The sequence below is a fragment of the Falco biarmicus genome, chromosome 12, assembly GCF_023638135.1.
Source record: "Falco biarmicus isolate bFalBia1 chromosome 12, bFalBia1.pri, whole genome shotgun sequence".
NCBI classification, from domain to species: Eukaryota; Metazoa; Chordata; class Aves; order Falconiformes; family Falconidae; genus Falco; species Falco biarmicus.
Genome location: NC_079299.1, coordinates 62,660 through 598,736, shown reverse-complemented (window position 1 = coordinate 598,736; position 536,077 = coordinate 62,660). Strand labels below are relative to the sequence as shown.

The following is a 536,077-nucleotide window of genomic DNA, read 5'->3' as shown; positions in this document are numbered from 1 at the left end:
GGGTGGTCCGTGCAGTCCTTCTGGGACCTGCCTGGGGGACCTTGACTGAACTCCGGAGCTGGCCAGGGCCAGTTTGACACGGCTGGACTCTTGCTCTTGTGCCTTACGTGGTCTTCCCAAGGCGAGCACCACTGGCCCCGTGACAGTTTCACTGGCGCCATCTGTCCCCGTGCTGAGGGCGGCCAGCGGCTGCAGCCGGACCTGTGCGTTGACCAGCTGGAAACGGAGCAGAAGCACAGCAGTGACCTGGCAGGGTCTGACTGCTCACGCTGCCGTGTAAGCTGAGGACAGCTCCTACAACAGTCATTTCACCGTGTGCAAGCTGCGAGTAGCTCCCTTGTGCAGACCATGGCCCAGTACGCTGCCTGGGCTTGGGAAGGGGCTGTGGAAGAGGGAACAGGGCAGCTGTTCCTGAAATGAAGGATCATTTTCATCAGTTGATAAATCCATACCCCTTCACCACCTTCACTTGGGCACCTTTACTGAGCACCCTGCAGGATTAGACCATTTACCAGCAGAGAGCTACCCTTTGTAGCCTCAGACGGGTAGCACAGGGCTCAAGCACATCCCTTGGCTAAAGATCCGTGACCGGACGGCACGGTTAGGGTGCAGCCGATGCCTGCTGGCCGCTGGCTGTCAGCCTCCGTGTCTCCCCACCGCAGGCTCGTGCTGCTGCTGCTCAGTTGCCATCTTGGTTTCTCTGCTGCTTTGAGGGTTTTGTCTGTGAGTCCTTGTGCTGCTCAGTGTCACCATCTCAACAATCTCACTTTTGCTTGTGTTTTTAGTTTTCTTCGCTGGCATTGCTTTAGCTCACGGACTCTCTCACAATGGGTTTTCCACCAACTTGGAGATATTCTCATTAAATTTGAACCAGGGTTTGGCCTCAAATCTGGTCCTTAGCTCCCAGAAGCCTGAACCCTGAGCTGAGGGTTTTGAATTAAGCTAGCAAAAATAAGAGCTAAACCACCAGTAAATGCAAAGGCATTTACGCATCCTGTCCCCACGGAACAGGAGGTGAACCTAGCTGGGTGATACAACCATCTTTTGAGCTTCCCCTGAGCCCCCTTGTGTGGCCCACCTGGTTCAGGTCACCTTGCATGCAGCTATGCACATGTTTCTATGCACATGACCCCGATCATGTGATCAACACCAGCACATTTCACACATAGCTCCATCAACTGGATTTCTCTGCTCCTCTGTGTGAAGGTCCTTCCGTGTCTTACCAAAGGACACACACTGCAGCTGACTGGGCTGGAGCTGCAGAGGGGTGGGCATCAGGGGGTGGCAGGTGGTATGGGAGGGGGTACATCCTGGCAGTGTCCAAATAATGACCATGTGGCCATTACCCAAGGACTTGGGAAGAAGTAGTAGAAAGAAAGATGAATGCTTGGGAGGTTTTCACAAATCCTGCTGATAAGGCAGGACCCAGACAGACCCTGTGACAGCATGGAGGTGAACATCTCCTGCGGGAAGAGGCATTGCTGTTTCATGGGCTGGATTTAGACCAGCTGCAGTGGTTCTCTCCTGAGCATTTTACCTTTCAGATTGTATGTCAAAGGAAGGTTTTAATCCTGAGAACTCACTGTACTGGTGAGTTTGAAGGGATTTAGAAGTGAAGAATATGAACACAGAATGACTTTTAATAGAGGAACAAAAATCAGGAGTTCATATTTGGAGGGAAGAAAGAAATCACCCCAGGAGGAGCTTTCTAGACAATTGTATCTGAACGTGACACAAAGGACTTGGATGAAGTGGATGTCTTGGTGCCTTTTCCCTCCGGTGAGCATGCCAGCTTGAAAAGGACTGTACCTCTGGAACCACATCACTGCATGTCAAAAAGAAACTAAAAGAAGGAAACTGAGAGCTGCTAGATACGGAAGCATAAAAAATAAAGAGTTTATAAATAGCTTTCTGTACAGCTCACTGCCTGGTGAGGTCTTCCTTTCCATGCTCACCCTCACCAGTGTTTTCAAAGGGCTCCCTGGCTTGCAAGCCAACTGTCTGCAGTACACCCAAGTCCTGTGAAAATGTCTCTTTAGGTCTCCTCTTGGAGCCAGGAGCACGACTGGTGCCTGCTCTGGTCTCTGTGATGCTTCAGGCTCCAGCTGGCAGGGGCTCCCCCTCTGCCCATGCACCAGGGCTGGGCACCCCCAGGTGGGCTCAGCTGCTCTCAGGAACGACGCTCCCGGGAAAATCTTCCTCCCCAGAGTTTCACTTGGCCATCCACAAGGCATAAGGAGCAAGAATGAGGCTGACAGCCAGAGTCTTGCCAGTTGTGCCACGATTCCCATGTCATAAATAACACAGTAAATGCAATCTAGTTAATAAAGCAGATTTCCTTACTGCTACAAAAAGTGAGCAAAGCAAGTCCATCAGCCATTGATATGAATTGCAGAGATCAAATGGTGCAGAAATAAAGCAGGCAGCGTCCAAAGAAGAATTGGATATTGCAAATAGCAAAATGATATTCAGCTCCATGAATAAATAAAAAACAGCAAAAAAACCCCAACAAAGTCCTTGGCAGGAATGTGTGGCCACTATCACTGAAGATGGTATTAAAAATAATCTAAATGTGGCTGAAATCACTGATTAAAATAGTGTTTATGAGAGATTAACGCTCCCAGATAGCAGCAAGAGGAGATGGGGAGGACGTGAAATTTAAATTCACTTTGTCCTGATTGCATGACTGTGGTTGGGACTGAAATACCTGTTTGAAACAGTGAGAATATGGTTAAATACCTCAGGTAGCATCAGCATGGTCTAACACACCAAATGAGTGCTTTGTCTGAGATTCTAGCTGATAAAAATCCTATGGGGTAAGAATACAATTTGTACCAGTCAACGTGATTTTCAGGAAGTTATCTTTGTTAGTCAGATATGGTGGCTTCTTTTTTCTACATTGCATAGCTAATCACATACAGCACTTGACTAAATGCCCCCAAACACGCTGCCTTCACATGTATGCACTGAGCTGCGTAGTTCACAGGTGGGAGCTGCCAGTCCCCTGAGCCCCAGGACACAACTGAGCCCAGCTGGGATAAAGCAGCCCACGGAAACCCAACTGGGGGTGATGGGGAGCAGCAGGAAGCTTGGTGTCCACAGGGTACACCAGCCCGACAGGAGAACACCGTCAGCTCCTCTCGGCTTTAAGGAGCTGTGAAAAAATGCTGAGAGTGAATGAAAGAATAAAAAATAAGTGCTCCCTTGGAAAGATGTTCCTATGATGACAGAATTTATTCTTTCTCCCATAGCCAAAAGAAAACTGATTCTGGTGCAGAAGCGAAATCCATAGAAAGAAACTCTGGGATCTAAGAAGCTCCTTAAAGTCCATGTCAGGAATAGGCAGATGAAAATTAAAGCTGAGCAGCATTAACTGTGAAACCGAGAAATATCTTGGACCGGCACGGGCTGGCTGCCAGCAGGAGGGGTTGCCCGACAGGCTTCATCCCCCAGTCCAGGCGGTGGGGGGAGGGGTCCCCTGGCAGGCATGGGGTATGCAAGGTGCCAGCACAGCGCTGGCTGAGGCACTCTGGCAAGCAGGAAGGCAAGTGGAGAAAGAAGCTAAAACAGGCTGCTCTTACTGGAACAGTTTCAGAAAATAAGAACAGACAGATTTGTAGGGGGAGGCGCTATCTTTTCTTGGACTGGCTGACACAGATGAAGAAACCAAAGTGGCTTTTGGGCACAGAGATCTTTCTTCTGCAGACCTGATGCAGGCAGCCTGAGATATCCCAAGACAAGAAAAGCCTCAGTCCAGACCAGGCAAGCTGCAGAGGTGCCTCAGCATGGTAGGGGAAGCCTGCATTGCAAGGAAATGCAGCTCTCGCTCGTTATTTCTGGCCTTGCCTTCATCTGCCCTCTCATGTCCAGAGGGTGGCTAGGATGGACTCCCAAAGTGGGGCTCTGGAGCTGGCTGGACCCAAGGACTGCTGAGGTGAGGAGGGGTCCTTCAGGCCTGCAGCTTCAGGGAGGCTGCTAAATGGGTCTGGTTGAAGAGGGCACCTAAAGATCAACAGACGCAGCATCTACACAGGTTTCATACTTACAAAAAAAGCTCAAGAAGAAAATGACATAGTTGAGTCAGCTGCCTAAATTCACTAATTTGTATTTAAAACACAATGAAGTAAAGCCTCAGATTTAAAATAACAGGCTAAACTATACCAAAACCTTGTGGTATAATGTTCCTAGGCTCATAGGATCATTCTGGCTGAAAGTGACCCCGGGAGGTCTCTGGTGGGAGCCCGCGCGCAGAGCAGGGTCGGCAGTGGGGTCCCACCAGGTTGCTCAGCAGGCTGGGGAGGGCTGCTCGTGGGGCTCTGTGCTCACAGGCTAGGCTGGAGGTGCACAGCACAACAGCAGCCAGGGAGCTCATCCTACCCTGAGAGCAAACCACCCAAGCCACCCTCCCAGGGCCTGTCCCAGAGCTGCCCACGGGGGACACGGGCTGAGATAGAGCCATCACTGCAGACCCAGGCATGGCTTTGCCAGGAATACTGCAAACGCATGGACCGACAAAGCCCAGGCAAGTGTGTCTGTGGTGTCAAGAGGCCACCAAGCTCCAATTTCAGCAACAAATGCCCCCCCCCCAAAAAAAAAAAAAGCCCAGCTGCATGAGGTGCAGACCAAAGCCACCACCACGCACTCGGTAAGGCTGACGGAGGGCAGGAGCCCAGTGGGAGCTGCAGACGGCGAGCACTGAGCTGGGCACGGTGCAGGCAGCTCACAGCCTCCCCTGCCCAGCCACTGCCCCCACAGCACAGACACAGCTCCAAGGGGGTGTCTCATGAGCAGCAGGACACCAAGACGGACAGCAGGAGGAACATTTTGGAACAGCCAGCGCTGCCGAGGCAGGGTCTCACGGAGGCTTTTAAGTTTTAACACGTGTCTCAAGATGTGGTGTGAAAAGAGATGAATTAAGGAACTTCAGAAACCTGTGTACTGGGATGAGCTGATACAAAGACATGATCTGCATTCATTACATTACCCTCAGCAGTTACATACATGACAATACAAGCTGTCTGCGGGCATATAAAATTACCTAAAAATAAAATTATTGTGGCATTTTAACCCAAAGCATAGTTGTAAACTGAAAGCTGTCAATAACCATCCAGCCAGCGACAATGCCTCTAACAGAAGGAGTCACAAAAACCGCATCCTCAAACAAGGAACAGGTTGTAGGCAAGAAGACCATCTGGAAAGTAATACTAGGTAAATGCCCTGTTCCTACACCCTTCCCCAGGCTTCTTACTAGTGCTGGATGAGTTTCTTACTGATTCGAGGGGTCAAAGCCCGAGTCAGTTCCTGTATTGCTGAAACTGCAAAGTCCAGAGTATCCCTACACAAACACAGGGCAGAAAAATCAAAACTGATGTTTTGGTCACCTGAGAGAGGAGCTAGGGGATGCTTAGGTTTAAATGAGAAAATTGGTGGAAGGGAGGTAATTAGTGGAGGAAGGTGAGCAGTGCAGGAAGGCAGAGCAGTTCCAACACTGGAGATCTGGTGCTGTGCAGTGAAGGCAGTACCCATGGGCATGCTGCAGCTTTTCTTTACACCTTTTGGAGAGGATCCCATTGGGAACGGCCTAGGAGAGGGAGGGAGGGCAGGACGGAGCTGTGGAGCTGCTGGGATGTGATGAGCACTCAGCCATGTGGGCAAACACTGGCAGGGCAAGCGTGAGACCTCGCTTCACCCACTCGGTAACTACTTGCAAACCTCCCGTAGCATCCAGTCTCCCTGTTGGCTCTTTCAGTGCAAGAAAGCGTGTGGCTGTGTGTACATCTACTCCCACACCTTTACCATCCGCACAGGCTGCTTCCCAAAACCAGCGTTCCAGCCAGCGCTGAAGCCTGCTCCAAGCTCCCCAGGCAGCACTGTGTGACTATTTGATGGAAAGCCCTGGCATTTCTTTTAACATACAGCATGGCAGGGTCTCAAGGGAGCAGATGTTGTTAACTGCCCTGCACCTGCCACCCATCCACCTTCTGCCCATGGCCCAGGACCTCACTTAAGTTCAGGTCTGGGTCTTCCATCCCTGCCTGATCTGCATTAGATATGTCCTTATCTCCAGCCCTGGTTGCTACACAGACCTTGGACCATGTAGCTTTGCCTCCAGCCCCTTCTTCTGCTCCAGCCCGGGCTCCCTGGAGGGCCCCTGGTCCCAGTTCATCCCCTCGCTGTGTTGGACCCTGTCCCATCCCCAGCTTTACCGGCTGTGCTAGACCCCGTGGGACTGTGCCCTGTCAAGGGAGCACAGCCAGTGCTGGGGCCCCCTCAGCTCCTGGCTCATCCCCTCCTCGTGCTGCTCCCTGAACCAGAGGTGTGTGTCTTGAGCTCCCTGGCAACATTTTAGTTCCCACAGGATTACCCTCTGCAGGTGACAGTGATTTAATCAGATGATATCTCACCCCAGAAAACATTTGATCCTGCCTAGACTTCCCATTCCTGCTGTGTCGCTCCTTCCCTGGCTGAAGGAGTAGCTTAGCTTTGCCCTCCCCTCAGTAAAATGCAGCCTAATGATTTAGGCTGAACCTCTGCCTTGCTACAGCTTCCCAACAGCACTGGTGAGATGAAAAAATAAAGAAAATCGTTCCGTAAGATGACTGTAGGAAGGGACACGAGACTGGTCTGGGGGTCCGACTGGGGTGAGAACGCGGCTGTGAACCCACGATCACACAAGGCTGAAGGCATGGAAGTCGCTCACATTGTTTCATATCGGGAAGTGGGATCAGTGTTCATGTTTCTGATAGGCAAGAAAAGAAGCTTTGGCCAGATCCAGCTGACTTCCAAAACAGTTGTCGTTTGTTCGTGTAACCAACTGAAACGGCTGCACAGAAGGCAACTACAAGGAGTGGAAAGTCTTGTTAATGTGGCACCAGGTCAGAATGGCATGAAGTTGCTTTCTTCTAACACGAAGCAAAGATATTCAGGAGCCCCAGGACCTCTCCATGGGCTGCCTCTCTGCTTTCCCCAACGGAGCTTCAAACTCTGGTGGGCATGCGTCCTGCCGAGAGCATTTGGACACACTGCTGCAGTGTGGTGCACCTCAGAGTGATACTGCAGGCATCCTCAGCTGGCTTTGGCCAACTTTGCAGGACCTCGCAGGCCAAACTGCCTTGGCAAATAATAGATAAAACGAAGCATTCCTGTGTGTGGTGCATCCCCCTCCTGCAGGCACCCTGCCAGCATCCCAGCCCGTGATGAGCTGCGCTTAGCTGGGGACACCTCTGCCCCTGTGTGCAAGGGTAGCCTAACTCACCGGCTCTGACAGACACATATTTTCAGGGCAGTCAGGCATAGCTCGGAGGGGAGGGAGGATTTCCTGATCTGAGGCTTTCTTATAGGAGAAAAATACCATTTAAGGACCAGCCTGCAGAAGCTGATCAGCTCTCCAGCTACTCTGCCCCAGCCAAGCTGCCCATGGGGTGGCTCTGACTGCTGAAGGAGCAGATCAATGCCCTCGCTGCTTCCACCGCCCAGACTGTTCCAGTGTCACACAAGGTGCTGTGAAAGTCCTGCTGGAAACAGAAAAGCCAGCACACCAGTGACTCAGTCATTCCCCTCTTGATGAGTAACTGGCATCCCAACAAGGAGAAGAAAGAAATAATGCAGAGGCAAATTGCACACACGTGAAGTAAAAAGTAAATGCTTCTTTCCAGCTTTATACGTGAAAGCAGCAGCAGAGGAGCCCACCCACTCCCACTGCTGCCAGGCAAGCCCAACACATTCCCGTCAGGTCCTGGGTCTAATTAACTAAGTAGCAGGGCATAGTCAGTCACAGTGGTTGCACACATGGTGGTCATTAACTAGAGGTGGTGACTGGTTAAATGAATGCGTTTGGGCTGGAGAAACACAGCAACCAACTGATGCACATTTTAAGCAAGTGCCGTGCGAGGAGTGGAGCCCCGGCAGCTGCAGAGCAATGACCTGCAGCTTCATTTCTGACGGGGAGGCTGGAGCTGCTTTGCAGTTTAAACATGCCACCGCATATTGAGAATTTCTGTTCCTTGCTCTTAGAAGACCAGTGATGAATAAAAATAATTTGTCCTTTACTTCAACTTCAACTGTAACCCTGGAGGCACAGCACTGCCAGATGTCCCTGCTTCACTCCTGTATGCTTCTGCTTCGCTCCTGTAGCTGAACAAAGAGCTCGTTTTCTTGGTGAAGAGCATAAGAGTGGAAATTCTCATTGAAGACCCACCTCTTTCAGGAAACCACTCCCTGAAGCAGGTGGTGGAAGGACCACGGTGCAAGGTCCATGCAGGGGTGGCACTGGTCCCCAGAGCATGTGGCTGTGACTTTGCAGGGAGTATGTTGTGGCCCTAACACGGCAGGTGCAGCCTCTCCACCCGCCAGCACTGCAGCTCTCATCGCTTCCTTGTATGTGTCCTGGGAAAGCACTTTCCCAGGTGGAGACAGGGACTTTATGGGGAAATATTTTGACTTTGTCCATCCTTTGGAGGACACTGGTGGCCCTCACCCACAGCCCACCCTTTCTCCCCAGAATGTTTACCTCCATGGTTGCATCCATCCAGAGGCTCATCTCTCTTCTCTCCGGGGCACCCTCTGAGCCTCTCCATGCTCCCTGCTCCCAGGTCATGATGACACAAACGGTGCTGAAACCCACTTAGCTGATGCACAGCAACCAAGCTTTGGTGCCCCTGGGCATCCCTACACAGAGGGTCACTCCCGCCCTCCCGGGGACCTGTTTTATGGCCTGGCTGGTCCGGCCTGTGGTCAGCTCTCACTAGACAGAGTTTGTCCACACTAGAAGTGTTACCCTCACTCTAGAAACAGCAATACTTCCACAGCAGCCTTCCCACAGCTGCCTTCCTGATGTGGATCTCCCTCTCCAAAACCAGAGCAGGAGGAAAGGACTCCAAAAAGAGAAGGTGCCTTCTGCTGGGTCCACCTGCAATGGCTGCACTGTGTGCACACAGGATCATTTCTTTGGCTCTACCCCCGATGGAGAGTTTTGCTGTGACTTTTGACAACCTTTCAGCAAGATCTCAAAGTCCAGTGAGGTGGCTGTATGAAGAGCCAGGGGAGGCTGAGCTCCAAGGACAGAGCGCTTTTCAAGCTCATGTTGCCGCTCCTTAGTATGTAGCTGCTCTGAATGAGCAAACTCCACAAAAAAGATGAAATTTGAGGATCTCCTGCTGGACATCGGTGGCTTTGGAAGATTCCAGATTTTTATTTTGTGTATCTTCTGCTTACCCAGAATCAACCTTCCCATGCATTTCCTGCTGCACAATTTTCTTGCTGCTACATTCTCTCATCACTGTGCAATTCCACACCAGGAGGCATTTGCAGATCTCACCATGGAGGAAGTTCTGCTCATCAGCATCTCCTGGGAGCCCAATGGCACTTTCAGGTCCTGTGAGATGTTCTCACAGCCTCAGTTTCACCTGCTGCTCAATTCCTCTCTGCAACCAGAAAACAGCTCGGTGATCCAGCACTGCCAGCGCGGATGGGTCTATGACCACTCACAGTTCACCTCCACCATCTCCACCCAGGTAATGCCTGGCCTGCAATCTAGCAGAAAATGAAATGAGCTCAGTGTTTTGAGGAGCAGATGGAGAGGTGTTCGCTGGGTGCACAGAATCAGAGGGGACTCTTTGCATTTTAAGCAGTGGAAATTACTTGTTTAGAGAAGATGTCCTGGGATGGGGAAGTTCTGTGAAGCTCAGAGTTAGAAGCCAACTTTATGTTATTATTATTACTGTTATTGTTAGTTATCGTTATTGTTGTTCGGTTGTTATATTATTATAGTTGTTGTTATTGTTGTTGTTATTATTATTATTATCCTTATTATTGTATCTTGCTTAGATTGATAGTTAGAAGTGGACACTTATCCTTATAAACATTTTAATTTCTCCAGATGATTGAGAAATTGGGGGGAGGGGGGGAAGACACACATACAGGATTTTCTCTGCTTGAGTCCCATGACATTTGCACAGGATTGCACCCTATCAGGATTTCATGAGGCCCTGACTTGCTTTCTTAATTTTCTGAACACTTTGAAACTTCTATTCCCTTGGCCATCCCTCCTCTCCCATCTCCAGCTTCCTCCTCTTCTCCCCAGATCACACTGCCTCCCTCCTCCCACCAGCAGTGTCTCCTGCTGTCAAGCCAAGTGGCTCTCAGAGGGCCTTCCACAGAGACATGACATACTACCAGCCACAGCCTTGAGCCTTCTGGAGGTCCCTTCCCATCAAACATTAACCACTCACCTTCTGGAACACTTTGCTAGGGTTAACAGTGATACCTCTGGGTGTTAATACTTTACCTTCCTCCAGACTACAGGAGGTCTTAGGGAAGAGGACAATTAGGTCAGACAAAAGGGGCACAGCTGGGTTGGAAACAATAGCGCTGACTGTCCCAGGGCCAAGTCTTAGCCTAGAGCTGGTGCCTCCTCCCTCCCCAGCACCCAACCAACCACCCCTGCTTTGGGCAGGCATGGAGGCGAGGGTCAGATGTGCACCAGGTCTGGACCCAATTTCTGCACTGTTTCAGGGAGAAAGGTGTGAGTCACCCTCGGGGGGAAAAGGCAGGGGTGGCCCATGCAGCACGGGTGCTGAGCACGGAGCCTCATGATGCTGCACCCACAGTACAGTGCCCTTGGGACATGTTCAAGGGGTCAGGGCTTTCTCTGGAGTCTTTTTCTCTTGCAGCAGGAAAGGTTGCTGCAGGTCTGGCTGGCCTTGGCAGGGAGGCTGCAAGGCTGGGTTGATGATTAAATTAAGTTTCTCCAAGTCTGCACATACAGAAAATCCACCCTGCGGCTTGGCCCAGCGTTCTGTAATGATTAGCAGCAGTTGCACCTCCAGGAAAGTGACATGATGGAAGCATGGCTGGGCCAGCCTCTCAGTAAGAAACCAGCAGGGTGGCATCAAGAGCATGGGGTGCCTACCCTGCAGCCCTCCTGCCTTGCTGCACGGGGCTTCAAAGGGAATGGTCCAGGCACAGCAGCTGGGCACCAGTGCAGCGGTGCCTGGTGTGGGCTGAGCCACATCCTGCGCCCGGCACAGCCCGCACCCGCAGTGCCCATCACACCAGGGAGCCTGGCAGAGGGGGCCGCGGGGGGCGAGCGCCCGGGCAGGCTGAGAGCACCTATGGCAGGGGCCAGGAGAGGGGTAAGGGGAGTGCTCCATGGTGAGGGGAACCCAGGAAAGCTTGACGATGGCCAGCAAGTGTCCACAGAGAGGCTGTCACAACATCGATAGATAACTGGGCTGAGTTTTGTACGATGCAACTTGATGTTTTCCAGGAGCCCAGCACCATCCTGCTGCGGTTCAGTGCAGGATCCTCCCACTCAGCCGGCCAGGGCAGGTACACCTGGCAAGGCAGGGCCTGGGCTGGGCACTAAGTTTCATTGTGGCCTTGTGTTCCAGTGGGACCTGGTGTGCGAGCAGCACGGACTGAACCAGGCAACTGCAACCTTCTTCTTTGCTGGCGTGACAATGGGGGCCATGGTGTTCGGATACCTCTCGGACAGGTTTCATCCCCTTCAGGCTGTTCCTCCAGGGCCCCTGTTTTGTGACACGAACTTAACAAACCAGTGACCTGCAAGAGGCAATCAGAGGAGCAGAGAAAGGACAAAGCACAATCACAAACAGAGGATCCAGCCTCTCCCTTGAAAATTGGGTTAAAGTCCTAGAGGGAAGCAATTCAGGAGCTAATGCTTCATGGATCAGGCAGGCAGCAGCCCACCAGGGAGGCGGCTCTGGCCTCCAGCAGGGTACGATGCACTGCAACAGCGAGCAGTGCATTGCTTTTGTTGCTGCAGGAACAGTAAAAACTGAAAAAAAACCCCACTGTGAGACCAATTTCAGAAAATATGAAAACTGTCTAAAATGTTACAAAAAATGTCTAAAATGTAAGAAAACCAACCAACCAAACAAACAAAAAAACCACAAACCTGTCTAAAAATGTTAAAAAAAAAGCCAAAACAAGATGCTAAGAGAGTTACCTCCATGCAAGTTACATGGAAATTGGTTAAGGACACCCAAGTGAGAGGCTCGGAGGAAATGCATGCCACAGCTGCAAAAAAAGAGTCTCCAGAAAGCAAAAAGTGACTCTGTCATTGCTTGAGAAGGAGGGCAGGGGAGGTTCTTGAAAGCAGGGGACATTCCTCAAGAGCTGAGCAATGAGAAAGACAGGAACAAATCCACTCTCTCTGGTTAAACGTTAGAATGTGATAATGTAAACTTGAAAAAAAAGCTGAGTAATAACGTACAAAGGGCATCGATTAAGGAATTAAGTATTTTTGCAAACAGTAGAACCAGGGAACCTACCAGAGAACATGCAGTGCTGGCCTGCCATCAGGACGTACACTCGCTGCCCGCTGTCCATCACTTCATGCCTGAGCCTCCTGCCCAGGAAACCGCTCCGTTTCCTTCCTCCGGGAGCAAACTAGCGTTAGGGTACAGCAGGCTATAAAATCACTGCCTAGCAGAGGGGAACCAGCTTCACAGCACGAAGCACCGAGAGACTTAGAGCTGAGGATGGGAATTTTTACATCCATATCTTTCCCTGCAGGTCTGTGGGCACACGTGTGCAAGGACCCAGACGCCTGGCTGGTCTTCAAGCTGCGTGCCATGGCTTTGTATCTGAAAGAGTTTCATAGCACAGTTGGAGGGAAAGAAATTCAGAGTCAGGAAAAGGAGCAGGAAAAAATAAGGCAGAAGAGAAGGTCTCCACTAGAGCAAAATGAGAAATTGTGTTTCAGATGGGTAGTGAGGGGGGAGAGCCAATAGAAGATCAAGGCGTCAAAGGAGCATCTGGTCCCTCTGAAATGAGCTGCCAGAAGGGGGCACAGAGAAATACAGGGGTGAGTGCTAGTGAACTGCCAGGAGTGGGGTGGTCAGCCCGGCACCCTGCACCACCTTGGAGACCAAAAAGCTGCGGCACGGTCGGCATTGTGCGACCAGCAGTGGGGGGCTGGGAAGTGACATGTTTAAAATCAGTTTTTGACTGGTGTCCCACCAAGACCTCAGGAGCTGTGTGCCCAGCAGCCCGACCTCTCGCTGTACCAGGCAAATCTGCAGAAACTGTTCTGAAAGATCGAGTTGGTGGTGCACAGGTAGGTGTGACACACTAGTGAAGAATCAGTGGGGTTTTGCAGAGGATCCATGCCTCATAAACACACCCCATTTCTTCACATGCACTAGCAGGCATCTACATGGATTTCAAGCATTTTCCTTACCAGAGGCTCCTAAAGAAACTGAGCTGCCCTAGGATAAGAAGGAAGGTCTCTGCATGATTAGATAATTTATTAAAATGGAGGAAGGAGGGAGGAGATGTAAGTGTTTGGTTGTGACAATGGATGGAGACCCATGTGGACCTGTGCCTGGATTTGTGCACTTTTCAGCATGACTATAAATGATCTGGAAAAGGAGCAAGTGAGGAGGTGGTGCTGAGTGGCCAGGCTGGTAGAGATGAGACCTGCGTGTGGAGAACTGCAGAAGGAGCTTCACAAGTTCTGCTACTGGATGGGAGCATCAGAAGACAACGTTTCAGGGTAGATTAAAATAAAAAGAGAAGCAATTCTAACTTCTCATTTAAAATAGAGGCCTTTGAACTGACCAGAGCTGCTGAGGAGCAAGACTTTGGGGTTATGACAGACAGCTCTAGTCAAACATGCACTTGGCAAAGAAGAATTTTAATTAAGAATTATTAGGAAAATTAAGAATCATTAGGAAAGGAATACAAAATGAAAAAGGCTATCACTGTGCAGTAACACATACATGCATAGTGGCCCCACATCTTGAATACCATGTGCAGTTTTCCTTCCCCATCCCAAAATGATACAGAAGAAATGGAGAGAAGTTGGAGAAGCTAATGAAAAAGACCAAGCCATGGCTTGACTTGCAATCAGTCAGAGCAGGACCCTTCAGTCTGCTCAGGGGGCAGCTCAGGGAGGTTGGACAGCCATCTGTGCCCTCGTCAGCAGCCCGGAGCCAGGCTGGGGGCGCGCTGCCCACCTGAGTACCTGACCCTGGGGGCAGGGTTGACACTGGGAAAGGCTGGCAGCCCCGGGGATCGCAGCAGGGGCAGCACACCAGCACATCAGCAGTCAGTCTGGAAGATCAGTTACACCTCAGATGTCATGCCATGCCCCACAGAGCCCCTAAGACCCCTTAGAAGCTGACGTCCCATTAGCAACCTTCCTTTTCTCTGGCATAAATGAGGTCCCACCCCTTCGTGCTCACAGTTCATCTCTGTTGCTCCAGGTCCTGGCATTTTGATTAAGCTCAGGTTTGTTTTGTTCTAAGCCACTGCAGACATTTGGCTTTGAGAACATCTCTACTGACAAATTTTACCCTGGTAAACTCTCCAAAAACCTTCACTGTGAACATACATAAGCAAAAAAAAAAATTATATTTATGTATATATATTGATTTTTTCTGTTATTGCCTGCTTTTTCCCAAACACTCCTTTTGCACCTTGTCCTTGTACCAAATGGGCTGCATGATGCTTTGGCAGACTTCCAGACTGGGGTATTTATGAAAATGGCTGTATTTTTTCATTGTTATGCTTGTGCAGTTTGCTCCTTTTATATTTTCTCCATTTAATCTTTCAGAAGCTGTGCTTTCCTACCTCTCCCTTTGAAGACAATTTTAGCAGCGTTATTTCTAGCAGCTCGCTGTAGCCTGCAGCTCAGCCCTGCCAGCTTGCCTCTAGTTCTCCTAGCAGGTGGCGTGCGTTTGCTGAGAAAGTCTAGTAATGGGTCCATAAATAGCTGCCTTGCACCCTGCAGGGAATCTTACGGGTTTATACACTTCTTACTGTATTTTCAAGAAAAATCTTCATTTAAAAAAATACATCCTCTTCCTTAGGCAGTTACCCTATTGGAAACTGGTTGCAGCTCTGGTGTGTTTCTGGGTGTTTCCTGCTCCGACCCAGGGGCATTACGATGAATTTTGCAAACTGGCTCTGCTTAAATATCAAAGCAGATCCAGCAAGCTGCCCAGGCTCAAGCCACAGGTTGTTTTTTTCTCCAGCAGATACGTTAACTAGCTGCCACATTAAGTCATTTATGATCATTGTTAGGGATGTTATTGTGGCATTACGTCCCAGCACATCACTTTTTCCCCTGGAGCAATTATTCACCATCCTTCTCTGGTGGCCACTAATAGAGCCCTAATGCCAGAATCAGAGCAGGGTTTCAGTCCCTATAGACTGAACGTTACCTGTTGACAGGGTTAATTTAATGCTTTTGAACCTCATTTTTTGTCACATGCAGTGCTGATGTTCATCAGAAGACTGATATCTACCTTGTGCTCTGTTTTGATTTTTAGGTTTTCATAAGTTGTATAGAAATGCATACACATGTATTTGCGTCTGTGTGTGTATACATGCGCACTTGTGTGCGTTTGATTTTCTGTGTTTCTGCCCACCCTCCACAGAGGACTCTGCACCAGGGGTAAGATGGTCCTACAACTTCCCAAACCCTTTAGGAATGACCTCGCAGCAGGTTCCTCATAGACCCCTTAGGACACCAGGGCTATTTGCATATGTGGATTGGATTCATTTTATTTTGCTTTGGGATCTTTGTTTTCCTTCCAAGTTTTGGGGTGAAGGTGTCACAGTTCTCTGTCCTCCTTGACAGTGGTGGCAGTGGCTGGTCCTGAGCGAGTCAGGGAAGGACATGATGAGCCAGGCATTGGGACAGCCACAGGAGGGAGCAGGGTGGGCAGCACTGTGGGATTTCAAGCTGGCATTTGATGATGGTGTTGAACAGCGGAGCCCAAACCATTGTTTTGATCAGTGTGGCTCTTTCCATCGGAGAGCCTCATGGCTGGTGCTCACGAGGTAGGCTGGCCCTCAGAATCAGATCGTACCCCTGTACCATCAGCTACATCTGCAGACACTTCCTCCTCCCAGGACACTGCACCTTGTGCTTTTTGCAGAGTGGGCAATATTTTAATTTTCCTTCTTGAGTCTCTGGTTTGCCCCATTTCAAACCCTACTCCTGTGACAGGTTTCCAGCTGCTGTAACCCAGCCTGTGCTCATGGCAGGTTCAGACGGAAAGCATGCTCCTGCTGTTGCTTGTGTGCTCTGTCATGTTTGGGATGCTGAGCGCTGCCTGCATCTCCTACAGTATGCTGGCCATCACACGGACCCTCACCGTGGTGGCCCTGAGAGGCATCTCCCTTATTGTATTGCCTTTGGGTAGGTGTGTGCGGGGTTGTGGGTGCCCAGCAGTACAGGGGGACTTCGACCAGGCAATGGGGAGGTAGGGACTTGTCTACCAGACAGAACAGAGCTCACAGGAACAGAGTTTTGGAAATCGTTATGTGTGCCACTTCACTATGGGCAGCCAAAAAGAACATCTTTCTTGGGAGGATCCAAGAATTACAATTTACTGTTAGTCTAATTAATGCTCTAACAGTCTAGGCAACATGTAACAGCCACTTATCAGTACGTTGCAACATTAACACTTGCAATCTATGCTACCCAGTTCTCGGTAAGGCTCACCAGTCATACAACAAAAGGCATAAATCAAAGTATCTGCCCCTTTCCTCTGAGGCTGAGTTCTCACCCTTCAAATACACCCCTAAGACAATTCATAAGCATTGCCGTGTCCTCAGCAGGAGGACGGTGGGACATATGCAGTGACATGCAATACCTCCCCAGTCTTGAGTTTGCTCACAGTTTCTGTAAGTTCCCAGTCTGCATTTTTAGAAAGAGGTGAGGGGGAAAAAACACAAAAAAAGATCGTACAGAGCCAAGTGAAACTGAAGTGGAAGAATTTAAGTAATTGTATAATAAAACATATATATAAATATAAATATAATCTATATAAAAATATAAATTACATATTTATGTAATAAAAACAAGCCATAAAAAATTGAGTCCTGCGAAATTCACAGATAGATTTGAACCTACATTTCCCATGATTGTTTTTTTCTCTTATGTTAATGCATTTTATGGAGATGAGTTATCCTGTGTCCCTGGGTGGCTTGGGCTGTATGCCTACGGGAAGGAGCTGAACACTTTCCAGTAAGACCAGTTCTGCAAGTGGTTTTGCTCTACACATCATTCTCAGCTACTGCTGGAACAGTGACAGCAGTTGCTCATTAGTTTTATTGTAACATTAATCACTCACACCTTACAGGGATCTGGTCTTGGACCATTTCAGTGGGAGACTCCAATGAGAGATTTTGACAACTGTGTGACCTCAGCAGACCTCATACTCACATATTTCTTCAAGGTTGCAAGTCTTCCTACTGGCTGCACAGGACGCTCAGCTGAAAGCCTCCGTGAGAACGGCAGGTTCTGTGTTCTGCTTCCCTCGGGAGGATTTGGGTAGGCGTTGGCTGCTCTAGCAGGATGTAGCCACTGTGGGGTATTTCCAGTGCCTTCTGGGCCCAGAGTGCTCTGCAGACGCACAAAGCCCACATCCCCTCTAGGCCAGGTGGGCTGCACTGCGCCCTGGGAAGCCCTGGGCCATGCAGCCATGAATGCAGCCAGATGCAAGATCAGAGAGAAATCCAAAGAGAGGGAGCTGCAGGTGCTGGTTTATGGCAAGTGCTGGATCTCTTGCTGGAACAGATGGCAATGTAAGGCACAGGACCCCCACCCCACACAGGTCTGCTGAGCAGACCTCAGAGTGGCGAATCAGCTCTGCAGCAGTGCAGTATCCCTTGTGGCTCGGTGACCAGTGTAGATGCTTCACTGGGGGCCGCAGCCGCAATGATCTAGAGCCCAGTTGACTGTCTTTTGCAGAAGGCTTTGATTATTGTGAAAAACAAGTAATTTTAACAATTAACAAAGTAAGTATAGAGCTCACTAAATCCTTTCTACATGGTAATTTTACATACGCTACAATTTCAACATTTAGAGAGTCCCTAAAAGCACGAATCTGCAAATATAAACTCCTTGGGGCTAATTTTGATAGGTAAGAGTTTGAAACTTCAACCAGCTCAGAAAATTCAAGCTCTGACCAAAGATCGCAGGATAAAAATTTTGGCTAGACATACTACAATTAACAGATTGCACTCCTTTAGGGTAGAACACACGTACGTGTAACAAGGGTGTACCATTACTCTTACTCTCATGCACCACAGTTACTATTTTTAGCTGAGGTTGAAGTCTCATAGAGAAGACCCCCTCTCTTTGACCAGGGCCATGTATGCAGGGTAAGAAACACAGAGCTCCAACAGGAACACTGTCTTCTCTCCTCACACCACGTGGGTCCCAGAGTCTGTCCAGTGGCTCATCACCAATGGCAAAGTGAAACAGGCTCAGCGGCATCTGCTGAGAGTGCAAGAATGAACGGAAGGAAAGACTTCACTATCTCACCAGAGGTGAGAAACTGAAGATCCAGAGATGTGGTTTTCCTCTCTCGTTTTCTCTCTCTCTCTCTTATTTGATATTCTCTACTTCTGTTTGATACCTGAAGCAGTGCTCAGCCTGTGGTCTCTGAGGCACTGTGGTCCACAGGGTGCAATGCTCCATTTTACTCTAGAAAGCAGCTACATCCACTCTGAAAGATAAAGCAGCAGCTCAGCTCCCGTCAGGGCAGAAATCCCCTTCATTAGGTGGGGTGTCTTTCCATTCATTATTGCCGTGACAAGAAGCCTGAATATACTGGACACTGGACTAAATATGCAGCAAGGAAGAAGCATAGCCTGAAAAAATAAGGCAGGGGCATCACTCCAGTAACAGAAACGAGAGCATGCAGGTGCACAAGCAATTCGTGCAGCTTAGCATTTGCCACCTTGGTTGCTGCAGCGTTTGCCAGGTGTTGGTACAGTGCTGGCAGAAAAACAGACACACATGAATAGTATTTAGTTAGCATATTTTCCTCTCATATTGCACTGGAGATACTGCACATAGTGTTATCCAAAACCACAAAAGCTAGTCCACCTTAGGCTGTGTTTAGTGCACATGTGAAACTTGAAGACTCTCAGCCATCAAGCCCCAGTGGTGAATGTGGGTGAACATAATCAGCATAATCAATTTTTTCCCCTGGGTAAAGCTCTGCTCTCAGGTCAGTCTTAGCTCTGACAGCAGTTTTACAGGAACGTGGGCAAGGGTGAGACATTGGGAAAAGTAGGCATGCACCCACCGGTCTGAATCCATTCTTGCTTGACCCCAGAGGTCTAAAGGATGGAGCAGAGATTCTCAGCTAGATGACTGAACAAATAAAGAGGAAGGAGAACCCTATAAAATAGCCACCTGTCCTCAGTACTCCGAAGCTCAGGGTATGAGGCTGATATTGAAATCTGCATCTTGTGCTGAGTTCTGTCTTAAAAACATATTTTTGCAGTCAGGCTCACAAATATCAAGACCTTGGTCCATGATGATTTTTTGCATCCAGGGGATAGTGATAAGCTCAAGTGATGCCCCAGTTCTAGGCAGGACTCAAGAGCCAGACAGAAGCTAGTCTTCCTTTGGAGAAACACCAGAGCATAGTCAGTGCTCATAACCCTTCACAGCCAGGCTTAGATGGCTGCACATCTGTCATCTCCGGCTTATCTGGTCCACATGATTTGTCTTGACCTTCTCAAGGGTAACAAAATTCAGCTGTGAAATCCAGTGGGTATAGAAGTTTGTGGCTTGTTAAATATTGATCTCTTTCTTAGTATCTTTGGTTTTTGTCTTACCGAAAGAGGAAGATAGGAAACCCTTAGCACCAGCACATGAGCCTTGTGTTTTGCTGTCACAGTCCAGCTGCACCTCCATGTGCACCCAGTGTTCCCGCATCCAGACCACTTTCTTATCCCGGCCAGCATGCCATTTTTGAAAAGCAGTTTCTTAGTATTTGTTGAAGAGATGATTAGCCCTTTTGATTTACGACAGAAAAATGGTGTTTAATCATGTGAGAAATGATGAGCTGGCATGTTGTGGCAGACAGAAGTTGAGCGTGACTCTCCCTTGCATTTAAAAAAGCCAGTAGCTCTGACTAAATGTGTAAAAATAACAAGTTATAAGATTTCTCATTCAGCCTTGGCTGATGACTCTGTATTTCAGAGTGCAGTGTTTCACAAGGAAGGCCATGGGCTTGCCCCTCGTACCATTCTAAGGGTTAGGAAACATAGATGGGGCTTCCACACTTCACACCAAGTCACACCATGCTGCGACCCCTGGACCATGATCAAGAAAGGCTTGCAGGTGTGACACCTTGCTTGACATGGATTCATGAGGTTTACAAGGGCATACTTACTTTTTCTTGTCCATATACAAACATGGACTTGCCTGATTCAAATTTGCTTAGTCGATTTAACCATGCATCAGCGTGCTTTGATGACTGGTTATGGTAACAACTGATTTGCCTTAGTTCAGAAGACTTTGATTTTGAAAGACACATAATCCCAGGTAACTGCACAGCACGTGACTGACATGCTCTCAGATTTAATGGCATTGTCTTACAGAACTGATTAAGGAATTTCCCTGTGTGAATTTATTTTCAGTATGAGCTTTGTCACTCATCCAAAAACTGCAAAGAGTAGCATGCAATTAGAAATAAAATCTTAGCTCTTCCCTAGTGAAACATGCTGCTACTGATAGCTATCCTCTTCTCTTTCCTAAGGCTCTCTTTCATTTTGTACAATTCTTTCAACCAGAGAGCTCTTTGAGCTGGGATTTCTCTTTATTAGATACTTTTGCAAGTCCCCAGCCCCCATAATTGTTCACCACTGTCTCAATTGTAGGTGATGCTGCATTCCTGCAGGATCCCTCACTGTCCTCCCACCCCAGCCATCACTGAATTGTGTGCATTTTAAGTTTCCTGGGTTCTCACTATTCTGGCTCTCCCAGTTGTCCTTCCAGATGCCAAGAAGTCTAGCTATCGATACATACTGGAAGATGTTTTCCATGTCAATGTCTTACGTTACCCATTTTAATAGTAAATCATGCAACTTAGCAAGAGGACAGACTGCTGTCAGGGTAACTCGAATGTAATATTGAAATTCTCAGCATTGCAGAAGTAGTCTGTTATCAGAGCATTGTTCTGCAATGGGAATGCATGGCAAAACCAAGGTGGAGCTGGAGCTGAGAAGGGCTAAGACCCCAGCCTGCCTAAGGTTTCATGTCCAGGTCCTAAAAGCACAGCAGCTAAGCTCTTTCCTTCTTTCCACCTCTCCCAGGCCCTCAGGGGGATGGCAACAGACAAAAAGCCAGGAGGGAATTACTCCTACATCAGATTGTTCAGGACACCAGTCCTGCAGAAAATGTCTCTGTGTTCTGGGGCTTTTAGGTCTTAAACCAGGTTTTAACACCTATTAATAATGATTTTGTAACGGTAAAGGGAACTACTGGTCAAAGTGAAGAAACATATTTCCTCCACAATTAGGAATAAAATTTAAGGTGGAGAATAACCAATTAAATCTTTGTAACCACTGGGGTTATATGTTGCAAGTGTGCAACACCTTGTGTATCCTAACCTATTGTCTGAGTGATTGAGGGCTAGCCCAGAGAGAGAGAGTGTGTATGTGAAAGACACAGTTTTACTGCAAGACAAATATTTTGTGGTCCTTGTGAGGGAGCCAGTTGTTATTTGGAAATAATGGGAGACAAACAGAGTAAAGGAATATTAAAGAAAAGCCCACTGGGATACATTTTACATCACTGGAAACAAATTGCTGGTTCCCTAGGAGGATCATCCAAAAGGGGGAAGATCTGATAAAATATTGTAATCAATAGTGGCCTCTCTATAAATTGGAGAGTGGAGAGAAATGGCCAGTAAATGGAACTTTGAATTATAATATGTTGTTACAGTTAATACTATTTCTAAGACTAGAAAGAAAAGGGGATGAAGTAATACGTGCTGATGTTTTTCACGTTAAGACAACATCCAGAGTGACGGAAAAAATGTGGAATTAATTTCACTCCAGTGGATCCTTTAGCTTTGACATTAGGAAAAGATAACAAGAGCAATAAAACATTGAAAAAATGTTGCTCTGCCTGTAACATAGGGCAGAGGTGTCTAAAATTAACCCATGAAAATATAGAAGAAGATTTTGAAAGGTTAACTGCACCTAGGTTGCAAGTTACACATGAAAATAATAGTGACATGGAATCAGAAACAGTAGGGGAACAGACCCTACACCTGCTCCTGTTTCTAAAAGAACCAGGAGTTGACAACCATCAATACTGAAAGATCTTCTGAAATCAGCGATTCAAGCCTCTTTGCAGAAGGCAGCAGGGAATGATGGTCCAATGTTTATAAAAGTACCATTTTCCATTACTGATTTGAATAATTGGAAAATAGCAGCTGGAAATTTGATCCAGAAAAGGTGGCAAGTGCATTTGAAATGATGATTAAAACACAAAACCCAGATTGGCAAGATACAGATGCAATATTGCACATATTATTTGACAGTACAGAAAGATACAAGATTCGAAGGGCAGTACTACATTTCCCTTTGACAGATCCCCATGGAACCCTAATGACTGAGATGATAGAAAATTGATAAGATGATATCAAAATTTTATATTATTTGGAATACATAATGCCACCCCAAAAGCTGTCAATATGAAATAAAGCAAGATAAGAAAGAGTCCCAAACAAATTTCTTAAATCGATTATAGGAAGCAACAAGGAAATATACCACTCTAGATGTTGAATCAGAAAAAGGAAAAGGGCATTTGGCTACTCTGTTTATTGGGCACACATCAAATGGTATTAAGTGGAAACTACAAAAACTCCAAGGAATAGAGGCGAGAGATATTCGAAAAATATTAGATGTTGCATAGACGGTATGTCAAAATAGGGATCACCAAAGAAACACACTAATATTAAGTTGATAGCAGCCTTAGAGAGCTTTTGTCTTAAGTGGTTAAGCCACATTTTTGTTTTTGTCATGTACTATTTCTTGTTCTATCCAACTTATTCAACATGTGGTAACTCAAATGCAATCTGCAACAATGGTGAACGCAAAAGGTTAAAAAAAATCATACGATCTATACACCATCTAGTTGGCCAACAGTTATAGATACTATCTAGGATTCTTTCATTTTTATTTTAACTTTTACTATATCAATATAAGGTTTAAAGACTATAGATAATTTTAGATATTTTAGGCTGTTTATAAGTATCAACAACTCACAAGATAAGCCATAAGGTGGGAAGGAAGGCAATAAAGATTTGCACAAGAGCTTACAATAAAGGAAATCTTTGCTGCAAAAGCAAAAAAGGAAAAGCTGAAAAATGGAAAGATCACATCACTTTGCTGCACCTGCTGCTGCGGGGCTCCTCCTACCAGGGGCTCTACGAGGGTGATGGCCACCCCGATACACTCAACAGCTTGCTCCAGCCTAGTTTGCAATCCTGGTAAAATCCAGGTGTTCCCTCTTTTTTGGAGGCTTTCCAAAGGCAAAAGGTGTCGGGCCAGGCATGCTGCTGACATGACAGTGCTGTCACTGGCCGTCTTTGCTTCATGAGGTTCTCCCCATGATTCACAAAGTCCAGGAAGAGAAACTGAAGGCTAATGGTGGCTGCGGGGAAAAGCTCTGCTCACGGGGTTTGTCCCTCCACTGCGGGGAGATGGACCTGCCAGAGCCCGGGGTACTTGTCGGGTATGCAGCCTATGCACGTACAACAGGGCTGGGGGATGCAGCAGCAGCAGGGCTTGTAAATGAGTGTGTGGGGTCTCAGCTGCCACGCAAGGGGCTGGGGCCACCACCTGCCGGGGACACACAGCCCTCTGGCCACGTGCGACACTCCACCAGCTCCTGTCCCGCAAGGGACTGCAGGCAGTGATGGAGGGGTGTCACCGAGCCACCCACCGAATCTGGGGAGGCGGGGGTGGTCCTTCTCATGGCTCACCGTGACCCCCCGAAGGTGCTCAGCCCATTTCTGCAATGAGCACTGACGAGCTCAGCACTGATGGGTGCCCCACGTTCTGGGAGCGGCAGCCCTTGCTTGCTCAGCAGAGCCCCAGAGAGCTCGGTGCCTCTGGACAAGGGTGGGAGGCAGGTCTGGAGGGGGGTGGGGGGTGGGGGGCTCTCAGCTTGCCGTTCCCTCAGCCAGAATTCAGCAGGACCCCTTTTTCTTGCCTGATCAGAGACAGGTCACGCACATACCCCACAGCCCAAGTGTGATTTGCACATCCCTTCTCCATCATGACCCCAAAAGCTGCAGTGCTGGGGGGACAGGACACGTGTCTACCCAGTCCTGCCTGCGTGGAGTCTGGTGTGTCTAACATAGAGGTTGAGCACACACTGACATCTCTAGGAACAAAACGGAGACGGGTCTGGCCTTCATCCCCCTTCCTGGCCTTGGTTCTTCACACACCCCAGAGGCATCAAGTACTTTGGGGGCCTTTTCCCCCCACCAGCTCCTCAAATCCCGCTGATGTCAGTGCCGGGCTCAGCAGCTTTATTGGGAGGAGGCAGGCACCGAGCTGTGACGTGGTCTCTGCCATTTCCTAAGAAACCAACTTGAAAGAAAAAAAAAAAAATTAAAAAAAAAAAGAAAAAAAGAAAAAAATAGGGGAAAAAAGGGTGGGTATGTGTGGATTTTCAAAAGGAAAGCCACAACAAGGGGCGAGCAGAAGGCTGGAGAGCATACCCTTGGGCAGTACCCAAGGACCACCACCACACAGGACCCACAGGGACAGAATTTCAGGGGTGCACTGAGGTTCAAGCGAGCAGGAGCAGCCTGTGCTGGGCTGGCATGGCTGTGCTGCTGTGCCCTGTCCCCATGGCAGGGGACCTCAGGTGCACCGTCAGCGTGAAAACTCACGTGGCTGGAAGGGAAGGCTTCTCTCCTTTGTGTATCTTGGAGAAAAAACAGAGGGGATGGCTTTTTGCAGCACAGCAAGCAAGGTGGGGAATAGAGGATCTGCTCCGGGCCACAGCAGGGTCCTTCTTCACTGACCCCAAGCACCTGGCTGGCTTGCAAACTTCATAAAAAATTAATAAATAATAACCGGGAAAATGAAGCAAGGATAAGCTCTTTTCACTACATCATTTTAATTGCATTGACACCCAGAAATACACAAAAGGATACGTGCCAAGAGCCACCCATCAAAGAGAGGCTTCCTTCCATGGTGGGTCTCACTTTCACACTTCTTTCACTCCAACAAGCAAAAAAAAAAAAAGGCAAAAGAAAAAAATAATAGGAAAAAATAATCGCACCGGTTCGTGGACAAGCACAGTCTTCCCTTTTCACAGATTTGTGGGCTCTGCCTGCCCCGACGTGGCTGCGTCAGCTCCCTGGGGAACAAACGGTTGGTTGTACAAAACAGTATGAAGATTTTATTATAAACATATGCCTGCACTGTTTACTGGTAGGGGGTTTTGTATTTTTATTTTTCAATAATAAACATATTATATATTATATAATATATAATAATAAAAATGTTATTAAAACTACTTTCAAAACTAGGTTTTAGGTCACTAATGGCTTGTAACTTCTATGTAACATCAGCACAGGTGACCCCAAAGCAGAGAGGGTTTCCCCTGCCCTTCCACTTGGCAAAAACATCCTTGTTTCCCCTGCCAGGCCGCCAAAAGCCATTTGGCAGTCTCTTCCTCACTCCCTCCTCTACCTCCAGCTAGCTGGGGCGTCTGTAGAAGCACCCTCCAGAAAGGGGGTGGCCAAGCCTGATGGGCAGTCACCCCCAGGGCTTGCCAGAGGGCGGCCCCAGGCTCTGCCCCCCGCCCCAGTCTTACTTGCTCTCCATCTGGCTGCTGGTCTGGTTGAGGGCATCCCTCAGGATGGAGTTCTCCTGCTGCAGGCGAGCCAGCTGCGTGTTGGGGCCGTTCTCCAGCTGCTCCTGCAGGGTCCGGATCTAGGGGGAGACCAACAGCGGTTAATGCCGCCGCCGCCAGCCCCTCAGCTCTCCCCTGAGGAGCCCACTCCATGGGCAAGAGGGACTGGCAAGGAAGCCACAGCGAGCTGTCTGCTGATGCTGACAGTCCCCGGGGCTGCCGCATCCCATGAGGATGCTCCCACATCCCTCTTCTACAGCTCAGGAGCACTGCGGGGCTCTCGCCCCTCCCTGAGGCTCTGGCCCCCTCGTCCACCTCGGTCTTCTCCAAAAGACCAGGCAGCTGCCACCGAGGGCCAGCCGGCAGCCAGCGGAGGAAGCTGCAGAGCACCGCGTGGGGCTCACCTTGCCCTGCAGCTGCTGCGTTTCGCTGACATGGTCCTGGTAGCTGGCCTGCATGCGTGCCTGCACCGCTGCCATCTCCTGCTCGCGGGCCAGCAGCTGCTCCCTCAGCTTGCCCTCCACGGCCGTCGCCTTGGCCCGCTCGGCCGCCAGCTCCTTCGAGGAGAGAAGCCACCCGGTCAGTCCTCAGCGCAGGAACTTCCCTGCTTTAAGGGGACTCTCGAAACAAGTGGCCTCCGAGCTCAGAAGACTTTAAGAAGTGTAACCCTTTCGGCGCTGCCCCCAGGCCCAGCTACACCGTTCCGCACTTACATTTTCTCCTGCATTAAGCTTTGGGCTCAGTGGCCACTGGATGCCACTGTTGTTCCACACTGGGCCAGCTAAGAGACAGGAGTGACAGCCTGGAATTTTATTCCCCTCCCCGGCCCCAGGATCAATATCATCACATCAAGTCTGGGGCAAAGCAGGAAAACTAAAAAAAAGAAAACACCCCCACAAACCAAACACACCCCCCCTCCGCCCCCTGCCAAGGCAGGGGTGCTCTCTTGGCCGGCTGGGTGATGCCGTGCCGCTGCCCGGGGCTGCCTGCACAGGCCGGGGCTTAGCACAGCACTCAGTGCACAGGGTGGCTTCGCCCTCTCCTCTCCTGCCTGCAGGCAGATGGACCTGCTGCAGCAGGGTCCTGGCGGCTGCGGGGCAGGAGGTGCTGAGCACGACGCGCCGGGGGTCCCTTCTGACTTCAACACCCAACGAGAGGTGGAGGCAAGGGGCTGAGTCAGGCAAGGGGGCTGTAAATAGCACCAGGCTCCTTAAAAAGGGACTGATCAACACCTCCTCAGCTCAGGGGCTCTGCCAAGAGATGGGAAGGGCTTTATTGTCCTCCGTAAAGCAGCAGAAAGCTGCAGTCTCTTGCGGGCACGGCTTCAGCCCGCTCCTGCTGCGGCTGCCAACAGGACACGTGCCTCCCCGGGCTGGATCAGGCCCAGGAGAGGAGCTCAGGTGGGCATCTCCTCCCCTTTTGGGGGAGAAAACAGCAAGCAGATGAAGGGCCCAGAGAACCCCTGCGCTTCACCTCCAAGGGCGGGTGAGATGCGGGGAGAGGGAGGCACACGGCGAGCCGTGAGGCGCAGAGCCCGTGCCAGGGGTGCCGGGAGGGCTGCGCGGCACTTACCTTGCTCAGCTCCCGCATCTTGTTTCTGGCAGCGGCTGCAGCCTCCTGCTCTGTGGCGAGCTGCTTCTCCTTCTCCTCCAGCTGGCGTTTCAGGACAGTGACAGGGTCACCCTTCTGCGTGGCCTGCCGGCGCAGGGTGGCACATCAGCGGGGACCACCACTCCGGGATCCAACCCCTCCACCCCACACGCACAGGGTCCTGCCCTCTGCTCCAGGGAAAATTCAGCTCCTGCCTCTAAGGCTGCCCCTCGGGGGACAGCCTGCCCGAAAACGGGCTGCCTTCACCCCTCCGCACCCCCGGAGGCTCGGCCCAGCCCTGGTGGCCACGGCGGTGCTGGCAGCCCTACCATGTGCCAGGTGTCCTGGACGATGCCCGCTTTCTCCGTCAGGATCTCGATGAGCCGCTGGGCCTCCCCCTCGCTGAACGCCGTGCTGCTGACAGTGGACACAAGCGTCTTGTAGGGCAGGTAGAGGGGCCCATCCGAGTCCGCAGGTGCTGGGGAGGAGAGAGGAGGGCTTGGGAGCGCTCGAGCCAACGGCAGGGCTGAGTAGCATCACCTCAGTTGACTTCAACCCCATAACTGCCATTTCACACCAGCAACCTCCCAGATGTCCACAGCCAAGTTTGATACCTCTCTAATTGAAAGCAACGTGACGAGCGCTGGGGACGGCGCCCACCACAGACAAGTGTTCCCTGAGCCAGCTGCCACCTCTGCCTGGCTCTGCTACTGCTCCCGCCGCCCTGCCACCACCCTCCATCACACTGAGCGATTGCAGCCGGAGCTGGGCACGCTTTGCTCATGCCAGGGAGCAGAGACATGGTGGGCATCAGAAGCTGGACTCCATCATGACACAGCCTCGCTGGGGGATTTTGCTCCACGCAGTGGTGCCGGTGATGGCAGAGCAGCAAGGTCATCTCCTGCCTTTCACCAGGCTGGTTCATTCCAGCTCTTCGCTAAGGGCACGAGAGGACTCCAGCCCTTCTCCTATCCCTCTGCCAGCTTACCCGACGGGGATATATGCAGAGGAACTTGGCCTTACCTGGCTCGCTCTTCTTCTTGGATGCAGCCGCCTTCTTTACACATCCATTATGCTTCTGCTCCTCATGGGTTGGAAGAGCATTGGTTTTCTTGACGGTGATGGAGCTGACCACTGGAGCACTTTGGTGCACCTCTGGGACTTTTCCATTAGGTTTCTCTTCCTTTTCCTTTCCTTTTCCTTTTCTCTCAACAACTTTCTCTTTCTTTGTCTCTTTTTCCTGCTTCTGGGTCTTCTTAAGATTTTTGCCTTGCTTGGCCAAGGCTTTCTCTGATGAAGTCTCCTTCATGGAGAAGGTGAACACCATGAAGATCCCAGTGGCCGATACCATCATCAAACCTCCAAAGAGCATAGCACCCAGCGTCTGAGGGTCGTAGACATCCATCCTGCCTTATTCTTCTGTGCCTGCAAGACACCAGAACAACAGTTAGTGGGGAAAACAAAGAGGTACAATGGCCTTTCTGTGAGCAGCAAGTTTCCTATGTCCATCTGTGTTTCCAAACGGCACCACGCTCCACAAAGTGCTCAGGATTCACACACCTCTGGTGAGGGCAACCTGCCGACACCCCCCGCCACCTCCCAGGTTTGCAATCCCCCGCTGCGCTGCCTGCGCACGGTGCTCCAGCTGCACCACAGGGGCTGCTTGCGCTGGCTGCAGCAAGCTCCAGAAGAACCAAAGAGGGGGAAGAAAAAAACAGGGATGCAATCAGAGACAGCCATGAGCAAAGTGCCCATGACATGTCCAATGGGACACTTTTGCACGACCCTGGGCAATCCCTGCAGCCCTGCAGCAGTAAGAGAGCCCGTTTCCAGACGGCCTGGTGCAGTCTGGCCAAGACCTGGGGTCTCCCTGGGCCACCTGGCCTTATCACTGCACCCAGGCGCAGGTGGAAGTGCATCCAGGGTCTCAGCTTTGGAATAAAACATCCCCCTGGAAGGGGAAAGCATACACGGGAGAGCTTTCCCCAGCTTTGCAACAGCCCTGGCCGCCTCCCTTTGCCACCCGCACCCTGCGGCACTGCTGGCCTCTGCCCAGCCTGGCAGGGAGGACGCGCGGTGACCACATCCCACTGGGTAGCTGCTCCCAGCCTCCAGTGACAAGAACCACCCCAGCAATGATGCTACAGATGTCATGTCACACAGAGAACCAAGACGCTACCATCTCCTTGAGATGCAAACACCAGGAAAAGGCCTCAGTTCAAGCCAAAAAAATGCAAAGCATGGTCATTAACCATCTCATCTCCCCAGTAGATGCCCGCAGGAAGAAACGAGACTTGCAAAGGGAGCACTGGATATGGCGCTTCTCTTTCCAACTCTGCTATTAACTGGCGGGCAAACTGGGCACATGGTCCTTTCCCACCCTCCTCTCCACGCTCAGGTTCTCCATCCATAACACATGGAGCAGCAACGGAGACTGTACTGCCTGGTCTGAGACCTGGCAGGCGGGGTGCAGCCCCACGTGGAGGAAGATGCTGCTGCCTCCACTCTTCTTAACCGCTAACCAAACCCCGTCCCAAGTCTGGAAGCCAGGCTCTTCCCCGCTGTCCCACTCGCGTGTTTCCCCCGTGGGCATCACCTCCACGTGGCTCACAACCCCCCCGATGCTGCAGTCAGGCAGTTCATCTGCGCAGGGGCACTCCCCAGGAGGTGCCAGGCCGCGCTTTCTCGTGATCAACGCATCAAGCCCTCGGCTATCAGAAGTTCCCATCCCCGCGCTTAACTGTAAACATTATTGAATTTCCTCTTTAAGAGGTTGCGGGTTGGGGACGGAGGGAGCGGCTGGAAAGGGAGGAGGCAAAAATAAGAATAAAACTAAGGAGATCAGCATCTTTTCAAAACCTCAGTGCTCGCAGGGAGAGACCTCGGAGCTTCTCCCTTTCTCACAGCCGACAGCTGCCGAATCCGCACCGGTGCAGCCAGGAGGTGACAGTGCAATGAAAATGTCACCTCCAACCCCAGGGGGGTTGTTGAGAGCTGTTTCAACCAGCAGCCCAGCTCTCCCTGCCCGTCTCGCCAAGCAGAAGCAGCAGAGCCGGCAGGCGGGCAGGCTGCCAACGCCAGCTGGAACCAGCCTCCCCCGGCAGGGCCACGGTCCTACCCCAGGGCACCGCGCGAGATCCCAGCTGATACTACCGGCATCGCTACCACAGGTCCGTCCTGGCCGTCTGGGATTTCAGCGGCCTCAGCCGGCTCCATCCCAGCACAGCTGGTGCCAGCCCCCTCCCTCCTGACAACGGAGCATCACTTTGGGATGGTCCCCATCGGGACAGAGGGATTATTCCTAACCTGCAGGGTGAAAAGGGCTGGATTTCCTCTTCCTGGCAGGAAATAGAAACGAGGGTCCAGAGAACATGTACCCACGTCCTTCTGCTGGCTTCAGGGCCAGACCAGTGCGCCCTGGAGCTGACCAGGGCAGAACTGAGCGCCCTGCATTCCTCACCTGGCAACCCCAACAATGTGCTGGTACCAACAGAGCTGCTGACCTCGCGCTGCCACCACGTCAGACTTAGGTCAAAATTCACCACTCCAGCTTAGGGCAAGGGCATCACTGACTGCTGGCAAACGCCCTCCAGCCCCGTCAGCTGCTCCCGCCGCCTCCCAAAGCAGCTGGATGCTGGATTGGGCTTTGTTTTTTGGTTGTAGATGGCTGGGTTTTTTTGAGATACTAGTGAGAGATGAGAACTTCACAAGTGAAATGCCCTATGATGCAGCTCAAATGAGCTCTGGCTAAAACTTACACAGTCTGACTGAATTTTAGAGGCAGTAAAACTGTGCTCAGGACAAGAGCAGGTTTTGCAGTGTCTGTGACACCATAGCTGTGCCATGCAGAGCAGCACATCTGCACCATACAGGCTAGAAACCATTAGATTCCTTCTAGAGCTGCTGCTGTGGCAGAGGATGTTCAAGCCTGTGTCTGTTGAAAGACACTATCTCAAACACCCTGTGCAATAGTAATAATTAACAATGTGCTTGATTTAGAGATGTGGTTGTGATTACTCATTTCAAAAGGCATTGCATCTCCACATGGAGAAGCAGAGTTCCATTCAGCCTGTCAGACACGGTTAACCAAGGAGTAAACATCTTGCTGCAGCATTCAGAGATTTCATGCTCAGTCGGCCTGGCTTGTAGCCAGAGAGCGCTGACCCCCTTCAGTTCCTCCTGCTGCACTGGGCCAAAATCTTGCAGCCTGCAAGACAGACAGGATCGTTGTGCAGCAGTGCCAGCCTTCACAGGACAGCTGGCCAGTGGACTGGAACTACTCAGGGAGGCTGTGCTGCATATGTGGAAGTTAGTTAAAAAAAAAAAAAAAGAAGAAATCCTGAAGAAATTCAGCTTTTCTCCACATCAGACAGGCTTGGGTTGAGCTCCCTGCCCTCCAAAAAAAGAATCCATTGTTGATTCCTTGGAGCAGCAAAGCCTTTCTGGTCTCTACAGCCCAGATGCTCACTCTGATTCTTTCACCCACCTCTCCAGAGCCAGCGGGAGCTGAGTCAGCCATTTGAGCCTGCTTGCATGTAGCTTCCTCACCCGCCATACCCAGGGTAGCCCTAGAAAGGAGAGATCCGCTCCTGAGAGAGCCTGCAGCGAAAAGGGGAACAGTCTGAGCACGGATGTAGTGAAAATGTTCTCCCCGCTATTTCTGCATTGCTATTTGGCGTGTAGCCAGATGTCTCCTCTGACACACAGCAGAGAAAACCATCCAAATGCCTAAGCTAAGGCAGGGCTTACCTGCTTGAGTGACCCGATTGCCTCTTCTAATGTTACTACCAGGTACGTTTGATTGATTACTAGCATGTTGGAATGCCGCATTATTGAGTGTTTTGCCTCTTTTTTTAGGCATAAAGGCCAAGCAAATGGGCCAGAGGACCTCAACCGAGCTTGCATTGCTGAGAAGCTAGGAGGCTCCCTGGTCGTAGCTGTTGAAGTAAGTCCCGTGTAGATGTCATACAGTGCCACAACTCTACAAGCATTCCATGTTTTAATATATCAGTTATGTAAAGCAACCATTCTAGGCAAGGGTTTCACTAACTGTAGGGAAGCTGTCTGGTAGAATAAAGTGCATTTTGGAGATGTAGCTCGTATGTACAAATGACCCTCAACAAATCAAATCTAAGGATTTATCTTGGTGCATTAATGTTTGCATTGGTTGTCCAGCCCAGTACTTTCCCCGATGGATTAACACTAAAGATCTCCCAAAATGTTAGTCCAATGCTGCAATGTGTCAATGTATCATGGGATGAAAGGGGGGTGGGGGTGGGGGTGTGAGAACAAACTGGTTCCTGTTCTTAATTTTCTGAGTTGTAAAAAGCAAAATTCAGTCAGTCTTTTTGAGGCTGCTGGTCAAATGGCCAAACTCAGAAACAGTTTCCCCTGTAACCACTTAATACAAAACTGAAAACCTGTAGTGAAAGTTAGGCTAAAACAACCTGTTGGCACAAAAACTGGGTTAAATTCTTAGTGCTAGCAGTTGCAGAGCAGTACTAATAAAGGCTAATCCTGAAGTGAAATAGGGATAAAATAGACACACTTTTCCGGAGAAATAGTCCTAATCCACTCTTGTAAACTCACAGTGTAGTAATAATATTTAAAGGTTCACTTGTTTTAGAGGTTCAATGTTCTTGTTATGAAGTGCCTTGAGTTCTCTTTCAGCCTGAGGGATTCTATCAAAACTGCCTTTCTGTTGACACAGTTTAATTTAGAACTACCTTCGTTTCTCTAATACACACTTACTAGCAGGTCAGATGTTTCTGAGGCTTCAGCAACTGCAGATGCTTCTATCAGAGCACTCCAGTTATGACCCCCTCTGGGACCTCAATAGAGCTACACAAATGCAACTATTGGAAAAATATCGAAATTGGGTAACAAAAGGAATAAAGAGAGCTATCCCCAAAACAATAAATTGGTCAACATTATTTATAACTAGACAGAGGCCAACAAATCTGTATCAGAATTCCTGCCTTGCTGCCACAAGGGCTCAGAGCTGTGCCTGCCATGCTCCCAGGGCCCTCACAGAGTCCCTCCGGCTCCAGCCTCTGTCACGGCTGACTTTCCCCTTCATCCTGAATGTCATGGGGCTCCTGTTGCCTCCAGCCTGTCTGGCTCCTGCTGGATGGCATGCTGGCTGACCCCCCGAGGTCTCTGACGTCCCGGTGTGGCGACAGCAGCCTGTGCGGGTACACAAGGCTGCGTGCAGCCCCTCACCAGGGCCAGGCCACACCTGGCAATGCCCCAGCCCATGTCTCTGGTGGCAAGACCAAGACTCATGTCCCACCAGCCTGCAAGGCTGCGGGGACCACAACGGCAACCAACACCTTGCTGCGCCCACAGCCTGGAGCAGCACCTGGAGCGGCCTGCAGCCATGGGGCACGGCTGCATGGGCTCCGGCACCCAGGGCAGCCCACGCTGGGGGGGGGGGGGGGGGGGGGGGGGTGCGCCCCCCAAGTGGCCTGAGCACCACAGGCGCAGCGCAAGGTGCTGTCCCTAAAATGCAAATCCGTTCCCGGCGTGCAACAAGCCAATCTCATCCACGGAGACAAGACACTGTTTTATTACAGCTGCGTGAGTCTGGATGCCGGTAAACAAAGCTGGTGCAGCACACACAGTACTCGCATTACCACTACGTACAAAATCCTGCCGCGCTTGGGCAGGCCCGTATAGGCGATTGGCTATACATTTGCATATTGCATTACCTAACTTATTTGACCATACGCATGCTCTCTGAGGCAGGGTTAGTTAGCGGGCCTGGGTCTTTCCCTTAGGGGCTACGATATTTAGCGCCGCGAGGTCAGCGCAGCTCCAGGGCAAGGCCATGGGCAGGAGGCGCTGACGATCAGTGTAGCGAGGCCAGGCCAAGCGCGCACGGCTCACATCACCGGGACGGGACGCTCTTTGTTCCGCCTTCCCCGAGGCCCTCGACGACGAGCCCCATCATTCCTGCCGGCCCGGGAGGGCCAGCCCGACCCAGCCTCCCCGCGCAGAGCTGCTTAACCCGCAGCCGGACGCAAAACACGAGGCGGGAAGACCCCGCGGCAGCCCCGGTGGCCGCAGCGGCAGCCCCGGTGGCCGCAGCAGCAGCCCTGCCCGCCGGGCGACCTCGCTGACGTCACCGCTCTTCCGAGGCGGTTCTACTTCCGGGTCAGCCCCCGCCCCGGGCAGGCTGGTGGGGGCGGCGGCCCCGGCCATGAGGAGCCGAGTGAGGCGGCGGCGGCCGCGTAGGGCCCTGCCTGGGCGGCGGCGGGGCCCCATGGGCCTGGGGCGCTACTGGCGCTGCCGGGGGTAGGGTGGGGGGAGCCCGTCCCCGCCGCCATGTACACCTTCGTGGTGCGGGACGAGGGCAGCAGCGTGTACGCCGAGGTGAGCCGGCTGCTGCTGGGCAGCGGGCAGTGGCGGCGGCTCCGGAGGGACAACCCGCGCTTCAACCTGATGCTGGGCGAAAGGAACCGGCTCCCCTTCGGCAGGCTGGGTAAGGGTCCCCGTTCTTGCCCCCCGCCCCCCGTGGCCGGCACGGAGCCTCCCCGCGGTGTGGGAGGGAGGCCTCCTGTCACCGGGCCACGGGCCTGTCCCGTGCCGGGCTCCCCGCCGCGGGGACCCGCCCGCTGGCCCGGCCTGCCCCGCCCGCAACAAAGGGCGGGGGCCGGGGGTCCCCCTGCAGCCCCTGCCCGGCGCCCCGGCAGGGTCCTTAGCGGCCACCGGCCTGGCCCAGGGGCTGCTGCCCCCGCTAGGGCTCAGGGGCTCCCTCTCCCAGGACCCCCCTTCCGAGCTCCCACAGCGTGTTGTCACCGCTGCCCCCCCGAAAACACGCACCCCGCCCGGGGATCCCCTCCCTCTTGTGTCGCAGACCCTCAGGGTGCACACACACCCCCCACACACACAGCAGTGCTTTGGGGGCTGTTTTCACCAGTGCAGGGGGCTTCAGTCACCCCGCCGGGCTGGGAGGAGCGCGGCCGTGCCGGTGGCGTCCCCGCCTGCTGTGGGCAGGGGTCGCGGTGCTGAGCTCCCCTCTCACGGAGGGGCTTCTGCGGTGTGGGGCAGCTGAGGGAACAGGTCTGAGCCTCAGGTCCTCGACCCTGAGTTGAGACTGGGCGGGGGGGGGGGCGGTTGGCCCCTCTGCAGGGGCTTGGTGGGGGTGACAGTGTATCTAGTCCCTGCTTGGCACAGGGTGAGGGTTGTTCCAGAGCCCGTGTGTGTGTAGGGCCAGGCCACCCCCCACATCACCTCTTCCCCGGCTGCCTGAGCCCCTCTGTCACACTGCCAGCACGTGGGGCCCCAGGACCTTCCCTGTGCGGGCCTGTCCCCTGCTTGCATGTGCACTGTGATCCTGGCAGGCAGGGCTGGCACAGCCACCCCCCAGCCCTCCACCCCACCAGGTGGGAAGAAACTCAGGAGCAGGGAGGGACAGTGCCATGAGCTGCCTGCGAGCGGGGAGAGCCAAGGCAGGTACCGGCAGCATGGTAGGGCACAGTGGGGAGCAGATATGCACTGTCATTGTCCATGGCTCAGGGTGAGCTGTTAGGAGCTGTGAGGCTAGCAGGTCTGCATGCATGATGCCAGCTGCTGCACTGGCTCCTGTCACCAGGCCTCTCAGGTTTGGCAGGAGGACTCTGCCGAACCCCATCAGAGCAGTGCGTTTCCCTCCTGTAGTCCCCTATGTCTGTATCTGATGGCTGGCAGGGCCCTCCTGGCCTCCCCCCAGCCTTTGGCCCTGCTTGCTTCCTTCCTGGGGTGATTCTGCTGCACAGCTGTTGGTTGCAGAAACATCGGAGCCCCCTTGCCCCAGAAGCTCCAGGGTAGGGCGGCTTTTGCAGCTGCTTTCTTGCAGTCAAGACCCAGCACTGACCGCTCTTTCTGCTTTGAAAGTCATCAGCTCCAGCAACTCTTCCCTTGTTTCCACGTACGTTTGTGAGTAGAAAGTCCCCCATCACATGGCAATGCCATCTGGTCACCTCCCTGTGTCAGGGTGTTTACAGCAGGCAGGGAAACACTGGTAGAGGCTTAAGCAGTGCAGACGCTCACACACAGTAGCCAGGCACAGCAAGCAGACCTGTGCCTTAATGTGGGCAGCAGGCAGGGCCTGTGAGCATCAGGCTTCATTGCAGAACAAGTACAGTTCTTTGTGAGCAGGCCTGCACAGCACATTCAGCTGTGGTGGGCTCGTGGCCATCTCTTACTAACCCCTTCCATCCTTCGAAGGAGCCCTGGGTTGATGGAAGTGCTTCAGTGAGCTCTTCAGCATGTGTTGCCATGGGATGCCTGGGCCAAGATACATCTATAACCCATGGAGAAGGGATGATGCTATGGCTCTGGCTTCTTTAACTCATCCTCCTACAGCAGGAGCTGATTGCCTGAAATCAGTAGATTCAGACCAAAAATAACATGGTTATTTTGGTACCTCTTCCAAAAAGCTGTATCTTCTCTGGTGCATCTTCCTAAAGCTGTTCTCTTGAGCAACTGTTGCATCAAAGCTGACATGGTTTGGTTTTCATAAAGGGTGTAGTCAGTGCAAGCAGACATTAATTCAGGGAACTGTAGGGATTTGCATTACTTAGGGGCTGAGCTCAGTCATTTGACGTGGGGACTCTCAGCATGTACCCCTGCTTCTGTCCAGCTGCAGGGGCTTCTGTTGCTCTCACTGATAGCCTAATTCTTGGATGATTGTGCCCTTAAGCTGTGTGTGTCTGCATCCGAGGCTGTATCTAATGGAAAAGCAGTTTGTGCTAAGGAGGGGGAGGGAGAGGAAGAAGAGACTGCAGAGGCCTCATGGAGCAGAGGATGCTGGACTGTTCCCTGCCAGCCACGGGAGAATTGCCAGTTTGCTCAGTGCCTTGGCAGCTTTTAACCCTGCTAAGTGCATGATGCAGACCTTACAATATGCCCGAGAATCCGTTCCTCTTTCTGCCCAGTGGTCCCTCCTTGCCAGCCACCAGGCTCCACATTGCAGCCCACTGCTCCATGGAGGAAATCTCAGGAAACCAACACGGATGTGCCTCCCAGCAGGTCAGTTATCCAGCAGCAGTGGTTTCAAAGCAGGTGGTTTCAGCCACTTCCATCCTCCCCCTCCCACCAGCCCCATTCCTCTTGTCATTGGTAACAGGATGGGCTGACCACTGTGCAGCATAGCCACCCAGAGTGGTGGTATCTCCTTCTGGACCTCAGTTCCTCCAGGAGTCAAGCAAAAACTGAGAACAGAAGGAAATTTGATCGTTTTTTACTAATTTATTTCAGTAAATTAGTGCCTGGCAGTGCTGACTATACATGGAAGTGTCTGAAGTTACAGATCTTTTCTGGAAGATGCTTTTCAGCTATCTTACATTTTAAGATCTGTGAACAAAAAAGTGATCCAGGTCAGGGCTGTGACTTTGGAGTGGAAATAGATATTCACTCTCTGTGATCTTGCAGCTGCCTCATCTTTAAGGTAATGTTTGCCCCAAGCCCTTTTTCCCAGGCAAACCCCAAGGAGGATAACTAAAACCCTGAATCCTTTTTCAGGGTATAAATCACTCCCACAAGCATTTTCTTTGAAAAGAGGAGATGGAGATGGAAGTAACTGCCATGCTTGGGGGATCACCCTGGTCCTAGGTCATTTAAAACCAGAGCAGTTTTTTGGCATGTTTTCCCTGTTGATGCTCTTGTCGGTTGTTGTCACCAGTCACCCAGGTATTGCCCCAGGCATCAGTTGCCTCTTGCATGTCCGTGTTCAGCTGCACTGGTTACGTGAGAGAGGCTGTGTGGCATTGCCTTGATTAGCGTTACCCTTTGGACACCTGCTGCCGTCCTGTCCCCCCTAGAGAGCTTCCAGCTGAGCACAAGCATTCATATAGTGTGAGAAGGTGAAGGAGTACAGGCTGTGGTGTGAAGTCTAGTGTTGATGAGGAGATACCCATCTATTTGGCATTTGTGAGGCCACAGCTGGATACTGGGACCAGTTTGGGACTTCCCATTGCAAGGAAGGCATAGATGCTCTGGAGTGACTCCAGCAGGGGCCATCAGGATAGTCAGGGGGACACAGGATGGCAAGTCAGGCACTGGAACAAGGACCTGTAGAAGCAGTGGAATCTTCATCCTTGAGCTACTCAGACTTTGACCAAACAGGTGTTTAGAGCAGAGACCCCCAGAGGTTCCTTCCCACCCCAGCTATCTGAGGGGGCTTGCTGCAAACTGGCAGAGGGAAGCAAGACTCCCAATCTTCTAATGCTTCCCAGTGTCTTGTGATATTGGGTCCAACAGGGAATCTTGCTGCATGTGACAAAGAAACAAGGCCCTTTCCCAAGCTGTGATCTTTGCAGCATGGTGTGGTTCCCTGCATCCTTCTACTGCATTTAAGAGTAACTGAAATCTTGGCTTTTAAAAACTCCCACCAGCAAATGGAGAATGTTTTTGGGTGGTGCTGCCAGTTCCATGTGAATTAGGAAATTATTATTTTCCTTTGGAAAATGGAAGTATCGGATTCAGACTAGACCTGGTTAAATGCATGCTTTTTCATAATTAAAAGAAAGGAAACCGCAGGAGCCAGCACCAGCTTAGAGCCTGTTTCTATGATGCAGGGCAAGGAAACAGCCGCCTTTCCCTTCCCTACTGCACAGATCCTTTGCACCAAGCAGGTGGTTTGTCTTCATTAAGTGAGGAGTTTGACTGATCTCTTTGTTCCCCCATTTTAGGCCATGAACCTGGACTTGTGCAGCTGGTGAATTACTACAGGGGAGCAGACAAGCTGTGCCGCAAAGCATCTCTGGTGAAGTAAGAAATTCACTGAAATGTTACATGGGATTGGCAGAAATTTTTCTTCTAACTGTTGTTGAGTGTTGAACCTGTTTGGAGGGTATTTCACAGAACAGCTGCCCAGGGAGTGTCCTAGCACATGCTGTCTTCTGACTCCTCTGTTGGTCTGTAAAGCTATCTGAGTGCAGAAAGACCTCTTTGTAACTTCAGGGGAAGTGCTGTTTCCACTGAATTATGTCTGCTTGAAACCATAGAGTGTATTGAATCAGATTAGAGCCAAATCAAAAGAAAAAAATAACGTATCTGCTCTTTTTCCTTGGAGACATTTAATTAAAAACCTATTCCTTTTATTCTGTGATTCATCCAGAGATGAGACACTAATATGCCTTTAGCTAATCAGATTTGTTGGTCAAACAAATGCTTGGAGACATCTCCAGAAAGAGCTCTGGGACTTATTTCTGCATGACCGGCTGTACCAGGGTCTCCTGGGGAAATGCAGAGGAGCTTTCATTGCAGAATACGCTTGTCCCTGTGCAAACTTTGCGGCCATTAAGGCATCTTCATGTCAGAGCTTTCGGCCTCCTTCAGGCATTTGATTCCACATTGTTCCAAGTGCTGCCTCTTGCTGATGCAGTCCTGCAGACTGTGTGCTGATCCGAGGCCTCTCTCTCCTTCCCCTGCAAAGAACAGAGTTCCAGGTGCTTTCTTTGCAGTGGTGATGGTGTTTGTCAGGAACTAGCAGAGCATTTTTTAAACAAGCACTCACGGTGCTCCCCAGCTGGACTTCTCTGTGGCTTGTGGTCTGGAGGCAGTGCTGAAAAGTCTTCCACACCTGTTTTTTCTCTCCCAGAGCTTGGCTGGCCTTTTCAACTGGGGACTCAACCATAGATCAAGCTGCTTATGAACCCAAGGGACTACAAATGATGTTCCTCGGGGCTCCCAGGGTGTTGCTGACTGGCTGGCATTTCAACAGAGAGGCAGAAATGCATGGAGAGAGTCAACAAGTCATGAGCTCTACTTTAGGCCTTAAGCAAAGCACAGAGAGAGCATTCAGAAAGGCAGGCAGCTCCCTTGACTGAAAGAAAACAGGCCTGGCCTCCACCGACAGGAGTTTCCTGGCATCTCTAGACTTTACTGGTGGTAGAGATGTGTCAGGGATCGGAGGCTGCATGATGCAAGGGGGATCCCAGACACCCTGGGACACGAAATGTGGATTGGTGTCCTTGCTTTCTGTGGGTTCCTGGTGGTCTTCATGCACAACTGGGATACCTGAATGGATCTCAGTGGGGATTGGGATCAAGAGCTAAGCAGCACCTTAGGGAACATTGCTGCCCTGGCCTCCCTTTTGCCGGTTGTGATCACAGCATCCTTCCTGCCCTGTTCTGTGTTAGCAAACGCACCTCTTCAGTTCCCTTGTGCAGAGACAATGCAGGGAATGCACCATAAGCTCTAGTTAAGTGGAAACTCCTCCACTGATTGTTTCATGATATCCCCAGTATCTACAAAGTATTTAATGAAAGCAGGCAGGTCTAGTTCAAAGAGCAGTGCTCGGCTGCAGGTTGAGGTTGCCATATCATCTTTAGGGAAGCCCTAATTTCAGGGGTCTAAGGAAAATATAGTAATTTGGCACAGGCTATCTGTAAGCTGTTGTTCATCACCAAACAAAAGAGCACAGTTAATGATTTTTACTTATTAAATGATGTCTGTGCAGGTGGAGGCACTCTGGAGATTAACAGCCTGTCTCTCTTCACCCAGGCTAATCAAGACAAGCCCTGAACTATCGGAGTCCTGCACATGGTTCCCTGAGTCATATGTGATTTACCCAACAAACTTGAAGACCCCCGTGGCTCCAGCACAGAATGGGATTCGCCATCTCATAAACAACACAAGGACAGATGAGCGGGAAGTTTTCTTGGCAGCTTACAACAGGCGGCGGGAAAGCAAAGAAGGCAATGTGTGGATCGCCAAGTCTTCAGCTGGTGCCAAAGGTTCATTCTCCAGCAAAATGAGCCACCTGCTCATTATTCCTTACTCCTTACTTGATCGGTAGAGTCCTGGGGTTTGGCTGAGCCCAGCTGGTATCTAGCCTGTCTGTGAAGGGCTTCACCTACCAAATCCATGCCAGTTAAGCCAGCTTAGGGCTTTTCTTTGTCTGTTTGGCAGCCTGGCAAGCATTATAACGTGCACATGCTACCTGGGACATGGATGGCAGTGAAAGGACCTCCAGTTTTCTACACATGCACCTCAAAAACACAGGAAAGTTTGCAGGGAGAAGGCAGCAGGCAAGGGGAATTTGGAGAGCAGGTGATAACAGGGAGCAGAATGGAATGTGTGGGGGAGGGCAGCAGGCAGGACAGCAGGCTTAACGGGCAAGGACCCCAACTCTCAGTGCTGCAGCTAAGCCTGATTTCACCTGGGCAGAAATACTGCTGCTTGTCTTTCAGCCAAACGCAGATGCCTGGTGCCAGTGACCTACCCATGGTCACACTGAGAGACTGGCTGAGCAGCCACGAGCTCGGTGCATCAAAATTACGTGCAAGCCTAAGGGGAAGGTACCAGAGCAAAGACAAGCAATGCAGTGCCTGTATGTCCCTTTAATTTGAATAAGGCAATGGAGTGGTAATGTGTCCTTCTTGTGCCAGGGTCATTGCATTGCTTACTCTACAGAAATAATGAGCAGTTAGATGAGACGGCCGGACACAGCTATAGATGTAATAATTTGGTAGCTATGTGCTGTCTGTCAGTTCAGCGGTGTCATGGGCACGTTATCAGAATGGCCCTGCCATGTGTGCAGGCCCCAGGCAGCAGAGCCCAGCCCGAGGAAGGACCTGGCCTTTCCAAAGGGAACAAGCCAACATGTATTACTCAAATTTGCAGAGTCATCTCTGATGCGGTCTTTCTAAAATCACCAGAGTGTGAAAGCCAGAGATGGCTGTAAGGAGGCTGCATGATAAACTGTCCTTCATTCTGGCTTCCTTCGTTGCTGTGCTCTCTTGGCTGTGTTACCAAGAAGCGTCAGAAGGGTATGCTCATCTTCATCAGGGAGGAAGGGGCAGTGAGCCCTTTCATTATGCCAGTGGGGGAATGTGTTTTTGTATGGTCTAACAGTCTGGCAAAGAGTCATTGTGGGCAACTGAAAAGGCCATTGCTTTGGTTTGCTGTCGGTTGGGGAGTTTTAGACTCTCCATCCTTTATTCAAGTGTGATCCCACCTTTTCTGCATTAAAGCAGGGTAAACTTTCATATTTATCAGTGTGCTGAAGAACATAAGCTGGGAATTAAGGTGGAAAGAGCCTCATGTTAATCTTCTAGAGGGAAGTTTTCAATGTCTAGGGATTACTTCTGATGAAGAAGAAACCTTGGTGAAGTTAATTGCCAAGGCAGATCTTGACTCGGGCACAGCCCCTAACTCAGGACAGGTCTAGTGGAAGTGTGGTTGTCCATCAGTAAAAGGGAAATTAAAGGTTTAGGATGTCCTAACTTAAAAGTTGAGAGACTTTTCAACTGTAGCTAGAGGTTTTGATGTTTCCTTTGAGAGGAGGGACAGCTGCCCCACATAAGCTGCTTTGCTGCCTCACTGGGTTGCTGACTAGGTGCACAGTTAGGCTGACCTCTCCCTTGATTCACTGTCTAGTGCTGGACAGGTGCCTGCTGATCTTCCCAAGGCAGGGGCTTTACTGACTTACAGAGATGTTGTTTCCCTCCTTCCCCTAGCGCACAGCCTGCAGTTGTACCAATGCAAGTTTGTGCCTGCTCTGCTGTGATCAGGGGACTAAAAAAATCTCCCCCTTTGCATAAAACATGGGTGAGAGATAATTTGAAGGACTTCCTTTTGGTAGAGAACGCAAGGACAGGTAGGGGGTCAGTAGGGCTGGGAAGCTGTGACTCCTGTATGCAGAGCAGGGAGCAGTGAAAGCACCTGCAGGGCTGTACTGACATTGACCTTCAGGAATCACAGCTCGGAGCATTTTCCATGGGATGATCCTGTCAAATCTTGTGCTCCAAACCTGCGTTCTCCCCACACTGCTCCCTTGAAAAGTGTTTCTTTTCACTATTTCCTCCAAAACGCTCAGCACAAAGTTAAGACTAAGTCATCAGCTTTAGTCCAAAAAGTCAACTGAATGCCTGAGGACTGGACATCATGCCAGAGAAGTGTTAGATAATTTTAGCTGAGCTGGTTTATCCCTCATGTGGCACCATGCCATCCCTTTATCAAATCCTAGAAGGGATCTGTTCCCTCTTCATTGCTCTGCAACAGCAGTTTCATATCTGGACTCTTGCAGGAAATGGACAGTGACAGCTTCAGCCAAAATGTGGCAGTATTTAAATGGCACATGTAATTTCTTTAATGAAAAGCTTCCACAGCAGGGGAAAATACTATGTGGATGAGCATTTTGAGATAGTTCTTTTCCTAATTCAGCAATGATTTTAATAGTGATTTAAATCAGCTTGATGAGCAAGGCAACACTGCAGAAGTGTGACTGCCTCTGGCAGCCCGAGAAGCCAGGCAGGGGCAGAAAGTCTGAGTCTAGGACAAAAACCCAAAAACCTTCCTAAAAAAAAACCAACCCAAAAACCTGCCAAAGCCCCTGTTCTCCAAACTGCTGAAAAACAGGGGAAAACAAAACAAAATTCAACAAAACAAAATTCAACAAGTGTTGTTGCTACCCACACCCCTGGTAAGGCCAGGTGAAAAAATTGCTGGAAAAGGAAGAAGATTCCCCCAAACCAAGCAGTTGCCTCACTGCTTGCCAAAGTCCCCGTCTGCTGTTGCACCTAGGCAGGCACTCCCCTGCAGACGAGCCCCAGGCAGGCCATGCCATCTCAGTACACTTGGTTCCCGTTTCTGTTAGCTCTGGTTACTGGGGAGCCAGATGCCCCATGCCATGCTAACAGGGAGATCCATCTGCGATTAACTGCTTGATATTCAGCAAGCATGACATCACTTGGGTGCCAACCAGCCCTGGGGACATGGGTACTTGCATGTCATGTGGCTTTTTGGGCAAATGAGCCATGGTTCACTTGGGCCCTGAAAAACTTCCAGCAAAGGTAGGAGGATCCTCTACCTAATTTTGTCTTCGTTTTTCTGTGCTAGGGGAAGGGATCCTGATTTCTTCAGAGGCTGCAGAGCTCCTGGACTTCATTGATGAGCAGGGACAAGTGCATGTGATTCAGAAATACCTGGAGAGGCCTCTGCTTTTAGAGCCAGGGCATCGCAAGTTTGACATCAGGTAACCTTTTCTGCTTTTGTAATAACCATTTTTCGTTTTCATGCTGTTTCTTTTTAAGTTACTGAGACTAGTGTTTGTTTTCTCGCTCCCCAGGAGCTGGGTTCTTGTGGATCATCAATATAATATCTACCTCTACAGAGAGGGTGTCCTGCGGACCTCTTCCGAACCATATAACAGTGCTAATTTCCAGGATAAAACCTGCCACTTGACCAATCACTGCATTCAGAAGGAATATTCCAAAAACTACGGGCGGTATGAGGAAGGGAATGAAATGTTCTTCGAGGAGTTCAACCAGTATCTGATGGATGCCCTGAACACAACGCTTGAGAATAGCATCTTACTGCAAATCAAACACATAATAAGGTAGTCAGCTGCCTGTTGTATAGGGGAACTTAACCTTTCAGCGACTGGGAATGTGTATGAGCACAGCTGGGGAAGCACAGACCCAACAAGGGAGGGTTTCAGTTGTGTAGATTAAGAAAAAGCCATAAACAAATGTTTTTGAGCAATGTGATTGCTCAATGAAAAGGGACCTCCTTAGGTGCTGTTCTTTCAAGGGTACGTGTCAGTGTGTCTGCATTTTGTCAGCTGTGGCTGAAGAGGGATGGAGTGAGATCACTTGGTAAGGGAAGAGGGTGGGTCAAAAGACAGGGCTGGGAGAGGCTGAGATTAAAAAATGTGTAAGGTGTAAGAGGGGAAGGGAAGCTGGACTCAAGTCTGCAGGATCTCGCTGCTTCCCCCCACATCAGCAAGCAGCAGCACATCTCATTGGCATAGGTCATCTTAGTCCACGTAGAGCCAGCTATCTCTTGGGCACAGAACGTGCCTGGAGAGAGATCTGGGAGGTCATGGTCCTGCAGAGAATCCAGGTCTTGATAAAGTGATCCTTTACGGTGGAATTTACTTTGCAAGTACCCCATTGCTGTTATTTACACCAAAAGACATGGCACAATCTTTGAGGGACTCAGAGGCAAATGAGCCGTCAGTGGCAGTTCCTTGGGGACCTGGTGCAGCCCTTTGTGGCTCTGCCTTCTGCTCCAGGTTCAAATTGAGCATCATGTTTTTCAACTTGCCTAGTGAGGTAGTGAGGGTAGATGCTACTACTCAGCTCTTTAGGAGTTAACTCAGGTGTGTCCCCACATGTGTTTTGATGACTGCACGATGGACCTGGTCACCATGATGTGTGTTGGTTTAGTTTGTGATTTGAGGCAGTCCCAGGGCACCAGGGGACCCCTCCACTCAACTGTGCTATACACGTGCCCTCAGAAGCTGCAGTGTGGCAGGTGTGTCTGCAGGGCTTTTAATCTTGGGTTTCTGTTTTACCTTCACAGAAGCTGCCTTATGTGTATAGAGCCTGCAATCAGCACAAAGCATCTTCACTACCAGAGCTTCCAGCTCTTTGGCTTTGACTTCATGGTGGATGAGGAGCTGAAGGTCTGGCTGATAGAAGTTAATGGGGCCCCAGCATGTGCCCAGTGAGTAATCAGTTTCTGTAGTACCCTTGTGATGCCACCATTCATTGCTTCACCAAAAATATGGCTGGGACCTAGCTCCCAGTGAAAAAGGTGGAAGAAAGTGAAAGGCAGAGGAGTTTTCCAGGCTAACCCATACCAGGCACTGCTCTAAGTGCCAGCTGAATGAAGTTTGTTGCTCCTGTCACTGTATTTGGTATCCCCCATCTTCTTTCCCATGTGAGATGGGGTGCTAACCTCAGGTTTTGGACAAATGGGTTTGAATATAACTTGGGTCATTGTTACCAATGCTGTTGAGTTGAAGTTATGTTGCTGAATTAACACTCTGGGGGACAGGTGGTTTCTCAGACTCTATTGTGAAGCCACTGGTGGCTGGTCGTTAGCTGAACACATGATGAGTAGCATTAAGTGCAGCAGCTGAAAGTGAGTGAATTTGCAGGCAGCAGGACCCCAGAGCACACTGGATGCTGCAGACATTGGATCAAAGCATCCACCAGTCACAGGAAGGCTGGGTCAGCCCAACAGCTGTGGCCATGAGCATCTCTGCATAGGCACAGCTGGAGGTGCTGTATTATGTGATTGAAACAACTGCGGGAGACTGGAAATCTTTGCTAAATGGGCATCTGTATCGTACACAGGCCCAGCCAAACAGAACAGGCTGTACATCACTACATTAGAATTTGATTAGATTAGACATAGATTAGATATCAATTAGATTACATCACCGCTAACAGTAGACAAAAAATTCAGGTCAAACTTAACAGAGAGCCTGTTCAGCAGCCTTTTCAGAGCTAGGGCTGAGTGAGCTTTATGTGTGCAGGATGCCCTATTCACCATGTGCACCATGGTGCAATACTGCATTGCACCTCCTTGTGTTGCTGTATGGATAGAATTTGGTTGTTGCTGGGTAGATTTGGGTTGCAGCAATGCCCCGTTTGCTTTGTGCCTCCATGGGCACTTGGAAGCCATCAAAAGCAGCTGAGGTAGGGTTTTGGCTATTTATGTCTTCTCCTCCTCAGGATTATGTGAATTTGAAGCACCCAAATCACACAGTTCCCATTTAAGAGACAAAAATTGGCTGTTGAAAGCAGTAATGTTCCCAGGAGCTGAAAAAGCATCTTACTGTCATGTAGCCCCAAAGACATAGAGTGAAAGACATTGTTAATCCTAGTAAAGACAGCTCTGGTGCTAAAAATGTCCCAGATGCCAGCATGTTCAGGGAGATTACACATGTATTTCCTTCAGCAGAAAGTGAAGCTATTGTTAACTCATTTCTCAAACACCTTGTCTTTCTCCTCCCTAATGCTGCTCTGCCTGAGCCATGCCATGGTGAAACACATCCCACGTTTCTGAAGGGTCCTGTGAAGTCTCTGTGCCTGGTCACAAGCTGATGTGCGCAGCTGCAGCGCAGTGCAGCATTTCATCAAACCATGAATGCATCAGAGCAGTGCCTATGGGGCACATCCCCATGTGAATGGGGTCTGATGTGATAAATCACGACTCCCTGAGCTGGAAGGCTGGTACAGGGGGTACTCAGCTGTTGGCTACCCCCATGCATCTTGTGGTGACTCAGGTCTGAGGCCTGAGGATGTGGAGACTCTGCCCAGGAGCCTGTTCTGACAGTAAACTTAGATAATGGGTTCTGTGGTCCTGTCTGGCAGAGAGCAATGCTGGAGATTCAGTTCTTTGAAAAGAAGACAGCTGCTGGGGTAGGCAGGGAGGAGGCAGAAGAGATGTCACCCTCCTGTTTGCTGCCCTGGAGCTACCCGTAATGGGAGCAGGATCTTGTAGATCTTGCTAGGAAGAACGCATGTTTATGTAAAAATTGGTCGGGGCTCTGCTGGTTTGTCCTGCCTGGGCATCTGATTATCTCCCTCTCGTCTCTTAGGAAGCTGTATGCAGAGCTCTGCCAAGGAATTGTGGATGTAGCCATCTCTAGCGTTTTCCCCCTCAACGACACAGGGCAGAAGACAAGCCAGACATCATCGATCTTTATCAAGCTGTGATGACGACAGGAACACGTCTGCTGTGCATAGGAGAGACTGCACCCATTGGGTCAGCACAGCACAGTGGCTTATCTCAGTATCATGCCAAAAAGTGACAGAGGCAGGCTTCTTATTTTCTGGGAAATCATGGGGAAAAACAACAGAACAGGCATCCACACAGAGCTGTGATGAGCCAGAGCTGCTCAGATAGCTCTGCCTGCATTCACCAAAATCCACTTCAGAAACAGCTCATGTGACTTTGATACCTGAAGCAAATCTCTCTGGGAGAACAAAAAAATAATAACCTTAAAATGAAACCCCAACAGGGATACTATAATACTGTATTAGCTCCTCCTTTTCTATAGAGATAACATTGGGTTTTTTAAGGGAATTGAGCAAAGAGAACAATGATCTGGGACATCATGGCTGGGAAGTTGCCCTCCTCCTGCTGTGTTTCTTCTTTCCTCACCTACTGCATCATTAGTGCCTTAGCTCAGCTCCAAATAGGTGACTCCTTTCCTTTGTTCCTGCTTTGTTACATAGAAAGGAGCAAGCTCTCCTGCACCGCAGGATGCCTAAAACCAGGAGCACCCAAGAATTCAGTTTCCTTAGGTCATTTTCCAAGCTGGTTGGCTGAACAGCCCAGGCAGCAGCTGGCAAAAGGGTGCTGAATGCAGATGGTGAATTAACCCATACAAGGAAGGCAATTTTGTTTATTTACAGTTATCCCTTTTCCTAATGAGATCTGAATCAGTATCCATCCCAGTCTGATGCAGTTGGATTCTGTTTAAAAGAGGTAGAGACACCCCTTTTGGGGCTCACCGGCAGGCTGTAGGTTTTCTAGCATCACTTCTGTGCTCAAAGTGTTTCAGATAGCAGAAACCCAATCTCAGCTTCCTCCGAGACACTTCAGTGAATTTACGCTCTGCATTTGAGGCTTTAATCTGAAATCTTTCAACCCAAATAATGTTTATCCTGTTTGATCCAACCAATTTTATTCTCCTACATGTGACAAATACTGCTATTTTTTGCCCTGAACACAGTCCACAGCTCAGTCCCAGCAAGGGGAAAGGTGGGTGAGGTTTTGTAGACCAGGGGAGAGAGTCCTTGTGTATAGGCTTGCCACACAGCTGGGAAGGCAGATGTTTTGCATGGGAGGGGAGGTTAAATTCCTTGTGGTCCCTGAATTTCAGAGCTAATGTGTACTTTGAAATATAATTAAATCCCTGGCATGCTGACCACCCTGTGAAGGGTTATCTGAATTTTCAGTGTGCATCCAGCACATCTCTCCTAAGCTAGAACTCTTTGCAGAGCACGGTGGCACTTGTAACAGCAGCAAGTTTTGTGAGGGGTGTTCAGGGCTGTGTCTGCTGCCTCTGGCAGGGAGGCATGGTTGACACCAAAATAAACTGGTTCCTGTTACCCAAAATAAACAAACAAGAAGAGACTGTGGAGTTTACAAGCTTGTGGCTGCCTGTGTGTAATGGGAAGTGAACCAAGCAATGGAATTTCTGCCTCTCTCAGAAGATCCTAGCGCTTTGGTGTACTTATCTCTGCTCACAATGGAGATTTCAGAGGTCTATGCCAGTAGGTGATCCTAGCACCTTTCTGTAGGCAGGACTGAAGCACTCAGGCCTCCTTGGAGTGATGCATTTTGATCTGATCGTGCCATCATGGGATGGACATCCATTGCAACATGCTGTGAATCCACAAGCGGCACCATTTCACACAGGGCCATTGAAATCCAGGAGAGAACAGAGTGCTTAGCAAAACCCTGTGGAAGCATCACGGAGAGGGCACATCAGAGCGCCACACAAGCCCCTCAAAGTTGTCTGTGCCGCAAAGCGCAGCATGGATCTGCATCTGCAGGGGGTGTGGCAGACGCAGGGTACACTGGTGCACACTGAGAAGTGACGGGGAGCAGGAGCTATGTGAAACTGGGGCTGCAGCTTTGTTCCCCTGCTCTGCAGGTGCCAGCGGGTGGCTTCGCTTCCAGCGAGATCCCCAGTGCCAGGTCTGTCTTTGGATTTGGGCCTTGTGGGTGTTCAGAAGAGGGACCGTGAATTTGTGAGACAGGAAATGCTGGGTGATAAGCTGGGGAAAGGTTGTTGGGGAAGGAAGGACTGGTTGGGTTTTTCAACTTTATGATAGCAGATAGGTGTCAAAATTTCACAACAGGCCAGGTAAAGTGTAGGGGTAATGCTACAAGGTAAAATGTAGGCTGTAATGGTTGTTACTCAACTTGCAAAGTTCACCACATCTCCACTGACATTTTCATGTGAGCTTAAAAATTACATCTTTTTGCCCAGCAAAGGGAAGACCTGATAGCAAGTGCTGTGGTCCAGGATGTGCCTGAGGTGACAGAGGAGACACTGAGCTCTCACAAGCTCTAGGACAAACAAGAGCAGAGCAGAGATGGCAGAAAATTTTCCCCATCATAATGAAATGAGAAACGCTCATTTTCTGGAGTGCCAGACCCATCCTTTTCCCCTCAAAAGGGAAACTGAAAAACCACATCACTCCCTTACTGCACAGTAACATGAGATTCCTGCCAACATAGTGCGATAAGGGCAAGAAAGCTGCCTGGACCCAAGCAGAAGCAGCGGCCCCCCTGGAGCAGCTGGCACACCCGGGAGGAGCAGTGACTCGTGAACTGCTGCCTAACTCCAAGGCCTTTTCTTCCCCCTTTTTCACCCCCACGTCAGCAGCTGGCTGGTTTTGCTGCTCAGCTGAATGCTTCAGCTTGATGGTAGAGCCACGACCACAGGTGATGCAGCTATTTCATACCCTGCCTTTTCAGCTGGGCTTGGGGGAGGTAGTGATTCAGGGATGCTTTAATCATTGACTTGTTTGCTGATTTTTTCAGAAATAAGCAACAGCCTCAGGAGGAAAACAGCAGCTATTGCGTATATTTACCACTTGCTCTCAAAGTGCTCCCCAAGTAAAGCGCAGGAGGTAGATGACAAAGGATGGGGAGCACAGTGCCTAAGGTCTTGCCCAAAATATTAGCTACGAGGTGGAGCAGAGGATGCGTCTGGCAGAGGCCTGAGCACTGCAGCTGTGGGAGCACTTTGCAAGTGATGCTCACAAGCCCTTGTGAGACTTTTGTTTCTTTTTTTAGGAATACACAACAATATTTTCTAGCATCTGTCAGCTAAAAGGTCAATAGAAAAGGTCTTGCTCTGTTTCCTGAGCTTTTGCAAAGGATGGTGCTGGGTTTCCAGAAGACACCTATCACACTGCAGAATGTTGCTAGGCTTAGTTGTGTCACTTCACGTCAGCCATGAAGGATTCAGGCCCAGGTGCTCTGGCTGCATTTTCCCTGCTGGACTCTGGGTTTCAGGTAGCTCCCACGTGGCTTGTCTCAGAGCGGCTTGGTCATGATTACCGTGCAACCACAATCCAGTGGCTGGCCACAGCCCACAGAAAATGCCGGAGAAGTCTTAAGAAAGGCTCAAAAGCCTCTTCATCCATGTGGCCTGGCTGCCCAGTGCTGCAGTGCCCAGCACCTGTCAGGACTGCTTGCATGTCCCTGCTCTCAGCGTTTCCTGCTTTCCACGTGCAGCTCTCCCCCAGCAGAGCGATGCTGTGCTGCGTGTAGGTTTGTAATCGTGTCTCATTGCCAGTGCCCACCGCGGCAGCCCTTGGAAAACCCTGGTGTTGAGAGGACGGCGGGGTACAAGCAGTGCTGGCACCCACCAGGCTCCGTTTTGTCACCAGCCACCCCCACATCAGCATGTGTGTGGGGGGCTGGCGGAGCTTGTGAGTCTCCGGTGACTCTTACCCACATCTCTCCTAAACCATCATTAATTAAAACATGCAAACCCCACAGGCGGCAGCGTGTCCTTGTGGCAGCGGGTCCTGGGGTGTCGGGTCCCCTGGGAAACCCCCCTGTGGTGGGTGTCGCACACCCCCCTTGCCACGTAGGACCCCAGGAGCTGGCCCAGTCGTGCAGCAGTGCTGCCGGGAGGAGCATATAGCTGGGGGCACGTCTGGGGGCGGCAGCAGTGGGGACATGACACGGCTGGGGGTGACTGTGGGGCACCGAGTGGGGGGACACGGCTGGGGGTGGCGGTGGGGGTGGCGGCGGGGGGCCATGACGCGGCTGGGGCCGGTGGTGGGGCAGAGGATGGGTGGCAGCGAAGAGGGGCACAGCTGTGTGGGGCAGGGAGGGGCGGGGGGCGGCTCCGGGCAGCGGGGGGCGGGCCCTGAGCGAGGGTGGGCTGCACGCGGGGGGGTGGGGGGAGGGGAGGGGGGGAGGGGAGGGGGGAGGGGGAGGGGAGGGGGGAGGGGGAGGGGAGGGGAGAGGGGGAGGGGAGGGGAGAGGGGGAGGGGAGGGGAGAGGGGAAGGGGGGGAGCGTGCGCAGGCGCGCTCGCCGCACGCGGCCGTTTGTGCCGCAGCGCCCCCCAGCGCCCCCCAGTGCTCGCGCCGTTTCCCGCGGTGAGGCGGCGCGCGGCGGGCGGGCATGGCGGAGCGCAGCGCGGACCCCGACCCCCACCGGCTGCGGCCGCGGCCGCCGCGCAGCAGCGGGGCCCGGCGCGACCTGGCCGGTGCCCACATCAGGTCCTTCAACTACGCCGTCAGCGAGGGCGTCTACCGCGCCGTGCAGGTTTGGGGGGCGAAGCAGGGTGGGCCGGGCCTGGGCCTGCGGCCTCACGGCCTGTGGGCCTGGGCCTGCGGGCTGTGGGCTGCCGCCGCTCCCCGCCGCGCTGCAGCCGGTGCCGGTGCCGTTGCAGGAGCTGTGTCCGCTGGAGCTGGCGCTGAAGGACAGCCGGGTGACGCTGACTCTGGCGGGGGTGTCCCTCGCCCCCCCCGCCGTGCCGGCCGGCGCGCTGTGCCAGGAGCGCAGGGTGTTCCCCGCCGAGTGCCGCGGCCTGCGCAGCACCTACCGCGGCCGCATCGTGGTGAGTGCCCGGCTGCCGCCCGCCCCGCGCGGTCCCTGCCCCGCGGGGAAGCCCTGGGGGGCACGGCCCCTCCCGCGTCCCTGAGGGCTCTGGCGAGCGACCCCCCGCCCGGTGCCGTCCGCCGCGAGGGGGGCGGGAGCTGCGCCCCGCACCGGGCCCTGCTCTGCCGCACTGCCTCCACACGGGCCCCGGCGGTGCTCCGAGGAAGGAGACTGTGTCATCCCAGAGAGCATGGCAGGCCATACCTTGCTCCTGCGGGAACCCTGATTTCAAAAGCAGTGTTGCTGCCGCATGGAAGTCAGCGGTTGTGAATCGCTCTTGTTCACATCATATGTTCATCCTGAATTGCTCTGAAATTTCCCTATAGAAGGAGAAGCACCTCCAACAAGTGTTCTCCTTTGTACCGTGAAAGGAGCGTGCAGCCATTGCTGCTTTCATTTAAAGTTGTGCAGTTGTGTCTGAGCTGTTCGTTTGCATGAGGCACCCGGTGCAAAGGAATGTTTGCTTGCGATTTCAGCCTTTTTTTTCTTCTTTGTCCGAAGCATTACAACTTAACAGTCATAAAAGCTACTGTAAGTGTAGCATCTTATGTGAAGATGAAAGTGGAGCAGTCAGAGATTGTTCACTGCCATTTCCCCAGTGACTCTGGGGTTTTCCTGAGCTAGAGGTGCTTTTATTTTTCTTTCCCATCAGTTTTTCCAGTGTATGTTTAGTTGTAAGTGCTTGGAACAGTTGGAACAAAACATTTTGCTGTGCCTTGTGTGAGAAGGTACTGCCTTGTGCTGGGACAGGTTTGGTTAGTCTCTCCTGCTGCCAGCCCTTGCCCAGCAATCAGCAGTGTGTAATCATTTCTTGTTGCCACTGAGCTGCCTTTAACCATGTACCCCTCCCTTAGATTCTTCTGCCCTTCTCATTTCCCCAAGGTGAGAAGCAGGCCCCTGTCTGCTGAGCTGCTGCTGCTATGGGAGCCACTTTGTACCTGTAGTCATCGCTTAAGCTGGAGACCAGAACTGTGCAGAGGTGTCAGTGTGAGGCTGCACTGTGGATTTAGAGGGGCACAGTAACACTTCCCTTCCCTAGTAATCCCTAAGGCTCAGTTAACCTATGCTGATGTTTCTTTCCTGTGTGGCAGCAGCTCTTTTAAAGCCTGTCATCCTGCATATAATGTTAGGATTGTTTATGCCTGCAGTGCATTTCATTACCTTGTTTTGTACGATAAAGGAGTCCTCCTGCATGTGTGCTGCCGGATCTTGTTACTGTTGATAAATCATTTTCTTTCACACACACTTTTCTTTCTCACTTTTCAGATTACCTGTGAACATGTTAAGTGAACAAATCTTAGGAAAGGTCTCTGCAAGCTTGTAGTTTGGAAGTCCTCTCACTGAGCGCTTTCTGTTTTCTTCCACTTTTTCTTCTAGCTGTTAACTAACTTCTGAGGTTTCCTTTCCTATCCTGTGGCTGCCTTTTTTTATTTAGACTGCTCTGTTGAAGTGTCTGAAAGGCAAAGTAGGCTCTATCAACTTTGTTCCACTCTACTAAACAGCTTCTTCACCTTCTTCTAGGCTTGTATGATTTTCTTCAACCTGTAAACCCACGTTGACTGTTTTCCAGAGCATCATCTTTATGCATGTATCTACTAGTTCTGCTTTGTATTATTACATTTTACAGCAACAGAAGTTTGTTAAACAGGTTGTGGTTATATTAAATGTATGGTTGATATAGCAGGAAAGATTAAAAGGGCGACTTAATTTGCTCACTCTTTGCATTGTGTCATTTTAGGCTGACATTAGCTGGTCGGTGAATGGTGAGCTACAAGGGACTATTAAACAGCCCCTGGGGTACATTCCAATCATGGTGAAGTCCAAATTGTGCAATCTCTATAATCTTTCTCCGCAAGAGCTCATGCAGCACCATGAGGAGGAAGAGGTAATGGGGATTTGGTGGGTCAGGAAAATCTGCGTTAAATGAGCAGTGTATCAGACCAGCTTCTTTTTACAAGACTTGAGCATTTATATTTTGTTTCAAGTTCCGCTTGCTGTTTTCTCTGAACATACCCAGTTTACGGTGGTTCCATACAGCATCTTGAAAAAACTGCAGTCATAGCTGTCTTTGAATAGAGGGATCTGTTTCGTCCTCACACCTGCAGTTCCAGTGTATGATTTCTCAACTGCTAACCAGCAGCTGAGGCTGTGTTGCTGTGAATGGGCATCTGGAGACAAAGATTCAGAGAACAGACATTGAAAGAGACATTTTTATTCTCCGTTGTCTTTGGCAGCTCTTTCCTTGTCTCCCCAGTAGCATGTCAGCTGTCGGTAACTGAGTACAGAATTATTTAGTGCTGTATTTTGCGCTCACAAAAAGAGTGAGCAAGCTATGAAAGAAGTTCTATAGTGGCGTACTATTGCTGCCCCCGTAGTATGCCACTTGTATCTTTATTCATGGTATTACTTGCTGCTGAAACACCTTGTGTCTAATGCCATACCATTTGGGGAGCTATACATTTATCAGTGTTAAGTTTGTATGTGACCAGAAGGAGATTTTCTGCACTGAAAATCCCTCTGGTTTATAAACTCAGAATGAGAGCTTCAGACTATTTATTAAAAAAATAGTTAACATCAGCTCTCCAAATCCACTCAGTTGACCACACAGGTTTTTTTTGTTGGGTTTGTTTTTTTCTTCCTTCCTTTAAATTGTGGAATATGCATCCCTTTCCTTGCACTTTATGCTACATTTATACTTAATAGTCACTGGCAAGGAGTGCAGCCTTTCCAAATGCAATGCTGAAACGTATGTCTTGCTATGTGTTTCAAGTTAAAACACTACATTTTTGTGTTTACTGTATAACACAGTATAATACAAGCGGTTTTGTCTCTTTCTTTAAATGCTGGGTTATGAGTTTCTAAGCATGTTAAAGTAATTTTTGTTCTCCTGCAAGGAAATGGGAGGCTACTTCATAATTAATGGCTTAGAAAAAGTTATTAGGATGCTGATTATGCCCAGGCGAAATTTCCCTCTTGCGATGACAAGACACAAATGGAAAAACAGAGGCCCTGGTTTCACGGAGTACGGTAAGCTGAACAGTTTCCTGCAGCATCCTGCTAGTAACTGCTTGGGACAAACAGGAGTGACCTAGCTAACTCCTGGTAGTTTGTTTTACTGTAGTTCTTGTATGATGTTTCTGGGGTTTAGTAAATATAAAAATACAGGGTGAGCACTGCTGTGGTGGTGCAAGCATGAGGCAGGTGCTTGCCTTGTGGGAGCTGTCTGAGCTAACCATGCTGAGTGAGGTGGTGTGTTCCAGGCCTCACAGTACCTGTAACCTTTTGGTTTGTGGAAGGTGTAACTAAAACCCTGTCTTCAGTAGAAGTCAGTGTAAACTTCTGAACTGGACTGATTTAATGGAATTTGTTTATCCATACTTCAAGATGGCAGATTAATGTACATGAAAGCAGGTTAACTAGATCCTTGGCTGACCCATACCTTTGTCATGTACACTAAGTAAAAGGAGTTTAAAATTAAGCCAGAAAAGTTAGTTTTTAAACTCCGGTGTTACTAGCTGCTGCTTTGACTGGACCGTGGTGCTTGAGCACACACCATAATTCCACGTTAATTCATTTCAAGGCAGTGCCAGTTTAAACGGTCCCATTTGTTTCATTTTTCTTTGTCCTGCAGTGGATAGCAGGGGGCAGGACCAGGAAACGCGGGTACCGCCCCGAACACAGGGATGTGAAAATGACCGGAGTACAATTAGGAAGAGCACTTGTGTGTTGCTGTATCTTACAACCTAAAGTTACAGGCAGAATAGTTGGGGCCTGGGGCTTTCCTTTTCAAGAAAACTTTATGCATCTTCCAAGCCTCTCAGCAAGTGTGCTGGCTGTCCTGTGACATTTGTCCACTAAGAACTGAATTGAGCTGGTAGATTTATTTGAAATGGCAGACTGATGCTGCAGCTAGTTATCTACCTCCTGTTCTCAGCCACGAAGTACCAAAGTTTCTCTCATGAATTGTCTCACACCTGTTTGAACATGTCACAGCAATGCAGCTGGTTGGTTTTGTAACAGCTCATGTTGTTCTTTGCTTGTGTTAATTTTTGCAGGAGTAGTGATGCACTGTGTTAAGGATGAGCACACTGCAATAAACATGAACCTTCACTACTTGGAAAATGGTTGTGTCATGTTGAATTTCATTTTTCAGAAAGAGTTGTTCTTCCTTCCTTTGGGATTTGCTCTGAAGGTAAACACTTAATGCTCGTGCTTTCTGTGTTGAATAAATACGGCAGTTTTGCTAAGCATTTTTATTTAAGTAACAAGAAGAAGCTAATTCCATGTTAAGTATGTTCAGTCATCCTTCCTATAGTGACTGAAGAACTACAGTCGAAACCAGGTTTATGCCTGTAATGTAACAGGAATGTAAAAGGAATGTGGAGGGGGGAGTCAGGAGAGGAGGGGAGAGTTACGCATGGGTTTCATGGCTTTTTGCTGATAAAGGCTCTGGATGAATAGCTCTTGGAGGATATAAATGTTTGTCACCTAATGTGAAAGATCAGGATGACAGCTTGAGTGTTTGGTGAGTGAAAAACATTAATGATTGAAGTCAGGTTGTCCCATCTGAAAGTAAACAGTGAATGGATTTTTTTTTTTGTTTGTTTGTAAGGAGAAAAATAGAATGCTGTTTCTGATTGGAATTGGAAGCAGTGAAGATCTGGAAGGGTCTGTTTGAGCACATTTGATGGATGTAAAGTGTTCTTTGGATAGCAGGCAAAAGTTTCACTTGAGCCAAGACTTTTTAAATTACCATGTAAAAGCATGCTTTCTCTGGTGGCAGATGCAGAGCACTTCAGCAGTGTATTTCAGCTACAGCAGCAAATTGTTAGAGCAAATCAGTGGCTACATGATGGAAGCATCGTGTAGATCGACCTTGGTGAATTTGTATCTTTCAGCCTGCTGTATTCACATTGCTGTTGCAGAATGCATTTCACTTTTCCTTGAATGCTTTTCTTTAACTTCTGTTTCAGCGAAAGTAGTTGCCAAAAGTAGCTGATTAGCTGTTGTTTTAATATGCAAAGAAATTGTACTAACTTTCTGGTAGCTCATGGGATCTCAGGATAAGCAGGCTGTTTGTCTGAAGTTCAAATTCTGCCATAAGTAGTCATGGTGGGTTAGCATCCACCCTCCCCCTGCATTACTGTACTTGTTTCCTGTGGCCCATCCAGGTCCTGCTGTGGCTTCTGTTCTGGCTGTAATTCTGGTGTCTTCTTGCTGTGTGGTCATCCCAGTGCTCTCTATTGTACAAGAGGCAGCATGTGCTCAGGCTGCTTCCAGATTGTTTGTATCATGACTACCAAGCAGCAGAACTGAGCTTACATTGCCCCCATTCATAAAGAAATCTACCTTGGTTTTTCATGTAGCCTTCAATTTTTCCTGAACTTTTTGAAGCTTGCTTAAATGTAATGAACAAATAGTTACTTAAGGTTGAGGCACATTTGTCAGTAAATACAGAAGTCATTGGTGGACAGAGTACTTGCTTAACTCTGACAATTAGAAAACTATTAGGAAGCCATTATAACACAAAGAGCTAACTAAGAATGTTGGATTTAGGTATGAGCTGAATTGCCTTTTGGTTTTCATGAGAAGTAGCAGCTTGAGACAATGGTGAATTAAATTCATGTTTCCATGTGAATTCATTCTGTAAAGATAGTAGTAATTTTTACCTAAACAAAAGAAACCTGTAAATTTTGAGGGTGCAAGTTCCATTTTTTCCAAGGGTCTCATTGGATTGGGAGTACTTGTGATCATCATCGAGGTATGAATATCCTCTGCGTTACTCTCTAAGCACCTCAATGCCAGGGTATTTTTCCATTTGCATGGTGGAAAGATATTTCCAGAGGACTGGAAACCTAGGTTAGTGGCGTGCCCTAGTTCTTTTGCTGTATTGTATGGACAGGTGCTGCTATGACATGTTTTTCTGATCTGATACACATCTGTCTTTCAGGCATTAGTTAATTTCCCAGACTACAAGATTTTTGAAGAGTTGGTCAAAGAAAAGGAAAGTGACACCTTTTATGTGAACTGCGTTACTGAGATGATGAGAGCAGTAGTGGATGCAGGCTGTTTGACACAGCAGAATGTCCTCGAATACCTGGGAAGGAGCTTCAGAGTAAAACTTAACCTTCCTGAGTGGTACAGCAATGAACAGGTGGCAGATTTCATTTTGAAGTATGTATGTATGCATGTAGGAGCATGTGATTCAGTGTATATTGAAATTATAGGCAGGTTTAAGAGTGCTCTGCCGTATGGCATCAGGCTTTGTTACGGTTTTCACATGCATTTATAGAACAATAGCCAGGGACAGTTTCTGATAAGACTCCAGGTTGTTCCGATAATCTTTGTGGTGTTCAGAAATATGTGTTTTAGTGGGTTGATACAGGTATCCCCAAAATGATTTCAGGTGTCACTTGCTATTTAGATACGATTTTCTGATGTATTTGATGAAAAATAAGAATATTTAAAAAGAGAAGGTTAAAACTAGGTCTGTGACTGCTTGAGGCCGTTGAACAGAAGCACTGCAATTTGCAACACTTTATTAGTGTCACACAGTCATTGGCAGCTATGACAAGAATTACATTTATCTTTTAAAATGGTAATTAGATGCTGTAAAATCTTGCTTCTTCCATGGAATAAGTTAGAAAGGAAGGAAGAGCTGGCTTTGAGACTGTTGGTGTGACAGGCATTCAACTAAATAATTTATTTTCCTAGTAAATTATGTGTTTGCTCTTTAAGAGGATTTTTAGCACAGGAAAAGGATCATTTGGGGTGCCCAGGTCCGCGAGTATATAGGGAGTGGTCAGGTTGCTGGAAACACAAGGTCGGCCTGCATGTGCCTCAGAGGGCCACTTAAAAGTCCATAGACCAGCTGGAAGCACAGAACGTTGTACCTAGGATGTGAATGGGTACTTTCAGGAAAGTTGGAATCGCTCCGATTTTCGTTGCGAAGGCTTCAGTAGAGGGCGACGTAGGGCAGAAGTGAAAAGCTGTAACAATCTCTGAGTGCTGACACAAGACTATTGTGTCTTGGAGTGCAAGTGATCTCAAGCATCTTGGGCAGCACTGGATCAGCTTTAGTGAGAATTAGGTGGGGCTTGCCTTTTTGCTTATGCTAGAGTGGTGTTCAGCCCAAAGTTTTCCACACATGGGTTGATAGCAGTGGGCATTTGGGTTTTCTGCAGCAGGACACTGATAGCGTTGACAGAAGCAGCTCAGATTCGGGGTGGGGTGCACGTATGTGGATATGTGCCTGTGTGTGTTTGGTGTCACAGCTACTGTAAAATAACATGCAGACCCCAGCTGTTGACTGGTCCTAACTTAAATACCTGTTTACATGAACTGTACTTACAAGGACATCTGACGTCAGGGTGTGTAAAATCAGTCTTCCACAAGGTTCATTTTCATCTAATCATCCAGGTATATCCCTAATAAAACTAGCCCCTTAAAAGGCAAGTTGATTGGTTTTCAGCTCCATCTCTGGATTTGTGGGGGTTTTATTATTATTTCTTGAAATTTTCTTCTAAGGGCAACTGGAAAAGCCTGTGCCTTGTCAGGCTTTTTAGCCAAAAAAAAAAAAAAAAATTACTTAGGAAAAACTTGAAGAACTGCTAGCATGAAGAGACAGTGTTAGCTGTCCTCCTTTCTTCCTCCAGCAAGTGTATCTGCATACACCTGACAGACAGAACTGAAAAATTCTACCTGCTCTGTATGATGACCCGGAAGCTGTATGCTTTTGCCAAAGGGGAGTGCATGGAGGATAACCCAGACAGTCTGATGAATCAAGAAGTGCTTACCCCAGGACAGCTTTTCCTTATGTTCTTAAAGGTAAGGTCTTGTGGGGTTTAAACCTGTGAATGTATTGGTTGTCCAGTCCTGACCCCACAGTGACCATGGGGACAGGAGAAGTCTGGAGGCCAGGCTGGGCAGCCTGGGTGTGCTATGAAGGCTGAGAGCATGCTGGATGTAGTCTGACCAGGCAGTGTAGTTGAGGAAGGCTTGGCTGTCTCAGTGTAGGGTGCTGAATATGCTGAAGAACAGCCTGTACAAAACCTGGAACCTGGAATACAGAGCTTCATAGCCTTCCAGAGCAAATGAAAGTGCCCCATTCAGGGTGGGAGTCTCAGGAAGGAGGGATATGAATCCTTCTGGTGTTTGAAGAAGGTTTGGAAAGAGCGTACTTCTGTTGTATTGATTGATATGGGAGTGGTGGAGACCTGCCTGTGGTATTGCTGCTGTTTCACATGGCCATGTAAGACAATAACTGCTCCCCACCCACACCCCCTATCTTCCAAAAGTGGTGATTCATGATGTCGTCGCTCTTCCATCTTTAAATTCCTTTATCGATCAAGAAGTTGATAGCATGCTTCTGACTTACAGAGTTAATGTATCACCGGTGATGTAAAAAGGCAGTTTCCTGTTCTCTTCCAATTCAATTTGAATTCAGTTTATTTCTAGGGATTCGTCATTGCAGGTTGCCAGGAGGAAGGTATTCCTGTTCAGAAGCTTGCCTATCCCATGAAAATTGTTGTGAAGCAGTAGTTCCCATCCCTAAGTAAAGATACTTCTCTGAGTTATTAGATATTTTTTTTTAACTGTTCTTTTCTGGTTTAGCTGAAATTTTCTTTAGCATTGTTTTTCTGAAAGGGTACTAAAACCTCTCTAATACTTGAGTGGTTTCAGTGAGTTTAGAAATAAAATAGTGAGTTCTGTGAAGCATTTTAGCCCTATATGGAACTGCCGCCAGGAACCAGGTAAGGCTGCTTTCCTGCCTGGGCCTGTCAGATCAGCAGAGGGAGTGAGTTAACAGCCCCTTTTTGAATGTAAAGATCCTACATAGACTATAGAGCATACAGTTAGACACAGTGTGGCTGTATAGAGTAGATTTTTACTAAGAGTTCAAAGCATTCTTGGCTAACTTATGTCCTTTTCCCTGTTTCTATATAGTATCAAAGATCACAGCAGTGATCAAACTACAGTTTAAATGAAAATCCAGTCCATTATCTCAGCAACATCTGAGTACTGTGTGTCCATGGCCTTCAAGTTTTGGTATCTAAACTTACTTAATAATTTGGGTTTACTTCATCACTGTATTTAGCAGGCTAATCAGTAGAGTTATTCTTGCGGTCAGATTATAGTACAGTTTCTGGTTTTGGTTTTGTTTATGAAATTCTGTTATTGTACTTTGTTTGCCAGGCTCGTCACTAGTCTGGGTGGGATTGATTACTAAGTTGTTGGATGGGGTTTTTCTGTACAAGTCTGTGTTGGTGTGAAGTGTTTTGATAAAATGAAGTTGGTGTGGGAAACAGCTGGAACTTTCAGCTCGCTAAAAGTTGTCCATCCTGCTGATTTCAGAGGATTTCTGTAGCACATCCAACTGATCTGAAGTTTTACCTTGAGCTTTTATTTTCCTGTTTTAAATTTAAATCTCTCACTTTTAAACCATAGGAGAGGCTTGAAAGCTGGCTTCAATCTGTTAAGTTTGTTTTGGAGAAAAAAACAGAAAAGGCAGATATCAGCATAAATGCAGACAGCTTGGTGAAGGCATTCGGCCTGGCAACAGACTTTACCAAGCCATTTGAATATCTTCTGGCAACTGGTAACCTGCGATCTAAAACGGGTAAATCTTCAGGCTGAAGAAGCCTTTTTTTTTTTCCTGCTAAACAGGATGAGAGACAACATAAAACTGAGCTCTTAACTGAAAACAGCTGCTTTTATGCAGGCATAACTGAATTAGTGAAAGTGGTTTGAGCAAAGGAATAGTTGAAGAGAAAGGCAAGATTTCTCCTCAGGCATAGACTGTATGCATGGTGTAAACAGGTTAGCTATTAAAGCAAAGCCTCTACTCAGATAAACAGTTGAAACTAAATTTAGCATTGTCTAAAACAACAACCATATTTTTTTCCTCCAAAGACTTATTTCTTCATAAAAGGTGCAGTGTAAGACAGAGAAGGGGCATTTATGTGTCAGGACAGCCCCACTGGTCATGTGATCTTAAATGGAGAGAAATGCCTTCACTAATGTAATTTCAAATTCACCTGGTGCTTCCCTGAAGTGCCTAGTGTGGTGATGTAATGGAATGTTGACTAGAAAATGCAATGAAATCAGAAGGCCATAGACCTTCAGTACAAAGTACCAGCTGCAAATCCCCAAGTCACTGCACTGGGAATGACTTTCACGTGTTTCTAAAAGGAGCTGGATTTTAAGCAATAGCTTGTAATTCAGTCTCTGGGCCTCTTACAGGACACAGAGTTGCCTGTGCACGAGCAACAGCACAAGTGCTTTCTGTTGTCGGCGTCCTGTGTAAGCATCTTTAGGGCTTGTCAGTGAAAAATAAGGAACTGCCTTATAACATCATACTTAATTTGTTACAGCTGAATGACATCCTGACATAAAATTTCCATTTTGTTCCCCAGGCCTGGGCATGTTACAGGACAGTGGTCTGTGTGTGGTGGGTGACAAGCTAAATTTCATTCGTTACCTTTCCCACTTCCGCTGCATACACAGAGGGGCAGCATTTTCCCAAATGAGAACTACAACTGTCCGCAAGCTGCTGCCTGAATCCTGGGGGTTCCTGTGCCCTGTGGACACCCCAGATGGAGAACCCTGCGGTCTGATGAACCACATGACAGCTGTGTGTGAAATAGTGACAGAGATGGCACCTGTGACAGACATTCCACCCTTGTTATGTTCCCTTGGTATGTTTTACTGGCTTGATCACTGAACAAAGCAGTCTTCCTTTTCACCTTTCTGCCCTGCAAACTTGTATCTGGGCAAGGTTCTCCAGATACCATCACTGTACACTGTTGAGAAGGTGAAATCGAGTTAAACCTGTACTTGCTGTGCTTCTGCTTAGTGGTATGTAGCACCTTGCTTCTACAGGTGTGTCAGCCTTTTGGAGACCATAAAGTTCAGTGTAAATCTCCCTTAGCTTTGTGCTGTAGAGTGAAGATGTTCACTTAAGCACAAGGGATTGCACAGTACAAGCTCTAAGAAATTGGACCAAGCAGTGACTTTCTAATGCTGCTGATGACTTGAATTAAACTGCAGCTCACTTGTGATTACCACAGTAATGGGAGTCCTTATTCAGTCAGAAAAGTGAGGAGGGAAATGGCATTCTTAGTGGTGCATGCTTCGTATTTTCCACTAAGTGATCTACAGCTTTGCCCTGTCAATCTGAAATTTTTTGATGTCTCGGAAAGCTTTTTGGTGTGGATTGAGTCTTCCTGCAGAAATGACTTCTGTGTTTTCTTTGCTTTTTTGACTGTTCCTTCTACTGACCCCCTCTTACAGGTGTCACCCCCATCGATGCAACTCCAAGCAAGCCTTACACAGAGTGTTACAGAGTTGTGCTGGACGGCTCTGTAGTGGGCTGGGTGGAGCGGGAGTTGGCTCCTGAGATTGCAGAAACCCTTCGCCGTTTCAAGGTTGTCTTGTCTAAAATGTTTCCTAGCTAAACAACCTCAATATGCAGTGGTCAAAAATAGGCATGTTTGGAATTGTATTTTAAAACTTCCATTAATTTGTTGGGTGTTTTTTTTTATCTGAACCAGTAAGTTATCTTTGACTGTATGCTAGTGTTGGAGTGGGCGTTTCTGTTTTTCTTGCTTATATCCATATGTTTGGTCTGCTGGTTTATGAAGTCGTTTTTTCTTGAAAAAGGTAAGATAGACTTATTCAGTCCTTTCTTTGGTGGAGACTTTTCTAGAAGTATTTTTAAATGTTCTCTGGCATTTTATATTAGTAGCTACACCTTTGGTTGATGTTTTCATTGTGTTGGATTCAGCTTAACTAAACCAGTGTTGGTTTCTGTTTCTAAATCGGTATTTCTTTTTACAAACAGATAACACAAGAGAAGAGGTTTCCTGCACGGGCAGAAGTGGTCCTTATCCCAATGACGGGAAAACCCAGCCTCTATCCTGGGTTGTTCATTTTTACTACCCCTTGCCGGATGGTGCGGCCTGTCAGAAACCTGTTCTATGGAAGGACTGAATGGATCGGTACTCTGGAACAGGTGGGGTTTGCCTATTTCTTTTATAAAGTGCTGACTATTACAGATGTACCTGGCATCAAAAACAATGTGGGTTTTTTTGTGAAATATTTGTGAAAGCAGCTGAGGGTTGGACATAGGGAGCTTGTGTTGAACAACTAGAATAGGTGGCCAAAGGTTTTTCTCACCTTGTGCTAATTGGTTTCCATGCCTTAGATGGATTGTAGGGATCTTTTTGAAATACTGAAAGCTGCTTTCTCAGTACTAACTTTGCAAAGCTTTTAAGGTGAAGGATTGCTGTCTTGTGTGTATGGTCTCACCTCTGTTACATTGTGTTCTCCAAATTGGCTGCGGGCAGCCAAGCACTGGCTTGCCAGAGAAATTGGCCATTTGGAACAATCAAAACAGGAGACAGGAAGGAGTTTTTGTATTCCCATGCTTGCTTTCCTTGCAGTTGGTCAGTGATTGTGATAAGTAGTTTAATAGCTGTCTGATATTTTTCTTGCCCGCTAATTCACTAAGGTGAAGGCAACAACCACAGCTAAAACTGAAATGAATAAAAAAAGACATTGAGGCAGCTTTGTTTTGCTTCCTTCCCTTTAAAAGAAGGAAGCAAGTGAGCATTGTCCCATTTGATGCTTGCAGATCTTCATGAATGTGGCCTCGCTGGAGTCAGAGGTGGAACCCAAAGTGACCACTCACCAGGAGCTCTTCCCTCACAGCATTCTGAGCGTGGTGGCCAATCTCATCCCATTCTCTGACCACAACCAAAGTCCAAGAAACATGTACCAGTGCCAGATGGGTAAGTGCTGTAGTACTTAAAATATTTACTTATTAGGTGCTACAAGTCCGTGGGCAAGAAGGAAGAGGGGGGGGGCAAAAAATTCTCTCTTGTGTCTTCCTGCATTCCCAAATAACAGCTCTTTCCAGTCGTCGTTTCAACACTGACATTTCTGAACAGCTATTTTTTTTATGGCAAAGTAAATGAAGTTCATCATCCTGGCTGCCTTCCAGTGGGCAGTTCTAGGTCATTGCACTCATGTTACTAAAGTAAGTTTTGTTTGGTTTTTTTTCTTAATTTGATGTTGTTGATCGTATAGACAAGTGAAGGGCATGGCACCAGCTGCTTGTGTCTGACAGCTGTGCTACCAACAGTCCTCTCATCCCCCACAACTGACAGAGGTTAACCTACTTCTAACCAGCAGCTACAGTAGATGCTCTGCAGTAGTTAGTGTGAGGTTTCCTTGCCACCTGTTTTCAGTGAGTGGCTGCAGTCTTTGACAGTGCAGCTGTTGAGAGGACACTTGCTTGGCATCTGTAGCAAGAGAGTAATACAGCACTGTGGCAGCGGGAGAGGGGTGGGGGGAGGTTCTGACAACTATTTGAGAAAGATTTAAATTGATTTATTTGGTGTCTGAAAGAAGCTGGGATAGGGTATTTAGTGGGGTTTCAATCTGCTGGGGTGCAAGTGATGTGCAACAAGCTTATTTTTTGTAAAAAAAAAAAAAATCATGCTAAGTGTGTAGGTAGGGATTTCGAGAGCAACTCTCATTTCCTCAGTACCATTGCTAGCAGATTAAATTTCTGGCAATATTATCAGAAAGATGTCCTTAAAACACTACCACTTTTTCATACCTTTCTGAAAGTACCAACATGACTGTTTAAAACTTGTTTTCCTTGTCAATACATTGATACTGCAGCAGCAAATACTTTTTGGCCTGGAAATAAGTAAGGTGTGTCTCACTATGGGAAGCTCTGGGGAGAGGAGACAAAAGCCCCCCAACCAACAGCAACAAAAAGAAACCCAAACAAACCAAAAACCACTATACCAACCTGATTGAAGATTTTGAAATTGCAGAGAAGACACAAAATTACAAATAGTCCTTTATGAAATGCCGTGAAAGGAGTTGAGTAATGTGGTTCTTAGAAACTTTTGTAGCTGGACTAGGACAACTACTAAATTCCAAGGGGTTTAAGATCAATAATCCCTCTAAACTGTTCTTCCGCTTTCTTCTTAACAAGGTACACAGAGGATGAAACACAGATGTACTTTGAATTGATCCTGAATAAATGCAACTTTCTGTCTTTCTTTATAGGAAAGCAAACCATGGGGTTTCCAGTTTATAACTACAAGGATCGCTCAGATAACAAGCTGTACCACCTTCACACTCCCCAGAGCCCTCTGGTGCGGCCCAGCATGTATGACTATTATGGTATGGACAGCTACCCGATCGGCACCAATTCAATTGTGGCTGTCATCTCCTACAGCGGCTATGACATGGAAGATGCAATGGTAAGCCACCAAAACAGAGCCTGCTGTCCTCTAAAGGAGTTTGGTGTGGAGGACTGGGAAGAAGAGTGGTACCTAGCTGAGCAGAGACCATTTTCTGCTTCTGCTAGTCCACAGAGCCTGTTAGGGCAGATACAGGAGCAACAGCAGTTAAGAGTTTTTGCACAGGTAGTGCTGGGTGTACTGAGAGTAGAGCAGAGCTCCCTCCCTTATGCAAGGCAGCAGCAGGGCTTCCAGCATTGACAAATACTGGGGTTACAAGAGATGTGGGCCATTTGGACCAGTGACTTGCTGGGAGGCTTTGTTTAGGAAGGCAATGTTGAAAAGGTACACATGGGATTGGAATGTAAATGCTGTCTTTGTTGAAGTTATTAGCAAGCGTTTAACAGGCCTTTGTTTCTTCTTTTTAGATTGTGAACAAAACTTCCTGGCAGAGAGGGTTTGCTTATGGAAGCGTTATCAAGATGGAGAGCATTGACCTTTCCCTTAAAGCCAGCAGGACAGGCGACAATTTAGTATTTGGCGTCAGGCTCGGTGATCCGAATGTTACAGAGAAGTTGGATGCTGATGGACTGCCTTTTGTTGGCTCTCTCCTACAGCCTGGGGACCCTTTCTACAGCTACATGAACCTCAACACAGGGGAGACCTTCACTATCTACTATCCGTAAGTACAGCTTGTCCCTCTTGGCCCCGCATGCTTGGTGGTGAGCAGTCTTGAGAGCTCCTGGCCCTGATGAGCTTCAGTGTTTTTTCCTCTAGGTGTTCCCTTTCCTTCTCACAATACTGTCCATGTCTTGACAGAGGGAGCATGAAGTTCATGTTGCAGGTGACTCCTGTGTGTGTATCATGGCTTTTCTCTAAGCCAATGTGTGCTGCAGAGCCTGACTTCTCCCAGGAGGAAAATGTGAGGCCAGTAAAAAGAAAAAACTTGCAGAAATATCTTGCTGCCTCCCAAGGACTGTTCCTCTGCACATGCCCCACAGTCCTTTTCTGTAGCTTTTTGTTAATTGACTCACATAAGGTGTTCTGCCTGAAAAAACCCAAAGAAACACCAAACAGAAACCCAAACTGAAGTGCCTGGTCCCAGAGACTTGCCAGAAAACCTTGTAATAAAAGTTGTTACAGGCTTAGGGGTTCAAATACAATTTTTATTAACACTGCAGCTTCCAAACCGCTAGATTAAAACGTGTTAACTACACCCTTCCCTCCCCCTGGGATATTTTGGGGCAAAGTTTTGCAAGATTTTTTAACTTCAGTTGAAAGAGAGAAGGCTGCTGAGGCTTTCATTAAAATGCTCTTAATTCTTTCAGGGAAGGGAAGCAAAAACATTGACAAAACCTGATATATTTAAATGCATCCTGTGCTCCCAGTCATCTGTACAACTTTAGGCTTTGTCTGTGTCTCTCTACAGCATTGATAGAGTGAGGATAACACTGTGTAGTTTGAGGAGCACTTGAGTAACGCAGTAATTGACATTACTGGGAAGGTTTGTTTGTGATAAGTGGTGCCTTAGCTGTCCTGAGGAGACTGCTGTGGACTCATAGAATTAGTCGTCGTGGTGACAGAACATGGCAAAGAGACTGGGCACATGGTGGTGGGGATCTGTAAGCTCAGCCCTGTCCTTGCACTTGTGGAACCCTCTTTGGCTCTCCCACCTCACGCTCCTGTTTCCTAGCTATCTCATGCCAGCCCAGCTTTAGTTCAGGTTCCTTATCTAGAGAACCATTTTACTGCTGTGCCATTGAGCTTTTGTTTATTGATGGTCCAAATAAGATAATTATTTCGGTTCCTACAGAGAGACAAGGTTCCCAGCTCTGTGTCGGCTGCTGCCCCCAGTTTGCCAAGAGACCCTGGGCCCTTAAGAGGGAGTTCTCCCTACTGTCCTAAGTGCTGCAGACACTGCTAGATCTTACGTGTGGCTTGGAGGAGAGAGAGGACAGAGGCTTTGGCTTCAGCACGGTTGTAGGGGTATTTCTGTTTTTTTTCTGGTGATGGCCTGTACCCTGGTTGCATTTCAACACAGCAAAATAATAGCTTTGAAATAGAAGCTAAACTTAGGTATAGGCCTTCTGCAAACACTGTTTATTAGGACTTCAAAGGAGAAGAGTAATCTTGTCTTAACACGGGACAAAGAGTATTTATTCCTTAGCTGTCATCTCCAAAATGAGTGGAGAGTTTGGGCTGGAAGTTCTGTAACAACAGTAAATCCTGCAGCAGACACGGGGCACATGGAACATCAGGGTGAGCGTTCACCTGGAGAAGCAGCACACCCTGAACTTGTTGGCAAAGCCCTCTCGGCTCACACTTTGCCTTCTCTTCCTGCTCTGAACTCTCCTCTTTGCTTTCCACTGAACCCAGTTCTTCATTTTTATATCCCACAAAGATGGTGCAAATTTCTTGGGGGTAGGGAGAGGGACTGCTGCCTTAACACAAACAAATGGCACTGGGGTGCAGTCTCCCAGTTAAAACTGTGATACAGATGAACGTGGTTTAAATGAGCTTTATTTTAAATCATGGGTGGCACATTACCTGATCACCTGCAGCTATGCTTCTAGTATTAGAAAAAGCAGATGAATGGTACTTGTGTGATGCCAGGGTACTTCTTCCTTGCTCTAACTCTTATGCAGTCTGATTTCCTTCACTACTGAATAGTACTTTTCAAGAATGGTGGTGTCCCCAGCTGTCCCAAGGCATTTTATGAGACTTGGGAAGCCGTTTGTTTTCTTTTCCTTCATTTGCTTTTCCTAGATAAAAGCACATCTGACACCTTTGCTGTGATTGTTTCTCCACCTACACAGGAATAAGGAAGTTGGCATTGTAGACAACATCAGGTTATGCAGTAATGACCGTGGCACTGGGAAATTCAAGAAGGCTTGCATCACTGTGAGGGTTCCCCGAAACCCAACTGTTGGAGACAAATTTGCCAGCCGTCATGGGCAGAAAGGTATCCTGAGCCAGCTCTGGCCAGCTGAGGATATGCCGTTCACAGAGAATGGGATAGTGCCAGACATCCTCTTCAACCCTCACGGCTTTCCCTCCCGCATGACCATTGGGATGTTAATCGAGAGCATGGCGGGGAAGTCAGCGGCACTGCATGGCGTTGCCTATGATGCCACTCCCTTCACCTTCACGGAGAAGAACTCGGCTTTGAAATATTTTGGTGAGACTTTAGTGAGCGCAGGTTATAACTTCTTTGGGACGGAAAAGATGTACAGTGGCATCAGTGGCCTGGAGCTGGAGGCAGAGATCTTTGTGGGAGTGGTGTATTATCAGCGCCTGCGCCACATGGTCTCAGACAAGTTCCAGGTGAGGACAACAGGGCCCCGAGACGCTGTCACCAACCAGCCTATCAAGGGGAGGAATGTGGAAGGTGGGATTCGCTTTGGCGAGATGGAGCGTGATGCTTTGCTGGCTCATGGCACATCTTTCTTGCTGCAAGACCGCCTGTTCAACTGCTCTGATGGCTCCATAGCCTATGTCTGCATGAGCTGTGGCAGCATGACTTCTCCTGTGCTGGAGAAACCACCGCACTCTTCCTCTGTGACAAGCAACAGGAGGTACTCCTGCTCTGTCTGCAACAAGGTGGATACCATAGAAGTTGTCCCTGTGCCCCACGTCTTCCGTTACTTTGTGGCAGAGCTGGCAGCCATGAACATAAAAACAAAGCTCAATGTGGAGTAGTCCTTGAGCACAGTGGTGATGATGCTGCGAAGGAAGAGGCATGTGTCAGCCCTGCTTTTGCCCCCTGCGGGTTTCAACCTTTAAGTCAGTTCTCAGGTTCTTTGAACGTTTGCAAGATTAATTTTACGTTTTGTATTTGAGACAGGGTTGTTTCCAAGCTGAACAGTGAGGAAATGTGGCTCTGTTGAAGTTTGTTTGCACTTCCTGAAAGTATCATTAGCTGTTGAGATGTGGCGTATGGAAATCAAGCAGTATCACTGTTCCCACGGGGCTGCTGGGTCGAGTGGTGGGGGTTCTTTGTTCTCAGAGCACTGGCTGCAGCTGCAAAGATGAAGAGGTCATGAGCCAGCATGAAACGAATGCTGGAAATGATGAAAAAAAGAAGATTGTTTTGAAGAAAAATCCTTGTGAAACGTATGCCTTAATGATGGATACGTGTTAAAAGTGATTGGACATATTTTGTTTGCTTTATTTCAAGACATAAGCTTGAGACTCACGAGGAAGGCCCAAGGCTCTGCTGCAGGAGGCCGCAGCTTTGGCCGCAGGACACAGGAGGCCGAGCCGGGGCCGCCCTGGGCGCGGTCGGTGCCGCGGAGCCCAGCACGCCGCGGCAGCCGGACAGTGGCCGTGGTGCGTTCCTCTGCCTGGAGGAGGAGAGGAAGGCGGGGGTCTGGCTGCAGCCGGCGCTGCGGGTTAGGCGCCCTGCGACTCGCCGGTGGTTGATGGCCCCTCCCCCCTTACGCTTCTTGTTAAAAGTTTTTTGTACGTTTCTACGTCACCTGTGTGCGGAGCCGTGCGGGGGCCGCTCCCAGGGCTTGGGGGGGGGCGGCAGGCGGGAGGCCGTGGGGCTGTCCCCCGTGGGCGAGACGTGGGGCCGCCGCACGCCCGGCGGTTCGTGGCCGCTCTGCACCAGCCGCAGCACCTCGGCCAGGGCTGGCGCCGGGGCCGCGGCCTGCTCCTGCTCCATGGCGGGGCGGGCCGTACCACCGCAGCGCCGGGGGGGGGGTGGGGGTGGTGGCCGCACGGGGCCGTACCATTGCAGGGGAGGGCCGGTACCACTGCTGCTGGTGGGGGAGGCGGGCAGCGCCATTGCAGGGGAGCCGGGGGACAGCGGTGCCGCCGCCGGGGGAAGCGGGAGCTGCCAGGCTGAGGCAGCCCCACCGCGACACCAGGTGATGGGTGACGCAGCTGGCGGTGACGGTTGGGGCTGAGCCCTTGGCAGCCCCACAGGCAGTGGCTGCTATGGAGGTGACCTGGGTGCTGCTGGCTGCCGCACTGCTCCCACTGCTGCCCCGTGAGTACCCCCAGGAGGGACAAGGCCTAGGACAGGCGGGAGGGATGCAGGCCATCCAGCCTGGTGGCTGCATGTAGGACACGTTTGGGACACAGTGCCCCTAACCCCTGTTCTGCTGCCAGCTGGCAGGGCCGCTGCGCCACTGCCCACCCTGGCCCCGCCGCTGAGCATGGTGCTGGCTGGGCAGCGCCGGCAGCTGGTGGTCTGCGTGGTGAGTGACCTGGCCCCTGGCTTAGGCCACACCGTCTGGATCTCTGGCGGGAACGGCAGCGCCCTGCACTCCTTTGCCTATGGGGTCTCCCAGGAGGATGGTGGCACTGTGTGCACTGTCTCCCTCCTCCCCGATGACCTTCTGGATGAGGGGGATCTCTCCTGCCATGTGGGGCCCAATAGGACCGCCCCAGACCACAGCTCCAGCCCCATCCACATCACAGGTATGGCCCCCTGCCTGTCTATGCACTGGTGGCCCCCAAGGATGGGGGCTCCAGGGCTGGTGGGGAGCAGGTGTGGGCCCCCCAGCACTGCCCCACAGGCAGGCACAGGAAGGGGTTTGCGTTTGGCCCCGCTGTACATCTGGCACTGACCTGCTGCTGCCTCCTCAGCCGTGCTCTCATCCCACAGGCAATGAGGCAGCAGCAGAGCCGTGTCCTGGTGGAATGGCAGGTGAGTCTCCAGGCCCTGCCACAGCAGGAGTGCTGGTGCCGGGGAGGAAACCTTGCTGGGCTGCTGGCAGGGGGCTGACTGGGGCCGTATCACAGTCGGGGTGGTCCCCACAGCATCGTGGGGCTGGCTAGGTGGGATGAAGCTCCATCTCAGTAGGGAAGGTGGGTCGGAGCCAGCCTGCTCTCAGGGTTAGCACAAGGGGGATGTGAGGGTGACAAAAACCCACAACGGACCCCCAGGGAGCCTGTCAGACCTGAAGTCTTGGAGTGCTTTCCCTGCGCTGGCCCTGTCACAGCCCCGGAGGGGACATGGGAACAACGGTGCACGGTGCGCCTGTGCCAAGTGTCACCTCGTCTATTCTGTTGCAGTGCCGCCAGCGCGCACCTCGGCAGCCCTGCTGGTGGCCACCCGGGTGGTGCTGCTGAAGGTCGCGCTCTGCGATGCCCTGCTCACCTCGGTCCTCCTCGCCCATTGCTGAGGGCCCAGGCGGAGGCGCGCCCCCAGGGGTGAGTCCCACTGGTGTGGCCGGGCAGCGCGGGGGGCCCCCGAACAGTTCTGGAGGTGGGGGGGGAGCCCCCCAAGTGCTGGAGGGAGCGGGACCCTGTGTTGTTCAGGGGTGCAGGGAGTGAAGCCTGTGTGGGTGGGAAGGGAGGGCAGCTACAGCGACGGGTCTGGGGGTGGCGGGGACCCCGCGTGGCCGGGGGGCCGGGGAGTAGCCCCAGCTACCTGGGTTAGGGAGGGGGCCCCGAGTTATCCGGGTGCGGGGCAGGGGACCCCAGCCACCTGAGGGTAAGGGCAGATCTCCGGATTTCCGGGGGGGGGAAAGTGTCGGGGACCCGGGAAGGGTCGGGGCGCGCCCGCCCCCCGGCCTGCGGACCGGGGCCACGCGCGCTCCCGCCTCCACCCACGTGGGGGCTCGGCGGGGCGGCCCGCGGGCCGTGCAACGGCGGCCGGGCAGACGCTGGGATCGCTCGGGTTGGCTGGCGGCGGGCGGGCGAGGATTGGTCGAGCGGGCCACGCGCGCCGCTGCCATTGGCCGATGCCACGCGGTTGCTATGGTTGCCCGGCGGGGCGGGCGGGGCGCTCCCGGAAGCGTGGCCCCGGAAGCGGAGCCATGGCGGCGGCGGCGGCGCTGGTGCTACTGGCGGCGGCGCTGGCAGGAGGCGACGACTCGGACTGGGTGCGGCTGCCCAGCAAGTGCGAGGGTAAGCGGGGCCGGGGGGGGTCCCGGGAGCCCCGCTGGAGCGCCTGGGTTCGGTTTAGCGGCGGAATCCCGCCCGCCGGCTGCCCGGGTCGGGGGATTAGTGGTGCGGAGGCCCTGACGCTCGACTGCGGCCTGCCCCGCGGTAGGCCCGGCTATCCCCGGGCCCTGGAGAGTACAGGGGCGCCTGGCAGTGGCGGCTGCTGCTGTGTGTCTGGGTGGGAGCGGGTGCCCTGCGGTGCCCCGGCAGCGGAGCAGAGCCTCTGCAGCGTGTCCCTGCTGGTGGCTGGCTTCTGTCCCCTAGGTGAAAGGTTTAGGGGCGCCCCAGCAGTCGCTGCTGTTTCCAGTAGGCACGTTGCTTGGCGGGTCATCGCTGGGGCTGCTTGTCTCTGTTGCTCGCAGTTCAGCCCCAGTTGTACTTCCTCCCTGAGCAGCCACTTGATTCACAAGGATTCAAAGGCTTTGCAAGCAATCCAGGGCAGAGCTTTGCTGTCTGCCGTGGTTTCCTCTGTCTTTGCTGTGCAGGGACACATGGAGCTTGGCAGCAAAGAGAAAAGGAAGAAATGAAACTCTAGAGCTCTTTGCAAAGCTTTCCCTGCAGGGGAAGCAGCTCTGGAGACACTGCTGTCTGAGCTGTGCTGTGACACCTGCGTAACCTTGGAGAAGCACCATAGCGAGCACTGACCACGCACTGCTCCTCTTCCTGCCCAGGCTTGGAACCTGTGTCAGCACGCAGCGATAGCCATGGGCAGCATCTGGATAACCGGACCCAGCAGTGAGTGCTCCTGGTGTGTGTGGGGATGCTGCAGCAGGTGTGTGGAGAGAGACATTCTCGAGGCCCAAGTCCAGAGGGGCTGCAGGGAGCAGCACTCTTTCCACCTGAGAAATGGCTGCAGTCACCTCCAGCCCCTGGTGTCAGCAGAGAAAGGAAAGTGCAGGAGGTGCATGCAGGGCTTCTTGGCACACGCACAGCAGCCCTGGAAAAGCCACCTCACTCTCTTCCTGCCTGCAGCACATCGCTCTGTTCCTGCCATTGCCTGGGAGAAGATGCAGTGCTCGTCACTGTCAGACTGTTCCTGCTGGGGCCTGACCTTTCTCCCAAAGTGGGGCTTGAAGAAGAGATGGCTCCTAGCAAACAGGAGCCCACAGCACAGGACAAAGTTTTCTCCAGCCTACTGGGACCCTGGCTTCAGGGGAGGAAGGACCACATGCCTGGCTTCCATCCCTCCACATCTCCACTTGTAAACTCCTGAGACATTTCTCTTCTGCTCTATGTTTCTATAGCTCTGTTGGATCCTGTTACAGAAGGAATAAAGCTTTTGTTTCCTTTTAGTTTTCATAAAAGCAAACATGCGCTCTGTTGGTGCTGTAGTCTCTGCTGCAGGCAGTGCCCTGTGCAGCATTGCTGGGGCTGACAGCCTCTCATGTGGTGGCACAGTCTGTGGCCAGCATCTTGTCCTGTCACGTGGCTCGCTGAGCACTGCCAGCTGCTGGATCCCCAGCACAGCCCTCACGTCCCCAGGGCACTGGAGGGACTGGGATGGGTTGTGCTGGTGTCACAAGGCGGGGCTATGACCCACACTGGGGTTTGCATTGCAAAAAGGCCCCATGCTGTTCCAGGAGGGAAGGGAGCAACTTGTGGTGCAGAGGCCAGTGCTCTGGTGGCTGCGAACTGGGACTGCTGGGAAACATGCAGGCGCAGTCTGCCTTCTCAGCTGTGCCACAGCAGCTGGCTGTGTGGATGCTCTTACGCCATTGATAGGGGTGTTCCTTCTTCAGAGAATCTCCAGTGGAATTGGCTGAGCCATACCCAGTTATTTCTTTGAATAGCTGAGGCATCTGTTTCCTGCTCACGGTAGCTTGGGTGCACCCGACTCCTGGTGCTTGTTTCCACTGCTGTTCTGTGTCACGCTGCCCACCAGAGCGGTGAAAACCCCTGACCTGCCTGTGCTTTCCTTCCTGCAGTGTGCAAGTATGTGGCAGTGGAGCTGAAATCTGCTTTTGAGGAGACTGGCAAGACCAAGGAGGTGATTGACACCAAGTATGGCTTCCTGGATGGGAAGGGCTCTGCTGTGAAGTACACGCAGTCGTAAGTGAGGGGGGAACGCAGGGGCTGCTGTCACTGCCTGCGATCTGCAGGGCCGGGGGCTTCAGGAGCCTGCAGGCAGGCTGCACTGTGCACATCTCAGAAAATTAAACCGTGCCAGGGCTGGTGGGCTGGGCAGAGTGGGCAGCTGGGGGATGCCCCTTCCGCTTGGCAGCTGCAAAGGACTCCCCCTTCGCACTGGCTGGGCTGGGGCTACTCCTGGGGGGCTGTGCCGAGCCTGAGCCCTCTCTCCTCTCCTCTCCGTGCAGGGACATCCGGTTAATCGAGGTGACGGAGAACATCTGCAAGCGCCTGTTGGATTACAACCTGCACAAAGAGAGGAGCGGCAGTAACAGATTTGCGAAGGTGAGGGCTGTCCTGCAGCCCCTTGCTCCCAAACCCTCCTCCCACCCCTGCACTGCAGGGGCACCGAGCTGGGCTTTGTTGCCCCATCCCCTGGATCCCCTGCCGGCACCTAGGGTGCAAGGCTGCATGTACCCCAGCACTGTCCCCCAGGCCAGGTGTGGGGTCCTGTCCTTCAGGGGGTGGGCAGGCCGCCACCCTCGCCTGCAGGGAGGCAGCCAGGGGCCATCTTGCCTGGCCCATGTCCCCCTGTTGTTTTTGGGACCGGGTGTGTAAAGGCGGACTGGCCGCCGTTTGAGCCCCATCCTGGTGATGCTGATGCCCTGGGGACCCTGACTGCAGCTGGTTTGCCTGTACCCATGTCCTTGGGCACGGTCATGTGGCTGGTGCCGGGAAGGGGCAGCTGGAGCCAGGTGGGGGGAGCGCTGCTTCACTGGGTGGCACCGCTCCCCCAGGGCATGTCAGAGACCTTCGAGACTCTGCACAACCTGGTGCACAAGGGCGTCAAGGTGGTGATGGACATTCCCTATGAGCTATGGAACGAGACCTCCGCTGAGGTGGCTGACCTCAAAAAGCAGGTACCCGGCATGGTGGGGTTGGCTTCCAGCGACCGTATGGGCTGGAGCACAGGGGAGAGAGCATCTGGGGGTGCACTGCCGGGAATGGGGGTGTCAGCAGGACCCGCTGCCGTGGCCCTGTCCTGCCCTGGCAGCACGTGGCCGGATCTAGGCTCTCATCTTCATGCTAGTGCGACGTGCTGGTGGAGGAGTATGAAGACGTGATCGAGGATTGGTACAGGAACCACCAGACAGAGGATCTCTCACAGTTTCTCTGTGCCAACCACGTGCTAAAAGGGAAGGACACAAGTAAGTCCTGGCTGCTGCCAGGGGCAGCGCAGGTGTGCTAGGGAGTATGGGGGAGAGCCCCACCAGGGCAGGGGGAGCCCCACTTCTCCCTCAGGGCTCCCTCTGCCCCTCTCCTCCCCAGGCTGCCTCGCAGAGAAGTGGACAGGCAAGAAGGGTGACCTGGCAAGTGTGGGGGAGAAGCAGAGCAAGAAAAAGAGCAGGAAGAAGAAGAGCCGGAAGGATGAGAGCGAGGGGGCTGAAAGCAAGGGGGCTGCCAGCCTCCCGGCTGTGGGGGAGGCCCTGGAGGAGAGCGGGGTGCAGGAGGAGGCTCCGCTCACCCACAGCCCGGCCGATGAGCTGTAGGCACACAGCCCCAGCCCCCGGGGCTCTTACCCTGCTGGCACTGGCGGGGACCAAAGGAGAAGGGACTTGCAGCATGGGCGACATGGGGGAGGCTGGAGCTGACTTGCCAGCCTGGGTGCAACCCTCTGGGCAGGGGGGTGGCACGGAGCCCCCGGCCCAGCCCTGTGGCCTCTCTGCTGCAGCTCCAGGTGCAGTTGACCACAAGCACTGCCCCAGCGCTGGCTCCTCGTCCTGCCCGCGGTGCCTGCACCCTGCCACACTGTAAATAAAGACGTTTTCCCCAGAACCGCCGCTGCTGGCCCTGCTTCACCCGCCGTGCCAGGGCAGGGGCAGCTCCTGCTGCGGGCGGGGGCTCCGATACCACTCTCTGGCCCTGGCGGGGTGGTTGCTGTGGGACCCCGGCCCAGCTGATGCAGGGCCCTGGCCTGGCTGCCGTGGGACCCCACCCTGGCTGCTCGGGATCCCTGGAGAGCAGCTATTGCGGTACCCCAGCCCAGCTGCTGTGAGACCCCTGATGGGTTGCTGATGTGGCACCCCCAGCCCAGCGGGTGTGGGATGTATGGGGGCAGCAGCTGATGTGGGACCCCGGCCCAGCTGGCGTGAGACCCCCTAGAGAGTGATGTGGGACCCCAGCCCGGCTAGTGCGGGACTTGAGGGGGAGGGGCAGCTGATGCGGGACCCCTGATGGCCGCTGATGTGGGACCCTTGATGGGTTGCTGCTGCGGGACCCCGGGGGGCGGCCGAGCGGGCCCTGACCCGCGGGGGGCGTGGCGGGGGCGGTGATTGGCGGCGGCGCAGGGGGCTGGCGCGGCCAGGATTGGCGGGCGCCGGGGGCGGGGGGCGGGGGCGGGGCGGGGGGCGGGGCCCGGTGCAGTGGGGCCGGAGCGGGGCCGGGGCCGGGCCGGGGCCGCGCGGCGGGATGGTGGACAGCGTGTACCGGACGCGGTCGCTGGGGGTGGCGGCGGAGGGGCTGCCAGACCAGTACGCGGACGGGCGGGCGGCCCGCGTGTGGCAGCTGTACATCGGGGACACGCGGGGCCGCACGGCCGAGTACCGCAGCTGGCTCCTGGCGCTGCTCCGCCAGCACCGCTGCCGCTCCGTCCTCGACGTGGCCTGCGGCACCGGGTGAGGCCCCGCGCCCCGCGCCCGCCCGCCCCCCGGGGCCCCCCTGCCCCGCCCCGCCGCCCCCGGCCGCCCCCCTCGCCCCCCTCGCCCCCCGGCCCCGCTGACAGCCCTGTCCCCAGGGTGGACTCCATCATGCTGCTGGAGGAGGGCTTCCAGGTGACCAGCGTCGACGCCAGCGACAAGATGCTCAAGTACGCGCTGAAGGAGCGCTGGGAGCGGCGCAAGGAGGAGCCCTTCGACCGATGGGGTGCGGGGGCCGCGGGGGCCGGGAGGGGCGTGCAGACACCCACATCCCACCCTGGCGCGGGGAGAGGTCCCTGCCCCAGCCCCTCCCGGGGCCTTCGCCAGGTCCCCGGCATCTGTCCCCGGCCCCACGCGGTGCTCGGGCCCCTCGCTGGGTGCTGCCGGCTGGGTGGCCTCGCTGCAGGGACGGGCAGGGACCTGCCACTGCCGGCCGCTTGGCAAGCCCAGGCCACGGCCCTCGCCCGTCCACTGGCCCCAGGCCGGCTGCAGCACCCACAGGGGCCAAGGGAGGGCTGGGCTACGCTGGGGTGGGGGGCTGGCGCATGGCGGGGGCTGCTGAGCAGGTGGGGTGCCCCTGCCCTCACCCTCGCCCCCGTGCTGCAGTCATCGAGGAGGCCAACTGGCTCACACTGGAGAAGGACCTGGAGAAGCCGGGGGATGGGTTTGACGCGGTCATTTGCCTGGGCAACTCCTTCGCACACCTGCCTGACTTCAAAGGTGAGCTGTGGTGGGGGTGTGGGTACGTACGCACACGTAGAGACACAGCATCTTCCAGCAGGCTGAGGACGTGCCCTAACTCATGCCATAAGTGAGCAGGGCAGTTGGTTACACGCAGTGGAGCTGCTGTGTCATGCGTGTCTGCGGAGAGGCTCAGACTGTGCCCTGGTTTGTGGTGCGAGCGGGGCCACTGGGGCCGGTGGTGGTGGTGGAGCCGTGTGCGGCCGTATCACATCTCTGGCAAGGCTGGAGGCACACCCAGACTTGTGCCACAGGCCGGGCGGTGGGTTCCCCACGTGGCCTGCTCTGCCCCACTGAGGCTGAGAACGTGCCTGATCTCATACTGTGGGTGGGGCTGTGGGTTCTCCAAGCCGAGACTGGGGCGGGGGGAATGGTGGGGGCAGCTCTGGGTGTGCATGCATGTGGGCAAGATGGGGCCCTGCAGGCTGTGCCACAGAGGCTGGCCAGTGCCTGGGGACGCCATGGTTTCCTCCCCAGGGGACCAGAGTGACCACAAGTTGGCCCTGAGGAACATTGCCAGCATGGTGCGGCCCGGGGGCGTCCTGGTCATCGACCACCGCAACTACGATCACATCCTGGCCACGGGCTGCGCACCACCTGGCAAGAACATCTACTACAAGGTGGGTGGCCGGCAGACCCTGCCCCATCCCATTCCCTTCTGCCCCAGCCCCCTGGCCCGGGGGGGGCCCTGGCAGGGGCAGGGAGCAGGGCTGTGCCCAGGCTGGGGGCCACTGAGTCCCTGCGGAACACAGACATCCTCCTGTGGTCCCCAGAGTGACTTGACCAAGGACATCACCACCTCGGTGCTGCTGGTGAACAACAAAGCACACATGGTGACCCTGGACTACACGGTGCAGGTCCCCCCTGCCGAAGCAGGGGCAGCCCCAGAGCTGAGGTGAGAGGGGCTGCGGGGGTGGCTCCTGGCACGGGGTGAGCACCTGGTGCCATGCCTCACTCACCGTCGTTGCCTCCTTGCAGCAAGTTTCGGCTCTCGTACTACCCGCACCGGCTGGAGGCCTTCACAGCCCTGCTGAAAGGCGCCTTCCAGGGGAAGTGCCAGCACAGCGTTCTGGGAGACTTCCAGCCTTACACGCCAGGGCAGGCCCACGTCCCCTGCTACTTCATCCACGTAGTGAAGAAGATGGCCTGAGGGGGCCACAGAGATGGGACTGTGGTGGCCAAGAGCTGCGAGCGGCTCTGGGGACAAGTGGGGGTGCTGGGGACATCGCCGAAAGGCACCTGGGAGCCCCCTCTCCTTGATTAAGAGCACTCATGAGAGCTACTGGAGCCAGTGTGTCCGTGTGTGAGCAGGGTATGGGGCGAGGGGGTGGCCACAAGCCGCTTCAGGGCTCCTGGGGAAGGAGGTGCCCAGCCTGGGGGAGCAATGGGGTGGGTGCAGGCACCATTTCACCCGCCAGCACCTCAGCTGCAGGTGCCAGTCATGCCTGGCAGGGGGTTCCTCTTAAAGCAGAGGCAAGGGTGGGCTGGCTCCCAGATGGCTTTACATCTCTGCTGGGCCTGCTGCAGCACTGCTCGCTGCGGGGTACTGCAACTGGTTTTCTCCCTTGCACCCTCCAACCATGCGCTGACCCCATGTTTTGATACTCCTCAGCCCCATCCAGGGGTACCCACACTCCCCACCAGAGCTCCCAGGGCGGGGAAGGCTCCAGTTTACCGCTGGCGCTTTTGCTGCAGCTCCCTCCTGGCCCGCCCTGAAGAGGTGGTGGCCAGATCCAGCAGTGTGCTGCGGTCAGGGCCAGTGCTGCCTCAACACGCACAGGTGCCCGAGCTGGAGCAACAGGGCCACAGGCATGCGGCACCTGGGCCTCGTGCATGGAATGCCAGCAGCTCCTGGGGAACCGGCCTGTCGGGGGGGGGGAGCTCAGCATGGAGCTGGTCCTCAAAAGCCACCCTTGAGCTCAGGGACGCAACTGCCGCCAGTGGCCCCATGAGGGGGCGCAGGCACAGGCCCCCCAGCTTAACGGGGCTGCCCAGGAGCCACACCGGCAGCTGCGGGGAGCTGGCAGAGGCAGCTGCGCGCCACATGCGGCTCAAGTGCAGATTTATTTGGCATCTCGGCAAAGGCTGGGAAGCAAGGGACAGACGGTGGTGGTGGCAGCTGCCACAAGGCTGCAGCGGGAGGTGAGACAGGACTTCATGGTAGGAGTCTGGGCCAACTGGTGTTCAGCACAACGTAGTAGCTCTGGGCTGCTCCAGCCAAGGGTTGAGGATCTCCAAGGCTGGAGCCCACCCTCTTCCTGTGACAAGTTTTTCCCAGCGTCTGGGAATTCGGCAGCCATTCCCCTTGCTGCCACTTAGCCTGTTGCCCAGTGCCTCCAGGAAGAAACTGGGCTCCCTCTGCAGAGGGAGCTCAGCTCCCAGCTGAGCAAACCCTGCTCCCTCAGCCTCTTGTCATCCGCTCCAGGTCCAGCCACTCTGGCAGCCTTTGCCAGAGGATGGTGACCCCACTGGTTCATGGGTGCACTCCTCCCTCTACCTGCAGGACAATGGTCTCTCTGCAGCACTTAGCCTACCCGCAGGGCTCACAAGGGCCTTCCCAAGCCCACGGGCACCACCAGCAAGGAAAGATCCGAGGCCAGGCAGTGCGTATGTAGTACCAAAAGCCTGTATTTATTTGGAGAGACCACGCCGAGTCCAGGCCAGCTGCAGCAGTGGTGCCCTGCGTCCTGCTGCCCTCTGGCCAGCACCCCTTGCAGGCAGCTGACACCCCAACAAGCAACTGCTGCCAGCCCTACTCTTGCTGCCAAACTGGGTGCAGTTTGGGCCTTGCTCCCTCAAAAATGCTCTGTCACCTATGGAGATGTGCCTACATTGCCCGTAACTGTAAGACTCAGCTTCCCCCCCGCAGGGGAAGTCACCCTGATACACTCCACACAGCCACAAAGCACCCTGAGATGTGAGGGACCATCACAGAACCTCCCACGAGCCTGGCTGAGCAGAGCAGTGCTTACACGAGGCTTTGGCTTGAGAAACCGCACAACCACTTCTTCCACCCATGCCTGAAAGAAGGGGGCCCAGGAGACATCGGAGAGGAGCAGGCGGGTGCCTGTTTGTGCCTTTTCTCTCGCACCCCTTAACGCGCTGTCCCCATCACTCCAGCAGTCCCAGCCCTGCCGAGCGTTAGCAGGCAGCAAACTTCTGCTGGATGAGTCTGTACCTCAGCAGCTCCTGCTCAGAGACGGACGGCTGCAGCCTTGCAGCAGCCTGCAGGAAGTCTTCCATGGTCAGGACCAGAGCAGAGCTCTCAGTATCCAGCCCTGCATGAGAGAGGGAACAGGGAGAGCCTGAGAGCCAAGCACAAGGGCAACTGGCAAGACCCAACAGCCCCCTCTCCAGCCACTGGAGACTGGGAGGAAAACCTGTGTCCCTCACCCTGGGGCCAAGCACTGAACATGATCACAGCTGCAGACAGTGCCTGCCTGCCAGTAACCCAGAGTCCAGCCTTCAGACGGGGTCCCAAAGCAGCCAAGGCTCTGCTCACACAGCCCAGCTCCTGGTAGCAGCGACTCTCCTCCCTGCGCCTGTGCTGGGACACCCCAGCATGTGTGGGACAGGTAGGGGCCAGGCTCCTACCTTCCTCGATCCATTCCACCTTGCGTTTGACAGCACACATCATGGCATCTGAGCACAGGGAGTAGATGTCTGCTCCTGTCAGCTGAGCTGGGCATTTTTCTAGAATGGTGGTGAGATTCACAGAAGGATCCAAGTTAAACCTGCCAAGAGGAAAAACTGCAGGTGTAAAATCCACAATAAAAAGCAGACCAGGAGAGACATGGCAGCCAGCGTGACTGGGCAGGAGGAATCAGAGGCCCCATGTTTAGCTGCTTCTGGACAGTGCTCTGCATGCTAAAAAAAAAAAAAATAATAAAAAAGGGATTGGTTTGTTTATTTTTTCAACGCAGTGACTTCTCTTTGAAACATCCCCACAGCAAGGTCCTCTCTCCTGCTAAGCAGGATCAAAGGCAACTTGAAGTTCTCACTCACAGAAATTAAGCACTCCACATGCCTGGGAACAGCCGACAGCCAGGGCTGGAAAAGAACATGTTTAATTACAGACAGTATAAACCACTGTAACACCAAACCATCCCATCAGAGCCACGCTGCAGACAGTGAGCCTCCTTCAGCACGAACAACAGCATGGTGCTGGAGGGCACGACTGCCAAGCCACACGGTGTGAAAAGATGCTCACAGCCAGCCCACGCCCTGGCCTCTCCTGCTAGCTTATCGTCAAAGGCAGCAGCAATCATGGCTATCCATGACAGATTCCCTGCAGAGGCAGAGTCACAGCTGCTCACCCAGCTGTGGTGGGTGGTACCTCTGCACCTCAGTTGCAGGGCTTGCTTTTCTGCCTCCAAAGACAGTTCAGGAGCCGGGGAAGCAGCCAAACCCTGCTGCTTGGTGATCCCACGCAACCAGCATTCGGACAGACACACAGAACACAGGCTGGACACCCCTCAGCATCATAAGAGGAGGGGCAGTGAGACGAATGGAGCTGCCTTCACCTTCAGACCTGCAAACAGCAGATGTGCAGGGGAACTCCTGCAGGAAGCAAACAGGAACTTCCTGCTATGTTGCTGCCCTGCAGTCTCATCACACTGTTAGGATCCAGCTGAGCTCCTCAAAAAAAGCATGTGGTATGGGGACTGGAGAACTCTGCCAACGCTTCTGCCTGGACAGCCAGCTGAGCTGCTCCCATCTTGTAGGAAAACCAGCCTCCAGCTGGAAGTTGATGGAAGTTGCCCATCCTCTTCCCCTATCTGCTGGCTGTGGCTCAGTGACTCAGGTGCTCCCCAGGGCCCAGACATGAAGCCAAGCTGGAGCACGCTATGCATCAACCCCAGGAAGGCTGTGACCCACTGGGTGGTGGCAGAAGGCTACTGTGAGAGCACAGGGTCACTCACTTCCTGGTGACGGCGCTCAGCACCTGCAGCTGCGACTCCCGGTCTTCATTTATGCCCACATAGACCAGCTTGTCAAACCTGTCAGCAGAGAGAAGAGACAGTGGAGAACAGGCCAAGACAAACCTGTCACTGGTGCTCAGCCCTGTGCACCAGAGACTGAAGAGTGGCCCTAGGGCAGCTCCTTTTGCTTCCGAGTTCGTGGATGATACAAAGCTTGAGGGGGCGAAGCAGTCAGTGCAGTGGAGGGCAGGGCTGCCCTTCAGAGGGACCAGGGCAGGCAGGAGAAATACACCGACAGGAACCACGTGAGGTGCAGCAGCAGATACGAAGCCCTGCCCCAGGATGGGCAAGCTGCAGGCATGAGGACAGGCTGGGGGGCAGCTCTGAGGAACGTGCCCTGCTCTGAGGAACGTGCCCTGGGAGGCAAATTCTTCCCAACGGTTTGGTGCCACAGCAGGTCCCTTATTACCCTGCTGCACGGCTGGGGAGATAACCAGAGCGGCAGGGGATAACAAGCAGTGGCATCTTGAGCTGCTGCTACAGCCATAGGCACCGGCCTCCTCTTGGCTTCCTACTGCCCCCACAAGCCAGAGCCAGGGGGCTCTAGGAAATGTCTCTGTGCAGAGAACACGCTGAGGGCACAGTCAAGCTCATCACTGCCTGGGGGAGCTCGGGGGAACAACCCTGCAGGGAGGCAGGGCAGGATGCGACATACCTGCCCGGCCGGAGCAGAGCCAGGTCCAGGAGGTCAGGCCTGTTCGTAGCTCCGATGACAAACACCTCTCTGGTGGAATGAAGGCCATCAAGCTCAGCCAGGAGCTGTGAGACAACTCTGCGGGGAGTAAGACAGGACACTCACAACTAGGCCTTGGCAACTCACCCACTGCCACCCTCAGCTGCCAAACAAAAAGAGGAACCAGCAAGGCCACTGCCAGGTCCGTGTCTTGGGCTCCAGCTCACATTTCTCTTCCCTGAAGAGCCATCCAGCTCCTCCAGTTGAGCACAGCCAGTGAGCGCCTGAGCTCACTGCAAAGCAAGCGCAAACCCCCGGTACCAAGACAGCCCTTCGGGCCCGTGCCTGGCTCTAATGCGTTCAGGGCGGGCACACATGCTTATACTATCAGACAGCGGCAACACAGACCAAACACAGGCAGGCACGCAGGGCTGCAGCTCAGGTTCCCCACTCAGACACGCTGACTGGTCCCAACTCTCCCCGCTGTGTGGTTCTGCCCAGCAGGTTTTGCTGCCAGAATGCCCTGACCGGCCGTGCCAGGCCAGTGACACCACCAAACAGTCCTCAGGGCTGCGCACAGCATGTGTTGCAGATCTAGTCTGTGGCCACATGGCTTAGGCTGGTCTGGCAGCACAGTACGGCACAGACCTTCTGGAATGGCGGTATCTCTACCAGGTTCTGGGATCACCTGAGGTGACCAATGGGCACCATACCCAGCCCCTTCCAGAGCTGCTGGTTTGGGGTTGTGAAGATGGATGCCAGGGGCCCACGGTGTCATTGGAAAACTCTGCAAAATCCCTCATGGATGGAGAGGAACATTGGATGAGGACCATCAGCTCAGCAGAGGAGGCCTGGGGGAAATAACCTTGTTTCTGGGTAATTCCAAGCTGTACAGACTTTGCTTCTACAAGAGGCAGCTGAAAGGTTTCCCACCGCAGGGACACAGCAGCTAATGGGAGGAGCGCACAGTAGGGGTGTGAAGGATGACCTTGGAGAGGCCAAAGGGAGCAGCTGGCAGCCACAGAAGCAGCTGGAGGAGACTCTGTCTTAACCAAATGTTTGCACAACAAGCTTGGGCAATCGGGAATCTGCAGCAATGCAAACAGCAGTACTAATGTCCAGCGAGAGTGGACAGGCCATGCAGAGGAGCTGAAGGGAGCAGGGAGGGAAAAAGTAGAGAAAGATAGCTCAGATGGACTCTGCCTTGCAGGGCAATCCCATACATCCCCCTCCCATCTGCGGTGGGTACGCTGCTCTCCCATGAACACACAATACTCACTCACCTGTCCATGACACCCCCCGAATCTCCACTCCGCCCACGACTGGGGGCCAGGGAATCCAGCTCATCGAAGAAGATAATGCAGGGTGCAGCTGCCTTTGCTCTGGCAAACACTGGAAGGAGACAGCACAAAAGATGAGAAAGACCTGGCGGAGCAGTCAACAGCAACAGGACCCACTGTATCACCAGCAGGGAAGAGCTGCGGATAGAAACCAGCAGCTCACTGCCTCACCACCACCAACTTGCTCCTGCCCAAGGGGCTCAGTAGCAGTGGGGACAGGCAGCACCCAGCACAATGGGCCCTGAGGCTCAGCTGTGTCTCTGAGGGGCTATTGTCCCATCAGGAAAACCAGGGATAAGAGTGACAGGAGGGGAAGCTGCAGCACAGCAGGGAACAGACTGGGCATCGGAGACAGCTGGGTTCATGCCCTCACTGGCAGGTGTGGGTGGGAGTTGGGAAGAGGGGTTTAAGCACCACTTCTTTCCCTCCAGCACCACAGAAAAGCCCCATCTTCCCACATGCAGGAGCAGGATGCATCTCCTCACCATTACGCACGTTCTCCTCACTTTGCCCAATGTACATGTTGATAAGCTCTGGCCCTTTCACACTGTGGGGCAGGGAGAAGGAGCCAGTTAGAGGATGCCCATCTGCTGCCAGGATAATGTCAGTCCCATTACATGACCCCCCCACTCTTCACCTAAGGAATGTCATGGCACATGTGGTTGCCACGGCTTTTGCCAGCAAGGTCTTCCCTGTCCCTGGAGGCCCATACAACAGCAGACCAGAGCGGCACAGACCCAGTGACAACAGCTCCGGGTGCTCCAAGGGCAATTGGATAGTGTCCAGGATCTCTTTCTTTGCCTCCTGGAGCCCACCAACATCCTGCCAGGACACAGAGGGGATCTGCCAAGAGAGGAAGAATCCCCATCAGCACTTCTTCCTGAGTCCCGAGCACACCTTGGCAGCGCTTGCTCCAGTCATCAGTCCCTTGTGCTGTCAGCTGTGTCTGGCTATGCAGCAAGTCAGCACCACGCTGCACAGCCCAGCCACCCCAGTTGTGGGATCACCCAGCATCCACATTTCCCCTCTCCTGAGCTTTGTAACGGGGAAAATAAACTCCATGTGTCCCCAGGCAAGCTGCACTCACAGCATGCCACCTTGTCTCCAATCCTTCATTGCACCTCGTATCAGCAAAAATACCCTGGGAAAGTATCTGCCAGGGTTGCCTGCAGCTCTGCGGCGAGAGAGACCTGCTGTACGCAGCCCTTGGGATGCATGAGGGAAGGCAAGGGGAGGCAGCGGGAAGAAAAGAAAAAGAAACACAGACCCAGGGCACCTTCTGTCCCAGGGCAGTGAGGCTGTGCAAGGGCTTCACACCAGAGCAACAAAACCTGGCCTACTAGGACCTCTGTCACGTGAAGGATGCGAGAGAGACATCCTGGAGGACACTGTAAAGAAAACCAGCTGCTTTCGAAAAGGGGGATGCAAGAACAAAGTCCATGGATGCTTACACGAAATAGATAGGGATGGGGTCAACTGCAAACATGCAAAGGATCACTGCAAAAAGAGGAAAGGCAGCAAACTTGAGAAGGGTGAACTGTGCCGCTTTATGCTGAGCAAAACAATTTTGGAGGATGCTTCTGCTCAGCTCACAGCTTTAGAAATAACAGGAATGCCACAGTCTGCATGACGGATCCTCCTGAGCGCCAAAGCAGCTCTCCTGGGAGTGCACAGGGAAAGCAAAGCCCCAGAACACTTCCCCCCAGCTGCTGGCTGGCTGCAGAACAGGTGTCAGCACAAACCACGAGTTTAAAAATAGGCTAGAGCAAAATTCTTTCCCCCTCAGACAATTTAGCTCTCCTGCCTTTGCCACTTGAGATGATGTTATCTGATGCTATTTCTGCAGCTGTCCAAGCAAGTCCACCACCAGGAAAATCAGGTCAGACAAGAGAAGGATTTCCAGAAAAAAAGGCTTTTAAAGCAAAAGGCCACAGGCCCTCCTTCTTCAGTGCCAATGAATGGAAGAGTTGCCCTCTTCTCTGCACTCTTGCTTATACTGCCTCACTAGAAAAAGCCCTACAGACACTAGCACAGGAGCTGGAAAACTGCAGCAGGGTTGTTTTCAGGGGGGAACACTGTAAGTCTAGGACATGTTGCAGACACTGCTAGTAACTGGAGGTTTGAAATTAGTTCTTTCTAGGAGGCTCAGGCTACAACTGCAAAGAAATGCGTGACTAGCCATAACATGTAAGCACAGAATTTAAAGTTATGTGTGTTGAGAGTATTCAGGTTTGCTAATGGGCTTTCTGAACTGCAGCCAATTACTGAGAAATTGATAAAGGACTGTAAAATGCAAACAAAATTAGCTCCCATTCACACCACTCACTGCCGAGCATGCTCTGTGGTTACTATTCATCTTACAGCAAACTTGGCAAACGTGCCTCAGAGCAGAGCTCATTTCAGTCTCTAGTACATTTATGAATGAAGTCCTGGAGGAGCTCCTGGGTGATGACGCCAGCAAAGCGTCATCCTGCTAGGGCAGGACTGCAAGCGGGCAGCTGGGGAAAGCACCAGAGTAACTGCTCGGAGGCCAGCATTTCCTGCCCTGTGCCGAGCTCTGTCATTCGCACCCAAAGGCAGCGAGAAAAGGCTCCGATCACCTCACTTGGTCCTAACACCACGTTACCCAGCAAAAGCAGTCACCCCAAATGCTGTTTCCAGGGGTGACAAGCTGCCAGAGGCAGATCACGCCCCTCCCAAGAAGCTGAGTCTGCTGGCTTTCTCTGATACTCCATGCCCCTTTCCCTGAAGAACGCCCAAGCTCTTCAAGCTGCCCAGCTGTCAGAAAAACCAGTGCTGGCTCCAGCAGTATCCAAGGCCAGGGATCAAGTACAAGGCTTCTCACACATGAGGGGAAACTCTCCCGCACCAGTTTGTGCCCCAGCCTCTCTGTTCCCATATCCCATACGGCTAGAGAGAGCTCAGCAGGGCAGCCAGCCTGCAGTTGCCTTTGTCCCTCGAAAGGCTGAGCTGCACAGCTGGCACCCCCACGGCACTAGCCAGCTGAGCTCTCCAAATAGAGCAGCAAGGGCTTCCCTCACCAAATTCAAAGCCAAGAGGGTGAAAAGTGCTAGTGGGGGGAAAGTAAGAGGACTGTGTGGAAGGACACAGCGGGAAGTGATGTGCCAAAGCACAGCCCCCCCCATGTGGCAAGGTCCGAGAGAGGTATCTTGAGCCGCACAGCTCTGGAGAGCCAACCACCCTTCCCCTGCCCCAGCATCCTACCTTCGGGGCTCCCACTGCCTGTGAATGGGTGCTGTGCAGCTGGTCCAGCGCAACACTAAAATCCTCCTCAAGCACTGGGAACCCAGCAGTGCAAAAATCTCTCTCCACTTCCTCACTCAGTCCACCTGGGAAACTGGGAAAGGAAGAGAAGGGAAGGACTCAGGCTCTGCCCCACTCCCAGCATTACCAGGCTGGCTGCAGCCCCTGCCCACCCCACCTCCTGCCCTGTTGCCTGTGCTACCTCGAGGTCTGGATGCGGGTGCAAGCCGCCCGGCTGCTGTGGGATAACAAGGCACAGAAATCTCCCAGCACAAAACCCTGTGAATGCGGAAACAAACAGCATCAGTTCAGTCCCTGAACACAGCTCCAGCTAGGTCATAAAAGGTGTATGGGGAAAAATTCCTTGCAGAGCTGTTCTTTGCACATCTGTGCCCTGGTTGAAGGCTTTAGCTTCTTTTTTTTTTCTATTGGCTCTGTCTTCCAGCAGAGCTAAGCATCAGCCAATGCCTCTGCAAAAGCTGTGCAGTCCTTAGGCACTAGAAACCTGCAGTTAAAGCTGACATCTGAGGACCAGGGTCAACCACTGAAGAAGTGGACTGGGCTGTGGGAATTGCTCCCTTTCTCCATGGCCAGGTGGAGGAGGCTGGCCCAGCACTCCCAGCCAGCCCATCTCCACATGCTGCTGTGGTTTCACTCACTGCAGTCCTGCGGGCCAGCTTGGATAGGCTCACTTCTTTGCCCAGAGGCATACTGGCTGTCAGCATGCTCAGCATCAACCTCCTCTGCTCTTCTGACAGGGCTTCCATTTTCACTTCGTGAAGGAAAGCAGTCTGCACATCTGTAGGAACATCCTGGGGCTTGCAGGTTGTGCCGATCACTAGGACAGGGCAGCTGTTGAGAAAAGCGGGACAGTGCATGGTCTCAGCTCTATGGAAACTCCCCTCTTACACTGCCATCACTAACAAGTTGCTCCCCAACAGCTAGCCTTTCCTCCAAGAAACACACAGATACTGGCCAAGGTGTCTTGCAGCCACACACCTCCACCTTGCCACTGAACTGCTTTCGGTGCTCTGTGTCGAAGTCAAGAGCCTTCAAGTCACATCTTCACTTGATAACTCCCTTCTGCACCCTGCTACCAGTCATCAGCCTCAAGATCCTCCTGGGCCCCCAGCTCCCTTGCAGGGTTGCTGTGACCTTTGGTGTGCCTCACAGCAAACATGATGGGTTTGTGCATCTGAACAACTCAGAAACCAGCTTCAGACAACAAACCTCCATGACAACCTCTGCCACTAAGCTGAAAGAACAAGGGTCCTCTGAAGTAAACAAAGCAAAACTGGGAAAGAGTCCACCAGATTAAAAATAAAACCAGGCACATTAACAATCAGTCACCTTGATGTAACAGTGACTGCTGCCCTAGGAATGCCAGAAGCAAACCATCACCTTGGATGCCTACAGAAAACCTGCTGGGTCCATACCTCAGTGCTGGGTCTCTGTCCAGGAGCAGCTGTCTCAGAGTAGTGGTGACCCTGGCATCCTCTACTAGCCTGTCCCGGTCTTTGCCAAGCACCTCAATGTCTTTCAGCAGAAGCACGCATGGATGATACTGCTGGGCCTGGGCGAAGGCCATCTGTACTTTCTCCTCTGTGGCTCCACTGGTGTCACTGCACAAACTAACGCAATCAACCTGCGAGACAGACCACACAACACACAGTCTGTGGTGGTTGCAACACGCACAGCTGGGGGGATCTAGGACAACGTTCACTTCCACAAAGCTTTCCAAGGACAATTCACAGCTGGAAGGAGATATAAGTGGATGTTTCCCAGAGACACATTCAGGACATATTCAAAATAGACACATTCAGGACTCTCCAACGTGGAAAAATGGCTGTTTCTTGCTTCTCTACAGGAGGTGAGGGGCGCAGGAGGGTCTAGTCTGACAAAGGTGAGGCCAACGGACCAGAGAAATCGATACAGCATGTGTCACGGCTCAGCAACCTAAGCTGGAAGGGATGGAGGAGTCATGGAAGTGGCCAAGACAGGGAGAACAGTGTCTCAGTGCAACAGTGCAAAGAGCAGAGGGGGAGGCTCAGGAAACTGTTCAACCCAGTGCTGCACAGGCTCAAAGTGCAGGAGGAAGGTAGAAGGTATGGGGCGGGGCGGGGGGGAAGTTAGGGGTGGCTAGAGGCCCAGACACTGTTTACAAAGCAAACAAGTCATCCAAAAGGGAGAGGTGACTGGTGAGCCTTGAACAGCAGCTTGAACACTGCTGGAAATGGGCAGTGCTGCCTCCTGCTGCTGCGAGGTCACATAGGGAGAGCCAAACCATCACTGGGATTCCCTGGGCCTCATTCTTGCAAAGGGTAGCCTGGAGCAGGGAGAATGTCTCAAGAGTTGATGTAAAGGGTAAGGATGGGGAAGCAGAGCAGAGGAACTCCTGTGCTCTGTGTACTACAGAAAAAAACCCAGGAGTTGTGGTTCTGGCAGGCACAGCCAAACGGCAGCAGTATCTGTATGCAAGTACAGAAGGGCAGAGAGAAAAGATAAAAAACTGCTGATCGTCAAGTGCTGGAGATTACGGTACGGAAGATACACTGTGTCCTGGTAGAAAAGCAGGCAGAACAGCCAGAGGAAGGGAAGAGAAGGTGCAACAGTAACATAAGCACGGCACTAAGTGAGAAAAGGAGGGTGTAAGAGCTGGCATAGGAGAAAAAGCAAATACCTCCGGCTTCAGTAGTAAGAGCGTTAGTCTTAAAAAGCAGCACTCAAACTAAAACGAGAGCTGCAGCTTTGCGCATCACACTAGAACCTGAGGCCACCTGCCAGGACGTGGCAGAGCCACAGTGCACCCAAACATATCCTGTACATGGATCTGAAGATGCTGTGAAGTCTCTGCAATCTTGTACTGGATCCCCAGAGCTAAGGCACATCTGCAGAAGAGTAAGAGCTCAGCACCACTAAGGATCATGTCCAAATGAGCTGCACAGCAGCTGCTCAAGGCTCTATCCACCTCCCCCACTGACCCACTGTTACGGTTTTACTTGGCTAGAAAAGAACAGTTAAAAGAGACTGATGTCAACTTAGCAGGACCCAACTTCTAAACAGAAGAAAACCCACATATCCAAAATGCTTAGCTTCTTTTCTACAAGTTTACTCTAAAAATATCCACAAAAAAAGAGCAAGCCTACATTTTCCTTCCACAAAAAGGAACCTTCTGTCTCTCTTCATCTTCCTTCTTCCAAGTCTTTCCGTTTCAGAAACCCTCTGGAAGTCATCCCAGATTGTGCCAACTCTAACCTTCACTCTAACCTCCTACAGGCTGGTGCCCCTTGAAGAATGCCTCTTGTTTTCAGCAACTGCCCTTTCCCTGCTGTTCATCTGTTTTGTCTTCCATTTACTTTTCTCAAGCCCATTCCAATACAGTCTGCACAGTGGCCTCACGGTGTGGCATGGCATCCCTCATTCACCTCCACAGCAGGTGTAACACTTCCTTACCTTGGCTGATTCTTTCTAAAGAAACATTGTTTTGATGTTGCTCCCCTTTCAGGAGCCAAGCACTGCTATGGAAGATCTGGGGGCTTTTTTGCTCTTGGGAGGGTGGTGAATGTGAACACAGTTACAGGGCAGCTCTTCTACAGGCCGTGAGATATTGAACCAGATCTGGCACACATACTGTTATCAAACCCAGGGCTGCGTTTCTTTTCTAGGCCCCTCACCCAGCTGGAAAAGATCTCAGCATCATCTCTGCCTCACTTTCTAACATGCCTTTTGCCTAGCCTATGCAGGGGCAACTGAAAACGCCCATTGCCACCACAGTTCTTGCCTTCATCACCCCTTTTCAGTTACTGCCAAGCTCTGTGGTATAGCATCAACTCAATGCCCTATCAACTGACAGCAAGTCAGTCTGATAAAATACCACCATGTATTGCAGGTATTGGTAAAGTTCAGCAGGATGACAGCAATAATAGCAAGAATCAGTAAAGAAAGGTACAAATGCACACACACCCCTGGGCCAAGAGATCTCTAAATTACTGATTACAGAGCAGTGGAGAGTACATGCCAGAGGAAACATCTCTTCATGCTTGTGCTCCTGACCATCTGCTACCAGCCAGTTTCAGACATGGGGCTAGATGGACCTTTAGGCTGATCCAAACGGTTGCTCTGAGGTTCAGCCCACCAGCAGTCATAATCCACAGCAGAGCTAAGCTCAGCATACTCGCACTCCTTTTTTCTGCACATGCGCATGGGAGCAGCTTCTGGGTAGGCTCGTGTCACAGTTGCAGCAGGGGTGTGGGTATGGCTACCTTAAAGAACATCTCCATAATTCTTTCTATGTTATAAATCTGCCAATCAACTGACCGCAGAAGGAATTACCTTGAAAAGGTGGAGGTTGAGGCAGCTGCACACAGCTCTGACAACCACCAGCTTCCCACTGCCACTTGGCCCTGAGAGGAGTATGCTGCCGGCCCCGCTCAGTGCACCTGCCCTGTAACACAGAGGCAGTTCTTCCACTGACTGGGGAGCAGGGTTCCAGCTCGCCTCGGCTTGCTAGAAGGAATTCTGGCTCACCGACTGGTCAGGTGAGGCCGAAGAGCTTCACAGAGCTGCTTCACGACATCAGAAAGTCCAGCAGGAGACAAACTGCTCCAGAACTCATGGCTGTTATAGGCTGGGGCAGATGGAACGGTGCTGTTTGTTGAACCCACCTGTGAGGAAAGGAAAAATAGAGCTCTGTGGAACACCACCTGAGAAAAGACAGGTACCAAGTGTCAAAGTCTGTCCTGAAATGCCAGGCCTCCACAGGCCCCTTCGTCACCCACAGCACAACCTCAGCCTTGGATCTCATGTACACCCTCCCTGCTCTCCATTGAGACCTTACCAGATAGAGAGAGGTGTTCTGGGTGTCCACCAGATAACCCTCCGACTGCTCGCCTTCCACCATGCCTAAAACCTTCCTCACTTTGAAGTAAAGCTCTGGCCACCTAAGGGAAAAAACAAGCAGTCTAAATTGCTGCATCAAGATCTTGGAAGGCAGGAACACCACAGTTGTCAACAAAACAACAGCTGAATGGCACAGGTAAGCAGAGATACTCTTGCCCTCTCCCAGGCCCCACATGGATCCTTTATGGATCCTGCTCTGCTGTCTGGCCAGGCAGACCAACAGGACTGTCAACAGTTACAGCTTCTGCTAGTGGCTTCAGTTTGCAAGACTGCAGCTGTACTAACCTTATTTCACCTATCCAGGAGCTCAAGCCATTCCTTTTTGTGCCATTGCTTCTCTCACAACAACTCCGCAGAGATTCACCTGCAGTGTGTAAAATCTTACGGCACAGAGTCCTCTAAGCTGCAGACAAGCACTCACCCAAAAACCACAAGGGCCTTACAAGCACCCTGCCCTGAACATCCCACAGGAAAAACACATCCACATTGATATCCCACTGGACAGATTAAGGGATCTGCAGAGGTTTCCTCCAGGATTTTCTCCACCCTGAGTAATTCTATCACTTGCACCCCAACACAGTTCCAAGCTCTTTAGGTCCCATGAACTCTGCTATCTTCTCTGGCTTGCCCCATGGCTAATATGTAACAGAAGCTTCCACAACAGAAGACTTGTGCTTCCTGCCTCCCTCTGAGGAACAGCCTAGAAAATGCTCATCACAGCAGTGCTATAAAACTACTGAATTTTAAAATACATAGCGGAGCTGGGTAGTGTTACAACATGTCACTGGTACAGCCCAGATGAATGATTCAAGGCAATTATTCACAGAACATGCATCAGTTACCCAAGGCAGCCCCCTTTCTGACACAGATGAAGCATTTACATTGCCACCAGCCAAAACCCACCGAAAGCACCCCTATCCTGACAGAGTGCTGACTTGCACTTAGCACTGAACTGTTTCAAAGCCATATGAGCAAAACCAAGAAAGGCAGAATTGGCAGCCAAACAGAAAGTTATCCTAAGGTGAACTGTAAGAGGTTATATTCACACTTTGTTGTCTGTCACCCGTTTACAAGCCCAGCTTCCACTTTGCTTTCTTTATGTAGCACTGGCTGTCCTCGAGTGACCCCTTCCTCTTTAGTCTTTTTCCTCATCAGTTTCTCTCTTTTTCCTTCCTTCCCTCCATGACTATTCAAATGAGCTAAGGGAGGCCTCCCTCTTAGCTGCAGCCTTCCATAATCCAACAAAAGCATTTCCCTCTTCCCCCTAAAGAAAGAGGCAGATAAACTCTGAAATCCAGGGACAGATCAGAATGGAACGAACTGTCTCATTTCAAGAGAGTTGGTGTCAGAAAAGTATCTTCTCTCTTGCAGTACCGGTGTCACAGAGGTTGCCACCTACCTTAGGAATTTGTCTGCATTTACTTCTAAAAACTCGGCATATCCAAATGTTGGAACACACAGGATGTCTCCCTCCTGGACAAGCCTACAAAAAAAAAAAAAAAAAAGCAGGGAGTTTCAGCAGTGACAGAGAGTAAATCCTGGTTGTGTGTTTTCCCTGCCCCATATCACAACTGTTTTTACAGAAAATAATGCAGCTATTCGTACCAACTCATTCCTTTCCTGTAAATAAAACTATAAATAGCCACTGAAAGTTTAAGCACACACTGGGTACGAGTAGGTGCATCCAGACTATTAAGAGGAACCTTTTGGGAAGGGTACAGAAGATGAGTGCCATTTAAGAGTGCCTCTTCCAGACAAAATAGCCTCCTTATCCCCGGAACAGGTGAGTATAATTCCAGCAGAAAGCCTCAGCAGCAGGATGAAAGAGGCTTGGGGGCAGGTGTTGTGCGGGAGGATGGCAACACATCCCGTCTCCCGATTACTCCATTCGAGGCTGAAAAGCAGGGTTACAAACGTGCCCCAGAACGGAGGTTTGCGGGCAGCACCTGGGAGCCCACAGTCCTCAGCCAGAGGCAGATCCACTTTGTGGTAGATCATGAGGAAGGAGACTTGAAGACAACTCTGGAAGGACAGGACAGGAGGCGCCGTGTGCCAGCGAAGCATGCCCACGAGGAGATAGCACAAGGGGACACCGTCAGCCTACTAAGCATCCACAGCGAGGTGCTGAGGGGGTGCGCCAGCAGCATGCCTCGGGCCTGGCACCACCAGCGCACCCCAGGGCCCCACAACACTGGGCAGCTCACCGCGGCGTCTCAAAGTGCTTGGAGAGGACACCATCGTAGCCCCCTCGGGTGCTGTAGGCTGGCGAGCGGACCATTTCCAGGCACAGCTCCTTGGCGAAGGGTGGCACGGCCAGCACGGAGTGGCTGCCCTTCCCATCCGCTGCCCCGGCCCTTTCGTACCTCTGTGGGGGGAGAGGGCCCAGCGTCACGCTCCACCAGACTGGCCCCTGGCCCCCAGCCCCCCGGCCCCGGCTCACCCCGGCCCCCAAGGCCCAACTCACCTTGGCCCCAGCCCACCACGGCCTGGCCCCGGCCCCAGCCCCCAGGCTCTCAGCTCACCCCGGCCCTCAGCCCCCAGCCCCCCAGGCACAGCTCACCCCGGCCCAACCCCGACCCCAGCTCCCGAGCCCCCAGCCTGGCTAGACCGCCGGCCTCCCGGCCCCAGCCCCCGGCCCCGGCTCACCGCCCCCCGGGCCCGGCCCACCTCGCCCCCCGCCCCCCACCCACGGGCCCGGCTCACCCCGGCCCCCAGCCCCCTGGGCCCACCCCAAGCCCCCCGGCCCCGGCTCACCCGCAGGCGGAGGAGCGCAGCAGCGGCGGGGTCGCAGCCTAGGTTGAAGGCCAGGGCGGGGGCCAGCAGGGCGGCGCCGTCGGGCAGGCCGCGGCGGGCGGCCCGCGGGAACTCCCAGGCGGGCGGGCGGGCCAGCAACGCCGCCAGGTGCTCGCGGTCAGCCCCCTCGGCGCCCACCCGCACCCACTCCCCCTGGAACAGCCCCACCGCCAGCAGCCCCCGCCGGCTCACCCACACCTCCGCCCCGCCGCCCGGCCCGCCGCCGGGAACCGCCCGCAGCCGCGGGGCCGCCGCCGCCTCCCGCCCGGGCCCGGCGGCGGCGAAGCGGGAGACGAGGGGCGGCGCGGCGGGGCGCCGACAGGGGGCGCCGGCGGGCGGCGGGGGGGCGAGCGCCGTGCGCGTGCCGCTACCCAGCAGCCCCTGCAGCGCGGGCCGCGCCTCCAGCACCAGCGGGCCCGGGCCTGGGCCCGGCCCCGGCAGCGCCTCGCCCCGCCGCGCCAGCACCGCGCCGCCCGCCGGCCTCGCCGCCCGCCCCGCCGAGCCCAGCAGCACCCAGGCCAGGGCCGGCGGGCGGCGCACGGGCCATACGGCCACCCGCCGGCCGGCCGCCAGCCCCAGACGCCGCAGCAGCGCCCCGCGCAGCCACAGCTCCGCTCCCCGCCGCCCGCCGCCCTCCAGCGCCACGGCGCTCAGCAGCACGGCCTGCGCCCCGCCGCGCCCCGCCGGCCGCACCGCCAGCACCAGCCCGCCGCCCCGCCCGCGCAGCGCCGCGCACAGCGGCGGCGGCGCCAGTAGCAGCGCGGTGCCGGGCGCTAGCTCCGCCGGCGGGGCGTCCAGCGGCCGCAGCACCGCCACCGCCATGGGGCCGCGGGGGCGGGCCCGCCCGCCACCGCTGAGGGGCGCGGCTAGAGTGGCCGCGGCGCGCAGGCTCCGCCACGGCCTGCGAGCGGCGGCGCAGAGCGGCCCCGGGCGGCCGGGGAGCGTAGGGCGGGTGTGCAGCAGCGGCTTACCCCGCAGCGGCGGCACCGCGGGCCACGGGCAGCTCCGGGCCACGGGCAACGGGCAGCTCGCCCGGCGGCTCGGGGGGCCTCGCCTCGGGCAGGGTCTGCGCCAGGCCCCGCTGCCCCGGCGCTCCCCGGACCCAGGCCCTGCTCCCCGGGCCCTGGCGCCACGGCTGCAGAAGGTGGGAAAGGGGGGGAATGGGGCCAAAAATGGCAGGTGAGGCCTTTGCTGCCCAGCCCTCCCTGAGCCTCACGCCGGCTGAACATGGAATGAGAGGGAAATGGTGCACACCCAGAGCAAAACGGGTTGTCCTTGCCAGTGCCAACCTGGTGAGATTTTGTGGGCTGAAGACATGCGCTTGATTTGTAAGAACGTGCTTGGTCTTAGTGCTGGACTAACCTTGAGAAGGAGCAGCCAGGAGGAATTCAGAGCCACTCATCCGCGCCTGTGTCCTCTGCCAGAAGCTGGCTCACTCTGGGGAAGGGGCTGCTCGTTGTACCGAGCATCTGTTGGCAGTCTGAGAAGCAAGTAATGAAAAACAACCCCCCGCAGGATTCTTTAATTCCGCCTCCAGGCATCCCTGCGTGTCGGCACACAGATGAACAGGGCTCTGCTGGACTGGGGGGAAGGAGTGAGGCTTCTTTCTGGTTAGCGCTCCAGCCGGGCTTGTGTCCCAGCGCCTGGCTCCGCACGAGGGAGCACTTTACAAAATGTTCATACTTGCTTCCTAACCTCCCAGTCTGAAAATCCAGCCGGCCGCTTGGGAGCATCAGCCGAGACAAAATGCCAGTTAGAAAGTTGTATGAAGAAGCTGTACAGAAATGGCACCCTGAAAATGCTTCTGCAGATGCAGCCCTGCATTTGCATTCTCTCTTCCAGCCTGCTCTGGGCCCATCACCAGGGCACCCCCACCACCCACTTGCAACCCCCAGACGTGTGTGCCTGACAGTCAGCTTCCAATCCCCTAAAAGCTGGGAGATACCAAAATAATCTCGTTTTAGTCCCTTTTCCCTTTCCTTGTCCCTTCTTCCATGACTGGTTTAGCGGATTGCTTAAGTCCCTGGCTAGGGCCGAGCACACAGCGCTGCGAGGAGATCTGGGTGTGCCACGGGCAGCAGCCCTGGTGAACTGAAGGCAGGCTGCAGCAGTGCCAGCTGCTGAACGGTGGCTTTGATGTTACTGACTCCTCTTGCCTGAGCCACATGGAAGGGCTCTCCTGCCTGAGTGAACCCAGCCTTTGTGGCTGAGGGATCCCCAGGGCCCCTCACAGAGGGAAGCTCGTGCCAGCCAGGCCCTGGTGTGGTCACCAGGACGGCTGCTGGGTCTTGCATAGGCAGCCCCGCTGCAGTGGTGGAGATGTGTGCAAGTGGCAGCCACTGCCATAAGTCAGGTTTTCTTCTGTTGTGCTGTTGCAGCCGACCCTGGCCTGAACCAGTGCTGGCAGGAGCTGTGGCTGGGTTTGATTACCACTAATCTCAGGACAGATCAAATCTGAAGCAAACGACAAGAAGAGTGTGCTGTCCTACTCCTACTGCCACTACATCCACAGTGACATATGGAGGACAGCGAGCACTTCCCTGCTGGACTTAGCACAGGCAACTAAGAGTTGAATGACTGCGACTGCTCCAAGAATTGCTCCATCATACCCTGCCGCCAGCCCCTGGTGGTAACCAGGAGCTGAGCCTTGCGTGGTCACTGACATCCACCAGCATCACCCTTCACCTGGCCTCCCTTGGGCTCTCACCCCGTGAGTGGCGGGGCAAGGGCACATCTGAGCCCCAACACCTGGCTGCACCCTGTGGTTACTTCCTAGCACATGAGAAGTGCCTTGGGCCAGCAGCCCTCCCCACGGCTCCTCCTTCACCGTGTGAAGTGAGAGCTGGGAGCCTACCAGGCACTACCAGAAGCATTGTCTGCATCCGGCACAATGCTGGGGTATTTCACCTTGTAGCAGTTGCGGCTCCCACAGCACTTGCACCCAGCACAAGGCAAAGAGCCAGGCCATCTGCACTCGGGCAGAGGAAAAAAAAAAAAAAAAAAAGATTGCAGGCATCCAGTGCCAGCATGGCACAGCCCAAATAAAAGGTTTGCAGATGCTGCTCAGGCAGGATTAGGCCTCCAATGTGCTAAGTCTCGGCTCTCAGTGAGCCTAATTGCTGCTGCAATAAGCCCTGGCTGGTCCTTTCCTGAACTGTGCTCCCTATGCCCCCCCCCCCCTCCCCATCAAACATATTTTTTTTGCTGCAAAGCTTGTATTTGCCATGCATATGTTTCCCCCTGCCACCCGGGGGGGGCTGGCCGAGCAGAGGAGGGGAAAAGCAGGAAATCTGCAGATGCCACTTTTATTGCTCTGCTCTTCCCAGCCAGCATCCCACTGCTCTCCCCCTGCCCAGCACAGCCTGTGGCTGCCTGTGTGCAAGAAGCCAGGTCCAGCAACAGAAGCAGGGACAGGTGACAGCATTGTTACATGGCCACACACCCCCTGAGCTGTATTACAGAACTTTCCAAATTGGAATTACTCAGATTTTAATAAAACCTTTTGATAATTTTCTGGTTTGTTTGGCTGGTAGATGAAACTGGGGGTGTTCCAGGAGAGCTGTCACAGCATGTGCGTGGGCCAGTTCAGCCCAGCCGTGAGATGAGGAGCCGTCAGAGCCAGGAGTCAGGCAGTTGGGTGGCCGCATGCACTGCTGAGGGTGCTTGGGCAGTTGGGACCACGCGGCTGCTCTGTGTGCCTCCTTGGGAGGCCAGGGTGCCCCCCACGGTACCTCCCACTATGTGCTCACCTCGCCCAAGTGGGCAGCTGCTCCTTGTATTCAACCACAAGGATGTGGCAACACCGGCCCAGCTCTGCACCTTCCAAAGCAACAGGAAGAGCACACTGCACAGACACTTGAGAGGCAGAGTGCCTGTCCTGCCATCAGGGCGGGAAACATTTCAGTGAAGAACCTCCCACTCAAGCTGTATTGAGGAGGATTTTCCCTAATGCATGGGAGCATGGAGCAACTTTCTTCCTCCCCACAACTTCCCTCAGGAGCTGGCTGAGTTTCGGATCATCTCCTAACCCATCAGCTGTGGTTTGGCTCTTTGGCTGACACAAATCAATCACCTTCTGGCATGTGTAGGCCACTGGACTAGACCTTAGTTCTGGGGAGATGCATGAGGGCTTGGCTTTGCCCCCTTGGAGCGACCACACTGCCTCAGCAGAGCTCTCCGGCCCAGTTTAAGCACGAGGCTGGGGAAGATCTGCTCACAGCTAGCAGCTACCATGAGAAGTGCCAAAGGAAGGTACAAACTGCAATGCAGAGCATGAAAAGCAAATATACACCACAACTTTATTTATGGATGTGTAATAAATAAATAAATGGCAGACAAAACAGGGAGAGCCACATTCAAAAATCCAGATCACTAAAGTGCTTTCAGACATAAATATAGGATGACCAAGAAACAGCTCTGACATTAACACTTTTTACAGACAATTACAAAATATCTTCTTATGTCAATTCACAATTTTTTTTTTAGTTGCTCCAGGGTACTATGGCTTGGTTTTAAAAAAGGTCTGTTCTATTATGCATAGTGTAGCAGATAACATTCAAGAGTATACAAAATCATTGCAAAAACAGAAATGGCTTTACCCCCTTCTCCCAAACATGAGTTAAGGAAGCTACACAGTGTAAATCCAGTGATAAGGCTGCATTGGCAGGCCAGATCCTCAGGAGGTATAAACGGACACGTCCTGTCGGGTTACACCAGCTTGAGGATGAACGCTACCGCATTTAAAAACCCTGCTCTGCTGCTCCTCGAGGTGGAAGAATTGTGTGTTCAAAGTGGAGGGACTCGCCGCACAGGCACTGTGTGGCAGTGGAAGTGCTCGGAGAAGGCGTCTGTGAACTCATGCACCGTCCTTGCACCCGCACACTTGAGAACGGAGCGAATCCCATTGCATTGCTGCGCTGTGTGCTCCTGGGTAGCTGGGAAGCATCCACAGCCCAGAGGGGAAGGGCAGCTCTGCCCCAGCAATGGTCTGTGCTGACCACAGTGCAGTCCAGTTATCACACTGCTCCCAGCCCCACTGAGACACCTCTCCCACCCTCCACCCTGGCTCTGCTGAGAAGTGAACAGCTTGAAAGGAGGGGACAAGGGGGTGTGTGTGCCCAGTTTTAAAATGCCCTGAATTCAGATAAAAGTTCAATTATTTAAGAAAAAATATATATATCTCTCAATAAATATTATTATCTCGCCAGGAAGCTGTGAGGTCTGGCCTCCTGCGGGGTGGCCTGAGCTCAGTGGTCCCTGTCGTTCTGCTCCGTGGGGGGGTCCCCGTTGATGCACTGCCTAAGTACACCCCTCTTCTCATGCCTGGCTGTCCTGGAGAGGTCGATGGCTGTGTCCTCCAAACCTTTTGCAGGGCCAAGCTTGTCGGAGCCCCTCTGGGAACTGGCCTGCTTCCCTTTGAGTTCCTCCTCCTCCTGCTCCACTCGCCAGCCATCTGCCAGCTTCTCTTGGCTCTCTGCCTTCCTGTTCACCTCCATGGACTTTTTGTGCATGCCTTGCAGAGGGGAGAGAGCAAAGCCAAGGGCACCGGTTGCTTACATCTGCCTGGGACCACTCAGCATCACCTCCTGCCCTCCTTCTGCTTCCTTCAGCTCTCGCTTGCACCCCAAGGAAAACTCAGGCTAGTCACCAGCCTTTCCCAATCTGGAGCCCGGCTACCTGCACTCTGCAGCCCGAGAGGATGGCTTGCAGTAGAACTGGTCCATACCTCCCCTGCAGCAGGGAAGACAGGGAGAGCAGTGCTGCGACAGCCTGTCCCAGCCTGATGTCAAGTGCTACCTCAGTGTAGGTGAGTATGAGCGGAAGGTAGCTCTGAGGTAGCATTGTCTCCAGTTGGGGGGGGAGGGTGATGGCTTCCTAGACACACTGCAGCTCCCACGATGGCTACTAGCACCAGAAAATGATACCTAACCACGTGCGGGCACCTGTCTGACTCGTCTGTAAAAGGTTTTTCCCTTTCTCAGCTGTTCTTTGCAAGGAGGGAGTGGAAAAGTCAGGGTGCTTGGCAGCCCGCATACAGCTCACGCCGAGGCCCTGTTCATTTCTAGGAAAGGGTGAGGGCAGCCGTATGGAAGACTAAGGGCTGTTTGCTCTGAGGCTGCCCCCCAACCCCCTCAGCCCCAAGCTCCCACTTACCCAGCAGCCACGGGGCGCATGATCCCACCAGCCCGCTCTTGGCAGAGTTGATGATGGACTCGGGCAGAGGGATGGAGTGCCTCACCATGGCCCCATAGAGGCCGTATTCGGCCATCACACTGCTCCGGCCCCAGCACTTCTCCCGCTTCCGCCACTTGGCTCTTCGGTTCTGAAACCAAACCTTCAGGGGTAACAGCCAGGAGAGCATGGAGGGGTGGGATTGGGGAGGAGACGGCCCCCATGGCCGGGCATCCAGGGCCCGTCAGGCAGAGAGGAGTGTGTGTCCAGGGCAAAGGGGCGGCCGCGTGCGTGGAGGGGTTTGGGCATATGAGCACAGGGTGTGGACACGCAGGTGGCAGTGTGAGGGTGGCCAGGACAGTGTGTGGGGAGGGGGTTCAGGGAGGGCACACACGTGGGTGTCAGTGAGAGAGGGGAGGTGAGGGGGAAAGGGAGCACACATTACACGAGGCTGATTTTGACATAGGAGCATGATCCCAGCCAAAGTCACCCTAGGCTCCACCTGCCCGCAGGGCCCCTCTGCTGCCTCCACATGGAGCACCAACCTCTCCAGGAAAGGGGGTCCGTAATGCAGTGACCAGTGATGACAGAGGATGCTCAGGTCCCCCTCCTCACCCCCTTCCTGCACGTGAAGGCTCAGGAGGTGTAGCTACAACCTGGCTACTGCCCAGACCACCACCCATTCTTAAGCCAATGAGCTGCTCCACAGCAGGGCAGGATCAGGCTCTAAAATGCCACATGCTCCTCAAAGAGACCAGCTAGTAAGCAAACCGGTGGGAAACGGCTTAGCCCAGCAGCTCCTGAATCGCACTAGCTCCTGCCTGGGTCTCTGGAGGACAAAGCCAAGCTGGTGGCAGTGAGCAGCTGTTGGGGCCAGCTCAGTCCTCTGGTTCTGCATTTCCATTTGGAGCCTGTTTGGAGCCAGGGGGACAGAAGACGAGCTGCCCCCACAAGCACCCCGCTGCATTTCAGTGCCACCACCACATTCCCACCACTTGTACTCACTGACCACAGCGCAGAAGGGACCACTGGGCATCAGTAGCCCACAGGCTCCGCAGGGAGAGGGGCCCATCGCAGCCACCTACCTGTATCCTGTCCTCGGGCAGCTCCGTCTTCACAGCCAGCATCTCCCGGGCATAGACGTCAGGGTAGTGAGCTTCGTTGAAAGCCTTCTCCAATTCCTCCAGCTGGTGAGCCGTGAACACCGTCCTGCCAAGAGGAGAGAGCATCCTGCCACACAGCCCAGAGCCTGATGGCAAAGCGGCCAGGCTGGCAGCCCCCCCCCCCCCCCGAGGTCTTCCTCCTGAAAATCCCCTCCCCACCCCAGTTGCGGCCCTTCTCCTTCCTCCCCTGGGGACTCCCACCGCCCCAGCCTGGGGACAGAGGTGGGATGGGGACAGCCCTGCTCTTGGGCCCCACCTGTGCCGGCGTTTCTTCCTCTTGATCTGGGCTGCAGACATCTTCAGCTCGCCGGCATCCCCGGACAGGCTGTCCTCGTCTGGCAGCAGCATGCGGGAGGGGGAGAGTCACGTTCCGCCGGCAGCGAGGGGACCGAGCCCAGCGCCCCAGGCAGCTGGGGTCCCCTCCCACGGCAACCGACGGCCGGGCCCCGAGCCCCGCACGGGCGATGCCATCCCAGGAGAGGGGGAGGGGGAGCCCGGGGGGCCAAAAGGGTGGGGGGGTGGGGGGTGAGGAGAGCCCGGGGCCGACCTCAGCTCGGCGCGGGGGGGGCGCTCCCCGGGGCCGCTCGGGCAGCGGCTCCAGCCGGGCCCCCCGGTGCGCGGGTGCGCGCCCCCCGGCCCCGCTCACCGGAGATGTTTTCCTTGTGGCGGCGGGCGGCGGGCGGCGGCCCGGGGGGCGGGCGGGGGCCGCGGGCGGGCAGCAGCGGCAGCGGGGCGGGCAGGAGGCAGGGGGCTCCCGGCCCCCCCAGCCCACACAGCAGCCCCAGCCCCAGCCCCAGCGCCCCGCCACTCTCGTAGCCCCCGGCGGCGGCAGCGGGGGGCGGGCCAGGGGGCGGCTGTAGCTCGGCTTCCAGCCCCAGCAAGTCAGTGATGGCGAAGCCCTTGGCCCGCAGCCCCGCGCCGCTCGGTCGCGCCTCCGTCCCCGGGGCCCCCAGGCCCGGCCCCGCCGCCGCGCGTCCCCCCGACGGCTCCGCCCGGCCCGGCATCGCCGCCGCCTGGCCCGGCCCGGAGCGGGGAGCGCCGCCCGCCGCCCCTTTTATCGGCCCGCCGGCCGCCCCGGCTCCAATCACACCGCGGGCCGGCGGGGGGGCCGCTCCCAATCCCCGGATTAACGGCCCCCGGCCCCCCCCGCCGCCCCGGCCCCGCGCCCCTCCCCCGGCCCCCCCGGCCACCGCCCCGATCCCCCCACCGCCCCCTCCCACCGCCCCTCCCTCTGCTCCCCTCGGCCCCCGCCCCTCGGTCCTCCCCATCCCCTCCCCGGGTCCCGTGGGCCCGCCCCGCCCTCCAGCCCCAGCCACCCCGGGGGTCCCCTATAAGCCTCACTGCCATCCCCGTGGGTTCCCTCCCCGGGTCTTCTCCCCGGACCCCTTTGCCCTGTCCCCATGTCCCCATGTCCCCTCCCTAGCAACCCCATCCCACCCTGTGGCCCTTCAGCCCCACATCCCAGACGGGGCGTCCCACCCGGCTATCACTCCCCACAACCACCATCGCTCAGCACCCCGGGGGTAGGGGAGGCGGGGGGCTGGGGAGCAGGACCCTCCTTGACCCCAGGTGTCCTGCCGCTATGGCCACCTCGAGGTGCCTGGCCTCGGTGCTCCCTTTTGCTCCCAGATTCTTGCACCTGGGCTGCAATTCCCCCTCCCCCCCCCCCCTCCCCCCCGGGCCCATCCCTTCATCTGTTGATGGAAACGATTTACAACCGGCTTACATGGGCCGCCTGATCTGGGCCTTTGCTGGACCGTCAGATTAACTGAGGGTCCTTCTGATAAAGATAATTACAAGGGGACTCCGCATTAACTTTGCATTATTAAAGAAAGACCCAAATCTCCCCTCGCAAGCTGTTCCCGGGATTAGCAGAACAATAACTTTCATTTAGGATAATTGCCGTGGCCAGCGCTGGGGGCTGGCGGGGAGGGGGGACCCTCCGGACCATCCTGCCTCACACCAAGAGAGGCAAGTGGGTGTGAGGGAAGCAGGAGGTGCATGGGCATCATGCTCCCGAAGGCACCAGCTGGGGTCCCCATGGGCTCGGGATGCAGAGGTGCCTGGGGAACCCCTGCCCAGGGCAGCCCCTCATGGGGGAATGGGGCACCCTGGGGTCCCCTCGGGCACCTTTGCTTCACCAGTTTTGCCACAGTTTTGCTCGAATCAGAGACTTTCACTGCTAGGCGGGGAGGATCTGCTACAGTAATTAGAAGCCATAATCCGGCCACCACCCACAACAAATTTCCTGTCCGAGCAGATATTAGTGGATAAAACCCTAATTTTTGACATTGTCCCAGAATCAGCTTGATTTCAGCAGTTTACATTCAGGCTGAGCTGTTGGGAGAGATGATGAAGCCTTAAATATGCATATGGCCTAGGCATTTGGAAAGTTTGGGGATAAAGTGCATATAATTGCTCCTAATCAGTTTATGAAACATAAAAGCTCAAACCCAAGAGAAAGCCGATAGATGCAGAAATGGAAATAGCGATTAAATCTCCCCGTGCTGGCGAGGTGGCCTGGATACGATGCTGCTGCCCAGGGCGGAGGGTGGCCGGTGCAGTGCTACAGGGGACAGGGGCTGCGGCCACTGCTGGCACGGGGCAGTGGGCAGGGTGGGGGGACAGGCCTGCTGCCACCACCACTCCCCCAGCCATGGTGGAGAGGGGCATCTCCACCGGTCCTTGGACAATAAATGAGTTAAAGGATATCTTGATATATGCTCATCAGATAGGATTAGCCAGGATTAGACTAATCAGTAAATGTTTCTCTGCTCATTATTTTCCAGGGAAGATTTTCAGCTGATTCTCCGACGCCGAAAGATTATTAATCGCTTAAAGAGCAGAACATCAAACATCGCCCCTTGTTCTAATTTCCCCGGGGTTTGCCCCCCTGTCCCTGCCGTGGGCAGGGCACCTGTGCCAGCCAGCTCAGCCGCCCCAGGGAGCCCCAGCATCCAGCCCTTCCACAAGGACTCCAGCCAGGGTGGCAGGAGACCACGGCACCCTGGTCCCAGTGCAGACCCGTGTTCCAGTGGTGGGTGCCACCTGTGGCCGATGCTGAAGCACCCCCGACCCCTGTGCTCTGCTCCCTGCTGCACTTTGCAGGACTAGGGGCACAGCAAGGTGGGACAGTCTCTGAGGTGTCCCCTCCAGCCTGTGGCTGGTCCAATGCCATGTCAGACACCCACTGTGCCCTGCAGTACCCTACGGGGGTGGCATCGTGAGGGGTGGGATAGGTGCCTGGGGCTGTCCCCTTCCAACACCACGGACAAGCCCTGCAAGTCCTTGGGGGATTACAGATAACACACAACATTTTGGCAGACGCCCCCTCAGCCAATGATGGATCCCGAGGTTTCCCCTGCCTTTGGAGGATGTGAAACTTGGGGAAACCCCGGAAGGATGTGCGCTCGCCTTGCGACCACCTGCTGCTGCGATGAGGAACGTGTAGCAAGGAGAAGGTATCGAAGGGCCTGGCACAGGGGATTAGTAATGGGATAAAACAGCTTTCACCTCCCTGGTCTAGATATGAATCGGGTCAATAATAAAGGACTATCTGACAGTTTCAAGCAGCTTGGGGTGGAAGAGGCTCCTCTGCTCCTGGCCGGATAGAGAGCCCCGCTCCGATAGCCTGGCTCCTGCCACACACACACCCCTCAGACCAGCACTGGCAAGTCCCAGCCCAGTGCTCCCCGCCGGCTCCATGCCGTGTGCCTCCATCAGATCCCAGAAACCTGGTGCGGGGGTGAGGCTGGAGCCTGGTCCCCAGGGATGATGTTGAAGCCACAGCCCTCAGGTACCTGCTCTGCAGGGCAAACCCAGATGGCTAGCTAGTGGCCACGGTGTGCCTTGCTTGGGTGTAGGGTGGCCCAGGGGTGGAGTGCAGCAGGGTGAGCAGCTGGCTGACGGCAGCACAGGCAATTTGGCAAGGGTGGGAGCTTGGGGGGAAGGTCCCTGCCCCAGTAAGGATGGCCAGAAGGAAAAGGCATTTTCTTTCACCTCCTCCATGTCCTGCTGGGAGCATGGGGAAGTGATGGCTGTTGTGAAAACACTGCCTCTGACGCATGGGTGAGAAGGAGCTAAGAAACAGCCTAGCGCTAGGGGAGAAGGCAGGAAAGTGGGAGGCATTGCAGTGAGGCATGCCCATATTTTGCAAGGCTAAATCCCCACCTCCAATTTACAGGTGGGCTTCCTCCTCCTGACGTGGGTGATGGGATTTTTCTCATTTGGCTGCAGCCAGGGCTGAGCAGTGGATTATCTGTGCACTCCTGGCCACTTAGGAGTAGGTGTATGTAATGGCCAAATATCCTCTATTTTGGGGTGATGGATTTGCAGGGGCAGGTGGCATGGCCCGGTTAAGTGAATGGGGAAATCTGTGCTGCCAGCACTACCGGGTGGCGGAAAGTGCTTCCTTTCTAGCTTAGGTTCGTGCAGGTGAGGCAGAGGGTGTGCAGGGTAAGTGCAGCCACAGTTGGCCACGCGCACCACCTGCTTCGTGCTGCAGCATTGCCAGCCAAGCTTACTACAAGTGCATTGGCAGCCCTAATTTGGCGCTGGGGGGGTCCCTTTCCGGGTCCCTCTCCACATGCCCCAGAGACATCCCTACTAATTCCTCTGCACAGATTTCTGTCTTAAGGCATTTGCCTTTGATTAAAACCAAAAGAGCAGTCGTGGTTTAAGTGAAGTTGAAGAGCAAACCATGTGCCAATGCACAGGGTGCTCACATCTGGAGTGTCACAGATTTAATCAAACTGCTGGGAAGTGCCGCACACAGACAGCTGTCACAGCAGCCTGGAGCTCATCACCTAATTAATTCCTAGCCAAACACTGGGCAAACAAATGACCATCAAGGTGCTACACCTACAACTTTGACTGGAGGCATGACTGGCCATCTGTGAGCCAGCAGAGATCATCGCCTGGTGTAACTCCAGGAGCTATAGGTGATGCAGTCTATGGAAAGCCCTGTCCCTGCTCCTAGGGAGGAGACCAGGGCTTGTCCCAGAGGTTTGAACCCTTAGGTGATATATATGGGAACACGAGAGACAGGGTGTTTGGGAAGAAACCCAGGCAGAGCAGGCATCACAGCCATAGCTCTGATTTCTGGCTGCTCCTTCAGCCAGTGCTTTTTGCTTCCAGTCCACTTTGTTGTTGCTTTCTAGTCCCCTTTACCCTCCCATCTGACGTCACCACAGGCAACCCCCTCCCGTGCGAGAGCCGGGCCGCAGCCCTCCCCAGGGATGCTCTGCCCGGTGGTACCCGAGGTCCTGTGGCCACCATAGGTCCTGGGCAAACTCCGTTTGCTTCCGCAGCCTCCTGCAAACCTGGGCAATGGCAAAACTGGGCAGGTCCAGGCTTGGCTCTCCTTGGTGCTCATTCACAGCTCATTAAAGCTAATTGAAATGACTACCAGAGCTGGGTCTATGTGGGTGCTTGGAAGTCCTGGGCACACAGCACAACTAGGCTGGGAATATCCAACTGTGAGGAGCCCCAAACTAGCCGATGGACTGTCCACTCCAATTAGCCCCACAAAGGCACTATTGTTCCTCCGCACTATGCTTGTCTGATTACTTTATCTTATTATTTTTTGATCATTCCTCCAAAATGTGCTAATTAAACAGAAATCATCAAGTCAATTAGAGAAACACTCATTAAAGCAGAAAAGAAAAGAAAATATCAGCAGAAGAAAAACGGCTGTGAGGCTTCCAAGCACGCACAATAGCTGCCACATTCATTAAATCAGCATCTCCCAAAAGAGGGGTAGACATTGTCCCACTCGGGTACATGCCCTGGAAATGAAACTTCCCAACCAATGGAGTCAGATTTCTTAGTCTTCCTTCCTTTCTTTCTTTCTTTCTTTTCTTTCTTTCTTTCTTTCTTCCTTTCTTTCTTTCTTCCTTCCTTTCTTTCTTTCTTTCTTTCTTTCTTTCTTTCTTTCTTTCTTTCTTTCTTTCTTTCTTTCTTTCTTTCTTTCTTTCTTTCTTTCTTTCTTTCTTTCTTCCTTCCTTCCTTTCTTTCTTTCTTTCCTTCTTTCCTTCTTTCCTTCTTTCTTTCCTTCTTTCTCTCTTTCTCTCTCTCTCTCTTTCTCTCTCTCTTTCTTTCTCTCTCTCTTTCTTTCTCTCTTTCTCTCTTTCTTTCTTTCTCCCTTTCTTTCTCTTTCTTTCTCTCTTTCCTTCTTTCCTTCTTTCTTTCTTTCCTTCTTTCCTTCTTTCTCTCTTTCTCTCTTTCTCTCTCTCTCTCTTTCTCTCTTTCTTTCTCTCTTTCTCTCTTTCCCTCTTCTTTCTTTTCCCTCTTTTCTTTTCCTGCTTTCCTTCCTTCCTTCTTTTATAATGGAAAAACAGCATTTCACCACCACTTCAGGTTTCTTTTACATTTGGGAGAACAGAGAGTTATTTGGTCCCATGAAGGTCTCGACCCAAGGACAATGAAACCTCCTGGAAGATTTTTACTGACCTTAGTGGGTTTGGAACTGAACTTTGAATCTTAACTTCCAGACTGGAAGATTGTCAGCCAGTTTCTTCATTCAGATGTTCGGCCTTCAATCAAATAATGGCATGACGTGAAAATAAGTTAAAAAAAGTTAAAGCCCAGAAAGGTCTTTCAGACTATCTCCACTGACATCCACAGTTTTAGCATTTGCCGTCTAGATGGGGGAGCTTGCTGTGCATTAGCCAGGAGGATGTCGGCAGTGACGGGATCTGTGCACCCCGTGGAATGGGCAAGGGGAAGGGAAGGGACCTGCCCATGGCCAGGCAGCTGGGCAGGGGCAGAGCTGGGAGCCAAATCTTGCCGAATCCTAGCACAGGCATCTTATCCAGGTGCCATGGGCGTTGTTGCTACTGCTTTCCAACTGCAAGGGCTGTTGGAAAAGCTCAGAGACAATGGTGTTAGTTTAGAAGCCACCGGTCCCAGGAGGTGCAGGAATGATGGAGAAGTGCCTAGGCTGCAGATGGTCCTCATGAGAGAACTGCTTGACCTTCTGGTGATCTGAAGGTTGGGTTTTCCCTGCCTCACCTCTTCTCACCTCACCACCTTTTTCCCTCCCAGACACCCCTACCTACGCAGCCTGCAAGGCACCCCTCTCTAAGTGCCTGCCCAGTGCTCATTGTCACAACATCTGAACCTCTCTCTGCATTTTCTTCTTTCTGCTGACTTCCATGGCTTTCCCGGCTCCCAGCCCAGGAGCATGGTCTGCCCCCAGGCAGCACCTTCTCTGCATTCACACCCAGCACTTCGCCAAGCAGAAGCCTCCTGGAACAAATGCATCCCTTCCCACCTCCCTGTCCGGACCCGCAGCAAGCTGGACACAAGTGGCTGGCCCCACAGTACAAAACACAGGGAAAAAACACACACCCACACACAGGGAAACAAAAAACATGAACAAAATGCACAAGCAAACTCAGGGAAATCCAGGAAAATGTGAAACAGTGATGTCAGTATTTCTAATGTATCTCCATTGGCAGTAGAGAAAGAGGGATGCCACTTTATTCTGACCCCAGAGTGATGGACAGTCCAGCTCAGCTCTGACTGAAGGTGTTGCCCAGCCTTTGCATTTCCAAACCAGTTCAGCCATGCCTCATCATAAGCGCTATGCTATGAGACTTGACAGAATTACTTCTCCTTTAATTAATCTCCAAGTTTGCTATCTGAGTGCCGTGCCATATGGTATTGATTTTTCAGCTCGGTATGACAGCACTTGCCATGAAAGAAGTGAACCTAATTAAAGCAGAGGACACCACACGCGCAGGCGGCTACTCTCACTCTTCCCTTTAATACCACCTCCGAGACGGGCTCTCCTGAATGCAAACAGGTGCCGAGTGCGGCGCCTCTGCTTGGAGGTGAACCTGGCTGTGCAAAGAGGTCCGGGTCCCTTCCTCAGCACCAGCCTGGGCTGGGTCAGCAATGTGGCTCTGGGGCCGCCGTGACAAGTGATACCCTAAGCTTTGCCATCTCTCTGCACTCTGCAGCCAAGCGAGGAGGTGGTGTTGGCAGAAGGGCTGGGAGATTTTGGAGCATGGCTTCCCAACACCATGCAACGTCTCCATTCCTTTTCAGACAGAGCAGGTAATTCATTAATGGATTTTACAGACACACACCCTCCCCCCCAATTAAGGACTGGACTCCCTCCCAAGAGACATAAACCAGTGTCTTTTTAGCTAAAGAGACTGGCGTGTGGCTGTCTCTCAGAGCCCACCTGGAAGCATACAAGCAAATGACCCTGTGCTGAAGCAATCTTGTCCCAAACAGACCCTCTAAAGGACATGTAGAAATAACAGAAAACTAACATAAAATGTATCCCCGTGCATGGATCCCCTCGTACGAGCAGAGCCAGACGTGCTTGGCCATCTCACCTTCACAGGCAATCATGTTATTTGGTGTTAGAAATATAAGAGGTAGGGTTGCTGCAGCTCGCTTCAACCATTTTACTTGACCCTGCAGGAAAGCTCTTCATGCCCAGCTTCCCTCCATGCTCCCAGGGACACATTTTTTGTGCTTTCACACTGCGTTCTGCAATTTTCTTCTCAGATGCAGAAAGAGCAGCTTTCGACATGCACGGACTTCCCCCTGCCTGCTTCTCCTGCTACAGCTCAGCCCTGCTCTCACCAATATCACTTCTGAGCCACCTTTTCCTGTTCTTTTCTCTTCAGCTCCTTCATTGGCAGCACCTAGTTGTAAAATATGTACAATTTTCTTGTGGGATTAATTTTTCCTGTATTAAAGGACAGATTTTAGCACAAAGGACTTTCCACTTTTCCCACCAACTCCCGGTCTTTGCTTTGACATGACTCCTCCAACACAGCCAAGGCAGACCTTGATGCCAAAAGGGAACATATTGTCCAAAATGAACAGATTGAATGTTGCCAGCAATGAACAGTTACTTAATGACCTCAACTAAGGACTTATATTATTGGTATTGACACACTCTGGGAAAAAAAGAAGGAGGAAAAGGATTCAGAGGAAGAAATAAACCTCTCCCTTGTAGGATCACTGTCTGCAGTCTTCCCTTCCCAAGGCAGCTTGAGGTTTCACTGGGTTTTGGTGGTAAAATAAATGTATTTTCTTCCTATTTAGAAATGGCATTGAAGGCTCTTTTTTCCTTTTGCTGGGTACCTAGAAAGGTTCAGGTTTCACCAGGGAAGAGTTGCCTGGTTATCGGTTTCCTTCAGCATCCGCCCCTTACCCTCCTGTGAGGCTGCTGCAGGCTCAGCCAGCCAAAGAGCTCTCCAGCCCCCTGGGAGATGAACCTACGGTGGCAGGAGCAGAAAGCCTGGGCAATTCCCTCCCCTCTGCTCTTGTTGCCTTTTCCAGACTGGGGCAGGAAACCTCTGCACCAGCTCCACTTTGGGGTTCTCGCTGCCTGGGCACAGCAGAGCATCCTTGGGGGTGGATGCAGCCCACACAGGAGGGGACTTGCCACTGAGGGGGTACTACCCCCACTACCCCTTACTCTTGTTGGCCATCCCAGCACCACTATGGTCTGGAGCACACACCAGCGGGTTACCCACACCTCCACTCCTGGCTAGGAGCCCATGGCCCATCCTTCCCTCTCTCTTTAAGTGACCCTCCTATTGTTTCTTTAGCTCACAAGGGGGTGTGTAACGAAGAGCGAAGAGTGCCACAGCCCTGTGTGGTGCCTGAGTGCTCATTTGTTTGGCAAAGGAGATGGTCAGGCCAGGGGAAGCCCTGAGAGCACCAGCATGAACCATGGCAGGCATGAGCGGCACAGCAGGCTGCAGGGCAGCCATCCCCAGGGGCAACCTGAGAAAAGAGGCAATTAGCCAGCCCCTCACCAGCACAGCGGGAGCAGTTCAAGGGGAAAGAAAAGCCAAGCTCTGGTGGTAATGACATTTTTCCACATGGGTAAATGCATTGATCTGTGACAAACAATACCAGGCTGTGCCTCTGGCTGTGGTGCAGGGGAGAAGGGATGGGAGAGCTTCCCCATGCATGATGTTAAGAGGCAGAAGTTTCCCAGCTTCTCTGCAAGAAGCTGGACATATGTGGAGGATGGGCCCCTAAGGATGTGCCTCCAGTCCTTGGTGAAACCACAGCCCAGGCCTCGCCCAGGGATAGGCTTCCCCAAGGGTGCCAGGAGCTCCTCTTTAAAGGCAAGTGCAATGCAGGTGAACCTCATGCATGATCCCATCCCCAGGAAGTCCTGCAGAGCGGAAAAGCAGGGTACAGACCACTCGAGCAAAGCTTGGTGACAGAGCTACCCTTGGGTAAAACACCTGTTCATTGAGGCTAAAACAGTGACAATTAAACCTGCTTCTGTCACTGACACCCGAAATCATCAGTGTAGCCTTAGCTGCCTTTACCCACTCCCTGCAGGGCCATGACTGCGGGCACATCCCACGCTTGTAGAGCACCTGATTGAAGTGAGCATGTGGCCAACACCTCAGCCGATGCCTGGGCTGGGGTGTCTCTCCCAGGGCAATTCCTCTGGGAAAAGCCCAAGCCATCTAAATGCTGAACCCTGGCAGAGCTGGACCTCTGCTTTCCTTGGAGCAGTTCTTCCTACATCCCCACTTCTGAAAATAGCCAGGTGACCACATATAAATATCGCTGTTCAGACGGAGGAGGTGGGAAGTCCCAGGAACCTCATACATCCTATGGACTGGGCATCATGTGTGTCTGAGAACAAACATATAGGAGTGTATTATTAGTGTCTTGTCATCGAATGGGCAAAGTGGTTTAGGAGAGCACAGGGCAAAGCACGCATCCTGCCCGAAGAGCTTAACTTCTAAGCTTTAATCAGAAGAATTAGGGCTTTACTTTGGCTCTAATTTAATCAGAATGAATAGCGGAGGTGGTCGTGCCATTTCGTGGGCAGGGTGCTATCTGCTCGGGGCATTCCCTCCTGCCTTGCGTTCACCAGGCAGCACCCCTGGGTGAGCAGGGTCTGACCGCTGGTGACAGGCACCGTCCCCATGGCCACAGTTCAGGTCTGAGTGCCTCGGGCAGGACAAAAGCCCCGTCGGCCCCGAGGGAGCTGCCTGGGCTGGCTTTGCCCTCTGGCTGGAGGCTCAGCTCCAGGTGGGCCCCTCACCGTGGGTGCCCGAGGTCTCAGCTACCTGGAAACACGTGCAGGCATCTGATGGCAGCTCCAGCAGGTCTCCCACGTCTCTGCTCACTCAGCACTCTCCTTTGGGCTGGAGCCATCAGGAAGCGGCCCCTGATGGTCATTTTATTGCCAGCTGGACTGTAGCCTGGGACCTGGTTTAGCCCAGCTTCCAGCACTCCTGCGGTCACATGGCCGTTCCGTGGGTGTAGCACAGTTGCACCAGGTCTCCCAGCAGCAACAGTGAGTGTAAAAGGAGATCTGCTCCCTTCGCAGCAGGCCTCTCCGCTGGTGACAGGGGAGCTGCAGACGCCTTGGCAATGGGGACCTGTGCATGGGGAAAGAGCTCAAGGCCAAATCCAGGGTGGGTGCTGCTCTTCCCCACAGCTCAGCACCTGCCTCACCCGCCACAGTGTCATGGCATCACTTTCTCTTCCTTTTTAACTGCAAAATGGCACTGTGGGGAGCAACATTTCACCTGAAAAGCTCCAATTCAAGGCAAAGAGCCAGAGGCTGTGACTGGTTAGAACAAACTGCCCTATCCTTCTGATGTGAGCTGCAACGGTCCAAGGCTTTTGTCACTCACCTCCTTCCACCTTTTTTTGACACTCTCTGCTGTTCACTTTTGCACAGAAGCAAGCGCATCCCTCATTGCAAAGCTGGACCCCAGCTGTCCTGGGCTCAGTGCCACCCCACCACCCTCCTCCCGACCGTGGCAGCAAGCAAAGACCAGGCACATGCACTGCATGCGACCCTCATCCCAGCACCTCTCACTCCTCCTTGCTGCACTTCCAGCCCACAGAAGTGGCTCAGATCTTCCTGAGCAAAATCTAATCAGTCCTGTGCAAAAAAAATGGAGGGAGAAAGGAAAGCCCTGACCGTATTTTTAAGTAATACCAAAAAGCTGTAAGTATGTGGTTGGCCTGCTTGTTCTTACTGCCTGGGATCAGCCCGATTATTCAGGGATTCATTTTTATTTCTGAGTTTTATTTTTTCTCATTTAACAGCTGCACATTAATAAAAACTCCATTTATTGGAGGATTTGGCTGGGATTGCTATAATAAAATAGAAGGATTTGTGCCGGGCACTAAAAGAACTCTGCAAAAAGTAGTGTTTTTCCAGTGATTAGGAGGGCCGGAACATATTGTTTTGCTGTGTAGCCCCGTCACCACTGAGGATGGTGACAGATGTCTTCTGTTAATGTTGAATGATTAAATGCCATTTCTGAAGCCACTCCCTAGCTGTAGCACGGTGCTGCTTCACCCACACAATCTGCCTTCAATCTGTTCCCTTTGCCCAGAGCATCCCGCCCTGCTGGCTGTCAAGAAGCCCTCATGACAACGTGGGCTGCGCACCATGCCCCAGGGCCACATCCAGTCAGTGTCTGGACATCAGCCTCTCGGCCACCCTGGAAGGACCAGGTTGACAGTCATCGCAGCTCAGAGACGGAGGACGTGGCCAGTGGAAGCAGAGAGACAAGTACAGCTCTTGGGCTTCTCCTCCTGTGGTGGTGTCCTTCCTCGGCACCACTAGCACGGGTGGGTTTGGTGGGAAATGTGAGGCCAGCCCAAGGTATCACTATTCCAGCTCTGTCCACTGCTCTGCTAAAAGAGGTGCGTGTCCCTGCACACCTGCCTCTCTCCTATCCACAGCCCACCGCTTGTGTCAGCAGGGGCTTCCTCAATCCCATTTTTGACCATTGAACATCCCAGTTGGGGTGTCTGCATAGCTGTGCCCAGCTGCACTGGGAGCTCCACAAGCCCTCTAGCACCAGCTTACTTGCTGTCCACTGTCCCCAACCTATCTCCTTTTACTCTCTTGTTCTGCTAAACCATTGAAGCCCACGAACCGCAGCCTGCTCTACCCAAAGCCAGGCAGGTAACAGCTCTGGGGAAGAAAGTGTCTCTGCCCAGGAGAAGACGGGTGGACTGGCAGTGAGGTGGAAATGGTGGCTTACTGCTCCCCACATGAAATTTAGCAAACAGCGATGCTGCTCTTCCAAAAGCCTGCTCCAGCCTCGGCAAACCCACACAGAGATACCCAGAGAGATGCATGTGCGCACGCACACACACAGACACGCAGATCCTTGATCAGAACATCTGTATCCCCTGGAAGCATGTTGTCTTTGCAAAACCATTATCTGTTTGGCATCTGTTGCAATGACCTACTCCAGCGACAAGTCGCACACACACCACTTCTGGCCCACGCACAATGTCCTGGTCCCAACGTGGCGCAGAGGACAGATAAGGTTGTTCCTCCAAACGGAGCTGATATGGTGGGGGAAGGGAGGAGCTGGCTGGGGAGAATCTGGCCATACACGTGCATTCACACATGTCGCCGCAAGTCCAGTCAGCCACGGAGAGAAAATGGCAGGGGGCACCTGGGCAGGCTGGGAGGTGCAGAAAGATGCTAAGGAGGGGGATGCCCGCTTGGGAAGCCAAGCTGCTGGGAAACCAAGGGAAAGTTGGGAACCGCATGCTATCTGCAAACAGCACCCTTCTGCCTGCCTCTCTTCCCTCCATTCACTGCTCTGTGTGCACCCTGTGGATTCAGGGGTGGTGGCCCCCCTTGTCTGAGAACCAAGTGCCACTGAAGACATCATTCCCTGGGCTGCAGCGACCTGTCTGCGTAAGGTGGCTCTTCTGCAGAGTGGCAGGAAGCAGGAGGGCGACGTGGTGCCAAACAGCAAGAGGCCCAAATTGACTTACTTCTACCACATCTCCTTTAAAATAATATGAAACCTGCTGTCACTCGTTAATCCATCAGCTTGACAGGTCAAGTAAAAGCAGGTTGTCCACTCGCTTTCACTTCTCTCGCAACTTGATCTCTGTGCTAAATTACAAGTTGATAATGGGTTCCCATTAATTATTGATTTTCCAGATAATACTTGTTAAAGTAGAATTAACGCTATTGTTTCTGAACAAATACTGCCCAAATACTGTGTTTAGCGGGCTTGTAATCAGCTTTACCCACTTCTCCTCTAATCTGATTGAAACAGATTTCCTACCAAATCTTTTTTATCATTTTGTTGATATTAAAAGGTCACATATTTATGCCTACCCAAAAGTTTAATTTAAGTTACTACGATTGATTATCGCTATGTGTTTGTGCACAAATAGCAGGGTGCTGATAGACGCAATTTTAATTTAGATTGGGAGCGAAGAAGCAGAGAGAAAACTGAAGTACACTTCCCATGGCATTCAGTGAGTGATGTTAGGCATTGTACATTTTAGCTTATTTTCCCAAGCCCTGTATTATGATTCTGTTCATCATAATGCCTTTTGACCCGCTGCTTTTACTCCATCATAATTATCCTTTAATACTCTTATAAATGAACTTTTAGCTTATCTTCCGTTAATTCTCAGAACAAGCAAAGCACACACGTAACAAACAAAGCCATCTAAATAAAGTGTTTAACCCTTTTGGTGGCTTCCCCTGATTATTCAAAGGTGGGCTGTGTGCTTAAGGGGTAGGTGGCTTAATTACACTTCCTCTCATGAGGTGCAGAGCGTGTGATGGCATTTCAGCCCCTCTTCAAGCCAAGCCCCATTGAATGACTCTCTGAAAAACAAAAGCAATGAATTAAAACCAAAGCAAAACTAGCTGGCAAGAGTTTCACAGATCAGCCTGGGATTTCTCCAGTGTTGGGCAGCTGCCCAAGCCATAGGACCTGAGATGAGCTAGTTAGAAAGGGAAGGTGGAGGCGACTTGTCTCAAGCACTTGAGAGGCTTCAGTTGGATTTCCAGCTTGGCCATGAGCTCTCAGTGAGCCCTTGGACAGCTTGGCTTTCTAGGACATGGAGGGAACACCCCTGCCAGGTCTGTCCTGTGTACCTGCCTCTTGGAGCAGAGACCATTTTTCACAAGACAGCCATCTAAGAGCTCACAGTACTAAACACCAGATCATCTTCCACCTTGGTTCTCCTCCACAGCCATGCTCAAGCCATGGTGGCAAATGGGGGTGCACCAGCTTGTTCCGCTTACTGTGTTTCAGAGTTTGGTACATAATCACATCTCAGCTACAGTCTCAACAAAGGTTTCTATAAATACAAATATTCCAGCAGCACAGTACCTGAAGAGCACAAGACCAGCACTGGTTTGCAGCTGTAGCTGGGTGCAGGCAAGACCCTGCAGACTGGACTGGAGACATCATCTGCCAGCAGAGTCGTCCTTGTCCTTCATAACCCAGGAGGGACGAGAGCCTCCCGTGCTCCCAGAGCCTTGGACATCCGCCACTGACCTGGCATGTCAGACTCTCTCAAACTCTTTTGCAGATGGTGAAGCTGCAACCCATCTCTGCTGTGACCTGATTTCCCTGACCTGCCTTGTGGCGAGTGTGCGGTAGCTGGCAGCGGCCAGCGCCTGCCTCCCGATCCCAATCCCGAGGCGGAGGGCAGGTGCCTGGGCACCCCCCACCCAGGCATCCCTGCTGCCCGTGCATTTCTGAGTGTCCCAGGTGGGGACAAGATCAGCAAGGGATCTGTGGCACCATGAGGAGTCACCTCCTCGGCAGCAGGTGCCTGCTGCTGCTAGCCATGCAATCGCAGCTCCTCTTGCCGCGGTAACTCCAGTCTCCTTCCTGTGGTTATTTATTAACAGTATGACAAGCAAAGCAAGAGAAGGTCCCTTTCCCAGAGAATCTGCTAAACCTGGACATACAAGGGCATAGAAATGGAGCATTATTTTCCCTGAAGGAGCTGAGACACAGGTGTTAAAGATCAGATCCAATACAGGCTTTAGCTGCCTGGGGTTCAGACTTTAGGTGTCTACGTGCAACCCTGCAAACCTTGAACATCTCCTAGGCAGCTGGTCAGCCTGAGTGGGCACACATTTTCCCAGGACACATGACAGTGAAGTCCTGCAGGCAGAGTGAGGAATGGAGATGGGTAGATGCTTCACCCACCAGGCTGTTGTCCTGAAATGGCTCCATATACAGCAGGGACCCATCTGCTTCAGCATTTCCTTCCCCACACGTGTCCCGCATCTGCCCACGCTGACACAAACTGCTTTCATTGTCCATCAGTTCACCGGAGAGTCTCCCACCTGCATAATGCAAAGGTAGCTAGAGGGCAACTCATTAGAGACAATTCCTAAGATCCTCTTTTATAGACTGGGTAAACTCTGCAACTTGTCAGTGAAAATCAAACAGATTTTCATGGAAATCTGGTAATATTCAGTGAAAAGCTGTTAGCGTGCATAATGAGAAAATACCTAATTCTCCCAAAGAAGGTTTTATGCCCATAAGTGCATCTACAATAACCTGGAAGGGTTAGATTATAGCTAGTAATGTCACACAGACCTCTAAAGGAGATTAACTCAGGAGTTTTATTATTAAAGGTGTACTGTTTGTGAGTCTAACTCCACTATAGCGATGGATACTAAACAGTACTACAAAAGGTTAACAGCCCTGAGCAGCTCTGCGAGACAACTTGCCCACATTGGTGCATGTTCCAATAAAAAAAGATCTCAATAAATGACAAATGGAACAGCCGTCCTATTCAGTCCCCAGCCCGTCTTACTTGCTCTCTAATATTATTTGCCTTCATGAAATCCTGTTATAGTCTTTTCCCTGGTTTTGCCAGCAAGACGATGATTCTTTCAAAGTCACGGGGCTGGTATCTCAGCCGCTGTGGACTGACCCAGCTTTGTCAGCTAATGGGACTACGCTGACTTACATCAGCTGGGAATCTGGTTGCTCCCCTGCTTCACGTGGAATGGACTCACAAAGATTATCAGTTAGCTTTAAGACTATCATGTTTTTATTGTAAGGAAATCACTCTAAAAGCATTTTTCCCTATTTGGTTTTTAAGAATCCAATCTGCTGCTGTAGCTTAAGGACAAATAATTTCACGATTATCACCAGCAGAGCCAAGGCCAACCTGAGAAATTGTTATTTATTTCCTGATAACATAATCCATATTCCACAGAATTTACCATGTGAAATATACTCCTGTGTAATACCAAAGTGTTAGTGGCACAGAGTAAAACGACAAGCTGGTTTGAAATGCAGAGATTTTGAAGGAAAAGATACAAAATCACATAATGCAGCTCCATAATCGTTTGACAATAAATGATCCTTTTATCCGATTATTATTTCAGTTGCGTGTCTTTAATAACATGCAGCAGTTACCCATTCCCCAAAGCATCTGAACCACAGTTATGATCAGAGCGTGGTGGCCTGCAGCAGGAAAGCGGGGTCCTGGTCCTTCATTACACCACACACAGCCTGAGCTCCTTAAATCTTAGGACCATCAATGGGAAGAGGCATAGGATTACATCATTAATTGCTTTAAACTGCAGCAGCTCCAATGAAGTCGTTGCACCAGTGGTTACCAGCTGGCAGGCAGGAAATGGCGAGGACTGATACGAGAATATAAAGACAGCATCGAAAAGGACTGTGACTAATACAGCCAAAGAAAGTAAGGAGGAAGTCTCTACATTTACCAAGAGCAAACATGATCTCCTGCTTGTTAGCTAGCTTTCCTACAACACACTGCTTGTTAAGCTGCTGTTCACCATCCAGAATAATTTTCTTTTAGTCAATAAACTTTCGTATTTTTAAACAAGGGAAGAAGCAGTGGTCACACCTTTTGGTGATAGCTGCAGGAAACTACCAGCTCCTTCACTTTTCAAGGGGAAATTCTCCAACAAAAACAGATAACTTAATTTGCAAATAATTTGGGAGAGCTAACACAGTGCCAGGGAAGTCCTGCTTTTTATGGTTTCAGGAAAGACAAATGATCCCTTTTCCATCAGATTAGAAGTTGGCTCAAAGAATGTAAGCATGTTGATAAAATAATGCTACATCTTCTCAAAGGAATTTGATTTCATTTTGGTTTAAAAGAAATGAGTGTTATAAAATACTGACTGTGTCTATATTGACTAGTTTTGAATCTATTTAACTGCTAAATCCTCAAATCAACACCAGCCTATTCTCAGCCCAGTAGAGTCTGGTTAACCCCTGGGCTGCAAAGAAACATTAAATGTTACTGGGTTTTCATCACATTTGCAGAGGATTTAAAAATGAGCACTAAATAGCACAGGGACAGGTCAGGTATGCAGAAAAATTTAACCACAACCGACAGAAATAAATCATTTTTTTCACAAAAGCTACAGCCAAACACAAGTCTACATCTCCACGGAAAAGGATGCTGACTGGAGACAGTCCTTTAGGATGGTGTCTAAAACAGCTGAAGAAGAGGTTGAATAAAATGCCATGGTTGCAACAGTCTTACTCTGAAGTGAGATGAATTTGGGTAAGAAAGAAGGGATATATTTTTTACCATGGATTCCCTAATGTTATTTACAGCAGGCAAAAAAATGGACTGTTCTCAGCTGCAATAGCTATGAACTTAGCTGCTCATACATGGTGTTATGTGTACATGGGGTACAGTAAAATTATTCACCCTCAGAAAAGACATTCTCAAAAACTAGGGCATAAAGATATGGGGCAGAGACAGATTTTTCTCTTTTTGTTTTGGTTTTTTATTGGTTTTTTTGCTTTGTGGCCCCCGGGGACTGAGTGACAGAGATGTAGAGGGGGATTTGCCATAGGTAACTCACCTAATCAGTGCACAAGAAAATACATGTTGAATTTCTGGAGGAGAAGGTCAGGAAAGATGTAATTTCTTCTGCCTTCAAAAATTCTGTAATTGGAAACGAAGAGTCCTTGCATTTTGCCTTCCAAATAGTCTACTGGAAAAAATAGTCTAGTCCTACAAAACCGCAAAAGAAGCATGGTAATCATGCTGCCTTGGTCATCACTTGCTGCCCTCCCTCAGCAAGATGCCGGCTGTTTGGGAAACACCATGTGACCTGGGCTGCTTTGCTGCTAGCTACAGACCAGTTACACTGACCCATGTCATGGGTCTGATTTTCACATGCCCCACTCTACCCAATTCCCACTGAAAGTGATGCACACTGCAGGCTCACAGCACCCTAGAAAATTCAGCACCATGCATCTGTACAGCAATGCTTGTGAGCTTTTAATGTCTTTTTCTTGTAATAAACAGGCAAGGATGAATGTGGTGAAGGAAGATGTGCCAGAGCAGAGTTATGTGTCCGAGAACAAGCCACCAGAACCAGGCTGGACAGGAACGAAGCAGCTGACCTAGTGCAAATGCACAGACCTTTGTTAAAGTCAGGCGCTATGCTAAATAATTCAAGAGAAAATTCTTATTAAACCAGTATTTTTATAGAAGTCTTCACAGCTGTCAAAGATATTTGCAGAGCAGCAAGTTTTCTGTCTTTACCCTGACCAATGACTTGAAGTTAAAGATAGTCGTACAGACCATCTACAACAGCAGCCTCTGAGATTTTCCAGAAGAAATGCAGATGTTCATGTAGCACATTCACACCTCCTGACCACAGCTTGCTTGTCTATAACTTTTCACAGCTCTGGCAGTAGTCCCTGGACAGTCAAGGGTCATAACATCTGGCTGAAATCCAGTGGTCGAGGAGGTGATGATATAGCAGGAGTTGAATATCTATATTAAGGCTGCAAGGCATGCAAGGTAAGCAGCTGAGCTAAAACCCAGCTCAGGAGGGCCCTTGTCCTTCCTCGTGATGGTGAAGAAACATCACCAGGTTCAAAGCTGGATAACTGGACCCTTAGACATCTGCAGAGATTATCAAAGGCGGTAAGAGCACAAACTCTTTCTTTGGCACGTGCAGATTAATTGAAACGTCTAACCAAAGTGCCCAGACCCACACCTCATCTATAGTTTTTGTCTACTGATTAGGTAGCAGTTTGAGTTTTTGAACTGGAAAACTAAATGAGGTGCCGAACACTAAGCAAGACTGTCCATTCAGTTGGACTCCTTTCCTTCCAACATGACTCTCTACCAGCTCCAGCAAACTCAGACCAGAATAAACCTCGTATCTTTAAATCAGGCTGAATATGTTGGTGGCTCTGGTACTCCTTTGGCTGTTGAAATCCCAACATAGGATTTCCCCAGAAATGGAGGAGTGGTTCAGTTACAGGATTGGGGTCACATCTCTGAGCACAGAGCATGTGCACCAGCGATGGCAGTACAAGCTGACAGCTGTCACATATTTTCTCTCACCACAAAAAAACCCCCATGCTATTAAATAAGCAAAAAACTTTGCACAACACATGCCACCATTACACCAGCATCAACCCAGAGACTTAGAAACACAGCGAGGCAGCATCCCTGGGAACTGCTCTTTTCCTCCTAGGCATCCCACCCATCGCGTGTTTGCTCCGAGAATGAAGCGAGAGCTGTGTACATGTGGGGAGAAAGGCGTTTGTCCAAATTACCTTATTTATTCATGGCTCTTCCTTAATAGTAATGATAAGAAGAATAAATCCTGTGGGAGCAACGTAACCAATTCATGCACGGATGTGCAAATGGGCAATTTGCAAACTAATTGCCCCCACACAATATGCTGTGCAGACAGGTTGCCCGAACACTGGCTCTGCGTAGTTTTTGTACGTGGCGGCTGCCTGGTAAGAGGCGGTTGAAATGCTTTCTGGGCAGACAATGGGCTTGCTCAAGTGTGCAACTATTTCGGAGGGAAGCTATCCCGCCCACCCCGGGTGGCGAAGGTTTGTTCTGCCTGCGTCCAGCTGCCGTGCCATGCCAGGAAAATACAGGGGCCATGTGCGGGACAAAACAGTTTTGCCTTAGTGCCTCAGAAGGACGCAGAGAATATCAGCAGCATATGGGCCTCAGGGGATTTCGGCCATTTAACAAACATTATATGCTCCATAACAAAACAACAATATTTTGGTACTTAGATCAACCAAATAACTAAACTAAATTCCCTAGACGGTGAGGGCTGGTATGCTAATTGGCTTGCCTTGTGGATTTTCTATGCCGCTATCCAAGAAACAGATTGGCCCATTTTTCAGGCAACTGATTGTTAATTGGAGTAATGAATAGCAAGCTGGAGGGGCTGATCACTTCGCTTGGTAAATTCAAATCCCTGTTATTCACGAGGCCAAACCAGAGGTGAAGTGGTTTCCATGGGAGGTGGGCAGATGGAGTGCTGCCAGGTCAACCCAGAAGCATTTTTCTTTCCCTTTACTCTGGGAAAACAGGGGAGGGTTTAGCACCGGACTCCTCCATCCCTCTGGGATGCTGTGCTCTTCAAACAGCTGAGTCATCTGTGAGAAGAGCTTCACCCACAGGCTGCAGAGGCCAGCCGAAGTACCTTTATTGAGCAGGCCTCTGCAGATCTGCTCTGGCTTTGCATCCCTACCACGAGCAAGCCCTACTGCCACTGGGGAAGTCCTTGGTTTTGCTATGCTTTGCTTCCCTGGTAGCTCTGATGGGCTGGACAGCAGAGCTGGAGGGGTAGGAGCAGGCTGGTGCAGCCAGATCAGCACGACACAGCCCCAAGGCTTTTCCCTCCATCGTCCCAGCTCCTGCATCCTCAGCAGGCCACATAGCCACTGCCCCTTCCCCTTGCCACTCACTCACCGCAGGTGGTTCTGGTTCCCCACTATCCCAGCTTCCCAAGTCAGAGGAACACAACTGGGGTGTAGGGAAGGTGAAGTCTGGGGTCCTGCCTACTCTTTGATCCAGAAGACCCAGCCCTCAAGCCGGCATTGGCAAGGCTAAAGGCTCTTACCTTGTTTCCCACCCCACTCTCTCCAATGACTGGCTTTGATTTCAAAGAGAGTGTGAAAATGCTGGGCCCTCCCTGTTCCCTCAAACTTTGCTGTAAACCATGCTTTCAGCATGTCGCTCTGCAGACCAGGCTCCAGAGCCGCAAACAGACACCTGCATGCTCTTTTGAGCAAGCCTCCTTGCAAATGCTTTCTGCGCCATGAGCTGAGGCAATGACTGCCTCAAAACCATGCCAAACTATTCACCAAAGACTTTAACTAAGACAATTTTAGGAATGGGTCCCTTTAGGGTATTTCAAACACTATTCTGCAACTGATGAGCTTTTCAGTTCATTAGCTGAATCAAAAAATAGCTTTTCTAAATTCACAGAGCTACCCAACCAGAATATTTTAACTTATTAATACATCACCTTTCCAGACAACCACAGTTAAACTTTCTACTAAAACGTAGCAACAGTTTCAGTTGCTTGTCCTCCAACAAATGCAGTTTGAGTTTCATGTTGAGCATGAAGGTGGCTTAAACCAGCACACAGGTGCGTAACGTCAAAAGTCACTTCTGAGAATCTCACTTACAGCATAATTTTTCTGCATGACGATATCAAAGTAACTGAGCTCATCAGAGAGGCTAAGATTACATTTTGCAAGGAGAGATTTATTTTCCTAAATTATATTAGAAGACAGGTAGGTGACCCCATTTACTGAGAAAAAAGGTGGCACAAGAGAAGACACTCTATATTCAAAAGCAATTAATGTTTTTCAGTGTCTGTGTTTCTGACTGCCCAAGGTGGGTGCTCCAAAAGGCCCAGCTCTTAAAAGGCAGGGAAGCTGGTTGTGGAAAAAAGTCTTTAAAGTGCCTCAGGTTGAAAAGCAGAGGTTTTCTATGCTTGCTTCTCTGAGCTGATCATAACTATTCATCCAGGCACTTCTGCATTCTTTTTTTATATACAAGTGCTTTATAATCAACAGTGAATTTATCACTGGGACACTAGAAAATACATTCATTTCATAGGAACTAAACCACTGAAAATCGAGGTTCAAGGAAGCTCAGAAATACTGGAGAACACTCTTTCAGCTCCTGAGGCATGAATGATTGAAGGCCAACAACTGGCTGACACTAATATTTATTTGTCAGTAGCTGGTGCAAGAAATGAAAAGCTAAATGAGAATGCTTCTTTTCTTTCAAAGGTGCACAATGATTATTTCACACACAAAACTTTCAGGCACTTCCTAACAAATGAGAGGTTCACAGTGTTTCAGAGTGGAAAAGTGACTTTCTGGATCATTCTCCCTTATGAGACTAAGCATTCATCACTAATGTACAGGGTCGGGCAAAACCTCAGGGAAGACTGGGAGCAGTGAACTCCTCCTCAAGGGGCACTTGGCACAGCAGAACACCTCAAAAAATGGCTCTCAGGGCACAAGAAGCAACATTCAGAGAAGAAGAAATCAATACTGCACTCGGATCTGACGCAGATGGTTAAGCCGGGCACAGTCCTCTGGATACAATGCCATCTTTTTGAAGATACCCTAAATTAAAGTCCAGGTTTGTTCCTGTGTGTTCCTCTGAAGCTTCTGAGATAAATACAAGAACAGCACCTGTGAACAGCTATTTACATCCCCCTCCATAAAGCCAACATGAAAGTTTCATAGAGCTAAACCCACAGAGCTGCATCTCAGACTCTCCGTAGCTTCAGCTCCTCTTGCTGCCCAAGGCAGGCAGCATAAGAGAAGGCTGTACTGCCTCAGACAGCACTGTCACATTGGAACGGGCTTCTAGAGGTACTTTTTGCTTTTCAATCTGACCCAGTCATGTTTTCATACAATGAAGAAGAATGTGCTTGTAACTCTTCAAGTCAGATTTAATTTTAAGATTGGATACCTTGTGTGATATACGTAGTAGGGAGTTGGCAGCCAGCTTTATTTCTGTACTTCCGTTTCTATATGTATCGAGCAATAGAATTATCAACATTAAGGAAAGACAGACACTTTCAGTTTTATGTTCTTCATAATTTTAAATTGCTTCTAACAGGCTTCCTATAAGTCATTGAAAAAATGGTAAGACAGAAAATTTGTGATGAAACTAAACAGTGTGAAAACAAGTAATTATGTGAAGATGCAAATCATTGCACAAAACCCACAACTACTGTCTGTAGTCTGCAGTCTAACTGGCAGCTGATTACTAAGGGCATTCTTCAGAGGTTGATACTATCTAGGTCTTCATTAGTGACCTGGAAGATGGGATGCAATGTACTCTCAGCAGGTTGGTGCTCTGCACCAAGCTGGAGGCAGGGCTGCTCTGCAGAAGGGCCTCGACAGGCTGGAGAAGTGGGCTGGCAGGGCCTTGTGAGGGCCAGCAAAGGCAAGTGCCAAGTCCTGCCCCAGGGCAGACAGAACTCCCCACCCAAGGGGACAGGCTGAGGGCTAGCTTCATAGAAAAGCCCCCAGGGGCCAAGCTGACCAGGATCTGCTGATCATGCTTTTGCAGCAAAGGCAGCCAGACAAGCCCTGCGCTGTGTTAGCAAAAGGGGAGTCAGCAGGAGAGGGAAGAGACCCTACCCCTCCATTCAGCACTTGTTTGCTCAACCTGGAGAAGGGAAGGTAAAGGGGAGAGCTTATTGCTATCTGCAGCGACCTAAAGAAGAGAAGACAGAGCCAGGCTCTTCCCAGAGATCTTCAGTAACAGCTCAAGAAGTGATGGGCACAAGCTTGAACATGGCATGTTCCTACCGGGTATCAGGGAACTTCACCTTATGGGTGGTTCAGTTCTGGGACAGGGCCCAAATAGTGTCCATCCTTGGAGCTGAAAACTCAACCAGACAAGGTTTTGAGCAACCCGATCAAACTTCAAATTTGGCCTTAGTTTGAGCATGGGAACTTCAAGAGGTCAGTTTGAAGCTAAATCTTTCTAGGTTCCAAATATCATGCACAAAATGTTGTTCAAAACCAGAGCATTTTTACCAAAAGCTGCTTTTTTGAACTTTAACATTACACATCATACAGTAATAAGCTCTCAAAAGCTCTACAGAAAAGGTTGGGACCAATTTTCTGCAGAGGAAGCAGAATGATAAGGTGAGAAAGGACGTTCTTCGCCCTCAGAATATTCACAGCTGACTCCAAGATTGTGACCAGATCATAAAAATCTTTATTAACAAACGCCTGGACAAGTCACAGGCTGTCTGTTCAGCTAGACAAAGCTATGTCACTTGACAGCCAGTTTAGCTAATAAATAATATACATATTTGAACAAACACTTTGCTCACACACCCACTGGTAGAACATACATTTTTGACTGCCTGGAAACCCATCCCTAACATGAGACATGGGGAACAATTCCTGAAATTGTGAGCAGGTAAAAATGGTAGCAATTTTCACTTTACTTATCCTCCCCACCCATTTTTTCTTCAAAACAAGCTTCTTGAAGGAATTGCAGATAATATTCAACACAGTGCTATCTGATAGCCCACAGATGGATGCATTTCTCATGAATCTGGAGAAGTTAAAAATGCACTGATAGCAGACATGAAAAAAAACTGGGGAATTCTCCTTAATTAGATTACACTCTGCGCACTCTGTCTGGATGAATGAGGACACAGCAGTGGAAACCGCCTGACAGCATTGTTAATACAAGCGCTAGGGTTTGTAGTAGTGGACATCTGTTTTAAAGCTGTGATCCGGATCTGCCCCTAGAGGCCAATCAGCCGAGCTTCGGACCTCGGTCTAAAACGTTAAAAGTAAAATTCATACTTGTTGGGAGCAGGTGCCATTCTATTAAACTCACCACATTTCAATGTCACCCCAGATTTCAAACAGGTCCTACAGTCTGCAACTGAGGCACAGGTACAAGGAGAAATATACCTATTCCTTATAAAATGCTTAAATATCATCAGGTGTCGTAATGCTGTTTCCCAGCCTAGAAATGTGTCTCAATAGAGTGACCAAAGTGCAAAGCACATGCAGCCCCTACTCGCTGCCCTGCAAGTCAAGGGCTTGAAAATTTTGCTATATTTTCACCCTCATGCTTAATTTCATTGCATACAGACGTGCTAGAGGACATCCCCTTGCCTAAAGAGCAATAAAAACAATTTTAATTTTTTTTTCTCTGAAAGCAGAATCAATTCATGTTTTATTGCAATAATCTAAGGCACAGGTCAAATGTGGAGGGGGCAGAGGGGGAAAATCTGGAAATGATTCTCTCATACGTCACTGCAGGCAACAAGCACACACCTCAATGTAAATAAACAACCACTAAGCCATCCCCATTCATATTTCTAATTAGTGCAACCTATTTAACAACTAGACACATAATATAGGTCAATTATGTAGGTCAAGATAAATTTGTGAAGAATTTGAGCCTGTAGGGCACCAAAAAGACCATGTTGAGGCAGCATTTTGAAAACAGCTCATTTCTGCACATGGCTTGTGAACAGCAGTGAGGAACAGCAGAGACCCACTTTTTTTTCTGTTTTGTGGTACTACAGCCACAACCACTAACAAAAACATCTGTGACATCCCCTGGGAGACACCCTCTGTGATACGATCACAGAACATAGTGAAGCCCATCCAGCATTTATTCTAGACAAATCCAATGCAAAGCCACGAAGATCATCAATAATACCCTACTGTATCGCAGAGCAAGGGCAAAATATATTCAGTTGGCCCAACTCTAGAGTGCTTTAGAGTCTGAACTTAACGGCCACACAATACCTTTAGCTCGAAAAAAAAGGCATATTACTTCAGACCACAGAAATCATTGGAGCATCATTAGAAAAGCAAAGTCAGAGCTCAAAAAGCAAAGCAGGCAGCGGCAGGGCTACATGTGAATATGGCAAAGGCAAGTTTTGATCCCGACTTCCTCAGAATCGGAGGCTTATGTGATTGTTTTGCCCACCCACTGCCCCTCCAAAACTATCGAACCAGTTACCAGTTTCAGCCACAATTTCCAGAAACATAAAACTCTCAAAGAGGTTTAATTTCTATGAGTTTGACAAGAACTGGTGGGTATCCAGAGCAGACAGAGAAATATGTTTTCTCTGTAGGAAAGGAAACGGCAACTCAGCATTTATCTAGTACTTTCGACCGTGGCCCTCTGACCAGGGACAGATGCAGCTCCAGAGAAGCCACAGTATGTGGCAAGTCCTGCCTTGCTAGAAATTTTGGGGAGGAATGAGGAAGAATCACAGTAGAGGGCATCAGAGGGCAGCAAGTGCCATGCGGGGTTTCAGGTTAAGTGACAGAACTGCAGAGCTGCCTGTCCTGCTCGGGGTACGCGTACGGAGGAGACGTGGGGTTAAAATACCACAGCAAACACTACAGGTGTGTGGTTTGCGGCAGGCAGATAAAGGGGTTGTGAGACTCAGATCTGTAGGGAAACAAGCTTAACGTTCACTGTTGAATGATCATCACACTTTTCTGCTAAATTTATGTAAAAGGTTAGCATTATAATTTGTTCTTTGAGATGAAGGGAGAAAATGACTCTTGGATGGGAATTTGAGCTGTAGGTTTAGTTGCTGTTAACTTCCCTTAGTATTTCCAAAATATTTTTCTTCTTCAGACAATCCCAACGTAGCCTGCTGTGGGACAGGATTTCTGGCTTCCTGGACTGCTGTTAGCAGAGGAACCCCAAAATCTCCAAATGCCTCAGGGAGTTACCTGGGGTACTACTCTTTTGGACCTTAAACATGCAATAATATTAAAAGCATTACTGGTTAAGTGGCTGGGGAGCATCTGGGACCCAGGAGACAGCTGGGAACTGGGATGCAGAGCCACAGCAGCTGGGAGGCTGGTGCCTGAGCACCTGTGGGCTGCTACACCTGCTTCAGCAGCACCAGCCACAAGCTGGAAACAGGCTCCTCACCCCTTTGGATTTCCCGAACCTGCGCTGCTGCTTGGAAGAGCCAGTCCCCAAGCAGGGCAGGGGCAGCAGTGCCGAGGGAAACACGCTCTGCACAGGGAGTGTAATTAGCTATGCAGCTTTCATGTGCCACACATGTGCATCTGGGTCCACATAAGACAGCCCAAACTCCATCACTGTCCACATGTCAGCTGGTTGAACTCCTGTGTGCCTCTCTGAGGTGTGAGGAGATCGAGCATTTTCTGTAATTTAGCAGATGTTACTACCCAGCTTGCACAAAACAACATACCAATCATGTGCTGTTCATGGGTACAGTGTGCCAAAAATACTGACCTTGTATTTAGATCTACAATATAATCTTGTTACTGTCTGCAGCAGTCATGACTGAACTGGTGAAATAACCTTTTACTTACATAGTTTCTCACATTTGTACAATTTGTCTTTGACCACTATTTATTAATTCTCATTCAGAAATCCAACACAGTTGTTCTTATAAGACTGGAGTGAGAGAGATCATTTCCCAAATAATTGGTTCCCAATAAGCTGCATTTCAGCTTAGGTATGATATAATACACCAAGCTATGAATCTAAACGTGCACATATAGGTAGTATATACAATACGTAGATGAAATATTTGGAAATTTTTTACAAACCTCAGACTATATGGCCTGAGTTAATCCTAGGAATGACCACAGTACTGTGTGTGAGAAAGTCTCAGGAACAAATGCAAACCCATAAACTATCTACACTTGGTCCCAGGTCCCCAAATGAGGCAAGGGGGTTTCCAAGAACAGTCTGAAAACTGTCCCCCATGCACATAAATCATGCGTTTCACAGGAGGGAAAAAAACAACAACCCAGCATTACATTCACTTTTAGGAATCTCTAATCCTAACTGCAGCCCTGTTTATGAACGTATCTATGTTCACATGTTGCATCTGCAAGGTATTTCAACTATGAGAAATAAATACTGTACTATTTTGCCCCGGCCCTGGGCAAATGGTGTTCCTGGTAACATACTGCTCTCTGCTGGCCTCGCCTGTTTTCCATGAGGGCCTAGTGGAAAAGGGGGAAGACCACCTTGTTTTGATGGCTCTTTAATTGCATCTTATAGCAATCGGTGACAGGAGCATCCTTCATTAGGACTGAAAAACATTATATTGCTAAGGAAAACACCTAAATACAACCTAAAAACATCTTAGGATATCGCATAAATCTTCTGTCTTGAAAAAATAGCAAGTAGTCCTTGAACCTGAGTAACTCTTCCAGAAGTATTCCTGTTTTCTTGCAAAACTGAAAGAAGAAATAAGCTGTTCATGTAGCAGGCTCCCCGTTGTAACGAGCTCAGACAAGAGTGTATTTTTAAGTGTGAGGGACTGAAGTCCTGTTCTGGGTTTTGGGAAACTTTCTCCTTGGTGGGAATTTTCACAGCAGCCCAAAATCCCTGCGACAACCACAGGGTTTGAGATGGGGCTCCCTGGTCTTTCACTTTAAAGGACAACTCCAGGCCTGGGTAGCTCCGTGGCCTGAAACTCACTACCCCATTTTTTGTTGTTTCACCAAAAGGGGATCACTCAGACAGACGAAAGCTACCTGAAAACCATCTTATTTGCATTTAATTAACCTTCACACTGCCACTAAGCATTGCTGTGCTACAGCTGCTACAGCAATAACCAGAAAACCTGACAATTTTTAATGTCAGCATCTCATATTTTGGGTCAGAATATGGTGATGCCACACTGCAGACCACCAAGACCAATCACCCATGTCCAGCTGCAAGTGTCATCTCCCTATGAGTCCCAGAGATAAAGGGCATTTACCCAGCAGTCAGGTTGCATCTTTGCTGAAGTTCTCTTGTCTACCTTCTTGCCAATGGGTTTACAGCTCCTGAGATGCTGTGACCAACAGGAGTGCTACAGCAGATATTTTGGGATTAACACCTACAGAATTACCAGAGCACTCTCAGCTGTTTTTTTCCAAGCTGCTTGCAGACTCAGACAGGTTTCTGTGGAGAAACTACACTAAGTGCCAGGGTCTCGCTTACGGACTAGGAGACCTAGATGCTAAATATAGATTCTGTTGCAATCATGTCATGAGGGAGCCACAGATCTTAAAGATTTGAAGTCTTTGTGCCTTCATCTTCCTTTGCAGTATTCTCCCATTAACAGTGTGATTTCTTTTAAATATAATTGAACAACATTAAAACAGAAAAATAGTTGGAAAGATCAGTTTCATTTACCTGGGGAAAACAGGGAGTTTGATTTGAACAGTAACCAGTACTTGAAAAATGCCTGCTATCCGCAGGAATGGGAAAAAATGACTAATTCACTTTTCAAACACTGCTATGAGAGGGTCACTGGAATAAGTGACACCCTGAGAAACTCTGCGCTCATTCCTACAGTGGGGTCTGTCGGCACAAATGCCTGCGGAGCTGCAGGAGTGACAGCAAGGCAGTCTCCATCTCTTATCTTCACGCCTCATGTTTGTTTGCTGCTGTTCGCTCACACATCCTCTCTCCCAAAGGGCCTCTCCTCATTCTTCCAGACTGGGTGGAGCAACAAGCTGCTGCAGGAGTAATTCTAGCTGGTGAAAGACAAATTTATGTAGGTGGAAGAAGAGCCATCAAGGAAATTACTCAAGCAGAAAAACTGCTAGAGGAACACCAAGTATGGAGAAAAAGCCCAAGTAGCTACCCAAGGGTGTCCTTTGCTCACACCTACCAGCGCTTTCTGACTCAGAACCGGACCAGACTCACAGGTGAAGAGCTCTTGCCAGGACTGGATCTCCCAGGGGGAGCAGAGGGCGCCTAGCAGGGCTGCAGGCACCTCTGGGCGGCCTTGTCCCAGGGCTAGTGGGCCTCCGCTCCCACAGGCCCGGCCTGCCCTGCGGCTGCCTTCCGCGGGACCCGGCGCCTCCACCCTCACCCGGGGGACTGTTTCTCTCACACCTTTTCCTCACATCTCTGTTTCTGCGGCATTTAGCCCTTTTTTAAGCACATTCTCCTCACGTCGGCGCTACCAAGAGGCTCTGCAGGTCTTGCGCTGGGTGTGTGTGCTTAACAACCCGCCATGTGGCACCCGGGGCGGCGCCTCACGGAAGGCACCGGGCCGCGGCGCTCCCGCTCCCGGGGCGGCCACAACGCACCACCTCTGGGGGGGCGGGGCCGCCGCGCCCGCCCGCCCCGCGCCTGCGCAGTGCGAGGGGCGGCAGCCCGCTGGGCGGGGCAGCGGCGTGGCCGTGGCGGGGCTGGCGGTGGAGTGAGTGCGGGCAGCGGGACCGGCCGGGAGTCGCGGAGGGCGCGGGCGAGGGGTCCCCCGTGGGTGAGGGCCCGGCTGCCGCGGCGGGTACCTGCCCGAGAGCCGCTGCCACCCTGGGCCGCGCTGAGGGAAGCTCCTCCCTTGCGGCAGCTCTCGGCGGCCCCGGCGGGGGCGGGGGGGCCGTCCCGACCCTTTCTCGGGCGGAGGCGGTAGCGGCGTGTGCGCCGCTCCGTGCCCCGCCTCCCGCCAGCCTCCCCGCCCCCGCGGTGCCGCCGCTGCCCGCTCCGGCTGGTGGGGCCCGGGCTGCTGCCCGTGACCGCTGCTGGCTGCCCGCGGTGCTGCCGGGCCTGCGGCACCGGGCGCTGGAGCGGCCATCGCCGCCCGCCTGCGTGCTGCCGGGGCCCGGGCTGGCTTCGCATCGCCGCGCCACCGCTTCCCCGCTGCGCCATGGCGACCGACGGTGCCTTTCCCCTGGGCTGGTCTGTTCTCGTGTATCCGTGCCTGTGGTTTTGCTTGCCTCCGGTTTTATAATATTTTGCCTTACCCTTTCTTGGCGATACGCTGTAATCACCTTGAATTTAGATTCCTCCCCCTCATGCCTTCTGTACACCTCCTGAATCCATAGCATGAGGTTACACATGTCAAAACCTTGTTTAAGTCAACTTCATCAATTGGTTGGCTTTCTGTTCTTCATTGCACTATCAAAAAAGGAAAGATAATATGTAATTTGCATACTGTTTTTTAGTCATATTGGATGATGTTATGTGAGTGCTTGTAGATTTCTTGCTTTGTGTTTTGCTGTGGTTTCTTCCCTGGTATTGGAGCTGGGGGTGCATGTGTCACACTTAATTTCCTGGTTCTTCCCTCTTGCCTTTCAAATGCTGACTAAACCACCATTGTCCAGTCTTCTGGGACCTCCTTCACCATGTGGGAACTAACGGCAGCAACTGCAAATGATTCAGGTTGCCCAGAGAGGGTGCACGATCTTCATCCTTGGGAGGTTTTCAGGATGCAGCTGCGTGTAGCCCTGAGCAACATGCCGGTCCCCATAGCTGCCTGTGCTTTGGGCAGGAGGTTGGATGGGTCCCTTCCCACCTCAGTTACTGTATTTAGGTTCTCTGAACTCTTCTTACTCTGTTCCTTCTTAGGCCTCAGTAGCAATGGGGAAAAGTTTTCTGCAGCTTCATGTCTTAAAATTAGCTGTAGATTGTGACGTGCTGAAGGATGATGGATATGTTCCTTCTGAACCATTGGGAAAGTGGTGTACACTCTTGCAGGCATCCAGCAGCTATGAAGGCATTTGATGGTTAGGACAGGCAACACAGGAGAGAGGGATTTTGCTGCTAGGTCCAGTTTTGCAAGCGATTCACAGATGATTCCCAGATTTTTGAATGCAGGAGTCTATGTTGTCCTACCGGGGTAAGTGTAAGCATTTAACTGCAGGTTTTCCTGGCATAGTAGAGATAGATTTGAGCACTGAAGACAGTAGCTGATATCTGCCTTACTCCAGATGCTGCAGGAACTGCTGGCATAAATTCTTTTACTTTCCAGCAGCAGCCTGTCACCCCCTGTGTGTAAGGTTTTTTTACTAGGCTGTTTGTTGCAGTGACTTACTGCTTAATTTGACTGTCATGCCCAACTTCCTTACCACAGGGTTAGTTACCAACTAACAGTTACGTATTTAACTAATGCTCAAGTCAAGTTTACTCCTTATCAAATAACCATCATACTCAGACCCTTTCATGAGGTTTAGGAAATAATACATATCTTTTCTTTCCTGTTGGATGTAGGAGTGATGTGGGAGCTACCGGTTGTGTATGAAGGACAAGAAATAAAGCAATTGATAAAGGGAAGAAATAAAACATCTGACAAATGGAAGCCATGAAGATATCAAAGCGGTTCTTTGCTTTTGGGATTTTGGCGTGCATAGCTATTTATGTTGCGTACATAAAATGGCACTTGGATTCCAAATCAATGGTGGGAGCCACAGAAGGAGTTGCTGAGAGCAAGGGAGACAAACTGAACCATCAGGCAGTGACTACAGATCTCTCAGTCTTTTATGGAATTATGTTTGATGCAGGAAGCACAGGAACTCGCATCCATATTTTTAAATTTACACAGCAGCCTAAAGGTATGGCCTGCTCATTGCATGATAGATTAATTCTTCCATAACTTATGGAGCAGATTATTGACAATCCTTTTCTAGGGCTTGCTTGAAGCAACATGCTTCAGCTCTTTCTAGAGAGCCATCCGGAAGCGTACTATGATTCAGGCATGTGGGTTTGGATGAAATTATGAAAGCAGTCAACAAGCAGAAAATGTTGTAATGTCAGAATGTGAACTAAATAGCAGCTGTACCTTTAGAACAGTACCCTGAAGAAAAACAGTTTTTCATCACACTGTTTGGTGGAAGAGAGGATTATAAATTCAAACTGCCTTATTTCCTCAGATTTTCACCAAGAGGTTGCTGGCTGCCTCTAGTTTCTGGCAGTGAGCTGCTTCCCAGCTGCAGTCTGGTATAGCGTATCCTTGGCTTCAGTGTTGGATTTAAATTGCAAAACTTCACTGTTTGATTAAAGTTGCTGTGTATTCCACCTGAACAGATACATTGCTGAGAAGTGAGACAGGTGTACAGAAAAGCTCCAGTTTTCCTCTGGAGTTGTAAGCTTCATTTGTTTAGATGTTGTCGCTCCTATTTGTGAAACTTCAAGATGAAAGAACCCATATTAGTAGGTGATCTGAGGATGCTTTTAAGGATTAGCAGTGTGGTGTATGGTGTGATTAGCCTGTGGGGAGCACCTTACGTTTGCAGAATGAGGTAGTGTAGGCTTAGCTATCAAGGTGTTAAAACGCAGTCAGTTGATTTCCTTCTTTCAGTGTATTCCCAAATCTTTGCTTCTTCCTTGCCTGCTTCTCTTTAAACACAATTTGGGAATATATTGCAGGAAACTATGGAGTGTAGTTGGGTACAGGAGGAGGAGGGTGTTGTCAACCTCACGTTCTCTTGCCTGCAGGTTCACAGAATTGTCTGTACTGCAGGTTTCCAAATTACTTAGTCTGACCCCCTCTGCTGCCATTGAAAATGGTGGTAAAGCTTCCACTTGGTGTGTTTTGCTGGAGTCAAGTTTAGCCACAGCAGAGCACACTGAAACGTGGGGTGTTACCGGTGCTGTTTGGAAAGCTGCACACGGCAGGTGTAAGGGCTCAAACAGAGCTTGCACCCATCTGATGATTGTCTGATGTGCATGAAAAATATGTATATAGTGGACACCAGCACCTGGAAAACAGTTATGATACTTAAAAATGGTTTTCACAGGAGTTAGTTCCATAGTACGGGCTGTGGTTAAAGGTTGGGTGGCTGTTGGTAGTTCATTAGACAGAGAATTCAGTTGAATTCCATTAGCACATAATTATGTTAATATGTAAAAGTGTTTTCTTTTTATGTATGCAAAATTGTTTGTACCACTACTTAATGCGGAATACTGCTTTTGAACAGAGACTCCCAAATTAACCCGTGAGACATTTAAAGCACTGAAGCCAGGTCTATCTGCATATGCTGATGATGTCGAAAAGGTAATTTTGTTTCTGTTACTGTAAAAGTACATGCCCCTGGTCCTTCTGGTTTTGATGTGCCCTGCAAACCATGTCTTGCTGTGGCATAGTATGCTGAACTGTCAGTTCAGGGAAGTGTCTCCAAATGATACAAGACTACAGTAAAAGTTGGTCAGCATGCAGAGGAGCAAGGAACAGAACACATCTAATTCTGCTTGGTGATGTTGTTAATTAAGCGCAGTGGATGTTTTTCCTATCTCTGCCTTAAGAACGTCAATGCGCTTAAGAAAATGACAAAAAAGCTGTGTTGGATTGGAGCAGAGCCTCCTCCAAAAATGACTGCAATTGTATTCTCAGGAAAATAGTATAAAAACCCAGGCTGAGTACTAAGTGACTTCTGTCTCCCTTACCTTCTGGCTCATGGGGATTTAGGGACTTCCTGAGCCAGACTTACACCCAGCTCATAGTGTTTTACTGCTTCCAAAGTCCTTTTTCCCCCCAAGGATTCATTATACTGGCTTTTGAACCATTTGTAGCCAAAACATTCAGTGGCAGAGAGTTCTGTCACTTTTTCGAAGTGACTCTTTGTGTTTGGTTTTGACGTGTTGCTGGCTGATCCCCATTATATCCACCAGGTCTCATGCTGTAGGAGATAGGGAGTCCTCCACCTTCTCCAGAGCCATTGTGATACTCATTTGTCTCTGTTCCACATTTACAGTGAATCTTACCTCTCATCACCCTTTTACCCTTCCAAGAAAGGCAAATCTAAAGAGTTTCTAAGATGCCTTTTTTTTTTTGTCCTTTCTGTGCTCACAGAGTGGCCAGGGAATAAAGGAGCTCCTGGAGGTGGCGAAGAGGGAAGTTCCGATGGAGCTGTGGAAGTTTACTCCTCTGGTCCTGAAAGCCACAGCTGGCCTACGGTTGCTGCCGGGAGAGAAAGCTCAGAAGTTGCTGGATAAGGTAGTATTTCTTGTCTTTCAGTTTGTTTCCAGAAATTTACAGCAAAATTTGGTCCCTTCTGTGTAAGGTATCTTTATGTCCTTCATCTTCATGTACATGAGCCGCTCTATCATTTAACCCTGAAAGCACTGCAGAGCCACCTTGATCTCTGGTGGGGTTGATGGGAGAATTTGCGTGAGTACAAGCAGAGAGGAATGATGACAGCTCCAGATAAGCCTGGAGATGAATAACATTAACAAGTGTAATGAGATACTCCTAACAGTCACCACAGGCTTGTTCTTACTGGGCATGTTTGTTGGTGGTTTTGACCAGGATGCTGCTATAGGCTCTTTGCTCTTTGACTGGTCATGTTATCAGCCTGATGCTGCAAGGTTGCTCCGTTACATTGATTGGTTAGAATGTAAATTGTATTTATGGGCATGTTAAATATGTTGAATATTTTTAAATACTATAAAAACAACCCAAAATACTATGTTCTAGACCTTATGGCTGTGGGAAAAGTTTATTAAGTGTGCAGTAAGTACTCTTTCTAGGCAGTAATTGGAAGGAAGAAATGTGACGTGGTTGAAACCAATGTCTGTATTGTTCTCTGCTGCCTGCAAGCAGGCCTGCTCTTTTCCACACTGCATTTTAGCTGGAAGTGCTGCAGTTTTTATTTTAGAGGACTCTGGAAGCCTTGGGCTTTGCTACCTCATTGGGCTGTAGTGTAAAGGACCATTAACAGCCAACATGCTCTTGTTAAAAATGCCATTCCCTGGGGGATTCATGAAAGCCAGGGTGTCCATCTTCTGCTTCTCTCATGCATATATAATACCCTATGGCTCGCCAGCTGCAGCAAAGTGTTCTGGGTTCCCTTCCCTGTCCATGTCCATCCCTTGTTAAAGGCATTTCTGAGCAGTCTTCATGCTTGAAAACCCACACATCCATCCCTGCCTCTGGACCAAACTGCACAGCTGGTGTGTGAATTGCTGACCTTTTATAGCAGAGCGCAGGCTGATGTTTGTTGGGCTCTTGAACTTCAAACAAAGTGGTGAGTGGCAGTCAGGATCTGGCCCAAGAAGAGGAGCAGTTGTGTGAATTCGGAGTTTTTAAAAAATCTTGCTTCCCAACTGAAAAAATTTCTCTGAGTGTAGCTTTTATGCGAACTACAGGTGAAGGAGATTTTTCAGGCCTCCCCCTTCTTTGTGCGGGACAACTGCGTGTCAATAATGAATGGAACCGATGAAGGTAAGCTAACCTGCGGAGAGCCTTCCTGCAGTCGTGGAGATTCCTGCTGCACTGTGACAAGTCCCCACTCACCATAGTGGGAACCCACAAGCAGCAGGTTTGACACAGCTTTTGTGCTGCCTCAGGCAGTGCCTGCCAAAGAGATCTTGTGCTACGTTTTCCAATTTGTACTCCTGAACTCTGTCCTGATTTTTAAGGCTCTGAGTGCCAGGCAGTTCCTCTGGGATCATCAGGAAGCCACTGTGCAGTCAGCGCTTTTGGAAAAGGCTTCTGAATATCTGCTTGTTGAGGACTGGTTTTGCCTACTGTGCTCTTGATAATGCTAGTCAGAGTTTTCTGGAAGTATTTGGTCATAATATTAATTATAAATGATCTAATAAGTGTGATTGTGAATTCAGTTTGAAAAAACGTTTTATAGAGAGGGAAGTACATGCTGAAGTAAGTTGATGCTTATCAAAAAATGCTGAAGACAGAACCCAGAATCAGTCTTGATCTAAAATAATTAGAAGAAGCGTCTAAATCCTAAGTAACTGTATGTTGAAACATGCTTTAAATCCATTTAGAAACCAAACTTTAAGAAAGCTGGAGCTGTTTGGAGCTGTTCGTGAGTTTCTTTTTTACTGCTTAATGGAAGAAAGACATTGTAATTCTTCTTTTTTGTTGTTGTTGTTTTAAAATCATTAATAGTAGTGACAGCCTTGGGTCAGCCAAGGGTTGAACTGGGCCATGTTCCCTAGCATGCCTTGAGCTTTAACCACATGGATAAATATTTGGGTTTGTTAAAATAAGGCCCACTAATTCATCTAATTTAGGGAGAAAAGGTTTATAAATCAAGAAGACGAGTGAAACAGTACGGCACACAAAAATACTTAGAGGAAAACAGGAAAAATTAGAACACTGAAAAGATGAAAATTCTAAGTATTCAAAAGGAAAGTCGAGTGTCTGACATCAAACAAAAGCCTACCAGTGGATATTTTCCTAGAAAATGAATAATGTGAGTGTCAGTCATTTCCTTGTCTTTTAGCTAAGGACTGAAACCTTTGTGACTTCTCACCTAAGTTTTTGACCTGTAAAATACAGAGTTCTGCAGGCATTTCATATACAGGGCTTCTCTTCCAAATACCACATAAGCTCTGGTATAGAAGGTCCGTCTAATCTTGGGTTTTGACAGCTGCTGACAGTTGTGGAAACACTAGCTTTGGGGCAAGGTGGGTCAGGGAGCTCAGTGAGCCAGTCCTGTTCAGCTTTCTTGAAGGTCCTTCTTGCTTAGGTCCCAGCTAGACAGCCTTTGGAGACTTTTTATTAGAAGTCCTCCATTTGTGAAAGGGGGACAAGGGAGCTGCTGGCATATGGTCTCTGGTGTCTCTCTCTGTTGTTCGATGACAAGGTCTGGGTTTGCTGATTATTTTGTTGACAGTGCAGTTAAACTGTATGCGAAAACTTAAAAATGCTTAAAGCAGGAAGATCTTGTAATACGGCTCACCTTATTTGTTACTGTTGTTAGATAAAATGAAATGGTATGATCTAACAGCACGTCTCCTGAATCTTTTCCTTTTTAGGTATTTCAGCCTGGATCACAATAAATTTTTTAACAGGTATGTGTACATGAGCATGTGCATAAAGATATGACCAACACTGTGAAATTCATGCTTTTTTTTGCCCCTGCATGGGATTTGTTCGTGCGTTGGGGTGGAGTGGGAGAAAGAAAGATCTGGCAATAAGTTTTTGGCCTGGCCTATTTAAGTCATTAGGGTTTCGGCCATTTACTTGACAGAGTGCGGAGTTTAATCACTTTTCCTAGATCTTTAATGTAGCCTTTCTTCCAATTCACTGTAGGCTACCAGAGCATTTTATTCCTTTTTAGAGTCTGCCGCTAGCTCTGGCTAAATTTTTAATCTGGGTATTCTAGATATGCTTGGCAGCTGCACAGAGTGAAAGAAAGTGCTATGCTACTTCCTTACAGATTTGTAACATAGAAATACCACAAATGTTTACGCTGCTGAGTTAGAAAAGGGTAGCTGAAGAGTGAGGAAAAAACGAAGCTGAAGCCCTCTCTGACAATAAGTAAAGCAGTATACTGTCTGCATGCTCTGGTCAGCTCACGGTGTGTGTGTAGCAATATGGCAAGTGCTCTAAAGCTTTTTATGCTCACAGGAAATACCAGAAGGGTTAGAGAACTTCAAACATCAGCAATCATGAGGTATACTGAGGTACTTGGTACACAGTAGTCTTTGTCAGGAAAGTGTGTTTGAAGGATCTAAGAAGAACTGTGTTTAAATGAGAAGAGAGTTCTGGGCTGGCAGCAGGAAGAATTCCAAGAGAGCAGAGTATCTTAGGCCAGCTCTTTTCAGTCTGTCACCCCACTGGCCATAGGAATCTGCAAAATATCACTAAGGTACCAGGGAACGGCGGCCAAGAAAACCACATTCCTCTGTGTTACAAAGTGGTTACCAGAGTAGAGTTTGCAAAAGGTTCCTTGCATCCCCTGAAAAATGTTTAGGAATCCTAATAAACAAAGCTGCTGTAATTAGGGCATGAACAGCCACCAGAGAAATAAGAGAAACTGTCACTTGAAGATTTTCAGGTCACCCTGATAAAGCCAAAATAAGCGTCCAGTAGATAATGGTATAGTTTAGTGCTGGCTGGCAGCTGACAAATGGAGCTAGATTGTCCTCTTTCTTTACCACTGGTTTTGTTCCTAGCCAGTTTCTCACGGTGCCCACCGTGGCTTTCTCTCTTCTGTCACACATTTCAGGTAGCCTAGATGATCCGCAGAAGAGAAGTGTAGGGATGCTTGATTTGGGTGGTGGATCAACACAGATCACCTTCCTTCCACGCACCGAGGTAATGCAAACATGCACACTGTTGGGAAATGCTGGTGCAGAAATTTGTAACTGCTCAGATTTGTTTCCGTTGAAAACACGTCAGTGTGACAAGAGCCCATGCTTCTGACAGAAAAACCCAGTTCACCTGGTCACATCTGCCTTGTTGTAGTCAATCATGGAGGCACTCACAGCTCTGTGAGTCCTCTTACTCCAGCTGCATGGGTTGGTGGTGCATGTGGTGAAAATCTTGGGGGGAAATGCAGCGTTTGCCTGAGCATCTTAATCATTGACTCTCAGTCTGTGCTGCTTATAATGAAGAACTCAGAGACAATGCTGTTGATGAGTTCAGGTCCAACGTTTGGCCTATATTGGGTTTTAAGAACACAGATGCCTTCTCAATCCTTGTTTATGGTTTTCCTGAGTTCACTCAGTTGCAAATGAATGTTTTCTAAGGAGCAACTGTTATTATGCAGTAAAAAGTACATGATTATGTTTGTCATTTCAGCTTCCTGTTGTGGCATTTTTATAGGTGGTGTGTGAGCTGGAAGCCTTGTGGATGTGGTCATAAGGCTCTGGCCCAAGCAGAGATCCTGTTCATAGTAAAGCTGCACAAAAAGCAGCAGGTGGGGATGCTGTATCTAGTCTCCCAGCCTGGGCTAAGCAAGACTTCATGCTCTTTAACAGCAGAATGACAGGGGATGTGAAGGGTCCAGGATGTGGAAATTCTGTACTTGGAGATGGTTTTAAGATATGAGCAGCATGAATAGCTTAATTGCCCGAGCTTTGCTCCCCACAAACACGAGAGCTGTGCTGGTGCACTTGGGGAAGAGGCTGCAAAGTGGTTTAGATAATTACCCTTTCACGCCACAGGCTGGTCCTTTGTTCTTTGGCAAGCACAGTGATGTGCTTTTCCTCTGGCTTGTAGAAGTTCACAGCTGAATTCACTTGAGTAGGAAGTTAATGCGTGCCTGGCTTTCATATTATTTTGCACACAGTTTTCCCTAGTGGGAATCATGTGACAAGGCAGTTGCTGTAGCTTCTTGACAAAAGCAGTTAAGAGCTGGAATAAGGATTCCTTTTTAATTAGAATAACTCTTTTATACACCAGTTTGGTTGGATAAAAATAGAAATGTAACCAGTTTAGAGTCTGTCATGTGAAGACACTATTTTAGCCCCATGTCTTGTGGTTGTCTTGTGTATCAGCAGTCAAATCCAGATCCTCGCAAATTCATCATCTCTCTCTGAACCTTGCAAGGGTTGTTTCACATTTTTCCTAATGTTTTGGAAGATCGTGTTGTTGATGTTTGCTGCTGCTGGCAGAAACCTTGCAGTGACGTCTTTTTCTCTCTCCAGGCAACTCTCCAGACATCACCAGCTGGCCATACAACTTCATTTCGGATGTTTAACACCACCTACAAGCTGTATTCGTACAGGTTAGTTGTGGGAAAGAGGGCCCATTGTACATGTAGAAGCTTTCTATGAAGCCAGTGAGAGCTAGGTGTTTCGCTGGAGTGAGGTCCTGGCGAATGAGTGCTGGGAAGAAGCAGAGAAACCTGAGCCACGTTATGGTGGATTAACTTTGGTGGCTGCGTGCCAGGTGCCCACCAAGCCACTCTATTGCTCCCCTTCCATCAACAGGTCAGGGGGAAGAAAATACAACAAAGAGCTCGTGAGTCAAGATAAGGACAGGGAGGTCACCAGTTACTGACATGGGTAAAACAGACTTGACTTAGAGAAGTTAATTTAATCAATTGCCAATTAAACAGTAGGATAATGAGAAATAAGAACAAAATCAAAGCCACTTTCCCTGCATCTCTCCCTTCTTCCCAGGCTCAGCTTCACTCCCAACTCTTCTACCTTCTCACCACCGAGCAGCGCAGAAGGATGGAGAGTGGGAGTTGCAGTCTGTTCATAGCACTTTGTCTTTTCCATTCCTTCCTTCTCACTGTCTTTCCCCACTCCCAGTGTTTTGGGCAGAGGGAAGCAGCTTCTTCCCACCTACGTATGCTGTGGGGTGTATTTGGGCTCAGAAAGAGTAAATTCTGTATGCTAGAGGCTGTGCTGCCTTTGAGGAGAGTAGGAGAAACATTAGAGGAGTCACTTCAGCATTCCCAGTTCTTCAAGAGCCAGGCTACCGCTGACAGCTGTTGCCTGTGCTTTTTCAAAGACGGATTATCCTTCTAGGTAAGGGTAACATGAGTGGGGGTTGTCACAGTGTTCCCCTTCTCTGTGTTAGCTGCTGACTCGAGCCATTTCACTGGGAACATGTAGAGGAGACTGGCATGTCCCAGCGAAGTTGTCAGTGCAGCATCAGAGGAAGGATGTTTGTTGTTCACAGGTGCTTTGTTATCCCTTTGCAGTTACCTGGGACTTGGGCTGATGTCGGCAAGGCTTGCCATTTTAGGAGGAGTTGAGGGAAAACCCTGTAAGTTATGGGCACTCCTCAAGTCTTGGCTCTGAGCATGGGGTACGTAGCCCTGTTGTGGGGGGAGGAGTTGTCTGCCCCCTTCACACTGGGCTCAAGGTTCCCGAGTGGTATGTGGAGCCCTGTCACCATGGCTGGGTGCGCTTGAGATGAATGCAGGAGGTGACACTGCTAGATCCCAGGAGACCTGGATTCTTGCCAGCCTTGGGGGTGGTGGTGTGTGGGACATCCGAGCTGTGACTGGGGCTTGGAGGTGCCTTGCTGAGGCTGTGGGACAATATGGAGAAGGGCTGGGGGTGAGGGATCTGAAATTAACTCCTTATGTTTTTCCCTAATGTAGCTTTGTTTTACTTTGACAGTAGGAGAAGGAGAGGAATTGATCAGCCCTTGTTTGCCACCTGGCTTCAAATCTGAATGGCAACATGCTGAGATAGTGTACAAAATTAAAGGACAGAAGGCAGGTATAGTGATCTATCACTCTTCCTATCTAGGCCAGCATGCTAGTACAGAGTAAATAATATACTGTCAGCCTCTTGCAAAGGCACTAGATTCTCTGTTTACTCTTCTGTCTGGCTCCTCTTGATGCGCTGTTAAAGCAGTTCTGCAGCTCTTTCCTCTTATGCTGTTGTGGTGTGTCTGTCCAGTCAGTAAAGCTGCCAGTAGCAATGCAGATGGAGTTGAGCAATCGCTCAACAGGGCTTTCAGAATCCTTTTGCCTCAAATGATGTGGTCCATCTCTGATCTATTGTGTACTTAGCCCCAGCCTGAGGATGGTAGATGTTGCCATTGGAAGAAAATGCACATTTCAGTTCTCTGTGAAGACCTTATGAAGTTTGTGCAAAAGAGAGCCTGCTCCCTGCCAGGTCCTAAACAAATTGCATGCATACATAACTCTGCCTATAATATGCCGGGTTTCTTTGCCTCCTTTTAGGTGAGCCTCTGTATGAGTCTTGTTCTAATAAAGTGGCAAAGATGCTCTACAAAAAAGTGCATAAAGCTGAGGAAGTGAAAGACTTGGATTTTTACACTTTCTCCTACTACTATGACCGTGCAGCAGAGGTTGGTCTTATAGGTACGGTTGCTCCTGGCTTCATTTCATTTTAAATGACAAGTTATGGAAGAAATAGTTATGCTTATACATGTCACAATGCTTTGCTAAGCTGTCATGGAACTTGGTCTTGTGTTACACTGCTGCGCAGCATTGGTCTCAGCTGGATATTGAATACTATTTAATTTCTATAGGAGAAGGGACTGGGGCTGTGGAATAGAACCTGCAGCTTCTGCTAACAGTTTTTAAACAAACTGTCTGCATTTCAGAAATTGTTGTTGTCTGATGAACTCTAAAGCCCAAAATAGAAAAAAAGCTCTCATAATGATAAACAGATTTCTTGGGCAACTTCTGGTAATGATTTTTAAACAAACTGCATTTCAGAAATCATTGTTGTCTGATTAACTCTACAATCCAAAATAGAAAAAAGTCCTCATAATGGTAAACAAAAGTTATTGGGCAGTGAAGTGATCTTGGGTTGTGTGTTTCACTTCACCAATTGTATTTAGATGCAATGAACATTTTCAGATAATTCCACATGTATTCAGAATACATCCCATCTCTTCCAGTGGTATGCTGGTGTGTAGAAGGCTGTGGTGGTCAGTGGTAGAAAGCAGATGATGGCTTCTCAAGCTAGTGTGGACAAACATAGCCCTCTCCTCAGCCACTTTGTTTTATAAAGAATTTCAGATTTAGTATGTTGCAGAGCACCACTGCCCTGTCAGTTCTGGTCAAAGGTGTTAACTGTGTTCAGATATCACAGGGCAGGGCAGCACAAATGTGGGGACAAGGTGAGAGAGTCTGTAAAGTATGTTTCTTTAGGAAACGAAGCTAAAAGTTCTTCATAAAACGAAGCTTTTAAATCTACATTAAGAATCTCTCAAAGGTTCTTTTACCTTTAAAGCAAGTGTGAGTTTTGTCATTGATTTCAATGACTCAGGGTTTGATTTCCAACTTTTATGACTTGAATCTGCAATTGCCTTTATACAAAAAAATAAAGACCACGGGTTTTTTTCTTTTAGATAAAGAGAAGGGAGGAAGCTTAACTGTCAGTGATTTTGAAATTGCAGCTAAATACGGTAAGTAAAATACAAACACATGCTAGTAATTGTGTGTAAATTCATACTCAGGTGGCAAATGTGTGACATGCTAAGAAGCCTGATTTTTTTTTTGTTTTAAGTAAATATCGAGCTCCTCTTTCCGTAGCATCTCACCAGCACTTATGCTTGTTTCTGAAAATCTCAACCATTTTTGTATTAATTCTTGCTTTTGCAGCCCACATAAGACATATAATACTTGTATTTCAAAACTCTCTCAAGAATTACTAATAAACTTCCCAGTTAACAGCTGTCTTGAAATCATGCTTTCAAAATAGATGTGGGGGATTCCCATCCTGTTAGCATAACCTGTTCTAATCTGGTTTAATTTTTCCTTTTGTCTCAAGATTTGTTCATATGCTTAATCTGAAAAGGGGCAAAAACGGTTTGTAGCTTGTCGCTTCATCAGCTGTAGAGAGAACTGCCTATGCAGATTTACAAATGTAAACATTCTTTTCTTAATACCACAAACTGAGACTTTGATCAAACTGACATGGTAAGTCACTTCTGGTAAACTTTCTGAATGACTGAACAATTGTTGCAGTTCTGCTCTCTGGACTACCATTTGTGTAACTTGTTCTGAGAAAGGAAGTGGGGTTTATTTTGGTTTTGTCTTTTCTTTTGTCTGTCTGGGGGTTTTTTCCCTTTGGTTTTGTCAACATCTCTTGAGTGCTTAAGCTCAAGAAACATAACATACCTGAGGTCGCTCAGATGTTTAAAGGCTTAAAGTAGATAGAAGAAAAGTTTGAGGCCCTTTTCATCCTTTCCTGGAGAGATACAAGAAACTGAGCTGTCCTAGGGGAGAGACAGAAAGCCTTGATCTTCCTTCCAATATGACAAAGCTTTTGTGCTTCTGCTGATGTGCGCATGTCATTTCACCTGCATCATCACAGGTTCCATCACTGCACAACTCAGCTAACAGGGGGTGTTTTATGGATTCAGTTGAGGTTTTTCAAAGCGGGGCTGATGCTAGGCCTGAGCTCACAGTGTGCATTCAGACACTGTTGTCTTTCTCCTTAGTATGCAAGACCATGGAAATCAGCCCTGGAAGCAGCCCGTTTCTCTGCATGGATCTCACGTACATCACCTTCCTCCTGCAAGAGCTGGGCTTCCCGAAGAGCCAAGTCTTTAAGGTGATCCACAGAGTGGATTGCTGGGAAAAGTGTGCAGGAGGGTGCCAAGGCGGTAGTTGCCACACGAGTAGCTTGGTCCTTGATTTGCCTTCTTGCTACAGCACTTGCTCTGTGACTGGGGGTGAAGGGACACTGTCCCCATGGTGGTGATAACCTTCTGCACTTGCATGCTTCTCCTTCTCCCAAAGAATTGTGGTTTAACTTTTTTGTTTGGGTTTGGGCTTTCTCCCCTCCTGCAGCTTGCCCGGAAGATTGACAATGTTGAAACGAGCTGGGCGTTGGGAGCCACTTTTCATTACATCGACTCACTCAATAGGCTGCACTACTGAAGCTTCTTGGAGGCGACTTTCGGGAATCTCAGTTTTTGGAAGCCCAACTTGGAGAATCTCCTGAAGGGCCTGCTTTTGGCTTCCAGAGACCTTTGGTTGGTCATCATAAACTAGGCCCCTTTCCTCCCACCCCCTGCCAGTTCCCTCCATCACTAGTTCTTTTTGACAGTGCAGAGTGCAGTGTCTAAAGAATAAGCCTTGATTTGACGGCATCTGCAGTCAACTTGATGTAAAACTTGATCGTTGCTGAAGGAAAACCAGGACTCTGTAGGACACTATGATCTTTATGAGAAAAATGCACCATTTTGGAATATGCCTGTACTATGTGCTTGTACTGTGCTGAAGTCGCTGTAGGAAATGTTCACACCAGAAGGAACTCTTTGCCGTCCTGATTTCAGGTGTTTTTTCCTGTTTGTCAGCATTTTTCAGTGATGATTTTTATTTTACTACTTCTGTGGTTGAAGGTGAACTTGTGTGTGTGTGTGCAAAGATGCTGACAGGCAGCAGCTTTGAAATGCAGTGTGGAAGTCTGGGCCGTGCTTTCCAGTTGCTGAAACAAAAGCACAGGAGCACTCTGGAATCTGATACGGACTGAGAGTCAGAGCCTCTGTGGCCGGCGGGGTTAAAGCCTGCTGCCTCATGTGGCTTCCGGGGCTGTTGGAAGATGGATGCTGGAAGACAACATGGGATTTGCTGGATCTGGATGAGCCAGGCTCAGGAGTTGGGTACAGGGCTGATGGTGGGTTTGATAGTTGTAGAGCTGGTCAGGATTAAGGTTGGTGAACAAGATGCAGCCATGAAAATAAACCCTGTGCATGGCTTATTGGACCTCACAGGTGCTTTTGTCTTGGCAAGGTTGGTGCAGGGCCCAGGATGAATTGCATGTACATGGTGTTTTGGGTGCCGCTTCCTGCAGATGCATCTCACTGGGATAAATGAATGTTGTGGTTGCACTGAGCCGTGGCAGGGCAGCTGCAATGCACCACTCCAGCAGTGCCCTGTACACTGGATGGGAGCAACCTCGGAGGCAGCAGGAACTGGAGGGGATGTGCTGCACTGTTTGTAATCTAACTGTGGAATTGTGTAGTGTTTGTGTGGATGTTCAGAGCAGACCCCCTTGGTCTTTTGGGGGTGCAGAAGAGACCCTGGCGAGCCAGCAGCGCCTGTCTCCGCTCATGGGCTCATGGCCACAGCTGTCCCCTTTCCCTGGGGCAGCACGAGGTGCTGCAGTGGCGCATGGTGCTGCTGCCTCTGCGGCCGAGTGTACTGGGGGTGCTTGAACCCCACTGTACTGGCAATAAAACTCCGACTGAAAATGAAAATGTGGTGGTGGAGGTGGTGTGCCTTCTAACGCCAGAGCCTGCAGGGTTGAGGAACGAGTGCCCTGATGCCATCCCTGTCCCCTCCAGCCATCCCAGTCCCCTTGCACCACCCCACATGCCATCCCCGTCCCCTTACCCCATCCCAGCCCTAGATGCTGTCCCCGTCCCCCCATGCCGTCCCTCACCCCATCCCAGTCCCCTATGTCATCCCCAGCCGCCGGTGCCACCCTCGCACCCCGCGGTGGCCGGGCGGGGAGGGCGGCCGCTGCCCCGGGGCCCGAGGGCCTTGCGCCAGCCGAGCGGGGCCCCGCCTCACGGCGGGCTCAGGCGCAGGCGCGGCGGCGGCTCCGGCTGCGGCAGCGGGAGCGGCGGGGGCAGCGCCGGGGGCAGCGCCGGGATGGCGGCGCCGCTGAGCGACGGGGAGCGGCGGAAGCAGATCAGCGTGCGGGGCATCGCGGGGCTGGGGGACGTGGCCGAGGTGCGCAAGAGCTTCAACCGCCACCTGCACTTCACCCTCGTCAAGGACCGCAACGTCGCCACCCCCCGCGACTACTACTTCGCGCTGGCCCACACCGTGCGCGACCACCTGGTGGGGCGCTGGATCCGCACCCAGCAGCACTACTACGAGCGGGACCCCAAGGTGAGCCCCCCCGGCCCGCCGCGGCGGGGAGACGGGGACCGGGACGGGGCGGCTGCGCCCTCCCTGCCATCTGCCCCGGCAGGCGCCGCCGCGGCCCGGGGCCATTCCCACGAACGGGGCCCCCTTGCCGTGGCTTCTTCCCCGTGGGTACCGCCGCAGTCGTGCGTGTCCCCGCCCGCGCACCCTGTGTCCCCGTGGGCACCGCCACAGCCTTGGCCCTTGCACGGACCCTGTGTCCCCATGGGCACCACCACAGCTGCGGCCCTGTGCCACGGCCTTGATGCACCCCACCATGGCTTCTTCCCCATGGGCCGTGTTCCTTGCACACACCCAGTGTCCCCACGGGCACTGCCGTGGCCACGTACCCAGTGTGTACCTTGCCGTAGGCCGTGGCTCTCCTGCATCTCACCATGGTTGTGTCCCTGCAGGCCTGCCCTAGATGTGTCCCTCACGCATGTCTCGCCACAGCTGTGTCCCCATGGGCATGGCATCCCTCGTGGAGGGCTGCATCCCCACAGGCTTCTTTGCAGCCCTGTCCCGATGAGCTGTGCTGCAGTCGCATCCCCCCTTGGGCATCTCCACAGCTGTGACACCCTGTGCCTTGTCACAGCCATGTCCCCTGTGAGCCCCCTGTAAGCGTGTCATCGTGCAGGCCTCGATGCTGCTGGCTACTCTTGCATGCTTCACCACAGGCGTGTCCCGCACCTGCACCACCGCGGTGGTGTCCCCTGTGGGCATCATCACCTCCATGTCTCGGCACATGCCTCAGCACAGCTGTGTCCTGGCTGAGCTCCTGCAGAGCGTGGCCACAGGCAGCCCAGGTTCCAGGCTGGAGAGGAGCTTCCTGCCTTGGGCAAACCAGACAAGCTGTCCCAGGTCACCGCACCCCAGGGAGCTGGTGATTCCCAGGGGACTTGGCCGGCTCCCTCCTCTCCTCCACGCTTGTCAAGTCAGGGTGGCGATGTAGGAGGTGTTAGGGGCTGCAGGACATTATTCAGAAGCCTTAAGCCTTTTGAATCATGACCTGATCCAGCACTAAACCGGAGAGCCCCAGGGGGCAGGTGTGTGCTAGAAAAGGCACATACCTTCCCGACGTGCAGGCAGCTGCCTCCCCACATCAGCTTTTTTCTCGGGGTTATGAATATTGCCTTGACACAAGAATCAAACTGCGCTGTCAGACCGGTATGGCTGTACAGGCACTGGGGGTGATGCTGGTGTGTGGAGCTCTCCCTTTTATCCTTACTCGCACAAATGAGCTCTGATCCATGTTGCTGCACTAACGGAAGAGATTGTACAGATCCCATAAAGGTTAAGAGGAGCTTGGGGAGGGCTTGCTTACTGTCCGCTGTGCTTACAGACTTTCCCAAGAAACATGTCCCTGCAGGAGACTGAAAGGAGCAGAGTATTTATGCAACTGTGCGATGTTTTCAGTCCTTCCGATGAGCCCCAAGGAACAGATGGACCCTTTCAGAGTCCCAGCAGAGGTGGCAGAGTGCGTGATCCCACTGCTTAGTGGGGAAAGGTCCCAGCTACAAAGGAAAGAGATTCAAAGAGAAGCACGATTTGAAGTCAGGCTACCTCTCTGTTAAAAATCCCTGTTTATTTATAAAAATATCTATACTGATAAATCTGAGTTAGGGAAGAAGTTTGCACATCCTGCTTCTGGTCCTGCAGGCAGGCTGTTGTTAGCCTTCGCGGCGCAGGCACAGCTCCTCTGAAACTTGGAAAGTCGCCGCAGAGGAGCCTGTGCTGCACGTCATGCCAGGAACCCTGCTGCCCATGGGACAGTTTATTTGTTCAACATGTGTGTGAAACTCGGCGTGGGGGGAACAGGAGGACCCATGTGATGGGAGCGCTGGAAGATTGCTAGGAAGGGGGCTGGCCCCGGGCCTGGCCGGCGTGCAGGGCCGGGGGGCTCGCTCCGGCTTCCGGCAGGCTGTGGGTCAGCTTCAGCTCAGCATGGGAAAACTTCACAAGCCCAGTGTAAGCATCGCCTCAGCTGAGCTTGACGGTGTGTAAAGATACCATGCAGCATCCTAGATAATTCTTGCCCTAAGTTAATTAGGGAAACACTTAACAGGCAACAAGATTTTTCTATAGAAGGCTGTTGGCAGGGAGACACGTTGGTGGAGGGTTGGCTAGCATCCCACACCAGAGCCTTCTGACAAACAAACTGGTGCGTGGTGTCCAGGGGCAGGCGCCAAGAGCCAGTTTCGGGAAGGCGTTCCTACTCTGGGAAACACTCAGGTCTGCTCTTAATTTTAAGCAGTTTTGGTGAAAGTGAAGTGCTATGCTGTGTGTAAGTGTCTTGCTTTGCCTTCCCAGCGCATTTACTACCTGTCCCTGGAGTTCTACATGGGCCGCACTCTGCAGAACACAATGGTGAACCTGGGCCTGCAGAACGCTTGCGATGAAGCCATTTACCAGGTGAAGTCTTGGGGATACCGGGGTTCCCCTGAGGGACTGGCCATATTTTCCTATGTGGAGGGCTGGGTATCTTCGCTGCTCAGGGCTTCCTTCTAAGGATGTGTTATTTTGACTAAAGGAGGCGAGGCTTGGCTCTCTGTTAGTGTTTTGCATCCCCTAGAGATGGCCATGGGAGGACCTTGGGGTTCCTTGAGAGCTGGAGTATGGTTTTCTCAAACCACCGTTTTCCTGTGTTGGCTGGGAAAATCCAGAAGAGTATTTAGAAAGCAACACCCAGTATCCCAAAAGACTTAGGGAGTCCCAGGCTGCAGAGAACTTTCCATTACTAGGAGAGATGATGGCTTATCACGGGAGATGTAGTCTGATGGGGGAGGCTGGGCCGGAAGGGGAAACTGGAGCACCAAAGCACCAAATTACAGCTCATACACACAGGTACAGAAGGCACTGCAGTGGCGCTGCCAGATAAACGTGAATCGCTGGGAAGGAAGAAATCGTTTGCTTGAATTAAAATGTCATCAGATGAGTTCAAACTGGAAAAAAACCCGCTGAGTACAACCAAAGCAATCATAAATGGGAGGCTGTGGTTACTTAGGCTTGCAGCCACCTCTGCAGCAGGACAGTGACCCTTTTTGACTGAGTTTTTGGGCTTTCTCACCCAAAATCTTGATTTCCCCCTCCCCTCTTCCCCCCTGCTCCACCGGATTGATCCGTGTTACACTGTCTAGCAGAAGCTGGGCTCTGTCACTGTCCCTCAGTGCTGTGATTGCTGATGAAATGTCCTGGTGAGCACTTTCCCTGCCGGGAGATGGGAAGGGATTTCCAGGGAGGGACCTGACACATTTCCTCTCTGAGCTGTCGCACCTTGGACGGCAGGCTGGTTTTTTTCTGGGAGGATCCTCAAGTCCCTTTGCAAGGCATTTTCCACCTGCTGATTTGGCCAACACACAAGTGGAGACTTCCCTCGCTGTAGCGTGCGACGTGGGGCTTGTCACGGCCAGTGGCTGGCTAGGATCAAGGGGTCTCATGTCCACCATGACTCTGAGAATTCCCCTCAGGTTTTGTGACCCCATCAAGCCATGCATGAGGCTTTCTGGGCTTGTGGTTGCAGACCACTGAAGCACTGGGAGAGAGTTGGGGAGCACCCATGGTGTTGGCCTGACTCCCTGCTGTCCCCCCTGGCACTGAGGTGGGAAGGTGAGATACCGCTGCCTGCCTAAGAGGCAGCATCTCTTGGCTCTTTGAGAATCCTTGCTGCTGGCATGCTTAGCCGCCTTCTGGCAGCGGCAGCCCCCAGGCTGGAGAACAAATGGCCTGAGAGCTGCAGTTGAGGCGATAAACACATCCAGCCGTGGGCTCCGGCCAAGGGTCTGGGCGGCAGGCTGGGCATGATGCAGGAAGGCACGAAGCAGCATGGCGAGCGCTGCCGTAACCAGCTGCCAGCGTGGTTGTGCCTTTCCTCAAGGACGGGGCAGGTGCAAGCAGAGGGGCAGCGTGCGTACCTGGGAGGACACAGGGGTCCCTTGTGTGCTGACCCGGCTGTTCGCCATCCCAGCTCCGACAGCGAGTTCAGTGGAAGGGCCTCCTGGCATGAGGGGCTGCCAGGAAGCAAGTGTTTTGTTTGAGGTCTCTAAGGAAACGTAATTCATGGGAAGGCGATGTTTGATGGTGGTTCTAAATTGTTTTCCAATTAAGTGGGCTGCCTGGGGACCAGAGGCTGGTGAGATGCTTTGTGTGGAGGGGAGGGTGGGAGGATGCAGAGACCCCCATGGGTTTAATTTCCTGCAGTGTGGGTTGTTTTGGGATCTGTGTTTGCCCTCCTTGGAGAGGAGTGGTGACCATGGGCTTTGGCTGGTGACGTGTTCTGCTGTGGCTCTTTTCCCCGATAGTTGGGTTTGGACTTGGAGGAGCTGGAAGAAATTGAAGAAGATGCTGGGCTGGGAAACGGAGGCCTGGGCCGCCTGGCAGGTAATATGGGGAGAGGGGAGCCCCCTCCTCACGCAGAGCACAGGGGGATCAAGGGTGGCGTGGCTGGAGGCTGTTCTGCCTGCAGGGCAGCATGCATATCTCAGCCCTCAGCGCCCCACAGCCCTTCAGCAGCGTGGTGCCCTCCTGCCTGCTCCTGGCTGGCCAGAAACGAGCACACACACACCCCCCAGTGCGAGCAGGAGATGCAGTCTGCAGCACAGCAGGTGGGGCTGCGGCTGGAAGAGGCTGTCTGGAGCCTTTCTCCTCACCTCCCTGTGAAATCTCTTAACTTTTCAGGGCACCCAAGCAGCTCTCACATAGGCAGATTGTTGGCTGCTATTTTAGTCTTCCTGCCCCACAGGACTGCTGGAGGTGAGATCTCCCCAGGGCAGAGGAAATGCTGTGGCTGATGTTTACCAGAGCTGCCCTGGGCTGAGGGCTGGAAGGGTTTGCTTTGCCAGCAATAATAGCAAAGTAGCTGGTGGGAGCTGTGAATCGGGGTCAGAAGCCCAGCTTTACCAGGCAGGCAGGTGTCGGGCCAGGCGTGGGCACCTCAGGCAAGCTTAGAAGAGCTCTCGCTGTGATGAGGCTGGATTTTGGTTTCTGGTGATCTGTCCTTGTCACCAACTTTGGGGTGTTTGTGATGGCCAGGCGGGACATGCGTGGGGTCCTGCTGCAGGCTGGCCCTTCTGCATGCGGATTTCCTCTGAGTGATAGATGTTCCCAGCAGCACTGGTTCTGGCAGCTCCTTGCCCCCATGCACGGCGTGCCCTAGCTGGTGCAGCGGGCCAGGGGTGAGCTTTTTTGTCATGTGACCATGCTCTGCTTTTCCAGCTTGCTTCCTGGACTCCATGGCCACGCTGGGGCTGGCGGCGTATGGTTACGGCATCCGCTACGAGTTCGGTATCTTCAATCAGAAGATTGTTGATGGCTGGCAGGTACATTGGCAAACTCAAGTCACCCTTTCTTTTTCTGTCTCATGCTGCAGTGGCCACCCCTGCCTGTGGGCAAAGCCTGGCCATGCAGGCAGTGCTGCGGTGCCTTGAGCTGTTTGTAAGTCGGGCGTTGGAGCCCACCCCCTGGTGCCAGTTGGGCTGTCCCCTCCCGCCAATGGTGCTGAGCCTGGGGGGCGTGTGAGCAAAGGGAGGCGATGAGGGCAGTGGGGGGTGTGCTGCAGATGTCACCCAGGGACATGCAGGCTCAGCCACGCCAGTCACCAGCGTGGCAAGGTGGTGTTGGAGTAGGGGTGGGCTGGGACTGGGCCAGAGCTCTCCCTGCCCAGGGCTCCACGGCACAGCTGTCACAGTCTGAGGGCCCATCCAGCCTGGCAGTGAGGGGGCACAGTCAGACAAAGGATGGAGATGTGGCTGAACACCTCATGAAGGGCCCTGGTGGAGGATGAACTTCAACATGATGGAACATGGGCATGTGCCTGGGGTGTCGTTTCTCCTACAGGTTCCTTGGGAGATGGGCAGTGGGGGCTTAAACGGGGACTGTCCTGTAGCATTAATGGTCGTAATATTTTGCAAGTGAAAATAGACTAAAAAACTGCCCCAGCTGGCTGTTTTCTCTAGTATATGTCTGGAAAGGGTTTCCATTAGGATACTTGCCTTGCTTCTGAGCATAAAGGACCTTTTTTCCTCTTAAAATAGCTCTCCATAAGTCAAGGAGAGCGAGAGGTTTGAGGGTTGGTTTTTTTCTCCTTCCCCACCAAGAAGCTGTAATTCTGGGGCCCTATAAATGGTGAAAACAGAAAAAAACCCATCCCCTGCAACTGACTTAATGTTACTTAAAAAAGAACAGGGGTGGTGGCAATGCTGGGCTGTGGCTCAGACCAGCCCCCCACCTGGCAGAAATGCTTGTGCGCACAGAGCATCTCCCCAGGTTGCCTCAGCCCCTCTGGCTTCTGCTGCCCACCCGCCCTGGCTGGCTCTGCCCAGTCCGTCCGCTCCCACGGGTGCTGCTACAAGAAATCCCTTCTGGCAGAGGGCAGGAGCAGGTAACGAGACCTGGGTTACAGGGGATGGTTTGTGGCCAGGAACAGCAACAATGGGCTTCTAGGGAACCAAATCCTGTGTATCCCACTGTCGCGGTGGGACTGGGTGTGAAGGCCCCAAGACTGAGTGCAGCGGTCTGTGCAGGCTGGATGGATTAAACCCGTACAGCTCTGTGAAGCCCACAGAGGCTGAGCTGTTTATACCAGCTGGGATGTAGTCGTCCATGTCTCAAAAAGCCCGGCTGTCCTCTAGAGGCCTCTGCATATCCATTTTTAAAGCCAGCTTACTAAAGCTTTGCTTTTCAACCGGCCTGCCTCCGGAGAGCCTGGCTCAGCCTCACCTGGATGCAAGCCAGCGCCTGAACCCCGTTTGTTCCTGCAGGTGGAGGAGGCCGATGACTGGCTGCGCTATGGCAATCCCTGGGAGAAAGCTCGCCCCGAGTACATGCTCCCCGTGCACTTCTACGGCCGTGTGGATCACACCCCCGACGGTGTGAAGTGGGTCGACACCCAGGTACCAGCGTCCCCCTGGGTGCTGGGCAGGGGGAGGGTGGGCCAGGGCAGCACGGAGCGGGCGAGTCCATCCCCGGAGTGCCCGAGGTGGTCAGGCTTGGCTTCTCTCCCAGTCAGGCAACACCTCTCTGCTGCCTTTGCCATTACAAAAGTGACTCTGCTGGCCAGGGCTGCAGCAGGACGGGAGGAAAAAGAGGGATGGTGCTCAGCTGGAGCTGTAACCACCTTGGCTGGGGCCTCCTTCTCTACTGGTCTCAAGTGTGAAGCCCCACAGTCTTCCGTGGATTTATGTCGGAGAACTGCATTCCTGGCAGCCATGCTGGGCTCCGTCCACGTTGCTGCTCGCTCAAACCCAAAGAGTTTCCAGGTGGTGCTGGCGCTGCTGCCGTGGGGGTGGCCATGGAGCAATCCTGTGGGTGTTTAACTCCTATGATCAGAGCAAGTTCCTCTTTCCCAGAGCAGCCTGGCAGGGAGGGTGCTGTCAGGGGAGGCTGGAGGCATGCTGCCTGGAGGCCTCGTTTTGTGGCATCGTGGAGAGCAAACGCCTCTTCAGCCTCCCGCAGCTGGGGAGGTGACGCTGTGCTTCGGGAGCACGTGCCTGCTCAGGGCACAGGCTGCTGTGCTGCGAATGCATTCCAGTCTTACAGCTGAGGAAGGCAAGCTTTAAAGAGGTGCAGATTTATTAAGAGGATTGAAGACACTTCAGCCTTTCCTGCCTAAGCACCGCCCAGGATGGAGGAAGGAAGTTTGATGAATTTCTCTGGGATTCAGGGGCATGACCTAGCCTTGTTCCCATGACGTTCAGGGGTCTCTCAGCCTGGTGAGCCAGCTCTGGCCATCCGAGGAGCACACAGTCATAAAGCCAAGCTGTTCTCTTCAGCGCCAAGAGCTGAAGCTCAGTTGCAGAGTTGCCTGGGCCCACTCAGAGGAGAAGTAAACCAGGTCCTTTTCCAGGGACCTTGGTTGTCAAAGGCTGTGCATTGACCTAGGCCATTCAGAGGACACACACAGCCCCAAGGTTCAACCACAACCCTGTGAACAGCCCAGGGGTCCTCAAGTTTTTTAAACAGGGGGCTGGCGCGCGGATGAAGTGGCAGGAGGTCATCTGTGGCTGCTTGGTTTCCCCCCTCAACCCCCAGTGGGGGGGGCGTGGGGGTTCTGTAAATACCGGGGGCCAGATTGAGGACCCTGAGGGGCCGCACCTGGCCTGTGGGCCGTAGTTTGAGGACCCCTGGCCTAGAGGCACTGTGCCAGAGCTCTCTAGAGAAGCAGACATCCACCTGGGGACCGAGTGCCGTTGCCTTCAGTGTGCTCCTCTTCTGACCCCAGCAGTAGACCAGGGTTCCAGGGATCTCAAGCAGCGCAGTGGAAACACTGCTTCCTACAAGGAGGTGAATTTTCAGCTAGTGCTGTTAAGGGAACGAGTTGGAAAGCCTCAAAAAAGCCAAAGACGCAGTCTCCAAATATAGCATCGCTCCGTCCATGTGATGTGTGCCCCAGTCCCGTGGCTCAGGCCAGGCAGCTTTCTGCCTGCTTCCATCTTCGGTGCTGGTAATAGCAGCTTTGAGAGCCTGAGCTCTTGCTGATTCTCCCCAGAAGGGAGGTGTTGCTGATGCCAGCACAAAGCGGCTGTTCAGGGCCAACACACTCATCTGCCAGGATTTTCCTGCCCTGTGAGTACAGCTCCTTCAGTTCTCTGCTGCATCTTGCATCTTTGCCTGGGGACAGCCTCTGGCTGCTGGGCTGTTGTGCCAGTACAAGCTGACTTGTTTGGGAGAATGCTGGCTCCTTTTGCCAGTGCCAGAGAGGTGGCCCAGGCTGTGTGCTGCAGGATCAGGGCCTCGCTCTAAGCTGCAAGCACCATTCAGCTCTGCTGGCATAAGCCCTCAAGCTCTTCATTCCAGGCTGAGGTTGGGGTGCCTTGCCTTGCTGCTCAGCAGGTCTGGAGGCGTGCAGGTATTGGCACAGCAGTGAGCTGGAACACACAAGCTTGGAAGCAGACCCATGCCTTGCCTGGCTAGTGTAATCTGAGCTGGGAGCCCCAGTGTTACACCTTGTAGCCATGTGTGCAGCACTCTCATGCTTAAGCATCTTCTGTAGGCTGCACTGGTAGCTTCACGCCCTTGTTGAGTTTGAGGGCTGGAGATCTCGGTGGATTTACCTGGGCAGGTTCAACAAACCTTGAACGTGGGGTGAATTGCTCTGGGAATGGTGCTGCGGTGGTAGGGTTTGGTCCTGGCAGGCTGCAGAAGGCTCGCGGGCAGGCTGCAGGCTGTGGAGTTTATCCCAGATGGAAACACAAAGGTCCCTGCTGCCCTGGCCCTGCCCCGGCACAGAGGGAATCGCAGCGGCCAGCTGCAGGTGCTTGCAGTGCTCTGATGGATAACTGATGGGTATACCTGTCGGTATAGGAAGGTCAGCAGGTTGCTTGCAACTCTGTTTTACAGTTCATCGATGAGCTTGTAACTCCAGTTTGTCAGTAAAGCTCCCAACAGCTCTGCTTCTCCTATTAATGCTTTGCCAGTGGGTGCTGGAAGTGCCCATGGTAGCAGGGAAGTCTGTGAAGCTCAGCAGGTGTGTTTTAGTGAGGTGAGAGTCTTACCACAGCCAGGAGTTGCCTGTGCCCTCTGGATTCTTCCTGCAGAGGTTTTAGCCACTTTCCCACCTTCTCTGAGTCCACCGTGCTGCTAATCAGAGGGGGATACTGTCCTTTCACAGGTTGTCCTTGCTATGCCTTACGACACACCAGTGCCGGGATACAAGAACAACACTGTAAACACCATGAGGCTGTGGTCTGCAAAAGCCCCCAATGACTTCAACCTCCAAGAGTGTAAGTGCCATCCCTCCGCTGCCTTCCCCGGCCCAGCTGGGACGCAGTTTTTCCTGTGAGCACAGCACCTGGCACAGTGCTTCCCTCCTGGCCTGCTTTATCTGTATCTCCTGGCTGCCTCCAAAACACAGTGCTGTGTGTGCATTCATGGATCATGCTGTCTCCAACCCCTTCTAGAGCCCTTATGCGCCAGAGCACCCATCCCCATCACACTTACCATGCTCTTAAAACCTGCCCGATGCCTTCCCCAGGCAGTAAGCCACCTGCCACTGCATTCCCCACATCACCAAATGAGCCGCAAACCCACGCTTGCCATGGAGGGTCATTTCTGTGCAGCATCATCTCAGTGCTGAAGGAAAAGGGCAGCAAAGCCCACCTCACTGTTGGTTTCCTTTGGATCTATGTGTGACCTCTCTAGTGCGTTTTTCAGGCTCTAATTGTAGTGCTGAAGAGCAGATGCAGGGCAACTCACATACCAAATGTCAGTGCTGGCCTGTTACAGAAGGGGAAGATTTTAGAGCAGACTAATTTGATTTATCCTTCCATACTGGCAAGCACAGAGAGGTGTGTGTCCAAGCAGCCCTGCCAGGAAAGCTTGTGTGGCACAAGAGGTGATGGCTCTTGAGTCCTCATAATGTCTCTTGATTGTGACTGTGAGCTGCCTTTTGTACCCTTTAGGAGTTGAGCATGATTGCTGTCTGTGCTTCTTTGCCCAGCCCCATTTCTCCTTAGTCCTTAAGCAAGATGGCTGGTCACTTGCTTCCTTTCAGTTTTGCCTTCTCTGGCTGCTATCTGTCTTCAGTTTCTGTCCATCCTTCCTAATATATGTGTCTTGAGAACCTGCATGGAGATGTGCCTTTCTTTTAGCCCATCTCCCATCTCTCTGGAGCCTTTCACACGTACGTTCCTGCTTATTAACACCAGCCTGAATGTCCCTGTTACCTGTCTCTCTACAAGAGAAGAGGGAAAAGCACAGTGTGGGGGACCTGCCTGAACCTCTACAGCTGCTGCAGTGCTCTGTGTGTTTCTTGCTTGCTGCAGTCAACGTGGGTGACTACATCGAGGCAGTGCTGGACAGAAACCTGGCAGAAAACATATCCAGAGTCCTGTACCCAAATGACAACGTGAGTGACTCTCTTGCCCCTCTTCCCTGCTGCTCGGGACCATCCTCCCTGTAGTTGCATCACCTTGTTTGCAAACCCTGGAACCAGGTCATGGCCACCTGATGTTTATTGTTCTGGTTTGAGGGTTTTTAATACAGTAGGTTGCCCTTGTAATTCTCAGTGAACATACAGCTCTGCTGGCTCCAGGGGGGCTCTGCTGACTGATGGCAGCTGAGTTTGGCCCATATTGTACAGTTGCTCTGTTCCCTGCTGCAAGGAGGGGATGATGTATTAATGCCTTCAAATTCAAGGCAGTTGCTAATTTACGTGGCTCACCCTTTGCAAAAGTAAGTTGTCATTTCAGAGGTGGCCATGAGGAGGGACTCGTTTCCATCCCCAGTTCAAGAGATTTCTCACTGCAGGGACTGACCCAGACCATGCACTGACTGGGCACTAGATCCAAAAGGGAAGAGCCCTCACTATCTACTCATGGATTAGCATCTGCACTGGAAAAGCTCGTCTCCCGCACTTTACCCCCACCCCTGTCATTCCTGTTGGTGTTTTAAAGCAGACCAGCATGAAGTGTAGTGCGCATGGGAGACAGCTGGTTTGTCCAGAGACACTCCTGTTGCAGGGAGTCCAAGATCCTTGGTCCAGAAACCCTGCGAAGGCTCTTGCGGTGAAGGACAGAGCAGCACTTGCTCTGTGGGAGTAGTGTGGATGCGGCAGGCTCTGTTTCTCTTTGGAGGCAGCTGTGTGGGATGCTGAGCCCCTTGGCAGTCCCTACAGCAGCTGCCCCATTAGAGGCAGCATGAGAAACATCTGCGTCTGCCCTGATGAGGTGCTGAACCTGTGAGGCCCATTTGGAAGCCTGTCAGAGGGGACAGGAGCATCTCCAGGGGGCTGGCTGCCCGCTGAGGGTGGCAGCTGCAGCACTGATGGCTGTGGTCCCCGCGCTTGCAGTTCTTTGAAGGCAAGGAGCTGCGGCTGAAACAGGAGTACTTTGTGGTGGCTGCTACCCTCCAAGACATCATCCGCCGCTTTAAGTCCTCCAAATTTGGCTGCAGAGACCCTGTGAGAACATGCTTTGAAACCTTCCCAGACAAGGTGAGTTTGTGGGCAGAGAGGGGTGGGGCGGGCGGGGGCAGTTCAGCCAGACCTGCCTGTCGTGAAGGGAGCAGGGTGCTCAGGACCAAGTGGGGGCACATATGCAAAGACCTTGGCAATTTGGGTTGGAAAGCAGGTGATCTCCAGGCCTGTTTTCCCACGGAAAATTTTGCAGTTTGGAGAAAAACTTGTGAAGGTTGAATAGCTCTGTCCCTGGGAGCAGGCTCTCTACCTGGGGCGTTTGCCATGAGGAGAGGCTTGGGGCTGACCCTGACCCCAACCCCACCATGCAGGGCACTGTCACCATTCTGTCACTGCCAGATCTGAGCCCAGCATGTCTGTGTTGCAGGTGGCTATTCAGCTAAATGACACCCACCCTGCCCTGTCCATCCCAGAGCTCATGCGGATCCTGGTGGATGTGGAGAAAGTGGATTGGGACAAGGTGAGCGGAGCTGGAAGGTCTGTGCTGGCCCCTGCAGGGAAAAGGGCTGCTGTCCTGCCCTCGCACGGGTCTCCTTTCCCCTCCCGCTGACCCGTCTGTCACGTAGGCCTGGGAGATCACGAAACGCACCTGTGCCTACACCAACCACACGGTGCTGCCCGAAGCCCTGGAGCGCTGGCCGGTCTCCATGTTCGAGAAGCTGCTGCCCCGTCACCTCGAGATCATTTACGCCCTGAACCAGATGCATCTGGATGTAAGGGACTAGGCTGCTTGCAGGCTGCGGGCGCTCTGGTGCGCTTGGGGTGGGAATGCTCCGAGGCCCTGTGGATGGGGGACTGACGCCCCCCTGCCTGCCTGCAGCGGGTGGCAGCTCTCTACCCAGGGGACATTGACCGTCTCCGGAGGATGTCAGTGATCGAGGAAGGAGACTGCAAACGTATCAATATGGCGCACCTCTGTGTGATTGGCTCTCATGCAGTCAACGGTGTGGCCCGCATCCACTCGGACATTGTGAAGAACTCGGTGTGAGTTGGGGGACACCCAGGGCACACGCACTCTCTGCTCACAGGGCTGTGCCCGCAAACCGGGGGGGCTAGCTGGGGGGATCGGGTGCCAGGGTCTGCCTGGGGTGCCCTGCTGGGCACGGCAGGCTGGGGACACTATCTCCTTCACATGCACACAAGGTCCAGCCACTCTCCTTTGGAGCTGGTGAAACCCTGGGCATTGCAGCCGAGGTGGGGGCGGGAGGCGGCACAGAGCGTTCACGCTTGTCATGGAGAGACGTGCAGAGGCTGCCCTGGGTCAGGAGCACATATGGTGGGGCCCAGCTGCAGCTCTGCGTGGTGGCGGGTGGTTCAGAGCTCTCTGGGCTTCCAGGTTCAAAGATTTCTATGAGCTGGAGCCAGAGAAGTTTCAGAACAAGACCAATGGGATCACGCCGAGGCGCTGGCTCCTGCTGTGCAACCCAGGACTGGCTGACGTTATTGCTGAGGTGAGTGGCAAGCACCTGAACTGAGGGGCTGAGCGTGATCCGTTGGCTTCAGATCGCCGCTTCGTGTGGTCTGATCATAGCAGAGGCTGACGCTGGTGGGTGTGAGTGAGGGCGCCTGGGGAGGAGCACGCCTGGTGCACATGTAGACATGAGGTATCGGCAGGGCTTTAAAGTCAATGATGGACTAGCTGGCCAAAAAATTTGCGGAAGTTTGGGTTAGTTCCTTGCCCTCACGGTGGCTGCACATAACCTGTTGAGTAGTGCCATGGGGCGCGAGATGGGGTGTCTGGGGAAGCATTCGGCTTCACAGGCACAAAGGAGCTCCTTTGGAGTTCCAGCCCCAGCTCTGTCTCCTTTGGTTACCAAGCCCGTGCTTCACGCTGTGACACGCCATAACTGAGTAACGTCCTGCAGTTAAATGTATCCGTATCTCCAGCTGCCAGGAGGCCCTGGTACACGCACGCACAAACACACCCTGCCTCTAAAGCTCCGCGAAAGGCAGGGACTTGTTTGGGTTTTTGCAAGTGCCTTGTTTCCCCTGCACTGCTGGGCTCCCTGATGACACAGAAAAGTAAAGTTGCACAAGAAACTCTGCCCCTTTTCCTGGGCAGAGTGCCTCTTCCAGTTCGTGGTGGGACTGGGGCAGCACCATTGTGGACTTGGTGAGGTGTCTCACAGGTGGGACATCCCTCTCGTGGTTTGTTCTTTCAGAAAATTGGGGAAGGCTTTATCACGGATCTGAGCCAGCTGAAGAAGCTACTGGATTTCATCAATAATGAGACTTTTATCAGGGACGTGGCGAAAGTCAAACAGGTAATGTGCATTGGAGGTGGGGGAAGGTGGCTAAAGGCACCATGCTCCCAGGAACAGCCCAGCAGCAAACACTGACTTCTGACACCAGGCCTGGAAACCATGCCTGTTCCTCATCAGATTTTCTTGCCAGGAGAACAAGCTGAAGTTTGCCGCCTACTTGGAGGAGCAGTACAAGGTCAAGATCAACCCTTCATCCATGTTTGATGTTCAGGTCAAGCGAATCCATGAGTACAAGCGGCAGCTGCTGAACTGCCTGCATGCTATCACCCTCTACAACCGTAAGTCCTGCCTGGGCTCGTGGGTAGGGGGTGTCCCCTGGCCTCTCACTGCCAGGGTTCCCATCTAAAAGCATGCCGGCTGGTGGCCAGGGTCTCCCAAGCCTAGCTCTGCCCTCCTGGCACGAAGTGCCCCTCTCCTGGAGGGAAGACAGGGTCTGAAGGGTGGTACAGAGCTCACAGCCCACATCTCCAGCCCAGCAGGGGTCCAGAGTCCAGGCAACCCCCATGCCTCTACTGCAGGTGTTAGGGCTGACCTGGGGCAGGTTACAACCCCGCTCCCCAGTGCTCCCTTTGGGCCCCGAAGAGAGGCGAGTTGTGGGAGCTCTGCATCCTGCTGGCTTGAGTAGCTCCCCAAGGACTTTGCAGCTCATTTTCGCCCAGCACCGCTCCAGGTTGGGCTTCAGGGTCCTGCAAGTTTGCTGGATCCACGTGACATGGGCTGGGACGCCAGCCCACCTCTGGGGCATGCAGTGATCTCCGTCCAGTTTATCTCCACTTCTGTGCTGTTGTGCCCTGCTCTTCCAGGCATCAGAAGTGATTCATCCAAATCCTTTGTGCCCAGGACCATTATGATCGGAGGAAAGGTAATGTGTGTTCCAGGCGTGGTGCATGCATGGCTCAAGGTGGGCGTGGGGAAGGTGCTGAAGGTGCTGTCCCCTCTCTGTGGCTTTGCTGGGCCCACTGTAGGTTAGCCAGCATGTGTCTGCTGGCGGGCTCTTCAGGAAACACCTTGGTGGACTAATCGGACTGAACAAGGCCCCATCACTCTCTCCCTGTGGCCCAGGGCTTCTCCCATTAGGGTGTTTTTGCTGATCCATGTGAACGGCAGGGGTGAGGCCTGGATTCTCCCCATGGTGAGGATCCGCAGTGGCACCTCTCATGTTCTCCCTTCCTTAAAAGTCTTCACCATTTCTGGGCTGCTCTTCTTCAGGCAGCCCCTGGCTACCACATGGCCAAGATGATCATCAAACTCATCACGTCCATCGGTGAGGTCATCAACAACGATCCCTATGTGGGGGACAGGCTCAAGGTCATCTTCCTGGAGAACTACCGGGTATCCTTGGCTGAGAAGGGTACGTCTGGTCTTGTGTAAGCATGTCTCAGGAGCTGGGCATGTCCCAGCTGAGCCCAGAAACTGGCTGGCCTGAGAGGCTGTCGTGGCTGGTCACCTGGCCCTCCCTTCGGACGGGCCTGAGGGCTGCACGCAGGGCAGGAGGGCAGCTCCACGCAGGAGGGACAGCAGCTGCCTGGGGCTGCAAGGCTGAGCCTGGCTCTTGCCCCAGAGCCGCACTGCCTGGACGGAGGTTGAGGTCAGCAGAGCCACTAGCAGATGCTCAGGGTTGCTTTGCTGTGCTGGGCCCAGGTCCTGGGGAGCTGCAGTGTGCCAAGGCTTAACTCCTACTTCTCTTGCACCTGGCAGTGATCCCGGCAGCAGATCTCTCCCAGCAGATCTCCACAGCTGGCACAGAGGCTTCAGGTACAGGCAACATGAAGTTCATGGTGAACGGGGCCCTCACCATTGGTACCATGGATGGGGCCAATGTGGAGATGGCTGAGGAGGCAGGCGAAGAAAACCTCTTCATCTTTGGCATGCGAGTGGAGGATGTGGAAGCCCTGGATCGCCAAGGGTTGGTGCTGGGGAGGGCCTGATGCGTGCCAGGGCTTATCAGATGGGGATACAGGTCCCAGCTCTGAGCTCTGGGAGGGACACCCTGCTCCCTGGGCAGTGCTGGAGCACAACAAAGCAGGGGGCTGGAGGCAGCCTCCACCCTGAGCTGGACAGTGGATGGTCCATCAGGGATGCAGCCCAAGCAGCTTGCCCAGAGCACAGTGGCTGTGAATGGGACGTGAGCCAGGGCACAGAAGCATTTCATGCACCGTGCACAGTCTCAGAGCCACTAGCTGAGGGACATGGCCCCGGGAACAAGGCCCCTCACCCAGGAGCCATACGACATCCTTGCTTGCCCTCCCTGCCCCAGACATCTTGGGTCCTGCTCTCTGGGTGCTGGCCCCGGGAGCGAGCACCGATCCCTACAGCCTGTCTCTGCTGGACACAGGTATAACGCACGGGAGTACTACGAGCGCCTGCCAGAGCTGCGACAGGCTATCGACCAGATCAGCAGTGGGTTTTTCTCCCCTCGAGAACCTGGTTGCTTCAGGGACCTTGTGAACATGCTCCTGTACCACGACAGGTGAGTTCTGGCAAGTGTCCCCTTTTGGGGGGCTGCTCTCAGCTGGCCCAGGCCCCCTTTCCAGCTGGCCTGGTCCCCTGGGACCCTGCAGCAGGCAAAGCCCAGCCTTACTCTGCCTTGGGTTCCAGGTTTAAGGTGTTTGCAGACTACGAGGCGTACATGAAATGCCAAGGCCAAGTGGACCAGCTGTTCATGGTAAGTGCTGCCTGCTACCAGGGGGAGGATGGGGTCCTTGGTCGTGGCAGTGCAGTGGCAGGGCCGGGGGGCGCTGGGATGAGTGTGCTGCTGCAGAGTCCTTCTTACAGACACCACATGTGGCGGCATGGGGCAGGGCGAGCAGGTTTGGCTGCTTCAGCAGCCCCATGCCGTGGTGTTGAAGCCAGCCAAGTGTGTGCCCTTTGCAAGGCTGCGAGGCAGGGCAGAGCTGGGAGAGGGGCTGACTGCTGACACTGTCTCTCCTTTTCCCAGGACCCCCGGGAGTGGACTAAGAAAGTCATCAGGAACATTGCCTGCTCGGGCAAGTTCTCCAGTGACAGAACCATCACGGAGTACGCCCGGGAGATCTGGGGTGTGGAGCCATCAGCCACAAAAATCCCACCCCCCAACCTCCCCCGGGATTGATGCGAGCAGAGGGGGCCTCACCTGCACTTCCCCACCAGTCACACGGGCTCAGCTCTGCAGAAATAAGCCTTTCCCTTGGGGGCATGGGGGGGGTAGAAGGATGCTCTGAGGAGCCTTGACTGAGGAACAGAAGCTGGGGAAGAGGAGAAAGGACCCTGTGTTTGTACCTATGTATCCAGCCTGCATGTGCTGCATAGTGCTTTTAGTGAGATGACCACAGATCAGTCTTCCACAGCTGTGCTCCATGCTTAACAAGGGCTTTCCAAGTCAATCCTCCCCTCTCTCCCTGCATGCAGTCTGGCCTGGCCTCCTTCCCCCTGCCACACAGGCAGCTGAGCCAGCAGGGCCTGTCTCGCATCCTCCTCCAGCGGGTCTACCAGCCCCAGAGCTCGGGAGGGAAAGGGGAAGTCTGCCCCTCCGGTCACCCCCTTCCCTGCTAACACTTGGAGGGGGCAGGGCTGGCTCTTAAAGCAGCTGGCCCCAGTGCAGGCGCCCATCTCACACGCTGTGTGCCACAAGGAGAGGGCCTGGGATCAGCAACTTCCTTGCCACAGAGCTTGCCGTTGCCTCCTCCCACACCTCTCTGTTAAGTACAAGCCCAGTAACAAGCCACTCCAGCCTCTGTATCTGCACAGAGGTCCCGGCTGCCACCAGCTGGGTCCTGTGTCCCAAGAAGGCTCTGGGCTCTCCAGGCACAGCTGTACGCTGGGTGCTGCCCAGGGGCTGAATGTGTATCACAGCTCTTGCCCCCCTCCGCAGCTGGGTCATGCTGGTCCACCTGTCCCTCCCGGTGCTGGGGTCAGAATTTAACACCAGTAATGTCATGTAGCACACCAGTACTCCCCTGTGTGACACCAACTCATTAAAACAACCAGAACACCTGCTGGTTTGACTTTGGGCTGACTTGTGACTACTCTCTGCCTGTAGGTTCAGATTGCAACAAGTTCAGGCCATGAGAACTGAAGCCAAGCTGGCCATCTCCAGCTACGGCTTCATGGGATGTGGTCCCCTGCAGCTGGCATGGTGCTAGCACTGTCATGGGGGCGGCATGCCCATCGCAGAAACATCAGCCTTGCCAGTGCACAGGGTGTACAGGAGGGAGCTGCTACCAGAGGCTGCAGTGGGCTACTCGGGGCCAAAGCCATTTACCTGCACAGCTGCCATGCTCACTGTGTGCACTGGGGTGGGCATTACAGTGCTGGCTTTGCCCTGCAAATGGTACACAGGGCTCCCGTGCTAGAAATACCACGGGCAGCTCCCCTTTCCCCCTTCCCCAGTGGGGAAGCAGAGCCTTGGCTGCAGCCAGACTACAGGCACAGACCCACCAGGCTCCAGAAGAGCTGCTCACCCAGACCTGGCAGCAGTCACAAAGACTTGCCCAGTCCCAGCTGCGAGCTCATCTCCCATGCACAACCCTACCACAGCCCTGCCACACACCCAGCTGACCTGCCCAGCTGGGGGGGAAAAAAAAAAAGTGTCCCAGAAACTGCCAGGTAATACAGGTGAAGCTGAAGTGATCAGCAGTCAATGCCTTTATTAAAACTACACCACTTTCAGATAAACATTTCAGTTTAATTTTCCAGACATATCACTGGCCTACTAATGGGAATGGCGGTGTTGGGATCACCAACACCAGCAGTTCCCGTGCTGGACCCTCAGCTCTGTCACGTGGGAGGAAGGCAGCCCCGCCAGCCTCCGGCTCGAGCTGCGCTGTGCCCCAAGCCAGCTGCCAGCAGCAGCATGAGCTGGAATATGCACGTCACTCTCCAGAGCCAAGTAAGTGTTTCTCTTCCGTCAGTGCAATAAATACAAGTGCGTCAAACATAATTTAAGTGGCACAGTTAGCTTATGAGTATCGTGGGTCAGAAACCTCAGGGACAACCACGCTATGGCAGAAGAATCTCAGTACAAGAACAAGGTACTGTCTGCTTTGCAACTAGTATGAGCCTGCAGATACAACATGGATACATGCTGAGCAGTTTACACTATGCTGTACACCCCTGAATAGACTCTTCGGGCAGCACAATTCACTCTGAGCACTAGTGACTAAACCTACAGCACCTGGTATTGTCTATATAGCCTGATGGGGGCAGGGCCAGGTCCCCAGCTGCACACCACAGAGCCAGCGTATGACCCTCTCTCATCTCAGCGTGCAGCTTGCTAATGGCATAAACCAGCCCCTGTTCTAGCCCCAAGCAGGGCAAGGGCACCCCCAGAACCTCTCCCCGCGGGGGAGGCTCATTTCCCCTTCTGCCTCCCGGACAACATGCTCCGACCCATGGCTGTGAGAGGGGCTGAGAAGTGCTACTGGAAGTGCCTGGGATGCCCAGAGCACAGAAGGGAAGTGGAGGGACACACCAGACTTATTTTTGCATCAAGAACTGCATACCACTGCCTGCTTTTAACTACAGAGGAACAGTGTAGCCACCAGGAACTCGAAAACCTGACCTAAGGAGTTAAAAGGTAGCTGAGGAAAAACCCTGCCTTTCCCACCCAAAGGAAGCACATGTCTGTCTGGGTATGCACAGGGAGAATGGAAGACAACCGTTCCCATATCCCAGGCCCACATTTGTGGAAGGGGGAGATCAAGCAAAAAAGTAATCTCACACTTTCCAGCTTAAACTCCCAAGTCTGCAATTCATCTACCTAAGTCACTTCAGTCCTAATAGGAAGTGCATGTGAAAAAGGGGAGGACCTCCACAGAGGATAGCAGGGATGGGAGCAGAAGTGATGATCAGAAGGAAAAAGGTACAGAAAAAAGGGCACTAACATTTTCCAATAAACAGATGTTTGAAAAGGAAGGACAAAAAAAAAAATCTTTCATTTTATTTCCAAATGTGTGTGATTAGCCCAACGCTTGCAACACATCGTGATTGAAGAGCTAAATAAAAGTCTCTCCCACCACCTGGGTATCTTCTGTGTATTTGTAAATACAACCACTTAGCAAAAAGGAAAGGCAAAACATGTACTTCCTAGAAAAAGAACACCTCAAACTCAAGCAAGACAACTGTGGTATGAAGACACGGCAAAAGCCATTCGCCTACAAATGAGTCTCTACGTGATTCAAAAACAGCAGCAGTGTTTAAAAATGAAAGAAACACCCTTGGTCATGACACACGTGTCCTAGGAATGTCTGTCCTCAGTGGTACCACGCTGCATCTGCCAGGCTTTGTTGTGCTTACATTTTTCACCGTTTGGTACTGGCTCCTGGGCTGTTACCACCCATCCATCCATGTCAAAAAAGAAGCCAACAACTTCTTTCTTCTACCATCACGGATGTCGATGCCGGGAGCTGGAGTTGCCAAGGGTACGCATCAGGACCAGAATGGGAATCCCTGACCTCCTCTAGTGCCAGGGATAGAATAATGGCAGGTTGACCAACAGGGAGGGGGGAGGAAAGACAGAGATGAAGGAAAGAAAGGAAAATCTCTGCTGTCAAGCAGCCAGTCTTCAGTGATGATGCTCATGTTCAGATTTTCCGAGGAATTCCCTAGGAAAGGAAATGACACAGAAGTGACACTCAGCTCTCCCACACCCTGGTGGCATGCTGCAGCCTGCAAGTCTTCCCATTCCCCTAGCAAATATCAGGGCTTGTGCATTTGCAGCTACAGGCAACAGCACCAAGCTTTGTTCTCACCCATCAGCAGCTCCCACTAGAAGAGGCAAGCAGAAGTAGCTGCTCTGCAAACAACTCCTCCAGAGCATGCAGCTTACAGCAAAGATGAGCCAGAAAGGAGAACTGCTCCCAGCCTTCCGTACCTTCCCTTCCCAAAACCTGCTTTGCAGGGAGGTGGAGAGCTCTGACTTTGTGCTAAGCCAGCCCAAGGATCTCAGCCACACCAGAGACCAGAGGGTATCCAGCTGCCCAGAAGAGCTGCCCAACACAGGCACCTGTTACACATCTAAGAGAGATCCTGGGAGCATGTCAGAGCATGCCCCAAGGCCCCATGCCCCAGCCCCATGCCCAAGCCAGAGGACACCCCGGTTTAGCTGGGCTGTTACCGCAGTATTCGAGGTAGCTCTGGACTCCTGTAGATGTACTTGTGCCGGTAGCCAAGGTCTGTGTGGAATGGAACAAACTGCACCTTGTAGTCTCGGAAACTCCGTGACGTTGCAGCAATGTTGTAAAGCTGAGTCCAAGGGGAGGCAGGTGAGGGACACATGTCATTCCAAACCAGAGCCACCCCTACCAAACCAGCACCCCTCTCAGCTGGGCAGCTGGACCTGGCTTGACCAGCTTTGCTAGCTCTAGCTCCGTTTCATATTGATTTGCCATCTCCAACACCACAGAATCTGTAGTCCCTGTGGTCTATGTGTTTCTACACATACCTTCCCACTGCTGACTTTTTGCCTGGCTGGAATATCATTCTATCCACACCGCTTCCTCCCACCAGATCAGTTTGCAGAGCTACATGTGTATACCTTCTTTCCCAGATGAAATGGTACCACTGGGTCATCCTCAGCATGAAGGATGAGTAGGGAGCATGAAATGTATTTCACACTGTAAAAGAGAAAACAACACCATAAAAGCTCAGAGCAATCCCATCATTCTCTACCATCAACATACTTTGACTTTCAAGGAAACTGCAATGACAAACTTGTCCTGTGGGTCATTAACTGCAGTTCAGATCTTGAAAACCCTATTATCTGACCACCATTCATTTGATCTATATAAAATTTACTAGTGAAAGGCATCCTCATAAAAGCTACTTGCTGCCTAGACTAGAGAAAAGTGCCTCACCCTGCTGCACAGCATCATCCTCCCAAGGTCTGGTTTGGTTTCAGTACTGCAAACCAAACTCACAAATGCTCAGGCTCTTGAATGAAAGGCTCAGTGAAAAAAAAACCCCATGTTGTTACACACAGGGTAGCTTATGCAAATGTACAACAGAGAAATCTTCCCAAACCTTCAGTGTCCCAATGATACTGTTTAACATGTAACGTACATTTGAAAAGCATAAATCCCATGGACCAAACCAGCATATCCCTGAGAAGTCTGTGCTCTGTTGTTTGCACCTGTCCTTATTAAGAACAATTAAAAAAGGAAGAGCTCCACAGTGCAAAGCTGTGCTGTACTAGGGCTGTGAGAGTGACTGAAATCCCTTCAGCAAGTGTAACAAAAAAAAAAAAAAAAAAAAAAAAAAAAAAAGAAAAAAAAAAAAAGAAGTCAGGAGTGCAGTCTAATGTCTATCCTCCTTGATGCTTGCCATGGCTCACTGCAGCCACAGCTGAAACTCCGACAAAGAGGGAACTCACTTCTCATCATTTGCAAATTTAATTCCACTTGTCGTGATGGGGTCAAGGAAGAACCAGTCAAAGCCAGGGAAGTATCTGTATATCTGAGAGGAAAAATTTGAGTTAGTGGCAGGCACCAGCAGGACAGTTATACAAACAGCAGTAACGGGGCAGGTCACTACCATCCCAGTAACATCCCTCAGCTGCTGGCTGCACTTTCTGCAGTGAGATGGTCCATGTTTCCACCAGCATTATTTTTCCTCTCCTGTTTCAGGCCCATCTCATCAGCCTGCTCAGGAGCAGGCTCTCTAGATGCTTGTATGGTCCAGCTCTCTATGTATCGTGCTGTTGCTGGCAACAGTCTTCCTGAAAGAGGGGTTTATCCCAGGGCAACTCACCAACCGGGCCACATCCAACACCCAGTCTGGTGTCTGCCCAGCTCAAAGCCAACTCACAGCCATGCCAGATGGAAGAGATGGCCACATCAGAATGAACTCATCAGGGAAACCATGCAAGCACAAAGAGGCCACATGGATGGGGCAGTGACCATGAAAAGGCCAGCTTTGCCATCGCTTTGCTTGCAGCCCACAGAATAGCCTCCTGCAACAAAGAAGCTACAACACAAAAGGAAAGGGCTGCCCATTGCTGAGAGCAGAATCTATATTCCCCTCTATATTTACTGCCCCTTCTGATCACGGTTTCTGTTTTCTTTGAGCAGGCTTCACACATGGCTCTGGTACTGCTTACTGTACTGTGTTCCCAGGAGCTGCCTTAAGTGCAGCTCTTTGCCCCTGACGCTTATAAGTATCACTGCTGCCCCACAAGTCATGCAGTTAGGTCAGTTACATCACATCTGAAGGTTAATTTCTAAGCATACAGTTACAAGTCACTAGTGTGAGAGCCACTGTGTACTTGCCACAGAAAAGGGGTGACTTCGCGCCTCCTCCCGTATGTTCGTGAATGGAGATTCCAGGATCAGGGCATCCGGGGGCGTTTCTGAAAAGCCAAAGGCAATGTGCTGAAATGCAGGGGTGCAGACAGAGAGCCAGCAAGGTCAGCATCTGCCTTATAAGAGCAGCTGCCAACATGGTGTGCCAAGAACAGCCTTGTCACAACCGCAAACTTATGTGGAAATCTGGGATGCCAGCAGGACCCGGGCTGGGTGGGAAGAGCACCCACCCGCCAGACTTACCTCTCTCACAAAGGCGCCTCACAAGATTTGTTGCAACCCTGTAAAGAAGAACAATGAGCATTTAATCTGGCGCAGGCCCTCTGCAAAGCACCAAGCTCTAGCAGTAGTAGGTGGCAGAGGTACAACTCAACTGCCATAATGTCGACCCCTCTCACTGTCTGAGGTCTGGACAGCCAGCCCACAATGGCTTGGGCTCTCACAGGTCTCCCATACCCCAGCTGTCTCAAATGGCATCAGGTGACAGCACTTAGGTAAGCAAACAAGTCCAAAGAAACAGCACACTTAGAAGAACCTCCTTTAAGGTGGCTCTCAGGCTCCCAGCAGATCTGCAGCAGTGTGACATAGCCTCTTATCCCAAGACCACAAAGGCTGAGCAAGAAAGAGGGAATGCAGGAGTATGGGCAGAGGGGTGCTGTGTTCCAGGCAGCTGGCGCGCAGTGTCCCAGGGTGACATTGCAAAGAGCTTCCATAGCTGGGTCAGAAAGCAGCAAGGTCTCCCTCATGTACCTCCCTAATGGGACAGGGATAGTTCCAAAGTTGCTGAATCCTCCAAGCACAGTATATTTCAAAAACCTCAAACTCTAGGCTGGCTACAGTCACCAGGGAACTCAGCTGGGGACCAGACTCCCAGGCCACTCAGATTGCAGTGCACTGGGAAATATCATGAACACACTCTGACCCAACAAGGGAACCTGGACATAGCAAAAATATAGAGGAAGAGCCAAAGTCTTTGCCTTCTTACAAGCAAAGCATGATGTTTAGTATCACAACAACGAAGAGACACTATCCTGAAATACCTCCATGTCCAAGCAACACATTTGTTGGACAGCAAGGCAAGCTGTTGTGGTCTCAAAACAGTTCAATCTGCACACAGCACAACTCAAAAGTCACTCTTGTGTCTGCCCTCTGCTCCTCCGCAGATCAAGGGTGTAAGAGTACATGCTGTGGGCCTACTGAACACGACCCACCTCCAGACAGCAATGGAAAGGAAAATTAAAAACACCTGACACTGAACTTCCCTGTGCCAGGCATGATCACATATGTCGCAGATGGCCAACAGCGTAGTCATGCAGGCACGTGCAAGATTACACACAGCATGGTTGTTGGGACAGGAGGAAAACGTTTTTTAAGGGCAATTCACGTACACGTGCAGCTGGTCCAAAATACTCTTTCAGAGTACCAGAGAAGCCTGTTCTGCTCTGAAGGACACAGAGGTTCACCAGAAGACATCAGTGCAGCACCACTCGGTCAATCTGCATTATATAACTCTGTCTTTTTTTGAGCATAACCTTCTGGGCAACAGAAGTTCAAGATCAATTCCTGCATAGTCATTCACTGTAGCCCTCCTCCCACTGTAGAGAGCAAAGGGGAAGCTAATCTGTAGCAATTATGCCACAGACTCAAAGCCAAGACAGCCTGGGGACAATGGCAAACAGCACCTTCATTCAAGGTCAGTTGTTTAGTGTTTTTCAGACGCTGCTAAGTCCCGCTGAGATTAGATGCTTACCCTGTGCCCAAGGAGTGTCCCCATACATAGACAGGGTTGTCTCCACTTCTTGCTTTTATCCAGTCAAAGACATGAAGGGCGTCGTAGGTCATTCCCCTCTCTGACGGGCTGCCTATCGAATCACCCCAGCCTGAAAAACAAATAGCCCCTCTGATAATTGTACAAACTGGTCAAAGCCAGCCAGCTTTTCCCATGCAGACCCATCCACAACTGCAAAGGGACCCAAGACATGGACAGTTTCTGCTTATTTCACTGTGCACCTCTACAATTGGGGCTGAAAGTCCTGACTGATCTGCAGTCATTTAAACAAGGTAACTGCTGCCTGCCAAGGAGTTTTTGTGGATTTAGTCAACAACAAAAATAAAAGCTGGATCTCAAACACTGCCACACTGTGTGCTTGCACATAACCATCTGCAACAGCTCAGCTCCCAAACCTTAGTTGCTTTTGCATGTGTGTAACTAATTTGTCAGTGGAGTGTCTAGCAGCAGCAGAACTGGATGCTTAGGGTCAAAAAACCGAGCACATTTCACAAAACTGTTATAACATCAGTTTGTCCATGCTGTTCGATCAATGCCCTCAAGCAATTTTCCACTGACTCCTGACTGTTTTGGCTCTATCGCTATTGCAGCATGTCTACACACCTTACATTAAGCAGCAAGCATCCCACATCCCTTCTGATACCTAATAAGCAGCCAGAAAAGCAGCTGCCAGCAGGACTGAAAAACAGGGCAAGCTTCTACAAATAAACCTCTCCCGGATGTCTTCTTGATAAAAACACAACAGATTAATTGCTTTCCTGGATCTCCAGTGGCATTACACTGCAGCATGGCTTAAGTACTAAGAAGGGAGAAAAAGAGCAGCAGATGCATGACTGCTGGTGGCACAGAGTTGTAAAACAGTCACGACTTCTGCCAAGGACATTACCAACTGTCAGCAAGTCATTTTCTCTGTGTCTTACCTATCGGCTTTTAAAAAAGAAGTGCAGCTTCAGTTCTCTGTGAGACCTCAGGAAAGTCAATTAGATCTTATCAAAAAGACTACATATAGGCAAGTTTGCCACCTGGAGGATGCCTTAACTGGATGCTGTGACAGTTTACATGCCTGGCTCACCCTCTGCTCTGTAGCTGCCAAATTAGCCAGCCCTCTGCATGAGGGCAGATAGAAGCCAATCCACAGAGCCGGACATCAAGAAGCTGTGCTACACAGGAAGGCACTGGAAAGAAATTTCTGGAAGTCCTTTGGATACCCATGACGAAAAAAAGAAGCAATAACCACACCTAATTAGCTGGCAGCAAGTATTTATAAATCAACAGCTCCACTGAGATCCAAAAAAAAGAGCAACTTCTTTGTTGCTTCTACAGAAAGAGATATTTAAAAGTGTTTCATAATAAAAGAAGCCCACATACCTCGATAATCAAACGTGACCACATGGTACCCGAGGGAGCTGAGAACCTAGAGGGCAGAGAAACATGCAGAAAATCATCTCAGAGACTTGCACAGCTTCTGCCTCAGGCCAAGGTGCAGGGATCCAATTTATAGCATTATCAGCCTGACATGGTAGAGTGACAACTTACAGCTTTTTAGTGTAGCAGGCACTGGGCTTTTCAAAACACTAGTTATTCTCAGCCTGCTGATTTTACTCCATTTGTTTCCTAGACCTTGTATCGGGCTATTTTAGACATTGATTCTTCCTTTAACAACTTTGGCCTTAGGATCCACAAATATCCTGTTTCCCCTACAAACATGTTCAGGTTTTCCAGTGAAACAGTACAACTGCTTCAATTTACGTTATTCAAAATGGCACGAATGTTAACATAACATGTAAGAGCCCGCTTCAGGTCTCAGAAGGCTTAAACATATACATCCAAAGCATGCAATTGCTCTGTCACAAAGATTTAAGTTGCAGTCAATGGTAATCCTAACAAAATCTGTTAAAAGCAAGTGAAATGTTAGATCAACATGCTTGGGAAAAGTGCCTTGGTAAACACAGTGCTAGCATTCCAAGCTACCATTGCTCAGTACAAACCAAACAGGTCTACAGTAGATTAAAAAAAACAACAAAAAGTCAGAAAAAGATTAAAATGTTGTTGCTTTCACATGATACATGACTAAAAAAAGCAATCTCAGTATTACACTATATTCTAAACCTTCTAACGGGCAAAAGGAAATCATCTCGTATGTAAAACCAAAACTATTTCTAGTGTAATTGAAATCTTGATAACCTGAACAATTACGTTCAGTTCTCAATTAGTACATTAAAAAAAAAAGGGGGCGGGGGAGAAAAAGAGGATAACATGGAAAAGAGGGGTTATTCAGTTAAGGTGGCTACTCAGCTCCTTTGCTGAGGGGACTGTGATGGTTTCTCCCACTTCCCTCTAGGATCCATCCAGGGCTAGTTTTCATCCATTTCAGACACGCACTGGATGTTTCTTTCTCTTCACTGGTCTGATCTGGGATGTAACATGAAATCACACTTTACAGGGCATGTTCAACATACATTGGACACATTGTCTTCGTTACCTCTAAACCCATTTTTGCTCAGCTCCCAAGTCTGCATCTCTTTAGCTGACCACTGGCAGGTTGTGAACAGCCCAGGGCCATCTGGAGTCAGCCTGTGCCTTGCTCCATGCACACTCATAACTGCGCTCCTCTGCAATGCCCCCTGTGTCCCCTGCTCCAGAGTTGCTGCTGTCATACCAGGCCTGTGCTCCTCTACACTATGCTGGGTGCCATCAGTGTTTCCTTTGACACGGAGTAACTGTATCTGTAACTTGTACACAAAAACATTACAGCGGTTTTCTCTACAACACTATCTGCATGTGAAGTGTTACTATCTGTAGCGTAGATATAGCTATGCCGTGTATTTATACAAAGCTCAGCAAAAGTAAAACCAGCTAGCCAGTGGCCACCTGTTTGTTAGACAATTGCTTTTATGGCTAAACAAGCTCAAAACAGTGCACCTGGGTGCTCCAAAGCAAGGTCAGAAGAAGCCTTACAAGCCTCAGCCATCTAACCAGCTGTGGTAATCCTATACACACTGGGTCACAAGGCTGCAGTTTTGCTTTTTGACAGTCCACCAACTGCAGGCTATCACTCACTAGCCCAGCTAGGATACTGCAGACCCTCCTGTGGCTCAAGGCTTCTCACCAGGATCAAGCAATGGATTTTCTCTGAGTGTTTACCCTGCCAGTGTGCCTCCTGATAGCCGGCACAGGTCTGAGGGCAGTACATAGGTCTTCACTGTAATGTACTGCCATTACTCAGTTGCTGCATGCTTGATTTTACAGCCAATGCAGCTCGCGCAAAGACTAAAATTGCTATGAAGATGACAACTACAGGATGCAAAGACAAATTCAAAACCCCTGCAATGGCAGGACACCATTCTCGAGGTCACTGCAGGCCAGAGCAGTGCTTGGTGGTTTGGACAGCACAGTGCCGCGGCAAATCGGGTACCTGCTGGTTGCGTAACATTCACTACCTTCAGGGCTCACTGCACCACAAGCTGGACTTCCAGTGTTAACAGCTGGGTTAGTATTTGTTGCAATTTTTTAAATGACACACCTAGTGGTACTAGGACTATCGCAGCATACAACTGCAATGATACCTGTAAGCTGAGCGTTACCTTCTAAAGGAATAGTATAATTTTAACCTTAATGGCTTACATAGACAGATATTGGGTGGAGTTATAAACAATTAGACAATTTACTATAATTTGGGGGCACACAGTGATGCATACAAGTAAAAATGGAGCTTACACTGACAACTGACACCTGACTGGAAATTGAGAAAGCATCTCCATTGTCCCACTCAGATCTAAATGGTCATCTGAAGATGTAAAGCCAGTAACTTCACGTATGTATCACAGTTTGCTCTGCTGCTTTCTGCTTCCCACACACACAATAACATGTTACATCATGTTCACCCTTGCTGCACTCAGTTGTGTTATTTCTTGGCACTAGCCATAGGGTTATGCTATTCTACTACCCTTTTTTAATGCCATTTTCCCACTAACAGTTATTTGGCATTTATATTAGCAGATGCAACTGCAACAGCTTCAAAGTCACTCAGAGCTTCTTTGATTTTTGCTGTTCAGCTCTCTTAAGCAATTCCTGTTTCTCTTTCTTTGGCTCCAGATCCTTCAGTGGGGTTCCCTTGGAGGTGACAAGGTCCATACTGTGTGCACTTCAGAGCAAAGGCCCTTCACAGGGCCTTATGCAGTTGTTCCACTCCAGCATCTGCACTCACATGTTACCATTTCTTCCAACATCCTCTTGCAAATAACTATGCCAACATCACAGAGAGACGTCGTTATGTATATACAACAGCACAGTATAGAATACCACTGCAACCCAGGTAACAAGAGCAGAATAATCAGGTAAAATATTAATTAACAAATTAGGTGCTGCAGGACAGCTGTTTCCATCAGAATCACTATATACCATTTTTTAATATGCTCACTTACCTAATGGACCCCCTGACTGGACATGTAGCACCCGAAGTTCCTTCTTGCAAAGTCTGGTTTTCAGCTTTTACAGTGCTATTTTACTGCTAGTATCTCATGCAAGCTAGTCTTTTCCAGGCAATTAAAAAATTATTTTAACCTGTTGACAGTTTACCTATCTTCTATACATGTTTATGTGTTGGCTGCATTGGCAACGTCTCTTCTTAATAACAAATAAATGCACTTTTAATTAGCAGCTGTTACATTTTAAACCAGACTTTTACCATCCCCTGTTTCTTCTTAAAAAATATGCCAAGTTTAACACATCCATTGCAATCATGCACACAGGACTAATGTTTCATTTTCAAAGCCAACTGTATCCCAGTTCCACTACAAACTTTATTATTCAACTGTTCCTTCAACTTCTGTCTGCTTAATTGCTGATAAATAATTAACTGATAATGTTCTCAACTCAAACATTTTTTTTTCTTTTTGATCTCCATCATAGATTTCTTTTGTTTGCACTCATGTATGCTTTGCAGCTGTGTTGTTAGGGTTGGTAACCCCCTCACTCTGGCAACCTACCCCTGCAGCAGAGGAGCATTGCTGCTCACCCCAGGTCACTGTCCCCATGGCAGCTCTGCAGCTCTGCCTTCTTCCACCTGAATATTCACCTTCCCCACCCCACCCACCCCCCCCTTCCTGCAGACAGCCCTTCAGCACCTGGTTCTCCCTCTATTTACCTCCTCGGACCATCAGTCTGACCTGCACCTCATACTGGTCCAGCCCACCAGAGAGGCCTCCAGCTTTCCTTAATCCAAGTCTAAGACCCAAAGCACAGCCCTACCCCCAAATCCTACTGCTCAGCACAGCCAAAAGCAGCAAGGAAGCAGTTCTGGTCAACAGACTTATCAATGATCTGGATGCAGGAGTTGAGTGCATCATTAGCCAGTTTGCTGATGACACCAGACTTGACTCCCTTCAGCGACAAGAAGCCTTGCAGAGGGATCTAAACAGATTGAAGCGTTGGCCAACAATTAATGAGATTAAATTTAACAAGTCTAAAATATGGATTCTGCACCTATGACACAGTCATGCTGGCCACAAGTACAAACTGGGAGGGGAGTAGCTACAGAGCAGCCTTGCAGAAAGGGATCCCGGGGTGCTGGTTGGTAGCAGGCTCACTACAAGTGAGCAGTGTGCCCTGGCAGCCAAGAGGGAAAACCACATTCTGAGTGCAAACACAGCACCACCAGACAGTCAAAAGAGGCAATTATCCCGCTGCATTCAGTATTGGTGCATCCTCACCTTGAGTACTGAGTGCAGTCCTGGGCCCCACGATTTTAGAAGGATGCGAAGGGACTTAAATGTGTCCAGAGGAGGGTAACAAAGTTGGCGAAAGGGCTGGAAGGAGCATCCTGTGTGGAGCAGCTAAAGGCTTTAAGTTTGACTAGTTTGGGAAAAAGGAAGCTGATGGGTGACTTCATTGCTCTATACAGCTTCCTGGAGAGGGGAAGTAGAGAGGGAGATGCTGAGCTCTCCTCCCCGGTATCCAGTGATAAGACATGTAGGAATGGTTCAAAGCTGCGCCAGGGGATGTTTAACTTGGACATTAGGAAACATTTCTTTACCAAGAGCGTGATTAAACACTGGAATGGGCTTCCGAAAGAGGCAGTCCATCCCCCAAGCCTGCCATTGTTTAAAAGGCATTTAAAATGCCCTTAACATGCTTTAACTTTTGGTCAGCCCTGAATTGGTCAGGCAGTTGGACTAAATCATCATTGTAGGTCCCTTCCAACTGAAAATATTCTATTTCATGATTGTGAGTATATACAGACTGGTAACACATCAAAGAATACTCTTAAATGGTACCTTAAATTAGTATACTAGTATAATAAATCAAATTATGGCTGTGATTAAATATAATATTTTTCCCTATAAACTGTGTTATGAAAGTATTCCTGGCAAAGAACCTGGTCAGCTGAGTTGGAGCTGACAGTTAACATCAGCAAGTAAAAGGCCTTTCAAATATCTTCTAATATGGGGAAGTGTGCTCACGGCTTACAGACCCCTCTTCCCATACACACTTCATACCCAGAGGAGACTGAGAGCCCTAAGCTGCACCCCACTGCCAACAGGCGGGTAATGAGCAGTCTTCTGAAGTCTGCACTTCTGATGTGTTAATGTAACTGCTTGGGCAACACAGGTAGCCACTTACCTTGTAAAGCTCCACGCGGTGATCCCCTCCTCTTGCAAAAGTCATTCATGAAGAGAAGGAGGGAAATATACACAAACAAACAAAAAAAAACGAACCACATGTGAACATTTAAGCTTCCAGAAACAGAACTTCCCAATTGCCTCAGGCTTCCAGTTTAACACAAACATGCCAAACATTAGAAACACCACTAAGTGCTTTTTCACAGGCTTCAAGGAGACAGCAAGGCTTTGCTGAGCTAGGACATACTTTTGAAGTCAACCTCTCCCTATAAACCTCTTATCGCAGCAGGTAAAGACAAACTTTTCAAGCCACCCTCCTACCTTTGGGAAAAAAAAGCCATAATACATGCAAAACAGCGTATCCCTGTTGGCTTTGCAGACCTTGCAATTCCTGCCACCAGTGCTTCCCCAGCCAGTAAACCCTGCTCTCCAAGGTGTGATGCTCTCAGCAGAACTCACCACATTAACCCAAGCAGCTGGCCCCTGGATTTTCTCACCTGGCTCCAAGCACAGAGGCAGAAAAGACATGAGCAAAAGACTGAGCAGAGAAAACCAGAACTGAACACTACAATTAAGTCCAGGGGAAGAATCTGCTTTAATGTTTTGGGGTTTTTTGATAAACTGGAATCTGGTCAATAAAATGGAAAGGAGTGTGAATGTGCCATTACATGCTTTAAAATATATCCACAACATGATATGGCTAACCCAAACTTTAGTCTACTCTTGATGTAAAAGTAGATTTACTCTAGCATTCATATGAAAACTCTAAAACATTCACACTATGACTGGTGTAGTCAGTGCAGCCTCTAAATCAAAATGCCACTTTCCAGACCTCCCTCTAAGAACACATGCACTTGCTGGCAAAAAGCTGTCAGCTCCAACGGTACTACAAAATACCCAATGCAGCCAAAACCACTCAGGGCAAAATGCAAGGGGTTGCTTCTAAGTAATTTTGAACGATAGAAGTCTAAAGAAGAAGATACATTTGCTTGAATAGTCACCTTTGACGTGCATACATTGGTGCCTTCACATGCATTCCTCAAAGTGCAACAGAGGGGGATCAAGTAAACATAACATTTTTGCCTCAGTTCCAGACCACTCGGGCAAACCAGAAAGCCGAGGCAGTGCCTTTTACTTATGGTTAATGCAGCCTGTATCAATAAAGCAGCCCTTTGACAAGAGACTGAATACGCAGTGTAGAAACATACAGCAATATATATTTAAGCTGAAATGGCAAAGCCAATACACCTCGAACTTCTCCAATACACAGAGTAAATCAAAATGCAAAATACATAATCGATCCGTATCTCATTCCTTCATCACAGTGGCACCTGAGGGAGCCAAGATTTAAATCTAATCAATATACACATAACAAAGATACCGGTCCCAAATTACCACCATTAAGCTGCAGAATAGCTTCCATTAGTATCATTTGCTACACCAAAGGCAAGAAAACCAAGCGAAGCAGTATTTGAAAAATAATGCAACAATTTGATTAAACCTTGTAATACATCAGCACAAGGAAACAAGGTCTGTTTCCAAAAACCCATTTGTTCATGCATTTCCTGGCTCACAGCATGCATATTCCACAACATGCCCTTGTACCAAAAGAAAACACTGCTAAAACAAAAATTTAGGTGAAAAAGGGCAACATTCCTGCAATGTAAAGGCTAGGAAAACTTCACTACCAGCACAGTTAAAGTTTCTTTGCTTTGCATCATAGAACTTTTATTTCTGCAATGTTTCTGCTCTTGCAGATACCTTTGAGCAGACATCAGCTTCAAAAGAACATGCACTGGCACTCAAAACTTGGAAAGGGGCTGATACGCTTTGTAAGATGCAGATTAGTAAGAAAGAAAACATGTTCTAATAAATGAACTAAAGCACTGTATCATGCAGAGATGTGGCAGTAAGAACATGATTCTGAGAAACGTCCAGAAAGTTTCACACTGTTCTAATGGTTTTTAGCATCCAGCAACAAAGCATAGAGAAGCAACCTACTACTTTAGCTGATACACATGGTCAACTATAAAAATACAAATTTTAGAAATGCTCTTATTCCAGACAAATGTCCTGTATGTATGCAACACTTAAATGAAACCAGCACGTTACCTTTCTCTTTCCTTCTGATTTTCCTTCCCTCAGAATGTGTTAACTACTAAAATAAGCTCACAAAAGGAACTGAAAAGTTTATTTAATGCACATCAATCACATATACAGAAGCACTAATACTGTCCCGTGTCTTGATTCAGAGATCACTACACCGAAAAGTACTTCTCCCTACCTGATCTAGCAAGTGTTACAGCCTCTTGGCTTCTAGCAGGCAATTCAAGATAAACTACAATACAGATATTTCTGATAACTGCAATAAACCTATTCCAACATTCAATAAATGGAGAGGCACCATTTCTTAATACACACTTTCCTTTTAAAAGAAAGGGAAAGCACCAAACTGCTTTTAGATACTTTTTTGTTTTAATCACAGAATCATAGAATAGTTTGGGTTGAAAGAGACCTTTAAAGGTCATCTAATCCAACCCCCAATAAGCAGGGACATCTTCAACTAGATGAGGTTGCCAGAGCGCCACATCAAACCTGACCTTGAATGTTTCCAAGGATGGGGCATCTATCACCTCTCTGGGCAACCTGTGCCAGTGCTTCACCACCCTCATTGTAAAAACACGCTTCTTCAGATCTGGTCTAAATCTACCCTCTTTTAGTTTAAAACCATTGCCCCTTGTCCTATTGCTACAGGCCCTACTATAAAGTTTGTCCCCATCTTTCTTACCAATGTGTCAAAGCTGTGGCAAGCCAGGAAAACACAGCATGAAACAAAGCCACCACTGTTTTGTGCCTCACCTTGTTCCCGCATTGCCGTGCAAGTAAAGGATTACAGGATGGCTGGAACCCAAAGCATCTTCAAACCACAACTGGTCCTTCCCTCGGGCATTCTTCCATAAGGCTGCAGGGACCGTATGCCTGTGTACAGAAGGAAAATTTATATTGTCCTGCTGCTACTCGGTGGCTACCACTCAGATTTTGAGTTCTGATCAAATCTAACTCAGGATTACACACCTCACACACACCCTTAACAAAACCGTCATGATTAGCTGACAAATGGCCAAATTTAAAAGGCAGTGGCTAGGGTTATTTCTACATGTTCATGTCCACCACTGTTGCCTTCAAAACCCAAGGCTATGCAAGACATCAAACTTGACAGGCAAAATCAAAGCACAACTACTAAACTTCCTGCTGTTCTTGAGAAGGAATCTCAATTACTCAGCTTTTATGGCACTCAATTACTTCAATTAGCATACTTATATATGATAAACAAAATTCCCAGCTAGGTCAGCAGATATTCAGAATAATCAAAGTCAACTAGTTTTGGAAAGAATGTTTGGTAAGAGGCACATCTGACTCCATAGTCAATCTGAGGAAAAAGAGGGGCTCAGAATCCGATTAAAAGATCATGCACTTTGTTTTCATACACCCGGCTCTTGAAGGTATAACATTTTAGCTGGAAAAGCTACAATCTAGAAGAAACAGGAATTTTTAACTCACAGCTGTTATTCTGTAGGTAATATAGCTGGGCAGCCTGCTAGGAAGAATTCAACACAAGTAGAATGGACAGAGAGGAATGACAGATGGAAGAGAAAGTAGGCATTTAAATTGGATAATTACTTCAGAAGACAACCACTGAAAGAGAGTACATGCTCACAGCGATCTCAAACTGTTGAGACGGAGGCTAGCTTACAGTTGCTGGAAGTAACTTAAGTATTCAGAAGCCTTTCTGCTTGGAAAACAGGCAAACTCCACCTACCACACCTTCCTCCCAGATGTAAAGATCAGAGGACAAACCACCACAAGGGGAACAAAATGTAAAAAGTCTACTTGCATGCATGCAGCCAGCAGACATGTGTTCTGGAGAAGGAAAAGCACCCTAATAACTATGAGACCCAACTTCTCCAACTGTTCTGCCTCAAGCCTTTTGCAAGCTTATGAACAAAGCAGGCTGAAGGCTTTGTTCCAGAAGTATACCAAACACAAGACCACACACTGGCATTAAAGCAAGGGTTTAATGAAAAGTTTGTAGCCTATCTCGTAAGTATCAAGACAAATGACACTGACTCTGAAATGCCACCACAACTGCAAGTTCCATTTCAGTAAGGATACACGGTACACTTGTAAGGGAAACAAAATCTCAAGATTGCAATCTAAACTTATTCAACAGCTTAACAGGTAGAATTTTAATCGCCCAAGTGAAGATACAAACCGTTATTTATCAGCCTATCCTGGAAAGACTGAACTTCTGGCTTCTAAAGACATCTTTCACCAAAATCCACTGAAAGGGAAGGAGCCATCTTTATGTAGCAGGATATTACTGTCCCATTCAAAAGGTCATATACCCTCAAGGGAAGAGAAAATCTCTACTGCACTAGGGGATACATACAAGTTTCACATAACTGAAAACTCCAAATGCTACAGTTTACAGATCTAACATCCCTGGCTGTATTAAGGAACAGGCTCCTAACCTCCACACCTGACATGGTGCCTAGTCTTTTTTTCAGGTGTTTGCTGCTCTTGCACACATACTCAAACTGCAGGCACTTCTTTTTCTTCAAAGCTAGCAGGCACTTTTCTTGTGGCTTTGAAACTTCTGGTGTTGAGACACAATAGAAAGTGATCATGAGAAACAGATGCAGAGGCTGGTTTGAGCTGGTGTAACAACACAGGAAGCACTGAAAGCAGACCTTTTCAGACAGGAGAACCAGTCATCTGAGCTGATCCTGAGTAACAAGGAGCTAAAATGTACTGCCCTTGCTTGGGACCAAAAAATCATCTTCATGAGGACGGAATGACAAGTGAGTTCTGAGACTGTCACTTATTTTGTTAGCAGAGTAAACTGTGTGTTCTGTTCTCACCCCCTCTCCAAATCTTACATATGTTTTATACAAGAATATTCTTCCTCCTACTCTGAAACACTTTGGTCCTGTTTTCCAGTCTTCCCACACACTTATTTTGCAAAGCAAAAAATGAACAGCAGTTGAATGACAAAAATTTAATTCCTTGGGTCTCATCTGATAGGGAGACACGATCTTTGTAGTAATGCAGAACCTGTAACCTTTACAATTCCAAATTACGAAGTTTCTCTGAATGCACAGGTTGTCTAATTGTGTTTCATGCATTACTGATTCCAGTTCAGACAAGCTCCAGAGATTCACATACTTTTCAACACAAACTCAGTTAGTTGGCAGAGGAAAACACAAGCATCCACAAATCAGAGCAGGCACTAGCTGTCACACAGAGAGCAAAAATACTGGATAGGCAACACTGAGGACAAAAAGAAGGATAAAGATGTGTGGCAAAAACTGCACAAAACAGGCTTCCTTACCACACTCCAATGGTTACATCCTCCTCTGGCTGCAGATAATAATTACAGGTGTGGTTTAAACCTTGATCCTGTGGTCTTTTCAAGTCAATGAAATATGGGACCCTCACTGCAATACAAAAACAGAAAAAGGGGAAAAGAAACCCACCATAATATGAAACCTTTTAATTTTTACCTTTATTTTCTTACAAAACTGCTTTACCAAGGTACTGGAGAGTTATACAAACTGATCCACTGTGCTGGAAAGACCTCAATACTTTTTGTGAGAAAGAATGAACAGGCTACAGCTGCAACTAAAACATGAACAAGACAGCAAGGTAAGAAGACACAAGAACCATCAAAGAACCAGCGAGCAGGCTAAAACTAAGAGGTGGAGAAGACAGACAAAGCTTCCTGGAATGCACATTTAATCATCTCTGCCCAGTCTGCTTTGTAAATCTCCCAGACACAAGACAGTCACTCCTGCTGCGTCCATGGGGTGGGTTAGCTTATTTGACAGACCTTTTACTGTTTGCATTGTAGCTGTAAAGGATGTTACCGATGGACAAACTCCCTGGAATAAAGGGTGCATTCCAGAGCTGTAACATGTTTCAGGATGACCTGTGGTTTCAGTCTCTATAATACAACAATCTAAAGGAGATACTGCATTATAGTAACAGATACCACATTGCTCTTGTCCTGTAAGACTAAGATAAATTGTGTTAAACACTGTCCTCCTGAGCCTGAGGAGAATATGCAGCTCGTTAGCCCACTCTCCAAAGACTATCAAATAATTGCCATGTCTCACAGACACTGCAGCATTTAAAAGAGATCAAGTTAGGCCAGAAACTTCAAAACAAAAATCTTACACCTCAATTCACTCTTCCAAATGTTTTACGTTCCCCAACTTCCACAATACACAGTTGTTCATTGCTTGTTATATTTAATGATTCAAACGTGAGCAACATCAGGAAAATCAAACCCCAAACATTTTCCATACTCTGTCTTCCATTGCTTGGTTCACAAGCTGCATCTTACAGACACTGTGCAATATGCTAAATGAGGGGATGTGCTTAGCCTAAATGCTTCCTTTTCCATCACTAATGCTGTATGGCCTCTCTAGGCAGCCTCTGACACACCCAGCACCAAGAGCGATGCCATAGCTAACTACTGACAGCATCCAGCAGTTTGAAGGACTCTTCTCCCAATAATTCAGGCTTTTCCCGTAAACTTGAGCTCCACTCCAGCAGAACCAGGAAGTCTGTCTCTTTGAAATTCAGTGGCATAACAATTAACATACCAGTTTTTGTGCTATTGACACCCAAAGCACTAATAATGGTGACAGTCAAATCTCATTTCACTCATCCCCTCCCCCTCCCCGAAAAAAAAAAAAAAAAATCAGTAAATATTCCACAAACATGAAAACCAAAGGAGACAACAGCCGATATTAACCTGACAAATCTGGCTCCTTCAACTGAAAATCTATACCTGTGCAAGTCTGTTTGCTCTCATGCAAAAGCATGTCGAAGAGTCCCAGACAAAGCATGCCTGCCACCAGAGACCCACTGGGTCACTGCACTGGCACTGCAGAACTTGATGACTCCAAGAAGATGGCAAGTTCTGCGGTCAAGGTCTGGACAGGCACACAAGTCACTTCTAGCAGTGATCTGGAAAAATTATCCAACTTCTCTGTGCCTTGATTTTCCCAGATATTTCTCTTGCCAGATTTTGTATTATAAAGATAAGAACAGGAACGTACCAATAGTAGTGATGGGGGTCAGGTAAGCATCTACCTCAAAGCAAGAGAAAAATACAGAAGTACAGGCTACTTCTATGTATGGCGTTTGTCACTGGGATGGTCCATCTACACACACAGACAAACAGATCGCCATCATCATCATATAGGCATACATCACATGGAGATTTAGCACATTAAGGGTTTTTTTAGTGACATGTTCCAGAGCTATTTGGTATCACAACACATCACATCAACACATCACATGATTTGTTAATCATACCAATACACTAAATCTGATCTGGTCTGTACTTATGTTTCTAGAAATCTCCGTTTTCTAAAGTACACAAGAACAAATCCAGACCTTGGTTTGGTTGGTAACATGGGAGCATGGCTATCAATTCATCTTTAGCTATCTGGAGAAACCAATGCAAGCACTTACTCCTGAAGCTCTGCGCTACTGTTTTGGAAGCAAATCCCAAACTACACAAAAGGAGGAGAAAAAGATGGGTGAGGAGTAGTGATTTATATTCAGAAAGTTAAAAAACAATATGACAGAGCAAACCCTACACCACTCCTCTGAAGGAAAAATGTCACTCTCCAGTAGAGAATTACTCAAACATGCCACTGTACTTCTATTAAGTGTGTTAGAATGTATTTTGTATAGTTTTTCATGGAAGTACTGTTACAAGTAAAATCTGACTGCCATTATATAAAGTAGTAGGAACAATGCTCCAGTGATATTACTGCAAGTACTAGTACAAGAAAGTTACGGGACAATTATTTCAGTCGCTTGGGAATTAGTAGAGGTAGGAACTTCAGGGAGACCCAACGAAGCTCTGCAAGGGCAAATTAAAATCATCACTGAAAATCAAGGTGATGAAAATGGAAGTAACCTGCATTATTCACGGTACCCAGCTGTCAGTTCTGACAATCAAGGCACAAGAGCTGGCCTGCACATGTGCACACTTCACAGTGACCGTGATCCAAAGCGTTAGAATATACAGAGCATGCAACCAAAATGATGTAAGTTACATAAAAGCAACACATCCATAGCTGGTCCTTCTAGCTTCTACAATCAAAGGAAGATATTTTTCAAAACTTAATTTTACAAAACACAAGTAAGGTTTAAAGACAAATTTAGATCACAAAGAAGTATCTTTCATACAGTGATGCTCCATCATTTTCCATCCTGTGGATACTCAGACCACGCTGGGCAACCTGGGAGCTGAGCAAGCCTGCCAGATCCACTGCACCACCAGTTTGACCAAATGCAAAGGCTAAACAGACACAAGGAAAACACTGTCTGACTGCATAAACAGGCCCCTTCTGTCCCAACCAGAATACTCGCCTGAAACCATTTTAGAAGAGTCACTGCCTGGAAAACAATTCACTGGATCTAATTTCACTGGCTTGCTGTCTATTCATGCAACTTTGTTGAACCTTTCAGAAAAATGCATTCTATATATTGCACAGTTTTCCTGAAGGAGGCCCTTTCGGCTGAAAGTTGGCTTCAGTTTGGTCACTGTATTCATGTAAAGACATGGTACAAAGACCACTAGGGCCACAGAGAATGCTTTCCAAACCGTTGTTTGGACAATTTACAGCCAGTGAAAGTACATACCCATCACAATCTGTACACATGCAGGGTGAAAGTGAAAGCAGACAAATGAAAGATAGACACTTCTCCCCTTCACCCCTCACCCATCCCAAAAGACTGAGTGACTTACCAAAGTTTAGGAAGACCAGCTTTGCCTGAATAGCAGGGCAAAGTTTTACTAGAAATGGAATGGCTATGTACACTCCCAGCAACCAGATTATTAACTTCCGCAACCGAAACCATAATCCATATCGCCTGCATTAAAAAAAAAGAGAGAGAAAGACAGTTCTGAATACAGCAGGAATTTTATGAAACAATTTTCACAACAATCTGTGTTCTTTGTGTATTTGAAAATCTGGCCATTTACTCTTTAAAGAAAACTAACTTTAAACTGTTTATGTAGCCTCAGTTGTTTGAGAGAAGCAGAAGCAACCACTGTCAGGTGATGATATGCAGCTTAGAAAAAGGGAATAGAAACTTCACTGATTATATTTGAAATCACTCCCTAAAAAGGGCTTTTTTTCCACTGATTTAACAGATTTCAAGATCTCTAAAAAATGCATTACATTTGTCTCCAAAAATAGCCTGACTGCACTTCCCATTTAAATCACTATCAGCGAGATTTTATTCAGTTAGATTTTCACATATTTTGAGGAACTATATGTAATGAGACAAATAAAATTACACATGAGCTTATGTCCAGACTGAAGCAGACATTTTGCCTTGTCCAGCTAAAAGGGTTCATACCTCTTATCACCGTGGAAAGCAAGTAAGTTAAGAAATTTCATAATGTTTTATATCTGCAGTATCATTTTCTGAGTCCAGACTGAGTTTGGAACAATTGCCCCAACGCTTTATTTCCATTTTCTCCTAAGTATTCTGACTGGGAAGAGTAAGCTACAAAAAAACCCAAACCACTACCACAAAAAAATAATTAAAGGGATCACACAGCAGCTAGTTAAACAATTTTTCTCAAAAATATACTTTATTGCCTCAAAATAATTACCACATACACACTCATATGTATATATATCTATATACATGCATGTACATAAAAGTACACTTCTAATGATCTAGTTCATTAACATTTTATGGACAGAAACACTGAGGCCCTCAATTATCATTGCAATCAAGAACGAAAAACATGTAAACCCTTCAGGCAACGCAACTTCCTTTGCTTCCCACCAGTCCAGAGCAGGAATGATGTTGCATGCCAGTGAGCAACCAGTTCTCCCTATCGGGAACTGCTGGCAGCTGAAAGCAGAGATCAATTTTTCCAAGACACGTGAAATTATTAATCTCCCACTTGGCAATGTTTAGGAGCTGACACACTGAACCTGCTCCACACTAGTGCTGAGAGGGTTTGAACACTGTCAGCTAGTTGAAACTCTAAGAGAGCCTGAAGACCTCTTTTTTTAAGCATTTCTACAAAAAATTGTTGTACAGACAGAACTGGGATGGAAATAGTTTGATCATGCACCAATATCTTCAACATCTCAACAGCTGTTGTAGCCCTAGGCTAAAGCTAAGGCTCTCAGGAACAGTTTTTCAGAACAGTGAAAAAGACGACACTCCAACACCCTACCCTGGGTAAGTTTTTGGCATGATTTCTAGAGCAGTCACAGGGAATGGGCTATCCTCTTGTCTGTCAAAACCTGCCTCCATCACACCTGTCTCCTCTCAGCCAGGAACCATATTCTGGACTTCAGAAACATCTACCCTCAAAAGCCATACACTTTTCTCGACAAGCTAAAGGAACTGCTGTTTTCCAAAAGGGAAAAAAAGGTATCACTAAGACACTGCCAACCAGCTCTGGCTGCAACAAGCCCATGATGAAAGGTTCAACAGATTTTAGTACTTCCCATGGCAAACCCGACAATGAAGAGGTGAAGAAAGCCAGCCAGGCTTCCAGTGACATTTCCACACCTCAAGCCCAGTTTCCCAAAGTATTAAGGAGAGCAGAAACAGCAAAGGACTGGCAGGAGGAAAATACAAAACAGGGGCTTTAGAAGAACATTAGTGAGTACCAACGCCTTAGACTGACCCACCTCTGCCCCACGGAGAGCAGCAAATAGAGGAGCAGGTGGCAGAGGCCCCAAGCGCACAAGCAGGAACAAGCAACACGTGGTCTGCCTGCAGCTGTGGTCTTTGAGAGGGGCCCAGCAGACATACCCCAGAGCCAGGGTTTGCAAACCAGTCCACTGTGAAATGCTGTAAGGTCAGCTAAATACACACACAAACCCCACAACTTTGGAAAAAAAGCCACACAACGTTTTGCTTGAGCTAAACTGATCACAGCTCTCTACTCTCAAAACGAGCTTTCCACAACCACCCCCACAATTAGCACCTACTGCCTATTTCCATCGTTGGAACGGGTTTATGGAAGAGAAAGGGAAGAGAGATCACTGAAGGGTAGGTAGCTGCATTTAGATGCTGAGCAATCAGGATATAATTTAGCCCTCTTCAAAGAGAGAAGTGTCTTTTTGTTAAAACTTTTTGTCTCATTTGGCTGGTTGCTCAGTTGACACCACCTGGCAGTTTCCTCTCGCCTCACACTTGCGAGGTGACTGCCACTCACCCCTTCCCACTGAGAGCAGTGACGTGGTGAGCAACCAGGCAGGATGGGGCTTTCCACTAGCTGTCCTGCCGGGGGGGGCAGATCCCGCTGCAGCCAAACAGAGCTCTCCTGGGGGGCTCCCACATATGCCAGGATTTCAGCCCTGCATGAAGAAAACCCCGCTTGTTTAGGAAGGCCCCAGAGTCACGTCTGAACTCCTCCAGCCACAACCAGAGTACATCAAAACACAGGCTCTTCGGATGTCTGGGTTGCAAAAGCACTTAGTGTGACTGAACCACAAGCTGGAACCAGGAACAGAAAACGCTGTGAATGACGTTGTCCAACTACTTCTGTCAGAGCTCAGGAATTATTTTAGTTTCTCTTTTTTTGGAGACTGACCCAAGGCATCTCTTCCTCCGCTCAGGTACCCCATACCAAATGCTAATCAGTAACATGACATTTACACCTCATCTCCAGGGAGATGTCTACTTAAAATGCAACCAGGGCAAGGCCTCTATCCATCAATAAACAACTTCTTTCCTCCTGATAAATCCAAGACAACATGCTGAAGTACAGGCATTGCAAAATTATCAGGTATGTCTTTAGTGAGCAATTCAGCTAAATTAAACTGCTCTTGCTCTGCAGAAAAGCAATTTCAGGAAATAAATGCTCTGCACAGGGGGCTGCTGGTATGCACAGGCAAAGGCAGCAGCAACATACTTTTCACCCCATTTTCACCAGGAAACTTAAGTCAGTCTTACCTGCAAAATACAAATGAGTTAGAGAATAAGCAGGTACAAACTGAAGACATTGAACAATATCATAAATGGATTTCTGGGAACAATAAAAGTAATGTCTAAACCAAAAGAACAAGAAAGAAACCTAACCCCAAAACACCCAATGCCGTCACTCCAAAATCTAAAAAAAAATCCCTGCTGACATCACATTTTCTCCTTTAATTCACCAAAGGCTTTTGTCAAACTTCTGGATTCTGTCCAGCCACTGGCAAAATCTGAAGCAGTGTTTGCTTCACACATGTTTCCAAAGTGGATGTGAAAAATACATTCTCTCTCTAGACACACCTAAATCTGAAAGAAGAAAGTCTTTCCTGAAAGTGCAACATCAGGAACATAAAAATTTGCCTGGTAATTTACATGTGGACAAAGATCCTGTATTCACTCAGAACGAGCATATTTTGCATTTGGGCAGACAGTACCTGGCCAGCAAGGCAGAGCTGGGGGTCCTCTCATGACAGCTTCTCCTGAGTGTTATCTTTACCAGCCTAAGGGAACTGCAGGCACAAACATCCTTTGTCTCACCATGAAAAACAACTGCCAAACAAAGAATTAAGTACTGCACTGTCTACACAACAGGGATTTCAACCCTGGTGCACAATCACAGCATGTCTGCAAAGAGCAACCAAGGCAAATTTACTATGGGTATCTTTCAATTCACAGTACCAGTGTCTCTCCCTCCTCTCCAGAAAACACGAGAGGTTTCTGAACCCGTGCCCAATGACCATACTACTGTGGCGTATACTGCATACAGATTTGGATCAAAATAATTTCTCCTGGAGAGCACCTGAATCACTTCTGCGTCAGAAGTACACCAGAACAGTTTCCATCACAATCTCCTTATCAGCTGTACCACAAGGGTGAAAGGACAGGCCAAGGGTGAAACAAGAGACTTATCATCAGAGCTGCAGTCAAGCAAGAGCAAAATTTATGAGAAATACATAGACACACCGGGCTTGCAGTGCCCAAAGGACCTACAGACAAATGAATGTACAGCCCCCATGGCCTCGGTCATCTAGCAGAAGTAAAACAAACCATTCCCAGACACCCGAGTACAAGACTACGTTTCTTCAGCGAATGCTGTTTCTCTGGCTTGCTCTGGTGTCCCTTAAATCATCAGCTGTTCAAACTGCAAGCTGGCAATTCTTTCCCAGCAGGAACTCAGAGCATGGGATGTGGAAAACCAAGAGCATTTTCATTCTTGGTCACGCAAGGTACCTCCTGACTACCAGGTGACAAAAATGATTTTAAAAGTAGTAGAGGAAGAAATAAATAACACAATGGCAAAACTAGAACACAATCCCCTGATTTTCTAACAGAAAACTTTTTTTTAAAAAATCAATACATTTCTCCCCACAGACAAGGATCAAGAGCGTAACAATCAGGAAGCAAAGACACAGGCAAAGTATTCAAAAAACTGAGGGTCAAAAGGAATTTAAAGGACTAGGAAAAATTTCTTTTGGGTAAACTTTGGGTACCCAAGATGACCTATTCTACAATCCCAAAAGTGCAACTGAGCCCCAAGGCACACAGAGACATACAAAAACACAGCAGCCACCCACAGGACAGCCCACACATCAAGTCACTGGCAAGCCTTCCAGCCTTTCTTGCTAGTCTTGCTTTAAACAAGAGATGGCTCCTAGCCCAGGCAGGATCTTCAAAAACGTTCATCTTCCCTTCTTACAGGAAGTCTGGACAGTGGTGTTGCACAGGGCTCCCCCTTCTTACAGGTCCTAAAGGGTGAAAGAATCACCCACTCTTTCTTCACCCTCCACACAGGCCATCTGAGCCACTCAAGCCAATTAATCTTTTATTTCACTTCTTCTCTGCCAAGAAAATAAAAAAAGGGGGGAAAAAAAAATCCACCCTATCAGCCTTCCAACCGTGTGAAAGCACATTCAGAGCAAGCCTCCCAGCTCCTGAATGGGAGTTCCAGGCAGGCAGTGGGTCTCTTCACTCAGAAACATTACCTGCAGCTTTTGGACAGCTTGTGCAGTGAAATGCAACAAAGTAATTTTCCACTACAAGATTTATATGGGTCGCCGTCTCCTCTGTTTTGCTGCAAAACCTGCTTCATGTGCACCTAAAGGCAAACTGGAAAGATGCTAATGTGAGAAGGGTTTGTCCTCTCCTGGTTTCTGAGCACAGCGAACAAAGCTTCATAGGCAAACAGGCAACCACGTGGCTCTTTTATTCTGAGCCTAGCTATGCAGAAACCTCCTCAATGAAGTCTGCAGCCTAGCCTTAACTCTGCTTCACTAGAGGCACTGTATAGAGAGCATGGAGGTTGAATCATAGAAAATTCATCCAACCCTGAAAACGGGTCTTCCCCCAAATTCACGAAAGCCAGTGGGAACACAGCAGTATCTGCCTGAACTCTTAGCATCTGTGCAACCAATCCCTCCCTTTGGCATTAGGATCCTTTTTAACAGGATCCATTCACTGCAAAATAACTCAAAAAGAAAAAAAATCAAAGCTCCCAGACTTATCTTGCTATTCTAGGGATTAAACAAACATCTGAAAAAAAATAATGAAAACAAAATACAAATGTAAAGGCATTACTCATGTTTTTCCAAGCTTGTTGCAGAAAACAACCCCAAAAAATCATGGGCAAACTGCACGGGTATCTGCATCCCTAGAGACTTAGTTTCAGACAATTTCTAAAGATCTTTGCTCTTGGAAAGACCTGTAAACCAAGACAATTAGCTCTAACAGATTCCTTTGCCATCTCCTACAAAAAGTTCCTTAAAATCTTGAACTTTTTCGCTCTTTCTGAAGAAATAGTCTAGCTCCTCTCTTGAAAACTAAACTGCAGTACAGTATCATCACTCTGGCACTTCTTCAAAAGAATGAAGATATTACATTGCAAAGAGCCACACAGAGCCTATTTTTACAAGGGTAAAGGACTTAACGATTTTTCAAACATCCACCAGCAGAATCAATTGTTGCCGACACATGCTATGTCTGTGGAGGACATGATTTACTCTTTGATGTCGCAAAAAACAACCTGCTCTTTTCAGCTGTTGGGCTGAGACAGAAAAGGCTCATTATCTGTTCTTTGACAGCCTCTATAATTCAAGTACAAGTCTATCTGCACATAAAACCAAGCATTAACAGTAGGAGTTGTTAGATCTGTTACCAGGAAGTATCAGCCAATTAATACACGGTAAATTTCCATTTCATGCCATCAAACATGCAGAAGATGTAACAGGCAAATTCAAACCTGATTCTATGGCTTCATCACTGTGGCATCCAGAATGTTCATCATTCAACAAGAAAAGCATCTGAAATCAGGGACTATTTTAGTCACGTCATAGATACATGAACAGTAAAGATGCTGTAAGAGATCCTGAGATCACCCAGTCCACTCCCTCAACCTACAAAGGACACACTACCTAAAACAGCTGTCTGCTTAATTCCTTCCACCAACCCCTGGCAAAACACAACAGTCCATGCATCACGAACATGCCTTTGGCGATGCAGTGTGGAGCTAAACAGACTTAAGTTTGCCAGGTTCACACAGTAAATCAGACTAGCTGACTTCTGACTGAACAGTGATTTTTCCTAGAAAAAGAGAAGGGTACCAGAGTACTTCAAAAGCTAAATAAAGATTTACCCAGTGGGCAGAAATAGAAAAAGCTATCCAAATCTCAAAATCCAGCTAAGCTACTAAATGGTCCTATTTATACCAATGAGAAAGTGGGAGAGTGGGGTGAATAAAACACTAAGCACACCTTCTTAAATATTGGCCTTAAAAAGCCAGGACAGAGCAAGGCATTCAAGTCTTCACCAGCAGAGACCCAGCCCAGGAAAAGTTACTCCACAGTTCTCACCAGTCGACTTTGACTGTACCCAGGAGCAAACAGTTGGGTTGTTCTATTATTTCTCTTTTAATTAAAACACAAATTAACAGGAATAATGGGCTTAATAGGGCAGTGGAAAAGCAACTAATGTAAAGCCTATGCGTTTCCATTAAAAAAAAAAAAAAAAGGACAGAAAAGAAAGGCAAGCTGAGTTTTCTGAGAATGTTTTCAAACATGTAAGCTCCACCTTCAGGGTCCTCAGAATATATGACAGCTTATTTTATAAATAGACACAGCATCAACAGTGATGGAAAGCGAAGGCGTACCAGAGGCAAAAGCTCAAAACCCAGCATTGACAAGGAGATGTTAGTACACCCATAAAACCTTCTGAGTTAGCATTTGGCAGGAAATTCAAACAGTTCTAAGTATAGAAAAACACTGCCAACTACTGAAATTTATTCTTTTATTTGCTGCTATTATAGCAAAAAATGCCTTTTTTTTTGTTTTGCTGAATAGTATGTTGTATTTCTAAAGCACAGCAGAAAGCTATCATAAGCACTAGCTTACTTCTCTGTTCATAGCAGCATCACAGAAATACACTGAAAGCTGCATACACAGCTCCAGAGAAGTGCTGCACATCAGCAAACAGAACCAGAATATTTTATCTATATGCTAACCAGCACTTTCAGCATCCCACCCCTTGTTTTCCATTAAGAATGTCCCATGTAACCTCAATCAGATGCCTACCAATACTGCCTTCAATGAGACCTACTGAATATCCATAATCTTTTAAAAAATCCCACACATCACCTTGCAGTTAGAGACAGTCCCTAAGCTCATTTGACAAACTCTACATGGGTAAACTATGCAGCTTATCCCACTTTCTATTCACGTCCATACCTATGTAGCCTGATGTTGGCAAACAGTAATGTTGCCACAAAAGAAAATTAATTACTCCTGCAAAGACCTGAATCTGTATCCCCATCATAGCGAATACAAGCAAATACATACAAAATTAGCTTTTTGAATTAATTCCTTGGTAGAGATTGTTTAGCAGTTGTGGTAGAAAACCTGTCCAAAGAAGCCTCCAGGATCTTTTCTTTTGGCAGTGGCATCAGCTTTGAGGGTCTGTACAACTGCTGCCTTAGACACATTCCTCTTCAGCAACGTCCTTTCCCTCCCTTCATTGCAAACTGTTCATTCCCAAACTCTTCCCTGAGGCTTCCTTACCCGTTTCAGCCCCCCAAACAAGCTGTTGCCTACAGGGCACTTCCTTTTGGCTGGGGTAAGAGCTTCAGGCAGCGCTGTTCCATCTGAATGCAGGTGAAGTTTGAAACTTTAAGCTCCAAAATTCCCACAGTCCACCACTTCATTACTTAGCTCCCCTCTTACGGCCCAGACTCAGACTGCTTCTGTGCTTCTTTACAATTAATAACAAGTGATTAAACACTAACTCAAAACAATAAACAGCATGAAGGAAGCCATCTAGCCAGTCATTTACAAGAACTCAGGTCTGTCCCTCCAGGAGATAGAACTGCAAAGTAAAGGAGAGCATCTCGATTAATTGGGTTTTTCAGAAGGGGCCAGCAAGCTCCAGCTATTGAGACCTTAATAACCACGTTTCAGCTTGTGGAACAGGGGAAGATCTTGGGTAGGACCTGCAAGAACCAAGACCCCAGTGCATCAAGAGGGGGAAATGCAGTGTCAGCACCTGAGGTAAGGGGAAGAGGAAGGCACTGCTGATCAGTCAGTCAATAGCAATGAAATGCCAGGAAGGGTCATGCAGGGACTTAAGAGCACAGTGGGGGTGGGGGGAGGTAAGTCCATGAAGTGAGGGAAAGCCAAGCCAGTCTACAACATTAACAAGCAGAAATAATAGAGCAGCCTGCAGGTAACGTATGGGCCTTTGGCAATGAAACATGTTTGCAAAAAGCAAAGCAAATGAAGCATGTCTGCAAAAAGCAGGGCAAATGAAGCAAGGTAGGGAAAGGCTCACACGAGCACACACCCTACTGGACAGGGACATGGGAGCTACATCTAGCTTTTCCCCCTCAAGCACCCTGCCCCTTCCCAATGCCATGCCTTAGGTTCTCCTCTTCACAACTACCGCCTAAGTTACTACCTTTTTGGCTAGTCAGCAAGACTGCTGGTCTAATTAAATCACTGCAAGTATTAGCCCTTCCTTTGAAGGACGGGAGCTTGGAACATCAGTCTTGATAACTTACATTCTAATTGCATGAAATCTACACGTGTGTCACAGACCAGCAGACAAGAACAAGCTGAACATTTGGCAATACAGCACCAGTTTATTTACAATTTATACTGACAGTATGGCCTAACCAACAGCTACGTTACTGCTCAATACTGTGGTAAAATGGTATTAGCATTAGTGTGAACAGCGTGTGGCAAGATTAACCTGAAAGCTGTGTTTGAAAAAGGAGCAGATGCTTCTGTTATTTTAAGTATGTAGCAAACAATGAATAATTATACCCTAGTCAACTGAACAATTGACTTTTGGGACAGAAAAGCAGGCTTGGGGATTAGGGCTTTAAGGTTGTTGACTTGCCTTGAATGCGTCCTCTGCAACAGCTGTTTAGTTTGTGCCAGAACCTTTCCAGTATGAACCATTAAAGAATATGCTTTCTCCAGCACTCCCCAAGAATACTGCTGACATTAATCAAATCTGAAGTCACCCACACTAGATTTTAGTCGAGCTTAGCATTGAGATACTACTGTGGTACAAGTATACTCCCTCCACAGTGTTTACTGAATTCTTAAGTTTTCTGCACAGCTGACAGCTGGTTTATATTAAAGGCACAGGTCTCTCACTAGTCCATGAGCTAGGGAATGCAAAGCCATCTGCAAATGAAAGAGGAAAACAAACAGAACATGAACACATAAAGATGGAAACAGTACTGGAAGTGCAAAACAGTAGCCTGAGACCAGCTGGGTTGGATTTTTATTTAAGCAGTACAGCACATTTCTCTCTATGACACAAGCAGGAATACTGGGGTGCACCAGCAAAGGTTCAAGATCAGAACCAGTTTAGGCATTTAATACTCCACCACAGTTCCTGCTGTTTAACATAAAGCCACTTGCCTGCTGAAGGCATACCATGATTGGAAAAGCACACAGTACGGCCAAACCCGTTCCCCTACCACCGCTTAAATCTTGTTAACATGCTGTAATTACACCAAACTCGCATGCATACGTAAACCTTGCAGCAATAACAGGAATCCAAAGATTCAGACTTTGTTCCTACGGATACACATGTATGAACCAGGTCCACACTTCCAAGCTGCACAACTTTGTGAACCTTCCTCTTTTCACGCAACAATTTTTGGGAGAGCACCACCAGCCACACAGCTTGAGAACCGCCACTCCTGGCAGGCTCTTTGGCTCTGTCTCTCTCTTAAACCACCTGACGAAGTCTCATTTGTGCATTGTAGCCCTTTTTCCTTTCAAATGCATGAAGATGGTCATCTTGTATTTGTCCAACTGAGACAGCTCTGCTTTTGCTCGTAGAGATCAGAAGCCATTTCTCCTTGGAAGCCTGAAGAAAAAAATGCTTTTGTGTTAGCAGTGATACCACCACCTTTAAGATGCAGAACACATCGTTACCAATACATTTTGATTACAATGAACCAACAGTTCCCTGTTAGAGGCATATAAGCAAACAAGAACATTAAACAATGCCAAAACATTACATATGCTGACTGTCAGCTGAGCACAGTTACATTGAGCTGGCAGCCACAGTGCCCTCTGTAATCGTGACCTGTTTAAAAAGGGAGGCTTAACGAACAGTGCATGGCCATAAAGCCACAGAGATGGTTAAAGAGCAGATGTATGAACAGATACAGAACCACTGTCAGCCTCTGACATACCTTGAACAGGGTGTTAATTTTGCATACAGCCAGGAAAATTAATCTGATTCTGCTTCCATCTGTGCTTTATTCAGAGCTCTCAGCTTTAGCTATCATCTTGTTGAAGAAAAACTCCAAAAGGACAAATGCTTGAAAAATCAATGACAGCTAAAACCAGAGCTTTTGCTGATACTACAAAACTCTGAAAAGCCAAGCCAGGGAACAGGTACTCAAGGAAGGTGAAAAGCAGGTGTGGGGAGTTTCTAGTTAACCGCACAGAAACAGAACATTTTGCAACACTGTAAATCAGCCTGCCACAAAGTTTAAAACTAGAGACAGCACAAAGCTATCGGAAACTGAAAGAAAACACTATTCACTACATTCTTCTGGATTTGCAAGGACAAGAGAATGAGGCATTTCCAATGATTGTATCCATATTCAGCAGTATAAAACTGGCATTGTCAGCTTTATTCCTGCTTCCTAAAGCAGCTCTGAAACCAATCAAGAAGTGAGATAGGAGTGCTTTGTGGGAGAAAACAGGGCCAGGCTTCCCTTCCTGGGGATGCCAAGGAAGTCTGGGAAAAAAAAAAAAAAAAAAAAATCTACTCAATCCTTAAACACCATGCACACATCTTCCTCCACAAGCAAGGATGCTGCAACCTGGAAGCCCTGACTCCAAAGCTCCAGTTATATCACCCTTATTTTGTGTACGCTTGTATCTCAGAAAAGTCACCCCCAGGGAAGTATTACTGCCAGGAGAAGGCAATTCAGCTTCTTTTTTAGACAGGGTAAATACATTTACTGTTCTGAAAAGTACTCTTCCAAGAAGGGGTTTTTTTTTCAGTTATGCTACGCAAAGTCCTTTATACTGCATACCTTTAGTAAAAAGAGAGGCAAGCCTCCACACAACCTCATTTCACGTATTATTCAACACTTTTGCAAGAGGAACTAACCAACATTTTAAGTAGGTACAAATTTGATTTTAGTGTAACCACTCATGTTCAGAACAGACACTACAGGAAAGTATTTGAAATCTCAGCTACCCTTCTTCATCCTGTGCCTGATGTACAAGAAGCATACTGTAAGTGAAAGGCAGGGCCCATATTTTGGCCTACCCACCGGTTGTTTTTGGAGACTGAGGTTCTTTGGAGGCTATTCACACATCACCCCTACTAAAACACAAGAAGGAGGTAATCAAAGAACACCGTTATCTCTTCCCAAGCACTATATGAAAGAAAAACTCTGGGCTTTAAGAGACTTTAAAAGAGGAATTCTGTATCCTGTTATCTGTGCTTCAACCCATTCAGCATCCATTTAGACAAGGCAGTTACCAAAAAAAAAAAAAAAAAAACCACCATGAAACTGGCCAGTCTAAATGGGGGTGAGATTTTTATTTGTATTTTTAAAATAAGCTCCAAAAAGACTGAACTACTTACACTACTCAATCCTACACCACCGGATGGTTTTGCTACAGCAATTTGCTAGATTCAGAAGACAACTTCAATGCCTGGGGTTTTCATGGTGCTCTTGTGAGCATCTAAAATCCTCTTTCTGTGGTTTGATAGATTGTTTTGAACAATGAGGGGGCAGCTGTGGGACTTCTCAAATATTTTCAAGTGTTTGTGTTTTAAAAGTTAATTTTCCAGTCTAATAATCTTTTTTGTTACTCTACTACTAAAGAGTTACAACACTGACAAATCTGGGTTAAATAAACACTTTGATTTGGAAAGTAAACACAGACATCCTTCCCATTAGCTCAGTTCAATATTCATACTTTAAATTAACAAGGCACTTAAACTCTATAATTAGGAGATTCTGCTTGCAAGTTTAAAATGCCTTCAATAAGGACGAGGCAGATTTCTGATGCTCAGCATTGCACTGTTTTTACCAACACTTACTGGTTTGAGAGACACACATGCCAGCAAGGTAAAAGTGCAAAGCCCAGATTGCAGCCTTACTCCTGGATAGGCAATACTCACGCCAGGCCTATGCGAAAGGACACACTGACAGCTTGCAGAGGTGATCACCTAAAAGAACTTCACCCTTTAACACACAGTTCCTGCCCCACAGTTACAACCTCTACACTCTCCCCCGCTATCCTGACTTATGACCAGCTACATTTAACCTGTGCTCTGGTGACATTTTCACTATTTCACAAATTGCCCTATTCATCAGTCCTTATCAACCCTCCCCTCCTCCCTGTTTTACCAGCAGTAATTGCCTCATTGTTGGGATGGTTGATATACACAATTACACAAAACTGAGCACAAGCATCAATCCCAAGATAATTCCCCAGTTGTTTCCCTCTTGACTAAGCCAGTTTTCAACTCAGACAGATAACATGCTCTCCATTAGCAATGCAAGTCCTTTCAATAAACTACAGTAAAAAGTCAAGTGCTTTGGAGAAACAATTTTACCACTGATTTCATCAAGCAGGCTGTAACCTTGACAAACCTGTCAAATTTTACACTAAGACCTTCCTTCCACAGGGCAGATCTATTTTCATTAGTATATATATTTAGCTGCTAAATCTTCTTGCACTGAATTGCAAATTAACTCTTACCATTAAAATTGCACAGACTCCACCTCAGGCTAATGACTTGAGAGTCTCCTAGGTCTCCTGTTACCCTTTTAATACACCAGAAGTACTTTCTTTTAATCTTCTTGTGGTACTGATTCAGTCACAGCTGAATTAACATAGTGCTCTCACATTACAGCCTTAGTGAATCTCCCTGGCTTACGCTCATTCACTCTTGATGCCAGAAGCTGTCCACTACTGTAACACCCACAACCTGACACTTACAGTACAGCTACCCACTGAGTTTCCAAAACCCAGGGTTTCGTAGGGGAATTGCTGTAGAAGCCTATTTACTAATTTCACATCCTGGAAGAACTACCACAAGAATCTGACCTGCCCTTCAGGCCTGGAAGAATAAAGTAGCCTCCCAAGAAGGCATCATGGTGCCTTTCAAAGGAAATTGGCTTTGGCAGGAAGGGCTCTTCACCTGCAGCAGAAGACCTACTTGGGTATACCAGGCCTCTTGTACATACTACAGTAGTAGATTCTGGAGAAGAAATAATGCCACCTTCGCTATTTTTAATGAAAAGATCACAATGTTGTTTTTACCAAAAAGAAACACATATATATATACTGCATCCCAGAAAAAACCTACAGACTCGCTGTGATGACCTGTGACTGCATCTGCAGAGAACTAGATTCCTGGTTCAGCAACTACATGTCGTTTATAGCATAAAAGCAAGTCATACTAAAAAATTAGTCTGTCGTAAGTAGACCACTGATCCTCTGTGTAAATGAAAACAGGCTGGAAATAGACATAGGGATACCAGAGGAATAAAGGATATCTAGAGGGAACAGCACATATGGGAACCTAGGACTTGTGCTGATGTTAGAAGTCATCCTATAGCGCAGCATCACACTGGCTGACAGTGCAGCCCATGATTATACTCACTGGTATGCCAAAAGGAACTGGCAGGGGTCAGTTGAGAAGAAAGGACAAGAAAAGATTGTGACAACACTGAGAAGACCCCAGTCTTCACAGACATCTTCACCCCAGAGGTGACTGAAAAAAAAATCCTCATGGTCCCAGGAGTTACTCAGAACCACTCATATGTTTGGTTAAGTTTAGGTATACCAAAACAAGCAGAAGTCGCAATTCATACAGCTCCCAAATGTAAAAGGATTTTTAGGAATTACAAAGTAATAATCATTAATTCAGGCATAAGCCATCAAAGAGAGCACATGTATGATGTGCACCCAGGGGCACATATATGATGTCAGAAGTATGCCATCGCAATGAAATAAGGAGTTCAAGGAGACCAACACAAAACGCAGTCATAACTAAAGGGTAAACTGCCTTCAGTCTGAAGCAAGCCCGCTCAAGCAGAGTTCTCCATAAGAAATATGGGAACTTGAGAAAACTTCTCAGAGACTACAAGACTGTAGGATGACACAACACAGAACAGATGCAGCAGAAAAACGCTGTGCTGTATTACACAAAATCCAGAGAGACTCATAAGGAAGTTGGATTCAAGGAAAGAAATTTTAGATCACACAGACAGGCCTGCAGGAGGATGCCAGGAGTCTCGAGAGGCTTGAGAGAGTAAACCATAGCTGTTTAAATCGAAAAACAAAGTCAGTGATGAACATGGTGAAAGAAGATAGGCTTTAACAGTAACACACTGATGTACAGAATTGTCAGCTACACATCCACACGACGGCCTCACAAACCAGTAAATCCTTAAAAAAAAGAAAGATTAAAAACACACACACCAATAAAACAAGTAACTCTTCACATTGCAGAGAGTCTTGCTATTTTTACTGAACATATTATATGCCTTTGAGAAAAGGGGGAGAAGATGAGCACAAGTAAAGAATTCTAACAGCTGCAAAGGCTGAAAAAATTGGGAAGACAATGCAGAGACTGAACACCTAGTGCCCCAAACTGGTAACTCGGGAGCAATTCAGAGGCACTCACTTAGCCTAAGCTGCCAAAATGGCTGACAACGCATGAGACAAACCAGGATTTAGACACAGCCACTGAGATCCCATTCACCAAAAAAACCCAACAAAACAAAGTCAGATATGTGGAAGTAATTACACAATCCCATTTTTGACAGATCTGAGCAAAATATTACTATGCATCAAGTGAACTGTAACAAAAAAAACCCAACAAACAAAACCCACACTACAAAAAAATCCCCACAGAGAGCAAGCTGCTTTTACATAAACAAGGAACTGTGATTCAACTGTACTTACCATGGAAGAAAGCACAGACAAGTGACTGGGAACCATTTCCCAGATCCTTCGTGAACTTTACTCAAGAACAACTACCCAGTAGGAAGGTGCAATTTGTGAAAAAGCTGAATGACTGATAAAATGTCTCTATACAAGCAGCATCTTTCCTCCTTGAAAAGCACTAAGAAGTTAACTGGTTTAACATGAAGATGGCAATTAAGTGACAACCGCACAAAACTCACTTGGGAAAAACAATTCTTAAGGAATATATTGATGAAAACTTGCAGGAGAACAATTAAAAAAAAAATATCATCTCTGCTAGAGTGACCAGACTGGAATAATCATAAAAGACTGTGCAAATGCTTCTAGACAAAGTAACATCAGGAAAAAAGGGGGAACCACTGGAACCACAGACAGAGATGGCCAAGTTTTGTGTCAGAGGAAAGATACTGCTGCTTAAATCCAAAGAGACACAGGAAGGCTTGGAGCACTTCAGCTACTGGGGCAGGATGGCACCAAGGGTCGCCACACATAGCATTTGACACACCTGGGCACACTAACCTTTCCAATAAAATCCAGTCACGTCAGAGGAAAACATACCAGCAGAGCGCTGCAGCCTCTTGTCTTCAGCACCTCCCCGTACTTTCATAAAATACCTAAAAAAGGGCACTAGAAAAGCAGCCTTCTGCCTCTCGAGAAAGCTGCACACAACAAACAAGAAGGCAAACAGGTGACTACAGTGTAACTGAAATAACACCTTTTTTTATTTATTTATTACAAATTGTAATATCTTCATCTAGTTTGTGGGATACACAGGCTGGAGAGCCGGTGGAAGGGTGCCAAAAATGCAGGGGGTCGCTAGGAGCAAAGATAGCAGAGATAACTGAAGAGAGTCTGAGGGGCAGCAGGCTTCTCCAGTGACACAAGACGACAGAAGCATCATGTCATTCAGCTGACACACGTGGGATCTGCAGCTCTTCACTGCTTCACAGCATGGAGAGAGTAACAAATTTTAACATTTACAGCAAACAAGAGTTTGTAGAAAAACAGGGAGGGGAAAAATTCATACTTCAGGTCTATAGTCTGATTATTGATTTGAATTAATGAGGCACAGATAAGGGTTAGGTCACAGAAGTGAAGGGCCATACACATGTGACCATTTGCCGCCAGGATCAGGGTTCAGCAGAAATGAGATAGAATTTGCTTGGATATCAATGCCAGTATTAAGCTCACTTGATTTTCTTTGTTCTCTGCACTCCCATATACAGGTTTTCTACACTTAAGGCTGTCCAAACACATTTCCTCAGAACATCAGACCCAGTGACCACAAAAATAAGTCTGAGCAACACAATCAAAAATACAATGCTACCTTTAATAACCACCCAGCACTTAAACACTGTCACCTGGAAAACACATCATAACACAAGTGTTAGAGGAATGGCCATCCACACAAAACATGCATACCAGGAAAACCAAGCACTGTGCCCTGCTTCTTTAGTACTGCATTACTGCTTTCAGACAAAACATATTGGTTCCTTTACAAACAAATCATTCACAAACTTACCAGTAGCTACTGGCAAAGTTCTCAGATAACCACCATATTGTATTTTACTGCTACCTATGGAAGAAAAATGGAAATACCTGTATTTGTTCCTTTCTGTTTGTAAACCACTTAAGAAAAGCCACACTGACTACAGTATGCACTAGCTGAAGCCACATAAATCTTATTTATCAAATATCCATATCCATCACATATATACATATGTGTGCACACACACTTCCTGTAACAGAGTAGTTCAAATACACACAGCCACCTCTTCAGAATTAGTTTAAGTTCCTGGATGAATGAGCACAGTGTGATGATATGACTGAACCAAAACAGAGGGACAAAGACAGAGCGCATAAAATTCAGTAATACTGCTGCAAGAATACTTCTGCTAGCAACTCAGCACTGTATTCTGCAAACATCACTTACATTTACAGTTATTGGTGCTATTTAGCCTTTCCTGAGGAACTGGACGTGAACAGAAAGTGCTCTGCTAGGGAACTGCTAACACAAGCTCTGCTGCTGCTTTACAGCCCTAGCCCTGGTCACTGCTGCAATTACAAACATCCCTGCCTCTGCAGCCCACCACACTCCCAACCCACGGGATCTGCCACATGATCAGCCCTTGGCTGCAGAGCTGTGCAGCCACTCCAACCTACTGTGGGGCTGGTTTGCATCATTTACAAAGAAAAGATGGAAAGCCACATACTGAAGCCAAACATACATGCTGTTTTCCAAAGTCTGCAGAGAGACTAAAGCACAGCAGTGTGAAAGGCAGACAGCCCCACTTCCCCTGAACACAGAATTCACAGCCACCAGAAGTGCTGATTTTAACTACTTCATCAATGAGCATCCTGCAAAGAATAGTTTGCTGTGGTACAAACTCCCAATTCCAGGTATTATACTACCTCTACCATCCCAGCAAGACACTTCACCTCCTTACAGTTTCTGCAAGATTGGGAGCAAAGCTGATGTAACACACCCAAAACACCACCACGATCAAATACTAATTTTACACCCAGTGGTATAAGGAGCGCTATAATAACAGCATGACTTTGCATATTAAAATATAAGGATCTGGACACTTGTACAGCAACTTGTTGGCCACATAACTGGCCACAGTCTCAGGGTACCCTCACCAAAGGAGGTCCACTGTATACGCATCCTCATCTTCTTCCCACTGCTGTCTGCTGCCCGAGGTGGGATACTGTGCTAGAAAGCTGTCTGACCTGACTCAGGGTGGTTGTTCGGGACAACAGCCTTATCTCTAGGCATCATACCTTCTTCTGTCTGGACCTCCCATTCCCGCATGCTCAAACTCACGTTTCAGCAGCATCTTTGTTATCCTTTAGAAAACATAACTGGAGGGTCTCGGCACACCCAGACGTCTTGCCTGCAAACCACGGTCTGAAAGCTCACAAGGTGAGGAAGTCAGTAAGAAAGACAGACAACCCTACCCAGGACAGCAGGGGGGAAACACCCAAAAAAACACCCAAGAGAAGCACAGAACCAAGTGCACATTCCACTTTGCACTTAGTTACACACACACACCATTTTGGCAACACTGCATAGAACATTTTTAAAAATTTCTTGAGATGTGGAAAAGGCAAAGCAAGTTCTAAGCAAATAAGGCTTTCCTACAGTGGCAGGAGTTTGAGAAACACTGTTGTATGGAATACAGTACTTGATGCAAAAAGAGAAAAAAAAAAAGGGGGGGGGGGAGGAGGGGGAGAATGATATCCCCACCCAAAATATATGTAGGACTTTAGGGATTTCTGAAACTGGCTTCAAAGGCTCAACATGGAGAAAACTGAGGAAAATGTGCCTGCTGACCATTTTTACATGTGCAAATAGAATAAATACAAGAAAACTTCCCACAGATGGGACCTATTCTCCCTGCTTTTAGCTCAGCCTTTATGACACTCTGTATCTAACAGCAGTGCTGTCTCATTTCCAGGAAGTACCTGACTGCCAAATCAAGCCAGCAGCCTGCACCAAGTACTCTTAGGGCTGGCTCAAAGCTCATCACTGAAGGATCTTTTCCACTTCAGTAAGAAGTACTTGAATGTCATTCATAATGCTGAAGAAGTTCATAAGCCACCATTTGATTACCACTGGTCTTATAAGTTATCCACTCGGACAAATGGAATATATATACTGAATTTTTAAACGGTGTAAAAGCATAACACTGACAGTCTGATCTATTGCACAGTCATTGAAGTGGAGAGATCAACCCAGCGCCATCTCCAATTACCAAAACCTTGTCATAACATGAACAGAGCACTGACAACATCCCAAAAGTTTACCTCCAGGGCATAAAACTGAGTAGCTATTACCCAATAAGAGAAATAACATTTTAAAGCCTCTGTCTCTGAGCATGACAAAAATCCACGTCACAAACAGGGAAAAGTTATTTTCAAATGTTGATCTTGTCTGTGATAACAGAACAATTCTCAGAAAATTTACCACAGAAACAGCCACATTGGCTCATCTTCTAGAAATCCACTGATAACTGCCTTTTTTTTTCCTCTTTAAAAGGAGGCTGCTGTATTCTTGAAGTACAGCAATTCGGCTTCAGTTACTCAAACCACAGTTTTTTGATCATTAAATATTCTTCACACTTCCAAAACACAAAGAAAAACACTACTGTGTGGATGAAACTGAAAGGCTGCGTCTCTTCCCCCCTAGCCTTCCGCAGCTGAGAGTAGATCTGTGTTGTATATGGCATCCCCTGAAAGATCTTGCACAAAGAAGGTTCCAGCTTATAAGCACCTTCTATTGTTACAGATATTTTTTGTATAAAAGAACACTTTTTTTTCAGCATAAATACGTACAAAGTGTTTAAAACGTTAACACGGCTATCAAAAAGCTAAACTCTTTCCAGTGGCGCCGTGCATATAAGCTTCTCCTACCAGCACCTAAATCTAATACATTTCTAGGGGAGAGATCACTTTGACAGGGACCGGCTACTTCAAAAAATAAAAAAAAATGAGGAAAAAAAGGGACACAGCATCCTACCTGCCGGTCCCTGCCCCCCCCACGCACCCTCTGCCGGGAGGGGATTCTGCATTAGCCGTTTTTTCCGGGCGAACGGCTGCCTGTAGCCAAAGGGGCTGGGCGAAGCAACGCTGAGGTATGAAAATCAAACCCTCGCGGCCCTCACCGGCCCTGCAGGCCCCGCTGGCACACCAGCTCCTGGCGAGCTGCTCGTCCAGGGAGCTCCAAAGGCCCCGGGGGCCGGCGCCTGCGGCCCCCGCACATCCAGGCCAGGGAAGCGTAACCGAGGTGGGCACCGGCCCCAAGCGCCACAGGCCTGCCCGCGGCCGGGCCGGGGGGACAGGCCCGCTCCCTGGCCCCGCCGGCCACAGCCCTCCGTCCTGCCCGCGCCGGGGCGGCGCCCCAGGCCGCACTCGCCGGCCGGGCCCCGCCGGGCAGCGGGGGGCCGGTGCTGCGGCCGCGGGCCCCGCGGAGGCGGGGGGCCCCCCCCAGCGCAGGGTGGCGTGTAACAAAGCCCGGCGCGGGGACGACGCCACAGCGGCGGCGCTCACCTGCCCAGCGGTCGCTTCATGCCCGTGTCGGCGGCGGCCAAGCGGAGGCTGTGCCTCAGGCTGCAGCCCTTGTCGAGGGGCGCGGGCGCGGCGGCGGCGCGCTCATGCTCCACCGTGACCGACTCGTTGCGCTTCCTCATGCCGGGGCGGCGGAGACAGCAGGAGCGGCGCCGCGTACAGCCGCCGCTCGCACCCGCCGCGCCGCGCCGCGCCGCGCCCCGCCCTGCCCCGCCAGTCCCCACCCCCGCCGCGCCGCGCCCCGCCCTGCCCCGCCAGTCCCCACCCCCGCCGCGCCGCGCCCCGCCCTGCCCCGCCAGTCCCCACCCCCGCCCCGCCCTGCCCTGCCCTGCCCTGCCAGTCCCCACCCCCGCCGCGCACTCTCTGTGAGGGCGCCGCTTGCCAGCACTTCAGAGGCAGCGCAGCGCCATCTTTACTGGGGGCAAAAGCCATTTTGCTGGCGGCGCGGAGGCGGGCCGTCGGTGGGCGGGAGGCCGGGTGTGGGGTGCCCGGCCCCAGGCGCTGGGTGCCCCTCCGCGCCGGCCGTGGCGGGAGCGGTGCTGTGCGCAGAGGGCCCTGCCGGTTTTGGGAGCCCGGGGGTGCAGCGGGGCATGAAGCCCTGTGGTGAGGGGTGAGGTGCTGTGCTGGTGCGCCTGCGGGTGACTGGAAACCCCTTGTACCTGGAATGGACACCTGGCTTGCTGAGGTGCTGCCCAAGGGGCAGTGGGGGTTAAGCCTGGCATCATTAAGCTGCTTCTTCGTGAAAAGCCAGTGGGACACGGGAAAGCAGGGTGGCTGCAAATGAAAGAACATCACCTGGCCTGCATGGGCCTGGAGGGGCTGTGAAACCCTGCGCAGGGCTAGAGGCCACAAGCCACAGCATGTGCCTGAGCGTGGAGAAACAGCATAGCTGATACAAGGATGCTGAGAGGCAAAACCAGCAGTAGACCTGACTGTTAGACTCAACAGTAGAGACAGGAATAACAGTGGATGACACAAATGGTCACAGCCTTGGTCCCCAAGTGGTCAGAGGTCATCACCTTCCACCATTTTGTTTTCCAAAACTTCCTCTGAAGCAGAAGGCAGCCATACCAAAGATTCTGATGTGATTGCCCCCCTCCCATTTACTCTGTACCCTTCTGGGGAGGATACAATACCACTTTGGAAAGCAAATCCTCATCTGCTGATCTCTGCAGACACACATAGGCAAGGCTAACCTGCTACAGAGCTTCCCTAGCAGTATCGGGATTCTGTGCTGGAAACAAGTGGTGGTGAATAAAGAACAAATAAAACATCCCCTCCAGTATCAGCAATAGCGGGTGACTGTTCTGTTCGTGCCATTGGGGAGCAGGGCAGCACTGCAGAAAACAGCCATGCTCATGTGCTCTGTCTCGCATTGCCACTGCTGCTGCTGTATTATCTATGGGGGTACCTTGTGTGTTCCCGTAAAGAAGCAGCTTCTAGAAAGTGGCTCTTTGGGCAAGTGACCTCAAGTGTCTTACATCCATTTCTTCCGACTTGCTGCTGACTGTTCCTATACTTGATGGAACATGGAGAGTCAGAAGAAATACACACATTAATCCCAGGAGCAAAGACAAGGCAGTGGACCAAAAACGAGAAGCAATTGTTAAAATACAGGCTTCAACTAACTCAGTAGTTATGGATAGCTAGCAGAAAGTACTGTGTAATGTGCTGATATGTGCTTTGTCGTGTTTCTGGAAGCTTCTCCTAACACTTGAGACCTTTGAGAGATTTTGCTCAACCAGATCATAATTGCTAAAATTTTCATCCAGGCTTTTGGAAAGACTGGTTGTTCTTTTGTATGCTTTGAACACCAAAGGAGAGTGTTCTTGTCCCTCTGATTTTGTTTCGGTTCCATCTCACTGGGAAGACTGAATGCTGCAACTGGGGACTGTTAGCCATGTGTTAGGAGCTTTGTCTGGTGACAACATGAGTGGTGGTCACTCCAAAAGCAGGCTTTGTAAAGGCTGTATGGGGCCAGGCTGCTTGGGAGTGACAGTGCAGTCCTGAGAGGAGAGAATTGCAAGTTGCCCAACTGGCTTTGAAACAAGGAGAATGGACTTGAGCATCATAAATCCTCTGAGATGTCTCCAGGTGAAGTTTATTACTGAGAAGGACTACTAAGGAAATTACTTGAAAGTCTGTCTTTGTGGCATGGGTCTTAATAACAGCTGGCTTTTCCTCTGTGCTAGAAAGAAGACAAGCAAGTATTTTCTTGTGGCAACCTTAAGGTATTCTCAGCATTTCTAAAAAATTTTCTTCCTTAGCTATGTACGAGTATAAACACGTGCTTGTTTGGTCTTTCCCATCATATCAGATTTTTAAGATTCAGAAATCACATTATGGGTTTTTTAGTGTAATGTCCTCTGTTCCGCTATTCTACATTATTTATAGAATATAGAAGAGGTTCTCCCGTTTGGGATCAGTACTTGTCCTTCCTACCTATTGAAAGAGATGACTGCTGCCTCAGAAATTTGCCTGCTCACAGAAATCAATGTACAATATCCTTTCTGAATTCCAGATTAACCCTAAATGCCTGGTTGAATTCTGGTGGACTTGATACAAGTTTACTGAGGCAAGGCTCCACTACAAACTATACTTCTGCTGGTGTTATAGGCAAACCAGGGTGAAATTCTGCCATCTGTGGTCACCAAATACTTCATCTGCACAATGCAAAACAGCTTAGGGAATGCGCTACCACAGGATTTCTTAGGAGCCAGTAACTCAGTGTGGTTCTACAAAGACAGCATGTACAGGAAAAACAGGAAAATCTGGTCAAAGGTTGGGAAAGAATTTCAGATTTCTTAGCTCAAGGCATGAACAAAGATTATGGTAGAGCAGTAGTAGAAACTATCCCTGTGGACAAGAACATGTTCCATAGGGTTTCTGTATGTCTGGAATCATCTGGAAGAGGTCTGGAGACAGGCCATGGGGCAAGGACACAGCCCACTGGACTGCAGCAATGGCAGTCTCCTCCCCACCCTGTATTCTCCAGAGGCAGCTGCACCTGAACTCACCTGCCTGGCTGGGAGACAAGGAAGGTAGCTGGAAAGCACAGGACAGCTAGTGAGCACAGGTTGTAAGTAACATTATCAAGAGAAGGGATGAGAGCTGTGTTTAGCTGTGGATGAGCTCAGCCAAATCTCCCCAAAGGACAGAATCCAGAGCAGGAGACACTGAAGGAGCCCCAAAAGGCCAGGAGAAAGTACTGGTTAGGAAAACACTGTGCGATAAGTCTCTGCAGAGCACAAGGATATTCAATGCAATATCCTTTGAGGAGGTGCTTGAAAGGGGGGAAAAAGTCAAGGAGAGGTGACTCAGGGTAGAGCAGAAGAAAACTGTGCCCTGCTGAGGAAGGCAGCAGTACCTCTGGAAGTGCAGAGAGGCCTGCTAGGAGGACAGCTGCTCACAGCTTTCTGTTCCTCAAACTGGTCCTCTCTGACCTGAGGAGGGAAACCTGATGCTGCAAGCTCTCCCTGGCTACCAGCCATGGCACAGATTCTATAGCTCAAATTGGTGGCATATGTTTTGTGCTCGATGGGCAGCACAGGGCTCCAGTGGGTTGAGCACTCCTCCAGCTGCTGTCTTTCCAGCATGGGCTTCTTCATTCTGCTTACCCAGCTGTCCACAAGCTGGGCCACACAGAGGAAATTATGGAGAGTCCAGATGGAGGGGACTGTGTTGCCATCCTTCCATGCTGACTTCCCAAAGGCAGGAAAATCCAGGTGACTAAGGGTAGAGCCAGCTTTGGAAAGGTCTGTCACACAATGCTCCTAACGACTCAGAGAAGTGTTGCTTGCTGATGTTCCCAAGTCAGCACAACCCCCTGCCTGCTACCTGCTAGTTTTCCTAGTTGACAGTAGACACAGAGCTGACCAAAGCCAGCAGAGCTGAACAGCTTCAGCGTGTGCCAGTGCTCCAGTCTGCTATGCGAGACTCTACAGCAAAGCTACAGTGCTTCCACCACTCCACCACTGATCCATCCTTGGCTGTAGCTAAGCCAGTTTCTGAAAGGCCCGTGTTGAAATGAGTTTTTAGGTTACAGAGTTGTCAATTACCAAGTAAAGCATCTGAGAAGCATTGCTACTCACCTGCCTGCCTAGGTGGTTCTTCACCAGTGTGTCTGAAAGTGTCCAAAAGGCATCTCTCCAGTTTTCTCCATGCTGACCATATTGCATGCCAGTGACAAATGGTCATGAGGTGCAGGGATGTCATTTAAACCCTTTTTTCTCACCTCAGTTTTCCCATGAACTTCCTCCAGATGCTGCAGATCTCCAGGAATTCAAGAGTCTGTGCAGAATCATAGACTCATAGAGTGGTTTGGGTTGGGAAGGACGTTAAAGATCATCTAGTCCAACCTCTTTTCCATGGGCAGGGACATCTTTCACTCGATCCAGTCATTCTAAGCCATGTCCAAACTGACTTCAAACACTTCCAGTGATGGGGCATCCACAGCTTCTCTGGGCAACCTGCTCCAGGGGCCAGTACTCTTTCTCCTCTTCATTAATGACCTGGATGATGGATCAGAGTGCACCCTCAGTGAATATGCAAATGATCAAAAACCAGGAGGAGCAGCTGATACACCAGAAGGTTGGGCTGCTGTTCAGAGGTGACTGACCAGGCTGGAGCAATGACCCTCATGAAGATCAACAAAGGGATATGCAAAGTCCTGCACATGGGGAAGGTAAACCTCAGGTAGCAGTACATGCTGGAGGTATGACAACCAGCCAGCCATGGGCTCAAAACTTTCTGGCCTTTTCTGCCTTCAGGAAGCACAGGCCCCTGAGGCTAGAAGGGAGTGCCTGGTGTGAGGAAGAGTTCCCCTTGGAAAGGGAGAACTGGTTTGAGGAACATTTAAACAAACAGGACAGACACAAGTTCCTGGGAGCAGATGGGATGCCCCCAGAGTGCTGAAGAAGCTGGCTTGAAGTCCTTCCGAGGCCACTTTCCATCACCTGTGCAATTACGGCCATGGTGATGGGGAGACGTTCCTGGGGACTGGCAGAAAGCAAGTGTCACTGTGGTCTTCAAGGGCAGCAAATAAGAGCATGAGGGAACTACAGGCTGGCCAGCCTCACCTTGTTCCTGGGAAGGCTATGGAGCAAGTAATCCTGTAAACCATTTCCAAACACATGGAAGACAAGGTGGCCATCAGTAGTAGATCAGCATGGCTTTATGAAGGGGAGATAATGCTGAAGCAACGAGATACAGTATATGCTGGACTCTGACTGACCAGCTGCAAAGCAACTTGGCAGAGAAAGCCCTGGAAGTCTGGTGAACACCAAGCTGGGCATAAAGCAGCAGTGCACCCTTGGGGCAACAAAGGCCAAAAGCCTCCTGGGCTGTGTTAGGGGGAGTGCTGCCAGTGGCTGGAGGGAGGTGGTCCTTACCCTCTCCTCAGCCCTGGTGAGGCCACCACCAGAGCACCATGACCAGTTCTGGGCCACCTAGTAAAAGAGAGACAGACAAACTGGAGCAAGTGCTGCAGAGGGCCACAAAGATGGCAAATGAACTGGAGAAATGGTCCTGGGAGGCTGGGGGTGGCTCTGCTCATGGTGGGAACCTCCAGGTTGCTGGGGTCTGGCAGCTCCTGTGGTCACAGAGAGGCTTGTACGGAGACATGTCCTCAGATGGGGAGGCTGCTTTGTGGGCTCGGGGGTGATGCCACCATGGGTTGAGGGAGGTCCCTTGCAGCGTCTGTCCATGATGGGAGCTCCACCAGGGAAAAGGGAGACAAAACAACATTCAAGGCTTTTATTAGCGGCCCCCTGAAGTCGAGAGAGCGCCAAAACTGCACATGGGTGCCGAGTGTCAGCCTAGGTGCCTGAGGGCAGGTGCCCCAGGGGCAGGAACTAAGAAACCCAGTGGGTCCAGAGCAGAGAGGCACTGGTAGGCTGGGCACAGCAGGTGCAGGATCATGTCCTGGGAGGCCACGGAGGTCAGGGTGGGGCCTGGGGGAAGCCCATTGTCTGGGAAACCACTGCCCACTCCCACTGCAGCATCCCTGGCCCCTGGTGGCCCAGCTGCCCCCAACATTCCTCAGTGCCCCCTACCTCCTCCACTGCCCCCACCAGCTCTCCCCTGACGACCCCCAGCTGCCCCTACCTTCCCCCCAGCACTCTCCCCATGGCCCTCAAAGCTCCCCATGCCCTCTCATGGCCCTAGCTCCTCCTTAATGCTTCCTAGGTGCATCCCCCAAAGCTTCCCTCCATTCCCCTGAACCTCATCTGCTCTCCTACCCTCCTGCACTCAATGCCCCCTAATACCGCTCCAGTGACCCCCGAGCTGCCCCCTGGCCCCCATGCTCACCCACCGGTGTATGATGGCCCTTGCTGCGCAGGTAGGCCAGAGTGGGGAGCAGCTGGGAGAACCAGAGCCCTGCCTGGCCTTGGGAGCAGGGCCCCAGGCTCTGCACCCGCTCCGGGACGCTTCCCGAGGGGACCAGCTCTATGAGGGGGTAGAAGCCCATCCTCGTCTCCATGCCTTGGTACAGCGTGATGGGATGCTTTGGCACACGCCCTTCAGGACCTGTAGGTAGCCGGGGCTTGACTGGGACAGGCCTGCCCCCCTCCGGCCCCCCTTTGCCTTGCACCTCCTGCACCCCCCCTCCTTTTGCCTATCAATGCTACCCTAGCCCGTGGCAGCTCCCCACAAAGCGCCCACCACGGCTGCCATCCCCCTGGACCTCCCACAGCAAATAGCTCCCTGCCCCTCTGAATCCCTGACCGTCTCCCCCCCGGTGCCTCCCTTACCCCACGGACTCCCCCAGCCACTCCTTGCCCCTTCAACCCCTCCAACGCCCCTACCTCGTTGAGCCTCCCAGTAGCACTGCTGCCCGTGAAGCTCCCCAAAGGGTGCTCCCCCTACCCCCCTTAGCCCTCCGATGCCCCCCCTTGCCCCGCAGCATCTAATGATGCTCAGCCCCCATGCCCCCACCCCCCGCGTCGGCTGGCCTCTGCTTGCCCTGCCTGCATCTGATGAGCCAGGAGCTTCCTGAGGTCCTCCTCCAGAGCCTTCCCTTTGCAGATGACCTTGATGGCCACCTTGTGCCATAGCGGGGGAGCTGCAGCCTCACGCAGCTCCCAGGAGGCACCGTGAGCCAGCAGCGGCCGCAGCTGGGAGCCCACCTTCCCCAGCACCAGGACGGTCTCGGGTCGGGGAGCGCCTCTACCGTGCTTGTGGGCAGCACGGCTTAAGGGACGTCAAGCAAGGCTGGGGGGACTCCAGCTAAAACCAGACGCCCCCAGACCTCCGTGCCCCTCCTGACCCTCAGCACCCTTCACACTCTGGCTGTTCCCTCCGCTCCTGCTCAGGGCTCAGCTCCTGGTGCAGCTCATGCCAAGGCCTGGCAAGGGCTGGTAGCAGCCAGCCACCCACCCAGCGATGACCCACAGAGGTGGAGTGACAAGGAGGGCAGCCAGGATGGCTTTGGGGCACAGACCGGCTCCCTGCTCTCCTGCAGCTTTGCAGCAGTAGCTGGCCAGTCGTTTCCGAGAAAGCCCTCCGAGCCCCCCAGAACCACCAATAGCCACAGCAAAGACCCAGCCTCCCAGCTGGAAGGTCAAATATCTGAGCTGGCTTAGAAGATTCCTTGAAGCAGCAGCAGAAGAGCTGAGGTCCCAAATTTGTGCTGCCCAGGGAGTGAGAGGGGACAACAGTCAAGCCCTCTCACTGCCCACCCTGGGCTGAGGACCCCACGCCCTGGAGCCATCATAGTCCTTCCACTTGTCATGCACCTGCTGCCGTGGAGGTGGCAGCTGGGAGGGCATCCCCAGCTTTGGGTACGGGGGGAGCGCTGCCAGCAGCCGCAGCCAGGGGGGTGCAGAGCTCACTCGGGGTTTACTTCAGGGGCTGGACCCTGAGGTGTCCTGGGCGCAGGTAGCAGGAAAGAGCTTTCTGGTGAAACCGCTTTCGGGGCTCTTCGGCAAGCTTGGAAAACTACAGCTTTGCTCTTTGCAGCACCCCTTGCTCTGGGCAAGCACACCCTTCACAATCAAGACTGGGCTGGAAATTGAGACTGGTACAGGGCAGATCTCACTTGCTTGTGTGCTTGCACTGGGCACACAGGGTTCCTGCTGGAAAAGGCAGCTGCTGGGCAGCTGGATGCAATTCCTGTGCTGGCAGGTACAGGAAAACTAGGCCCAGACACCACCATGGCACTGGGACGAATTCAGGGGCCAAACAGCATCTTGGTGAAGCTGAGCTCCTCCAGGAGTAGTCAACCAGAGGAACTGCAAAGAAAGCCAGTCCAGAACTCAATGTGACAGTTTAGGAGAGGGAATGGTGATAGGCACAAACTCTTCAAGCAAGCAGCTTCTACCTGCTCACACTGGTGCACTGCCCTGCTCACAAGCACCCAGATGGTTATGCCGGTGCTCTGGTTTGGGTCACTCGTGCATGACACAGGAGAGAGACAACAGCAACAGAGAGCCTCACTTTGCTCCTGGGGAGCCAATGGCTGTCAAGCCAATGATGATCAGCATGCTGACAATAAGCTGTTGGACTGACCTTTTATAATAGCCTCAGGGAAATTCCCCACCCCACCCCTCACGTCCCACGTAAGGATTGTTCACCTGATGACTTTGAAAAGAGCACGCTCCTGCTGAAGGACCTGTGACACAGCCCGGTGCCCCCCTTTGTCCCCATTGATGCACCACATCCCATCTGAGAGCACACCCTGTCAGAGTGGCTGCGCAGGGCTGAGGGCTCAGCACAGGTTTCCCAGTAACAAGCCCACTGCACACACCACAATGTGATGTGTGCTTCACCTGCTCCAAGTCAGCAACCCTTTTTGCTGGCTTGACTAAAATGAACAGGAGCTCTTGTGCTGCTTGCAACAGGCCAGCAGCCACTCCTAAGCATGCTGGCAAACGTTTTGGACTGACCTTAGACCCTCTAGAGACATCACAGGCCCTAAGGAGGTGGCCATTTGCCAGCAGGTCCTGCTCAGTTCAGGTCCATGAACTCGAGGGCAGCTTGCTGACCACTGGATGCTTTCCCCACGCTGAACATCAGCTTGAAGGCAATGCCTGCAGGCTCCTGGAAGCTGCCCTCCTCCTGAGGATGCAGGCCACCTGCCAACAAGTTGTCCGAGCTGCCCAACGTGAGCAGGGAAGTGTCCTGGGACCCACAGTCCAGGAGTAGCCCCATTCCTAGCGGGGGCCCTGCCGGGGCAGTGCTTCCACACACCCACACTTCCACCTGCCCTTGCATCCACCCACGGACCCCATTATTTCCATCAACAGCCCCCCTCCAAAGCCGTGCCTCAGCACACCAACAAGCGCCTGCCGCACAGAGGTGGGGTGCAGCCCTGGGGCCAGCTCAGGCTGTTCGGGTCTCCCCCCCGCCAGCGATGCTGAGCAGAGCTGCGCAGTACACGGCAGAAGAAGGACACCCCCCCCCCCCCAATTTACTCCCTCCCCTCCGGAAGGCATGTGCACGCAGCAGAGCCCCGGGCAGCTACTCGGCGCCTCCTCCGCCAAGGCCGGGCGCCTGCCGCAGCCGGGGCTCCCGCGGGGAGCCGGCCCCCCCGCACGCGCCTAGACACGCTGCCCTACGGGGGACCCCGACGCCCCGGGGCCGGAGCCGGAGCCGCTGCCGCTGCCCCGGAAGAGCCGCTCGCCCGCAGCCCCGCCCCGCCTCCAGGGGGCGTGCCAGGAGCTAGTGCACGCTTCGGCCAATGAGAAAAATCTGCTGCCCCGCGTCAGCGCCGCGCGGCGGCGGCGCCGGCTGTTGCTAGGCAGGCCGGCGCGGCTGGCCCAATGGGAGCGGGGCGCTGCGGCCGGGCCCGGGCGCAGGCGGCGGCGGCGGCGGGCGCGGAGCGGCTGGGGCCCCGGCGCTCACCATGCCCTACAAGCTGAAGAAGGAGAAGGTGCGGCAGGCGGGCGGGCGGTGCCGGGATGCCCCCGCTCTGCCCGGTGTTTCGGCCCGGTGATCGGCCGCATGTTCCCGCCGCCCTCCCTCCCCGCCGCGGCCTTCCCTCTCGGCGCGGCCCTCGGGCGGGGGCGCGCGCGGGGCTGCGGCCGGCAGGGGGCGGGGGCGCGCTCCCGGGGCGGGCGGGGCGGCTGGTGCAGGAGGGTGGCGGTGGCGCGCACCGGGCGGCAGGGCAGGGCAGGGCAGGGCAGGGGGCGGGGGGGGCGGCAGCGTGAGCGGCGGCCGCCGGTACCGGTGTCCCCGCGTAAGCCCGGCGGGGGGAAGCGGGGGCTGCGGCCTGCCCCGCCCCGCGCCCTCGGCGGGCAGCAGGAGGTCGCCCGGGCGGCGGGGCACGGCCAGCCCCCCCCGCCATGCCCCCGGTCGGGGAGGTATGGCCCCACCCGCGTCCCAGTCCCGCTGCGAGGCGGCTGGTGCCCCGGTGCGCGCCCTGCACGGTGCCGGGCTGGGGGCCCGCGCCCCGCCTCTGCCGCCGCCCGGTGCGGCCGTGCCGTGCCGTGCCGTGCCGTGCCCCGTGCCCGTGGGCGCCCCGCACCTCGTAGCGCCGGTGGGGCCGTGGCGGGGCCGTGCCCCGGGGCAGGGTCCGGTGGGCGCGGGGCTCTGGCAGCCGGAGGTGCCCGGCCGGGGCCACGCCGCTGCCACGGGAGCAGTTCGGGGGTGCTCTTCCCAGGGGAAAGGGGCTGGGAGTCGCCACCCGAAGCAGGGCTGGAGGTGGGCTGGGCAGGTGGCAGCGCACAGCTGAACTCTGCAAAGAGATGTTGATGTTCGGCGCAAGGTAAAATTTTCTCTGAATGTGTTTTTTATTGTTACAGGAGTCTCCAAAGTCTACCAAAAGCACCACAAAGCCTGGCAGCAGCAGTAGTGGGAAGGATGGCGGGGCAGAGAATTCAGAAGAGGTAAGGCTTTCATCTTGAATACAGCAGTGTGCATGTGCAACTCATCTTTGAGGAGGAATAATAGCTTTCATTATAGCTGCTCCATGCCGCTCTGTCAGGTAACGTATGCACCGGGAATGTCTTAAGGAATGGGAGAAGGTGGTAGCAAAGACTGAAGTTAAGGTGAAGTTAGTTCCCCTTGAAAGTTGGCCCAAAGGATGACGATGGCTGTGGAAGGACAGGGTGAGTCTCATACCCTACATCCCTGCAAGAAGAGATTTGGCTCGAAGCTGATGGCGAGCGCTGCTTGCAGAGGTGGGCAGAGCGCGGTGAGGTTGGCTGTAGAGAGGGAAGAGCGACGGTTATCAAGGAGGAGGAAGCCTTACAGACGGGAGCAGCTTCCTCACTCCTGTCAAGAGCAAAGCTTGATAAACTCTGTTGTCACTTTGTGTCAGAGTGAGAGAGTAGTGAGAAGCAATGCAAAAGAAATTTGTTCTTCTGAGTCATTTTCTGCGGGAGTGAGATTAGGAAGGATCGGATAGGACAGCTGAAAGAATAGAGGTAAACTGCTAGAGATTAAATGGTTCTCCTTTGGTATAACAGCCTTGTCGCTGAAAACAAAATTACTCACAAGAAGTCACAGTCTGTACTCCCAGCAGTGCAGAGCCTTTTTCACTCTCAATCTTGATGTTGCCCAGCTAGATGTGTTAGAATCGCCTCAGCAGAACATGGTAATATGATAAGCTGTGCTTAGAATCAGTAAAAAATTGAGTAAATTGGAACTTTTCTGGTAGACTTGAGTTTGTCCAGCACTTGGAACAGTGTGGTTGTGGATTTTGAGACTTGGCTTAGAAGAGCGTGGTACACATGTCCAAGGAAGCATGCATATGTGTGTGCTGGGTTGTTTTCTTAATATGGCAATTTGGCAAACAAGCTGTGCTACTTCTATGTCCGTAGAAGCCTGTATGTTCACGTCTTGTCTGGAACACATCACGCTTGTGATTGGAAGGACTGGGAATGAGAGACACGTAAGGCTAGTGAAGAGTAAGAAGAAATCTGTATAGTTCAGTGGGATGGTTGTAGTCAAAATAAGGTCATTTTAGAGTCTCCTTCAAAGCCTAGATCTGTGTTGCAGACCCTCAGAAAATATCCCTACTGTTAGCTACTGGGTTTCAGGGTCCAAGCCATACTCTTGCCTAACCTGCAGTGTGGCCAGCAAGGAATCAGAAGCTGAGTTTGTCTTGGAGCAGGTAGCAGTTCTGTAGATCCTCATTTTATATCCCATCCTGGTCTTGGCCTCTGTCCATTTTATTTTGTGTATGCAGCTGAAAACAGCTTGCTGGGAGAGCTGTCTGCCGACTCCAAGAAAGTGAGAGAACTCCTGCCTTGGCATCATGGGATCAGGCTTACCTTTTTTTTATTCGGCACTCTGTCTGCTGAGTTCCCAGCTCTGGTAAGAGGAAGGAAAGCCTGGGTCTTTTAATGCGAGGGTGATGGATAGCCATCAAAGCAGAAAATCTCTGATGTCGCCATCCACATCAGCAATGGGCTGAGGTGCTGCTCTCCTGGTTACAAACTGTGCGGTGAGAGAGGAAGAATAGGGCAGGCTACAAGTTTCCTTCTGTGTCCTGAAACGGCATGTGATGTCTGGTTGTGCCTGGGTGCAGAAGAAACTTGGAAGTGATGCGTCTAACCTTCCCTCCCACAAAATACACCCAGCCACTTCCTCATACTCCAAACAAAATCCAGCCCTTCTTTAAGATGGAAGGCTGGGTCTCCTTTGATCATAGGAACAGAGAGCAAAGCAGAAAAGAAACACCTCTGCAGTGTGCACTGCCACAGTCTCTTCTCCCTTTCCCTGTTGAGTTTGCAGTGAAGTTTGTTCTCTCTTGGTGCTTTCCTGTCTCCGGACTGCTCTGCTGCAGAATGGAAGAGAGCTTTTTGCTTGCTAAGAAATGTATACCAGTTTGAATGCGATTTTCCTGCTCTTCAGGAAGCACAGAAAGGTATTTTGACTTTCACACTGGGGGACTGTGAGGAATTGGGTAATGCGTGCTGGGAGCGAAACTCCTTCCTTGTGTCAGAAACAGGAGGTGGTTTGACTGGTGAAACACCAGGAGTGGTATTGCCTGGTGGGGTTGGTGGGCTGAGCCTAGCTTGGATGCCTCTGCTGCTGTTGTGTGAGGATTTTGTGCCCTTTAAATTCCCCCATGGAGTTGCCCTTTCTAGGGTGAAAGTTGTGTGTGCCAAGGAGAATTTTCTTTTTTCTTCATATATCAATAGATGCTTAATGGGCTCACTGCGGGAGAGCAGCATTTGGACAGCCCTTTTCCAGTATGCACTTTCCTCTCTCACACCGTGCTCCAGTGAGCAGGGGAGGACTCAGCCCTAGTTTATCCTGGTTCCAGAAAGTTGTGACTTGTTTTGCAGGCACATTGGCTGGCTGGTAGAATGAGTAAAGCTTGTTGAAGAGCAGCTGTGGTTTGACAGATATGAGCAAGTGCAGTGGACGAGGACCTCCTATGGGGATCTCCATGGAGGGAGATGAAGAGGGTAGGAGTCAGTCCAGAAGCCCTTAAGCATAGTGCTTTGTTCTCTGCAGCAAAGGAGTTTTTAGTGGAGCTGATCTGGAAAGGCAGATATGTTCAAAAGCAGATGCATTCCCACAAGGGAAGGCAAGTGTTTGAGTTCCCTCGTTAGTACAGGGGTAGTGCAGTGCTCTTTTAGATGCCCATTTTGGGGTGAAGCTACCTGATGTGAAGAGCCAGCAGAGCTTGCTGAGCCCCTGGCTTGGGGGTGTGTGTGTGGGGGCAGTTTGCTCAGGAAAAGACAGCATCAGTGCAGGAAAACACAACAGCAGGGAGTGGGAAATAAAAGATTTAGTTCATTCTCTCTGGAATGTGATGAAGATATGAATGGAGAGAATTTCTGCATGGCTATTTGAGGAGAAAAAAAGTCAGAGACCCAGGCAGCACTGAATGAGAGGATGAGAAAGAGTTACTCTTCCTGGCCAGAAAGACTGGGAGAGGCAGCTGGGTGGGGAAGAGAGTTAATGACCTGGAAGTGGGAGCAGGGATTAGCAGCAGCAGTAAAGAGGAGAGAGGAGTTGCTCTGCAGCCTCAAGGGCAGCTTGGAGCCTCCTGATGAGATTTGCAGCTCTGGGAGACAGTGCTCCTTTTCACTGAGCTGCTATATTACGTGTTTTGCAGATATCTCCATGGGGCTTGTTACTGCAGTACCTGGAGTTCATTATTCAGAGACGGGCATTACAGTGTGTTGATGTTACTTCTGAGGCAGAGAGCTTGATTTTAATAGGAAAGCAGTGTAACAGCAGACAAAGAGAGCAGGTACTGACTTGAGGGATGGGAAGGGAAGAGTCATCTGAGTAGGAGGAGCTGAGAGCAGATCTGGGCTGAGAAGCTTAGCAAGGGAGGGATGCTCAAGGGACCAGTGAGGCAGAAGGGCTTTGAGTGGCAATGCACCCAGCTGCGGGAGGAGTGCCTGCAGAGGTGAGGTCATGCACGGGTAGGAGAACAGAGGAGAAGCTCGGGGTGGCTGGGGGAAGAGGGTCTCTGTCCCTGGGAACCCGAGGTGAAGAGGAATGGCACAGGGCAAGCCCAGGGCCTGGGGCTCATTGACTTGTGCAGGCAAGTTCCTAGCAAGGAGGAGAGGTGGTGGGAAGCAGTGGGGAGGAAGTGCTGTGAAGCCAGGGAGCCTGCGCTTGGGGAATTCAGACGTGGTGCAACTGGGGCTGGCCCATCCTGTTGGCATGAGTAGCTACTCCACTGCAGTGGGAAAGGTGGGGCTGCTGCACCACGCTTGGGCAAACAGCTTTGTGCTGTTCTCTGGTCACTTCAGCATGTGCCGCGGAACAGCCGCTGGCAAACAGTGTCTCCCAAGCAGCTGGCTTTGCTGTAGTGATGTGAGCCCTGCCTGTCAGGAAGGGGCTGAGCCTGATCGAGTAAGTGTGTGCCTGCAGCCCTGTGGTGGTCAGCTGGTGCTGGTGAGGGAACAGTCTGTGAGGTTGATCCTGCACATTAAGAGAAAAGCTTTCAGGTTTAGCAGTCTGCTGTGTTTTCAGGGATGAAAACTTCAGAGAAGAAAGTGTTAGGAAACTTAAAAAGAAGCCTCTTCTGATTCATGTGGCCAAGGTAGGAGGTGTTGAAGGCAGAAGGATAGCAGGTCTGCCACAGGAAACACCTCGCAAAAGCAAGTATGCGGCTTGATGCCAGAGAGTCCATATAGAAGCAATCCATCCTAAAACCATCTGAGCACTGCAGCGCAGAGTATGTCTGACCTCCCCCACCATCAGATTTTCTCTACCAAACTAAGTTGTGTGATTTTTGTATGTGCGTGCCTGTTTCTTAAATAACTAGCAGCTAAACCTGAAACTGTGTTTAGTCTCTCTTCATGCCAGCTTTTGAAGGCTGTAGGAGCTGGTGGCAAGGACTTTTCCAGACCCCTGACGAAGGCAGAGTGGCTGCGGCCTGTTAGCATGCAGTACACACAACACGCTCAGAACGTTTGCCTGTGGCATTTCTGGGTGGGTAAGGAGTGCACAGACATGTCCTGTCAGCAAGGAGGACCCATGTGTTCTGCTTCCCTCAGTGTTACCTGTGAGGCTGCCAATGCATCTTTTGTTTCTCTCTGTACCATCTTTTCCATGCGGTGGCTCAGCCTTCAGATTTTGTCCTTCTTTCCTGTAGAAGGAGAGTGATGCAGAGTAGAGGACTAGCCTTCCCAAAAGCATCTGGACAACATCTGAGTGGCTCATGCTGCCCTGATACCCAAGTATTCAGGGTGAGGAATGAACTCAGTCTTGGAAGGTTGCCAGCAAGGATTCAGTCTGACTTACCCTGACAGTGGTCCCTCTTCAGTTAAGTTGCCTCCACTTTGTAGTCTGGCAGATACAGTTGTTTCCATCACAAGCTCGTCTTCCTCCCTCCTGTGATCATCGGACAGTGCTGCTTCATGAAAGGAATCAGATCAAATATAAACTGAAGAGACTTCAAAACTTGTTGCCTCCTCCCACCTTGGCTTGGAGCTGAGCTTGAAACAGAACCACTTACAATTTACTTCAAGCAGAGCCAGACCAGAACCAAAATATTTCCAATTTCTGTTCAAAGTAATGGCTTGACAAAACAGTTGTTGTTTCATGTTGAGCGCTATTTTTCACACGGAGCCATTGAACTTGCTCTACAGATCCTAATCTGTAGAGCAGTGTCTCCTTGTAGGCAGCTTTCCCTATTCCTGTCTTGCTGCCTCCCCACATGCTGCAGGGACAGTGAATCTTGCTCTTGCACAGTGATGCTGTGCTGCACCTCTTTGGAAACCATCAGGACTCAGTTCAGGGTAAGGATGGTGCAGGGTAAGCTGCAGCTCAGCTGCTTCTCACAGGAAGAGACTGGCCATATCTCATTTGGAGGAGATCTCTGATGAGCTTCTGCAGTACTGATGCTTTCCCTTAAAATCCTGTTGGTCAGTGTTCTGAGGAGGTGTGTGTTTGTACTGCTATGCTGTATGTGGCAGCTGAGAGTTTCTGGGGGAAGGAGGGGGTGACGCCCAAGGATTTCACCCACCTCTGCTTCCGATCCATTGCATTATCCCTGTTATGTCTTAAACAGGTTCACCCTGCAGCTCCCTCATTTCATGTGCCAGTGGGAAGGAGCTGGCAGAGCTGAGGAAGGGAGCACTGCTGGGCTTACACAACAGAGCAAGAGTAGGCTGAGTGCTGTCTTCAGCTGAGCCCTCTGCTACACGCTTGCTGGTGGGATGTTGCCCTCTTCCATATTCAGCTTTCCATGAGCTGGGACAGTGTGGTGTTAAAGGGTCAGTTATTGAGCCATTATGGCCCAAGTGGGTCTTGAACCAGCAGAACTTCAGCAAAGTTGGAACAGAGCTGAGCTGAGCAAATGCAGGTTTGAGTTTCTGGTGAACTGCTAAAAGTAAGAAAGTGCCTCTGTAAGTGCTGTTTAACAAGCATGAAGTGGAGAAGATGTCTGCTGGAGGAAGATGCAGGCAAAAAGTTTGTGTGGCTAAAAGAGGTGATGTGAAAAAAGCAAATTGACAGAAATCCAGACAGCAGTGAGGCTGAGACAATGCGGAGACGGTGGGAGCAGCCAGGACAGGCTGGGAGAGCCTGCAGTCTGGGACCTAAAGTTTGGGTAAGGCCTGTGTGGTCCATAGACTAGCAGCTCCTGGTCTATGGATGTGGCAGTGATTTTCGTGGTCTTCACCATTCTTTTCCAGGGCCATCATATCTGCTCTGTACTACACACTGCTTTGCTTTTCCCCAAGTGATTCCCTGCACAAGGATAAGGAAGCAACTTGCTACTTTTCAAAACTTGTTTGATGTGTGTTGTACAGAGTGCTGTAATCAGAAGCAGTTGGCACACTGAGGTTTGTGTTTGGACCACGGGAAGTTCTTATTTCTACTTTTTTGTGTCAACAAACTCCTGTAAGTGGTTGCAAGATGCAGCTTTGCTTCCCTATCCCTAGCACCCACTGTGCTGAGAGGCTGTGGTTTCTTTGTTGTACCTTGCAGATAGGAGTAAAACCGATGTTCACTTTGCAGGTATGCTGCAAATGCAACCAATGGGTCTAGAGCCCTGCAGGAGTAGGTGAGATGCACTGAATTGCAAGTGCAACAGTGAAAAACGTACCTGGTTTCTTCAGTTCAAGAAGATGCTGACAGTATCTGATTGGTTGTGGGATTTGTACGTAAAAGCTTATGAGTTGTTTTACTCTTCTCCATCATCAGGCCCAGCAGCCTCAGCAGCAACCGCAGCAACAAACTTCAAATAAGCGGCCCAGTAACAGCGCTCCCCCACCAACCCAGCTGAATAAGATTAAGTACTCAGGGGGACCCCAGATTGTGAAGAAGGAGCGCCGGCATAGCTCTTCGCGCTTCAATCTGAGCAAGAACCGGGAACTGCAAAAACTCCCAGCCCTTAAAGGTAAAGAAATTGCGGGGTGGGGGTAACCTGCATGACAAGCTGCAGCTTCTGCAGGCAGAGTGTGGTGGTGTAAGGGCTCTTCCTAAAGCAAGCCTGGCACTGTTTTGCTAACCTCCTTGCCGGCAGTGCGACAGAAATGGCTCTGGGAAAGGTGCTTGGCCTGGCAACAGATTGAGAACGGACAGATAGCCTAAACCAAAATGAGAATACTCAATGCAGACTTCAGTGCTTACCTTCTCATTTGAACTGATTTAAAGCCTCATGCTTGTATGTACTTAGGATCACCTCAGATTCTTCAGCAGGTTGTGCAGGGAGGTGGTGAAGTGCAGAGACCTTGGTGCAGACTGCTCTCATTTCCTACAGCCACCAGTTCCTGGGAGAGGACCAGGCCTCTTCCTCCTCCCTGTGTTTCCATTTCAAATTATGGTAGTGCTATTGAACTTGTCCACGTTAGGGCAATTACCCAGCATTGGCAGTTAGTCTACATAATGGTGCAATTAAACAGGACTTAAGTGCAGACAGGGAGAAAGCATTTTCATCAGTCATTGAGCCAGACCCGTTGCTGATATTGCTCACAGAAACAGGCAGTCTAGGAAGGGCAACTGCCTTGCAGCTCAGCAGCTGTTCTGCAATCAAGAGGGAAGTTTGCCTGATTGGCCTTAGTAGTGCAGAGTTTCCAGTGGCAACATATCAAAAAGAGAATGCTGTTAACACAGGGCCTCTGCCGCCTCAGCCCCTTTCTTTGGGGCTGCTCTCTGGGAGGAGGCTCAGCCTGCAGTGTGCTCTGCCCAGCTCCCTTTGTGGCTCTGGGGTGCAGGGCGTGGGTGTCACCGCTCGGTGATGTGAGCTAGTTAAGTGAGTTCCTTTTCCAGTGTACCTTGTACGTGGAAGGGATCAATGCTTATCAGATCAGAAACCGATAGCTTATTTGAAATTGCCTTATGGGATTATATGCCATATGGAACTCCAGAGGCCTCGCAATCCCTCTGCCCCCATTGTCCCATCTCCATAGCAGGGATAACACTGCCTTTCCCTCTTCTGCCACCAGCTCAAGGGGGACTGTGATGGGGTGGGGGGATGCAGTACAGGGAGCAAACCACACTGATACCTGGGCAAACCGGAAAGATATTCTGTCTGTCTCCAAGAACAGATGTCCCTGCTTTCTCTGACAGATGCTCCCCCACACGAACGAGAAGAGCTTTTCATCCAGAAGCTGCGGCAGTGCTGCGTGCTTTTTGACTTCATCTCTGACCCCCTCAGTGACCTGAAGTTCAAGGAGGTGAAGCGAGCAGGTCTCAATGAGATGGTGGAATACATCACGCACAACCGTGATGTTGTCACTGAGGCCATCTATCCTGAAGCTGTTATCATGGTAGGGCATGGGGCCAGGACATGCTTGTGTGCCAAAGGAATGGAGACTGTTCAGAAGCGTGATGGGGAGGAGGGGTTAGGTATTTGTCAGAGTGGAGTGTGACCCTGGTCCTTATTACCTGCCCACCCCCAGAAAGAGAAGAAGGGGGAGGGAGGTGACAGTGCCTGGTGTAGGGAGAGGTGGAAGCTCTTGTCTGTGGCACAGACTGCACTTGTGGAATTCATGTGCAGGCTGTAACCCTGCAGTCTCTAGGGAGGGATCTGTTTATGGGCACAGCTATGGTAAATCACAGTGTGTTGCTCTGAAGTGAGGGATTTGCTGCGGGGAGGGCTGTGGTGAAGCGCAGGAATGTCATTCATACACCTTTTCACTCACCTCAGTTTTCAGTGAACCTCTTCCGAACGCTCCCGCCATCATCCAATCCCACAGGCGCGGAGTTTGACCCTGAGGAAGATGAACCAACATTAGAGGCTGCCTGGCCGCACCTTCAGGTGAGGAGGAGGGGTGTGATGTGGATCTGGTGAATTTATCTCCAAGAAGTTCAGAGTTCATGTAGTGCTGGAGCCTTTCAGCCCTGCTGCTGGCAGGCCTGCCACCCATGATGGGGGTCAGTGGTGGCTTGTGGGCAGTACAGGCAGCAGGGGTGTCCTGGGAACAGGCTGGTGGCTGTGTGCAGCATTCACCTGCAGATGGCTGTACTCCCACATGGCCCTGAGATAGGCTGGGAGTGAACATTTTACTGGAGCAAGGGAGTTGTGCTGTGTTGCCTCTGTAAGAAGCAGTTCCTAGCAGTGTTAAATGTCCTTCCCGAAGGCTTAAAAGCCCTGATCCTCTGGGCTTCAGCAGTACTAAAGACAGCAGCCCTGTCTGCTTCAGTCCTCCTCTCCTTGCCCAGCTCCCCAAGAGGCACATGGGGGAAGAGGACTGCTTGGTGCCAAAACAAAGCCTGTGCTGGCACCTGCTAACATGTCTCCTGTATGCTGGCTGTAATTCAGTTGCGTTAACTGGGAGGAAACATTTGACCAGAAAAGAAAACTGGAGGTAAGGAAGAGGGGAAGGGAGCCAAGGATCTTTTCATTAGGCCGTGTGTCCTGGAAAATAGACTTTAACACAAACTAGGTGAAAAGGGTAATGAAAGCAACAGTGGGCATGGTTTGGCAGACGTCAGCAGTGGAAGGCAGGAGGTAAAGCTTACGGGGATCTCCCCAGGAACTTGCACAGGGACATGTGTTGTCAAGCAGGCAAAGGCAGAACAAGAGCCAGGCACTGCAAAATGAAACAGAAAATACAGAGAGGAAATAAGGTGCACTGCTGCACGTGACACAGGAATGAGAGTGTTGGTAGAAATGGGGTATCCTCAGCACCAGAGTGCTGTGAATGCTAGGAAGCATTTGCTTCTCAGAGTTAAGTCAGCAGCAGCCAGCATGGATTTGTGGCAAACGTGTGCTGTGTTTTTTGGTGATCACCTCTTTTTTTCTGTGCTGCTGTCCTTGGCAGCTGGGCCCTACCTGTGGGTGGGTGGCCCCATAGCTCCTTCAACTCCAAAGTCAGATCTTTGGGATGCAGCACTCTCAGAAGCGCTAGTCAGCCCTGGAATGGACTTGTCCCTTTAAGAGGACAGCAGGACCAGAAGTTGCTGTTTTGGCACTGGCAGCCTTCCTAAAGCAGGCTGCCCTTTGTTGTCCAAGTGGGACACAGCATGCAGCTTGCATGGCTTAGCAGGGCCAGGCCAATCTGGAGTCAGTTCCCAGGAGGCAGAGGACACAGTGTATTTTCCTGGGGTCCATTTAATTTCTCCACTTTTCTGCTCTTCCTTGGTGTGTCTCAAGGGTTTCCAATGAAGCCTGAGCCTTTGCTGTCTCCTCTGGAGGTTTCTGTTTGCTGTAGGTAGAGATGTGGGCTGAAGGTGGAAGAAGAGTTTCCCGGGCCTTGTGTCTTCATCCAAGTAGGTGGCTGTTGTTTGTGGTGGGACCTGAGGTGATGAGATCTCATGCAGACTTGGGCAGTTACATGCCACCGACCCCCTGCCCATCAGAGTAAGGGCAGCTGAGTAAGGCGAAAGAAAACATTTACAATCTGAAGCAAACACTGATGAGAGGATGGGAGGTGGATTTCTAAGTGATCTCTCCTTCTGCCCCCATAGCTGGTGTATGAGTTCTTCCTCCGGTTCCTGGAATCGCCTGACTTTCAACCAAATGTAGCCAAGAAATACATTGACCAGAAGTTTGTACTATCTGTAAGTAATCATTGCCACTGTGCATCACCTTTATGAAGGACATGCAGCAAGATTTGCTTGAGGTGTTATGCAAACAGTCCGGCTGTGTCAGCAAGTGCTTGATGATGTGGGTTTTCTTTTTTCCTTTGTCGAGTCTTGAATGAGCAGCAGGGCAAGAGTGTGTGTGAGCTGTAGTCCCTGGAACTCATCACTCATTGTATAGGTGGAGGGGGCCTTGCAGGGGAAATACGGAGACACACAGCTTTGTGGATTATGTAGGCCATCGCTGTGCTTCCAAAGATGAAAGAAGTGCTGATGGTTCCAGCTTGTGACTAGGAGGCTGCATGTTTCATGGAAGTGACCCCGTGCTCAGGGTCCTGAAGCCATCACCCAGCTGAAAGAGCTGCTTTTGCTGAGCGGGAGCAGTGCCTGGTGTTGCTGGTAGCTTTGTCCAAACAGGCAGTATGCAGACACTGGCTGAATTTCTCTTCCCACAGCTGCTGGATCTCTTTGACAGTGAAGACCCCAGAGAGCGAGACTTCCTAAAGACTATTCTGCACAGGATCTACGGGAAGTTCCTGGGTCTCCGAGCGTATGTGAGGCGGCAGATCAACAATATATTTTACAGGTGAGATGTTTCTTAATGCTACTGGCCTGGTGAGTGAGTGGCACAATCCAGTGAGATAAATTTGGGGCACAAACTGTGATTCTTTCTGATCCAGACTGTGAGTAGCTAAGTGGCGCAATTATTTCACGCTACCTTAGTAGGGATAGCATTCACCTGTGCTTAAGAGCAGTGAGGATGTGGTAGCACCGTCTTCAGCACACATAGCAAATGTTGGGACCTGTGAGCTTTAGCTGATCTGAGGGCCATAGATTTATTTGCTTGTCTCTCTTACTCCTTGCCCTGTTGTCTTGGAGTTCTGTTATTTTCTAAGAAACTCCCTGTCTCAAGTGTTTTTCCTTCCTTTGCTTTTCAAACTGTTTCCAGTGTTCGGCAATGACCTCTCATTCTTCTCTTCTCTTTAGGTTCATCTATGAAACTGAGCACCACAATGGGATTGCAGAGCTGTTGGAGATCCTGGGAAGGTAATGGCACTTTCAGAAGTCCCAGAGGGCCTGTAGTCAGTGAGGCCTCCGAGCACAGTGAGCTGTGTGATCTGGCAGCGCCTTCCTTCAGCAGTTCTTGCAGGAGCCACCTCTTCCAGAAGATCTCAGTCTGACAAAGCACACAGTGATAGTACTCTCCAGCCTGCCAGTAAATGCATTGGTAGCCTTCTCCTCCCCAGATTTGTCTCCTTTTCTTTTGAGTTTGAGTCCAGTCACCCTTGCTGTCTTGTCTCAGCAGGTGATAGAAGAATTCCTTACAGCCCTGGGAAGCCTTAGCAGTGAGCAGCCTTTTCCGTGGCTTTACCTGCCCTTCTGTTTGCAGCCCCTCTCTTGCTGCCATCCTCCTGTTCTGTAAAGTATGAGCCTCAAGGACTGGGCTGCCTCTGTGCTGGCCTTCCCCAGAGGTTCTGCTTAGGTGTGTGTGGGCTCAGCCTGGTGCAGGACAGCACAGACCTCAGGCCCCATCAGAGGCATTTCCCTGGCGTGCGGGCTGAGGAGACACTCTTGCTGAGCATGGTATGCAGGTTGGGCCCCACTGACCACACTTCTGGTGTGTCCTTTCTGAAGTGACTAATGAGTGCTAGGGCAAGCCACTGGTTCTTTTGAGGTGAGAAATAACTGTATTTCTGCTGAGTGGAGATGTTAATGAGACTTTGTTTCTTCTCAGCATAATCAATGGGTTTGCTTTGCCTCTGAAGGAAGAGCACAAGATGTTCCTTATCAGAGTCTTGTTACCACTGCACAAGGTGAAGTCTCTCAGTGTCTACCACCCACAGGTGAGCAGTGCTTAAAGTTCCCAGGGGAGGATGGGATTCTTGCAAAAGCTGTTGTTAGCTATTCATCAGGCTGTGTTACTGCGTTGTACAAAGTTCTTGCTGTGAGATGTTTTGGGCTCTGCGTTAAGTGTCTTACTGCAGTGGTTAGTCCCAGCCTTGCAGGGCCAGGGCCTGTATGTATACATGTGTGCTTTTTGCCACTGGCTGATGGAAGAGTATCCTGCCATTTCCTGCTGGCCTAATGCTGTGGCATGCTTTGCCATTCTGTGCTGGAAGTTTGCGAAATACTGGGGCCCTGCTGAAACAGAGGTAGAATTCTGAGCTGCAGTCATCAGCCTGTGTGTGTCAGCTGTTAGGCACTGCTGTGATGTGCAGAGAAATCGGCATGTTGGGCTGCTAGGCTGGTACAGAGATTAATTTCTTGCAATTTAGAATACGTAGTGGAAGAGTAGAGAAGATTAGGACTGAGGCTGGGAAGTGAAAAAGTATGGATACTGAGGAGTGATGTCTGCTCTCCTAGCCTTGTTTTTGTGGGGCAGGACTTTGTGATAGTCCGGTTTGTTCCTTCCCATGTGTACACCTGTGCTTGCATTTGAATTTGTTAGCTATGGACTGCTCTAAGTGGCTCAAATTTCATCCTTCATACTGCACAGGTGTCGTGAGCTCAGGCCCTTGGTCCTAGAGCCTTCACTTGCTGTCAGAAGAACTGGATTTTCTGCTCATCATATACACTGTGGAGGGCATAATGGGACTTCCAGCCTAGGGTGATGGTGGCACTTTAATCTCAGATTCACCTGAGGAAGCTCTAATCTTGCTGTGGTTTTTTTCCCCCCACAGTTGGCGTACTGTGTTGTACAGTTCTTGGAGAAGGACAGCAGCTTGACAGAGCCAGTGAGTAACCTTGCTTAACCTTTGTGTGTCAGTCAAGTCCCTGAAAGCTTCATGTCTTAGAGTATAGCAAGGCTAAAAAAGGGGAGGCTGGGAGTCAGCTGCATTGTTTACAGGGTTTGCCTGGTGACCTGTGGGCAGAAGGAGCTGTGCTGCTCATGTGTAAGCCTTTAGCATTCTCTCCTGAAAGCTTCAGGAATGTGGGCTGTTGTCTTCCTGTGTGTCAGATCTTAGTGTAGTGGAAGGAACACCATACCAAGCTGTGCTTTCAGGGCAGAGCTTTCAGCTAGTGACAGATGCTGCAGAGACAAAATGCATGGCTGCCATCTGATATCTTATGGAACCAGCATGAGCTCATGGAGGCCCTGAAACAGCAAGAGTTCAGTCCAGACTGCCAGAGTTGGCTGTAAAACTGTGGGGATGAGGTTAGGAACCTGGGACACAAAGTTCTACTTAGGCAAGCCACTGTTCCTTGATGAAAGTATTCTCTTTCCTGCTCTAGCGTCAGTTTGCTGCCTCCCTAGTGTTAGGTCGCATTGTAGATGCATTTGCCTTCAGGATGTAGTGATGGGAAATAGCAGGTTCTAAAAATGTGTGAGCAGTGTAGATGGGGACCTCACATATTCCAGTTACTGGCTGCACAGACCTGCAGTGTGAACCAGGCTATATGCTGGCTTGGCAGAGGGTGCAAGCAGGAGACAAGTGTTTCTCCACCCACGACAGGCCAGGAAATGTCTTCTACAGAGCTGAGCTTCACAGCCTCAAAACAGCAGATGGCCAAAGAACGTGTGATTGTGTCACTGTAGCAGGGAGCATCAGAAAGCGTGAGCATTTTAATGAGTAACGCTAGCTGGGGTCATTCTGTTCTCTGGCTGAAATGTGTGCATTCGTGGTGAGCCTGACTGTGCTTGGTGGAAGCCGGTCAGCTGTTGTCAGTTTTCTGGCTCCTCAGCTCTGACATCAGCAGTGCTGAAGCAGACCTCACAGCTTTTCCTTTAAGTGTGGGTCCTCCATTTCCTGTGTTCCCAAAAGCCTGCTCTGAAACAAACTGCGTAAAGTAGCTTCCTGATCATGCTGAGTACTTCCTGTGGCTGACATCCAGCCCAGCAGCCTCCTGCCACAGCACTTACTGGAGGGTGAAGGACAAGAGAGAAATAGAAGTCTGTCAGTATTTCCAGGATTCATTTTGCAGCTTATTCAAATAGTAAAGCTCCACAGCTTGTCATGCTTCCTGGGTTAATGGGTTAGTGTCCCCTGCATTAGAGACTCAGGTCTGTTTTGGTGCTTGTGGAAAGCAGTGGGATGACCCAATTTCATTACCTTCAGCGGGTGTTGCGTTGGGTCTCAACCAGACATACCAAAGATGTATTGCCACAGGTTGTGTCCTGTTGAAGCATCCTGCTTGTGAAGGTTTTGAATGGACTCCTGGGATGACTGGGGTTATTGAAGTCTTGAAGAATTACAAGGTTTGTGCATCAGCAAGGCTCTGAACGCACTCAGAGATTTTGCCACCAGTGCCGGAAGGAGGCCAGATCACTCGCTAGGTCCATACTTGCTTGGAGTGGGCCTCCCAGAATTTTGCTCAGCAAGGCTTGACACAGTAACTCTTGTGCTAACAGCAGTCTGAATGACTGCCAGATGAGCAAGGCCTCAGACATGTTCAGTAATAGCAAAGGCAGACTCGGCACACCTTGCACCACCTTAGCTGTAGGAGAAATTACATCTGAGTCACTGAAGCTAACTCTTGCTTGAACAGCAGGCCTGACTAATGACAAGCACTAAGGATACAAAAGGTTTCTCAAGTCTTGAGTTGGTGAGAACATAATGCTTAGATGTTTCTTATCTTGCTGTTGCATTGCCCACTACTGTCCCTCCACTGCTGCGAACTTCCTCTGGAGTGCTGGCCTCAGGATCAGGTTGCTGAAGTACACAGAGTTTGAAAGAGCAGTTCCTTCCGCCAGTTGTGTGTGAATCTAGTGTCTGTGGAGTTAGCATTTCTGTACATGCCGTACCAGTGGCTCTAACATAGCGAAGGCCTGCAGGATTGTGGATCCTGCCTTTGACTGTGTCTAGAAGCAGATGAGTAGGGAAGGAAGCAATATTAAAAACAAATAAATAAAATCAAGTGGGATATAGCCGTTCCCCTAGTATATTCTTTCAGTATCTTGTAAGTGATAGTTTACTCAGCCAGAATTTTCATCTGCATTGTCATATTTAATTATCACCATTGGGTGTAGCTTCCATAAACTCATCTGCTCTCTTCTGGACTCTGTTTGGACCTTGAGTCTCCACAGAGTCTTGCATGAATGAGCTCTGTAATCCAATTACTTTTGTGTGAAATGGGACTTCCTTTTCCTCATCCCAAACTCATCCATTGCATTATTTATTGGGTGCTCCCCAGTGTTCAAACTCCGTGGTGTATTGAATCATGATTCCTCAATGACCTTTTCCATAGTATTTCCAATTTTATTAGTTGGTCTTTCATGGTTGTTCTGTACCATCTACCAGCCACTGCCCACTCTGGTTTGAGCTTTCCATGTTGAGCAGTGCTTGGGGAAAAAAAGTGGTTCTAAGCTTTGTGCTTGTAGTGCAGAGTTGTAGCAGCCTGCACAGTGCTGCTGTCTTGTGTGTAACTTGGCAGAGTCTGAGTTTCTCTCTTCTTTCTTCTCCAGTAACCCAACCAAACTTTCTGAGAAAGTCTCTTCTGTTACTTCTCCCCTCTTCTGTTGTGACCAGACCCTTAAAAATGTATTTCATAGCTGGTGTTAACTTTCAGCCTCTAACACTGTCTCTGTACCCTCCCCACTCAGGTGATTGTGGGCTTGCTGAAGTTCTGGCCGAAAACTCACAGTCCCAAGGAGGTGATGTTTTTAAATGAGCTGGAGGAGATCCTGGACGTGATTGAGCCATCTGAGTTTGTGAAAGTTATGGAGCCGTTGTTCAGGCAGTTGGCCAAGTGTGTCTCCAGCCCACACTTCCAGGTGGGTTGCAGCTCAGGGAAGGGATAGGGCCCTGGCTTGTAACCCACTTGGCACGTGAGGGTGACACCCCAGGTTTTGGGCTTGTCTTTGTGGATCAGTGGTGCGTGGAGATGTGACCAGGGTGAGTATTGGGGTGACATGTGGTGGGAAGCAGTGAGAATCCTCACCACAACCACAGAGCAAGCTCATCCAAAGAGAAAACAAAGCCGATGGGTGGGGCCTCTCCTGCTGCAGTGCTGTTCATGTATTGGCGTAGGCTGGAGCCAGAGGAGAGGGGCTTTGCCACCTTCTGTTTTGGCTGGTGAGTGTAGAGGAGATCCATACAGTGTCACCCTGTTGCAGTAAAGCCAAGCTGGCTGCAGTGTCGGAGGGAGGCCAACCAAAAGGACAGTGTGCAGAGAAGGTATGTTAGTCTGTTCTGCTGTAGGTGGTAGAGAGTGAGGTATAGTGAAGAAGTGCTAGAGTCTGCTTCTTCCTTGTTCCCACTGAAGGGAAGCTAGCTGTAGTACCAGGCTAAAACAATATCTGTGGCTGGTAGTCTTAAGGTTTAAAATGTCTAGGGTGGTAGGACCTGCTAGTAGCTCCTAGCAGGTGTTCTCTGCTCATTGGTTTAGGTTGCCATGAAGAGTACCCAGGAAGAAGATAGCTTGCTGGTGAAACACATGGCTGATGCAAGGACGGGTGGGGTGTTAAAATAGTGTCGTAGCCCTCCCCCAGCATGAGTGTGACTGCACAGTGAGGCAGACTGGCTTCAGTCTGTCTTTTGTTACAAAGAGGTGCAAAGTCGTATGTTTACAAGCCAAAAATGAGGTCAGTCTAGGTCACATGTGCATGTAAAAGATCACTGTTCCTGGAAAGGACTGGGGAAGCCTGACAGAAACCAGCTGGACATGGATTACTGGTGTGGTGATGGGGACCAAAGGACTAACATGACCTTTGGGCGTGGAAAGAGCTACCATAGGGAACTAAGGAGCTTGAATAAAGTAGGGTAAAGGCTGGAGGGGTGGCATCCTGTACTTCATAGCAGCCCTCATCTGCTGCCAACTCTTTGAAAAACAAGATTGAAAAATCTGGAGAAGGTGCAAACACTTTACAGCCTAAGAAAATTAACCCCAAAGGTATCCCATACAGTCAGGCTGAACGGTCTGTGTCTGCAGGTTGTCTGAGAGCAAAAATAGGAGCTGACTTCTTGGTAAGTCTGAACTCCTTGGTGGGGGAGAGTTTTCGCTGAGGGCATTATGTGTTAGTCTAGCAGACAAAGGCTTAACAGGGTCTAATAGCTGGAAACCAAAGCTAGGTAAGTGAACATGAAGTGGGTTTCACTTCATTTACTCATGTGGAACAATGTGATAAGGGGATACAGTGAGTTCTCCATGATCTGAAATCTAAAACTGAGACTGGATGTCTCTCTTCCTAGGTTTTAAGCCATTCTCAAGCTAGCGCTAAATGCAGAGATTACCCTAGTGATCTGCATTGCCCAGATTTGTGGTTAAATACAAAGAATTATGGTTGAAGCTATCACTATGTGGAAACTTGTTAAACTTGTTTGTCTTGTGGATGGCTGCCCCAAAATTTTCCATATTTTCAACCTTACTAAATCAGGGGGACAAGTTGTGGGCCTGGTGACTGAAGCATGCTCCAAAGCCCAGAGAGACTCTGCTGTGGGTAAGGCCGGGGAGGAATGGGAGGAATGGAGCTTTACGGAGAACAATCTGAGGAAAGGAAGGAGGCTTGGAACTAGTTTGAGCTGGGACCTGGAGTGGATGACATTGATGTCCTCAAGTGTTGTGTAAGGGGTGTTGGAGTCATCAGTGTATCGACAGGAGGCTTGCCCAGTCAAGAACATGAGATTTTCCCCAGAAAACTGAGAAGTGTCTGGCAGAGGCTAAGGGAAGGAAGGCAGGGCAGCATGGATGAACAGCCTTTTAGAAATTAGTGAAGGTCAGCCCTGCTGCCTGTGCTGTGGGGAAGCGTTTGCTTCTCAGCTGGGTGGCGGCAAGCTCTGGTCTCAGCACTGCAGTTTCCTTGTGTACCTCAGGTGTCACTGGAAGGAGCCTCTCCAAGGATGGCTTTCTTTCCCACTGCAGGTGGCAGAGCGAGCACTGTACTACTGGAACAACGAATATATCATGAGCCTGATCAGCGATAACGCAGCCAAAATTCTCCCGATCATGTTTCCAGCGCTCTACAAGAACTCCAAGAGTCACTGGAACAAGTAGGTCTTTCCACATGCCCTGGCATTTGCTGTGCATGCAAAATTGCTTGACCTGCTAGCGATCTTGGGGCACGCTGCTACAGTGCAATGATGCATGGCACTTGGTGACGCTAGGTGCTGAGCCAGAGGGATTGTTTGTAGTATCAGCATGGAAAAGCGCCACAGCAGACCACAGTGGCCTGCTTTTGCAAGGGGTCAGGCACCTGCAGTCACCCACCTTGGGACCATTGAGTCTACCCAGACTTTGATACCTGCATATCACTAGTGATGCTGGTCTCTTGGAGGTGTGCTGTAGGTTTTCCAGCTGACTTCTGGCTGCTTGTTAACTAGTGATTGCCCATATGTTCTCCATGACCAGAGACCCTGGCTAATGCGGTGCCTGACTGCTAGAGTACAGGAAGAACAGAGAAAGCAAAACTAACAGGGTAGATGTCCCATGTCAGATTAATTGCCCTCTGTGTCTGATTCCTTGATGCTAGCCTGTTTTACAGTCCTCGCATCAACTTCCTTTCTTCAGAGTGCTTCTTCAGTTGGAATTCTTCACTGATTCTTTACCTGGTTAATTCAAGTTGAACTCACTTCCTTTTAATGAATTAGCTAAAAAAACTCATTCCACAGCTGAGATCCTAAAATCTTCCAGCATAAACCACAAGAAGACAAAAAAGAAGTAATTTTTCCCCATTCTAGAAGGTGAAAAAAGGCAAAATAATTCTAGGGGAGCTGGGCAGTTCCAGAGCTTAGGAGTATACCATGGCAGCAAAGACAGGGTTGTGAGGTGGAACATGTTTTGCAGAGAGCTTCCCACTGGTCTGCTACTTGACTGCTTCCTTCTCATCATTGTATCATGAAGCACAAACTTGAGCCACCGGTCAAGAGTGCTCTAAAGACTGGAGTAGACAGACATGTAGACATGAACACACACAAACACACAGATACACACACATGTGCACCAAAAGGCACGTGCATGTGCAGATGGGCACATACATGCACGCACACACGCGTATGACGAGTGCATATACACGCACGTGTGCGTGCAGGCAGATGTGCACAGACACTCTCACTCAGTGTTACTGCCCCTCCTGATGAGAGTTCAGAAAAGGGCTTTATGTTCTTGTTTGAAACCATCCACCAGTTCCGTTTCCTTCTTGCACCAGTCAAGATTCATGATTTTGCTGTTTCTGTCTTCTTGTCCCCTTCCCAGTGGTATGGCAGAAATAGTCCTGAAAGTGTTTTCCTCTTATTTCTTCTTGTCTTTGTTTTAGCACTAGCCATGTCTTCTCAGGGCAGGTTGAGTACCTCAGATTCAACTCTTCCTTCCCACAGCTCAGCTACTCCCAACACTTTCTCAGACAGCCTGCACAAGTCCAGCAGGGCTGTAGCTCTCTTCCTTACTCCCATCTGTAGAGCTGGTGGGGCACAGAGCTCAGTCTGCTGAGTCTCATCTTTTGCCTCTGGGTCAGGTATTTCAGAGACAGCTTCAATACTTGTTTTTATTCCCCATCGGAGTCCTTGTCCCAGAGAGAGCTCACACACAGTGCAACCTGTCCATAAATTGCTGACACGAAGTCTTTTCTTCCGTGGTATTCTCTGTGCTGGTTCCCATCTCTACAGGCCTGCTGTTTTGGGCAGCTTGGTGACAAAGCTCATGACTGAATAATGGGCAGCCCAAAAAAGTAATTGTGTTTCTATCTAATACGAACTGCGGGAACCACTAAACCTAGATTAGGTAAAGCCCCTTTGAGAACAGTCCTGAGCAGGTCCCTAGCATCCTTCCTTTCCAGGTTCTAAGTACAAGAAATAAATGCATATTTTTGTGCTCATTAGTTTGACCATGGTAGAGCAGACCTGTCCCAGTGTTCTTCTCTTTCTTCTGTGCCTCTTTCTCACTGTGTGATAGTTTCTGCTGTGTTTGTGGAGGGTTTTTTCCTATGCTAAGAGCTGGAACATGTGAAAATCTTTTGTCACACTGGTGTAGTATATGAGTTGCAGCTGCTGTTAGCTCTTGTCTGTGCTGCTGATGCTCAAACACAGGGCTGAGAACCGGGAGGATACCACCATGACTTGTTCTCCTTTCCTCGTTTCTTTTCAGGACAATCCATGGGCTGATCTATAATGCACTGAAGCTGTTCATGGAGATGAACCAAAAGCTTTTTGATGACTGCACTCAGCAATACAAGGCAGAGAAGCAGAAGTGAGTAAGAGGTTCTCATCAAGTAGCCTGAGCTTATCCTGGAGTCTCCTTGGGTACCATAGTGAATGGTAGATGCCAGTAGGCAGAGGGGAAATGGAAAGGTGATGCAAATATTTTTGTCAAAAAATAGAGTTCCTCAGCAATAACTATGTGTAGGTATGAGAAGAGGTAAAATGTGTGCCCTGATAAAAATCTTTTCAGTTCTGCTGAAGCAGGTAGCTTGGAAAAGACTGACAGAGTTTGCTGGATCATGAGGAAATGAGTTGCAATGTAGGGGATACTCAGCTTTGCAGAGACACTTGTGCTCTACCTTGGAAATATTTACCAGTTCTTATATGCTGTAGTGATGCTGGTGGAATCCTGCTGCTTTAGAAAGACTTTTCAGAAGAGCTTTGTTGCAGTGGGCATAATGCATTTTTCATGCACAGGATGCTTTCAATTTTCCAGTAATAAAGATGGAATAATACCTGGAATTTCAAAGACCAAACGGTGGGGATAAAATCTGAGCTCAGCAAGTACCTGTGCCGTGATGCTGTAAAGAGGGGGAAAACTCCACTTTTTGTGCTGCCTTGTGCTGGTTTTGGTGCTTGTAGGAGTTGCCTTGGTTAACTAAGTCAGTTCAGTACGCTAGAAGGAAACCTTTTATGCTGAGGTCTTTTTTTTTTTTTTTTCCCCTGGGTCTGTTTTCTGCTGACTTAGTGGCATGAAATAGTGCTTCTCATTCCTGGATGAGCCAGGGCCGCCACAAGGGTGGCAGCGGGGAGAGGAGGGCTAATGTTTGCTGGCAGTGGGGAGCTCTGAGATATATTCAGTTGTTTTGTGAAATAGTAAGAAATATAAAAGTTTTGATACGAATCAGAGCTTGGGGATGGGTAACCTGCATATGGAGAAATTAAGGTTTTGTTAACATCTAAATTGGGAGCAAGCAAGATTATTTTTTTTTCCCCCCATTCTAGGGCATTTGTGAAGCCCACAAATGTCTGCACATACGTTTTAAGTCACAGTGACAGCACATTTACTATGACATCTACCTGCTGTTTCCATTAGGGGCTTTTTCTACCTGTTCAGCTTCTACCTGTGCTGACCTGCTGAGGGTGACCATTCCCAGCACTGGTGTGTGGCTGATGGAGAATTGTTCTGGAAAAGGTCAACAAAGTAGCTCAGAGCTGTACAAGAAATGAATGGCTGGGTAGAGCTGCACTGATTTCTGCTGATGTTAAGATCTTTTTATTTTCTCTCTAGTGCCTCTGCCTAATTATACTTTAGAAAACTTTGTGTTGGGTTTTTATCAAGGATATACCTTTTGCTCTCCGAGATAACCAGATTTGGTAAAATGTCAACTGAAAACTTGGTGGGTGGGATGTAAAAAAGTTTTTTAGCAGCTGAATCTGAGATGAGTTTACCTTTACCTATGGTGAGCATGATACAATTCTTCAGCCGAGTGGGATTGCCCAGCCACAGGGACCCAGCTAAGGAGGCCTTTCTGTTGAAAACAAGAAGGCTCAACTCTGCTGTCACTAACATGGCATTAGCAGCTGTTCCTGCCTTGAGAAGCATGAAAAGGTTCCTCTCTGAAGGGATGCCAGAGCTGGGAGAGAACGTTGTGCAAGGTCTGTAGGGACAGGCTGGGAAACAACTAGAAAGGGAAACTGGCGGCAGAAGGGAATGGGGTAGGACAGCAGGCTGGGGGGAAGAGCCGCTTGTCTGTGCAGGGGGGTGGAAGGGAGGTAGAGACAGAGGTACAGTGAGGAGCTGGGTTCTGGGGGCTGGTGGGGCTGGTGGTAGTGCTATTCTTAATGTCAACAGCTAGTAGGAATGGGGTAGGGAAAGGGAACAAATTAGAGGAGAAGTGAGGAGATCAGGGTTGGTTGGGCAATGGGCCTGGGACTGTACAGGACCTAGCACGATGGTGGGGGAAAAGAGCATGCGCTAGGGAAGATGGATTAGAAACTTGTGTTTACTAGGACAGTATGCCCAAGTTCTTTGCTGAAGTCCATTGATGTCGCCTTTTCCTTTCGTGTCTTTAAATTATCCAAGAAATTAAAGCAAATCCATGTGCACTTAACACTCTGGCTGCATGTTCTGGGGTGTAATAGAATGAGTCATTGCTGGAATAAGTGGGATTAGAAAAAGTGTTTCACAGGCAGGAGAAAGTGTTGTTTAGTGGTGTCTCCCTGATGGAATTAGTCCGTTATGTAGCTGAAGAGTCTGTCTGGGAGTTTGGGGTGCCATTCCTGCACTTCCCCTACCTGCTCCTCTTTCTGCAGAGTGCTGCAACCTGTTGTGGCGAGCAGCAGGTCCCAGTACCTCCCTTCCAGTGGAGAACACGTGCTGCGTCCGCAGCTCATTTCTGCAGCCTCCCTGGCAGAGCTGACTGCAGGCCATGCCTGTCGGTGGGCTGTACGGTGGCACTGCAGTCAATTGCCATTTTCTTTTCAAACATGGAGGCTTTAACTGAGTAGAAACAGTACTTTTTTGTTTTAATAAAAACCTGTCGGGTTGTGATGTTGAGTGCCTTCAAAGTAAAGTGGTATGCCAAAGGCTGCCTGTGGGAATGCTGACTGGATCGCTGTAATGTGGGGTTGACCTATAACTGTGCAATGCCTTGCTTTTTCCACGGGACCTCAGCCTTATTAAGTGAGACTGATGACTTCAAAACGCTGAGGCTTCTTTAGCACAGGCAGAAAAAGGAAGGGAGAGCTGTGAAGTGTTTCTCAATGAGCCACTGAAGACCATGTGCTGTGCACTGGAAAACAGCACATGTGAGAAGGGCTGCACATGCCAACAGAGCCAGCAGATGTGAGAGAGTGACAAGGAGAGAGCTTGTAGATAGATACACTATTAGGCTGCAACCAGATGTTGAGAGGCCTGCTCAGAAAAGGCTTAGCCCTGTTCTTAATTAGTTACCAAGCCTATAAGTGAGTATGCCAGCTCAGGTTTGTCACCCCTGCACCCCAGGCTGTACAGCTGCAGCTGAGGCTGGTCTTGGAGGGACAGAGTCTCCCTGAGACATGCCAGGAGACATGCCAAATGGACTGACCGCCTTAATAATCTCCCCAGACACCTTGAAGCTGCCTGAATTATCAGAACCCTACAGAAAACAGTGGGGAGGTTAGGGCAGACAGATAGTGTCTTCCCCTGAATGTGCCCTGCTGTAAAGGTGCAAGGGCCTTGAACACTGCCTTTCAAGAAGTGTCCTGTCAGCGTGCCCTGGGGCCACCCTGACACCTGACATCTCTCTAGCAGCAGCTACCTTGCCTCCTTCTGTGTAGGTCACAGCAGTGGAAAGAAGATGCCTCTCAATATAGCTGTTATATTCCAAATGTCCTGCCAGTGGCTTTCTTGTGCTGCTAGTAATGGGGTCAGGAATGAAGGATGCTGATGAGGTGCGTGTCACCTAGAAAGCAAGGCTGAGGGTGCCGCTCCCATAGACTCAATGCTGTCCTGTGAGGTACTGCTGTTTAAAAAGTCTTTGGATTCTTTAAAGACTGATGTGGATGAGTGACGCTTTCAGATAAACTGCAATGCAAATGTCCTAGTGTAGGAGGTAAAGTCAGGCTGATTGATGAGGTCGGGAGGAAGCTTCCTCTATGCAGGGACATTGGACAGCTGTAATACTATGGTTAAGTCAATGTGTCATCAAAATAAAGGTGACACTTCTGTTTCATTCTTTGGAAATACTTGTTTGGCTGGAAAGAGTGATCACAGGTGTAAAGCCTTCAGATTTCTGGAAGCGCTACTCTTAGTCAGACTGGGTATTCTCTTCGCAGGGTGGTCTTTTGCAGTATCAGCTGCACAAGTGATGGGTGAACTGCTGGATCTGTGATGAGGAACCAAGGGCTTTCCCGATGCTATTCAGACTGCTTTGGTGGTCTGAAAGGAAAGAACTGGTGCTAGAGATGCCTGTTGCTGAATGACTGGATGAGTGCCCTTGGCTCGCTGGGTACCAGGCCAGTAACATGATGTAGTCCAGCCAAACAAAATGAGCTCTGTTACACCCTTACGTGGCACAGCAGTAGATGTGATACCAAAAGTATCTGCATCACTGGAGTATCACTGGAGGGGCAGTGGCCTTCATGATGTGAGGGCCTTTGCGGACAGACATATTGGTCTATATTTCCAGTGGCAAGACTGGAGTAATAGGCATGTTTCTGTTTACTGGGCATTAAAAAAGATTCTGGAGAAACTGGGGGTGAGGCAGGAAAGAGCCAGGGAAGATCAGTGCTAACTCCTGGTCATGTTTCCCTGCAGAGATCTCCAGAGCTCTGTAAGAAAATGAGGTGTAGATTATTTGTTTTGTTTTGTTTTGGTTTTTTTTGACTCATACGTTCTCTGGTGGAGCAGTCTGCTGCTTGAATGCTTGGCAGCTTCATTATCATTTTTAGCTTCCTTTCTTACATTATTTCAAGAGCGTGAGGTGATAACAGGGTATAAGAACTTCCTTCGTATGGATAGATGGGGCACTAAGGGAGACCAGTAACTGGGATGAAAGCCAGATAGTTAAAAGTCAGAAATAAAGCAGAGATTTTAGTGCAGATGTTTAAAATACAGAAGAGAATAACAAGGAGTGGTGTTATTCTTCACCTCTGTTCGCAGGGAATGTTCACTGCCCTGGGATTACTTAATGGTCACTTAAGGTCTGTGCCAAAATCTGTGCCAAGTTCAAGAGCTGTGCCTGGGCGTTTGGGCAGAACTCTGGTGTGTTGTGGCCAGAGAGAGAGAGGGAACTGTGGACAGTTGAGCCCCAGCTCTGTTGGAAATGTCAGTTTGTCCCTGTGCATCTGTGGGGCACCAGGGAAATGCGTGTTTGACATCCAAACTGGTGTCATTGCTTTACTCCAGAAACTGATCACTCTGGTCCACTCCCACAACACAGAGCCAGGGAAAAAGTACCTGTGCAGCCCACTGCTGCTACCTTGTGCTCTCAGGTGAGTGGGGAGTGTGCCTGCCTACCTCCTGCTAGCTGCACTGTGTCCCCTCTTCTTCCCACATCTCACCTGTAGGTAGAATTAGGGATCTCTGAAGGACAGAGCAGCTCTTCCCTTCGCCTGTGTTATTGTGCTGTCTCTTGCTTTTGTCTTCCTGTGAGCGAAAGTTGCACTTTCCCCAGGAGTTCACACTTGCACTTGCTCTCTCTCTGCAGGGGAAGGTTCAGGATGAAGGAACGAGAAGAAATGTGGCAGAAAATAGAAGAGCTGGCCCGGCTGAACCCTCAGGTGGGTAACAGCAGAACCTAGGATGAATAAGACAAGCATGTGCTGAAGGTCTTGACTTCCAGCTCATGGGAGCAGGCTCTAGTGCCTGATCTGAGTCCTGGGTGCACAGCTGTAGCAGTGGTCTGTCCCTCCCAAGACCCGCTGTCTTGGGGATGCTGACAGTGTTTTACCAGCCTGGCCCTCTGTAGCACTGACCTCTTAAGCAGTGCCGTGGATGTGTGTATGGATGTATGCATGTATGTGTTTATAGACTCCTCTCTCAGCTGTGGCCGCACATGTGGTGTGCTGTGGCTCAGAGGGCATGGGTGGGAATAGGCAGGAGAAGATGGTCCTTCCCTGCGTGTGTACCTACCGCTGCCTTTGCGGGTGCCAGAGAGGGTGGCTGCAAGAAGTGTGCTGTGCTGGGCAAGAAGGCTTGGTGTTCAATGATGTGCTGACTCTGCAGCTGTCTGTGTTGTCTGCAGTACCCCATGTATTACGCACCTCCACCATTGCCTTCTGTCTGCTGTATGGAAACAGAGACTCCAACTGCAGAGGATATACAGCTACTGAAGAAAACAGTGGAGACGGAGGCGGTGCAGGTGCGTAGGTGATGAGGGTCCTTCCACAATTACTCTCAGACCAGCCAAGACATCAGCATAGTCAGTCCAGGGTCCAGCAGCCACAACTGGCTCTTTCCAAGTATTCTGAGAGTAAACGCCCCTACTTGCATCCTTGATTGTTAGAGATCAACCTGAATCAAGTCTGAAGAGTGGAGTTTATCTAACCTTCCCACTCTGGAAAAAGTGCAAGTGGGACTTCTCTGTGTCCTTCTGGTCTGTGTTTTGTGCTCAGCCTTGTTCTGTAGCATTATGTGTTGTCACCCAGCATCTGCTGGAGCACCTGGAGTCAGGGAATGGGGAAGCTGGAGGGGTGAAGGGGTTTACTGCTGAACCCTGACTCCTTTGGTTTGTCTGTAGATGCTGAAAGACATTAAGAAGGAGAAAGCTTTGCTGCGCCGGAAATCTGAGCTTCCTCAGGATGTCTACACTATAAAAGCCCTGGAGGCCCACAAGAGAGCAGAAGAGTTTCTCACCTCAAGCCAGGAGGCTCTCTGACGGGCTCAGGAGCTGGCCCAGGAAGCTCTTGCCCCATCCCTTTCCCCCAGGGGTCACAGAAATGCACTCAGTTCTCATGTATAAATAAGGAATGAACATGGTGAGCTGTGCCTGTCCTCCACTCCATCTGCATCCCTCCAGGGTAGATCTGGTTTTATGTTATGACTTGTATCTCACCACTGCCATATTCTCCTGCTCTTCCTCCTTCCTCCTGCTTTTCCACCTTGGGTGTGCGTGCGTGAAGGGAGCCTGCCTGATCTGGGATTGTCTCAGCCCACGCAGAAGTCACTTCATTTCCAGCTGCTGCCCAGTTCTTACTCTGCCTGGGAGCCAGAGCCTTGCTGCCCTGCAACACAGGCTCTGCCTTGGCCAGGGACTACTGAGTGTGGCTCTGCATGCTGCTGCCAGCCCCAAGTGCCCCTCTCCACCATGCCTGCCTTGCTGCCTGTGCAGCCCAGCCCTGCAGTGGTCAGGGGTCAGGCTGAGCTCAAGGGCAGGAGCCTGCGGCAGTTTGGGGGGGCTCTGCTGCCTCTCTGCCCTGCCTTGGGGTGCAGCGCTGCAGCTGGAGGGTCTTGCATACAGCGGAGGAGATGTTCACTTCCACCTTTCTTTTGCTTCAAGCCCCTTGTTCTGTTCCCCTGTCAGTGGAGTGGGGGGTTAGTGCTTTGTCACCCCCAATAAAGCTGGGTGCAAGTACTACATACTATTGCAGCCTTCCCTTTAGAGCATCCTTAGAAGCTCTCTGGTGGGAAAGTGAATTCCTTCAGCTGTTTGTGTTGGTCCATGCTGACTCATCTCCATCCCAGTGTCTTGGGTTAATTGTGGGCCCAGAACTAACTTCCTGCTTTGTAGCAGGTGTCAGCTACTGACTTCTGCTTTCTTCCTCTACCTGCTCAATTAAAATACTCCTGTAGCTCGCCCTTTGTCGCTGTATCCCATCCTTAGCTCTGCAGTGGCCAGGGTTTCTAGGAAGCTTGTGCTGCTCAAGTAGTCTCTGCAAACTAGCGGAAGAAGCGATGGATACACATATTACGTAGCCAGGCTGCATTTCTGAGTGTTCAGTTGTCTCCTCTTTACTATCGATGGCTAGGTGCTACTGCTGAATCGCTTTGTGGGTGCTCTGAGCAAAGTTCGCCTTGCCCTGTTACTTTGGCACCTGCTGTGGCCTGAGGCCTTTGTTAGTTATCATATGGTGCATCAGGGACTTCTTGTGCTAATTAGCATTTAGAGCACACTTGCTGATAGCCCAGGGGGTTGCACAGCACTTGGGTGCTACTGTGATCCAGCTTTCTCCTCTACCTTTTGTGGTGCAGATTCAGTGCCAGGCCAAGGTACCACCTCGGGAAGGTTGGCTTGTAATAGAAAAGGGACTCTTCCTTGCTTCTTACCTGCTGCACTTGCTTTCTTGACATACAAGCTTAAGTGGGTTTGCAATAGTGCAGGGAGCTTATGGGGTCGGTGCTAGTCTGACACTGCTTTGCAGCATTGTGGGATGTTGCAGAAGGTCCTGGCATATCTGCTTGTCCTCACCCATAAACCATTCCCAGGTCAGAGGTTTGTCCTCTCCAATCTTACTGCTGGTGTGCAGCACATCTTTCCTCCAACCCACACCAGGCTGTTTTTCCCCCGTGTATCCTGTACCCCTGCCCTGTTTAGCTCTCTTTCTGTTCGGCCCTCGTTAGGCATGCCACCATCTCTTAGGAGCAGCTGGCAAGCATGAGTATGTGCGAGATCACAGCAGTCATGCAGGACCCCACCTCCCCTCTGCTTCATGCAATGGGCCAGTTCGTCAGGAGACTTTTGACACACCTCAGGGAGGTTATTGCTTATTTTGAACATTAGCCCAAGCTCATGGTCAGCTGCCAATCAATTACCTCATGCCTGGCACAGAATGTAGACATGCGCTGGGTAATGCTGGATGGTGCACAAAAGCGGCAGGCACCTCGGGGCGCAGCGGAGACAAGGACTGCCGAGTACCACCTACAACAGGGCTCGGGCTGGGGGGGATGTTTCTTCCCATTGCAGTATAAGCTTTCCAACTTGTCCGCTTAGCATTGCGTTGTAAGCCGCCACCTCATTTTTAGAGTGCTACAGCATGCATATGCCCTCAATTGAGCCTGCTTGCTGCTAGGCAGTGGCTGCCTTGCATTGCTGTGGGCTGCTCCGCCTGCAGAAGGAACAGAGACTCTGGTGCACACAGGCTGTCATTGCCGCACAGGTGGTCTGTCTGTGCTGGCAGTCCCTGAGCGTGGCTGGAGGAATGCTGCCAGGGTTGTGCCATGTGCAGGGGCAGGACCATAACGCATCACGACTACGTGCTGTACAGCTTCAATGTTCTCATGGCTTTGTGTGTCTTGTTCTGGGTCAGGGAACTTATGCTTAGTACCTTCACGTTGCCGTTACTTTGCTGCCTCTTCATTCCAGTGTCCTGGACATCTAAGAAGGGGACCATGTGAGGAAGGGGGGGGGGGGGGGGGGGGGCGCACGCATTCACCCTCTCTGCCACACGTACCACTCGTATGCAGACCTGTGTCTGCCACGCTACAGCTGCCCCTTGCTCAACACTTGGTTTCTTGCATTAGTGCTGCTCATTTCTACCTATGCCTTTCCCCACATCAGCCAAATGGACAGAACTGGAGCTGCCTCTTCCACTTCAACTGGCTCCCTCCTTCCAAGGGAACAAGAAAAACTAACTACTGCATTCACCCCCTGGACACAAGTATTAAGCTGCTTACAGTTCATATGTACATATGGTGTACTTTATTTTCAGTAGAGCATTACATAGTATGAAAGTGTTGGATTTTGTACAGATGTCCCTGTATGTACAGAACTAAATAAAACCGACCTCTTGGAAAGACACATTGGACTCCGCCTCTGATATCCCAACACATGGCCCCTGGCCTGGGAGGATGGAGGGGTCCCAGCGTGGAGAGGGACTTCCCCAGCACTGACAGCACAGGACACATCCAGCGTTTGTCCCAAGGGAACCTGGGTGAAGCCACCCTCCGTCCACATGCACACCAGTACAGGAACCGGTTGGGTTCCTCGAAGGCAGAGGAAGCCAACGCAAGGATGTCACAGCGACTTACGTGCCAGCTAGGACCAGGAAAGGAGCGGGGAGGGAAATTGAACCACGGCAGTGGGAGAAAACGGGAAGCCGATGCTGGCAAGTCCCGTCACTGCCCGGCTGCGGGCGCAGCGGAGGGGCTCGGGGCAGCGGCCCTGAACGTCAGCTGGGCCCTCACTGCCACTGGGGCCGGGGGCCGCCGAGGCTCTGCCGCGCCTGCAGCGTGTGCTGCACCACGGCCTTCCACTGCTCCTCCGAGATCTGGCTGGCCCAGGCGGGGATGCCACGGGTGGGGAGCTGCACGCCGGCCATCGTCCGCTTCACCAGCTCCACGTGCTCTGGGGACGGGCAAGGCGTGAGGCCGCGGCCGGGGGCGGCCGGGGGGCCCGCCCCGACCCGCTCTTACCTGCGTCCATGGGGATGGAGCTGCGGTTGCTGGGAGCCGCGCCGCCTTCCGCCGCAGCCGCCGCCTCCTCCTCCTCGCTGTCTACCGGCGGGTCGGGCAGATGCAGCCGCAGCATCTACGGGGAACGGCGGGCAGCGGGGACCGGGCCCGGCACCCCCTGCCGCCCGCAGGGCCCCGCCCCCGCCCCTCCCCGCCCCAGTGCCGGCCCCCCCGGTACCTGCAGCCGCTCCTGCAGCCCGGGGCCCGGCTCAGCGCAGCCCTCCGGCCCGAGGGGGGAGCCCGCCTCAGCGGGGCCCTGCTCCGGCTCCTGGCTTAGCGGCTGGTATAAGTACCCGCCGCCTTCCGCCGCTTCCTCCTCCTCCTCCTCCTCTTCTTCCTCCTCTTCCTCCTCCTCTTCCTCATCGCCGCTCCATCCCGCCGCGCCGTCGGGGGCCTCCGGCGGCCCCGGCTCCTCGGGACACACCCGCTCCGGCCCCATGCTCCGCACCACCGCCATCCACCGGGCGCGGCGCCGGGGAGCCCCGTCACCGCCCGGAAGCGCCGCCGCGCCGCGGGGCATTGTGGGTGTTGTAGTTCCGGGTCGCGGGGGGCCCTGCGCCGCCCCCGGCCTCCCCCGCCGCCGCCATATCGCGTTCGGCCGGCGGCAGCGCGGGAAGCTGGGCAGGCACCTCCTCCGAGGGGTCCTGGGCACGGCTGGGCCGTGCCGTGCCGCTCCGCCCTGGCGGGGCGGTGCTGTAATACAAGTCCCAGGAGCGGCGGGCGTGGCCGCTGGAGCGGGGCTGTCGGGCCGCCTTCCTGTCGTCAGGTACGGCCCCGGGGCTGAGGAGGGGGCACCCCGGGGCTGAGGAGGGGCCGGCGCGGCTAGAGCCACCCGTAACCCGTCCGTGAGGGCCGGCGCGGGGGCCCAGGCTGCCGCCTCTGCGGCGGCCGTTGGAGGCGTGGGGCGGCCCTGAGGGGCCGGGGGCGCGCAGCCCACCCGCCTCGTCCCGGGGGCTGCCCCGTGCCTCGCCCCGCCGCAGACGCCGTCTGGGGCGGCTTCAGCGCCTTGACACCTCCCGCGGCTCGGCCACGCTGCCAGCCCGCGGCGGGGGCTGCCCGCGGGTACCGGCGGCTGCGGGGCCGGCCCGGGGCCAGCGGCGGGTGCTGAGGAGGGCGGTGGCGCGGCTTGTGCGGAGCGAACAGCTGCCGGGGCTGCCCCGCTGCCGGGGGCCGAGGAGCGTGCCCAGGCTTAGGCGCCGCACATGGAGAGGGGGAGTCTGGGGGGCCAGGTGGGGAGAGGGGGGACCGCGGCTCGGTATGTGCGGGATGAAGCCGGGCTTTGGGCAAAAGTCAGCCAGCAGCGGGCAAGATATTGGGGCAGAAACCAGGAAGCAGCGCAGCTGTCCGCAGGGACGACACGGGGACGCGGTCGGTGCCTCCCGTGTCCAACGCGAGCTTCCGGAGCCGTCTGGGTTAAGCAGCTCAGGGGCTGTTCTAGCACCATCTCGTTTACAGCCGCTGGAATTGCCTTGCGAGTGTCCGAGCTGCTGAATGTGCAAGCTTGCAATTTCACACTGCCTTAGTCTAAATAGTCAAGGCATCAGATAAATGTCAAGCGTGAGTGAAGAAAGCGGCTTGTTCTCATGCTGTCTCTAACAGTAAGTTGGATGTGCTTGAAATAGAACTGCCTGTATTGGACTGCTGTGAGCTGGCTGGTCTATTTTAAGTGTTACTAAACCTTGTGGCTGGCATCTTTTGGGAGACGGGACTGAGGCAGCCACACGGTAGGATTCGCTCCCTGGAGCAGCTTTGCAGGAGCAGTAGCTGGCTCTGCTTGGGGTGCTGCTGTAAGCCTGGGGGTAACGGAGCGAGCCCTTGAAAATCCAGGCCGCTTTCTGCTGGGTTTTTCCCCCTTGCTGTGGGAATTGACTGCAGCAAAGCTAATGCGAGCAGCTTTCAGAAATGGCTCTAGGTTTCTTGCTGTGTGTGTAGAGAAATCAGGCAGCCCGGTGAACTCTCTTTGCGCAAAGAAATGGATCCAAGGATATATATTTTTGTTCTAAGATTATCATCTGCTGTACTTGGAGATGGTCAGTAGCTATCTATCTGAAATGAAATGTTTTCATAGGTAATTGTAGGGACTGAAAATAGAAAGTCTAAAGCAAATAGAACAAAAAGCTGAAAAATCTGACCAAAAGCCATGGTTACTTCCCCCCCCCCCCCCCCCCGCCTTGTCTTTTCCCCTTACATCTATGACCCTTTGCTCAAGTCACCGCAACAGTTTTGGAAGGTATGCTAGTGAGAAACTATTGAATGATTTTTCTTCTGATCTCAGAAGGTTGTATGTTGTGCTGGTAGACTCTTGTTAGGTGTAAGCTGGGGCTGTTAGGTTGAAGGCTGTTTCAGGCATTCTGTGCATCTTCAGACATCAGCACAGCCAGCTATTTGGGAGTGCTGTCTATAGGTGCTGTCTTTGAAGAGCACAGAACTGACTTAAAACCTGGTTGTTCCCTTGCTTAGCAGTGAAATGGTCCGGGTGGATTGCTGCACTCCCTTTTCTGGATGTCAGCGCTGACGGAGAACAAGGGAGGTGTTGAAGGACGTTCATAGCTATTTCTCTGCTTGTGAGTTTCCGCTTGTGGTCAGGTGTCATGCCTGGCTGCAGTGACAGAGCCAGTCTGCGGTCACCCTATGGATGTTGTTGCACCACTTGCTCTGGAAGCACATACCTGGGTTTGTGGTGCTGTGCACAGTCGGTGGAGGGCTTCAGGAATTTCTGTGGGACCACAGTAGGTTGAGTACTTCTTAATTTTAGCCTCCCAGTGCTTAGTGGCACAGGAACAACTCATTGCTATGCTCATTTAGGTTCCGGCATCAGCAGCATCAGGTACTTCAACAGTAAGTAAAGTGTAACCTGATTTTTAGAAACATTCTTATTCCTAGCAATTAATGACAAGACCTACTAGGGTTTCAACCCAAATTTCTCCGCGTTCTTTGCGCTTGACTGTAACTCTGGATAGACTGTGCCAGACCAGAGAAATGGGGAGTTGTGAAGATGACATGATTGCTGCTTCTACAAGTGCAAAATGATATTGGAAGATCTGTTAGTTTTTGGAGAGGTGAAGGTGGGGAGCTGACACATGCACCAGTGAGAGCAAGTGCTTGAACAGAAGCACACGTGCCCTTCTGCAAAGGAGACCCCATGTGCATGCGTGCACGCACATGGTCAGGATGCTCAGCGCATTGCTTCTCCCAGCTGAGATTGGGGGAAGAGAGGCAGCCAGAGCTTCCTGATCTAAGGTGAGCAAGTGTATGCTGAACTAATAGAGCATGTGGGAGTGCAGTTTCTTTGGTTTTGTTTCATTTAGAAAACCTCTTCTTTTGCTGCATAAGAAAATTGTACTTGTTTTGATGGAGCTTTTTGGTCTCCCTATAAGTATATGGTCGCAGTTCTTGGGGGCATGATTCCAGCTGGACATGCTGAATCAGTCAAAGGAGATTCCTCAGACCTTCAACCAGCTTCTGCTGTGGGTGTGGATGAACTGCAGAGGCTGCTCTAAAAGAGGTGCAGCTCTGGGGAGGAGAGGGGTGGCTCAGCAGGATGCAGAAAAGGGACACATGCCTAGCTCAGGGTCTGCACAAAGCCCTGTAGAAGGCAGCCCTCCTCTTAACGCTGCTAGCTTTTGGCAGTAGCAATAGCTTCTGTGATATAAATGGTTCAGGCTTAATTTTTCTGTGGAGTGAAAGCCCTTCCTTTGATCTGTGATGAATGTTAGTGTTGGTAACTGTCCCTTTGGTTTGCGATGCAAAGTGAAAAGGCACCTGTTCTGCCTGAGCTGGCACGTGTACTGCCTCCTGCAGCCAGTGTCCTCCTGGTTCTCTGGTAAAATTTGCCTCAGTCTTGTCAATATTTCTGTTTTATAGCTTAAATGCCTGTTGCTGGTGTCCTAAATGAGAAATCACAGAATGTATTTTGCATAACTTAATATTGTACAGTTGGGGAAAATTGTCAGTAAACTGTTTCATATTGATTTTTGCTGTTCCTCTCTCCCCCTAGCTGTGCCCTGTGTGGTCTTTGAAGAAAAAGGCACCCTGCCTAATGTCAGGTGTATTAATGCCTCCTATTAAGAAGTCCTCATAGGAATGTGGTTGGAAAGTGATGTATTTATGTCCTTGTATCATATAAACTATCATTAGAAATCAAAATCTGAAATGGAACTTGGCAATGTGCATAGTTGTTGGACAGAATTTTTTTTCTCAAAAGATGTGTTTAACTCCTATTTGCAGATAGAGCAGGGAGGGGAACTGCAGGAGGAGAATTGGCGCTGGGACAGACGACTAGTGTAATGAAACCATTCCAAAAAAGGCAGGAGAGGAGAGAGGCTGGAGCTGGATGCAGAAAGCATGGGGAGGAGTGGGGGATCCTCGGGGGACAGGGCTGTGCAGAGAGGAGAGGGGGGTGGACCTGTGTGGCCGAACTGGGGAGAGCAAATGTTTGGCAAAGGCGGGAAGATGTGACAGTTTCAGAGTAGGGTTGTGGCCAGTGGCAGAAGAGAAGATGGAGTCTGGCTGGATGTTTGTATTTCAGTGTGGAGAAGAGCACTCAGGTTTGGAAAACCCTTGCAGCTTGTTAAATCCCGTGTTTTCCTTTAGCTTTTAATACGTGATCCTGTAAGGATCACTTCACACTTCTTACTGTTTTCTTTTCATAAAGCCAGTGTTTCTGCACGCCCTGAGTCTGACAAGTGGCAGCAACAGGCTGCGCTTGCTAAGCTTTGTGTTTGCTCTGAAGCATTATCCTTGTCCTGAGCCAAGGGGAAGCGCAGCCAACTTCAACCCTGCTGCTGCCGCCCCAGGCCTCAGTACAGCCCCCTGCCTCCTAGGGAGGCTGATCTCTGGAAAAACCTTTCCCAGTCCTGGTAGAAAATAAAATTGCGACATAGTTGCTAGAACATCAACATAGTTTCCTACATTTTAACCAGCCAGGCCTTGAGCTGCAGCCGCTCACTTGACCAGATTAACTTCTTAGGATGTGCAGCCTTCATTTCCTGTGTTCCTCTGACTAATCTTAATTACGAAACTGTTCAGACAGGGTAGCCAGCTCCTGCTGGAGTGAAAGGACCAGTGTCCTGCTCTGGCAGAGTGTGCTGCTTGGCACATGGCTCCAGTGAGCTCCAAAGGGTGAAGAAGAGTTTTCCAGCCTGTCTGGCAGAAAAGGTAAGCGTCTTGGTATGATTGCCTGCCTGCCGTGCTAGGCTGTGGTGCTCCTCTGCCCCAGGAGGAACCAAGTGGAGAACTTGGAAGTAAGATTCATCCTCTTAATCTTCCAGGTTCGGGCGTAGTCTGAAGTGTGTTGAAAATATTGGCACTGGTGATGAAGTCCAGTTAAGTTCCTGGAGGAGTCTCTTACAGAATCACTTAACCAAGAGGTGGATTTGAGGAAAATATTGGTTAGATTTTTCAGTCATAACTCATGACTGAGGCAGGAAACAGATTTAGATATGTGAAACCTTCAAAACAGCCCGAAATAGCCACTTTGGTGATCTCCATGGAAACTCAGCTGTTCTGTAGCTTTGTGGAGGCCTTATACAAGAGCTGCTGCCTGGCTTAAAAAAAAATAATAGTAATTTAAAAACCCAAACCCAAACCTGCTAGATCTGAATTTGGGATGGTCCCAGGCATACAGTGAAGTGTGGCCTGTAGCGGAAGGGGGGCTGTTCCTGGGTCCTTCTGGTGCAGCTCTGCTGGAGAAGAGCTTGATGTGGCTTTCTGGGTTGCTGACTGCAATGTAGGTTACGGTGACTGCTGCAGGAAGAAATGGCTTTGTGGGAGGGACTCCTTGGTCTGCATTCATCTCTTACATGTAAGACTGCAGGATGCTCTGTTTGAACTTTGCACATGCCCTGTGGTTGTAACTTTTGGGCACAGAGCATGCTCTGGATACCAGTCTCTATTTTGGGAACACCTTGAAAAAGAAATTGCTCAAATATTACTGAGGTTTAGGAGCTCTGGAACGAGGCAACTGGTTTCTGGATTCTTTAGAGCTGTCAACAGTATGCATAGCTGGAGCTGTAAGCCTGAGCTCTGCTCCATGCCAGGAACTCCCTGTTGGGAGCATCTCTGACGTTTTTCCCTGGGTGGGGATAAAATGGGAGTGTGCAGGTGGGCCAGATATGGTGGCCCTGTAGTGATCAGACTGCAGATGGGCTGTACGGGTGCCCAGTTGTGAGCGGTGGTTCTGCTTGGCTGAAGGGCCAGGGGAGGCAAATTGGAGCAGAGTAGCATGGCACTGTCCCTTCTTGCTGCTGTCCAGGTACTTCAGAAACTTTAAAAAGGAGGAAAGTTCTTCTTGTGAAAACTCACTACTTTAAAAAAAAAGACAGAGAAAATGTGTAGGAATTTTAGTCCTCCTTCTAAGGCATCCACAAATTTTTTTTGCATTCTGCAAGTGCTAAAACTGGGTATGGGGTGGGAGCATGCTGACTGCATCTTCCAAGAAGCTAGAACCAAGTGATAAAAAAAGATAATTTTCTTTAGGCTGACTGAAACACTGATGTCTCTTCTAACAGCTGTTTTTCAGCTAGGGGAAAACTGTTAAAGAATTGAACAGACCTGTTTTTTTGGAAGCACCTGGGCAGGACTGTGCTCCAGATCCTTAGACCCAAAGGAGAACTCTGCAACAAATCAGCTGCAGTGACTTCTCTAAGAGCTGATCTAAGCCATCTGCTTGAAGCATGAAGCATTATCAGTTTCTTGACTGAGATACGATGTTGCAGAATTTTTATAGTTATGCCTGGATTTGCTGGGGGAGATAAAGGCCTTACTCTGATTGCTAGCAAAGACCTTTCTCCCCAGACTAGGGCGTTCCTTTTCTCTGATGTTTAATTAAGTTGGACCCTAGTGCTCAAATCTGTGAGTCCACATGCTAGTGTTGTAGTCCACCTCCGTATCAGGGAGTCAGTTGCTTTATGTGGGGACGGTTCTTTGGGGATTTTGTTAGGTGGTGAATTTTTAAAATATTTTCCTCTGCTGTTTCTCACAACTGATCAAAGAACATGCTTTCTTCCCTCTGGCTCTGTTATTTTCACCTTCACAATTGGCTCTCGCTGTGTGTTTTCATTCATGCGGACAAATTGTTCTGGCATGTACATGATATGTACATGACCAGGGCATGGCTGGGTGCACTTGGCTGCCTTTGCCAAAGGTCCTTGGCTTGGGCTGCCTGTACACCCTGATTTTTTTTTTTTTTGTATGCAAGGGCATCTCTACTTGCTCTTCAGAGCCTTGCTCAAGTTACAGTACCTGCCTTGTGTCCCCTTCCCAAGGGGAGATTAAAACTGTCTCCAGTTGGGAGCAGATGGGTGAGGGTACACCAATGTGACCTTCGTAGCTGGTGTTCAAGGAAGATAGGGAAGACCTGCAAGACTGATTTTATTATTTTAGCATTCTGTCTCTGTTACAGCCAGGTGACATCGTGGTGGCCCAGGAAGCATGCAGCTGTGGTGCTGGGGGCCCTGAAGACTGTTTGGCTTGCAGAGAGGAATGCTACGGTGGGCAGTGCACTTGGAAGGTGGGCCGCGGAGGGTGAACCACGCGGCCGTGGCCGTCGGGCACAAGGTCTATTCCTTTGGCGGATACTGTTCTGGAGAAGACTATGAGACTCTGCGGCAGATTGACGTCCATGTTTTTAATGCAGGTAGATTTGTCCTTGTGCATGAAGGAGTTGCTTGCCTGGCTCGGTTATTACTTTTCTTGCCCACTGCTGCTTAACATGTTCCACTCTGTAACATGCTGTCTGTTATCAGCATATATGGTAGCTTTTCCCCTTGTGCAGTCCTGTATTTTCAAGCCTCAGGGGCAGGGGAGGGGCTGTGGTTCAGCAGAATTTTAGAATAAGGACTCACTAGAAGTAACCATATAGCCAGTGGTTTCTTTTGTCTTTGTTCTCTGTGAACAGTAACTCAGCTAGGTGCAAAGAAGTGTTTAGCTGGTTCAGGTCCCCCATCCAGTTGGCAGCATGACCATGCTCAGCTGCCCCTCTTGTGGAATGGGAAGGGTGGGAGCCAGTGTGCTTGTTTAAGGCTCCAGGTTTAGACTGCTGAGCTGTGTCCCTGGGGGGGCAGCTGACAACCACTGCCAGCATGATGGAGTCAACAGGGGCATATGGCTAGGATAGGGGCCTTCCCATTTTGGCAGCAGCTATCGTGCAGGCTCACAATGTGGCTTAGAACAGCATCCAGAGCTGGAGCTGTTTGCATAGGGTAGCCAGTATCCATCATGAGGCAGAGTTGGAGCAGTGACTGCGCTGTGAAAGGCTGTATTTTTTGATGCAGTGCTCTCTTTGAACTGAAGAGGTTACTGAACTGGTCCATGAAGTATTTCTCTGTAATTAAGCAAGTATTTGAAAAACTGCACAGATGCTTGGATGGGATGAACAGAGACAAGAGCAGAGAACCAATGACCACTTTCGCAGACAGGACAGCATGCTGAATGCTCTCCTAACATGCATGTGGCGTGTAGGTAAAACTAGTTTGTCTGCAAGACACAGTGAATTCACTTCTCTAAATTTGACTCTGGAGAAGACTGACTTGTGCAGTAGTGGATATAGCCATTGGCTACACAGGGCTGCCAAGAAGACCCGCTCACAGTGCAGGGGGGAGTGTAGCTCAGGATCTTGTGAACAAAGACATCTCTATCCAAAGAGATTGGGCTCTTACATTCAAGACAGTTGAATGTCATGGCTTGTAAAATGCGCTGGTAGAATATTGCTCTTATGCTGGAAGCATACTTACCATGCCCAAAGGAATGCTCTTGCATTGTCTTTCCTTTTTACCACTCCCAAATATTAAAGTGTCACGGTGCTGCAGCTGCCACGTGGGAGGTGACGCTGGCTTCTCAAGCCCTTGCTCAGTTAGCATTGCTGGGTTCCAGTGCTAAAGCCAAGATGCTGGATTTTGAATGATCTCTTTCAGTCTTCTAAAGAGGAAGACTGTGGTTGAAGTAGGAAACATCCCATCCAGCTTGACTTTAGCATTGGCCGTGCTTCCTCAGTGCCCTTCCTGCCTCTGGGGTAGGTGCTCACCTTTTAAGATGCCTGACCCTTTCCCTATGTTAGTATTTCAGGAGAACTGCAGACTGTTTTCTTCTATATTTTTGTGTTACCTCCACACTGAAACCAAAACTGAAGGCTGTATGTGTGGTAGAGGGAGGGTGGGTGTCAGGGTGCTGTTATGTAGTGGCCACGTAACACTTGCTGTGACTTTTGCACTGTCATTAAACCCTGTAATACCTGTTGACTGCTCTGGCTACTGTTGAACCGTGACACACAGGCTGCCAGGAAGGAGAACCTGTAATCACGGGGAGCTCCTACTAGTAACACAAAGCTTGCAGGGAGAACTTGGGTATGGGGGGGGGGGTGGGGGGTGGTGCTAAAGGAGACAGACAGCTGTCTCATCTAAAGCTTAAAAAACAAACCAAACCCTATTCCTACAAAGCTGCTGCACTGCTTTACTTAAACTGCACTACTGCAAGTCCAAATGATGCCTTCAGGTGTGCTCCCTTGCACGTTGCTGCAGTGAACTTCTGTGCTGCCTATTCTTCCAGCTTTGAGTCTCTTCAAAAATGTTACTAGCCTGAAGTAGTGTCTGCATTCATTATCACCTCTGCACTTTCTCCTTTCCCTTTTTTGTGTGTGTGTGTGCACTGTACCTTCACTCACAGTCTACGATGAGCCAGAGTGGAAACCTCTTCAGTGTAATTGATGCAGAATAGAACCTGTTTCTGTCCAGAGTCCTCTGGTCCTCTAGTGCTTCCTCTAGTTTTGCCTGTGACAGGGGCTTGGGGAAAACTGTGCTTCCATATTCCTTAACTACCTGCTACTCAGGGTCAGACACAGCTTTGTCTTGCTTACTAGACTGCTTCTGCACCCTGTCATAGCAGGGAAAAGCACCGTGCAGAATGGGTTGTGACCTGTCAGCATGTGTAGTGGGTTTAGCACTTGACTTGATTTGTGCTTTCAGTGTCTCTGCGCTGGATCAAACTGCCTCCAGTGTGGACAAACAGCCGAGACCATGTGAGAGAAGTGCCCTACATGAGGTATGGGCACTCAGCAGTGCTCATAGACGACACTGTCTACATATGGGGCGGTCGCAACGACACTGAGGGAGCCTGCAATGTGCTCTATGCCTTTGATGTCAGTAAGTTCCAGCCTCTCGCTCTTCCTTGTCACAATTGCCCTTGATGAGACCTTCTCTCTGCCCCATTGCACTGCTCCCCAACTTGTTTTCCTGTTCCTCTGTCTCTCTACAAGATGACAGTCTGGAGGAAATGGTGCAAATGGGGAATCGGTGTTGCTGGCTGCTTCAGCATGTTCAGAAAGGCAGCAGCGTGGCCAGTGTGTCTGAACACTTGACTCTCTGTAAAAACCTTTGAACAGAGATTACTGAGCTTGACTCATAGTCAAACTGGGTTTAATTTTTCTGTCAGCTTTGTGTGCTCTCTCTGCTAGCAACTATGACTGAAGCATTCATTCTGTGTATGTTTTATTCCTTAACTGTGGCTGAACGGTTGCAGAGAGAAGGGGCTAGAACTCTCGAGGACTGTGGCTCCTTTCCAGGGTGGTCCGTCCTTCTGAAAGCATGAGGGACAGTGAGGAATAAAACACAGATGTTAGGGACAGGATGGCAAAATAAGGGGAGGCATGAGCCAAGTTAGACAAACCTGAAAGATAAACTCCTTGAGCCTTTTGGTTGGCTTCTCCGTAGTGCTGCTGGAACACCTGGGGAGAATGGGCACCATCAGGAACTGGATGGACATGGGTGTTAGGAAAGGAAGGGAATACATCTGGATTCTGAAGGCATGTCCATCTAAATACTGACCAGTAACTGACTTGCTGAACTTGGAAGGAAACTGCTTGCTCTGGTGCTTCGTTGTGGGTTCCCTTCCTCGCCAGGAAAGTCTCACAGCTTGGAGCTGCTCTCTGGGCACAGGGTTTCCCCCTTCTCCTGACAGATGCAGCTGGGAAGCTACCAGTAAACCTCTGCCTACGCAGAGGCCTTGTAATGGCAGCTGTCTGCTCTCCCTGCCAACTCCAGTGCTTTAGCATTAAGTGAAAATTAATGGAAAGGCCAGACTTCAGTCCTGGTCTGAACCCTCTGCAGCTGTCTGTACGTGCTGTGCCTGTCCCCTGCCAATCCTGGAAAGTGAGGCTGGCAGCCACAGTCCCATCTGGTGTAAGTTCCACTGTGGGAGTCATATCGGGCTGGATGAAGTCCTGGCTGAGTGCAGTTTTCTCCCCTGGTGTGCAGAGCTTATCACAAGTTGAGGTCTTTTCCACCTCTAATTTGATGTGTGGCGCTTGGGTGAGCTCTTGCTGCTACCATGTGACTGGGCTTGGAAGCAGCCCCATGAAGGAAAGGAACTTGATAGCCACTGCAGCTTTCTCACTAGAGGCTGCGCAGGGATTCTGTTGACCTTGCAAGACCCTTTGTGTGATCCCAGCTGGAGCCTAGGTGGGTATCTGTGCCTGCAGGCCAAGTTCAGAGAAGTTATCCTTGTGAAGAATGTTGCTTTGGCTCCGATGTTACCACAGCCTGAAATAAGCACTGCTTTTGGCAGCTCGCAGCAGTTAGGGAGGGTGGGAGGAATGTCTCCTGCTGCCCTGAGGCTTATCTGTGCCTCTCCAGGCTCTTGGGACAGGTGCCTGTTAGTGCTTGGCAGTGAGCTGCTGACTTGGCTCCATGTTGCCCTGGCATGGAGAGGAGTTCTGGCTGGATTTAAAGTCCTCCCCTAAATCAAGCCAAGCCCTGGAGTGTGCAGGCTAAGGGGCTGAATCTGGCTCGTGTGGGCTTACAGGGAGCAGTGTGAAGGGGGCCATGAAGGAAGAAGAGTGAGGAAAGCTCCCCTTGAAGAGGGGACGAGAATGTAACAAGAGGAGCAGATAAGACAGGGAGAGCTGCACTGCAGAGATGGGGATGTGCATAGTGGCTCTGTTGACACAGTGAGCTTATGGTTAAGTGAATTCTGCTGGGATTTGAGAGTTGTCTTTCCTCAGTCAGTTAGTCAGCATCTCCACGGTGTGAGGTCAGTTGAGCCACTTGGCATCACTGCTCCATTGTAATTGAAACTGTAAATGCAGAGTTGATAAGTGACTCACAAGTAGGCTTTGCAAGAGATTAAATAAAAATAACATTGCTCAAGCAGTGGTGTGCTACTCACACTTAAAATGTGAGCTGTTTGTCAGGTTGGGCAGAGTCTGTGGCCATGGCTAGGAGCTGAGACCTCTGTCATTGCCCCTCTGGAGGCTCAGGCAGATGGCCTCACCTGAAGAAGCTTGCAGCCTCTCTGGAGAAGCAGGTGCTGTGTGTAAAAGAGAGAAGGATTTCTGTCTTAGAAATGAAGAACAGTAGTAAAGAGCTATTCCATCCCCACATCTGCTGTATTTTCTTAGTGTTGCCTTCTGTTTTGTTTCAGACACACACAAGTGGTTCACGCCGAAAGTGTCTGGAATGGTCCCAGGAGCAAGAGATGGGCACTCAGCCTGTGTCCTGGCAAAGAGCATGTTTATCTTTGGAGGCTATGAACAGCTGGTGAGTAGTCTGTAACTGTTCTTTGGAGATCCCTTGGGAAAGAGGGTGTTCCTACCCAGGACACTGGTATAGGCAGGATACAGGGTCATATTGGTATCCATAGTTGCTTTCATTTTATAACTCTGCAAAGTTATGGCATTAATTACCCAGGTTATGCTAATTGTTTTGTGGAGATGATGGTTGGGAAAGTACGCCTAAACAGAAGGTGGATTACTATTTTTTTTCTTTCCCAAAACATATAAATTTGTGGAGGTAAAAATAGAAATATTTTTATATATACTTTTTTTCCTGGGTCATTTCTCTGCCAAATTTAGAGAGATAAATAAATATTTTTTTAAATAAATGTATATTGATCTACATTTATTTTCATTTGTCTGAGAAATGAGCCAGAAAAATCACCTTCCAACATCTGCAGTGTGGCTGTGTGGTTTTTTCATAACCTGATGCATGTTCCCTGTATTCTGTGCCTGCTCTCACATCTTGCTGATCCCCTCCAGCAACTACTTGCTTGCCCTCCTATTAAGAATGTCTTCAGCCAAAGGTCATCCTGCACTAGCTGTCAGTGTGCCTACTGCTCCTTTGAGCAAATCCTTATGCTCTGATCTTAAGAAGTGGGTAAATACCATTTCAGCCAGTCACCAGACTCCAGAAAAACTGTGCAAAGTCACATCTGTTTATTTGGAATGAAGCTAAGGCTTTGTTACGGAAGTCTCTGGTTATTCCCTCTCTTCTGAGGACAAGAGTATGCCAAATCCATGATCGTGATTATGGCTGCAGGGCAGTTCAAATGTGGCTTGTTTTTAACTAAGACCAAACAAGCCTGTAGCTGTCTTGCTGCCGTCTCCCCAGCCTGGAGGAGCAGGAATCTGTGCTGTTCCTGTGAATGCAGGCTTTTCCAGGCAGCTAGCTGCAGATGAGTTTTGTGGGATCCTCAGAACCCAGAGTGTATTTGCTGCTGGAAGCTTAGCTTCCTGGAAGTAATTTTAGCTTCTGCCTCTCATCAGGTGGCCTTAGCAAGGACAGTCTGTCTTGTTAGTGCCCCTTTCTTCTGTCACTGCATGGAGTAGAAGCAGGTTTCTGCTGTGAATGTACATACTGTGTGCAGGACAGCCTTGAGGGGAGGAGCTGAGCACCAACCAAATGGGAAAGCTGCAGGCAGAGACAAGACACCTTTGAGGAGAAATGGATTTTGCCTCCCTCTTGTAAAGTGATAAGTGCGCTGCCTACCCTGACATTTTGGAGCAAGCACCGTGTCTCTTGGGAATTGCTGACTCAAAGGAGAGTAGGTCTGTAGGACAGCGTCCTTTCTGGGGTTGGATGTGACCAGGCTTCTCAGTCCCTTTGTGACCAGACTGCCCTGCTGTCTTCCAGGCTGACTGCTTTTCAAACGATATCCATAAATTGGACACCACAAACATGATGTGGACCTTAATCTCTGCCAAGGTCAGTGTTTGCTTTTCCCTCTGGTTTGTGGAGAAAGTCTCGTATCTGCTATTCTCTGCTGCCTACACTTGTCTCACAGCTCCTGTCTGGTGTGGCTGAGATCTGCAGGAGGGGAAGCTCTCCAGGAGAAAACAGCCACCCCAGCTTCCCCATCAAGATGTGTCGTCTCCCTGGGTAACCTGCATTCTTTCTCCTGTTTGGTTTTACTCTGTCCCTGCAGGGTACACCAGCTCGCTGGAGAGACTTCCACTCCGCTACCATCATTGGAACAAAGATGTACGTATTTGGTGGCAGAGCTGATCGTTTTGGGCCATTTCACTCCAACAATGAGATCTACTGTAACCGCATTAAAGTGTTTGATACAGAAACAAACTCCTGGCTGGACTCCCCTCCAACTCCAGTGCTCCCTGAAGGCCGGCGGAGCCATTCGGCATGTAAGTGTGGGTCTGCTGAGAGAGGAGGACAGTGGAAGGAAAACCCTGGCTGCCTCAGAAGGGGTGTCTGCTCTGCTTGGTGGACATGTGTGTTAGCAAGGGGTATTGCAGAGCCTGGCTTCTGTGGAAAGCCACTGCCCGCTGCAAAGCCTTGCATGTAACCCTGCACATGAAGGTGATATAAGCAAAGGTGGATAACCAGCACAGCTTTGCTTTGTGTTTGATGTTGGGACAGGGACCTGGGCTCTGCCTCGGGTGGCACACTGATGTCTATGCTTACTCCCCACAGTCAGCTACAATGGGGAGCTGTATGTATTTGGTGGCTACAACGCACGCCTGAACAGACACTTCCACGACCTCTGGAAATTCAATCCAGGTATTTATGCTTTTAACTTTTTGCAGTGCTAGTGCTCAAGGCTCTCAAGTGTGTGAGTGCTCAGGTGAGCATGTTCTCCAAGGACTAGGAGCCTGCTTGGGGGTAAATGGCTCTTCTGATAGCATTGACAGGAACTTGCTGCTGTGCTTGGGGATCGCTGTTCCTCCTCAGACTGTCTCCAAATCTCAGTTAGAAGGTGGAAAAGCAAGTACTGCTGAAAGACACAGCTAATCAAATGGGCAGTTGGCAAAACTTTGTCTTGTTCTTAAATATGCAAAAGTGTTGGCAGCAAAGAAGATGTGGGAAAGCAACGGGATTAGGGGAGCCAGAGAGTTTAGCTGGGGAAACCATTCAACTTGAGCTGTAGGATCACCATACCACACTCTCTTGGCACCAGATCAAACTGTGCAGCAGAAGAGATGGTTGTTCAGCAGGTACCCTGAATATCAGTCAACTGTGAGCTGGTTTGGTGTCCTCGGGCACTTTTTGCTGTCCATTAGACTGATTTTGTTTGCTAATTGCTTTGCATAGTAAAGTTACCTGAGAGCAGCTGACTTGCTCCCCCAGCTGATCTGTGAGCTAGTGTGAGAGGTCCCGAAGCTTTCAGTGCTGTGCATTAGCGATTAATCACCCCCCAGCACCTCAGCCACAGAGAGCAGCAAGGACAAAGGCTGCTGCGGTCTTCTCCACCTGGTTCCATTCCGCACGCTCCCACAACCAGGCTGTCCCAGCAGTCTCCACTCTGCAAAGGTGCTCTGCATTCACAGTGGCTGCCAGCAGATGGAGGTGGCTCCCAGCTCTCCTTCCACGTCTGGACCGCGGCAGGGTGCTGGGGGGAGGAGGCTGCATGCTGCTGGAGCTCGGCCCTTTGCAGCTCCCTATCATGTCCAGCTTGCTGCCAGGGCATCCCAAGGTGCTGACGCTCAAGCTTTGCAAGCGAAAGGCCTCGATATGCAACTCCCGTCTCAGCAGGCAGAGCTCCAGGGCTGTGCCTAGTATCTAAGTGACACTTCAGTAACAACCTCATAGAAGGGTCGACAGGGAGGGTGGGTTCTGGCTTTAAATCCATAACCTGCTTATATCTGGGTCTTGTCCAGGCTCCTGTGACAAGCTGGTGCACTCTTTCCCACCCTTTAGTTTCTCTTTCTTGGAGGAAGATCGAGCCCAAGGGGAAAGGCCCATGTCCTCGACGCCGGCAGTGCTGCTGCAGAGTGGGGGACAAAATCATTCTCTTTGGAGGCACCAGGTGAGTTGCATGGTGTGGCTCTGTGAGAGGGTTTGCCATTCCCTTCAGCACAGTGTCCCTCCACTCTCTGCCCCTTGCTGTAGTCAGATGCACTTCAGAGGTTCATGGCAACTGTCTGCCTACCTTACAAGTGTAAGAAATCATGTGGATCAGGGCTCCTCTAGGAAGAGGCCAAGGGAGGGTTTGAGGATATCATGTAAGCTCATAAAGTGCCTGTTGACAAGCCCTCTTGTGCAAGAGGAGGCAGAAATGTAACAGGAGGGGTTGGGCAGTAGTCGAGCTTTCTGTGAAAGAGGTAGTGGGAAGTGGGGAGGAGATCCTGCCTTCAGAAGGACAAGTATCCCAGTCTGCTGTGCTATAGCAGACCTTGGGCTGAGTTATCCTCCCCTGCATGCTGCCCTGCTTCTCCCACCGGAGTTTTTCTTTTGTGGGGAAGTGTGGTGTCTGTCAAGCTGCAGTGGGATGTCAGCTCAGCTGGGAACTGTTTGAGGAGCCCATACACACAACAAGGCAATGTTCTCTTCTGTGCCAGTGTTCCTTAGCAAAGTTTCCATTCACAAAAGGGACCTGGTGTTAAGGATTTAGCTGTCAAACACTGGAGGTGATACTGTCAGGGTGTAAGGTGGCTGGATGTGGCCAAGAGCCTTAACAGCTGCTGAAAGAAAGGAAGTGGCCCATCACCAGGGCATGCTCTGTGCTGTCTGGAATGACAAATCGCAGCTCTGGAGCACAGGCCTATTTGCCATCTACCTTGCAGAGACACCTGAAGTACTTTCAGCCCTCCACATGGTTTGGAAAGCTTTGGGGTTTTCTCTGGGACGCTGGGAGTGGCTTTTTGGGAATACTTCTGAAGACAGATTGGGGCAGAGGACAAGGCAGGGCAGGTTCTGCTGATGGACTCACTGTACCAGTGTGTGATGAAATGAAGGGCCTTCAAGCCCCAGGATTGGGGGGGGGTGTGTGCTTAGCTGTAGGAGCCTGTGTGAGGGAGTGCTTAGTGCAGGGGAGGTAGGCAGAGGTGCTGAGTTTCTCCAGTCTTCTCAACGGTACTGGCTGCTGTTCTGGATGGTAGAAGACTCTGAAGGGCATGATGGCACTTCCGGATTCTCTCAGATGCTGCGGTGTGGATTTGTGTTAGAGCAGCAGCTGAACTCTGATGTTAAACCTAGGTGCTCCTAGGAAATGCCAGCAGACCACAACAAATACTGACACCAGCTTTTTGGAGTTTGATCTTCCTCTGCCGGGCAATGCCTTGTCTTCTGCACAGAACAACTTCAGTATTCAGCTTGTTCCTTAATCCAGGCTCAACCCCAGTGTAGGCCAGTTCATGGGCACCAGTGTGGGATAGGAAGAGCTGCTGGCAGCCAGGAATGCAGCCTGCTTGGACTGCCAGGAGGGTCTTGCAGGCTGGGGAAGGGGGAGATGGGGGTGAGGACTGGGTTTGCTTCCTGTAACAGTTATCAGGTGTATTCTGGAGCTGCCTGGCGAGATAAGAAATTTTCCAGGAAGTCGTTGTAATGGAGAACTCCCTGTGGTCTGCCTCCTGACCTGTGCTCCCCTGCCCAGGAAGGGGGAGGAGGTGCTCACAAGGCGGGGATCCGGCAGGGCTGCTTGGAGGATGAGCTGGCCGGCTCAGCTTTCCAGGCAGCATCAACTGGGGACAGGCAGGCAAAACTCCTTTGTGTCCTGCCTTCCCTGACAGGATTCATATACATTGTAGACTGTTTACTGCTGCAGGGTGCCTGCTCCTATGGCATCCAAATTCTTGTTTATTTTGTAGTCCTGCCCAGAGCCTGGTCTTTTTGCCTCAGCTGTGGTCTCTCACTGTGACCAGGAGCAATCCTGTCACTTGTGTCCCATTTAAGTGACCAGGAAGTCCTGCAGCCCTAAGCTCACTGTTCCTGTTAGCTGTGTCACAGCTGGGGCCCTGGTCTGGTCTCCCCAGCATGCAGAGACCACCCACAAGGGAGAACGAGGGGGAGAGGGAATGCTATAAAACAGAGTTTAGCTGAACAGATGCTAATACAGGTTTGGCTCGAGGCTGTGTCTTCCCTGACAACACACAGGAACGCCTGGCTCTGGTGAGGGAGTGGGGCGCTCTCTGGGCCCTTGGTGCAGGGCCCAAGGCCCTTTGCCAATGTGCCCATTTGCTGCGTGGCTGGAACAAGCAGTTTTGCTGGTCTCTCACTGGCAAAGGGGTGCCCTACAGCCCACTGTCTGGGAGCTGCAGCTCTCCTGGTCTTGAACTCCAGGCTTTCCCTAAGTGCTTGCAGTTTGGCGATTAAAACCACAGACGCTGTGCCTGCTGGCTTTCCTTTGAAAGATAAGGGATGGTCTGGGGTTTCCTGTGACATGGATGTAAGATTAGATTGTGGCATGGTAAATGCACAGGGTGGAATTAAAGGGGCTCTTGCCTGTATCCAGGCAGATGGGACCCATCAGCAATAGCATTTCTCTGTCAGCAGTGAGCTGTGCCCTGCAGTTTGTGCTGGGGTTATGGGAACCGGGGGGTGGGGGGCAGGTACTGTCTCATGTTGCGTGAGATGTGAAGCTTAGCGGGTCATAGGTGGGGAAGCAAGTGACACTGGGGTGAGAAGTCACTGCATAAGGTCTCAGCTAAGCAGTGAGGACATGCTAAATTGCCTTGTCACAAACCGAAGTGGGACTTAAAACACCTTTTCTTTCTTTCGAATTCTTCAAATGACCGTTAGCCATGGGAGTGCTTTCCCCCTGTCCAGGCACTAGCATCCCAGCACAGGCTGGTCTGTCTGTGCTGGGGGATGCAGTGACCACTCCCTCAGGTGCTTTGCCTGTTCCATCAAGACTGCAGAGGAAGGAAACCATAGGTGAGGCTGCCTGTTCCCTAGACACATCTGAAGTCGTAGCTCTTAACTAGCATTTCAGGACCGACATCAGATGGGAGTATCGGCAAAATGAGATTAGTTTAAAACAACTGCTGCACTGATCTGTGCCTGACACATGCTCAGTTACAGTCTTCTGAGATGCCATCCCCAGATGGCAACAGAACCTAAAACTAGTCCAGCTTCTGGCCTAGGCAGATGCAAGCTAGTAAAATAGGGTGTTTTCCTGGCTGCATGTTGCTAACCTGTGGGCTTTTGCTGGAAAGATTGTGCTAATGCAGGAGGTACATATGGCTATTGTGGACAAAGAGGAAAAGAGCTGCCATTAAGCCAGGTGAAGACCTCAGCATCTCCTCCAGGTGCTTATTCTCTGCTGCTGCTTTTGCTGCTCTGTATAAAAAGCTGAACTTCTGCAAAGCACTTTCCATATTTCCTCAAAGAAAGCAGCTTGGCTTATCATAGTCTGGTCCACCGCAGTGCTGGGGTGGTGTGATGTGGTGTGTGCTGCCTCTGTCCCTGGCATCATCAGTGTTCCAAGAGCTTGCAGACGGAAGTATCTAGCTCACGTGTTTCCATGACATGACTCATGAGTAACATATGGCTTGTGGCAGTCTACAGATATTTCATGCAGCCCTGGGAAGCTAGAGCTGGGGTGGGCAGGGAGAGCGCAGAAGTGTTGCCTGTTAGCATATGGCTTCTTTTGTTGCTTCTCCAGGTTGCAGAAAACTTGGCCACTAGCTACTTGCTGAGTCTGCCACCATCTCTGGAGGTGGGTCATGGTTCCCATGATCTGTGGCCCTGCAGCACAACTAGAAAGCCTTGCAAAAAGTCCTCTTGGGTCTCCAGCTTATCTCACCTGCCTCACGGGACACCAGCACAGCTTTTTGGACTTTGTACTGTGCCATTGTGTGATGTCTGATTCTTCCTAGATCACTTGCCTGTCCCATGTCATGTTCTTCCAAATCCTCTTACTTCCCATTGCATGCCTCCCCTTGGCCATGAGGTGAAGCTGGCCTGAGGTCTATAAAAAGACATGGTGTGGGCTGTGGCCTGCTGCCCCAGGTGGTGTTTTGGGCCAGGTAGGGATGGGCTGAGCCCTGCCTGCCCAGGCAGTTTGATCTGTGTGTGTTTCCTAACGTGTTACTAGGGCAGCCTTCCATGATGCGGCATTGCTGTGAAGCTGGTTAGTCCCAACAGTGCGGGTTTCTCTGGGTGATGCCTGCCTGCTGTGGAGCAGCCCATGGGGCCTGTTGTACACACAAGAGCAGGACAGATGCTTGTGCAAACACACCTGCCTGACTTCAGGAGCTGCTGTAACAGCCCTTCTGCAGCCTGCTCAGTCATCCTCTGCCTTGTCCCAGGGCTCAGCTTTGCCTCTCTGAATGTAGCTCTTTGGAGGGTTGGATCCACTGAAATTGCTTCAGGGCTCTGCATGCTCAGCAAGCCTCGGCTGTGGAGGCAGCTATTTGCCAGCACCATCCTCGTGTCCTGAGGGTGGGTGCCACGGCTCTGGGGGAGGTTGCAGGGTTGCCCAGTTGTTGGAGAGCCATTTGGGAGGTACCTGGGGAGGGAGGAGTATGAAACCAGACAGAGGTTGGTCAGTGTACAAGTGGGTAAAAGGGATGTTCCCAGCAGAGTGTACCCTGTGTTTGGCAGTGCAGCAATGTAAGAGAGACAGGTGATGTGGCAGGGAGGCTTGCAGTTGGAGCCACTGTGGTTGGGCATGAGGAGGCAGCAGCCTCCCCCATTCCGTGCCGTGGCTTGTGGAGGAGATGGTGTGTGGTTCTGCCCACTGGCTCTGTGTGGCTCTGCCTGCTCTGCAAGGAGCTGGGACAGTGATGACTTTGGGTTCTTCTGGGGGAAGCAGAGGGATCAGAGGGCCCCTGCATGGGGCAGGCAGGCCAGAAACAATCTTGGACTTGCTCAGCCCTTGGGGAGCCCAAGGGACTGCAACTGGTGCACAGCATTTTGGCACCAACTGACACACTTTGTTGGCTTCTGCAGCCCGTCTCCAGAGGAAGGAATGGGTGATGAATTCGACCTGATGGATCACTCCGATCTCTACATCCTCGACTTCAGTACGTGAGCACTCCCTGCCCAGCTTGTGCCTCTCACCACAAGGTGCCCTGTGAGCAGGCCATGCTATGAAGCACCATATCATGTCCTGCACGGCTCCAGGTGCCAGCCTCTCAGAGCCTGGCAGCTGCCTCTGACTGGTGTATGTGGCTTAAGGCAGACCAGCCAGACATACAGCTGTGCTTGCAGGCCTGAGCTGGGCTTATGGCTCTTCATGCACTCCTTCACACGTACTTCTTGTGGGAGCACAGAAAACTGCTCCAGCCTCGTCCCACAGAGGGATGGTCAGGCTGCTCTGCCCTGTTTCCTGTGGCACTGATTGCATGATGCCTGGATCCCCCTCTCAGTGTCCAGATGAGGACTGCTGTGGCTAATTGCCCTCTTTCCACAGGCCCCAGTCTAAAGACACTGTGTAAGCTAGCGGTGATTCAGTACAGCCTGGACCAGTCCTGCCTTCCCCATGACATCAGGTACTGCGTGCCTTGCTGGGAGGTCACCCCATGGGTGCTCCCTGTCCTTGGGGTGTTCCAGCTCTGGCTGAGGGCTGCCTGGGGCCCCCCTCAGCCCTGTGTGGCTTTGGGGCAGGCTGGGCTGGAGACCACAGCTGCAGCAGATGCGCGGTGGAGCTGCTCCAGCCCTGGGCACTGTGTGTGTGCTTTCTCTCAGTCTATCCCGTTGGTGTGTTACAGATGGGAGCTCTCGGCCATGACAACAAACAGCACCATCAGCCGCCCCATTGTCTCCTCCCAGGGCTGACACCGGTTCATCCCTCTGCCACCCTGCCCTCGCCCCTCCACACACCGACGTCTTGCTCCACTGCCTGCATGAGTTTTTAGCCCTTTCAAGCAAGGAACATGTGAGCTCGGTTTGTCTCGCCCTAGCTAGGCCTCCCTCTGCCCTTGTCATGCTTTGGGCAGCATGAGCGTGCAGGCAGAGCTGGCCACTGGGCAAGAAATTGGCTTGCCCCAGCAGCACAACTGTGAGCCCTGCTCCTTGCTGATGGCTCCAGCATCTCCTGCTTTCCTTCCCCTTGTCTGTGGAGCTGCAGCTGTGCTGGACTAATCCCTGGACTCTCCAAGGGCCTGAATCAACTCCTACCACCAGCCATGGCCCTGGGGTTGGCCTCAGGCTGTGAACTGTTCCCACGTGGCCTCACGGGAGCAGGGACCTCGCCTGCACCCACCAGCGCTGAGCAGCTTCCTGGCACCGAATGGCAGGTCCCAGCCCCAAGCTGAGCCAGATGTGGGGGCCTGGGCCCAGCTGGACTCTCTGCCCAGCTCCCGTTGTAAACAGCAATTGGGGGGAGTTTTATAAATGGTGAGGCGGATGTGATTTGTGCTGCTGTGTGTGTCCTAGCAGGTGAACTTGGAGGAGAGAAAGATGGGAGGGGAGAGACTGAACCACAGTGCTCTTCCCCCACAGCAGCAGGCCACCAGTGGCTTGTGGCAGCTGTGGGCTGTGGCTGGTGTGAGCCACAGCCCTGACTGGGGTGGGAGAAGGGGAGCTGGGCCCCTCTGTGCCTTGCTGTGCCTGCCTCCTGCCCAGGGCTGTGCTGCCCTGCGAGAGGCTGGGGAGGAAGGTGGTGCATGTGTCCGGGGCTATGCTGCCTTGAGAAGGTGAGTGCCCCACAGCTCCGGGCCCCAGGGAGGGAGGCAGAGGGGATGTCTGGGGCAGCCTTCCCAGGCAGCACAGAGGGCTGTGCCCAAGCCCCTTCCTATGGAGGTGAGGAGTATGATGTGAAAAGGACAACTGTAGTGGAGCAAACACGGGTGAAGCCAGGGAAGCACTCGGGTTGTTCCCTGGGATGTAAATCACTGCAGCCAAGAGGTAGTGGTGGCTGCCTGCTGGGAACAGGTAGCAGAGGGCCCAGGCCGTGTCTGCTGGCATGTTACGCAGGAGCGTTGATCTGCTCTGCACAGGGGTCTGGCCAGGCTGGGCTGAGGCCACTGTGTGAGGTTCAGCCCAGCTCAGTGCCGGGTCCTGCCCGTGGGGCACACCAGCCCCACACAACACGATGGGCTGGGGGAAGAGCAGCTGGTAAGCTGCCCCACCATGGAAAGGGCCTGGGGGGGGGCTGGCTGGGCCAGCTGAGCATGAGCCCCCTGTGTGCCCAGGTGGCCAAGAAGGCCAACAGCATCCTGGCTTGTGTCACAGCAGGACTGGGGCAGTGACTGTTCCCCTGTGCTGGGCACTGATCCTGGATTCAGCTTTGGGCCCCTCACTGCAAGAGGGACGTGGAGGGGCTGGAGCGTGTCCAGAGACAGGCAGCGGGGCTGGGGAAGGGGCTGGAGCACAAGTCTGATGGGGAGCTGGGGCGGGGGGGGGCAGGTTCAGCCTGGAAGAGACTTGAGGGACAAGGTTGTAGCAAGGTGGGGGTTGGTCTCTTTTTCCCAAGTAACAAGCAACAAGACAAGAGGAAATGGCCTCAATTTGTGCCAGGGGAGGTTTAGATTGGGCATTAGGAAAAAATTCTCCACAGAAAGGATGGCCAAGCACTGGAATAAGGTGCCCAGGGAGGTGGTGAAATCACCATCCCTGGAGGTGTTCAAAAAATGTGTAGATGTGGTGCTTGGGGACATGGTTCAGTGGTGGGCTTGGCAGTGCTGGGTTAATGGTTGGACTTGATGTTAAAGGTAGTCTTCAACGTAAATGATTCTGTGTAGCCAGGGTCAAGTGCTGCTGCTTCTCAAGTAATACAAGGTTGCAGAGGTGCCTGGGCTCTTCAGCCTGTGGGAGGTGCTCAATGTGGGTGCAATGGAGCGGTGAAAACCCAAGGTAAGACAACAGAAGGCACCACAATTGTGACAAGAGCTTGTTCTTCATGTACTGGCAGCACGTTGCTGCAGTGGGTGATGAGCGTCAATGGCAGGGCTGGGGCCTGACAGGAGCCAGGGTGCACTGACAACGCTTTGGCTCAGGGAGAGCACCCTTGGGCTCCCCTTTTACCTGTGAGGGCTGGGTGGGCATCTCCCATGCCTTGTCCAGCAGCTCCAGCTCCCTGGCTCAACCAGCTGCCTTGGCCACAGGCTCTCTGTCAGGTCATGCCATCAAATGGTGGTGTTTTTTTACCGCAGCATCTCCTTCCCCAGCACTGAAGCACCAAGCTCACGCTCCTTGTAGGGTGCCAGGTACAAGGGAACACCCGCTGAGCACCCAGGCTCACTGCGCTGGGCAGCATGGCACTGAGTGCAGAGGCTCCCCAAGGTGCTCCAGGCTCTGCCCAGAAATGGCCGTCACTGGGGCTTCTCTGGGGAGAATCACAGTCTCTGGAATGTTGAGTGGAGATGACAGGCCCAAGAAAGGCTCAGTGCTCCATGCCAGCTGCCCCTAGGAAAGCAAACCTTTGGTGGGGAGCCAGCTTCTCTAGGAAGAAAAGGGGCTCACCAATGAGAGGGTCACAGGCACCCTCCTCTCCTTCGAGGGTTCCCTCAGGGTCAGGGGCTCTGTGGCCCTGACCTCTCTCTGCCAGGACCCTGCCACAGAGCTGGGGATGGGACACTGCTCACCATCTTGGTCCAGGTGTCTCCAGTGCATTTTCTTGGCACATCAGCTCCCTTCCCCAGCACCCAGCTTGGTCATCAGTGATGCTAGCAAGCAGCTGCTGGGGGGATGGAGTAGCCACAGGCTTTCAGCCCATCGTGGGCCTTCTGCTGGGCTGGCAACGACTGTGGGACAGGAGCTGGGCGGATGTGTGCCCCACAGGGGGATCCCTGCTACCTTAACCATCACCCCCTCCTGAGCAGCCAGGTTTGCTTTAAAGACCCTGGCTTCCTTTTATTGCTTCCCCTCTCAGATTGCAGCCGGCTGCAAGGGCTATTTTTAGTAGCCTGCCTTCTAAAAATAGCCATAAGCTGTTTGGAGTTGCGTCACCAGAGGTAGCTCTCTCCATCAGCGGCTTGGCCCCTGCACCCCAGGAAGGGTACAAAAGGAGGCCTGGAGCAGCAGGGTCAGCAGGTTCAGACGAAGCCAGAGGCGAAGAACGAAGCGGTGCACTGCCAGCTTCAGGCATCCCAGTGCTGGCAGCATGACCATCTTCTGCACCCACTGCCACAGGCCGCTACAGGCAGAGATGAGCTGCCTGCCCAGGAGGGGCAAGCAGGGGCCCGGTCCCTCGAAGCCTTTCAGGTGAGCTGCCTCCCGCCCTCAGGGCTGTGATGCCCCCCTAGCTGGGGGGAGCCCCAGGCCAGCTTGCCTAGTGCCTGACAACCCTTGCAACGTGCTGGCACCAGCCTGGGACAGCAGGGCTGCCAGCCGGTGCGTGGGCAGGTGTGGGAGCTTGGAGGGGCAGGGGAGTTTTGGGTGGTTGAAGAGCAAAGGCAGATGCGATGGGCTGGGGCTCACGTTCTGGCGCTGGATGCAGCTTCCATTCTTACGGGGTTTGGTGGGGAGGTTGTGGCCCTTCGGTTTCCCCCAAAGGACAGGTCATCATCCAGCCTGGCCCCCAGTGAGAGGGGCACCAGCCACACCAGCAGCGTGTCCCCCTGGGCAGCTGTGAGCACCTCTGCCCACCCCTGCTGCACCAAAACAGCCTCCAAAGGTTTGCCCTCCTAGAGGCAGCTGGCATGGGCGCCAAGCCTCCTTAGGGGAACGTCTGTGCTCCATGTCACCAAGCTTGGAATTCTCCCCATAGTGGCGGGTGGGGAATACCATCCCTCTCCCTCGCTGGACATGTCTCCCCAGCCACCTGGCTTTGCAGGTCAACCAAGAGTGCCTCCAAGGCTCGCCGAGACCAGATCAATGCAGAGGTGCAGGCGCTGCGCTCCCTGCTGCCCATCTCAGCACAGGAGAAGGAACGACTCTCCTACCTCCACACCATGGCCCTTGTGTGCCTCTGGCTGCGGGGGGCTCAGCTGTTCCCTCCAGGTACCCATGGCACTGCTCTCCCTGTGGGACCAGCCCTCGGTGCGGAGCTGCTCTCACTGCTGCCAGGGTTTCTGCTTGTGCTTTTGGCCAACGGCAAGCTGGCCTACATCTCAGAGAATGTGGATCAGGTCCTGGGCCTCTCTGTGGTAAGGGCTGCCCACTGGGCATCTGCAGTCACTGTCTCTGTACCTGTCCCAGTGCCTTCCCTGTGTGCATGAGGTGCTGCCTTGGCAGATCTGGCCTGCGGCTCCAGCAGGCTGTATGCTCGTGGTGCCAGCACACAAATCCCCCGGGCCCGCAACAGTAGCCCCCTCTTTATCAGGTGGAGCTGCTTGCCCAGGGGGACATGGTCTTTGACATCCTGGATGGGCAAGTGCACGAGGAGGTGCACAAGAAGCTCCTCCTTGCCCAGGAGGAGCCTGGCAGGGGTAAGTGAAGCCTTGGCTGGCATCTCACCAATGCTGCCACCCTGCTCTGGCCCTTCGTGGCTGCAGTTGGAAAGCCAGGGGAACGAGGGAGCCCCAACCTGCTCCAGCTGGTTTGTTTCCCTGCAGAAGTCACATTTGTCAGCGAGATGCGCACATCCAAGGCCTTCCGGCTGCAGCATGGGGGAAATCGGGCTGTAGCAGTGTGTGGGCGCTTCATGGCCCTGCGCTGGCCAGCCTCCCCCTCCAGCACAGCCTTCCTGGCCCTCTGCACGCCAGTCACACGGTTGCCTGCAGACAGCAATACCAGTTCCCCGGATGACCTATTCCAGAGCACGCACATCCTAGACATGACATTTACCAATGTCACAGAGAGGTGAGGAGTGCCTGTGGGACGCAGGCTGGACAAGAGCAGCGAGCCTCTTCAAGACACTTCCCAAGCCTTTTCCCTCCCTCATTTGCAATATCCCTGCTGTTTGGCTCTCTCCTCCATTATGCAACAGCTGTTCCTTGCTGACAAGGTGCAGACCCTGCAGAGCGTTCAGTCCCCCACTCCCTTTGTCTCCCTCAGTGTCACCTACCACCTCGGCTACCACAGGGAGGAACTGATTGGCCAGTCGTGGTACAGCCTCCTGCACCCTGAGGATGCTGACCTCGCAGCTGCCCAGCACAGGGCTGTGGGTGAGTGTCAGGCCTGGGGACACCCTTACATGGTCTGGCTATGCCTGAAACCTGGCTGTCCAGGACAGCAGAAACAGACTGAATGTAGTACTGCCCTCTGTGGCTCCCCACTCCGACAAGGGCCAAGCAGAGCATTGGGTGTGCACCCCATATACTGTCTGTAAGGTCATGGGGAGCTTCCAAGCCTGGGGATGTGTGCCACAGTGCAGAGGAGGCACAAGCCCACCTGAGCCACAGCTTTTTGAGAGGGCAGGGCTGTCACAGACCTGACTGCGCTACCTGTGGTTTATGTCTGGCTGGGGCCTGAGCTGCAGCTGCCCGAGGCAGGCTGCAGGGTCTGCGGGCAGCAGGCTGCTCTGCCCCGGGGCTGCCGTGCCATGCCGTAGGCTAACGCAGCCCCTTGCCCGCAGCGCAGGGGGCCGAGGCGGGGCCCGCGGTGCTCCGTGTGCTGCGCGCAGACCGCACCTGGGCCTGGCTGCGGGTGGCGGCCCGGCGGGACGGCGGCGGCCGCTTCATCACCTGCACCAGCCGCTGCCTCAGGTGAGGGTGAGGGGGAGGGGGGGGAGGGTGAGGGGGAGGGGGGGAGGGCGGGCGGCGCCGCGGCCCGGGCCCCCTCTCACCGCCATGTCCGCTGCAGGAGGGAGGAGGCGGCCTATCTGCGCGCCCGACACCCGGCCCGCCGCCCCGCGGCGCCCATCGCCCCGCCGGGACGGGAGCTGAGCCTGCTGGCTGCGCAGCTCCGCGCCCTGGCCGACAGCCTCTCGCCGCCCTCCGCCGCGACGGCCCAGGCCTGTGCCTGGCCCGAAACCGCGGCCTTTCCGCCGCCGCCGCTCCCCGCCGGGCCGCCCCAATAAACGCTACTTCCGCCCTCGCCCCTGTCTGCGCGTCACTTCCGGTTCCGCGTGCTGCTTCCGTGTCCGGTGGTGGGGCCGCGGCTGGGCCGGAGCAGAGCTGTGGCGGGGCGGGGGTCCGGGAGCGGGGGCCATGCGGCCCCGTGAGGAGGGCGCGGGCAAGCGGCCCCGGGTGCTGGGGAGAAGAGCCGTCGCCGAGGAGGAGGCGGCGGCGGCGGCGGGGGAGAGCTCCGGTGACGGCAGTGATGGCGACGACAGCGGGAGCCCCGCGGGGGCCGAGGGTGCGGAGGAGGCCGCGGGGGCTGGCAGGAGAGGTAAGGGTCGCCCCCTGGGGCCGGGCTGCCCGCCTTCGGTTCCCGGCGTCACCCAGAGCGCGGCGTATCCCCTGGCGTGGCCGGCCGCCCGGTGGGGAGGGCGTCGGCGACCGCCCCGGTCCCTTTCCGCGTCCCAGCTCCTTTGTTCCCCCGCTCGTTCCGCCTACAGGCTCAGCAGCAGGCGCTGTGTGGGCTGCGGGACAGGCCTCGGGAGCCGACACGGACAGGGGCCTCCACCCCCCTGCGCCTGGAGGGTCCCGACCGGCCTCTCAAGGCCCGTTGTCTGGCTGTTATAGTTGAATTTGAAATAACTAGAGTCCGAAATAAATTCGCTAAGTATTTATTAAGGCAGGAAAGCAAAACCAGCGCTGGGCGGCCAGGGAGTTGCAGCTCCATCCAGGCTCGCAAATTCTAAGTAACACAGCCCTTTTATTCTCAACTTCAAGGCCGGTTTAAGCAAACAGTTATGCTCTCAGTCCCGTAGCAAGAAGCTGTATATTACAAAACTAAACTATTTTTACACTAAAGTTTAGATGAAGACAAAGGTTGTCATAGTAACATGAGATTATGGTTTAACATTTGCCTTGAGAAAGTACATCTCCAACCTCATGGTTAACAGTTAACTTTTTTGTCACCAGGCAAAACATTCTCAAATCTGTTGCAGCAAGGTCATTCCTTTTGTTAAAAACCCCTTTGATCAGCAAGTTACCCTTAGTTACTTATTACATGGCGCTGGTCGAGTCGCGCACTAACCTGGAAGGCCCTGGGCAGGCCGGGCGACTGGTGCAGGGCAGCACACGGCGGTGGGCTTAGGGCTGGTGCCTTGAGGCAGTTGTTCTCGTCTGCAGCAGTATATGCGATGTGGTTTCTTTGCCTTAAAATTGTTAAGTTGATAATTAAAACCTTATGAGAGAGATGTTAAAGGTCCTTGAAGAGAATTGAGAGGAAACAGACATGATTGTTAAAAACACGTGGCATAGCACAGTGCGTCACAGATGTGGGAAGTTACTGACTGATGGTGAGAGGAGTCTCTGTGCTGTGTCTGCATGGGGCTTTGGGGGTGGGGGGGGCACATCTCATCTAGAGGTGGGCTTTCAGGAGGGGGATTCCAGCAGTGAGTGGAGTGCCCTCCCATCTGCAGGCATTTTATTTTCCTCTCTTAATGGTGAGTTTCAGCAAGGCGCTGAGGGAAGGCTGCTGACAGTTACCTTTTCCTTCCCACAGCGGGATGTGAAGGGGAGCAGCGATTTTGCTTTTACCTTCTGTCTGGGCCCTCTGTAATCTCATTTCTGGAACAAATAGTACATTAAGAGTCCAGCACTAAGTTTGTCTCAGTGGGGGTTGACTGGGTAGATAAAAGCCATTTCTTCAGCCATCTGTTTTTGCATCCCGGACACACTTCGATGTGCTCAGCCGGTTGTATAGTTCTCAACAGGTTCAGCTGAGAAAGGCATAAGGTATCTGTGTCACACGGGGCTGTGGGAGGAGGGGAAACATGGGGAGGCTGTGCTGGTGAGCAGGGAATGCCAGTTATCAACAGGTAACAGTAGCTTAGTAAAGGTGGAAAGAAGAGGAAACAATCCACAAAATAATGGAGGAAGGGATAAAGAGGCAGGAGGGAAGATGAAATGGTCTATAGAGACAGCACAGAAAAGGTAAATTGTATTTTAGAGGTGAAAAAGAATTTTAAAAGCCCTGGGAAAGTGGTATCAAGAAAGAATACAAGAAACAAGGAAAGTAAGCTATTCCTGTCTTTTACTTTTTTGTAAAATGGGGGAACCATCGGCACAGATTTGAAGGATCACAAACTCTCTTTGCGCAGGGGCTGTGGACAGGTCCAGCCGCTTTGGAGCAGGAAGCCAGCAACCTTTTCATGCACACAATTCCCAGATCTGCCCAGCAGCGCATGCCTGCTGGAACTATTCACTTCTGCTCCAAAACAGGCTGCTGCTTCAAAATTTTTATTATTACGATGTCAAATGATGTTTTTCTCAATGTGAGTGGCTAATTCAGTCTCCTACAAATAGTAGGATGTATTTCATGGACTGGTATTACTGTGTGGAAAGCACTTTCCACATTATGTTTTGGGTAGTTGAGTCTGGTCTGGTCTCCTGTACAAGTATTGAAATATTCTATCAGTGGAAGCTCTGCATGCCTTCGCTTTGTCTAATTTATACCAAATCTCTTCTAATCCTTTTCTAAATGTTGCATCTTTTTATGTGGTGTCTTTATCTCATTTTCATTCACATCTTATAAGCCTTTGCTATTTTAACAGTATTGTTTTAGAATTGTGGCCAAATGGAGTATCGTAGTGCAAGTGATAGTCTTGTCTGTTTGCATGAAATGTTAGAGTAGCTTCCACGTCATTCTTCCTTTCCTTTCATGCTTCCTTTGCCTTTCTGACTGTCCTTGTTCATACTCTTTAGTCTGTCTATCTTGTGGCACTTTGAGTATACAGTGATACTCGGATATTGCCCTATATAGTGATTAATTGCTCTGTACCCTAGTGACTTGTATAATTAGTACAGATTTTTCCTATAGTGCAGCAGTCTAAAACTATCTGTGCTGGATTTGAACAGCATGGTGGCAGATGCTTTTGTCTAAGTCCTAGAATTTATTGGCTTTCTTAAGTCCCTGTGAACCTCATGATTACTTGGCACTCAGCTTTTACCTGAATGTGAGCAGAGTTCTTTGGTCTGAAGGCGATTTTACATCCTAGGCAGGCAGGCAATGAGTGATTGTACAAGAGTGAGGTAGGGAAAAGATGGAGATCAGAAAGTGTGACAGTGCTGTCCTCTCTCCCTAAGAAGGCAGGGGCAAGGGTGTTTGTGGGAGCCCAAGCAAAAGAAGATATCAAACTGCAGCAAGATAAGGGAAAGGGTGTTTCAGGGAAGCAGTGTAATGAAATAGTGCTGTATTTGCATTTCCTTTGTCCCTCCTGCAGCGAGCTGGATGTACAGTGTTCCTTTAACCCTCCTCAGAGGACTAACAAGTGTTGACAGAGCAAAGTTCCTGGGTGTTCAGAACAAGCAAAAAGAAAATGTTTCTTGAGGGAGCGCTTGGATATGCTCGTTACTTTTTCTGGATGATGTGAGTAGATTCTGAAGCAGAAAGTCTTGGTTATTGCTAGGATGAGGGGTGATGAATCCGTGTTCTGAGCCAATGTGACTGACATCGTGTTGCTTCCTGAATTTGGCAGCAGATTTGGGCAGGGCATGAAGAAACCTTGTGTCATGGGGCAGTGTATTGGGTTTGCATGGCAAGGTTTTGGTAGTCAAGGGGCTACAGGTGTGGCTTCTGTGAGAAGGTGCCGGAAGCTGCCCCCATGTCCCATTAGCTCAGCCTTGGCCAGGGGCCACCATCAGCCACGGTGTTAGCACCTCTGTGATAACGTATTTAAGAAGGGAGGAAAAAAACTGCTGCAGAACAGCAGCTGGAAGAGAGGAGTGAGAATATGTAAGAGAAAAAGCCCTGCAGACACCCAGGTCACTAGAGGAGGGGGGGAGGTGTGCCAGGTGCCGGAGCAGAGGTTCCCTGGCAGCCCGTGCTTGAAGAGCATGGTGAGACAGGCTGTGCCCGCAGCCCATGGAGGGCCCCACACTGGAGCAGGTGGATGTGCCCCTATGGAGAGCCTGTGCTGGAGCAGCTCCTGGCAGGACCCGTGGGGAGAGGAGCCCAGGCTGGGGCAGGGTTGCTGGCAGGGCTTGTGACCCTGTGGGGACCCAGGCTGGAGCCGGCTGTGCCTGAAGGACAGCACCCCGTGGGGGGGACCCATGCTGGAGCCGTTCATGAAGGCCTGCAGCTCGTGGGAAGGACTCATGCTGGAGAAGCTTGTGAAGGACTGTCTCCCGTGAGTGGGACCTTGTGCTGGAGCAGAGGAAGAGAGCGAGCGGCAGAGTCAGTGTGTGATGAACTGACTGCAACCCCAGTTCCCTGTTCCCCTGCACCACTTGGGAGGGGGGAGGAAGTAGAGAACTCTGGAGTGAAGTTGAGCCTGAGAGGTGGGGAGAAAGTGTTTTAAGATTTTGGGGTTTTCTCATTACCCTACTCTGATTTGTTCGGTAATAAAATTAATTTTGCTCCAGTCGAGTCTGTTTAGCCTGTGCTGGTAATTAGTGAGTGATCTCTACCTGTCTGTATCTCAACCTGTGAGCCTTTAATTCTTTTTTCATTTATTTGTTAATACTTTGTCTCCCCTGTCTGGCTGAGGAGGGGAGTGACAGGGCAGCTTGGTGGGCACCTGGCATCCAGCTGAGGCCAACCCACCACAGGCAGGATGCAATCGCTTTTCAGTTCGGGTGTTCTGCGTAGAAAGACTGTGTGCCTGTCATTGCTCAGAGGTGTTGAGCAGGTGTTCCCTTTCAGAAGGGAACATGCAAACCTTCCTGTTCCTTCTTGCCCTATCCTCATCCTGAGAACAGAATGAGCGTATCCAAGTGCTGCCCTAAGAATGGTTTCTGGCTGCTAGTCCTCAACACCCAGAGGTGTAAATTGCTGCTAGAAAGAATTGCTGATATTTTTACATTGTGGTTATAAGAAGTGTTAAAGATTACTGTCACTGAGTGATAGTAAAGAAACATAGCGACAGAAAATTCCAGAATACCTTGTGTATTCATCAGCACTTTGGGTAGAATTGATTTTGCTGTTTCTTGTGTTGGTTGGTCAGCAGTCAGAGAAGAGAGGGAATATTTTATCAAACACAAGGTGTAAATAACACTGTGGGGAGCTCATGGTAGGGCTAGAATATGAAACTGCTTTTTGGTGTTGTGGGGTTTTGTTCTTCTCCCAGTGAACCAGGCAGTTGCTATTCCTATTGGCAATGAGGTGGGGAAGGTTGAATGTCTGGATTTCAGTAGTTACAGGTCCCTGGGCTGCTGAGGAGACCCTGCTGTGGGAATGGCTTCACTGCAGGCTCAGCCGAGCTATGGTGGATGTGCAGTGCAGAGAGACTGTCTCTGAGTCTTGACAGACTGACTGAACAGGCCACACAGGCCATGTGTTTTTCCTGGCCAGTCTTGTGGTGTGGGAGATGTGATGATGCCCATTTAAAGGCGATGGGACAGGAGATGTCTGTTAAAGAGTCGGGACTGAGAGGACACCCCTCAGAATTTGCAATGTGGCCAAAATATGACCCAGTGCAGAGCTCATGTGCTGGTAACTGGTACCCTTTGTACCAGGTGAAAACTTTAAACTGGTCTTGTGTGTGCTGCTGAGTGGAGGGAGAAGCAAGAAGCGCTGGGGAGAGAGGGAGAGTGTTCTAGTGCTCAAGGTTGCAGTGATTAATGAGAGAGAAATCAAAGGCTGAGAGATGCAGCAGCTTCTCTCTGCCATACAGTTGTGTAGGGATGGCACCACTGTGCTTGTGTCGCTCTCTGAGGCATCCCTCTTGGTGGAATGTGGGGGTGGGAAGTGCCTGGAGAAGCTGTTTGGTTCAGAAGTGTCTTGCACTCTCTTCCAGATCAATGTCACATGTCTTTTGAGGAACTACTGCAGATGCAGAGTGACAAGAGAACAAGAGTGTGCAAGCAGGCGACCAGTGGGAAGAAAACTGCAAAAGCTACCAAAGCTATGGTGAAACAGAAACAAGGCAAAAAGGGGTAAAGAAGTTCTTTTGCGATCAGAAAAATGTGCATGTGTGCTCTCTGCACTCCAGAAGCTATGCTGTGGGCTCCTTACAGTGTTGCCATTGCCTTGGAGCTGGTGTAGATCTCCTTTAATGTGCCACACAATAATGCCTTTCACTGTGGCGTTTCATTTGGGAATGATCTGTTGCTGTTTCAGAACTCTAAATGTCCTATCCTCTTCAAATCCCCAGCACCGCCTGTTACTCAGTAGTTAAATCAGCACTCAGTTCCTTTACACCCTCTGTTTTAAAGCACTTTGAAACCAACAGCGTGGTATACTTTTAAGCTGTATGATAGTGCTTTTCTTGTGACCCCTGGGCCCTGAAATAGTTACCCTGGGGTTTTCTAAACCCCTTCCAGCTTATCAGCATCTTCTCCCTGGCTCCCACTGGCTGGAGTAGCAGTGATGCAATTGTTTTGGAATTTCATTCATCCTTCTGCTGTTGTCTCATCTGTGGCTTGTCTGTGGTGATCTTCCTTTTTCCCCCCTCTACATTACTTATTGTCGCAAGCTTTTTCCTGTATTCAACACAACAAAATACTATCAGATCTTTTTACAGTCCTCCACAGGCTCCCCTGGTAACAACTATTATGCCATTGCCCTTTATTTGCAGTAGTTAGCTGGTTTTCAGTCCTCAGAGCCATATTTAAGTGATTTACAGGTTCCTTTGTTACACTGGCGTTCCTTAACCTATTTCTGAATCTCTGCTGAATACGTGCTGCTTCTGCTGTAAGTGGCTGATTAGAATAATGTTTCTGCTTTACCTTTTACCCAAGGGTCTGGGGCATTTTGTGAAGCACAACATCTTCACACAGTGTCTCTATTTCTGCCACACAGTTTGCATAATTCTGTTTTTATTTAATTCCCTTAATTCTTTAAGCGATGCATCACTATAAATCCCACATGCTGTTTCTCTTATAGTTTTGTTATGGAAGTGAGCTTCTTAAAAAAATAAATTAAAAAAAGACTTCAGGGAAATCCCATGGAACTGAGCTGGCTTCAGCGACGCTGTATAAAGCTGACTTGAGAACATCGTACAGGAGTGTAGCTGTATCAGCAGACGTGAGAATACACTGAACACTGCCTGAAGTGGGACTTAGAAAACTCATTTATGCCTGTGGGGTTGTTAATGTTCCTGGGTGGCTGTTACCATGTTGCTGAACATGGGTATAATGCCCACAGTGTGGGTCCTTGCAGCGGGTAGTTCACAGGTCTTTTCATGTTTCTAATAACTCAGTCAATGTACTGACAAATCGCAGGTCACAGCATACAAGTAACGCCCCGTTCTCCCACCTCCTGCTGTCCCCATTGTGCACCTGAGGCATCAAGCCCTAAAGGCCTGTGTTGGAAGGAGAACTTGTTTGCTTAATTGGTTGTCACTGTGGTCCTGATCCACTGTGAAGTCTCTTTTGGAATAGGTACCATAAGCTGTATGGCCCTTATTCCTGGGCTGACCTTTTCCGTACGTGTGTCACGGTGTGCTTTCTCAGTGAGCCTGGCTACAGTAGAATTGGCCTGTCTCTGTAACTACCAGGTCAGTGCAGAAATGCCAACTTAGGTCTCACCTTTCAGTGTAAGTATTAGGCAAGAGTGGATGAGTTGATGGGCCAGGAATAGAAGAGGGTTGTTGCGTGATGAATGAAATGGAGAGGGAGCGTAACTGAGTATGGAGCATTTACTGATGCAGTGGTGGGTTTTCGCTTGATACAGAGTGGCTGTATCAAGTGTAGGACTGTTTTAACCACACATTTATAGATCATTTGGTTGTAGCAGCCTCGTCTGGCTCCTGACCAAGTCACCTCTTTGCTCTATGTAGGTAATGTGGTGAGGACTGAGTGGGAGAGTCCGCTGTTTTGGCACTATGCGGTAATGTTCTTCTGAGGGTCTAGCTAACCTCCTGACATGTTAGTCTGGGACTCTTTCTGTCCTTTGCTCCTCTTCAGTACATTTTGCTCTTTTTCAGGCCAGTGGAGATGTCTGCCAAGAAGCCTGTACCTTTTCTGCGACAAGTCATCTCTGTTACGAAGAAGGTGGGTGCTCCTCCTCCCCAGTTCAGGAGCTGACTACCCTTAGCAATGCTAATAGGGCACAGACATGGTAATAGGGCCTGGGAGTTGCAGGTGTTTGGAGGCAGCACTCATGCTGCTGTTCTTGGAACTGGCTGGTCCTGGGTGGTGGGCTTGCATATGGAAATGCCTGTGGCTTGGTGGACTGCAGGCAGGCATGATGACTTTGTGAGGGGCTGCCATCTTGATTATTGGACTCACTTTGCCAGCTGCAGATGTTTTCAGTGGTGGGTACATAATACTGAAAAAAAAAAAAAAAAAGCAAGGTCTGATCCATGGAAGGAAAATAATCAGGTTTTTAACAGAGTAGTCCTGGCCACAGCCCTTACTTTGCCTTCCCTGTTTTCAGGTCCACAGAGACCCTCGATTTGATGACCTGTCTGGAGAGTATAAGCCTGAGATATTTATGAAGACTTATAGCTTCCTGGACAGCATCAAGAAGCAGGAGAAGGAGGTGATGCTGTGTGCCTGTCCTTGGCCAGAAGAACCTGGCTTGGCAGGGGCAGCTTCTGCAAAGGCCTTTCACAGTGGAGGTGGCAGTCATGCAGCTTTCTGCTCTCTTCTTCAGATGGTTCAGAAGGAGCTGAAAAAATGCCGGGACATAGAGCAGAAGGAGAAACTCCAGCAGCTCCTGAACCGCATGGTGAGTTCAATGCAGCATCTCCTTTCCTGTGAGGCAATGCACTAGAAGAGAGGATATGTGACCTGACGTCTGCCTAGACACTTGCTGACAGAGGCCATCCTTTCTGTACAGACACAACAAGAACAGGCACAGAAAAAACAGCAGAAATTGAGGGAGAGGGAGCTGTCTTTGAAGAGACAACAGAGGGAATTGGCCAAGCAGGGAAAGAAACCCTTCTTCCTAAAGAAATGTAAGTACTCAGTGTGGCCATGCAGCATGAAGACCTAGAGGGAGTACTGCTGACAGGGCTCCCAGCACTGGAATTGACTTGTCTGTAATATTCAATGGAGCTGTAGAGGGGTTGTTCTAGCGCCGGTACTCAAGAGACAAGGCAGGCCTGGAGCCAGGGAGGGAGGGAGAGCTGAGGGAGGGGCTGGTCTGTAGAAATTATTTGGGCTTCAGTTTAAAATCCTTGCTCCCCGTCCTCTGCAGCTGAGAAGCGGAAAATGGAGCTAGCAGAGAAGTATGCAGAGCTGAAGAGGAGTGGGAAGCTGGAGAGCTTCCTGAACAAGAAGAGGAAGAGGAATGCCATCAAAGACAAGCACCGTCTGCCCTCGCAGAAGAACCTGTGACTGCAGGACAGACATGCTGTTGTCTGGTACTGGGACTCACTCTGCCCTGGCCAGGCCTGGCAGATGGCCACCCCTCTTCCCAGTATCTGCTGTTCACTGTACACTGGTGCTGTAAGGCAGCAGAGTGGAGCCTGAACTGAGGGAAATGGCGCTTTTTGTAGCTGAAATGTCCTCTTCACATGTGGTTTACACTTTGCCTGGGCAGTGACAAGTCTTATCATGCAGATGTACATGGTGTTGACAGCTGTCTCTGTCCTTGCACCTGCTCTTCCTCTAGCTAGGAGAGCACAAGCCCTACCCTGCATTGCTCTACTCCAGGTCTTACCAGACACCAGCTGAGGTGGGAAAGGACCCACAGTGCCTGCTCAGAGCAGGGCTAGCACTGACTTCAGACTAGGTTGCCCAGGGTCTCTTCAGTTCAGTGTGGGAATGTCCAAGGACAGATGTCATCACCTCTCTTGGCCTCTGCTCCACTGCTTCAAGTTCTTAAGGTGAAACTTTTTCCCCCCTTGCCTCCTCCAGGAAAGCTGCCTGGTTTTTTAGTCTGTAGTCATTGTCCTGTTCTCGGTGAAGTGCCTGGCTCCATCTCCTCAGTAGCCTTCTCATAGATCTCTGGGGTGGGTGGCAAAGGGGTGCTATTAGGTCTCCCCAAAGCCTTCTCCTCCTGAGTGAACAAACATGGTCAGTTCCCTCAGCCTTTCCTTGCAGTGCTCCAGCCTCTGACAGCTTTCACCTCCTCGGCTGGAGTCAGCCCAGAGGACCAACATCTGCCTTCTGGGGGCAGTACCGGGCTGTAGTCTCACAGATGCCGGGTAAAGGAGAGAGGGTCCCACCGCTCTGCCGGGTGGGGTCCCCTGGCCTGGCTGGCCTTCCTTGCAGCCAGGGCATGCTGCTGACCGCTGCTGACAGTGCTCAGGTGCTGCTGCCCGGGGTCTCCAGCAGGGCTGCCTCTCTCGGCTTCTCAAGATGGTCTCTGCAGGGCATTAGTGCTTCTAGGAAACTGATTCTATATGAAATAAAATACCTCAGCTTTCCTTTATTCCCAGTGTCGGTGCTGTTAAAGTCAAAAGTGTTTGAACTTACAGGAGTTAATGCCAGCGTCTCTCTGGTGTTACGTTTGGCCACCAGCTCTTGTATGCCCTCACTGCTGATTGCCCCTGTCTCCTGTGGCTGTGCTAACAAGGTGATGCGGATGTGACCCAGATAGTCCCTGATGGGTCAGAGCATGTGCTGGGGGGTGCTCAGCTCTGCAGGGCAGAGTGCTCCCTGGGCACAGCCGGGCTGTGTGCGGGTGGGCAGCTGGTGTGTGAGGCCTGGGGAAAGGCTGTGCAATGAGACAGAAATGGAATGATGAGCAACTCCATCACACCTGGCTGGGGGCGTTGCTGAAGAACCTGCCTCCCCTGCAGTTCCTGTGAGTGACGTGAGTTCTGCTCTGGTGACAGGTTTTAGTGTAACTGGGGGAAGGCATTAGAAATGGGATGTGCCAGCTTGGCTGGTGACCACATGGAAGATCCTCAGCTGCCTTTAACGCGCCTGCATCTTACTGCTTTGCACTGTGCCTGGCTGCTGCTGCTTCCTCTTCTTGCCTTGTGATGAAGAGCCTGCTGCATCCTTGTGCCTTCAGAGGAGAGCTGCTGTGGGAGCGGTGTGGCAGCAGAGAAGCCCAAGGCTGTCCTCGCTTCTCTGTCCCATTGTCCTGTTGCTTTGTACTCTGTTTTTAATTCAAAGCTGAACAAACCTCCACCTGCACTTTAACACAAGGGAAGAAGGCTGGGGCCTGGACAGGCTGGGGGTAGCTCACCCCTGTGTCACCCCTGCCAGGACCTTCCTGAGGGGCCATGTGGGAGCAGCACTCCTGAGCCATGTCCCCCTCCCCAGCTGCTTCTGGGTCCTGCCCAGCAGGGAGCAAACCCACCATACCCGCAGGGCGGTCCTGCTTTTCCCTCCTGCCCTGCTGGAGCCCGGTGGCTCCTTCCCGCAGAGGCCTGTGTGCCAGGCTGCACAGAGGGTGTCCTTGCTAGGATGTCACCTGCTGCCTATCGGCAGCGCGGAGCAAGCCTGCCTGCCTGCCTGCTCCCGGGCCCAGTAACCCCGTGGCAGGGGAAGCCCTGGGGCATTGCCCAGCTTAGCCGGTGCTGTGGTGGCACTGGGTTACAGGGCAGGCTGCAGCGTGGCAACACTGGCTCCAACAGGAGGGGATGCTTCCAACATCTCAGTGAGCTTCCTTCTGCTGGGGAGCTGCTCTTCCCGCTCAGCCTCCCAGTCTCAAGGGGTCAGTTCGGTTATTTTCCTTCTCTTCCTAGTGCTGTTCCGGCAGCGTGTCTCTGCCAGACCTGCCCTGGTGGCCTTCCAGGTGCAGTGTGAGGACTTGCTATGGGTGTCCCTGGGGGATAAGCCACCAGGCACGGCCAGCACTAGTTGATGTAACCGTAGCGGGCTGCACACGCAGTGGTGACTGACAAAGGTTTCACACATACCCCCCTGTCTGACACCCTCAGAGCCCACCAGGCTCTTGCAAGGACCTGCCTCCTCCCAAACTGCTGGCCAGGAGGAACAGCGTCAGAGCCGGGTGCCTGGGATGTTCTCCCCAGGCCTGGGTGGCCACTGAGTGAGCCCCCCCCAAGATGTGCTCTGCAGCTGGACAGCCAGGCACACGAGGAACAGGCACCCACAGGAGCCGGGGGACCTGCCTGCCAGCAGGAACACAGACATGAGGAAGCTGCAGGGCTCAGGTCTTTTATTGCAAAGAGGGAGATATGAAAAAGGACAGTCACCCCTCGGGTGCCCCCCCTGGGCCTGCAGCTGGCTGAGGGGGGTGGTAGGCAGGGGAATGGAGGCCTCGCTCCCCAAGCGCAGGGACCCTGGCTCAGGCGGCAGGGAGCTGTCGAGCCCCGAGCCGGAGTGACCACGACAGCAGCGCAGGTGACCCACGGTGTCCCTGTGCAGTGCCCCAGCCCAAGGCCTGGCTGGCCAGGGGGCAGTCCCAGCAGGCAGCACTGCCGAGGGGGGAGCCTGGCATGGGCAGGGCTGCCTGGCTGCGGCCCGGCACAGCGGGCAAACCCAGCCACCACCTCCGCTCCACTGCCTGTCCTGCTTGGTGGGGTGCTGAGGGCCCGAGCAGCCCTGCAGGGGCCCTCACCATGCGACCCTCGGGGGCCGGGGCAGCGTTGCCCAGGGAGGAGGGAGCAGGGTCATTGCCCTCTGTCCGGGCAGGGAGCTCAGCAGCCTGCCTCGCGTCTGCGGGTACAGCCAGCCAGGCGGGGCAGTGCCCAGGCTGTGGCTCTTGCTGGCTTGTCACCTGTTGTCCTGGGCCAGCTCCTCAGGGCAGGCAGGCTGGTCCTGGGACTTGTGCACCCCTGGTGAGGGCTGGGCCTGGGTGCCATGTGGCAAGGCCAGGTCTGGCCCCGGGGGCGTGTGGTGCCGGTGCCGCTGGTACTGCACAAATGTACAGACCTTCAGCCCGATGGCCAGCATGTTCTTGCCCATGAAGATGCTGGAGACCCGGGCATCCCTGAAGAAGACCATGTTGCTGCCTCGTATGAAGATGGTGGTGATGTTGACAGTGAGCATGCTCAGCATGGGGTACAGCATCATCCTGTGCGGCATGATGCCGATCCCTTGCATGCTGATCTCACAGAGGGACACACAAGGGAGGACCAGGAGCAAGATGTAGCAGTAGAAGAACATGATGCCCTCAGCCCAGAGCGGCAGCCCCTTCTTCTGGGGCTCCCATAGGTTGGCCTGGATGTCCAGCACATCCAGCATGTCCACAATGACCCAGAAGAGACGGTTGCGGAGATCTTCTTTCTTCTTGAATGTCCTGACGTACTCCATGTGCTCTGTGGCCACCAACAACACGTAGAGGGCTGGGATGCAGATGGAGAGCAGCAAGGTCAGCGCTTTGCGAGCTATGAGATCCAGGCTTTTCCGGTCAGCTTTATAGTTCTGGTACACAAAGTAGACTTTGATCTCCAGAACGAAGACATACAGGAACCAGAGGATCATGGCATAGCCCCGCTTAGCTGTCTTTACCTCCGCCCCGACCCAGATAGCCACATAGCGGAGCACCAGCAGGAAGCACACATCACCCACTGCCACCATGACACAGATGCCCAGCTTCCTGGAGCCCTGGCTCTGCTCCACCAGGTAGGCATCCATGAGGACAAGGCTGGTCATGATGAGCACAGTGAAGAGGCACACGTGAGGCTTGCTGACAGGTGGTGGGGGAACCATCCTGCATGGAGGAACAGACAGGGCTGTCAGGGAGTTGCTGGAATTCCCCATCCCCACCCTTGGGCTCCTTTCTGCCCCCCCCTCTCCCCAACAACTGTGGATGGCTGAAAGTGTGGGGTTCACACAGACTCCTCTCCCACCCTACGTGCCTGGTTTGTTCCAAACCTGCAGACTCCTGGCCGAAGTGCTCCGTCCAGAGACTCCTGACCAGGCCATCCTGGAGGCACTGGTTGGCTGAAACCCAGCCCTTAGGCTGCAACTGGGGATGTATGGTGAGGCAGCCAGCCAGCCCTCCAGCACTGGGATGCTACTGCCTCTTCTGGTAGATCACCACGCCGGTTAGTCTCTGACGCTCTGAAGGGCACATGCCTTATTTTCCATGGGATTTCCTAGCCGGTGGCACAGGTTATACTCCCCCCCCCCCGCCCAGCTGCAGCACACAAGACCATATCTATGCTTTTAACCCCAGCAGGTCCTTAGCTGCTATGATGCATGACTCTCCCTTCTTAGTCTCCTTTATTTTCATGCACAGCATGAGGCAAAGGATTATTTTTAGCCTGGCTGTCCTGTGGGGTAGGAGGGAAGAAATCGGTCCAACATCTTCAGTTTCCTCGAGCCTCACGCTCCCTGAGCACTCTGCTTACAGCCATTTGCCTGTGCCCACCATGCCCCAGCATGATAAACTGAAAGCAAAGCGAGGCAAAGCAGCACCAGCCCACAGCTCCAGGGCACAACAAGCTCTGCAACAGGCCCTCAATTTCAGTTGGATGCTCAGCCTTCCCGGGCTGGGGCAGAGCAAAGCACAGTCCCCAAAAGCACCCTGCCTGCCTTGGACGGCACTGGGACCATCACGCTCCCTGCTCCCCCTCCCCTGGCCAAGCACAGCTGCGGCTGCCAGAGATGGAGGAAGGATGGAGCTGGGGCCTCACCGGGCAGGGCTTGGCAGCTGCTCTGGAGGGGAGCCAGCCCCCCGACTGAAATGGAGGATGAAGCTGGCCTGCTGACTGCGCGGCACGGCGCTGCGCGATGGCTGCCTGCACAGAGCCCACTCAGCCACCCCTGGGCCACGCAGGGGCCTTGGGACAGTGTCCTGCTCGCCTGGCAGGCAGCATGCAGGTGGCACTGGACCACGGGGCAAGTGCTGGGGAGCAGGATGGAGGCCAGGCCACTAATAGTCACCGCTGCACAGCTACGCTCCTGCTGCGGGCACTGCCGGCACAGGGCCCTGGGCGCAAGCCACCTGCACTCCTGCTTCTCAGCCGAGGGTGCAGGGGTCCTGTGCAGCCATGCACCCCCAGGCCCAGAAGCATCCCGGCAAGCTGAGGGAGGCCGCGCTGGGCACAGGTGCCTCTAAGGGACAGTGAGTAGAGGCTGGCAGGCACAGGGGCACTGGTGGCACTGGTGGACATGGCACATCTGGAGTGTGCTACACTGCTGGGGTCTCCCTCGCCTTTTGCCCCACTGCCTCGGAAAGCCTTTGGAGAAGCTGGAGACAGCCCAGGCCCTCACTCAGCTGGTTGCCCCACCTGAGGAGCAGGGCCCGGGGGTCCCCACGCACACCCGCAGGCCAGACCCCCACCCGCCCCTCGGGGTGCCTGGGCACAGGGACACCCCCGGCCCGCCGAGGCCCCGCAGCCGCGCCGGCTCTGCCCGGGGCAGCGGGAGGGGGCCGGGGGGGGGCACGGCCCGACCCGCGCCGCCGGCCCGGCACAGCCCACCGCCCCTCGCCCGGGCCGCGCTTACCTCGGGTGGCTCCCCGGGGCGCCGGGGCTGGGGGGCGGCGGCGGCGGGGGGGCCCCGGCGGCGGCCCCGGGCCCGGCGCGGCATCGCCCGGCTCGCCCCGGCGGCGGCTCTGCAGCGGTAGCGCTCGGCCCCTCCCGGCGGGCGGCGGGCGGGGACTGCGGCGGCCCCCGCCTAACCGGAGCGCCCGGCACCGCCCGCCGCCCCCGCCTGCCCCGGTCCCAGCCGCCCGCCGCCCCGCCGGCAGCTCCGCGGCCGCCGCCCCTCGGGCCCCCGCCCGAGCATCCTCCTGCCCCTACCAGCGGCCGCCCTGGGGCCACATCCTGCCCCGCCCCGCACCCCTCTTCCACCCGACCTGCCCCGCGGGCTCCTCCTGCCGCGGCCCCCCGACCCCCGCACGGGCCGTGGGTGGTCCCTGCCGCAGCCCGCGGGAAGTCCTAGGAGAACCGGGGAAGCCTGGGCTGGCAAGGGTCCGTCCCGCTGGCCGCCCACCTGGAGGGACCAAGACCCTTCCTCACTGGGGGAGCGGCAGGGGAGGCCCCCCCGCCTCACCTGGCACCCAGCCATGCCAGCACAGTAGGGGCCTTACTGCCGCCCTGCCAGCAGCTGCCTATAGCGCTGGGCTTGTCCCCAACTGATTTAGGTCTTAGCTACACAGGGAAGGTTTTCCAGTACATTTCCACTCTGCTTTGAAGAGGCCATTGTAAATATACGTCTTTGGGAAGATGGGGAGGCACTGGGATCTCTGGAGGTGGGCTAAGAGCAAAAGCAGGTGTAGACCCCACTGACAGACAAGTGCCAGCGGCTGAGTGCCAGGAATGCAGCCCACTTCAACCTCCAGCTGCTGGCAGGGCGACTCTCCCATTGTACAAGTCTCCCATTGTACCTGACGCCCTGGGACACCTTGGGTGGCACCAAGAGCATGTGAATCCCCTCTGTAGTGCCCGCAGCATGTGGAGATGCTGAACCAGCATCTAGGTGTCCACGCTCAGGTGTTCTGCAGGAAGCGTGGGCTGGTTTAGGCGGGCAGGGGGAGGACCCGTGTGAAGGACGCAGAGCTCTGGGTTAGAGGGATGCAACAAGGTAAAGAGTTTGGCTGTGGGATCATTCTCCTAGCACAGGAGAAAACAGCAGCCTCCAGGAGGGCTGAGAGTGGGGGAACAAAGCAGCCAAAAGCAACCTGCCTCTAAAAGGAAAGGAGACCTTGCAACTCGGGTGCCATGAGGCATGAGAGGCAAAGCTGGCACAGAAGCCAACACTGGATCTTTCCTGCTGGACACAGAAGTGCCAGCTGTCACTCGGTGTCAGGGCAGTCTCTTACAGGCTGTATGGAGGAGGGAGGAGTCCCTGTCCGTGGAGGCACCCGGGGGTGTGGCCATAGAGGCACCCACGTGACGGAGGTAGGAGAGAGGTGCCGGAGGCAGCTACCAGGCAGTGGGGCTAAAGCCGAGATGATTCATCCCTGTGCTGGAATCATAAAACCCCTAGAGGCTGGGACAGGAGGCGACAACATTTGAGTGGGAAGCAGTAAAGAGCTGCTTTAATGAGGCACATAAAAACAAGCGACCAAAGCAACAGAAGATACTTAATGTGCTTTTCTAAAATACAGTGCTGGAAATAGGGCACCGGAGTTTGCATGTGGATGCAGCTGTGATCAGAGGAAAAATGGGAGGACACCGAAGAGGGGTACGCCAGGGTTCCCAGGCAGATGGCTGCTCCCTGGCTGCTTGCTGGCTGCAGACCTGGGAGAAAGAAACATCTTCAGCTTAGCCCTTTGCTGCCAAGGACACCTGCACCCCACTATTACCACTGAAGAGTCCTTCTAGGGCAGTGACCACAACGCACTGAAAGGCTGTTGGGACAGAGCCAGAGAAATCCATCAGTCGTGCTGAACATCCTCGAAGGGGACCTGTAGGAAGCAGGGGAAGTTTGCCAGCAAGGGATGGCAAGCAGTGGCTGCGATGGGGAGAGGCTGGCAGCAGCCTGCAGCCCATGCTGAGAGCTTCAATGGCTCCGACAGCCTCACAGCGCCCAGAGCCTGGCCGCAGAGCAAGCGGGAGGTGGCTGGACCTGGTGCACATCCTTCAGGAAGGCAATTTAAAAAAAACAAATGGAGACCAGCACATGAGTGAAGAACCACAGGGCGCCGAAGGGTACTTTAGCATGACAACAAGGCCCAACGTGAGCAAGGTGCTGGATGGTGACAGCAGGGTGGAGCAGGAAGAAATTGGGTCTGCCAAGTAGGAAAAGAAAGGAACAGAGTCAATCCAGGCAGCCATTTGTTGAAATACAGAACAGAGGAAATGGAGCGAAGCAGTGGTGACAATGGCCTTTGGGGTGCAGTCTGGGCCTCTGAGAAGATGGCGTCTATTGAAAACCTTTAATTTCAAAGCAAGCCACATGCAGGGTCATGTACCTGATGAAACAGAGAGCAGGTGCTGCTACTTCTGCTGGCAGCAGCTCGGGGAAGGAGTAAATGAGGGACACCTGGCGCAGAGCTGCCTGCGCTGGGCCACCTGGCCGTCCCCCAAGGCAGGGCAGTGGCAGCAACGCCTGCGGTCCCCGAGGCCTGGGCTCAAACCTTTGAAAAAAATTGAGGCTTGTGGCGTTGAGTCTGGAGCACAGAAAGCCTGGCAGTGCTTCAGGGCAGGGAGCCACCCCAGCCCCTCGGGAGGTCGGGTCCCCGGGTGGCGGCCAGGGGCCAGCAGCCCAGGCACCGGCCGTGTGGCGCTGTCCCCGGGGCCGGGGTGCGGGGACAGCTCGCGGAGCTGCTGTTCGTACCACAGCCACTGGGGGGCAGTGCAGACCTACGCAGCCTGCTCAGGACAAAGCCACCCCGGCTTCTTGTCGCTGAGGGTGGGAAGGGGGTGACCGGCAGCAGCTGCCCGACCCACCCAGGCCCGAGGGCCAGAGTACCCCCCCGAACACCCCCAACATACCCTCCAGCCATAGCCAGGGCTCCCCAACACCACGGCGTGGGCTCCCTCTGCCCCGCATTGCCCGGGGGCACAGCCAGATGTCCCTGTGCTGGACCTGGGGCCAGCGCACCTTTCCCACTGCTCCAGGCTGGGGCTGCTGGGGGCTGCAGGGCACAAGGGAGAAAACACGCCTTTGCACCGCCAAAGGTGCTCTCACCGCTGAAGCCAGGGCCGCTGGAGAGGGACAACTGTGCTGGGAGAGATGCTTTCGAGCAGCTGCTGTGCCTTGCTGCGCCTCAGCCTCGTCCGGCTGCGCTCAGGTGATGCATGGCTCTTCCAGGAGCCGCCTGGTTGGGCAAAGTGCTGCCCCAAAGGGATCGTGTGCCCTGCATGGGCTTGACCAACACACGGGGGCACACTGTGGTGCCTTGTCTGCCAGGGACAAAGGTGCTGGCTGCTACAAGGTCTCTGCTACAAGGTCGGAGCGCTGGGGGTCCATTTGGATAGCAGTGACACCTAGGGAAAAAAAAAGGGATTTTCTGGAGGCACATTTAAGCTGGTTGCCTGGATGCTGAAGAGCAAGGGTTCCTTGGGTGCTTTCCCTGATGTGCTTGAAGATTGTATCCACGATGAAGTAAATCCCAACTGGTGGCTGGCACACAGAAAGGTCTCAGCAAAAGAGGAGGTGGGGAGGCATCTGGATAGATGACAACTCTACCAGATTCTGTTTAAGCTGAAAGATAACCAGGCTTTGGGACTTACAATGTAAAACACAGGAAAAACTCACCCCCAAAGACAAGGGAGAAGCCACTGTGTGTGGCAAAGTGCAGTTCTGGGTAGCTCATGAGGTAGGTGCAAAGCCAACATAATGTGAAGGTAGGAACAAAATGAAGAGCAGGCCGTGTAGCCAAGCCGCCTAATAAACGAGGCACATTGAGGCAGCCTGAGAACAAATGCATAAATTAATCTGTAGAAGAGCCAGAAAGCCAAAACAAACAAAGAAGCTGCACTCAGGATAGAGGCATTCAAAGGGAACAGGCTGCAGGGAGAGAGCCAGAGAAATCCACCTCAGTCACATTGGACATGCCTCCAGGAAAAACGTAGGAAAAGGAGGAAACTTGTCAGCAAAAAACTGCAAGTGGTGGCTGCAATGGAGAAAGGCCATTTATGACCTGGGGACCATGCCAAGAGCCTCAGCAGCTCGGAAAAAAGCCTCACAAATCACAGAATGTGGCACAGCCACAGCAGGGAGTTAGAAGTGGCTGGAAGTTTGGGGCTTCCCTCAGGCAGGAGCAGCAGGCCCCCCAGGAGGCTGGAGGATTGCCAGCCCTCAGGGGCTGTCTGAGGCTCTGCACGGGGGCCATCACGTCACCAGGCTGCCTCGGGCTGAACAGCGGTGGCCCTGGCCCCCGGGAAGCGAGGGGGCATCCCTGAGAGCTTGGAGCACTCAGCACTGCTAAAGTACCGCACAAACAGTTGGGAATATGACCAAGACTGGAAGGCAAATGGATGAAAGTAAACTGCAAACAGATCTTCTAGGGATAAATCAAGCCCCCGGATCTAGCGGGATCCTCCGGAGCAGTGAGCTGCTTTTGGAGGAAGGCGATAATGATACCCAGCCAAGATGAAACCATGATGGGTGGGTGGAAATGCTGAAGATAAGGCCAGGCCAGCATGACCATCACATGACTCTCTCTTGCTGCAAAACAAGGTTTTCACACCCGCCTGCAGAAGGCTGTGAAAACGCAGCTCATCCTTAATCCAGCTGAACTTCCACAAAAGCCTTTACTAAGATCCTTTGGCAAATGCTCTTAGAGAACCAAGGCTGCCAAGGATGAAAGGAAAGGTCCTCTCATGCATTAATGACTTGCTTAATGGAGGGAAAACACACATCAAAGCAGCAAACAAGCTGGTTTGGGAGCAAGACACCTGCCCAGTAGGTCTGTGCTGACACCCACCCAGTGCATCCGTTGCAGAGATGGGCTGGGAAGAGGGCGGGGTTAGAGGGCAAGGTGGGGAAGTCTGATGATGGTTCAGGTTATTTCATCTAGCCAGACTGAAAGCTGATGTGCACAGCTGCATGTTGCTGACAGACCTGAAGCTCAACAGCAGATGAAACTTAGAACTGGCAAATGCAAGTAAAAAGGAGAGGTCCAAGAGACAGGCTATAAATTAGACATCAACATTCAGGAAAGTGACCCTGAAGTGCTTAGTGATAACATTCTGAAAACACCAGTGCTGTGCTTGAGAGCCACAGTGGAAACTAGGGGTGGTTTATACTACTTTGCAAATCTGTGCCGCTCCTGCTTCTCAGATCCTAACCACTCTGCTGGCACGAGCTGCCCTTTACAGCCTGCCTGGAATAGCACTGCTTCCATGGAAGACTGTTACTACCGGGTATGTGGACCTGCACAGGTGCTGGCACAGTCCCTGCAGAAGCTGGGGGCTTCTCTTTTATCTTGTGGTTTGGCCATTATTGACTCGGCCACTTCTTCAGGCAGTTCTGAGTGAGGAGCAGTGCAGCTTCTGGTTCATCCCTGCCTCCTTTGGGGGTCCTTCAGCCAGCATCACCCCACCCTGACAATTTGGTCCCATTGCTTTTCCATTTTGTCAGAGATGGTGCTGCTTCAGCCAGATCCTCTGCTACAGCCCTGCCCGCCTTTGGCTAGCGCAGCCCCACAGCCTTGCCCCCGGCTGGCCCTAGGGATGCTCTGCTGGACCCTTCTCCCCAGGGCAGTTGGGGAAAAAGTTGGTTTTAATTCCCAGCTTCCGTTCACAGGCCTCACCTTGCTTACAGTTTCAGCCTGCCAGGCCTGTGGGCCCTTGCCTTGCCTGCTCCGGCACTCATCACCCAACCAGGGAATAAGAATCCCCCTCATACCAAGGCAGCACTGGTGCCCACTGGCTGGGGCAATGCCCGTGCCGCTGTGGAGGGACGCCGGCCTCGTGCCCCCTGCCCTCACACCCCAGAGGGCCATTGCTCCTCATGCCCACCGCCCTGCCCTACTGCTGCCTGGCCCTGCCATCAGGCCAAGTACCAGGCCCTGGCAGACCCTCACCCCCCGCAGGGGCTCGGCACCGGGCCCTGGCAGACCCCTGACCCTCCCGGGAGGACCCTGGTGCCGGCGGGCGGGGGGTGGTGGGGGGAGCGTTGCCATGGCAACCCCGCCAGCAAGCGGCGGCCTTGGCGTGCGGGCAGGCGGGCGCGCGCCGAGCCGCGCCCCTCAGCGAGGTCGCGCGGGCCGCGACTTCTGCGCTTTAAAGAGCTCTGCACCGCGCCCTCCGCCCCGCCCCGTCGGGGCCGCGCCGCCGTTTCCATTGGCTGGTCGTAGGCAGGCAGCCGCGCCCTTTTCCCTCTGCGATTGGCTACCGGCCAGCCCGGCTACCTCCCTCTCGGTTCCCATTGGCTGCTTACCGAAGCCTCCAGCCTCGCCGTTTCCCCGCTCCCATTGGCTCGTCTTCCGCCGCAGGCCGCGCCCTAGCCGCGCTCTGACTGGCCACGGGCCTCCTGTCGTCGCGCCTTTCCACGCTCCGGTTGGCTGCCGCGGGCCGTCCCGCCCCGCCGCGCGAGCGAGCGAGCGAGCGCGCGCGCCGAGGCGGAGGCTGGCGCTGAGGTGAGGGGCTCGGGCCGCCCCCCATCGCCAGTGTCGGTGGCGGCATGGCGGCGGCGGCGGCCGGCGCTTTGGGCATGGGCCCCAGCCCCGCCGCAGGGCCCCCGGCGGTGGCCGGCGGGGCGGTGGCGGCGGCGATGGCGGTGGCCGGTCCCGGGCCGGTCCCGGTGCCTATGAACCTCTTTGCGACGTGGGAGATCGATCGTTCGGCTCCGAGCTGCGTGCCCAGGTGAGCCGCGCCGCCCGGGGGCCGCCCCGCGCCGCTGAGAGGGCCCGGCGGGGGTCGGGCCCGAGTGGGGCCGGGGATGTCGCGGGTGGCGGGGAGGGGGTCGATCCTCCGGGATCGGCGGCCCCGCAGCATCCCTGCCGGGCCGGGCCGAGCCGAGCCTGGGGCCGCGGTCCCTCGGCGGCCGCTGGGCCTCGCTCGGTCGGGGGCTGGATGCCGCCCGGCGTGGCGGGGCAGCGGCAGCACCGGGGGCCGGCAGGGCTGGGTGTGCCGGCTCCGGGCCACGGCTGCCTTGACTCCATGTTGCGGCCTCTGGCTAGTGTCTACCGCGATGGCCGCGGAGGGGCTGGGCGCGGGGTGCGTTGTCGTGACCATGCTGGTGTCTCTTCACCCCCGAGGTGCGTGACGGCCTTACAGCCGGTCCTCGGGAGCCAGCGATGGCCGCCCGGCGTCCGTGTCGCCGCCTGTGTCACCTGTGCGCTCCAGGTGCGCAGCAAGCAGGTTTCACTGTGCCGCCAGCCGAGCTCACAGGTGTGCCTCTCTCCGGCAGAGCTGGAAGACAGGGCAATGCTGTAAACGTTGCTGCAGACTATGGTTAGGGGTGCGTCCAGGCTTGGTGTGCTTAATGGGGAGAATGTGAAGACCTGCCTTGGAGCCAGGAGGATGTGTTAATGAGCTAGGTGTCTTTTGGCCCGCTCATCAGGCATTGATTCAGGAGGTCTTCTCATGAGAGTTAAGGGGCAGATTCAGGAAGTCAGTCTGCACCCATGTGTCTTTGGGCTGGTGGAATGTTGTCTGTTCAAGTGCTGCACGAAAACTAGAGGTGTAAAATTCAAGAGGGGAAGAATAAATTGTTCATGTAGGGCAGGAGGACACCAGTCTTTGTGAAAGGGTGATGAGTTTGTAGGGAGAAATTCAGTGATTGAGTAGCAGGATGGGTCGGAGTAGAAATGTGCTGAAATACTCCAATCTAGAAGAGAAAGCCTGTGTGACTGCAGTGCCCCAGGAGGTCCTGGACTGAGCAGGCAGCAAATGGGAAGGAGTTTGCCCCATGTGTCTGTGTAAGCCAGCACACCTTTTGATGACACATGCTGAGGCTGTTGTGTGGAGCAGGAAGCAGTGATTGTTCTATAGCTTTGAAGTGGCTTAAGGTATTGTTATTTGTGGGTAGGTTACTCCCAACTTGGAATTTGAAGAGCCGGACAGAATTACCAGGTTGACTTCCTGCAGAAAGAAGTCGCACATTAGAGCACAGAACTTAGTGATGGTCAAGTGTGTGTATGTACATAGTCTTCACAAATGGAAATGCTGCAAGAGCTAGAGGGAGGAAGAACTGCTTTGGGCAAAGCAAAGACAGAATGACTGGGAATAGTGAGACCGAGTTTAGAAAGGGGTTAAATTGGTGGTGGGATGCCAGTGGGTGAGCAGAAATGGTATGTCATCAGTTTGAAAGTTGTCTGAATAACTGCTCTTTGGCCCAATGAATCCTGTGCTTTTTCACAAGGACGGTTTCCATTAGCATTGTGTGGATAGATGCCTGTTGTAATGCATGAGTTTCTTTGTGTGTTGATAGCCACGGGGGCCAACCAACACACTAGCTTCGAGGAAATTTCTGTAAAATTAATCTGAAATTTAATCTCTGGAATATCTTCACATGCAACATTTGTTAGGATGTGAAGAAGCTGATGGAAGCTGATCCTTCCTTTGAAGGCCATGGCGCTAACACAGTGTGCTGCTGTGCTTATAGAGTCAGCAGGTGTCTGGAGAAGTCCTGTTGGGCCACAGTGACCAGTGTGGGACCAATGCTTCTGTGTTCTCTAGTCTTCAGCTAGACCAAGCTTTCCTGAGTGAGTGGGTCAGAGGTGGCCAGGCACCTGTCACGCAGGTAATTTGTGTTCACTGAAACTAAAGGGAGATCAAGCCGCAAATCAGAGCTGGGTTAATGGTGTATCTGTGCACTGTGCTTACTTATTACTTGTGCATATTCTTCCTCTACTGATCTGCTTGTATAATGTTTTAGTCTTGACATTATGTTCTTCAAGGTAGAAACCGCTGTACTGTCCCAGTGCCCGACACAGGTGGTCTCTGGTCTTACTGTGCTTTGGGGGTGGTAGTGGTGGCGAAACAATATTCATTCAAGGGCAATAATCCTTCTCCCTTGGAACTCTCTCTTATGTGTGTGTAGTCTCAATTCTTCCAGACCTATGCATATCTAGGGGAAGGATAACGTTGTACTGACTTTAATGCTATAGAATGTGCTTTCTTTTTCTAGGCTCTTTATCGTAATTCTTTGCTGGCCCTGTGCTCCTTCTCAGGTGTTTCATTTTCTGAAAATATAGCTCCGACTGCTGCAGGAGCAGGACTGGGCTACATCAGCCTTGTGGGGTTGCTCTGTTTGGCTCTTGATGCAGGACAGTTGAGAGGTTGTGCCCAGGCCTTCAGGATTTCAGAGAAGCAGTCTGGCCCAGTAAAAATAGGCACTGTGAAGTGTAAGCACCAATGTAATGAGCAGTTCAGTAGAATGACAGTAAGACTTCTGGTGCCCTGTAGGAGGATCTTGGCTTTCTAAGATGAACTGTTGCCCATAATGGAAGTCTTACCTGCTGAATCGGGAATGCGTGACTGACCTAAGTCCACATTTACTTTTAGAAGTTGCCTTGCTGTCAGAATGGAGGTATCATCCCTCCTGCTGGGGTCTTTCTCTTTTCAGGGCCAAGTTGAGAAATCTATGAACTCTTGATGCCCTTCCAATGAACTGAGTAATCACAGCCTAGGCCCAGCTGCCTTTGGCTCAAGTGGCTCTCAGGGGAGGCAGAGCTGAATTTTCTGGGCAGCAGGCTATTATGCAGAGAGGCAGAAGGAAGTAAACACCTGGAAACCAAGAAAAATGCTCTTTGCATCTTCAGGTGGGCTACCTGCTGGGATAGGGATTATTGGCTTCCCATCATGATGCCTCAGAAGGAAAGCAAGCCTGGTTGATGCTGCAGGGTGTGAAGCATGCTTTTGCAAAATTAGTCAGTCAATCAGCCTTAACTTCAACTCATAGTTATCTTAGTAGAAGTCTTCATAGCAGTGTTCTGAGGTGGGTTTATTATCTTTATTGTGATACCATGCAAATAAGTACCCTTAAGTGTTGTAGCAGGTTTTCACTGTGTGGGGACTGCAAGAAATGAACTAGAGCTTTGCTGAAGTAAAATGTCTGTCCATGTCAAGGTAATGTCTTAACTGTATTGTCATTGTTTAGTATGCTGATCAGGCAGTATGTTTGGAAAAAATGTGTGAAAGGACTTTGTGCAAACATGCTTGGGGTCTTGTTCTTTCTAAGCAGTGGTATTTTTCAGCCTTTCTTAATAGGACTGCTCTTCCTTTTTTTTCCCCTTTAGTATCCAAGAGCTTATAAATGCAAGCTCTTAATTAGGAAACAAGATAAGATTGTGTGATTGTGTTCACTCTTACTCTTTTTCCTTGACACAGCTGTTGTGTTCAGTGTTACGTGGATGTTGTTTCAGTGATAAGTCATCACATTTCTAGTTGGAGGTGAAAGATACGAGTTGTGTTTTGCCTAATGCGTCAGTATTGTTGAGCTCAGGTTGCAAAGGTGGATTCTGCCTGTACAAATTATGCTGTGAATGGCACTGCAAGGATTCAAATACACTACGTTTCGTCCAGAGTACTTCGTATCTCGGTACGATGCACGAGCTCAAAAGCATTCCAAGTCTTGCTGCCACCCACACAGTGTGCTTGAACATACTGTCCTCTGCTTATGATAGTTAGAAAAGCATTGACTTAGGGAAATGCGTGTGGTTTGAGCTCACTTTGTGAAATTGTATATGTGTACCTTCAGGACATTGTGTTTCAGAAGGTGCTCTTTATTCTCTATCTCTAAAACTTCCAAATGTGTGCTTTGGAAAGTTACAACCTAATGTATTTCTTGCAGGGAGAGCCATTATTGCAAGTACAACTGGAAGTATCCCATGAGTGCCAACTACAGGGATCCTTTGAAGTGCCATGAGGTGAATGTTCTGACCTCTGCAACCCTCTTGTCCTGTTTGGGCAGATGGTATCTATTACATGACACCTCATGGAGAGTAGAGTAAGACTCCATTTGTGCAGCTGGTTGCATGCTTTCCTTTGCCTGAGGTCGGGAAAGCCTTGCGGTGAGTAGCGCGTGTCATACAGTGTGGAGGAACGTGCTCTCCTCTGGCACAGCTGCATTCAGCTGGGTTGGCAGCACCTCGCAGCCCCATGAAGTGGGCTGTGCTGTCAGCTATGGACTCCAGGGTCTGTTTTCTCTCTGCAAGGAGCATTGCCTATCTTTTCTACAACCCCTAAGAGTCTCCTTTCCTGAAGCTGATTAGATGATGAAGAGCCTCTGAACTGGCTGTTCCTTTAAGAAACACCTATTCCAGCTGGAATAACGTATATTTATTTATCTGCCTGAGATGTTCTTGAGTGGTTTTCTGGGTAAATCAGGCATTTTCATGCTAAACTTCCAACCTCAGCAAAATCTGCTCTGTTTGGGTAAGCTACAGAGTTGCACTTCTGGGAGTGTTAAATGATTCCAGATTGTTCCCTCAGAAGGTACTGTGATGCCGTGACAAACCTGAGTAGCTCCACTCCCGGAGCGCTTGGGAGAGGCCACAGTTTCTTGTAAGGAAACAGTCTCTTGTAACTGGTGATATTTGCCCTGTCTGAATGATGATTTCCTTTTAGTCCTAAATAGAAAACAAAATGTTCTAAACAGCCATTGGATTGCTTATTATTCTTAACATTGTGGGCTTGGCTACAAGCCTGCAACATGAGAAATCTGGTGTGTCTGTCCACTGTCTGTCACAGGAGCACTTCTGGGATTTCTTCTCTGGCAGTTATGTTTCCCTTCTGAGCATACGATAATTGAGTTGGTGTCTGTTATTCCTTCTTTCTGCTCATTAGTGGAACTTGGGACAAGTGTCCCCTACCAGTTTGATTGATGGGGGTGTGTGCTCCTTTCAGAATATTAATGGTGACTTTCCTGAAGGCTTAATTTTATTTGAAGTACCTGCCACGCTGCCTCCTTCCCTTGCTCTCCAGTGTTTCATTCATTAGTTAGGCTGGGTTAGCTCAGTTGTCTGATGGCTTATCAAAAAATGTTGCATTGTCCTTATTGTGCTAGTACGCTATGAGTGCTCATTCTGCTTCCTCTGGCATGTTCATTTACTTGGGATTGATTGCTAACAGCCACATAGTATGCATATCGTGCACCCTTCTCTGAGGTGGAGATCCCCTGACCTTTATCCTGTCGAGAATAAATTGCTGAGCACCGGTATCTTATGGGGTTCCCAGAGCAGATCCATTCTTTGATGAAATCTGTGCTGATGCTTTTGTGTAATTGTTTGCAACATGAAATGATTCTAGATTGAATGCCTGTCTCCAGTCAACTTCAGAAGTAGTTATTGCCAAAAAAGAGGCAGAGGTGAGAAACATACTGCATTTTATAGTATGCCAGATGAGCATCTGAGCAAGGCTGTTTCTGAATACCTTGTGTTCTTATCTGGTCCAAGCTTTCAGCATCCCAACTGATGAGGAAGTTGTGCTTTTGGTTTGGTTTGGTTTTTTTTATCTACATCAAAGCTGGTGGATACTATTTTAGGAAACAATAAGTGAGAATGTCTTAGTCCTCTGTGTGGGATGTGGCAACAGGAACCTGTGTCTGTCTCCAGAGAAGCAGACAGCTTAAGTGATACTGCTGCTGTAGTTAGAAGTCTCTTAGATGAAGCTTTGATGTTTCAATATACTCATTGCAGTGGACCTGAAGGAGCGATGCAGTATTTCACGTACCTTAACGCATTGCAACTGTGGTTCCAGAGACCACTCCCTGCTCTGCAGTGTGATTCAGCCTTTGTGGACATAGCTCAAAATTACACGGGCTTTTTCTGCAGGCCTGTTGCAATGCCATCTCCTTTATAATTTACTGCCCACTGTCATCTCTTGTGCTTTTTCTGCTTCTCCTGTCTCACATGGTCTAACCCAGTGAGGGATTCTGTTTAGTAAATAAGAACTCCTGTTGTATTTTGGCTGCTATTCTAGTTTTTCTAGGTTCTCCTTATTTTCCTACTCATGCCGATTTTTACACTTCTGTAAATCTTTCTTTATCACACTTCTTATTCTTCAGTGTGAGCGTATCTTAAGTAGCATGAGGTCCAAAGCCAGTGAGTGTGGAACCATTTTCTGGACAAAAATAATGGCCTGGTTCCCTGCCCAGCTGTGGTTTTTTAACTGTTTTTCTGTGCATGTGGTAACTAAATTCTCATCAGTATAGGCAGTTTGGGATAATGGCAGAGCTCATGTCTTTCGTTTCATTTTTCAAAACTGAAAAATACTAACAATGAGTTGTGGTGCTGTTACAATGGTAGCAGGGTTAGAATAACAGTAATTTGAAAAGGGTTCTGCTACTCTTTTTCTGTTCTTTAATACCTTTGCTCTACCAGGGGAGGAGATAATGTTTGCCCAAAGTCTCTCATGGATTCTTCTGCTGTCTGATTTTCAGTAACAGTTCAAGTAGTGTCTCTGAATCGGTATTGTTTAGATCAGGATTTTTTTTAGATTTACATTAATTATATATTTTTAGAAGAGCTCCCTTGTATTTATTCTGCATTTCCCCTGTGCTTCTTCAGCTGTCTTCTGGTAGTTCATTTATTTTCTACTTTATTGATACATATACATCCACTTTTTTCTCATTGCTCCTTTCCCTCAAAAGCCCTGCACATACCTGCTGGTAATTTAGGTACTGTTGTCACATTTTTTTCCTTGCTTCTTGACTTGCACACCTGTAATTGAGTAATCTTTAGTTCTGAATCTTAACTTTTCTCTTTTCCAAGTAGTTTGCTTTTTTTCTCAAAATTTAGAGACTATTCCTCATGAAGCTGCAGTGACCACATCTTGTTCTTGTATGGCTTGTATTTTCAGCTGGGCTGTGTTCTTGATGTGCTTGGGTTGTTTTTTAATGGCTTTTAGATTTTTTTCCACTTTTTTTCTTTTGTTAGACTTTCTGAATGTTCTTGTATGTGCATCCCTGAAATAGTGTCACATAAGTTGACATATCTTTCAGTCCTCTCATACCTTATGCTAGAGGCTGCCTGGTCCTTCCTTTCTTGCATGCTCCTTTGTCAGAAGCAGACTCCAGATGTCCATTTGGATTTCACAGCATACTGTATGTATGAATTATTTACTCATTTTTTCTTTGATGTTTGTAACGTCCCTTGAGTTTTCAAGCTTTTTCTCTGCCTATTATGTTCCTTAATTTCCCGTTGGAGAGAAGTATGACATTCCCATTACTCTGCATTTACACTTTGTTCATCTCATCTGTGTATTGATGAAGTGTTCATACTTATTTGGGGGTAACTATCTGTTGCAATACTGTTTTGTGGAAGCATGGACAAGTCACTCTTATTTCTGGGACCTGCTGCACCCACAAGGATTTGAGCAGAGAACTGCATTGTATAGGCGCTGGTTATTAACAGCTTGCGTTGCAAATGGATGAAAAGCCTACACACAAATTTACCAGTTTTGTTGAGAATCACTCTTTTGAGTGAAGAGAAGCTGTGCAACTCACCTCAGAATTAAAATATATTGTTTTAAAAGTAAAATTTTTTTCTTACAGTTATGAAGAAGCCTCAAAAATCGATACCCGTGCTGGTTTGATGCTGTCTCTTCCACAGGCCTGTATCACTGCTATTGTATCACTTCAGTCTCTGCCCTGAGCTCTCTTCCAGATGTATCTTACCATGGTACCGTGTTCCTGAGCCTGCAGGTAGTCAGATCTAAGGCCCTTGGCAGCTCAAAATAACAGCAAAGGAAACAGATGGGATGTTTGGTGTGTTTGCTGCTTCAGAGGTAGCAAGCTGTAATGAAACCTTAACTCTGCATTCATCATTGGTAGGAAAGTTGTTAGACTATGTGTTACAGAAGCTGCAGTGTGGCACATTCCCTTTTTGTCAGTGTGCATGGAGATCTCTACCAGGGTAGTCTGGACAGTGGAGGATGGCCTGTGTTTCAAGTCACCACAGCAGGGTTTGCCAGACAGGTGTCTACTGGCACTTGAACAAATGCCTGCAGCAGAGAACTGAAGAAAGTTGGTGTGGATCAGTGAACTAACCTTGACCTCATTTCACTGCTTTTCCTGACCTGGCTGCATTGGCATATCTCCAGCGGACTTGGAGGTGTACCCCAGCAAGCTCTGCCGGGTGATGAATTTCAGGATGTGGCCTGTCCTGCATTCCTATTAGCACTTTCAAACTTGGTTGAAAGGTATTTGTCACTGTGTCTGAAGCACTTGTTCTTTTCCTCCTGTAGACAAGGCTGCAAGTGGTTTTTTTTGTAATCGCTACCTGCTTCTTTGTGGTGGTTAATTCATTAACATATTTTATTTTAGCCTGGAGACAGTGAGGGAGCTGTTTAGCAACAGGTATGGTGGCAGACTGCTAGTGCTGTGGCTCTGTGGAGGTGTGATGCACTTACACCTTGCCATGCCATTGACTGCTGCTCTTGGCTAAGCTGGCAGTGCAGCACCTTTTATTAAAGCAGCCTTGCATCTGGGGACACCTGGTGCAGCAATTCTGCACATGCGGACAGAAAAGTTCAAAATCTGTTATGTTTGTGAAAAAAAATTTCTGTGGCATTAGCCACACTAATGCTGATGCCTAGTTTCAACATGGCTAAAATGAGAGAAGATCCATGTGCTGCTGCAGACTTCCACTTTTCTTCTGTCTGCCCCGAGGTTGCTTTTGGGCAGACCCCAAGCAAACAGCTGGAAGTTCAAACACAGTGATCTTAAGTAAAGCAATGACCAGTTAAAGATGTGATGTTTCCCAAGTAACATACCCTTCTGTTGTTTATAAAAAATAATTTTTAAATGTTTGCTGCAGCATGTAGCCTTACCACTGACCTGTGGATTGTTCAGTAAGCTCGTGCTAACATTTCTAGGGAGGCTGTTATGCGGCAGTAACAAATTCGGTCACATGGTTTTTGTTAAACAAGTAACTTGTTTGAAAATACAGCAGAAAGATGACCTTGTGGCTTGGACACTGAAGTGAGACTTGGATTCAGATCCAGGGTCTGAAGTTGCTTGCTCTTCTTGTAGTTCAAATAACCCTTTCTCAGCCTGAAGCCATAGCTATGACTCGGATTCCTGTTCTCCCCACTTTGTTCACAGCTGCTTGTTTCCGTGATGCAGTGTTGCTGTTTCCTTGTGTGTGCTGGGTCGACTGTATAGTTGTATGGTAAAGCAGAAGTGATCTTGAGGTGGCAGGGGTGCTTCCAAAATCAATGTCCTGCAACACATTGCCAGTACTCATAAAGGAAGAAATTTGTCCTTCTTGGGGAAAAAAGAGAGCCTTGCAAGACTATCCATCACACTCTGATGTGTTTCCCTGAGCTGGAAAGATGAAACTGAAGCTAGAGAAAATGGCTGGGGATTCTTCCCTGTCTTCCACAGACTGGAGAGCAGGGCTGGGAAGCCTGAGGGTGCTCAGAAAGGGGCAGCCTGGAGAGAAGCCATCTGAGTGCCAGATCACCAGCAGAGGTTTCCTTGCTGTCTAACCAGGATGCTGCCGGCTGGGATTTCCCTGAACAGGCTCAGAGGACCATGGGAACTAGTGGAGTCTGGAGAAGGGTTTGGGGAGCAGCATGTGGAAATCAGTTGGGATTTTTTGGACTTTCTGCTGAGGTTTTAAGGGCTCTTCATGCTGAGGAAAGACATTGCTCCTGGTAGTGGCAATTAATATCTGCATAGCTTGCAGGAGAGAGGCTAATGGCTGTGTGACTGACTGGCATGCTGTGTGTGCTGGGACAGGCTGTCTGGGCAGATACTAATGCTCCCTCACGAGATGCTTCTTGACAATGCGCTTATTATCTGGAAATCAGCTTGTGTGACAGGAGGCGCCAAGAGGCTATGGCGGTGTCTCATGTCCTGTTGCGGTAGATGCTGCATGATGTGCTATGATGAAATGCTGCCTATTCTGTGGGGGTTTTACTCCATGCTTGGGATAGAGATGGGTGAGAGGCAAGTGGAGGTGAAGTGATTCATCCAACAGTTAAAAAGTGGCAGAGACGGATTAGGTCTCACTTCTCTGCCTGGAACCAGATCTTAACTCTAAATTGCTTCCTTCTGTAAAAGCAGTGAAGTCTCACTGTAGCAGAGCCTGGGGATGTGGTTATATCACTACAACTCTCCTGTGCACGTGGTGGGGCAGCAGTTGTTTTGTATGGTTTGACCTCAATATTTTCCCTTTTGTTTCCCCCCCCCCCCAATGTTTGGGCATTGTGAATAACACAGCAAATGAGTTGTAGCCTCACACAGGAAAGGGATTACAAAATGCCTGTCCAGCTCTCTCAACTTCTGATCAATTTGCCTGATCTTGTCCTGACTTACCAAGGGCAACTGCCTCAAAGAACTGTGTTTCACAGAAATCAGTGGTTAGAGTGAGGTTGGAGGTCCTATTAGATACCCTGTGATGGAGAACTTGGCTCTCTTCCAACTCCATCTTTGCAGGTTGATGTGCCTGGGTGCATTGTGGAAGTAACTCTCAGCCATCCTCAGGGTTTGCTGTCTTTTTCCAGTGGAGTTGTATTTAGAGTCAGGAGGGGAAAAAAAGGAAAGAAGGCAGCCTGGAAAGAGCCGATATAAGTGTGGGAAAGGGGGTGGGAAGGAATGGTGCATTTTCAGGGTAAGCTATTTCATGACTAGCAGCAGTAGTTTAAGCGACATTTGAGTGGTGATCTTTCCAGTGATGCATCCGTGTGGGTATTTAATGCAAAAGGGTGCGGAGTGATGGGGAGAATGGTTTCCAGGAGCCTGTTTCATTCATTGTTTGTGCCACAAGGTGCACTTGCTCCTTACATACATAGGTACATGTGCTTTTAAACCAGTGAGGTGAGAAGCCTCAGCTGTGAGTAGGAGGCAAAATTAACAACTCTAAACACCCCTTGTAAGCAACTGAAAGAGGAAAGGTTTAACAGCCCCCCTGCTCCTGCCCCCCACCTTCCAACTTCTGCCTACACAGAGCCTAGCCAAGAGGAGGGAAAGGAAATCTCTTAACCTTATTACTGTTTGTGACTACAGTAAGCAATCCAGTTACTGCCATCCTTTAATCCTGACACTGCTGGGCCCCAATTAGAACAGAGAAGTCTTGGTTTCATACCCTTGCAGGCAGGGTTGTGGTGTCTGTGAAGGAAATCAGCAAACCTTTCTGCTCCCTGACCGTTGCCTGAAGAAACTGTGATGACACTTCACACTGCCACTTGGAGTTTGTCCAAGGAGTGTGAGAACAGTTGGCCCTAATATTTGAGTCCTGTCTGTCCGTTCAGGTAAGGAGTGACTGCCTGGCTGCCACTGAGTTCTCCAGCCTCTCTTTTTAAGTGACCTTGGCACTTTCTTCGTAGATCTAATGTCTTTTGGGGGAAGTTTCAGGCTTGTAGCAGATCCCAGTACTTCCTTTCTCTTGAGAAGAGGAATCTTGGAAATCATGTTCCAAAGACCACTTCTACCACTGTGGCCATGGTTGTTTGTTCTCTGGGTAGCTAGCAGAGCTGTGAGGTATGTGGGAAACTGGGCCATAGACTGTGGTAGCTTGCCCAAAGAACACCGTTCCCCTGGTAGCCAGAGGAATGGTGTTCTTTGGGCAAGATGCAGAAAAGCAAAATGGTTTGTGATGGGATAGCAGAAGTGGTTAACATCCCAGCTGAGCGCTGCTGTGAACAGAAGGCAGAGCAGTTAGTTATTGGCCCCTAGAAGATCTTCTATTCTCTTCTGAAAAATGATAAGGCACTTGTGTTGTGTCCAGTCCTGACTGTAGTGGAAAACACTCCTGTTGACATGAATATGACTAGGTTTTGAATCCCAACTGACAAAACATTAATAACTCTGCTTAATTACAACCTGTTTTTTTCTAATACTCTGAGCGTAAATGATTTTTCAAGGAGAGCTGGCTGTGAGATGTCAGAGGTCTCTTTGGGAAGAAGGCAAAACTAAGTAGATCAAGGTTTAAAATCCAGGGTAGCTTTGTCTGAGAGAAGCTCCATGGTCTCTGCCTTCAGAGTAGATGTGATTTCAAGCCAAACAAACTTTCTGTTGAGGTTAGAAGTATTCAGTGTAGATCTCTTCCAGGGTGGTTACAGCCTCAGCTGTCCAGATGAGGACAGTTCTACAGAGCGTCTTCCTTGTGATACCTGATGGCACAGCACTCTGAAGGAGGTTATGAAAAGGACGTGTAGAGTTGTGTGTTATTTTGCCAATGCTAGTCATATTTGATTTTATAAGTTGAACATGTGAGGTTTCAGAATTCAATTCCTGTTATCCAGAACAAACATTTGCTGCTGACAGCCCTCTAGAAGGATCCCGGAGTTGTCATCAATGCAGGTGAATTGATACCTGATACGGTTTCTCTGTCTGAACAGTAGGACAGAGAGCAAGATGAGGGACTTTCTCAGAAGCAGCAGCAGCAGGTAGAACAACAAATGCTAAAAAAAGGAATCTTCTTTAAAGGCAAAAAAAAACCCCAAAACAAAAGATAGGTTGGTGACAATGCGAGGTTTTTCTAGAAGTACCTTTTCAGTGTCCTGGCTCTTGGTTCCTGACTAACTATGCAAAATGAAGCGACTGAAGGGGAAATAACTTACTGCTTTCTAGGGTTGAGAGAGAATATCAGATGCCTGAAAGGAGATTTTTGAACAACTTCATCTTCTTTTATATTGCAATAGAAAATCTTTTCTTCCCACAAAATAGGTGATGTATGTTCTGTAGAAGATCTATTGCTCTTTGGGTATGTAACTGAAACATGTGCGCATATTTCCACACCCCACCCCACCGCCCCCAAAAATATGGACGCACTGCAAAAGACCTTTGAATGTGAGCTGTGGTGATGTGACTGTTAGTCCTTCCTGCTTCTCCCTGTACCTGTGGACTCTTTTTGGAGGCCCAGCTCTGTGTGCTAGCTTCTATACCTGTAGGATGCTCGTGGGGTTTCAAGTGACACTTGCTGCTTCTGAATGATACCTTGTGATGAAAGGTGGTGATGGAGAGTATTTGAAATGCTAACTTTGAAGCTCACATCTGTGCAGAATGCTTGGATTCACCAGCAAGCTTGTCCTGGACATCACACCTGCACTGTGCTCTGCCTGTTGCATATCATCCTCCTTCTCTTGAGACAGAGGTTCTCAGCCTTTAAATCTATGTAAGCAAACAAGTTGCTAGCTGGCCCTGGCCACATCTCTAGTGCAGGTCTAGAGAGAGGGGGCAAAAATAGAGGAGAGCTTGTGTTCTATCCCATTGAACCCAAAGCCACTTTAGTATGACTAAAGCCCGGTAGGAACACAAGCCTATGGTGTTTGCTTAGGATCTCTCCGGTTGCCACAGTTCTCAAGGCTTTCTCTGTTCCCTACAACATGCAGATTATATAAAGGACAGGTGATGCTGTGTGAGAGCCAGCCATGCCTTGCACTTGCTTTTTCTTCCCTTTATATTTTCAGGTTTTGTGCTACCTTGAGATTTTCCATATTTCAGCTGTGGTACAAATATTTGGAAGGATTAAGCCTTAGTGTTTAGGATTAGATAAAAGGGATGCTGAGGGACGGAGTCTGTATTATGCCTAGTGACCTTGTTCTTGTGCTTGGACAGCCTGCATTGTTTGGAAGGAGAAGCAGCTCCTGAACAAACTGTTCATTGAGTAGGTCTGCTAATGACAAATGTTGTGGTGTGGCAACTGCTAGTGACCTGGTAGTGAAACAGCCAGGCCAGTGAAACAGGGTAGCAGAGAGATTTTCAGGCTTGGGATTTTGTAAGAGATTGTGTATGACTGATTCAAAAGAGCTTTTTGGTGTTGCACTATGTTGCACTTAAAGCTGCGAACGTGCAGCCATTGCCAATCTTTGACCTCCCAACTTTGGTTTTGTTGTGCTGTCTGAAGATTTACAGCCTGAAACACAAGGATTTACTGCTTGTGCAGAGTTTCACCACACTGTTTCACTAACATTAAATTGCCCCAATGGAGGACAAACTTAGAGCAAATTCACCTAAGTGGAATGGTTCCTTTCCTCTAACTTACACCTGCTGTGCTTTGGGGAGTGAACCTCAAAAGCTCTCTTACAAGTATGTATGCAGGTCCACAACGAGTACCCCCTAAATATGATTCTCTTCCCTAATGGAAGATCTTGAGACATTAGGGAGTAGGAAAACATTGTGCTTTTCCATGTGGTTACACCTGAGAACAAAAGTGTGTAGAGTTGCCCAGTACCATGGTATTTCTTTCTTGCTTATCTTTCTTCCCCACCCTCGCAGAATTTGGCATGTGCTTTCTGTTGCATTGATAGTAGGAGGTTTCCTGTAAAGCTTTGTGATTCTTAAGGTATGCTTTGGTTTCTTTTTATTTTGCCTGCTGAGGTTATGCTTTTGGGGACTGTCATCCTCTGAATATTAAGGCTAGCGGCTTTCCTTTCCTTGAGAGTAAAGACCTGATTTTGAAGGTGTATACAGATTTTGCTCTGAAGGAAGGTGCCTAGTAAAATAATGAATTTTCCATCAGGACAAACTCTTGTTTTCTTGGTGGCTGCAGCTTCTAGATGAAATGGGTGAGATGCTCCTAAGCATATGTTTTACAATCAGATCTGTCTCTATGCTGTGAATTACTGGGCTATAGCCAGTTACAAAATTGATGTAGAATCCTACTGCTGACTGCAGACAGCTCCTGAGGCCATGGCTCGAGAGTATAACAAACGTGCTGAGTGTTATGCTGTTCTTGAGGCACATACTTTATTGCAGATCTGAGAAAGCTGAGCTATGAGGTGCGTGGGTTTTTTCCCCCCTGTCCTTTGGGATGCATTTCAGGTTGTTTCTCAGTGGCTGTTGGCTGACTTCCAGTCTCCTTTTGCCTTGCTAAATCACCTGCACTGTGAGTAGTTTAGTAACTCATGAGAATTACAGCAAGCATAAGGTGGTATGATTGCAGTGTGTGAAATATACTGTTGTGCCCGGGGAGTGGCAGATGGAAAAGCCTGCCTGGAAGTGGTACTTGGGGCGACTGGTTAGTATGAATTTGAGTGCAAATCCAGCACTAAATCCCAGCAGCTGACATCCCTATACGGAGGTAAGCTGGTAGGAGTTCTTTTCTCTCTTCTGAGTTAGTTTTCCTACCAGCCCAAAGGAGGATGGGGTCATGTGGCAAGGATGCTGAGAAGCCGCCCCTTCACAGAAGAGCATGGCCTGTTGGGACTCCCTAGAGCTAGCAGCAGTTCTGCTGGAAGGCAGGAAGAGGGTTTGATGAAAATCCACTCTGAAACATGGCTGCTGGAAGGATATTGGTTTTGATTTCTTCATCCATGGTAGCTGACTTCCATCTTCTCTTGTATGGACCTGGGTAGGGTTAGTCAGCATGTTTTTGGTAGAGAGGAGATAATCTGCCTGCTTTCCAGTCTATAGCGGGTGAGGGGAGAAATGCCGGCCTTCCAGGCAGTGTTGTTGCTAGGAATGAACACCCTTTGCCTTTACTCTTTCCTCTCAAGAGACCTCCTCTTGCAGTGCACCTGAAACCTTGCCCTATCTCTGTTTCCAGAAGTGGGAAGGAGCATGCAAACTATCTGTGAAGTGTCTACTAGAAATGTTCATCTCCCATTGGTTGCTCTGCTTTTAGACAAAGCAGGGGGCTAGGTAATTACAAATTTTATTTCTCAGAAAAGAAAAAAATCAAGCTATTCTCAAGTAGAGTCTGAGTTCCTCTTAGCTGCTTCTCCCTGGGCATACAGAGGAAAGAAAAGCTGTCCACAGCCCTTCTGGAAGTTGCCTGTAAGTTTGGCTGCCTGTGGTGTGAAGCAAATTCGTAGGGTTGTTGGTTCACTTGCTTCAGGTGTTAGGGGAGTGTGTTAAGACGAAGAGTCATTTGCAGTTCAAATATCATAGAGTTTCCTAAGTTGAAAGGGATCCATGAAGATCATTGAGCCTGACTCCTGACTCCATACAGGACAACATAAAAGTCTCGCGCTTTAACTGGAAATGGAGGCTTCCAAACCTTGCAGCAGGTCACACCATTAAGTCTGTGGGTTCAGGTAACACAGCAGTGGGGCCCATGCCAGGGAGGAGAAGGCAGGGAATGGTAAAGCCCACCAGATGACCAACCAGCCGAGCGCTTGGCACGGGAACTGACTGTGGGCAGCTTGTGCAGGTGCTTGTTAAGCTCTGCTGTCTGCTTGAGGTGCAGTAGAACAGACAGGTCATGGTATGCTGCGTTCTGGGTGCTTGAGAGTTGCGCCCTGCTGCGAGGTTGTGAGGATGGGTGATAGTAACTGTCCCCATTTCTAAAGAACATCTTGTAGCTCCATCCATGTCTGTCTGTCAGAGACTTGCAGGCCAGGAGTGTACGGTGGGGAAGGGAAGCTTTCTCCTACTGATTGTACTTTATTTTGGGAAAGGAAATCATTTCTAGGGAATGACTTGAGGAGCCATCTCTGGATTCAGGCAGAGCTGTTTGGGATGGGAATCAGAGCTCTTCAAAAAGGTGTAACTTTGCTTCTAAGTGTAAAGATTTTGGTGCTGTGTAATGCAACAAATTTGAAGTTGTTGAGTTTCAACTTTGCAAACGTTAAATTCAGCTCACGTGAATGAGTATCAGACACTGTTTTGCTGGAGGGGTTACTCGTGGAATCAGGCTGCTTCTTTGTCTGTTGAAAGAAGTTGCATCCAGTATCTGAAGGGGAGGCACCTTTTCAGCCATGTAGCCTTTTATTCTCTTGACATACTCATAAAAAGGGCAATAAATTTCAGAGATGGCTTGAAACCAGCCCAAGTTATTTTGCTACTCAGTGATAAAGGATGGCCCGTTTTTCTGTAGGCTTTTGGTGTGTTGCCATTTTCTCTTTGCCTGAGCAAATGTGGTGTTTGTGTATGCTCTACAGGGGGTCAGGCCAGACAGACCTTTAAGACTGATGTCCTTCCTAATCTTAAAAAAAGATGGGCACCCGCCCCCGATGGGAAGTCTTACATGCTGAGTCTTACAAGGTGACATGCTAGATCCTGACACTGAATGGTTTTCTAATAAATATCTTCTGAAACATCAGCTTGCCTGCCCATGCCGCCTGCCCCCCCGCCCCCCCCCCCCCCCCCCCCCCCCGAGAACATGTGTTTTTTGGCATCTCTCATCTTCTGCAATGCAAGTAGCGAGGATGTGTGACCTAAAGCTGTTGTGTGAGCTCTCATCACAGCACAAACAGCATTGTCAATAGAAATCTGTGTAGCAGATTGTGTGACTTAGTACAGGACAAAAGAGGTGAAGTAAAAGTACTCAAATAAAGCTGACAGTACTGTCTTGCTCGAGCTGTGTTTGCACTATGGTATGCTGAAGGAGGAAGCAGTGAGAGGCACCCCAAAATGGCTAATTGTGGTTGTCTCACCTTAACTGGGAGTCTTGCTGAGTTGTATGCTTTTTTGTTGGAGTGCTGGGTGATATGTGCAGTTGGCATTAAAAGTGCTTCCTTTGAGTGACTTATGTGCTGGGTTGTTTCAAAAGAAAGTGGGAGAGCTTTATTCCTTCCTCAGGCCAAATTCCAAACCCACTGTACCTACACTCAGTATGACACCTGGGACAGAATGAATTGGCAGTCCCAGCCTTGCACCCTACGAACTGGCACCCCTTCTCTGGCACTAGTTCCAGTGCATGCCTGACTATGCAGCAAGCTGTCTCAGTGCTGGCCTGGAAGGAAACAACTTAGTATTTTTTAGTTCGTTCTTTGCCGGGTTAGCAGGTTGAGTCAGTTCATTGTGTGCTTAAGTACATGGTGGTGGTAGGGAATCACAGGGAGTGGAGAACAAGGCATTGGCTTCCAGTGGTGGGCTTGCTTCACCACCTTCTCTGCCTGTACCTTCTGAAGGGGATGTTGGTGTTCCCAAAGAACTGGGGTGATGCTTGATTTCTGTGACTATCTCTTACAAGGGCCTGAAAATGACCCTGGAAATGAACTGTATGGACCCCTGGAGGCATCATAGGGGAAGCTGGCTATGAGCAGTAACAAGCTACCCCAGATACCCATCTGCTAGATGCTGCCTGTTACATGTTCTCTAATGGACACGATCTGCAGTGTGAGGTCCACAAAATGAAGCTGTGCTGTTCTGTGCGGACGGGCAGCTGTATGAGGAAAAGGTCTTTCTGATTTAGCCTAAGTGTGAACAGTTTAAACTCTCTTTTATTTCTTCACAAATATATTTTTATTCATTTCATTAATGTGGCTAAGTAGTCCTCTTTACATTTTGTTTTGGGCTGGCTTCAGTTAACAGTGATTTGGAGGATAACTGGGTGGAGTAAGGTACCTCTTGCTGAGTGCCGGTTCTAATGGCTATGTTATCAAGTGTCCTTTTCCCTGACATCTCCTCCAGGTGACTCCTTGAAGAAAATTCTCTCCAGAGATGAAAGTATGTCTCTAAGTGGAAGAAAGGCTCTTCCAAAAGCACCAAAGCATAGCAGAGTTGCACTGAAGCACAGAGATTCTCAAGGAGATTGCAGCAGTGTGTGCATGTGTGAGAACTAATCTTTTCTTATTGTGTTTGAAGCTGTTACAGAATTTCCCAGGCACAGGAGGTGTTTTAAGCCCCAGTTGCCATGGTGTACCTGGGGCTGCAAACAAACCTCATTCAGCAAGTGAGTGGCAGGCATATTCACAGGGTTTTGCAATCTTATGCTTGAGACAGTTCAATCAGGAGTGCAGCTCTCAGTCAGAGATGTGTGCTGAACAGATTATCAATAGTGCTCAAATACCAGCTTTATCAAAAGCAGTGCAAAACCAAGAGACAACTGCCAGAAACAGCTAACAAACCCCCACAGTTCTCTGTTCTATGACTGAAGAGTCATTCCTTTAAGCCTTTTTTGAGGGGGGAAGTAGACCTGGAGTCTGGAACCCAGTTCTTTAGTGAGCAGCTCTTTGTGCAGGATCCTCAAATAAAACTAGCTTGTGGGAGCTGGCTTTTGAGGAGTAAGCAGCATTACTCTGGAGAGAGCTGGTTCATACATAGGGTGGGCCCACAGACCTTGTTCATAGAGAGCCGGGGCAGGTACTGTGTGCTTTATGTAGCTACCAAACCTGGAAGGAGAGGTGGCTGTGACTGATGCAGGGGCTTTTCATAGTCATGTGCCTGATTTCTGTCCTAAGAGCTTGGTTGTCATCTGTATCTTCTCGATTTTTTTTCTTCATATTTTGTAGATGTTCACATTGCTATATTAGATCTCTTTTCTTGCAGGAAGAGTTAAGGCATATACCTTATGTTTCCTCTGCTGCGGGCATTTCGGGCGAGCGGGAGTCAGATTCAAATACTCACAGAGTTCAAGATCTGATCCGTTTATTGTACAAACCAGGTAGACTTTTATAAGGCATTCTATAAGCGTGCAATAATGTGGTTGGCTATTTTACAAGCGTATAATAATATGATTGGTTAACAATTGTTTACTGGGAAGATTTCTGTTTCTGCTTTCTCTGGCACGTAGGCTCCTTTCTACGGTTTCCCAGCTCCTCTTATCACGTCCCGTTGGCCTTGCTTTTGAGCAAACATCTGCAATTTGCTCCTTTTTCTTCATCCCACTGTTCTGGCCGTAACCTCGTCTTATTTCTTCAGTATTTTTCCACTTGCTTCAGAGTTCAGTATAATCATTCAATACAGCAAGAGCCCCAACACCTCCCCCTTTCTTTTTAAATACAGCATTAATACTGCGTTCCACACAGCTCTGAAAACATTGTAAAAGGCAAGGCACTAAAAGTAACAAAAGAATAACAAACAACAATATAGACAGACCTTGTTTCAATAAATCCCTCAACCACCCTCAATTCTTGTTGAGGTAAATAAATTGATACATTTAAACGGTAAATCAACTGTACATATTTTTAACAAGTGTAGTATTCCACCAGGTACAGTTATCTCCAAGGCCATGATTCATGTCATTATACTTCTTATCTAACCAACCCCAATATGATTGATTTATAGCCGTATAGTTTACTCCCAAAGGCTCAAAAGCTAGTTCAAAGCAGAAACGCATTTCTTGTAGGTGACATCTGAAGCACTTTTTTTCCTTTTTTTTTTCTTTTTTTTTTTTTTTTTCCTTTTTTTTTCTTTTTTTTTCTTTTTTTTCTTTCTTTTTTTTTTTCTTTTTTCTTTCTTTTTTTTCTTTTTTCTTTCTTTTTTTTCTCTTTTTTTTTTCTTTCTTTTTTTTTTTCTTTTTTCTTTTTTTTTTTTCTTTTTTTTTTTTCCTTTCTTTTTTTTCTTTTTTCTTTCTTTTTTTTTTCTTTTTTCTTTTTTTTTTTTCTCTTTTTTTCTTTCTTTTTTTTTTTTTCTTTTTTCTTTTTTTTTTTTTTTTTTCCTTTTTTTTTCCTTTCTTTTTTTTTTTTTTTTTTTTTTTTTTTTTTTTTTTTGGGGGGGGGGGGGGAGGGGTTTGTAATCAAGTCCGTATTTTTCCTTGAGAAGCTTAAGCTGTTCCTCTTGTTTCAGGAGAGTTTCCAACTCTGATTTGTCGAATAGGTCCGTATTTCCCAAATAAATCATACATTTCCTCCGCTGTGATTTTATACGGCAGGTTCCGAATATAAAGGATCCGATTGACCTCTGGGGGCAGCCAGATGTTAGCTCGCTTGGCCGCTTGCACTGCCATGGCGCCGATCGGAGCGGGGGGGGGGGGTGGAGGGGGGGTGCCGCCTTGGAGAGAAACCGCGGCCGGGACGGGGCCTGCCGGGCCGCACGCCGCCGCTCGCCGCTTGTTCCTTTTCAGGACACCAGGGTGGTAATTGCGCGACCATACCCCGTACAGCTCGATACGTGCAAGCCAAAGTCTTTACCCCCTTAGTCCCAACTTGCACAGATTCCCATAAGTCCTCTCCTACTTTCTTCCATGTTTCATTATTATATATATCTTGCGTAGAAGCAAGGTAACCACGGCGGCAACTCCAACATAGCAGATCAACTACTGCCTGCCGTGAGACTGGCGTTTCATTTTTTTTTTCTGCCAGTTTCATCAAATTGTCTACGATTGCTTTTTCCACCACTGATGCAGTGATTCCCATCCTGCTTAAATTTCCTGACTCACCGGTCAGCCGTGCACGTTCCGCCTTTCTTCGGGCGCCCAGCTCTCTCTCCGCTGGCAGCAGGATCCTCGCCGGCTCCGCAGCTTGTAACACGATCCTTAATGAATCTTCCTGACTTTTAACCGATCCTGTCGACCCTCATCGGATCACGTCGGGGGTCACCAGATGCTGCGGGCATTTCGGGCGAGCGGGAGTCAGATTCAAATACTCACAGAGTTCAAGATCTGATCCGTTTATTGTACAAACCAGGTAGACTTTTATAAGGCATTCTATAAGCGTGCAATAATGTGGTTGGCTATTTTACAAGCGTATAATAATATGATTGGTTAACAATTGTTTACTGGGAAGATTTCTGTTTCTGCTTTCTCTGGCACGTAGGCTCCTTTCTACGGTTTCCCAGCTCCTCTTATCACGTCCCGTTGGCCTTGCTTTTGAGCAAACATCTGCAATTTGCTCCTTTTTCTTCATCCCACTGTTCTGGCCGTAACCTCGTCTTATTTCTTCAGTATTTTTCCACTTGCTTCAGAGTTCAGTATAATCATTCAATACAGCAAGAGCCCCAACATTCCTCTGTCAAGGAAATGTGTGCATATCTGGGGTTTGTGATGTTTTGCAGGATTTCAGCTGCAGAGTTCTTGTATCCCACAGCATCTTCAGAAGTGAGGCTGGACTTGCTGTCAAATTGATGTATTGCAGAGGGAGGCAAAAGCAGTGCTGACATGAATGCACATGGTAGATGAATCTCATGTTTCAGGTTATCTCTAGAATTGCTGGAAAAATTTGTACTTTCTACGCGGCAGTTACAAGCAGTCAGCAGGGCTGACAGATGCAATTGTATTAAGTCTGATAACTCTTGCTAATGCTGTGAGCCAGAGGGATTGCAGTGTTGTCTGACTGAGGCTTAAGCCAGGTGTTTAATACCAGGGACTTAAGTTCAAGCTTCGAGAGCTCATGTAAACAAGAAGGCAGGGAAAATGCCATTTTATTTCTGGGACTTTGGAAAATGCTGGAAGACTGCTGTGTGAATTATTGCCAGCCCTTATAAACTGATTCTAAGGACTACTCACTCCAATAGGTGTAGTTTTATGTTTTTATTGCCTGTTCTGCTGAAGCAGCTCAGTCTACTTTTTAGCAGAGAGCAAGCTGGCTGTGTTGCATACAATGTGCATGCTGCTCTGAAACCGATGCATGTAGTCTTCAAAGATCTCCAATGTGTCATTCCCTCAAATGGAAAGATTGGGTAATCAGTCATGGTGTTGCTTCAAGTGTCTGCCCTTATGGTACCTTCACAGCTTGGCTTTGCTGGATGCTGAGCCTGTGCTGGATGTCTCAGCTGCTCCGGTGTCCACTAGAGATCCTCCATTCATAAGATTGAACTGGGTTGATTGTACTTAGGCTTGCAATCCTGTCGCCAGAAAGCAGGATAACTGGCTGTCGTCCAGGTGCTGGAGGGCTTTGCTGTCTGAATTTTCTGAGTGTGGTGGTCTCCCGTGACATGGATTTGTGGAGTTGCTGTGGCAACCTGCATAGGTTCCCTCAAGTCCCAACCCTTGTTCCTGGCTTCCCAATTAGCTTTGCTATTCATCCTGCTTGTGAGAGGGGGATTGGGGGTGGGCCTCGGGGCAGTTTGCCTGCTGGACAAGCAAAGCAGCCTCTGAAAGGGCAGAGAGCCACCTGAGAGCCCGCCGAGCCTGCCTTCCCTCCCTCCAGCCAGGCAGATTAGCAAGAGCCCCTGCCTCTCTGCAGCCTCCCTGCTGCCTTGGCTGTGCGTATTCCTGCCGTAGTTAGAATTGTTGTCTCCCGGGCCTAATGCGTTTAGGTCAGAGTGACCTAAACCACAACTTAAATCAAGCTTTTGGGAAGTAATTTCAAAACTGCTGTTTTCATTTTAGGTGAAAAAATACTGGTAAGTTAAGCAGGAACATGGCTCTTGAAAGAGTGCTTGCCGCAGGGGACCTCATTCCTCTGAAGTTTGTTTGAGTGGAGTGTAGTTCAAACAGGGCCTTGAGCTAAGCCCTTGAAGGCAGAATTTTTAAAGCTCCCAAGGTAATTTAGGACGTGATACTTCGTAGCAGAGGTCCTCCCTGGAACATGCAGCCTGTGCAGAACCATTCCCCTTTGCTTCTGTGAGCTCAGCGTGCAGCATTGTTGGCTCCACATACTCACAAATTTTCTTCTGAAGCTCTGACTCCTTCTCATAAGGATGCCCACAAGGCCTTGGGTGGATATCTCTTGGAGCGTGACAATGTGAATCACCAGGGAGAAAATGAAACTTCCCATTTTACGTGGATGTTTTCTAACAGGTAAGAAGCTGATTAATTAAATGGTAGACACAGCTGTAATCTAGGAAAGTTAACTGTTGGAGAGAGATATAAGTATCTTTTTGTTTCTTTTAAATCAAATTTTAAAGACATCCTCATTACTATGCATTGTGGGGTTTGCATATCTGGGTTGACGTTTTCTCATCTTCTCTTCAGGATCTGACCACCCATCCCGGCATAATAGTCTTGTTTTCACGTTTCTTGTGAGGTGCCTAGAAATACTGTGTACTTAATGTTCAGGGCAAAGTAAACACACAGTGTTCATCAAAAGCTGTTCCAGATTTTATTTTTCAGTCCAACAGGTTCTGCATAACTGGTGTCTTTTTGTGAATCTTGATCCAAGCACATAGTTTTCTCCCATTTCTGTGACGTTTAACAGCAATTGTGGAGAAAACCCTAGGCTTAGTGAAATGCTGCTTGGAGTTCCAAGACAGCAAGCATTGCTTATGTTTTGGGCTTTATATGCAGTTGAGATATGCGCTTGGGTGATGGTTATAACAGTTTAGAATTGAAGGCACTGGACTGTGTACAGCGGAAGTATCAGCTCCTCTTGGTGGCTTGGGGAAGCTGAAAGCATTGAAGTGTTTGGACCTGACTCTTCAGTTCCCATCACACCTCTCAGTGATACCTGTCAGGGGCTGGAAGATACAGAACATGTGGAGTGGCCTTGACTAATGAGCTGGGTGCAAGGTCTGCTGGAATGCACAGGGCTATTTTATCCTGTATACCTAGCAGATGAAGATGATAGAGCCGTATGTCGTCACAGACATTGCAAAGTCTTTCTGTAGCTTCTGAGGATTCAGTAGCCTCAACGTAGAAGTGGCAGGTTTGTATTCGTCTAGGAGGAAGGTTGTTCTCAGCATCCCTACCCTCAGCTACCTTATTTGTGCCAGATCACCTCAACCCCCTGCATGTTTTAAGTGTGCTGGTAAATGATGCTGTCTTGAGACTATGTTGTTACCAGATGGACATGCATGTCTAATCATTTTGTGGTGCATGGTCACTGCAGTAGTTGTTTCTTTTACACTGTCCAAGCTACACAGTTCACTTAAAGTTACTTTGACTTAGCTTTACACAGCCTTGAGCCTGGAGACATGCTGGGTACTGTACGTGCGTGATAAAAATAACAGAGAAGCAAATATGTGATCAGGTCTTGAATTCTTGCAGAGCTGTTGGTGATCACAGAAACCACAGGAGTGTCATGTTACTCAGTTCACAGATGGAGATGCCTTGTAACGCCTGTGTGAAATGTTCCAGCATGCTGTAAACGTGGAGCCGGGACACTGCAGATGCCATACATGGACAGAGCAGAGCTGTTTGTTGAATGGTAGCACAAGTACTGATCTTCAGTCTGGGCGCAGGACTGTGTGCATGCTAGTGTCTGTACAGTTAACTCGCTGTGTGAAGAGGGGGGGTGTGCAGGGGGAGCTCTCGCACGTTCGAGTTAGGTTTGCAGTCCACCTTGTGTCTCCTGGGTACATCCCAAACATACCCGAGTGCCTGTTCCCAAACTCCTGTGGGAGTGATGAGAAATGTAGTAGACCAAGGGGCAGGGAGTGATGCCAGAGGCACAGAATTGCTGTTACTTGTTTCTGCTTTTGCTGTTTCAGAGTCATCTTAAATATTTGTGTTACATTTCATTGTGTTCTGCCTGCTGGTTGCCTTGGTCACCAGGGCTTTGGTAACTAGGACAACAAGATTGAGCAGGCAAAGGTAGAAATAATGGTAATAACTTTCTCAACTCTTTCTGCAATTGGCTTGTATGAACCAGTGTCATGCAAGTGAGTGACTTGTGTCATCAGCAGTCTGTTCTCCCTTTCTGCCTGACACAACCTGAAATCCTGCTGGCAGCACCACCCTAACAGAGCTGTGTGCTGTGCCCTCCTGCAACTGGAAACAAGCCCACGAGCAACTTGTGAATGTTGCTGGCCACCTCCTTCCTGGTGCATGGAAGCCTGTGCTGGAGCAGAGTCCAAGGGGCATCTAAGGCAAGCCCTCAGGGGCCAGCACTTGTGTGCCCACCAGCTTGGTGGCAGATCCTGAGTGGGAAGTGTCGGGGCAGTGTGCCTGCTAGGATGAGGAGGCTGTCTCACAGTGGTGGAAGCAGCTGGTGGCTGCCATAAAGTTGGTTTCTTCCATAAACGTTGTCCTCTCCTGGAATAGTTACCTATTTGTTGGTTTGCTTACTGTTGAACTGAGGAAGGTCTGGGAGGTAGTAGTTGGTGTCCTCTCATTCCTCAGGTGACTGGCTTTTGGGTACTGTTTACAGTGTGGGTGTAGTTGGAGGTCAGCTTTTGATAAAGTTCTGCTTTGGTTTGAGAGCAGGCTGTTTATATTCTACCAGGTAATACTGAATCCTGATATGGGACAACAAAATCGTAACTCCCAACCCACGTTAGAAACAAGTTGTTCTGGGAAGCTCCCATGGAGCTGTATCCTGCTGTGTCTGTGCCTTGTTACTAATGCCTTTTCTGCAGTGACAAACCAGCACTGTGTTCTCTCCTCTGGAAACCCCCCAGCTCCATGAATTTGTGCTAGCAAGGCACTTGTCTAGGTATCCCTCACTGCTCTGTGCATTGGTCTCCTTTCTGCTTGTTTTCTTTCGTCTGAACATGATAGGGAGCCTCAGTGAGCACAGTCAAGGGATTCCCTGAAAGCACAAGGCTGTGGGCACCGAGTGCAAGCTTAATGGGCTCTCTTGAACACCATCAGCCACCATCCCCAGTAAAACTAAACCTCCAAACAAACCCAGGAATTTGGCGGGATCTGAGGGTTTCAGCAGCGTTTGGAGGAAAGGTTGTAATCTACGAGGCCTCTGCAAAGACTGTCCTTGAAGTGGCAGGGGAATACATGTGCAGGGCAGCAAAGGGTAATAACTGTGGAAAGCTGCCACTGCTGCATCCTTGCAAACATCAGTCCATGCTCCAGTAATGCATCCTGCTGCTTTTTGAGAAGAGTGCAGCCTAGACTAGTGTCTTGCTGCAAAAGAAACATTGTACTTGCTCTGCATTTGGTTTGGATTTCATTTACATTTTGAGCTAGATGTTCAAAATTTGTTATTTTTCATGTTAGACTACAGTACCTTAGTGTGTACGCCAGGCTTCCTTCTAATTCCCTGGTCATAGCTCTGTAGTCAGACTCCCGTGACCAAGTCTCCCTTCTTCTGTGCCACAGTGCAAATTTGGGATCATCTGGCAGCACACAGAGAAGGGATGGAGGGACTGCCCCTTCAGCAGCAGTGGCCTTTGGGGACTGCAGCATGTCTATCTTTTGCTCAGCCACAAAAAAGGGGAATAGTTTGGGCTGCTTTGCTCACTGATAAGGATTAAATGAAATTCCATTGCCAGCTGTGGTTAGTGAAGACTGTCGGCAAGGAACCTGCTCCTGATGTTTCAGTTGGCTGTGACCATGTTTGCTCCTTGGTCTAGGACAGATGATCTCTGGGGTTGAACACCAGGGTTTTGTGTGGCCATGGCCTGGCTCAGAGAGAGGGTGTCCTGTGCTGCTGAGCCTTACCAGTGGCTCTCCTCTGAGAGGTCCCTAGCCATGCAGGGGAGGAAGCGGAGGATTTGTGCTAATGTGATGGGAGCAGTGTTGGCCTCTTGCTTGCCAGAGGCCTGTAGTGGGACACAGGAAATCATAGGTCAGAAGTGTCACCGACAGGATAACTGTGAGCTATTTCTGTACTGGTCATGGGCTCCAGTGAGTGACTGAACCCTCCCCAAGATATCCATGCAGCCTAATGAATTGCTTAAGTTGCAGTTATGAGTCTTAAAAATAACTGTTCTGATGGGATCCCTTTGACAAACAGCACCTAGGCTAGGGCTGTAGAGGATGCTTCCACTGTGGATGTGGTGTTCCAGTTTCAGCAAGTATCTCTGTATCTAATTTTAAGAACAGTGGCTCCTGATTTGTAGTCAGATTTGCAGTCTGACCTGCTTTTATTTATCACTGCTCAACCTCTGGATGCAGACCCTGAAAGTCTTGTACAGGCCCAGGACCATGTTGAGACTTTGGCAGTGTTCTTGAGCTTCAGGTAGTACTTGGGCTTGTAGCTGTCGAGTGGTTATATGCTGTTGAGTACTGTGGAAGCAGTTGGTTGCAGACAGCAGGGTGCTAGACAGAAAGTGGGTGCAGTGGGTGCCCTCTGAGGAGTGACTGCAGATCCAAGGGTGCCCTTAGCACATTGCCCTGATTGCGGTTCTTCAGGGAAGACTCTGGAGAGCAGCGCTAGGGCAAGAAGTCCTGCCACCTCTGTTACCAAGGAAACAGTGGCTGCATTTCACAACCGCTCAAATTTTTTTTATTCCAGAGTAAAATATTAATTTCCAGACTGCAGCTGCATCAAGCTTCTTGGGCGTGAGCATGCTGATCTGTTTGGCTATGTCTGACCTCTTGGCTGAGTTGCAGCTGGATCTCAGATGTGAAGTTTCTGACACTTTGGATCTGTGTCCAGCAGTTTTTAATTCGGGCTGGCTGCAGTACTTTGAGAGGGCATTGGAAACATGTCTTGGAAGTTCATCCCTTTCTGCTGAGTGCAGCTGGCTGTCTCTGCTCTGCCTGTCTGCCCTTTTTCCAAGAGCCTATTCATTGGCTGTGCACGTTTTGTGTGTACATAGAGGTCCACAACAGATTCCTCTGGTGGTGGTACACAGTGGTCCATGGTAAAAGCTGCAAATGCATTTACAACAAAGCGGTGGTTGGGCAGTATCTCCTGGTAATACGTTGTTTTATTGACAACAAATGTTGCAGTCATCAGTGTGAGGAGATTGTTTGCTTTAACCAAGCACGAGAGAGCTGTTAATCATACCGTGATTCAAGAGGTCTGGGGATAACCTTCCTTAGGGTCTGGCTGTCTTCTGTTACTTGTACTGGGGAGGGTGTGCTTGTGGTTGAGCAGCTGGTTACTGCCTGGTGATTTTAGGGAAGCCATGGATCCAAGATCTGAGAAGTCTTTTGGAGCAGGTTCTCACTGGAGCATCTTCTGATCAGAGCCATTGTCTGATCTGTGAGTCCTCCACTAAGTTCACCTCCTAGGGTGAATCAGCAGGCTGTTCTTGCTCAGATACCTCATTAAGGACCTGGCTACCAAAGGAAAACAGCCCAAGCAGTTACGACTTGGCATAGGGGCAGTTAAAGTTGTCCAACAATGTAAGTCAAAGTATCGTTTTCAGGAGGAGCACTGCCTCTCACGCTCTCTGTGGCTGCAGGAAAGGAGCTCTGTTCCTAGGGCTGTGCATGGTGCCTCCTGTGTGTCCTGCAGATGCAGCTACTAGCGCAGATATTGTGGAGGCAGCTGGTCAGTAGAAACAGCAGAAAGGTGTTCTTGCCAGCTTTCAGTTGCTAGGGGAGCAGTGCTCAAGGGCTCTGCTGTGTCAATCTACTTGCAGGGAGCAGCCCCCTGTGCTCCCCCAGCCCATCTCAAACTGCTGGGATTTGAATGTGGTGCCTCTGAATGACAACGGTGGAGGCCATCTGTGGCCTTCTCCTGCTTGAGGCCCTGCGTTCATCCAGCTGTCCCACTGAGGGTGGTGTGCTGCGGCCGTCTCTGCACATCAGCAACTGCATGTGCTTGTGGGAACTCTGGAGGCCGCCTCAGAGGAAGGAAGGAGAGGATGTCTGGTGTAGCTGTGCATGTTCTGGGGAAGCTCTCTGCTGAAGGGTGGCTGTGTTACTGTTACTTCCTCCCACGTCCCTGGGAGCTGTATGGGTTCAGTAGCGTGTCTGACAGTTCTCAGAGGCTGCCAAGCTTTGCTTGCTCTTTCTCTCTAAGCCTGGAGAAATGGGAGGCTAGAGACAAAGTAACTTCAGTTCATTTAGCATCAATGGCTTTATGTTTCTTTGCCGGTCCCTTCTGATACCATGGGCTAGTTCGTAGACTGCAATTGTTTTCAGGGAAGGATTTTCCATCTGAGATTTAATAATTTTGAGGATCACTGTGACAAATTAAGATTGGTTTGTCATCCCTTCTTGTCCCTTGGTTGCAAGGCCTGGTGGCTTTGCTGTCCTTGTTCTGGTGGACAAAGTGGTGCTAACAGCTCAGCACCACGCCAAAGTGTTGGACGCTGTATGGGCAGTGTCATACAACTGAAGCTGTGATGCCATTTGTTTACTAAGAAACTCTGCTCCAAGAGTGAAGGATTCTTTCATTTAAATAGTTTTGTATTTCTTGATGTAGAAGATGGAGTTTCTTTTGCAAAATGGGCTGAGGTATTTCAATACAAGAAGAATGGACATACATAACTACCATTAGGGAAGTTTGAAACAAGAACATTAAAGAAAGCTGGATTAAAGGTACTCATGTAGCCTTGCTTCTGTTCTGCTGTTATCTTAGCCCTGACAGTTTGAATCGATGAACTTTATTTTAATGCAGTTTGAGACTGCGGAGTCTTTAATAAAATAGAAAAAAAAAAAAAAGTAACCTGCTGTGTGACATTACCTTGATATCTACATGGTCACTGCTTGGGTTAGGGTGGACTTAAGAACATGAATATGGCTGAACTGTTTTGGTCTAGAACTGCCTTAACCTTGAGTCCTGACTGTGGTTGATGGGATGTTTACAGAAAGAGCATAAGAAGGGCAAGCAGGGCCTCCTGGCTCTGTAGGTGAACAGCTTGGGTGTTTCCTTGGCTGGAACCTTGCTCTGTAGCAGGTGCGTTGGAAAAGCCTTTTACAGCTTGAAGTGGTGGCAGAAGAACTTATGGAAAAAATTGTGGAAGAAACTGAACAAGTAGCCTAGGACTAGATTCACAGGAGCAGTTTGGGCAGATGCCAGTCTGTAATAGCTGGACTACTGAGTGTAGCCTCTTGCTTCAGCCAGTGTCTTTCCCAGGAGACTGGGAGTGGCTGATGGGAAGCCACACTTTTCTAAGGGTTTTAAGGGAGATTTGAGAAACTGGACTAGTAAGCATCAAGCACATTAGTAGAAGCTAAAGAACAGAGGTAGTGGAGCACGTGAATAGATACAATATTGGTGTATGGACCCTTTTGTAAAAACAAGACTTGCCTCTCAGATGTTTTGGAGCTATTGAGGCATAAGAACTGTGAGATCCAGTTGATATGCTGCTTGGGTTTCCAAAAGGCATTTAGCAGGATTTCACAGGGGAGCTTTTTAAAAAGCAAAGCTGCCATGGAACAAAGTGGAAAGTGCTCACATGGATAAATCATTGTTTAAATAAATAGCAGGTATACATAGTCAGTTGTCATGGTGAAAGATCACCAGTGGAGATCTGGAGGGATCTGTACTCTGGTACCTATTCAGTACAAACGTAAATAGAAATATTACTTTTTGGAGAACATTGCTATAGCACTGAAGAACTCCAGCCCAGGGAGTGTCTGCTGACATCTTTCACACACACTCACACATACTTACCCTCTGCAGAGCTTTAACTGCCTAAATTTTTAGGGAGAGTTTGTGATGCTGTGCTGAAGAGGTAGATGTAACTTAGATTTGCATTTCTGAACAGTTGAACTGTTCAGACTCAGTCTTATATTTTCTTTTTGATTTGAGAGTGTTAAGAGTCTTACGTGTCTCTTCTTGCCAAAATACTGGTTTGGAGCCCTTGAAACTTCCCAGAGATCAGCACAGGTGTTGAAATTGGGCATATTCCTTCACTCAGTTTCTTTTTGTGAAGTGCCAGATGATACTAAACTTCTTCCATTTCCTTAGAAAGAGGAACAAGGATGCTGAATGCCAGGGAAATCATCAAGCATGGTTTAAGGAGTACATTCTGATCCGACGCTGACAGAAGCTGTTGAGGCACTGTGGCAGCTGCAGACACATGATTGAGCTTATTGTGGCAACAGTCCGAACCAGCTGCAACTTTTGATGAGCTCTATGTTGTGGTTTGGTTTTTTTTTTATATTCATGTGATATACAGCAGTGCAGTAGCAAGCATGTTATTCTATACCTATGCTCATGTCCCCAGTGCCTTGGCTGTTCAGGCATGTTTATGTATAAGCTCCCAGCCAGACCTTCTACTCTCCCATCTTAAGAAGCTGTCAGTGGTAGTTCATAGTACATGGAAAGCGTGGAGGAAATAACTGAACAGAAAATTTGTATTGTTCCAGACTCTGGCAAAATGGAGCTCACTCACCAGCCCTCTGTAGTTCAGCTCTAATCAGTGAAATGCACAGTGCCTGCTCAGGCATAGCTATTTTGGCTGCCAGGGATGTATGATGACCCTCTTGCACTCTTCATCAGACATGTTCATCTGTGCTCTTAGCAATGAGAACCTGAAAACTGAAAGGGTAGAATAATGAACACAGTTTACCTTGGTGACCTGCCCTCCAAGGTGGTTGCTGTTGCCTCTTGGCAGTCTTTTTGCCTGCATTTTGCCTGTGCAAGGATCCAGCCAATTCATAGAGAAGACTACATGCATTTGGAGAAGGACCACGACATCCTAACATCTGCTAGAGAGCTCATGGAGATGGGAGAGTGAGTGGTGTTGGGCCTCTCCTTCTCTGACCTCTCTGTATGGAGATGTGCACGACCAGAATGTATTTAAACTTTCCATGGGGAAACATAAATACCTGTTCACATACAGAGCCCAGCTTGCATCAAGTGTTCCTAGTCCCTGTTTTTGTGCTGCAGTATACATGGATGTTTGGGTGGGCTTGCATTGGTGGCAGGGCTCAGGGGCTTCTGGCTCTCTCACAGTGTGCTGGCTGCTCACTCCCCTGCTCTTGAGGAGCTGCTTGCCGGTGTGTGAAAGCTCATTGCAATTCAGGGGAAGTAGCTGAAACTTCTCTTCTTCTGCAAAAGTAGGTCAGGGAAATCTGGAGGGAGAAAAGGGGATTTGGTGAAGGGTGATAAGAGCACAACACAATCAACCTCCATCTGTTTTTATTGAAGAGATCTGTGGTGTGAATGCAAGTCACAAAAGCTTCTATAAAAATACGAGTTCTTGCTAGAATGGCATCTGGTGACCCGAGGTGTGAGTCCAAAGTGGGACCATTCAGTCCGACTTCTCTGTGATCTTGGGCATCTCACTTTCCCTTTCTGCACCCAGCCTCCTCATCCAAAACAAAAACAAGGAGCAGTGCCAGGGAGGGGGGGTTGAGAAGGTGTGACTGAATGACCAGCAGCTTTGCTAGGTTGTGCAGTGGGATGGGAATATGAGGTGAATTGTCTGAGCTCTAGTGATCCATTGTAATAGCAAAAAGGAAGAGATGAGTACAAACAGCTGTGTTTTGGCTAGTTGCTTTTTACCTGGAGGGGAAAAGCCCCAGGGGTGTGTGGTGTGTGTATGTGAGGATTGCTGTTGCTTGTCTTCCACTACAGCAGTGGAAGGGAAATTCGGTCAGACAAAAACCCACTGGGTTCAAACCAGCTCAGTGGGAGACGAGCATTACTGTCCAATTTTTGGCAACCTGGCTGGCTTGAGTAGCTCTTGTTACACCCCTCATTCTCCCAGCAAGAGTGTTTTGAACTACTCCAAATGAGTCTCTTTCCTCTTACCTGAGAGCTTTTCAAAGATGTGCATTTGCTGCTGCCAGGCTTGGGTCAGCTGAGTGCTCCAGTGGGAAGAATTTGTGCCAGTGCCTTCCTTCAGGCCAGCTGCAGCATGAGTGGTTTGCAGCAAGTTGGCCTTTCCCATAGCCATCCTGTTTTCATGGCTGTGTGTCATACTGAGCAGTGCCTGGTAAAGGCTCTTTGGACTTAACATTGTGCTTACGGTCTGGTGAAAGCAGTCAGCGAGCGGAGCTCAGCCAGGCACACTTGCATTTGCATGGACTGTGTTTGCGCATCGTTGCAGAAAGCAGCAGCCTGCAGGATGGGTTTGCCTGAGCTTGACACAGCAGGAAGTGAAGCGTGGACATGGATGAGGAGGGGCTTACGCTGTGCCACGGGCTGGTGCAGTGACTTGCAGTCTGCAGAAGACACTAGGAAGTGTGACGTGGAAGCTCTTATGTGTCTGAGCCTTTACTGCCTTGGAGATGGGCTTTTTAACAGCCCTCAGGACTTTCAGGGTATGGACTGACAAGTCTTGGAGGGCAGCAGTGTGTCCTGCTATAAGCTTGTACTGTACCCTGGGCTCCTGTTTGACCATAGTACAGTAGGACAAAAATGCTTTCCTTTTAAGAAGGGCTGTACTTAGACAAATGTGTGCATGAGGCTGGATGGAGGAGAAACCTTGTGAAGAACAGTGCCTCTTCTTTGGTAGCAGGTAGACCTCTCCTGACGCATTGCTGAGGGCACTCAGCATTTAGATAGTCTAACAAATCTCTTCCTGTTTGCAAATGTGCACAGCTAGTAGCCATGTGGGTGCAGAGTTTTCTAGCTGCCTCAAATGTGAAAGAAATTTATTTGGTGTTGCTGCTCCCAGTGTGCTGGTCTGCTTTCAAAATGGGAGAAGCCGGTTTGATACATGTTAGTGAAGGAGGTCAGGTTTTCAGGAATGTTGATGGCTTTATGCTGTTCTCTGTGTATAGAGTTGGTTTTGGGTGATGTGAGCAAGAGTTTCTCATGCTGCCAATTCTTAGCCCAGTGACTAGTCTTTGAATATGGGAGTAATATCTGCCAGGAAGACAACCTCAGTCGCTTTGGGACTGAAGTCCAAATCTAGATCAAAAGCATCAAATGTGGGTGTCTTAAAATGCCAGACTCAGCTGGAGGCATAAGTTTTGAGATGGAAGTGCCTCACCTCACCAGTTCGTATCGAAAAGGTATGTCCCTAGGAGAGGTGTTTACTTCAGAAAACTTATTAGGACTTACCTTAAAAATATTGGGCCAATGAAGAGAATCTTGTTGAGGCACAACAAGATAAATACATCTTCATGTTAATTACTTTTGGCAACATGCATTCATCTGTGACTTCTGCCAGAGCAAATGCAATGGACCTTAGGCCTCTGACAGAGTTCAAGATCTGTATGTTGCTAATAGGAGTCCTCAGGGGCTTGGATGATGGATGGATCGCTTGTCCCTTTTGGTGGTCAGAAGAGAAACATGCAAGGCTGTCAGACAACATAAACTTTCTTCAAAATGTGTCAGAGCTGGGGTACCAAGTGCTAATGGTAATGCTGCTCCTACTGCTAGCAGACTCCCAAGGCTCTGTTGCAGCCTTGCTTCTGCTTTCTTACATTCTGGAACATCTCTATAGAAACAGCTTTATGCACTTTCTCACAGAAGGAGGTTGAAGTCAGTAATCCATCTCTGGAAAGTCCTTACCACTTACCAGTGGCAAGCATGGCTGTTGACAGCAGCATGGGCTCAGGATGATCACCAAGGTAAAGTGTTCGCAAGCACATGTGAAGTCCCTGTGGTCTTTCCTCCTGGAGTGCTATAAAAATTATAGGGATATTCAGCTTATTTGTTTCTAGCTTCCATTTTTAAAAGTGAGAGAGTGACTCACTTTATGTTTACTAGATTGAAAATTCACAAATAATTAATCTGCTTTTGTATGGAATTGAAAGTTCAGTTCAAATCTCCAAAGTTAGTCTCTTAAAACTAGCTGACTAAAACTACTTTAGATGTACTGGATTAAAAGAACATTCATCTAAACATATTCTGTATAGAAAGCTCAGTTAATTGGCTGGAGGATTATTATTCCTGAGTAGTCAGAAACCAATGGATTCTGTTCAGTGCCCTCCAAGATTCTGGAGTGAGCAGGTCTTATTGTATACACTCTTCCCTTTTACTTGGAGCTTCAAAGAGGAAAATCAGCTTTGTGCTTTTTCAAGCTTCCAGTTGGGTTTCTCAACTCTGCAACTTGCCAATGAACCAAAGTGTTTCATTTCTGTTTGCAGAGGTATTCTCTCTGAGCACCCCAGGGCAGGAAACGGCTGTCAAGGCTTGGGCTAGCACTCGGCTAACTCTGGTTCCAGATGTCAGTCTGCTGAATTCCCTGTGCTTAAAACTTTGAGGTTTTTTAAAGCTATGAAGCATTTTTACAGCAAAAACTTTTTTTAAGTTCACAGAAAATAGTTTTTATTAGCTGTGTAGTAGGATGATTGTTAAAATTTCCATGTAGTTTTTAGGTGTATTTCTCTTCTCTAAAAGATTTGAATAGACTATCTCAACTTTTGTGTCTGCTCTAGGGAGTGCTGACTTGACTTTTATCTGCACATCTGCTTTGGAGGAAGGCTGTTACAGAGGAGATTAAAGAGCTTTTTGCAAATATTCTCTTTGCACTGAGGCTTAAGTGCAATGAAATCTGAAGGGAGACACAGGATTACTGAAGCATGGAGGTTCTCAGCTCAGATGAATAGCCACAGTTGTGTGGTCCCCAAAAAGCACACCCACCTGAAAATTATTAGTTGTGCATCCGTGGCTGATCAGTCTGGCCTGGGGTTTGGGCAGGACTGTGTACTTCATTGGCAAGGCCCAGGTGTAAGATCCTGGCCTGGAGGACTGTGCCCTGTGAGCTGCAGGTCCTGGGAAGGTGCTGTGCTTGCAGGACTTGCTATCAGACTTCAATTCATTCTTGGCTTCCCTAGAAGTGTTGGTTTTTGCCTACAGTGGTTCTGCTTTTGCAAGATGCTCTTGCCTTTTCTTCTGATGTAAACCTTCCTCCTTTCGTTGATTGTGCTGTTTGTTCCCATCCTTTCCTTGCTGTCACCTTTTATCTCCTCTGACACAGACCATGGATGCTGCCTAGAAGTCTTTGACACTGAATGTGAGTTGAATCACTTGGAGTATGTGAGATAATTAGGTACAATTGTGTGCAGATGAAAAAAACAAATTTCAGAAAAAGCTCACAAAAACCCAATGCTAAACAAGGCTGATTTCTACATGCATAGTGTTTATTTTTGACAAGGGTATGATCAGATCAGCTTGTGCCATGTGACAGTGCTGGAGACCTAGTTGCTTCTCAGCAGGTAAATTTTGTCCCATGTCTAAGACATGCCTTGGCCCTGTGCTGCATGTGGTTTTGGCATCCTGAGGAGGATGGGAAGGTTGTACATACTCTTGATGAGTGCAGGAGTAACTTCAGTAGGGTCCAATTTTAACTGACCTGTACATCCTTCTCTAATTGCATGCAAATTTAAAGCAGGGATTATTCTTGTAAAGCCTTATTTAAATTTTCCAGTGCAGTTTTATTGCATGTTAAAAAACCTAAATAGTGCAGGCTTGGTTATATCCTTCATTGATTAGAAGCCAGTTGTAGATAGTGTGTGGTGCGTGCAGCTGAACCTACTGTGTCAATTTGAAATCGTCTGCTTGGCCTTACGTGGGTGTCGACAGAGAAATTATAGAAAGCAGTGCAGTAGCTGGTTGTGGACCCCGGTCAGCACCTCTGCCTTTCCACTCAAAACCACTGGAGTGATTTACTCTCTGGTTGAGCGGCAGTGCTCTTTTAGGCTTTCTAAAGCAAAAGCCTCCTCCATCAATGGCTGATGCCTTGAAAGGGAGACCTCCAGACCTTCTTCCTTCTTTCAGGGTACAAATCCGGTTTTATTTTCCCTCTTGTTGGGTTCTCCCTAGTTCAGTTTCTGGGCTGTCTTTCCCTCTTGTACAAAACAGGGTTGGCTGTGCTCCAGGTCTGTAAAGACCCACATTGTTCTGTGTGGAATTGCTCATCACAACTGGTTATTCCCTTTAAACAAGCATCTTTGGGTGCAGGCGACATCATAGAATTGTTTTGGTTGGAAAAGCCCTTTAAGACCATAGAGCCCAACATCAGAGGACCTTGGTGGTATTTGCTTCTGTGGGCAGGACCAAACCGCACTGTTCCCTCAGTGGGTCAGTGTACTTGGTACCAGAGCCAGCCCCAGTGATACTGCAAAATGGTTCTTCAAGACATCATTGCCAGAGTTGTGGTAGACGAGCGGTTCAGTTCAGGTTGGGTGGAACTTCCCTGTATTGTGACATGGCTCTGGGCTGTGCTGTGTTGGCTGTGAGTGCTTGGTGTGGTGGGAAGCCGATGGGGCCTAGCTTTATCTATGTAGGACACAGTGGGCTGAATATGGGAATCCTGGGCTGCTGCGCTGCTACTCTAGTGCAGGTGTTAGGAGTAAGCATGCTATATCTGCAGTGGCAGTGCTGGCACTGCTTCTCCTGTGTCAGGTTGGTCTAGAGAGCTGCCCTGAGCGTCTCCCACCCAGCAGTAAGCAGGACTGCTGCTGTTGGGCTTGGCATCCCTGGCCCTGCCACTGCTGGAGATACGGCTTGTATTTGTGAGGCTAGGTGCTCTGAGCATGTCAGATGGTTGGTGCACCTTCCAGGGTTCTGGATAGTTGCTGGGTCTCCAGATATTGTGTACCTGTGTCTCCCCTCACCTGTCTGTGCCTCCATCCCTTCCACCACATCTGGGCTGATCCAGCAACCTGCCACTTACGATAAGGAGCAATGGTGATGCTCTGATGCAGTCTCTGATCTTTTAGATGTTACATGAGGGAAGGGTAATGTGATTGCATCCACGGAATCACACTAACAAAAGACCCTGTGCCTTTGTACCAGGGTAGCAGTGCTCTTCATAATTCCCAGGGGAACAGCTTCCTCTGCCTTCTTTCCATATATGATTATCCTGAGGAAGGGACTCACCTCTCCTTTGAACTGGCAGCCTATTTAGAGCTGAGCACCAGCAAATATAACATGCTACTAATAACCTAATGAATGCTTTGGGGGCCTTGGCTTCTCTAGGCTGGTGTTTTGCTCTTGTTTCTGCATATTGCTGTTCATGCCCTGGGTAATTTGACTTTGTTTCATCTTTTAGATGCTTGCTTCTTGGCCCTGGGAACTGAAGATAGTGCCGTCTAGCCAGGCTGCTGTGCTGCCCCTCCCTTTGGGCATTAGGGTGGCTTGTGTGATGCTTTCACAGCATTTCTGTTAAGGAGCTGCCAGATGTTTCTGAACTAGGTTTTTCCTTTGGGTGGTACCCTATTGGTATGTCTAGATCCTGGGCATTTAGTTAAGTTTGCTCTTCTGATGTTGTCCCTTGACTTTTTTACTTCTCTTAAAAAATTGTAACTGGTTAGAATTTCACAGCCACTTGCAGTCTTACTGCCTGCCTTTCTTAACCACTTACTCTGTGTTAGTCAGATTCAGAGCTGTCCCCTCATGGCTGTTGTCAAAACTTTTCAGTATATTCTGGGCTTGAACTAGCTTTTATTTCTTTTATAGGCTTCTTTTATAGTTTGATCAGTGAACTAAAAAAGCCACATTTTTGTTTCTTCTGCTTCAGTTGGCTGGTGCAGAGCTGCCTGTGGGCCAGTCCCAAGCTATGTGCGCTGGCATAAGTTTCTCTAACTGGCTGTGTAGAAGAGCTGGAGATGACTCATTTCGGAAATGTTTAACAACGTCCTGTGTAAAATTCGGAGTACTTGGAAAGAAAACAAGGACAGTGCATTGGACTACAGACCTGACTTGGCCAACGCATGCCTGAATAACAGGCATAAAGAAGCACCTCTGTTGCAGCAGGTGGCTTTGTGTGTACCTATCATGCAGGAAATTCTTTACTTCAGCCACAGATTCCCACGGGTTTGTGGGAGGAGCTGTATGATAAACCACCTGTCCCTCTATTTCCTGGTATCTCCGATAGGCACTTTGGTGCTCTGATGAGTACTAAAAAAAATGTACTTTAAAAAGAATAAGTGGTTGGTAGGGTGTTGAAGTTTTCATGCATGTTGCAAATTCAGATTGTCTTAGCCAGGGTGGCTGTGTGTGCCTGGTGTGGCTGTAATACAGGATGTGGTGAGGTGGCACACCACGTTATTTACAGACCCTTTTGCTAGGCAAAATGTCTGTTGTGATAGCTCCTGGCTCAGATTGCAGCTTGCTGAGATGCTGGATGGGCACAGTGATCCTTGGAAAGAATATCTTGTTCCACTGGGACAACAGCTGGAAGTGAGCAGCTCCAGGTGCATGGAGTGTTGTCTGCTTGGTGTGTGTGCTGCTTCCAGAGCCCCCAGGGCCCTGTCAGCCCGTGAGTAACTGTCTGATGCTGCTGAGCCCAAGCTGCAGCGCCTTTGCAGCTGGGCAGCATGGCAGCCTGCTGGGAAATCTCATGGTGCCAGTGACATAAATGACTTCAGGCAGCAGCTGCCTGCATGCTTTGCCTGGAGAGGTCCTCAAGGGGAAACTGCCTTTGCTCCGGCCTGCTGGAGCTCAGGCTGCTCCCTAGATACAGCTCCTCTGCTTTTGCAGGGCAGCTAGTGCATGCTTCTTGATGCCTGCACCCAGCGAGCCTGATGTTACAGGGGTGGACTTGAGCACAAAGCACTATTATATGGCTGGGGTTTTCTGGTAAATACCATGGTATCCCTCAGCTAGTGATCTAGCATGAACCATAGCAACATGTACTCACTTCCACTCCAGCTGCATGGGTTGTGTGGCACCTCTGCCTCAGGAAAGCATGCGTGGTTGGGTAGAAACAGCCCAGCAGCTTTGGATTGCAGGGGTGTGACATGGTGGTCATCTCTGCCAGCAGGGGCTGTTTCTGAAGGTGACTGATGAGGAGAAGCAGTGCACACTAGAGTGTTTGCAGGCATCTCTATGCTAAAAGGAAAGCTGCTCTGTAGCACCAGGTAAGCTGCAGCTCCTTGCCATGGGGTGTGTGAGATAGCTCTGGTATGTCTGTGACAGTGACAGGTTGTAGCAGCTGACAAGGCCTTTCCAGGCAGATCTCAGGGTTTCCATTCCACCCCCTGATCTTGCTTTTGACACTGAATGCACAGTGACTGTTCTCCTGTGATTTTAACAACTGTCCTTTCATAGCTCCCCCACTTTTCAGACAAGGGTCCTTGTGTGTGGTCAGCACAGTGGCCTTGCTAGTCTTTATCAGTGGGTTGAGAGACTTGTGTTATCAAAGAGGTTAAAAACCCATTGGGAAATGCCGTGCAGAAAATTTAAGGTCACTTTTAGTCAATCTGGATTCCTTTTGCTTTCACCTGGGAAGTAGTCCACAGGGACTCAGTGGTTTGGGGTGGTGGGTGAAAAGCAGTACCTTCAGCAGTGCTGTGTTATGAAGGTACAAGTGGGTGATTACAAACTGGCTAAAAGATTTAAAGCAAAACTAGTGGGGAAAGCTGTGAACAGAGGCTAAATACATCTGGGAAGACTGCACAGCAACTCTGTTGAAATAACAGTGTTCCAGCCTGTACAGATCCTGGGCATGATAATAGTAGGCTATAATGCTTCAGAAGGGCATTTTTCTGTTGCTGACTTTTTCTAGCACAGAGCAGCATGACCAGACTGTAAAATGACATTATTAGGTGCCAGGTTTATATCTGACTTGAATCAGATTAAATGTTAGCAGGAAAAGAATTTTGTTGGGAAACATGCAGTTCCCAAGAGTATTTTAGTCTTTCCTCTTAGCTTTTGAACCTGCTGGGCAACTTCATTTGGTATTTATGGAAGACTAGAAGGAAAGAAGTTTAAAAACCACATCGCTGGGTATAAGGAGGGTGCAGGGAAACCTCAAGAGCAGCAAAATGTGTCAGTTCAAATTTTGAAGCTGCAGCCCCATCAGAGTGGAGAGCTGGGCATTGTCTGCCTTGTCCTTGGCACCTGCTCCTTGTGTTTTGCCTTAGTGTGGTTATGTTGCCTACTTGGGCAGGCTGGAGGCTTGTGGAGCAGAACTGTACTGTGTGAGGGAGGCATTTAGTACAGCTTTACAGGCAGGCATGAAGCTGTCACAAAACAGTAGCAGCCTGGATGGTGGCTGTGTGGGGTCCAGGACTGTGCCAGTGACGTCAGAGATGGAGCAGCTCTTCCCTGGAGTGGCTTGGCTCAGAAAGAAATTGAATAGCACAGAGGAAAGCTGGATGTGCAGAAGGCTGTGGCTTGCCTCAGTGCACAGTGGTATCTGCCTTAACTCTCTGGACGGGTAGGTTCAATCCCTGCCGAGCAGAGCTCTGTATTAAAAGCTGCCTGAAGAGAGGAGACTTGCTAGGAAGGAGGGGCAGGAATAGCCCTGTCAATGCTGACAGCTGTAGTTGTCAGTTTCCTCTTGCCCGAGTTCTGTGCTGGCTGCATACATAGGCAGTGCTCGTCCTGCTTGGGAGTTTGTGATGCTCGGTAGGCCTAGCACCACAGCAGCAGCTGTTCTTTCTTCCCACAGTGGGACCAGCTGCATTGGCAGGAATGACATCTGAGATCAGAGTAGGAGGTATGTGTGTCTTGTGTGTAATTTGCTCTCCAGGCTGGCAAAGCATGTGGAAGCTCTCAGTCCGCAGCAGGGATGGGTCAGAAAGTGACGTTTCTCAGGAGGAAGCAGTCCTCAGGTTGGGAGATGGCATTCAGGTTATATATAGACTTCAGCTGTGTCTTTGTCTGCTGTGTGCAGTGTCCCACACTGAGCCACCCTCGAAATGAGCACAGAGGCAAGCACTTGTGTCCTAGACACAAGTCCACAACACAAACAGCTAGCTGGCCAGAGCTGTCCGCTTCTTTTCAAGGCTGCCAGTATTGCTGAGCCCAAAACTGTGGAGCTGTCTGTAGCTATGGAGCCTGTAAAGGACAGCTGTGCTTAGAGGAATCAGCCTGAGAATAGGAAGGGAACATTTCGTCATACGGGCTTATCTTTGACTTGAGTCCGCTATTGCATTTGCATTGGTCTGAGAATGTATTTTTCCTGTTTAGAAGCAATTTGCTTGGAGAGAAGCTGGCATACACTTGCCCATGTGATGAGGCACGTCCAAACCTCAGCAGCCTTGAGAAGAAAGCACACTTGCTCTGGAGCAGTCAGGTGTAGGCCTGAGCAGTAGGAATCACAGGCAGCTTCACTGGGCTGAGAGTGTCACTGCTGTCTGTGCGTGCTTAGTGGGATGCTGGAGGAGATGGAATACTCCTTGGTTGGGTGTATGGCCTTGGCCGAGCGTTTTATGTGAGAGCTGTTTGTCCATTGCAGCCAGGCCTGTTGTGTGCTGATTTGGGGTGCCGTGACCCCTGCAGTGGCACTGAAGAAGCCATGCACCCTCATGCCTCTGCTTCATTGCCCTCCTCCTTGGACCAGCCTACCCTTTCTCACCATGCCACGGGCAGCGAATAAGCAAGGGAAGCCAATTCAGCTCTTGTCCTGAACATTCTTTCATTAGAAGTGCAGTGTTACAAGTAGTTCAGATCTTCTTCCACATGCACAACCTGCATGTTAACATTTTGGCAGCACAAAAGCAGCTGAAAGCCTGTAGTAGATGTAGGAAAAGTGCTATGCACCCTGAGTGCAGCACTGCTGCTGGTCTGTCTGCCCCTCCTCGCGTGACTCTCTGCGTTTAGGGCTGGTGTACACTCAGTACCGCATCTTGGCTGATCTCTTTTAACAAGGGTGTTTCAAAAGCTTAACTTCTTAAAACCCGACAAGGAAACATAGTGGCTGGTCCAAGAACAATTTTGGCTGTAGCTATCAGATTACCAGTTTTGAAAGCCCTAGGGAAGAGAATGATTTTGCACATCAGTGTTAGGTATTTAGAAAGATTTTTATATTCTCCTAGATAAATCTAACAGATCTCTTCTGTAATGCTGAGTGAATCTTACACCCTCCAGACAATCAGTGAATCCATTACCTGGCTGTACTCGATCCTCCCTCACACCTGGCTTTCACACAGGTAGCAAGCAGCTCTGATAGCTGTTGCTGGTGATAGCTGGTACCTGCTGCTGCTGCTGCTGGCTGAGACATGCACAAGGTCTGCCAATGTTCGTGTCACTTCTCTGAGCCTCCTTACGTTGTAGGTGCATTTGAACCAGCCTGGTATGTCTGCTATGCCTTGTCCTAACTGTTGTGTCTCTTCAGGGTGTGACCTGCTCTTTCCCGTGCATCTGTTGTGAGTGGCTGTACCATCTCAGAGGTACTGCAATGCTATGATTGGCACAGGAGTGCCAAGAGGTTGTGATGGGAGAGCAGCTGTTCCTGGGAGGCCTCTGGGTGGCAGTCACAGCTCCTGGGCAGACCGGGGTGTGGTCCCTGCAGTGGGAAAGCTGCTTCTGAGTGTTTAATAGAGCAGCTGGGTGCGGTAAGCTCAAGGGCAAGTCGCTGACCAAACCAGAGCTGTTCTGTGATCATCTGCCCAGAGATTAAAGAGTTAGGCACTTTTCCAAAGGCTGATCAGAGCAGGTCATGCCTGATAAATGTACATGCACAGTGAGATGGTGATGTTTAATGCAGTTAAAAATGGACTGCCCAGTCAGATGATGACAGCAACGGCTGTTGGGGTGGGCTTTCTGTCCTCTGAGGATAGGAAAAATGAAAAAAAATGAGGTGCTCCAGTACCATCGTGCTGAGGTCCCATTTAATGTGCTGCACTGGCCTCTTCGCAAAGAGGCTGCAGTCTGTCTTGAATGGCCATCCCAGGGGGCATGTGCTAACACAGGGCTGTAAGCAGGACTCCGCACAGCTGTGAGCAGCCAGTCATGAAGACAAGGAAGGGTAGATGTAGCTACTTGCAGGACACAGTTTTCTTCCCTTTGCCTCCGATTTGTCCTGACTGAGGATGCCGTCTTACTGTTGGTAGTGTACACTCTGCTGACACTGGCATTCTTTGCTGTTTTAAGCATGCATTTGTCCTCTGTCCTCCTCCCGTGTAGTGCAGACAACTTGGTGCTGTGGGGAGAAGGAACCCCTTCTCAGCATGGGCTTTTATGTTCCTTTGCTGTTATAACCCTCAGAGACAAAAGGAAGAAGAGTGTCAGCAGGTCGTCCAGAATGTGTGAGCTTTGGCCTTGGGTTTGGTCTCTCTAGAGCCACGTGGAGGGAGGTGGGATGATGGAGGGGACCAGGAATAGTCACATGGGGAAACAGGCTGGATATCCTAAAGCAGGCAGAGCCATAAGCTGTAAAATGCTTTACAGGAAATGAAAGGATTTTCGTTTCCAACCTGGAGGTTTTTGTCTTTCTGTCCCTTATGTTTTGGGATTTCCTTTGGGAATGTCACTTGGGAATCGGGATGAGTCAAACCTACTGCAGTTTGCAGTAACAGAAGTCTGCTCTGGATCCAGCAGCAGGGCAGATGCGTGCTATTGGTAGCAAAGTTGCTGTCAGCCAGGATGCTGGGGAGCCAAAATGCTTCCTCTCTCACAGCAAGGAGGGGATTGCTCGTCAGCACCAGGGCTGTTGTGCTGCACACCATCCTGTGTAGCTCAGCTAGGAGACCCTGTTACACAGCAGGCATTTGGTGGCCCTGGCCCTAGTTCCTTGGGGCCTCCAGGAGGGTGCCTTTGTGGCCTTTGGTCTCTGCATCCTGCTGTGTTACTCCAGTGCAGCTTGCTTTACATGTGCTTCCCAGGCAGCAGCAGTTGCTGGAGGGCAGAGAGGCAAGTGTGCTAGCAAGTCTTGAATGCTCTGTCACACTTTCCCTTGGGGAGGCTCTCAAAGCAGGCTAACACCAGCTTTCATCCCAGTTCATCTCAAAGCATGTAATTGGTCCACCTACTCGTCCTGATGCCAGAGCTGCAGAGCTTGATGAATCTGCTGCTGTCCCAGTTCATCGCTCCTGTTTGCTGGCAACGGGGACTTGGTTTCTGAAAGTGGAGTAGGTCTCTCCTCCCCTCTGTGTGCATGAGTGGTGTCTTGTGCTTATGTACGGCTGAGGAAGTATCTTGACTTCAGAAAGCTGTGGCTGAGTGCACATTCACTGCTTGCACCCCATTTGTGTGCTCTTCTCTTAGCGCCTGCTTTGGCCACTATCAGAGGTGAGCTGTAGGGCTGGACACCTCTCTGTTCAGGGCGGGTAAAGCTGCTTCTCCGAACTGTTGTATGAGAATAGCCAGCCTGCAGGGTGAGCTGCAGGGCAACCCCATCGCCCGGGGTGGCTGGTGCTGGCCGGCTGCCTTCTGCCCTCCAGTGGGAAGCCTCGCAGGAAGGAGGTGCTGCACAGCAACTGAGCCAGGGCTACAGGAGCGGCCCGTACCTTGCAAGGCCCACTGAACATCTGCCATTGCTCCAGAAGCCCAGTCTCAGAGGTGGATATCTCCTTGAAAGGCAAACCTGAGCTGTCGAGGTCAGGAAAAATACTGAGGAGCTGCTAAACTGCTGCTGTTGAAGGCTTAGTCCACAGCTGTGTGTCTAATAAGGATGGTAGTGTTGACAAGGATGCGTGGAGGGCCAGTGCTGGGAAAGGTGGATGTGCTCTAATATTTGTAGGTGGCATGGGAGCACGAGGCAAAACCCAGGGAGCCTGGCTGCTGCCACTTGAAGGAATGAGTGCAAATGTTCAGGAAAACAATCCTGCCCAGAGAATGAGCTGCTACTCACCAGTGGTCAGTAAGCCAAGCACTGAACAGCCCAGAGTCCCAGCAGAAAAAATATACTGCGTCTGCTCAAAAGGGGCGTGAGACCTGCTGTTAAGGTTTTATATCCTGTTACTGGCCAGATGTACCGTTCAGAGTCCTTGTTGCTGCCTTGCTTTACACTCTAGACTTCACCTTCCATGTATCTCAGAAGTGCTCCTTGGCACCTCTGCCTCCTCAGTGCTTGTGTCCTGTGCAAAAAGAGATGTCTGAGGTTCCTTGTTTACCCAGAGCTCAAGCTGCTTCTCTGCCAGGCGCCTTTGCCAGTTTGTGGATAAGTTTTGGCTAGCTTTGCAGCTCCAGTTTTACAGGGTGCTTCTAGAGCCCCCTCACCGTGTACAGTGTACCCCCAAATCTTTTTGCTGAGGCCATAGGTAGGTCTAAATAGTTTTCCTCTCCTTACTAGTTGCTCTCAGGCTTACAGGCAAAGCACAGGCTGTAACTTGCTACTCCTGTACTGTGCACAGATGCATTTTCATCCTATTTTCCTTCCCTCTCTACCAGCCTTAGGAGCTGTACCTCTAACTTGTAGTCCCCTGGCATCAGGGACTTTAGAGGTGTGTGGCCTTCACTGAAACATTGGCCTTGAAATGCAACAGTAAACCCAGCCACTGTGAGTGTTACCTGTGAGCGGCGGTCACCTGTTGGGACAGGAGGCTGGGTGAATTTGGAAACAACAGCTGGAGCCAGTGCTTTGCTGCTGGCACTGAATTTCACAAAATAAATGTGTTACAGGAGCTTTGCTTTTCAAGATGAATGCACAGGCGAGGTTGGTGACAATGTTATAAGCGTTTCATCAGAATTCAGAGCAAAAATTCCAAATTAATCATTTAACTAGAGAGGGAGAAAACAGCTGAGAAGCTGCAACCTGGAAGGGGGGGGGGGGGGGGGGGGAAGGAAAAGATGTGCATAGAATGATGCTTTGGGGTGTTTTCAAAGTATGACTTCAATGTTTAAGAACATACTCTAGAAAGTGCATACTCTAGAAAATTTCAGCTTTGAGGCTTTAAATGCTATCAGACAGTTAACTCAGTGGGTTCCTGGGTTTGCTTCTTTCTCTAGCCCCCCTCCCCCTTCCCCCTCCATCTTATTTTGATGTAATTGCTTGCATTGCAGGATCTCAACTTTGAAAGTTAGTGCTTGTTTAGCTAAGGTGAGTGAGAGAGTGTCGGTGCGCGCATGTGTCAGTGCGCACATGTGTCTGCTCCTTAGCCAGGGGCGTGCCGTCAGGATGCATGTGTTTGTATGTATGTACCTGTGCTCCTTTTCATTACCACCACCTTAGCTGAGGCGTGGGTGGCAGTGATGGGTGTGTGAATGTGTGTATGTGTACATGTACTCTTGTTTGTGATGTCCTCAGCCAGCAGCGGTGGTGGGCTGTGTGCTTCTTGGTATCTTCAGCTTTAGTACCAGGTTGAATAAAGAGGTAGAGCGGAATGAATGAAGGCTAGGAGCTGCTTTATTTTATTGCATGTTTAAAAAGCCATGATCAGGAAAGAGGATTTTTGGCTGACGGACCATCCCAGTTAGTGATGGAAAGAAGGCAGCATTTTTTAAGATAATATCAGGAAATGGTGAGTATCACTTGCCAGTGAACAACCGGTAGTGGAGTATAGGAGTACTGGAGTTCCAGGAGGCTGTCGGACTGTCCTGTTGGAGCTCATTTTCCTTGTTGCTGTCAGTCACCGTTGCTGTCAGTGTTACACAGTCATGTTCACCACAGCACAATACAGAGGCAGCCCTTGCAGTAGTTCCACAGCTCGAGTAATTGCTACTTAATCTGTTTAATTATATGAGCACGAAGATCCAGATTTATAACTTATCTACCAAAAAGTGCAGTGACTTTAGGGAATCACGGTGATCAGTTCTGGGCAAGACCATGGGGTAGTTGCCATGGGATTTGGCTCAAGCGTTCAGATAGGCACTGCCGTTCTTATCCCTGTGATCAATCCTGCCCTATAGAGGTCTGCAGGGATTAGTGGGAGACCCACTGCTCTCCGGAACTGGTGCCAAACACTTAGCGGTGACAGAAATCTAGGTGATGCAGGGATTGATTAAGTAACAGATCAAAAGAGGGTCATCAGGGACAGCCAAGTTGCTAGGGAGCACCCTTCTAAAAATTGTGTGCTCTTGTGCTGCAAATAAGTACATTTAGACTCCAGGACACGCATGCTAATTTCTGTGGGAAGGGCAGTGGTATTTCAGAAAGCACTGTTTTGAGAAGGGGTTGGAGTTGCAGGGTAACATATACGTGAGCTTGTGAGATCTTTTGAGTGCTGCAGGGGGGGATGAGCAGAGAGTGGAAGGGGGTTACTACCTTCCCGTACGTGGTTCGGTAAGGACCAGGGGCAGAGTACAGGGTCTCCCCCTGTGTAAAAGAGACCTTGAAAACTGGAGAGGGATAGAAAGAAGCTTTGAAGTGCCTTATTGGAAATAAAAGAGCTGCCCAAGTGGGCAGAGCTGATCAGTATGCATGTACTCTTCCCCGAGGAAAAATACCAGGTACTGACAGGACTCTGAAGTGCCTCAGATTGGAGCATGAAGAGCTAATGAATGGATTAGTTTGGATAAGGAGTGTGTTTTTACAGTGAGAGCAACTGCTAGGTAGAATTATAATCTTTCAATATCCTCCAATTAAGACTGGATATCCTTATGGAAGTTTTAACCTTTTTGGGATAACTTTTTAACACAGATAACTCACATCTAGATATGTGCTGTATGGAAGATTTGAGTACATGTTCTGTACTTGCCTTATACATTCAAGCCTGATTCCTCTCTGTGGCTTGTCTAGGGACTAGGGACAGTCAAAGTTAGAACTGGTTAGCAATGGTGTTAGCTAAGCTTAGCCTCTTTGAAGACTTTTCCTTAGTACATCTGGTGTGGTTTGCTGTAACCCATCTTTCTGCTAGTACTCAGTCCTGCCCTCCCTGCCCTAGAGGTGGCCTCCTTGTCTTCGGCCACGCTCCCCACTGCTCACTCCTAGCCTTGCCTAAGTATTTCTGGGGAGCAAGAAGCCTGCCCTAGATGATTTCTCCCATCCTACAAGCAGAGGCTCAAACAGGAAGGGTGGACAGGGATGGGATCACTGATTACAGTCCCGGGGTGGGTATGAGGGCTTAGGGGGCTGTAGCCCTGGGTTTTGGCTGAAGGAATCCAGGCCATCTGGCAAAGAGGCAGGACTCCCAGCTTCCTGACTTCTGGTCTCCACCATGCCCTGCTATCCAAACACAAAGGACAAAACAGCAGGATTGCAGTCACAGTCCAGCAAACCTTCTGCACAAGCTAAAATAATTTTAGCAGGGAGGGCAGGCACATGGTAGGAGGTGAGTGCTTGCTAAGCCCTAAACCTGTCCTGCAGTACAGCTGTCTGTCTTTCCCTTTCCAGTATCATTCCACCTCTGGGCTGTTTTACACTGTTGCTGTATGTTAGCGTAGCAAGGACAGTTGGGTTTTTTCCTTCTGGAGGCGGGGAGGTGGGGTGGAAAAGGCACAGAGGGGAATAGATTTGGCCCTCAGAGAGCACAGTGTATCAGACAGGTATTTGGTAGCAGGCCATCTGTTTTCCAGGAAGAGTGGCCTAATCTCAGGTACAGCACACTAGTATCCACAAAAGTCTGGGTACCACTGCCTGCAGCAATGCAGACACAGGGTGGAGCACAGAGGCTACTTGTGAGACTTGAGAGTGCCAGTGTTGCTTGTAAAAATGTGTTTGGCCTGTGCTTCTGACACACAGCTCCTTTCTCCATGGGGGTCCTGCTGCAGGCTCCTAGGCAGGAGGTCAGGGTGGCTGGCTGGCTCACAGGCACTGACTAGTCCTTCGAGCAGCAAAAGTAACTCTTCTCACTCAGCCTCAGGCACCTTCCTGGGTTTTTCCTGGAGGTGCCACTTACCATGCTGAGTCCCTGGGATTTGAGGTTGTCAGGGTGGTGCTGCTGTATGAGGCTTTCTGCGGGGCTGCTGCTGCCCAGCTTCCGAGTCAGCTCTGTGTGGTACTGTGCAAGAGAAGAGCTGAGTTGTGATGTCTGCATGGGAACATTTGCCTTAATTAAGTCCAGGATAAGAGTGGATTTAAGTGCTTTGGTTTATAAATAAACAGCACTGTGGCCAAGGTAGATTTAAGCAGAGCTGGCAACAGCCCTACTTGGGAAGGGATCTCTTTACCACATGGCCTGCTGTTGGACTTCCTGTTGCATGCTAATCCCTTAAGCCTGCTTTAGCTCTGTTAATTTTCCTTCTTTTCTTTTTTCCCCAATGGGCTGTCTTGGTGGCGTGTGAATGCCAGTGTTCCTCGGCCAAGCTTGTGCCTGCAGCTGGGCCAAGCATCTAGGCTGCCTTCTGAGCGCTGGGTACCATGTGGCAGGACCCCAGGGATGGTGGTGCCTGAATGTGTCCCATTCTCTCTGTCTTACAGGCTCTGCAGTCTGCGCCTGAAGAAACTCACAGTGCTGAAAGAGCTGGACAAAGAGCTAAGCTCAGTGCTTATCGCTGTGAAGATTCAGGTATGTTCCTCTCCTTGCTGCTGCCTGATGGCAGCAAGCCCATCCTTGTGCCCTCTGTGAAGTGCTGGTCTGCATGTCCCTTGCCTTGTGCCCACCCTTTGCTTCTGTCTTGGTTAGCACCCCTGGGGAGATTTTGGCTCTCAGGCAGGTGGGAATGATGCCCCAGGGACAGCAGCAAGCTGCCTGGTGCTTGTTTCTATAAGGGATGAATTTGGTTAGGCCTCTACACTGGCACAGAGTGCTTCTTGCTTCCCTGCCTGCTTCAGCCAGGATCCTCCTCTTGACCTGCTGTTCGGAGTTTGGCATCCCCTACACCACTGTTCCCAACCCTTTAGACAGGCTCAACACTGGTGGTTTCTGGCAGTGTCTTCCATCCAGATCCCCTCCCTGGGGAGTGAAGGGTGGGAACGGAAGGGTGCAAGGGATCAGCAGCTCTGTGCATGACTTCTGCTAACATTTGCACCCCGTGTGATCTCACTGCTGCCTTTGCTGTCCCCTCCCTTTCTCTGTGCATTCCCGCTGGGCCTGGTGCCTCTACTCTCAGCCAGGCCGAGGGGAAGGGAGAGAACCTTTGTCACCAAGGGTGGAGGGAATTTGCTGCCATCCTGGTATGTGTGACCCTTCCCCCTCCCTCTTTGCAGCGGGTGGTGAAGAGATGGGTCTCTGTGGGTGCAGGCACATACTTTGTGCCTGCCAAAGGACAGCATGGAAGCAAGATGCCTCTTGAGTATGCTGTCTCACCACAGCTACCCTTACACAGCTGGGATGCTGGTGTCCTTCCTTTGTTCTTGTCAGCTAGCAGAAAAGCTGCTGATCCCATTGAAAGCACTGTGGGGCGGGAGCTCAGCAGCTTTGCACTCCCACAAAGCTCTTTGTGCCACGCATATTAGGATCTAAATCCTGGATTAGTGCTGGAAGCTGCAGTATTAGTGGAGGTCTGGGAGCTGGGGTTTGCCTTCGTGGCAGACCTGATTCACCTGCACAGAAGGAACTGAAAGCAAAATGTGTGAAACTCAAGGCCTGGAGTGAGGACAGCAGGAGGATGCTGTGGTCCACACACTATTGATCAGTGTCCCACTTTGCTGGCCTTTCTATCCCTGTGTGTATGGTACCATTCAGGAGAGCTGAAAGCACTGGGATTTCACTCCCAGAACCTGTCCCCCTTTGGTGCAGGTTTTAGCAAGGGAACAGCCAGGGCAGGAGAGAGCTGCCTGGCCCCTGGAAATGCAGGAGTAATCAAGGCTGGGCCACGGGTGCCAGCAGCACAGGACTCGGGGGCTGGGAGCGAGCTGGGGGCTGTGGGTCCCATGTGTCTGGGAGGGCTAGGCTGGTCCCTTGCTCCTTTTATCTCCTGCACTGTTGGCCCAAGCTGTCTGTGCTTCTGTGGACTCGGGACCCTTGGGCTCCCAGGCAGCCCCCCTTATGGCAGAGTGTCCATGTGCTGAGCATGTACATCCTCAGTTGCCCTCTCTCTCATGCACTGCAAACATGAGACTGGAGGAGGCTGCACAGTGGGACTGCAGCTCTTGCAAACAGATCACCCCCATCCCTGCCACAAGCCAACTTTGCAACCTGTTGGCAAAAGAAATTAACAGGCTTCAGCAGTGACTGAGGTCACAGGGATTTTTCACCGCAGGGCTCCTTTCCCTGCCAGGGAACGGAGACTGCATTCTGGGGCTTAATTTAGACGTGGTCACCTCCTCTCTGTGTGGCCACATGCCCATGGCTGCATGCTGATGTAGGCTCCCTGCGAAGCTGAAGGGAGCTGGAGGAGAATGCTTCTGCCCACATTACCCTGTGGCTTGACACTCGTTGTGGGAGTGGGTTGGATTTGTATGCTTCCCCAGGCTGGTTCCACCTGCCTGACCAGCCGCCTTGGCAGGGTCAGGCACTGCTGAGCCTTCCTGGAAGGCAGATGGAAGCCGTAGGCAGCTTCACCACAGCCTGCCTACAGAATGGCCTCAGATGGATCCATCCCTCCTGCTCCTCTCCTAGGTAACAGATGAGTCACGCTAGCAAGAAGCTGTTTGAAGGCTGCCTGGCAAGCGTTGCCATCTCCATCTCATGGATGGAAACAGCTGATGCATGTAATTTGTGGAGGACCTGCAAGTTCCCAAGGGGGCAGCTGGGGACTAGTGGAAAGGGGAGCTATATTTTCTCTCATTTCAGTAGTAGCTCTGTTGGGTTAAGGAAATCAGCTGTCAGGAAGTTGGTGCTCTGAAAGGCAGATTGCATGGAAACAAAGCTCTGACCCTGCCTGAGTGGGACTGGCATCAAGACAACAGCCCCAGCGCTGGAGACAGTCTGCTGAATGAATGTACGTGACCCAGAAGGTGGTGTAAGCCTGTCTAGAATATCTGATCTCCTTGTTGCAGTGATCATGCCCTTCTGGTCTTAAAAGACAAGTTTCCAAGTGTGGCGTGTGCTGTTATTTGTGCCTTCATCTAAAAAGACCACTGTCAAAGGACTAAGGGCGCTTTCTGTGTCTACAGAACACACCCATTTCCCAGAAGTGATTTGAATATTTAACGTTCAGTGGCTTCCAGTGAGGTGAAGTCTGCACTACTGTGGAAAAGGGGATTTACTCTCATATCACTTGCGTGGTTTTTAAACATTATCCCTCATTATATCTTTCAACAGACTGGAGATGTCATAGAGCGTTCCTTCTGTGTATTGTTCAGCATGGCATTAAGAGATTCAGATGTGCCTGACTCTGCTCCATAAAGGTGCAGATATCTGTCTTGGCATCGTAACCAACTGTGGTGTGAAGGGAAATGCGGTTGTTCCTCTCAGCAGAGAGACTTGCTATAATTCAGAAACACCCAGCCTTGAGCCATGAATAGAGGAAACAATCAAAGAAAGAAGAAAACAAACCCCAGAACTTTCAGCTCCTGTGACAGGTGCTGTGGGAGGGATGCAGAGCCTGCTGCAGCAGCTTGCAGGATGTGGCTGGTGACTCAGGTTCAGCCCTTGGTGCTGCTGTAGAGGGATGATGCTGGCAGCCCCTACATAGACCAGAATGTGTGTTACAAAACAGGCCAGGCTGAGCTCATTTGCCTCCGCCAGGCCTGCCTGCTGCCCTGGCCCTGCTCCCTGCAGGAGCTTGGATGTTTTGCTCCTTCTTGCTATGCATGGAAGATACATGAAGAGTTTTCTGTCTACACCTCAGTCATGCTTTGTTTCTAATCTTTTTGCAATCACTTGTAGGATTTTCCACTCCTGCCTGAGCAATCCCAGCTACCCCCTAAATAATGAAATTTGCTGATGATATTTAATGGGCTGTTCTCTCGCAAAATGCACCTTTAGGTTGAATTCTGGGTGGTGTTTTGCTGTCTGCCTTGGCCTGGTCTCCCATACTATGTTAGTTCTCTCTCCTGTTCCAGGTTTGGTATGCTCTTCTAGCCTCAACCCTGTGTTTTAAACAAGACCCATCAGTACAGATTTATACCTGAAACTGGGGATTGTACCTTACAAACCAGACCGGGGCATCATGCACCTGTGTATAGTAGTGAAAGGTCCTGTATGTTTTCAATCTATTAGGTAGTGAAGATCTGTGACCACAACCTCTCCCTATTGCTTTTCACTTCTTTAACTGTCTTTGTCACCTTTGATCTTCATGTAATGGTCTGATAATAAGTTTTCCTGTAGTACTGATGGTGATACTCAACTGTTTTGCTGAGAAATTGGTCTTGCCTGACATTACTCAAATTGCAGAACAGCTGAGCTATATCAGGTGCTCAAGGCCATGTCCAGTTGAGGTTTGAATTTCTCAAGGGATGGAGAATCCTGTCTTTGTGTGTCCTGCCCCAAGGTTTGACTGCATTCACAGAGAAAAAAAAAAAATATCCCAACATCTAATGGTAATTCCTCATGCTCCAGCTCATCCCTGTTGCCTCTCACTCTGTTCTTGTCCACCTCTGAGAGGAGTTCACTTCTGTCTTCTCTGCACCCTCCTGCTAAGTGTCTGTAGGCAGCAGTAATGTACCGCTTCACCTTCTCTTTTTCCAGCTGAACAAACCCAGCTCACTCAGCCTCTCCTTGTATGTTCTGTGGTCCAGCCCCTGATCATCCTGATGTCTTTGGCTGGACTTGCTCTGATCTGCAAATGTCTGTCTTGTACTGGGGAGCCCAAACTGGTTCTGGAATCTAGTTGTGGTGTCATCAGTGCTGAATAGAGGGGAGGAATCCCTTTTCCCTGTCTGCACATTTGCTGAGGCTGAGATCCGTGTCATTGCTGCAACAGGGCATGCTGCCATTGTAGGGGTACCTTGATGCTTGCCAGGATCTCCGCTGTCCCTTTCTGCAGAGCCTGTCCTGCTCCCTGGGGTGCTTCACAGGCAGCAAAGTTGTGGGATGTCCTAGGGGAAGACTTTGCTTTTGCCTTTATTGAACCTCATGAGGTTTGTGTCAACCTTACTAGAAATCCTAAGTTGTTTTTAATTCTCTGTTGCTGGTAGGCAGGTAGTAGCCCACAGGTGGAAAAATAACCAGTTTCTAATCTGTTTAATTGGAACAATGCTAGTTTCTGCTGGGTCATGATTTGTTCCTGAAACTGATCCATGTTTCCTACTGGATATGTGAGTACCATCCATGTCATGAAACTTGGTGTACCTTACAGGCTGAACTTGAGCTTTAGGGCAGTGGCTTTACCTTGCTGAGAGGACTGTACCTCAAGCATTTCTAGTACAATGTCTAGCCCTGTTTTTTACCCCAAGTGCTGGCTGAGCTTAGACATTATGGTCTCTCTATCTTCAGTGATGCCACAGACTGGGTATCTCCCAGGGCTTCAGCTCAGCCATGATGCAGCCTGCCAGGTCATTGCACCCGTCAAGGACTGTCCCGGACCTAAAAGTGCTGCTGATTAGGGGGTCTCTCAGCTCCGCTGCTGCTCCTTTCTGCTTGCATTGTGATAATGAACCAGTCTTTGTCCCAGTCCTTGCAATGCCACATGGATGTGCACCAGTGTTTCACTTTAGGGCCAGAGCCGATGACTGGAGCTGGGTGTGGTACTTCTGCAGTGGTGAATGACAGTAACACACAGAATGACAATGTTTATGAAACCTTGACTCACTGGACATGCCACCCAGGCTGATCTCACCTTTCTTTTGCTGTAACTCCGTCCCCAGAAATAGCATCTGCAAGAAGAATAATTGCATCAGTATGTGTGTTTTGACGGAAGAATGAATCTTTGGTGGATAGTCTGTCTGCAACAAACAGCAAATGGTAACATGTTAAAGTAAATGGTCACTGTCACAGTGACCACTTATCATCTCTTATTAAGAGTTCAGGAAGGAAGAGTCAGTGCATTCTTGGCCAGGAAAGCTCACAGATGGTGAAGGGGATAAGCTCCACCTCCTCTCTTCAGTTTTAGGAATACCATTCACAGGAAAGCCTCACTCCTGGCACAGTCACTGGGATCAATGTTGCAGACAGCTCAGATTGGGCCTCTTGAAAACCAGCGAGGGTTTCGCTAGAGGTTGTTATTGCTTGGATATCAGTGAGAACTGTAGCGCTGCATCACTGCAAAATATGGAGCCCTTTCTTGCTTCCTCTCTATAGGTTATTTGGGTTTTTTCCTTGCTGGCATGGGTAACACCAGCAACAGAGGTGCAAGAAAGGTCTTATATCAGCACCACCCAGGCTTGCCGGACCGTGCTGAAGTTCCCATCAGCAAGTTTCCTCGGTGCTTGCTGGGTGTTGAAACATGCCCTTGCCCATTGCCATGCTCTTTGACTGCAGAGGGGAGGTAGCCGTGGTCTCCTTTATGGTGCCACCTGCATTCTCCTGTCATGACTTCTGGGGCTGCTGTCCCATTTGCAGTGGAGATGAAGAGCTGGGTGCTCTGAGCTCACCTAACCTTAGTCAAATCTAGGATTTGTCTAAGTTGCTGAAGGGTCTCAGGCCACGGCCAGCTTAGGATCTTGCCAGACACAGCATCCATCAAGATCAAGCTGGGAAGGGTGTAGGGGATGCAGTGAGGTCCTGGGAAGGGGCAACATATATGAGGTGGGAGCTGGTTCCTTTGAACTGCTGTGCCTATTTGATTAGCTTTGACCCACCTGCTCCCTAGCCCATGGTTTAATTTAAGGAGTGCTTACAAAAGCAATGATAACTGATTTGCAAGAACAGATGTACTGGCCTGTAACTAGGCTGTTACCTCCCTAAATCAATGTCTCAGCTTGCTAGCCCATTCACAGGGAGGCAGGAGAGAGTGAGGAACCACCATGGGTTATTTTATACTTGGAGCTGGTCCCACAGCCCTGCCAGGGGTACAGCCAGTGGGCATGGGCCTTTTGTGGGATCTGAGTTGTGCCACCTTGCAACCAAGAGAGCTTGGTGCATGCAGACAGCATTTTTCATCCCCCAAGTCACTCAGGGTCTCTGTCAGCAGCAAAGCTGTAGAGATTAATTAAAGACAGAATAAAAGAGTTGGAGTGGGCATGCGGTTAGAGTGCCTCTCTAACTGTCCTCCTGGGGCAAAAAAAACATTTGTATATGTGGAGAGATACAGTGTTGCCCAAGGAACCAAGATTAGGAGTTTTCTGAGACACAAGCTGAGCAGGCAGGAGGACTGCTGTTTCCCTGGGGCATCCTGCCTTGGTCCCAGCAGAGCCGTCCTGGCCAGCTGTGCTTAGGCAGGGGTCTGTGTGCTGGGGGGCAGAGATGGGCTCCAGGAGCTGTCCCTTTCCTGGCTAGGGAGTGTGTTGGGACCCTTTTCTTCTTCTACTGGTTGCTGTATGCATGGCTCCCTCTGGCTCTAGCAGTGTCCCTCCACAGCATCTGGTGGGCTCCAGGTGCAAGAAGCTGGATTAAGCAGAGCAGGCTAGGGAAGAAGAGCAAGTGCTCCCTGGCAGGTGGGCAAGGAGAAGGGGCCTCTGGCAGCCCAGGAGAAACTGCAGGCTTTCTGCAAAGTGTTAATTGGTGTGTGTAAGGTGGCTCTGTGAGGTGGAACAGGATAAAGTCAAGGCACTGGCTCTTTCCCTGCGGACTGTGAACATTCTTGACTTGTGTGTGTGGTGCAGCAGAGTCTCTGGCCAAGATACTCCAGCTTAGCTGTGTGCATCTACCAATCTTGTTGTAGGGTTCAAAACGAGTCCTGAGATCAAATGAATACGTCCTCCCACCTGGTGGCCTGATGGAGACTGAGCTGGAGCTGACCTTCTCACTGCAGGTACCTTGTGTTGCCTGGTCCCCTGGGCTCCCTGGTGCTCCCCTCACCTGGCATTTCTCAGCAAGCATGGCTTTGGGGGCTCAATGTGAAGGGGACGAACTCTGAGGAGAGGCCTCCTGTGGTTGCCCATGCTCAGATTGTAACAGCACAGATTCCTGCTGCTGGCCAGCTGCTCCGTTGCTCCAGGGGTTGTTTTGCTGGGCATGGGGATTTGGAGGATGATGCAAAGTGCAGGTGGCCTTTGAAGGGCACCTCAAGCTCAGCAGGTCAGATCCTGCTGTACATCAGCACTGAGGGAGAGTTTTCTACCTGTGTGTCGTGCAGAGCCCTGCCCTCATGCTGTCGTCTTCCCTGTGCTTCCCTTCCCCAGTACCCACACTTTCTCAAGAGAGATGGCAACAAACTACAGATCATGCTGCAGCGGAGGAAGAGATACAAGAACCGCACAATCCTGGGCTACAAGACACTCGCAGTGGGCATCATTAACATGGCTGAGGTACAGGGTGCTGAGAACAGAGGGGAGCTTCACATGGCCTCCCTGTGGCAGTGCTGGGGAGGGAGCTGGGCTGGCTGGCAGGTGCTCGGTGCTGTGAATGCCCTGGGTTATTGGCTAGCTGTAAGACAGTGGGGGTGGGCTGCCAGCTGCCATTGTATCATGCTGGCAGGGGGCTTGTCTGTCTGCCTAGGTGATGCAGCACCCAACGGACGGTGGACAGCTTCTGGGCCTCCACAGCAACATGAAGGACGTGAACATTCGAGTGGCTGAAATCAGCATCTACTCTTTGTCCAGTCAGCCCATTGACCATGAGGACGGGAGTGTCCCCTCAGGTCCTAAAATCAAAGCTTCAGGTGTGTTAGCACTCATCACAGACCTGAAGGCAAGCGTTTTGGGCAGGACATGGGTAATGGAGTGTGTCCCCAAGCGTCTGCCAACAATACCAATCATTTCACTGGTGCCATGACAGGTGTCATGCTTAGCTGTGGTATCTGCACTGTCTGCTTTCAGATCGTTCCCCAGACATTGATAACTACTCTGAAGAAGAGGATGACAGCTTCTCCTCAGAGCAGGAAGCCAGCGATGATGCTGTGCAGGGTCAGGTAAGGGAGGCCTGGCAAGGTGACTTACGTCCTGGTCCCATTTCTGGGGCAGGAGTCAGGAGTTGAGGGTCTTAATCACCCTGAGCCCTCTTACCTCCCTTGTAAACATTTGTTATGGTTTCAGAGGGCAGAAGGCCACAATACCTGACAGCAGGAAGAACTATGGGCTGCTGTCAAGTCCGTGGTAGGGCAAGGGAGGGACTTTGGAGAGCCATAGGTCTCACCCATCTGTCCTTGCAACTGTCCTGTCTGCAGCATAAAACCCCTGCTGAGCCCCCTGCATCTTGCACCATGATTTTCCCCTGTCTCCCTGTGGTAAGAGGCCAAAGGCTGCCCTCTCTCTGAGAGAGAACAGATTTTAGGAAGAAGTGCAGTTTGGGTCTGAGAATGGTCAGAGGTGGCAGGCCCATCCCAGCCCTGTGATGAGCTGTGCCATTGCTGTTTGCTGTCCTCTTGTGGTGCCTGCACTCGAGGCCAGAAAAAAACTTTTGGTACTAGCATGCTGATCAAGCACAGGGACAACCCCCTGTTCAGGGTCCTCCACATTACCTGTCCCATCGTGCTGGGTTAAGACATCAGGGCCCCATGTATTTAGGCTGATCCCTGGAAGAACACCTTTTGTGAGCTCAGGTGCTGTGCCCTCTGAGCTAACCATGGAGAGGGGAGAGCAGGAGAACAACACATGGGTCCCGGGAAGGCTGGTGAGTGCGGAGAGAAGAGTTTTAGATTGTAGCAAGGGCTGTTGCAGGAAGTTTCTCTTTCTCCTCGGAATCTTGCTGCTACACGTCCCTGTGGTTCGTATAGCCTGGGGGCAAAGGCACTGGGGAAGAACGTCTATTGGGGGACAGTGCTAAGGAAGGAGAAGGTGCTGCATAGAGAGAGGTGGGAGAAGTGAGAAGCAAGACTGAAGGAGTAAGGTAGACCAAAGCTTTTCAAAATAGGGAGCAAGTGTAGAGCAGGGGAACTTCTAGGAAGTGCTGCTGCCTGTACTCGAGTTGCTCTGTTGTGCTGTGACCTTTTGCCTGCAGGATCTGTTTGATGAAGAGGATGACCTGAGGAAAACCAAGAAGGCTAGGAGGAAAATGATCCGAACTGCATCAATGACCAGAGTAATATCAGCACTTGCAATGTGATCAAAGGGATGGAAGGGATTCACTTCTCCTCCTCCCTGCAGGGAGTGAGGGGAGTTTGGAGGGAGTGCTGGTACTGGTGAAGAGCAGGGGAGCCTGAGAAAAAGGGGCAAACCTCTTGCCACTAACAAGTTAGCTTGCTGCTCAGAGCTGTACCCCAGCTCACAGTCTGTGCTGTGTTTAGCCTGGCTTTGTATCAGTGATGATCTGTGTGTGACACAGTTCTGACTAGCTGCTGTGACATGGTCTCTCCATCCCTGAGGAAGGATAAGGCTGGTACAAGGAAGGGTGAGCCATCAGCTACTCCTCTGCCTGTCAGCAGAAGTGGGAAGCTGCCCTGCCAACCCCCTGCTCTCCAAGCATCTCCTCATCCCCATCTGCTTCAGCCCTGCAGGTCCCTGGGCATTTGTTCCTGAGTTTGTTCCCCATCCTTTCTTGCTTGAAGGCGGCATTCCTCAACCAGACGGTCTGGCGAGAAAGGGGATTTAAATGGAGAGAAAGTGCTATTCCAGCCTGTAGCAGAGAGAGTTTAAGTCCTTGTGCCCTCCCTCATGCCTGGATACAGTGGCTTCTATCGGAGTCCAGATTTAGTCCAAATCCTACAGCAGATTTAAAGAGCAAGGGACATCATAGCTGACCTTGGGCCTGTGGACCCAGAAAGGAGCTGATGGCATATAAAAGAGAGCAACCGTGGACTGTATGTTAGTCATCTTGGAACGTGATTTCATAGTTTTACTGATCTTTTTTTCTTCCCTTGTTTTGTTTTAGCAACCAAACTTCAAGCAGAAATTTGTGGCTTTGCTGAAGAGGTTTAAAGTGACGGAGGAGGTAAGAAGCAGGAAGGCTGCCTCACCTGTCAGTGTCTCCTGCAGATGTGTAGGGGTCAGAGTGCTGGTTCCCACTCACTGGGAGCACAAGGCATGAGCTGCAGGTGCTCAGGGGTGTTAGCAAAGGTGGTGTGAGACATGGCACAGACCGGGCCTTGGCTTTTCCAAAGCTTTCTGCCTCAAGAAAGCAGCTCTGAGCCTCATGCTCAAAATCAAACACACCTTCCTGTTGGGGAGAGAGGCCAGCCGCAGAAGGATGCTGTCATACACTGGTTCTGCCCCAGGAGCTGGCATTGCAGGGGCAATCCTGTTCATGACTGAGAGCAAGCTAACATCAGCCTGGGGGTGGCTGGTCTTGACTGGAAGCCTGCACTGAGTGTGCAGGACAGCCAGTAGAGGTCCTCCCAGGTGTCTTAACACTCAGGACGTGTTATGGGTGTCTGACATTCCTATGGTTGTCATGCTGACAGTGTCACTTGATTCTTCCACAGTCTGGATTTGGCTCCCTGGGGTGGGAACAGTACCATGGTGTGCCTTGTGGCTGGGAGGGAGCTTGTTTCGTGCCTGGCCTGGGACGCAGGTGACTCCATCTCTTCATTGCCCTCTGGGCTTGGTCCCACAGGTCCTGGACTCTGACCCTGTAGACCAGACCCAGGAGGTGGAGGAAGACCTGGGCTTGCTCTATGACAGCCTGGAAGAGTGCAACAACAGTGACAGTGGCCCGGAGATTGAGGACAATGAGAGCGTGCACAGCACACCCAAGCCCACCCTGAGGTAAGGGTTGCAGGGAGTCACAGGTCAGCAGCACAGTCTATAGGACCTAGAGAAACGCCCTGACACTTTTCTGTTCCTTGGGCTAATGAAGGCATTGTCCTGTCTCCATTCCCATTGTTGGCACCACTGAGCTCCTCACGTACATATCTTGTTTAATAAATTCAACACTCCCCATTAAAACTGCCTTCCTTCACATTTAGTCTCATTTAATTTCCTGCCAGACCAGCACCTGACACTTACTGATCTGCTGGAAGAGTACCTACTTGATCTAAGCCCCTGCTGTTCCCAGCTCTCATATCTTTCTGCTGACAGCCCTGGCCTTCTCAGAGCTCTCCACGCTGAAGCATGCCTGTCTTTTGAGCACTTTGTGACTGTTGGGGCCAGTCCTTGTGTCCCTGTGAGATCTGCATGCTGTGTTCCCACCCTTTGTGGAGACTTGTGACTAGCAACCATCAACGATGTTTCTCACCTCATTCCCCAGGCACTCAGTGGCTTGACTTGCTCTGCCAAGCACTGCTGACTTGGCATAGAGGTCTCCAGTGGACCATGCAGTGAAACCAGGCTTTTCTCCCACAGGATCTGTGTTTACCTGGCCTCTCTGCTCATGGCTGTTCTGTTTCTGTGCTGTCCTTTTGTGAGAAAATTGCCTTTTATTGTCTTTCTACTTGGCTGCTTCACAGTGTGCTGGGTCTCTTCTAGCCAAGCCAAGCTTACTTGTCATTATTGTTTCTACAGTTTGGTATTGAAATATAATTTAGATTGGTTAGAATCCCTGCTGAAGGTACTTGGCAGGGGTAGCAGACTTGGTCTGTCACAAGCAAACTGAAATTAAATCTGCTGGATTCAGGAACCCATGAGGCACCAGGGAAGAAACAGGAACGTGACAGAAGTCATGCTTTCCACAAACCCACAAATCGTTGTGAAGGAGACAGCAGGCATGTGTGCAAGGGGGTGATGCTGAGGTGGCCTGCTTGAACTCCAAGGGCTTTCACATGATCTCTCATGAAAGGAAACACAGGTGTTGCGGGAGAAAAAGGAAGGTCCTTTTGTGGTCAGATAACCATTTTATGTATGTAAACTATGTAAAGAAACTGTAAGAAAAGTCTGTTGAAAGTATTTAAGTATAAGACCCTGCCCTCATTCTGCAAGTGCCTGCTTCCAAACATCCGGTCTGGAAGAGCATCCTAGAGTAAGTGCTGGTTTGTGCTTATGCCTGCCATCACAGTCTTCCTTGGGTGTTTGCTGCAGTCTCTGGTAGGACAGCCTATTGGGCCCTGGGCTGTTTTGCAGCCGGTTCACGAAGCGTTCCTAGCTTGGTTTGCTCTCCAGTGTCTTAGTTTCTGGCAATGCTGAGTGTGTATTCCCTTGAATTCACATTACTGGGTCTGTACTTTTTCTAAGGAGATGTGGGAGCCAACTGCTACGGTCTTCAGCGTAGACTTTAGTGTAGACTGCATGGTACCAAGGCCCTGCATAGCCTTCTCAGCTGGTGATGACCTTCCAGCGCAGCCTGTAAATTCAAGATGTGATCCTCGAGTTGGATTTCTTTATTGTCATAGACAGCCTTGCAAGACACTGTGAAGGCCTCTGTGGAGCAAGGGCTTTAAGGTAGTCCTTGAGGGTGAGCAGTGGCCAGTGCCCTGGCTTGGGCCAGTGGTGTTGGGGGCAGATAGCCATGCTTTTGGTCAGCCCAGGAGGCCACACAGCTGTGGGTTGCTTCTGTACTGGAGTGAAAGTGGAGCTAGAACTGAGGCTGTTAGGTAAGATCTCAACAGTCAGAGCCTTTGGTTGAAGATTGGGGTGAAAGAGCAAATGTTTCCATAGGTGACTGGGAAAGTGGATGGGGGAGAGGGGGCTAATTCATTGCAAACAGAAGGAAGCTGTGCAGAAGGTCTGGGATTTACCTAAATCTCAACCTGCTGAGACTCAGACTCAATCATGCCTATAGCCTTTAAGCTGCAGAACAGGGAAAGCTGGGAACTGCAGAAGAGCTCTGTGCTCAGTGTGACACATCCTCTAGGGGTGAAAGGCTCTGAATTGCAAGCAAGAGGGCAGAAACACATAGAGCTGTCATGGGAAAGGGGGAGACAGCCCCATTTAAATGGGGTGTTGAAAGCCAGATCAAGTGTATACAGTCCAGACACACCCAGTGTTGAAGAAAAAAGAAGGGATGAAGATACCTTTTTGAGGTACCAGTGGAGCCCAGGGGTATGTCCACCTTCTAGTGGGATTATGGGGACAATACAGAGGAGTGTGGGAGAGATGCTGAATGGGGTGTGAATTACTAGAACACTTACATATTTCTCTGATTTGACTCTGAAGTTATTAATGTAAGAGTCTGTATGTTAAGTTATTAACTTGAGAGTCTGTATGGATTGAAATTGCTGGCTGAGAAAAGGCCAGTGTAAAGTAATGACTGTGCAGGCTGGTGACAGTGCCTGGGATCCTGTGGCAGAGATTGGAGGGGTGGAGAGTGCAGAAACATGTTAATAACAGCAGACATCACTTATCCCTGTGTGAACTGGAGAAAATGACCCACCAGGGCACAATTCTGACTCTGAACCTGGAGCTTTGGTAAGTGAACATGTCATGAAGCAGCTGGTCATGGAGCCAGCGAGAGAAAAATTGAGCCCTGACTTCTCCCAGCCAGTATAAACACTGCTGCTGAAGAGCTGCTCTGTGATGGAGACCATGATTTCCTGAGTTGAAATGTCCTTGTAGGAGCAGTAAAAGCAAAGAACCTGGCAAACACTGTTGTGCCTGGCAGCAAAGCATGCTGTATCCAAAAGAGGAGACATGTTAAAAGTAAAAGGAGCAGCCAGGATATTTAGAGGTCTGTAGGTATTCTGCAGACAGCTATATCCAGACAAGGGTGATAGGACTCTGCCAGAGTTTCCATTGTTTTCTAACAGAAGAACTGCTCTGTATCCTACACCTCTGTGGCCATCCCTGGAAACCTGCAACCTGGAATCCCCACCTACAAACCAGACAAATCAGGAGATACTTTTCCTGGGAGTTAGTGAGCACATACATATGTACAGCTTAGAGGGAAGCTAGCTCAGATGTTCCACAGGAAAGTCACACATTGTAGGTGAGCTGCCATTGCTGCAAGGGTCCTGATAAAGCTGACAGGTGAGATCCAGGGATGGAGCCTGCTTGTTTCCTAAAGACTGGTCTTTGAGCAGCCCGCAGGATGCTGAGGGAGTCCTTGGCAAAAAGGTAATGGGTGGAAAAAGGGGAAAAAGGTGGAAGTTCACACTGGTGGTACAGACAGTCCTGTTGCCCCAGGGGAGTTCCTATGTTGACCATTGTGACTTGGGAACAGGACCTGGGAGTTGCACTGTGCAGTTCTACCAAAACATCAGCTCAGAGACCTAAAAAAAGGGCAAATTTAAATGCTGGGGAACAAAAGAGGACGTTGCTGTGCTGCCTGAGGTGTGGTTCTGTGTGCAATACAGTGGTCTCCAGAGCCTTGGGAAAGGGGAAAGCAGAAAGGGAAGGTGGAAACTGCTGTTGAAATTGTGCTGCGGCAGCAGTCAGAGGCAAGGAGCCTTCTGTGGAAGAGGGGGAGTAGAAAGGAAGGCAGAGGAGATCTGTGGAAGCCATGGTGGTGCAGAGGGGACACGGAGGTTCAGCAGTTGTGGTGTTGACTGAGACCACATACCAGTAAGATGGTGGTTCCTCACCCTGCCCTGCAGTGGTAGGGGATCACCTGAGAGAGAAATCTGGCTAGGAGACAGGGACCTGACTCAAACTCACTGGGATCACAGGTTTAGCCCTGTTGGACTGGGGTGGCCCCATCCTGTCCCTGTGTCCAGCATTGTTGCAGCAGACCATGGTGTGTGGGGCTGGCAGGTCTGCTGCTAGGCTGTGTCGCTTGGACGCTTGGGTGTCTGGCCCTGTGTCCCACTGGGAACCTCTCCACAGTGCTCTGTGCTTGGGATAGGCTGGTGGGGGTGTGCTGGGATTGTGGTGACTTTGTTCCTCTCTTATTCCTGCCTTTTTCTCTCCCGTCTGTCTGTCTGTCCGTCCGTTCGTCTGTTTCTCTGCAGGCGTTTCTTTGAGGGAGTCTCTCATTCTGGTTCCCAGACTGAGATCGGCAGTCTGCACAGCCAGAAAGGGCAGGATCAAGAGTCTGGCAGCCCTGTGAGTTACACCACCACAACCACCACCTCTTACCCCTTCCCCCCCCAGCCAGCCCAGCATCCCCACAGTGCCTGCAGCTCCCTCTTGAGACCTCAGCTCCTGGCAGCACCTGCCTGGGGCTGCTCCTTCCCTTCTTTCCTCTTCTTTTTCCCAGCGCAGGCGGACAGGTAGCAATGGGGGGCATCCTCTGGGGTCGGTCCCAGGGGGACACTGGGCTCCCCTGTGGGAGCATGTGTTCTGTGAGGCCAGGCATGGGTCACTGTCAGCTGCCCAGCTCGGGGCACTGTGTCCTGCTCTGACCCCACTCCCTTGTCCCCCAGGGCGAGGCAGACAAGCGGAAGCCAGGAGTGCTGCGGCCACAGGAGGAGCCAGGATTAGAGGTCCCTGCAGTGGTGAGTCAAGGCTACAGGGGTGTGGAGGGGGGCTATATGTCCCTCAGGCCCCGCCTTGCTTTCTGGGGTACCGGGAGTGCCCACCAGCCTGGGAGCAGGGCTGGGGAGCAGCAAGAGTGGAAGGAGGGTTAGGATCTGCAGGAGATGCAGCCAAGCCCCCTTGAGGTCCTGCAGCCTTGGCTCTCCAGCAGGGCCACCAGACCTATCCTGTGTGGGGGCACCCATGGGTGCAGGGAGCAGGGCAGGCAGAGCAGTGTGTGCACAGTGAGTGTGTGTGGCCCTCAGGAGCTGGCCGCAGAGGAGCCGTGTTTGCAGCTGGCCCCAGCAGAGGCTGCCATGAGGGAGGGCAGTGTGGACAGGCTGGCCCAGCTGGGCCCCGGGACCAAAGCCGAACTCCCCAGTGCCGTGTCCCCCAGGTAAGGCTGGTCCGCGCCCTGTGCCAGGGCTGAGGGGGCTCACGCTGGCTCGTGGCGTGAGTGGGTGTTGGTGGGGATGGGATTTCCTCAAGTGTCGCCCCTCCTGCTTCTCGCTCACAGCAAGGCAGACAGCAAGCAGTTGTGGCGTCCCCGCAGCACCTCTGTGAAGGACCGGCAGAGCTCAAAGGGACAGGGTGGCCGTGCCAGCAGCCTGGACAGTGAGAGCTCTCCTGACTCATGGCACAGCACCCAGGTGAGACCCTGGAAGCCACCTCACCTGGAGGCTTCTTACTTGAGAGCCCTGCCAGGCCTTCATCTGTGGGCAGAGCAGCCAAGGCAGGCGGCTGGGGTTAACCTTTGTGGTGATGCTATGACAGGTGCCCCGAAAGTCTGTTTACGATCAGCTGAACCAGATCCTGGTCTCGGATGAGCAGCTCCCCGAGAGCATTGTGCTGGTGAATGTTGCTGAGTGGCAGGGGCAAGTAAGTAGCCGTGACAGGAGCCGGATACATGAGGGAAGCTGTAAGCAGGGTCCCAGGAGATTCTCTCAGGCATGGCAGGGTGTCCTAGGGAAACTGGCACCAGCTGTGCCCTCCTCTCCCGCAGCATGGCCCTTCCTTCAGGGAGACAGTGCACTTGCACAGTGCTGAGCTGTGTACACAAGAGCCTCATGTGTCTCCTCCATCATGTGCCACACACCAGCATTGCTGGATCCTCAGATCTCAGTACCCTGAGCGGTCCCAGCCAGGCTGGTTAATGGACTGTGGCTTGTGTCCTCACTACTTGGTCCAGGCTCCCACTGACCACACTGGTCAGAGCTTTGTTGGATGCCCTAGCAGAGGTGCCAGACTACCCCTGCTGCCACCAGGCCCTGGGAAGCAGCAGAGGTGCCGTTCCCCACTCAGAGATGGGAGAGCGTAGCCTACCGCTCCCAGGGAGAATTAACTGCGTTGTCGGACTGGGGTTTCTGGGCAGAGAGGCATGTGAGGCCTTCCTGCCTCATGCATGGACATCATCATGTCCATGTGAGGACGGGCCCAGCCCCTGCCTCCCCCATGCATGGAGGAGTTGACTGCTGAAGGTGAGCAGGGCCAAGTACGTGTGTGCAGACATGCAAACAGCAGTTATATAAAGCATTGCGAGACCCCTTTGGGATCCTGCAGCTACATCTGACATCCAGAAACAGTGCTGGAAAATCCAGGCAGGGTTTGTGGCAGAAGAAAGGGCTTGTCAGCAAGAGGTGGTGGAGTCAACCCAAGCCACACATCCTTGGTGTGTTTGCTCTAGCTCCTGTCCTGATGGGGGTAAAAAGGATCAATGCCCATTCTCAGACCCTGTCATGGCATCTTCTAAGCCCCCTTGTCTAGCATGACTGCCTGTTTTACCACTGTTCAGTTGCATGCAGATACCTCAAGAGGCACAGAAAAGATTTTAGAGTGTCACAGTGGGCAGGAGCAAGGGCATGAGCAGAGGGAGATTGAGCCATGAGCTGGGTCCTGCTGTGGGATGGCAGGATTTAAACCAGAGGGTCCCTTTATCTCAAGGAGCACAATCTGGTCCCTGAGACAGTTTTGCCCTTGCCATTGCAGGGTGGTGACTGCTGCGCTAAAAGGGAAGAGCAGGGGGCTCAGGCAGCCAGTCCCCTGCAGCAGAGCTGGGAGGAGTGGGGATGCTCAGGCGTGCAGCCAGGGGTGACCTGATGGTTTCAGCCTCCCCACACAGCATGGGTGGGAACGGGACCCCAGCTCTATCCCAGGGGGCACAGAGGCCAGGGCAAGCGTGGGTTGCTGCTGGCCAGCACAGCCGTGCCCCCCCGCAGGGTGCCTTAACCCAAGCTCTCTGCATTGGCAGTACGTGAGTGAGCAGCTCCAGGCGCACAAGCAGTTGGTCGTATCCACCTGCTCCGTGGCGGACATCCAGGCAGCCTTCAACACCACAGTCTCTCGCATCCAGCGATAGTGAGTACAGCTTGGGCTCAGCCTTGCAGCTCCTGGTGACTGCAGAGAAGGCTGGGAAGGGCCCTGGCTCCCCCAGGGCTCGTTAGGACCCTTTGGGGTTGTGGACGCCCCCATAAGAGCAGGTGTAGGCCCTGGGGAAAGCAGGGGATCCCCGTGCTGGCTGTGCCCGCAGCAGTGCTCTGCAAGCTGGAAATTGCCAGCCATGGGTTTCTGCTGCTGGGTTGGCTGGGCTGGCAGGCACGTCCCCTGCCCCCAGCCCTCCTGCACCCCTCTGACAGTCTCCTTTTCTCTCCCTTTTGGCAGCTGTAACTGTAACTCCCACATGCCTCCCCCAGTGAAGGTGGTGGTGGCAGGGGACCAGAGCTACCTGAGCGTTGTCCTCCGTTTCTTCGTGGAGCAGCTGGCCAGCAAGACACCTGACTGGCTCAACTACCTTCGCTTCCTGCTTGTGCCTCTGGGTGAGAGCCAGGGCAAGCCCGGCCCTGGGGTTGTCCTCTCCCACCAGCCTGGGTTCTTCTGCACCAACGTCACCCTTCCCACCTGCAGGCTCTCACCCTCTGGCCAAGTACCTGGCCTCGGTGGATAATAAATACAGCACCCTCTTCCTGGACACAGCATGGCGGGAGCTGTTCAGCAGGGCCGAGCCACCCATCGCAGGTGAGGAGCGGGCCAGGCTGGGGCCAGCAGTGCCCTGGGGGAAAACCCAGCTGCCACCAGGTCCTCATGGCTCTTTGTGCCCACAGACACTGTGGACATTGCAGGCCGCGTCGCCCAGTTCATCGCTGGAGCCAGCCTCTCTCACCAGCTCCCCATCTCCGAGGCCATGCTGACCTACAAGCAGAAGAGGTGAGCGTGGCCCTGGGTGCCTGTCCTGCCTCATGTGGCCCCAGTCTGGGCTATGGGAGACTGGGACAAGTGAGTGAGGTCCCATGCTGTACTCCACCGGCGAGCAGCATAGTGCTGAGGGGAGCTGGGGTTCCCGTGGTGAGAGGCCTGTGGTGCCGTCCCCTGCCACCCCCTGGTGTGCTCAGCCCCTCCAGCAGCTGTGGGCTGTGACTGCCTGCCGTGGTGGGGACTGGCTGCCAGGGCTGGGCTGGGCTGGGCTAGGGGCTGCGAGCCAGCACTGTGCTGCCCCGGGGGTTGACGCTCATGTTCCAGCTGCACTCTCACCTCTCCCTTCTCTTGGTTTCTGGCACCCAAGGAAGAGAAGTCTCTATTTTGATTTTTATATCAGGTATTGGCTTGTGCTTGCTGTGCCGCTGCCTGGCCCCCCCTTCCCCCCATGTGCGTCCATCCCTCTTGCCGTGCAGAGGAGCTGTGACCCCAAAGTGGGGCAGGGCTGCCCTCCCGCATGCAAGCCCTCTCCCAGCACTGGAAGGGCCGACTCCTTGCCTCCTTGTGTAGTGTGCCCTGTGCTGCCATGTCGGGGACAGGGGGTCCCATGGGAGGGAGGGCAGAGGAGACAGACCCGGTGGCCATGAGCCAGCAATGGGCCCCTGCCAGTGTGGGGGTCCCTGGGCCACAAGGCTAGCCGCATGGCACTCGGTGCTCAGCACACCCAGACCCTGACCAGCCTCTCTTCCTCGTGCAGCCCCGATGAGGACTCCTGTCAGAAGTTTGTGCCCTTTGTGGGGGTGAGTGTGCTGAGGGGCCAGTGGGCAGCTGGGGCTTGGGGAAGAGGGGCACTGCACAGCCCTGCTGCCGCTGGGGATCATCCGACTTGTCTGTTCTTGCAGGTGGTGAAGGTGGGCCTGGTGGAGCAGTCCTTCAGTGCCTCTGGTGAGTCCCTGGGAGCCCAGAGTCCCTGGCTTCCTTCTCAACTGCAGGGAGGCCCTCACTGGTGTCCCCCAGCCCCCCCTGACCCATACTCTTCCTCTCCAGTGGACTCGGATGATGCCACAGTTTGCACCCCCTCCCTGCTGAGCTCAGCACCAGCTGCCAGTGGAGCAGTCCCCTATGGCAAGGAGACTGTGAGCACCCCGCCACCCTCCCCTTCTGTCAGCAGCGGCCTCTCGGGTGCTGGGTAAGGAAGCCCCGTGCAGTCTGAGGCAGTGGGGACTGGGGTGGAGGGGTTTGAGGTGCTCACTGGTGACGCTGCCACATCCTGTGGCTATTGGGCCAGCGTGCCCCCTGGGCACACTGCAGCTGAGCTATGGGGAAGGAGAGGAGCAAGGACAGCACTTGTGCACTGCATGGTGCTGCCCATCTTGCCCAGGTCCCTGAGCCCTGGTGTGGAGGTGATGGGCCTGCAGGTGGACTACTGGACAACACAAGGGCTGGACAGGAAGAAGGAGGGTGAGAAGCGGGAGACGGGTATCAAGAACACACTCAAGAGCAACTTCCGCTCACTCCAGGTCAGCCGCATCCCTGGCACAGGGGAGCTGGTGCCCCCTAGCACCATGGCCATGACCGTGGTCACCAAGGAGAAAAACAAGAAAGGTAATCAAGCCCCACCATGGGATGCTTTCCAGCTGTGGGGCCACAGTCTGTTGCAGAAAGGGCAGGGGGGGAGCCCGCAGGAGGGCATGGTTGAGACCTGGCCCAGCAGGGACCAGTCAGTGCAGCCAGCCCTGGGGTGAGGGCTCCCACCCAGGGCCAGGTGGGGACATTCTAACATTGATCCTGCCTGTCCTTGGCCCCCAGTGATGTTCCTGAGCAAGAAACCCAAAGAAAAGGACCTGGAGCCCAAAAGCCAAGTCATCGAAGGGATCACACGCCTCATCTGCACAGCCAAGCACCAGAACACCATGTTGCGAGGTGAGGGGAGGTACGAGCCCCGTGGGGGCTGTCGCAGGGCAGGCCAAGCAGCACAGGCTGCCTGTGACGGGGCTGCAGCTCACTGCACCCTTTCCTCTCAGTCTCCATAGATGGGGTGGAGTGGAACGATGTGAAGTTTTTCCAGCTGGCAGCGCAGTGGCCAACACATGTCAAGTATCTCCCTGTGGGCATCTTTGGCTACTCAAAGAGTGTGTGAGATGCAGGGGCAGCCCTGGGATGGAGCTGCGGAGGGTTGCAGGAAGAGATGGACACACTCTCGTCCCCTCTCTTCTGTGGCCCAGCCTCTGCCTGCTCTGCAGAGGGCGATACCACACCCGCACCGCTCCCTGTGGGCCAAGACCCATAAAGGTGAGGCCAGTGAGACCGGGTCCGTGCACCCTCCAACACCAGCCAGGGCACCATGCCATCTGCCTCCCATGACCCCCAACAGCAGCCTGGGACAAGGGTTGGCACCAGCCAGCAGGGACCCAGAAGGGGCTCTGGGCCCTGCTCTCCCCAGAAGCGCCTGCCAGGCCAGCCCCCCGCCAGCCGGGGCCCCAGCTGGGCTGGGCCCAGGCCAGGGCCCCACCACTGGAGCCAGCAGGATGCTCATGGCAGGGGCAGGTGCTGAGCAGGGGCAACTGACCCTGTACGGCCCCTCGCCAGCTCCGCCACCAGCCTCGCACTGCTCTGCCTGGCCCTGCCCTATAGGGCTGAGCCTCAGCAGCTTTTCTAGTCTCTCTGCAGCCCTGTTGCTGAGGCTGGCATAGCGCTGCCGAGGCTGTCCCCTCATCTCCCTATCCCTTCCCCACCAGCCCTGCCCCATGGTGCTGCCAGCTGGAGGTGTGGCATGGGGGCACCTGGGTTTTTTTTTTTACAAGATTCTATTTTTTTTAAACTTATTGTATGGTTACTTTTCAGGATTAATTTTAATAAATTAATGCTGGTACCATTATGGCGGGCGGGTGTGTGTCTCTGTGCCGGAGTGCATGGCCAAGCACAGCTGGGAGAGAACAATTGTGGGCAGGGTGCAGCTGCTACCGCGGGCCAGCACAGCTGGCAGGGTTCCCTAGGGCCAACCAGAGGTAGGACCTGGCCACACTCCAACCTGTGGCCCAGCTGAGCTCTCTGACAGACTACACACTGGGACTGGGAGGAGCTTGGCTCATTTATTTAAAATAACTCAAGTCTCAGTAAGAGACAGACTGAACCCAGGCATGTGTCAACCCAGCCTGTGTCCTCCCAGCGCAGCCAGGGCCTTGTCTACCTGAAGGTGGAAAAAGTCTGTCTCCTTCCAGCAGAGGCTGGGCTTGCTGCTGTCTTGATCTCTACAGTCTGGAAGGCAACCTGGGGCTGGGCCTGGGAGGTAGGGGATGGTGTGGGTTCCGCAGAGATGTATTCCAAAACATGAGGCCTCTCCTCCTGGCGCCGGAGATAGCCCTGGCTCAGCAGGTGCAGGATGCAGGACAGCACGTCCACGCTGTGGCAGCAGAAGCTCAGGAACTGCAGCCCTGGCCCCAGCTCACCCTTCTGACAGGCATCAATCACCTACGGCAGCAAGGGAGACGCATGTGGCAGTGCGGGCGCAGCACCCAGCCAGCCCCCCTCTCTGCCCCTCAAGCCCTCCATACCCTGAACACCAGGTTGTCAATGTGGAGCTGCTTCTCCACCTTGAGGATGCGGGTGATGAGGCAGCAGAGGACATTCCTCTTCCTTTCCAGGGCGCTGACCTCAGCCCTCTCCGCCCGCAGGTACCTCTGCTGGGGCAGCAGCCTCAGGTGGCGGCCAGACGAACGGGCCAGGGCTGCCTGGTTCAGCCGCAGCACATCTGGAGCTAGCACCCAACCCAGGGTCAGCCCAGCCCTGAGCTGGGACCTGAAGGAGCCCCAGGACACACGTGTGGCTGTTGGACCCAGCCCTGGGCCTCCCACCACTGCCTTCACAGGTGCCACTCCCATCCCCATCCCCCACACACAGCCCCAAGCAGCCGCCACACGCACAACCCCTGGCCCCGGTCCCCAGCCCCACAGACCCGAGGCAAAACCACCCACACTGACCCACGCGTGGCCCCACACACACCCCTGCCCACATGGCCTCAGGCTCCAACTGACCTGCACCCGGAGCGCTGACAGACTCGCCCCAGCCCATTGCTCCCCCTACGAGCTCAGGCACCCCCACCCCAGCACCCACTTGGGGCTCGGACCAGCACCGCCCCGGGGACCCCAGCCCCACACGCACCTCCCACAGCGCAGCTCCGCACCAGGACGCCCTCGCCGTGGGTCAGCGGTGTCAGCGCGTGGTGCACCAGCTCAGCAGGGAGACCCGTAGCCTGCAGCAGAGCCTCCACAGCCACCTCCTGCAGGGGGGTGCGGGCAGGGAACGGCAGCCAAGACCCGCTGGCCGCAGGCCCAGCCACGCCAGGCAGGGGCCCGTGCCCCGAGAACCACTCGAGACCCCGCTGGAAGGGGGGACAAGGTCCTGCCACACGCCAGCATCTGCTGCCTCCCTCAGCCCGCCGTGGCCCCAGCTCCTACCTCAGCGCCGTTGAAGCACAGCAGGATGTACATCTGCAGCGTGGACACGTGGAGGACGCAGTCTCCAAACTGCAGCTCAGCATGGCCCAGCCACGTCCACTGCAGCCGACGGGGCTTCGTGCACTCCCAGCCCAGCTGGCTCTGGCCTGCCGGAGACAGCATCAGTGCAGGGCCGGGGGCCGGCCCCACCAGGCTCTCCCAGCACAGCCCAGTGCTCCCACCACTTCTGGCTGAGCTGCTGTGGCCTGCTGTGGTGAGAGCTACACGCATGCACGCTGCTGCAACACTCACGCCGCCTGCAGAAGTTGGCAAACTCATCCAGGGGCGAGCTCAGCGCCGCCGAGAAAAACCTCCCAGGCTCGTCCATGTAGCAGAATGGGGAAACGGGCCAGCAGTGCGGGGACAGGGCCAGCACCTTCACCTCCGGCTCATGTACCACAGAGACTGTCCCCAGTGTCTGGGCGTGTGGACGTGAGGGCAGCTCAGGATCCCTGTGAGGAATGCGGGCAGCCCCCAGCCTCCCCACCCCACCAACACACTCACCTTATCTAGCCCTGTGTCCAGCTCCAGCAGCCACCTGTCCTGCTCCTGCAGCTGGAAGAGGCAAAACTGCTGCTGGAGCTCCTCCGACTCAGCCAAGTTGCTCAGCATATCCTGGGGGAAGCGGCTGGGGAAGCACAGTCCGATCTGCTCCACGACGGCTCCTTCCAGCCAAGACGGCCCTTGTGCCAGGAGCCGGTCCCCCAGGTAGTGCCTGCCACAGCCGCCAGCATCACGTCAGGGGCCGGCCCGAGCCCCATGGCCATCAGCCACCCACCGCAAGACCAACATGGCCCCAGCCTCGCAGCAAGGCACAGAGCCCCGGCAGCACCCGTCTTCCCCTCCCTTCCGCCAGCAGGGAACGGGCCTCTACAGAAATGCAGTGCCCGGCGGGACCCCGCAGCCTTTCCCTCCGCACACCCACACAGGGAAAAGCCAAGCGGGAGCACCAGGAGCACCACCGCCACACCAGGCCAGGCTCAGCCACGGCCTCAGTGCCACCTCCACGCCACGCCAGCTGCACCAGGCCCTCTGGTTCTGTGGAGACACGGCACCCTCACCGGTAGAAGTGCTCAAAGGTGTGGGCGAGCTCCAGGCCACTGAAGACGACGAAGGGCTCCAGCAGCTGCTGCAGCTGCTGCAGCGGCGCTGTGCTGCCCGCAGCCCCACGGAGCTCCTGGATCTGCCGGTCAAGGTAGCGGGCAAACTGCTCACTCACCTGCGGAGGGACAGGGCTGGCTGTGGAGGGGCCTCACTGGCTGCCCGCAGGGCCAGGCCGAAGGGAACAGCATGGGGGAGCAGCTGGGGAAACCCTGGGGCGCTCAGGCAGGGGCCGAGGGTGCCCAGGCACCCGCCCCAGGCAGCGACGCACCCGGTCTGGGGCTGACGAAGGGCAGGGCGCCATGGCTCAGCGGGGGGCCAAGGCACTGCCCACCCAGGGCTCACCCTGAGGCCGCAAGCCAGGGCTGCCTCGCCTGCTGCACCCGCGGCCAGCGAGGTCAGGGCCCAGCACCACTGCCATGCTCCCTCGACTCACGTGCAGGGCGGTAAGGAAGGAGAGCTGCAGCAAAGCCCCTGCGAAGCCCCGGCCCAGGGCCAACACAAAGGCAGCCCGCTGCCCAAAGAGCTCCGCCGTGGCACTGCGCAGGCGCTGGTACAGCCTGCAGTATCGCTCCACCAGGTCTGGCGCCTGCCCTGCTGCCTCCAGGAACTGCTGCACCTGCAGGACACAGCACGAGAGAGGTAAGCCCCGCAGCAGGACACCACCAGAGGGGCGAGCCCCGCAGCGGGACAGGCCCGTGGCCCATGGGAACATCCACAGCCTCGGCGTCACTCTGCTGACACCAACTGCTCAGGTCCCAGCCAGGGGCTGACTAGAGGCCCCAGTGCTGCCATGGGCTACCGAGAGCTTGCGGCGAGCTGGGAGAGCAGGGGCAAGACAGAAGCGCAGCAGCAGCCCAGCAGGAAACACAGAGCCCGACACTGTACCTGTCCCCTGGCCTGCAGCACCGCCAGGGTGGCAAGCACAGCGGGGCTGCCCCCACAGAGGCCAGGCAGTCCCGCACCCTCCCCACGCTCCCGGGTGACCACCAGGCACCGCTCCCTTCTACACCTGCCCAGTATGGGGTCCCACACACACCCTGTGGCCCCCACGGCCGGCCCCCCACGCTCTACCTGCTGCTGCACCACACCACGCCAGCACTGCCAGATGCTCTCCAGGTCGCCCGACTTCACCACCGCCTTCGCAGCCCTGGCCGCCGCCTCCTTGCTCTTCCCCTCCTTCCCGCCTGCCAAGGAACAGCCCTGGGCTGAGCCGGGCTCTGCGGGCAGGCCCTACATGCTGACCCACGACGGCCTCGCCCCTCTCCCCGCGGGGCGCAGAGCAGGGCAGATGCCAGGGAGCCATGGCTGCCGCAGGGACACGGCCACAAGCCTTCCCCAGCTCAGGGGCCTCAGGTGCCACAAGGGCCCCCTTAAGAGCTCCCCAGCGGATCCCCACAGCCACAGCCCCCTGGACCTCTGGCCCACCACCCCCCAGCCCCCCAGGAGGGCATCCCCTTGCTCACCAGCTGCTCTTGCCTCCTCCGGCTCTGGGCCGCCAGGGTCCACGTGCACCAGGAGCTGTGTCAGGCGCCGCACACGGGAACCAAAGACGGCACCGCAGCTTGTGGCATGGTGGGGTGGCTCCACGCTCTCCAGGTACTTGCTCAGCAGCCAGGCCAGGGGGCTGGCTCCCTGGGGGTCTGTGAGGCCAACCAGACTCAGAGTGGGGTGCCTCAGCCTGGGGCATGGCCCCCATAGGCCCGCGAGAGCGCAGGCTACCTGGGCTGGTGATGCTCCGCACCACGGGGTTCACCAGGGCCTCCCAGCACGTCCTGCCCAAGGCCCGGGCCGCCTCGTCATCGGGAAGGAAACGGTCAGCAAAGCTCTGCTCATGCTGCAGCGCCCGGTTCAGCCTGCAACAGCCATGGGCAGCACACAGCACTGCTGCACGCCTCCGCCCAGCTGGGGGGACACCCCAGGCAAGCAGAGTGTGGCCATCGCTCCCTGCCCTGCCGCTTGCCAGGCACGATGGCTCAGCAGCCCCGCTTGCCCCCAGCAGCCAGGGACCCTCGCTGCCCCCAGGCCCTACCCGCACTGGGTCTCGGGGCCCTCGTGGGCCCCGTGAAACTGGGGCGCTGTGCAGCACCCGTGGCCGCAAGATCCTGCCTGTGCCTGACTGACCTCTGCCAGGTCGGGACGCGCTGGCCCCTGTGGGGCACCTCTCTGGTCTCTCTGGTGGGTCAGCCATGCCCATGTGCTCAACTTAAACGTGGGGGACCCCAGGGTGGCCCAGGCCCTCTGGGCACCACCAGTGGCCAGGCAGGAACGAGGGCCCCTCCCTGCCCGGGGACGGCACAGCCAGGAGACAACTCACCTGCCAAAGAGCTGCAGCAGTCGTCCCCGGTCCTGGCAGATCTCCTGGCACCAGGCATGAGCCCGAGCGGTGCAGGAGAGGAACGTCCGCCGGCACAGCTGCTCCTTGAAGACAGGCCAGAAAGTGGGCTTGGGACCCAGCACCTCGATGCCACGCACACGTGTGTCAATGCCACCCTAGGGGACAGCGCAGCCCTCAGCTCCTCGGGCCCGGCCCTGACATCCCACGCTACCAGCTCCCCGGCCCAGCCCCCTGCTCCCCTACCTGCTGGCACCGCTTCACCCGGATCTGGATGATGGGCCAGAAGCGGGTCATGTTCTCCAGCAGGATCACTCTGCTGTCCGAGGGCAGGATGGTCACCTGCAGGCAGCCAGTGAGCCCTCAGCATGCCAGGCAGCCAGCAGCAGCCACCTTGTGTGCCCCGCTGGCCACCCCCGTTAAAGCCACGGCCTCTGTCCCCCACAGCAGCCCCTATGCAGCCACAGGCCACCCCCTGCCAGGGCCCCACTCGAGGCTCACAAGCCCCGGCACCTGTGCCCAAGTCTCCAGCACCTGCTGCCTACAGCCAGGCAGCCCCCGCAGCACAGCTCCTGCCACCCCCGCTCCCTGGAGGGCACCTCTCGGGGCCCCGCACCAGGGCGAGACCTTCTCGGGGCACAGCAAGGACCAGCCCACCGCTCCCGCGGGGACCCACCGCCTGCGCAGCCCACGCGAGACTCACTGCATTCAGCTCGGTTCTGATGGTGGCAGGGCTGTCTCCCCCCAGCACCACAACGCGGGCCGGCATGTAGCTGGAGTCCTCGCTGGCCACCAGCATGCTCATCTCCCTGCAGCACAGCAAACACGGTGCTGCCCAGCAGCCCTCACCTCCCTGCCCTGGCCCCGCGGGGCCAGCCACATGCGCTGCTGCCCATGTCCAGCAACCCCCACAGCGCAGACCACTGGGGCAGGGCTCACGCAGACCCCCAAAGGCCTCTTCTCCCCGCGCAGCCGCTGGCCCTCCTGGCCCCGAGGCCCCCCAGCCTGCCTGGCCCAGCCCCACCTGATCACCACACCGCACTGCATATGGACAGTGATGAAGTGGGAGCCGGTGCTGCCATTCGACTCCCAGTAGGTCTTGGGGTTCCTGTCCGTCAGCTTGCTGGCCCGGTGGGGGTTGGAAGAGACCTGCACCTTCTCCCAGCACTTGTCCTCCTTCACCTCCACGCTGGAGCCTGCAGGGAGAGCACAGGGAGCCTCCAGCCACCTGGCCAGCACACGTCAAGCACAGGGGCTCAGCTCTTGCTCCCCATGCTCACCTTTGCACAGGTTGCGCAGAAAGACGTCAAAGAAGGGGATGCTGATGGCCTGGTGGCTCCGGCGGTGCTCCTCAATCTGCCCCAGGACCAGCTATGGGACAGGGCCAGGCTCTTACCGGGCACCCTGGCTCCTCCTCCCCTCGCCCACCGCAGGGGCTGCAGCAGGCAGAGAGCAGAAGGCTGCCCCTTGGTGCCGCGGACAGCTGGACGGCCCCAAGACCCAGAGCCACAGTGCAGCCGGGCCTCCCCAGGCCCACCTGGATGCAGCCAGCCAAGATGCTGGTCGTCAGCTTCTTGTAGAGGCTGGCGTACTTCTCACAGTCCGTCACCAGCTCGAGCAGGGCTGGCGCCAGCGACGGAGCCGTGCTGTGCTTCTCCAGGGCTTTGGACAGAGCCTCGCGGGCGCCCACGTGGCACATCACCACCACGCAGTCCTTGCTGGTGGTGGCCAGGCGGTGCAGGAAGCCAATGACCTTCTGCACCACCTGCTGAGAGCAGGCAGCCGTCAGGGCCAGTGCCAAGAACCCACCAGGCCCCAGCAGCGGGCTGCAGCAGGGCTCCATCCCCGACACCCCAACACCACAGCAGCGCCTGCGAGAGCCCAGCCGGGCACGGCGCTGGGCATGCCAGCCACCGGGACGCAGCAGCCGCCAGGACAGCCGCCCCCCACCTCTCCCAGCACGTTTGCCACAACAAGGCCCAGCTGCCGCAGGCGGGGACTCTGCGTCACCAACGCCGGGCCCGGCCGATGCGTGGCACAGCCAGCAAAGATGCCCCTGCCTGCCGGGAGTCCCGGGGCCCCCTCACCTCCCAGTCACAGCTCTGGGCACTCAAGGAGGACAAACAGGGCTCCACACACTCGTGCCACGGCAGCACATCTTCCTGGTAACCATCCAGGAACTTGTTCAGGATCCTGAGTGACGGAGGGGCCCGCTCAGGCTGGGGCACACAGACAGCAGTGCCACAGGCAGCCCTCCTTCCCTGCCCCGCCTGGAGGGCCGGCACCCCACAGGCGCTGGGAGCCAAGGCTCCCCAGGCACCACACACACCCCACCAGCACCCTGCTGTCCCCACATGGCCCTGCGCCCCAGAACGCCCCAATCAGCACCCGCGTATCTGCTGGCGTGCCCCTGCCCCTGGTGAAGAACAGCCCCACCAGGACCCACAAACACGTGCCACGTACCCCCAACATCACCACCAGCGCTCACACACACACACCCTGGACCCACCTGAGGATGCTCAGGCTCACAGCCTTCTCTGCCCGCAGCAGCTCAAAGCTGCGCAGCAGCAGCCTGAAGCACCTGCGGTCCTGCAGCAGCTGAGCCGCCTCGCCAGAGAGGATGGGGCCTTCACCACAGAGCTGCCGCTCCAGGGCCACCACCACGTCCTTGGACAAGACACTGTCCCCTAGGCTGCCCAGAAGCATCTGCACGTCCCTCACCTCCAGCGGGGCCTCTCTGCCTGCCACGACAAGGACACGTGGGCCCAGCCCAAGCACTTGCTCGAGAGGTGCCAGCAGGTTGCTCTGCCTTGGCAGGCAAGGTAGCCCTGCCTGCTGCGCCTTGTGGGCCAGGGCATGGCGGGGGGTGCTACCTGCCACCTCCGGGCCCACGGGTAGCCGGTGCTCCGCAAGGCGGTTGATCACGCTGAGGGCCAGCATCGCATGAGGGCAGCCACTGCCCTGCCTGTCCCACCAGCAGCTCTGCAGCACTGCGGGGAGATCGCAGCTCACCAGCTGTTCCGCCAGGCCCCGGTGGCCGTCGATCAGCATGTTCACCACCAGCAAGCCGTTCTGCACGCCCGAGGAGCCCCTGCAGGGATGGAGCGATGTGGGCACCTTCCTCTACCAAGCACGCAGTCTCCCCTGCAGCCACCAGCCGCCTGCCCGCCCCACTCCATGCAGAGGGTACCCCCACCCCCAGCTGCTCTCCTCGCTCTGACCCTACCCTGGAACCCTCTGCATGGTGCTCATGGCTGCAGGGATGGCACTCAGCGGGCTTGCTGAGCCCTTGCCGGAGGCAGAGCCAATGCTGGCAAAGATCTCCCGCATCATCTGTGCATCGGCATGGTTCAGGGGCAAGGGATTTCCACTGGCACCGCCTGCCTCGCCAGCCACAGCTCCCACCAGCACCTTCAGGGCCTGCAAGGGCAACAGCAGTCAGGAGGGCGCTGGGCACCTCCGCCACACCTGGATGAGCCTGCAGCCTGCCCGCCCACCTACAGCATCTCTGTCACACTCACCGCCAGGCCAGCCTGCTGCACCACGGCGGAGGAGGCGTGCTGCTGCATGCAGGCCAGCACAGCCCGCACACCACCCTCCGTGGCAAACGGCACGCGCCACTCGTACTTCGCCATGAGCACAGGCAGCAACTGCAGCGTCACCACCACCAGGGCCTTCTCTGACACCTCAGCGCTCAGCAGCTCCACTGCCACCTTCACCAGCTTTTCCCTGCATGCAAAAGGGCGCCTCAGGAGGAAACTCCTGGCACCGCTGCTGGCACGTCAGCACCTCGGGCCCTGCCAGCCGCCTTCTCCCTGCCCCCATGGCTCTACCACACCTGAGTCAGCCCCAGGAATGAGCCTGCCCGGGACAAAGGGACACAAGATCCGCTTCTCTTCTTGCCAGGCACACAGCATACCAGCTACCGCACTTCAGCTACCGCACTTCAGCATACCAGCTATCGCACTTCCACTGCCACCTCCAGTACTGTCCCCCACCCCACCGACACAGCCCTCCCCAGCCAGCAGGAGGGGTGCGCAACCCTGGCTCACCCAATACTCCTGCTCCCCAGCCTGCCCAGGGATTTGCCGAATTGCTGCTCGGACTCGGACTCGGGCTCAGCCTCAGGCTCCTCCTCCAGGATCTTCATGATGTGCTTGAGCCCAGCTAAGCGCAGCCCCACCTCTGAGCTGCTGCTCTGCACCACGTCCACCACAGCTGCAATCTCGGCCAGCGAGCCCCTCTCGCTCACCCCCTCGGAGCTGCCTAACACTGGCAGGAGGGAGGCAGGGTGCAGGCGTCAGGGCAGCAGTAACACCCCCAAGCAACTCCCAGGGTGCCACGCAACCACAGACCCAGCACCCACAGGCTCCCCCCTCCCCAGGCAGCCTCCGGGCACATGGCTCCCCACGCCCTGCCCAGAGCCTTCCTCTGTCGAGGCAATGGCAATGCCTCCAGCACCGTGCGTGTTCCCCAGTGCAAAGCAGGCAACTACCTTTGATCTGCTCCTCTGTCACCTCTGGGAAGAACAGCCCTTCCCTCTCAAGGAGCTCACTGAACAGCTGCGAATCCGACTTCACTGCCACAACCGGGGCTTGGGGCGGCACTGGGGCTGCAGAGAGGTCTTCCTTTGCTGCCTTGGCCATCGTGGCTTCAGGGACGGTGCTCCTGCAGCCGGCACCCTCTGAGGACACAGCAGGGCTCCCCTTGCCACCCTGCCTGGCCCCGCTACCAAGGAAGTATTTGGCGTAGATGCGGGAGCCACGCAGGTCACGCTGAGCGCTGCCCTGGCACTGCTTCTCCAAGACCCGAAGCACCTTCTGGGCCAGCTCCACGGGTACTGACAGCTGGATCAGGGCTTCTTCGTCCATCTCCAACAGCTGGACAGAAGAGTTAAGTTAACCCTCGTGGACTCGCCACAGACCCCATGCCCTTCATGACGGCCAGTGCCAGAACAGACAGAAAGGCTGCACTGCCGGAGGCCCCCAGGGCCACTCCCCAGTGCCACCCTCCCCTGGCTGTCCCCAGCCCAACTGCCACCAGCCCACACCTCCCACCTGTACTCACCACCCAGTCACAACCAGCAGAATCACCCCATGGGCCTGCCTCGCCTACCCAACCCTCGCTGGACACAGTCACTCTTCCAGGGTCAGGGGAGACTGCACTTCCTCTCATCCCTCCCCCACCCCTCTGCCGTGCCCAGCTCCCCACGCTTTCGCCACCCCCCACTCACCCTCCCGTTTCAGTCCCATTTCTGCCTCATTCAGGCTGTCACTGCACGGCTCACAGCTCATGCTGGCCGCTGCCTCCTCTGGGGCTGGCCCCTCCCCTAACATTCTCCCTCACTCTCTCCCCCTCCCATGTCCCCACTGCAGGCTCTGGCCCATACCTGCTCCGCCTGCTCCTGATGGATGAGACAAATGATCTCTTTCTGCTCCTGCTCTTCCAGCTTCTTCACAAAGAAGAGCAGCTCCCACCACTCGGCACGGCTCAGGGCCTCTGCAGCCTTGGTCGGCTGCTCCCCCAGGTAAGGCAGGGAGTACAGCCCCGCAAAGGGCTTGCAGAAAAATGGCTGCGCAACTGCAGGAGAGCAGAAAGAGGAAGGGCACTGTCCGCTCTGCCAGTGCCCCCATCCTCTGCTGCTCACCCCACACTCCCCAGGGAAAGAGCTCATGTGGACCGTCTGGGCAGAAGAGGTCCCCACTGCCCCATGGCCTGTTGCGGCGGGGCAGCGAGAGAAGGGGAACATGCTGGGAGGAGACTTTAGAAGCTGTAGAGATGGGGACTACCATCTTCACTTGAACCTCTGTAGAGGCTACAAGGCTGTAGAACAGAAAAAGCACACGCTCAAAATGGGTGCCTCTAGCTCACTGCTCCCCCAACCTGTTCCCATGGTGCCTGGACCAGCTGGGGCAATGCACTTGGACACCCAGCACCAGCAGAACCCACAGTGCCAGCGTGCGGCTGCAGAAGGGCTGCAGAGAAGTCACAGGCCCAGCTGACAGGCTGCTCACCTGCTGCCAGTTTGTGGCTGCGTGCCAGAGTGGACACCTTCTCCTGGTGCTCATGATCCTCTTGCCCCAAAGGGCCTATGATCTCCACCATGTGCCAGTGAACCCAGTAAGTACAGCCCAGGGCTTGCCAGTACACCTGAGGAGAAGAGCCCAAGACACACCCAGCTGAGGGAAGGCAAGCCCAACCCCACTGCCCCCACATGAGGCTACACAACAGAGCAGAAAGGCCCCTGCCAGCCCCTGCCCTCCCCACAGAGGGTACCTGCACGGGCGGTGTGCCATCGTTGCTCTGGCGGAACTCCCCCTCGTCACCAGCGCTAACCTGCTCATAGTCCTCCAGCATGCGCACCCACATGCCATGCACCAGGTTTGCTTGCACATACTCTACATAGCTGCTGCGACTTGGGAAGGCTGAGCGCGTCTTGAAGATGCTGGGCTCTTTTGGTGGAGGAGTGGGGGCTGCTTGAGCAATAGTGCAGGACGTGGTGCTGTGCTGGAAGATGGAGCGGGTGGTGCGTGGCCGCAGCTCCTGTTGGGGCAGCAGCTCTGGCTTGTGGCTGGGGTCCCAGCCCATCACGTGCACCACCTCCAAGATAAGGTTTGCCATAGCCATGCTGAATTCAAACTCCTGCTTCACACGGCTCCTCTCCTCAGGGAGCAGGCTGGGCACAGCGCAGTCCTGCTGCTCCCATCCGGGCTCCATGCCACTGCTGAGCTTGTCCATGAGAGAAGTGACACACAGGTAGCGCTTCACCAGGACGAACAGCAGCTTCCCAGGGATCTGCAATGAGCGCAGCTGTCACACTCTAGCCTGCACAGTGCTTCCAGACCCCGGCTCTCTCTGAGCCACCAGATCATCCACAGTCAGGTTCCCACGATTGCTCCAGACCAGCAGGCAGCAGCAGAGACCTCTCAGCCCACCCTCATCTCCCTGCTCAGAGACAAGGCTCCCCACACGCCTCTCCACCACACCCCAGCCTCAAGCCAGGCCCACATCCTGTGCCAGCTCTCCCAGTGCTGTCCAGCTCAGCTGCCCACTGCCAACTACCCTCCTGTCCCAAACAAGGACACCAGCTCGGGTCCCCGACTCCCACCTCTCCTGACCCCTAAATCCCACAGGCCCAGCCACTACCTGCGGAAGGTGAATCCCCTCAAAGGACATGCACTGCTCTTCAGAGGATGTTGTCTCAGCGAACAGCTCCAGCAAGGTGTAGCGACTGTCGAAGTCCATATGCTGCTCAATGCCATCCTGCTGGCTCAGAGACAGCAGGACATAGGCCCAGCTCCCTGCAACAACAACAGAAACTCTTCGGGCCCCATGAAGACAACCCTCATGCCACCCTCCCTGAGCGAGACAGACCTGCATGCAAGGAACAGCCTGGCTGCTCAGCGTAACCTAGAACCGTGTTCTGTCCTTTAACCTGGACGGGCAACATTTTACTCCACTAATAATGCTGTGTTTCTTCCACCCCTAAAGCTGCAAGATTCCCCCAAAGAAGCAACCCCAAATAACTGGCTCCCAAACAGGGCTCCAGGGAATAGTGGAGTTAAGTCTTAACCTGAATCAGCCCCCACATCTGCCCCACTGGAGAGCCACATGAACTCAGGCACTAGGGCAGGGAAAGCCAAATGTCTTGTGGGACACACCACCAGCAGCAACCTTCCAGTGCACCCAAGCCTCATCAGACGCTTCGGAGCGGTGGCAGCTCCTCTCAAATGAGAGGACTGGGTGAGGACCACCCTCTACCAACCAGGGCTCTGCCAAGCCCCTTGGCACAGGTCTTCATTGTTAAGGGTATGCAGAAACATACTGACTGCTCCTTTAAGTGTATCCGGTCAAGGACGTTTTCACTGCAAAAAGGGACAGTAAGAAGGAAGCCAGAAACAAGAACATAAAGAATCACAAACGTGACTGACAAATACTAGCGGGAGGCAGTGATGAGAAACAAATCTGGTCAGTCACACTCTAATTATTATGGACATCTCAGTGTGAGAATGCTTATTTTTCAGTAAGATTATCTGACTAAGAACCTTGTCAAATTTGAGTGATAAGGAAAGGGAGAAAGACAAACACACAGAGACATAAAACCTGACCAATTACCGTTAACAAAGACAATAACCAGAAACAAACCCAGTCAGCTGCACTAATTGGTCTGTTATGAAGAAACTGCAGGCAAACTGGGACTTCGCTACTGATAAGCATGTAACCCTGAGGGTCTGGGATGTTGGAGGGTGCTCAGTGGAACTCTGTCAACAGACAGGGGGATGTGCATGGGCAGGGAAATGGCAAGGAACAGAGGGGGATGCTCAGAAAGGGGTATAAAAGGGGCCAGTTTTGTGTAAACCGTGGCCAGTCAGTGCACTTGTCTGACTAAGCCCTGAGCCTGAATGCTGCAGTTTGTCCTGTTTTCTTACATCTTCTTATTAAATCTTTTCCAATTATCTCTCCGTCCCACATGTGTGTGCATTGCAAGGAATGAGTGCTGGCAGCTGGTGAGACCTGCGTATGTGTGAGTGGAATTTAGTGCCAGCAACTGGAACCTGACTGGGGCTGCAGAAACCCTGTGGCCTGTGGTGTCAGCAACTGGAGCAAGTGAGCATCCTGGCGTTAGCAGTTGGAGGGGCCATTGCTCTCTGGATCTGGGGAGAGTCTCACAGACTTTGAGCCTGGAGAGTCAGCTATTGGGGACACTGGCCCAGAATGGACTGGGTGCCAACTACTGGAGTCAGACCAGGGGTGTAGGTACCCCTGGCCTGTGCTGCCAGCTGCTGGAGTGAGTGCTACTGGAGTGAGTGCAAGAGTCTCTGCTAACCACTGGAGTGGGTGGGGTCCTCAGCCATCAGCCACTGAGGAGGGAATGGTGTGGCCCCCAAAAAACAGCTACTGGGAGGGAGGCAAGTGAGGAAGTCAGCACTGGCAGCTGAAGCAGGACTGCAGTGCCTGGTGCTGGGGTGATGAGGGCAGGCATCTGTATCTTCTGCAGTCCTGCTGCGCATGCGGTATGCATGTAATTTGTCAGCAAAACTTCCTACTGGACTAGCTGGCAAGCAGGAGGCCCTGCATCCAGGCCAGGGTATAAGTGGTATAAGTCAGGTGGCAGTCTGTGCTGTGAGTGCAGAGGGACTTGTGAATATGGACTGTGTAAGGGACAAATGTCTGAGTGCTACAAGTTTGCTAACAAGCATCGGGCTCAACGAGCTGGCAAGTAGGGGGATCCCTCAGGTGGGTAGGGGGACTCAGATCCTGGTAGGGGTGCAGGGCAGGCAGCAGGGCCATGCTGGTACTCAAGTGATCCATGAATGTGTGTGTGCTTGTGAACGTGGAGAATGCTGCATGTGCTGGCATGAGTGACATTCTGTCTCTGCCAGCTGAAGAAGGGGCTTGGCTATCTGTGTTTGTGTTTATGTGAGTCCCGTATGTATGTGCTGTTAAAGGTAGTGCCTTGTGTCCTTGTCAGTCTCCTACGTGTGTCTGTGTGTCCCTGGGATGGGTGCTCAGCTTTGCTACTGGCTGAACCTGCAAACAGGAAAGTGGCAGCTGCATCTCAGCCTGAGAGACCCTACCTGCTGGCGAGGACAGCTCTCTTTGACAGCCCTTAACACTCCTAACAGCTAATTACCACTCTAGCTCAAGAACCCATCAGGGGAAAGAGCTCCCAAGTCTTAGAGCACCACAGACAACTTATTGTTAGATTAAGGAGCCCTTTGGAAGCTCCAGTCTGATTCTTCCCCTTTTGCCAACAAGCCCCTCGAGACACACTGCTTCCTAGGTACCCCACACCTACAAAAGGACTGGCACCCCTCAGCTGCCCAGCAGCACCTCCTCAGTGGCACTGAGTGGTAGCAGCCCTCACCTGCATCATGCGAAGCCAGGGCCCTTAGCATCTTGCCAGCACTGCGGCGGATTTGCTTCTCCTTGTGGCACAGCATCTTCATCAGCAAGTCGAGGGCTCCCGTCTCCTTGAAGGCACCCGCTAGTGAGCCAATGCTGGCGTACGCGCTCAGCACGTGGATGGTGTTGAGAATGGAGGACTCAGGGGCCCCGGTCTCAGCCATCTGCCGGCCAGCTCGCTGCACCAGGCTCCTGACATCAGCCTTCATCTCCAGCAGCGAGGCTTCATCCAGTGGGACTTCTGCAGCAAATGGGCTGGCTGCCTTCTCCTCTTTCACCCACTGCCCTTCCAGCTTCCTCTTGCCCAGCAGCGCCGGGCAGCTGGCACAGACCTCTTCTGCAGACATCCACATCAAGATGTTCTCTGGCTTGGTCTCTGCAGAGGAGGCACTGCTGCCTCCCACTGCTCTCTCTTCCAAGCTGACAATACTCCACTGGATCAGGTATTCAGGCTGGCCATCATGGCCCCGACGCTGCCGGAGCAGCTCCCCCGGGTAAGCCTGTAGTTTGGGTCCCAGGCGCACGAGCAGGTTGCCATTGTGCCTCTCGTTCACCATGACAGGAACTGTGCCTGCAGAGACAGAGGGGAAGCAGGAGCTGGGGAAAGGTGGCTGAGCACAAGCTTTGCTATGGCTAGAAATCTGTGATCCTGCAGGGTACAGCACTTGTGATGTGGCAGTGTAACACATGAAACGTACTGTTGTACTGGCTGTACTCAAGGCCAGTACCATAAGCCCCTAATGCAACACGACTATGGAAGTATGATACACAGCTCACTTTCTCCTCAGAAAACATCACACACAGAGCAACAAGGTAAGCAGGCAGGACACGGTGTTCTTTGGGCTGTTGAGCAGCCGTGGCAGGGCAGGCTGCGGGCAGCCTTTCCCGGAGGCTCAGCTGCAAAGCCCGGCTGTGCTGGCGGTGCGGGCAGCCCCGCGGGGGGCGCACGCTGGCCCCGAGTGCCGGTGCGAGCCTGTACCGGAGGGCCCCGCCGCACCTCACCCAACTGGGGCCGGGAGCGCGGGGCAGGAACAGGCCTGAGCTCTGGCCCTCCCGCTCCCCGCTAGAGGTAGGCAGCACCGGCGCCGCAAGTACCGGGCAGCGGGCTCGCCTGGGCAGGCCCCTCTGAATAAAGCTCCTGCTAAGCGTGGCCCAAGCGAGAGCTCCCAGGGCACCGCAAAGGGGCCTGGCCCGGCCCAGACTGCCGCAACCCCTCAGCGGCGGGCCGGGCCGTCTCGCCTCAGGGCTGCGGTACCGGGTCCTCCTCACAGACGGAAAGGTCGGGGGGTCGCCCCAGGCCAGCTCGGCTCGGGGCGCTCGCCAGCCCAGCCCAGCCCAGCCCAGCCCCAGCCCGCCCGCTCCCTTACCTCCCGCGCCGCTCCCCCGCACTTCCGCGGCGGGCGCGCATGCGCGGTGCGCCCCGGCGGGGAGCGGCGCGGGGCCCGGCTGCGCCGGCGGATGGGCACCAGGCAGCGCGGCGCCGGGTCGGCCGGGGGCACCGGGGGTTGTGTGGGGCGCAGGGCTGGAGCAGGGTGGTACGAGGAGGGGGCAGCAGTGGGGCATTACCGGGCCTGGAGACGCCAAGGTCCGCGCTCCCCAGCTGCGCAGCGGGTCACCGCGCCCACCAGCGGTCGCTTTACGGCCCGGCCGCCCGCTGCCCTCACTGCCCTGCCCGCGGAAGGCGGGAGAGGAGCCCCGCGGCCAGCCTCGGCACGGCTGTGCAGAGCTGCCTGACCCCCCCGTCCCCCCGTCCCCCCCCCCCGAAACCCCCATCCGCTTCAAGCTCAGGCCAGGGCAGCCCAACTCCCGCCAGGGGCTGCACGCAGCCAAATGAGCCTGCTGGGGAAACCCATCCCCTAAGGCCCGCGCAGAAGAGGCAGCAGGAACACGGCAGTGGTATGGAGAACTTTATTGGCTGGCAGCATCACTCCTGTGCTGTAACCCGCGGCAGGTTGACGTAGCTCTTCATGGGCGGGAGAGGCTTGATCTTGCGCCCAGCCCAGCCACCCTTGCGATGCCACAGGCCTGTGTGTGGGCGCTTGCCAAGCCAGCGATTCCGGCCTGCCTTCCCGATCACCCGCTTGTTGTGGTCGACGTTGGACACACGGCCCACCGTGGCCACGCAAGTCTCCAGCACCTAGGGGACAGAGAAGAGCTGCAGGCCTCTCTGGGGACATATGGCTGCAGGCCCAGGCAGCCAGGTCAGGGACAGCATGGCTCCTCTACCTGCATATGCCTCTTGGAGGGCAGCTGCACGATGGCCGTCCCATTCACTTTCCTCAGCAGCACCCCACAAGTCCCTGCAGCAGGCAAGAGAGGAGGCAGCTAGCTGCCTGGAGCAGCAGGACCAAGTATCCTACCGTGTGGCAAGTGCAGTCCCATGCTGGGAACTTCCCAAAGCCCCTGTCAGTGCCCTTTGTGCAGCACTGCTTCCCAAAGACAGGGCCTCAACACATCACCAGGAAGCAATGGGGCAGAGCTGCCCTTACCTCTCTGGAGGACTGTTTTGCATCCTAACACGGGGAGGAGAGGAGACAGCGATTCCCTGTCACTGGCCACCCAGGGTGGTGCACCCCCCCGCCCTCCATCTGCACCAAGCTGAAAATGGCTACAGACACTGGGTCCCCTTCCCAGAGACACACCAGCTGCCCGGATGTACTGCGCTCCCTTCCCAGGGTGGCTCTCCAGGTTGCAGATCAGCGTGCCAACAGGCAGAGCCCCCAGCGGGTAGGCATCCCCTTCATTAGCTGACACTGCAAGACAGAAGCTGCTGAGTTAGTTGGGCAGGGAGCAGCCGATGGATCCCTGGCAGGGCCAGCGCGGCCATCCCTGGCCCTGGCATGCACCTGCCATTCTGCCAATGTGAGAGGAGTTCGTGATGATGTCCCCTGGCTGCATGTTCTCCGTGGCAATGATCCAACGCTTCCGGTTGCCGCCGGCCACCAGGGCGATGTCAGCCGACCTGCGCAGGGCACTCATGGTGGGTGGTCCCCCCAGGGAAAATTGCCCGGGGCCAAGCCCACAACTCACACTCACCTACAAGGGTCGTATCGGACGTTGATGACCTTCTCAGTGAAGGGCTGCGGCGCGGCGCCCTCCTCGTAGCGCAGCCGCTGGAAATCGATCATGCGGTACCGCCGCTTGTGTCCCCCGCCGATGCCCCGAACGCGGATGCGGCCTGCAGAAAAGAGTAGCGGCTGCAGGTGGGCCTGACCCCAGCTCACCCCCGGCTGTCCCCGGGCCCTGCCCGCCCCCGGCTGCCCCCCGCCGGGCCCTGCCCGTCCTGCCACCTGTGTGGTCGCGGCCGCCCGTCTTCTTCATGCCCACGGGCCGCACCGTGTACTTGATCCGGCACTTCCACATGGGGTCTGTGGTGCAGCACGGCGCCGAGCCGCCCAACCCTCGGCAGGCAGCCGCCAGCGCGCCCCCCGGAAGGCGGAGCGACGCGGGCGGCCCGGCGGGCAGCCCAGCGGGCAGCGAAGCGGCCGGCCACAGGAGCGCCCTGAAGGCGCGGCACAAGGCCGCCGCCATCGCTGCCGGCCCGGTGCCTGCGCGGGGCCGGGGCAGGGCCTCGGCCGGAAGCGCCGCGCGGTCGCCGCAAGGGGGCGCCCTCCTGCCGGCGGAGCCACGGTGGCGGCCATGTTGCATTTTAAAGGGGCTGCGCCGCTGAGGGAGGTGGGTGGGGCTGGGCGGGGACAGGCTCCCGTCCCGGCACACGGGACCGCGATCGCGGACCGGGACAGCGACCGCCATCGAGGCCTCGCTCCGAGCAGGTTGGGCGGGCGGGGCTGCCTGGGGGTGGTCGTGTGCGCCCGCGCTTCTGTTGCTCTCCCCGCCCCGGGCCCAGCCGGCCCGCGGGGAGGGTCCGGGCAGCCCCCGCGGGGCCCGGCCGGATCCGTGCGGCCTCCCCAGGCACCCCCCGCCGCGGGGCTCGGCCCGGGCCTGGGGCCGGCGTGGCTCTGGGGCCGCAGCGCGCCCTGCCCGCCGGGGGCGCGGGCCCGAGGAGCGGTGAGGCCGCTGGGTCTGCGGCCTTGGGGACTGGCGGGAGCGGGGCGAGCAGCTGGCCGGGGCTCCGGCCCTCTGCGGCCGGCCCTGGCCTCCCTGGGGCTGCGCCAGCTGCTTCGCTGCCCGCGCTCTCCGGCCGTGCCGGGCCGTGCTGTGCCGGCTGGAGGAGGCCGCAGCCCCGGGGCGGGGGCGTTGGTGGCAGCGGTGGGACCGGCTGAAGGCCCACTCCTGGCAGTTCCAGGCTGCTCTGTAGGCACAGTCTGCAGGATTCACTGCTCTATAATTAGGTGGTGTCTTCGTTGCCAGGAATGGCTTTCAGTGTCAGATAAATAGTATGTGTTTGCGCTCCTCCTGTGTAACTTGCGTTATTTTTTTTAGCCGGGTGTGCCCTGTAGCCAGGTTTGCCCTCCAGAACCTGGGAAAGGAGAAGAGTAGGATGCTTTAGTGAAGAAATGTGTTGTGAAATGAGGCAAGAGAGAGCCTGTGTGTCAGCATGGCTGGGCTCCTCCTGGGACACCCAACCCCCTTCCACCTCTGCGGGAACCTGTAGGGAGGGACATGAATCCTGATGAAGCACTGGCTTTGGCAGACATAGGTAGTTGGGGCAGCATGCCTCCAGAGGCTCACGAAACATCATAGAGAGCACTGAGAAGGTCGCCTGTTACCGCAGATGGGATGGTCGTAGCAACAATCCACTGGCTACATTGCATGCTGTGGCGTTTGTCGTCTCTCTGCATAAGGTGTCTAGAGATTGAATGAACGTTTCCAGGCAATGCCTGGCCCAGCTCTGCACTGTGCAGTGCTGCCACAGTAGGATGCCCAGTGATCTTGTCCTGTGCCTGGCCATTTCTGCTGGCACAGTGATAGCAATCCCACAGCTGGAGGGTTCTCTGCAGCTCTACCTGCTTGGCTTTAGGGGATGGGATGGGGTCAGCAGCAGGGACACAGGTGAGGATGGTGCCAAACAGGATGTAAAACCTTTCGCAACAAGACTGAGTGTAGGATGGAGCAGATCTAGCTGGGTGTAGGGCAGGGGTGACTTTGGGGGCAGAGCGATTGGGCAGTGTGTAGTGGCAGCCTGGGGGCTCAGCTCTGCCCCTTCGCACTACCATTGGGCCCCAAGGAGGGAGCTCAGGGTTTGGCATGTGGCGCTTTCTGCGCTCCCAGGAGAGCGTCCGACCGTCCTGTTTCTGGAGCCTGGCTGCATCTCCTCCCCTCCCCCTGCTGCAGTGTGGTTGGCTGCTGAGTGCCTGGTGCCTGCGCTTCTGCTAGAACTGGAGGGCAGCGCAGCAGACGCCGTGGGAGCCGTGCATCGCTGCGGCCTGTGCTTCGTGGCACTGGGGCCTCCGGGAGTGCCAACGCTGGACAAGCCGCTGCAGGCAGCCAGGTACCGCTCCTCTGCGGTGAGGGTGGGGGAGGATTCCCATCCAGTGACTGAGACGGGCAGGGCACCCAGCCGTCCTGTAACAAAGGACCGCTTTGAAGTGCAATTTTGAGCAGAGCTGACAAAAACTTTTCTCCTTGGAAAGCTTACAGTCGGCCAGGTGGGCACAGAAATTCTCTATGGTGATACTGAGGAGGGATGAAGGGGTGTCTCTGGCTTGCATATCCCGAGAATATGCAGCGGGCGTGCCTTCTGCTGCCAGACAAAGCCAGAGAAACTATGACGGAGGCAGCTCCTAGCACACAGCAATGGCTCTCAAACTTTCAAAACCTTGTTTCCTCACAAACCTTCCTCCCATTAATAAACTGCTGACTAAGCTGTTCCAAAGTGGAGATGCACCCTACTAAGGGTGGGGGGCAGGGGGGGGACAATTGCTGGTAAGCTTCTAGGAGGGAGAGGATGCATCTGGGAGGAGGTGTCTGAAGAAGGGCTGGGGGATGGCGTTTCAGCTGAATACTCTGGCCAGGCAGCCAGGAGGAATTTGCACAATGGTGGGAGGCAGAGGCACATTACCAGCAACTGCAGCCTTCCCTGCGTCTGGAATAGCTGGCATCTCGCTCTTTCATGCAGCTCTATGCTAGGGTCTCCTCTAGTGCCCTTGATCTCCTGGCTCCCGTTCCAGAAAGCACACGCCACTGCATGAGGGGAAGGAGGGTGGTGTTCAGCACACATCGGGTCAAAGATCTGGCCAGCTCAGACACAGGGTAAATAAACATGGCTGAGCTTTGCTGTAATTGGCAAAAGGAGCAGGAAGTGCATGTTCTCTCATCTGCTTTGGAGGAATGTCCAGGTAGGAACAACAGCATTAACTCCAAATACCAAAATGGCTCTCAGGGCACAAAGGACATGTGGCAAGATTTTGACCTTGGCAGAGCTGCTGGATAAAGGCTTGATTTGATAGGAGAGAGCCACATAGCTCCTCAGAGAGCTCCAGCTGGTGGGGGGAGCCAGAGGTAAAACAGATCCTTTGCTTATTATGCAGGTAGAGCTTTGTCTTTGAATTTGGATGCCTTGTTATGGTTTACAAGACCTGTTTGCTTCTGGAAATAATAGCTTAGTCTTGCAGCTGCCCCAGTAACAGCATGGAGGGGAGTGTGGGCTCTCTAGAGCCCTTCGGGGCACTCAGAGTGGATCCAGGGCACTTGCTGGTCCCAGCTGTGTCCTGGCCATCTCCTGCACTCCTGAGGCACATCCAGTGCATAGCCCTCACATTAGACAGATGCTTGCAGAGGCACTGGCTCCTGGGAATTATTCTGCCTGCTTTAATACTGGCTACTTCATGCTGGCAGGCCAAGATAATGGCTCTCGCTCTGTCTTTTGTAATAAGAGTGAGACTCCCAATCAGATTCTGAGGCTAGGAAGAGATGCTTGTCCTGGCTTCATTCCAGCTGCTTAGCTCTTGTCTCCGCTAGCCTGGAAACAGGTTTTAGTGTTGTTCCACTGTAGTCCCAGGCACAGCAGATGCATAATGGATTTGGTGAGCTGCTGCAGACATGAGCAAGAGTTTCAAAACGAGGTCTTATCAGCTGATCTGGAGGTGTTAGCATAAGCTTGCTGGTGGGGGTGGTGAAGACTGCTGTTCTGGTTCTAATGGCCTGTTGAAAGGTGCGTGTTTCTCTGGCCAGCCAGGGTTGTAAACAGCATGAACTGCAATAAGGAGCAAAATGGCTTTCTGCTAATGGCACCTGTCGGTGCTGGTTTGGGTTTTTTTGTTTGGTTTTGGGGGTTTTTTTGGTTGGTTGGTTTTGTTTTGTTTTGTGGGTTTTTTTAACCCTTGTTGCCTCCAATGTCTGTAAGACCTTTCTGGTCTTGAAAGGAATGAGCGATCTGATACAAAGTCAACCAGACCATCTTCTCTGTATTTCTCAGAGCACATATGCTTATTGGAATTGGATCATGCTTCGGTAACAGAGGAATTGCTTGCTCTGGTCAATCAGAACCAGTAGCTTTTGACTTGGGATTTCCAGCTGTGGGCTGGAAAGCGGGAGGACGATGGGAATATGTGCTTTCTGTAGTGATATGAACCCTGAGTCACTGTGGCCAAGTTCCTGTAAAGCCAGCTTACCACCACCTTTGCCGTAAGTTTCAGGAAGGTTATGCTAAGGTGCATTTTCTGTTAGAGATTGTAGGTGGTGGCGAGCTGAAGCTTCTAGGGCAGAGAGGAGTGTTCAGTTCTGAAGGGAAAGAGCATGAAAGGAGCTTCCTATCTCCTTGTGGTGGAGCCATTCCACTTGAGCTGCGAGTTTAGTTTCTTAGTCCTAGTTAAAAGCCCCTGGGGCTCTTGCAGGCAGCCTGCTGATTAGCACAGACTTTCCCCAACACAGGCCTTCCAGCATCTAGAAAAACCCCTGGAGCTTTATGCTCAGCTCGAGCTGGCGTGTGTCAGCTGCTGCTGAAAGAAGCAAGCCTGGCCTTGATCCCTGTCCAGGGGATAGGATGGGCTGGACTATTTCCAGCAATGTCAACTTGTACTGAGTTACACATAACTAAAACTTGGGGAAGCTGGTTGGGTGAAGCCTTTCTGGGCTTGGAGATCAGCTTTAAAACTGTGCAAGGGGATGCCTGGATGCTAAGGAGAGTCCTGGTTTTGGGGCGTGGGAGAATGTGGTGGGACAGTTCCTTGCCTCCAGTGCTGCTGGAGGGGGACTGCATTGCCTCTCTTGCTCTGGGACAGAGGGATCCTGTCCTTGTGGGACCCTGCTGAAAGGAGACATGCTGCTTTTTCTTCCTCGGGGGCCTAGGGTCAGTTTCCAGAGCAGTGGTGCCTGGCCCCTTTGTCCTGAAGTGGTGTTCAGTAAAGGCAAATGTAATAAGGAGTTTATCTAAGGAATTCAGATGAGGATGTTTTTTCTTTTTATTTTTTTTTCCCCTCCCATGTGATGATGGTTAAGCCATGGGACAGGGGTCTGAAGAGCTTCTGGGATCTCCATTTTGGGAGATACTCAGCTCTTGACTGGATACAGATACCTGCTTTGAGTGAGGGGGTGGACCTCTGAGAGACCTCTAGGCATCCCTTCCAAGTAATACAACAGACAGGCTCTTTTATTAGGAAGAAAGTTGCAACACAACAGTCTCTATGGTACGTGAAGTCATCTCTGTGTTGGCTTGCCTTTCTAGACTGTCTGCAGTGCAAGAAAGGTTCAGGCTGGAGGCTGGGGTTGGGAAAACTGGGCAGAAGATGGGGCTCTAGATGCCCCCTTTTTTGGCAGTAATGAGCTGGCAGCGGTCCAAAGGAAAAAAAACCCGACTCCCTACTTTTATCAGGTTGTTTTGCTTCCCAAATACATAACTTTGCTATTTCTCCAGGCAGTGAAAGCACATCTCACAGCATGCAACTGGGATAATTATTGTTAAAATAAGACTTTAAGCCTTGTGTTTTAATTTCTAAATGCTACAATTGCTGTCTCTCTCCCAAATGTGATCAGTCATTCTTGCTATGGGTCAGACTTACTCTTTTTTCCACAGGAAGCTTTTTCCTAGAACCCAGCTGGTTTTCTGCAGCTTAGATCTCCTTCTCCTACAAAACAGTTTGCTGCTAAAAATCTATGCATACTTCTATACAAAAAGTGCTGGCAGGCCATCTGCAGTTTGAGGGAAGCTTCAATTATTGTTTTGACAGTATTGCTTGTTCAAGTTGTGATGGTACCCTGTAGTGAACTGAATTTGTTGAGGGGTGCGTAGACCTGAAGTCTCTGTCCTATTGTAGCTGACACCTGATTTCTCTGGTGCTTTTTTTTTTCTTTTCCTCTCTGTAGCCTTCTAGCATTAGGCATCATCATCGAAGCTTTAAGATTCACTTAGGCCCATTGAGCATCCTTGTTTCTGTTGTGGGTTTAAGGTAGAAGCAGTGAAGCTTCCAGGTCTTTCCTCTTAAAGCTCTTGCATGTGGGATCAGTTTTCAGAGGCAGAAAAGTGAGCTGCTGAAATTGCTGATGTTCAGTGATTTCCCAGTTATGCACTTGAGTACAGGAGGAAAGTTTCTGCCTGGCAGGATGTGCTAGCTGATGGATTCCCAGTTGATGGCTGCAACTGCCACAAAACTTGGAGCACGCATGTTCCCTCCCTGTCTTCCTGCAGCAGTCCTCCAAATGGGAACAGGGGAGGGGAGGGGAGATGGGTGTTGCCGGAGAGCCAGGCTATTCTAGCAGCTCAATGTAAATAGGGAAGACATGCCAACTAGAGCAGAAATGTCTGGTGGAGAGACCTGGGCTGTGACACCGGCAAAGTAGTGATGAATGCAGCAGGATAAACTAGGAGCTGGGGACTCCATCTCCTGAGGAACTCGTTGGAAAAGCATTCTTTCTTCATATTCCAGTCTGAACCTCCCCCTGCCAAAGGCAAATGGTGGTATCTCCCCTCCTCTCTGCAGGAACCTCTGAGTTTGTTTCTGCCTGGATAAAGGACACTTGGTGCCCTTTACTGAATGTGTGGGAGTAGGAAGAGTGCTTATACAGCAGCCTCAGCCTGCCTGACCTTGGCGTCGGTTGCCATAGAGCATGTTTCCTCTCTGAAGGGCTGGGCACTTGAGTGTTGACCTGCCTGGGGAAAGCTCTGTAGGGGAATAAGGCTCTGTAGGGGGAAAAAAATATCATTTTGGAGGGATAATTCAGCTCCCACCAGTGTGTGTTGGTTTTCTTTGCTGTGCAAGAGGTAGAATCATTGAAGTGACTTCTCTGCAGTCTTCTGTTTTCTTATTGGTACTTGGAAGTGAAAGGCCCATGTGTGGTTCTTGGGTTTTGTACCCTGTGTCCAGCATGGACAACCCCTTTCTACTGTTGAACACCGGAAGCATGTTGGCATCTAGCTGAGCTGTGCTTCTAGGATGTCGTCTTAAGGGAGAAGGACCAGGATTGTGTAGAGGTGTTTGCACAGCCAGTGGGAGAAGAGTGGCCTGTACTGGTATGTCTTGAGGATCTGAGGATGTAGCTGCAGGGTCGGATGAGTGTGGTGTGCTGTGGGTCAGGACATTTTGAATTATTTTCCCTTCTCTGTCTGAAATCTTTACAGTTCTGAAAAACAAGTTGATCATGGGGACTGCAAAATGCTCAAAGCTTTTTCTGCTGGAAGGGCTGAAGAAAGGCAGGATGTTGCTGTAGAAGAGGCACTCGTGGTTTAACACACAGCTCGGAGATTTCTCAGTTGAGGAACAGTTCTGTGCACAGTGGAATAAATGAAGCTGATTTTCTGTGGATCTGGGTCTTGTCTGACCCTTGTTACCTAGCAAGGTGCAAGCTCTGGTGGCTTTTTATCATGATTTGTAACATGTTCCTCTTCCCAGTGCTTTTGTATTGTACATTTTTAAAGATGGCAGCAAGATCTCTGTATTACATAAGTAATGCTTCCATGAAAACTGTCAGCACTTCACAGCTGACCCAGTACACAGAGGGACAGATGATGAAGAGGCACTTGTGCTGCACAGCTGTGTGAGCCTTAGGGCAGAGCTCGAGTTTTGTTGTATGCTGGGTATGAGGCTGCACTGCGGGTCTCCTTGTGTCCCGAGCATTGTCTGTGCTCCACAGGACTCTCATTTCCTGATCTTCATTTCTGAGTCTGGGGCTGTGTTTCCTTATGAGCTGAAACCAGAGACAGGGGACATTTAACCCTTTAGCAGCTGTTACCTTGGCTTTTGTGTAAGCAGATGAGTGCCTGTTGAACCTTCCTGGAAAGCTGTCTGGAGCCATTTCAGAGCAGGAGAGCAGTGCTTTGCCAGACATGGCAGCGCTAGTGTCCTTTGGGCTGCCAGCCTCTTCCTCTGGAGTTGGGAATTGTTGCACATCTCTTCCTGAATTGTGGTCACCTGCAGAACCCTGCCTTAGGCAGGGCTTCCCATGTTGCTTTAGCACTTGATCACTCACCCAGATGTGTCATAAAGGTAGGAAAAAGAATAATCGGGAGAATCGTGGACCAGAACACTTAGATGCCAGATCCTGGAGAATCAGTTTGGAAGACAGGATATGAGTGGCAGCCAACTCTCAAAAGACCTATTCTTTTCTTCAAAACTGTAGCCTGTGCCCTCTCTGTTGATCTTAGTGAGGTTTTTCATGCCATTCTTTTCATATGGTCTGTAAAGCAAACTGGGAATATGTCACAATCTGGATGAGACTTTTCAGTGTAAGATGCACAATGCCCAGGGTAACTGCATGTGGAGCATGGCAGATGCCCAAAAGTGAAGGATATAGTGAATATGGCTCAGGGTTTGGTGCTGATGGTGGATCATGGAGTGAATGTGAAGTCAGTGTTATGACTCTGGGATAGGTGGGGCAGGACTCGGCTCTTGCTCAAAGGCATGAACAGGAACCCAGTCTTCAGGAGATGTGAAGTGTTTCTGCCCTGCTGAGGTTCAGTAAAGTCCCCGCTGTGTTATCAAGAGTTTGCTGCCCTTTGTGAGGGATTGAAGTGCATTGCTGGAACAGAAACCAAACAGTAGCTGAGAGGAGAGCTCGGGCCTGTAAAACAACTCTAGAAACTTCTGGAAGAGTGAGGCTAGAGCAGGAAATGGGTGAGTATAATGGGATGTGTGTACTTGTAGCAACTGCCCCAGCACTGTTTGCCATCTTCACTTGCAGTGCTGCAGGGAGGAAGAAACTGGGCCCCTCTATTGCTCTACCCTGGGCAGGGGTAGTGGCAGCTGAGCTGGGGGGTTTCCCTGACCCCCCTGGGCAGAGTCCACAGGTGGGGAGGAAAGGAGCCCAGCCAAGAAGAGGAGCTGTGCGCTCTCTGTTCATGTACCTGAGGCAGCATTTGTGCTCGCTCAGTAAACCAGGCATGAGGCTGCTGGTGAACAGAGAGCTCAGACCACGCAGAGGTGGGTCCAGCAGGAGGACAAAGACAAATCTGTCGGTGGTGCTTCCCTCCTCCTGCGTAGTGCCTGGGCAGGTGGCCAGTTCGCTGGCAGCAGGGCCCTGGGTGCACAGGTTGCAGTGCCTCCCACCAGCTCTGGGCACAGCAGGAGCTGCCTGCGCAGGGCGTTGCAGGCTGGCTGCCTTCAGCCCTGCAGAAGGCTGGCCTTGGAGTCACCGATGGCAAGGTGGGTGGTGGCTTTCTGCTGTTGGTGAGTAATGTGAAGAGTCTGCTGGGGTGGCTCAGCTGAGGGGGGAGGCTGAGAGAGGGTTGGGTGAGTGAGCTGTGGAGCAGCGAGGGTGCTGTCAACCTGCTATAAGAGGTCTTGCCTGCTTCTTAGGTCTCACCCTCTGGCCCCTGTGTTTTCCTAGCTCCTGGATTTTCTATGCAGGGATCTTGCAGCCATGCTAACACTGTGGGTTGTAGCACTTGGTGTCCCTGTGCAAAGGCAGTAGCTTGGTACTCTCCCGTGATGTATCTGGGAAGGAGTACAGAGTCCTTGTGTCATCTTGAGGAGTCCTTGGGCTGGCAGCAGGGCAAATGAAGCTGAGAAAGCTGTTAGTGTTTCAAGCTGACACCCACGCAAGGGTTACACTAGTGTAACTGTAGCAGTTGGTGTATGTAAGCTTTCCCACGCAGGCATGATTCAGTTCATGCTGGTGGTGTTATGTCCCTTATCGCCACAATGGCCATTCTGTGCTGGGGCTAGCATTGCTGGGGATACTCTTCTGGTCAGGGAATTTTTTTGTTTGGCCCGGTAAAGCCACTGATGCCTCCCTGTCTGAGAGATGCTCTTCCAGGAGATTTTCTATTGAGAAAGCAGAAAGCTTTGAGCTGGCATCCCTCCACTTTCTGTTCCCTCTCTTCGTCGGAAGAGGTGCTGAGCTCTGACAGCCTTCTTGCATCTGTGGTCTGTGGGCAGGAGGTGTATGCATCGCAACCCCAGCTGCCGACTACAAATCTGTGTTCTTAAATGGAAGCTAAATCAGCTTTCCTCACTGCTGGGAGTGTGGGGGTGTTGGAGGTCAGCACTGATTTTAGCCTTTTCTGTCTCCTGTTCACCTGCGCCACCTGCACTGGTTGCCAGTGCTCTGTGCCACAAAAGCAGAGACATGTGCCCTGACAGCTGTCTGCAGCCAAGAGGAGAGGGGAAGGGCTTAGAGTAGGCAACCAGTTGAACGCTGTCTCTGGCTGTTTGAAGGAGGCTGTGACAGTTTTGTATAGCTGTGACTCCCTGAAACAGCGCTGAGGTGCTCAGGTTCTCTCTCTCTGTAGGGCTGCAGGAGCAGCACTATGTCCACCATGGTGTACCCAAGGGAGGAGAAACTGGACAAACTGAGCCAAGAGGAGATAATTTCCAACACCAAGCTGGTGATGCAGGGACTGGAGGCACTCAAGAATGAACACAACTCCATCCTGCACAGCTTACTGGAGACCATCAAGTGCCTGAAGAAAGATGAAGAAGCCAATCTTGTGCATGAGAAATCCAACCTGCTCCGCAAGTCAGTGGAGATGATTGAACTGGGGCTTGGAGAAGCTCAGGTGAGAGTGGTGGGTGACCCCCTAGGCGTTACCCAGGGCTTACAGGGGAAGGTGGGCATGTGACCATTCCCCATAAGCTGCAGGGGGACAGCAAGGGGTTGAGTGTAGAAGGCCAACGTGGCTCTGAGGGTGAGCCCTAAGCATGCATGTGGGGGAGGTACAGGATTGTGGTGATTACTGACTGGGACTCTTGATAAGGTGATGATGGCATTGTCCAACCATCTGAATGCTGTGGAGTCAGAGAAGCAGAAGCTGCGTGCTCAGGTGCGGAGACTGTGCCAGGAGAACCAGTGGCTGCGTGACGAGCTTGCCAACACCCAGCAGAAGCTGCAGCGCAGTGAACAAACTGTGGCTCAGCTGGAGGAGGAGAAGAAACACCTTGAGTTTATGAACCAGCTGAAGAAGTATGATGAGGATGTCTCACCTTCGGTATGCCCTAGTCCTGTCAAACAGCCATCTTTGAGGGTGGGCGAGGCTGGACCAGCAGGATTGCCTAAAAGTGATAGTGTTACCCTGGATTTTGCCCCTTCCTAGCTACTGTGCACAGCAACACCTGTAACTAAAGGGAGCCTGCATGGCACAAAGTCTCTGGAAGACCATGGAATAACATGGCAGGATGTGCTGGGGAAATCTGGCTTTGTTAGTTTTGTTGTGTTGGGGGAAGATGGTGGCAGAGACAACAGGGGAAGCTGGGGGTGTTGGTGGGCTGCAGCAGGGAGGAGAGTTTGGCAGCTGACTCAGTGCAAGCTGCTGCTCTCTCCTCTGAGAACCAACAGTATTGCGATTCTCATCCTTTCAGGAGGAGAAGGAGGGTGACTCCGCCAAAGACTCTCTGGATGATCTGTTCCCGAATGAGGAGGAGGAGCATGGTCCTGGATGTAAGTGTTTGCTCATGCATGGTCAACTCACTGTCTCTGTTCAAGCCTGCGGTGCCAACTGTGTCCCTGTTTATTCCTCTGTGCCTGCAGTGCCCCACCAGCACAGCAGTGCAGTGGCAGCTGCCCAGCAGGGAGGCTATGAGATTCCTGCACGCTTGCGCACTCTCCACAACCTTGTCATCCAGTACGCATCACAGGGACGCTATGAAGTGGCTGTGCCGCTCTGCAAGCAAGCGCTGGAGGACCTGGAGAAGACATCAGGCCATGATCACCCTGATGTGGCTACTATGCTGAACATCCTGGCGCTAGTGTACAGGTGAGTATGGTGGGGAGGGCAGGATTGGGCCAGGAGAATTTTCTGCCTCTCCCATTTACCAGGACAGCACTTACTGGTAACGTGGAGCTCCCCCTGCTTCCAGTGGTTTGCCTTTCAAAAAGGTATTTGGACAACCAAACGTCCGAATATAACTAGGAGGAATGGAGAAATGAACGAGCTGTGGGGGCTGTGTATGAGTGGAAGGAGGACTATTGTTTGCAGTTTTGCTTGCTATGGGCTGTGGTGTCCAAACACCAAATAACCAGTTGACTTTGCACTGCAGGGATCAGAATAAGTACAAAGAGGCAGCACACCTCTTGAATGATGCGCTTTCCATCCGTGAGAAGACTCTGGGCAAAGACCACCCAGCGGTGAGTGTCTCCTATCTCAGTCACTTCCCTTGACCTTTGGGTGCTCTAGAATGGTGCCTTTTATGGTGTGTCTGCAGCTGGACTACAAAGGACAGTGTGCTCTGTGATGTGAGGGATGCTGTTCACGTGATGTGGGGCTCTGTTTTACTGGTTCATTAATTCCTGCGGTCTTAGTCAGTATGGCCTGTCAGGAGTTAGCTTCTCCTGGATTCTGTGATGCAGGCAGGGTGACCTTCTGCCTCTAGACCTCCTTCTTTTCAGAAGCAGCTGTAGTACAGGCATGAAGGAGATGGGATAGTCACTGTTGCTGCTGCTGGCACTTCTTGTTTGGTCCCACTGGATTCTGCTTTGTTTCATGGAGAAGCTTATGTCTCTGCAGGTGGCAGCGACTCTGAACAATCTGGCTGTTCTCTATGGCAAGAGAGGGAAGTACAAAGAAGCAGAGCCACTGTGTAAGCGAGCCCTGGAGATTCGTGAGAAGGTACTGGTCTCCCACACTCTCCTTCCTTCCAGCTCTCCCTGAGGGTTTTCCTGCATTACCTCACTGCACCTGGGAGATCCAGGACTTACCCAGCTGTTGATTCTGCCACCACTTTTCCTCTCTTTCCAGTGTTTGCAGCCTTAGAGAGGCCTGCAGGAGGTGGAAGCTGCAGTTTCTCCTCTGTACCTCCCTAGTCTTTGGCTCCTGTCTGACATAGGCATGTCCTCGAGGGATTACAGTATCTACTAGTGCCAGGAGTTCACTGCAGTCTTTATGCATTGACTTTTTGTGGCTTCTCATTTGTTTACCCAGGTCCTAGGCAAAGACCATCCTGATGTGGCCAAGCAGCTGAACAATCTAGCCCTGCTGTGCCAGAACCAGGGCAAGTATGATGAGGTGGAGTACTATTACTGCCGGGCCCTGGAGATCTACGAGAGCTGCCTGGGTCCTGATGACCCCAATGTGGCCAAGACCAAGAACAACCTGGTAAGATCCTGGGGAGAGGCCATGTGGGATCAGGGAGTGGTGCCATGGGAAAGGTGAGCATTGCCTGGTGCTTGGAAGAAGCAGAGAGATAGCTATGAGGCAGGGAGGGGGCAGAGTTAATCTGTGTTGCCCAGTGGGGCTGGAGCTGTTTTCTTTGTTGCAGGCTTCCTGTTACCTGAAGCAAGGCAAATACAAAGATGCAGAGGTGCTGTATAAGGAGATCCTTACCCGTGCTCACGTGAAGGAGTTTGGCTCTGTGGATGGTTTGTACAGTAGAAGCTGTTGGGGCTGGGGAAGGGTGAACAGTTAGGTCTCCTGCTCTCAGCCTAGGCTTGGCTGGTTCTGGTATCCCCCTGGCAGTGGGATGGGATGCCTTGCCCTTGAAACACTGCCATTCTAGTGTGTTATGCTGCTCCACCTCTTCTGTAGAAGCTTTTGGTCTTTGCTGAGTTGGGAATAGCTGTGGTTAAAAGGTAGAATAGCAAGTGGCACAATCATTCCCAGGCATAGGCTGAAGTTTCTCCTGTACACCTGGCACAGGTACTTCCCCATGGGAGGGCTTGTTCCTTCCTTCCTCTGTCCTGCCCTTGCAATGTTGGTTGCCTTTCTTGGGGCTTAGGCCCAGGGACTGGGGGGTTCTGTATGCCTTGTCACTTCCCTCTGAGTTGCTGGCTCTGGGGACGGAGTGCTGGGCTGTGCAGGAGGCAGAGCCCCCGTGAAAGTGGCAGAGCAACAGGGTGAGGAGGCGAGCAGAGCTGTCTTGCGTTCTTCCCCACACAGATGAACACAAGCCAATCTGGATGCATGCGGAGGAGAGAGAGGAGATGAGCAAGGTGAGTCTGAGCTGGTGGTGCTGCCTGTTGACAGCAGCAAGAGCCCTAGGAGGGGAAGGAGATCCAAGGGTTTTGATCCTCTCTTCTCACAGTTAGACCCTCCTTTCCTGCAGTCTGAAGAGCTGCCATGGCCACTGATGAAGGCCAGGAGGGGTCTGGAGAGTGAGGAGAGAGCATGGCTGCTTCTTGGCGCAGCAGGAAGGGAAGGCCCATCAGAGAGCTTGATGCTTTTCCTGGGGCAGGGGATTGTTCAGCTTCTCCACCATGGCTGCATGCTCTCTCTTTTTGCTTTAGTGATCCCTCTAGGGCACGCAGATGATGCAAGATGGCGGATGGCAGAGGGTTGTGCTGCAGGGCCTTGGCACTCTGTTCCAAAGAACTGCTAGTACCCAGAGCACAGCCCACTTCTGAAGCAGCCCTAAGGCTGCCTGGGGGAAAACGGAGGTCAAGAAGAAACTGCTGCCATCACCTTTCTTAGGAAATGGAGCCAAACCTCCTGAAAAAGATCTCTGCAAAGGGCAGGCCCTAGCTGTTCTGCATCCTAGCTGGCCTCAGAGAGGAGAGACTTTTGTGCTCTCCTTCAACTAGGCTGGGAGGCAAAGAAGCTGTTACTTCTGTTGCCCAGGCCCTGCTCTGTGCTCAGCTGATAAATGCAGCAGAGTCCTGTCTCTGCTTCTCCGAAGCCAAAGACCTCACCTGCTTTTTGGCAGATGGGTGAAACAGCAGAATGAAGGGCTCTGGTCTGGTCCTCTAGCTGCAGTAGGAGCAGACGCTGCCTCTCCTTCTCCTTTGCCTTTAGAGCAGGCCTCATCCCTACATGGGCTCAGGCAGCAGGCTGGCAGTCCTATCCTGTGAGCCCTAAGAGCAGGGCACTAGCAGCTGCCTCCCACCAGCATGTTGTGTGTTCCCACTGAACTGCTCTGTGGGGTCCTCAGTGCAGGCAGTGCTCAGCTCTGCCTTGCACTGTTCCAGTTGCTGCACTACGAAGGCTCTGCTGCAAAGAAATCACACTTGCTGCGGCACCATCCTATGCAGGAGAAATCAAAGTTGGACCAGAGACTAGGCTCCCCTTGTTCCCTCTGGGACTGAGACACTTTTGATGGTATCTTTGGAGAATTAAGAGGTCAAAAGCAGATAGTTGTGGTGTGGAGCTATGCTCCAGATAACACAAGCTTTGCTACAGGGCAAGAGAACAGGCTCAGGGACCCGAGTTCTTAGTTGGAGTGAGATTAATTTTACAGCCTGGGGCAAGGGCTGAGCCTCTCCCTGCCCCTGGGGCTCCTGTCCCCAAGGCTTCTGTGCCCATGGCATGGCATGGTTTGGTGTGATCTTCCTGGCCAGGCAGCAGTAATCACAGACCTGCTTGTACTGCTGGCCCAGGGGCTGGGGCTGCTGCACCCTGCTTTGTGCTGTGTTTCCACATCTCCTATTAAAAAGCATCAAACCTCTCTCGTAGAGCTTCACTTTTTATTATTTTTTCCCCTCCCCTCAGCCCTCTTTCCCTCTGCTCTCAGTGGCAGCAGGGGGAGGCCAGCTCCTGCAAGCCAGCAGGGCCTGGGGCACAGCTGGCAGCCCTAGCCTGTGAGGGTCTTTCTGCCCCAGGGGATTTGAGATCTTTCCCCTTGGGTTCAGCCGCCCTCTTAGGGCTGCCTCTCTATAAGCTTCAGAGGCATTTTGAGTCCTGAGCTCTCCTGTCCCTGTGGCCTGCCCAGGCTGGGTGGGCTCTGGCGTAAGGAAAGCTGCATGTGCCTGTGGCTCAGGAAGATTCCAGGATGTGGGGTGAAGATCTGAGAAGTGCTGTGGGACTGAGTAAGAAAAGTGGTCCCTGTGAAAACAGTTTCTTCTGGGCTGGAGCCCTTGTGGGAGGGAACCTCCTGCTGTGGAGCAGTGGCCTGCTTGGTGAGAGCAGCCCTGCTGAGTTGGGGGCTTCCTGCCCAGCCCCTGTGTCCTGTGAGTGCAGAGCCCGGGGCATGGCACACCCCCAAAGTGCTCACCGTGCACCAGGATGCACAGACGAGCAGCCCTGCTGCTGCAGCAGTGGTGACTCCTGCCTGTAGGTGCCATGGTCCTTACCAACCCAGGGCAATGCTGCCCTGCGGAGTGGGTTGTCCTGGTCCTAGATCTTTCTCCTTGAGCATCAGGCTCTGCCCCCTCTCCTGTTGTTCTGGCCTGCAGCCTCTTTGCTCCTGGCTGTGGCAGGGCAAACCAGGCAGCTTTGGGGTGCAAAGGCTGGGCACTTGGATGTGGCTGGCTGATTCCTTTGCTAGCTATGGCTGAGAGCTTTAGTGCCCACGCTGCCTGACATGCTTATGGGCCTTTTGTTGGTTGAGTGTGGGTTTTTTCCCCCTCTCCTTCTTGCATGTTGGGGGGTGGGTGGGGCGGGATGTCATGTCCTCCAGAGCACCATGAGGATGGGCTGTGTTGTCCATGCTGCCTTTGGTACTGCGGAAGGGGCAAGGAGATGGGATTATGCTCCCTGCAGGGATGGGGACATTACTTCTACTTGTGGCCCAAATCTGTTGTATCAAATGGGCTTTCAGCTTTCCCTCCAGGAACCTGGTGGGCTTCATCACTGCTTTCGCATATTGTGTTTCCGAAGGCTGGGCTGGTGCAGGGTTGCAGCCTGGGGCTGACCATGGCCCCCAGAGGGAGAGCACAGGCTAGAGAATGGCATGGGCCTAACAACTGTCATCTCTCCTCACCCTGTAGAGCAAGCACAGAGACAGTGCTCCCTATGCTGAGTATGGCGGCTGGTACAAGGCCTGTAAGGTTAGCAGGTAAGAGGGGTTCTGTAGGCAGCTGTAGGCTCTGGGTGGGGTGGCCCCAGGGCTTCAGCTCACCTTCCATCTATTGCTACAGCCCAACTGTGAACACCACTCTGAGGAACCTGGGTGCGCTGTACCGACGCCAGGGCAAGCTAGAAGCAGCTGAGACCTTGGAGGAGTGTGCGGTTCGCTCTCGGCGGCAGGTAACCCCAGAGGGACCTTCCCTGGTGGAGGGGACATTGTGGGGCTTGGGGTGGCAGGTCACGGCACAGCATTTGGCTTGGGGTGCGGCGAGGGACTCTCCTGGGCCTTGCAGCTTCTGATATCCTTGGCTTGCATTCCCATGACACCAGAGTGCCTTGGTGGCTGGGGTTGCGTTTGTGCAGGGGTACACACGTGTACATGTGCAGGGTTGTGCATATGCATGCATGTGTGGATGGAGCAGGTGTCAGTGTGTGTACATGTGGGGAAGAAGGCATGGCTCTTTTGAGTGGAGAAATACTACAGCTGGGTTAGGGCAGGTTACTGGGCTTTGTCAATTACTGGGGAGATCTGCAGTCTCTGGGATGTTTTCTTCCCACTAATTTTTTGTCCAGGGAACACACTAGGGATTTCTTAGAGTACCTCTCACCCTAAACTCTTCTTAATCCTCAAATAATAAAGCAGGAGCTGTAAGCACCTGGCACAAAGACTGAAGGACAGAAAACTTCACGCACACCAAAATGTGAAGGAAAAAAAGCTGTCAGCTTTGAGGGGGCAGCAAGCCCTTGTCCCCCAGGGTCTTTATGTCTTGGGGGGTGATGTGGTGTGTGACTGAGCTGGGAACCCAAACAGGGACTGCTAAGTGCAGAATGGCATTTGGTTCCATCTTTCTGACACTGGAGAGTTTTGGCTGTGACGGGGTAATGGCCAAGAGAGGGGATGGGACCAAGGACAGTGATGGCACAGCAGATTGTTAGAGGGAAACAACACAGAAGGGCAAAACATGGTGCTTCCTTATCCCTTTCTACTTGCAGGGCATTGACCCAATCAACCAGACAAAGGTGGTGGAGATCCTGAAGGAGGGCGATGGCATGGAGAGACGTCGGAGCCTGGGGAGCAGCGTCAAGTACGAGAATGCCACAGACGGTAGCGAGGAAGTGAGTATGGGCGTGGAATGGAGCGGGGTAAGTACAAGACACCATCAAGAATGGCCTCAGCTGGCTGCCAGAGGGAAGGGACAGCCTGGCTCAGTGCTGTCCCTGCGTGGCCTGTTGTGGCATCCTTGTCTGCCTCCATTCGTTCCCTGCACAATTCCTTCCCCTCTTTCTTGGCATGAGCCAGCCAGCCAGCCCGCAAAGGTGCGTGTCTGGGCCTGGATTCTGGTGTACAGGCCAGATATCCCTGACTGAGGGGTCCTGCTTCCAGGGGGCTGCCAGGCCCTGGCAATGCAGAGCATGAGCTGGTCCTGGCCTGCCCTTAATCTTAGCCTTGCAACCTTATTAACATCTCTCCCTGCTGCTCCCTGTCTCGAGGCTCTGGCTGAGAGCGTCGGCCCCATCTCAGGCCCACACAGGCTCTGTGAGCAACTTGGCTGTCTGTCCTGCCCTGCGCCACAGGCGATACTGAGCCTGGGGAGGTGTGTGTGCGTGTGTGTATGTGCCTGGTGTGTCTGTGACTGAGTGACCGCAGAGCATGGGAATAATCCGCAGCCAGCATCTTTGCTGTTCCCCTCTCCTGGTCTTATGCCCTCTGTGGGCTCTGCCCAAGCAGAGGTGATAAAAGGCAGGTCTTTGCGGGATGCCAGGCCAGGCTGACCAGTAGTGGCAAAAGAGGCTGGTGTTAGCTGGGCACAGACAGGGCGACCCGGGCCTGTCTAGGCTTGCTCTGAGACTGAGGGATACTTTGGTCACTAGCGTTGAGTTTGGAGGAAGGTAGCAGTCCAGGTCTGGGACAGGTGTCTTTTGCCTTCTGCAAGCAGGAGGATGGAGAAGAGGTGGCAGGTGAGCGTGGTGCTGGTGGGTGCTTGGCTGCTAGAGCTGTTAATGCTTACCATTCCTCCTGCAAACTAGTTGAGAGTGTAGCGTAGCTGGGTACCCAGGGCTGTTGCAGCCTGGCACAGGCAACACACTGAGCACACAGAGTCTTTTGCTCCCCCCTCACATCTGCTGTCACTAACCCTTCCTCACCTGGCTCTTGCTCTATCCCCACCTGCATGAGCTCCCTCCCTTCCTCTTCCCTGTTGCCATGACAGCCCCTCAACACCCAAGCCTGAAGCCTGCTGGCTCTCTTGATTGTGGATTGTACCCAGGAGGTGGCTGGAGGGGACCTGGAGAGCAGAGCTTCAAGGGGACCTGGCAGCTCTGCCAGATACAAAGCTGTCCTCTGTCCCGGCATCAGGAGTGCAGAGGGTCCTAAGCCCTGGCAAGGCACCAACCCTGGGTCCTTGCAGTCTCTGTTAGTAGAGGGAAGGCTGCAGGTTTGGATTGGGATCACCTGGTGCCTGTCCTGGCTGGTGTCTCTCTGTGGTTCCTCCTGGCTGTGGTTGATGTTGGGTGATCATTTTGCCCTGGTGATGGTCTGGGAGACCTTCCTGACAGTCTTTGAGCTGATCATCCCAAGGCAAGCAGGCAATACCACCCTCTCCCTGAGCCTGATGAAGCCAAGGGGGATAGTCCCTACCCATATGACCCTTCCCCAGGGGGTTCAGCAGGGCCTCCCTGGCCCAGCCAGCTGTAGAGGGTTTGAGGTCTAGCCCAGCACCCTGGAGGACGTGGCTGCCACGTGATGCTTGGTGCCTTTTCCAGCCTGCTGCACACATAGCCAGCCTCCTCTTCCCAGCTAGCAGCCCTGCACTGGGCTGCAGCTCCCTGAATAAGAAGGCTGAGGCATCTCCCGCTGCTCCTGTCTGTCATGGCCAGTTGTTTCCTGTGCTGGTCTGGAGACCTTGGATATGCTGCCTCAGGGCGGCCTCTGCTGCCATCCCTTAGCTGTCAGCTGCTGCAGACAGGGCCGTGGGACCCCCCAGGGTGCCAGCAACCTCTGTGCCCTGCTGCCAAGGGCAGCTCTGGAACCACCCTGGGGCCTGGACCAGCTACTTGCTGCCCAGGTAACTGGGGTGGGAGAGCCAGCGTAGGGGCTGTGAGAAGAGGGATGGCACCATCTCTGTGGCGCTGAAGCCTTGGCAGGTGCCCTGTGCCCAAGGCTTGGGAGCAGGGAGCCCTCACAGCAGGAGGTCCAGGCTGTTCCTCCCGGAGCTAGCTGTTCTGCCGGCCTGCTGGAGAGTGCTGGCAAAGATGTGAGTCTGCCACTTCAGCCTCATGGGACTCCCCCCCTGCCCAGACAAGGCCTGTTGTCTCTGCATGCAACCTGGGCCCTGCCCCACCTGCTCCCTGGGTGACCTACAACCTCACGGCCTTGTAAATTGTGTCTTTCTCCTCTCTGTGCACTAGGCTTAAATGCCTCCCGAGACTCCCTCTTTCCCCTCCACCGCAATCACCTGGATGTTTGTGTTGTATCTTCCGACTTTTCCTCCACACCATCCCTCCTTCCTCGGCAAGGACTCCACGCCAGTCCCCCAACCCTCCCGGCGCGCAAGGGCACCGCGACGCCTGCAGAGGAGTGTCTGGCCACGTGGCCCAGCTCCAGCCCCGTGGCCAGCAAGAGCAGGAAGAATCTGCAAGGAGCTGCCCGCTCCCCCAGGCCAGGGTGACGGGTCACCATACCCTTGTGTGCCCCCACCCCCAGCCTGCCCTTGCACATCCCTGGGGACCAGGCCTGCGGGGGATTGTCTTCACTCCGAGTGTGCCGACTCCACCGTCACTAGACATCCTCAACCCTCCTAGCTTCTTTCCTCCTTCTCTGCAGAGGCCAGGATGGAGGCACGAAGAGCGGGGGGGGCTGTTTTGGGACAGAGAGGCCTGGCCTTGGCAAGGCTGTCATATGCCCAGTTGTTTCCTTCCCCATAGGCTTAGCTGATGTTAGTGCCCTGTAGCAAACCTGCGCTGGCCACCGGTGAGCTGGGCTCTCCCTGCAGCACAGGGCAGTCCCTGTCTCGCTATCCTCTTCCTTCTGAGCTCTGCATCCCAGGGGCAGCACGTGGATCTCTCCACAGGGGCACAGGAATGCAGAGTGGCCCATAGTTACTGTACATCCAAGGTGAGGTGAGGGGGTGACTGCCAGGGGCTGTGTGCATGGAAGAGGGATCTGCCAGGACAAGCATGTTTGGTTGGTTACAGCGTCCTGGCCTGGTGCTGTAGCCAAGTTCCTTGCCTGTGGCATTAAGGGTGAATCAGCTCCCTGTTGCTCCAGGGTCCCCAGGTGTGACTGCTGGGAGAGGGAGAGGCAGGGGTGAAATTGTTTGCTGTTCCTTGGAGACAGAGGAAGAGTAGGAAGAAAGCCAAACTTTTCTGCAAGAGGCCAGGCCCCAGGCCATTAGAAGTGGCCAAGATGTGGGGAATGGCCGGTTTGGAGCAGAGTGGCTGGGAGAAGAAGGAGGTGCAAAGGAGGGTGTGAGGAAGGGAAGAGCTTGGGCTTGGGGTGCTCTGAGGACGTGGGGGCAGATGGGATAGCTGGAAGGAAGTTTCCACAGGAGAAGGGGCCAGGTTGCTCGTGGAGGAGGGAAATTCTTGAACTCAGGCCCTGGGCTGCCAGGTGTAATCTCTGGTGCTGTGCCTCACTGTCTGGCTGTCCCTAGCCAAGTGGGTGGGAAATCTGTAACCCTGCTACTGCTAGAGGCATGTGAGGTGTGTGTGTGTCTCAGTGCCTCTGATGGGACTCCAGGCCTGCACAGGATCTGGTGCTGTCAGCCACTACTAGGAAAGGGGACGTTTCCCAGTGCCAGACCTCTGCTGCTGTGAGCCTTGCATTGCACCCTTGGGTGGACACCCTCATCTCACCTCCTACAGAAAGTGAACCTCCCTGCCCGTCCTATCTGGGAAGAAAGCTGGGGAGGCTGCAGCCAGTAGGATAGAGCCCAGAGGCCAGCGCAGGACACCCCCGCACCCCCTTATTTATTTAGCTAGATAGTTTCTCTCTTGCTAGGCAGGTTATGATACTAAATGTGCTTGTGTCTGTCTAGGCCTGGCTTTCCTGTGGTGGTGCAGAGGCCTTGGGGCACACACGTGCTGCTCCCTTGGCAGCTTGTGCTTGCTGAAAGGAGGTTTGTCCTCAGGACCATGGGGTGTGGAGCCCAGGGCTGAGTGCTCTAGGGCTGTGCCTTCCCAGCCTCTCTCTCCCAGCACTGCTCCATGCTCCTGGAGAGTGGTGAGTCCCCAGTGCAGGGTGCATTCATGCCTCAGTGCCACCTGCCCCTGTGCCTTGCCATGTCCTAGACCTGGTGCTGTAACAACCATACCTCTGATTAAAGGTAGACAGACCCAAACCGCTGCCCTGTGCTTCTTTCCATGCTCTGTAGGCTAGCATTGGCCAGCCCTGGGGTGGCGGGTGCACGTGCTGCTGGAGCAGGTGTGTGGGTGCTTGGTGTCTGTGTGTGTGCAGGGGAATGTGCAGCCCCCAGGCACCTCTCCTAGGCTGAGCGCTGGAGATAAGGGAGCCAACTCCACCATGCCTCCTCTCCCTAACCTCAACACTGGGGTTGCTACTAATCTCAGTTCTGTAGTTATATGTGGCAGGGCTGCCTTGGGGCATCTGAGCTTGGGCCTTCCCCAGCAGGTGTTTCCATTAGCCAGAGAAATGCCCCATTGTGTCCCCCAGTGCTGAGCTCTGTGTGCTGCCAAATCCTGCCCGAGTCCTCTGCCTTTGGTGGAGAGCACTCTGCGGTGGAGAGCAGCTTGGTGGTTGGAGTTGCTTCTTTTTCTTTTGAGTGCTGTCATCCTGGTGGGTGCAGTGGAGTGGGGGCTCTGCGGTAAACCAAGCCCCATAAATGTCCTGAGTTAAAAATAACCCTGCAGAAAAGGGAGTGGGAAGAAAAGGAAGGCTATTTTTAACCCAGCATGCAGCACCGTTTGGTTCTGGTGTTGGTCTGCAGTCAGTCTGCATCACTGCAACTGGGGAAATGTGGCTCCACCCTCCAGCCCTGACTCCAGAGCATACTTCCTGGCTAGATCCTGCTGCCCTTGTACCATGGTCCAGCTCTCTTGCCCTAGCTTGTGTGCCCTGGCAAAAGAAACAGTGCCTGGCATGCCAGTATGTTGCAGGGAGGGTGGTGACCCAGTTCAAGTCTGGTGGGGAGGCAAAAGACACCCTGCCCCTGTCTTTGCTAGTGCCACATACTGATGACTAGCTCCTCCACAACCTGCGCAGGATGCCTGGTGCAGTAGTCGAACTGTTTCCCTCGTCAATACTTTCAGTGCTCTCTGCATTCCTAGTGAGTGATCCCTTACAGCAACAGCACATGATTCCCGGTCTGGAAACCCCTCATCCTGGTGAGAAAGTGAAGGGGTTCAATGTGCTTGGCTTATCCAAGAAGGGGTGAGATGAATACCAGGAGAAAGTTTTGCTGGTAGGAAAAGTCCAGTTCAGCTGTCGGAGAGAGGTCTAGGGCTGGGTCAGCTTTGGGTAGTCAGAGTGGGGAAGTGTTGGAAAAGGCCACAACCCAGGGGAATCAGCACAAGGGGGTGACTGGCCCAAGGCAGAGGCCCTGAGCTGCATGGCTGCATTGACAGACCTAGGACAACTGCTGCTGCCAGCCTGGGCTATGTGGCATTTTGGTCATTTAGAAAGATACAAAGGGGCTCCCCACATGCTCGTGCAAAGGGCTCTTGTGGTTGCCATGTTTCCTTCTTTTTCTGCCCTGATGTGCCAGTGGCCATTGCGATCAGGAGCAGGGAGGACTGCTGTTGTCAGGGTATCAGAGAAAAAGTGACTCCACAGCAGCAGTGGTGCTACTACCTTATGCAGCGAGCATGCGTGGCCACAGGGGAAGAGCTTGGTGCCACAGTGGCACGAGGTAGCATTATTCTGGCAGCCTGCACCCTGTGTGCATGTGGAGCTAAGTGCAGAGACGGGCTAGAGCCTGTCAAGGGCTGAGAGTGCCTTTCTGAGTACTGGGGACTTTTGGGGGGCATGTGGGAAGAAACAAGCTGAGGAACAAGGTTTAGGGCTGGTTTTGGTCTATGGAAAAAGCAGGCAGCTATAAAGACACCCCTGCAAAGTGCTACCCTGGGGCAGCTAGCAGGGCTGGGCACAGCTAAAGATGTGGGAGTGAAGAGAGTGGTGCCTGCTCTGCAACACAGTGTTGTTGCAGCCACATGGATGCATCCCAGATGGAGCTGCCTGAATTGCTCAGCAGGCTCAAAGCTAATTGTCTTGGGGGTGTTACAGGTGGGACAAGGCCATGTGTGCATGTGGATTGATCTTGTCTGACATGAGTGAGCCTGCAGGCCTGGCATGCACCACCGGGATGTGCATTGGGATGAGTGCTGGTTGGAGAGGAGGAATAGCAATGGCATGGTGAGGAAGGGTGAGAGGAGGGGGAGGAGGAGGAGGAGGAGGATAGTCTCCAGCCAGCAGCATATGAGGAGGCAGCCCTTGAAATTAATGTCCTGGCAGCATGTCCTGGCCTGACAAAAGTACCCCTGGGCTTGGTGCTTCCCTGGCTACTGGGACCTCCTTGATAGCTGCTGCCCGAGCTGTTGCAGGTGATGGAGCTATGTCATGTTGGAGCAGGGCCATGGGGATGCCAGTGCCATTTTGTTGACCTACACCAGGTCACCAGCACGGCTGGCTGGATGTTGGGCTTGCACTGGGCAGGAGGGAGGATCGGTCTAGATGAGCCAGGCCATGGTGGTGGGGGTCCCAGACTCCATGGTCATTATGTCCTGTGGAGAAATAGGAGGAGCCACATAGTGAGCAGTAACCCTGCCCTGGGCCACGTCTCAATCCTTCACACAAGAGCGTGTTTGGAGCCAAGCCCAGTTCCTGGCCGCTAATCTGCAGCATGCCAGAGCCTGATCGGTGCCACTCAGCCGTCACCCTGGCTTGTGTCTCTGTGTCCAGGATGGCAGTGGCACGCTCCAGCGCAGCAGCTCCCTGGGGAAAATCCGGGATGTGATACGGAGGAGCAGTGAGATGTTGGTCAAGAAACTGCAGGGCAATGGCCCCCTGGAGCCCAGGAACACCAGGTAGGGACCAGGACTGTGAGGGCTGGGTGCAGGCTGGGTGGGAGCCCTGCTGCCTTGGGGGTTTGGGTATGGTCAGGCACAAAAAGATCACACCTGTTCTCCTCTGCTTTCTTGTAGCATGAAACGAGCTGCATCATTAAATTACCTGCACAAGTCTAGCGATGCTTCATTTGAGGTAAGCACCTGGCAGGTCGCAGGGCTGGCACAGGAACAGGCGCTGGCATGGGGCTGTGTGGCTGCAGCTAGCCACAGGGGTCACTGCCAGCGACACTGGTGGCGTGGGGCGCAGCGGGGGCCACACATGTGGTGCCCAAGACCCCACTGAAGGCATTCATCCATGCAGCTGTACTCTGCAACTAGCTGTGCGGTGCTGGAGCTGCTCTGCCTTCCCAAGGGGTGGCCTGGGCCAGTGCCCCACTGGGCAGCTGCACAGCCCCTGCTCTGAGCTCAGAGCTCCAGAGCTGAAGGTGTTGCTTCCATGTAGCTACCTCCCAGCTTGCACAGCTCGGCAGACCCTCCAGCCACAGGACGGGAGCAGGGAGGGCTGAGGCGGCACCTAATGCGGCTGGTGATGGCACTGAGGGGGGGCTGGCTTGCAGGGCAAGGGGTGCAGGGGGTGGGCTGTCACCTTCGGGGTGCAGGCGTGGATGACGGGTGCTGGTGCTGACGGCTGGTATGTTTTGCAGGGCACCCAAGGCCTCCGTGCAGAGACCCGAGGCCTCAGCGCCAGCAGCATGGACCTGTCCTCCCACAGCTCCCTGCTCTCCTCCAACTGACCCCCCACCGGTGCCTCAGCACCCCGCTCTGCGGGGCAGCACCCGGCACCGTCCCCACCTCAACCGCTCAGTTTACCCCATCATCGGCTCTTGTGCCACCGTCTGCCCATCCAGCCCGGGACCCCCGCGGGGGGCACCCCCGGGCGGACCTCGCAGGTTTGGGAACCGCAGCCCCCACGCATGCTCCTCTGCTGCACCAGCCGCACACGCAGCCAGGCAGAAACGCGGGGGGCGGGCGGGCGCCCCCCCCCCAGCTGTGGCGGGGCGCCGGGGAGCGTGGGCGGCCATGGGTTGATCCCCCGCGTTGGTTGATCGCTGTACTTTTATTTTATTAAATAAAACCGACCCTAGAAGCGACTGCGGCTCGTCCCGTGGAGGGGGTGGGCGCGTGACGCCGAAGGGACGCCACGGGGGCGGGGCCGAGCTGCTCACTTCCGGGTGCGGGCGGAGGGGCAATGGCGCGCGTCTCGTTGGAGGACCTGGACGGGCTGGGGGAGGAGGACGCGGCTGGCGGCGGCGAGGAAGAGGAGGGGGAGGAGGGGGAAGAAGAAGATGAGCAAGAGCGGAGTCGGTTGTTCGCCCACTGGGAGGCCATAGCCAGAACGCACCGAGTGAGCCTGCCCCGCGGTGAGCGCTGAGGCCCGCTGCCGGGGGGGGTGGGGCCCGGGCTGGGGCTGAAAGCAGCGCCCTGCTACTCGGCTCCGGGGCTGGCGGCACGCTGACCTGGCCGGGCCCAGTGGGCCGCGGGACCTCCCCGCTCTCCGGCCTGGGCGAGCCTGGCCTCCCCTTGCTTTGCCTTGCAGACATGGCAGGCCCGATCGTCCAGATGAGCCGGCACAGCCAGGCCCGCCAGCCCGTGCCGTACGATGCCCTCTCGCAGCAGGAGAAGGTGAGGCCAGTTCCTCTTCACGCACCCAGGTGCTGGCCCGCAGCCGGCCTGCGGCAGGGCTGGCATGGGCACTGCCACCGGCCTGGGCAGCAGGAGAAGCGTCTTCCCTGCAGAGAAGGCGGCTTCGTGTACACTGGCCTTGCAGAGGTTCCTGGAGAAGCACTGCAGCCAGGATGGCAGCTCTGGATTGTTGCAGCATTCTGCCATCCCTGCATCTTCTCCTATGTTAAGTAATGGCAACGCTCAACTTCCCAGCCTTTATTTTAAAATTGGACTAGTCTTACTGTGTTCTCTGGTCTCCTGACTTCCAGCTGTCTCCTTTACCAACCTATCCTCTGCCAGGGTGGGCACATCTAAGAGAGGGAGTTTTAAGTTCAGAGTCTGCTCCCTGCCTTGCTGGAAGCACCTTGTTGCATAGCTCAAAGTCCTGCTGGGTTTGTGTTGTGCTAGTTACGTGGCTGTTGGTTGAGCCAGAGATCTCAGCTGGCACAAGATGAGGATGCTTCTGTGGGGAGCACAGGGCCTGATGGCCTAGCTGTCACAACCTGAGCATGTGCTGTTGTTTGTCACAACCGCCAATCCAAACATGGTAGCTTCTGCCTGAAGATCTTACTAAGTTGCATACCTCTTGTCTCTCACATGAAAGGGTGCTTCTGAGCTTTGAGAAATAACTGTGAAGAAGCACCTGTCAGACTGGTTCCTGTGTCTCTGCAGGCTTGGTTGGGCTTGCTACCAAGAAGACATCTGTCAATTGTTCTCTATATGAGGAGAGGTTAACCAGTTTCTTCTGGGCTGAGGTCCAGCACTCCTGCCTGCAAAACACGTCTGAGCATGTGGGTTGTACAGCTCTGAATTGGGGCTTTGCCATACTCCCTCTTCCCCTGTTCTTCTGGGTCCCAGGGATTTAGTCTGGGCTCTTCTCTACCTATGCTGGTCCAAGGCAGGAACAGTGCCCTGAGATTTCATGGGGCCTGAAGATCTTTTGTTGCTATTGGCATCCTCTCCGTGCATGAGGAGGATTTTTGGAGTTTGACTCTGGGGCTGGGTGAGGAGGTAGTAGCCACTTCCTAGCACTAGTGCTGAGGGGACTCTGGAGCTGGGGCCCTTAATGACACATTTGCTGGGCTTGGGCAGGTCGGTAGTATTTGGTTGCTTCTCCTGAGCTGTCAGTGCTACAAGCCCTCATCTTCTTGGAGGCAAGGGAATTATTATGCTGCTTACAGAGCCTTGCTCTGTCAGTACTCAGTCAAATTCCCCAGCTCACGTTGCAGGGACCTCTTGCTACTGGGTCTGTGTGAAGCATCTTTCGCTCCTTCGCTTGGCCAAGTCTCATCTTCTAGAGGGGTGGTACTTAATATGATGATGAGGCTGTGGCTGTGGAAGGACCAGACGCTATGTCTTGGTGGATTGGTAGGTTTATTCACAATGTGGCAGGTAAGTGTTGCAAATAGTCTAGGGGGACTGGCGGTTTCCTTGCTTGGAAGATGCTTTTGCTCTGCTCTGCTTTGCTTGGTGGGACAATGGCAGACATGACCCCATCTAGAGGGCAAATGCTGGCTGCCCTGCAGTGTTTTGGGGCACTCCTCTTGCCACCCCACTGATGCACATGAGCAGCCCAGATGCCTGCCTTCTGCTTTTGCTTTGGCTTTCTGTGTAGAGACCTGATTCGGGTGGAGGCACAGGGAGGTGGCACTCGGTGTTGAGGCTGGTCACAGCTTCCTGGTTCAGTCACTGCCAGCACAGCTGTGCAGCACAGAAGTTTGGACAGGTGGCCTGAGCTCTGTGGAAGAAAGTTGTCTCATGACCGCTTTCATCTGGCTGAAGAACAAGCTAAGAGTGGGAAGATAGGTGCTGGCTACAATTTCCCAGCCCCTCTTTGTGCAGTGCCTGTGGTTGTGACCATGCCATGAGCTGAACTACGAGCAGATCCAGAAGCAAGTTCCCCGCTCTCCCTGCCCCCCTTCTGCATTGGGTTTGTCCAGAAGGCTGGGCGTCTGTGCTGGAAATAGAGATTCTGACCTGTCCCACAAAGCTGTCCCTTCTGCACCAGCTGGGCTCATGTCCCTTCTTCTTCCTGTCACTTCTCAGTATGGGAGAAGGATCTAAGAGGAGTTTTGTTCCACCTTCACAGCTCTTCCAGCTGCTAGAACTCTTCTGCCAGACTTTTCCCTTCTGCTAGGCAGGAGGCTTTTTGCTTATTATTCTCTGTGCACACCATGCTCCAGGGAAAAGGCACTGCACCTGAGAATAATGTCAACCTCACTGGAGGCCTTTGGGTGCCTGGAGTCAGGAACATCCTTGTTAGTAGGCAGGACAGCGACTGGAGAGGAGCAGAAAGTCCGGTACCCCTTAGTGAGGATGTGCTACATTCCTTGCACATGCTGGGAGCCTCCAAGCCTCCCTGCACCCTGTCCCTGTCTGTGCTTTTCCTTTTGCTGACTTTTGCCCAGTGCTGTTAAGCGTCCCTGTTTTGAGTTCCATGTGATGGCATTTCCCCTCACCTTCTCCTTGGCTTCTCCAGCCTCCCCTCCCAATCACTGACTAGCAGGGGGTCTCATTTTGGCAGGGTCCTGTCTCCTCACTTCTTGCCTGTCAGCACTGGTTTTGCCCCTCAAGTGCTGCAGTGTTGTCAGTTGTGCTTAGGTCTGACTTGGCTTGTCTGTGGACTGTTTCAGTGCGAGGAAGCAGCCTACGAGGAGCGGCAATACCCAGCTGGGAAGTGGGCGTGTGTCACCAAGGGGGAACCCATGTATGAGCAGAGCATCTCCATGAGCTTCATGAAGCTCATGCGCTACATCTGCAAGGAGAACTCTGTAGGTGTGTGCAGGCAGGGGCTGGAGGGGGCTGGCAGGCTGCACAGAGGGAGGGCCCTGCTACTGTTCATCTGGAATGGAGAGGAGGGCTGCCGCCGTTAACCCAGCCGTCTCACTTTGCCTGCTGCCTTCCTACCTCCTTTCCAGGTTGCTATCTGGGCATGACAGTCCCAGTGCTCAACGAAATCCACCTGACCAGGGAGGGGACCGGGCTAGAGCGTGAGGTCGTAACTGCCTATTATCTCCCAGAAGAGTTCCAGCAAAACCCCCCTGTTCCCCTGGACCCTGAAATTCACATCACCGAGAGGGCACCACTTCGGGTTATAACCAGGTGACCCCAGCACCAGAGGTGTTTTCTCAGCTCAGTGGATGTGTGTGAACTCCCTGCATGGCTGCTGTGGTTCCTTGGGCAGAGGGATTGGAGCCCTGGCTGTGGGAAGGGGGAATGTACTGGCTCTGTTGCTTACGTTGGTCCCTTTGCTGCAGGGTTTTCTATGGGATGACCACCGAGGAGACAATTCTGCGAGAGATCAGTCTCTTCTGGGAGCTTTTGGGCTCCACAGACACTGTGCTCCGGGAAACCTACATCGTGGCTGCTTATGAAAATCCCAGCGTCCCTCAGCGCCGCAATGAGATCTGGTTCATCTGCCAACCACAGTGAGTCCCCTCTGTGACTGCAAAACCATCCTGCAACTGGACTTGGTGTAGATGGCAGTTCTGACCCAAAGGAGACAAATGCACATACTGACCCACCATTCACCCACAAAATGACAGACCAGGAGACTGCAGGGTGGGGTTGTGCTCTGCCCTGCGAGCACCCAGTCAGGGGAAAACTTGACCAGTCTGCACTTCACCTGCCCCCACAGGGGCCAGCTGAGGCTGGAGCTGACACTGGGGAGAGCCTGTGCAGCAGGCTTCTGGTGGGAAGCATGTGGTGGAGGATCATGTAAAGCAGTAACTGTATGGGCTTGTGCCATGTGCTAGCCTGACCTGGGCTTCTCTGAGCTCTGAGCTGTGCCAGGCATGCTAACCGGGCTCATGGTTGGCAGAGTCACAAGCTGGTGGTGTCCAGAAGTCAAATGACTGTGTACAAGGCGTGTGGGTCTGTCTGGGCTCTGGCCTGCTTCCTACGAGAATGGCTGCCTGTCCTGAACAGGGACAGCACTGAAATGCTGCTACAGGGATGGTGGAGTTCGGTGGGGGAAAGGGCTTGTCACAGGTGACATGTGGATCCTGAATGTTTCCTCCTGGGGTGGCTCTCTTTGGACTGTTGGGTCCTGTTGGGCGCTGGCTGTCACTCACCATCCCTCAGCTGGGACCGGGGTGCTGGCAGCCTTTGTCCATCAGTTGTGGGGGCTGTTTGCAGACCTGCTGCGAGTTGAGAGGGACAGGTCCTGATCACAGCAGCAGTGACACCACTGTGCATTGTGCTGTGCATTGATCAGTGAGTTTCACATCCATGAGTACTGTCATGCTTTCCTGGGAGAAGCTGGCAGTGCCAACAGTAAATAAACTCAAACTGCTGCAACTGCAGGTCACTGATGATGAGGGGTGCCCGGGCTGGCTTGGGCAGAGCCTTGATGTCTGCCTCCTCAAGATGCATCAGGCTGTGAAGCTGTGGCTAATTAGAAGGGCTCTGACATCTGGTCAGGTTATGGCCTTATGTTCAGCCAGGCGGAGCCTTGCATTGCTGCATAGGCTGCTTATATTGCTGTTACAAACAACTGTAGTCATGCTCCCCTGCAGGTAAGGCGGATTTTTGTTGGATGGGGTCTGCTTTAGCCTCATTTTTCCCCTGGGCAAAAAGTTGGCTCCTTTGACTGTGCTGCACATGAGCACCTGATCTTGGGGACTGAGAATGTGAATGTGACTGCGTGGTGTGCTGGTAGGCTATGGGAACTGGCGTACTTTTGCAGGGATGTGCTTAACTGGCTCGGTGTGGAGGGGCTTCTGACTGCTTCTGAGCCAGTTCCCAAGGAGTTTCCTCCTGCTGTAACTGGAGGTGGGCTGTGTGCTTCACCTCCCACTGCTGCTGCTCCAGATGCTGGCCCTTTGGCCCTACAGTGCAGCCAGAGGAGGGGAAGCGGGGAAGGCCAGGGCCAGCTTTGAGGTCTCATTGCCCTAGTAGTGCAGGTGGCTTCACTACCCTGTCCTGGCTGGCATGGCATCTGGCAGTGAGGAGCCTGGCTGCCCAGCCTGTGGCTGTGAAGGGAGCAGGGCCAGCTATCTTACACCCTCTTCGAGGGAGCAAGGTAGCTTCAGGCAGAGTCTGGGCAAGCACAGCAGGAGCAGACAGTGGTTTCCTGGGTATCTTGTGGTGCAGTTCTTGTCCCTAGGGCACTAAAGGCTGTAAGTAAGGGCTAGGAAGATGCTGTGACAGCCTGCAGCTCTGAGGGTTGATGTGGCAAGTGCTCCTCAGATAAGAGTGGTGATACCCGGATCAGCAGTGCTGTGCTTACTTCCCTCCTGGGGAAGGAGAAGCAATTCCCTTATGTGAGGCTAGGATCAGGTGGCTCAATGGCAGTAGGAGAACAGTCAGCCAGTGTGGGTGGGACAGAGACCCTTCTTACTATGCATCAGCTACTTTGCTTGCTTGCCCTGAGCTTGCAGGTGGAAATAAAACTTGCTTTCTAGAGCCTGTTGAATAGGCTGCCACTTCCTTTGAGGCTGCTTGGTCCCCAACCACAACCAGAAGAGCTTTCGGTGACAGGATGTGGTGGCTTTCCCACGGGAGAGGACTGGTCTGCGGCTACTGGCAATGCTGCACAGCCATTTCCCCAGCCAGGGCAGCTCTGTGGTGACCCAGGCTCTGCTGGAGGTGGCAGTGGTGGGGGCTTCTGGTGCAGCTCCAGGCCGGCACTGCCACGCAGGGCAGCAGGCATGCTCTGATCCTGTGCCACACGCTTTGCTGAGTCAAGGCTTAAGCATCCTGTGATGGATCCAGTAGCGCTCTCAAGGATGCTGTGGGGTGCCTGATGGTGAGTATTCCATGCAGTGCCAAAAGCAGCAAGTGTTTTGGACGCTCAACAAACCAGCTGGAAGGCTGGTATTCAGAGCTGCGGGTGCAGGGCTGCAGCAGGCCCCACGGGAGGCATTGGGTCAGGCAGGGAGGCCTCCAGCCAGCACCATGCAGGTGTCCATGCCTGCGTGTGCTGCGGTGCCTCTGCTTTGGGTGCTGTGGAGGTGTCACCGAAATCGGGAGTAAACCTCTTTACACCAATGTAGCATTAAGCAGCAGGCATTCTCTTTTTACAGCACTGGATGGACGGGGGATCGCTCTGCCCAACACGCACACTGAGCTACTTGAGGGTACACGTTACATACAGCGGAGCAGCACGTCCAATAGTGTGTTGCATATTCATTTTCATTCGTGTGTAGGCTTGGTTACAAGTTTCTCACTTCTAATGCAAACCAGCACGCACCCTCAGATAGTGCTGCTGAGGTTCGTTGCTCACTCCCCATGCTCCCCAGGCGGGGGCTTGCCCTCTCTCGGGGAAGGGGGGCTATTGGAGTCGGAGGTCACCATCTCCCACGGACACCATGACCTTTGTCCTTGCAGCTGATTTTCCGTGGATTGCAGCACCTCATCAGCTTGTCTCCTCTTGTGGCCAGAATTTTCCTTGCTCGGAGGCTTTGTTCTGTGTAACGTGGATAACGGGGTTCTGTGCTGCGGCCGCTCCTGGTTCCCGTCCTTCCCGAGGCTGGTTGGCGGTGCCCCCGGCCTTGGCCCGGAACAGCTGCGGGTCGCCAGCCGGGCCCCGCCGTGGCGCGGGATAAACGCCAAAGGCGGGGCGGGGCGGTCGCGCGCAGACCCCCGGCGCCCGGGGGGGACCCTCCCGAGCAGCCGGGCCGCGGGCAGCCCCCGGGCAGGGGAGCAAGTGCCCCGGCACCCGCCGCCAGCGCCGGGGCCGGAGCGGGGGCGCGCAGCCCTCCGCTTCCGCGGGTCTCCGCTCCCCCCGGCCCGCCGCCGCCGCCCGGGCCCCGCCCGGTTTCCGGTGGCCGCCCCGCCCCCGGAAGCCCCTCTCGGCGGCGGCGGGCGGGGCGGCGGCATGGCCAGCGGCAGGGGCGCGCACTGACCGGCGCGCTGGGAGGATGGCGGCGGTGCGGGCGCTCCTGGTGCTGGGTGAGTGCTGGAATGGGGGGGTGCCCCGCGCCCCTCGCCCTAGGCAGCGGGGCCCCGCCAGGGCCGCCCCCGGAGGGTAGAGGTGGGGCGGCCCAGGGTGGTCTGGGACGCCCGCCAGCACGGGGCTCCGCTGGGCCGCCTCCCGGAGGGACGGATATCCCCCCACCCACCCCGGCCCGAGCCCCGCTGCGCTGCGGGAGCCGCCGAAGCGCGGTGGCCGCCCTGCCCGCCCGGGAGGGGTAGCGGCGGGCTCCGGGGGCTCGGATGAGAATGCGCCAGGCGTTTGCCTGCGGGCCCGCAGCCCCCTGTCGCTGGGCTCTGGCCTCGGGGGGGCTCTTTGTGAGTGGTTTGCGCCTGGAATCGGAGCGGATCAAAACCCGGAGAAAAAGCAGTGTGCACGCAGCGGGCTCTCCCCCGTAGGAACTGCCCCCCCTCGGCTGCTGAGGGGGCTTTGCCCCTTGCGGAGCGCATCGGGGTGAGCCCCGCCCCGCTGTGCGGGCTGTGGGCCCGCCTGGCGCCGCGCGAGGCTGGGGGTGCCGGCCTGGTGCTCCTGGGTGCTGCTGTGCGGGGGGGGCTTCTGCTGCGGGGCCCCGGCACGGTCTCCCTCCCCCGGGGGAGATCTTGGCCGTGGTGCGACAGCCCCGGGGGTGGTCGGCTGGGACTTGGCTTTGAGGGGTCCCCTGGCTGCCACGTGCCTCCTTTCTCGCTCCCTTCGGACGGGAGCCCCGCAGACAGGGTCTTGCGCGCTGCCGGTACTCGGTTGAGGTCCCCTCGGTTTCACCGCGTGCGATGTGCGGTTTGCTTTGCAGTTTTTGCTGCGAAGTCGGGAGCGATGTTAGCCGAGCAGACTGCCTCCCAGGGAAGGGTATTGATAGCGCTGCTGCCACTGCTGCTCTTCATTCGTCTGGAGCCCTGGCCGAGCCCCATTGCCAGGCTGCAAGTAATGTCCAATTTACAGCTGATAAGCACAAAAAGCAGCACTTATTTAGCTGATTAGCTTTGTAATTGCTGATTGCCTTGGCAGCCTTTTGGGAAGGCTGTTCCTGGAGCAAGGGGGAGCACATGCTTGGCTTGCTTTCTGGTTTGGAGCCACTGGGCACCGTGGACTTGCCGCAGGGTTTGCCTCCCTGCCAGGGTGCTGGCAGCTGGCAGCTGGGATGCACGGGCCTGCTTGTGAGGCTGCCTGCCTTTCCTCCCAGCACGCTCCCTGCTCCAGTTGGTGGAGTTTCTGTGCTGCCCCAGGCACATGCTCTCCTCCTTGTTTCTCTTGCTTAGCAGGACCACGTTACTACAGCTCTGGGAGGAACGTGCTGCCATCCAGCTTGCAGACACTAAAAAAACATCTCGGATGCCAGCAATGTGGCTGAACCATATCTCGGTATCTAGGTTTTAGGGGCTGGTGTTCAATTTTGTAGGTGGCAAAACAGTGCCTCCCTTCACCTGTGGATGCTGTTCGGAGAGAGGGCTGGGGAAAGACCTGTGAAGGGTGGTATATCCATGGCTCACACGGGTCCTTTCTGTGACCCTCCTTTGCCACGTATGTGTTCTGGGAGTGCTCTGTGCCTGGGCTGCTGGTCCCTGTTCCTCCATTTCCGTTGCTCAGTGAAGCTGTGATCTTTCTGGCAATGACACTGCAGTGTACCAGATGTGTGCTGGCTTCTGCTGGAACATGTGGTTGAAATGCTAGTGGAGGAAATATTTGCTGAGTCAACTTTTCTTTAAAGCTAAAAAACCCCAAAAGGTCTGTTTTGTTCTGGAAGTGCCTCCATGTCCTGTGTTTGAGCTGTAAGTTTCTGCCTGGCAGTGCTTTTTTTGTGGTCCCTGGCGAGCCTGTTCCTAAAAAAGAGCATCCCTGGAAAAAGGAATGATCAGATGGGATCTGAGATTTCTCTTGGGCTTAAAGGGTCCAAGTAGTACAACTTGGGTGACTTACGCTCTTTGAGCTGAAGCTGCCATCTGTTTTCCAGCGTCTGCAGCCAGATCAAGTACTATGATAGTCGATCCAAGTCAGCTGAAAAGCTGTGCTGCTCAGCACATTTCTGGGCTGTTTTGGGGCAAAGCGGTGACAAGCCAATACCATTCTTTTCTTCTAAAGTGTGTTGTCCCCCCTTGGGACTTGGCTGTGCTCAGGCAGTGCTCTGGGCAGGCTGTAACCCTGACATGGCAGGAGCTTCAAAGGCATGGCAACTCTGTAGTCATGTCTGTAGGCGCTTCTTTTTCTGTGTGGTGGGTCACAGACCACTGGGAGCTGGCACCTACGACCAGAGGGCTGTCATGTTATGCATGCTTTAAAGGTGTCCTCTAATCTCTTAATTGATGTGGGACAAGAGACCATCTTCTAAAGGCAGATGGGCAGATGTTTAAACTGCAGCAAGCACTTGGTTTTAGTTGCGTGCTGGGTAATGAATGCTCTTGCTGGTGAGAGCACATTTCCTCCTGCTGAAGCAGTCTTGCTCAGGAGAGGTGGGTGGGTGGCACTGCACATATGCATGTTGCTCAGATCGATAGGTCTCACCTTGTTTGACCAAAGGCTGGTCTGTGATGCATCCAAGCAGAGCGGGGGGGTGGGGGGTGGGGTGGGTATGTGTCCTAGGAGGGCAGGCTGCGCTTTTTCCAAAGGCCGTGGAGCCCAAGGGGAATAGAAGGAAGAAGGTGGGACAGGAGTGGGACGGCAAGAGCCTGGCTTTGGGGCAGCAGGCAAGAGCGCAAGGACAAGTCTGGCTGTAAGCGATAAGGCATTTAAAAAAGATCTGAAGGCTGTGAGGCCTAGTTACAGGTATTTACTAGGGGAACTTTACACTAATATTTTTCTTCCCTTCATTGCAATTCATCTGCTATTTGAGCTGCAAAGATCAAAGCTGCCTTCCAGCAAGTACACGTGGACCTAAGTAAATAGCTGGACCTACACCTCTCTTCAGTGAATAAACACTCTTTCCTCTCTGAACATTTTCAAGCGTACCTCTCGGGCCTGGAATGCAAAATATTTCGCATTAGCAATGGGTGTTTTCACTGCTTTTGATATTTGGGAACCTGGAACAAATGCTTATTTAGCAGCAGAGAGACTTGGGTACAAACGTGCCCTTTGTGAAGGCAGTTACTGCTGTGGTGTTTGCAGGGAAATTCCCTGGAGATTGGACATGCGATTGTTTGTCCAGACCCCAAGGAAACGGGTCTCATTCTCCTGACATGAGTGGCGGTCTCATGAGCTGGGATAGGCAGCTCTTAGGAGGCTGGGAGGACAGCAAAGCTGACAGGATGCTTGGCAGATGCACAGGAACGTTCTCTTTTATGAGAATTTAAGTTATGTGGGCCGTTAACATTGCGTTTGGGGGGGGGTGGTGTGTGTTTGCAAAAGCTAAGAACTAGCACAGTGGGTTTTGCTGTCTAAGCGAAAGAAGCAACCATACCAATTCACCTCCCAGGCTGTCAGGCAAACACCTTTGGTATGGCGATATCCTCCTGGAGAATGCTGGTTGTGCCCAAGGTGGGAGAAGGGCGAGTATAGTGTCAGTTACCTTTGTAAGAAATCAACTGTGTCCTGGGGGAGAGAGGGAAGGGAGGTGAGGAAGTGACGATTTGACAGTTGGTAGCATGTTGGTTCTTGGGCATTGGCATGCGTTTCAGCACGGCAGAGGTGCCATGCTGGGTGGCCTGTTTCCATGCCCTGCTCCTTAGCAGGGGTGTTGTTGGAAGGTGACATCCAAGAGCTGCTTGTGAATGCCTTTAGTCTGTTAGAAAAGCAGGTGTTATATTGTGTGGCAGGGTTAAAGGGCTGTGCTGTGAATGTAGCATACCTTCTGTGCCGGTTTGCCTGGAAGAAGCAATCCCACTGCTGGACGTGGAAGGATTTGTTCTCTGAGAGAGACCTGCTGGGGAGCAGATCGGGGCTGCAGGTTTTCAGGCTTTTTGTGTGGCTGCCTGCTAAGCGCAGGGGCTTGTTCCCTGGCTTTGTCATGGTTGGGAGGCTCTGCGCGTGGTCCACATCTTGTTCCTGATGTCCTGGTGAGCTTTCAGCAGTCCAGATACAATGTGTATCTCTTGCCTTTTAGGGAGGCTGTTGAGAGGGAGTGTGAGTAAGGTGGGGGACCTTGGGGGTCTTTTAGAAGCTGTTTTCTCACTTTCTAATGCCAAAGCTATTGAACCACAGCGTAAGAAAGCAAGCACCAGGTATTTTGGTTCTGGAGGAACCTGTCTGGGTGAGGGAGCAGTGAGCTGAGTGGCTGCATGGTTCTTGGTTGCTGGCTAGGGTTAAACCATGACATGTGGTCTGGGCAGGGTCCTGCACTTCCACCTCTTCCATCCTGCCTGACCCTGTCAGGATCATCTGTACTGGCTGTGTTGATGAGCTCTCCATTTGTCTCTCCTCTTCCTTGCCTGTTGCTGTGGGATCTGGCCCAGGGGCTGCTTTCCTGCGTTGGTGTTGGGTGCTATGTGAGGGAGCAGTGTCCCATCACCTCTCAAGTCACACGGTACCAGCAGATCCCCATGCATTAGTAATGGGAGATGTTGCTCTTGCTGTTTGGTTTGGATCAGATGGCTGGTGTCCCTAAACAAAAAAGAACCAGACTGATGCATCATTGTGAGGAAGACCATCTTCTGTTTCACTCTCCCTGTGCCTTCTGGGCGTAGTGCTGTGCAGGCAGCAGGAAGGAAGAGAGGCTTGCAAGGTTTGTCTTCATGTGGATGTAGGTTGGTTTGGGAACTAGACCAGAGTGCCACAGAAGCTTTGCAGGGTGCTCATGAGAGTGTCTGTGGTCTCACAGAGTGGAGCACTGGAAGAATGGTTGTCTGGGGCTTCTTCTGTCTGTTTTCCACCATGGGAGAAGCGTGCAGGCCGGTTGTAGCGAAGTTTCTGTGGGCTCTTGAGGTTGGAGGCACACTCTGTGTGTTAAGCAGCTGCAGCTCTCCAGGTCCAGGCTGTGTGTCTGTGGGTCTGGGTGCTGCTTGAATTCAGGTTGAACAGAGTCCTGTCCAAAGGTTTGTCCAGTGTTTCCTCTTGCCTCTGCCTGCTTTGGGACGTTGTAACACGGTAAGGATGAACTCGTGCCACCCTGTCAAGGCAGGGACTCCATTTTGGGTCATTTCTTTGTTCTGGGGAAATACTTGGCAGCAAGCGCTGTTCTCCTGTGTTTACCTGTGTCTCCTTTTAGTCTGTGCAGCCCCTGCTGAGTAACTGTGGAAGATCTTCAAGCCAAACACAAGTGGTCTTTGTTTCAAAGCATCAATTTGTGTTGGCAGCCAGGTCTGCAGCGCATGTGCTTTTCATTGACTGCTGTTCCAGCTCTGTTCCTCATTCTTGCCAGCTTTTTTTTAGATTTAATACAAAAATGTTCTTCCTGAGCTTAAAAGGCTGAGCCATACAGTACTTCTAGTAGTAATCTAAGCCTTGCCTTTTTCAGGGAAGCAATCTCTGCCTGTGCGCAGAACAGACTGCTTTCCTCTGAGAGGCAGCTAATACATGCTGTCTGATCAGCAAAGAGAGAGGTGAGGGGAACTTCGGACTGGCTTGCAGGCTTCTGAAAGCTTGGTCTCTGTGCTTGGGATGAGAGGTTTTGGTGTCCTGGCTCAGCTTGGACCGCTCCCAAGCCTGCTTGTCTTATAGCGCTTTGCGAAGGCTGATGGATAGGTGCTTTTGTTGATACTCTTTGCAGAATGTTCCTGCCTGGGACTGCTCCTTTGATTTTGTCAGCTTTCAAAAATCCATCCTCTGTCCTCCCAACTTTGACCCTCTGAAGCTGTTCTGCAAGGACTTCTCTTGAAAATGCATTTCAGTCCTTAAAAATATTAGGTGACATCCAGGCAAGGCCTATGTCACTACTTAAAATGTTCCTGTTGATAGTGAAGAGATGGATACTGAGGTGTCCAGGTGCCCCAGAGAGCAGGAATGAAAACTAGGCTGTATCCAACCAGAGGAGAGCTCAGACTGGGACTTGCCAGGGTGAAATGTGGCATTGATGAGTACTTGTGAACTCCCTGTCCCCTGTCACAGTGGGTGCACACAAATTGTGTGACTGGAGAGGAGGTGTGACTTGTTTTTAACTGATGATTCCTCGTGTGAGATGGAGCTTGTTGGTGGGATGCCAATGGGCCTGTCTTCTCCTTGTCAAATCAGGCTCTGGTTTGACTGAAACAGGCAGGAGCTTTTGTGTGAACTGAATCCACTGCCGTCAGACGGTCTGGACCTCTGTGTGGTTGGAGTGTTGTGGATTGATGTTCATACTCTGCAGGATGATGTGAATGAGAAGAACTGATACAAGCAGACTCCTGTCTGGAAAGTGGAGTGACACGTTTGATTTTGGGTGTGTGAACACTCCTCCTTTGGAAGGCAAGGTGTTGCAGGCTAGGAGAAAGTGGTGACGCACACAGTGCTGCTGCCTGTGCTGGGAGCTGGTGCAGGAAGGGGCTGGGGTATAAGTGAGCATTAGAGGTCTAATTGTATTTCAGCCCCTGGTTGACATATGTTCAGTTCCTAGAGGACTTCTGTCCTGGAGGGCAGGAGTGTCTGTGAGCACTTTGCACTCAGATGTCGGTACTAAAACGGATACTTGTTTTCAGAGTAGCTCTAAGGTGACGGGGCTTTATAATGTTTCCTCTTCTGTGATGCTGTTGTGAGATGAGGTTTGTCCCAGCATCAGGATTTTACTACACCTTGGTGCAGCTTGGGCCACTGTGAAAAACAGCCAAGGCAGTGCCCCACTGCCATCGATAAGGGCATGATGGTGAGTTGGTTCCATCCTCTGTCACCTCAAGCCAGAGGGCTCTGTGCTCAGAACTGTGGCACGGGGAGGCCAAGTCCCCGTTCTGGCTGCAGAGAGGAGGCCCATGTGCCTCTGGGCAGCTCTGTGTGGGGTTGTCCTTGCTGTCAAACATGATGCTGGCAAAAGATAGGCACAACATTGCTTAAAACCAGCTATAAACACTCTCCTCATTATGGTTGCCTGTTGGCCTCTACAGGAGCACAAAGGAAGCCTTTGATTCCAAAACATACAGTAACTCTTCAAATGGTTAAAGGCAGGACAAGCTGTGGCTTGCAAGTGTCTTTATTGCTCTCCACACAGCATGCTTTGGTCCTGGCTCTGCTGGGGAGGCCCGTCACTTTCATGGCATGAAGCTGCTCTGTGGCGCTGGCTCTGCTGAAGCTGCTGGCAGTCCTGTGTCAGTGGGAAGCTTTCATGGGAGGAAAGGTTATGGTTTTTGTCTTTCCCAGCAAAGACAAGATCAGAGAAAATGAAACCAGGCAGTCTTGCAGGGTGCCACTCTGGGCAGTGCATTCGGCCCTCCCAAACCATCCCTGAGAGCACAGATGGATTTGTGCTGCTGAGGACGGGTTGTTCGGTTGGCTCTGCAGCTGCCCTGGAGAGGGGCCAGCACCTCAAGTCTCTTCCAGCAGTTGAAGAATTGTGCAAATCTTCTCGGACCAAAGAAAACAGAGCTTCCCTTGAATTACTTGGTGTTCTTTGTTCCTATGCCTCCATGCTGCCTGTTGTGAACGCTGGGAACCTGGGAGCCATCTGAGAGCACCTGGTCGGTGCTACGGGAGCAGCCGGTTCCTGGGCTGAGCCTCCTGTAGCAGCGAGATGGCTGGATGTCAGCCAGTTGTCTTGAGAACACCCTTTCCTCCAGCCAGGTTTGAACAGATGCTTATCCACCATATTCTGAGCAAAAGCTGAGCCACGAAGGCAGCACATATGATTTTTCTCTGCTGAGTTAGCTCCTGATGGCTGTCTGTGCTTGCAGCCTTCGGGTGCATTAAGTGGAGGAGCTGTGTGCTGGGGTCTCACCTGGCACCGCAGCACTCTTCTCCCCAGGTCCTGCCCCTGCCTTGCTGCCTTGTTGCTCTGGCCCAGGTGCAACTGTTCCTTTTTCAGTTGTGCCCTCTGTCTCCCCTTTTCTGTGTGCCAACCCCCCCATGGCATGCCATGCATCCCCTTCTCAGTCTTTCTGTTGCTCAGTTTCTGTCTGATGCCTGGCTATGAGCACTGCTCTTTTGAGAGAGATAAAAATTTGACAAAAACCCCTTCTGCTCGGCTAAGGAAAAGTGTCAAACCCACGTGGCCTGAGGCAGAAACCATTAATCTGAATGGCTAACATTTTGGCAAGGGAATAAGTATCCAGGAAACAGGCGTGTTGTGCTGGGCATCCTTCCGTGTTACACCATGTTCAACCTGGGCCTTGCTGGGGTTTGGCCCTGCCTCTTGATGGCTGGAGATGCTTGTGCTGTGCACAGCTTCCTACCTACCGGGACCTGGATGTTGGGTATCTGTTGCCACTGTTTTGTGTGCTTCCTTGCCACTTTGTTGCTTGGGATGTCCTGGTGCTCTTCCCACTGGTGGGTTAGTGACTGTCCCATAAAAATTACTTGTTCTCCAGCCATGGAGATACACTGGGAATCTGCTGTTCTGCTGCTATGGAGAGTCTCCTTGGTTTTCAAGATTTGGTTAGTGTGAATTTCTGTCTCTGCAAGTCTGTTATACCTGAGCTTTTCTTTAATTGTCACTGGGGCTTTGCATTAGATCTGTCTGTAGCAAGCATTCTGCCTAGTTATTGATTTGTAGAAGTATTCCAGAAAGTGCCTTGCTGGCATATTCTTCCCACTCGGTGACTTTTCTCCATTTTTAGCTGAGAGGTAATGTAGTGACATCTCAGAGAAGCTACCTTTTAATTAATACTGCATGAGCAGAGGAAATACTAGCTTCTCTGTCTACTTTCCTATTTTTTGTGGTTTTTAATATAGATTCATAAATGGCTCTAATGAAAATAAACAAGGAACTGTTCCTTTCTGTGTCCTCTTTGCTTTTCAGAAGTGATACTGCAGGCATGCTCCCCCCCACCCCCAGTGATGTTTCCACCAGGAGGCAGGTCCTGGGCTGTAGCTGGGCAGCTGTGCTGCCTTGCACAGCCATAACCAGTGATTGTAAAGTAGGGCTGGCGTTCAGCTTTCCAGCAGTGAAAAATGAAACCTGCAGACCTGTAGGGCATAGTTAGAGACAGATACAGGGAGTTGTGGGTGATGCTTTGTAGCCAGGAGAGAGGCAGTGCCACATACACTGAAAATGGATGCGCAGCGCACAGCAGGCAGTATTAACTAGTGTCCCTGAAATGCTCAGGAGGGGTGACACAGAAATGATACGAAAGCAGAGAGAAGCCCTGGGCAACCAGTCTGTCCTCTGCAAGCTTCAGATGCAGGCAGAGGTCAAAACCCGACAGCGTAGAGCCGTGAAATAGGAGAGGCAGCAATGCGGCTAGTGCAGCGAGGCCTGTTTCAGTGTCTGCTTGCTGCCTTTTAGCAGCTCCCGTTGTCTCCGGCACTGCTGGATGCATGGGGCAATTTTTAGCTTGCAGCATGGTGGCTGCCAGGAAAAGCTGGTGTGTGTTGTCAGGAGCACCTTTCCTGGGAGCTTTTTCACTTTCTATGGGAGGGGAGCAAACAGGTCAAACCTGCAGTAAAGCAGGTCGTGAAGCAGGATGCTGCAGAGACTCGCTCACCTTGAGCCAGACCCACGGTGCAGCCTTGCTGCAGGATTGCCCTGATGTGGTGCTGTGTATGGCATCGCCCAGCCTATGGGCCACCCCCTTGCCCCTGGGAAGGCAGGGTGGCCGAGTGCATGTTGTGGTGGGCCATGCAGAGCTGCAGCTGCATGCAGGGGTGCACAGCTGAATCCCTGCCACAGTTGCGGCGTGGGTGTCATTTTCAAGACTGTGGTACTGGATGAACCATTTCTCCCGTGAGCTATAAGCTGTCTGGAGAGCTTGGCCAGCTGGATCTTCCTGGCTTTGTGGCAAATCCATCTGAGTCTCTACAGGCAGATAGCTAAGGGAAACTTGGCTGTAAATATACCGCCATGACCTGGAGAGAGATTTAAAATATTTATCCCAGAGCAGGACTTGGGAGATAAATAAGTTCCCTGTCTGCTTCCTTGTGTGCAAAGCTCAGGAGTGCAGCTGTCCCTTTGTCCACAGCTCTGAGTCCTCCTTGGGGCTGGAGGGTTGCTTACGGGTGGGCTTGAAGTCCCTGTATATAGCGTAAACATATAGCTGCCACTGAAATGGAGAGTGGGGTGCCAAAGGTACTCACTCTGGTGTAGGTGTGAGCTCTGGCCTGCACCTTCTCTCCCCTCGTTGGCCTCCCCAGCTGCTGCCCCTGCACTGTTGCCCTCAGGGGTGTTGGTGGAGCTTGCTGGTGAGCCCGGTCTGCTGGGTAAGGTTGTGACCCTCCCTCCTGGCCGCCTTAGAGCGCAAGATCTGCAAGACATCCTGATCAAGCATATCCAAGAGCCAGCACAGGTTTGGGTGTTACGGGGGAGGTTTTCCTCCTTCCAGTGGATTTGGTGGCAGTGTGCAGAGAAGCAGCTCACTCGAGCAGCTTGGGTGCCAGACCTTCGTTCTCCACCAGCCAGCCCTGGACAGTAGGGAAGGCTGGTTGGCAGGAGTGTACGGTGCCCAGCGCAGCCTCAGCTCGTGTGCTGACCTGATGGCCTCACTGCTGGAGAGGCGCTGGCTCTGAGCAGCAGCCTTGTCTTCACTGATGGCGTGTTGATGCAGCAGCTGGCTTTGCTTGGAGGCCTTGTGTGTGTGCTTCTTCCCTTTGCGCTGCTTCCCTTGCCATGGCCTCCTTCCCCACCCCCTGCTTTTGTCTCTGCAGCCTGAGTTTCCATTCTCTGGGCTGGCTGGGGCTCCTGTTTGCTGAAGGGAAGCGCCAGGCAGCTTTATGGAGCTTGTTCTGGTTTTTCCCATCATCTTCTGGAACAGCCTTTCAGCTGGAACAGGAAAAACGTGAAGCCCTGGCCAGGGGCTCCCTCCACACACACAGCAGTGCTGTGGAGGAATTCCCTCTTGACTGGGCTTGGGATGGCAGGAAGCAACATCAGCCTTTGGCCCTCAGCCTGGGTGGAGGGGCATGAGGGTGTAGTGGCAAGCACTCATGTGATGCCTGGAGGTGCTGGTGCCGGCTACCTCTGGAGAGGTTCTCAGCCACACAAACCCTGTGGGAGAAGTAACAAGCTGCTGTGGGCTCTCACCTCCAGCCCTGGGGCAGTGCTGAGCCCTGAGCCAGCTCCCGCTGCAGCTCTTCCCTACTGGCAGGACCTACCTGGCTGTTCAGCACTGCCGAGGCTCTCTGCCACCAGAGGGGTTTTGCTTGGTAAAGACCTTTGCATTCTCACATGCCCCTTGCTTAAATTGTGGGGGAAGCATCATCCTTCAGGGCTGCTGCACAGGGACATGCATCTCACCCTGGCTGTGCTTGTTCTACTGTATTCCGTTTCGTAGGAGACAAGTGCGGTACCTTTGCTGTGCCGGCCAGAAAGCTCGGCCTTCAGCTCAGCTGCGTCTCCAGCCTGCCATGCGCTGCCAGTAGCATGCATCAGTTATAAATCAGTGTTTCTGAGGAAGCCGGGGAATCGCTCAAGGGCTCTGAGCAAGCCTGGGAGAGTCTGTTGGCAAGACCGGTGGGTGCTGCAAGCCTGTTGCTGGTGCTGAGTCACCCTTGAAGCATTTGTCTTTCTCACTGGGCTTGGCAGCGCCAACTTTTGGCTGTTGCACCATTAAAGATGGTTTGAACTAGCAGTATTCCCAGCTCCCACGTTGGGCTCGTGGCATTCCTGTCTCGCTTGTTTCTCTGTATCTGCCAGCAAGATATTGTCCTGCCCTTCCTGGGGGTCCCGTGGGCGCCATTGCTTGCGCTGCTCAGATTGCAGGTGTGGGACCTGTCTGACCAAAGCAAGCTTTCTTCTCCACAAGCCAGAGGCTGAGCAGTGCAGCCAGCTGCTGGCATGTACCTGTGCCCCAAGTGTTGGGGCTCTGGCTGCTAACCCTGCCCTGTCCCCCTCCCACCTGCACCACCCTGGCACTGTGCTCATGGCTAGGGCTAGTTCTCTGGGGTGGGATCTCAGGAAAGGTGCGTGGGCTTCTTTTAGGGGCCTGAGACCATCTGGTGGCCTTGGTGGCCCAACAGGATAGCATCCTTTCCTTGGGACCAGGCGCGTCCTGCCAGAGATGCCCATGCCTCCTCTTGCAGTGGCTGACAGGAGCATGGGCACAGCCCTGCTGCAGAGCGTGGCTTGGAGCAGTGGTGACCTGCTCCCAGGACAGACTGGGCCTCCTGTGGGGCTGAGGCCAGTTGTTATGGTTCAGCAGCCCCAGCTGTTGCAGGCAGCTGAGTTTGGCTACCACTGGGGCTTTCCTGGCTTGCTCCGGCTTTCCCCTGTTTGAGCAAGGGGCTGAGATGTCAGGAGAGACTGTGGGGCAGAGGCACAGCTAGCAGTTCAGTCCAGATGCATCCTCTGTGCCCTACAGACGGTTAGCAAATCCCTCGGCCCTAGAGATCAGCTTAAAGAACCATGGTGGCTGTCCCACCAGCCCAAGTAAGCCTGCAGTGGGGTACTGGTTGGCAGCAGCCCTGCTCTGCTTGGGAATGAGGAAGAACCTCTGGTCATGTTCCCACTGCTCTTGTGGCTGCAGGGTAGCACCCTTGTTGCTGTTCTTGCTCATCACCGGAGCAGCAGCTGGCTTGTTCAGTGGGTGATGCTCTGGACCTTGCTTCCCACTGTTGCCCCGTCCCTGGCTGCTGTGGTTACCACATCATATTGATTTGGGGTGGCTCTTCTCTAACCCTGCTGCCTGGCTTTGAGCACACAGGAAAGCAGGGTCTCTCCTTGCTGCAAGGATGAAGGCAGGGAGCTGTGGAGAATGGAAAGTGCAGAGCTCCTATGAAGTTAAAACATAAAAAGTATGAAACCAAGCTTGACATGGTGTTGGAGGAAGCAGGCTCTGGGGGTGTGTGGTTGGGGAGGGAGCTGGAGTTTGGGCGGTCTGTGCTGGGGAAGCAGGACAGGCAGCGTGAGGAACAAAGGTGGGGAAGCCCCAGACTTGCTTGAACTGGGTGAGCGAAGTCGGTGTCAGGGTAGCCTAGCTGTCCTGGCACGTGCTAATGGACATCAGGGGTCTGCAGCTGGCTACCTGTCCTTGTGCTGAGCTTTTTTCTCAGTGATAACTGGTCTTTGGTCCCACGGCACATGTGTGAGCAGTTCCTGCCTGCTTGGGGACTGGGGCTGCGTGTGATGGAGGCTGTAGGCACCTCCCTGCTGTGTGTGGCAGTGAGCTCTTCCCGTGGCCAGCTGCACCCCAGTGCATCACTGCAAGCACTGCCTTAGCATTTGCTCCAGCGATTGATTTACAGTGTTCAGACACCAGTGGCTTTGTTCTGGTTTCTTGTGATAATTGCTCAGAAATTTGGCTTAGCCATTCCAAAGTATGGGATCCTGGGCCTTGAAGGGCAGGGAGCGTTGCTAACCATGAGGCAGATCCCACACAGCTTGCAGTGCCTCTGAACAGTTCTGGGGAGGCTAATGAGAATTGTACTAAGTGTTTGCAGCTTTTCTTTTTTTAGTTCTAAAGATTGGTTTGAAGGGCAGAGTTTGCTTCTCAATGGTTGCTTGGAGCCTGTGTTTAAAAGCACCCTTCCATGCTGAGGGCAGTGCAGGAAGGTGCTGCGGGCCACAAGGGGTGAGTTCAGGCTGCAGTCCCATTGCAGAGCAGTTGTCCCTCATTGGTAGGCCAGCAGCCAAACTGTTTCCAAACAAGGGCTTGCATGTGCTGTACATCATAGGACTCCCCGTGGGGTCCATGAGGGTGGGGTCCATGAGGGTGGCCGGGGTCTGGGCAGGTGTCAGCTTGCATTGGGACACAGGGAGGGAGTGAGAAAAGAGCGGACCAGCTCTGCAGTTTCCATTTGGGACCACAACCAAGTGCTGTGGGATGAGCAGATTCCCAGAGCTGTTGTAGGATGGGGATCCTTCTGTACCTACTTTCATCCTGGGTTGCTTCTCCTCTGGATCAGTAAATCCCACCTGGAATGTTGCATAGCTGGGTGCTTTGCGATTGAAACTGTGCTCATGGATGCAAATGGCTGTGCTGCAGGCTGGTTTGATGTGGCCCTCCATGTACCATGCAGAGAAGAACCAGGTGCGTGGCCTGTGTGGTGGTGCGATCACTGGTGTGTAGCAGGGGTGTGCGGGCATCATGTCTCCAGCAAGTCCAGAGCAAACTGCCACAAAGGAGAGAGGCTCGGCAGTCGTCTGAGCAGACACATGCTCTCAGAGCAGGGCTGTTGCATCCAGGTGTGTGGTGCGACTGTAGGGGCAAATAGGTGGTGCTCTCCCAAGTCCCTCATTGTCTTGATCCATCCCAGTACAACCATGCTGTGTTTATCGCAGATCTGGAGCTCCTCAGTGCTGGTGCAGTACCTCACGGCTCGCGAAGCCAAAGCCACCCTGGCTGAGCATTTCTTGGAAATGCTGCTTTGTACCAATCCAGTTGTGCTGGGGACTCAAATAGGAATTTTATTTTTTTTCCTGGGTGCAGAGTGAGTTTTTGTTTCTACTTCAGCTGGAATGGGAAACGACATAGTTTCAAAAGGGTTATATGATGGGTGCCCAAAGACTTTCCAGATGTTGGGCTTGATCAGACCAAGCCTGCTGTGTTCAGCGCTCCTTGCCTGCATCAAACCATTTCCATCTGGCCTGGTGGGAGAGAGTGGTTTATTGCAGCTCTACCCATCTGAGAGGCTTTCTCAACTGGAACATCTTGCACAGAGGAACATGCTGGCTGGAAGTCATTTGGAGATGCAAATCTCTCTGGGTGTTTGGCTTGGCTGCTGTTTCCGTGGTATCTGCTAAGCAGTGGAATATGCTGTGTGTGGAGCAGGCGTGCTCCGAGGAGCTGCTTTATGTGGCTATAGGGACCGACCCACGAGGCAGGGGGGTTGCTTGTGCTGTTAAGCCTTCGTGATTTTTCTTGCCGCCTTCTACAGCTTCAGCTGGCATAAATGAGCCTGCTGGGTCTGTGTTTGTGACCAGGAGGGGAGGAAAAGCTGACCCGTGTGTTTTTCTCAGTCCTGGCATGCCAAAAATCTGCTTTTATAGGAGCATGTTCATAATGAACTGTGCCAGGAAACACATGGCTTGCTCGAGCCATGAATGGGAGGTCTGTATGGGGCCCTGTGCTCACCGAGAGCCTTGTGAGGACAAAGAGCAGATGCTGGCGTGCTTTGCTTGCTCTGTGGCAGCCTGCATCCTCTGGGCTGCAGCGGATGGGGAGCAGGAGGTAGGATCAAGGTACTAAGTGCTTGGCTGATCCACTGACGGCAGAGGGGGCAGGACGAGAGGCCAGGCGAGTGGTTTTACTGCATGCTGCTCTTTGTGGCTCCCCTGTCCTGGGGAGGGCTTGCTTGCTTGCTTCTCTGCAGACGTGGCTGTTCGCAGCAGAGGCTGCGTTGGAAGAAGCCTGGGCACTGCAGGCAAGCAAAGAAGTGCTGCTGACAGCTTGGGATGATGACTGTGGATGGGGAAGAGAGAGAAAAGAAGGGATGTATGCAGTCTGTTGGGGCCTAGCTGCCGCAGGGATGACTGGGCTGTGCGTGCTGTACCTGGCTGCCACAGGAAGGGAAGGCTGTCAGGTGAGAGCTGCAGTCCTGAGCATTAGCAGTGCTTTGGTGGCTGGAATGTTGCTCCCTTGTAGGAACTGTTGCCGAGCCTGCACAGGCTAAGCTGCTGGTGAGGAGTGTACACTCAGCACAAGAGGAGTTAAACCTGCCTGTGTCGAGTGGGGCCTCGTTCTCACAGGGGGCTCTGTGCATCCTCTGGACCAGCAAGCTTGGGATGCTCCAGCCCAGTGATTTGGTTGCCCAGCCTTTGGAAGCAAGCCAGGGCTTGAACCCAGAGTCTGCCACTCTTTGATCCAAGAGTGGCTAAAAGCAAAGTCCCCAGCACTGGAGCCGTTCCCGAGGATTTGGCAACAGAAGGAATTGCTGCCTGCAGACAACGACATTTAATAAGTTGCTCCTCAAGGCAAGACCTGCTTGGTAATACTTTCTGGGAATGTGTTACTGATACCTGTGAGAGTCCAGGACCCCAAGCCCTAAGGTGGTCACCGCTGTGCCTTGGGATGGAACACAGGCTTTCTGAACACGTGCCTGTGGTTGCCTTTGCCACCAGGCTTCTGCTGTGGCCCGATGTCCTTCCCACAGAACATGGCGATAAATCGGTCCCGTGCTTGGGGCTGTCTGTGTCCATCCCGTGTTGAGCTCCTCTGGGACATGGGACCTGAGTGTGAGCTTCTCAGTGTCTTCTGCTGAGGTTTGATGATGCTCTTTTCCTTCAAGGACTGACTTTCTTGTGTCCCTTAGCTCTGCCCTAGGCTTGCAGGGAACCAGGTGGTCTTTGCAGCTGTGGCCTGGGTTTTGCTTGCATTAGAAGCAGCTAAGCATGCTGCTGCAGTGTGCAGTGGCAGATTCAGGGCAGTGCTTGCCTGCATCTTCCTTGCCTTGTTTCAGGTCTACTGAGCTGGGAACAAGTGCTGCAGAGTCATATATGAGTCCACAGTGTGTTAGCTCATCCACACCTTCCTTTTCGTTTTGTGATTCCTCGTCAGAAGAGCCTGTGTTGCTGCTGAGTTGATTGCAGAGGCTTTGTTTCCTCAACGGTCTGAGCAATGGCAGGGGCAGAAGCATAAAGGTCATGATATGGACACGGTAGGGTGGTGATATATCAGCAGTGGATTCCTAGGTGGCAAAAAGCTGTTGCTGCCACCTTGCTTTGCTGAGGTCTGTTAATTAGCTGACACATCCAGAGTTGGTTGCTTGGTAGAAAGTGGTGAAAGGGTCTCCACCCTGCTCTTTCAGTTGGAGGCTGAGGGGCTGCAGCCTGGGGGTGGACTTGGGCTACTCCTGCTGCCCACCTCAGATCAGTGCCGGGGGCTGGGGCATCGCTGGGGCCAGGTCACCCTCTGACCTCCCAGCTGCATCCCCAACCTCCTCTCTGCAGGAAGGTGCACTGTGTGGTTGCTGCAGGGCACCTAGGGCCTCCCTGGGTGAGCTGCTGTGCTCCTTGCCCCTGGGGTGTTGCCAGGGCCCTGCAGGTCTGGGCAGGGAGGGCAGGCTCCCACCTGGTGCAGCAGGGCTTCCCAGGGAACCTGGCGCCTTTGTTAATGTCATGGTTTAACCCTGGCTGGTAATGAAGTACCACCCAGCCGCTCGCACGCTTCCCCCCTCACCCAGAGGTGTGGAAAGGAATGTAAAACTCAAGGGTTGAGATAAGAACAGTTTAATGGTTGAAATAGCGTAAAAATGGAAGAACAATAATAACAATGATGACAATAACAGTTATAATGAAAAGGCAAAGGGAAAGAATATAATCCAGAGGGAAAGGAAGAAAGGCACACATGGTGCACAATGCAACTGCTCACTGCCCGCAGACCGATGCCCAGCCAGTCCCCGAGCAACGACCTGACCCCCGGCCAACGCCCCCCCCCCCCCCCCCCCCCCCCCCCCCAGGTAGATAATACCAGGCATGACATCCCATGGTATGGAATACCTCTTTGGCTAGTTCGGGTCAGCTGGCCTGGCTGTGTCCCTTCGCCGTTCCTTGTGCCCTTCCAGCCTTTTTGCTAGCAAAGCCTGAGGAACTGAGAAGTCTCACATCAAAGCCAGAACACAGCACTGCACTAGCTCCTCAGAGCATAATTAACTCCATCAAAGCTGAAACCAGGACAGCTGATTATTAAGGAAAATGGACAGGGAACAAGTGTTTAGCAGTGTGTTACCAAGCTCTCTGTCTAGTTAGGTGCTGAGCTTGTGGTGTGAATACATCCACTGTCCACCTCAGGGCTGGGACTCACAAGCTCATTGTGCATCCCTGGGGAGCGCTGGCCATGCAGCAGAGCTGGGGCAGCCGTGAGCTCCCCTGCTCCCGTCTGGGAGCATTTGAAGTCCTCTCTGCTTTGAGAGGCTGGAACAGACACTGGCCAGCCATGTCCTCTGCCTGAAGAGCTCCTTGGGGGAGTTGGCTCTGCCAGTTTTTGCAGATAGCTCCTTCTGTTGCATCCTGGTACCTGTGTGTCTTCATTTTATTTGTCCCTGGTAAGCCAGCTGTCCCCCTCCACAGCTGGGGCAGAGTCCAGATGCCTGCGGGCAGGGGAGAAGAGGAGGAGCATGTAGTTTGGGTGCTCTGGGCTTTGCTGCCCTGGGCACTCACTGCAGATGTGTTGCAGCTCCTCTAATCTGCTGTTCCAGATGCAGAGCATTAAAGGAGCTGGCTTGCACATCTGGCTGAGCTGACCCAGGGTGAACTTCGCTGAAGTGCTCCTGGAAGCAAGTCTGCAGCATAAGGAGCACTGCTGGGGAGTGGGGCTGGGCTACCAGCTGCAGAAGCCCCACCATGCTGGGCTGACTTTCCAAACCAGGAAACCTTAAACTGGCACAAAGCTCTCTCCCAAATCCCATTCCCATGCTTTTAATTCCTTGTTTGGTTGCGAGCAGCTTTGGGATTACTCATACCCTTGCATCAGCTGTGGTGTCTTAAGAGGTTGGTAACCTAGGCTCTTTTGGGTACAAAGTGAAACGGATCTATTCCTTTTCCCTTGCTGTCCTCTGTCTGGAGCTCTTTAGCACGGTGAGGAGGTGCCCAGGAGCTGGGCACTGGGCATGCCTGGGGGTGGCTGGCTCGGGCTTGAGGGGAGCATGGATCTCCCAATCCCAGCCATGGGGCTGGGGATGTGGAGCAGCGTGGTGAGCTTCTGGCTCTGCTGGCACCACAGCCATGGCAAATGCCGGCTTAGATCTGTGCTGCCGGCTTGCTTTCCTCCACAGCTGCTGCTTCGTGCCCTGCCTGGGGCACATGCCACTGCCAGCCAACTTGCCTGTTACTTCCCCAACGCGGCTGTAGGTGGGCAAGGTGGATGCAGTGACAGCAGGGATGGGGGGCTGTGCAGCAGCTGCAGGCCTTGTGGTTCAGGCTGCATTCCCAAGTGATGTCGTTAGGCAAAGAGACAATGATTTTTGGATTGCTTCAAGATGTAGGTAACCCAGCCTGTCAGGCAGGGCAGGAGATGTGCTGCCTGTTCTCCCCAGTATGCACAATTGCTCTGCAGCACTGAGATGGGGTTGGGCTACTGGAGTGTCCCCAGCAAAGCGCTGGAGTGGGATGGCCACTGACATGTTAAGCAACGGATGGAAAACCCGGCTCCGGCCGAGACCTCGCTTGTAATGCTGTCCCATTCCCTTGCAACCTGCAAGATAAGCATGAAAGCTGGGGCTTGCTGCCATGGCAGGAGCTCGCCAGGCAGCATCCACAGTGCTCTCAGGCCTCTTGGATGGTACAGAAGGTGGGCAGGGTGCTGTCACTGCCAGGTGGCTGGGCTGCGGCAGGGCCACAGACTCTCTGTCTTGTTGGCAGCACTGAATACAGCCTTAGAGATGGCTGATCTGGGGATGAGTCCTGCCACCCCACACATTTTCCAGCTGTGTCTTTATGATTACAAAGCCCAGCACTCCTTGAGGGTCTGCAGTCCATGAGGTTTGTTACCAGTTGCCTGGCTGTCTCCAGGGCACAGCGTGGGAGGACAGCGTGCAGCCTTGGAGGTGAACACTGAGACACACAACTGGGCAGTTTGCTGCCACCTCCTCTGGTGTGCCTGGGGCGCGCCAAACCTGGTGCTGCCCAGGTGGGAACAGAGACGTGGGACCCCCCAAAACTTCAGCCCCAATCTCCCAGTGCTAGCCCTGAGCTCTGCCATGGCTCCCTCAGATCCTTAATACCCTTTTGGTGCATTTTCTTACAGCTCTCAGTGATGAAATCAGCAACGCTGATGTCTCTCACTTCTCTAGCTTTGGAGAACGGCCCCAAAACAAAGCCGTTCCCAGGCTGTGCTGCAGCCTGCTGCTAAATCATTGCAGTCACGCTGTGGCGGTACCCGAGGGGGTTGGCTGCCAGGCTACCACGGCTGGGTCTCCTTTGCCGAAGGTGTGGAGAGCCCTTTGCTGCTTGGCAAACTCAGGATTGAAAACTTGCTCAGGCAGCAGTGACTGGCTTTGTAGGGTTGCTCACCAAGTCTGTACCAGATGCAGCTTTGCTGGTTTTGTGTGTCACCCTGGAATGCTCTGCATGTGCTCAGCCCGCTGTGGCATTTGGAGGAGGCTGCAGCAGCTGAGTTCTGGGGGCTCCCAAGCCCAAAGAGAGTACTGAGATGCACTTGGTAGAAATGCAGGCTGGCAGCGCATTGTTAGCATGAGTATTTTTCCTGGGAAGCTGCTATTTGCCTGCTTAAATGAAATTAATTTAGAGCAAGGGGACACCTCTGCATGAAGGATGCTGTGTTCCTGCGTTCAGGTCTTTGCCATAGTATGCTCTCAGATCTGGGATGTGATCTGAGACTTCTCTCCATCTTTGTGCATCCTGCTGGTGCCTGCCCCCTCCCTGCAGATCATTTGTCTTTGTGGTGTGCAGGAATGATACCCTGGGAACCTGTAGGTACCAGTGTGACTTCCTTACACAATTTGCTTAACCTTCATCTGTTACCTAAACAGGAGGGTTTTGCATTTCAATGAAATATCCTTTGGGTAGAACACCACTGGTGTTTTCAAGTGTGTTGCATTTCACATATGTTTATCTAATCTGACTGAAACTTTCCTGAAAAAATTTCTGTAGCCACAGTTGAAATAGTTTTAGGCCAGAAACATGTGTTGAGGGTTTATTTTTCTCCCAGCCAGGGGTGGCTTGTGTCATGTATGTACACAGAGAGTGGGTGTTTGCCAGCACACACATTTGGGACTGCTGCTTGGTGTTGGCTTTGCAGGACTGTGGTCCTGCTGTGGTACTGGGGGTGAGCTCTGTACTGGCTTGGGCTTGCTAAGCTGGCTTCCAACAGAATTGGTGTTGCTGGGTATTTTTTGGCATGTCTTTTGCTAAGGGAAGAGAAGGAGTCTTTTTGCTTCTTTCAGCAGCTTGTAGTGATGCAGCCCAGCCCAGGTTAGCTCATGAAACCACAGCAGAAACATGCTGTTGTGAAGGTGTCCCATCAGACTGAGCAGAGCTCACCTTTGCTCTCCACCAGGTGCTGCAGGAGCTCTCTTGTCTGCTGCTTGGCCAGTTTGGCAGCCTCTGATGGCTGAGCCATGCGTGGCCGGCCGTGGCTCTGCCACACAGCAGTGCTGGGAGGTCCTCCAGCTGGCTGAGTGGAACGAAGCAGAGGTATTTTGGTTTTCGTTCAGCACAGGTGGTGAAGTCTGTTGGCTTTATACAGGTGTTAGCCAAACTCTGGCATAGTGGCATCCCCTGACAGATAGCCCTCTGCTTTGGTAGTGTTCTTGAGCCTGTGTCCCAAAAGCCCAGATGAGGTGGAGGGGATGTAGGGGATGCATGAACCCTGCTGACTGCAGCCCTTTCCTGGACCGGGGCTGTACAGCTTCCATGGGCGAGTGCAGCACCTTCCATCTCCTAACACTGGGCCCTGGTGCTCTGGATTTAGAGTACTGTGAAAAGCTGTGTCTAGTTCTGGGCTTCTGATGTCTTTCACCCCAAAACGTCTGGACCACATCTAGCTGCTACTGGTTTTCCTTTGCAGCTGACAGTGGTTTCTAGCATGTGCAGCCAGTCCATCCATGGCACCTTGGATAATCTTGTCAAAACAAACCCCAAGTTGATGGCTCTTACTGCACTTTAACAATTATTTGTCCCAGTTTGCTTTGGCACTTGTGCTCGTGAGGTGTTCATCATGGGGATCTCGCTTGAGCTAAAATGGTTGTGTCCATTCCCCAGGATGGAAGGTAAAGACATAAATAGCTTTTCCTGTTTCACCGGGGGACTGGGTCCTCGTAAAAAAACCTTGAAAAATCCCTGCTTCCCATGTGGCTTTTGTGCCAAGCCTTCATAATGTCCCCTGTCTGCAGAGCTGTGTCCTCCTGCCTGTACACAGGGGCTGCTGAGGCAGCAGGATACATGTGGTGAGGCTGCTGAAGTTCTTGGCTGGCCAGTGCTGGGTGAAACGCAGTTGTGCTGGCAGTGCTGGGGTAAAAGCAGTTGTGCTGTGGTTTAGTGTTATACTGCTAATGCTGGCAGTTTAGTGCCAGAAGCACACCTAATTGAAAATACCGTGTCTTAATACTCAAATGGCCTGTAACTTCAGGGAGAAGTGTCTCATCACTAACTCCAGTGCTGGCATGACTAGTACAATGCAAAAGGCTTTGGAATGCTGAGACCCCAAAAGAACTGATCCATCTCCTTCAGGAACTCTCTTAATGCATGCTGCCTTGCACGTGTTTTGTACCATGCAGGTATGGTTGGGTGGGCATGTGCCTTGGTGCCCTGAAGCCTATCTGTGGAAAACGACAGACCTAGCTCCTATAGGTCCACACCTCAGTGGATTTGACTGTCCTGTTCCCTTTTGCTTCTGTCTCTGTCCCAGCAGCCCGTTTTGGCACAAGCTATGCTCCTGCTGCTGTGGAGCTGTTGTGCTGTGAGTGCACAGCTGTGTTTGTGTGGGGTCGGGTGGTTGCCACCCTGCTGTGAGCACTTCTGGTGAGACAGATCTGATGTGCAGGGAGCTAGATGCGTGTACCTATGTAAGAACACATGTTCCTGCAGATTGTGTTGCCTTGGGGCATGTGTTCATGAGACAACTGTCACAGGCCGATGAATAGTTCCTAGCTTTTGGGGAGGTGCAGGGTAGCTGACAATGGAAACTTCACTGGACATGCTGACCCTTGAAGCACAGCACACTGATGGGGCTTAGCTCAATATGAGACCACCCAGGAGACAGGACTTTGGACACTGCAGCTCTGTCATTCAGGCCACAAGGGTCAGTCTGTGGCTACTCCTGGTGGCCTTAAATGCTGTGAGTACAGTTGACAAGTGATGCCTGCCCAGCAGCTGTGGGACTTAACCTGGGACAGTGCCCTGGGGACATTGCCTGCACACTAAGGTCAGTGGCACAGTTGGGTGCTGAAGGCAGAAAGCCAGGCTGCACTGAGGTCCACATCCTAGGCTCTGCAGTATGTCATTGCGCACTGCGGTTCCTGTGACCTCCCAGTTCCTTTCTGCCTCCTTCCCGGTGGCTTCTTTGGGGTGACTGAAAATTAGAATTGAGCCTACAGTCCCATTTTATAAAGGCTGTAGGCAGGAAAGACCTGAGCTCTGGACTACCGTCTCCTCTGCCCCAGTGTCTTTGGGAAGAGGTTTCTGTGGTGTTCGCAATGGGAGCACCTTGCTGCTCTCTCTGGGCTACGGGGAAAGAGTGTTAACAGACACATGCTGGGGTGCCCCTGCTCCTGACTGACACATGCTGGGAGACTGGAGCCTCATCCTGAGGAGCAGCAGTGCTGGATGAGCTCCTGTGTCCGTGCCTGGCTGTCTCTGTGAGTGAGGTTGCTCACGCTAGTTATGCTGGAAATTTGCGGCTGGCTCTGGGGTGCCTGTGAGCAGCTGCAGGCAGGAGAGGCTTTGCTTCGTGCTTGCGCTACATGGCGAGCTCTTGAGGCTTTACAGAATGTGGTGATCTAGATAACTCCTTCAAAACACCCCCTTCAGAATAGGATCCCTTACCCTTAGCTCTGAGTGACTGAGATGTCCTGTCAAATCGTGTCCCTTTACCTGGCTTTTATACAAACAGCAGGCAGGAGGATGTGGCTTAGCCTCCAAAGAGGAGCTGCCCTTCAACTGGGCTTGGAGCCTGTTCATCTAACTCGCCCAGTTTCTGACCTGTTTTTTGAACTGTTTTCTGGACTGTTCCTCACAGTTGTGGGAATGCACCATTTTGACTGCTCTCTCATTCACCTTTGTGAGAGATAGCTTCTAGGATCCTCAAAATCTGCCTGGCTTGGCCTCTTTCCCTGCAGAGCATGGTGCTGGGAACAGAGTCCAACAGCAACTGGTGTGTGCTGAATTGCCCTTTGTCTGCTTTCCTTTATGTGGCCAGCTGCTAACCGGAGTGGGTCGCCTGCGTGGCTGGCTGCAGCTAGACAGCAGCCAGATTAGGGATATGCCAGCACAGTCCCTCGGCAGCCACATCAAGGAAGTGCTGGCTGCTCTGTCCCCAGGACCCTGAGCTCTTGGGGTGGGAGTTAGTGTGTGGAGGAGGGTTCTTAAGCTTTTCCACCCCTGCAGAGAGATGCTTCCAGCCCTTCAGAGCCACCCCACAGCCACTGTCAGACCCTGGGGTCAACCACTGCAATTTTTTGTTTCCACTCCTGCTTGCAACTGGGCTGAGTCCCCAGCCCAGGCTTGGGGTGTCACTGCTGTATCCTCTTGTGCTGTGCACCGGCAGCTGCTGTGTTTATTCCTATGAGCAATCCTTGTTCCAGACCAGGTTTTTTTCTAGGTAATTTCTGAGGATGTGGAGGTGAGATGGAGAAATGATCCCAAGGAGAGAAGCTTTGAGGAAAACCTAGAAACAATCTGTGGGTCTTGCTGATCTGGGGCAGTCTTGATGCATGGCTGGGACTTGGGGCGTATCCCAAAAAACAGGACAAGAGGAGCGCAAAGAAACTTGAACTGTCCAGGAAGCTGGTTGTTCTCTAGTGCTTTGGTGAGTGACTCCCCGGCTCTCGCACTTCGGCTCTCGCACTTCGAGACCCTCTTCATTCAGGCTGGCAGTGCAGCACTTAGCCGTGGGGCACAGGAAGCTCTCTCTGAACAGCCCCAGCCCCAGGGAGCAGAGGGCTGTCCTTGGCTTGTGGCAGGCTCAGGCAGCCCTGTCCCAGTGACTGCTAGGGAGACAGCCTTAAAGCACGTGTGTTGGCATCTGAGCACAGATCTGTCTAAACTCCCCATCAGGGGCTGGTTTTGGCAGATGTGCTTTAGGGTATTTTCTCCTAACATGGTAATTTCAGCTGTCTGGAGACCCTTGAGACCAGCATGTGTCTACCTGCTCTCTTCTCCCCGTCCTCGTGCTCTAAATGTGCCTTCCTTTTTCTGTCTTGCAGTTGTGGAGACTCAGGCGATGATCCTCTTCACCAAGGAGCCGTACTCCCAGGACGCGCTGCACGGCCGCAGCGCCATCCTCCGCTGCGAGGTGGAGGAGCCGGCAGGCGTGCAGTTTGAGTGGCTGCAGAATGGGCTCCCTGTGCAGGACACAGAGCAACGCTTCAAGGAAGGCAGCAACCTCCAGTTTGCTGCTATCAGTCGGCACCGGGATGCCGGGGTCTTCCAGTGTGTAGCGAGGAACGTGCTCACTGGGGAGGAGGCCCGCACAGCCAATGCGTCTTTCAACATAAAGTGTGAGTGTGGGGCGAGGGCAGCCGGGCATGTGCTGCAGCCAGGTGCTGCCTGCCACAGACAGGGCGAAGCAGCCTCTTAGGAGGGCCTGAGGCTGGAAACAGCTTCGCCAAGCTGCCTACTAGCATATGCAGGGGTCAGACAGGGATTGGACAGTGTGAACTGTGCAAGTAGGACTCCTCCAGCTACTGTGCCCTTCGTGCCCTCTAGGCTGCTTGCACCTTCTGATGTCCCCAAGGCTGTCTGAGATGCTTTCTTCTGCCTCCTTCCCCGTTTTTATATATGAAATGGGGGTGTTACTGCACCAGACGTGTCCTGAGCACTGTAGATCCTCTCAGAGCCCCTTATCCCTCAGAGGAGTGCTACACAGGGCAGAGCAGGACAACTGCAGGGTGGACATCCCTTTACTCCATGCTGGCTTGAGGGCTCATGCATCTCTAAGCGTGCTTGTGCCCTTGCTGCCCACTCTGATTATTACTGAGTCAGCACCCACCTGGGCTCCGTAGGTTTGGAGAGCCAGCTGTGTTGATATTCTTTGATTCTACAGGGATTGAGACTGGCAGCGTGGTACTGAAGCAGCCAGCCACCGTAGCTGAGATCCAGCCCTCCTCCACAGTGGTGCTGCGGTGTCACATTGACGGTCACCCACGGTAAGGGTTGCCTCCCGAGGAGTGGATTCTGGCCAGGGGTCCCCCCCATACGTTTACTGCGTGCTCTTCCCCTCTCTGTTTCTCTCTCCTCTCTCCTGCGAGGATTCAGTAGAGTCTAGGCGAAAGGCAGGATTGAGCCTGTGGCTGAGCACCGGGGGAGAAGGCAAATGGCTTCCTCAGAGCCGCGTAGCAAGGAGCACAGTAAGGACGGGCTGTCACAGTCCAGTCACTGAGCTGCTTGGTGTGCTGCGGTCACTCTCCGTTGCTTCCCAGTCATGTCCTGTCCACTTGTCTGCATGTCTCATGGCTTCGTGTCTGTGTCGGGGCCAGCAGCGGGTACAGAGAGCCAGGGAAATGGGCCATCTCTGGGCTGTCTCCTCCACACACATGCTCTCTGGGGAGCCCTGCCGGTGCCCTGCACCTGGTCACCCTCTCGCCCCTGTCTTGCAGCCCCACATGGCAGTGGTTTCAGGATGGTACCCCCGCTCCCTGATGGCCACAGCACCTATTCTGTCAGCAACAAGGAGCGAACGCTGACACTGCGGAGTGTCAGCCCCGATGACAATGGTCTGTACTACTGCTGTGCCCGAAGTGCTGTTGGCTTTGTCTGCAGCCAGAACAACTTCACGCTGAATATCATCGGTGAGTTGTGTTGCCCTGTGCAGGGCCGGGGGTCCGGCTGTTTGACTGCTCCACTAAGAGCCTCCCCCCTGCTGCAGGGTGGGGGCCAGGCCGCAGGACAGTGCCAGGCTGGTGTGATTCGCTCTATGCAAAACTTCTGGCCAGGGACAGGTCTGACGCATCTGGCCGGGTTTGAACCCTACCCTCTCTAGAGTTGTTAATTTGCCCCTGCATCTTTCTGGAGCAGGTCTGTGCTGTTGTCCCTGGTACTGGAGCACCAGGGTCATTGCTTCTTCAACAAGGTTTGGACCCTGGAGGCTGTAGGTGCCGCAGGTCTTTGTAATACCAGTGCCGCTGTGGTGCCGCGTGGGTGAGACACCCTGTTGGCCTTTGGAGGCAAGGCTGGGGAGGGGGCAGGAGATGTTGACTTCAGAGAAGTATCTGGAATTGGACAAAGGACTTTGCAGTCCAGGTTTAGTCTGTTCTCTAGGAGCCCACGGGTGCTCAGGGCTTTCCCTAGAGCAGGTAGCACATGCGGTGCTGGGCTCTGGCTGTGTAATTACCGCTGTACTGGTGTGCCTGCCTCCTTCAGTCCAGCAGCATGCAAGCACTTTTTGTGTCTCCTCCAGAGCGCTGGTGAAGGGCCACCACAGGCCACTCTGCTCTTATCACCCTCCTGTGGTCTCTGCCGTTGCAGATGAGAGCTTTCCTCAGGCAGTGATTGTCCCACAGGACCTCATCGTGACCAAGAATGAAGAGGCCATATTTGATTGCCAGTTTGCAGCTGTGCCCCCTCCCACACAGGAGTGGCTCTTCGAAGACAGCCCTGTCACCAACAGATCCAAGTAACAGGGACCCCAGCGATGTGGGCAGGGTTGGGAGGAGAAGGGGGCACCATGCTTCAGAAGCAGCAGAGGCCAAACCCTAGCTGTGCCGAGGGCCATGGTCAGTGTCAGGCTGGCTTTGGGATAGGTTTCTCAGTGTGGCTGGCTTGGGTGTAGCAGGGCCTGTGCCCTTGTGGGTGGCCTTTATCTGCACAGGACAGCACAAGCGGTTTGTCCTCAAATGGGTCTGTGGGGCTTCAGCCCTAGGTGCCCACATGTGGTGATCCTCAGAGCTGGTGATATCTCCCAGCCCCAGATGTCCATGTGTGGTGATTCCGTGGAGCCGCGAACAGCTCAGACCCCAGACACTCACTTAGGACAATTCGCAGAGCTAGGGACACATCGCAGTACCAGATGCCCACAGGTTCGGGGATCCCAGTCCCCAGATTTGGGGACACCTCCCAGCCCCAACACCTGTGCAGCTATCGCTGTGCCCGTGGCTGCCTTGCACCTCCAGATACAAGTGTGTGGTGATCCCCAGAACCAGGAATGTTTCTGAGCCCCAGACACCTGTGTGTGGGGCAATCTCCAGAGCTGGGAACATCTCCCAGCCCAGGCTGCCTGTGGACGGTGATCCTGGACCCCGGGATGTCTCTCAGCCAGGCTGTGCCAGGCAAGTGATGCTGTCTGGGTGTCAGATGCCCAGTGGTCTGGCAGCTCCCAGGCGCCACCTTGTGCCCCCTGCCCCCTTCCCTGGCTGTGCCAGCTTTCAGAGCTGGCCCACTTTGGTGATGCATCTTTCGGTGGGAGACAGCTCTTCTCCAAGAAAGAGACTTCTGTTAGCTCCTTTCCTCCATGAAGCATGTGTCCCGCTACCTCCTTGTTTATGTGTGCTACTCCCCTGCCCCTGGCACTGGGAAGTGCTGATTTGGCAAAAGAGTCTCCCTCTTGGTTCCACGGGGTCGTGTAGGACATCACAGGGCTGTGCCCCTGGCCCATGTCCTGCAGAGATGCCCACTGAGCCCTGCCTCTCCCCACATGCCCAGGACCACCGTGTTCGCCAATGGCTCCCTGCTGATCACCCAGGTGAGGGCTCGCAGCACCGGTGTCTATAAGTGTGTTGGCCATGGGCAGAGGGGGAAAGCTCTTGTGCTGAAGGCAACTCTGCGGCTGGCAGGTGAGGTCCTGGGGCTGGTGGCAGGGTGGGCAGTGGGTCCCAGAGTTGCAGTGTCACTCTGGAGCTATGTGACAGTATAGTGATGGGTCAGTATGTGGAGAACTGCTCAGTTTATCTGTGAAATGGCTCACTCCTGCTGCCTGGATGAGGGAAGCAAGCATAGCCTGTGTGCACTCTCCCTTGGCTGATGCTCCCATGGGGATGGCTGGTGGGTTGGCTACACATTACTGCCCTGTTTGATCCCTGCTGTCTATTGCTCCTCTCAGAGATCGAAGAAATGGCACCCTTCTCTCCGAAGGTGTTGACAGCAAACCAGGGGCACCGCGTGACCTGCACTGCCCCGCGAGGCATACCCACACCTCAGGTCTGGTGGGAAAGGAACCAGGAACGAGTTCCCACTGCTGGCAGGGTGCACCAAGAGGCAGAGCAGCTCGTTTTCACCAGTATCACTGAGACTGATGCAGGGACCTACACATGCCATGCTGCCAACAAGGCTGGAGAGAAGAAACAGGAGCTGAGCATCACTGTGGCTAGTAGGCAGCTTTCTGGGAAGGGCTGGGAGCAGAGAAGGGGGCTGGATAAGGGCGTTGGGGCGAACTGCAGTAGGATGGCACATTGCCTTGCTGATAGAGGGAGGCATGTCTCTCCTGGCTGGGCTGCAGGACCCCGTGGTTGGCTGCACGCTGCCTGCCTGGTCTGCACTGGTGCTGGCCAGAGGGGTGGTGAGCGGCCCTGTGTAATCCATTGCTTCTGTGCCCAGCGGTACCCAAGTGGGTGGAGATGCCCAAGGACAGCCAGCTGGAGGAGAGCAAGCCAGGATACCTGCACTGCCTCAGCAAGGCCTCCCTGAAACCCACCGTCACCTGGTACCGCAACGGCGTCTCCATCTCTGAGGTAAGGCAATGGGGCAAGCCCCTGCTGCTCATGGGCACTTCTGCTGGGCACCTGCGTAGCTCCTTCCTCTACTGCTGCTGTTTCTTGCCTTACTCCTAGGCACAGCATCCCTGTCACCCCCACTCTGGCCATATTCCTGGCATCATCTCCATCCTACTGGTGTGTAGGTGCACAATTGACTGTCTTTAGCCACTTGGCCAGCCCCGTGCTTTTGGGGTAGTGACATGAGAGATTGTCACTGCAGCTTGTCTCAGTTCTCCATGTGGGTCTTGGCAGGGGTGTGTCTATGTGAAGCATGGTGTGGGCATGTGGAGTGTCAGGAGTGCTGCAAGCAATGTCTGAGGCCAGGGCTGGTGACAGTGTCATTTCTGCCTCACTCCCTTCCCTGCTCTGGGCAGGACTCACGGTTTGAGATCTCAGAGAATGGGACGCTGCGTATCAACAATGTGGAGGTGTACGATGGGACCATGTACAAGTGTGTGAGCAGCACGCCAGCAGGCAGCATCGAGGGATACGCACGGGTGCACGTGCTAGGTATGCTGGACAAGCACTCCACATTCTCCTCTTGTGGGGAACTGTTTTGCCTGGCAGGTTGCAGGCATGGTGCCTCCAGCCTTTCCTGCAGCCAGGGCGGGGGTGCCTAACAGCACATCTGTCTCTTGCAGAGAAGCTGAAGTTCACTCCGCCACCCCAGCCACTGCAGTGCATGGAGTTTGATAAGGAGGTTACAGTGTCCTGCTCAGCCACTGGCCGGGAAAAACCCACCATCCAGTGGACTAAGACAGGTAAGGGGGAACTCGGATGCAATATGTCTCTTTCTGACCTGGGGCCCCAGGAACCTTGCGCTGGCCCACGTCCATCACAGGTGAAGCAGCAGTGCTGCGGCTGCTTGAGAAGCTGCTGTGTGGCTTCATGTATGACCGCTACATCCCTCTTCTTGCATCCTGCAGATGGGAGCAGCTTGCCATCCCATGTCAGCCACAATGCTGGCATCTTGTCCTTCCACAAGGTGAGCAGGAGCGATTCAGGGAACTACACATGCATCGCCTCCAACAGCCCGCAGGGCGAGATCCGTGCCACTGTGCAGCTCGTGGTAGCAGGTGAGGGCTATGCAGCAGGCAGGCGGGTTTCCTGCTGTGCTGGCCTCGCTGTGGGTCTGCCTTGGTGGCACCCAACTGGGACGCCCCTGCAGAGAGGGAAGGGTCTGCCCTGACCCTGAGTTCTGTCCCCACCCCGAGCTCTGCCCCGCAGCACTTGAGTGTCTGGTTTGTCAGTGCTTTGCATGCAGCCTGAGAGGGCGTGTGCCACTGTGCCAATGCTGGCGCTGCTTCCCTATGGAAGCTCAACCCCGTTCCCTCGAGCTTGACAGTGTTTGTGTCGGCCTCTCTGCCTTCAGTTTACGTCACGTTCAAGCTAGAGCCAGAGCCCACGACAGTGTACCAGGGGCACACAGCCATGTTCCAGTGCCAGGCAGAGGGGGACCCTGTGCCACACATCCAGTGGAAAGGGAAGGACAAGATTTTGGATCCCGGCAAGCTCCTGCCCAGGTACGTAACCTCAATTCCAAACTGAAATGTGGCACAGCATGGCGCTCCCCTGCCTACCGAGCATGCAGGTGCTGATGGTGCAGTCTCGGGGTCCCAGCTTGGAAGGGGGAGTCACACAGTCAGCTGTCTCCTGGCCCCAGGGTTTCCCTTTCTGCCACAGCCTGTCAAGTTGCAGTTGAGCTGCAACCATTTGTTCTTGAGCATTGCACAGCCTGAGATTCAAGATGATTGCGCTGGGAATGTGAGGCTGAGACATCCTGGGGAGGTGGGGCTGCAGGTGCCACAAGCGTGCCTCTGCCCTCCGGTGCTTGCAAAGGGCTCTGTGTGGTTGGCAGGATTCAGATCATGCCCAATGGCTCCCTGGTGATTTACGACGTTACCACTGAGGACTCTGGAAAATATACCTGTATCGCCGGCAACAGCTGCAACATCAAGCATCGTGAGGCCTTCCTATATGTCGTAGGTAAGGGAGGTACCTGATGTCAGGACATGGCCTGCTGGTACCCCTGGCAGCTCTGGGCCCTGCTTCTGGCCCCACTGGTGGGTGCTGCATGTCAGACCATGCTTGCTATAGGGAGTCACAGCAGCATCCCTACTGGGATGAAGCACAGTGTGCGTGGGCTGTGACCAACATTCTGTGGCTGGACAAGGAGGTGGCCACAGCAGCGGGGGCTTGGAGGGGGCTTTTCTCATTCCGCCAACACATTCCTGAGAAGGATTTGGGAAATCCCTCCACACCTTCATGGGTTTGGTGCTCTCTGCCCCACAGACAAGCCAGCAGCAGAAGAGGATGAGGGACCTGGCAGCCACACACCATACAAAATGATCCAGACCATTGGGCTTTCAGTGGGGGCAGCTGTTGCCTATATTATTATTGTGCTGGGGCTGATGTTCTACTGTAAGAAGCGGAGAAAAGCCAAGAGGTTGAAGAAGCACCCGGAAGGCGAGGAACCCGAAATGGAGTGTCTGAATGGTGAGGCTGACACGCCTAGGGTGGGGGCTTCACTGCCAGCCCCTTACCCCTGGGTTGGTAGGGCTGAGGGGCAGGGAGCTCCTGGGGAACAGGGGACAACTCCTTACCCTTGGAGTCTCTTGCTCTTGGTTTTGGCTGTGGCTGGTGGCAGAGACCTGCTGCCAGGTGAGAAATAGGCGAATTAGTGTAAAACCTATATCCCAGCCCTGCATCATGGCCGTCTCTGCTGAGTTACATATCACTTCTGCTTTCCAGCACCTGTACGTGGCTTCACATACACCCTTTGCCAAGGGGAAGGGAGTAGCCCTGTTGCAATGTAATGAAATAGTAGTACTCTGCCGGCCCGTTCAAATCACAGTTCAGCAGCTCCTGGTGCTGGAGGGAAGACTTTTCAGTGAACAGCCCTGAACTCTGCTGTGAACTCACGTTGTTATCTCTGAAACCTGTATAAGCTTTGAGCATCTACACCATCCTCCAACAAGGACTTCTGGAGCATAACAGGTTATCTGAAAAAAGGTTTCTGTTTGCTTTTTGAGCTTGTCACCTGTCAGCTCTGCACTGGAACACACAGCTCTTCTGTACATGTGATTGTTCCTGTGAGTGCCTTTCCTGGTTGCACTGTCGCCTCGCTGAGCTGGGGAGCCCCAGACAGACGCGGTGCATCCAGCTTTGCAGAGTGGCACAGCTGTGCTGTGTCCTGTTTGGAGCTGCGCCACTGGCCTCTGTTCCCTGTCCACAGAGCTCGTTCTGGAGACAGAGCAGGCGGCTTGGGGCTGAGCTCACCACTGCAGATGGGACATCGGGGTTCCTTTCCCCAGGCCTCCGATTGTATCTCTGGCTGCACCTCCCAGTGCTCATTGTCCGTCTGCAGCTGGCCACAGCTGTCCTGTACCTTTGCTTCTAGCTAAGTTGGCAGCTTTGGCAAATAGCTGCCAGCAGCGCCCTTTTCATGTTGGCATGTTGAATTACCCTGGTTCCTGCCTTCTGTGTGTCTGTTGGAGGATGTTCCCTCCTGTCCTGTGGTAGCTGAGCTGCTTTTTAACAGCTGTTTCCATGAGACCCTGCAAAGTGCCTGCAAATAGACTAAACTTGGGTCCCCATTTGTGCATGAGCTACATGACTCCTTCAGTGAACTCCAGAGATCTCTGGGGCATCATTTTCATTTGCAAAAGCTGTTTCAGCTCTTTCTCCTGACATTGTGGTTGTTCTTGCATCACTGATACCAGTGATGACTTGTAAGTGATGGGGTGCAGTTGAGTTTGCTGCCCTTGTAATTCCCTGGATCTCCCCCTACACCACTGTAAATGCAGACATTGTGCTTCCCCCTCCCAGTTCTCCAGCACACAGCCATGTCCTGATTGAGTGGGGGTTGCTGTGAGGTCCTGGCAAAACATCATGGCTGGGTTTGTCTCTTGGTTTTCCTCCGGTATTGCTACTTTGAACAGAGCCAAACCTGCAGAAGAGAAGTGGGGAGCCTCCTGGGAGCAGGGATGCAGGAGCATCTCTGCGGCTTTGTGCTCTGCTGCTGTCACCACTGTCAGCTCTTCCTGTGGACCAGTTGCTGGCTGCTCACCTGTGCCAACAGGCTCTGGCCAGCATCCTCTTCCTGGGAAAGGATTTGTTTTAATCTTTCTTGAGGTGGTCTCAGATTTTTATTTTGGCCTGTCTTTATTATATTTTCTTTTTATTCTGCCAGAGTTTGCCTCTTCTTACCCCTTCATTTGGAACTGGTTTAGCTGTCAGAGAGTTGTATCCTTGCTGCTACAAGCAGACCCAGCTGCTCAGATGTCTGCGCTCCTTTCTGGTACTCCTTTCTCCATAGCCTCTCTGGAGAAGCGGTTTGGAGCTGTCAGCTCCAGTGGAGTCACCCCCTTCACCAATGGTCTTCAAAGATCTGGCTCTTTTCCTCCTCCTGATGTAGTCCCTCTTTAGCTGGGTGACCTGAAGTATCTCAGCACCTGCCTGATGACAAGTACTCCCTGGCTGGCCACCAGCTGACTTTTCCAGTGCCCTTAGGATGCAAACAGATTTGGCCTTCCTGTGGATTTGCAGTGGATCCTTGCTATGGATTTCCTATGGATCAATGCACTTCTAACAAGTCAGTCACCTTGCAAGGTCACGTCCTCGGTGTGCCACATCCTGTGCAACAAGGGTGTTTGCTCTCAGTGTCCCTCTGACTGTACTGCTTTTTTTGGGTGAATACAGACAGCGTTTTGGGAGGTTAAGGGCTGTGGGGGCTGAGGGGAGCATTTGATTTCTGTGTTGACGTGCTAATTTCTCCAGGGCAGCATGGCTGTGTCTCTTTCTCCAGGAGATGCTCAGGTGTTGTAGGCAGGTGGGCAAATCGGGCAGCTCTTCTACACTTGGTTCCCCTCTGGACTGCTGGATATGTAAATTAAACCTCCTGTTCATTTTTGCAGTCCCGTTGCTCTTAACAGTCTTGTCAAAGCTCTGAAACGTGGAGGTGTCTGTTCTCAGAAGTGCCTGTTGCTGCTGCCCACTGGTGCTGTCTTTCAGTGGCAGCATACTTGCTCTGCAGCTCTCAGTATTTTCTTGGCACGGTTGCAGCAGTCATCTTGTATTATCCTCTTTGGCTTCAGGCTTGTAGTCTTGAGACACTATCAGTCATGAGTGCAGACAGAACAGGGTCAAACAGTCTTGCTAATAATTAGCATAGAAACAGGAGAGTGTAAGTGGTATCGAGCTTTGATTTATAGGGTAGATGTTGGGTTTTTGCTATGGTCTTCTGCAAATGTTACTCCAGTGTGAGAGAGGACAGCTGTCAGTAGCCATGGCTCTTAAGTCAACATGTCTCAGTCTTCACAGCTCCAAGCCTACCTGCAGCAAAGCCACGGTCCCTGTCATCGTGGCCAGACCTGCACAGGATGTGCTGGTGGACTGGTACCTGTCTTGTACGCCTGTGTTGTAAACATGCATGCACACACACTGCTGTACAGTACTCCTTGGTGGAAATTATGGGCAGTGGGATTCCCGTTGGAGTTACCTCACGTTGGGTCAGGTCTTAATTTTGTGATTAAATCCTTTTGCGTGGCCAGGTGTTTCCTTATTGTTTGCTCCTGGACTAGTTGATGTGGAGTGTGCAGAGTAATGCAGGGTGATGCTGCAGGTGTCTCAGCCGCCTTGGCTCAGTGTTGTGTCCCACTTCACATTCAAACTCCTGCCTTCAGCTTATGGAAAGTACCACTTCCTAGTGCCAGGTCTGATCCAAGCAGTAAATGGATTCAAAATCAAGGTTTGCTATCTATACAGACTTTCCCTTACGAGCTGCCTGTAAAATGCCAGGTTCTCTTCTTTAAGGCAGTAATGTTTTGTCCTGGTCGCTGGCTTGTGTTTGTGCCAGGGAAATTGCTAGTGCAGTTCCTGAGCGGAAAGCTTGCTGGGGTTGATTGCAAGCACAGTGCTTCCTAGTGCTGCTTTAGCCCAGGCAATAAACTCCAGGCTGATCTGATCTGATGAGTTCAAGATTACCAAGGACATGAGCACTGCGGGCTTGCTCAGGAGTGAGCAAGGAGCAGGGAGTCTGTCTGCAGCAGCCACTGCCAGATAGACCTGAGTCCCTCGGGCATCAGGAGGCTGTGGTTATAGTGAGCAGGGTTCTCTCTGCTTTATCTCTGCCTCATATCCAACCTCCTGCTGCTGTTCTGCAGAGTTTTGTCAATGGTAGTTCGAATGTAGCCACCTCTTTGGGATGACTGAGTGGTGTAGGATGGACAAGGCCAGATGGGGCTGGTTGGCTCTGGGACCAAGCCGTTTCTCAGCATCTGATTTCAAGGGTGGCTGCAGGGCTGCCAGAGATGCGACCGGACCTGAGCCCAGAGGGAACAACTGTGTGGAGGCCACTCTGTTGTTGCCTGGGGCTAGACATCAAGCTGGGGTGCTTGGAGCCAGTTGTGGGTGCTAGGATTGTCAGCCCCAGAAGGGGCTAATCCCCGGCATGATGTTATCTGCACAGCCCAGAGAGATGCTGAAGCCATTTGTACTTCCCTTGCAGGTGATGCTTTGCTGCAGAACGGGCAGATGACGGCGGAGATCCAGGAAGAAGTGGCCTTGACCAACATGGGCAGCAGCTCGGGGGCCAGCAAGCGGCACAGTGCTGCTGACAAGATGCACTTTCCACGTTCCAGCCTGCAGACAATCACAACCCTAGGTATGCTGGGCCACCCTGGCCCTGACCCCACCCCAGCAGGAAACCTGTGGCTGAAACCCCAGCATGTCCTGGCCAGAAAACTGGATGTGCTGGGGTGCAGGGGTCCTGTGGCTGCTGGGCTGTCAAATACATACGCTGTCCTGATGTGTGCCCTATGCTTCCAGGCAGGGGGGAGTTTGGTGAAGTGTTCCTGGCCAAGGCAAAAGGTGCAGAGGATGGCGAGGGTGAAGCACTGGTCCTGGTGAAGAGCCTGCAGACAAGGGATGAGCAGCTGCAGCTGGACTTCAGGCGAGAGGCCGAGATGTTTGGCAAGCTGAACCACTCTAACGTGGTGCGGCTGCTGGGGCTGTGCCGTGAGGCAGAGCCACACTACATGGTCCTGGAGTACGTGGACTTGGTAAGGGCCCTGCCAGCAGTGCCTGCAGTGAGAGGGAGGAGGAGGGATAGACAACAGGTGTGAGATCTGCAAGTGTGATGTGGGCCAGGCTGGCACCACAGGGTATAGGGAGACCAGGCTGAGCTTACCACTGTGTTCCCAACATGTGGATGAATCTTGAGGGGAATAAGGGTCTCCTGCAAGACCTGGAGATGCCTTCATCCTCTTCCGCATCCTCCTGATTTCTGGTTTATGTCCAGGACTCAGCTGGATAAATTTAGCTCTGGGACTCCATGCTGCAGAATGGCTGCAAATGCCAAGGGCTACTGTGGGGAGCATGGGAGAGAAATTAATTTGGGGCCTGAAGAACCTCCTGGAAACATCAGGCCTGCTTGCCCTGATCTTAGCCAGTTAAAGGCCCAGAAGTGAGATGCTGGCTTGCCCTACAGGACAGGGACCAGGAAGGCAGGTGGGGACTGTGGCCCAGGAGATGAGGATCCGTGGGCTTCCCAGTGGGCCTGCTACATCAGGGGCACTGTGGGACCGATGTGGCTGGCATCAAGGAGAGATGCTGCCTCTGAGTTGCTGTCTGTCTCCCAGGGGGACCTGAAGCAGTTCCTGAGGATCTCCAAGAGCAAAGATGACTCTCTGAAGCCGCAGCCCCTCACTACCAAACATAAGGTGACAGTGCAGCTTTGGAAGTGCTGTGGGGCCAGGGATCCCAAGGAGAGCAGCCATGGCTGACATCTCTCTGGGGTCAGGTGTCTCTCTGCACACAGGTGGCCCTGGGCATGGAGCATCTCTCCAATGGCAGGTTTGTGCACCGGGACTTGGCAGCCAGGAACTGCCTGGTCAGTGCCCAGCGGCAGGTCAAGGTCTCATCCCTGAGCCTCAGCAAGGATGTGTACAACAGGTCAGCTGGGAGTCTGGCAGGGGAATGGGAGGGGCGGGGATGGCACCCATCTCATTGCCTGCCTGTCCTGCCTGCAGCGAGTACTACCACTTCCGCCAGGCCTGGATCCCGCTGCGCTGGATGCCACCTGAGGCTGTGCTAGAAGACGAGTTCTCCACCAAGTCTGATGTGTGGTCCTTTGGGGTGCTCATGTGGGAGGTCTTCATGCATGGGGAGATGCCCTATGCTCCACTGGCAGATGATGAGGTCCTAGCAGGTACGCAGAGCACCTCGTGTTTTCCCTGGCATCGTAGCAGGCTTCCTTTCCCTGTGGTGGTAGAGGGGGGACGGCTGGCCTGCGTGACGTTCCCCCCCTCTTGACGTGGTGCTGGTCTGGCTGGGGAGGCTGTTCCAGCCCATGTGGAGAGATGCTGCCCTCCTTGTGCCTCACGGAAAGGATCATACCTCTTCCCAACGGCCCTTTGGGCTTTGCTTTTGTGCCAGGTCTGCAATCGGGAAAGACGAAGCTCCCGCACCCCGAGGGCTGCCCTTCCCGCCTTCTCAAGCTGATGCAGCGCTGCTGGGCCCCCAGCCCTAAGGATCGACCCTCCTTCAGTGAGCTCGCCACTGCCCTGGGGGACAGCCCAGCTGACAGCAAAGCCTGAGCATCCTGGCTCTTACTGGGGAAGGACGTGGCAGGGTGGATGGGGGTCTGGAGGTGCCCGGGGGAGCCCCTGGCATTCCTGTGGCCCCTTGCTGAGCCTGACCCTGATGCGCCAGTGAGCAGCTCGGCACCAGTGGCTGCTGGACTCAAAGCACAAGCCAGTGTACCCCAGACCCCCCACCCCTCTCCTCCATGGGTCCCCAAAGACAGCCCTTGCTGCCTCTTGGTCTCCACCTGCCCAGCCCGGCCCCCTTGGGCTGCTGGTGTGGATGGAGCACGGCTCCCCCTCACCCACCGAGAGCTGGGCTCCAGCACCAGGCTCTCCATCCCCCCTCGCCACTTGCATTATCTGCCAGCCTGGCCCGGCCTCCGTCCATCTGTGCTAGGCATGCCTGCCTCCCCCATACCCCACGGGTACAGGCCAGCCAGCAGGAACACAAAGTGCCTGGCATATGAAGGAGCTCACTACCTTTCCCAACTACCCTGTGCCTTTTTTTGTACGACAGAGCCCCCTCTCCCTGTTCTTCCAGAGCGCTGACTCCTCCTTACCATAGTATTTCTGTTACTGGAATGCAGCCTAGAGTGGGTTAGTTTGTTTGCTTGAGTGGAGAGTACCACAGCCAAGAAGGGTTGGGTTTTGTTGGGTTTTTGTGTGCTGCTCTCAATAATAAAGAAGGCGCTTTTTTTGTTAGGTTTTTTTGGTCTTTGTGAGATGCTGCTCTCAGATGGCTGTTTTAACTGTTTTCCTCCACATGGTTCCTGGGAAGGGTTGGAGGCCAGTTCCTCAGGCATGTCTCCTTCGTTTAGTTTAATGCATTTTCCCCCTTCCCAACTAGATCAGAGATGCCATTCCCAGCCTGCCATGCCCCAAGGGGTGCTTTGCCTCAGCACTTACTGTCCCTCTAGGCCAGGGGTCCTCAAACTACAGCCCGGGGGCTGGATACGTATTTACAGAACCCCCCTGCCGAGGGTTGGGGAGGGAAACCAAGCAGCCGCAGACGACCTCCTGCCACTTCATCCACGCGCTGGCCCCCTGTTTAAAAAGTTTGAGGACCCCTGCTCTAGGCAGTCATGGGTTGCTGTCTCAGAGGGACGTGTGTGCCAAGATGTCCCTTTCAGACTCCCTGCAAGCAACTGATTATGGACACATTGACAGGCTCCCCCCAGTTCAGGTAGCCAAGCAAGCTTTTGTAGCAACTTGTCTCCAGTGTGGTTGGGTTTGTGCACCCACCCCTGTGGCCTGAGGCAGCTGCGCAGGGTTGTGTTTTCACATGGGAGATTTCAGCTGATGCTGCTTACAGCACTGAGGAGCTCATGGGGCCAGGCCTGCATGGGAATACAGGAGGGACTGCTGCTGTCACATGTGGACCATAGCCCTCTTCCCCTGTGCCAGTGGCCTTGAGCAATGGCAGGGTCCTGGCAGTCTCTCCTTGGGGATGGAGGGGTGGGCCCCAGGCCCTCCAGCATGCAGACGAGCCAAGCCATGATGAGGCAGGGCTTTTCCCTCGGAGCTAGCGTGGGATGCTGGGTTTGGCCAAGCTGCAGACCAGCAGTTTCACTTGCTGCACAGCTCAGGGTTGGAGGACTATAAAGAAAGATCTTGAGCTCTTCCAGAAGGCCTACGGGGGGTGGACTTGAGGTCGGGGACAAGCTGCACGATGGAAATTCTTAATGGATATCGGGAAAAATGCTTCTCCCCAAGGGTGGTAAAGGTCTGAGACAGTCCTGGAGAAGCTGTGGGATCTCCATCTTCAGAGATGCTCAACCATCAACTAGATACGCCCCCAAACAACCTTATCTGGTTTGCTCTGCTATAAGCAGGGATGGGCCAGAAATGTCCAGGATCCACATCTGCTACCCGGAGAGGCTGTGGAGATGCTGGAGAGTGAAGAGGGCTATTTTCTTGGAATGCTAGCTGGCTTTCAGCTCAGATTTGGTCTGAGGCTTGGGAACAGGGTCAGCTGGGCCTGTCTAGGGGCAAGCAAGTTTGCTGACTGTAGAGCAGAGTTATCAGAAGTGTTTGTCCCTTCCCCAAACAGCTGTGATGTCTTGCAGCTAGGAGCTGTGGAGTCCCCTGGCCAAGGCCTCTTGGTGAGCTGAGATGTGGCTGTGGCTGGCTGTTGGGCCCCTCTCTCCTCCCCAGACCTGGTGTTACTTCTCATAGTGGGCTTGGCAGCAGGTTATTGCCACCCTGCACCCTTGCTGCCTCCATGACCCTTCTCCAGATGGCCTGGCCACAGCCTGGGGCTGGTGGCATCGTGCACGCTGGGAGCAGCTGTTATGGACAGAGGTCTTCAGATGTGCCTTCTCTCCCCTTCACAGCTCCATGTTCCTCTTGCCACTCCTCGCTGTTCTTCCCAGCATGTATGCAACCCTTTTGAAACATGCAAGTGCGCTAGCACTGCTACATATCATGGTCTCCAACTTGCAAATGATGTCTCACATGTGTTTGCTGTTTTATTCATGTCCTTTTGTTCCATCTCTCCCATCCATCTCATTCCTGTGGACTTTCCTGCCTGCTGCCCTACATTTCAGACAGGATGGCTATGCACTGTGGGCTGATTCCTGCAGCCGAGTCACTAACGAATATGTCTTGTCTTGCCTGCGTGTCCCTGTAGTATTTACTTCTAGAGCACATCTTGCCCCAGAAATAGTCCCAGCTGGTTCTGCAGCTGCTTCCTTGAGCATTTGTGGATAGATCATATCAGAGCCTGTCACTGGGTCCTTCTAGCTGGACCAGCATTCCTACGCTGCAGCATCATGTCTGGTCACCCAGCAGAGGTTTCCCACTCCATCCTGGTCATTGGTGCTCTTCCTCAGAGGCTGGCCAGGAGGTGAGGGGCAGGTACAGGCAGTTCTACAGCATCAGCTGACGGACAGGCCAGCAAGTGACCTCGAGTCTCTGCCCCAGGTGAAGGCTACCTGCATATCAGACAGAATTAATGATCCCTTGTCCTCTCACCTTGCTGCCCTGTGTTGGACATGGCAGGCGGAGTGGCAGGGCTGTTGCTGTGCTTGCTCAGAATGCTCCCGGGTGGGCTGGCTGTGGAGCCAGCCGCCATCCCTCCTGGTGGCCTAGCCAAGCAGCATCTCTGTGATGCCACTGCTAGAGAATAGAGAGAGATGCCAAGGACTTCTGGAGTAACATCTGTGCTCTGCCAACTTCATGCATGCAGGTGTACCTGTGTACTTGGAGGGAATGATGTGGCTGCAGTGGGCTGGCTCCGTGAGCAGCATCAGGATTGAGTGCTTGGCTTTACTCCAACACATCCTGGGGACTTGAGTGCCTGTTTACCATGCAGTCAAGACCTGCTGACTACAGGGAAGCACCAAAATGGAAAGGCACCAAAGCTAAGACAAACTCCAGACCCAAAGGATACAGGAAGACCAGGGTTGAGATTTTCTATTTTTGGGAGCGATGTCATGAAAAGTTCTGTATCACTGAGAACAGGACAGATGTTGGTCAAACTAAGTGGAAAGACTAGGCTGGACCAATACAGTCCTGGCTAAGAGTGGTGGAGGAAAGCAGAGCCCCAGCAGGAGAATGAGAGAGGACATGGACATTTGAGAGGGGTGGGTTCCAATCGCCTCAGCCCAAATAGAAGGAACATGTGGGGAAAAAAAAAAATCTTGGAAAAGGACCACAACCTGTGGTATCCAGGGCCAGAAAAAACAGCATGGCTCTCTCAGAGTAAAGGTCCACCTAGTGGGCCAACAGCTGTGGCCAAAATCAAACATTTACTGAGCAGTGTAAGAGAGTAGCAAGCAGGTATGCACTGTCCCAGCTACAAGTCCCTAAAGCATAAGGACCTCCAAACCAGGCATTTCCAGTAGTCCTTGATATTTTTTCTTGCCAGAAAGTTATCCAGTTTCCCCTTCCACTTACGCATGCTTTGAGCATCCCAGGACACTAAGCGCACAGATCCCTTATGTGGCTTGAAGAAGCGCTTTTTTGGTTTGCTCTGATTTCACCTGCTGCCCCATGGCTCTTGTGCAGCTCTGTCAGGCACCTGTGGGGGAACTAATGGGCCTTAATGGTCCTGAGCAGCTTTACCTGGGACCTCCCACCCTCTTGAGCTGCATTTAAGCTCAAGCCTGGGTTTTTACTTTCGTTTTGACTAATCTTGCAGGTGTTCTGTTTTGGTCTTGGCTCTAGCTCTGTCTTCTGCATATCTATTGTAACCTTATTATCCAGCCCTGATTTTGGCCCTATCACCTGACCAGGTATCGGACTGGGTTCATCACTTGCTCTGTGGATAGACCCTGTTACCAACACTTTGCTCTGCTCAGGTGCTGTGGGATTATACCTGTTGGTGAGGGCATAGGGTCACCCTGAGATGCTGGCTAGTCCCCCCCCCACGTGGAGCAGCCCCACTCGTGCTGCCTCCTGGTGCAAAGGGCAGAAGCACCCCTCTGCTGACCAAAAAAAGCATGTTAATAAAGGCCTTAAATCCATTTTACATGTGCAGCAGTACCTCCAGTCTAGTTGTTACTGCTCATAGAAGGGATTTGACTGTTAAAAAAGAGCATTTACCTGTACTCAACAGCAGTCAAAAAAGCAGCTGAAGTATCAATGGCAAGAAGACCTGCAGTAACAGGATGGAAGCCATCATGATCCCAGCATTGAGTGCAGAGGGTGTTTAATGGTTTAATAGTTGAAACAATGGATGAAGAGCTGGCTTATTGCAATTGCCTGGAGGAAGATTGCAAAGGGGACATGGAGGGCTGGGGTGATGCTGGGGGCAACTGGCAGCAGGGTCCATGCTACAGTGGAGCTGGCACAGGCAGCAGCTTGTCTGGAAGGATCCTCAAGGGTAATCAGGTAAGGGGCTTTCATGGTATGGTGGCAAGTGCTGTGCACACAGCTGTATAAGAAGAGGGTTAGAAATGTGTATGTTATGACTGGGGGGTTGTAAATGAGAACAACCCTGAAAACAAAATGGGACTGTCAGGTGTGCAAAAAGCTGGTTTAAGCTGCTTTTGATTGCCGCTGGGGCTGGTTTGGTGAGGGAGGCCCAACATGGCCAGTAACTTGTGTCCTGTGGGTGATAGTGGCCTGAGGGCAGGGCTCAGCTCTACCCTGTGTGTCTGGCCACCTTGGTGAGAGATTAGCATCCCAGGAAGCTCAGAGGCAGGCTGATGGTCTGGTCCTATTCAGCACACAAGTAGACCAAGCATCTTGAAAGGCATCCCTGCGATAAGGCTAGGGAGGGAGAGGGTGGCAGCAGAAGGGGTGAGCCAGCCCCAAATGAGCCCACTCCTCTCACCTTTTGCCAGCACAGCTTCTCTTGCAGTCCAGCAAGCAGAAGGCCTCCGCATGGCCCTGTGAGCAAAAGCCCCAGGGGAAAGAGGGAACGTGCAGCAGCTTCGTGGGCAAGAGGAACCCCAGTCCTGGGGTACCTGTGATGGTTGCACACTTGTGCTGACCAGGAAGACCAGCCTGGCTGTGGCTGTCAGATCCACATGCCAGTTGCTCTCAGCGTAAGCAGTGCCTCCAGCCATGCAGAGGGTCTTGCTGACCCTTCCTCAGCCTGGCATGACATGGCAGGGCCTCCATCTCACCTGTGCCAGGTGTAGTTTGCGCTCAGCTCGAAGAGAGGGTGGCTAGGGCATGTGATGGGAGGCATGTGAGTCCCAGCAGCCCTGCTGGGAGCTATAAATGGCATGTGTGCTCACTAGAGGAGCATGGCTGGCTGGGAGGAGGGGGAGGTGGCAGTGGCAGTGAGGGGGGTGTTTAGTTTTGCAGTTACTCCCTTGCTCTGTAGGAAGTTGGCCCTAGAGAGTGGGAGACAGCTGTGATGGCTGGTGGCAAGCGTGCATGTCCTCTGAGTGATGAGGCAGATATGGAAAGAGCTTGTGCAAGCTGCAGAACCCTCCGTGGGGCGCCCAGGAGGCAAAATGGGTCTGCGGCTGGGCCAGTGCTGGCAGAAGTGAGGTCTCGCCCTGGGTCACAGCTCCTGTTTGTAGGACAGGGTGTGGGAGAGCCCCTTTGTCAGCCCAGGATGTGGCTCTGCCTGTGCTCCTAGCTGTGAGCTTTGGGGTTCTGTGGTCCCTCCTGCACTCTTGCAGCCTGCCTTGCACCTGGCTGTCCTCCCTGCATGGGCTGTTTCCCTCTGCTGCGGAGCTCCGGGTCTGCACCCGAGCGGAGGCCGTAGCCTGTGCCGCCTGCCAGGGACCCTCTGAGCTGCAGAGCTGGGCCGGGTCTGGGTCCATGTGTTGGGACCAGCCCAGTTATGCACTCAGGGAGCAGCTTACAGGTAGGTCTCTGTCCCACCCACGCATGGCTGCGGTGCAGGACCCCCGCTCCCTCCTCCTGCAGAGTCAGTGTAACTGTGCCCGTCCTGCCGAACAGGGAGGGACCCTTTTGCTGCTGACCAGCGGCCAACCCCTGCTTGGGCAACGCGTGTGTCCGGCCCAGCCCCGCGCCCCTGAGCGTTCCTGTGGCACCCAGCCCCCCAGTGCCTCCCCTCCTGGCCCCGGGCACACCCCGCAGCCACCAGAGGCCAGCGGGCAGCAGTGGGGTGCGGGAGCGGAGAATCACCGGGAGCAAGTCCCGGCGGCACGGCTGAGAGGCGGGCAGGCGTGGCGGGGCGCGGAGCCCCTCCCCACCGCATCTCGAGGCCGGCCAGGCGGGTGGTCTCGGCCACGTGGTGCGTCCGCTACGAGGACACGAGTGGCTGGGACTGGTGGTGGCAACAGGGGAAGCAAAGGCGGGAAGAGCAGGCGCCTCAGCCCGATCCGCTCCGTGCCGCCGCGGGACGGCCGGGTGGCGCGGCCCCCGCCACCCGTCCCGTCCCGGTCTCCGTCAACGCGGCGCGCTGCTCCTTTAAGAGCCTCCCTGCGTGGTTCAAGCTGGCAGTGACGCGAACGCAGTCGGAACGTATGCAAATCAAACGCCAGCCGCCGACCAATGGGCGCCGGCGCTTGGCGGCCGCCAGCCAATGGGGTAGCGCCTCCCGGCGGGGCGCCGGCTCGCCCCATATAAGGAGCGCCTTCGCCATAAAAGGCAACATTGTATCGCTTTATATGGGGGCGGCGCGGCGCGGCGGGGGCGGCGGCGGAGCAGGGCCGTGAGCGCGGAGCGGGCGGCGGGGCCATGGCGGGGCCGGCCTGACCCGACCCGACCCGCGCTCGCCGCCGCGATGTTGCCGAGCCAGGCCGGGGCCGGGAACGGCGCCGCCGCCGCGCTGGCCCGCGGCTCAGGGCTGGGCCGGTCGCCGGTGCCGCGTGGGGCGAACGGCGGCGGGGCGGCGGCGGCGGGGCCGCCCGGGGGCCGCCTGGAGCGGGAGGTGCTGTACAGCGGCAGCGAGGGCGACTCGGAGTCGGCGGAGGAGGAGGAGCTGGGCGGCGAGCGGCGCGGCGTGAAGCGTGGCCTGGCCGAGGCGGCGGCGGCGGCAGCGGGGCCCGCGGCGGGAGCGGCGGCGGCCGCGTACAGCGGCGGCGTCGGTGGGGGCGGCGGGGCGGTGAGCGGCGCCAAGCCCGGGAAGAAGACGCGGGGCCGGGTGAAGATCAAGATGGAGTTCATCGACAACAAGCTGCGGCGCTACACCACCTTCAGCAAGAGGAAGACCGGCATCATGAAGAAGGTGCGGCCCCGGGGAGGCGGCCGCGGGTGCCGGCTGACACCCACCTGTCGGCGGTCGGGAGGGAGCCCCGGCCCTGGGGCGGCGGGGCCGCGCCCGGAAACGGCGGCGGCTTCCCGGGGCGGCGGGGCCGCGGCCCGGCCCCTTCCGGGGGGCTCAGCGGGAGGCTCCGGAGGGGCTCCGGGCCGGGCCCCGAGCGGGAAGGGCGGCCGCGCAGCCTGGGGCCGGTGAATGTCGGGGTGCGCCGAGGGAGGCCCGTCCCGGTGCAGCCTCCGACCCTCGGCCGGAGCCGCCGGGGCAGCTCTCTGCGGGTCGCTGCCGGGTGCTGGCGCCGGTCCCGGGGCACAACCAGGCCGCCTCGCCCCGCCGGGGTCCCACGCCGTGTGCCGGCCGGTTCAGAGCCGCCGGAGGCCGGAGCCCTTTTGCAGAGGGCGATGAGGGGCTCGGGGGTCTTTGTGCGCACTTGGCTGCTGCGGGGATGGCTGCGGGTGCTCCGGGTGCGCCCCGGGGTGCGGAACGGGGCGTCTCGTCCGTGGGCCCCGCTGAGGGGGGCCGTCCCAGCCCTTAGGCCGGCGATGGGGGTGGTGGCCTCGCTGTGGCGGTGCTGGGGTGCAGCCGTGCTCGGGGCTGGGGAGGCTGAGAGCGGAGTCTGGGTCCCGGCCTGGCTGCCCTGCTGGTGAGGTGAAAGATGTAGCGGAGACCCCTGAGCTGAGTAGCATCCCCTTACACGGTGGAAGGCGGGGAGGAGGCATCCAGACATGTCTGGAGGAGCAGGTGGGATTTCCAGAATGGGGACAGTCAGTGTCCCCATGTCCTTAAGCTATTCTCCTGAGGGGACCGCTCTTTTCCTGTGGCCTCTTGGCCTGTAAAGGGGGTGGGCACGCAGTGTGGGGCAGTTCGACCTGCAGGGAACTAATTTTGAGTTGGTTTTAGATGTCATGGCTCCTCTGGGGTGATAAGGAGCTGGAGCTGGCGTGACCACAAGGAGGGCTATGCTGGGAGCACAGGGACATGGCCGGGACTCTCGTCCTGCACTCTTGTATGTCTGTGCTGTCTGTGACTCCCTGTTCTTCCCTTGTGCTGCTGGCAGGCCTACGAGCTCTCCACGCTGACTGGCACGCAAGTCCTACTGCTGGTGGCCAGTGAAACAGGCCATGTGTACACGTTTGCCACACGGAAGCTGCAACCCATGATCACCAGTGAGACGGGGAAGGCGTTAATCCAGACGTGCCTCAACTCCCCAGACTCGCCCCCACGCTCAGACCCGACAACCGACCAGCGCATGAGTGCCACGGGCTTTGAGGAGACTGACCTCACCTACCAGGTGTCAGAGTCAGACAGCAGCGGGGAGACCAAGGTAACGTTCCTGTGTTCAGCCACATGCCCGGGCACCCTGGGATTGGGGGGGCACAGGCTGTGCTGGGAGCACTGAGCATCCCCAGCCTTCCTTGATGAGCAGCTTGGGAAGCAGAGGATGGGTTCCTCTTTTGCTGTGACTCCAGCTAGCTCATGCTGTGGCCTCTTGGGGCTGACTCCTTCCCTTGGCGCGCGGTAGCAGTGATTTGAAGAGGGAGGGAAGTGGGTGGCAGGTGTCCTGGCCCTGGCCTTTGCAGCGGGGCTCCCTGCTGGCCCAGCCCACCCCCCTGGCCAGCTCTCAGTGCTGTTATCTCTCCCCAGGCGTCTCCATGTTCTTGCGCTCATTGATAAAAATTTGATTCTGCCTCCATGGCCTTATAAGGCCTGGTTTCCCTCGCCAGAGTCCCTGGCAGGGCCCCTCACATTCCTTATAAGCTGCAGCTGTCTCTTGCTTTGGTGCTGTTTTGGAAGGGGGCAGGGAGGACATGGGGAATGGAAACATTTGGCTGGACCAACCATTTCTGCTCCCTGCCCGGTGTCCCCGCAGGCGCTGGCCCTTGCCTGCCTGTGTTACTTGTGGCCTCTCGCCCAGGGCACTACAGAGGGCCTGCCCATGGGCACAGAGTCAAGCAACGGCCTTTTTCTGCTGGAAGGGTCGTGTCTTGTCCCTGCACCCACTGGTGCTGTTCCTCGGAGCTGCTGCAAGAAAGCTGGCTTCTGTGTCCCTGCTGCTTCCTCTGCGGGCTGGTGCTCAGGTCCGCTTGGAGATGGGAGGCAGGAGAGCTTGTGCTGCAAGGCTGGGGCGATGTGCTGTGCTGGGGGTCTTGCCCACAGTTTGCCAGGCTTGTGTGAAGTGCCGTTGGGTGCTGTGGGTTGCTGCAGCTCTGCTGTACCTGTGCCCGTGGCAGGAGTGCCATGTTTGCTGCCAAAGCATCCTTCCAGATGAGCTGTGGCCTTGCTCTAGGAGCCCTCCACCTGCCTGTGTGCGAGCCACAGCAGCATCCTTGCCATACAGTAGTCACTAAGTGTTAAGCAGACAAAACCTGGAGGGAAGGGTGTTTGAGATCTCAGTGTTGTAATCCCAAAGGCAGTGGGTGCAGCCCTGAGGCATGCCCAGTGTGTTGCCTGGGGCTGCAGGGGTGTTCAGCTGCGTGTTTGTGCCCTGTGGCAGTGCAACAGTTCTGGTCATGGTGCCACTGGGTATGTGGCAGCCGTGATTCCTCTGTGCCCTCTTCCCCATGTGTGTGCAGTGCTTTACCAAGCAAAAACTTATCGCTGCAGTGCCCTGAGAAATATCAGCCGTCCCAGAGATCCCTTTAGGCAGAGGAGCTGTGATGGGCCAAGGTGTTGCTGGCCAGAGAGCTCTCTGTTGGAGCCCAGAAGAGTCCCTGGGAAGGCTTCCTGCTGATGGGAGCCCAACAACAGCCCTGGCTGTCCCAGTCTGCTGTGACTCCCATGGGTGCCTCCAATTCCCTAGTGTGAGCTGTGGCAGCCCTTTCCAGTAGGCCAAGGAGCCCGTTATCACCAGCAGTTTCTCCTTTGAGCAGCTTGTGTTTGTAAGGACTTGTCTCTTGGCCTTCTCCTGGGTGAAAAGGCAAGTCCTGTGGGCATCCTGTAATGAGGCAAATTACCTGTGCCTGGAGTGATTTGGAGGTGTAGGAAGCGCTGTGCATGGCAGCTGACCTGTCCCTGGGGGAACTTGTTCACATCATGGCCTGTAAGATTTTTCCCTGAAAATACTGCTAGGTGGCCCCAAAGGAAGTGTGCTTTTGGGGTGCAGTTACTCTGCAGAGGAGATCTTCTTAGCATAACTTCTCAACTTCTCTGCAAACCTGCAAGCTCCGTCTCGGTACACAAGCAGTGATGTGTGCAGTGCATTTGGCTGCAGCCCTGTCTGCTGCTTGACATTCTGGCTAAACTCCCCTCTGGCCTGCTGAGGGTTCTGGGCCTTGGCAAGCCCTGGAGCTGGGGACAGTCCCACCCTGACTTTTCCCAGTCCTGCTGTGCCTTCTGCAGGGCTGGGAGCCTGGTTTGATGTGCTGGCAGAGGTCGGCCCAATTCGGATAGACTGAGCAGACCTCTGAGGGTGAAGGGAGCCTGTGGGTGGGCCATGGCAGGAGGCTGGCATCCTTGCTGAGAGGTGGGTGGTATGCAGGGCTGGGTTACGGCTGCCTCATTGGAGGAGGTGGCAGGAAATTAAGTGCCTGGACTGCCGGGTCCAGCCACATAGGATGGTCTGGGAGAGTTGGGCAGAGAGTTGTAGCCTTCCTGAGAACTCTGCTTTCTGGATCTCTGTATGGACAAAACCTGCTTGTGTTCAGCTGCTGCAGCACAGTGGGCAGCAATGCAGCTAGGCAGTTAACCTGCAGTTAGCAGCCTGCTGGTATTCCTTTGCACTACAGCCAGAAGCAGCTACAAGATCCTTCTGTGCCAAACCCAAACTCCCTGCCATGGAGATGAGCTCAAGCTATGGCTGGGACTGGGGCACGCTGTACTTTCAAGATAACAGCTGTATTTTCACAATGATATTGTTGTGTGTTGACCTTTCTGATCTTTTGTCAGTCCTGAAGGAAACAGCGTCCTCGTGTAATCTCCTGGGGGTGGTGGTGTGGGGCAGAGGAATTTGGAGGGTGCTCAGGGGCTCTAGATTGGAGTGAGAGCATGGGAGTAGCACTGATGTGGTCATCTCTTTTTAGGGTGAGGGTAAGGGTGGGACTTCCTGCCCCATCTGGAATGCAGACCAGGTGTTGGAGACCACTTTGGGATTTCCCATGTACTTCCAAGGCCAGTTGTCCTGCAACATCCATGTAATAGTTTTGGCTGGGGCAGGGTCTGTGCCATGCTGAAGGGTGTTGTCCCAGGCAGCCCCCAGTAATTGTGGAGTGGGATAGTTTCTGTCCCCCAGACTCTATTACAGTCCAGGATGGGCATCCAATGGCCTGGGCCATGCATGCCCTGTGGTCCACTCATGCTGTATAGCATTTACTGAGTGTGCACAGTGGTGTGGAACTGTGCAGGCACCTTGTGCTGCTATGCTGCACCTCTCTGCTGTGTGTTGATTCCCCAGGCACTGCTCTGCAAACTGAATTTTGCAATGAGCTGTGGTGGGGAATGGATGCATGGCTGGATCCAGAAGGGCCTTCAGGGCTGCTGTGCTGCCTCAGGGCTTGTACCTGGCACCTTAGGTAATCTCTGCTGAAGGTGACCCATGGCTTTGCTCCTGTTGAGGGCTGGCCTCATGCGTGTAGTCTGGGCTTTACAGGGTGCTGGGGAGTGCCAAGGTGTCCAGGGACTCTGAGGCATCCCAGACAGGTGTGGGGAGAAGGCAGTGGGTGTCCAACCCCAGAGTCTCTCCCAGCGCGCTCTCTGTGCTGGGAGCTATTGCTGCAGCCCAAGAGAACCACAACAAAGATGGGAGGAATGTAAGTCCCACCTCTAGCAGAGTAGGGAGGGCAGAGATGGGGTGTGTATGGTTTGAGTCTACTGGCACCCCATCCCTCCCGAGCACCTTTGATGCTCTGATCAGCCTGAGGTTTGGCCTTGTGCTTCCAGGGAGTCCTGGGAATCCCATTGAGTAGGGTGCTGTGAATCTTTTGGAGTGCCCCCTCCAACCCTGAGAGCATGGAGTGTGGGGGGATGCTAAGTGCCCTGGCTGCTTGGGGGGCTGTATCTCAGGGGTGTACAGCTTCAGGAGATGTACACCTGGGGATGGGAGAGTCCAGCTTTTCCAGCTGGGAATGGGACCCACCCTGCTCTGCTATGGTTCCCATGGGCTGGTGGGAGCTCTGCCCTGTCACCACGTGGGGAGGGCACCTACAGCCTCCATGTTCTGTGTGAGATGGCAGGAGTTTGGTTGAGCTAATGGAAAGTGCCTTTGCTGGGCTCCACTGTTATCATGTGCCTCTTCTAATTTGGATTTCGGGGACCGTCGTGCCAAGGTGGAGAGCAACGTCCCTCCCCAGGCCCTGGGGCACAGCTGAGTGCCCGGGATTGGCTCCCCCAATCCAAAATGGGTTGCCTTCCCTTTTTTAGCTGTTCGTTGAGCTGTGAATTCCTCATTCCTGGCAGCTTGACAAGCTGGGAACAAGGCTTAGCACGTGGGAGAGCTGGGCCCACCAGCCTGCAGCGGGAGGGGTGGGAGTGTGGCAGCCTTAACTCTTCCCAGGCACGCTGGCAACCATGGCAGGGCATGGGGACAGCAGGTCCCTTGTGGCACAGTCTCCTGTGGAGCAGTGTATTTGCAGTCTACTCTTGGCTAGGTGAGCAGGACAGGAGAGAAGCCGTGGAGACCCTGGGTACCCAAAAGGGGGTTTGGGGGAAGGGGGCATGCTAGGTGAAGTATGACTGCTGGGACAGCAGGGTTCCAGCTTGGTTGGTTCCTGCAGATCCAAGCCTGTCCAGGTCCAGCCGCATGCTTTGTGGCTGTGGAAACTGGGCTGTAAGTGTCCTGCAGCCTGGCATATGCGTTCCTCCCTTGTTGCCAGGCTGAGGAGGCAGCCTCCTGGGATGGCCTTGGCCTAGCACTGGGCACTGTTCCTCCTGGTGATGCTGTCCTCAGATGGACACAGAGCTCTGATGCTCCTTGTTGGGACAGCGCATGCTGGCTGTAGCTGACGCATAGGGTCCCTCAGAAGTATTTGGCCCTTGCTAGTGGACTGGCAAATGGGTGCTTCCTCTGGCTGGATTCTCTACAACCCCTTTGCTCCAGCAGATTTGTGGAGGTGTTTCCCAGGGCCTGCCAGAGCAGCAGGCAGGGTTGGTTTGGATGTCCCTGGTGTATGGGGCAGGCCTTACTCCCCTCTCCCTTGCTGCTTTTGGTGTGCAGCTGCCTTTAAGAGCCAGTTCTCTGCTTGTTCTTGGCCATGTGCTTCCTGCCATACGGGAAGTGGTGTGTGTGTTCCTGACAGGAGACAGTGTGTTTGCCTTTATGTCTGTCCCTGCAAGGACTGCTTTTGCCTGTTGTGTGCCAGAAAGATGCTGTTTTCTTCTTGGAGGCTATCGGGACTCCTGGGGAGGGGAAGGGGTTGCTTCATCCCCTGGTGTCTTTCAGGGAAGTCTCTAAGGGGACCTGTGTGGCCCTGGGCTTGTATCCAAGGCTTATGCTGAGCTCTCTCCAGCTCTCCTCGTGCTGCATTATTGGGCACAGTCTCCTCGTGTTTGTACGAGCTACTCCTCCCTGCTACCCTGGCTCTGCTCCATGCGCTGGCAGCAGGCTATCAGGACATGGTTTAGTGTGGGGATGCAACCTACGGAGCCCGGCTTGGTCTCACAGGCAGATGTTGACCAGGTCCAAGGGCTGGACTAAGCTGTCACAATCTCTCCTTCCCTAGGACGCACTGAAACCAGCGTTCACTGTCACCAACCTGCCGGGGACAACATCCACCATCCAGACAGCCCCCACCACCTCGACCTCCATGCAGGTCAGCAGTGGCCCGTCATTCCCCATCACTAATTACCTGGCGCCAGTGTCTGCCAGCATCAGCCCCAATGCCGTCACCAGTGCCAACGGGACAGTGCTGAAGACTACTGGAGCTAGTGCAGTGACATCTGGGGGCCTCATGCCAATACCCACCGGCTTCACTCTCATGTCAGGTCAGTGCCTTTAGGGGCTGAGGACTGCATCCGTCTGTCTTTGCACCTGGGGTGTGTTGCTGCCCTCTCTGTAGGAGAGGAGACCTAGTGGCAGGAGGAAGCAGAGTGGTTGCTGCTGTAGGGTAAACCTGGCTGGTATTCCTTACTCAAGCCCAGCCAGGCTAGTGGCTGGAGAAGGGTCATATAGTGGCTGTTTCTTTAGAGTGCTGCTAGCTGGCCCTGCTGCTGGGAAGGGCACAGTGGCAGGGAGCTGAGCTGGGACCCCAGGGCAGCACCGAGAAGCCTGGAGGGAGTGAAAAGAGCTGGTGGTGACAAAGCCTTTCTTTCTCCCTCCTTTTGGCAGGTGCTTCCCTTTCTCCGGGGACCCCTACCATTCCTCTCACTCAGTTACAGCCGCACTCCCTGACTCTTTCCAGCCAGCAGGGCCAGGTGGTCACGGGTATGGCTGGACAGCTGCCGCAGGCACAACAGACAGTCTTCCGCTTCCCTGCCAGAGCTGGAGGGCAGATCGTGTCGCTGACAGGTCAGCACTCGCTTCTCCTCCACTTCCTTGAGGTGGGGGGTTTGAGGTGTCTGGGGGGGTCCTGGTCCTGGCCAGAGAGCTGACCCCCCCAGCTGAGGTGGGAGCGCAGAGGAGGCAGAGCACAAGGCACCCTGGCTGTGGCTGTAGGGGAGAGATGGGAAGACAGGGCAGAGAATGCTTGACTGAGGCAGAAGCAGCATCCTGGGGGGTACAGACCAGGGGAAGCTGTGGGTTGTCAGTGTCCTGCCCCAGGGTTTGCCCTGTGGCTGGCAAATGCAGAGGAGACAGATCTCTGGTGCAGCTGTGCTGAGGGCTGAACTGTGCTGCTAGGAGGGCTGATGGAAGGAGACCACAGGGTCTCGGATGCCCACTGGATGTTTCCTGCATGCTGGCATTTGGCTCTGAGCAGCTGCCCTTGCTTTTGTGTTTAAATCTGCAGTCAGTCACTGAACCACAGTGCAGAGGGTAGGTTAAGAGACCCAGGGCAGAGGAGGAAGTGGTGCTGCTGTGCTGCCTTGTGTGCATTGTCCTTTTGTAGGAATTTCTTGTTGCACTGAGTTGAGGCTCTCCAGTGTTGTACTGGGGCTGGACATGCTCCTGGCTGGAGTTTCAGAGCAGGGCTAGGCTCTAGGCTCTCCTTTGTGGACAGCTGTCAACCTGAGGACCAGCACTGAGAGTGAGACAGTATATCTTTAGTGTCTTGCCTGTTTGTGCGCTAGTCAATGGGTCTGATAGCCTGCATGGTTTCTTGGAGCCTTTATGGCTCCCACGGGCCCTGGCAGACAGCATGATCCCATGCAAGGTGACTGGATTTCCCTTGTGATCTGGAGGAGCTATGGCAGTAACGGGGTGGGTCTCTGGTGTGGAGAGTGGGAGATGCCCAGTCTGAGCAAGATGGATGGTGATTCCTGCTCTCTGGCATCTCACGCTCTTCCCTCCAGAGACAGGACCTGAGCTGGAGGGGAGCTTTCTGTGCTGAGCCTCATCTCGGGAGCTGAAGCAGCGAGTGGGCTGGGCTGGAGGCTGTGGAGCTGTGCCTCTGCAGCTCTGGGATTCACACCTTGCAGCCCAGTGGTATCTGATCCCTGTGCAGGGCACTGTGATGGCCTTGAGATCACAAAGTAGGCAAGATAGCTGTTCCCAAAGCGCCCTGGGGAGGATGGAGCTGGACTCCAGAGTGTGCAGGCAGCAGGGCCCAGCTGGCCTAGGCATTTGGGCTCTCACAGTTCTGCTTGGTGCAGTGAGATGATCCTTGTGGGGCTGGCTGAGCACTGGCAGTGCTGGGGTACATGCGCTGGACCCTCAGCTCCCATCGCCATTTGTGCTGTGTCTTGGTGGAGCCAGGGAATGGTGAGGAGGGCCCCAGACATTCCTGAGCCATGCCTGGGAGCTGGGCAAAAGCTGCTGTGGCCTTTCCTTTTCTCTCTGGAGCCCTGCAGGCCAGCTAACTCCTCCTCGGCCCCTGTGTGCCAGGAAAGAGCAGGTTTTGGCTTGCTCTTCGGGGCAGGGTCTGGTTTCTGCCACGTGCTGCTTTTGGCTAGCCTTCCCCAGTGCAGTGCAGAGCCACGCTGTGGAGCTGTGCGTGGTCCAGGGGAGGGCTGGGGAACTTGCATGTGGCCCCGAGTGTCTGTATCCCTGCTGAGCCAGGGGCTCACGGGCTCCTCTCTTTCCCCAGGAGGCACGATGGCTCAGCAGGTCCCAGTCCAGGCGATCCAGGTGCACCAGGCACCGCAGCAAACGTCTCCCTCTAGTGACAGCAGCACTGACCTTACCCAGACCTCTTCCAGCGGAACAGGTAATTGGGACATTATGGTAACCATGTTCTGTTTTCCTGACCACTGCTGGTAACAGTTCACACCAACAGACTTCACGCCTGCTCTCTGGCCAGGATCTTTCATCAGACCAACTCTCTTACAGTCTTTCTGACTGTTTCCCAGGTGTATTTATCCCTGTTACCAGCTCCTGTGCTACTTTATATCTAGGTAGATGCTGCTGTCCATGGGGTGCCTTACATCATCTGCTCTTACTTGCAGCATGGAGCTGGGAACAGGTTGCCCAGTTCTCAGATGGTTTCTTGGCCAACATTGTCCTTGGCACAAGGCACTGGCTCACATCTGCTTGAGTTTTCTACTGTATGTGCAGAGGACACCTCTGTTGTCAGTGAAATCTTGAGTTCAGGTGCCTGGATGCAGGCTGAATCCAGTTCAACAGCTTTATTAAAGCTTTATCAGGAAACTTGAATCTCGGGTTGAATTCAGTCCTGGGATATTTGGCTACCATGCTTTTGTGCCTTCTCGTACTTACACATGAAAGGAGAGGTTTGACCTCTCTTGCCTGTTCCCTGGGGCTTTTCACCAAGAGTTTGGGAGAACCAGATTGGTATCTCCACGTACCTGCTGCTTCGGGACAGTATGCCAACAGTGGCTAAGGGAGGGGTGCTGAGCAAGCATGTGAGTGTAGCAGAGTCCTTTTATGTGGCTCACATGTAGTCTGTCCTGGTGCCAGTGACCCTCCCAGCGACCATCATGACATCGTCTGTGCCAACCACTGTGGGTGGCCACATGATGTACCCCAGCCCACATGCGGTGATGTATGCGCCCACATCTGGCCTTGCGGACGGTGGACTTGCAGTCCTCAACGCTTTCTCACAGGCGCCCTCAGCGATGCAGGTGTCCCACGGCCAGGTCCAGGATCAGGGTAAGGCAGTTGTCTGGGTCAGTGCTCCCTTAAGTGCTCTGATACCCTAATTTTTCTCATCTTGCATGTATTTATGCTGTATATTAATTTCAGAAAATTTTCTTCTAAGCAGTCCTTGTGGCTGTACAAAGGCCTGGCAAGGGTGATGCTTGATGCGCACTTTTAGATCCGGCCATTCTCCTTTGCAAAGGATTGCTCGATCCATTTGCTGGGGAAAAAATGTGAAGGTTGCTGAGATGGGTAGCATATGGGGCAGGCAGTGGAGGGAGCTAGGAGACTCTGGAGAGGACATGTGGTTGCACGAGGGGGCAAAGCAGCATGAAGCCATGCAGGCAAGACTTGGATTGAAGGCTTGTGCCTGCTTCTCCCAGCACTTGGAAAACTAGCACATGGGGCTTGCTCCTGGGATGCCTCCATGCATGCAAACGGGTACCTTCATCCTTGTGAAGCTCCGTGGAGCTTAGGGAGAGGACCCATGGGGTAGCACTGTTTAAGGGATGGTGTCATTTATGCTCTCTCTCTGTGGCAGGTGGTGTCCCCCAGGTTTTCCTGACAGCCCCATCAGGCACTGTTCAGATCCCAGTCTCAGCTGTCCAGCTTCACCAGGTAGGCACAGATGTGTTCAGGGGGTGACCTTGCTCTGCCCCTGCCCCCACATCCTTTGTGGGTCTGGGCAGACCTGGGCCCTTGGGTGGGGCCAGTCCTTGAGTCCAGGAAGGCTGTCTGTGCCAGCCACCCTTGGGTGAGGAAGTCTTGCCCTCCTCGGACAGGTGCCCAGAAAGGACAGTGTCACCCTAGCTGCTGGTGCCCACGGTCTCAGGGCATGCTGTCCCCCAGTGCTTCCTCCTCCCTTTTCTCTGTAGATGGCTGTCATCGGGCAGCAGAGCAGCAGTGGTAGCAGCCTGACGGAGCTGCAGGTGGTCAACTTGGACACCTCACACAACGCCAAGAGTGACTGAGAGGCCTCTGTTGCTGGCCTTGTGCTGTCCCTGGCTTGTCACACCAGTGCCGGGGCTGGTGGCAATTCCTTCTCATACAGACTGCACCAGTTATTTATTGTTGCCTTTTCACGTTTCCTTCATCCACACATGCACACACACACACATGCACCCACACACACATACACACAGGATGCGCGTTGGGGCGCAGGACTCACCTGGGGTGGAGCTGTGCTGGGGCCATGCAGGGCTTGGGAGCATTTGGTTGCTGCGATAGCTGTGCTTGTCTCACGCCAGCCAAAGAAATTTGTCTCTTGAGGGGAGGATTGCTCTGTGCTGTAAATAAATACTGTGGGCTGTTCCCAGCAGGATGCCCTGGCTCCTGGGCACTCCGAATCACCTTGCCCACAAGTGTTTGCTCTGCATGGGGCTCTGCTCAGATCCAGAGCCATCCTACGGTGGGCACAGCTCAGAGCAGAGTGGGACAGAGCTGTGCTGCTGGCCTCAGCAATGTGCCTTTGGGGGGGTGACGGGTCCTGGCCACAGCAACTGGCCCTGGGCTCTGGACAGGGCAGAGTGGCCAGCTTGCATGTGCACCTCCAGTTGGGCCCGTGCGCCCTCCCTCTGGAGGGCAGGGCACAGCTTGTGGCAAGCTGCCCCGTCCCCCTTGTATGCACTACAGTGAGCCCTCTGCCCTCAGTGCCTCCCTGCTGGGCCACCTAGCAGGTTTGCAGTCTGGCTGGCTCTGCCCTGGCGCCTGCCTTTGCACAGCTGAGGTGGTTGGTGGATGCCCAGGAGCACAACGATCCCCTGGAGAGCTCCTGGGAGGCTCTGTGGCTGGCCCAGCCCCACACTCTCTTCTAGCCCTTCCACTGCTTGTGGACTTCGCACACCCAGGGGAATATGACTGGGTCTTTCCCACATCCCCCTCTGCAGCTCTAGCCAGTGCTTTCTAAATTTCTGTGTCTGATGCAAGGTGAAGAAACAACTAAAGTGTCAAAGGGAAGAGCCCATGGGGCACTGGGCTGCTGGGCAGGTGGCAGGCTCTCCCTCTGAGCACCAGGGTGACCTGCTGGCCATCCTGGGCTGTAGAGGAGCAGCAGTGATGGCTGTGCAGGCTCAGCAAGGCTGGGAGAGAAGGGCTGGAGCATGTTTGGTCCTGCATGGGAGTTGGCTGTGAATGGCTCTGCTACCTAGCCCTGTCCCTGGAGGGAGTGTGAGCAAGTGAGAGAAGCTGCTTAATCTTTAGGGAAAGAAGCAGCTACTGTAACTTTTTTTTTTTAAGTTAAAGACAAAAGAAGCCTTGGAAAAAAAAAAAAAAGGAAAAAAAAAAAAAGAAATGACTTTATTTTTCTAAGTGTTAAACTCAGTATTTATGTAATTCTTTAAGGAATAAAAGTTTGGCTCCTGTACAGTTTTCATGGGGTTTGTACCAGGGGGATGGGAGAGGGGTGGGTGGGCATGGAGGCAGGAAAGGGGCCTTGCTTTTGAGTTTGTATTGTAACCTTGGACATGTTCCCTCAGCATTAGCGTTTAAGCTGTGCTCTGTACCCACCAGCGTGTGCCAGGAATCAAGCTGAGCCGAGTGGGATGCTTGTTTCCCACTTGCCTGTACTGAGGACTCCGTACCCATCACTTTGGGCTTAATGGGCAGAAGGCAAGTGAAGCAGTGGCTGGTCTCTAGAAGTGGGGAAACTCATCCCTCAGGAGCAAGGTGCTATGTGTGCCTGGGAGCCAGAGATGGGCTGAGTTTTCTGATGGCTGCCCTGTTCACCTCTGGTCCTGGGACCTGCAACTGCTCTGTTGCTGCTCCGGTGTGGAGCAGTGCTACCTGTGACTCCCGAAGGGATATGGGCATCCCTGCTCCTCCCTGGGCGGCAAGTGGCTGGCAGTGACTGATCCCTGCTCACTGTGCAGGTTGCATCCCCTGGACTCCTAGCTGGTGATGTAGTTCCCCCTCTACAGTGGTTCCTTAGTGCATGGACATGGACAGGGTCCCCTCCAAGTATGCTGTGCAGAGAGGTCCCAGAACAGCCTGGGAAGGGCTTATGGGGACTGGGGTGGTACACCTGGTGAGAGTGATGTTGTGTGCTGCCTCCCCTTGGTATCCTTGCTCTGAGTGATGCGTACCCTGCAGCTTGTAGCACTTGGGAATGCTGTGCCATGCCCAGCGGTGAGGTGTACAAAAATGCTCAATGATGTTTCCAAAACAAGGCTGGGTATCTAGGAGTTCATCTGGGGTGAAGGATGGGGTTTGCATTGTCCTTTGCCCCAGCACATCACTGTGGCCTGGCTTTGCTCTGCTTTGCTTATGCTAGCACTGCAGAGCAGAGCTGTTGGGCCAGGATGGCAGCAGTGCCCCTGCTGCTGCAGGGTGCCTGGCTGCATCCCCTCCCTGGCTCTCCAAAGGCAACTGCTGGTTAAACGCTAATGGTGTATTTTATTTAAGTGCAGACTTGTAAGAACACTTGTGTATCAGGGATGAAATGGCATTTATTGTGCGGTGACATTTTTAGTTCATTTTACTGGTTTGAGGGTTGTGTGTGTGTGTGCGTGTGCGTGTGTACGCATAAGTGTGTGTGGGATTATTTTTTTTTTTTTTCCCCTCCAGTTTCCAGGGTTGTGTTTCTGGAAGGATGTGGAAGTAATCACAGTACTATGTACAGAGCTTTCTTTTGTATTAAAAAAAATTTACTCTTTCAATAAATGTTACCATTTTGTGCACAGATTTGGGATCTTGGCCATGCTTTGTGGGAGGGAATTGCACAATGCCTTAGGGCCAATGAATAGGGATCAAAGGCAGATGCCTGTACCTGCTTGTGTACTGGGGGGGGGGGGGGGGGGGACACGACGACAACGGACAGATGGACTCTCTGGACGTGAAGTGTCAAGGAAGGGGCTCTTTGCAAAAGTCTCCATCCCAACTGCCTCCTGCACATTCGAGACTTGACCAGCTGGACTTCTATTCTGGGAGTCCCAGAGCCAGTGGGAGGGCTGGAAGGGGTCCTGTGGTGGGCTGGGCAGCAGGGCTGTGAAGGCTGCCCTTTCTGAAAGCTCAGGAACAGTGCTGGTGGGTAGGGCATGGTGTCGAGGCCAGAGAAATAAAAAACAGGAATGAAGAGGAACAGGGATTTTTTGAAAAAAAAAAAAATTGTTCTAATTCATGGGCATTAACAGGGAGGAGCAGGAGGACCTCAAGCACAAGAGTTAAAAGAGGACTAACGGCTTGTGTTGCTTACAGAGTAGTTGGGCAATAAGCAAGTCTGAGGAAGAGGAATTTTTGCCATTGTAACATCAAAGAAAAGATGATCCCTACGCCTGGCCCCAGTAGGTGGTGGATTACATATTTATATATTGATAAACTACCACAAACCAAAGAAGGACAGAGAGATTTTTTAGTAGTGACAGAAGTATTTCCAGGGTAGATGAAAGTTTTGTATGAAGATGCTGCTGTTAAGGTAGCGTTTACCTGCTACAGAACTTGACAGATAAGGCCCTGTCATCATAGGAGATGTCATGCAGCTGGCATCTCGGAGCATCCAGACGTGGTGGTTGGTGTGCACAGTACCATCCCTGGGCCTCTGGACAAGGAGAAAGAACAAACTGGGCTTCAAAATAAGCTAGTTGAAAGGCTGCAAGCAGAACAGCTTCCTCTGACATCGGCAGGCACCTGATCCAGGTCTCAAAAATGCGGTTGTTTCCCCTCCCCTCTTCCAAGTCCATTACTTCTGGATGCCTGATGTCTTTAAGGATGGAGCTTAACTGTTGTCTTTATGAGGTTCAACACCAAGACTGTTAAAATCCCTCCAGAAAACTGCTATGAGAAGATGTGATGTTCAAAGTCCAAACTGGAGAGGCATTGCTTAAAGCCAGGTCAAAGGGGGATGCCTGTCAGCCCCTAGAAGCCAAAGGGCACATGGGGGCTCAGTAAAGGTGGGAAAGAAACCAAAGGGAGAAGGGCTCACTTACAATCATCTGCTGGGTCAATGGTGTGCCAGCTGAAAACACAGCTGCTAGCCTCTACATAGGATCAGGTCCTGGAGCAGATGCCAGCACAATGTAAGGAAAGCTTAGCGCTGATAGAAGTCTGTGGTGGAGGGACTGCCCTATTCCTCACAGTGCAATTGGGAGAAAACACATCTCAGTGTAGCAGGAGAGGAGAAGATGGTACAGAATGCACTTAGGAGCAAAACTCAACTGAAATGGCTCCTTCTTCATTGGGAGGGGAGGTGCTTCACTTTTATGGGTTACACCACAGGCAGCCCACATTCAGCATGCCTACACAGGTACGTCTCATCCTTCGGCACCACAAAACCCACACAGCAGCAATGCCATGTTACTTGTGCACAGGGGTCTGTGTACGACATACAAAACTAACATGGCACAAGATACCACAGACAATATTTTTAGGATAAATGACTAAGCATGGTATCGAGACCATCAAAGCCAAGACGTAAGCAGGGCATGTGAATACCACAGAAAACCTTTCAGCATCACAAACGAGACATCTATGTCCTAGACAACCCCTACCATTTATTGTTGGTCTCAATTTTGGCTATGGGATGTTACCAGCCAGGCTGCATTTCCCACTGCAAAGCATCATCACCACCACGTCACATTTAGTTTGTGACACTAAACACAGCAGCATTGCAGGTGCAGTACATACACAGAATGACAGCTGCCTAGAACAGAGGAAAACAGCAATGGTTGTGCGTGTGGGACCAACTTTTATGTCGTGTGGCACTTGGGAAGTTACTTTCCTTTTCATTAGTGCAAATATACTGTATTTATCTCTACAGGAGATGAAAGGACTTGTAAAAGCAAAGCATGTTATAACTAAATACCAGTTGGGAATTAATGGGGAAGAAAAAATGACATGTTAATAGAAAACACAGCGATTTCAGGACCATCCATGGTATTCTGGCAAGAAAACATCGGGAGCATCAACAGAGGTTACACGTACTAACAGGGAAATCAAGAGGCTGGCTTGGAAATTTCCGAACATTTCCAGTGCATCGTTGGTGGTGCCCACAGACTTGTGCAGCACTGCACTGATTTATCCAGCCTATCGTAAATTGCAATTATGTTGCTCATATTAATTGTTGATTGCTATTTTAAAACATGGAAATTATCTAATCAGCTGCATTAGTACTGAGGGCAGAAAGGAGGTTTGGCACATACACGAAGTTGCTCCAGGATCAAGTAACAGAAAGAGACTCTCATCCATTTAACCTTGATTTTAATGTTTGTTTATAATCTACAACAAATGTTAGCAGCCCAATAGAAACCTGCACCTACTGGACTGTAGCTAACTGCTGAGAGGCCTGCCAAAGAAGGGAAACACAGGCAAAGGGTAAGAATTTAGAGTGAATGGTACAGGCATTACAGACCAGGACAACACCAAAGCAGGAAAGCAACTGGGCACAGGCCGAACTTGTCTGCAGCTGGCTTCAGCTGCCTCTGTAGCAATATTGACGACATTGCGAATTTTGGGCTGTACGACCCCAAAGCTGCCAAGCGCAGGCCTCACCGAAGCACCGAACGGGGCGACAGACCGAAGGCGGGGGTGCAGGGCTGCAATTGCACCAGCACCGCAGGCAGGCCTGAGGAAGCTGCTGCAGTCGGATTTTTGGTTAATGCTGTGTTATCACTAACGTTAGTGCCCGCGCCGCAGCAGCCCCACACGAGGGCCGCCGAGCACGGCCCCGCGGACATAGGCACCTCGGGCTCGCGCAGACGCGGCTTTCAGCGCCCGGCCTCCACCTGCCCCTTGTCTCTAATACCGGCGAGGCGAATCGGGAGATACGCCGGTTTTCCGCTGTCTCTGCCGGCCTCACACCCGCTTATGCGGGGCGCAGCAGCCCCGCGCGACAGGCCCGGCCGCGCCGCCGTCAGCAGGGCCCCGCCATCCGGCGCGAGCCCGGGCCCGCAGCCCCTTGGCGGGCCGGGCCGCCCCGAGCCAGGCGCAGGCAGCGCGCCGGCCGCCCTCCGTACTCGCCCGGGGCAGCCTCAGGCCCGGGCAGGGCGCAGGCGCGGGGCGGGCCGGAGTTCGCCCGCCCCTGGCGGCTCCCGTAGCGCGGCCCGCGGCCCGGAAGCGGGAGTGGCAGGGCCGGTAGGTGGGGAGCTGCCGGGCCGGGGTCGCTTCGCGCCGGCGGAGGCCCGGCCCGGGTTGCTGCCGGTGCGGGGGGAGAACCAGAACGGGGTGGGTGCGGACGGGGCCTCCCGAGGGGGCCGACGCGCGGGGGCGAGGCGTCCGGCCGCGCCCGCGGTCTCCTGTCTCGCCGCGGCAGGCCGAGCTGCGTCTCGGGGCCGGGAGGCCGGAGGGGCCCGGCGGCGCTGTCCGGGAGGGAGCCGGGCCTTTCCGCGGCGGCCGAAGAGGCGGCTCCCGGCGGGCCCGGCCTGGCCCGTTCCGTTCCCGCGCGTCGGCCGGGCGCTGGCGGGGCCGGGCGGTGCCTGTGCCGAGCCGGCCGCGCCCCTGAACCGGCCGCCACAGTGCTTTCTGGGCTCGGCGGTCTAGCTGGCCTGACCGTTTGCCGCAGCTCGGAAGCTCACTGCGGCACGTGTGTTTGAGCAGCCTGGCAGTTCAGCTGTGGGTTGTCGTAGGCTCTGGTGTGCCTCGGCCATCATATGCCTTGTAGCTACTTCCTCAGGTGCCCTAAACCCAAACTCTCCCCAGCCTAGATACAAATCCTTCAGGGTCCCTTCTGATAGCTGTGCTCTGCAGAGGTTTTTTCATGCTAAATACCATGAGGTGGGGATGGCGTGAAGTTCTCAAACAAAATAATGCCTCATGGAGACTTGCTTTACTATGATTTTTATTTTATGTGAACTTCTTGGGGTTGGTTTTTTTTTGTCCACTGTACAGGCACAGTTAGGGAAAACAACTGTTTGGCTTGTGGTACAGCACAACGCTGTTACAAAGCATAGGAGAATAACTTGCTCCTTTTGTTGCAGAGAGACTGCAAGAAGATTCTTAGCAGGGGTTGCTGCAAGCTACAGGGAAGGCACTGTTAGAGGTAGGTATGAATTTCTCAGGAGTTCATGCTGTTTCTCTCTGCACCTGGGAAACATCTTTAATGTGCCCATCTGACGGTCAGTATCTTCTTTGGTTGTGCACGGACTGACTATTTCCTATGTATGTTTAACTCTTTTTTTTAAGAACAACTTATGTTACCATCAGCTGAACAGCATATTGCTTCACTGCTTCCCTTGCTAGTATATGTAAGTGCCAACAAGAGGGCCTGTTTGTGTGTTTGTGCTACCACCTGCCTGAGCTCCTCTGAGAACCTTCTTATCAGACTTATCTGATCTGGCATCCTTTGCAGTAACAAAGTCAGTCTGTTGTGTGGTATTGTCTACAGTTGGCCAGCTGATTGCTGGCGCTCAGTCTTAGCAAGTTATTTCATCCTCCTCTTTGCATAGATTTAAGCAGAGAAGTGTCATAGCTCCTTCTTTGTAGTCCTAAGATATGCAGAACAGTCAGGCAGTAGAGAGTAGCGATTTTTTCATTTTGTTGAACTTTCCCATTGATTAAACATTGTAAAGGAAAAGAATATCTGGGAGGAGGCCAAGGAGGGTATACTTAGTGGCTTTTAGGGACCTAATTTGATGTATATGAACTTGATCTGAGAGATAGGTGGTTACTTTCTTCAGGGCCTGGTGACTCAGGTTAGGTCCAGCTCCACAGTGAGAGAGGCTTGAGCTGTAGGCAAGCTTGCAGTCTAAACAGAAACAAATAGTAAATAAGAGGGAAGATGGAAGTGCAAAAGCAGCAACTTGTGCAGGGTCATGTTGTGAACAGTGGAAGAGGTCAACACAGGCTCCAGGTCTCCTGTCGTTATTTGCTGTCATATAAGAGGATCTGAATGGGCCCATTTTGCCTTTTTATTTATTTATTTTATTAGGACAACCTCTTTCTGTGTGTGTTAGTAATGCTGGGAACAGGGTTTATATATGAAACACTAGCTCATTTTCTTGGAGGGGTGATGTGAGCTTCTGCAAAATGGGCTTTTCTGCAGAGCTTTATTCTGGGTGCAGGATCTAAGGATCAAAAACCGTGCCTCAGCCACTTCCACTGTCAAGCAACTGAGATGTTTGCTCACATTTTCCCTGGTATGCAGCTCAGAAATAAAAGCTTACCCCTGCTTCCCCTCTGTCTCTGCAGGCACAGTTCCTGTCATGGTGAACGAGAGGCACAATGGCAACCTGCTCGTGCGCCTGGGACCCAAACTACAGGCTTACCCGGGGGAGCTGCTCCGGCAGCGTCGGGGGCCATGATGGCCAGCCTGAATACCTGATCCAGTGGAGTATTGTCAGCTTGGAAGAGAGAGCAGTGGGAGGCAGCAGTGCCTCCTCTGCAGAGACCAAGCCAGAGAACATCTTGATGTGGATGTCTGCAGAAGAGGTCTGTGCCAGCTGCCCGGCGCTGCTGGGCAAGAGGAAGCTGGAAGGGCAGTGGGTGAAAGAGGAGAAGGCAGCCAGCCCATTTGCTGCAGAAGTCCCACTGGATGAAGCCTCGCTGCTGGAGATGAAGGCTGATGTCAGGAGCCTGGTGCAGCGAGCTGGCCGGCAGATGGCTGAGACCGGGGCCCCTGAGTCCTCCATTCTCAACACCATCCACGTGCTGAGCGCGTATGCCAGCATTGGCTCACTAGCGGGTGCCTTCAAGGAGACGGGAGCCCTCGACTTGCTGATGAAGATGCTGTGCCACAAGGAGAAGCAAATCCGCCGCAGTGCTGGCAAGATGCTAAGGGCCCTGGCTTCGCATGATGCAGGTGGGGGCTGCTACCGCTCAGTGCCACTGAGGAGGTGCTGCTGGGCAGCTGAGGGGTGCCAGTCCTTTTGTAGGTGTGGGGGTACCTAGGAAGCAGTGTGTCTCGAGGGGCTTGTTGGCAAAAGGGGAAGAATCAGACTGGAGCTTCCAAAGGGCTCCTCAATCGTAGTTGTCTGTGGTGCTCTAAGACTTGGGAGCTCTTTCCCCTGATGGGTTCCTGAGCTGGGATGCTGATTAACTGTTAGGAGGACTTATGCCAAGGCACGTGACAGAGTGTTGGGTGTCTCTTCTGCATGCTGTCAGTTGGAAAGTGTCTGGCCTGTTCTTGGCAGGGAGCTATTCCTTAGATGGGTGGAGGCCTGGTCCTCACCCAGTCCTCTCATTTGAGAGGAGCTGCCACCGCTCCGAAGCGTCTGATGAGGCTTGGGTGCACTGGAAGGTTGCTGCTGGTGGTGTGTCCCACAAGACATTTGGCTTTCCCTGCCCTAGTGCCTGAGTTCATGTGGCTCTCCAGTGGGGCAGATGTGGGGGCTGATTCAGGTTAAGACTTAACTCCACTATTCCCTGGAGCCCTGTTTGGGAGCCAGTTATTTGGGGTTGCTTCTTTGGGGGAATCTTGCAGCTTTAGGGGTGGAAGAAACACAGCATTGTTAGTGGAGTAAAATGTTGCCCGTCCAGGTTAAAGGACAGAACACGGTTCTAGGTTACGCTGAGCAGCCAGGCTGTTCCTTGCATGCAGGTCTGTCTCGCTCAGGGAGGGTGGCATGAGGGTTGTCTTCATGGGGCCCGAAGAGTTTCTGTTGTTGTTGCAGGGAGTCGGGCCTATGTCCTGCTGTCTCTGAGCCAGCAGGATGGCATTGAGCAGTATGTAGACTTTGACGGTCGCTACACCTTGCTGGAGCTGTTTGCTGAGATGATGTCTTCTGAAGAGCAGTGCATGTCCTTTGAGGGGATTCACCTTCCGCAGGTAGTGGCTGGGCCTGTGGGATTTAGGGGTCAGGAGAGGTGGGAGTCGGGGACCCGAGCTGGTGTCCTTGTTTGGGACAGGAGGGTAGTTGGCAGTGGGCGGCTGAGCCGGACAGCACTGGGAGAGCTGGCACAGGATGTGGGCCTGGCTTGAGGCTGGGGTGTGGTGGAGAGGCGTGTGGGGAGCCTTGTCTCTGAGCAGGGAGATGAGGGTGGGCTGAGAGGTCTCTGCTGCTGCCTGCTGGTCTGGAGCAATCATGGGAACCTGACTGTGGATGATCTGGTGGCTCAGAGAGAGCCGGGGTCTGGAAGCACTGTGCAGGCTAGAGTGTGACAGCTGCGCTCATTGCAGATCCCTGGGAAGCTGCTGTTCGTCCTGGTGAAGCGCTACCTGTGTGTCACTTCTCTCATGGACAAGCTCAGCAGTGGCATGGAGCAGGGATGGGAGCAGCAGGACTGCGCTGTGCCCAGCCTGCTCCCTGAGGAGAGGAGCCGTGTGAAGCAGGAGTTTGAATTCAGCATGGCTATGGCAAACCTTATCTTGGAGGTGGTGCACGTGATGGGCTGGGACCCCAGCCACAAGCCAGAGCTGCTGCCCCAACAGGAGCTGCGGCCATGCACCACCCGCTCCATCTTCCAGCCCAAGACCCCAGCCTGCACTGCTGCCCGAATGCCTGTGCTCACTTCAAATCACGGTCATTGCAAAAAGCAGTGTTGTGCCTTCCTGACCCCATCAGACTTTGCAGACCGCAATGGCTATGTGGAGTACTTACAGGCGAACCTGGTGGGTGCATGAGGGTGCGCTTGCTGGAAGACTGTGGTGATGTTAGAGCTGGAGAGGAAGGCACGTTTCTTCGGAGCACTAATAGTATGCAGACCGTGCAGGTAGGTCACTACTGTAAGTAGTCTGGCTTGGATGGCAGGGGTGGGGTGACAGGAGTGACTGATGATTTCTGAGTGATGTCTTCACGTGCAGGAAGTTGGACGACAGGTGTGTCATAATTAGGACACTGTCTACATCTGTCCTAGCAAAGTAGTCACCTTTCAGAGCTGGAAGTGCGGGTCCTGAGGAAAGCCGGTCTGGTTTAGTAGGGGCTGTCGTGCTGAGATTTCTTAACCTCTAAACCTGCCTCCCAGGAATAGTCCCTCACCCTAATTTGATCTTGGGGTTGGTCTGGGAACAGGCTACCTGGCACAAATGAGTAACACATCAAAAGGTGCTTGAAGGTCTTAAGCCTTGGTATGTGAGCAACAATACTTACGGTATACTGTTGTTCTCATTGGGTTGGACGCAGCCTACGTATCTGTTTCTTTTATCTGCAAGTATATGCCAGGACCTGTTTCCCTTTAAGAATTGCCCTTTAGGTGCGTAGACCTTAAATGAGAGTTTGTGTTGAAAAGGAGTTGTTAGAGCTGCATATTTGCAGTTGAGTTGCTAAGTTTGTGCCAGAGATCAGGGAAATACCAATATTTGAGGAGAGGGAGGAATCAGAATCATAGAATAGTTTGGGTTGGAAGGGACTGTTAAAGGTCATCTAGTCCAATCTCCCTTGAATGAGCAGGGACATCTTCAACTAGAGGAGGTTGCTGAGAGCCTATCCAGCCTCACCTTGAATGTTTTCAGGGATGGGGCTTCTGCCACCTCTCTGGACAACCAGTTCCAGTGTTTCACCACCCTCATCGTAAAGAATTTCTTCCGTATGTCCAATCTGAATCTACCCTCCTTTGGTTTAAAACGATTATCCCTTGTCCTATTGCAGCAGGCCCTACTGAAAAATCTGTCCCCATCTTTTTCATAAGCCCCTTATAAGTGTTGAAAGGCTGCTATAAGGTCTCCCCGGAGCCTTGTCTTCTCCAGGCTGCACAAACCCTAAGTCTCTCAGCCTTTCCTTGCAGGAGAGTTGTTCTTTCCCTCTGATCATTTTTGCGGCCCTCCTCTGGATTCACTTTGAGAGGTCCAAGTCATTCTTGTATGGGGGCTCCAGAGCTGGATGCAGTACTCCAGGTGGAGTCTCACCAGTATGGAGTACCAGAATCACTTTCCTCAAACTGCTGGCCATGCTTCCTTTTTTGCAGCTCAGGGTGCAGTTGGCTTTCAGAGCTGCAAATACACATTGCTGGTTCATGTCCAGTTTTTCATCCACCAGTACCCCCAATCCTTCTCCACAAAAGGACTACGCTCAACCTGTTCATCTGCCAGCTGGTATTGATACTGGAGGTTACCCCGGCCCAGGTGGAGGACTTTGCACTTGGCCTTGTTGAACCTCATGAGGTTCACATGGGCCCACTTCTTGAGCATGTCCAGGTCCTTTCTGTCCCTCAGGTGTGTCCACTGTACCACTCAGCTTGGTGTTGTCTGCAAACTTGCTGAGGGTGCACTCAATCCCACTGTTTATGTCACTGATGAAGATACTAAATGGTCCCCTGACAGATACCATTCATCGCTGATTTCCATCTGGACATTGAGCCATTGACCACTACTCTCTGGATGCGATCATCCAGCCAATTCCTTATCTTCTGAACAGTCCATCCATCAAATCTATCTCTCTCCAATTTAGAGAGAAGGATGTTGTGGGGGATCATGTCCAAAGCCTTACAGAAGTCCAGACAGATGACATCCGTAGCTCTTTGCTTGCCCATTGATGTAGTCACTTCATCACAGAAGGTTTGTCAGGCAAGACCTGCTCTTGGTGAAGCCATGCTGGCTGTTTTGAATCACCTCTCTGTCCTCCATGTGCCTTAACAATAGCTTCAAGGAGGATCTGCTCCATGATTTTCCCAGGCACAAAGGTGAGGCTGGCAGGCTGGTGGTTCCCAGGGTCCTCCTTTTTACCCCTTTTAAAAGTGGGTGCAATGTTTCCCTTTTTTCCAGTCACCAAGGACTTCACCTGACTGCTGTGACTTTTCAAATATCTTGGAGAGTGGGTTGGCAACTACATCGGCCAGTTCCTTCAGAACTCCGTGATGCATCTTCTCCGGTCCCATAGACTTATGTATATTCAGGTTCCTTGGGTGGTCTCAAACCTGATCTTCTCTTACAGTGGGAGGGACTTTGATGTCCCAGTCCCTGCCTGGAGGTCTGTCTGCTTGGGCGGTGTGGAAAGAGAGATTGCCAGTGAAGACTGAGGCAAAAAAGTTGTTGAGTATCTTAGCCTTTTCTTCATCTGTTTTTACCAGTTTGCCAGTCTTGTTCATTGCTCTGTGTGTGTGTGTATACGCTTTCTTTGACCTTCCTTTTATGGCTGACATACCTACAGAAGCCCTTCTTATTAATCTTTGTGTCCCTTGCCAAGTTCAGCTCCAGCTGCACCTTGGCCTTCCTGACCCCATCCCTACACCATTGGGCAATGCCCCTATACTCTTCCCAGGATACCTGTCCCTGCTTCCACTGCATGTGCATTCAATTTCCTTCTTGCCCTTTAGTTTGACCAGCAGGTCATGACTAATCTATGCTGGTCTCTTGCCTTCCTTTCCTGATTTCTAACATGTGGGGATCGAGAGCCCTTGTGCTGTATGGAAAGTGCCCTTAAAGGTCTGCCAGCTCTGTTTTGCTCCCTTGTCCCCGAGCACAGTTTCTTAGGGAGTGTCATTAACTCCTTGAACAGCTGGAGGTTTGCTTTCCTAAAATTCAGGATCTTGACTTTTTGCCTGTCCCATATCCCTCAGGACTGTGAACTCCACCAGTGCATGATCACTGCAGCCCAGGCAGCCTCCGATCTTAGTGTCTGTGGTAAGCTCACTTATGTTGGTGACCAACAAGTCCAGTAATGCATCTCCTCTGGTAGGGCTGTCTATTACCCATCCTAAGAAGTTATCCTCAGTGCACTCTAGGAGTCTCCTGGATTGCCTGCAGCTTGCCATACTATTTTTCCAGTAGTTGTCAGGGTGGTTGAAGGCTCCCAGTAGGATGAGAGTCTGTAAACACAATCCCTCCTGTAGCTTGTGTAAGAAGGCTTTGTCAGTAGCCCCCCATTGATCCAGCAGCCTGTAGTAAACACTAACCACATGTTCCCTTTGTTGGCTTGATTTCCAAATCTTGGCCTAAGGCATTCAGCCTATACCAGTTCCAGAACATCCTGCATTTGTATGGGTCAGTACTGGAGTGGCAGGGCTTGGACTCAGGCCTGAGGGTGGGAGAGCATTTAAGTGCTGTTGCAGCCTTTTTGTGGGCTGGGGAGGTATTTGCTCCTGCTTAGACCTTTTTCTTGAGACTTTCTTCTCAGTCCTGAAGGCTAGGTACATTCAGCGAGAGCTGAGAGTTTGTTTTGACTCTGCAGCATGGAGCTGGTGAGCTTTGTGCATGAGATCTATGTATGGTTATTTCTGCAGGCTGTCTGCTGATCTTGCACTTTAGCCATGCTTTTGAGCTTCCCAAACACTGCAGCTAGAGGCATGATTTCTTGAAAATCAGTCTTTAGCTGGCTGTCATCCGTATGTTGAGGGCTGTCTCTGCTCGTATCCTCTGCTCAGTCCAGCACTGTGTTGGCTGCAAACAGCTATAATTCAGTTCATGAAATCTTAATTAAATTGAGATAGTAACCAGTAAAATAAGAAACCGTAACCACTATGCAGGTGTTAGTGTGTGCAATTGTGGGTTTGGGTTTTTTGTTTTGTTTTGATTTTTCTCCCCCAAGTAATTTGCAGAAGTGCGTGCTTTGCTTTTGCAGATGATAAATAGGGAGGTCTGAGGCCACTTCAGTTGGTCATAGCTGTACTTCAGGTGCCACTTCAGCCTATGCTCAAAGGCTTCCCTACTTCAAGCTGATTTCTGTGGATATAGGTAGCCTGCAAATAAGATTTAAGTGCCATGCTACCACACAGCTCTTGTTTGCTGGTATTAAAAAATCAATAGCCGAAAAGCCTCACTCTGGTATGTGTAGAAATGCATGACTTCCTAACACTGTTTCCAAATCTCTTTTGCTGTTAATTGCCAACCTTTCCTGAGAAGGAGGCAGAGAATTTGACATTATGTTCTTCAGGCTTGAAGGCCACCTCCTTTGAATCTACTTTCAGCTTTTGTTAAGCGTGAGACTCTCTAGCCTTCTTGGGCTACAACCCATTTTTTTTGTGTAATGCCGTTGTTTTCACGTACAGCCAAATAAAAATTAGCCAATTAAGGACACTGAACACTGACTTACTTCTTTTCTTCTGTTGTCTCTCTTTGCTTTCTTGTGTGCAGGGAAATTGTGTGACTATTCTTTTGGGTTTTTTCCTCAGCTGGTTGCAGACTGCTTCTTCCTTCTGATACTCTTTTGTTTATTCAGTCAGAACTGGTTTTAGGATTAATTTGTCCAGTTGCCTTTCAGTAACTTTAACTTACTTTGGTCCAGGCTCCTTAACTGCCTTCTAGTTTTGGAGCATTTCTTGCAGATGTAATTTAAACCAGCAGCTTAAAATGCTCCAAAATGTGCATGTGCAAGAAGGGATGATTCCAGCCTTATGTGCTTGTTTGGTGGTGGATATTACCAGTATACGCTTGCATGGGGAGAGCATAACTGTTAGGGCAGCATGTGCTGTGTAAATATGGCTTGCCCATCTTATTTGCACTTTCTTCTAGTCCCGTTCTTTCCCTTTCATACTCCTAAGTTCTTGGGTTCTGTTGAGCAGATTTCTTGCCCACAGTTCCTCTACTTAATCACTTTCTTCTCTGGTTTAATAATTTACCGTTTGATACCCAGTGCTTTACTGAAGTTGACAATTGATATTATCTTTTTTTTAGTCTTAAAAAATCAGTTACTTCAGCAAAGAAAGCTAATGTATCAATCTGTCAGAATTGAAACTTGAAGCAAGTTTACCTGTTAATTCAAATTTATTGTTTATCTTGATCACTTTCAGTTATTCTTTCCACTAAAGTGTGCTTTAAAGGTTTGCATGCTACTGAAGTCAAAGTAGTGAAGCTGTAGTGATAATTTATTTAATATTTTTTTTTCTTGAACTAGAAGCACTGGCTATAGTGTTTGTCAGTCACATGGAAACACCACTGAATTACCTCAATCCTTCCCGCTTTCTAACGGGGCTTCTGTCAGATTACTTGGCATGTCTCTCATCTCTCTCCTCCAAACAGAATTTTGCTTCTTTCTCAATTGTGGCAAATTGTGGATTTGTATCCCTCTACCTGGTATCAGTTTGTTTTGCTTTCTTTTGTGTATATTCAATATGCAAGTAAAATACTCTTCTAGTTTTGGACCATGCATAGGTGATTTTTCATTGCAGGCCCCCTCAAATGAATAACTGCTTTGCATCTTAAGTGGTTGATAAACCTTTTGTCCTTTATAACCCAGTCTGTAAAGATAGAGTGCAAAGGAAGCATGTTTCCTACTAATTTTCTCTTTGTCCTTATGCTCCTTGATTTCTAAGATCTGTGTTTTTCTGAAATTCTGTTTTCTATTTCTTATAAGCTTGTACTTGCTTTTACTCTTAATGTAACTGGGCACTAGGAAAGAGCACCAAGATCCTTTCACATTTTTCTCCTGTTGCCTGTGATGTAAATTTCAGAGGGTTTTTTTATTCACTGTTGAGCTGAAGTGTACTGTTAACTTTCATTCCCTTTGTCCATCTGGTCCACTGGGTTCCTTCTCATCTATTTTTTTATTTAATTACATTGAATGAATTTGCAGTTGCTCCATCCAGGTTTATTTTCAATAACACTCTTCTGTAAGGCTTACACCACTGGCAAAACCAGATCTAAATGGTAATAAATACTTGGTGAAGAAGTTTTTTGGCTGTTATATTTGGAAGTACCTAATTTCTGCCGTTGTTAATGTGTCTTGCCCTCCAGTTTGTCTAGGAAGTTGGGAATATACTTGCAATCTCTGGGAATGTTAATCTTTATGCTGATCTTTTAAGTTCATATCTGTGTGTCTGTAGCAGTGCCCTGGAGTTACGTGAAAAACTTGTGAGTCGGAGCATTCAGTGAGGTTTTTTTTCCGCAGGGAGATACCAGGAATCTGATATCTCAGAATCATCTTTGTAATGACATCTGTTGATCATTGTTTCTTTTCTGGTGGGCCTTTGCCATCAAGTCTCTCTCTGAAGGGAAACTTGGTTTTTATCTCTTCCTCTTTCTTATCTTGTGTATTGCACTTGCCTTGCATGGCGACTAGTGAATTCAAGTTACAAGAACTGCTTCTCCCTAGTCTTTGTTAAAATTTTGATCCTTTCCTTTTCGATTAGTTCTGCTTTTGCAGCTCATCCTGCCTGAGGCTTGCTACCAGTCTTCTGTGTGCAAAACACAAATTCATGTACATTTTAGATTGGGGCCAATCCATCATGAGTCTGTCTCCTGTCTCCTCTCATCTTTCCTTTGTTGCCCTGTTTTCTGATGTTTTCTTTGCCTCCCCAAAGAGAAAATTTCACTCTTGTATCTGGTCTTTCAGTCATATCTTTCCATGACTCCTTTGAGATGATATTTAGTACATAATTTGTTTAGGTCAGGGATTCATTGAAGACTAATCGGTGTTGTGTTTAGAGTTTAACTCTGTTTTCTTCCACATAGTGCTTTCTTAAAGTTTCTCAGCATCTTTATCTGTCCAGCATGATGGAGTCCTGGTAGTACTGGTGTAACTCCAAAAGAGCTCAGTGAATCAGGCAAGCCATATGTTTTTCTGCTGGATTTTTTTTTTTTAATGTTATTGGCATGATTTTCTTGCTGTTGCTGGGTACTTCTGCTCAGAAGGTTAAATGTTGAAACTATGGTATGGGAAGCCATACAAAAATCGTTTTGATTTTGAGAGGCAATCTGGATAAAGCACAGGAAACAATTGCCGCCTTTGAGACATGCTTGTCAAGAGCCCAAAACCTGTCTGAAAGGGTTGGTGAATGACCAAGGTGTAAAAGCATAACCAATAGAAGGTAAAGTCAGAGTAGGAAAAATAGTTTTCCTTACATTTGCATTCACCCAGTGGTTTGTGCCTGAAGACCCTTTATATACAGCTTGTCTGCCTCTAGTGTTGGTTATGTTCTTCCTTTTTATGCTTTTCCCAAGGCACCTGCTGACGGGCACTTTTTGAACAGGCATGCTTAACTAGGTGCATTCCTGTCACTGCTGCTGTGCTAGATGAGGTCTGTAGTGGTTTCAGGCCCTAAGTTGGTGGTTCTTTTAATAAAGATCCAGCTGTAACCAGAAGAACAAGTTAATAAAGATGGTATGCTTGACAATCAGACAATGTGTGCAGTGAAATCTTTTTATGAATTAGGTGGTCTTGTACTTGAACAGTACTTGCTCTCTCCATGCATTTGGGAAATAGGAAGACAAATGTAGCATGAGGAGTGAGTAAATCTGATCATCTGCATCTATTTCGCCCACAGGTTTTATGGCAGTCAACAGGTCAGAGCTACTGGATGCGTTGGCACATGTTGGAGATTATTGGCTTTGGAGACCAGTGGGGGGATCCTGCTGCTCAGGAAAAAGCATACAGTCTATCAGAGAGCTTTAATCTAGACACAGGTGAGACTGTGCTGCATGTGTGTGGCTGAATTGCCTCTTTCTGATTCTGCTGTGGCATATTTTTGAATGGTGAACTTTATATGGCTAAGCATATAGCAAGTAGCAGGTTGGATTTAGAAAGCAGTAAGCTTTTAGTTCGTATGACCATGTAGAGCTGGTTAAGTAATTACATGGCTTGTGGTTGCATGGAGTATTTTTGAATCTTAGACTTCTGTCATGACATGATAAAAGTAATGATATAAAAAGCATATAATTTGATTTAAACTGTGACTGTCAAAAATGTGTGTTTGAATTAACTGAACAAACTTCCAAAACAGGAATGTAGAAAATCTCTGAGATCAAGCTGCTTTAGGGACCCTCAGATCCCCTTAAATAAGTGATGTGGATTTTTAAAAGCATTAACATGTCAACAGTTTGCTTAACTTGATGCTGCTCAGTTTTGGGCAAGGTGAGCATTAAATGCACTGTTTTTGTAAGACACATGCAGAATCTCCTAGAATCCTTTGACGACATCTCCCTTGCCATGGGAGAAGATAAAAGGGAAGATGCAGATCGCAGATACACCTTTCTTGTTTCGTGTCTGATGTGACTTTGGCCAAGAAAACTTGTTAAAGTAACTCCTTTATCACACCTGTGATCTTGTAGGAGATCTTTTGGGTAGAGTGATTTGGATTTCACTGCTGCAAGAGACAGTATACATAAGATCAGCAGTTAATTAGCCACTTCAAAAATAGTCTTATTGCCAGTTGAAAAGATGGCTTCTTTAATGGCATCTGCCTCTTGTAACTAAAGACATAACTGCACAGCAGTTTGAAGTGGCTAAGTTAAGCCAAACTTGGTTAGACTTTGCCTTTTTTCTTGGTCTCTCTAATTTTTGGTAGAAGCATGGACTCTGTTTCATTCCATGTAAAACTCTTTCCGGTCATCATATCCCACATAGAAATTGAATTTAAAAAGTAAATGTTTTCTGCTTTGGATCTCTGCATTTGGATAAATTAGGTCATGTTGACTGACTTGGTTAATAAGCCATGTATGTAGTTGCTCTTAGCATGCTTGAGCCTCTTGGAGTGAGTTTGGCCCTTTTCTGTTGAGTCTTGAGGTGGTGAATGTTCCCCACCTTGCATTTGCAGAGAGTGCTGCAAGTTGTGGCTTAGCAGATAGCAGATATCGGCAAGTGTTGATTTGGCTCTTCTTTCCAAATTACCTAGGGAATAGCTAACCTACATAATGGATTTTATCTCCCTCTTTCTGTTTTGGATGCATTAGCTAAAAGGAGCGTGGTATCTCTGCAGTCTCATTTTGCCTTTGGCTGTAACTGTTTGCCCTGTAACCTAGCAGGCAAAATTTGGAAAAGAGGGAAGCTCATGGCAGAATTAACTTCCTGTCCATTGACTCCTTCGGCATCTTGGGCCAGCTCTGTTTCCTCTTCTGCAGCCGCACGCTGGCACTGTGGGTTCTGCTGGTGCTGGGTGTCCAAGTGCATTGCCCCAGCTGGTCCAGGCACCATGGGAACAGGTTGGGGGAGCAGTGAGCTAGAGGCACCCATTTTGAGCGTGTGCTTTTTCTGTTCTACAGCCTTGTAGCCTCTACAGAGGTTCAAGTGAAGATGGTAGTCCCCATCTCTACAGCTTCTAAAGTCTCCTCCCAGCATGTTCCCCTTCTCTCGCTGCCCCGCCGCAACAGGCCATGGGGCAGTGGGGACCTCTTCTGCCCAGACGGTCCACATGAGCTCTTTCCCTGGGGAGTGTGGGGTGAGCAGCAGAGGATGGGGGCACTGGCAGAGCGGACAGTGCCCTTCCTCTTTCTGCTCTCCTGCAGTTGCGCAGCCATTTTTCTGCAAGCCCTTTGCGGGGCTGTACTCCCTGCCTTACCTGGGGGAGCAGCCGACCAAGGCTGCAGAGGCCCTGAGCCGTGCCGAGTGGTGGGAGCTGCTCTTCTTTGTGAAGAAGCTGGAAGAGCAGGAGCAGAAAGAGATCATTTGTCTCATCCATCAGGAGCAGGCGGAGCAGGTATGGGCCAGAGCCTGCAGTGGGGACATGGGAGGGGGAGAGAGTGAGGGAGAATGTTAGGGGAGGGGCCAGCCCCAGAGGAGGCAGCGGCCAGCATGAGCTGTGAGCCGTGCAGTGACAGCCTGAATGAGGCAGAAATGGGACTGAAACGGGAGGGTGAGTGGGGGGTGGCGAAAGCGTGGGGAGCTGGGCACGGCAGAGGGGTGGGGGAGGGATGAGAGGAAGTGCAGTCTCCCCTGACCCTGGAAGAGTGACTGTGTCCAGCGAGGGTTGGGTAGGCGAGGCAGGCCCATGGGGTGATTCTGCTGGTTGTGACTGGGTGGTGAGTACAGGTGGGAGGTGTGGGCTGGTGGCAGTTGGGCTGGGGACAGCCAGGGGAGGGTGGCACTGGGGAGTGGCCCTGGGGGCCTCCGGCAGTGCAGCCTTTCTGTCTGTTCTGGCACTGGCCGTCATGAAGGGCATGGGGTCTGTGGCGAGTCCACGAGGGTTAACTTAACTCTTCTGTCCAGCTGTTGGAGATGGACGAAGAAGCCCTGATCCAGCTGTCAGTACCCGTGGAGCTGGCCCAGAAGGTGCTTCGGGTCTTGGAGAAGCAGTGCCAGGGCAGCGCTCAGCGTGACCTGCGTGGCTCCCGCATCTACGCCAAATACTTCCTTGGTAGCGGGGCCAGGCAGGGTGGCAAGGGGAGCCCTGCTGTGTCCTCAGAGGGTGCCGGCTGCAGGAGCACCGTCCCTGAAGCCACGATGGCCAAGGCAGCAAAGGAAGACCTCTCTGCAGCCCCAGTGCCGCCCCAAGCCCCGGTTGTGGCAGTGAAGTCGGATTCGCAGCTGTTCAGTGAGCTCCTTGAGAGGGAAGGGCTGTTCTTCCCAGAGGTGACAGAGGAGCAGATCAAAGGTAGTTGCCTGCTTTGCACTGGGGAACACGCACGGTGCTGGAGGCATTGCCATTGCCTCGACAGAGGAAGGCTCTGGGCAGGGCGTGGGGAGCCATGTGCCCGGAGGCTGCCTGGGGAGGGGGGAGCCTGTGGGTGCTGGGTCTGTGGTTGCGTGGCACCCTGGGAGTTGCTTGGGGGTGTTACTGCTGCCCTGACGCCTGCACCCTGCCTCCCTCCTGCCAGTGTTAGGCAGCTCCGAGGGGGTGAGCGAGAGGGGCTCGCTGGCCGAGATTGCAGCTGTGGTGGACGTGGTGCAGAGCAGCAGCTCAGAGGTGGGGCTGCGCTTAGCTGGGCTCAAGCACATCATGAAGATCCTGGAGGAGGAGCCTGAGGCTGAGCCCGAGTCCGAGTCCGAGTCCGAGCAGCAATTCGGCAAATCCCTGGGCAGGCTGGGGAGCAGGAGTATTGGGTGAGCCAGGGGTTGCGCACCCCTCCTGCTGGCTGGGGAGGGCTGTGTCGGTGGGGTGGGGGACAGTACTGGAGGTGGCAGTGGAAGTGCGATAGCTGGTATGCTGAAGTGCGGTAGCTGAAGTGCGGTAGCTGGTATGCTGTGTGCCTGGCAAGAAGAGAAGCGGATCTTGTGTCCCTTTGTCCCGGGCAGGCTCATTCCTGGGGCTGACTCAGGTGTGGTAGAGCCATGGGGGCAGGGAGAAGGCGGCTGGCAGGGCCCGAGGTGCTGACGTGCCAGCAGCGGTGCCAGGAGTTTCCTCCTGAGGCATCCTTTTGCATGCAGGGAAAAGCTGGTGAAGGTGGCAGTGGAGCTGCTGAGCGCTGAGGTGTCAGAGAAGGCCCTGGTGGTGGTGACGCTGCAGTTGCTGCCTGTGCTCATGGCGAAGTACGAGTGGCGCGTGCCGTTTGCCACGGAGGGTGGTGTGCGGGCTGTGCTGGCCTGCATGCAGCAGCACGCCTCCTCCGCCGTGGTGCAGCAGGCTGGCCTGGCGGTGAGTGTGACAGAGATGCTGTAGGTGGGCGGGCAGGCTGCAGGCTCATCCAGGTGTGGCGGAGGTGCCCAGCGCCCTCCTGACTGCTGTTGCCCTTGCAGGCCCTGAAGGTGCTGGTGGGAGCTGTGGCTGGCGAGGCAGGCGGTGCCAGTGGAAATCCCTTGCCCCTGAACCATGCCGATGCACAGATGATGCGGGAGATCTTTGCCAGCATTGGCTCTGCCTCCGGCAAGGGCTCAGCAAGCCCGCTGAGTGCCATCCCTGCAGCCATGAGCACCATGCAGAGGGTTCCAGGGTAGGGTCAGAGCGAGGAGAGCAGCTGGGGGTGGGGGTACCCTCTGCATGGAGTGGGGCGGGCAGGCGGCTGGTGGCTGCAGGGGAGACTGCGTGCTTGGTAGAGGAAGGTGCCCACATCGCTCCATCCCTGCAGGGGCTCCTCGGGCGTGCAGAACGGCTTGCTGGTGGTGAACATGCTGATCGACGGCCACCGGGGCCTGGCGGAACAGCTGGTGAGCTGCGATCTCCCCGCAGTGCTGCAGAGCTGCTGGTGGGACAGGCAGGGCAGTGGCTGCCCTCATGCGATGCTGGCCCTCAGCGTGATCAACCGCCTTGCGGAGCACCGGCTACCCGTGGGCCCGGAGGTGGCAGGTAGCACCCCCCGCCATGCCCTGGCCCACAAGGCGCAGCAGGCAGGGCTACCTTGCCTGCCAAGGCAGAGCAACCTGCTGGCACCTCTCGAGCAAGTGCTTGGGCTGGGCCCACGTGTCCTTGTCGTGGCAGGCAGAGAGGCCCCGCTGGAGGTGAGGGACGTGCAGATGCTTCTGGGCAGCCTAGGGGACAGTGTCTTGTCCAAGGACGTGGTGGTGGCCCTGGAGCGGCAGCTCTGTGGTGAAGGCCCCATCCTCTCTGGCGAGGCGGCTCAGCTGCTGCAGGACCGCAGGTGCTTCAGGCTGCTGCTGCGCAGCTTTGAGCTGCTGCGGGCAGAGAAGGCTGTGAGCCTGAGCATCCTCAGGTGGGTCCAGGGTGTGTGTGTGTGAGCGCTGGTGGTGATGTTGGGGGTACGTGGCACGTGTTTGTGGGTCCTGGTGGGGCTGTTCTTCACCAGGGGCAGGGGCACGCCAGCAGATACGCGGGTGCTGATTGGGGCGTTCTGGGGCGCAGGGCCATGTGGGGACAGCAGGGTGCTGGTGGGGTGTGTGTGGTGCCTGGGGAGCCTTGGCTCCCAGCGCCTGTGGGGTGCCGGCCCTCCAGGCGGGGCAGGGAAGGAGGGCTGCCTGTGGCACTGCTGTCTGTGTGCCCCAGCCTGAGCGGGCCCCTCCGTCACTCAGGATCCTGAACAAGTTCCTGGATGGTTACCAGGAAGATGTGCTGCCGTGGCACGAGTGTGTGGAGCCCTGTTTGTCCTCCTTGAGTGCCCAGAGCTGTGACTGGGAGGTGAGGGGGCCCCGGGACTCCCGGCAGGCAGGGGCATCTTTGCTGGCTGTGCCACGCATCGGCCGGGCCCGGCGTTGGTGACGCAGAGTCCCCGCCTGCGGCAGCTGGGCCTTGTTGTGGCAAACGTGCTGGGAGAGGTGGGGGGCGGCTGTCCTGGCGGCGGCTGCGTCCCGGTGGCTGGCATGCCCAGCGCCGTGCCCGGCTGGGCTCTCGCAGGCGCTGCTGTGGTGTTGGGGTGTCGGGGATGGAGCCCTGCTGCAGCCCGCTGCTGGGGCCTGGTGGGTTCTCGGCACTGGCCCTGACGGCTGCCTGCTCTCAGCAGGTGGTGCAGAAGGTCATTGGCTTCCTGCACCGCCTGGCCACCACCAGCAAGGACTGCGTGGTGGTGATGTGCCACGTGGGCGCCCGCGAGGCTCTGTCCAAAGCCCTGGAGAAGCACAGCACGGCTCCGTCGCTGGCGCCAGCCCTGCTCGAGCTGGTGACGGACTGTGAGAAGTACGCCAGCCTCTACAAGAAGCTGACGACCAGCATCTTGGCTGGCTGCATCCAGGTGGGCCTGGGGAGGCCCGGCTGCACTGTGGCTCTGGGTCTTGGGGCCGTCCAGCTGTCCGCGGCACCAAGGGGCAGCCTTCTGCTCTCTGCCTGCCGCAGCCCCTGCGGTGGGCGAGGGGAGGAGGAGCCAGGGTGCCCGGTAAGAGCCTGGCCCTGTCCCATAGCTGGTCCTGGGGCAGATTGAGGAGCACCGCCGGAGCCACCAGGCCATCAGCATCCCCTTCTTTGACGTCTTTCTGCGCAACCTGTGCAAAGGTGAGCATGGGGAGCAAGAGCTGAGCCCCTGTGCTTGACGTGTGCTGGCCAGGTGGCTGGAGGCTCCCTGTGCTCTCCCTGCAGGCTCCAGCGTGGAGGTGAAGGAGGACAAGTGCTGGGAGAAGGTGCAGGTCTCTTCCAACCCCCACCGGGCCAGCAAGCTGACGGACAGGAACCCCAAGACCTACTGGGAGTCGAATGGCAGCACCGGCTCCCACTTCATCACTGTCCATATGCAGTGCGGTGTGGTGATCAGGTGGGGCTGGGCCAGGCAGGCTGGGGGGCCTCGGGGCCAGGAGGGCCAGCGGCTGCGCGGGGAGAAGAGGCCTTTGGGGGTCTGCGTGAGCCCTGCCCCAGTGGTCTGCGCTGTGGGGGTTGCTGGACATGGGCAGCAGCGCGTGTGGCTGGCCCCGCGGGGCCAGGGCAGGGAGGTGAGGGCTGCTGGGCAGCACCGTGTTTGCTGTGCTGCAGGGAGATGAGCATGCTGGTGGCCAGCGAGGACTCCAGCTACATGCCGGCCCGCGTTGTGGTGCTGGGGGGAGACAGCCCTGCCACCATCAGAACCGAGCTGAATGCAGTGAGTCTCGCGTGGGCTGCGCAGGCGGTGGGTCCCCGCGGGAGCGGTGGGCTGGTCCTTGCTGTGCCCCGAGAAGGTCTCGCCCTGGTGCGGGGCCCCGAGAGGTGCCCTCCAGGGAGCGGGGGTGGCAGGAGCTGTGCTGCGGGGGCTGCCTGGCTGTAGGCAGCAGGTGCTGGAGACTTGGGCACAGGTGCCGGGGCTTGTGAGCCTCGAGTGGGGCCCTGGCAGGGGGTGGCCTGTGGCTGCATAGGGGCTGCTGTGGGGGACAGAGGCCGTGGCTTTAACGGGGGTGGCCAGCGGGGCACACAAGGTGGCTGCTGCTGGCTGCCTGGCATGCTGAGGGCTCACTGGCTGCCTGCAGGTGACCATCCTGCCCTCGGACAGCAGAGTGATCCTGCTGGAGAACATGACCCGCTTCTGGCCCATCATCCAGATCCGGGTGAAGCGGTGCCAGCAGGTAGGGGAGCAGGGGGCTGGGCCGGGGAGCTGGTAGCGTGGGATGTCAGGGCCGGGCCCGAGGAGCTGAGGGCTGCGCTGTCCCCTAGGGTGGCATTGACACACGTGTGCGTGGCATCGAGGTGCTGGGTCCCAAGCCCACTTTCTGGCCCGTCTTCAAGGAGCAGCTGTGCCGGCGGACGTTCCTCTCCTGCACCGCTCGGGCTCATGCCTGGTGCCAGGAGATCTGCCAGGACCGGGGACGACTGCTGCAGCTCTTTGGCAGGTGAGTTGTCTCCTGGCTGTGCCGTCCCCGGGCAGGGAGGGGCCCTCGTTCCTGCCTGGCCACTGGTGGTGCCCAGAGGGCCTGGGCCACCCTGGGGTCCCCCACGTTTAAGTTGAGCACATGGGCATGGCTGACCCACCAGAGAGACCAGAGAGGTGCCCCACAGGGGCCAGCGCGTCCCGACCTGGCAGAGGTCAGTCAGGCACAGGCAGGATCTTGCGGCCACGGGTGCTGCACAGCGCCCCAGTTTCACGGGGCCCACGAGGGCCCCGAGACCCAGTGCGGGTAGGGCCTGGGGGCAGCGAGGGTCCCTGGCTGCTGGGGGCAAGCGGGGCTGCTGAGCCATCGTGCCTGGCAAGCGGCAGGGCAGGGAGCGATGGCCACACTCTGCTTGCCTGGGGTGTCCCCCCAGCTGGGCGGAGGCGTGCAGCAGTGCTGTGTGCTGCCCATGGCTGTTGCAGGCTGAACCGGGCGCTGCAGCATGAGCAGAGCTTTGCTGACCGTTTCCTTCCCGATGACGAGGCGGCCCGGGCCTTGGGCAGGACGTGCTGGGAGGCCCTGGTGAACCCCGTGGTGCGGAGCATCACCAGCCCAGGTAGCCTGCGCTCTCGCGGGCCTATGGGGGCCATGCCCCAGGCTGAGGCACCCCACTCTGAGTCTGGTTGGCCTCACAGACCCCCAGGGAGCCAGCCCCCTGGCCTGGCTGCTGAGCAAGTACCTGGAGAGCGTGGAGCCACCCCACCATGCCACAAGCTGCGGTGCCGTCTTTGGTTCCCGTGTGCGGCGCCTGACACAGCTCCTGGTGCACGTGGACCCTGGCGGCCCAGAGCCGGAGGAGGCAAGAGCAGCTGGTGAGCAAGGGGATGCCCTCCTGGGGGGCTGGGGGGTGGTGGGCCAGAGGTCCAGGGGGCTGTGGCTGTGGGGATCCGCTGGGGAGCTCTTAAGGGGGCCCTTGTGGCACCTGAGGCCCCTGAGCTGGGGAAGGCTTGTGGCCGTGTCCCTGCGGCAGCCATGGCTCCCTGGCATCTGCCCTGCTCTGCGCCCCGCGGGGAGAGGGGCGAGGCCGTCGTGGGTCAGCATGTAGGGCCTGCCCGCAGAGCCCGGCTCAGCCCAGGGCTGTTTCTTGGCAGGCGGGAAGGAGGGGAAGAGCAAGGAGGCGGCGGCCAGGGCTGCGAAGGCGGTGGTGAAGTCGGGCGACCTGGAGAGCATCTGGCAGTGCTGGCGTGGTGTGGTGCAGCAGCAGGTAGAGCGTGGGGGGCCGGCCGTGGGGGCCACAGGGTGTGTGTGGGACCCCATACTGGGCAGGTGTAGAAGGGAGCGGTGCCTGGTGGTCACCCGGGAGCGTGGGGAGGGTGCGGGACTGCCTGGCCTCTGTGGGGGCAGCCCCGCTGTGCTTGCCACCCTGGCGGTGCTGCAGGCCAGGGGACAGGTACAGTGTCGGGCTCTGTGTTTCCTGCTGGGCTGCTGCTGCGCTTCTGTCTTGCCCCTGCTCTCCCAGCTCGCCGCAAGCTCTCGGTAGCCCATGGCAGCACTGGGGCCTCTAGTCAGCCCCTGGCTGGGACCTGAGCAGTTGGTGTCAGCAGAGTGACGCCGAGGCTGTGGATGTTCCCATGGGCCACGGGCCTGTCCCGCTGCGGGGCTCGCCCCTCTGGTGGTGTCCTGCTGCGGGGCTTACCTCTCTCGTGCTGTGTCCTGCAGGTGCAGCAGTTCCTGGAGGCAGCAGGGCAGGCGCCAGACCTGGTGGAGCGATACTGCAGGCTGTACCAGCGCCTGCGCAGTGCCACGGCGGAGCTCTTTGGGCAGCGGGCTGCCTTTGTGTTGGCCCTGGGCCGGGGCTTCGCAGGGGCTTTGCTGCAGCTCTCCTTCCTTACCGCCCTGCACGTGAGTCGAGGGAGCATGGCAGTGGTGCTGGGCCCTGACCTCGCTGGCCGCGGGTGCAGCAGGCGAGGCAGCCCTGGCTTGCGGCCTCAGGGTGAGCCCTGGGTGGGCAGTGCCTTGGCCCCCCGCTGAGCCATGGCGCCCTGCCCTTCGTCAGCCCCAGACCGGGTGCGTCGCTGCCTGGGGCGGGTGCCTGGGCACCCTCGGCCCCTGCCTGAGCGCCCCAGGGTTTCCCCAGCTGCTCCCCCATGCTGTTCCCTTCGGCCTGGCCCTGCGGGCAGCCAGTGAGGCCCCTCCACAGCCAGCCCTGTCCCTCCGCAGGTGAGTGAGCAGTTTGCCCGCTACCTTGACCGGCAGATCCAGGAGCTCCGTGGGGCTGCGGGCAGCACAGCGCCGCTGCAGCAGCTGCAGCAGCTGCTGGAGCCCTTCGTCGTCTTCAGTGGCCTGGAGCTCGCCCACACCTTTGAGCACTTCTACCGGTGAGGGTGCCGTGTCTCCACAGAACCAGAGGGCCTGGTGCAGCTGGCGTGGCGTGGAGGTGGCACTGAGGCCGTGGCTGAGCCTGGCCTGGTGTGGCGGTGGTGCTCCTGGTGCTCCCGCTTGGCTTTTCCCTGTGTGGGTGTGCGGAGGGAAAGGCTGCGGGGTCCCGCCGGGCACTGCATTTCTGTAGAGGCCCGTTCCCTGCTGGCGGAAGGGAGGGGAAGACGGGTGCTGCCGGGGCTCTGTGCCTTGCTGCGAGGCTGGGGCCATGTTGGTCTTGCGGTGGGTGGCTGATGGCCATGGGGCTCGGGCCGGCCCCTGACGTGATGCTGGCGGCTGTGGCAGGCACTACCTGGGGGACCGGCTCCTGGCACAAGGGCCGTCTTGGCTGGAAGGAGCCGTCGTGGAGCAGATCGGACTGTGCTTCCCCAGCCGCTTCCCCCAGGATATGCTGAGCAACTTGGCTGAGTCGGAGGAGCTCCAGCAGCAGTTTTGCCTCTTCCAGCTGCAGGAGCAGGACAGGTGGCTGCTGGAGCTGGACACAGGGCTAGATAAGGTGAGTGTGTTGGTGGGGTGGGGAGGCTGGGGGCTGCCCGCATTCCTCACAGGGATCCTGAGCTGCCCTCACGTCCACACGCCCAGACACTGGGGACAGGCTCTGTGGTACATGAGCCGGAGGTGAAGGTGCTGGCCCTGTCCCCGCACTGCTGGCCCGTTTCCCCATTCTGCTACATGGACGAGCCTGGGAGGTTTTTCTCGGCGGCGCTGAGCTCGCCCCTGGATGAGTTTGCCAACTTCTGCAGGCGGCGTGAGTGTTGCAGCAGCGTGCATGCGTGTAGCTCTCACCACAGCAGGCCACAGCAGCTCAGCCAGAAGTGGTGGGAGCACTGGGCTGTGCTGGGAGAGCCTGGCGGGGCCGGCCCCCGGCCCTGCACTGATGCTGTCTCCGGCAGGCCAGAGCCAGCTGGGCTGGGAGTGCACGAAGCCCCGTCGGCTGCAGTGGACGTGGCTGGGCCATGCTGAGCTGCAGTTTGGAGACTGCGTCCTCCACGTGTCCACGCTGCAGATGTACATCCTGCTGTGCTTCAACGGCGCTGAGGTAGGAGCTGGGGCCACGGCGGGCTGAGGGAGGCAGCAGATGCTGGCGTGTGGCAGGACCTTGTCCCCCCTTCCAGCGGGGTCTCGAGTGGTTCTCGGGGCACGGGCCCCTGCCTGGCGTGGCTGGGCCTGCGGCCAGCGGGTCTTGGCTGCCGTTCCCTGCCCGCACCCCCCTGCAGGAGGTGGCTGTGGAGGCTCTGCTGCAGGCTACGGGTCTCCCTGCTGAGCTGGTGCACCACGCGCTGACACCGCTGACCCACGGCGAGGGCGTCCTGGTGCGGAGCTGCGCTGTGGGAGGTGCGTGTGGGGCTGGGGTCCCCGGGGCGGTGCTGGTCCGAGCCCCAAGTGGGTGCTGGGGTGGGGGTGCCTGAGCTCGTAGGGGGAGCAATGGGCTGGGGCGAGTCTGTCAGCGCTCCGGGTGCAGGTCAGTTGGAGCCTGAGGCCATGTGGGCAGGGGTGTGTGTGGGGCCACGCGTGGGTCAGTGTGGGTGGTTTTGCCTCGGGTCTGTGGGGCTGGGGACCGGGGCCAGGGGTTGTGCGTGTGGCGGCTGCTTGGGGCTGTGTGTGGGGGATGGGGATGGGAGTGGCACCTGTGAAGGCAGTGGTGGGAGGCCCAGGGCTGGGTCCAACAGCCACACGTGTGTCCTGGGGCTCCTTCAGGTCCCAGCTCAGGGCTGGGCTGACCCTGGGTTGGGTGCTAGCTCCAGATGTGCTGCGGCTGAACCAGGCAGCCCTGGCCCGTTCGTCTGGCCGCCACCTGAGGCTGCTGCCCCAGCAGAGGTACCTGCGGGCGGAGAGGGCTGAGGTCAGCGCCCTGGAAAGGAAGAGGAATGTCCTCTGCTGCCTCATCACCCGCATCCTCAAGGTGGAGAAGCAGCTCCACATTGACAACCTGGTGTTCAGGGTATGGAGGGCTTGAGGGGCAGAGAGGGGGGCTGGCTGGGTGCTGCGCCCGCACTGCCACATGCGTCTCCCTTGCTGCCGTAGGTGATTGATGCCTGTCAGAAGGGTGAGCTGGGGCCAGGGCTGCAGTTCCTGAGCTTCTGCTGCCACAGCGTGGACGTGCTGTCCTGCATCCTGCACCTGCTGAGCCAGGGCTATCTCCGGCGCCAGGAGGAGAGGCCTCATGTTTTGGAATACATCTCTGCGGAACCCACAACACCTCCTGGGGGCCAGGCACAGATGGTTTTCCAGAGCAGGCCACCAGAGGCATCTCTGAATGAGGACAACATAGACTGCCTGTATTGGTAGGGATGCATGTCACCAGATGTGGAGGGGTAGGCGTCTCCACCCTGTATTGACATGACTCATTTCTCCATGTCAGGTTGAATCCTGGCATAGGCAGGTCGGAGGATTTTCTCATGGCAATGCTGCAGGTGCCAATGGGGCACACACTTAGTCCAGAGGAGGCAAAGCTGCTCATGAACCAGACAGTACAGCAGGTCCAGGATACTCTGAGCATCTCAGATGATGTTGCTCGGCACCTCCTCATGTACTGCAGGTGGAATGTGGATTTCCTGATACAGTGCTATGTGGAGAACCGTGAGACACTGCTCATCTCCTCAGGGCTGCAAGTGCAGGATGCCCAGCCCCCACCACGCCCAGGAACCCACTGCCCAGTCTGTGTGAACCAGCTGTGTCTCACTGAGAAGCCACCAACCCTCTGCTGCATGCACTACTGCTGCAAGGTGAAGGTCCTGGGGTCTTTGGCTCATGTAACTTGGTAGAGGATTGCTGCTGCCTAGTTGGAGCAGCTGTTCTCTGTCTGAAGCTGTTACTGGGTGATTTCCACAGAGCTCATTCATTCTCTTTTCTCAGCTCCCTTGTTTGTTGTGATACTTTATCTCCTGATTAGTCTGTTCCCACTTTTGTGTTTTTGAGTGCTTATCAATGGTTTGTGGTGATTTTGTGTACCCTCTGGGTGGGGTGGGCTTCCAGGGTCACATAACCCAGGTGATGCAGTTCCTGTTTAGCTCTGATCTCTCCTTTTCTGCCTTCACAGCCCTGTTGGAGTGAGTATCTCACGACTCGTATTGAACAGAACATGGTTGTCAACTGTACCTGTCCCATATCTGAGTGCCGTGCACAGCCAACTACAGCCTTCATTTGTTCCATCGTTTCCTCGGAGGAGATAATAGCCAAGGTGAAATAGGAGAGGTGATTACTGGGTGTCCAAGCTCTTTTTCATTTTGGTCAGCACTAGCAGCTAACCTTGCTGCTGCTTTTCCCCTTCCCAATACTAAGGCTGGCAGTGTGATAATTGAGGCAGACCAGATTTCTGCCCAGTGGTACCTGTTGTCTCTGATCACGGTCAATACCAGCTACTCCAGAAAGTATAACATCAGCAAAAGAGCACAGTGGTATTTCCTCCAAACATCTCTCCAGCAGACAACATTTCAGGTGCATCATTAGTTGAGGACCAGGTGAGAGCTCTGGTAGCAGCTCATGATGTGTCCTCTGCTGGTGTACTGGAAGCATTTGTAAAATCTAGGACAAATGAAGAGAAAACATTTGAGCAATTTCATTTTGTCAGTGCATCCATGACCACAGTGTCCTTTCTCTTCCATTAGTTTCTGGCTTTGAGCACCTCAGGTTTTTGTGAAGATGACAAAAGTTGCCACATCAGACTTAAATCTTCACACATACTGAAGTCTATGTGTATTTACAGATGTCTCTAAACCAGGCTCCTGAGCTCTGCTCACCTCAGTCCTCAGTCAGCAGGGGGCAGCAGGAGCTGCTTGTTTTCCCTGTTCTTTCATTTTGTAGTTAATAGAGCTGAATGCCCTTCCCACCTAATGGTAAAGCTGTGGCTGTCGCATGACAGTCTCTTTTTGTTAATTGTTGGACAAAACATGTGTGTGTCATCTGTTTTACACTGCTCTGTCATTTGGTTGGTGTCCACCAGCAATTCCTTTTCCAAAAATACTCTCCTTCTCTACCAGCTTGTTACTGTCATGACCCTGCGTGAACAATCATAAGGAGAAATGAACAGTAGTCAGAAAGACTGCTCTGTCTTACAGTTTTTCTTTAAGCTTGCAAACTGGCAACCAAAATGGCCAAGGCTACAGAAAAGCATTTCCTTCAGTGTATCTTTTGTATCTTGTTTTGTGAGAAAGAAGTGCTTGGAGAATTAGTGCATGTATCTGGGTAGTTAGTTCTTATTGGCTTTGTAAATCCTGTGGTCACACCTGTTTGAGAGCAAGGTTTAATATCATGTTGCTATGGCTATTTTGTAAAAAGATTACTCCAGGTCAACCTAAATTGCAGCCAGTTTTAACAAGTTGCTCTGATGCTCTCACTGAAGCATTATGTTTCTGGTTTTGCTCAGTAAGTGGTACGGCTGGAGTGTCGTGCAGAGTCATCATACATACAGTCAGAATAATTTACATTGCAATAATCTGTGGAGATCTCTGGTCAAACCCTGTGCTCAAAATAGCCAGATTATTGTGTGAAGATCTAATGCTGAGGTTAAAACATAGTGCTCTAGGTACAGTCTTCTCTGCATCTTACCTTTAGGTAGCTCTAGGCAGTGGTAAGATCCCCGTCTGCTGACTTCTCCCCACGCTGAACAAACCCAGCTCTCTCAGCCCACCCTCATATGTTCTGTGCTCCAGCCCGTGACTGTCTTGGTGGCCTATGGATGACATTTTCTCTAATTTGTTAATGTCTTGTGCCTGGGAGCCCAAGCTGTTCCCAGTATCCAGTTGTGTCACCAGTGCCAAATATCTGTGAGAAATCCCTTCCTTTGCCTGCTGGTTACGCTCTTGCCAATACAAAAATATGTGAGTTTAAACTTCCCATGCTTATATTTCTACAAAACATAAATCCTGTCATGTCTCTGAGATTTTCTCTCAGCCTTTTTTCCCTCAAGTTTTTTGAGAGTCTGTTGTTCAGAGGTGGTCTTTCATTCTGCCCCCAGGGATTCTTTGCTGGGAATCATGCCATAGTCTCCATATCTGGATTAACTCCAGCATGTGCAAAAGTTCCTCTGAGGTCTGTTGGCCAGCGCCATGTGGTACTTGGCAACTTCTTGATTGTACCTGGCTAGTTTTCTTCCCAGACCTTTTCTGGACACTTGCCGTCTCTCCTTTTAGGCTTCCTGAGAGCAGCTCTTTCTCTTATGGTTCCAGTGGAAATCCTGGATCCACTTCAGCAGTTGCATCTCTGTCTTCTCACCAAGAAAACAGGATAGAGTAAAACTCCAGACATCAGACCTTGTGAAATTCAGCCTCTGTGAAGAATGTGTTTTGGTGCTGTTTGCTGACTGAAGTACCCATTTATCTTTCTGGGTGCTGGTGCCTGGGCAGAAATGATCACATCACCTATCAACAGGATGACAACAGACAGTTGTTGACTCTTGAGAAGAATGAAGTGGGTTTGTTGAGACTTCGCCTCCACTGGGCATTTTGCCGTAACACAGGCTGACATCCTTGTAGTCTGTCAGTGCATGCTCTCTGCTTTAGGTTGCCTGACAGATAGAATGAACGAGAGGGAGAAGTGAATGAGGTCCCATCTGAGCCCTTCAGGGCTTGTACCTTTTCCCTCTAGTGCTTGTTGTGACCTGTATTGTATTTTCTGTGCCTGATGGCTTTAGAGCAGCTCTCCAGATATGCAGAAATATCTGCAGGAGGGCTGTGAAGACTACAGGATTTCTTCTGAACTTCCTCTAGCTTTGTGTATGTTCATACAGTCTTTATGCTATAGTAACTGAGCATAGAAAACTAAGCTATTAGGTGCAGTATGGTTGCATCCTGGATCCCTACCTGAACAGTCCCTTACTGACAATCAGTTTGCCTTGTCCTCTGCAGTAATGTCTAGAGGCTGTGGGCAAAGCGAGCATCCTTTCCCTTTGCACATCATGTAACTAAGCAAAAGTCTGCAGAGGAACTTAAAATCAGAAAAAAGTTATAAAGGGCACTTGATAGCTTTCTATGGTGAGATGATTGGCTGGGTGGGTGAGGGGAGATGTTGTTTATCTCAGCTTTAGTAGGGATTTCTACACCATCATCCATAACATCCTCATAGGAAAAAAAAACTGATGAAGTACAAGCTGGATGAGTGGACGGTGAGATGGCCTGCTGAGCAAAAAGGGATATGACCAATGACAGAAAGCTCAGCTGGAGGCCAGTCACTAGTGGTGTAACCCAGAGGCTGATACTAAGTTTAACATTGTTTAAGATCTTAATTGATGACCTGGATGATGGGACCAAGTGCACCCTTTGCAATTTTGTAGATGCTAAACAGCTGGGAGGACTGGTTGATGCTCCACATGGTTGTGCTGCCATTCAGAGGGACCTCAAAAGGCTAGAGAACTTAGCAAACAAGAATATCATTAAGTTCAACAAAGGGGAAATGCCAGGTCCTGCTCCTGTGGTGGAGTTACCCAATACAACAGTATGTGCCAGGGGAACCGTCTGGAAAGCAGCCCTGCAGAAAAAAAATGGGATGCTGGTGGACAAGTTGGACATAAGCCAGTTGTGTGCCCTTGTGGCCAAGAAGGTCGACTAGCATCTTAAGTTGAATTAGGAAGAGCACTGACAGCAGGTTGAGGAAGGTGATCCTTCCCTTCTACGCAGTGCTGTGAGACTGCATCTGGAGTACTGTGTCCATTTCTGGGCTCACCAGGACAAAAAAGACATGGACATACTGGGGAGGATCCAGCAAAAGGCCACAAAGATGATTTAAGTTTTAGAGCACCTCTAGGAGGAGCTGAAATAGCTGGGTTTGTTTAGCCGGGAGAAGAGAAGGCTCAGGGATGGATCCTTATTGACGTGTAAATTCACAAATGGGATTAAGAAGCTGGATTCTTGGTGATATCCAGTGAAAGTTATAAGAGGCAATGGGTATTAATTTAAATGCAAGGAATTCCATTTAAATACAAGAAAACTTTTTTTTTTTTTTTTAAATAGTAGGGTAATGGGATGTTGGAACAAGAGGGGCTTGTATTCTCTCTCCTTGGGTATGCTCAAAACCCAGCTGGACATGGTCCTGAGCAGCCCTGCTTTGAGCTGGAAGGTTTGTACTAGTTTTTGGAAGGCACTTCTGCAGACAATCTCAGCTATTCTGTAATCCTATCAAACAGCTTTCAGATATGACACAAGTGGTGGAGAATTTACACAAAGTGAATGAAAGAGTAAACTTAGTGCTGTTTTGTTGTGAGCAGTTGTTCATTCAGATATGAAGCCCATAGGCACCAGACCCCAACTGTAATGTCTAACCATGCAGCTACTCTGCCTTGTATCTCCTTCCTGTCTTCTTATTACAGTATGAAAAAGCCCTCCTTAGAGGCTATGTTGAGTGTTGCTCCAACCTGACATGGTGCACCAATCCTCAGGGCTGTGATCAGATCCTCCTTAAGGATGGACTTGGCTATGGGGCAGCCTGTTCCAAATGCTCCTGGATATCCTGCTTCAACTGCAACTTCCCAGAGGTGAAGCTGAACGGAATCGCGGGCAATACTGTCTTGGGTTGGGCACACACCATTATGCTTTTGTGTGATTGACTGGCTCTCTTTCAGGCCCATTATCCTGCCAGCTGCAGCCACATGTCTCAGTGGGTGGATGATGATGGGTACTATGAGGGAATGACAAGTGAAGCCCAAAGCAAACATCTGGCTAAGCTCATTTCAAAGCACTGCCCAAGCTGCCAGGCTCAGATAGAGAAAAATGAGGGGTGCCTGCAGTGAGTATCCGTTTTTGTTTGCTACTGAAGACAGGAGAGGGCAAAGACATACAGTTAGGTTCATTGTGCTGCTTTTTTGGCTGTGGAGTAAGTTACGGCATGTCTGTTTTATGGTTTTAAAAGAATGACTGTTTGTTTTAACTCCTAGGAAAAGCAAAATGTTCAGCAGCATTCACAGTTAAATCCATTGATAGCTCTGTAGTAGAACAAAACCTCACTTTGTAGTACCTTTTCATACTACACATTTGTCTGCTCTCAGAATCCACTATAGATGTACAGAGGTACAGGTTAGAGAAGTGGATAGCTCAGCACCATTTTTATTTTCATGCTCACCTATTCCTGTAACTTTAGGTAATTTTCTTTTAACTGTCTCTTTTGAACTGGCTTGGGTCTCTGGCAGCTTTTTACATGATAGGGGAGTTACCTCCAGCTTTGAAGCCAGGGCTTAGGTGTTGCCATTTGTTTCTTTCTTGCACTGGCACAGGCCTTAGTGCCCAGCTGTGATTTGTCCCCACATGTTGTGCGTGGCCTTAGGGCTGTGCAGTGCCTTTCTGCACTGTGGAGTGCTGCATTACTGAGGGAAGAGGTGAGGTGCTCATGTGGATCTTGCTTCAAACTGTGGAATGCTTAGTTCACCCTTCAGTTACTTGGTAAGTTGGTACTCTGAGATTGTGCTGCCAGTTTACCCAGCTCGTTTTTGGGACATGATGACTCATTTTAGGCATCCTCTGCTTTCAGCCAAGGCTTTTAAAAATATGTGCAAGGAAATGCATAGTACTGAGTGAATGGGAGTGACTGGGTTGCACACTCTAGCCCTGTGATGTAGGGGTCCACTGGGAGGAACTGTCTGCCAGTGGCTGTTAGGACTGAGTGATTTCCATTGTTCTTCTCCCACCATGCAGTATGACCTGTGCAAAGTGTAATCATGGCTTCTGTTGGCGTTGCCTCAAGCCCTGGAGGCCAACTCATAAGGATTATTACAACTGCTCTGCTATGGTGAGTGGTGAGTGTTTTGCTGTATCCCAGTGGTTCATGCTTGTGTTAAGATGCACTTGGCCCCTCAGAGAGATGACAAGGATCTCTACTTGAGCGCTTTGCTCTGGACTTTGTGCACTTGCCAGTGATTTTGACAGTAGTGTCAAAATCTCTATGTGTAGATAGCCATTTCCAGGCAGCCCAGGTACTTGAGAGAAATTGTTACAGGTTACTTATGTCATTCCTTTCAGGTGAGTAAAGCAGCTTGGCAGGAGAAGCGTTTTCAGGATTACAATGAGAGATGCACCTTCCATCATCATGCAAGGGTAAGGCCTCCTCCTTCCTTTGTAGATGCTGACTGTTGCTTTAGCCCTGGCAAGCAGGACAATTTCTGTTGTGTCTCAATATATTTTACCTGAAGCTGAGAAGCAGGCTTTGGATCCAGGTGGGGAGACCTGGTCATTTCACCCCTGTTCTGATGTAAGGGGTAGTTCTTGGCCTGCTTTCTTCTACCAAGTCTGTTGTGGAAACTGGACACCTAACTTGTGTTGTTCACACGCTCAAACTGATGTAGCACTTGGAAGCAATGGCAACTGAAGGACTGAAGGCAGAACTCTGTCTATAGCTGAGATATTGTAAAAGGCTGAAGTGGTGGCACAGTAGAGATGTCCTAGTAGGGTGCAGTAAATGCTCTCCTGCTACCTGCATGTTCTGGGGTGGCACTTCAGGATGCTTAGCAATTACCGGTGTGAGAAGTGCTATTTTTTTGATCTTGTGGAGCTTAACATTGACTTCCTTTTTTCCCCTCCTTTGGTTATTGCAGGAATTTGCTATGAGTCTGAGGAACAGCATTTCTTCCATCAGTGAGATGCCAAAAATTAAGACTTTGACCTTTGTGCTTGATGCCTGCAAAGTGCTAGAACAGGCACGGAAGGTAGGACTGGATAATATAGGCTTGCTGAGGTTTGGGCCTAATTCTATTGGTATGTTTTATGCCTTTCTTAAAGTGAGGAGCTGCCTACCTTGCTCTACTCCAAACAAGGGAAGACAGAAAAAACTTGAGGGGAGGAAGAGCATAAGGACAGGGGAAAAGCTCATGTATGCCTTTTCCTGCTCTCGCTCTGAGTTGGGCTCTGTCTGCAGTGTTCCTCACAATCATGTCATAGGGTTTGGAGCCTAGCTCAAGTTGACACCATAGAATCAGCATAAGGATCTGTATTTGGAATTTTCATATACTGGGTTTGGTCCATTCCAATTTGAAATGCCCCAGTGGTGGTACTTACCTTTTAAAAGCATCATGCTGTCTTACAGTTAGGAGATCCCTCTAGATGCTGATGTTACAATTTTTCTTTCTTAACTTCATTTCATGAGCTGTAAGTGTTTGGGGACCACTGAGTTACTTACTGCATGCCCTGATAACCACATTATGAAGGATTTGCAGTGCAGCCACTGCATGTGCAGTAAGCCTGTGACAGCCTAGGTCTGTGGTGTCTTCTGTCCCCTGAAACACAGGAAGGAGGTGGGGATTGCCTTTGTAGAACTGCTTTTGCAATATATACCTTGTTTGTGTAGGCAGACTTTGAGAGAGGCGTGTGGAACAAGGGTGTCTGACCCATTTTGTCTTTTCAGTATGGTAGCCCCTCTGTTTGTCAGGATACCTATCACTGTTGCTTGCTGCTTCTGGCTTTTGTGGCCCATTTCTTTAAATGGAAACAGTGATCTTGTTTCCTGCTGGGTGCCTGGATGGCTTTAGGAGCCATTCATCCTTAATAGGAGTTTGTCACTTGTTGAAATGCCCTTGTCCTGGGCTCTTGATGCTCTATAGCACTGTGCCTGCTTCTCTTTGATTCTCTCCGTTCATTGCCACTTGAGTTCAACTTGGGCTGCCCAGCAAAGTATAGATTCTGTGCATTTGTTGTTTTGACTCTGCCTGCTGGTCAGTCACACTTGTTATGAATTTACAGTCTGTTCTTGTGATGGCTTGCAGGTGGGAACGATTAGTTATTTCAGACTTCAGTACAAAATAATCACACAATTCATTTCCAATTCTACAAGTAGCTCTAGGTACTGGCACTGCTGTCACTTTGCATAATTGTTCACTGGGCTATCACCACAGACCAGAAGTGCTGCCAGGCTTCTCTCAGCCACTGATATGTAATGAAGGCTGGAAGGATTTTCTACTCTCTTCTTGCCCACTCTGAAGCTGAAAAAGGATGCTTACAGCATGATCTGTACTGCTCCAGGTGCTGGCCTACTCCTGTGTGTACAGCTACTATAACCAGGACACTGAGAGCATGGATATTGTGGAACAGCAGACTGAGAACCTAGAGCTGCACACTAATGCTCTGCAGATCCTTCTGGGTAAGTTCTGCAGCCTCCTCAAAGCATAGTCTAGCATTCCCAGCTGTCTGGTTCAAAAGGTGGCAGCTATGCAGTGGAGCAATAGCTTACACACCAGTGCCCAGCTGGGCTCTCTCACTTCTCCCAGCCCATTTTTGCTTTCTTGATGTAATTTCTGGGAAGTCCACTGCTGGTGGAGATTGATGCAGTAAGAAGTAACATGTTCCCTTCTGAAAGAGGAATGTATGTGCACAGGAGACCTAAGCAGTTGTGACTGGCTTCATAATCAGAGCCAAGGAACTCGGTCTCTGCTTAAGAGTATGGGAAGCAGCGTGACTTTGTTGGCCTTGAATTGCAGAGGAAACCCTGCTGCAGTACCAGGACCTGGCCTCTTCTCTTCAGCTCCTGAAAGCAGAGCATTTCAATGCTGGTTTGAAGTTGGTACACCAGATCAAGGAGCGTCTCTTTGCAATTCTCTGGCACTCCACACAGGTGAAGTCCACATGCCCATTAGTGGCTTGTCTTGCTCTGTTGTAGTTTGATCTTGGGCAAACCTAGAAAGGGGCTTAATCAGCTGAGGGGATAGACTGTCAGTGCTGTGTGTATGTAGGGAAGGGGTTTGCAGCACAAAATATCCCCCAAAACGTATATTGTCTCTCTCTTCTGGCTGTTCTTTCATGCTAGCAGGATTTCCATGTTGGACTCCAGACTTCGGCAGATCCTGGTCAGAGAAAGGTGAAATTCTCAAATGTGCCTGCTTCAGTCCCTGCCTGTATAGGGTGAGTTTTTGTAGCAGGGTATCAAGGAAAGCTGGGTGAGTGCAGACAAAAAGCAAGTGACCAGATTTTTGTCCTGTGCTTGCTAACATACAGAAGAGTTAGTAACACTGATTACTTGCATCATGTGTGTGGTTTGAGGTAAAGATGTGACAGTAGTGTAGGGAGACCAGCAAAACCTCGGCTTGTATGCAGCTATAGTCAAGAAAACTGGCAGACTCAGTTAGGGAACTTGCTTTCCCTGGATTCTCTTGGCTTTCTGCAGAGTCACACTCTTTCTTCAGAGGTGTTTCAGAGATCTAGGAGGTGTCTAAAATGAGAAGCAAAAATAAGAACATACATGGAGGGAGATGGAGAGGCCTGACATTTATTTTAAGAAGGGAATGGAGAACAGTTGACACGGCTGAAAAATAGTGTTGAGAGGTGAAATAGATGGTTTGTTGTTTCCCTGTCCTAGACTACTGAGCTGGCAGGTGTTAAGTATGATTGAAAGGTGATGAATTCGAAACCAAGTCCATTCCTGAATGACATGCTGTTTAAATGAAGAAACACAACCAGCATCTTCTGTCTCCGAGTGTGACCAGTTCCCTCTGACAGGAGCTGAACAGGGTGCTGAGTGTTGCACAAAAGAATGACAATTGAGTCAAGACACTCTGTTTCAGAGCACAGTTTCTGGTCTCCTTGGAATGAGTCTGAGATGCCAGACCTGGTGGCAGGCTGCAGCTTGTTAGGCAGGTCACAGGTGGCTCACTGACACAGCCCTGTACTGCATGCATGGATAAGGCCATTTAATCGCCTTTTGCTAGGTGCACCTGCGTGACTGCTGTGTCCCTGAGGCATGGCTGTGGACGGGGATGTTGAAGTGATGGTAATAGGGAGGATGAGGGTGGTGTGGGCCTGGGTTGTGGTTACTGCTCACAGCCAGGGCTCTGCTCTGATGCTCTCCTCCTCAATAGGCCAAAACGTACCATCTTGTGTGACTCCCCCAACAAAGATGAAGGTGGCAAAGAGGTTGAGGATGAGGAGTATGAACCACAGTGGCAGGAAGACGATGATGATGATGACCTTGATGAAGACAACTTTCTGTTTGATGATGAGTCAGATAACCTTGATTGCGACTCCTACTTTGATGATGATGATGATGCTTATGACTAGAAGTGGGCTGTCACACAACCTGCTACCCTGGACCTCTGCCTGTACCCGGTCTCAAACAGTTTGTGTTAGTATCTTTCCTCAAAGACAGTGAGGAGCTCTCGGGCAGACTGAAGAGACATTTCCTTTGGGGGCTACTTGCTCAGTGAGTCCCTTTTAATATGCAGAAGCATTGCTCTGGACAGACTGGCTGTGTTACTGTGGCCACCTCTCAGAAAGATACCTCCTCACCTTTCTCCCTTGTCTCCATTTGTGTCCATAGGTATCTAATTGAGTTAGAAAGTCACAGTCCACCTACAAAGTGAGGACGGCTTGCAACCTGTTAGGAGTGTTCAGTGTCCTTAGGTGTGCTGTCCCCAAGGGCTGGGCACAGATGAGTGTGGCGTATGTCCTAGCATGGCACTGTCTAATCCAGCCAGTTTCTACAAATACTGTAAAGCAGTGTGTTTACTCCAAAGGCAAAGCCTCACATCTGGAGATGGTGGGATTCCTTCCGGAGCCACAGATGGATGTGGTTCAGTACATTCCTCTAGTTGAGGATTTTGGCTGTTGGTGGGGGCGAGCGCATGTGTGGTGGGAGGGGGGTCGGTAGGTAGGGGTGAGCGAGTGTTTGGTGGGGGGAGGGGGGTTTGTAGGTAGGCGTGAGCATCTGTGTGGTGGGGGGAGGGGATTTGGTAGGCAAAGGTGAGCGCGTGTGTGGTGGGGGGAGGGGGGTTGGTTGTTAGAGGCGAGCGTGTGTGTGTGTTATGGTGGGGGGTTATAGTTTGTAGTGAGCTTGTGTGTGGTTGTGGGAGGGGGGTTGGTAGGTAGGGCCGAGCGCGTGTGTGGTGTGGGGAGGGGGGGTTATAGGTTGTAGTGAGCGCGTCTGTGGTGAGGGAGGGAGTTGGTAGGGGCGAGCGAGTGTGTGGTGGGGGGAGGTGTTTTCTAGGTAGGATTGAGCGTGTCTGTTGGGGGAAGGGGGGAGGTAGGGGCGAGCGTTTGTGGTTGGGGGAAGGGGGGTTGGTAGGTAGGGGAGAGCGCGTGTGTGCGGGGAGGGGGAATGGTAGGTAAGGGCGAGTGCGTGTGTGGTGGGGGAGAGGGGTTGGTAGGTAGGGGTGAGCGCCTGTGTGGTGAGGGGAGGGGGGTTGGCAGATCGGGGCGAGCACATGTGTGGTGGGGGGAGGGGGCTGGGGTTCGGGTTAGACGCCTCTTAGGGTTAGGGCTGTTAGGGTTAGACGCCCCTTAGGGTTAGGGCTCTTGGTTAGGGTTAGGTTTAGGTTAGGGGTTAGCCTCTTAGGGTTAGGGTTCGGGGCTAGGGTTTGGGGTTAGGGCTCTTAGGGTTCGACGCTTAGGGTCAGGGTTAGCCTCTTAGGGTTAGGGTTAGGCGGTTAGGGTTAGCCGGTTAGGGTTAGGGTTAGGCGGTTAGGGTTAGCCGGTTAGGGTTTAAGTTGCAGGGTTTTAGGGTGTAGGGTTAAGGTTAGGGTTTAGGGTTAGGGGTTAGGGTTAGGTCCAGGCCCGAGATGGTCAGGTCTGGGGAGATTCTTTGTGATTCCCAGAGTGAGATTAAGACACAAACGAGGTCAAATGCCGTAAATAAGTTTAATGGTACTCGCATAGAGGCAGGAAATGGAGAGAAAGAGAGGAAAAATAAAGAAAGGTGCAATAGCTACCACCGCACGGAGCTGGGGGTCCTGTCAGCCCAGATCGACTTCACGTCAGGTGGGGCATTCCACCCGGTGCTGGTTGTCACAGTTCTTTTATAGATGTTCCAGAGCTGTTCACCCCAAAGTCTCTGCTCCTTCCAAGAACTGTCCCTTTGGCGTCAAGCCGCGTCTGCGCATGCGCTGCCCTTAGTCTGCATGGGGGGCGGTGCTGCCGCCTGGCGAAAACAATTGGGTACTGCAGCCCGTCTATCTAACAGACTGCACAGTTTATTATAGGAATGGAATCAATAAGGGAACTCTGCCCACGGCCCGTTAGGAAGTTGCCTGGCTTCACATCTCGGTGGATGAAGTTCTTAGAGCGAACATATTCAATTCAACTAGTCTAGATAAAAAGAAAAAAAAAAATCACTCGAGAGACTAGGCATACACTTTTCTTCCTTATAAAAACACTAGCAACATTGTCTTAACGAGAAAAGAGGTCACGAAAGTTTTTATAGTACCAAGCGAGCACCGGGGCCGTCCTGCCGCCGCTCCTCGCCGAGGTAGCGGCGCGGCTCCGAGAGACCAAAAAAAAACCCCAAAAAAAACCACCCACCCAGAAAAGGGCAGCCCCGTGAGGAGCCCGCTGACCACCGTCCCTGCCGGGGAGACGAGAACCGGCGGCAGCCCCGCCGGTCCCGGGCCGGGCCGCCCGCCTGCCTCAGCCCGCCCGCCGCCGGCACCAGGCGCTCCCTGCCGCGGCCGAGCGCCGGGCCGCCACATCCCCCCCGACCGGGCCGCTGCCCGCCGGCCCCCGGCCGCCCTTCAGCCCGAGCGCGCCGCCGCACGTCCCGGCCCGAAAGTCTTCCGGGCTCCCGGCGAAGGCTCCGCACCTCCACGGCCGCTCCAGCGCGCCGCGCGGGCCGGGAGTGAACCCACCTTTCCCGGGCCGGATGCGCCATCTGCCCCTACGCACGAGGCCGGAAGCCCCGCCCCTAGGGGGTCAAAGCCGCTTCTGCGCATGCGCCGCCCTCGGTCGGCCAGAAAGGCTTCTGCGCATGCGCCAAACCCGGATTGCGTCATCGGCCCAGACGCAGGGGGCCGGAAGCCCCGCCCCTAAGGGTCAAAGCCGCTTCTGCGCATGCGCCGACCTTCCTTGGCCAGAAAGCCCTTCTGCGCATGCGCCAAAGCGGGATTGCGTCATCGGCCCAGACGCCCCGCCCCTAAGGGTCAAAGCCGCTTCTGCGCATGCGCCGACCTTCCTTGGCCAGAAAGCCCTTCTGCGCATGCGCCAAAGCGGGATTGCGTCATCGGCCCAGACGCACGGGGCCGGAAGCCCCGCCCCTTCGGCGTCAAGCCGCGTCTGCGCATGCGCTGCCCTTACTCCGCCTGGGAGGCCGTGCTGCCACCTGGCGAAAAAAATTGGGTACTGCAGCCCGTCTAGCTAACGAGACTGCACACTTTATTAGAGGCATGGCATCAAGAAGGGAACTCTGCCCACGGCCCGTTCGGAAGTTGCCTGGCTTCCCATCCCGGTGGATGAAGTTCTTACAGCGAACATTCTCGATTCCACTAGTCTAGAGAAAAAGAAAAAAAAAATAAAAAAATAATAATCACTCGAGAGACCAGGCATACGCTTTTTTTTCCCCCCTTATAAAAACACTAGCAACAGTGCCTGAACGGGAAAAGGGGTCACGAAAGCTTTTATTGTAAAATGGAAGGGCACGAAAGAGAACAGAATTCGACAGACGATACGTAAACCTCTCCAGCTCTTTCCCCGTGCCTATCGGACATCGGTTTCCAAAAACTTTCTCGGGTGAGCGTCTTTTGTCTTTGAGCAGTGCAACAGACGCTTTGCAAACAGCACAAGTCTGCTTTTGAACCATCGTTTCAGACTTTGCAATCCCTTGAGATGGGGCGCTTTGTACTTAAGAGAAACAAAACCCACTCTGAGTCTTTCCTTTAACGATACAGGCCTATTCCCCTTTCCCTTAGAGAAACAACCTACTCGCTTCTGATCTCTCGAGGAATCTTAATACTCCCAACACACTGCGCCGTCAAGATCAACAAAGCAGTTTCCTACCACGTTGCCAGCGAGCGATAGGACCGTCTCGAGACGCAGTTTCCTCGGACAAAAACCAGAGAGATCTATCTTCAAGACTCGGTCCAAACGGCTCCGTCACCGTTCCGTCGCAGTCCCCTTCGGCTCCACACCACTGCCTTGTGGGAACGCCCCCTAGAAAAAAAGAAACGCTTTCATCAGGGTAACAAGCAGAATACAGCTCTAGCCTTGAGGACGGCTGGCACGCACACGGCCCGTATCGCCGCAGTCCCCTGAGCCGCAGCTCAGCGCGCGCCGACAGCGGTGACGGAGGACGCGCTGAAGGCGAAAAGCCGAAAGCCAACCCCCCGAAGCCCAGAACCGTGCTCAGGCACCCAGGAGTTAAGCCTAAAACCGGTTGAAAGAGCTGCCTCCTACCTGTTCCCCCGCCACCTCTCCCCCTCCGAGGCCAGCACCTTTCCTCGCGATCCCTTTCCGCAAACAAAAGACGGACGCCTGCGGCCTCAGCTCGGTACCGAAGCACCACGATGCGCTTGCCGGCGGCGTGCTCTCTCACAAGGCTGACAGCTTCTCTGCACGCAACAGCCGAGGCCCTGTGAAAGGGGAGGAAGGCAAACACCGATCACGTCTCGCCGGGGTCAGGAGGCAGTCGGGGTGCGCTGCAGTCAGAGCCCAACGCCTTCCCCAGAGGAATTACCGGGGCACAACAAGAGGCAGGAGCGATCGGCAGACAGGCAGGTAACACGCACGGCAGCGATACCCACGGCAGACTGGCAGGACGCTTCCAGCCGCTTCACCCCGCCGCTTTGTTTCGAATTTCGTTAAAAGGCAATCCGATTCTTAAGGCTCACTCTGCTTTGAGGAGCTGCCGGAGAAAGGCTAACACGTGGCATTGGCGTTACCGTCGGAATTCCGGCGTAAAAATCACGGCAAAGCCGTGCCTTGTCAAGCGCCTTCCCAAGCAGGCTCTGGAGCCTTTCCACGAGACGGGCAAAGCCGGAGTCCCGCGGGAACCCTGTGCCAGCTCCGTCAGTACGGCCGAGCTCTCCGACAAAGCGCACCGCCGTACGGAAACGTAAAGCGGGTTTATACCTCGGGCTCCTTTACAGCCTCGGAAAACAATACTGCCCGGCCGGACGCGCTGCTTTAAGCGCCTAGCAGGCCCGGCTGCGTTACCACGAGGGACCGACAATTCCTCCCCGGCCGTTGCCCGAGCCGCAGCGCAGCACTCGGCAGCGGCGGGCACACGGAGCCTCGCGGGCCCTCGGCGGCTACAAAAGGGATCCCTCCGTAGTCAGCAGTCCGACTCGCAAGCACGAGGCACGCGTGGCGAAGTAACATCTCGAGCGACCTTCGGTTCCGCTCCCCTTGACTTGTCGACGGACGCTTCCGGACGAACCTAGGGACAAAGGGAAAACAAAAGACCCCCGTTTCGCTGGGAAGCAAACCAAAAGGCCTCTTCCCCTCGGCTGCTCCGGCCCCGGAGCTGACTGTCACGACACAAGATCAGCCAGACACCTGAGCTGCTGCTGCCTCCCAGCCCTCCCCGGCAGTTAAAAGGCTTGCGGAGAAAGCAGCAGTCGGGGGCGACGGCTGGGGATTCCGCTGCCGGCTGCCTTTTCTTGCTCTGGCCCGCTCGCAGGGGCGGGAAGAGGCTCCTGAGCCACACACACACACACCACCCCCCCACCCCCCCCCCCCCCCGCGACAGCGTTACCGCAGGCCCCGAGGCAGCCTCTCTGCGGCCCGCGGGGGCCGGCAGCCCCAGCCGCCTGCCACGGCTCAGGCCAGCGGCTGGGGGAAAGACAAAGCCCCGCGCAGGGCTGCGGCGGCTGCCCGGGCAGCCCGCAGGCGGCGGCGAGTGGGCGGCGGGGCGGCGCGGGCCGACCCCTCTCCCGGGCGCCGCCGCCACGAGCGAGCACCGGGGCCGCCCTGCCTGCCGCCGCTCCTCGCCGAGGTAGCGGCGCGGCTCCGAGAGACAAAAAAAAAAAAAAAACAAAAACAAACAAACAAAAAACCACCCACCCAGAAAAGGGCAGCCCCGTGAGGAGCCCGCTGACCACCGTCCCTGCCGGGGAGACGAGAACCGGCGGCAGCCCCGCCGGTCCCGGGCCGGGCCGCCCGCCTGCCTCAGCCCGCCCGCCGCCGGCACCAGGCGCTCCCTGCCGCGGCCGAGCGCCGGGCCGCCACATCCCCCCCGACCGGGCCGCTGCCCGCCGGCCCCCGGCCGCCCTTCAGCCCGAGCGCGCCGCCGCACGTCCCGGCCCGAAAGTCTTCCGGGCTCCCGGCGAAGGCTCCGCACCTCCACGGCCGCTCCAGCGCGCCGCGCGGGCCGGGAGTGAACCCACCTTTCCCGGGCCGGATGCGCCATCTGCCCCTACGCACGAGGCCGGAAGCCCCGCCCCTAGGGGGTCAAAGCCGCTTCTGCGCATGCGCCGCCCTCGGTCGGCCAGAAAGGCTTCTGCGCATGCGCCAAACCCGGATTGCGTCATCGGCCCAGACGCAGGGGGCCGGAAGCCCCGCCCCTAAGGGTCAAAGCCGCTTCTGCGCATGCGCCGACCTTCCTTGGCCAGAAAGCCCTTCTGCGCATGCGCCAAAGCGGGATTGCGTCATCGGCCCAGACGCCCCGCCCCTAAGGGTCAAAGCCGCTTCTGCGCATGCGCCGACCTTCCTTGGCCAGAAAGCCCTTCTGCGCATGCGCCAAAGCGGGATTGCGTCATCGGCCCAGACGCACGGGGCCGGAAGCCCCGCCCCTTCGGCGTCAAGCCGCGTCTGCGCATGCGCTGCCCTTACTCCGCCTGGGAGGCCGTGCTGCCACCTGGCGAAAAAAATTGGGTACTGCAGCCCGTCTAGCTAACGAGACTGCACACTTTATTAGAGGCATGGCATCAAGAAGGGAACTCTGCCCACGGCCCGTTCGGAAGTTGCCTGGCTTCCCATCCCGGTGGATGAAGTTCTTACAGCGAACATTCTCGATTCCACTAGTCTAGAGAAAAAGAAAAAAAAAATAAAAAAATAATAATCACTCGAGAGACCAGGCATACGCTTTTTTTTCCCCCCTTATAAAAACACTAGCAACAGTGCCTGAACGGGAAAAGGGGTCACGAAAGCTTTTATTGTAAAATGGAAGGGCACGAAAGAGAACAGAATTCGACAGACGATACGTAAACCTCTCCAGCTCTTTCCCCGTGCCTATCGGACATCGGTTTCCAAAAACTTTCTCGGGTGAGCGTCTTTTGTCTTTGAGCAGTGCAACAGACGCTTTGCAAACAGCACAAGTCTGCTTTTGAACCATCGTTTCAGACTTTGCAATCCCTTGAGATGGGGCGCTTTGTACTTAAGAGAAACAAAACCCACTCTGAGTCTTTCCTTTAACGATACAGGCCTATTCCCCTTTCCCTTAGAGAAACAACCTACTCGCTTCTGATCTCTCGAGGAATCTTAATACTCCCAACACACTGCGCCGTCAAGATCAACAAAGCAGTTTCCTACCACGTTGCCAGCGAGCGATAGGACCGTCTCGAGACGCAGTTTCCTCGGACAAAAACCAGAGAGATCTATCTTCAAGACTCGGTCCAAACGGCTCCGTCACCGTTCCGTCGCAGTCCCCTTCGGCTCCACACCACTGCCTTGTGGGAACGCCCCCTAGAAAAAAAGAAACGCTTTCATCAGGGTAACAAGCAGAATACAGCTCTAGCCTTGAGGACGGCTGGCACGCACACGGCCCGTATCGCCGCAGTCCCCTGAGCCGCAGCTCAGCGCGCGCCGACAGCGGTGACGGAGGACGCGCTGAAGGCGAAAAGCCGAAAGCCAACCCCCCGAAGCCCAGAACCGTGCTCAGGCACCCAGGAGTTAAGCCTAAAACCGGTTGAAAGAGCTGCCTCCTACCTGTTCCCCCGCCACCTCTCCCCCTCCGAGGCCAGCACCTTTCCTCGCGATCCCTTTCCGCAAACAAAAGACGGACGCCTGCGGCCTCAGCTCGGTACCGAAGCACCACGATGCGCTTGCCGGCGGCGTGCTCTCTCACAAGGCTGACAGCTTCTCTGCACGCAACAGCCGAGGCCCTGTGAAAGGGGAGGAAGGCAAACACCGATCACGTCTCGCCGGGGTCAGGAGGCAGTCGGGGTGCGCTGCAGTCAGAGCCCAACGCCTTCCCCAGAGGAATTACCGGGGCACAACAAGAGGCAGGAGCGATCGGCAGACAGGCAGGTAACACGCACGGCAGCGATACCCACGGCAGACTGGCAGGACGCTTCCAGCCGCTTCACCCCGCCGCTTTGTTTCGAATTTCGTTAAAAGGCAATCCGATTCTTAAGGCTCACTCTGCTTTGAAGAGCTGCCGGAGAAAGGCTAACACGTGGCATTGGCGTTACCGTCGGAATTCCGGCGTAAAAATCACGGCAAAGCCGTGCCTTGTCAAGCGGCTTCCCAAGCAGGCTCTGGAGCCTTTCCACGAGACGGGCAAAGCCGGAGTCCCGCGGGAACCCTGTGCCAGCTCCGTCAGTACGGCCGAGCTCTCCGACAAAGCGCACCGCCGTACGGAAACGTAAAGCGGGTTTATACCTCGGGCTCCTTTACAGCCTCGGAAAACAATACTGCCCGGCCGGACGCGCTGCTCTAAGCGCCTAGCAGGCCCGGCTGCGTTACCACGAGGGACCGACAATTCCTCCCCGGCCGTTGCCCGAGCCGCAGCGCAGCACTCGGCAGCGGCGGGCACACGGAGCCTCGCGGGCCCTCGGCGGCTACAAAAGGGATCCCTCCGTAGTCAGCAGTCCGACTCGCAAGCACGAGGCACGCGTGGCGAAGTAACATCTCGAGCGACCTTCGGTTCCGCTCCCCTTGACTTGTCGACGGACGCTTCCGGACGAACCTAGGGACAAAGGGAAAACAAAAGACCCCCGTTTCGCTGGGAAGCAAACCAAAAGGCCTCTTCCCCTCGGCTGCTCCGGCCCCGGAGCTGACTGTCACGACACAAGATCAGCCAGACACCTGAGCTGCTGCTGCCTCCCAGCCCTCCCCGGCAGTTAAAAGGCTTGCGGAGAAAGCAGCAGTCGGGGGCGACGGCTGGGGATTCCGCTGCCGGCTGCCTTTTCTTGCTCTGGCCCGCTCGCAGGGGCGGGAAGAGGCTCCTGAGCCACACACACACACACCACCCCCCCCCACCCCCCCCCCCCCCGCGACAGCGTTACCGCAGGCCCCGAGGCAGCCTCTCTGCGGCCCGCGGGGGCCGGCAGCCCCAGCCGCCTGCCACGGCTCAGGCCAGCGGCTGGGGGAAAGACAAAGCCCCGCGCAGGGCTGCGGCGGCTGCCCGGGCAGCCCGCAGGCGGCGGCGAGTGGGCGGCGGGGCGGCGCGGGCCGACCCCTCTCCCGGGCGCCGCCGCCACGAGCGAGCACCGGGGCCGCCCTGCCTGCCGCCGCTCCTCGCCGAGGTAGCGGCGCGGCTCCGAGAGACAAAAAAAAAAAAAAACCAAAAACAAACAAACAAAAAACCACCCACCCAGAAAAGGGCAGCCCCGTGAGGAGCCCGCTGACCACCGTCCCTGCCGGGGAGACGAGAACCGGCGGCAGCCCCGCCGGTCCCGGGCCGGGCCGCCCGCCTGCCTCAGCCCGCCCGCCGCCGGCACCAGGCGCTCCCTGCCGCGGCCGAGCGCCGGGCCGCCACATCCCCCCCGACCGGGCCGCTGCCCGCCGGCCCCCGGCCGCCCTTCAGCCCGAGCGCGCCGCCGCACGTCCCGGCCCGAAAGTCTTCCGGGCTCCCGGCGAAGGCTCCGCACCTCCACGGCCGCTCCAGCGCGCCGCGCGGGCCGGGAGTGAACCCACCTTTCCCGGGCCGGATGCGCCATCTGCCCCTACGCACGAGGCCGGAAGCCCCGCCCCTAGGGGGTCAAAGCCGCTTCTGCGCATGCGCCGCCCTCGGTCGGCCAGAAAGGCTTCTGCGCATGCGCCAAACCCGGATTGCGTCATCGGCCCAGACGCAGGGGGCCGGAAGCCCCGCCCCTAAGGGTCAAAGCCGCTTCTGCGCATGCGCCGACCTTCCTTGGCCAGAAAGCCCTTCTGCGCATGCGCCAAAGCGGGATTGCGTCATCGGCCCAGACGCCCCCGCCCCTAAGGGTCAAAGCCGCTTCTGCGCATGCGCCGACCTTCCTTGGCCAGAAAGCCCTTCTGCGCATGCGCCAAAGCGGGATTGCGTCATCGGCCCAGACGCACGGGGCCGGAAGCCCCGCCCCTTCGGCGTCAAGCCGCGTCTGCGCATGCGCTGCCCTTACTCCGCCTGGGAGGCCGTGCTGCCACCTGGCGAAAAAAATTGGGTACTGCAGCCCGTCTAGCTAACGAGACTGCACACTTTATTAGAGGCATGGCATCAAGAAGGGAACTCTGCCCACGGCCCGTTCGGAAGTTGCCTGGCTTCCCATCCCGGTGGATGAAGTTCTTACAGCGAACATTCTCGATTCCACTAGTCTAGAGAAAAAGAAAAAAAAAATAAAAAAATAATAATCACTCGAGAGACCAGGCATACGCTTTTTTTTCCCCCCTTATAAAAACACTAGCAACAGTGCCTGAACGGGAAAAGGGTCACGAAAGCTTTTATTGTAAAATGGAAGGGCACGAAAGAGAACAGAATTCGACAGACGATACGTAAACCTCTCCAGCTCTTTCCCCGTGCCTATCGGACATCGGTTTCCAAAAACTTTCTCGGGTGAGCGTCTTTTGTCTTTGAGCAGTGCAACAGACGCTTTGCAAACAGCACAAGTCTGCTTTTGAACCATCGTTTCAGACTTTGCAATCCCTTGAGATGGGGCGCTTTGTACTTAAGAGAAACAAAACCCACTCTGAGTCTTTCCTTTAACGATACAGGCCTATTCCCCTTTCCTTAGAGAAACAACCTACTCGCTTCTGATCTCTCGAGGAATCTTAATACTCCCAACACACTGCGCCGTCAAGATCAACAAAGCAGTTTCCTACCACGTTGCCAGCGAGCGATAGGACCGTCTCGAGACGCAGTTTCCTCGGACAAAAACCAGAGAGATCTATCTTCAAGACTCGGTCCAAACGGCTCCGTCACCGTTCCGTCGCAGTCCCCTTCGGCTCCACACCACTGCCTTGTGGGAACGCCCCCTAGAAAAAAAGAAACGCTTTCATCAGGGTAACAAGCAGAATACAG

General features: G+C 52.2%; 26 protein-coding genes and 2 long non-coding RNA genes across 60 annotated transcripts; 17 read left to right on the top strand and 11 right to left on the bottom strand.

The window, feature by feature from the left end:
- The first annotated feature begins 8,554 nt into the window (after positions 1-8,554).
- LOC130157652 (solute carrier family 22 member 7-like) lies at positions 8,555-24,233 on the top strand. Its single transcript, XM_056357532.1, is given in 6 exon segments — positions 8,555-9,512; positions 11,391-11,513; positions 16,027-16,174; positions 18,150-18,266; positions 18,269-18,312; positions 21,097-24,233. Coding segments are annotated over 6 exon segments (927 nt in total). The 5' UTR covers positions 8,555-9,134; the 3' UTR covers positions 21,214-24,233.
- Positions 24,234-25,596: 1,363 nt separating this feature from the next.
- LOC130157809 (ribosome-binding protein 1-like) lies at positions 25,597-29,095 on the bottom strand. Its single transcript, XM_056357756.1, has 5 exons — positions 28,280-29,095; positions 27,586-27,734; positions 27,239-27,361; positions 26,071-26,223; positions 25,597-25,746 (listed from the first exon to the last, which is right to left on the bottom strand). The coding sequence occupies exons 1-5, from the start codon at positions 28,659-28,661 to the stop codon at positions 25,624-25,626; spliced, it is 930 nt and encodes a 309-aa protein (XP_056213731.1). The 5' UTR covers positions 28,662-29,095; the 3' UTR covers positions 25,597-25,623.
- A 5,305-nt stretch (positions 29,096-34,400) lies between these two features.
- Positions 34,401-49,127, top strand: TTL (tubulin tyrosine ligase). Its single transcript, XM_056357383.1, has 7 exons — positions 34,401-34,739; positions 38,932-39,010; positions 40,748-40,980; positions 44,087-44,222; positions 44,316-44,585; positions 45,554-45,697; positions 47,583-49,127. The coding sequence occupies exons 1-7, from the start codon at positions 34,583-34,585 to the stop codon at positions 47,698-47,700; spliced, it is 1,137 nt and encodes a 378-aa protein (XP_056213358.1). The 5' UTR covers positions 34,401-34,582; the 3' UTR covers positions 47,701-49,127.
- Positions 49,128-52,102: 2,975 nt separating this feature from the next.
- POLR1B (RNA polymerase I subunit B) lies at positions 52,103-71,358 on the top strand. Its single transcript, XM_056356723.1, has 15 exons — positions 52,103-52,289; positions 52,417-52,584; positions 54,364-54,510; positions 55,520-55,652; positions 56,681-56,817; positions 58,576-58,799; positions 60,281-60,452; positions 62,073-62,244; positions 63,041-63,322; positions 63,918-64,051; positions 64,468-64,638; positions 65,260-65,416; positions 66,711-66,907; positions 67,315-67,568; positions 69,703-71,358. The coding sequence occupies exons 1-15, from the start codon at positions 52,146-52,148 to the stop codon at positions 70,583-70,585; spliced, it is 3,375 nt and encodes a 1,124-aa protein (XP_056212698.1). The 5' UTR covers positions 52,103-52,145; the 3' UTR covers positions 70,586-71,358.
- C12H6orf226 (chromosome 12 C6orf226 homolog) lies at positions 70,731-71,675 on the bottom strand. The gene is made up of 2 exons (XM_056356729.1): positions 71,365-71,675; positions 70,731-70,906 (listed from the first exon to the last, which is right to left on the bottom strand). The coding sequence occupies exons 1-2, from the start codon at positions 71,673-71,675 to the stop codon at positions 70,840-70,842; spliced, it is 378 nt and encodes a 125-aa protein (XP_056212704.1). The 3' UTR covers positions 70,731-70,839.
- Positions 71,676-71,695: 20 nt separating this feature from the next.
- On the top strand, positions 71,696-77,686 carry CNPY3 (canopy FGF signaling regulator 3). 2 transcript variants are annotated; one of them, XM_056356728.1, is made up of 8 exons: positions 71,696-71,879; positions 72,002-72,313; positions 72,501-72,542; positions 75,709-75,832; positions 76,099-76,195; positions 76,648-76,770; positions 76,941-77,058; positions 77,180-77,686. In XM_056356728.1, the coding sequence occupies exons 1-8, from the start codon at positions 71,828-71,830 to the stop codon at positions 77,398-77,400; spliced, it is 1,089 nt and encodes a 362-aa protein (XP_056212703.1). In that variant the 5' UTR covers positions 71,696-71,827; the 3' UTR covers positions 77,401-77,686. The 2 variants fall into 2 exon arrangements, with proteins under 2 accessions (XP_056212703.1, XP_056212702.1); XM_056356727.1 differs by lacking the exons at positions 71,696-71,879; positions 72,002-72,313; positions 72,501-72,542 and adding an exon at positions 73,393-73,747.
- A 578-nt stretch (positions 77,687-78,264) lies between these two features.
- On the top strand, positions 78,265-80,574 carry GNMT (glycine N-methyltransferase). 2 transcript variants are annotated; one of them, XM_056356726.1, is made up of 6 exons: positions 78,265-78,525; positions 78,645-78,772; positions 79,153-79,266; positions 79,765-79,907; positions 80,061-80,182; positions 80,266-80,574. In XM_056356726.1, the coding sequence occupies exons 1-6, from the start codon at positions 78,320-78,322 to the stop codon at positions 80,435-80,437; spliced, it is 885 nt and encodes a 294-aa protein (XP_056212701.1). In that variant the 5' UTR covers positions 78,265-78,319; the 3' UTR covers positions 80,438-80,574. The 2 variants fall into 2 exon arrangements, with proteins under 2 accessions (XP_056212701.1, XP_056212700.1); XM_056356725.1 differs by having other exon boundaries at positions 78,286-78,525; positions 80,040-80,182.
- Positions 80,575-81,897: 1,323 nt separating this feature from the next.
- PEX6 (peroxisomal biogenesis factor 6) lies at positions 81,898-98,099 on the bottom strand. Its single transcript, XM_056356724.1, has 17 exons — positions 97,200-98,099; positions 96,650-96,810; positions 95,845-95,928; positions 94,384-94,486; positions 94,074-94,210; positions 93,879-93,990; positions 90,983-91,191; positions 90,206-90,398; positions 89,749-89,825; positions 89,508-89,640; positions 86,920-87,125; positions 86,768-86,829; positions 86,226-86,334; positions 84,925-85,041; positions 84,210-84,287; positions 82,882-83,021; positions 81,898-82,565 (listed from the first exon to the last, which is right to left on the bottom strand). Exons 1-17 carry the CDS (start codon positions 98,058-98,060, stop codon positions 82,429-82,431), a joined length of 2,919 nt encoding a protein of 972 aa, XP_056212699.1. The 5' UTR covers positions 98,061-98,099; the 3' UTR covers positions 81,898-82,428.
- Positions 98,100-101,516: 3,417 nt separating this feature from the next.
- Positions 101,517-105,698, bottom strand: VSX1 (visual system homeobox 1). Of its 2 annotated transcripts, none has more exons than XM_056357839.1 (5): positions 105,219-105,698; positions 104,829-104,907; positions 104,495-104,618; positions 103,392-103,572; positions 101,517-102,750 (listed from the first exon to the last, which is right to left on the bottom strand). In XM_056357839.1, the coding sequence occupies exons 1-5, from the start codon at positions 105,574-105,576 to the stop codon at positions 102,485-102,487; spliced, it is 1,008 nt and encodes a 335-aa protein (XP_056213814.1). In that variant the 5' UTR covers positions 105,577-105,698; the 3' UTR covers positions 101,517-102,484. The 2 variants fall into 2 exon arrangements, with proteins under 2 accessions (XP_056213814.1, XP_056213815.1); XM_056357840.1 differs by having other exon boundaries at positions 103,392-103,560; positions 105,219-105,683.
- A 29,569-nt stretch (positions 105,699-135,267) lies between these two features.
- ENTPD6 (ectonucleoside triphosphate diphosphohydrolase 6) lies at positions 135,268-151,250 on the top strand. Of its 5 annotated transcripts, none has more exons than XM_056357364.1 (14): positions 135,268-135,332; positions 137,123-137,463; positions 138,829-138,905; positions 139,701-139,844; positions 140,996-141,071; positions 142,631-142,666; positions 143,827-143,915; positions 145,250-145,329; positions 146,257-146,321; positions 146,681-146,782; positions 147,253-147,393; positions 148,392-148,448; positions 149,487-149,599; positions 149,839-151,250. In XM_056357364.1, exons 2-14 carry the CDS (start codon positions 137,205-137,207, stop codon positions 149,926-149,928), a joined length of 1,329 nt encoding a protein of 442 aa, XP_056213339.1. In that variant the 5' UTR covers positions 135,268-135,332; positions 137,123-137,204; the 3' UTR covers positions 149,929-151,250. The 5 variants fall into 5 exon arrangements, with proteins under 5 accessions (XP_056213339.1, XP_056213342.1, XP_056213341.1 ...); XM_056357363.1 differs by lacking the exon at positions 135,268-135,332 and adding an exon at positions 135,421-135,811; XM_056357367.1 differs by lacking the exon at positions 137,123-137,463 and having other exon boundaries at positions 135,303-135,332.
- A 321-nt stretch (positions 151,251-151,571) lies between these two features.
- Positions 151,572-170,071, top strand: LOC130157350 (glycogen phosphorylase, brain form). The gene is made up of 20 exons (XM_056356765.1): positions 151,572-151,890; positions 154,216-154,317; positions 156,204-156,282; positions 157,117-157,220; positions 158,661-158,792; positions 161,510-161,621; positions 162,663-162,745; positions 163,688-163,831; positions 164,181-164,273; positions 164,380-164,526; positions 164,634-164,797; positions 165,150-165,264; positions 165,976-166,077; positions 166,208-166,355; positions 166,881-166,939; positions 167,287-167,428; positions 167,776-167,983; positions 168,413-168,547; positions 168,676-168,742; positions 169,016-170,071. The coding sequence occupies exons 1-20, from the start codon at positions 151,648-151,650 to the stop codon at positions 169,166-169,168; spliced, it is 2,532 nt and encodes an 843-aa protein (XP_056212740.1). The 5' UTR covers positions 151,572-151,647; the 3' UTR covers positions 169,169-170,071.
- A 611-nt stretch (positions 170,072-170,682) lies between these two features.
- ABHD12 (abhydrolase domain containing 12, lysophospholipase) lies at positions 170,683-217,862 on the bottom strand. 3 transcript variants are annotated; one of them, XM_056356767.1, is made up of 14 exons: positions 217,441-217,558; positions 214,761-214,867; positions 192,595-192,719; positions 189,154-189,259; positions 186,621-186,740; positions 183,763-183,793; positions 178,510-178,555; positions 177,103-177,232; positions 175,596-175,633; positions 175,320-175,399; positions 174,425-174,507; positions 173,591-173,669; positions 173,171-173,298; positions 170,683-172,658 (listed from the first exon to the last, which is right to left on the bottom strand). In XM_056356767.1, the coding sequence occupies exons 1-14, from the start codon at positions 217,525-217,527 to the stop codon at positions 172,619-172,621; spliced, it is 1,200 nt and encodes a 399-aa protein (XP_056212742.1). In that variant the 5' UTR covers positions 217,528-217,558; the 3' UTR covers positions 170,683-172,618. The 3 variants fall into 3 exon arrangements, with proteins under 3 accessions (XP_056212742.1, XP_056212744.1, XP_056212743.1); XM_056356769.1 differs by lacking the exons at positions 214,761-214,867; positions 217,441-217,558 and adding an exon at positions 217,584-217,862; XM_056356768.1 differs by lacking the exons at positions 214,761-214,867; positions 217,441-217,558 and adding an exon at positions 213,332-213,558.
- On the bottom strand, positions 202,560-211,505 carry LOC130157352 (uncharacterized). Of its 3 annotated transcripts, none has more exons than XR_008824818.1 (3): positions 209,802-211,505; positions 203,503-209,221; positions 202,560-203,171 (listed from the first exon to the last, which is right to left on the bottom strand). It is a non-coding gene; the product is annotated as an uncharacterized LOC130157352 (long non-coding RNA). The 3 variants fall into 3 exon arrangements; XR_008824819.1 differs by having other exon boundaries at positions 203,503-209,855; positions 211,107-211,505; XR_008824817.1 differs by having other exon boundaries at positions 203,503-211,505.
- Positions 217,863-223,083: 5,221 nt separating the features above from the next.
- On the top strand, positions 223,084-254,030 carry PPP2R5D (protein phosphatase 2 regulatory subunit B'delta). Of its 2 annotated transcripts, none has more exons than XM_056357776.1 (16): positions 223,084-223,220; positions 224,092-224,175; positions 230,915-231,110; positions 232,283-232,482; positions 232,863-232,973; positions 234,626-234,718; positions 235,195-235,325; positions 235,727-235,786; positions 236,475-236,583; positions 237,421-237,474; positions 240,282-240,452; positions 242,540-242,667; positions 244,757-244,858; positions 250,002-250,074; positions 250,539-250,655; positions 251,034-254,030. In XM_056357776.1, exons 1-16 carry the CDS (start codon positions 223,194-223,196, stop codon positions 251,169-251,171), a joined length of 1,794 nt encoding a protein of 597 aa, XP_056213751.1. In that variant the 5' UTR covers positions 223,084-223,193; the 3' UTR covers positions 251,172-254,030. The 2 variants fall into 2 exon arrangements, with proteins under 2 accessions (XP_056213751.1, XP_056213753.1); XM_056357778.1 differs by lacking the exon at positions 223,084-223,220 and adding an exon at positions 223,481-223,650.
- On the bottom strand, positions 253,909-255,204 carry MEA1 (male-enhanced antigen 1). Its single transcript, XM_056357784.1, has 3 exons — positions 254,862-255,204; positions 254,645-254,759; positions 253,909-254,576 (listed from the first exon to the last, which is right to left on the bottom strand). Exons 1-3 carry the CDS (start codon positions 255,201-255,203, stop codon positions 254,413-254,415), a joined length of 621 nt encoding a protein of 206 aa, XP_056213759.1. The 5' UTR covers position 255,204; the 3' UTR covers positions 253,909-254,412.
- A 98-nt stretch (positions 255,205-255,302) lies between these two features.
- On the top strand, positions 255,303-276,978 carry KLHDC3 (kelch domain containing 3). Of its 3 annotated transcripts, none has more exons than XM_056357780.1 (11): positions 255,303-255,449; positions 262,086-262,319; positions 264,643-264,819; positions 267,095-267,210; positions 268,582-268,653; positions 268,874-269,087; positions 269,377-269,463; positions 270,601-270,709; positions 275,575-275,648; positions 276,038-276,116; positions 276,336-276,978. In XM_056357780.1, exons 2-11 carry the CDS (start codon positions 262,166-262,168, stop codon positions 276,400-276,402), a joined length of 1,149 nt encoding a protein of 382 aa, XP_056213755.1. In that variant the 5' UTR covers positions 255,303-255,449; positions 262,086-262,165; the 3' UTR covers positions 276,403-276,978. The 3 variants fall into 3 exon arrangements, with proteins under 3 accessions (XP_056213755.1, XP_056213758.1, XP_056213756.1); XM_056357783.1 differs by lacking the exon at positions 255,303-255,449 and adding an exon at positions 255,958-256,281; XM_056357781.1 differs by lacking the exon at positions 255,303-255,449 and adding an exon at positions 259,954-260,052.
- A 109-nt stretch (positions 276,979-277,087) lies between these two features.
- Positions 277,088-282,536, top strand: NPAS4 (neuronal PAS domain protein 4). The gene is made up of 7 exons (XM_056357779.1): positions 277,088-279,771; positions 280,343-280,655; positions 280,832-280,937; positions 281,064-281,310; positions 281,506-281,615; positions 282,026-282,155; positions 282,253-282,536. The coding sequence occupies exons 1-7, from the start codon at positions 279,671-279,673 to the stop codon at positions 282,467-282,469; spliced, it is 1,224 nt and encodes a 407-aa protein (XP_056213754.1). The 5' UTR covers positions 277,088-279,670; the 3' UTR covers positions 282,470-282,536.
- A 63-nt stretch (positions 282,537-282,599) lies between these two features.
- RRP36 (ribosomal RNA processing 36) lies at positions 282,600-292,764 on the top strand. The gene is made up of 6 exons (XM_056357531.1): positions 282,600-282,780; positions 282,918-283,116; positions 290,369-290,435; positions 290,821-291,114; positions 291,226-291,343; positions 291,586-292,764. The coding sequence occupies exons 1-6, from the start codon at positions 282,600-282,602 to the stop codon at positions 291,723-291,725; spliced, it is 999 nt and encodes a 332-aa protein (XP_056213506.1). The 3' UTR covers positions 291,726-292,764.
- Positions 292,765-294,448: 1,684 nt separating this feature from the next.
- LOC130157792 (transmembrane protein 121-like) lies at positions 294,449-298,948 on the bottom strand. Of its 2 annotated transcripts, none has more exons than XM_056357732.1 (2): positions 298,588-298,948; positions 294,449-295,962 (listed from the first exon to the last, which is right to left on the bottom strand). In XM_056357732.1, the coding sequence occupies exons 1-2, from the start codon at positions 298,623-298,625 to the stop codon at positions 295,023-295,025; spliced, it is 978 nt and encodes a 325-aa protein (XP_056213707.1). In that variant the 5' UTR covers positions 298,626-298,948; the 3' UTR covers positions 294,449-295,022. The 2 variants fall into 2 exon arrangements, with proteins under 2 accessions (XP_056213707.1, XP_056213708.1); XM_056357733.1 differs by lacking the exon at positions 298,588-298,948 and adding an exon at positions 297,705-297,873.
- A 5,240-nt stretch (positions 298,949-304,188) lies between these two features.
- On the top strand, positions 304,189-376,140 carry LOC130157533 (phosphofurin acidic cluster sorting protein 1-like). 4 transcript variants are annotated; one of them, XM_056357226.1, is made up of 25 exons: positions 304,189-304,459; positions 354,429-354,516; positions 361,598-361,687; positions 362,058-362,183; positions 362,374-362,536; positions 362,694-362,785; positions 363,814-363,894; positions 364,684-364,743; positions 365,365-365,516; positions 369,569-369,662; positions 369,983-370,054; positions 370,340-370,470; positions 370,591-370,723; positions 370,848-370,952; positions 372,322-372,428; positions 372,732-372,886; positions 372,975-373,085; positions 373,172-373,274; positions 373,630-373,662; positions 374,020-374,062; positions 374,165-374,207; positions 374,310-374,451; positions 374,644-374,867; positions 375,072-375,185; positions 375,287-376,140. In XM_056357226.1, exons 1-25 carry the CDS (start codon positions 304,278-304,280, stop codon positions 375,400-375,402), a joined length of 2,760 nt encoding a protein of 919 aa, XP_056213201.1. In that variant the 5' UTR covers positions 304,189-304,277; the 3' UTR covers positions 375,403-376,140. The 4 variants fall into 4 exon arrangements, with proteins under 4 accessions (XP_056213201.1, XP_056213202.1, XP_056213203.1 ...); XM_056357228.1 differs by lacking the exon at positions 304,189-304,459 and adding an exon at positions 308,450-308,469; XM_056357229.1 differs by lacking the exons at positions 304,189-304,459; positions 354,429-354,516 and adding exons at positions 356,815-356,833; positions 357,157-357,242.
- A 200-nt stretch (positions 376,141-376,340) lies between these two features.
- Positions 376,341-392,678, bottom strand: LOC130157531 (cullin-9-like). Of its 5 annotated transcripts, none has more exons than XM_056357220.1 (30): positions 392,468-392,678; positions 391,063-391,671; positions 388,341-388,495; positions 387,471-387,989; positions 387,209-387,344; positions 386,584-386,774; positions 385,690-386,074; positions 385,247-385,466; positions 384,716-384,923; positions 384,421-384,614; positions 384,068-384,285; positions 383,704-383,935; positions 383,282-383,387; positions 382,732-382,962; positions 382,475-382,565; positions 382,219-382,390; positions 381,898-382,003; positions 381,441-381,536; positions 381,177-381,352; positions 380,582-380,715; positions 380,326-380,502; positions 379,934-380,046; positions 379,296-379,478; positions 378,820-378,977; positions 378,263-378,473; positions 378,011-378,176; positions 377,720-377,865; positions 377,424-377,541; positions 376,817-377,019; positions 376,341-376,733 (listed from the first exon to the last, which is right to left on the bottom strand). In XM_056357220.1, exons 1-30 carry the CDS (start codon positions 392,661-392,663, stop codon positions 376,449-376,451), a joined length of 6,135 nt encoding a protein of 2,044 aa, XP_056213195.1. In that variant the 5' UTR covers positions 392,664-392,678; the 3' UTR covers positions 376,341-376,448. The 5 variants fall into 5 exon arrangements, 4 of the variants coding, with proteins under 4 accessions (XP_056213195.1, XP_056213196.1, XP_056213199.1 ...); XM_056357221.1 differs by having other exon boundaries at positions 382,732-382,959; XR_008824925.1 differs by having other exon boundaries at positions 376,596-376,733; positions 376,817-376,942.
- Positions 392,679-392,994: 316 nt separating this feature from the next.
- Positions 392,995-394,665, bottom strand: MRPL2 (mitochondrial ribosomal protein L2). The gene is made up of 6 exons (XM_056357238.1): positions 394,391-394,665; positions 394,137-394,278; positions 393,947-394,062; positions 393,743-393,853; positions 393,327-393,400; positions 392,995-393,237 (listed from the first exon to the last, which is right to left on the bottom strand). Exons 1-6 carry the CDS (start codon positions 394,629-394,631, stop codon positions 393,025-393,027), a joined length of 897 nt encoding a protein of 298 aa, XP_056213213.1. The 5' UTR covers positions 394,632-394,665; the 3' UTR covers positions 392,995-393,024.
- Positions 394,666-394,749: 84 nt separating this feature from the next.
- KLC4 (kinesin light chain 4) lies at positions 394,750-420,257 on the top strand. 8 transcript variants are annotated; one of them, XM_056357234.1, is made up of 17 exons: positions 394,750-394,873; positions 396,336-396,492; positions 404,665-404,931; positions 405,130-405,360; positions 405,731-405,809; positions 405,900-406,125; positions 406,409-406,496; positions 406,876-406,977; positions 407,290-407,463; positions 407,627-407,726; positions 408,244-408,296; positions 411,006-411,073; positions 411,156-411,264; positions 412,078-412,227; positions 419,000-419,124; positions 419,242-419,299; positions 419,811-420,257. In XM_056357234.1, exons 3-17 carry the CDS (start codon positions 404,683-404,685, stop codon positions 419,898-419,900), a joined length of 1,902 nt encoding a protein of 633 aa, XP_056213209.1. In that variant the 5' UTR covers positions 394,750-394,873; positions 396,336-396,492; positions 404,665-404,682; the 3' UTR covers positions 419,901-420,257. The 8 variants fall into 8 exon arrangements, 7 of the variants coding, with proteins under 7 accessions (XP_056213209.1, XP_056213208.1, XP_056213210.1 ...); XM_056357235.1 differs by having other exon boundaries at positions 394,799-394,873; positions 396,273-396,492; XM_056357233.1 differs by lacking the exon at positions 396,336-396,492 and having other exon boundaries at positions 394,773-394,873.
- A 75-nt stretch (positions 420,258-420,332) lies between these two features.
- LOC130157536 (heme-binding protein 1-like) lies at positions 420,333-426,247 on the top strand. The gene is made up of 5 exons (XM_056357239.1): positions 420,333-420,527; positions 420,704-420,789; positions 423,465-423,606; positions 423,750-423,933; positions 424,089-426,247. The coding sequence occupies exons 1-5, from the start codon at positions 420,356-420,358 to the stop codon at positions 424,261-424,263; spliced, it is 759 nt and encodes a 252-aa protein (XP_056213214.1). The 5' UTR covers positions 420,333-420,355; the 3' UTR covers positions 424,264-426,247.
- Positions 426,248-427,593: 1,346 nt separating this feature from the next.
- PTK7 (protein tyrosine kinase 7 (inactive)) lies at positions 427,594-466,245 on the top strand. Its single transcript, XM_056357225.1, is given in 21 exon segments — positions 427,594-427,725; positions 452,477-452,770; positions 453,316-453,418; positions 453,869-453,899; positions 453,901-454,060; positions 454,737-454,884; positions 455,910-456,040; positions 456,307-456,573; positions 456,801-456,934; positions 457,333-457,468; positions 457,600-457,719; positions 457,885-458,034; positions 458,331-458,481; positions 458,817-458,944; positions 459,251-459,454; positions 463,467-463,622; positions 463,787-464,019; positions 464,599-464,679; positions 464,760-464,911; positions 464,989-465,167; positions 465,395-466,245. Coding segments are annotated over 21 exon segments (3,150 nt in total). The 5' UTR covers positions 427,594-427,694; the 3' UTR covers positions 465,556-466,245.
- Positions 466,246-472,579: 6,334 nt separating this feature from the next.
- Positions 472,580-486,971, top strand: SRF (serum response factor). 4 transcript variants are annotated; one of them, XM_056356815.1, is made up of 8 exons: positions 472,581-473,140; positions 474,228-474,494; positions 479,824-480,085; positions 480,429-480,608; positions 482,284-482,403; positions 483,114-483,305; positions 483,835-483,911; positions 484,169-486,971. In XM_056356815.1, the coding sequence occupies exons 1-8, from the start codon at positions 472,697-472,699 to the stop codon at positions 484,262-484,264; spliced, it is 1,638 nt and encodes a 545-aa protein (XP_056212790.1). In that variant the 5' UTR covers positions 472,581-472,696; the 3' UTR covers positions 484,265-486,971. The 4 variants fall into 4 exon arrangements, with proteins under 4 accessions (XP_056212794.1, XP_056212790.1, XP_056212793.1 ...); XM_056356819.1 differs by lacking the exon at positions 483,114-483,305 and having other exon boundaries at positions 472,580-473,140; XM_056356818.1 differs by lacking the exon at positions 480,429-480,608 and having other exon boundaries at positions 472,582-473,140.
- On the bottom strand, positions 486,829-490,255 carry LOC130157376 (uncharacterized). The gene is made up of 2 exons (XR_008824824.1): positions 489,774-490,255; positions 486,829-487,824 (listed from the first exon to the last, which is right to left on the bottom strand). It is a non-coding gene; the product is annotated as an uncharacterized LOC130157376 (long non-coding RNA).
- A 54-nt stretch (positions 490,256-490,309) lies between these two features.
- LOC130157374 (cullin-9-like) lies at positions 490,310-525,467 on the top strand. The gene is given in 44 exon segments (XM_056356814.1): positions 490,310-490,355; positions 491,198-491,259; positions 492,408-492,517; positions 492,519-493,017; positions 493,829-493,983; positions 494,335-494,770; positions 494,773-494,867; positions 502,290-502,428; positions 504,247-504,437; positions 504,947-505,331; positions 505,555-505,780; positions 506,105-506,312; positions 506,414-506,607; positions 506,743-506,960; positions 507,093-507,324; positions 507,641-507,746; positions 508,069-508,296; positions 508,463-508,553; positions 508,638-508,809; positions 509,025-509,130; positions 509,492-509,587; positions 509,676-509,851; positions 510,313-510,446; positions 510,526-510,702; positions 510,982-511,094; positions 511,550-511,732; positions 512,051-512,208; positions 512,555-512,765; positions 512,852-513,017; positions 513,163-513,308; positions 513,487-513,604; positions 514,009-514,211; positions 514,295-514,554; positions 514,632-514,995; positions 515,310-515,450; positions 519,573-519,737; positions 519,825-519,988; positions 520,891-520,984; positions 521,215-521,289; positions 521,787-521,897; positions 523,207-523,324; positions 523,662-523,795; positions 523,991-524,082; positions 525,036-525,467. Coding segments are annotated over 42 exon segments (7,575 nt in total). The 5' UTR covers positions 490,310-490,355; positions 491,198-491,259; positions 492,408-492,421; the 3' UTR covers positions 525,235-525,467.
- The last annotated feature ends 10,610 nt before the right edge of the window (positions 525,468-536,077 follow it).

Coding starts and splice junctions, on each gene's coding strand:
- ENTPD6 (XM_056357364.1), top strand. CDS start 137,205: ATGGAAGCCATGAAGATATCAAAGCGGTTCTTTGCTTTTGGGATTTTG. Junction 139,845..140,995: donor CTCAGAAGTTGCTGGATAAG/GTAGTATTTCTT, acceptor TGCGAACTACAG/GTGAAGGAGATTTTTCAGGC. Junction 147,394..148,391: donor AGCAGAGGTTGGTCTTATAG/GTACGGTTGCTC, acceptor TTTTTCTTTTAG/ATAAAGAGAAGGGAGGAAGC.
- MRPL2 (XM_056357238.1), bottom strand. CDS start 394,631: ATGGCGGCGGCCTTGTGCCGCGCCTTCAGGGCGCTCCTGTGGCCGGCC. Junction 394,279..394,390: donor GGGCGGCCGCGACCACACAG/GTGGCAGGACGG, acceptor TCTTTTCTGCAG/GCCGCATCCGCGTTCGGGGC. Junction 393,401..393,742: donor GCAGTACATCCGGGCAGCTG/GTGTGTCTCTGG, acceptor TGCCTGCTGCAG/GGACTTGTGGGGTGCTGCTG.
- KLC4 (XM_056357230.1), top strand. CDS start 397,307: ATGTTCTCTCATCTGCTTTGGAGGAATGTCCAG. Junction 406,978..407,289: donor CCCTGGAGATTCGTGAGAAG/GTACTGGTCTCC, acceptor TTGTTTACCCAG/GTCCTAGGCAAAGACCATCC. Junction 407,464..407,626: donor CCAAGACCAAGAACAACCTG/GTAAGATCCTGG, acceptor TCTTTGTTGCAG/GCTTCCTGTTACCTGAAGCA.
- VSX1 (XM_056357839.1), bottom strand. CDS start 105,576: ATGCCGGGCCGGGCGGAGCCGTCGGGGGGACGCGCGGCGGCGGGGCCG. Junction 103,573..104,494: donor TGCCCGAGGACAGGATACAG/GTAGGTGGCTGC, acceptor TTACCCCTGAAG/GTTTGGTTTCAGAACCGAAG. Junction 102,751..103,391: donor ATGCGCCCCGTGGCTGCTGG/GTAAGTGGGAGC, acceptor CCCCTCTGCAAG/GCATGCACAAAAAGTCCATG.
- LOC130157350 (XM_056356765.1), top strand. CDS start 151,648: ATGGCGGCGCCGCTGAGCGACGGGGAGCGGCGGAAGCAGATCAGCGTG. Junction 164,798..165,149: donor GACATTGTGAAGAACTCGGT/GTGAGTTGGGGG, acceptor CTGGGCTTCCAG/GTTCAAAGATTTCTATGAGC. Junction 167,984..168,412: donor GAAGCCCTGGATCGCCAAGG/GTTGGTGCTGGG, acceptor TGCTGGACACAG/GTATAACGCACGGGAGTACT.
- NPAS4 (XM_056357779.1), top strand. CDS start 279,671: ATGACCATCTTCTGCACCCACTGCCACAGGCCGCTACAGGCAGAGATG. Junction 280,656..280,831: donor AGGTCCTGGGCCTCTCTGTG/GTAAGGGCTGCC, acceptor CCTCTTTATCAG/GTGGAGCTGCTTGCCCAGGG. Junction 280,938..281,063: donor CCAGGAGGAGCCTGGCAGGG/GTAAGTGAAGCC, acceptor GTTTCCCTGCAG/AAGTCACATTTGTCAGCGAG.
- RRP36 (XM_056357531.1), top strand. CDS start 282,600: ATGCGGCCCCGTGAGGAGGGCGCGGGCAAGCGGCCCCGGGTGCTGGGG. Junction 283,117..290,368: donor GTCCGAAATAAATTCGCTAA/GTATTTATTAAG, acceptor GCTCTTTTTCAG/GCCAGTGGAGATGTCTGCCA. Junction 291,344..291,585: donor ACCCTTCTTCCTAAAGAAAT/GTAAGTACTCAG, acceptor CGTCCTCTGCAG/CTGAGAAGCGGAAAATGGAG.
- ABHD12 (XM_056356767.1), bottom strand. CDS start 217,527: ATGCAATATGGTCAGCATGGAGAAAACTGGAGAGATGCCTTTTGGACA. Junction 189,260..192,594: donor GCTGGTCTTCCTAAACTTTG/GTAAGTCACTCA, acceptor TTTGTATTGCAG/TGAGGGTCCCATATTTCATT. Junction 174,508..175,319: donor GAAGTCACCCCTTTTCTGTG/GCAAGTACACAG, acceptor TTTTCCTCTCAG/ATATACAGATACTTCCCTGG.
- PPP2R5D (XM_056357776.1), top strand. CDS start 223,194: ATGCCCTACAAGCTGAAGAAGGAGAAG. Junction 232,483..232,862: donor ATCCTGAAGCTGTTATCATG/GTAGGGCATGGG, acceptor CACTCACCTCAG/TTTTCAGTGAACCTCTTCCG. Junction 235,787..236,474: donor CTGTTGGAGATCCTGGGAAG/GTAATGGCACTT, acceptor GTTTCTTCTCAG/CATAATCAATGGGTTTGCTT.
- PEX6 (XM_056356724.1), bottom strand. CDS start 98,060: ATGGCGGTGGCGGTGCTGCGGCCGCTGGACGCCCCGCCGGCGGAGCTA. Junction 89,641..89,748: donor ACCCGCATCCAGACCTCGAG/GTAGCACAGGCA, acceptor TTCCTTTCCCAG/TTTCCCAGGTGGACTGAGTG. Junction 82,566..82,881: donor GGTGGAATGGATCGAGGAAG/GTAGGAGCCTGG, acceptor TCTCTCATGCAG/GGCTGGATACTGAGAGCTCT.
- GNMT (XM_056356725.1), top strand. CDS start 78,320: ATGGTGGACAGCGTGTACCGGACGCGGTCGCTGGGGGTGGCGGCGGAG. Junction 78,526..78,644: donor GACGTGGCCTGCGGCACCGG/GTGAGGCCCCGC, acceptor CCCTGTCCCCAG/GGTGGACTCCATCATGCTGC. Junction 78,773..79,152: donor GGAGCCCTTCGACCGATGGG/GTGCGGGGGCCG, acceptor CCCGTGCTGCAG/TCATCGAGGAGGCCAACTGG.
- C12H6orf226 (XM_056356729.1), bottom strand. CDS start 71,675: ATGGCGCTGCCCGCCTCCCCCACCAGCAGCAGTGGTACCGGCCCTCCC. Junction 70,907..71,364: donor CCGCACGGCTCCGCACACAG/GTGACGTAGAAA, acceptor TCATCTTTGCAG/CTGCAGCCAGTGCTCTGAGA.
- LOC130157531 (XM_056357220.1), bottom strand. CDS start 392,663: ATGCCCCACTGCTGCCCCCTCCTCGTACCACCCTGCTCCAGCCCTGCG. Junction 384,615..384,715: donor TGCAGCAGGCTGGCCTGGCG/GTGAGTGTGACA, acceptor TTGCCCTTGCAG/GCCCTGAAGGTGCTGGTGGG. Junction 380,716..381,176: donor CTGCTGCAGCTCTTTGGCAG/GTGAGTTGTCTC, acceptor TGGCTGTTGCAG/GCTGAACCGGGCGCTGCAGC.
- LOC130157809 (XM_056357756.1), bottom strand. CDS start 28,661: ATGGATGTCTACGACCCTCAGACGCTGGGTGCTATGCTCTTTGGAGGT. Junction 27,735..28,279: donor CAAGAAGAAGAGCGAGCCAG/GTAAGGCCAAGT, acceptor TCTCCTCCCCAG/CACCTGCGGACTCGGATGGG. Junction 27,362..27,585: donor TCCAGGACACCTGGCACATG/GTAGGGCTGCCA, acceptor CTGCGCCGGCAG/GCCACGCAGAAGGGTGACCC.
- MEA1 (XM_056357784.1), bottom strand. CDS start 255,203: ATGCCCCGCGGCGCGGCGGCGCTTCCGGGCGGTGACGGGGCTCCCCGG. Junction 254,760..254,861: donor GGCTGCAGGAGCGGCTGCAG/GTACCGGGGGGG, acceptor CGTTCCCCGTAG/ATGCTGCGGCTGCATCTGCC. Junction 254,577..254,644: donor CTCCATCCCCATGGACGCAG/GTAAGAGCGGGT, acceptor GCCCGTCCCCAG/AGCACGTGGAGCTGGTGAAG.
- LOC130157792 (XM_056357732.1), bottom strand. CDS start 298,625: ATGCTCTTGGTGCCACCCAAGGTGTCCCAGGGCGTCAG. Junction 295,963..298,587: donor AAGGTGTCCCAGGGCGTCAG/GTACAATGGGAG, acceptor TCCTCCATGCAG/GATGGTTCCCCCACCACCTG.
- POLR1B (XM_056356723.1), top strand. CDS start 52,146: ATGGCGGAGCGCAGCGCGGACCCCGACCCCCACCGGCTGCGGCCGCGG. Junction 52,585..54,363: donor CCTACCGCGGCCGCATCGTG/GTGAGTGCCCGG, acceptor GTGTCATTTTAG/GCTGACATTAGCTGGTCGGT. Junction 64,052..64,467: donor AAACCCTTCGCCGTTTCAAG/GTTGTCTTGTCT, acceptor TTTTACAAACAG/ATAACACAAGAGAAGAGGTT.
- SRF (XM_056356815.1), top strand. CDS start 472,697: ATGTTGCCGAGCCAGGCCGGGGCCGGGAACGGCGCCGCCGCCGCGCTG. Junction 483,306..483,834: donor CGGCCAGGTCCAGGATCAGG/GTAAGGCAGTTG, acceptor TCTCTGTGGCAG/GTGGTGTCCCCCAGGTTTTC. Junction 483,912..484,168: donor CAGCTGTCCAGCTTCACCAG/GTAGGCACAGAT, acceptor TTTTCTCTGTAG/ATGGCTGTCATCGGGCAGCA.
- KLHDC3 (XM_056357780.1), top strand. CDS start 262,166: ATGCTACGGTGGGCAGTGCACTTGGAAGGTGGGCCGCGGAGGGTGAAC. Junction 264,820..267,094: donor GCTCTATGCCTTTGATGTCA/GTAAGTTCCAGC, acceptor GTTTTGTTTCAG/ACACACACAAGTGGTTCACG. Junction 270,710..275,574: donor ATTCTCTTTGGAGGCACCAG/GTGAGTTGCATG, acceptor TGGCTTCTGCAG/CCCGTCTCCAGAGGAAGGAA.
- LOC130157536 (XM_056357239.1), top strand. CDS start 420,356: ATGGCGCGCGTCTCGTTGGAGGACCTGGACGGGCTGGGGGAGGAGGAC. Junction 420,528..420,703: donor CCGAGTGAGCCTGCCCCGCG/GTGAGCGCTGAG, acceptor TTTGCCTTGCAG/ACATGGCAGGCCCGATCGTC. Junction 423,934..424,088: donor CCACTTCGGGTTATAACCAG/GTGACCCCAGCA, acceptor CCTTTGCTGCAG/GGTTTTCTATGGGATGACCA.
- LOC130157533 (XM_056357226.1), top strand. CDS start 304,278: ATGGCGGCGGCGGCGGCCGGCGCTTTGGGCATGGGCCCCAGCCCCGCC. Junction 372,429..372,731: donor GTCTCTCGCATCCAGCGATA/GTGAGTACAGCT, acceptor CCCTTTTGGCAG/CTGTAACTGTAACTCCCACA. Junction 374,868..375,071: donor CAAGGAGAAAAACAAGAAAG/GTAATCAAGCCC, acceptor CTTGGCCCCCAG/TGATGTTCCTGAGCAAGAAA.
- TTL (XM_056357383.1), top strand. CDS start 34,583: ATGTACACCTTCGTGGTGCGGGACGAGGGCAGCAGCGTGTACGCCGAG. Junction 40,981..44,086: donor GTCTTCAGCTGGTGCCAAAG/GTTCATTCTCCA, acceptor TTTCTGTGCTAG/GGGAAGGGATCCTGATTTCT. Junction 44,223..44,315: donor CATCGCAAGTTTGACATCAG/GTAACCTTTTCT, acceptor CTCGCTCCCCAG/GAGCTGGGTTCTTGTGGATC.
- CNPY3 (XM_056356728.1), top strand. CDS start 71,828: ATGGAGGTGACCTGGGTGCTGCTGGCTGCCGCACTGCTCCCACTGCTG. Junction 76,196..76,647: donor GCAGTAACAGATTTGCGAAG/GTGAGGGCTGTC, acceptor CCGCTCCCCCAG/GGCATGTCAGAGACCTTCGA. Junction 76,771..76,940: donor TGGCTGACCTCAAAAAGCAG/GTACCCGGCATG, acceptor TCTTCATGCTAG/TGCGACGTGCTGGTGGAGGA.